Source organism: Microcebus murinus, chromosome 5 (assembly GCF_040939455.1).
Source record: "Microcebus murinus isolate Inina chromosome 5, M.murinus_Inina_mat1.0, whole genome shotgun sequence".
Classification (NCBI taxonomy): domain Eukaryota; kingdom Metazoa; phylum Chordata; class Mammalia; order Primates; family Cheirogaleidae; genus Microcebus; species Microcebus murinus.
The window spans coordinates 65,333,517-65,821,103 of NC_134108.1; the positions used below are offsets into that span (position 1 = coordinate 65,333,517).

The following is a 487,587-nucleotide window of genomic DNA, read 5'->3' on the forward strand; positions in this document are numbered from 1 at the left end:
GAGCCTCTATGAAAAGAATGCGGAGGGATCATGAAAAAATGTATATTTCTTGGTGTGTGGATCACTTGAGGCTATTTTTGATACAGGTATAGAGGTGGTGGCTGTGTTGAGAAGAGCATAGGCTTTAGACCCATGAAGACTTAAGTTCAAACACTAACTCGTGGCCGGGCGCGGTGGCTCACGCCTGTAATCCTAGCTCTCTGGGAGGCCGAGGTGGGCCGATTGCTCAAGGTCAGGAGTTCAAAACCAGCCTGAGCAAGAGCGAGACCCTGTCTCTACTATAAATAGAAAGAAATTAATTGGCCAACTGATATGTATATAAAAAAAATTAGCCGGGCATGGTGGCACATGCCTGTAGTCCCAGCTACTTGGGAGGCTGAGGCAGAAGGATCGCTCGAGCCCAGGAGTTTGAGGTTGCTGTGAGCGAGGCTGACGCCATGGCACTCACTCTAGCCTGGACAACAAAGCGAGACTCTGTCTCAAAAAAAAAAAAAAAAAAAAAACCACTAACTCGTGGATAGCCTTGGACAAACCATTTATCCTCTCTGAGTCTCGGTTTCCTTATCTGTGAAATAGGGACGGTGGTTTTTTCACTTTTTAGGAGAGGTTATTGTTACTGAGTTGGAGGCAAAGTAAAAAAAATCAGCTGGCACAATCCCTGGTACACAGCAAGCAGTCAATAAATAGTAGTTTCAGCCTCTGTTGATATTTTTAATAAAAATAATGGCACTAAAAGTAATAAGAAATACTGAATGATCTGGTGAGGTATATTAAGAGACTTTCTCTGATGCCAGGAAAGCAAGTTAATAGACTAAGCATATAGGTCTACAAAATACAGGACTCAGTGTTGGTTGGCCATTTCTACCCTCTTTTCTTTTTGTTCCTTCTCCACTGTGGAGGCAAGGAAGGCTAAATAGTCACTTTTCAGAGCTGGCAGCAAAAGATTACCATAACATGTAGTTCTGGCCAAAGAGATGGGGGCAAAGATCTCTCCTGATAATGACATGGCCAGAGCAACTTTTCCTTTCCTTCCTCTTGCCTTGAATGTGGACATGATTCATGAAGCTGATGCAGCCATGTTATACAAATAAAGCAATCGGCCAACATAGGAAGGATGTCAGAAGAGAATGAAAAAAAGAACTTAGGTTCTTATCGAAATCATTTAGTTGCCACACCAGCCTTGGGCTGCCTACACTCAGACTTCTTAGTTTTGTAAGAAAAATATCTTTCTATTTGTATAAGTGACTCAGATGGGTTTTCTGTTGCTTACTGCTGAAAACATTCTTATCTGATAAAAAGCTTTGTGATAAGTTTTTGAAATACCTTGCTGACCTAGCAGAAAAATCTACAGTCACTTTGACTTCCTAATCAAATTCTCAGAAGCATTAGCTTTGTAGGCATTAAATAATCCTAAATATTTTAATGAAAATGAATATCTATGAATGTGTGGATATAACATATAACATATACGGTAGTTTATGAAACCTGAGATGGTTGCTTTGGATGCAATTCTTGACCTTTAGTGTGCACATGTGCATCATAATTACAATGGATTCCTTTAAACACACCCATGCCTGGGCTCTAACCCTGGAGACTCTGGCTTCATATGCCTCCAATGAGGTCAGGGCATCTCAAATTTTTAAAGCTCTGAAGGTACCTGTGTACCACATGAGAACTACACTCCTAGGTAACTAACTCCTCCAAGAGTCAGGTTGGAAAGGTACAATAGTTTTATAGGCAGCTTGCCATAGTTCTATTCTAATTCAACAGAATCATTGTACATAATTACAAAAAGTTATCAAGCTTCATAAACACAGGATTTACATGCAACCCTCTACTGTTAGTTATACAGGTGTCTACTTTAATTTTACATGGCACATGATCTGGATTAACCTCACTCAACCTGTTAGGGACTGGACATATCAGAATTGCTGTATTATTTTCTTATTTTACTAACTCAGATAACCATAATAGGAACATAATATGATAGCATGAGGCCTGTGAGCCAAGCCCACATATTCACATATGGGCAGACCAGAGCTCTCCTGATGCCAAGGCAGGCGGCTAGCCTCTCCTCTTTTGAAAGGCTGCTAGAATGTGTTGCATCCCTCACGATGCAAAGTGCCCATATGGTAAGATAAGAATCCTTCAGATTGCTGACCCAACAAGTTTTCCTTTGAATTTTTAATTTTTCATGTTATCTGTAATTTCTCTGTCAGAGTTGCATACTTTCTTATATTTCCTGCATAGATTTTTAAATGAGATTATTTATGTGCATAAAATAAATATGCATAAATATCTGGAGGGTTTTTGTTTTAGCCAGTAGCAAGAAGTTTGTTTTATGGGCCAAATATCTTGGTTTGTCCATTAAGCACCTATTCTAGTATGATCAGTACAAGTTATTGCTAAACAATCTTAGGAGTGACTTATTAAATCCAATATAATAATAAATGGAGTACTGTGTTAATTTCTTTATCAACCCACTTTTGAAAAATAATTACTAGGGTTCACATTATAATACTTGTTGATGTAATTTATGGCAACCCATCCTCATATTGCATTTTTAGTTTTCACTAATAATAATAATAATGGCATAGCTTTAAAGAGCCCTAACTGTATACTAAGAACTGTGCTCTACTCTTTATGAGAAGTATTTTATTTAATCCTCAATACAACTCAGTAGGGGAGGGTACTGTTATTGTGACCATTTTATAGATGAGTAAGCTGAGTTTAGAAAGTTAAATTACTTGTCCGAAGTCACAAAGCTAGTAGGTGGTAGAGCCAGGCTTGGAACCTACAGATTTCTGATTCCAAAGTCCACCCTCTTAACCACCATGCTCTGTTAGCACTATTTATCATCCACAATTGTCAATCATATTTTTCCCCGAGGCAAGTCTTAAGAATCTTTGTAATAATCATCCTATCACGAATCACTGGCAACAAACCCTTCAGCCATATTCTGCTACAGCAACATCTATAAAATCATTTAAAAACAGAAAAGGCTATAGGTCTCGGTTATACTTTACTTGTTTCCATGATTGTACTTCTTGTTGAGTCTCTTCTATAGATGCTGATGTGATGGAACAAGCCCAGGTTTGGGAAGCAGATGCTTTGTTTACGGGACCCAGGCTGGACATAGGATCTCTTTCAGCCACAGTTTTACACATCTATAAAGGGGAGGTATTAATGCCACCTTCCCATTCCTGGTGGCTATGAGATGGCTAAACAAGCTAGCACATGTGAGAAGTGCTTTGTGAACTGTGGTGTGAGACACATGTTGTTTTACAACTTCTTTCTTTTCAACACAACTGTCCTGACAAGTTTCACTCTAATTCATTGGCCACAAATCCCAAACTGGCCCTCAGCGATGCCTGGTAATCCTACACATTCTGCATATCTGTTAACTTTTCCATTCTTCATAGCAACTATTTCATGTCTTCTCTCTTCACACCATCCCCACCCATACTCCATCGAGAAAACTGCAGCAACCAAAAAGACCTCTCTCACAATGTCACACCCCCTCTGCCGCCTCCTGTATTCAGTGACTTCTTTCTTACCACTAAGGACCAAATGTCCCACTCTCTGGAGACCAACTGCTTTTCAGCTCCCATCTCTCCTTGTCCTTCTCAGGGACTTTGTTTCTCCAATTATTCCTTCTCTTCAGCATCATCGATTTTACTTTCTCTACCGGAGTGTGGGATCTTGTACCTGCCATATTAAAAATAGACAGAGAAAAGGAAAACTCCCTTAACCCCCTATGCCTCCCCAGCTTCTTTGTTCTCCTTCACAGCAAAGCTTCTTGCAGTGGTTGATTACTGTCACTGCCTCCACTCTTGTTGTGTTCTCTCCTTAACCTACTTTTGCTGGGTCCCCGCCCATCACTCTTCATGTTCCAGAATCCAACGCGCAGTCCCTGCCTCATCACACTTGACCTCCCAGCAGAAGTCAACAGTTTACCTCTCCCTTCTTTTAAAACACTTTCTTCCCCTGACTATTCACACTCTCCTAGTTCTGCTTCCCACTTGCTGGTTGCCTCTTGTCCAGCCCTTTCCCCAAATCTGCTTCGCTTTCCTGACTCCTAATTGTTAGAGTGCACCAGTATTCACGCTCTGACTTCGTCTCTTCTAATACACCTATTCTGCAAGTTGTTTCACCCAATGTTGTGGCTGTAAACATGATCTATATACCAGTTACTCCCTTTCCCTTGCACCAATTATTGGGAATATTTAGCACTGCCACCTGGATGGTAAGCAAGCATTTTCAACTTATGGCCAATCAAAATTCTTGATTTTTCCCACCCAAAGTTTCTCCACCAGTCTTGTTTATCTCAATAAGTGGTACCATCATGATACCACCACTTGGAACCATTAAATGATACCATTTACTCATGACAAGAATCTAGAAATTATCCTTGATAACTTTCTTTGCATTATTCTCACATTCAAACCATCAGCAAAACTCCCAAGTTCACCTCTAAGACATAGCCTGAATCTATCCATTTCTCTCCATCCCTCTGCTAATGCCCCTTGGTATAAGCCATTATCGCCTCTCATGTGGAATATGTCAATAGCCCACTAACTGGTCTCTTTGCTTGACTTTTGCTCCCCCCTATCTCTTTTTTAACACAATAAATGGGAGAAAGGAAAGCTCTTCCTTATAGTTGAATTCCAAATAATAAACATGAAAGGAGCGATGGATTTAGAAATTCATCAGGGAGTACTAGTAAAAGTTTGATGAGCAGCAGGATATTTACATAGTCCCAAAGAAACTCCCCACAATGACTTCTTAATTACAAAGAGAAAAAAAGAGTCACTTTACAGAGAAGAGACCTGGGGGACATCACCTAAACCAAGAGTTCAAAGCTAACATCGCCAGTATTGGGACAAACTAAGTCATATTCCTCTGGAGATCGTGCACTCAAATGTACATAGCAATACTTCTGTGATAATCCTGCCCAAAATATACAACCCGATCTAATCAATCATGAGGAAAAATCAGACAAGCCCAAACTGGGGGGCATTCTACAAAATAACTGGCCTGTGTTCTTCAAAAAACATCAAGGTCAAGAGAGACAAAGAAAAGCTGAGGAGCTGTTCCAGATTGAAGGAGACCAAAGACACATGACTGAGTACATGAATGCTTGATCCTGGATTGGATACTGGACTGAAAAAAAGTAGCACGGAGGAACATTATTGAAAAATTGACGAAATTTCAATATGGACTATAGATTAGAATATAGTAATAGAATAATAATAATGTATAAACATTAAATTTTCTGATTTTTGATTAGGGTACTGCAATTATGTAAGAAAATGTCTTTGGTGTTAGAAAATACATATTTGAAGTATTAATATTTAGTGCTAAAGGGTATGATGCCTCCACTTTATTTTCAAATGGTTTGGGAAAATATGAATATATATAAAATACATAGAATGATAATGGTAAACAAACAAGACAATAATGTAAGCAACTGGTAAATCTGGGTAATGATGTATAGAAGCTCCTTTTATTATTCTTGTAACTTTCCTATAAGTTCGAAATCATATCAAAAAGGAACTTATTTGTCATATTCACAGCTCATCCTTTGTGCCTAGAACAGTATTGGCCCAGTGTACATGCTCAATAAATATGTGCTGAATGAAACTGGGTTTCAAAAACTATGTATTTTGATTATACTATTAATAGTACTACATATTATTTCCATATTTAAATAAGTTTCCAGTAACAGAGAGAATCTCTTCACCAATCATGGGTACTCTTCCTTATGTAACTCCAGGCCAGGGTTTTTAGTCCTGGAGATCATTCTTGTTATATTCAAACAATAGATATTTTCAGTTCCTTTTTTCTAGGGAGCCAAAGTTTATTAAGCCCCTTCCCTAATAGGACCCTTGGAGACCAAGGCAATTACTAAGAGGACAATAGGCATTATGTACTCCTACATTTCCCCAAAATGACACCTGCATCTCAGAAACGCCAAGCCTGGCCAGGCAGGATGACTCACACCTATAATCCCAGCACTTTGGGAGGCCAAGATAGTAGGATTGCTCAAGGACAGAAGTTCAAGACCAGTTTGGGCAATAGCAAGACCCCATCTCTACAAACACACAAAAAATAATAATAGATAAATTAGTTGGCCATGATGGTACCCACTGTAGTCCCAGTTACATGAGAGGCTGAGGCAGGAAGATCCCTTGAGCCTAGGAGTTTGAGGTTGCAGTGGGCTGTGATGACGCCACTGCTCTCTAGCCTGGGCAACCAAGCAAGGCCCTGTTTCAAAAAAAAAAAAAATACCAGGTCCTCAGTATGTAGTGATTATTCTTATCCTCATTGTTTTTATACCACCGATGAAATATTCTCATCTGCCAATTCCTCACAGCCATACAATGGCAATAGTTGTCATAAGTGGGGACCAGGATAGAAGTTTGATCCTGCTGTCTTCCAAGTGGGGTCTCGGATTTGCCCTTTGAGTTCTCTATGGCAGCTGCTTCCCTTTGAATTTAGAGAGTGGCTCTTTCAACTTTGTGAATGAAGCATGGGGTCTGCAGAATCAGAAACCTGGGCCTCCTTCCCACTGGTAACCTGTCTTCACAATTTCCTGCGTTAGTCACATTCATGAGCCACGGTGAAGCTCTAAGGACTATGTGTTATAAAAGAGACCCTTGATCTGATCCATAAAATTCATACCTGTCGTCATCTTTCATCCAATCCGGGAGGCCTTTCAATGGGACTGCCCTTCAAAATTGCCCCCAAATACTCAGGAATAGCATCTCCCTGTTAATCCTCATAAAGGGAGCTGGCTACCCTAGGGAGCAAGGGAGCAATGTGTGCAGACATAGCAAACAAGACTCTCCCGGTGCCTGTGATTCCCCAAGGGTTGTGCCTGTCGAGGGAACACTGATCAGAAGCGCCACAGGGCAGGTGGATTAATTACAGCATCTAGCGAAAAGCAGTGATTCACCGTGGCCTGGGGGAAGGAGGATTAGAGACATAAAGAAGATATACGCGCTTGGACGCGGTCCCACGCGGAGACGTGCGGGTGAGGAGAATGCCGTGATGGTCCAGGTAAGAAGATGCTCGCGCTTCTCTCCGGACTACCGAGAGAGACCCACCTGCATCTGCTTCGTGTTCACATCCGCTGCTAAGGGGATGGGAACAGAAGGAAGAGGACTTAGAAGTGAGTACACAGTATGATGGTATTTTGCTTCTTATTAATTACCATCTGGGTGACCTTGGGCATTTTAATTAATCTCCTAAACCTCCATTTACCAGTCTAGGAAATGAAGGGACAGACTGAGCATCCCTAATTCAGAAATTTGAAATCGGAAGTGCTCTAAAATTTGAAACTTTTTGAGCAATGACATGACAACAGCAGAGTGGAAATTCCACACTGGACCTCACGTGGCAGGTTGAAGTCAAAACACAGTCAAAACTTTGTTCCATGCACAAAATTATTAAAAATATTGTGTAAAATTACCTTTGAGCTGTGTGTACAAAGCATATATGAAACATAAATGAATTTCGTGTTTATATTTGGGTCCCCTCCCCAAAATATCTTATTATGTATATGCAAATATTCCAAAATGTGAAAAAATCTGAAATATGAAACCCTTCTGGTCCCAAGCATTTTGGGTAAAGGATACAACCTGCAATAATAGTACCCAGCTCCTATGGTTAGTATGAGGGTTCCATGTTAATGAAGATGTTAGGTATCATCACTAATTCCATTTAATCATTAGGCACCTAAATAATCTCCATTACACCCTGCTGCTTTAATACAATTCAAACCCTTCTGTGGCTTACATAGCCCTGAATGTGCTGGTCCCTGCCTGTCTCTCTGACCTAACCCCTGCCACTCTTTCTTACTTACACTGCTTGAACCAAGCCAGATGTCTTCCTGTCCCTGAAACACATCAAGCTCACTCTCATCTTAGGGTCTTTCTATAGATTAGAAAACAGAAAACAGATCCATATGCCATATTCATCTGCTCAGCAAGGAGTGTTACAGTGAATATAATGAAGCCTGACTTCCAAGTGCAGGATCCAAAAAATATATTCATGAAAGGAAATAAACATGCTTAGTATAACCCACCTTGGAGTCCAGCGCCTGTAAGTGGGAAAACAGTTCTATAAAGCTGACAGAGCAAGCATGATGCTTAGATATCTTGCATATAAAGAGAACTATATTTGGATAACCAGCTGGTGAGTATTATCTTGCCAATGAGAAAACTGAGGTTTAGAGAGGTTAACCTTGCCAGGAATAATAGCTCATAACTAGTGGAGCCAGGTCTTGAACCCAGACCTGACTCAAAAAACTCTTCTCTTTAACTGTTACCCTTTATGGACATAAAGATTTTCTACATGGGTTCTCCCATCAGTTTTAGAAGCCATAAGGTCCTGTCCTACCCACAGAAAGAGCTTTCAAACCAAGACAAGCTATTCAGAAAGCCTACATTGAACAGCCATACCTATGCTGCACACCTGGGTCTGATACAACTTGCCTTAGTGAAAATATCTTAGAATGAATGACTGTCTAAGAGGAATGTCTTAGTGGACCAGCTTGGCCCATTCTACACCACAAGTACCTTGGCTCACCTGGCACTGGATCTGCTTTCTGAAAACCCAATCCCCTTGCCCTTCATTAGCCTCAGGCCCTGTGCCTCAACTTTCCATCCAGGGTCCCTTCCTCTATCTTTTCTCTACACACCCTGTGGTACACACTGTCTTCCTTTACCAAGAATCTCCTTCTAGCAACCATATCCCTTGCTACTTAAAGGATAGTTGTTGGCATCACCCAGGAGCTTGTTCAAATGCAGAATCAGAAGTCGTCTCCAACCCTACTGAATCTGAATCTGAATTTTAACAAGATCCTCAGATAATCCAGAAACTCAAAAGCCCATTAAGGCTTGAGAAGCACTGATCTTGCCCATTTCTTGGCAAAGCCTCCACCAATTCCAAAGGTAATAAATTAACCCCATGTGTCTGTCAGTCTAATTTCCCAGCCTCTGCACAATCAGAACATCTGCCCCCAAGCCTCGTATCAGCATATTTAGCAGCTCCACCTGCCACTATGCTTCTTCCATAAGCCCAGTCTTCAGCCCAGAGGCAATGAATTGGCTTTTATGGACAAGAGCAAAATAGAGATGGGAGGCCATCCTTTATAACACTCAAAGGTGTTATTCCCACGTCAATTGACAGGCATCTCAGTCACCGCATATTATTGTTATTGTTGAATAGTATGTCCCAAATAGATATGAGTTCAGCACACTGTCCAAGGATAGGGGAGTGTAATGATTTCCATTTAGAAAATAGACACAGCAGGCAAGGAACTCAATCATAGGCTTCTACCTGGTTCAGTTGTTTTTTTAGCTAATGGTGGTTAATTTTGTCCGGCCCTTGAAGTTCAATGTCTGGTAGAATAATATATCTTAAAACAAATTTAACTTGACTTGTATTTGCTGCATAAAGACATTTCCAGAAAGGTTAAATGTATTGTTCCAGGAATTAGAGTTCGTAAGTTTCTTAATCCCGAATCTGTACAGCAGTAGTAGTGACAATAACAATAGCAATAACAATGACTGAAGTCACACAATCGCTTTATAGATATTACCGCTGGGTATTAGCAGTCAGATATTCTGTCCATTTTTACCTTCCAGAAAACTGAGGTCCAGGCCAAAGGTATAGTGATCATGATTGAACCTCGGTAACAGTTCCGCCAGTCAAACCTCTGTCCCACCCCCCCACACACACACACACACATTGATAGTAAATTTGGCTTCACTGCAAAATGGGCTAAAAATAAGATTAACTTAGTCAAATGCAACCACATGAGTGACTTCACACTGAAACAGTCACTTTCAGAAAAGGGATGTGCTGAAAGGTCAGATGGAAATTTCCCCCTTCCTACCCCCGACTGCCAATACCCCCAGCCGCTGGGGCTAATCTCTCCAAGAAGGTTGTCGTGGGCAAGAGTGATCACTCCTCTTGTTTGATCTGTAGAAACTATTTTAAGAAGAAACATGAAAATAAGCACAAGGATTTGGGGAGGTGGGAGTTAGGTGATTTTCCATCATCTGAGGTCAAGTATAGGCAATGTAATTTAATTTCCTATATAAACCTCAAGCCATCTGTCTGTAATAGGAAGAAAAGTGTTACTTTTCTGCTCTTTTTGCTTGTATAATCTACTCAAGTTAACCTCCCATCCTCAGAAAACATGATGAAAAAAATTAGACAATGTCTTCTCCCTTTAACACAGCCACTAATATTCAAGAAGTCCAAATTTTTCTAATGATCATTTGCTTTTCCTTGGTAATTGGGACTGTGTTAATAAAGCTTAGGCAATAAAATTGTACTTTGAAGTAAATATTAAACTAGAGCAAGCCATCATTTGGGTAGCCATTCTTTTCCAGGAAATGAAGTGAATAATTTAAAAACTTTAGAAACATTTTCCACAGCCTTTGCTTCCTGCTTTCCTTCCTTTTTCTTGTTTAATTTCCTTACTCAAAGTACTTTTTATGATGCTAGTCCTTAATGAGGAGCCTTATCTCTTGCTCTGAAATAATTGACCAGGTGAACAGAGGTCTCTGTTTTCATCGTGCCTCTTGGAACGTTGCCTTTGTCTTTCTTTTTATTCTGCCTTTCAAAAGAGTTGACTGAACATCTCAAATTTGTTATGTTAATATAAAGCAATACAAATATATGTTCAAATAGTTTTATTCTGCTATCTTGAATGAAAATCCTAATAAATGTTTTTAATGGCCTTTTATCTATAATTTATTTTATTTTATTTGAATTTTTTTATTATTTGCCTTCCTACATTCCTGCTGAACATTTATCTATAATTTAACTTTTAAAGCATGAAATATGAAATTAAGCCAAATCAATCTTATGGGAGTGGGGAGCATCTGTATTCAGAGCACTTTATTCTATTTCTTGTTCTTCCTGAACATTCATTGTCTCCCCTCCCCCTCCTCCGGAATCCTTTCATCTCCAAGGGCTGGATATTAGCTTTGAATGGTTGAGGAAACAGACTTAGGTATCATTTCAGTAAGTTTACACTAACCCAACAATGCAATATATAGCATTTACAAGGAGCCCTCCATGTTCTAATCAATTGTAGCTCTTCTGCTCTGGGTACTTGCACCAGATGTTATATTTCCCAGGAGCCTTTGATTAACACAGCACCAAGGCCCCCAAACAGAAACTGAAAAGGCAACAAAGATGTAAAGCTGACTTTTTTCAGCACTGACTTCATGCTGGTCTAGCAGTAAAGAGCAGATAGAAACTGCACGGAGAAGTTGGCTATCAACAAATCGCTGGTTCTTTGAGACTGATCTGAGTTTTTCATTTGAGGGCTTTTAAGTACTCAGAATGCAAGGCAATCCCTCAAAGCATTCTATGCAGTGGCCTGTGTTTTTAAAGAAGACTGGCCTCCAGGAGCTTTACCTTTCAAAATAAAGCTGGGGCTGGAGGTCTGTAAGGGTCCATCACTTTGCTCTGAAAGAACCTTGTCTGAGGTATGTCAGGATAGAAACCTAAAATGGTGAACAGATAGAAAGAACCCCTCTTGCTGTTTCAAAATAAAGAAATGTTAAAAATCCAGATGTCATACAATTTGGAGGCCAGAAAGCCCTGACCATAGACATGATTACATTTATGAAATAATCTGACTATTCGAAACAATTCAGATATAAATTGTTTGACGAGGTGAATTCAGATGTGAGCTCCGCTTTTTCCAGAATTCAACCTGAAATTAATTTTCATTTGATTCTACCTTTCAAAGAAGTGTCTGAGATTTAAAAATATTACCCATCAAGCTCTATGCTAAAACAAAGCCACACATAGTACTAAAATACATATAATCAAGACCATTTAAAGCTTAAGCTTTGTATACAGGTATAATCTGTTTATGCTTGTCTACCTGTTTCTCGGCCCAAGCCCTTATGACCTGTCGCCTGCATAGGTAAAGAACAGCTCTTCTTACCTTTGTGCAAGGTGGGCAGGGACCACAACCCAAGGCTGAGGAAACATAAGACCAAGAAGAAAAGGAAAACTGGCAAAGACAAATGCCCAATCTGAAAGCACATGGTCATACTCAATTTACAACCTTTATTTTTAGCCAAGGGCTACAATAATGACTAAATGCATTACTGCAGGTAGACAGCAGCACCCCCTCTATCCATACTAAATCCGACCAAGTGTCCTCACAAGTCATGGTCATTGATTCTCTGTTACATGCTCTCCCATCCTCTTCAAGTCTTTCCACTTCCATTGCTTCATCCTCTGTTCCTATTCCATGGCCAATGGTCTTATTTCCCTAAACTTGAATTATTGTGCGCAAATTTGTCTCCCTGCCTCTCTAGTCTCTTTCTTCGTCTAATCCATGCTATATCCCATCATTGAGCTATTCTACAACTCCATTATTTCACCCCGTGCTTTCTGGGTAAGAAGCAGCAACGGTACCCCATGGTCCATGCTCTTCAGTGTTCAAGAGCACCCACCATCTGGCTCTTCCCTTGTCTCTGCAGCATCATTCTCCAACGCTCCCTCTGCAGGGTCAGACACCCTCCGACAGTCTGTAAAGGTGCTTTCCTATTGTAAGTCTGTCATGTTCACCTATGGTGGGAGGGAGGGTAAGACAACACCCGAGTCACCTGAAAGGGGCTGGGTTGGTACCTGGAGATGGGAAAGAGAAGCCATTCCTCAAACTTAGGACCCACGACCAGACTTCTTTGCTCCGCACATGAGCTGAGAATAGAGATACCTGCCCTCAGACTGGAAATAGGAATTCAGAGGGGTATTCCTTTCGGGCAGAACTTGGAAACCGAGCCTTCTGTTGGCTTGAACAGGGCCCAGACTTGAGGTACATGGCTCCGTGCTCACAGGCTCGTAGGGAAGTTAGGTGTAGCAGAGCTTGGCTGCCAACTTAAACTCACAGAGACGGAAGTTCAGCATCCCCCTAACAAACTGAGTAAAGACGTACCAGATGCAAGCTGGGTGCCATGACCTCTGGGAGGCCTTCTCTGACCTACGCCCTGTCCCCGTGATCTCACCGAGCTTCCTTAGCGTCCCACAGTTATTAAATCTTAGGTTTAGCTCATGTAAGGGGATTATCTGTTTTCTCACCTGCCTCCACTACTACAAGAGCTTATTGCCTGGTATGTGGAGCAGCTCAAGAAATGAAACCAAGCAGTTCTCAAAGGAAAAACCAGGCTGAGAGTAGGGTGGAGGGGAAGCTTTCCTGGTGAGCAGGACTCTGTCTGACGGACCTTACCTCCACAGAGCCCAGCTCGGGCCTGTGCGCAAAGTAGGGGCCTGCTCAGTGAGCCGGTGGCTGACAAGCTCATGCCATTTTTATATTCTAGTGTCCCTTTCATTTCATTCTCAGATTAAATGTGAAAGTCCAAAAATTGTTATTACTGTAACGCTAAGAGCTTTGTTTTTAAAATTAAGGGGTTAAAATTACACCACTCATCAGGGCTTTGATTTAAAAAATTTCCATGTAAAAAGTATTCAAGTTCATATATTTTATTATCTTTGTTTTTCATATATGTGAAACTTGAAATGTAATGCCTTCTATGATATGCGTTCCTCTTTATTTACCCGTGTTTCCCTGAAAATAAGACCTACCCATAAAATAAGCCCCAGCAGGATTTCTAAGCATTTGGGCAATATAAGCCCTACCCTGAAAATGAGACCTAGTGATGGGCGTAGCTACGCAGCGCATCTGCACAACCCATGCATTTCATTGCAAAGCGGTAAAGAAGATGAGCAACCCTTCTCATCTGCCCCATGAGAGCTCTATTACTTGACATGAGAGATTGGAGCCAATGGTTCTAAAGGAAACAGAGTCACAAGGAATTCAGGATAGAATCCAGGGTTTGGAGAGTTATGATGATGTTCCAGAAGAAGATGACTTAACTATATTTGAATAAATGTAGTTTGTTGTACTATACTTAAAGAAAATAACATATCTCCTGAAAATAAGCCCTAGGGGTGGCTTCTTGAGGAAAAATAAATATAAGACGCTGTCTTATTTTCGGGGGAACACAGTTAAAAGAAAAATATCTATAAAATATGTCTTTTTAAACATTTCTTTAATTTTTTTTTCATTTCAATAATTTTCATTTTGTACCAGTGTAGTTGTTAGAAGCAAAAAGTGATGAGATTGGATCGATTGTTCTATTGCCTACACACTGGTCTTTTCCTGAAAAGACAAATAATGGTGGACATTTGGTAGCTTTTATAGGTTTGCCAGGTGAGCTTAAGAATTTTATAAATACTTATCCTTGTCCAGATGGTTGAGTTTACTAGATACTGGGGGGGCAGAAGCCATCTCCCGGTAATAAAACTTTTAAAGAAGATGAGTTGGGATTAGCATGTAACTTATCCACAAGCATAAAGACTGCAAACATAATTTGTAAGCATGATCAAATCACTACTTTTTCTTAACTCCAAGCAAATAAGTCTGTATACCACACTGGCATAGTGTAATAAATAATCATCATTAATATAAATCCCTTTATCTCTTATATGATTTAGAAAAGATACCCTCCTAACTTTTAATAGCTCAAGCCCCTTATAACTTTTAATAAAAGCCCTAAATCGTTTTGACAACAAGAAATTACACAAATCAAATGTGCAGCTTTCGCGAAACTATCTTGGTGTGAAGATAGGTATATTTTAACATTTTGTATCGTGATGACTTTGGAGCATTTGCAAGGTTGTCTGTGATTTCATCTCCAGATGGGGCCACGACAGCACCACGGTGGCTCTCCTAATTGGATGTGTCGCTAATGAGGAGCGGGGGAGCTTGCAGGCGCCTGTTTTGTGTACATGGTTTCTCTGTGATGCAAACGTCCTCTAATTCAGAGCACAGCTTAGTCTGCTGGTTGGGGAAATCTGGCCTGCAGGGTCTGACTTCAAAAACAGAAATAAAGAAAACTCCCAATCCTGGTTTCCACTTTGGCCTTAACTAGATCCTATTGTGCTCCATATGGCAAGACATATGTTTCCCACTGCACACATTTAAAACATCTGAAAATAATATTTTCCTGATTGGGCAGCCATTAGGGATGAGGCAGCATTTTCTGAGCAAAAAATTGTCAGTGGTGAACCCAAGAGGCAGCGTCACAAGGACAGCCACCACCCACTCACCACGGCTCTCCTCAAATATGACTGGCAACCTACACGTCTGTGGGGTGGGAGGGCAGCTGCCAAGCCAACCCTCTCTGCAGGCCAGCAGACACCTTCGCTGCTGGAGTAGGAGCTTCAAAATAAGGAAAAGAATCGGCCACATACACTGTACAAGAAGCAGTACTGAAATATACATATTTAATAGATTAACTTTTTGTGATCTTATCTGTGTTTTGTATAAAGTCGTTTCTAGACCCTGGAGAGTCTCCTCTACATCGTGGGGGAAAGATGGAATACTTTCCCACAAATTACCCCAGACTGGGCTGCAACACGCCTGGCTGGAGCCCCAGGGAAACAGAGGGTTCAGAGGACGAAATGTTACGGTTTTGTTGATGGTGTGGTCACATAATTCCCTGAGACTCAGGAAGGGAATTAGTTAGCAAGGAGACCGAGGGTCTTGGGTAGGGGAAAATGAGAAGATGTTTGGAGACCTTTGGGTTATAAAAGGGGGGAACACAGAGGGAACACCGGAAGAGCCCAAGATAGCGTGATTAATAGTGGACGCTGAGCCAGGGGGGCTGAAGGCAGCATCGCACACAGGCCTGGGGCGAGGGGAGCCTTCTCAGGGAGTTCCCGATTCCGGGCATCTGCAGAATCAGCAGGCAGCCACCCTGGAAAAGCAGTTTCAACTAAGCCAAGAGAGCTGCCCAGGATCTAGACTGGAAACAAGGAAAAGAAAGACAGGGGGAGGGAGGGAGGGAAGAAGAATCTACTTAGCACTCAAGGTGCTGTAACTTTCTTGGCTCCTCGCTCAGAGCTGCAAACTGAGGACCTCTCCCTGACGAGCCCTGCTCCACTGCAGGCATTTGTCCCCACCCTACTCCCAGAGGGTCTCTGCCACCTTCACCCCTCTTCAAATCTTGCCAATCCTTCGGGCCCAGCTCAAGTCCCACCCCTGCTATAACGCTTTCTAGATGCCTTTGCCGAAATTAGTCTCTCTCTGCTCTCAGCTCCCACATCACTCATCTGGCTTTTTTTTCTCTCTCTCTCTCTTCTATCATTTATATTAGAGTGGTTTGTCCAAATGTCTTTTCTCTTTAAAGAGAGGGATTTTCGAACCCTGAAGAATTCATTCATTCATTCCACAAATATTTATTAAGCGCTGCCTATGTGCAGGTACTGTGTCAGGGATTTAAGTGACAGACAAGATGAATGAAGTCCCCTTTTCATCCTGCTTACCTTCAAGACCTAACATCCAAAATGTGGTCCCCAAACTGGCAGCATCCACATCTCACCAGCTTATTAGAAATGTGGAATGTCAGGTTCCTCCAGACCTAAGAAAACAGCACCTGCATTTCAACACGATTGCCTAGAGGGTGTGCACATTAAAGTTTGAGAAGCCTTGCTCTAGAGGGGCAGGGGACAAGCAGATAAATAAGTATATGATAAAGAGTCGGGTAGAACTATAACATTTAAGAAATGAAGCAGGATAAGGGGGATGAGAAAAATAGTGGGGGTGAAAGGGAAAGGAACTATCATAGATAAACTAGGATGAGGGAGATGTCTCTGAGCAGAGACCCAAACTAATTGAAGTGGCTAACACCATGCCTTGTATGTAACCAACATGGTTTTGTTCCACTGGAAACAGGGTGGATTGAATTAAACTTGAGGCTGCAGAGTTAAAGGAACTCGAGTTGGGGTAAGGCACAGTGGGGAAAACTAGCTAGGAAGGGACAGCGAGTGTTGTGACGGAATCAGAAATGGCCTGGGGAAGGCCTGGAAGGAAGAGCAACACCCAGACTTGCTTCCTGTGGCAGAGTCAGGAAACCTCCTCTCCTCTCCTCTGAAGTGTCATCAACCCTTTGCATTCCCCTCCTCTACTTTAGATTTTCTAATACATTGGTTTTTGGGGTTTTTTATCTTGATTTTTTTCACTCCCTGTCTAGCACAGTGTTTGCTCTGTCCCCCCTAAACTGAGTGTTAGGAAAGTGGCCCTCACTCCAGGGAGCCCCTCCTGCCCTGGAGCTGATGATGGGGGAGGTGGCAAAAGGCGTGAGAAGGGCTCCTGGAGACCTGGACTTGTGAGGAGTGAGTGGCCCCTGCCCACGGGAGGCATCCACGCAGGGCGACCACAAGAGCACCAACACCCGAGTGTGCTCTTGGCCACGTCACACCAGCCGGTTCTCATGGCAGCTCCCTGAGGCAAGCACAGTTTTTAACGCTTATATTTTACATAAGATAACTGAGGAGCAGAGAGGTAAAAAAATTAGGTTGAATCATGTGAAAGTGTCCTTTTGATATGTAAAAATTATCAAATATCAGCGATATCATATGGTTTAACCTAACTGTATGCCCAAGATAATGAACTTCTTAAGTGGTAGAATGCACATGCAAATGCACATCCATCTGTCTGACTCTAGAGCCCAAGTTCAAGGGCAAAGCCATTCCTGAAAGAAGGACACTATGGGGAAGCCTTGTCATTAAATCTCATTAGAATATTCATACAATGAGGCCTGGCATAGAGAAGACAGAATTGGAAGTAATTGTCTATGTGAACTATAGCCATATGCTCATCCCAAAATACTTTAATTTTAAAATGAAGGATCCTTACTCAGCCTTAAAAAGGTATGAAATTCTGACATAGGCTACAGCATAGATGAACCTTGAAGACATTTTGCTTAGGGTAATAAGCCAGACACAAAAGGACAGTGTGTGGTTCCACTTATATAAGGGACCTTGAGTAGTCAAATTCATAGAGACAGAAAATGGAACGGTCATTGACAGACGCTGCGGTGGAGGGAATGGAAAATTAGCGTCCAACAGGCACAGACTTTCAGATGGGAAGACAAAAACTTCTGGAGATGGAAGGTGGCGATGGTTGCACAGCAATGTGAATGTACTCAATGCCACTGAACTGTACACTTAAAATTGGTTAAAATGGTAAAATTTATGCTGTGTATATTTTACCACAATAAAAAAAAAAAGACAGAAAGGCTTTGCTCCAGTTTGGACCTACGCAGTTAAGCATAAGCATTGTTGAATACTACAATACTGAATGACAAAGACTATTATTTCAAGTCTGTGTCTTTATGACATAAAGCATACATGTGTATACTAATATATTTGCTTATATTATATGCAAGTAATAAGGATAGTTAACATTGAGCACTCACCTTGTGCTAGATGCTGATTTAAATGTATATGTATTAATGTACTCAAAGTTCACAAAAAGAACTATAAAACAGGCACTTTGATGATCTCTGTTTGGTTTCATACCCGTGCCTCCATGACATATATACAGTCATCTGTCAGTATCGGTGGGTGATTGGTTCCAGGATCCCACAGACACCAAAATCCCCAGATGCTCAAGTCACTTATGTAAAATGGCATAATATTTGCATATTACCTACACCCATCTTCCCATACACTTTAAATCATCTCTAGATTACTTATGACATCTAATACAATGTAAACACTACGTAGGTAGTTGTTACACTGCATTGTTTAGGGAATAATGACAAGGGGAAAAATTCAGTATGTGACCAGTACAGGCGCAACAACTGTCCATTTTGGTTTTTGAATATTTTTGATCTGCAGTTGTTTGAATCCTCAGATGTGGAACCTGCAGATACAGAGGCCGACTGTACATGCTAGGGCCATCACCTTGCTTTTGTACTATTTGGGAATCTCTTGAGAGCTTCAACAACAGAAGACTCTATAATAAAGACTGATTAGAAGCAGAGGCTTGGAACAATCCTTGGTTCAGGTCCTCAGTAAATTTTTAAGTGAATAACCACATGACTCAAGAAGAGACCCTTGGCTTCTCTGATTATATTCCTTAATGTTTATGTCACCCAAGCTTTAAATATGGGGAAGTGAAAAAAAAAAAGACAACATCACGGTGAAAATTTCTGCCAAAATGCATTCTGCTATTTTCACTAAGTAGAAATGTGACTAAATATAGCCTACAAAAGCTGACTATATTTGGAAATGGCCTTTTGTTTGTTTGTTTCACCCAAAGTGTAGTATCATAAAAGAGTCTCAACCTTTTCAGATGAAGGAAACTTCATGCAATGGTTTTGTGTCGCCTCACCGTTTCTGTGGGTTACGTGACCTCCCCCTCAGTACTTTCAGCTCAAGCTCGTTAGAACCAGGACTCTATAGTTTGACCACAGAATATTTTTAGTTCCTTCTGACACTATTGGAACTGGGTGTAGGATAGTCAGCTAACAGTTCTCTCTAATTGTTGCACCTACTGCACAGAAACTGGCAAAAAAAATGATTGAAGCTCCAGTCACAATCCTGCTGGAAAAGGTGTGATGTCTGTCAGCTCTTCAAGAGTTAAGCAGCAGAGCTTGCACTTTCAAAGCCCGTTGTTTTGCAAGAAGTCTTAGGTGAAAACAATGAGACAAAACGATGCTTTGTGAAAGACAATGACATCCATTCAAATGTCTCTCATCAGCTTTTATACTCTCCTATTTTGCACAGACTTGTATCCAGAATTATCCTGTTCTATTAACTAGTCTGGTAGAGGCTCAAATAAAAAGACACTTTTTTCCCCTTAAATGCAGGGAGGGTGGCGGGTGGAGGGAAAAAAAAAAAAAAGAAAGCAAAAAGACATCTCTTTCAACTCATTCAGTCCTGGCTTTCACTAGGTGGAGAGGTTGTTTCTAGTCACAATCCCTTTCAACAATTTATGGGAAGAGCCAAAAGCTTCCCAGAAGCACAAATTCTCAAGGGCATGCTTCAGGTTTAAAATAACTCACTTCTCTACAAATGAATTAGCCCCCACAGTAGGAGGCCAAGGGAAACGTCTTTTTATTTCTTTTCTTTTCTTTTCTTTTCTTTTCTTTTCTTTTTTTTTTTTACATGTCATCATGATTTGTTACAAAAATACTGAAAATTGGAGAGGAAAACAGTTCGTTGGGTTTCTTGTCTATTCCATTTCCATTTCTGTCCCCTTCAACACATTCCTCAGAGATTAAGTCCATCAAGTCTTAAATATAGTGAAGGCAGCCATGCATACCACTTCCCAAGGAACAGAGTACACAATTTATGAGATCATAGGGGCAGGATGTTAGGTAGATAGCAAGGGATTCTGGGCCTCCTAGGGACAAAAGTGGGTGCTGCTATGATTCACCCCCCCTGCCCCGCCTTTTGCCAAATGGGCTCTCAGAGAGGCTCATGGGAGATCCGCATGCGCAGTAAGATGCAGGTAATGTACCCCTCTACTGTACAGTCAAAGTGGTTCCATGGTGACCTCTGAAACACAAGGGATGTCCCAATCCAGGCACTAAAAAACAAGACTGCAGACCATAACCAGTCCCTTTTCGCACCCTTCCTTTTTTTTTTTTTTTTTTAAGACAGAGTCTCACTTTGTTGCCCAGGCTAGAGTGAGTGCCATGGCCTCAGCCTAGCTCACAGCAACCTCAAACTCCTGGGCTCAAGTGATCCTCCTGCCTCAGCCTCCCGAGTAGCTGGGACTACAGGCATGTGCCACCATGCTTGGCTAATTTTTTCTATATATATTAGTTGGCCAATTAATTTCTTTCTATTTATAGTAGAGACGGGATCTCGCTCTTGCTCAGGCTGGTTTTGAACTCCTGACCTCGAGCAATCAGCCCGCCTCGGCCTCCCAGAGTGCTAGGATTGCAGGTGTGAGCCACCACGCCTGGCCCGCACCCTTCCTTTTGCTCTCCCTTTGCTGCGACAATGGGTCCGGTTGTCATCTCTGGCATGTGTATCACATTCTGTAAACCTATATCTTGCTCTTGCCCTATAATCCTGTCTTTCTCTCCTCAATAAACCTCATTTTCGTGCTTTTCTCACTTTGGTGCATCTGGTCATTCTTCAGCCACAAGCACTAAGAACCAACATTTCAGGCTAAAACCTGATAAAGACATTGAGACTTTTGCTCTGTGGTTGCGCAGGTCGCAGAGTGAGGCAAGTGGGGGTCAGAAAGGTGATCTCCAGGCAAAGCTGCCGATGAGAAGAGAGGACGGGGGAGGTACTGGCCGGTCACTGAACTGGGTGGGGGCGGGAGGTGAGATGCCAAGGGAGTCAGGAAGGAGAAACCAGGGACCTGGGTGCAGCCTTTGAGATGCACCTGTCAATAGGTGGCCATCAGACCGAGGACTTAAGAACACAAGGCGCTTTACAAATTACAATGGTGTAACTGGTTCTATGAACAAACGTTAATGACTCCTATGTGGTTTTATTTTCATAATCCTCTCCTTTATCTAACTACTTGACTTTTTGAGTTGTTTCCCAGAAAAGGTGGATTTTCTACAAGACAAAAAGCTGAGAATCCAGAGGCCCCTGGGCAGACTTCCTGACCCAAGATTCACCATCCCCAACAACCTGCCCCCATGCAAGTAGCTCCCTGTTCATTATACCATGACCTGCCCCAAGGCACATGGCCCCTCCTTTAAAAGTCTATGATCTCTGTAAATTGGGGAGACGGATTTGAGGCAGCTTCTCCCATTCTCCTGACAGGATGTGTGCCATATTAGAAACATTCTGGCCTGTGCAGGGTGGCTCATGCCTATAATCCTAGCACTCTGGGAGGCCAAGGCAGGAGGATTGCTTGAGCTCAGGAATTTGAGACCAGCCTGAGCAAGAGCAAGATCCCCGTCTCTACAAAAAGTAGAAAAGTTAGCTGGGTGTGGTGGCACCTGCCTGTAGTCCCAGCTATTTGTGAGGCTGAAGGAGGAGGATCCCTTGAGCCCAGGAGTTTGAGGCTGCAATGAGCTATGATGATGTCACTGCACTCTACCTGAGTGACACAGGGACGTTTGGTCTCAAAAAAAAAAAAATTCCTTTCTTCCTTGGCAGTCTTCCTATTCTGAATAATTACATCTTTGTGCAATGAGCAAGTGAACCTGTACTGAAACCCCCTTGCAATTGCATTGGCAGGAGCAAACACGCCAACCAACCACAAGAAAACCATGTATCTACTACACCCTATGTGAAGATGCCCAGACTGATGAATAATACTCTGGTATTAGTGGGTAGTAATGCCTCCCATCATTGCATCTCTTCACTTACACAGTCAAATGCTTGTATTTATCTATGTAATCACTTTGTCCCTGGTTTCACCAACTTGTGAATACAAAAGAAGTCATGTGTACAATTAAACCCAATGTATAAGCGCTTCAAGCCCCCACTACTTCTAGAAAGAATTATAGTCTTTTCCAGAGTAGCTCCTTCCAAATATTTCAGAACTTCTCCAGAGTGGCTTGCATGTAGCTGTCCACTCATCTTTATTATTAACCCCTTGTAGTGGCTACAGAAACCCAGACAAGGCCTTCTACACCCGATTCCCTGATCACTGGCTCACTGGCCAGCATTCCACAGCAGGTGAAGTCAGAAACCAACTAGCTGAGAACCAGGCTGAAAACCCCAGCAGCCCAGCCATGTGGCTATGACCAAGTCTTCCATCTGCTAGCCTCATTTCTTGCTGTCAACACTGTCACCATCTCCATCAACATGTTACCAGTGCAGGCCCTTGGGCTCTCTATACAGTAGAAACTAGCCAGAGGCCAAATGGGAGTCACAGGCAAAGCTTTATTGGGGCTTATGTTAGAACATAAGGGAGGCAGCACAAAGGAAAGGTCCTTAGGCTGACTCCAGGAGATGAATTCAGGGAGAGTTTTAAAGAGGCTTAGGCAGGAAAAGGGTGCTCTATGAGCATGTAGAGATGGAGATTTTCTTGCACCTGATTAGTTTTATTACATGCTTCTGCATGCCTCATATGTCTCATTATCATGTTAAATCTCCACCCCTGGGTGTGGATTTTTAGCATTAAGATGAGATTATAATGAGGGAAAAGTCAGGCTAAGGTCAGTGTGGAGGTCTTTTTCAGCTTGAGGTGGTTAGATCCAGATAGGTTGGGGTTTTTGCAGCCAGGTTCCTTATCAGCTAGTGTCAGCACCAGCACCTTGCTTTGGTGGTCTTAGAGAAACATTATTCAAGAGACAGACTGTTTGGCCTCCTCATTATATGGATACAGGCCGAATTCCAGCGGATAGGAGCTTTTTTGTTTGTTTGTTTGTTTGTTCTTCTATAATTAGTTAAGCTGGGTCATGCAGCCCCATGTTGTCTGTCTTGGTCAGAAGTGAGGCCTGAATCCTGACATTACACTGTCTCAAACACAAAGCCATCATCCTCCACCACCCCGGAATAGATCTCTAACAATTTGCTCAGGCAAATTGGTGCAAGAGTGTAGATGTTCCTGTTATTCTCTCCAGGGGTGACCTGCAGCAACCCTGCCTAGGCCCAGGCATCATGGCATTTCAACTGAATATCATAGTTCTTTCAATTGCCATATTTGCAGCCATTTTCCCCCAAAGCTCTCCCACAGCTACAGGCAGCTGCCTCAGCAGTGTTGCTGGTAACTTTCCCCAGATCAGCACTTCACAGCAAAGGAGCAGACTCTGGTACTGAGTACAGCTGACTTCTCTGGACTCCCCCCTCCCCATGATGAGGTTCTTACTAGAGGCCCAATTGCCCTCTAATCTCACACTTTGATCTGGAACACTTGAGACCATCAGTCATGGTTTGATGCCTTCACTTATCCTTTTGGGGGCCAGCGTTGGCCCCTCCATCCTCATATAAATTCATACAGGGACAGAGTCACACAAAGCCTCAAGTACACGTGGCTAGGTTTGGGGAGATATAATACTTTTAGCATTCAAGCTCCAGACACTGAGTTAGGCCACGTTATTCTGATGTGAAAACAAACTATCAGATTCTCCTCGTGCCCACTCAAATGATAGTTACCAAATGTCTATGACCATTCATTTATCTGTTTATTTATCTAACATTTATTGAATACCTACCATGTGCAAGGCATGTGGAGGAGAGGAGAGGAGAGGAGAAGGGAGGAGAGGAGAGGAGAGGAGAGGAGAGGAGAGGAGAGGAGAGGAGAGGAGAGGAGAGGAGAGGAGAGGAGAGGAGAGGAGAGGAGAGGAGAGGAGAGGAGAGGAGAGGAGACACAAAGATGAGTAAACTGGGGTCACTGAACTCAAGGTTCAGTCTATGTAGAAAGACAGATATATAAATTACTTACACTATAGTGTTGTAATGTAGTAGGGCTATGGGGAACAAGAAAGCAGAGGATTCTCTCTGTCTGGCAGAGTTGGGGAAAGCTTCTCAGAGCCGATGCTATTTAGGCTGGATGTTAAAGGATGAAGAACACCTTGGGAAAGGAAGCATAAGGAATTCCAAAGAGTCAGCAATGAGCATTGGCCTAGAGGCAGGGAAGTTCACTGCTAACTTTGGGAAGCATTCGAATTAGGTGTGGCTGAAGGGCTGAGGAGAAACAGGAAGAGCAGGAAATGAACCAGGTCAGATACATCGGAACAGCTCACACAGAGCCTAAGCCTTTCTAAGAACCTGTAATGTTCGCTTCTGAAAATATTTATTAAACACCTACTAGGTTTCTGTCATTCTCTTGGACACTGCGGGTGAGAAGATGCCTAAAGCAGAGCCCCTGTCCTTGAGGAGGTGAAGTCACTTGTGGATATAAACTTACAGAGATCATTCCAATATGATCCAGGACAGATGAACACAGGATGCCCTGGTGCACCCAGCGTGAAGGGAGAAGGGGCAGGGGCTTGGCTGATCTAGAAAAGGTTTCCTGGAAGCAGCATAGCTGAAGTTTAATCTTGATGGATAATCTTCCAGCAAAGAAAAGGGAGAAAAACTTTCCAGGCAGATGGAACAAATATAGTGAGCAAAGGCATGGAGACACCAAACACATCAACATTATTTCCTATTTGTCTTTCTTTCTTTCTTTCTTTCTTTTTTCTTTCTTTCTTTCTTTCTTTCTTTCTTTCTTTCTTTCTTTCTTTCTTTCTTTCTTTCTTTCTTTCTTTCTCTTTCATCTCTCTGCCTTTTTTTTTCTTTTTTCTTTTTCGTGGGGGTTTTTTTTGGTTTTTGTTTTGAGACAAAACACTCTGTCTCCCAGATTGGTGTGCAGTGACTCAGTCAAGGTTGTAGCTCACTGCAACCTTAAACTCCTGGGTTCAAGTGATACTCCTGACTCAGCCTACCAAGTAGCTGGGATTACAGGAATGTGCTGGGACTATAGGCATGTGCCACCACCCACAGCTAATATTTCTTTTTATTTTTTTTGTAGAGATGGGGTCTCACTATGATGCCCAGGCTGGTCTTGAACTCCTGGGCTCAAGCAATCCTCCCACCTTGGCCTCCCAAAGTGCTGGGATTACTGGAGTGAGTCATCATGCCCATCTTATTTTTCCTTATTTGGTAATAGGAGTTGATAAGAAGCAGGTCAGTATTGCTGAAATATGAAGTGAAAGGCTGGGAATGGCAGGAGGGAGATGGAACACTGAGGGCCGGATATTCCAGGCTAAGACTTCTAGACTGTGTCTATGGAAACATCTCAAGCAGGGGAATGATGTGATCAGTTTTGCATTTTAGATAGGTCGCTCCAGTGGTGTGGGAAGCAGGACAAATTTGGAGGCAAGGAGACTAGGCTATAGCAATATTCAACCAAGACATGCTGACGCCCTGAGGGAGGGGACGGAGGGAGGAGATGACTTGCTTGTTTGCATTGATATCTTCTATGGAGATAAATGCTAAGTAAAACTTTTATGCTAAATGTGGCACTTTAGGTTCATATCTGATATTAGACCCTATTCCTAGACAGAAAGAAAATTACTTCTTTAAGAAAGGGACTAGAACCCATGTTTATAGCAGCATTATTCAAAATAGTCAAAAGGTGGAAGCAACCCAATTGTCCAATGAGAGATAAATGAATAAAATGTGTCATATACGTAGAATGGACTATATCTAGCCTTGAAAAAGGAATGAAATTCTACACATGCTGTGAAACAGATGAAACATGAAGACATTATGCTAAATGAATGAGCCAGTCACAAAAAGTCAAATACTATACACACTTGCACTTGTGTTATTGAAAGTTCGGCACTTTCCCCCCAAGTCCATATCAGAAGAATGAGGACAAATGGTTTGAGGAGAAGGAAAGGGAGGTTTATTAATTTGTTGGCAAGAGAGGAGAATGGCAAGCTCACATCTTAAAGTACCATTTTTTCCACTATAAGCTTTTAAAGGGAGAATTTTTGTTTGGGGCTATTGTTGCTTAACTGTAGTTGATGGTTTTGGTCTATTCCATCTCTGGTGAAGACAATTTCATGACCTCCACTCAGACAATTTCGTTATCTCTTGTGGCACAAGAAACAAAGGACATTCCCCTGTCTCTCTGATTATTGGACTTGGACAGGGATGTAAGTTTTCATTTTCAAAAAGAATAGATTTTAAAACGACAGTTCGTAAAATGTTTTCTACATTTTTTTAGGCCATTCCCTCTTACACTTGTATGAGGTACCTAGAACAGTCAAATCCTAGAGACAGAAAATAGAACAGTGGTTTCCAGGGCTGGGGGGAAGAGAGAATGGTGACTTAAGTTTTTAAGGGGTACAGAGTTTCAGTTGGAGAAAATGAAACTTTTCTGGAGATGGATGGTGGTGATGGTTGTACAACAGTGTGAATGTACTTAGTGCCACTGAACAGTACACTTAAAATGGCTAACATGGTAAATTTTATGTTATCAATATTTTGCCACAATTTCTTAAAAAGGAAGACAAAGCTATGTAATATTTGTGGTACATATTGATGATCATTTTTCAAATTAATAATCAAGAGGTAGATCTATTAAAACTAGATTCACAGAATTGAAGAAAGGCAAGAGGTAAAATGACATGTGGTTGAGTAGTCCAATCCATGGCAATTCATGGCAAAATTTTTTAAAAACTTAGACTGACCTCTGTAATAGACCTTGAACTGTGACATTTACTAACTCCAAAATATAATACAGTGCCAATTCCTAAAGAAAAAAAAATGAGTCTAGACTAGCCCACCAGCTGTTTTTGTAAATAAAGTTTCACTGGGACCCAGCCACACCCATTTTTGTTACATACTGTCTGTAGCTGCTTCCACTCTACAATAACAAAGTTGACTAGTTGCAACAGAGACCATCCAAACTGCAAAGCCCAAAATATTTACTGTCTGGCCCTCTGCTGACAAGTTTGCTGAGCACTGTTCTAAACGTTTGAATATGGATTATATATTAGGTAATAGCATTTTATCAATGTTAAATTTGCCTAGTGTGAGACCATATTGTGGTTATTGGCAAGAATGCATGTTCTTAGGAAAGAAGTGCTGAATGTTTAGGGAGAATACTCAAATGGTAGATAAATGGATGAATGGAGAGAGAGTCAAATAGATGTAGCAAAGGTGGCAAATGGTAATACTTAGTGAAAGTGTGTGAGGGTAGAAAAGTCTCCATTGTATTATTCTTGTAACTTTTCTAAAATTTTAAGTGTGTCAAAATAAAAATAAAGAAAAAGAAGAATCAATCTACCTTTAGAACTCAATTCCCTTCTGTCCTTTTCTGCAGCTTCTTAGGCACTGGTGACTTTATGACTTCTCATGATTATAAATTAGAATAAAGTGTTCAAATCAGGAACAATATAATGCTCTCTTCACCCTGTAAAGGCAGAGAACCATTGAAACCAGTCACAATCCATTAGTTGCTATGTTCCTTTTGGTGTTAATTTTATTTTCTTTTGGATAATGGTGTTTGGGGCTCTCCACAAGCTTTGCAGGTAATGCCAGCAAATTCTCTTGTGGATGGGCTATAAAAATAACGTATAAGTGGTACAATTTCCCTACTTATGTTTTTACACTCACTCAGAAGTAGGATGATTCTTCTCAAGTTCCACTTGCCACATGAAGGCACTGCTTTTCCCAGTGTTGGACCTGATTTCGCTTCTCTACTTGTTGTTTGAAGAGCTAAGAGTTGACCCCATTGCTCCCAAGCTAATTAGGAATACACAACACATATCCAGAAAGGGATACTTGAGAACAACTGTCAAGGAGCATGCAGTTTCATACTCGGTCTCAACAATTCCACACCTCAGAATATATTTTAAAGATATTCTCAACGCAAGCTTGAAAGTAAAATGCACAAGGATTTTCTTTGCAGGATTTTTGTTTGTGTAGACAGGCAATTAAAGGTCATCTGGGAATGGGGGGAGCGGGGAGTGAATAGGTACAATGCAGTAAGTGCCCACCATGGAGTGCTTTGGATCCTTAAGAAGCAGAGAGTAGATATGTGCATAGCAACGTGTACACAGCAAAAAACAGTGCTTGGTGAAATAAATATGGGAAATAAAGTGATAGGTAAGAACAGAATAGCATTTATGGAAATTATAAGTGCATGCATGTAAGACACTAATATACATTTTTCAAGAACACTTACAGTTAGCAATATACATTAAATACTTTAGAATGGCTGCTAGTGGAAAAGGAGACTAGGATAGAAGAGATTATATAATTAAATTAAACATTAAAAAATTCTTGAAAAGAGAGAAGGGCCTTGCAGCATTAATGAGGAGGTGAAGGAGAAGAGAAAAGAACTTATAAGAAGAGCCAAGAAGCAACTCTCGCTATGTGTGCAGTGAATGCATGAAGCCAAGAAGCAATCAGAGGGGGTGGTTTGTTAGGGAAATCTTCCTGGAAAAGGTGACTTTTAGGCAAAATGTTTTATCCCTCACTCATTACCATTCCCCACTAACATTTCTATTAATCCCACAAATAGCTACAGCCATAACATAAACTAGTAATATTTAATGATAACAGTAACTATAGTCTGAAAATCCATTTAGTGCCAAAATACAATCCTGAATAATTTGCGTGTGTTAATTTAACCTCCACAAAATTCTTATGAGATAAGGTTTATTATTATCCTATTTCACAGGTGGAGAAGCTGAGGCTCAGAGAGATTAATTAATTTTTTGAAGGTGACATAGCTAGAATGTGACAAAACAAGATTGATACTCAGTCCTGTTTGACTACAAAGGCTGTGCTCTTAACTTCTTTTCTGGTGATGACACATGGCAGGCACTCAAAAAATGCTTCCTTAATGCCAAACCCAAGAAGGCAGTATGGCTTTCAGAGCTTCCTTCCAAATTTGAAGCCACACAAGTGGCAGCCAAAACAAATTCCTGTTAATTAACATGCTTGTTATGACAGGTAGCCCCAGTCCTGGATCTCTCTAGGTTTATTCATTCGTTGAGGGGGAAAATGTATTTGATTGAGAATCTACATGTGCTACACTGTTCTAAGTGTTGAGGATACAGCAATGAACAATTCAGGCAAGGTTCCTGCCTTCAGGAGTTGTGAATATGGGTGGCATAGGTGGTAAAGCGGCTATATTAAAGATAAAATTGTCATCTGTCATGGTAAGTCAAAAGATAATTTTAAAGTATCAAGAGGTAGCGTTATATACATATTATTTATAAAAAGTGCAAAGGTAAATACCAAAAGAAACAGCTGAAAGCATTTCGTGTAGTTGCCTCTGGAGTATGGAACAGGTCTGTCACGAGTATGGGGCAGTATTTCATTATAAACTTTTAGTAGTATCTGACTTTTTAAAGTACACAAATGCATTACTTTGTTAAAACAAAGCACACAACAAAGCTACTATTCTCCAAACTAGGAAGGTGCTTGAAAGATAGAGGGAGATATGACAAACAAATCATTTCCATTTTTGTTTTCAATTTATTTACTGCCCCGCAGTCATCATAGAAACTATCCCTTCCTCCCAATTTTATGTCCCAAAATTTCAGAGAGTTTATTGTCCATTCAATAGATAATAAAAGGGTTTGCAGCCAAAGACCTTTATTTAAATAAGTTGGGAAAACCTGTAGAGTCCTAAGACATATGTTTACTTACTATTTGAATTACCAAAAAAGTAGTGTGTTCACAAAGACCCACATTTAAAGAAGTCTTAACTAGTTCAAATAATTAACTACCAATAGAATTAAATTCAAATAGGACAGGTAAAGGTTAGAAAAATGTAAATAGGAATGATAAAATGATAGTAGTATGATATAACAAACTGGCTAGACATTAAGAATGACTAGTAAAGATGCTGGATTGCTTTAGAAATGAAAGAAATAGACTAAAATCAAAATTCAATGTCACTTTTTTTTTTACAAATTATATACAAAGAACATAACACAAAAGAAGAAATTGCCCATGGTTTATGTGGCAGTTATGTACATCTGCAAAGTCTTGGCGTGCAACAGATTCTTATACCGATGTCACCTGCTCTGAACTATTCCCTTAGCCAATAGCAGGGAATACCTATACATTTTAAAATTTAAAATTAGTATTGCTAGTACTTACTATCATTTTCCTGATTCTTCTGTCTCCAACCTCACTGCCATTCTTTTCTACAGTAATATTCAATTATAGTATTTGATTTAAGGAGATTCTAGAAAATTTGGGGAAAGGTTCCAGGATACTGACAGTTTGGTAAATAACTTTTAACAGAAAAACTAAAAGAGCTAGATCTATTAAGTCATAAGTAAGATAAGAGACCATAAGGATTTTTTTTCTTCAGTTTGTATCCAGATCAACAAAAAATATATAGACATATGAGCAGCCAACATGAAACTAGTGGTCACTAATTTTTAATTAACTTCTGTTGCTTTGTTCATCTACTAATTTCCAAGTCTAGGTTCCCAATAGCTTACTAGTAAATTAGCCTTAATGAAATCAAACAAATTCCAAAAGGAGCCAGTATTCTCTTTCTGAGGATTATCTCTAGGTCTGTAAGACAATTGACAGAACAAAACAATAAGGTTACTTCCAAGATTTAATCTGTACCACCCAGTTCAAACATTATTAGTTTTCAAGTATAACATTTCCCTGCACAAAGAGCATATACTTTCTTACCAGTGACTTGGCACTAAACTCCATCTTCAAATTTAGTTATGTAGTCTTGACTTTGAACTAAACAGGGGATTTCCATATTTTCCACATCTTCACTTTTATAAAATTCCTCAGTTTTCTTCAGTAGTTCTTAAAAAAATTCAGGCTCTGTCTCCAAGAAATGAAAGAGTAAAGTATTGTAGTTTCATAGAAATTTAAAGTTTCACATATTAAAGGCACCATTCATGAAACTATATATGAAATTTTAGAACATAAATTAGACATAATCATTTATCAATGGAGGAGGAGGAGAGAGAGAAAAGTAGGAGCGAGAAACCGATAAGGCTAAGGATATATAGTGGCTTGAATTAGAATCTTAGTAGTAGAAATGGAAATCAGAAGCATTCAGTAAATGTCTCAGAAGTAGACAGATAATAATGAGGGGGTAGGAGATGATAGCAAGAGACGAGGCAAGGATGATATCTAAGTTTTTATCTCAAGTGACATGGAGTGCCATTTACTGGGATGCATTAACTGGGGTACAGGTGTCAGGAAAGGACCATTTCAGTTTTGAAGACATTTTCCTTTTGAGATGCCTTGTAGATTTCCAAATGAAGATGTCAAGTAGGATGTCAGATATATTACTTTGGAGTTCTGGAGTGAGGTCAGGCCCCACAGGTGTAGACTTGGGAATAACAGGCTTAGAGATAGTGTTTAAAGCCATAGTCCCTAATGAAATTACCTAGGGACAGAATGTAAGTAAAAGAGAAAGGAGCTAAGGACCCAGTCCTTGGATATGTCGCAGTTTAGAGGTTTTGCAAAGAAAAGACAGCAAATGAAACTAAAAAGGAATAGAGGCGAGGAACAGCAAGAGTATGAATGACATAACAGAAACCGAGAAAAGAAACCAAAAAATGCTGTTGAAAGATAGAGTCAAATGAGGAAAGAAAATGACCTCTTGCTTTGCCTACATTAAGGTCATTAGATCATTGGTGACCTCATCATGAACCCTGACATGAGGTCATGACCTTGTGGGGACAAAAGCCTGAATGGAAGGTAAAGAAATGGAAATTGTGTCGATATACAAATCTTTCAAGAAGTTTTGCTGGAAAAGAAAGCCCAAAAGTGGTATGGTAGTGAGAGAGAAGCGTGAAGCCAAGGGGTTTACTTTGTTGTTGTTTATACTTTGTTTACTTTGAAAACTTTCATACATAGTGTATACATCACCAGAGAATAGTATTATATATCCCCCTGTTCTCATCACTCAGCTTCAACAATTATCAACTTTTTGTTGGTTTCATCTATTACTGCATTTTAAAAAAAATTTATTAAAGTACATTTACATACAATAAATGTATGTAAATTCACTCTTTTTAGCGTACAGTTCTATGAGTTTGTATAAGTGCATATCGCCATGCAACCACCACCAAAACCAAGATACGGAACAGTGATACCACCCGCAAATGGTGTCTTCATCCCCTTTGTAGTCATCTTCTCCTCTCACTCACAACTCCTGGCAACCACTGGTCACTTTCCTGACACTATAGTTTTGATTGATTCCATGTGTTGAACCAGCCTTGCATTCTCAGAATAAAGCCCACTTGGTTATGACATACTACCCTTTTTTTAAATACTGTTGGATTTTGTTTGCTGATATTTTACTGAGAATTTTTCCATCTATTTTCATAAAAGATGTTGGTCTGTAGTATTCTTGTATTGTCTTTATCTGATTTTAACAGTGGAGCAATGCTGGCACCAGAAAATTAGCTAAGAAGTTTTCCTTTCTCTCCTATCTTCTGGAAGAGTTTGTGTAGAATTAGAATTTTTTTTTCCTAAGCATTTGCTAGAATTTTCCAGTAAAGCCACTGGGGCCTAGGATTTTCTTTGTTTTTTAAACTATGATTTGGTAGGGAAGTTCAAACTTTCCCTCTGAAGGTTCAAGTCTAAGTCTGTTGAAATAAATTGACAATAGATTAACAAGAAAAAAAAAACCAATACATTTTATTAATGTGCATAAACATGGGGAAATCACAGAAGAATGATTACCCAATAAGGTAGAGATGGTTATATACCCTTTTTCATAGAGGAGGGGGAGGTGGAGAATGTGGGCAGTTCTTTTGAGGGATAGTAAATGATTATTAGGGAGAAAGAACGGACCTAGGAGACAGAAATTAACTTGTAAATGATTTTCTTTGGCATTTTAATGAGCCCAAGAGGCAGACCTTTTCTTGTGAAAAAGTGTGTCCTGGTGTGGTTGCATGCCTCAGTCTTCTTTTCTGTGATAGGTAATGACATTTCTGGGAGGGGATGGAAGGCACTTATGCTCTCTTTGGTGGGTCTAGTCTTAAGGTAGATAAGGGAATATCAGAGTAGAGCCTTTTCCAGCATCTGTTGACTTTCTAGGGCATTTAATTTGACATAATCAGCATAACATATTTGGGGATAAAATTCCCTGGGATTCTTCAATTCAATTTCTTTATAGGTATAAGACTCTTTAAATTATTTCTTCCTGCATAAACTTTGGTCATTTGTGTCTTTCAAGGAACTTATTCATTTCATCTAAGTTTTTGAATTAATAGGCATAAAATTGTTCATATTATTCTTATTGTTTTAATGTGGTCTAAGATCTATGGTGATATTCCCATTTTCATTTCCTATGTTGGTAATTTATATCTTTGCTCTTATTTTCTTGGATAGGCTAATTAGAGTTTTCATTGTATTAATCTTTTTAAAGAACCCACTTTTGATTTTAGTGATTGTCTTTATTATTTTTATGTTTTCAATTTCATTGATTTTTTTGCTTTTATCTTTATTACATCCTTCCTTCTGTTTGCTTTGGGTTTAATTTGCTCTTTTGTTTCTTGTGTTTTTAAGTCAGGGACCTCTCTTCTTTTCTAATACAAGCATTTTGGTGATATGCTAAAAAAAAAAAAAAGTAACAATATAACCTTCCTGAGCTAATAATAATAACAATAGCAGCTATCATTCATGGGATGCTTAACTATGCTATGAGTTTCAGATAGAGTAACCCAGTCTTTGCAATGACCCTATGAGGTAGATACTATTAACTTCGCCTATTTCATAGATGAGAGAACTAAGATTAAATAACTTGCCATTGTGTATTTAGCAGGGGAATAGAATTTGGATAAGAACCCAGGGAATCTGACTACCCATTACATCAAAATGAGAGTCATTTGTTCCCTCTCTATCCTTGGTAAAAACATATACAATATCTTCCTAAACAAAGAGAAATTGAGATGTCTAAGAAAAAAAGGTACAGGTACCAGAGGTTTTCTCTGCTTCCTCTTAATCAAGAGAATTTTAAAACTAAGAGAAGAGTGGAATGAAACATGTGTGCAGAGGTGATGGAGTATGTGGAGAGTGAGCTAGATGAAAAAGTGAGTGAGGAGTAGAACCACACTGTATCCACACTCTCCCTAGCTACAGAACAGGTAGGTATACATCCTCTTGCATTGAGCTACAGAACAGGTAGGTATATATCCTCTTGCATTGATCCCCAGGTAGCTCTTGTGTGGCAAATAACAGGTATTCTTGTTGAGTCCACTTTATTGGAGGTGGTTTTTAGTAGAAACTGATAGCATAATAACATATCAGAGTTTTAAGAGAAAGTCACTATTATCAAGAGAAAGGTTTGGTTGCCTTATAGGTGTTCTGTGCCAAGGGTCCTGAAATGCTCCCACCCTTCACCTCAGCAGGAGAAGAACCTGGAGAACTCTAGTGCCATTTTCCTTTCCTCTCTATTCTGGGGAAAACCAGACTGGAAGAACCTAGAAGGAGGAAGGTGAGAGAGAGAGGAGAGGACCCCTGATGCACATCTGAGAAGAGTTTTGTATGAACTGGTTGGCTATTTCATGGACAAAAGTACAACCTCCCTTCCCCATTCTCTTGACTACTTGTGTCTACATGATTTCCAATAGTAAGATTTTTCTTTTTGATAATGGACTGAAAGCTTTTATTCTTCTGGTTATTAAGTGCACAGTTAAGGGGTTACAATCACAGATCCTATAACTGAAAATTAAGTTCTCTTGTCTTTGGTGGTTACCCATCTATAAAATGGCAGCTTGAGTACACACTATGCATTAATGTCTCTCGGGCACTGGGTGATACAAAAAAATGTGATCCTTGACCTCAAGTAATTCACTTATAAAAATTTTAAGCAATGATCAGTAAGTAACAAATTACACTCTCAATGAGGACAGCTGGAGATGGAACGGGAAAAGGTGACATGAATCTAAGGTGACTCCTTGGAGGAGGTGACTTAATGGCCTTGCAGGGAGCATTCAACTTGGATAAACAGAAAAAACAAGAAGGCATGACAATCTAGGCAGCCCAGTCAGACAATGAACTTGGTTGAACTTAGCTATGGTAGAGAACCTTGTCTACCTGGCTAAAGAGCTTAGATTTTATCCTGTTGACTATGGAGTGCTTTAGAAAAGAAGTTCCATTGTTTCCTTGGGTTGCTTGCCTTTTCTTCCAACCATTTCAATACTCCCCCAGGGAAAACTTGAGCAACACTCTCTGAATCACTGCATATCAACCAGTTCATTTCCCTCATAGAATTAATCAATTAATCTATGTCCCTTACTTCCTTCCCTTTTTTCTTCCATGTTTACTTGTTTACTATCTGTTTTCATTACAAGAATATAAACTTCAGTAGGGCAGGAACCTTATCTGTTGTAGCTCTACTCAATAAATATCTGTGAAAGAAATGAATAAACAAATTAACTCAAACAGAGATGATTTCTGAGTCACTATCTAGCTCCTCTAGACCTCCATATCTGGATAGCTCTATTTGTATGTCTCACAGACACTTCAGATTCACCATATTCCAAACTAAATTATCAGAAATGAAAAGGCAAGCCATAGATTGGTATAAAATATTTTCAAAACATACTTTCAACAAAGAACATATGTCCACCAAAGAGCTTATTATTTAAACTCTCACAACTCAATAATAAGACGAAGAATTCAATTATTTAAATGGGCAAAAGATTTAAACAGGCACTTCACCACGAAGATATACAGATGGCAAAGAAGCACATGAAATGATCCTCAACATTATCAGTCATTATGGAAATGCAAATAAAAACTACAATAAGATACTACTGCATACCCACTAGAATGGCTAAAATTAAAAAACTTGACTATACCATATGTTGTCAAGGATGTGGTACAATTGAATACTTACATAAACTGCTGGTGGGAATGTAAAATGATACAATCGCTTTGGAAAATGGTTTGGCAGTTTCTTTGAAAGTAAAACACATACTTACACAATCCAGTTATTCCTCTCATAGATATTTACCAAGGCTGTAAATGAAATCATGCCCAAGAGAAAGGAAAACATCTGCCCACACAAAGACTTGTATGCAAATGTTCATGGCAGCTGTATTTGTAATAGTCCCCAAACTGGAAACACCCCTATGCCCATCAACAGGTAAATGAATAAAAAAATTGTGGTATATCCATACAATGGAATATTACTCAGCAATAAAAAGAAGTGAACTATACACACAATAATGTGGATGGATTCAAAATAGTTATGCTGAATGAAAGAAGCCAAACAAAAAAGAGTAAATAGTATATTATTCCATTTATGTCAAATTCTGTAAAATCCAAACTAATATATAATGACAGAAAGCAGATCAGTGGTTCCCTGGGATGGAGGGGTGGACTACAAAAGAACACCAAGAAATTTTTGAATATGATGAAAATATTCCTTATGCTGACCATGGTAATGGTTTCATGGATATAAACATATACTAACACCCACCCGATTTTACATTTTAAATATGTGCAGCTGCTTATTTGTCATGGATACCTCATAATGCTATGAATGAACATACATTATTCATCCTTCCCCTAAAACTTGGTCCTGATTTTTCCACTCCTCTGTGAATGGCAGCACCCTCTGCTCAGCCACCAAGTCAGAACCCTGAAGTCATCCATAGCTCTTCTCTCTCCCTCATCCAGTAACTATGTTCTGTTCAATTGAGCTATTGGTACGGAGTTACAACAATATTCTGCTCACCATAAATCATTTCTAAGAACAATTCCTGGAAACTAGAATATACAGGTTTTAAGAAAATAAAGGTATAGGTAGAAAGGTTAAGAGTTAGTGAAGAGTAAGTTATTCTCTCAGCAGCCCTATGACCTACACTTGAAAATTTTTCCTTAGTCAAAGCTTGGGATGATAATCCGATGAGCCACAGCTTTTCTGGGACCCTTTAGAGATAGAAACGTGTCCTGAATGCTGCCAGGTCACTGGGTCACTCAAGACTTTCTGTACCTGAGTTCACACGCAGAAGCTGATGCTCTCAGAGAAAAACTGTACTTAAGGTGCTTCTGTCCTAGTGTGCAGTGTAGCCTTGGGTCACCGTTGGGAAAATGGGACCATTAGTCAGTCCTGGGTGAGAACACAATGTCTGTTGAGGAGGGAACAAAATAGGTAAATTGCCCAAAAAGAAGCAGAAAGAATAAAGACATGGGAAAACTAGGAATCCAGTAATATAGGAAATAGAAATATATAGGAGGACTTAAAAAGGAAAAACAAAAGAATGAGAGAAAACATTCCAAACCATTGACATTAACCCAGTTCTACAAGGAGAAAATGCAGTAGAGGAGCAGGAAAAGAAAAAAATACAGATGATGTAGGGTACAGTTTTTACTGCTTTGTTTTATATACAGATTTCCTGCCAAAATATTAAACACATGCAATCATGATAAACATGCTGTATATATAATAAAACCAGATAAAATATGCACAGCCTTCAAATAAATGTTCTTTGTATTTTACTTAGAATCAATAATTCCCCATGATAAAGACATCTGGAATATCATATATAAATACTTTTTGAAAGCAAGAAACAACAAATATTCTTTGACATATGTAGAACAGATATTATTACATTACCCATATAAGCCTATGAGTTTAATTTTGTGTTCCATTTCTGGGACATTTTCAAGTACTGTTCTTAATGTACCTCTTGCATGATGGTAGGGAAATACAAGCTGCTTGAGAATTAATTATAAGAAACTAGAGGGAGTGGGTTATAGGAAGTGGTGCCTATTTTCAGCTTCTCAACCCTAAAACTACACATCTGATATTTTAAAATGAAGATCAAATACAATCCTCTTGGATGCCTGCCTCAGCTCCCGCCTCACACGCGATCATTTTGGCCACAGCTCTGCTCTCAGCGTGTCTTTGCGTGACAGTGTTTTTCTTCCTGTTTTTCAAGCATTACTGACTTCCACTGTCTCTCTGGACCCCTGTTGGCATATTGTGCTCCTGCCTTTACCTCCTGGGCCCTTTAATTACGTCTGTGCAGGAAGCAGGTTGGAAAGGATGGCAACTGTAGACACGTCTGCCAGCAGATGAGTGAAAATGTGCCTTCACTTGCCTTATGCGCTGGGAATATCTTTGACAGAAAAGAAAAAATATACATATATATATATATATATATATATATATATATATATAACCTCTGTCATGCTGTCAGGGCAGCCAGATCCATTGTGATCTGCTGTGTAGGTGTCAGCTCCAGCACTTTCTAATGCCTGGAGGCAGATTTAAGTTGAGTACTCTAATGCAACCAAAAATCATCTCTGAAATCTAAGTGAAAGGCACCTATTTTCTCCCTTGCTCTATTTATCAAGATTATCTGGAAAATTTCAACTACTTCTATTTATGTATCCGTTTTCTGTATTTTATCATTGTGAAGTTTCCCCTAATCACCAGGCAACGGTTCAACATAATATTGCTGTTGCTTGCACAGTCTCTTTTAGCAAGATGATGTTGTCACATTAATGATCCTGTGACCTTTAAGAATAAGGAATACATAAACACCAACTGTTTCCATTAAAAATAGTGTTTCCTTCCACTATAAAGAAAAATATAATGTTCATATATTGAGGGTAGAGCAATGGAAACCCCATTCTAAACTTAGAGAGAAACTGCCCTGCATCTGTGGTTATGTCTGAAGTTATCTGTTGAATTTATTCATAAAATCCTCTGCAAATACAGTGGACTAACCAGCATGCTTTCTGAAAATAAATTGGTATAATTTCCAGTAAATACACTAGATGTAGCTGACAAGTTCAGGCTATCTTCCTGCTAAAGATACCTAAAAATAATGCATGAAATAAGGTTTAAAAAATGATTTATTTAATACACAGTTAAGCTCAAACTCCAGAAAGGAATTTCCAGGAGCTGGGGAAGAAGTGGGCACTGAAACCTAAAGTAGCAAGAATTGAAGTACAGGGGACCACACAGCCAACACATCAGGCATAGGTCTTTGGGCTTGAGGCCAACATTTTAATGTCTTTACAGGAATGGAAGAATCAGGCCTCAGACTATTGAGAGGCGAGGCATGGGAACAGAGTACCATTTTTTACCATCTGTGAAGTGAGATCCTGGTCAGCTCTACCCACAAACCTGAGGAAGCATCTACTGGGCACTAGGTGAAGAGAACCACCTGCAAATAGTCAGAAACCTAAGGCTGCGCCTTTGTCTATGGTATCTGAATTTACAATACCAGCATGATACAGGAATTATCAGAAACTGATTCAGAACAGCAAGAATCCTAGAGTCTCTGCAGAGGAAGACATAAAGATAACCCAGCTCAAATGAGACTTCCGCAGAAAAGAATTCAGTAGCCGCTGGGTTCATAGTAAAATATCACACTCACAGCAGGATGAACTGCTACAGGGAAGAGTCAGGGCATGCAAACCCAGGAACCCAAGGTTTTGAATCTGAAAAGGTTTATAAAATAAATAGGATTATAATATTTAAATCAATTTTAAGGGTGCTATAGAAAGCAATCAGATTTCCACCTGTGATAAACTAGGATAGGATGGATATAGGTGGAGAGAGACACACTCACTGACTGGTGCAATGTCCCAGGCATTTAAGGACTTGCAGGAATTGGGTGGCTGTTATTAAGTACCATTGATTCAATGACAAAAGAAAATGATAGGCTCAGACTTATTTATCAACAACTTACAGCAAAGTATGAGAGTTAGGGGGGCTCCTTAACAGCCCTTAAGGCACTATTATCTCTTGCAGCCAGAGGGCAGAAGCAACCAGAAGAACAGCACAGGACTTCACCATGTGAGTGGCAGAACTTCAGAGAAGGCTGAGTTCTCAGCCTAGGCCAGTCTCCCATGTCAAAGTCAAGGCCCTTATGGGGAATGAGAGGGATCCTGAGAATTAGGATGAGATAGATATCTGGGTAGATTCAATTGAGAACCTTGAAGTTCCAGATTCTCCTGAAACCTCTGCAACTGTAGGAATATAGACACCACCACCACCTCCACCACCACCCCACCCCACTTTCTTGCAAACTATGCAAAGTCATCAAATGAAGCAAAAGCTTCACAAGGCAATGCTTGACCTCCAGGATCTACACCACTTCCTCTCTGGCCATAAGATCCACAGTTAGGGTCCCATCTCAGCATAACCAAATTGGGGAGGAGGACCTCCTAAGGCAGGAGGGAGGTGATATGACAAAGTTGCTGCAGGACCTGACTAACAGAACAGCAAGAACAGGGATGGGGGTGGGGAAATGCAAGCAGAGGACTTGCTCAGGGTACCTGATCAAGATGAGCAAAACCTAGAGTTGTATAAGGGAGAGTTTACTGATATGGGGACACTCTGCTATGACACGTAATTTAACACCTCCCAAGAGCCCTACATGACAGTTCTAACACTCTGATTAGATGCCTCTTAAAATCTTAGAAAAAGTGATGACTCACATTCAATGGAGATGTCAGTACTGCAGTGGTACACGGTAGAGAAAGGGATCAAAAGTCTAGAAGAATAGATATGCTAGAGCGGGTCTAACCCCACCAGCTGACCAGTGTGGGTCAGTCTATTTGCCAAAGTGAAAAAGAATGTGCTGGTGAGAGGACCCCAACATCAATGAGAAGCTCGAGACGGCTGTTCTCTGCGGGCCGGAATGGACGAGAGGAGATGCTGTTTCATACTTCAGCTTCCTGACAGCAGTGGAAGCAATTGGATCCCAGCAAAGGCCAAATGGCAACATCTGACCATCAAAAGCAAAATGGGCATAATTTCCATAACAGGCAGCAAAGATGGAATGAGAACCAGGTGAGTTGATTGACAGGGATCTATGAAGAGGGGTCAGAGAGCATGGTGTTTCATGGGCAATAGAGATGGGCAACCCACTAGGGTATATCCAAAAGAGATCCAGAATAGATGAACAGAAGGCCAAGGTCAGCCAGTCCAGGAGGAAATATGATCCCCTGCTCAGTGTCCAGAACAGAACCAGTTCTCTCACCCAGAACCCACTGATTAAAGGAGAGGCTGGGCACCCATGAGGAAGAGCTCTGCACAACCATGGTGAGAATAAACTGTATTGATTCTCCCGCTCTTTCCCAAAGAAGACCCATGGCCGCTTGCTCAGGTAAATGTATGTTAGGGAAAGGGGAATACTCAAAGTACCGCCATGGCCTTCCCATTAGTGTAGGGGCAAATGGTGGTTAGGTAGTAAATGGGGCTCGGGCCCAGTGCTCTCTCACAGCAGGCTCAACACATACATGGACCCAGCTAGTGGTCATTTTCTTGGTTCCCAAATGTATATTTTGAATGAACGTACTTAGAATTTGGTGTAAAACTCACCTTTGCTTTTTGACCAGTAGAAAAACAGGTAGAAAAAGCCGAGTAGATGCCCACAAAACTACCCACTGATCAGGGCAGTAAATTGAAATAGTATCAGCACTGGAGGGGATGGCAGAGACCATTGTCACCCTCAAAGACTTGGAGGATTGGATTCAGGGGCAGTGGTCCCCATTATATATCTCCATTTAACTCACCAGTCTGGCCCCTGAAAAAATTGAATGAATGAAGGCACACAACAGTGAACCACAGCAATTTTACCAGTAAAAGCCTTGACTGCCGCTTCTATACCAACCAGATGTGGTGTCTGCTAGAGCAGATTTACACAGCCTCAGCTTCATGGAACCTCAGGTACATGGAACCTCAGGTACGTAGTACAAGGCCATTGGTCTGGCACGAAGGAGGATGAGAAGCAGTTTGCATTCACGTGGGACAGACAACAGTGTGCATTTATAGTCTTGTCCAGGGCTGTGTTAATTTGCCTGCTCTTTGTAATGATGGAGTCTGAAGATACTGTGTTAGGGGAAGGGAAAGGCTACTTACTGTCTTTGAGAGCAAGAAAGGGCTCTGCATCAGGGCCAGTCTTCAGCACAAGCAGCCTTGTCATTTGGGCCACATGACCCAAAAGATCCCTCAGTACTTGGAGGTGTCTACCGTAGGGAAAGACAATCTGTGGAGCCTCTGGCAAGCGCTAACAGAAGATATCGAGGGTTCTGGTACAAGACCCCGAAGCCTTCCGCAGAGAACAATAGACCATTTGAAAAGCAGTTCCTGACTTGCTACTGGCCCCTGGTGTAAACTGGTGTCTGACTATGTGGCCAGAAGCTGGGTGATATCAGACTCAACAAGGCCTCAACCGAATGGATCCTGAATAATCTGTTGTAAAGTGGAAATGGTATACTTGACATCAGGCTCAAGAGAGTCCAGAGGGCACAAGAGCTTGGTTCGTGGGTGGATTGGCTTTGTATGTAGGTACAACCTGGAAATGGAATGCCTCTATACGACAGGCCAACTCAGGGTGTCTCGGAAAGACACTGGTGAGTGATAAACAGATTTGGATGAAGTACATCATCATCCATTTTGTGTGGAAAGAAAAGACCCAAGATAAAGGTATGAGGATTCATGGGCAGTGGCAGATGGCTGAACTGACTAGTAAGGTCCTGGAAGGAATAAGATTGAAAGTTTGGTGTAAGGAAGTCTTTGGGAGAGCCATGTGCATGAATCTGTGTGAACAGACACAAAGCATGAGATCATTCACTTCTAGCTGAGAAAGTACACCCAAAACAAGAGATAACCAGTAAGCTGAAGTAGCTATTTGCAAATTAGCATGCCAAAAACCCTTGGAAAAGCCTGCCTTGCATGCCAAGGCTCTCAGACACTTGCCATCTTACAGTTCTTCCTTCCCCTTAGGAGGAGATAAAACACTGGCACTAGCAATTCCAGGGACACCGTACACAAAGCCCTCCACATTTCATCCCAGGAGATAATTCATACGAAATGCAAGCAGGGAAAGACTAGGGATATGCAATTCTCACATCTTACTCTTTATTCAGAAAAATGAGGTATGCTAGCTTTTTAATAATGTTTTTATTATTAGAGAAGAGAAAAGTCCATTTCTCTGTGTCCCTAATAAGGACAAGTTACAGTAGAATTTCATCTCTGTCAGTCATTCTAGCTAATAAAAATAGAGTCAGGACACCTTCCCTGACTAGGAAATAGTTGCAAGTTTATGTCCACAGACAGACAAGCTTTCTTGGAGTCCACCTCTGTTACAATGGGGTAGGGCAGAGGGCTGATTCTTAACTAGGCAGACTTTTAAAATATAAGAAGAAACTTTAGCAGCAGAAGCTGAGAAAGCAGTGTAATTAATAGCTACTATGACCTAATATTATCTTGGCTGGGAAACAAAAGAGATTTGTTTGAAAAATCTTTGGGTTAATTTTTGTCCCCTGTTTTAATTTATATCTGTTATATAAAAGAACCAACTAATTAATTTGGGTCTGCCATTGAGAAGAACATTATTCATGCTCTTGCCAAGTATTCCTAAGATAGCCACTGAATGAACAAAACATCACTGCCCAAAGTGCATAAAGAGCTCTTACAAATAAACAGGATAAAGTAAATCCAAAAGAGAAAATAAGCAAACAATTCACAGAAGAAGAAAACCTGAATGGTCAAAAAACACTTAAAGAGACATTTATATTCAATAGTAATCAGAGAAAGTAAAATAGTGGCAAAATGTTCATCCTACATTACTAAGGATTGGCAAGACTGTGGAGGAATGAGAACTCCCTCCCATACAGTCCTGGTAGAAGTGTAACCATGTTGGAGAGCAATCTAGTAGTAGCCAGAAAGTTAGAAATTTGCATCACATCCATAGACTAGAAATGCTATTACACAAGTGCACAAGAATGCCTATACAATAATATTTTTAGTCATGTTGTCATAGAAAAAAATTAGAAGCAACCTAAATACCATCAATTGGGAATTGAAACATAATTATGATACATTCCTAGATAGAAACTATATAGTGATTTACATATAAATGAACTAGTTTTATAACCATCAAAATAGGGTAAATCTTAGAAACACAATGTTGAGTAAAAACAGCAAAATACTACATATGTACACATTTTAAATACCCCAAATAGCACTATTTGCAATGCTGTTTGTGGATCCATACATACACACCATAAAGTACGAAAACATGAAAAAGAAATAAGGACCAACTTCAAGAGAGTGGTTAGCTCTGGGGAGGGAGAAAGAGAAGGTTTCAATTGTATCTGGAACTTTTTTATAACTTAAAAAGAAAAAAAAAAGATCTGAAGCAAATATGGCCAAACACTAACATTTGTTAAATCTGAATGGTGGATGCTTTCGTGTTTGTTTGAAATGTTTTGCCATTTGAAAAATAAAAACAAATCACTCAAGCAATTAATTACATGGAAATGTAAGATGAAGTAAAGCGAGCGGACACCAACCAGGCCTGCGCCAGGGGGAGTGTGCAGTGCTGCTCCCGGGCAGGCGGGTGGAGTTCGGGAGAGCAATGTGGCCCAAGTTCAGTGCTGGCTCAGGGGCCTGGGTTGTGGAAGTGACACTGGCCTCAGGGAGCAGGAGAACTGCTGGGAGGAAGGGGCTGGCTGGCTGGATGGATGGATGGATGGGACTAGCACGGAGGAGCAAGAGCCCCACCCTGGGCCATCCAGTCCCCTGAGTCAGGGCAGGTAGAGGGGAGGCTGAGTGTCTGGGCTGAGTGTCAAAGCCAGGCGTCCTCAAACTACGGCCCCGTGGGCCATGTGGGTGTTTTTGCCCGTTTGTTTTTTTACTTCAAAATAAGATATGTGCATGTGCAGTGTGCATAGGAATTTGTTCATGGTTTTTTTTAAAAACTATAGTCCAGTCCTCCAACGGTCTGAGGGACAGTGAACTGGCCCTCTGTTAAAAAAGTTTGAGGACCCCTGGTCAAAGCTATCCCAGGGGAGGTGTCAGGGCTCATTCATGGGGGTGCTCCCGCTTCCCCTTCTTCTCCCCCTCCCATTGTTGAATTGTCTTTCCCTTTCTCCTGCTGTCCACCATGGGCACCTTTATTTTGTCTACATTGCGGTGTTGATATCACTATTCATTTATTTGCTCTATCTATTTAGTCAGAGGCTGAAGTTCCTAATAGCAACTTACAAGAAAATAGTTCGATTTTTCTTACAGCATTAAAATTTAAAATTAAATTAATTTTTTAAAATGTTGTGGCTTCTAAGAGATATTTCCTCACCCTGCTCAGCAGTCTTTCAGGGAAAAAAAAGGTCTTCTCTTTTAATATCTACTTTAGTTCAAGTATTTTTTAACAATAATAATCCATTAAAAATCTGTGTGCCAAGCAGCATATGGATTTAACACTTTACGTGAGTTATTTCATTTAATTCTCATTTTCAAAAAAGAAAAGAAAACAAACAACCTTGTGGGATAGCTTATTCCATGGGACAGGCTATCCTTATCTCATAGATGGAAAACTAAAGTTTAAAGTTCAACAAAATGGCCCAGCAGACATTTAGATCCAGTCACATCTTAGGGCTCAGCCCTAACGGTGGGCTACAAGGGAAGGCTTGTCCCTGAGGAGAAGTTTGAAAAGGGCTCTTGAGCTTATTATCTTACTCAGTATTATAAGTTGTAGGAGTTCCTGTTTTCCTGTAAATTTAGGACTTTGTGACTTTTCAGTATAAGTACTCAGATGATCACATTTAACAACAAAACTGAATTTTATTTTGAAGGTGTCACATCATTCTCAAATACAGAAAACTGTATTATGGAAGAAACATCAAACATTTAATACAATCATTTCTTTCTCTCTCTCTCTCTCTCTCTCTCTCTCTCTCTCTCTCTCTCTCTCTCTCTCTTGCATACACACACACACACACACACACACACACACTTCCGGATCTACTAACCTAAATCAGCAGGCTAAAAGGGTTTCTCAGAGACTCCCCTCAGCATTAAGGATGCTAATTGCTACTCTAGCAGTTACTGGAAGATCAAAGAACCGCCCACAGAGCAGAGCAGCGTTTCATCTTCCACAGACCAAACACTAATACTGCCCATCCCCCCAGCCCTCTCCCCCTCTCAAGCTGGCGCATTGGACCGATTCCCTTTCCACTTCCCCACATGCTCTCTCCTGCCCCTAAAATAGCTGTGCTCCAAAAATAAACACTCAGAAAAATGCTCGCGGAATGAATGGAGATAGGTAACTTCACTATCATTATGTTTTCCTTCTAATTACCATGGTTTGTCTAAGGATGCGCTTGTTTCTGGTAGCGATTCAGAAACACATCACAGGAAACACTCCCCAGTCCCTCCCCGGAGCTGCAGCAGGAATCCTCCGCCGCCATCCTCCAGCCCTAAAAGCCCTGGGCACAAGCCACGAATCCTAATCTTGCACTGTGGGGCCCAGCCCTTGTGTGCTACATGGTCAGTGGGCTCTCATTCAGCAGGTATGTGTTCTGCTGGAAAGCAGCACTGTGGAAGAGGGTCCCCCTTTCTGGGACTAGTACAATACTTTGGATGTTCGGCCTCTCCAAATCTCACGTTGAAATTTGGTCCCCAGTGTTGGAGGTGGGGCCTGGTGGGAGGTTTTGGGTCATGGGGGCAGATCCCTCATGAACAGCTTGGTGCCCGCCCCGCAATAATGAGTGGGTTCTTACTTTAGTAGTTCGCGTGAGAGCTGGTTGTTTAAAAGAGCTGGCACCACTGCCTCTCACTCTTGCCCCTGCTCTCGCCATGTGACGCGTCTGCTCCTCCTTCGCCTTGTGCCTTGACTGGAAGCTCCCTGAATCCCTCACCAGAAGCAGGTGCTGGCACCATGCTTTTGGTACAGCCTGCTGAACCGTGAGCCAAATAAACCTCTTTCCTCCCTTGCTTCCTTCTTGCCTGCCTGCCTGCCTTCCTTCCTTCCTTCCTTCCTTCCTTCCTTCCTTCCTTCCTTCCTTCCTTCCTTCCTTTTCTCTCTCTCTTTCTTCCTCTTTGCTTCCTTCCTTCCTTTCTCTCTCTTCTTTCTTTCTTTCTTTTTATTCTTTTTTTTATTTCAGGAAATTATGAGTACAAACATTTGGTTTCTTTCCTTCCTTCCTTCCTTCTTGCCTGCCTGCCTTCCTTCCTTCCTTCCTTCCTTCCTTTTTTCCTTTTTTCCTTCTTTCCTTCCTTCCTTCCTTTCTTCCTTCCTTCCTTTCTTTTCTTTCTTTCTTTCTTTTTTTCTGACAGTCTTGCTCTGTCACCTGGCTAAAGTACAATGGCATCATCATAGCTCATAGCAACCTCAAATTCTTGGGCTCAAGAAATCCTCCTGCCTCAGCCTCCTGAGTAGCTGGGAGTACAGGCACATGCCACCACACCTGGCTAGTTTTTCCATTTTCTGTAGAGATGGGATATCGTTCTTGCTCAGGCTGGTCTCTAACTCCTGACCTCAAGCAATCCTCCTGCCTCAGTCTCCTGGAGTGCTAGGATTATAGGCATGAGCCACCGCACAGCTCTCTTTTCTTTATATACCACCCAGTCTCAGGTATTCCTTTATAGGAATGCAAAACAGTCTAAGACACAGGGCAAAGTGGAGTTGGCACAACCAAAGAGACCATGTCACTCTCATGGTGTCAACTGTCTGGCCCCAAGACTGGAAAAGTGAGGCTGTTCTCCACACTCCAGGGGCTTCAACAAAAGCATCTCTAATTCCCCCAAAGGGAAAAATCAGATGAGACTGAATGACAGGCCAAAGAGCCCCTTGGAGCAGGGGGAAGAGATGGGGAGGCTTGGAGAAGAGGCCCCCTGAGGAGCCTGGGTCAGGGAGACTATGAACGGGCACTGTCGATGGTAGATCAGGTGCATCAGCCCCACCCCGACCCCCTATAGACGACAGACCTGTGCAGTGCAATGGGAAGCTCGAGTCTTCAGTAAGAAGTTGCCCAGCACAGAGCCAGGGGCACTCTCATGCTGGGGTCTGCTTCCTCCCTGACCCCTGGACAGCGGGCCTCTTTCTGCTGCCAACCCGGGCAGTCAGGCACAGCTCTTCCACCCCTGGTCACCGGCAGGCAGCCGAGGTCTGGCCCCACATTCACACTGGGATCCCTGACCTGGGCGCTTGGAGTGAGCCCTGTTCTCAGCTCAGCTTCCGCTGCCAGCCCAGGCTCTCTGTGTCCTGGGACCACAGGTTTTCAGACCCTCGTCGCTGTGGTGAGTCTCGTCACTGTTCCTGGCCTACAGAAATTTCTATGTTTTGTCTAGTCTTGTCTTTCCTTCTTTCTTCTTTTGTTTTTCAAACATGGTTTCCCATCCCCCCAAAAAAGTGTTTCTAAAACCGACCCCCACCTTTCCACATCTAGCTCAATTCTTCTAGTTCAGGATTTTTTCCCTGGACCATCAATATCCTAACGCTTTGCCATTTCCCACTCCTGTGCTCTCAAATCTATCAGAAAACCATTGCCAAGTGCAATCTTTAAAAGTAGTTCTGTTCATTGCATGTCCCTGCTCAAATATCCTCAATGACTCCTATTAAAGACTATCTTTTATGCTGTGTTGAAGATCCCAAGAGGAGATATGTAAGTGAAACATCAACTCTGAGTTCTAATTTGTGCTATCTTTCTTTCTGGGCAAATGAAATTAGCCCACAGGGGTCTAAGTTGCAGAAAGGTTCTAAGAGCCTGAGGACAAGAAAGGGACTAAATGAACAGGTGCTGGCTGTTGGTCACCACTACTGAGACCCCTGACCATTAACCATTCCTAGGCAAGGTGCTGGGTGGAAGAACAACGCACCCCCAGAGGTTAGAGATTCAGGATGCACAAGTTTGATCTGGGAGCAATGGTTGGAAAATAGTAATACTTGACTACAATACAGTGCAGAGTCACCTAAACTACTTTCCATCCCAAATCCCTCATCCCAACCATCCCTTTTAGTGCCAGCTTCCTGGGATAAAAAGTGAAGGGATGAACCAGGAACAGTAGCTGTAGTCCCAGCTACTTGGGAGGCTAAGACAGGAGGATTTGTTGAGCCTACAAGTTTGATTCCAGCCTGGGCAACATACTGAGATCACATCTCTAAAAAAAAGTAAAGGGATGATGAGATAAGAAGTGAGTCAAGTGAAAGATGAGAGGCACCCAGCTGCTCTTGCAGAGGCAATTATCTGACACAGGGCATTCCTCTACTGCATTCATCGAGAAGGCCAAGTGGCCAAATCCTCAGCAGCCATGAATGGTGCCTCAGCACTGCAAGCCCAGGCCACCTAGAGGGTCATAGGAAAGACCAAGGCTTAAATGAGAAAGAAAAGGAAGAAGTCGCTGTTGAGTTCACATGTGAGACTAACCAGGGAGCCCTTATACCAAAAGGCAAGATTATAAGGAGGCATTTTTCCCAGGTGTTAGTTCCATCACAGTGACAGCTATCTCTCCTTTATGTATTCAAGCAGGTAACTTGAGAGAATGTAGATTATAATTGAATCATTTGTAAGTTGAATAAAGAAAGTCCTTTCTTCATAGCCAGCATTCATGTTTGGCCTCAGCCCTCAGACCAAACCTGACTATTCAACTCTCAGTGAACACACCCCAAGTGTCACCACCATCGTGTTTTTGCTCATGCTATATTTAGCTGGGAGGCTCTCCCTTCCTCCACTTCTCTGGCCTTAGTTTTTAAAATATTACCCATCTTTGAAGGCCCAACTTAAATGCTAATTCTAACATGAAGCTTTCCTTGATTGTTTTGGTTCTGAGTGATTTTTCTCTCCTTGGTTCACACGGCTATTTCTACTGGCATTGTGATTCCTACCCCATCCCACTTTATGATGGAGCTATTTGTGTGGGTCTGAGGTCACCAGTGACTTCCGGGTGGCTAAATCTCATGGGCATTTTAGTCCTCATCTTTCGTGATCTCTTAACAGTATTTCATACTCTTGAATATACTTTCCGTCTTAGAATTTTTATCACTTTGGCATCTGAATAGATATCTGAGATTTTGCTTGTCTGACTTCTTCTCAGTTTCTTCAGGTAACAGTACCTTGAAATTCTTTTGAGGAATCATCCCTGTCCTAATTTTCAGTCCATGTGGTTGGTGGTGTGTGGGTAGAACTGATGCCAACCCCCAGCTCAGAGAAGAGCATCTAAACTCAGCCATGCAACAACCATGGTACCCGGTGTTCTCACTGGAACCAATGGAAGAAAGACATTTGCTTTACTTTGGGCAAGATGGAAACCTGAAGCTTCTGCCGGTGACCTGATCAGGCCACCACACAGGAAGACCCACCTGACGAAGAAGCCCAGTCATAAGAAGGAAGAACTTAGAGATGGAGAGAGAATAAGGTTCCTGGGGACCTGGATGTTTGAACACTTGGACCCAGCCATATCTGACCAGTCTTGATTGTAGGTTATAAAAGCCAACAAATTATTCTTTTTTGCTTATATCAATTGAAAATGCATTTCAGTAATGTGCCTTTGAAAGAGTCCTAATTCAGACCCTGGTTTACTATACCCTTCTGGCTTTCCTCCAGCCTGGTTGTTCCTTCTCAGTCTCCTTCACAGATTAATCCTCCTCCGCTAGACTTTAAATGTCAGGATCCGTCAAAGATGGGTCCTAGTCTCCTTCCCTCCTTGCTCTCTATATTGTCTCCTTGGCAGCCTCAGCCACCCATGGCTTCAATCACTGCCTCACAGCTAATTTAACCCAGGTCTCTCTTAGAACTCTAAATACATATGTGCACCTGCCACTCAGTGTGTCTACTTAAGGTTAAGTTAATTGTGTCAGTCCTGAATTATGATCTTTCCTCCCCAAATAGCTCTCCTTCTCTGTTCTATCATAGCAAACAGCACAAGACAACCACCTAGGGTCATCTAGTCTATTCTCCACACTTCAGCCAAAATGGTCTTTTTAACAGAAATTAGATCATATCTTGTCTACCCACATGCTGTCAAAACTTTCCCATTGGTCACAGCCACACTGAGCCTGAGGCTCTGCCCAGTGTGGTTCCACCCACCTCACCTCAGTGCTGTCCTCCTTGCTCCCAGTCACTCTGGCCTCTTATGATTATATTTCTTTGAAGGTGGCACCTCAGGGCCTCTGTACTCACTCTTCCCTTTGCCTGAACTCCCTGCTCCCCATCTTCCCCTGCTTCACTGCAAATCATCCTCGGATCTCAGCTAGAATGTCCCAGAAGCCTCACCTTACTCTTCCAGACAGGATCAGGCACTGCAATACACTCTCATAGCACCCAGCAACTTTCCTTCATCATACTCAGTATTTCAGCTCATGCTTTGATCATAGCTTTGTCCCTCACGAGACCAGGCTTCAGGAGGCAAAGACCATGTCCGTTGTTCTCATTTGTTTTCTTAGCACTTAGGCCTGCTGTTTGATGGGCAGTGGGCATCAATTCATCGCTGTAGAATAAAGTGATGAGTACCTGATGTGTCCTGTTAAGTGACCGAGCTCTTGTGGAAGGAGGTGGGCCTGCAGGAAGGGCAGCGTCCCAGCAGGGGGCCTGCCAGGGTGGAAGCCAGAGAATGGAAAGGGGGACTTCCAAGGGAAATAGCACCCCCATGGGCCAGCAGGAGAACAGCAGAGTGGGACCCTGTCTGAAATAAGGTCACACTGATAAGGGGAAATAAGATGAGACATGAGGAGAGGCAGGGTGTTGGTATATAGATATTAGCTTGGCTGGGCTGTTGAGTCAATAATGGCGAGAATGGCATGGAAAGTCCCAGGGGATATTTTCTAATACAGATGAATTTTGAGGAAAAGCATTCATAATCTAATCAAAGAGCTTCTAACACGTGTGTGATATGTATCACATATCAAATTAAAGAGTAAGATTCGGTGCGGGTAGGCTTGTTGTGGGTAATTCTGTTATGCAATCTTCAGATGTGCGCTATTTGTGTTATTGCTGTGTGCTAAAACGTTAGAGGGAAATGTGAACTAGTACTCTTGGACAACCAATAAAGCAGGCAGAGGAAGCATCACCCTCTGCAAGCTACCTAAGCCAGGGGATCATGCGCTACCAGACAGTAGAAGCCACTTGGACAGGGAAGTCAGGAATGAAAAAAGAAAGAAGGGATTGTTTAATTAATATTTATGGGGCACTTAATTTATGTCACTCCTGCCACTTCCTTAGTCTATGATCCCATTCAACTTCTTTTGTGTCTGAGTAAAACTGGGATAATAAAGTTTGTTAGGAGGATTAAATGAGATGATAATAATACATTTAAGGTCTTAAGAACAGTTCCTGGTTATGATATAAATGATAAGAGAGTTAGCTGTTATTATTTTTAAAACTTTTTATCATAAATACATCCTGGGCCATTTCTAGGAGCTGAGACTACAGTTGTGAAAAAGACAGACAAGATCTGATTCTCGTGAAGCTTCTATTCCAGGTAAGGTAGAGATAAATAAGTTAGCAAAGTAATAAACAAGATAATCTCAGAGAGGAATAGATGCAAAAAAAAGGTGATAGGTGAAGGTTCCTGGGGGCAAAGGCCGCTTTCAAAAGAGCAGTCAGGAAAAGCCTCTCTGAAGACAGCTGAGCCCTGGGTGATAGGTGCCCTGCGAACCATCCCAGCAAGGACGTTCCAGGCCAGACACACCCACTGCAAGTGCAAGGGGCTGAGGCAGAACTGACCCGATGTGTTAGAGGCAGAGAATGCAGTGTGGCTAGAGTGTGGTGAGAGAAAAAGAAAATGTTATGAGATAAGGTCGGATGCAATGAGATGGAGAAGTCCACCAGCACGAGGCTGGACTGACCAAAGAGCAAACTGATACATTCTGCAATGGTCAGAGTCTGGAGGGGACATGTCTGTGGAGAGGAGACCGCAATTCAGTATAGCACGACCCTGTGGTAACTAAAAGCCAGGATCCTCGGCTTAGAGAAAAAGCAGAAGATGGTGCCAAGGCAGAGCCCCCCCACAGCCTGGCCTCAGAGGAACCTCGGCCTCTAAAAGGCGCGACCTCTCTGTTGACCATCTACCTCCTGCCTGCTCTCTGTGTCCATTCTCTCTTTCTTCCTTGCAGCAGAAGCTTGATTCTGTTCGTGGCAGCAATAGCCTGACCCAAGCGAAACAGGGTTAGTCTGACCTAATAAAAACAAGCCTGCAGCTTGCAGCCTGTGGTGAAAGAGGTGCCCGGGACGCCAGCCCAGGACAGCAGACCTTCTCTCTTGGGCATGAGGACCCAAGCCATCTACCCCACACTTGTCCTGGACACTGTGAACTAAAAGTACCCTTGCTGTCTACACTAACACAGCTTGCTATCCCACTGTCTTCATTTGTCTTGGAAATGAAAAGGATACTTTTCCAGGGTACTGCTGTCTGAACTTCACAAAGGATTCATCAACTCTTCAATACGAAGAATCAACAGAGTTCTTACACTTTGCATCCCTCTTTGCATCCCTCCTCTCAAAATCCTCAGCTTCCTCTTTCCACCAGTCTTACTTTTAACACAACTTCCAGTTCTCAATAAATTGTGACATTAACTTCCCCATCTGAGACATCGTTGCGGTGGCCCTCATTCTCCAGTTCCGTGCTATGATAAGCAACTCTCTGCTTTGCTTATCAAAAGTTCTGGTGGGGAGTTTAGCGAGCCAGCCTCTGACAGCTCTGTCTGTCAGCAGAAACCGCCTAATGTTATTTATAAGGAAACATATCCCAGTTACAAATATATTTCAAAAACTAAAGATTTCAATGGTGACAAAAGAGATACAATTTAAAGGAGCGCAGATAAATATGTATCAACTCTGGATATTCCTCTGATACTTGTTCACATGCCTATTCCCAGAAAATCAGGTTAGATACCTAGTGCAATTTATAAAGGTTCTCAAGATGTGAGGGAGGAAAAAGTATAACAAAAGATGTAAGGGAGGCCCCTATAACAAAAGACAGGTTAATAAAAGAAAAGCATACACATTTATTTAAGTTTTACATAACACAGGAGCCTTCATAAGGAAAGGAAGATTCAAAGAATCAGTTAAAACTGTTTTTTTTTTATGCTGGGTTTGATGATGAGTGAACAGTTAAGGGAAATATGATAGGGCAAAAATGGCATGATCTAATGGTAAACTGAGGGGAGATAGCAAGGCCTGTTTGTTCAGATTCTTCTCTGTGTCCCTGGGTCTACAGAGACAAGGGTGTTCTTCTCCTCCTGGTGTAGAGAGGGCACCTCTCCCATTGGGGTCTTATGACCTGCTGGGGGAAGGTCAGACGCGCCTTCCTAGGTTTATGACCTGCTTCAGGAAGGAGGGCAGGGAAGGCCAGAGAGACCTTTCTGCTTCTGCACTTTTCTCGAAGTCCTTCAGCTTACATAACAGATACTACAAAATTAATGGATTCTTATTATTTTCTATGCTATTAGGATCAGTAAGCATGCTAGCAACCTGGTATTTTAATTATTTCAATATTTGAAGTTCTGGACAGTAGCTTATTATTATTTATATATACTTATTCTTTGGTCAATAATAGCAAATTCATTAAATTGGCTGATTTGATCAATAAGCCGAGTTCCACAGCCAACGGACTGGGCAGGTTTTACATTTCTTTGCAACAAAATTAAACAAGATGTCACCTAAAGTCATGTGAAAATAACAAATTCAAGAGAGAAGTCTTTTTTTATTTTTATATTAAAAATATTTTCAATTTTACACTTTTTTTATCTTTATTTTTCTTTCCAATGTTAACATTTGCTCAAGGAGAGAAGTCTTGAAAGTGCTTTTACAATGCACAACAAACTCACTGCAGTGGAGTGGTTTATTATGTGCTGAGGCACTCATGAGAGAGAGCCTGGGGGTGGGAGAAGGCACAATTGCCTGGGGGTGGGAGGTGCTGCCCTGGTCTACAGGCTAACCAGCTGCCAGAACCCAGATACAGGCCCAGGATAGGCGCTCTGCATGCGTGATCTTCTTATCAACACCCCATGAACTAGGTATTACTTGTGCATTTCACTCAAGAAAAGATTTAGGCACAGAGGAGTTAAATAATACACCAAAGATCACACAGGTAGGAAGTGCTGGGACCAGCATTCAAGCTGAGGCCATCTGTCATAGCCTCTGCGTTGTAACACCTGTCAGCGGTGGTGGCCTGGCTGGCAGTGGCAGAGGAGAATGAGAGGAAGCCAAATGAGCAAGGTCTACCCAGCCTTTGGGGAGCTGGTAGGGGTCCTGGGAGGCTCGTGTTACACATTGCATCGAAGTCTAGGACACACGGAAAGAGCAGAGATAAGACTCTGCCTTGTTTCCAGCTGTGAGACTTGGGCCAGGCCCAAAAGCGGCCGCTCCCTCCTCTAGCATTCGGTATTGAACACTCAGCCTCAGGAAGGTCTCATTAATAATGCAGACTCGGAACACAAGCAGGACGTCAGTTTCGAAGGGGCTCTCGCCACGGCGCAGCTCCCCTGCGGAACACACGCGGGGGAAGGATGGCGGCAGGTATCCAAGATGCCAGGTGAGCAGACTGCGGATTTCTTTAGGTTGTAATGAGGAAGGAAACCCACGGAGGCTGCCAGACTGAGGACTCAGGATGCGGCAGAAGCCAGGGGACCGGGGAGCTGTCAGTCAGACATGGGCCCCCTACTGAGATGAACCGAAGGCAGAGGCAGAATGGCAAACTGTGCATGCAGGTGAGCAAGAATGACAAGAGGTGACTCCCTTGAGGGAAAAACATGTTACCTGGAGGTGGAGAGGCGTTAGGACAGAAGAGCCCCCCACCCACGTGGTCTGCTTGTGTGTGCCGTGGTTTGGACATGTGGCACGTTCATTCACACGATGTTGGAGGAGCGCCCCCGTTGGAAGTGTGGCTGCGTGCTCCCAGCATCACCGGCGTCATCTCAGCGAGAAGCTATGCTGCCCCGTGGCCCTGGCCGTGATGAATTTACTCACCGCTGTGTTTCCAGGACACAGCACAAGACCTGAGATGCGGTATGTGCTCAATTAACACTTCTGGAATAAACTAATGAAGGAAGGAGGAAAGGAAGGCAGGCGAGAGGGATGGAGGAGGGGAAGCCATGACCCAGGGGTGTGAACTATGCCTGCTCAGCCTGGGTGACTTCAGGAGGACTCCACATCTCGTCACCTCCTACCTCATCCTGTCTCTCCAGCTTCCCCCGCCCCCCCCCACACACACACGCAGCAGTCCCACAACACCAGCTCAGACACGACAGAAAACCATACACCCCAGGCTGTGCACGGCAACCCAGGCTTTGCACAGGGCAAAGCCCCGAGGAAGCTCTGGTAGCCCACACACACCCCCAGGGCCCCCCCCCCCCGTCATGCCGCAGGGGCTGGGCCAGTCTCTGCAGGCTCTCCAGCTGCTGTGGGGTTCACTTCTCACCGTGGCCGTCTTCAAAACACAACCCAGCAAGAGGTTTAACACATACCCGTGAGCTCTCAACTGCTCAGTGAACGCAAGGCCACAGCAAGAGCTTGGTGGGGCTTCCCTCTCTTCAAACAAACAACACTGTCCCTTCTCCCCCACACTGAAACCCACCAGGTCAAGCGGAAGTGGGCAGGGGCGGAGGATTACACCTTGTGGAGCAGTCAGAACAGGTTAGTTTGCGCTACTGTAACAACCCAAAACCTCAGTGACAAGAAAACAAGGTTTATTATTTCTCACTCACATTACAGATCCATCAGAGTTTGGCTGAAGACTCAATTCTGCCTTGTCCTTTCTCTGTGATCCAAGCAAATACAGCAACCATCATGTTCCTATGGTAGAAGGAAAAAAAAAAAAAAACCCTCAAGGGGAAGTTCTCTCGCTGACATTTAAATGCTCCAGCCTGGAAGTCACACACATCACTTCCACACAGTCATTGGCTGGAATAGATACCTGATCCCACACAGCCAGAAGGTCCAGGAGTCTGAGCCTACCACGGCCAGGGAAGGCAGAGAGCTGGAAATACTGGAAACTAGCCTTAGAGGTGTGACCCAATTAATCCTAAGCCCTCCTCATGCATTGGACGCCGTCCACTGAGGAAGTGGTCAGTGGCCTAGCCCAGAGGACTAGAGGTGCTTTCTAGTCCAGTCTGATGCTCGCGGGAACCCCTATTCTATACTTTCAGGTCTGGGACTTTTCTCCTGCCCTGTCTCAGCTCTCCTGACAATGAACAAAGTCGGGGCAGTCCTGGTGTCCCCGGGGACTCCAGCTGGAGGAAAGATCGTCATGGACCCCTGACTCCAATCTGAAGTGCAGAGAGGGAAGTGTTGAAGTAAATAACTCTAATGGTGGGGCTGGTTTGAGAATTCATTTTCTTAAAAAAAATAGAAGTTTCCCCTATCTCATTTTAGGAATAAAGCAACACTTTTCATAATTAAACAATCCACATGTCCAAACTGACCTTTCTATAACTTGCTGTTCTGGGTTTTGGGGAGGCGTGGGGGGCGGGGGCGGCAGAGCAGGAGGGCTGCGGGTGGCAGGCAGGGGACAGAGCGCCCGAGGGGAGAAATGTCAGAGAGGACCTGCTGCTATCACATCCCTTCTCAAAGTCATCCCAGCTCTTTGAAACACTAATATGTCATTTAACAACTGCTGATGTTTCTTCAAAAGTCAGCCTGGGAAGCAGCCACCAGCATCAAGAAGCTGACAAATATGTCCCTCTGGGCTGAGGATCCCATCCCTGGGCAAGGCCTGCAATGACCAGGAACTCAGGACCTGGAAGAAGAGAGGAGGCAGGGCTGTGAGAGGCAGACCTGGGAGCTGGCCATTGACACCAGCTCCCCCTATGCTAGGTGAGACAGAGGGAGTGAGCTGAGGAAGTTTGAACTAGATTTCTTACATATAATAGACTAAGCACTGTTTACTTTTTGGTCTAGACCTCAAAAAAATTAAACCAGGTGACTTCTGTTGGGTTTCCTTGATTCTGTGTTTCTTCCATGAGAAGCTATAGGTTCTACCCTGCACAGGTTCTAGAACCTTCTGGAAACTGAAGAACTTACATAGGTGGCTGAAGTGAACAGAGAAAGCAGGAATCTCAAAATATCTCAAAGACACCACCCTTCACTTCTCTTCACTGCCCACACAAAAGCAGGTCCTCTGGCCTCAGACTGCTGCACTCTCACTAACAATTCTTTTTGGAATTGGCTGTGCTTGTGGCCCAGGGACAGTGATGAGAGATACTCAGGCTCCAGCAAGCCATGCTACCCTTGCATGGGGGGCCTCCGCAGTGGACCCTCTGAGCATCAGGGATGTGGGGTGGCTGTTGGAACACCAAGGAGGGTCCAGGAAAGATGCTCCGAGAGCAGGGGACAGCCATCGTATTGTTAGCCAGCAAGGAGGACGAGAGCACAGGCAGCCCTCAGGGGCGTGGCGGGGTGAGAAATCTTGTCGTGGCTGTGGAAATCTTGATAAGGTGGCAAGCGCTGTGCAGCGGCATCCTGAGGGCTGCCCGCCCTCCCACGCACTGGGGCGGGTAGGCAAGCTGCACGCTGTCAGCGCCCAAGTCGGCAGGCAGCGGGCACACTTAATTACGGGGACGCAGAATCTGACTGCACTTTCTGTGCCAGGTCCTGACTTAATTTGCGTTGTCACTTTTTTTCTCCCTTTTTCATACCTCAATTGAATTAATCTGAAAGATGTTCAGAGCTAGGTTTTCACCAGCAGGTCTTGAGAAACAGATACAGAGATGAGGAATTGCTTTCATGTTTCCTTTCATTGGCTGAACAGATATTTATGGAGTGCCTGCTGTATACCAGGCACCATGCTTGGTGGTAGGGGGATTCTCATGTCTCCCAGGGTGTAACAATGGGATTGGGAGCCACCGCCCTACCAGGCAGCACTTGCCATGTTTTCCATGTATATCACGGGGGGGGGGGGACGCTGTAATATTTGGACATGACAATGGCACATACTCGAGGCGATTAGAACCCAGGAGAGACTGCCTGGCTCCTAAATCCTGAAGGGATTGATATGCAGGTTCACAGGTGGGAAACTCTGCCTTAGCACTGGGCTTTGGGGTTATTGCTAGTAATGAGGTATAAGGTGCTGCCTGTAATCTGAGCCTGACAATCTTCTCAGATGTCCTAGAAGGAAATCTTGCCTCCCATGGCTCTTTCTCTTTCTCTTTTCTTTTGTTTAGAGAGCTTGTAGAGAAGGAGGATTGCACAGAGCAATGCTGGTTATTGGGCCCGCTATGTCATGAAGGTAAATGATTTCGGATCTTTTTCTCTGCAGTTGGGAACCCCTAAGTCCATCTATAGGAGTCTTTTAAAGGATAGGGGTTCAGACTCAAGTTAGTGTTTCTCGTAATAATTAGTACAGGATTATTTGGAAAACCGTATGGAATGGATATTCCCAAATTCTTGGTCATCCTTGCCAAAAAAGTCTACCTCTTCTTTGTCTGGGAAGACTAGGAAAGCAGTTCTCTTAGAGAGTTTGCAGATCATAAAATCCCACAACTACAAGGTTTTCCCAACTGGAGCCTAGAGGTTCCTGAGATATGCCTCAGGGGCTGCTGGAATGTAATCTCTAACCTATCTCCTGCCTCAACTAACCAGAAAAGAACCATGGTTAATATTCTTCATATATATTGATCTCATTTGAAGAAAGGATTCCTATACTAGGAGAAAGAAAGAAAGAAAGAAAGAAAGAAAGAAAGAAAGAAAGAAAGAAAGAAAGAAAGAAAGAAAGAGAGAGAGAGAGAGAGAGAGAGAGAGAGAGAGAGAGAGAGAGAGAGAGAGAGAGAGAGAGAGAGGAAGGAAGGAAGGAAGGAAGGAAGGAAGGAAGGAAGGAAGGAAGGAAGGAAGGAAGGAAGGAAGGAAGGAAGGAAGGAAGACAGGAGGGAAGGAGGGAGGAAGGAAGGAAAGAAAGACCTAAGCCATGCCCCTCGCGCCAGGGTAGCATGGCTTGATGGAGCCTGAGTGTTTCTGATCACTGTCTCTGGGCCAAGAGCACAGCTAAGTCAAGAAAGAAATGGCCTCGTTAGTGAGAGTGCAGCAGTCTGGGGCCAGAGGACCTGCTTTTGCGTGGACATATTCAATAGAGGATGAGACTAAGGCCCAGGAAGGCCACAAGACTTACCAGGCTCACACAGCTTCACACTGGAGTGCAGGTGGACTCCCGGCAGGGCAATTCCCATGGCACACCCAAGTTAGCGTCTGTTTGATCAAAGATGCCAAGGCCTTTGATTTCCCTCACATATTTTTAGTTTTTTACTGATTTTGACTTACCTTTTATTTAACACTTTTCAAAGTGAACTTCTGTTGGGCCTCTACTGCTTTTGCTTTACTTAATAGAGAGATTCTTGAGGAAGAAAGCCCTAGCTAAATGTTCTTATCTCTCTGAGTGAAGATAAGGACAATCTTGTTATATCAAAGCTTAGGTGCTGTGGTGGCCCCATTTGTCACACCCCTGTCGTCTGTTTGTTGGGGGGGGGGGACTTGCAGAAGCAAGCAACATAGGCCAGGCGGCTGTAGCTTACACTGTCGCAGCCCCCTCCCACACTATATATTAGAAGAAGACAACCTTTGCGGGTGGGGAGAGGAGGCAGGTGCCTGGGCAAACCAACGTATCTAATGACAACGTCTCATCGAAACAAATGATTTCCTTTTCAGCATTACCTGAGTAGTCAACTTTTCCATTATTGCCCGGCTTTATCTTCCTGTCAGCATAAAAAATACCATCATGAGGTAAAAATGTGCTTGATATCCCCATAAATGCACACTGTCAGGAAGTTTCACTGCCGTAAACTTGCCCTCTCATTCCCCCCATTTCCTCCTGCTCTGTGCTTTCGCGCTGGTGCCTGGCAACCCTGTGCCTGGTGTGGTAGCACACACAGGGCGGGCAGGAGGTGATAGCCCGGGGAATCCCCAGCCAAAGGGCAGATCTGCCAAGGACCGTTATCAGATGAGGTTGAGGGGTGTGAGGTGACTCAGACAGTGTGAAAAGGCATTATTCATCATAGAGCCCTATTCCCTTCATCAGAAAGTATGCCCTTGAAGTGCTGTGTCTAAACAAAGTTCTGTGAATCAGGTCCTGTGTTAGAAGGGTTGGAGATGCTTGCTATGCACATGATTCCTATAAATCACCATCTATCTACAAGGCTTCGGCCACCCATTTGCTTGTCATTTGTTCATTCAACAAACACATGTTTATTCAGGACTTTGAGCAAGGCACCGGCTCAGGCATTGGGAATATGGGGAGAAATGAGGTATTTCCCTGGGTTTATGAGCTTCAGATCATTATGCAACAAGTACAAAAGAGAAGTAGAGGGATGCTAATGGATCTTTTGCAAAAATAGATCTTCAAAGATAATTGCTTACAGCAGATTAGTAACCAAATAGACTTAAGTTCTTGAGGCAGCTTCCCCTCCTCCCTGACCCACACCCCTGCCATTCTTGTCAGCTGGTTCCTCAGAGCAGGATCTCCTCCCTCTTCCCCTCAAAGTTTTAGTTTTAGTTTTGCTTTGATCCAAGTTTTTGTTGTGAGCCTATTTGCAGTACTATATGATCTGTTGAGCTTGGATCCCACACCTAGGAAAATCACTCTTTGAAGAGAGAGTAGGAGATAAGAGCACCTAGTTTGTCAAACAAGATCATTAGAGACATCTCATTAACAAATCTGTCTCTGCCTGTTGATGGTCAGTGTCTATTGTAAAGAAGCAAAGAGAGGGCAATTAGCAGGAAGAAATTGAAAGATAAAGCATTGAGGTTGATCTAGCTGCTGCCGCTGCTCTTTCGGCAGCAGAAAGGAACTTCCAGCACTTGATACCATCCGTGGATGAGACCACATACTCGGTGCAAGTTGATTATCTCAGATCTCTTTCACCCAGGGTGATGGGGCAAGGGGTAGTAATTTGTCCTTACTGACATTGATATGTATTCCAAGTCTAGGTTTTGCCTTCCATGCCCACAATGCCTCGGCCAGGCCCATCATCTAAGCACTCCCAGAGCATCTGACTTGTTGACATCACTCAGAACACCACTTCAGACCTAGGGTCCCATTTTATGGCAAAGGAGGTGCAACAACAGCCTATGACCACAAGATCCACTATAGTTTTCATGCACTGCACAATCTGGAGGCTGCCAGCTTGGTACTTTTGGAAAGGCCTCTAGAAGGCCCAGCTAAAGCAGCAGGTTAAGGATAAAGTCATCAGTCAAGATGCATGATGTTCTTTAGATACGTTGACTGCATGGTAGAGTGGCCCCTTTTATCATTTCTCCCAGTGACTCGCTTAGGAACTTTGTGCATCCTATTCCTTAAGCTTTAGGCACAATCAGCAAAGGCAATCAGAGCCTGACAAAAACATGGTGACCAGCAACTCAGATCCTCAGGGGTAAATTTGAAGGTTATTCCACTGGGCAAGCAACCTAGACTAGCAAAACTACCTTCTGAGAAGATGAGTATGATACATGGCCTCAGGGTAGCATCAGGTACAGCAGCTTATTCCACCAGCCCTCCCATTGTAATTTTTTTTTTAAGAACCTGAGAAGAAAACTAATGAGTGTAGGGTGAGCCATGCCCACCCTGCAAAATCAGGGACAGGTCAGCGTGAATTTAGCGCGGCACATGAGTAGATTTGAGCAGTGGAAGAGTGGGCTGCTGCAGAGGCTATGAGAGCCTCCTCCGCATACCTTCAGCACTCACTGTTCCTGTGCACACCCCCCACCTCTCACCATGAGCACCTGCTGCTGAGCACTCCATCTGGACTTAGGAGAATGCTCGACCTGTGCACAGGTTGGGCCAGAGGTGCAGGGGAATTGATGCACTTAGAACAGGCCTCAAGAAGGTATGGCAAGTGGTGTTATTGGTCAAGGGACTTTGAGAACATTAACAGGGAAACCTAATGTGCCTGGTGCTCAGGAAAGTCCTCTCTGAGACCTGAAGGATGAGCAGGAGTCAGTCACACAAAGAAGTGGGAGGAGAGCGTGGATAGGCACGTAGGTAAGACAAAGTCACGGTACAGACCAGGAAAGGGCAGGAGCATGGAGTGGGCCACAGAGGGGCAGGAAGGACCAGCAGGGGTCAGACCAAGGAGGGGTTTGGGAGCCTTGCTTTGGAACCTCAGTTATTTCCTAAGAGCCACAGAAATCCACTGAAATGTTCTTAGCAGAAGATGGCATGACCCAACTTACTTATTGGGACATCACTGGCTATAGCCAGTGGTATTCAGGGAAGGGTCTCCAGGGAGCAAGCCTGGAGACAGGGAGACTGGATGCCCCCTTGGCATTTTTAGATACATGTCCGGTGTGCAGGGGAGATCATGTGATCAGTGATACAGTAATTCAAGCCCACGGTGGAGGGAATGAGATATTCCAATGGAAGCAGCAGACAGCCCAGGACTGAGCCCCGATGGACACGGACATTGAGGGGAAAGCTAGAGGTGGAGGAGACAACACAGAAGACCAAGGAAGAATGGCCAGAGAGGGAGATGAAAAACGAGAACAGGCTGGCACCTCGGGAGCACTCGGGAAGAGTATCTGGAGAAGGCAGGAACGGTGGTGTCTAATGCTATTGAGAGGACAAGCAAGAGGAGTCTTACCCACTGCTCATGGCAGAACAAAATAACCCAAACTTTTGGGGAAACAATTGGTTTTGCACATCATGAAGCATACCCCAACTCCTGGGAATTTATTCAGAGGAAATACTGTAATACAAGAGGAGAAAAACCCCTATTTATATAACTATGATTATAATATTTATAATGACTAACAAACTAGATGGTAAAAAATATCATTAATGCCAGAATTGACTAAGTAAATTAAAAGTTATAAACTTAATGAAACCTTTTGCAACCATCAAACATCATAATTGTGGCTACCATGAAGTAACATTAAACTGTATGTAAAAGAACATCTAACAAAAAATCAAAATACAAGAGTCTACATAAAAAGTAAACACACATATGGATAAAGAATGGAAGAACATGGAAAATGTAAGTACTTCATGCATTAGAGAAGTGGGATTATAAACGTGTTTTATTATTCCCAGTATTTACCCCTACTCTATTTATAGATAATAAATTACAATCAGGACAAAAGGACACACACATAGCAACTTTATAATTAGCAGAAAAACCTACACGAAGCCAAACAACTTGCCATCTAAGTTAGGATGAGAGAACAAAATATATATTTTGCCATCCATAACAGGATTTTGTGGAATTACTTATTGCTTTCTGGACCAAAGAGGCTCAAACAATTTAATATATACTCAACAGTCATCCAAAGAGAATAAATGTTCAAATAACCCTCAGTGTGAATACTGCTTACTCTTGGAAGCTATGAAAACAAAAGGAAATTAAGTTAAATGTAGCATAATATTCACTGGAAATATGGGCTTCTCAAAATCATAGATTCTACACACTCTCCCACTGATGAGGAAAGGAGAAAGAGAATTAACATTTTTGAGTGCCGGCATGTGCCAAGAATGATGCTAGCGCCCACCCAGGAAGCATGAGGACGCCCAGTCTCATCAGCTACATTCTCCAGTCAACAAGCATCAAATTCCATACTCTATTCCCGCTTTGTTGTCCTCTTATGGGGAATCAAGAGAATTTCAGTGACCATATGCACAACTGGAGCAAGTCAGCCTCAACTGTGTGAAGACACGGCTTTGTTTTGTCAGCTTACTGAGATTTTCAAGTCACGGTAGCTTGCTTGCTACCTCGCATTGCTACCTTGTTTGTATTTAAACACCTCCTTTCTCTCATCTTAGCTCTGCCGTCATAGTCTGCGCTAGCCTACAGCCGAATCTCTGTTGTGTAATGTTCTTTTATTCCAGTATTCAATCTTCTTTTCATCTCACCCACGTACTGCAATCTTACAGTACATTGGGGCACTCCCTTCGAGTTGACTAGCAAGGATTTCATTTTGTCCCTTGACAATCACACCCTGGGTTTATTCACCCTTCTAATAACTCTATTAGAATGTTTATAAGATGACGTGCTTTTAATTGTTTCCTTCATCCCAAAGATACAAAGAGTAAGTTTCTCTAATGTGCTTTGTAACGTCCATCTTTTATTTTTATTGCTAATGGACTCTCCAGTAATATAAAATGACTGATGAGTACAGTCAGAGAAAAACAGAAAAATCAATATCTGTCCAGACTCTATATTAGTTAAAAGCAGGTGAGGAGCTAAGCCTGGTAGACAATGGGATTTCCTCTGCCTCCCAAGTATCGGAAAAGGGGGTGGATTGTCTCAGAGGGGCTGTGAAACTCTCTGCAAATGAGACTTTTCTTTATAAACACAGGATGTTGGAACAAGAGAGGACTGAAATCATTTGGGTGTTTCGTAGAAATCTGTGAGAACTGTCTCCAGTAGAGGGCAGTGGTACACGTACACACTGACCCCAGGCGCTACCAAATTAGTGTTGTCTCTTCCTGGGCTTCTCTCCTCCGCTTCCAATAAACAGTGATGCAAGTGACTCGGCACAATCAGATTGGGAAGCGCACCCTTGTTCAGACATGGTCGCTGTTAGCAGAGCCTCACAGTGGCAGGTTCAGGTTAGGTGAGCTAGGCAGATGTGCTAAGCAACTGTGTATGTATCATCTCATTTAGTCTTCATAACAAGCATATGATGCAGGTACTATGTCATCATCATCATCATCCCCATTTATAGATAAGGTAAATGAGGTTGGTTTGCCCAAGCACACCTAGCCAGTGGCTAGTGAGCTGAGATTGGGATTGATTCTATTCTACAACCCAGGAACCTGGCTACCATGCTATCAGCGGCAGGCCTTCCTATCTGTTCTGTTCATGTGTACCATTCATTATCCTACCCTGTGAAGTTTCTAGACAGCAGAGATCCTACATTACTCATCCTTCTGTACATCCACAGCTAACAGAGAGCTTTGCATATGATAGGTATACAATATATTTAAAAGTTTGATTCATAATTCAGAAGTGCTTCAGGTGTCTTTTTATGGTGTCGTGACATGTGGAGTAGGTTAGACATGCTCCCCACTTTGTCACAATCTGAGACAAGCAAACAGCAATGACAAAGATGAACCTGTTGAAGGCATAGACAAATAAGACATAAACTTGAACAAGCACCCAAATGGAGGCAGTTTTTAGGTTATATATGTAAGCCAAGGGCAAAAGGCTCGAATGACTTTTTATTTTATTTTTTTGTTTGTTTTTTTTTTTATTTCAGCATATTATGGGGGTACAGATTTTAAGGTTTCAATAAATGCCTATTTCCTCCCCTCCCCCTACAAGTCTAAGTCTCCAGCATGACCATCCCCCAGATGGTGCACATCTCACTCATCATATATGTATATACCCGCCCCCCTCCCCCGTCCCACCTGCCCAGTACCCTATTACTGCAGTACCTATGTGACCACTTAGGTGCTGTTCAGTTAATACCAATTTCCTGGTGAGTATATGTGGTGCTTGTTTTTCCATTCTTGGGAAACTTCACTTAATGGTATGGGTTCCAGCTCTAACCAGGAAAATATAAGATGTGCTATATCACCATTGTTTCTTAGAGCTGAATAGTACTCCATGGTATACATATACCACATTTTATTAATCCATTCTTGGATTGATGGGCACTTGGGCTGTTTCCACAGCCTTGCAATTATGAATTGTGCTGCTATAAACATTCGAGTGCAGGTGTCTTTTTTGTAGAGCGTCATTGGATCTTTTGGGTAGATGCCCAGCAATGGGATTGCTGGATCAAATGGTAGATTCACTTGTATCGCTTTAAGGTATCTCCATATTGCTTTCCACAGAGGTTGAACTAGTTTGCAGTCCCACCAGCAGTGTAGGAGTGTTCCTCTCTCTCCACATCCACGCCAGCATTTGTTATTTAGAGACTTTTTGATAAAGGCCATTCTCACTGGAGTTAAGTGATATCTCATTGTTGTTTTGATTTGCATTTCCCTGATGATTAGAGATGTTGAGCATTTTTTCATATGTTTGTTGGCCATTCTTCTGTCTTCTTTAGAAAAGTTTCTGTTCAAGTCCTTTGTCTACTTTTTAATAGGGTTATTTGATTTTTTCTTCCTGATTTTCGTGAGTTCTAAGTATATTCTAGTTATCAGTCCCTTATCGGATGCATAGGATGCAAAAATTTTCTCCCATTCTGTAGGTTGTCTGTTTACTTTCATGACTATTTCTTTGGCTGTGTGGAAGCTTTGTAGTTTGATCAAGTCCCATTTATTTATTTTTGTTGCTGCTGTGATTGCCTTTGGGGACTTCTTCATAAACTCTTTGCCTAGGCCGATGTCTAGGAGAGTGTTTCCAACTTTTTCCTCTAGAATTCTAATAGTTTCATACCTTAGGTTTAAGTCTGTTATCCAGCGTGAGTCGATTTTTGTGAGAGGTGAAAGGTGTGGGTCCTGTTTTAGCCTTCTACAGGTGGCTATCCAGTTTTCCCAGCACCATTTATTGAAAAGGGATTCTTTTCCCCGGCGTATGTTTTTGTCTGCTTTGTCAAAGATTAGATGGTTATATGAGGATGGTTTTATGTCAGGATTCTCACATCTGTTCCACTGGTCAATATTCCTGTTTTTGTGCCAATACCATATTGAATTAATTACTACAGCTTTGTAGTATAGTTTGATATCTGGCATATTAATACCTCCCATTTTGTTTTTGTTGCCTAGAATTGCTTTTGATATTTGGGGTCTTCTTTGGTTCCATACAAAGCGTAAAATTATTTTTTCTATATCTGTGAAGAATGCTGATGGGATTTTAATAGGTATTGCATTGAATCTGTAGACCAGTTTGGGTAGTATAGACATTTTGATGATATTGAGTCTGCCAATCCATGAGCATGGTATGGATTTCCATCTGTTTACATCCTCTGCTATTTCCTTCCTCAGTGTTTCATAGTTCTCCCTGTAGAGGTCTTTTACCTCCTTGGTTAAGTATATTCCTAGGTACTTTAATTTCTTTGTTGCTATTGTGAAGGGAATTGAGTCTTTGATTTGGTTCTCAATTTGATTGTTGTTGGCGTATACGAATGCCTCTGATTTCTGTGTATTGATTTTGTATCCTGAGACTTTACTAAATTCATCGAATGACTTTTTAGACCTGCTTCTTTAACCTTCCCACTCTGCTACTCTCAGATTTCTTGAAACCTTTCATAAAAGTCCAGATTAGTTACAAATTCTGATCATTGTCTCCAGAATTCTGATCATTTTCTGCCAGTGGCCACTGCCAGGGCAGGGTGGGTTTGGGTGGGTTTCTGCACCCAGCTTCCCTTTCAGGTCTTCCACCAGCCGCCCCTCCTACTGTCTCTCGGAATTACCCCACTCACCCCGGAACACACACCCTCATCCTCATGCCTATCAGAAGCAATGACACTGACCCCTATCTATAGTTTATTACCCTTAAGAGTATATAAATATTTATATTTTAATGTGTCTACTGTCATATCTCTTATCATCTCTATTACCGGCAGGGCTTTCATACTAATTATCTAATACAGTGCCCTGCCCTTCAAAAATACATGATGGGTAACTGAGGTAATCATGGATGAAATTAGGACATATTTTTATTCTTTAAAGAATCCTATGTTATAATAATTTCTGGAAATATTAAAGTGTTTAAGAGAATTGAATGATTGTTTCTCAAACTGGAGCTCACAATTTTTTTCTAAGAAGTCCTAAGAGCTCTCTAGGAGAAATTTTAATTTTGTGTTTTTTTATATTTCATAAAAAATAATATAAGCATATTCTGGATTATGGTTACCTATGAAAGGCTGTGGAGCACAGTAGTTAAGAGCTCAGTTCTGGGACAGAAGACAGCCTGCCTGGGTTTACAGCCTGGCTTTGCCCCTTACTAGCTGTGTGATCTTAGAAATTCTCGTTACCCCAGTTTTCTCATCTGTAAAATGAGGTGACTTCATAGGGTGGTAATAAAGGTCATGTGGGTTTAAACACAAAGAGTGCTTAGAACAGTGTCTGCCTCACATTGTGGTTGTTAGTCATTTTTACTATTACCAAGAAATGCCATGTGATTTCAGGGTTTGTAGTTGCCTGGGTATTTATAATCGCATTATCATCAAATAACAATACTTCAACTTCCAGAGCTGAAAGAGAAAAGAAGAAGCCTGGATACATAAATGATGTGCTAACACCAAATGCTATCACAATATGCTGTGCAATGATGGATTTTTAGGAGTTTGAATGGAGACAATGAGTGGGACAATTTAGTAATTCCAAAAGCTCACAGTGGTGAAGAAACACTGAACTCAAAAGAATGTGTGTCATAGTGGGCCACACCATAGTCCCATTGCAAGAGACAGTCTATTCTTAGCAAAAACTCATCTGTCAATATTAAAATAATACCGTTACTTTAAATTTTGTTGATGTTTAGTTTTGTTTTTATTTCATTTGTAAATTTTTTTAGACTTATAGAGCTTTAAGTATGAAGAGTTTAAGTCTCATTTTTGTTTTAGATACCTAAGTAACATTATTTTAGATGGATAGTGGGACTCCAGAGGACTCTTTCCTTTGAAAGGATCCCTGAGTTACTCAAGTTTCAAAACACGGCACTAACTGCTACAGACTTTCCCTTTAGTTTGGTTGCAAGACTATCAAAGAACCAAGTTGCTTTCAAAACGGCGAGGGTCAAGTTTGGCTCTGCCCATGACAGTCTCTGCTATTCCTGTGAAATTTGAATCCTACAGATTCGTGCTGACATACCATGGCCACCTTCTTACTGCCATCCTTTACTTATTTACCTTTAAATTAACTTGTAACATTTGAAACTGTTCTTATTGCTTAGTTTGTCTTATACACTATACATTCATTGAAATGTGCAAACGTATACAAACAAGAGCAAATCCTATTTTTGAGCATGATTCTGAAGAAATAAAAAATAGTCTGTACACCCCACAGGCCCTGTGCATTTCATAAGGAGAGTTCAGGCAGGAAGCGCCTTGAAAAAATTTCACCTCGATGAGATGTGAGTGTTCAACCAGAGCTTGGTGGAGGTAGCAAGTCCACAGTCAGGGCCACTTGGGTCCTTCCTCGTGCCTCACAGCTGAGGCCCATGCTTGGAAGACCCCTGACCATAAAAAACAATGGGCCTTTCCCCATTTTTTAATATATCGGTGTGCTTTTACTTCTCCTACCATGCGTGCATACCAAGCGTTCTGCTGCCTGCCGAGGAAGAATTGTATTTATAGAGGCCTTGAAGTTTTAATTAACTGGTCTAAATTGTTGAATAAATGCCTGTGTCCCCAGGGATCAAACCCCAGTTGAGTAAGAGGAAAGAAGCTAAGTACACAGACTGAGACAAATTCCTCAGAGTAATGTCTAATTAGTGGCTCTTTCTTTAACCAAGGAGCGAAAGGACTATTGATATCACCATAAAATTTAAGAGTTTGCATGAAATCCTGAGGAAGATAGATATGTAATCAGTCATTTTCAACTTGATGAATGCAAGCCAAGGGTGATATTCAAATTAGTTAACAAAGGAAAGGGAAAGGGGGTTGAACAATCAAGCTGGTTCCATCCCTGAAGATGTTAACCCTTCAATGGCCTACATCATGGAGGTGGTCCAGGTAGTCTCAGAAGATGGTGAGGGAGGGGTACCCATGGGACTCAGAGAACAGCTATTTATCAGCCAGTGGGAAAATATGACAATATTTTACAATGGCTATGACTCTACTGGTGTGTGCTGGCCTGAGTATCAGTCTGAATTTGCCACTCCTCATTACTTCTAACCACGCTCTCAGGTTAGAAGGAATTCAGCAATTTGCTAATTTCCATCAGGACATGAGACTGGGAGCTCCTTTCAACGCTAGATGGTCTTGACCCCTTGATTAAAGGTGAAGAAGGCAACCTCAACACAAGAGGGCATGCAAGAACCTACCTCATTTTGAGGACAAGATCTTAGATTTTAGCTGAAGTGGACAGATAGTGAGTTTTAAATTACATTTGAAATGTAGAGTTGATCTTTCAGTGAGGCTTTTTTCTTATATATTTGAATCAAATTCCAAAGCATTTGCTTTGTGGATTTTTAAAATGCATGTTCTCTAGCTAGTATCAAGCCAGTTATAAAAATAAATGATCATTGATCTATGGAGGATAAAAACCAGTGTCTTTCTGGGGTAATTTTAATTTACTGCAGGCCTAGAAGCCCGCTGTTTTTTTAGCTCTCTTGCCAAGAGCAGCCACTCTAGCACAGGGTGTAAAGAGAGAAGGCACGGTCGGCTTCTGAATGAAGAAGTCGTGTTCTCGTGAATGGGAGGGTGGGTGTTCACAAGATAAGTACTTTGGATATGAATGATTGAAAGAAATGACTTTTCTAAACCAACTTTGCAAATAATTAAGTCAGTCAGGGCACAATTCCTTTTACGCAATGCAGTTCACCCACCTATCCTAGCCCCAGCTCCTACTCTTCCCACGTGGACTCCGCATCGGTACAGAACAGCCCACACGCACTTTCATACCAATATCCAATACCAGCAAGTCAGAACACACATGCGCTCACCAAATCTGACATGGTAAACTAAAGTTATCATTATTTCAAATCACTCATCACCTAACTATTTTTCAATCCAGGCAAAATTGTTATGCTTTTTATAAACTAAGTCCCCAAGTCATGTTATTTGAAGCAGTTGTCCAAACTTGTCATCCAATAGAAAATGTGTGTAGGAAATTGCCAAGATGGGGATCTTGGAGTTGAGCAGCCCTTTAACCAGAGGAAGGGAAGAGAGGCAAATTCTTCCCATCTCCATCTTGTGAATTCTATGGGGCAGTTTATTTAAGAATACCACTGCCGGCCGGGCGCTGTGGCTCACGCCTGTAATCCTAGCTCTTGGGAGGCCGAGGCGGGCGGATTGCTCAAGGTCAGGAGTTCAAAACCAGCCTGAGCAAGAGCGAGACCCCGTCTCTACTATAAATAGAAAGAAATTAATTGGCCAACTGATATATATATAAAAAATTAGCCGGGCATGGTGGCGCATGCCTGTAGTCCCAGCTACTCGGGAGGCTGAGGCAGGAGGATTGCTTGAGCCCAGGAGTTTGAGGTTGCTGTGAGCTAGGCTGACGCCACGGCACTCACTCTAGCCTGGACAACAAAGCGAGACTCTGTCTCAAAAAAAATAAATAAATAAAAAAAAAAAAGAATACCACTGCCACCCCAGACCCCAGGGGATGGGGATGGGAATAGTGGCTTTGGTATGGACCTCACTCCCAAATTTGGTGTTTGGGGGAGCTACCTGTCACTCATCCCTACCCTGTTCCCACTCCCCAGGAGGGAGAACGGGAAAGAGGGAGTAGAACACAGCTCAGAGCAGGTGCCTAAACCCAGGTCTGAAAATAGTCTGGCCCAGATCTTTCTGGTGACTGTAAGTGTTGATGTTTTATGGTCTCTAGAAACAAGTTTAATTATCCTCTGGAAAATGGGTGGTCTTGTGTTGAAAAACAGGACAAAGTTTTATGGCTGCCTCATGCCCTTATCTGGGCTTTGTTTTGCTGACACTGTATGAGCGCTAATTAGCTAGTCCTCACAATCCCTTGAGGAGTGAGGAGGAGTGAGGAAACCCTGGGATCTGGGAGCAAAAGCTGCAGCTCCCGCTGCCACCCCCACCCGTCCTTCTCTGGCAGCCCAGGTACCCAGAAGTGCTTCCCTGAGAACCAAACCCCATCAGAGGAATTGTGTGTTTTGACATCCTTTGATAATGACCCCAGGCAGTATGCCATTTAAAAATCACTGTAGGTTTTCCCTATGATGGCAGTTTTGAAAGGAGGGAAAGGGAAATGGATGTTTTCTCTTCTATACTGGGCAGTGCCTCGTTTAATCTTCCCCAAAGCCATTATATTATTTTCCAGACGAGGAACCTAAAGCTCACAGAGAAGAAAGATCGATCAGGAAACCTGAATTATGATATAAAAGAGAAAAGGAAGCTTACTTCTCCCCCACCTTACCCAGCCCTTCCACCCTAAAAACAAGGCTGAGGTCTAGGCAACTTAAACCAGACCCAAAGTGTTGAGTTTTTCCTTGTGAGGGCCAACAAAGTCTAGACACCGGCAAACAGGAGTCTGTGGCAGATTCTCAAGATCTCCTCCCTGTCCTTTGTCCAGTAGATTCTAACCCTAAAGGCAAGCTATGACTCTGTCATATTCCACATAGTCAGGCTGTCACCAGTCTTGCTTCTTCCTTCCATGTCCTCTCCTGGTAATTTGGCTGTCTTGTCCCTTTCCCATTCTTAATCATAGTGTTATAGACAAAGGATTCCTTGCCCCATGAAATCCAATCCCAGCTGATTTGCTTGCCTGGCATACAACTTTTAAGTACTCTCCACTGCAGTCTATAAAGCCAGGACAATAACACTAACCCTGACGCCTGGAGATTTTGAGCCTTAACTTGTTAATGGCTTAGCAAACATTAACTCCTCCATAAAGGCCAAGATAAAACCCTGTCTTCCCTTTCTGGTTTTTTTTTTGTTTTTGTTTTGTTTTTTTAACTCAAGCCAAAAATCATCCTGCCTACTGATTTATAAAAAACAGCAGCTCGGACACACTGAGGATAAAACCAAACTACACATGTCCGTGCCCCCCTTTCCATCTAACCAAACACTGCAATGTTACTGGGGCATAGATGCCTGTTCTGTATAAGTGACGGTCATACAGAGCCTGACATCTGACACTGATCACACGGCCCCTGTGCATTAACGGGGTTTGGAATAAACAAACAAGAGGGCCTGTACGCGTTTTTGTTCTCTAAGTTCATTTCCCAACACATTGGTTGAAGTGGATTTTTAATGTGTCATCTAGGCGAAGCCAGTGAGCGAGTATGAGGGACTAATGAAGGTGTTTGGATAGAGGGAAGAGGAAAAGTGGGGCTGCGTTCCCCTGGGGCTCTCTCCCTGCACAATTTCACCCCAGCCTCACAAACACGCTTTCCCACCCAACCTGCTCTTGAATCAAGGCTGACAGTCATTCCCAGCCCAGCAGTGGTTTTACAAAATGCACAAAGGGTAATTACAGAAAGACCCCACTAATTTTCACGTGTAATCTTACTTTGGGACTTGAACCCAGGCCCCCACTTCAGCTCTTTCTTCCACAAATTAAACCTGGGAAACACAATAGCACATAACTGCTTGGAAGGAGAGAAGGAAGCAGGGGGTGGAGGTGGAAAAGGGGACGTTCAGCAGAGCTCTAATCTTGGAGAGTATTATAAATCCCTTAGCACTGTTGAAACAATTAGATCACTTGATTGGCCTCAACATTCACATCCCATAAATTAGCCTGGTGGGTATCTCATACTGTTAAGCAGTGAGTTATATTGTTCCAACACCAACATCTGGTGAAAAGAGAACAGACCAATTTTAATTTTAGCTCTAAGAAATTATACTTATCCCAAACCTTATGATAACGTCTATAATGAATAGGTAGGAATGTGGCTTTTTGTCACTAACGCTTTATTTCAAAAATTACTTTTGATCTAGGTATAACATGAATAAAACTTTTAAATGGTACTCAGCTTCAAAAGTTGTTTTCTTCCTCAAAATTTGGAAGTAGATATTTTCAAATGGTAAATTTCATTCAAAACAGTTTTTTTCTCAAACACCATCTTGAACAAGTTGCAAATACTAATACTTCTGAGATGCAAATATTCACACAGCATGAAGTACCATGCTATCTCCCACTATAACACTAAAACAAATAGAACATATGTTCCCTGATTCTTTATAATTCTTCTGAATCATAAAACCAAATAGACAAATAAGTCCATATATCAATCATCAAACCCATAACACTAAAAAGATCTATGTCAACTTCATCATTAATTCTCACCTATATCCCAAGGAAGGGAGATGAGACAAAGAACGAGAAAAACAGAAAAGAGAAGGGGCGAGGGAAAAAGAGGGAGCTAGAAGCGGGAAAGAGGAAAGTAAAATTTTAACCTCTGTTGGGGAAAACCCATACTCACTGGGCAGGGAGACATGTCCCTCCATTGCACCCAGATGGGCAGAAACAGCAATGGGCTCTCACAAGGTAGGACAAAAGATAAGAGACGATATAACAGTAATCAACTCTAAAATAATACTATATGCCCAGCATGCTAAGTGTATTACCTCCTTTAATCCTCATAACAAGCTGATGAGATTTAAATCCATTTTCAAATGGGGACATTAAGATACAAAGAATACTTTGCCCAAGGTCATGTCTTGCCCAAGGTCATGCAGCCAGGAAATGGCGGAGACAGGATTAGAACCCAGCAGATGGGCCCCAGAATGCACGTGCTTAGCACCGTGCTATACTCCACCCCACACATACCAGCATTGACCCAAACAAGTTAGCATCTCTCTGTCCGGCCAGCCACCTGGGAGGATCTGCCTTTATTCCACAGACATTGCCACTGCTCAGCCTCTGGGTCATCTCCTTTGGAATTGCCCTCAGACCTATACCACTTTCCTTTGACTCTTCAGTGGCGGCAGGTTTTCAACTTCTTGAGAGTGGATGTGATTTTCTGCCGAAAATCAGAGCCACACAGGGCGAACAGGGTGAGCTCTGGAAAACAATTTTTTAGATGAAACATAGTGGATGATGGCAAAGGTACTAAAGCAGCTTGCTGTGTGGCCCAGGGATGAGCTGTGACACAAAAGAGGAGTCCCAATTGTATAGGCAGTTGTACATTGCTATAGTAAACTTGCATGGGAGGATCATTTGGGTCTTTCTGAGAAGTTTGCTTATTTTGATCACTTTCCAATCATTTCCAGACTCTGCCACTACTCACCAGGTCCAAGGAGCCTTTTCCCTGAACTATAGTGTTTAACTTTAGGGTAGTCTTTTATAACCTCATCTTTCCCATGAAGACATCTAGAGCACTCTTTCCTGATAAGCAGAGAAGTATTACATTAGGTACAATGACAGTGGTAGGATTGAAATGAGAATCCTAATGTTTTAAACTCTGCTATCTAATGAGAGATGTATCAGAAAGAGGTAAAATGACTTCACTGGCCAGACTCCACAAGCTGCAGTGCTCTGGGAATTCCCAAAATCCAGGGGATCAGTATTGCCGGTTTCAGGACTTATTAGATCATGCAGAGTTAATGAGTTAGGATCAGGGGAACTGATCCTCACTAACTACACACATTGGAAACTTACGTGTAAACCAGACTAGACGTTTATTTATCTATTTGCCATGAAGAGTTGTCCTTCCCATAACTACACAACCTATGGTGACCAAAGACATTGTATTTCTCCAGTGTGTCAAAACTTGTTTCTCTATTTCTGGATTTCAAAGCCTGTGATCATCTGTCACCACATCGTCACTTCAGACAGTGTACGCTACAATACGTTAGGTCACCACTCTTGTATTGGGTTATTCCCATTTTCCATTTCTTTGCATCTCTTCCAAGTTTGATCATCTTAGACGAGCTAGCTGCATCTCAGGCCATCAGTAAGTCACCTCTTGATTTGGACCACCACATAGAGTTTCTCAGTTGATAATCTATGTTCTTTACTTAGTGTGTTAGGATTCAATTTTATTGTACTAGGTTTAAATAAAATAAAAGCAAAATGTTTACCTGTTCCCTGCTCACTAATAACAATAGCAATAACAGCTACATTTGTTGAGTTTCTCCCATTACCCAGCTGCTATTCTAAGCACTTTGCAGGTATTATATCATTTAACCCTTACAACCACCCCAGGAGGTAGTTTCCGTTATTGTCCACATTTCACAGATGAGAGGACTGGCCTGAGAAATAACTTTCTCAGGGTCACAGGGTTAGTAAGTGGCAGAGCTAAGATGTAAACACAGTTTGATGCCCACAGTCTTAACCAAAACACTCAATTACTCTCTTAGCCTCTTTGCTACTTGGGTGTTACAACTATTAAAAATGGAAAGAAAAAAAAAAAAAAGGAAGCAGCTGTTTTTCTCACTTGCTCTGTTCTTTACTTTTTTGCATTTTATCCATGCAGAACAAAGCTATATTTGTAACTAAACTCCAGATAAATAAGTACCTGTTCTTTAGCAGAGCCAAAAATTTGAGAAGGGTTAACCGGAGCTGGTAAAATATTTAAATCCAATAATGTCCCGGATGGAAGATAAAGATGCTTCCATGTGTTATCAAACCCTAAGAGTAGCCATAGGATCATTCCATCCATTCCTCACTTTTCTACTAGTTTCCTTATTGACACTCCCGGCCTCACTCCCACCCCCAGTTTTTGAGCCACCAGCTGGGGACAGCACCACCTGGGCAAGAGAACATGGAGCATGACGGCAGTGCACAAAGCAAGCACCTAGATGGGGGAAAAGATAGCAGAAATGTCAGTCATCTGGAATGATTGTCCACTTCTGACTGAGAGATCTTAGGAAGTTCATTTAATTGTTCTGCCTCCATTTTCCTTTCTTTGAAATGGCAATAATGGTACTTGCACCTGCCCATCTCATGGGGGAGATTTGAGAATCAAGAGGCAATGTTTAGAAAAGTACTTTGTCCACATCGGAGTATATAATCCAACTAGAATCCAAATTTTTTAAATCTACTGCTGTATACCTGCATGAAACTATTTTTTCTTAAACTCGTTTCTTTTAGGCTACTTTTAGTAGCAGACAGATTTGGAATGTTAACCTTTGCCCAGCCCTTAAAGAACATTATTAAACAAAGCAAATGGCCTGAGTTGGTGACAGCTGAAGTGTGGTGGAAGGACTCAGGGGTGAGTTGGGGTGTCTGGGTTTGAGTCCTGAGTCAGGTTCTGCCATCTGAGTTGGATGCCACTGAGGAAGCCACTTATCCTACCTGGCTCTCAACTCTCTTCATCTGTAAAATGGAAGCTCCATTTTGGAGCTGTGGTGATTACACAGGGGAGCGAGTACGAAATGGCTTTATAAAGGGGCATGGCTCTGCAGTCTAACTTCCAATCTCCTTTTCCTTGGTTTGGTGTTGGAAGGGATCTCAAATATCATCTGGTGTGACTCTTCCATTTTGCAGGTCAGAAAACTAAGACTACTTCTGTAGGGCCTTGTCTCCCGACTCCTGTTTTCACATGCTCTCTATATTCCCTGACTTCTGAGTGGTTTCTTACAACAGAGGGTGCAGGCCACCTCTGTAGACAAGCAAGTCCTTAAAGGATGGAGGAGGAGCAGACATTATTTTATGACACTAGTCAGTTGCACCTCAGTTGTGTTTTCTGTGACAAAGGAGAAATGTCTGCGCTTAAACATCTGCCAGAGCTTGAAAGAAATAGACACAATCATTACAGTAATCCACATACACCTTAATGAGGAAATACAGTCATCCACATAGGACCTGGGTAGAAATGAAACAACAGGTGCTTTGAAAAGCTTACAAAATGTATTTGTACCAGGGCCATGTAAAAGCCATTTCCGAGCCAAGAGGAAAGGCATTTATTATTCTCACTTAACATTTATTAAATAAAACAGGCTTTTATAATCTGAGCTCCTTTTGACTGTGTGCATAAGCTTTACAGATACCTGCAATTTCTTCCCCTTACTTACAAAGATGCTTATTGAACTGCAAGAGGTAAGTAAACATTAGGAGAGGTCTTAGAAAAAACCTATTAAATAGTTCAAAGGCTCTCTCTGGTAGAAGGAATCAGATACCTGACCTTCGGTGCATCCCAAAAGAGCCCAGCAGAAAGACTTGAATCTTCAAAAGTTCATACTACTGGTAGGCAAGGGGAAGCAAAATCACTTCAGGGTTGGAAGAAACATTATGATGTGGTTTAGACGCCTGGGGATTCTGTTAAAATGCAGGTTCTATCAGTCTGGGACTGAGTATTGAGACTTGGCACTTCTAACAAGCTCCCAGATGATGTCGATGCTGGGCTGGGGACCACACTTCGAGTAGCAACTCCATTCCGTACACATCTATCCTTAGCTATTGCTGGATGGTCCGCAAACCTTTCTGGAGCTAGCATTAAGCAGAAAATGTAAGTCGATAAAGGTTGCCCCTCAATAGAGGAGTAACAAGTATTATCTCTATCACCAAAAAGAGACATCTAATCCTAAATAATATTGAGGAATTTGTAATTTTAATATGTCACTTTCTCCAGGGGTATCTGCCTTTTAGTGAGGGATAGAGGGAAAGGAGGCTGCTTAATACAATACTCCTCTAGGAGTGCCATTGCAGGCATGAGGGAAGGGCTGATGGGGGCCTAGCTCAGAGGGCATGCGCTTTCTGCATCCCACAGTCACTTTTAAATATTCTGACTTCAGAATATACGTCTTGGAGTCCTATACCTGAAATAGCCAAAAGCAAATATATGTACAGCCAGCCATCTGTGTCTGCGGGTTTCACGCCCACGGATTCAACCAACTGTGGACCAAAAATATTAAAAAATAAAAATAAAAATACAACAATAAAAAATAATACAGGGTAACAATGATTTACATAGCATTTACATTGTATTAGGTGTTATAAGTAACGTATAGAGGATTTAAAGTATCTGAGAGGATGTGCAAAGGTAGTATGAAAATACTACACCATTTTATATAATGGACTTGAGCATCCTTGGATTTTGGTATCCACAGGGGCCCTGGAACCAATCCCCCCAGATACTGAAGGATGACTGTGTATAATTTTATAGACATTTGAGCAAATTTCCAAGTGTAGAATTTTAACTAAATAGGACAGGTATCACCCCGGCTCAAGAAACTTCACATTTCTCATAGTACCTAGCACAACGCGTAAATAAATCCCTAATAAATATATTTGACTGAAGGAGAGGGTGAATAGATATCTATTCATATCTCTGGGAGATCTGATGATTGAAAAAATAGTATTTTTAATTGATTCTCATACGCAAAATTACAGATTAATCTGGGTAATTCATTATTTTGCCCTCAAACCATGAACTGATTTCATGTAATTAAATTCAGCCTTAAACCATACCCAGGAGGTCTTCAGATTCAGCCCCTGTTCTACATGGGGAATTTCTAGTATTAGGGGACTCACATGGCAATCAATATATCATTTAGGGCCATAAAAATTCCAAAACTCTAAATAAGATCTTCACAAGACAGTTGACCCAGTATGACAGGAGATCAACAAGTGTAAAGATGTACTGACCCTTAGAGAACTATATAATCATTGAATAAATGTTATGGAATTATCCTGATTATAAACAAATTTATTTCAATTTTCCTTTTTTCACCAAATATTTGTTATACAACAGATTCAAAATACCACTTTTTTCCAGTTGAAGAAATAACCTCAGTTTTAAGATAACAGATAAAAAAACATTTAAACCACAAATCTTGGATATATTAAACATTGGTTGAACGCAATGTAAAACCAACTGTAGGTTATAAAAATATAATTGTCTCATACCAGCTTAATCACAAAGGATCTGTGCACATTATTTTTCTTACAATCAGCTTTATTAAGTTGGAATTTAAAGTGTGCAGCTCAGTTAGCTTTGACAAATGTATAGTCATGTGTTTGCAACCATAACCAAGATATAGAAGATTTCCATCGTTTCCAAAACTTCCCTCATTCTCTTTTATGGTCAATCCCTAGCCCATCCCAAGATCACCCCTCCCTGACAACCACAGATTTGTTTTATGTCACTATAGTTTCACCTTTTCCAGATTTTCATATAAATGGAATCACATAGTATATAGTCTTTTTTTCTACGGCTTCTTTCTCTTAGCACATTGCATTTGAGATCCATCCATGCTGTTGTATTTATCAGTTTCTGTTTATTGCTAAGTAGTATTCCAATATATGGATATATCATCATTTACCCATTTCCCAGCTGATAGACATTTATTTGGGTTGCATCCAATTTGGGATTTTGGTGAATAAAATTTCTATGAACATTCATATACAAATCTTTGTGTGGGCATAGCTTTTCATTTCTCATGGGTAACTATCTAGACGTAGGATTGGCGAATCACATGATAAGCATATATTCAACCTTACAAGAAATTGCCAAACCATTTCTCTGAAAGTGGCTGTGTTATTTGGCATTTCCACCAGCAGCTGATGTGAGTTAGTTGATTGACATTTTCACCAACCCTTGGTATTGTCAGCTATTATAATTTTAGCCATTCTATTGTGTATTTGTGGTGGTATTTTGTTGTTTTAATTTGCATTTCCCTAAGGACTAGTGATGTTGAGTATCTTTTCAATGTGTCTGTTGGCCATTTGCATATCTTCTTTAATTCACAATTGTTTACAATGGTTTTAGAGTAAAGGTGGCCCCACTTTAAAGGCTGGGAAACTAAGACCAAGAAAAGAAAATATAAACTACCACATTTATTCCACAGAGCCCCTGAGACAATGCCCTTGGGGAAGCAGTGAAATGTTTTGTTAAACAGAATTAAGAAAACCGATGCATGTAAATTTCAACAATTTGATAGTCAATTCTGTAGTCCCCAACCCCAGGAGACTGTCAGGAACCGTACCATAGAGCTCCTCCACCCTGCATCCTAGAAAAATTGTCTTCCATGAAACCAGTCCCTGATGCCAAAAAGGTTGGGGACCACTGGTCTATATATAGAGATCTTTAGCATAATAGAATAATTTTCAAATGAGAAAAGACTTCTAAATCTTAAACTAAATGAAGGGAAAGACATTATCTTAAAATGTTAATTCATAATAGAAAAAAGATCCTAGCCTTGAGTCAGACATTCAACATAAAGGGGATATATTTAATAGTATGTGGTAGTTAAAAGTGCTGGCTCAAAAGTCAGACAGGGCCATGCACAGTGGCTCACTCCTATAATCCCAGCACTTTGGGAGGCCGAAGTGGGAGGATGTCTTGAGGTTAGGAGTTTGAGACTAACCTGATCTTGAACATAAAAAAATTCCCATTTTTACAAAATATTTAAAACATAGATGGGCAGGGTGGTGTGCACTTGTAGTCCCAGCTACTTGGGAGGCTGAGGCAGGAGCATCTCTTAAGGCCAGGAGTGAGCAATGCTTATGCCACTGCTCTCCAGCCTGGGCAACAGAGCAAGACCCCATCTCTAAAAGAAAAAAAAAGTCAGACAATCTAGACTCAAATCCTGGCTCTGTCATATATAGGCCCATAAGCCAGGGTGAGTTATTGAGCTTTCTGAGTCCCAAATCAAAATCTTTGGGTATAAAATGAAAATAATAATAGCAACTACAAAGGCTTATTGAGATAACACTAGTTAAGTGTTTAGAATGGTGTGTGGCATGTAATAAATGCTCAATAAATATGAGTCATTTTTACTATTATATAGACACTTAAAATCACAGGATTGCACTAGGTACACATAAAAGCTTCTGAGCTAACAAAAAAAAATATGCAAATCACTCTGTAAATAGGCCTTTTACAAGTCTTATGCTTGGGATCAATCCAGGTCCCCACTGACTGGAATGAGGACTATTTTCTACCTCAAAACATGTTTAGCAAGGACCTGTTTCTACAAGATCATCCCAGGTAATATACTGGGTAAATTGTCCTCCTTTCTAAAAGGAGCATGTGCCAAGAAAATAGAGATGAGGATAAAGTTTCCTGGAAACAAATCCATAATTTGACCCTCTTCAATGGAAATAATTGGCCAGTGGCCCCTAAGGAGTTTCTTTATGACATTCTGGATGTAAGGCCAATCACTTGCTGGAATAGCAGCTCCTACCCTGTAGCTATGTTAAGATTAAAAAATAATAAATAAAAATTTAAAAATCAAGATGTTTTTAAAAAGCACCAGCAATTTGATATTGCATTTAAATTAATATTTTAATAATTATTTTCCATATCTACATTCTTGTGAAAAATCGTACACATACATGTCACATAGTTATTCATTAAATCAACTAAAAATGCCTGGACCCTTGGAATTATTCCAAGTGCCCCCAACGTCTGGGGCTCACATGGTGGGAAACTTTCATGCTAGAACATACATGTAGATTTTCTCAGCCTTGGCTCTGCTAACAGAATTCTCTCCATGCTGTGTTCAATGACATCCTCTTCTACTAAGAGCACAACATTTTTCCTGATAGTTTTGTATTTCTATGAGGAGCAGCTGCAGAATGTGTGTGCAACCCAGCGATGCCATTGCAAAGGCCCCCAAGCACAATGGACATCATTACAATGCCTCCAAATCCACACATTCTGTCTGTGTTCTTGACTGTGGTTTCTGGCATCTTCCTTCTGATTCTACCTTCTGTAGCTTGTCCTAACTGCCTTGCACAGAGGATGCAAACTGGAGAGAAAGTTCCTACCTATTCAGCGAAGGCACTCCACGTCTTGGGCATTTTCCTCTCGGTGGCAAAGGCGAGACTTCTTTTCTGCAGTGGTCACAGGTGCATCTGTACAGTTTGGGTCTTTTCTGAACCCCTAGGAGCAGCTATAAGCCCGTGAGATGAGGTCCGCCGGTTCCTCTGCCCCTCACACAACTATGGAAAGGCCCTCACAACCAGGGGGGCAAGTCAGCAGCCAATTATTCTCAAACAGCAAGGACCAATTGGCGGGTTTGTCTTTTAAGCGAATTCCAAAAGTCGGGAGTCATTTGAGTCCAAAGGGGAAACTTGTGAGAGTGGGGGGGAGGGGTGCAGGGAGAAAATAGAAACAACAAAAATATGCCTGCAGTGTTCTCGCTGCTCATTAGACCAGCACTGCGCCAATTCTCACATGGCCCGCATAACTGATACTTTTTATAAGTAACTGAAGAGCTATAAAAAGCTTAACATTTAAGAAAACAACAAACAGCTGTGGTGAATGAGCAAGAAAAATCTAAAGAGTGAGCCTGTCTGGGTGGCGGGAGGTCACACTTCTTCATGAGGAAGCGCTAAAACATCACTAACAGTTGCTGCATCAGTGTGTTTCCCTGGCTGGTCACATTTCTCCTCACCCCCAGCTCAGCCCCACTCCTCCCCTGTCAAAACTGAAGAACAAATGCACATCACCAGAATGCTCAGCAATTATTTCCTGAAAACAGCATTTCTTTTACATGGGCCTAGCCATGTGTTAAGCACATGAGAGGCTCCTGATCAACAGACTGAACACACACTTGTGTCTGAGTTCAGCTCCCTGTGCATTCCGGCTGAGCCTCACTGACCTGGGACCCCAGAGCTTAGTTCACGTGCAGGTTGAGGTACCACACAGCTGCCCTTCCCTTTAACGGAAAATGCCATCTGCAGGACCACAGCTAGCAACGGCAGCAATGGCCCTCTCAACTTCCTCTGGTAATTATCCATAAACTGAATAATAAAGCAATTACCAGTGGGAGGCAGTATGGTAAAGTGATCAAATGAATTGGCTTTGGCCTCTGAATTCAAACTCTAATCCTTACTACTGAGTGACCTTGAGCAAGTTAACTAACCTTTCTGTGCCTTAGTTTCCTTAATAGTAAATGGTTTGAAATGATGGATATGCTAATTACACTGATCTTGTAAGGGAGAATTTTTCCACTCCCTTCCTAATAGTAGCATAACTGCAAAATAGCATGACTAAGCAACTATGGAGTAACATTTGAGTAGACCTTAATCTTGTGCAGACTTTGTAACCATTTGCTTCTGTAACCACCAGCTTCCTCCTAACAAAATATATAAAAACCACGACACTTTGACCCCATTTTTGCTCAGAATTTGGAGGTGAGACCCCTCTGAGCCAGCCAGTGTAATAAAAGCCTCTTTTGCAATACTCTCATGTGGCTCTCGGTTTGTTTCCTGGTTCTGTTTGCTGTAACAATGTAATTACTATACATTATATGTATCAAAACATCACTATATACAATGTGTATATGTACAATTATTATTGTCAATTAAAATAAAACATTTTAAAAATATAAGTCAAACAAAGTTATCTTCCTCAGCCTTCAGCTAAGTTTTAGGTGGGCTTGTTAGACAATGCTCTAAGATGACTTTGAGAGAACACACAGCCATTGTCCTTATTTCCAACTTCAGGTAAAGTTTCTTAACAGCACATATCAGTTGGGACAAATAGAAAGTGAACAAGAAAATGGTAGACCTAGATCCAACTATATCAATAATTACATTAATGTAAGTAGACTAAACACTTTTAATTAAAAGGTAAAAATTTTCAGAATGGATACAGAACAAAACTCAAAACTATATATTGCCTATGAGAGATACACTTTAAACATAAAGATTCAGATCAGTTGAAATGAATTGGATGGGGAAGCTATGCCACACAAACAGTAAACATAAGAAGGCTAAAGTGGCAATAATATCAGATAAAGTAGCCTTTATTACAAAGATTTTTCCTAGAAAAAAAAAGGGACTTCTTATAATCCACAAAAACCATAACAATCCTACATGTATATGCCCCTAATAACAGAGCTTCAAAATATACAAAGTGAAAATTGACAATCTGGAAAATTCTATGATCAGAGATTTTACCTGCATCCCATGGCAACTGATAGAAAAACTAAACAAAAATGTCTATAAAGATGTAGAGGATCTGAACAACACTATTAGTAAACATTAACTGCCATAATTTTCTCTTTCCTTTGATTCACATCTTCAGACACTTGCATAGGGCCCAGCAAGGAAGCCACTCAGGCCACTGTCCCTCAGAAGACAGTGGATGGCATCATACTGGGGAGCCTTTCAAAGGGTAGTGTATGGAGAAACTGCTGATGGCTGTAGGGTCTGTGGTTACATCTTTTTTCCTCCTGAGCCTGTTTTACATGCATCAGCTTTAGGATCACCAGTCTGTTCCCACAGTCATCCTGCCATCTGCTAGGCTTAGTAGCCATCGCTGGAGCTCCTAGAGTCATTCCCTGAGATGTCTGGAGTATTGCCATAACTGATGTTCAACCATCAAATTTCATACAGGTTGCCCAGGGCAAGACTTCCACATGAGGAAAATGCTTGAGGTTTTTTAGAATCCTTTGAAAGTGTCCATAGCAAAAGAATTCATATTTTGGCTCTGCCCTTTAGGTGAATTCTAAACAAATACAATTCTCATTTATCTTTATATTCATTAGCAATTGCCCAGCCCTAATTGAAGATTTTATTCTATGGAAAATAATAAATGACAAAATATTTGTCATTTTGAAGAGTGTGAGAGATCAGGTTTCTCTTGAGAAATCGTCTGTGCCCAGAGGCATGTAGCTACCTTGCGGTAGTCCATTCCCTGGACTTTCTGGGAATGAGACATGTGTGCTACAAGGGCCTTCTTATCCCAGGTGAGTTGGGCAAAGGCTTCCCCAAATAAGCAACTTATTTTTCATTCACTTGAGGACATGGACCTCAGGTAGATAAAGTTTCATTTAAAAGGTCTACATGCAGGTCTAACTGCCATAAATCCCCTTTCCATAATCCCATTCACCCAAACAGCTCTTGCCATGCTGAGGCTGGGATGGAGGGCAGACAAAATCTATGGAGTATGGATGTGGGGCAGGAGGTATTTTTTAAAGACCCATGATTTAAATTTATACCCCTCACCCATTCAGGCATAGGCTGGGTTAACAAAAAGATCATGATGTTAATGAGGCAGAAAAGCCATTTCTGCATCACTAGGGCGTCTAGTCTCAGGATGCCCTCCCATCACAGCAGCACTCTCCAGAGGCAAGAGCCTACTACTTTTCAAGTCCTTTGTCTAATCCCATGTTTTCTCCTTAAAGAGCACTACTTGTGCAAACCTGCCAAACAGCAGGACCAAAGCCCAGTTGGCTGGAGAAGACTTAGCCATTGATAATAAGATACTTCTCCCTTTCAGGAGCTTGTTCACCTGGACTCTTCCTCCATGGATATGCCCTGTTAAAAAAGGAACACAATTATAATACTATCCACTTCTTCAGCAGAGCATTATTCTTTGCTGACCAAAAAGAAAATTTGGTTCATTCCATGATTAATCTTTTCAATGCTCTGGAAGGGCAAATAGGTGACAGGCACAAGGGGAAAGTGCTTTCATGAACACATTTTTTACTGGAACTTGTCCTACTGCAAAGCTCTTCTGCCAGATTCCATTAGGAAATTGCAAGCAGATTCATATATCCAAGTGCTCCTCTCTCTCCTACTCATAAATATATAGACATCATATGGCGGGGAGGGGGAAGAGGCTGATTCTCTCTCATGGCATACCCTTGCACAGCAGACGTGTAGGCAAATGCAAATACTGAACATAGTAGTTCATGCATATGTGCACATGAATATACATCATGTTATTACTACTCATCAATGAGATTCCAAGCAGCTACCAGAGAGGGGAGAGCAAAGTCACAATCAATACAGCTGCACTTCAGAATGTCAATTGAAGACAGTGATAAGATGGGCAAGTTGCCCCCAGCAATATGAAAATAACAGGAACACCTAAGGATTGATGAGAGGCTGGGCCAAATTCCAGGCCTGAACTCATCACAAATTATGCTAAGAGCTCCTGGGGGAAGGCTCCAATTGGCATTTTTGAGCCACACGTGCCATTCTTTTGATACAGACATCAGGACTGTCTGGGAGATGATTGGAGAAGAAAAAGCCCAAGCAAGAAATGAATTCGGGAAGGGCTGCTTTCCCACCCAAATGCTTTCAACTTTCCTGAGAAATCTCTTAGCTTTTCTGAAACAAGCCGAAAGTATTATTCCACTTTGCCATTCTGGTCCCTAATGAAGGGCCAAGCCAGCACGTAGAAAGGTAAAGAGAATAGCAGATAAAAATGTCCATGAACAGGTAGGAAGGTTGCAGCATGACACAGCCTTCCAGCTGGAATCGTGGAAGAAAATCCCGCCCCCCACAAAAAAATCTATTTTTAAGTAAATCCTCTTTAAGATTTTTTCCTTGTTCTTCCAGAAACACTTAGGTCTTGTCTTTTTGTAGACAAAGACATACATTTAATTACAAGCATATTCTACAAAAGAAAGATGTATAGACTTTCTAGACCCCAAAATATATAGCCACAGTTCCAATTTTCATTACCACAAATAACTAGAGGAAATGAGAAGCAGGTGAGGGAAGGCTTCCCTGAGCAAGGCCAGGGCTTCGCTTCCATTCAGCTGGGTATGGCCTGCCACTGCTCCCTGGCCTCGTCGCTCAAACATTCAGAGGTCAAGCTATTAAAATTGGCCAAATACACTCAAATTAATTTCTTTTAGACCCCAGCCCTACATTGCTTGCCAATGGAACATTTCACTGACTTCTGGCAGAAGCAGCACTACATCTCCGCAGTAGGAAATGCAGTTTCTTCTTAGATGATATGAAATATTTGGGATAGAAGTTTTAGGGATCTCAGAGTTAATCAAAAAGAATGAAAAACCATATTTGGGTGGGTGATGGACATCTAAAGTTAATTTCATATTTCTTTTATTGGTAAATTAAACCTTAATGAAGTATGGTATAGGTGGCTTATTGATATTAGGAATTGTTCATATCACATTAATATCTGATAATGTCTGTTGCAACTACTGCCTGGAGAAAAGGAAAAGTGGGGTGGATCTGAAGTTGTACATTTTTTTCCTTTTTACAAATAACCCACATTTGCTTCTTTTATGTTCTTTAGGCAGCCTTTTTAATTCTTTGAAAATTTAGAATTGTCCAAGAATTAAAAAGAGGTCGTTAGCATCTGCTTTGACTATATATACCAGAGACTAATGCCCACAGAGAAAGAATAAAAAATAGCCAATTCATTGCACAGGATTCTATTTGAAGTGCCTGTTGTAGGACAGTCCTTTGTTCATTTACAACCCAGCTTTGGGATTACCATTAATGGTGGGTTCAGTGGAGACAGAGGATCAGGAAATGGGCTTAAGCCCTGGCTCGGCCACTTCTTGGTCACTAACCTTTGACAAGTCACTTAACCTCTATAGAACTTAATTTCCCTACCTGTAAAATGAGGAATTGAACTAGATGATTTCCAAGGTCACTTTCTGCTATAAAATTTTATGATTCTAAGTCTCTGGCCCTCTTGGAAAAATCATATATGTCTGTGCTTGCATGAATTTGCTACATTTCACGCTATAATGAGCTAAAAAGACTTTAAAGTGACAAAGGGTTATAACTAACAATAAAAGGGTAGCCATGGTCCTAATAAATAAATTTGTTCAAAATTCCTCTCCACATAAGGAACATTAGCACAATAGTTGTCTGTATCTATGGTAGACTGTTAGGACCCAGGCCCTAGAAAAAGAAGCTCCCACAAAAAAAGATCAGAGCCTCCCTCACCTTTAGCACTTGAACTCACTTGCCCAGAGATCTCACCCACTGGGTGTCCCAAGAATGCTGGCTCTATCTTGCTAAAGCTCTAATCCAACCAGGAGGCAGGCAGTGACTTCACATGTGGTGGGTATGCAGAGCTCATGGATGGAGAGAAATGAGTCTCTAGTGAAGGAACGGCTTACTACATTGGCTGGTCAGATACTCTCAAAGCCAATATGCTCTTCTTTTGTGTTTGGAGTCAGAGATAGAGAGCTTCAATCCACAAGTCTGACCTTTCTCTAGGACCATGAACTCACTCAGAACTTCATTTATTGTTGGACCTCCCTTTCTGTTCATCTTTCTCCTTGACTATGGTGACCCAAGTGTCCCTTGACTGCCTGTGTTCATCCTGATTTACATGATGGACTTCTTAGTACTGGAAACAGCACTGACATAGACCTACACACTGCACTCATTGGGGTGCAGGTGTACACAAGTGTGCTCACATACCCACACACTCCCTTTACAAGGATTGCTGTAAAAAAAAAAATGCTCCTTGGGCAACCTCAAAAACCTAAAACTCAGTCTTAGCATTTTAGATATCAAATTTGCCTCTCATTCTAATAACTTTGTTAGAATTTCATATTTTGCACTATTGTTAATGGGGACATGCTTGTGTGGTATTTTCATTCGTGCAAATGTATTAGCATGGTATTATATCCAGATGATCCCAAAAAAATATTTGCTAGAATTACTCTGTTTTGGGTTACAGATTCTTTCTTGTTTTTAAATAGTTACTCCTTATAATGTGAAACGTATTCAAACTTTTTGAGAATTCTGAACTTTTTCTCTGGACTTAATAAAGAGACTAATATTGACGACCACAGAATTTCACATGGATCCATTAGTTTTGTGATAAATTATCTCTGGCTGATCTATAGGCAACTGTTACGGATTGAATTCTGTCTCCTTTCCCCAAATTCATATGTTGCAGTCCTGACCACTGGCACCTCAGAATGTGACCTTATTTGGAAACAGGATCATTGCAGCTGTAATTAGTTGAGATGAGGTCACACTGAAGGGGAGGCTAATCCAATATGGCTGCTGTCCTTATCAAAGGAGGAAATGTGGAGACAGATACACACAGGGGGGTTGCCGTGTGACGGTGAAGGCAAACAGCAGGGTGATGCGTCTACAAGCCACGGAATGCCAAAAATTGCCATCAAGCCATCAGAAGCTGGGAGAGAGGCATGGAACAGATTCTGTTTCACAGACCTCAGGAGGAGCCGACTCTGCTGCCACCTCATCTCAGACTTCCAGCCTCCAGAACTGAGGCAACACATTTCTGTTGTTTAAGCCGCTAAGTCTGTGGTACTTGTTACGGCAGCCCTAGGAAACTAACACAATAACCAAATTTGGAAACTTTCTCTTCTAGGCTTTTCTTTAAATTATCAAGAACAAAAGCCTCTAACAATTTACATAAGCCTCATTTGTTTAGCCTCCCAACTACAAACACACACACACACACACACACACACACACACACACACACCCGAGTTACATGACCACGCCCAAACACAGAGATAGCGTCTGGACTTGGCCCCATTGAGAGTGGTTGCTGGGAATGCCCCGGAGACCGTGCTGTAATCGTAGGCGTCAACGGGGATGGTGTTTTCTTACTCTCAGTCTTGAATTAGTAAAAGACGAAGAAAAAAAAAAAGCACACTTGCGTATTCACTGGTTTAGGCCCAGTCATGATTCCTTTAAAGATGCTGCCAATAGATTTTAGTCATTCTCTGGCAAAGGTTTCTCTTCAACCGCAAACACTTCATAGTTGCTGTATGAGTCACCACCTTGAGTAATCTAATTCCTTGACCAGTACATGCCTGCTGCCGACAGCACAGAGTCATTCGCTGTGTATTTTGTTTTGCTCCACTCTCTGGATCTCCTTCAATACTTTCTTAAGGGTAGGGTTAAAGATTCACTGGGAATCCTGAGAGGAGGAATCTCACTTACTCAGCAGTGTGTGTACTGGCTGGTCAACAAGAACTAAAACGTTAAGTTTTATTAAGCTTTCTCATACCTCGAGCTCAACTTGTTGTGGCCTTATTACTGTAAGGACAGCAGTAAATGTGAGCTGGAAAACTTTTTTTCCCACAAACTGTAAGCCTATGCTAAAGAATCCAGGGACAACAAAAAGAAAGAGGAGAATGGTATCCCCAGGAAGGATGACCATGCAGCAACTGGGCTGCTGACCACCCAGGTCACCAGCTGGGCTCCAACAGGAGCTCAACTTGCATCACCAGACATCCCCAATGTCTTCAGGAAGAATATTGTAAAACTACCACCCAAGGAGTATTTCCATCAATAAAGACTAAAGCAAATAAATCTCCGGGCTTATTTTTGCACGAGGTTTTTTTTTTAAGTATGTCTTAAAGATATTTTCCCTATTGGCATGTTATAAGCACAAGATTTTCTTTGTTCTTTACCTGGGAAATATTTCATTCTTCAAGGCTGGTAGATAGAAGCAGTTTGAATATCTGTAATATTTTCTTATAAGGACATTTTTATTTCTGTCTGACTAGCTCTTCTTGAGTTCTTTTTCTTTCTTCTGCTTTCAGTCACTTACCTAATTTTTTTTTCTTCCGTCAGTGGGTGCTAATATTATGCAAATAGAAATTAGAGAAATGGAAGAAATGTCCTCTAAATTCATTTCAACTGTGCTGCCCTATCCCTTAGCTTTACCAGATACAGGGAGGAGAAATACACATCTTAAGTTTATACCCTACGTAGAAGGTTTTCATAAGCTGAAGCGTGACTGTTTAATAGTATTTTTCATAACTCACCTTTGCACAGCAATATACAACTCTCACAAAATCCACTTCATCCTCAAAATGGCCCCGAGAACCAGACATATTACAACTGTAGGTTATATGCAAGGTGGTAGGGCCAAGGACTCCTGGCTCAGTGCTCTTTGTTCTTCATCCTGCCGAGGCAACTTGCCCTGGACCAGAGGCTTGGACACCTACCACAGAGAATGCTGTAATGAACTCCCCATTAGACTCCTCCCTGGCTAGGAACAGCAAAGAAGGCCACAAAACTTCTCTGAGCTTCTGTTTCTCTATCCATAAGGTAAGGATAATGCCACCAATCTCCACAAGATAATTACACAATACCAGTGAAAGAAAGTTAATAAGCCATAAAGTATTATATACATGTTGTACAAATCCCTTCTTCAGATGCTATATCTCAACAGAACCACAAAAGACTAATAGCCAAGGCAATCTTGAGAAGGAAAAAGAGTTAGAGGCACCACATTTCCTGATTTTAAATTATATTAAAAAGCTATAGTAATTAAAACAGTATTGCACTGGCATAAAGACAGACACTCCAATGGAACAGAAACCTAACCATATTTAGTCAATTAATTCTCAACAAGCCCACCAAGAAGACACAATGGGGAAAGGATAGACTTCAAAAAATGTTGTTGGGAAAACTGGATATCCACATAAAAAGAAGGAAACTGGACCTCTACCTTATACCATACACAAAAACAAGCTCAAAATGGATTAAAGACCTAAGCATAAGATCTGAAACTGTAAAACTCCTAGAAGAAAGCATAGAGGAAATTTTCCTTGACACTGGCCTTGGCAATGATTTTTTTTATATATCATACCAAGAACTCAGGCAACAAAAGCAAATATGAGTAAGTGGAACTACATCAAATTAAAAAGCTTCTGCACAGCAAAGGAAACAATTAACAAAAATAGGCAACCCACAGATTAAGAGAAAATATTTGCAAACCATTTTTCTGATAAGGGGTTAATATTCAAAATATATAAGGAACTCATACAACTCAATATCAAGAAACCAAATAACCCAATTTAAACATGGGCAAAGAATCTAAGTGCCCATTGGTAGATGACTGGGTAAAGAAAATGTAGTATATATACACAATAATATGGAATATTATTCAGCCATTAAAAAAATGAAATCCTGCCAATTGCAGCAACATGAATGGAACTGGAGGCCATTTTGCTAAGTGAAATAACCCAGGCACAGAAACACAAATATCACATGTGCTCACTCATATGTGGCAGCTAAAAAAGTGGATCTCATGAAGACAGAGGGTAATATTGGTGGTTACCAGAGGCAGAGAAGGAGAGGGAGAAGGGGGCAAAGAAGGTGGAAAAAGAAAACAAATGTATCTGATTACCATTAAACTGTACTCTTAAAAATGGTAAAGATGATAAATTATGAACGTACATTTTACCTCAATAAAAAACCTTTTTAAATGGGCAAAGGGCCTGAATGGATATTTTTCCAAAGAAGACATAAAAATGGCCAACACATATATGAAAAGGTGCTCAACATCACTGTTTATCAGGGAAATGCAAACCATGTTCTGATGGCTATTATCAAAACAGATAACAAGAGTTGGAAAAGATGTAGAGAAAACAGAGCTCTTGTGCACCATTGGTGGGAATGTGATTTGGGACAGTCATTATGAAAAACAGAACTGTCATATGACTTAGCTCTTCCAGGTATATACCCAAAGGAAGTGAAATCAGCACCCCATAGAGATATCTGCCCTCCCCTGTCCATCGCAGCATTATTCACAACAGCCAAGGTATGAAAACAAACTAACTGTCCATCAACAGATAAATGGATGAAGAAATTGCAGTATACACACACACACACACACACACACACACACACACACACACACACACACACTGTGAAATATTATTCAGCCTTAAAAAGAAGGAGATCCTGCCATTTATGACAACATGGATGAATCTGGAGGACATTATGCTTAGTGAAATAAGCCAGACACACTCAGAAAGAGAAATACTACATGATCTCACTTAACATGTGGAACCTGCAATAAGGTGAATCATAGAAACAGAGTAGAATGGTGGTTACCAGGGGCACAGTGGAGTGGGGGAGGAAACGGGGCAATGTAGGTCAAAGGGTATAAAGTTGTGTTATGTAGGATAAGCCTATAAAGATCTTATGTACAGAATGGGGACTATAGTTAATAATATTATATTATATGTGGGAAATTTGCTTACAAAGTAGATTTTAGATGTTCTTACTGCAAAAAAAGAAATTATATGATAACTTACTTGAAACTATATGATACTATATGATACGTGAAACTATATGATAACTTACTTGATTGTAGTAATCTTTTCACTATGTATATGTATACCAAAACATCATGTTGTATACCTTAAATATATACAATAAAAAAAAAATAAGCTATATTGCAGAGTGAATAAGGGCACTTATTTGCTGTTTGACCTTAGGCAAATTCCTCAATATTTCTAAGGCTTAGTTTCCTTATCAGTAAAAAGACGATAATACTAGAACCTTGCCCATAAGATTATTGTCAAAGAGTAAAGAAGATAATACCTGCCAAGCACTTAGCACTGATCAGTGCATGGCCACAGCAAGCCCTCAATAAATCTTGGCTATCTGTACCAAAGTCGTGATGTTTGATTACAGCTCTTTACCAGCACAAGTAAATGCAGATGAAAAAAGCCCAAAGGAAGCTAGGGACTTCATGTTATAACCCTGTCTGTCCAGGCTCTTTGCCCCAATGGCAGATTCAACTCTATATTCTCAAAAAACATTTTTTGGAAGAGTTCCACTTATACCTTGTTTTGCAAAGTTAACATTCCAGGTCCACAGAGGACATTCAGCCATTGAACATGGGTCACCCTCCTTTTATTTCTACTTCCCTGGACTGTAGGTTGTGGTTGGAAAATACATACACCCATCCTGGCACTGACCTACTCCACACCTCAATATTCCACCCAAAAGAAGAACACTGTGACAATACTACTTCAAAAGATATTTGGCAGTTACAGAACCAAGTTTTGTGAACATACGCAAGACTTAAATCATCTTATGTACTAACTAGGAAAAGCCAACTCAAGTTGTCAGTGAATAAAGGAATGTAAAAACCAGCAAAGTACCTGACATATCATTGGCACTTAAGACTAGCTGGGATGGAAGAGAAAAGTAACATGGTGTATTTCTGATTGGATTAGTGTCTGATTATAGCTTTGAAGAATGTTTTAACAGGAAAAGGAGAATAAACACCAGCACAAACTAATCTTAAAATCTCATCAGTCTCTGGCTGTGTACACTACCTCTTTAATTTAATCAGGTAACTACATTTTTCTGTGACTTAGATCATCTGAATATATATATCTTTATGTATTGCCTGAGGGGAAGATAAATTACTCATATCAACACTCACATGAATGGAAACTGTTTACCTGTTTTCAGGATGGTTGTGACTTTCAGGCCAGCTCTTCCAGCTTGCTTTCAGAGAATGTTGAAACCCTGGGAAGTCTCAGTGACTTTTAGAGACTAGAGAAACTTTAGCTTAGAACTGTGACCACAGATGGATACATCACGAAGTGCTGGCATTCTCTTGTTTCTTAACATTCCAGAAGTAAATTTGTTAATCATTCTTAAACATTTTATTTTCCTTTGAATTCTTTCCTCTGGGATGTCTTACAGGATCTGTTATTCAGATCTTGGACTTCTTACCCTGTCTGCTTTGATTTTTCAGAACTTAAAAATGTGAACATGTGAAAAATGTGAACTTAAAAACTTGAACATGTGAATTGCTGTTGAATGGGGGGCTTGATTCATTCAGTGAACTTTAATTGTCCGCTGCCTATAAGGTATTATACAGGGCAGACCAGTTGAAACCGTAAATGCCCATTAATCTGCAAACGATATTGAGGACAAACTATATATCCAGCACTGAAGATGTAAATTTCAATAAAGCCCAAACCTTACTCTCCAACTGATAGGCAAGTGAGGGATGGAGGTGTAAATAAGGAATTACAACACAATGTGAAAATGAGAAGTGCAAAACAACCAACAACTCTGTGGGTTTCTCTCCTTTTCTGTGGAGACAATGCCAGAGCATCCCCTAGGGAAACTGGTCACAGGATTCCAGCACCAGTTCAGCATCCCCAGGATAATTTTCTTTTCTTTTAAGAGACAGGGTCTTGCTTTGTCACCCAGGCTGGAGTACGGTGGCACGATCATACTGCACTGCAGCCTCGAACTCCTGGGGGCTCAAGCAATCCTCCTGCCTCAACCTCCCGAGTAGCTAGGATTACAGGTGCACGCCACCATGCCGGGCTAATTTTTAAATTTCTGTAGATGTAGGGTCTCGTTACATTGCTCAGGCTGGTCTCGAACTTCTGGCCTCAAGTGATCCTCCCATCTCAGCCTCCGAAAGTGCTAGGATTCTAGGCATGAGCTGTGGCATTCAGCCCTTTTTTCTTTCTTTCTTGTAAGAACCATAGAATTTTCCTGTGGCTCTGGAAAGAAAAGCCTTTCCCTGGGGCCTCTCTGTCTTCCTTTTATTCTCTCTCTAGTCTCCTTTCTTTTTCTTTTTCTCCACGTCTATTGGATCTTCATCTTCCTCCCTCTCTATTGTTCCAGCCCTGCCATCCCCTTGTCATGTTGGGCCTTCCCGAAATGACACCTTATAAACTGCCACCTCCCTGAATACACAAAAGTATTTCTTTTGCGGTGTGGGTAACTTTGCTGTATATCATAACATTTAAAGGGTTTGACACTACCATATTTATATTCAGCATTTTTAATTGAAAGCAAAAATATATAGATAAAACACATCTCCTATGAAGACTATTAAATGGCAATTTAAAGAAAACCCATGAAGAGCCTTTCCCTCTTTGCATTCATGAATCTGATCCAAACAAAAGCACGAAGAAAAGAAAACTGTGTTATTATGAGTACTTCCTCCCCCCTGTCTCAGGATGTACACATTTTTGGAAAAATCAAGAAATGGAGAGCTACAGATGAGACAAGCTAAGCCAAGGGCGGGCACCATTGCTTGTGGCATCTGCCTCGGGTGCTGCAGCTTTGGGGTGCTTTGTCTCTAACCGGATGAGACAAGAATGCCATTGTTGTTGCTTTTACCACAGCTCTGGGAATGAAGAATAGCAACGTTCTTTATTTTTACATCCTAGTCTAATCTCTTTATTGAAGGGCTGTGTTTCGGGAGGTCTCAATTTGAAATGTGGATCTCGGAAACCCTGCCTAGCGATCAGAAGGAACCCGAGGGCACATAGGAGATGGAGATGTGCTCCCAGCCGTACCGCTGCGAGGAGGAGGCTCTGATCGGTGGCACCAGGCCAGGGAGGCCGAGGTCCTCTTCTCTTCGAACCCGGCTAGAAGGCAGTGCCGTGGCTCTGGGGTGATGAGTGAGAGCTTGGACTCTGGAACCGAACTGACTGCAGACCAGCCTTGGCTCCATCACTTACTGATGTGACTTCGAGCCAGATACTCAACTTCTCTGTGCCTCAGTTTCCCCCCTGTGAAACAAGGGTAACAATAGAACCTGCCTCTTGGGGGCCTTATGGGGGCTGAGTCAGTGTTTACGGGGTCCTTAGAGGTATGTCTGGCATGTAGTAAGCACCGTGTGTAAGCTCATTATTATGACTCCCAAGGCTCCAGGGAAAATCCAGTTAATGGCAGGATGGTTTTCTTTATCTGGACATAAACCATGAAATATTGGCATTTAAAATACTTAAATCTCAAGTCACATAATCCTAGATCCTGAAGACAGGTTTTTAAAAAGACACTACTTCATCATAATACTGTAACTGATGAACGAAACAGAGGCAATGGCACAATGTAGATGCTGTTGAGCCATCTCAAGGCACAAAAGGAATCAGCCGCACAGTGTCAGGACTGTGACATGGCCCTCGAGATACATGCCTTTCAGGGCTTGGGTGTGTATGTGCTTCAAAAACAGCACCAATGAGACAGACAGACTTTCTCCCCAGATTCCTGGGTTCAGAGAAACCCACAGTTCACCAAGGCAGTTTGCTCGACTCTAATTAGGTATCTGATTGCTGGTTGGCCTTGCACAAAGGACTTTTAATTAGGGCTGAGAACGCTCAGAAAAATCCACTTGGCAAGTCGACTCCCTCCCTCTATCTCTTTTTTAACATCTTGCCAAGATCATAAGGAAAGGGAGAGCTTAATTACAGTTGGTGTATATATCTTTAAGAAAAAAAATACATTAAGTGCTTTAAAATAGGCTCTCTTGGCTCTGTGATCACAAGGATTTTACTCACTTCTTATCCCTGATTGGTCTCATTCTCAGTTACAGATGAATCAGACACATTTTGAGCAGCTTTAAGATTTGCTTTTCATCCGAAGCCAAGTAGGCAAATGGCAGTGAATTCACAAGCTTTTCCAAATGATCTCATAGGTTGCTCTGGCTCCACTTTGGGGGCCGTTTGCACTCTGCGATGCTGTTATCTTAAACACTCCCCGCCTGCTCGTGTCCAAGGAGAGGCCAGAGTGTAGGACCAGGCAAGGCACTCCGCTTTTGAAAAGGCAAGTTCGAGCCCCTTAACATGTGCATATAGCAGCTGTGAATCAAAAAAGGAGAATCAAAAGAGCACATGAAAGATCTCGAGCCAGAAAGGTGGGCCTGGCGGAGGATGGGGTGGAACTAGAGCCCTGGCGAAGAATACTTAAGTCCTTCCCGTGAGAATCGTCATCTCTCAGTGCATTGGCCACCCTCTCATTAAGTGTCCAGCCTGAAAACAGGTGACCCGAGATCCCCTTCAATCCCTCTGAACCTGGCCACAGCAGCCAGTGACTTTTTAATTATTTATATGAAATATCTGACAGTACATGGAGCAGCTAAACCCAGTGCAACGTCTGCTCGAGGAGATTCTGTGAAGCTCAAAACAGCCACTCGGATGCACGAGATTTTCTGACTGAAGTTTGCTTTTTACCATTCCTTTAGTCTCTGCCCCCCCCCCCCGCCCCCAAGTCTTTGTGCCTTGGTGCTAAGGATCCCTTTCATCTCATCTCAGGAACCTGAAGCTCTGCTATTGAATTACATTTCTTCACTTACTATTTATGTTTGATGCAAAAATAAGAAAGCGGGTAGAACCAGAAGATGCTGTCACTTGCTTCAGAAAGGGATATGTCGATCATTCTTGAGCACCATCCAGCTCTTTCACACTTTTTAAATGTGATGCTTCTGTGCAGACTCTTGAGTTTGGCTCTGTGGAATTATCTTAAAATTCAGGCACATCCCTCCCTGTTGAGCCTGAGCAGCTCATGGTCAATAGGAATTTTAAAGTGTTCTGCCTTTTGACTTCAGACAACTGGGTGTGGGATGGAAGACCAGGCTGCTTTGAAATTCTTCCCACCACCTGGGAATATCTGGCGGCTGCAGAACGCTTTCCTGTGCAAACATCTCTCTAAGGTCACTCTGATTCTGTAGTAAGCAGCCACAACGAATACATTTAATTGTTTTAGGGTGAATGTCATTGGACTAAAAACCCCTTAATACCAAAGAAAATATTGGAAGGAGAACAGCTTTCTAATTCAAGCCAGGTGAATTTCCAAGATATTTGGCTGATTTATTACACCATGTGTATGCCTCTCCTTTGCATTGTTTTTACCCTGTCTTATGAGAGATCAGACATCTATTTATCACGGTTAGGTTCTTCATGCTATTAAAAATAATCAGGTTTATGAGTTACCTTCTTTCCCAACTGCCAAGAACGCTCTCCAGAACTTAGCTCTTCTGAGGAACTGGAGACGGAAATATCATTATCCTTGTTTTACAGATGGAGAAATCTAAAGCTCCGGGAGACTGTTTTGCCTAAAGGTGAAAGTGTTGTTTTAATCCTAGACTTTTATTTTTATCTCTTCAATTTTCTTCCTGAGGTAGTAATGAGCTCGGGGGATTCATCAGGACTAAATCTTGTCTGAAGACTTGTTTATAAAATTATTTCAATAAAATCCGCAATCAGATTGGCTGGGGTGTGTCTTCAAACCGAGTGGCTTCCCTAATGAGCACACCCACCGGGCGGCAGTCTCCTTCCCGCCGGCTCCACCAACACTTGTCAAGGCAGGTGGTGGGGGACGGAGGAAACGTATTAGTAATGAAGACCAAAGCCCTCGGAGCTTTTATACTTGAATCTGCTTTCTTTTCCATTTGTTTAATTATTTTAAAAGTTAGGCTGCAAAATGTTTATGGAGCAAGTAATAATGTGACTTCAGAGAAGGATGGATGGTGTTGGCACATCCTGCTGCTCAGCTCTGCAGCCCACGTGAAGTTGGACTTTCCTCGTTGAGTTGTTGTCTCCTAATTTCCCTTCCTTGCGACTGTGCTATTTTGCCATCTGATTCCTCTCTGCTTCCCCTCCTCACCTCGCACACTTTATTTACACAGAAGACTGAATTTTCATAGTAAAAAGGAATCCAGAAGGTGGATTTTAATGTTTCAGAGCCCAGGGCTTCTGTATCCTCACAGGCCTGCGTGCCACCATGTGTATCCTGGTGCCGTATGTAATGTAAGTGCTTTGGTGATTGACACATCGGCACCCCTGAATACATGACGCCAAACTGCACCCCATGGTGTGGCTAAATTGCCAAAAGGCTCCATCGTTCAAAGGTGGGAAAGGGCTTCTCCATCCTAAAGATCTACCATCGCAAACCCACACACCACCCCCAGTGGGCTCAGTTGCTTCCACTGAAATGAGAAGAAGGTGAAATAGGGTAGGTTCATTGGTGACTGACTTGCCTAATAATGGAAGCTCAGCAAGTCAGGATTGTTATATAGACTTTCTGCTTTCTATTTGAAAACTGCATTTGGCATAGGTGGAGAGAGTTGTAATTCATTTCCATTCTATTTTTGTTATTTTTAATTATATTTACAGTCTTCCAATAAAATTTTTGATTTGCAAATGATAAAGCAACATATGCTCATTGTTAAGAATTTAGAAAAAAGGAAACAGAAAACAGAAAGTACTGAAAAGAAAGTCAAATTATGCATAATTATGTCACCCAGATAATAAATACTAACTTTTGATCTAGTGCCTTCCAGTCATACAAGATACTTTTCTTCATTTAGGATTAGTATGTATATATAGTTCTGATTCTAATTTCCTTTTCATTTGACATTATTTCTTGGACATTCTACCATGTCATTAACTAGTCTTTGAAAATATGATTTTTATCAACTGCATAAATTCCACTGTATGATGTAATATGATTTATGTATGCATCTCTCTAATATTGGACATTTAGATTATTTTACTTTGTAGTTATCATAAAGAATTCTGTAGTGAACATCCCTTTATAGCAATCTTTGCCCACATCTCCATTTTTGGAGGGATAGATTCTTCAAATAGAACAAATGAGTCAAAATCTATTAACATTTGATAATTCTTAGTATCTGTTTTCAATTTGTTTTCTAAAAGTATTATTCCAATTTAGACAGACAGAAATGATACGTTATCTGAAATTTTGAAGAATTCTTTAGTAAGCCACCTGGACCTGGAAAGTTTTTGAAAGGAGATTTATGATGACTTTGTCAATTCCTTCTCAAGGTTATTAGTCTTTTCATATATATTAAATATAGCTTATTTAATCAATTTTAGCAATTTCCTCCACATAACATTCATTTCATCAATATTTTCAAATTATTAGCATAGAATATCATCTTATCTCATTTAAATCACCTCTATGGTATGTTCATATTCCTTTTCTTTTTCTTTTTTTTATTTCGGCATATTATGAGGGTACAGATTTTGAGGTTTCAATAAATGCCCTTCCCCCCTCCCCCCACATATTCCTTTTCTAATTTCCAATACTATTTTCCTGGATTCAATTGATGACAGTATTTCTATTATTTTACCCTTTAAAAATGTAAAATGATTTCATTTATCAATTATACTTTATTTTCTAATTAACAAATTGCTTTATTTATTTTTATTTCTGCTTAGTTGGATTTATTTTATTCTTCTCTTTCTCATTTTTTGTTATATGTTTTAGTCATATGTTTATTCCTTTTCATTATCTCTGGTTTAATAATGAGAGCATGTGGAGCCTTCAATGTACCTCTTTGTACTGATCTGGCTACATTCCATGAATGCTTATATATAACATTCTGATTTTTGTTACTTTCAAAATAGCTTGTGATTATAGTCACAATTTTATTTTTGATGCAATCATTATAATTGTTTTATTTTCAAGTGGTTGAGAGTTTAGATTTTTTTATTTCTGTTTAAACTTTTGTAATTTTTTTCTAGTTTTGTTGTATTTTGACAAAAGTTTTCTTTGTGGTCTTATATATTATTGTTTTGCTCAGGGTTTCAAATAATACTTCAAGAAAAGCTTATTCTTTGTTGCTAGGGAACAAAATTCAATATTTGCCTATTAATCAACTTTAATAACTATAAGATTCCAAATTTTGGTAACTTTTGTTTTCCTCTCCATTGATTTTCAAAATCTAGTGCTTAGGTCTCATAATAATTGTTTTTCTATTGAGTTCTCCTTTTATTTCTGTCAAATTTTTGTTTGTATATTTAATATTGTACTTTTATCACATGACTTTTATCACGCAATATCTTCATTCTGCATTGTACTTGTCAACATAAAATGCCACAAATGGCTCTTTTATTCCAAGTATTGCTTTATGATGAATTCTATTTTGTCTAATTATTACTGCCATTCTTCTTTTCTTTTTATGTGCATTTGCTTGAAAAATATTTGGCCATCATTTTATTCTTTTAACTACTTAGAATTAACTTCAATATTTATTGATATTTTTCCTGATTTCAACGTGAATTCACATTCACTGCAGAAATTCTGGCAACTATAAAAAAAAACACAAACATGCCAAATCATCTATTACCCAATATCCAGATTTTGTCCCTTTTTTCCCTCCCTCATCCTTTTAAATTTTCTTTGATATGTTCAAAGAAAGCTGGAAGAGCCTAAATAGGGTCACAGACTAATTAAATCAGAAACTGTATCATTCCACAGACCATAGCACAGAGGGACAAAGTTATCAAGAAACCAGCTCTTGTTTCTGTTTCATTTCTTGAAATCCAAAGCAGCAAATCACATTCTTCTCTTGTCTACTGTAACAGCGCAGAAATAAAGCGATTAGCTTGCCAGGGATTCAAAGCAAGAATGACTTCAATCTGCAGTAGTCCGGAGGAGGAAGCCCAGGCGGCCCCCTCGCATCAGGAGTTTGGAGAAGGCAATTCCACCGGCTGCCCCTGAAAAACAAAACCCCAGCTCCAGCAGGGCTGGGAGTGCGGCGGTGTGGGGTGCGTGCGTGTGCACGTACGTGCATGTGGTTGGTGGCAGTGGTGTGTGTGCATGCAGCAGGGTGAGCCAAGAGGTCACAGCAGTGGAGAGAGTTTGGCAGCAGCCCGAGGTCCCTCAGGGATAAGCTGATAGTCAACACAGCCGGGTCGTTTCCTTCCAGACATCTCCGGAGGTCCCAGAAGAGCTGGGTCTGAGAGCTGCCCAAGTCTTGTTCTGGCTTAAAAGTAAGGTCCGGAGCTTAAGCAAAACTGTGTCTTATGTCAAAGAATCTGAACATAAGTTCTCCCAGGAAAGGTTAAAGGGATTGTACGCCTTTAACATGAAACAAACAAACAAAAAAGGCTAAGTGGCTATTTAAGTGCTCCCATCAAATAAATCCATGAAGGTGTTCTCAAAGAGAGCGCTCAACGACTGGCCACTTTCTCTAGAAAACAGAAATGGTGAAATGCAATCACTTAAAACAATGGAACGATCAAGGAGAGTTTCTTAACCCTCAGATTTATACAATATGGAATGGTCTACAGGGAGAGATTGTAGAAATGCCATGCCCAGCAATCTTTGCAGAGAGAGAGGAACAGGCATTCAGGATGCAAGGGCCTCTGGGTCAGAGCTGAGCAGCAGCTCAGAAAGATTATGTAAACTCTCTACCCATAGTTTCTTCATCTATAAAGTGGGCATAATATCACAGGTTTTTGTTGGATTAAATCAAATGACAACCTATATAAATCTCCTAGCTCAGTATGTGGTACACGGTAGGTGTTCAACAAATGTTAAGTCCCTTTCCCTTTTCAACTATCATTTGATAAGCAATCTTGTACATTGTTTGACCACTATAGAGAATACTAATTCAATTCCATTTACTAAAGATTTACTGAGCGCCTAATTTATATAAGGCACTAGCGTGGACATTTGGTGTTTCCTGCATTCCCCACATCCATTTACCCTACTTGGGGTATGCCTCCAATTTTTGTGTGGGTTTCCATCCCACCCAGCTCACTCTCTCTCAGTGGGTGTGGTTTTAGGGGAGCTCGAAGGGTGGCCCAATCCAAGCCGACAGGGTTTGCTTGAGCTTGCCTGAGAGCCAGTCCTCTCTCCTCCTGGACCTGACCCTGGAGGCTGCAGCTAGTGCAGCCACCTCACCTTCTTGAGAGCCTGAGAATGGAAATCCATAGAGGAGAGCCGGGCTGAGTTTAGAAACAGGGAGAAGCCATCTCAATTCCTGGACCTTTCAGTCATGTGACTCAATAAATTCCACTTTTTGTTTAAGCAAGTTTGAGTTGGGTTTTCTGTTGCCAAGAGCGTCCAAACTGATACAGGCTGTGGAGGACATACAAAAATGAAAAAGGTTAAAAAGCTTATACATCATAAATAAGTTGTTGACAAGAATAATAATAATAGTACAGAGCAAAATGTTTATTATGTACTATTTACCCAGTGCTTACTAAATGCGAGTCACTATGCTACATGTTTTGCACATGTTGTTTTATTTAATCTTCATGACAGCAATTTTTATGGAAATGGCAGCATTTGACTTTGAACTTGAAAGAGGGGAGAAATTAGGTGCAACAAAGAGGGTAAAGAGAGTAAGTGGAAAAAGGAGCAAATGGAGGCAGGAAAAGACAGGGACAGTTTGGGAAGTAGTTGGCTGGCATTCCTATTAATTTGGGCACAGATGGATGGTAGTGGGGAATAAGATCGGAAGGGCAGATAGAGACCAATGCCCTGGGAGTTTGGAATGCCAAGGCAAGGAATCTGTGCTATTGACAATGAGTCTTCTAAGCAAAGAAGTTAGAGACCAAAAATCTACTCTCACACAGCTTAGATTTATCTGGGGAAAATATTCTTACAATGCAAAAAAGTGAAGATTTTTCCAAGGGGAGTATGGAAGAGGGAGAACATTAATAATGTATGAACATTCACAATTTTTGCCACTGTCCCTCACTTTTACAGCGACTCTTTCTTTTGGGTCAGCAGCCAGAGGCCCTCAATTTTGCAGAGTCCAGATAATGGGGGAATAATGCAAAAACTTGAGAGGGTAAGTTGATCTATGTAAAGAAGGGTTTAGGTGATGGGCAAGGCAGAGAAACAGAAAGGCTGAGTGTTGGAGCTTGAGGGGCTGGGATTTGACAAGGAAAGAGGAAGAGATACTTAGAGTGATGTTGCCATCCATCTGGAGGAAGCTGAGAGTGACAGGGAGTGAGAGTCCTGGAATGTGGGGTCGTGCGCTTTCTTGCGAGAAAAAACAGGTTTGAGGTAAGTCCTTGTAATGACTTTTTCACTTCCAGATTGCAGGTGCTAAGATTTATTACCATTAGGAGGAAGACCTTGAGTTGATATGTATAGAAAGGCATGATCAGCTGCTGGTGGGGAGGGGGAGAAGCATTTTACATTCAGCTTGTGGAAAGACACAGCATGTGTTAGCACAGGGAATGTGCTGGGAACCAGCCTACCTTGAGAAGAGGCACCGAAAAAGTCAGAACAAAAGGTACAGATATATCAAAACCATATGATAGGTTCTTCCCAGAGTTAAACATAGAATTACCATATGATCCAGCAATTCCACTTCTCGGCAAATATGCGAAAGATTGAAAGAAGGAACTCAAATACTTGCACACCCATGTTCATAGCAGCATTATTTACAATTGCCAAAAGGTGGAAACAATCCACCTGTCCATTGACAGGAGAATAGATAAACAGAATGTGATATATACAAGAAAATATTATTCAGCCTTAACAAGGAATGAAATTGTGATATGTGCCACAACATAGATGAATCTTAAAAACATTACGCTAAGTCAAAACAAGCCAGACACAAAGTGACAAATATTGTAGGATTCTACTTAGATGAGGCACATGAATAGGCAAATTCATAGAAACGGGAAGTAGAATAGAGGTTACCAGGGTCTAGGGGGAGGAGGGAATGGGGAGTTATTGTTCAATGAGTACAGAGTTTCTGTTTGGCATGATGAAAAAGTTCTGGAAATGAATAGCGGTGACGGTTGCACAACATTGTGAATGGACTTAATGCCACTGCATTGTATACTTAAAAATGGTTAAAATGATAACTTTTATATTATGTATGTTTTACCACAATTTTAAAAACCACATGTGATGTAGGGTTATCGACGCCAGACTGGGGAATGGGGATTTGCCTACTCTCCTCAGAGACACGTCTTGACCAGAACAAAGGCCATAAAAATGGTGTTCTAAGAAGACTGATCAATAGCCATGAGGTGGAGACGCTTGGACCAACGCCAAGCACCAGGCTAGGGTGTGAAGTTTTAAAACAGGTAGGAGATGTTCGCTCTAAGAGCCAGACAGAGAGAGAATCAAGGGGACCTGTGACTGTTGGATGGGAGAGAGGTGTTGGGAGAGCCAGGCAGTTTTCATGATTTCAGCTTTCTTTTCCTCCCTTACAAAATATTTGCTAGTGTTTGATTTCTGTTTTTTAACAAGCCAACTATTTCCTTCTTTAATATTACCTGATGTTACCTTTCTCAATTACTGCCATAAACAGAACTGATCAGCCATAAAGCCTTTATGTTATCAACCTCAGCCCAGTACTTACCCGAATAGAAAAAATTGGACAGTCATGACTCTGGCAAAGTGACTCTGTTTTTCTGAATGGAAAAAACATGCCATGTTGTAATCTTGACCAAGAATGTTACTGAATGCAACTCTGAAGTCTGTAAATAAATCTTTTTTTTTTTTTTGGTACTGCAATGTTTCCTGTTGCATCACTATATGCTTTGACAAAGAGGCTAATGTCACACTCTCAGCTGATCAATATAAAAGCCATTTTCCAACTTGTTTTTCATGCTCTCCTGTCTCACTTTTTATGTTTTCTTAGCCCTACAATCCCAATGATAATTTCAAATTTCAACTTATTTTAAATCTTTGTACAAAATCCAAAACAAAGTACATATTTATAAAAAGACCAAAATTTCTACAGGTTCAAAAATGGTTTGTTGCTGCTCTCTATAACCCTTACGTATAGCTTAGGTATGTTTTATTATAAAAGGGCCCTGGTAGCTCTTAACCACAAACGAAGTTAAAGCAGTTAACCTGTTTACCCCACTTGCCCACCCATGTGTAGCAGCAGAGCAGAGTCTTCAGAGACTGGGGGGAAAAGGAGGTACATTTGGATAACGAGGAGAGAGGTCTGGCACCAGACTAGGCCAGCACTAAAGAGATCAGCACCAAAGAGATCAGAGTGCTACGGTGAGAGCTCTGAGCAACCCAGTAGGAGCAGAAAGAAGAGGGGACAGGGTCGGTGGAGCTGATATGGGCCATGAAGTTTCCTGAACACCACCTTTGTCTTCAGCAGCCCATGTGTTGCGTGCATACAGAAAATGCTAGCAAGTCCAATCAGAATAGATCGCTCTGACAGCTGGAAGTGGGTGATATTTCTTTCCAAATCGTCTATTTGCATCCACTGACCTACATGGAATTTTAGGGACCTTATAGGAAAAATACTTGAACCTTGTCCACTTCAGGCATATACAGATACATTCATTCCACAAATATTCATTGAGTGCTTCCTCCTATCCCCGACACCATGGAAAGTGCTAGGGATGGAGCTGTAAAGTCAAGGGCCCTGCCCTCAAGTGGCTTACCACCTTAGTGGGGGATACGGCAATAAATAGAATAACAAATAAGCAAGATAATTAATGATTGTGATAACTACAATGCAGGGAAAAAAACAAGAGTGAGGAAATAAAGAGAAACTGAAGAAGGCCACGTCAGACAGGGTGTTCAAGGATGGCCTTAGAAGGGGGTAACATCGGAGCTTAATCTTCAAGGGTGAGAAGGAGCCAGCCAGTCTCCCATGCTTGGAGGGCGAGCATTCCAGGGGAACTCAAGTGCAATGGCCTGGGGCACAAGTTCAAGGTAGAGACAGAAGGAAGACTAGACCAGGGGCGGTAGCTCATGCCTGTAGTCCCAGCTAAGGCAGGAGAATTCCTTGAGCCCAGGAGTTTGAGGTTTCTCTGAGCTAGGCTGATGCCACAGCACTCTAGCCTGGGCAACAGAGTAAGCTCTGTCTCAAAAAAAAAAAAAAAAAAAAAAAAAAGAAGGCAGAATAGCTGGAGGTGGTGACCATGATGTGAGATGGGTTTGCAAAGTTGGCAGAAGCTGAGTCTTGCAGGGCCCTGCAGACCATGGTGAGGGGTGGTCAGAAGCCATTGAAGAGATTTAAGCAGGAGAATGACATGATTTGATTTACATTTTTTTTTCGTGTATCTAGACTAGATCATGGGCATGATACAGGACAGGATGGAAACACAGAGCAGCAAGGACATACTAAACAGGGCTCATTGCCTGCCCCAGCCACAGCCCCTTCTGGAGAAGCTGTCTGCGCAGAATACCTGGAAGGAGCATCCCTTCCTACACCAGGGCCCCTCCTCCCATCTCCCCAGCCATGGCTGACCGTACCGGGGTTAGATATCTGCCCCCGAAGTAGCTGCTCCATCGTGAGGCAAGACGTGACCTGGACTGATCATTCTCTCCCATGTGACAATTTGCCCCAGGAGACACAGAGGGTTGGCAGACTGCTGGTGGTCACTAGAGCTCAGAAATCATGGTATTGAGGTGGACTGGCTGCTGTGTTGGATGCGGTAAGCAAAGTGAGTGTGCAGAGCATGCTGGTTTCGGAGAGAGGACAATGGAGAAGATTTTCAGAGACGGCGACCTCTGAAGCTTCTGGAGATGACAGGAGCGGCTCAGCCCCTGGTGGCTTTGGGTTCTCAGGTCCCAAATCTTTCCCTAAGCAGGGTCTAGTTGTATCTCCTGTGCAAGAGATCTCGCTTTAACATTTCGATACGTTGGAGCTAGCTTCAGTGGCTTTCTTCTTCTTCTTTTTTTTTTTTTTTGCCATCAAAGGAATCCTGACTAGAAAAGAGGCAGCACAGGCTGATAATAAGTCTCACCCTCCATCCCTTATACTGCTGCCAGGCAGGGCTCCTACCAGGCTCCTGCCCCTTCCCTTCTCCTAAGGCTGTCACAGTAAAACGTGACTACTAAATTCATAACGTGGAGAATCAAGCATCAATTGCTCAGATGCTGTCAAAAAGTGACATTCAAGTTTGAGTGACAATGATGTCTTTGGTCCTGTCCCTATCCACTTCTCTATTTTTAGTTCTGTTCCTACTCTCTGAAATTACAATGCCTGGTGCTTAAGCAATTGCCAGGAGTTATTTAACAAGTACCTCACCCTTCTTTGAAGACGAAGCTTTGATCCTGAGCCTACATTCTTCTCTCAGCGACAGGGATTTTGGAATGTGCCATTTCACAAAATACTAAGCCTCTTTTGGTGTTTTCTTTGACTAAGGGGCTTGAGCTCTCCATGTGTAAAATGGGGCTCGCACAGCCAGGCTTTCTCAAGGATGTTAGGAAATAAGTCAATACAACAGGTGGAAAGTGCTTTGTAAACTAACTCCAAATGGTACTATTATTCTTATTGTCAATGTCCATTTATCTTCAGACAGATATACTATTCAAGGTGCAAAGGTCACATGCAAAGTACAATTATCTACCGCTCAGAGCTGTGAAGGATGCAGAGGGCTATTTTAGATCTTTAAGAAAATGATGGCTATTTGGTGGGCACTCAAGCATGTACATACATGTATTTCTCTAATGTTTGAATTTTCTACATCAAACACAAATTATATCTACCAGAAAAAAACTGTGTTTTTTAATCCTATGTGCAAATTAGGGATCAATTAAGGGTGGGGAGGTTGGGGAAGGCATTAGAAAAAGAGTTTAAGCAAATTTTAAAAAGATCACCCTTATCCAAAGAATTTGTGAAAGTGCACACGACTCTTACTCCATCCTTCAGCATTCAGAACACAGTGCCAGGAGTGACAGGTCAGGTCCCCTAGAAACAGGCTGGGGCACAGGAAGTTAATTGGGAGTGATCCCGGGAACCATGCCTGTGGGAGAGTCGGGAAGCAGGACTGGGCGGGAGAAGCTGGTCTATGTTCAGTCATAAGGAGAGTCTGAATTGACCCCACCAGGGTGCCTCGAAGCTGGGATGATGCTGAAGAGTTGTACCAACCAAACTAAGAAGCAGGGCCTTTATATCCCATACGTCAGTCATTCATTCGGTGCAAGCTGCCCCCAGAAAGAGGCTGAATGTCCCTCTTCCGCCAAGGGCGATTACCAGGAGGGATGAGTCCCCTACAAACTGTCAGCCATCACTCCCACGAGCTGAGGGAACGAACCCCTCCATCCTGAAGCAGGGGCTACAAGGACCTGGGCACATTGCAGCACCCACTACACCAGGTCAGAGCTGCCGTCGTGTTTTTGTGTGTGTCGGTGAAGTGAGTAACCAATAATGAACTCCACAGAGAAAGGTGCTCTTCACAATAGCATTCTTGTCCTTCCCCTGGCACGTCGTCAGGGCCCAGGAACATCCCCTCAACTAACTGGTATCTGAGTTTCAGGAGAATCTGTGGCCAGGGCAGGAAAACCCCAGACAATACCCTGCACCTGTATTCCAAGCCCAACACCACCACACCACTAGCTCCTTAAACCCTAGACTTGCATCCTTTGCTAGCTATTGTAATTCCAAGAATGAGCGCTCGGCTTTAATCCAGCTGAAAGGTTTATTCTTGTTTTTTAAGCTTGCCATCTCCTTTAGAGCATACACCTGAGAGTTGACGGTATTATTATTTCAAAAAGGCTCACACCTATTGAACTGAAAATTAAAGAGGTAGTATCAGAAACAACTTGGAGAATTAAAAGATCAAAAATAACATCTAGAAGGCTTGCAATCCTCCTATTAAAAGATAGGACATGTGAAAATTTATCTATACAGAGTTTTGCAGGATTAATACCCTTCTAGGTTTTATTTAAACTTTTATAAATATTCATTCATTGTAACATTTTTATAAAACTTAACTGAAATATGCTGCAAGAAATCCTGCCTTTATTTTTATCAAAATTATATTTTTCTTACAAGTTTTAAGGAAGGGCATCCTCTCTCACCTAATGAAATCCTAAAGTGGCATTTCTAATGGTCTCTTTGTCCCTTCTTGCTGATTTCCTTAGCTCAGAAATTTATCAGTTCAAGAAGATGTATTAACTTCCTAGCTAATTCAAAGATTCTGTGGTTTTAGTTTACCTACAATGGACAACGTGCCCAGGTTATCATCTCCTAAGAGGATCGCCATTTAAGCCTTTCCTGGATGTTCAATTCTTCTTTGTCCACTTGCTAGGATTTTTATCTTCAACCAGGAAAAAAATGTACATTGTCCTACATTAATGGTTTGGCAGGTTATAAACAACCACTGTCCCTTTCTCTTTCTGATGTTCTTCAGATTTTTTTCAATGACTTTAACAATACTTGGGTGTCCCTGGTCCATTCGAACTTATCACTGTCATGTTGTTGATGTATCTAATAGATAGACCAATAACCATCCATGTTAAGCCTGAGTATGAAACCAGTCCCTATCTTCACTCACTGGTATAGAAGGTTTCTCACCAGCATCAGAGGCTATGTGTATATATATATATATATATATATATATATATATATCACTAATAGCATGGATTCTTGAGTTAGATTGCCCAACTTCAAATCCTACCTCTTTTGGTTAGCTATGAGAAAATCACCACCTCTCTGTGCCTCAGCTTGTTCATCTATAAAATGGGACTATCTACTCATAGGATTACTATCAGAAATAATTTAAAAGCAGTGCCTCACATATTAAAAAATCAAGTACTATTATTGCTATGCTAGTTTTTAGAATTAATTCAATTAAAAGCAGTGCCTGACACGTAAGTGCTATATATATATATATATATATATATATATATATTAGTACTATTATTGCTATGCTATTTTTACCAAAAAAAAAAAAACCCCACAAACTTAAAATTGTTATCACTTAGCTAAATTATAGCATTTTCAAAAAATGATAGCACAAAATATTCACTGTGGGGCTTAATCATTCTTTTCTGTTATAAACAAGATCATGTTCTATAGCTCACTCACAGGCACCAAAAAGATAATATCCAAGCTAATGAAAATATGCGTTCATTTACTCCACAACGTCAGAGTGCCCTGTCTGAGCAAGGCGCTGGGCTGGGTGCCGGGGCTCCAGATATGATTAACACACGGGTTATGCCTTCAGAGTAATTATGATTGTGGCTCCTCCCCAAGGTCCACTAAAACGAGCCCTTTGTGAAGGTGAATCTGGATTTTGCCGTGCATTCTCTTATCTCACATTTATTCTCAAGCAGTCATTGTCAGCAGCAAATGCCTTCATACCCTGGGTGTGAAGCTTTCCTGCAGGTAATTGAAAGCTTAAAAGTGATACATATTGCATATTAGAGAGCTAGAGGAGACTCCAAGGAAAGGATTTAGCAGATGTTGTGGTATTTTTCTGCAAAAGCATTGTGATATCCCTACTAATGTCTATTTCTAGGCAAGTACCACATTAACATACTACTTTATACGTATCTGCAACTAAAAAGAACGGATAGAGCTAATCTTTCCCATTCCCTCTTATTCCTTGGATGATACGGTGTTACTTTTCAAAATTGCTTGTCTAATTTGATGGCATACTACTGTCATCAATAGCATTGATTGGGCATATCTATTACTAATTAAGTCATGTGAACCCATTAAATGCTCATTGTTTGATAAACATCATATTACCAATACACAGGAAATTTAAAAATACCAAAAAAGGTGTTGACCAAATTTTTAAATTAAAATAATACAAACTATTAATCAGGGGAAGCTTTAGGAAGGTGAATTTAAAGCCAGGAAAATTACATAGGTAGATTGGTGATAGCAGAAAAGGAGGTTCTGGTATTCACCAAGGCACCAAAGAAATTAGGAATTAGAAAACCAGAGAATCTTCCTATGGTAACACCATGCACTCACACACACATCCCCACATGCACCCCTCTGTCCTTACAAACCTTGTGTTTGTATAAGGGCAAAGACAAACCAGTCAGTGAACTTGACAGATGTATTGGAGTGTCTGCCACATTGTTGAAAGGGAACCACAGTCTCTGTGGTCCCAGATGAGGTATGACCTTTTCGAAGTTCCCCAGATACCTGGAGTTTAACATCAGGAATCCCTGAGAACCCCAAGGGAGCTCTCAACCATCAGAGGAAAGTTTCAGATCCTGGAAGCCATCTGTCCTTGGACACTGAGTGGTAGATGGTAATTCCCTAAACCGTTGGGGACGAACGTTTCCTATCACAATACAAGAAGTATTTCAGGGCTGCCCACCCCAGAAATCTGACTCCAAGCAGCTCCTAAAGGGCTTTAAAACTGCTCTCCTGTGGCCACAGTATGGGAGAATATACAGACTCCGGAGAACCCACACACTAATAAGGCTCAGGTTATAAATTCAGGGAGCAAAAAGCATCCTGCTCCAGTGCCCGCCATTAGCAAGCAAAGATCAAGACCTCTCTGGCAGCAAGGAGGAGGCACCAAGAAATAAATGTTCACACAGGGAGACAAGCCTAGGACAAGAACAACACAAGCACACCTGAGTATCAGACAGGACCAGCTCTCTTCCTGTGGGTTCAACTGTGGCTGAAGCTTCTAGCAGTTATTGTTGGAGGAGAGACTGTGGCTGGACACCACAGTGTCCAGCCTTCATGCCTTCATGAAATCTTAGGACAGAGAGTAAATTCAAGCTTTTTCAACACACTATTTAGTCTTCATAAAATTCATAGGTTAAGGAACACCTTTAGGTGATCACTATCTATACACATCTGGACCCAATGGACACTACCTTTGGAATCAAGTTTCCAGGGCCTCGAGCAAAGCAAATGTAATGGGCATCTCCCCACTTACTCCACCCTTGATGAATTTTCTAAGAGAATTATCAGTGTCTCCATGTTCCACACAGCACTAGGGCATGTAGCAGGAGATGAGTCACGTGTCCGTATCAGGCTAGTCTGGGCCGGACTTTGGGGAACATTCTGAGCACCTGAACCTTCTCTAATCCTGGACTGCTCCTTGAGGACTGCCCCAGTCAATCTGGTATGGGAAAGAGAAATCTACTCACCTTGGTATTTCCCCAGCTCTCTTAACTTAAACTTGATTCTCCGTGTATTGGTTTGTTTATTTATTCCATAGAGGCTATTTATTTATTGTTTATTTATTGTTATTTATTGTTTATTCCATAGAGGCTATTCCATAGAGCTCACTGTGTTCCAGGCATTGCTCTAAGCACCATATACAATTCCATTATACCCTATCAACTATGTGCCTTCTTTTATACAACACATACACATACACACAACCTCCTTTGCTCCTCATGTGTGTCTACTTTTTTATTTGTCTATGTTTTGTATGTAATCATGCATTATGCCCTTATTTGTGTGTTCATATCATTCCAACCTGGATTATTGGCTCCTAATAGGCAAGAACTCTAAGCTGACACTTATCCAAATGCTATGACTTCTAGAAACTTCTACATTTGTTCTCTCCCTAGCAAACCGGTGAAGGGGCAAGTTTGCCACTTGCTGATGTTGTTATTTCCTCTCAGGAGTATATGCCTCAGGCTTCCTGAGGATAAAACAGCTTGCTTCCTGTATTAGGGTTCTCCAGAGAAACAGAACCAATAGGATATATATATATATATATATATATATATATATATATATATATATATATATCTTGGTATACACACACACACATATATATAGATTTACTATGTGAATTGGCTCATGTAATTATAGAGCACAATTATTAAGTCCCATGATCTACCCCAAACCAGGAAAGCCAGTGGTGTAATCCAATCCAAATCTGGAGGCCTGAGAACCAAACAAGCTGATGTTAAAGGGCAGGAAGAGACGAATATCCCAGTCCAAAAACAGAGCACAAACTTGCCATTCCTCTGCCTTTTTATTCTATTCAGATCCTCGACAGATTGGATGGGGCCCACCTACATTAGGAAGGGCCATCTGCCTTACTAAGTTCACAAATTCAAATGCTTATCTCTTCTGGAAACACCCTCACAGACACACCCAGAAATAGTTTTACCAGCTATTTGGGCATCCCTTAGCCCAGTCAAGTTGACACACAAAATTAACCATCCCAAGTCCACCCTTTGTCAACTTGACACCTTTATGCATCTCTTTAAACCATACTTAATCTCCAAATAAAGATAGTAACAAGGCAATAAATCCACTAACATGGTACAACTATCCTATATACACCAAAAAGGCATTAATCTCTTCCCCAGAAGAGGAAGTAAAGTCCTTGAGTGATATTTATTCTACTCTTGATAGCTTGTAACTTAAATACCATGATGTAAAATTAGCAATACTTAAATATTGATTGGTATAAAGTCAATACATCTTATATTAATGATAAGGGAATAAGAGAGGAAAGAAAATAAAGATATTTGCTTATTATGTGTATATATACACATGCAAATGTATTCATAACAAAATAAGCACATAATCATGACAATTACAGTCCTCATTTTTGTAACTGGTCATGTGGTTGTAGCTAGTATTTATATAATAACTATCTCTTTCTACTACCCATTCTCTATTCCCTTTGCCTTCTGCAAGTCCCTCAGCTGGTCAGGGTTCTTTGTCTGGCAGGATGACCCAAACCTTCATTCCTGAAAGGTCTGGGCCATCAATAGTCTTGCCTGGATTGAGTTGTTGTAGTTTTCCCTTGAACTTAATCACACTTGTCTACTAAGAGACACCCTTAGGGAGCACCTATATTCCAGACACACTCTTCCTTACCTCCATCGTGGAATAGTAATCCACTTCCCCTGGCAGTCCTGATCAATCCCCCCAGCAACGCTGTAATTCCCTTCTTTACCTGTTGACTCAGGTGTGAGGAGCCCAAAGTGGCCAGATTCAGTCTTAACTTCCACTTCAGTGGCATCATTGTTGAGTCTCCTGGTGGAAGCATTCCTCCTTCTGAAACTAAAACCTCTAGGTCAGCAGAACATAAAGCCTCAGGAATAGGAAGCAAGAATTTTGCTAGTGAGTCACTGGGGTTTTTAGTGAGTGGTGTCACTCCCATTTCCACCCCTTGATTCCTGGACCTGTGAATCCTGGCTATCACAGAAACAGTACCATATTTTGGACACTGATTCAGAGCATATACAGCCCTCTGGAGAACCTTGCTGCAGCCCTGCAATGTATTACTTCCTAGATGGTACTGTTACTCAATCTTCTAAAGGACATTCCACCATTCTATAAAGCCAGCTGCTTCAGGATGGCAGGGAAGATGGTGAAGCCGGTGAATTCCATGAGCATGGACCCGTCGCCACACTTATTTTACTGTGAAGAGTTCCTCGATAAGAAGCAGTGCTGTGTGGAATACCATGGCAGTGGATAAGGCATTCTTTAAGTCCAAGAATGATAGTTTTGGCTGCAGGTGGGAGCCAATTCTGCTGGGGATGGGGTACTTCTTCCACTGGCAAAGACTCATCAGAATTTAGAGGCTCAATGTTCTTAGCTTCATTTGGTTCTTCCCACACATCCTCATCCAATTTACAGAATCCTATTTTTCCCCAATCAATTTCTTCATTTTAACAGTGGACACTCTATGAAGCCTGGAGTTCCACTTGCCTCATAAGTCAGCCAATTGCAGGATGAGTTTCTGCATTTGATTTTCAGCAATTTCAGCCCTGCAGCTACACACCTAGAAGCTCTTAGGTCATCTGTGCAGCACTTCAGCTGGAAATTCAAATCCCTGAGCTCATCCTTTTCTTTCACCACTTTGTCCAGTGATCCTAGGAGCAAACATCATTATAGTCCAACATCATTATATATCATATAGGAGCCAACGTCATTGTAGTCCACAAGTTTCCGAAAATGTTCAAAAGTAACATATACAGAGTCACTTAGCTCCTTGCTTCTTACAAGTGGTTGATTAGGAATATCCAATGCAGATATTTTACATATCTCTGTAGACAGTTCACATGCCATGGACTATCAGTGCTGTCTTTACTATTGGAAATAGATTCATTAGCATCTTTAATTCTAATCAGACTATGAAGCCAATTCCAGAAACCCCAGAACCAATTCAGAAAACTCATCTTTAAAATTCAGTTCCTTTAGAACTAACATTCTCAGGTACCAAAATTTGTATTAGTAAGGGTTCTCCAGAGAAACAGAACCAATAGGAGATTTATTATGGGAATTAGCCCATATAATTATGGAGGCTGAGAAGTTCCACACTCTGCTGGTGTAAGTCCTGGTCTGAGTGTGAAGGCCTGAGAACTAGGGGCACTGATGTCTGAGGGCAAGAGGAGATGGATGTCCCAGCTCAAAAAGAGAAGGTGAATTTACTGCCATTCCTCTGCCTTTTTGTTCTATTCAGGTCCTTGACAGACTGGATGATGCCCATCTACATCGGGAGGGCCATCTTCTTTACTTAGTTCACAAATTTAAATACTAATCCCTTCTAGAAACATCTTCACAGACACACCCAGAAATAAAGTTCTACTAGCTCTCTGGGCATCCTGTAACTCAGTCCGGTTGACAGGTAACATTAACCATCATGCTTCCCCTTCCTGTCTTCTGGGATGGGGTTGGGGTGACTATACCCTCACCACTGCTGCATTTCCTGCTTCTTCCATGTGCCTCACATATCTCAGCATCACTGGGGATACCTGAAGGACATGATGTTGCTGTCGAATTGCAGGACTCTGTGGACGACGGCTACAGCCATAGCAATTTTCTCCACGCCCAGGCCTGGCTCTGTCCCACTCACCCATGCCGCCGTGGCTGTGAAGCTCTCTTTGCGGAGTGCTTAGTGCAGCACTCTGGGCAATTAGGGGCTTGACAAATGCTTGTTCAGGATGCTGAAGCTGAAGATCAGAGGAACAAAACATTCCCTAGAACAAAGGGACACATTGTGAGTGAAATTCACCTTTCAGAACAGGCTGTCTGGCCATCAGGCCCCTCTGTCCCCAGCATGCCGGGAACAACACCCTGATCTTGAGCACAGGACTGAGCATGTAGCGGTTGGGCCACAGCACTAAGCCCTCAGTGCCAAAATGTCCCCACTGCACATACAGAGGAACAACAAGATCCTAAATTTAATAACCAGGTTGGGAAAATATTAACTGACATGAAGGATTAGGAACTCACAAACCAGCATGAGGAAAAACTCCCATAGATTCCAAACTCAGTAGCAAGTGTTTATTCAAAAACACTAATTAGCAGGGAAAATGCAGGTTCATGAAACAGAGCTCTTAAGAAAGTGAGGAAGGATGAAGAGGTTAGGAGAAAAAAGTAAGACAATTTCCTTAGTGAGAATGATGAGAGAGAATTGCTTGCTCAAGGGCAAATTTTATGGAAAATCATGATCCAGTGCTAACAGAGGGAGAACCCTTTCCAAAGAGTTAATGGAGCAGTTAGAGGAATTCAGGGCCAGTAAATCATAAGGACTGGAAGTATTGATCTGAACATTCTGGTAGATAAAAATATGGAGCTGAGCTGCTGACCAAACTGTATAATAGAACAGCTCTTCAAAAATGGCTGGGGATTGCAGTTGCTGAGTTGATGCTGGAGTCTTGCCCACAGAGCTCTCCCTCCCAAGCTGGTTCTCTTAAGAAATTCTGCACACTCCATCCTGGATGTTAGGAGGCTGTGGAACTCACACAACTGCACCTGTTATTTCTCTAATGCCTCTCAAACCCATAACCTCTGGCCCTACCTCTCATCTGATCTTCAGGAGGTATCCCAAGTCTTTCCAGGACATTTCTACTTAGGCGACTCATCCCCAGTGAGCTAATTAGACACTTATCCTGAATGTCCTCACACTATAGCGAATGAAAAACTGAAACAAAGCAAGTCCACAAACCACAAAACCATCCAAATTGTGTTCCCTCTCCTCCAAGCCTCAAACCATGGAAATACCTATGATTCCTCCCACTTCTCCAGCTCCTCTACACAATTTGCCAAAAATATTAGCATTTAACGTCAGCTCAGTATTTAGCGTTTCTCTGATTCAGTTTTCTCATCCAGAGATTGTGAATAACAAATGGGTGATGTGAGGCTAGAACAGGCCACGTGTGGAAAGTGCTTGGAATGATATCCGGCACACAGTGAGTACATGAGCCATTATTTTTACCAGTTCCAGCATTTTATTAAAATGTTTCTTCACTTCTTCCCTTTATAGACTCCACCGGTATCACATAGAGGCCTTCGTCGTCTCAGCCCTACATTAGAGTCCCAAACCTTTAGAGCCAGGAGACTTCTAAGAGAAGTGAGGACTAGTCACTGCTGTGTGCAAACATCTATTGGTAACTTACAAAAAATACCCCAAGCCCAACCCCAGACTTATGGATCTGACACTTGGTGAAAGGGCTGCTTAGGAAGTAGTATTTTTCCCCCAACAGCTCCTCTGTGTTTTCTGCTGCAAAGTTAGGTTTGAGAGCCACTATCTAAGACAAGTCTATTGAACTCCCACATTTTACAGATGAAGAAACTGAGGCAGAAAGATGTTAAGAGACTTGATATAGAATACAGAGCTGAGTAATGGCAGGGCCAGAAGGAGAACCCAAATCCCATGATTCTCAGTTTAGAGTAATTTCACCCCACCACACTGGCTTCTCCTTAGCCCGGTTAATGCCATGGATCTATCTGCTCTTCCTCAGTTCCCATATCCCCCCCTCTAACCGCTCAGTCTACATCAGCCTCTGTTCAAGAACCTACAGTGGTTCCCTAGGGCAGGGCTACCCCTGAAGAGTGAGAGCCCTAGGCAAATGATTTGATTAGAAAATGGCCCACTTGAGGTATAATGATTTACTGATGAAAATTTAAAATAATGAGGATTTGTTTATTGCCCAATGAGTGCATGTAAAAACTCTCTTCTTCATCCTTCATGAATGAGAGTTACCCTAAATCGGCCTGTCAACACCATTCTAGAGGCCCAATGTTATGCAACCTCACTAAACAAATAACTTGTTAGACAGTGTCAGTGGGAGCATAGGCTCACCAGGCTGCTCTCTTGAACCAGGCCCCACCTTGCCCCTAGGATGATCCCGTAGGTGTGAGGTCCCAAGTTCCTCTGGATATCTGGTCAACCTTACAGAATGGTGTAGAGAGTAGAATAGTGCCCTGAAGGGGAGAAATGGGACCTGGCTTGGACACCCCACCCAAATAGCACTGCAGGCCAGGTACTTCCTTCAAAGAAATCCATCCAAACCATGGGAGTCCCACCCATGATTAAGAGCGATAACTGTCTCATCCGATGGTTAGTTAGTAGGTTGGGAGGATGTATAAGGAAGAGTACTTCAGAGCCACTTTTCATAGCTTTATGAAGATGTCTGGCCAATTGCATTATATGTTAAATAAGTAGGAACTTGGATGCATTAAAAATTAATAGAAAATTGTATGAATAATGAATCTGTGGTAGTGTATAAAATGATCATACATTACCTCCAGGTTAGAGAATGCATCCCTGAAATGGTATGAGTTATGTGACCTTGCATTCTTTTCACTGGTGGCCTGAGGAGAACAGGAACAGAAGAGAAAGCAAATAAAGTCTGAGCTGGGTAAAGGACATTTAGCTGTGCAATCCACTTATGCGTATAAAGCAATGTGCCTAAGGGTATATCCTCCCCTCTCCTTTCTCAGAGATGTGCCATACATCCCTGAGCCCCTGAGACTTAATTGCAGATGATAGAAACCCCTTGAACTGACCCAGCCTCCTGGGATTTAAGATACCTCTTTGGATAGCAAAGCAGGTTTAGGTCAGCCATCGTGGAGCCATGCCACCTGGACATGTGGTTGAAGGAATTGCATTGAGCTGACCTGGCCTAAAGAGAGCAGGTGGGGGGTGGGGGCACCAAGAATAGGGCAATATTTACCAAGCTCCCACCTCCACCTCACTCTCATCCTCCCCACTAAGCCTGCTTTGGGCCTTTAAAAAAAAAATAGTATAATCCGTGTCCCTCTCTGTCCTTGTGGCATTATTTCCAAAGATTTGGTAGTTTCCCACATTTTCCTTCCTATCCTGCCAGTATCCAATTACTTGGTTATCTCTCTATCTTTGTCTCCCCCCCCTCCCCCCCCCCCCCCCCCCCCCCCCCCCCCGTCTCACACACACATACACACACAGAGTGCTGGCATATTTTGGCTTGCAAAGTTTTAGATAATGTGTTGGCGCAACAAGAGAAACAAGAGAAACAAAACAAAAAAAAATGAGCATCCCCTGCCAAATTAAAGACAGAAAAGCACCTTATAACACAGGTGACAGGATGAGCACTTACAAAGTCTGCTTCCCCCCTCCTCCTCCCCACAGCTTCTTTGATGCAATTCTTTTTCCGCCCTAAAGGAATTTCATGGTAATGAAATCTGTACTCAAAAATCAAGCCTTCCTAACCAGAGATACCTGGGGACTGTTTGTTCTCTGCAGCGTAGCTGTGTGTGGCATGACCCTGTTTCAGTGTGTGTGAGAGCGAGTATGTGTGTTGGGACGGAGGGGATGTTGCTGAGAGTGTGTGACCGAGTCTGCTTTCAAAACTGATCCCAAGGGGTAAAATTCGATATGGATCTAATGTGATGAGACACTAAAATCTTCTGACTTATCTAACCGAATTCTGGTACTTGTTTTTCATTATAAAGATATGGGGTAATAACTCTCTTCAGTGCTTGGATTTTTCCCCCCCTGGATTGCCAGTGGAAAGTCAAAGACGCTGATTTACAAACAGAGGTTTCTTAAGTACTATTTTTAGAACAATGCTGTACCAGATTTATAAGGGGGTTGGGGGGAGAAACTACAGTCACTTTTGAGCAAAGTAGCATTTCACTGCATAATAATGAAGTACTAATTGCTCTTTGTCATCACTTTTTATGCAAATTGCCCCGGAGCATTTGCCCAATATGCATTTTACATTTTAACAAAGAAAGTGGAGTCTTGACAAACAAGAATCGTATACCCAAGCAAAAATAAAAATATCAGCTATAAAATAAACTGCTTAAGGTGCATTCTCTAAGGATATAAATTTTTCTATTATCTCATTCCTATTATTAGATCTATTTGACCAGTAAGACTCCTTCGAATCTAAAAGAACGGTTCATGTGTCAGGCAAAAAAATAAGTTTGTGTGCAAAACTTGCATATTTTACTCGTCCTACAATTCACAATGGAAGTTTGATGTGAAAATTATGTTTCTAGTAGAATTTAAATAAACCAGGTCAAAATGTAGACTGTCAAAGGAATCAAACTGTGTCAAAGCATTTATCACAGGCACAAGTCTCACTATTTTAGAGGTTTCAGTTATTTTAATGATACGCATTTTCATGGAGACAGTCATCAGCATTATTAAAAAAAGAAACACGAATTGCATATCATAAATAAGTACAGAGTTTGAAACATACCTCCAGGGTGTGGGGTTCAACTTTTGGTCTAGAGACCATTACTGGTCACTATCATACTGACAACAGATAAACAGAAAAAAAGGGAGAAATGTGACCAGAAATTTTCCAGGACCTTCAAAGAAACCTAAAATTCAAACCTGGCCTTCCAAGTCATTATGAAGATATATTTGCCAAGGTAAGAGGACAGAACATATTTTATTTAACAGCCTGTTAGCTTGATCTATACCATTTAAATATTTAAACATATGGTATGTGGACCTCCATTTGTACTCTTGCCCTGGGCCTCACAAATGTTAGGGGCAGCTCACAAAATTCAGTGAAATCTGTACATGATCATTCTAAAAATGGAATGAAATTGGCTGAAATTGGCTTTAAAGGCAGCTGACTTCCAAGGCCATCACCTCTGCTTTTCAGTAAATCCACACTTTACACAAAAGAAAAAATACAGTATGTGAAAAGGTGCTATTGATGAAGCTATAGAGGATTTCTTCCCACATGCACTGAAATGAACTGTTGCCATATATAAATGACCACCATAGAGTGTTATTTCCAAAGTAGAATAAATTCTTGGAATAATAATTATTATACTGTGAAGCCTGTTTTAATTCCAGACTTCAAAGCTGTTTACAGTCTGAAAGTAATTAGTCAACAGCCCCTTCTTCTAGGTTGGATTTATAAAGTGTTATTCACCCACTTTTACAAGCACCCAAGCCCAGACCCAGAAGAATATTTGCCTGAGGTCATTGAACGAGTCAGGGGCGAGGGAAGCACAGCACCATCACTCATGGGCCCAGGCCCCTCCACGAGACAACCTGATTATGAGATGAAATACTGGTAAACATGGGCTTCTGTACCCAGGAAATGTACTGTGAAGGGCATAATGAATTACTTATGCCGTGTAGTGTATGTATAAATCATATTAAAGCATGCTGAATAGTACATTATCATGCTTCTATTTTGCATTACAAAAGTAACTAATGTAAGCTGCAAAGTGTACTTTGAATCCATTATTCATTTCTAAAAGTAGTCAGACCACTATTCAAGTACCATAAAAGGCTACCAGTATACGCAAATCTGCTTTTCAATTTATGAAGATGAAACAGCAAGATTTTTGAATCAATTTTAAATTAGTCAAGTTGTATTTATCAAAACTTATATTAAATCTATGCGTTCCTAGTTCAGGTGGAGGAATTATGACACACCATAACTTTTTCCTTCAAAGAGATTGTATTTCTCAAGTCCAGAATCAATATAATTAGTTTCATTATGTGTGATTTCCTGATATTATTTGTTTACCTCACTTTTAATGCTTATATTCAGTCAAGATCTATCTTTAGTTTCCTTTCTCATTTGGGTTCAGCTGTGTACATTCTGGTTTTCCATAGGGACTACTTCAGTGTGGTTAGCAACCCTTCCGCAAACGTTTCCCCAGTGCATAAGCAGAGAGTTGGAGTGTGTCTCTCCCATCTACAGGGCCCCTCAAAGACCTTTCTAGCTCAAAATTCAGAAGCCATTAAAGAAAAGATTGACACAAATGGACACAAAAGCAACATAAATACAACATACAAATGACAAACTAAGGAAATGTTTGAAACCTATATTGCAAAGGGCCAAGCTCCTCAATGTTGAAAGAATCTTAGAAAGGAGAAAAGTCCAATAAACCGATAGAAACTGAACAAAGGGTGTGAATAGAAAATTTACAAAGAAAAATATACAAATGGTCATAAAACATATGAAAAGATGTGCAACCTTACTCATATAAAGAGCAATTCAAATTAAAGTTATATGATGACACCATTCTCACCTATCAAGCTGGCAAAAAAAAAAAATCCCAAAGTTTGATAATGTAATCGGGTCACGTGATTATGGAGACTGACAAGTCCCAACATCTGTTGGGCCAGTCTGTAAGCTGGAGACTAGGAGAGCTGATGGTGTAGTGTAGTTCCAGTCTATGTTGTTGGTGGGGCTGTGGGGAAATAACCACTTACATATGCTGGTGGGACTGCAAATTAGAATAAATCTCATGGATGGTAAAAGGACAATCCCTATCAAAGTTATTTGCTATGATCCAGATGGATATACCTATGCATTTATGAAATGATATATATACAAGGTTATTCATTGCAGTATTAATTGTAATAGCAAAAGTTTGAAAACAACTGAAGTACTTATTAGCAGGTATAAAATTAATATGTTAACTTGACTGGGCCACAGGGTGCCCATAAATATAGCCAAACATTATTCTGGCTGTTACTGTGAAAGTGTTTTGGATGTGATTAACACTTAAATCAGTAAACTCAATAAAGAAAGTTTCTCTCCCTAATGTGGGTGGGCCTCGTCCACTCGGTTGAAGGCCTAAATAGAACAAAAAGAGTGATCCTCTTCCAAGTAAGAAAGAATTCCTCCTGCCTGATAACCTTCAAATTGGGGCATTGGCTTTTTCCTGCCTTCAGATTTGAACTAAAACATTGGCTCTTCCTGGGTCTTGAGCCTATTGGGCTCCAGACTGGAACTACACCAACAGCTCACCTAGTCTCCAGCTTGCAGACTGGCCCAACAGATCTTGGGACTTGTCAGTCTCCATAATCATGCGACCCAGTTTTTATAATAGATCACTTTCTATATGCAGGTTGAGTATCTCATATTTGAAATGCTTGGGACAAGAACTGTTTTGGATTTAGGATTTTTTTTTTTTTTTTGGATTTTGGAATATTTTCATTATACTTACTGGTTGAGCATCCCACATCTGAAAATCCAAAATGTGAAATGCTCCAGGGAACTTTTATTTTTAGTGTCACATCATCATTCAGAAAGTTTTGGATTTTGAAGCATCTTGCATTTCAGAATTTTGGATTTGGGATGCTCAAAGTAACACAATAGGGAATTGGTTAAATCATTTCTAACACTCATATTAGGAATAGTACAGGCATACCTCATTTTATTGTACTTCAGTTTACTATGCTTCACAAATATTGCATTTTTTTACAATTGTGGCACCCTGTATTGAGCAAGTCTATTGGGGCCATTTTTCCAACATTATATGCTTACTTCATTTCTCTGTGTCACATTTTGGTAACTCTTGGAATATTTCAAACTTTTTCTTTATTATTATGTCTGTTATGGTCATCTGTGATCAGTGATCTTTGATGTTACTACCGTAATTGTAAAGCTCTGATGGAGACATATGAGGAAATTAATGTCCTTTTCATGCCTGCTAACACAAGCTCCATTCTGCAGCCCCATGGATCAAGCAGTAATTCAACTTTCAAGACTTCTTATTTATGAAATATATTTTATAAGGCTATACCTGCCATAGGTAGTGATTCTTCTGATGGATCTGGGCAAAGTAAATTGAAAACTTTCTGGAAAGGATTCACCATTCTAGATACCTTTAAGAACATTGGTTATTCACAAGAGTAGGTCAAAATATTAACATAAACATTAACAGGAAGAAGTTGATTCCAACCCTCATGGATGATGTTGAAGGGTTCAAAACTTCAGAGGGGGAAATAACTGCAGATGTGGTGGAAATAACAAAAGAACTAGAAGAACTAGAGCCTGAAGATGTGACTAAATTGCTGCAATCTCATGATAAAACTTGAATAGATGAGGAATTGCTTCTTATGGATGACCAAAGAATGCGGTTTCATGAGATGGAATCTACTCCTGGTAAAGATGCTGTGAATATTGCTGAAATGACAACAAATGATTTAGAATATCCCATAAACTTAATTGATAAAGCAGAGGCAGGGTTGTAGAGCATTAACTCCAATTTTGAAAGAAATTCCACCGTGGGTAAAATGCTATCAAACAGAGAAATCTTTCTTGAAATTAATTGAAATAAATCTTTCGTGAAAGGAAGAGTCAATTGATGTGGCAAACTTTACTGTTGTCCTATTTTAAGAAACTGACACAGCCAACCCCAACCTTTAGCAACCACCACCCTGATCAGTCAGCAGCCATCAACATCAAGGCAAGACCCTCTGCCAGCAAAAAGATTATAACTCACTGAAGGCTCAGATGACTATTAGCTTGTTTAGCAATAAAATATTTTTAATTAAGGTATGTACATTGGTTTTTAGACATAATGCCATTGTATACTTAATAGACTATAGATTAGTATAAACTTGACTTTTATATGCACTGGGAAGCCAAAAAAACAGTGTGCCTTGCTATATTGCATTATTAGCTTCATTGGGTGGTCTGGAACTGAACCTGCAGTATCTCCAAGGTATGCCTGTACTCAGCTACATAAAAACAAACAGTGGTGATCTCTATTGATATTGAAAGATCTCCAGGACATGTTAAGTGAATAACAGTAAGTGGCAAAACAGGATACGCTGTGTGCTAACCTTTGTAGAATAGGTGGAAGGGATAAGAAAATATATTTGTAATTGCTTATATTTGTATTAAGAAACATTAAAGAAACACAAAAAGAAACACAAAAGTATGAAAACAAAATTATCCCATTGGGAGTCAAAGTAAACCAGAACATATACTTTAAAATGAGCATTTTTTCAATCCTTTTGGATTTTGAATCATATGAATATATTACTTACTTGAAAAAAATTATTTTAATTAAAAAATAAATAACCGAGTTTATCATATCATCCTAATTTATTTATTTTCTGGCACTTACCACTATTTAATGTTTTCTTGTTTAATTGTTTCCTTATTTCCTCCCCTCTAAAACAGAAGTCAGAAAATTATGACCCATGGGCCAAGTCCAACCAGCCTGTTATTTTGTAAATAAAGTTTTATTGGAACACAGCCATGTCCATTCATTTCATATTTGAAAGGCCGTTTTTTGGTTTAACAATGGCATATTTGTGTAGTTGTGACTGAGAACCATATGGTCCACAAAGCCTAAAATGTTCACTATCTGGTCCTTTACAGAAAAATATGTTTGCTGACTTTTGTTCTAGAATGCGAATTTCTTTCTAATAAAATGTAAGGGCAGAAAGCTTACTTGGTCTCCACTCTATCCCTCACCACCTAAAATGGTGTCTAGTGCACAGCAGGTGCTGAATCAATACAGCACAGGTTGGGGGCCTGGGGAAACAGCCTTTGAGATGGAGATGGGTGTGCAGAAGGCTCATTAGAGAGGGCTCCGGAGATCAGCACTCGAGGAAGGGAAAGGAGCAGGCTTGGGCATAGGGAGAAGTCGAGCCTAGGTGCAGTCTCCATGGAATGCCTCATCTGAGCTAATGGGGAGTTCCAAAAATGGGATAATCTTCAGAGCTGTCTAAATGAATAGAGAGCGCTGGGCCTTCATAGATGCACTTGAAACTGTCTCTGAATGAGAGCCACTCTGGGAAGGAGGTCTGATCTTGATTGAGGGAAGCAGTTTGCTTCAGCTGGAGTCTTCCTGAAGCAGCATTGCCCATTCCCCGCTGAAGGCTGTCTGCCAGCAGCACTCCCAACAGCTGAGGGAATAAGTCCTTCCTTCCTGCAGGAAGAGGGGTGCAACACAGCATCCATCACAATACACTTGAACTGAATACATGAACAACTGCATTGCGTATGTTTTGTATGCATCTGCCCCAGTGATAATTCCAACTTGTCTGGAAGTACCATTCAGTAGATTTATTTTCATAGTATTTGTTTGGACTTTTTAATATGTGTCTGAGTTTGTGTTCTTAGAATCAGATTCTGAGACAATGACTGGAGTTCAAGTATTTTTTCGTGAACTCAGGGAACACCATTAGAGGCGTGGAGAATCCGGGCAGGTAAAGCAGTCAATCCTGCTGGCCATGAGCAACAGAGAATTGCACTACTCAAAGTAGGGTTCAGGGAATGGTGCCTACCACTGAGTCTACAACTACAATTGTTATCAATTCCACCTTATTCTGATGTTTGGTTTCTGATCAGAAAGAAGCAGATTTTTTTCCCCACCTACTTCCAAATCATTACCTTTAACTTAAAGTTAAGAGCCAACACCAGGAGGGAAAATTTATGCTAATACTTAAATGCTCCAGAGCAGCTTGTTGTAAAAATCCCATCCCTTTGTTCCCTTCTCTAAAAAGAAAACCAAACTGCCAGCTTAGATATTATCAAATGGAAAGTGCAGGTTTGTCTTTCCTACTGCAGGTAGTTACACTCGTCTTCCTTCCCTCTCCTATCATCCATCACCATGTATCTCCATCAACACAAGGGAAGAAGGAAGAAAAACAAAATAGCCACCTAGAACATTTTCACCCACTCAGAAGATTGCAACCCCATGACTATGCATTTCCAATCAGAAAATAGTAATTTGCACCTTTTTCAAGGAAAGGCGAAATACTTCCCATTCCAAACCTAAGTTTTTATCCTTTGAAGGTAGAGATTCTATACTTCTCATTTTAAAACAATGGTTCCTATGGGAACGAAGTATCAGTTTCTCCTAGCAACCACTGCAGCTTTTACAACATTGATAAACTTGGTTTCAACATGAAACTACCTTTAGTAAGAGCTTACCATTACTGTAAAACCAAGGTTACCATAGTATGAAAAAAAAAAACAACCTAAGCAGGATACAAAATTACATATAAATTATAACTGTATAAAAATAACATGTATGAAACACAAAAAGACTCCAACACACTAAAATAGTAACTTACTTTCTTTGCATCCATATTTTCTAAATTCTTGTTTTGTGCATAACATAACTATAGTGCAAAACAAAAAGATAACTAGACACTATATAATTGGATTTTAAATTAGAGATGGAAGATAGGAATATTGTAGAGTGCAATAGAAGCTCAGCTGGCCATCAGAACACTTTCTTTCAGCTCTGGCACTGTGACTGTGTTACTGGGTCCCAAAGCCCAAATCACCTATCCACTGGCCTCAGGCTCTTCTCACGAAAAATGATGTCTAACATTCTTTTGGACTCTAAAATTCACTTTTACTTTCCCACAATAATTATGTATGGGGTATTGACCCAATACTGAAGACTTTGGAGACAATGAAAAACACTAAGGGAGCTTTTAAAAAACAGATGCCTGGGTTGCAACCTCACAGATTCTCCATCAGTAGTTTAGACTGTTACCCAGGTATCTGTATTTTTATCACGGTCCCCAGGAAATTCCAACACAGCCGCATTTGAGAGCTATTGTAATGCCACATTCTATGTGCAAGTCTTGAAGACTTAAGAATTGTCTAATAAAAGACACCATTTGGCACAAGAAAATGAACCTTCCTTGAGATTCATGTCTAAGTGTTACAACTAGAAGTTGGAGCAGTCTGAATACTTAATTCAGACTCATCTTCTCACCCCAATCACCTTCTTATGTTAATCTTCAATCTTGGCTCCATTAGTATTTTTTCGCATCTTTGAAACGTCACGCCGCACCGTCTGTAACATCCCACGTGACTCACCACTGAAACGTAACAGACTCCCTTCACGTGTGGAGCCTGACCGTCAGAAACAGGCACATTTTTCCATGGATGCTGGAGGCTTGCCGCTCAGTCTCCAACAGAAGCAATCAATGCTTGCTCTACCACATGCGATGGCAACAGATCTCCCACTGGTGGCATGAAAGCTAACAATAAAGCACGGAGAAAAAAGTAAAGGAGTTTTCGAATTATGTTTAATACCCCATATTCAGGGGTAAATGTCCCATATCTGGACAAATCAGAGAACAAAACAAGCAGGCTTTGGCTGGGACATTTCTTCTCCTGTGAATACCAGCGCTGACCCCTTGGTGAGCAAAAGGAAAAAGTCCTCACACAGCAGTTGCTTCTTGAAGATAAGCACATTTTAAAAATTCAAAACAGAAGTGTCTTTGCTAGGCATTTACTATAAAAAGACAGTTTTTAAAGTAATAACCAGGAGAAAGCAGTCCAAATATTGTATGATGCTGAGTTTCGATGTGGGGTTTGAGTAGGAGAGGCCTTCATATCATTGTTTCTCTTTAAATGCATCGTGGGTTTAAGAAAACACGGGTACAAAATTCAGAATACATAAGACATAATGAAACACTTTTTCAAATGCGTTCTTCTTTCTACCTGTTCAAAGAGATTATTTCCATAAACTTTGAAATAGGAATATTCCATTCAGCATTTAAAATATCATTGAATTTACTGATAATATTCTATTACTTAATCGTGGTGCTGTTTATATGCTGTCTTCTTTGAGAAGACTCACTGAGCTATAAACTTATGCTGTGTGCCCTTTATAATAAGTATGTTATATTTTAGTAAAAAGTTTACCTCAAAACTCATTAGACTTATAATCTCATGTACATACAACTTTTCATGGATGTAAAGCCGCTATATCTTTTGTCGATGGTATATTAGAAAACTAAACAAGGGAGGAAAAAAGGGATAGGATAGAACTAGTTTCTAACACATCACAAGTAAGGTCACATGAGGTGAGAAAGAAGGAGCATTTTGGAACAGAGAGTAACCCGATGCCCACAGATGGCACAGCCATACAATGTGGCCACTTTTAGGATAAAATCAAATGTCAAACCTCAACGTTATTATCTAGTCTCCTTTTAAAAGAAGACTAATAGATAAAGATCAGATTTGGGACATGAAGCAATGTAATTTCTCTCATAACAAGACTGGAACTCCATTCCAGGAGAAGTAGTGTGAAATCGCAGACGCCAGGATTTGAACCCTGAATTGGCCACTTATTACCTGCAGGACATCGGGCATATTTAACTCATCTGAGCCCTAATTTATTTATCTGCGAAAGGGACACAATAAAACCTACTTTGTGGGATTGTTGTGACGATTAAGCAACTAATACACATAGTACTTGTCCAGTGTTTAGCTCAAATAACAGTAATTATTATTGTTGTTCCTGCCCCTCAATGTGAAAACTTTCAGGAAAAAATTGTGTTTCCATTTGGAATGACTCACATTTGTTTACCAGGCAAAAATGGAATGTTTTGTCAAAAATCATTTTATTTTTCCATGGTAGCACTAAAAACATTTTAGGGCCAATAAATCATTTCTATCTACTGAAAGCGAGTGATGTGGAATTTCTCCCTTTTAGCTTTTGAATAAAATGTAGCTAAAAGGCATCTAAGTGGGTACTGACCGTTGATGCTTAAGCTTGGTAGTTAATATAAACCCTGGATTTACATGGCCTTCAATTTCCTTTACAACAGTTGCCTGAGTAGGATTTATCACCCTTGTCCTGGCGCGCTCAGGAAGATAGACAAGGTGAAAAGAACAGTCAAGCTGGTTAGACCATCTCAATGTGAAAATGTTTCTGAGCAAGCACTAGCTTTAATTTTTCTACCCAAATAAAAATATGATGAAGTTACGTTTAGACAGAGCTTGAATCTAGATCTCAATTTTACTCATGTATGCTTATCTAAATATCTAAGTATTTGGGGTTTTTTTCCCCTTATAAATTACTTCTGCGGCAATCATATGCTCTTTGGTTAGCATCAAATAGATCCATATCTACAAAAGCTTTGTTAGTATAAGCAGAAATCCGTTAACATAAAAACCCTTTAAAATAAGGTAGAGCACAGTCGAAACCCACAAAGGCAAGGGAGTTCAGAGGTTGAGTGATACTCTCTCCTTCCTTTGCCCTGCTGCTTTGATAGTTGGGACTTGCTGAACCGGAACCAAATTCACCAGGGGCAAGCTTGCCATTTCATGTCCCTTAGATTAAATTGCAGTCTTGTTTTTAATTTCATTTCCTTTTTTATTTAAAAAAAGAACTTGTTATTCACTTTTCACAACTATTCTGAAATGTAAGTTAACTGTCCCAGCGTTGCCTCTCTGCCTGGTTGCTCGTTGGATAAAACACAAATATAATATCAAAAATAGCCTTGGTGAGGGCAGTCCAACACCACCATTAGAGCTGGCTGGGGAAGACGCTAAGAAACAAAATTACCAGTATCTGGGAGTCCCCAGTACAGTGCTATACCAAAACTCATCAAGATTTTTATACATGAATCCATTTCATGTATTGGAAAAGAATGGCATGGGTTTAGTCTATATTTTAAAAAGGAAACTATTGGGAAAGTGGAATTAGTCTTTGCTTTGAGCTAAGAGTCAATGCTAACGATTTTCTGGTTCCTAACTTTGACTCCAGTATCAATAATAGTCTTTGTCATTCTCAGCAAGCTTTTGTGTCTCAATGTTACCGTGTATGACACAGGAATAATACAACCATGCTTTATCTTCTGCAACTGATGTACCATTGAAAACTTGTGTTAACCGAATTGTGCAAAATAAAATTTCAAGCTTTGAATATATGAGAAAAAAATCAGTATTTTAAGAAACCTCAAGATGAATCCTTTTGTCAAGTGAAGAATCCTTTATTCTTTATTCTTTAAAATTAATTCAATTTCTAGTATTATATTTTTTAAAACTGGAACACATTTTAAAAGGGAAAGATTGGTGATGTTTACACCCATTATGGCTCTAGCTGGGGCCCAGGGGTTCCCTCCCTCCCCCTCGGGAGGTTTCTGAGCACCTGCCTTTTCCTGTTGAGCTCCTTGCTGCAGTGCTGGGGTGGGAGGGTGGCAGTGGCCAAAGAGGGGTCTCTTCTTGCAGGATTCTCCAGGCCAGGCATTAAAAAACTCTGTGTTAACGGTGATATAGCACATCTTATATTTTCCTGGTTAGAGCTGGAACCCATACTACTAAGTGAAGTATCCCAAGAATGGAAAAACAAGCACCACATATACTCACCAGCAAACTGGTATTAACCGAGCAGCACCTAAGTGGACACACAGGTACTACAGTAACAGGGTATTGGGCAGGTGGGAGGAGGGAGGGGGGCGGGTATATACATACATAATGAGTGAGATGTGCACCATCTGGGGGATGGTCATGCTGGAAACTCAGACTTGTGGGGGGAGAGGGGAAAGGGCATTTATTGAAACATTAAAATTTGTACCCCCATAATATGCCAAAGTTAAAAAAAACTCTGTGTTATAGGGAGGATTAGGGAATGGGGATTAGAAGCTGGAGACGGGGGAGGCGAGGAGAAGAGGTGGAGCCAGGGCTGGAGAGTGCAGAACTGGTGCCATGTCTGAGAAACGAATCCGTGTACCTTAAGGCAGGAGGGAGAAGCAAGGGTCTTATCAACTACAATATGATGCTTGTACTTTATTTTAACCTCAGCGTGAGGCCATGTAGGGGCTTTGAAGTGGGAGGACGTGATCTCGCTCACACTTTAAGAAAACCTTCTCACTGCCACGTGAGGGTGCATTGGAGACCTGCGAGAGTGGAAGCAGAGACTGTTTAGGAGCCACTGCACTTCCAGTAGTCCAGGCAGGAGAGACCATAGCCTGGATGGAGGTGGAGAAAGTAGACACGGATAGTAGTGCACAGATTCTAAGTAAAATTTGAAGATAGATGATCAGGCGTGTCTGAAAGGTAGAATATAGGGAAGTGGAAGTGAGGAGCCATGGATGGCTCCTGGGTTTCTTGAATTGGTGTCTGAGTGCCATTTGCTCTTCCCTTATTTCTCTGCAGTCTTTTGGATATAATCCCATTATTCCTGTTAGTCCCACTATTGTTCTATTCGCAGTTCTCTCTCTGCCTCTAACCTCCTTCCCGAGTCCCAGATCCATATTCCAACTGTCCACTGCACACCAAACGCAATATTTCCTCTTCTTGTGTTAATTCCAAAACTCGAGAATTTAGGTTTTTAAAATATTTACTTCTCTTTCTGTTGTTCCCCAACAACATCAGATCAGTTTCCAAGAATCGAGAGACACCATCTCCAAAGCAGCTGTGAGTTCTGTGCCCTTCTCTTTCCCCTCCGAGCCACCTTCATGCCCCTCCCCTCCTGCCCCCACTGCTGTGGGAGGCTCCTCTCTCTTTCCCTCATCCCTGTCTCTGCTCTCTCAGTCCAACTGCACACGGCTTCCAGACTGATCTCCCAGAGATGAAAAGTCCAGTCATTTCATCCTTATGCTCGAAAACTATCGATATTTTCTCACTGGTGAAGAAATTAAGTGCACACATCTGTGCCTGGCATTCAAAGCCCTCTGTCACATAAACTACCAGCTTATTTTAGGAGCGCCCTGCACGGAAGTGGCACAACATTGTGGGAAGGAACAGGCAGGAGGGGATGGGTGTTTGAGTTGGGTATGAGCAGACTGAATGTGGGGCTGTGTCTGCACTGTCCTCTTCAAGAAGCCCTTTCACAAAAATATCAGTCATGTTAGAGTTAGACCCATCCCAGCTCAGGATAAATGCTTGAAGGAAACTGTTGTGGACATCGGATGTTTTTGTCTGTCGAGAACCCCTTTGTCCTTCAAGTTGGGAGTGTTCCAGACTTGGCTTTGATCTCCTTTTCCCTGATGATGGGTCCACAGCATGGGCACAGGACCCAGCAGGCCCAACCAAAGACACTCTAGAGATTTGTTATATGGACGCTGGAAGAGGAAGCGTTGTTACCTTCCCCAGGGATGGTGAGCAGTAAAGACTCGTGAGCCTGCAGCTGCTGGTGACCACCTTTCCCATCACACAGCAAGCACCTGCTTGAGTATGAGACAGACGAAAGGAAAATGGAGCTGAGAGACAGCGGCAGCACCCCTGGACTTTGTAGTTACACAAAGCAAAGGGATACTATAGGAATGGTGGCATAAGGAGGAAAACATGAAACCTTCCTGCCCACTGTCCTTATCACAGCAAGTCAATGTTTTATTTCACCTAAACCTGTCCTTTGCCCTTAGTGCTCTCCTTGTTGGGTACTATCCACCCCAGCCCTCATGCCAGGGAGGGCTTGCTGTGGATTCCTTACCCCTTCCGCCTCCCAGGGAGGCAGCTGCGTGGGCAACAGCCCCGGCTCCCCTCTGCCCACCCCACCCATTCCTGCCACGCTGGAGCTTTGGGACCACAGGCATAGCTGCTTCGTGGCCTCTGCCCTCTCAGTCACCAAACTGCCACCCACCTCGTGTCCCCAGTGGGTTACTTCAACCCTAAATAGACCTAATTACCTGTAAAATATTTTTAGCATTGTTCAAGTAAAAATATGGCACTAGCATGCTACAGAATTGGATACAAAATATATCTTCATTTATTTGAGATCAAAACCAGGAGCATTAGTCTTATACACACACACGCACACACACGTCACCCTACAAAACTCTGAATTAGTAAGGTGTGAATTATCTGATATTTTTATGTTGGAATAATAGTGTGTCTATTGAGCTGGAGGACAGCAATTGCTGTTCATGATTTTGAATAAACTAATAATATATTTAAGCAATTTTATTGCCTCTGATTCTACATTTGGGGCCAGATTCTCTCTGTGCCTCCTCTGAGTGAACATAGGATGTCTTTGGATGAGCTCTGACTCTGTCAGGCCATTACAGTTGCTGTTTTAGAATACTAAATGTGACACTCGTGGCCTAGTGGCATTAATGCACCTTTCAAAAGTGCCCAGTTTTCTCCTCATAAGTAATTTCCCCAGTACTAGGCTACAACTGAGTAATTTCTGATGAGCAATTAGCACATATCAAATCAAGACGTAATATTCAAGGTTTTATGCTCTTAGTAGAGATATAGCAGGGGTTACCCATCAAAAAAGCATCTGTGAAAAACTTCTGCTATTATTATGGAAGCAGTGGGCAATATTCAAATTGAGGCAACTCAACCATTTAAATAAATGTATTTTTAATCATAAAATGCCACTGTTCTACAGACCTGTTTTTCCTATTAACATGTTGGAGATAATGTTAATGAGATTTAGTTAGTGTTTTAAGAGCAGTTGAAGTCTTATTATGAAAGGCAGCAGAAAGGACACAGCAGTATTCTTCTGAAGCTGTGAATCATTACTTATCTGTGTGAAATCTGATGATGCTTAAATCTATATGTGAATCATCTAAGCAACAAAAACATAGACTTCGATGACAACACAAAATGTCTCACAAACACTCTTCTACACTGTATTACTTTTCATACCCTAAAATGAAAACAAACAAACAAACCACTTGGGGGGAGGGTCCCAAGCTGCTATTTCAGAAAATACCTTGTTTTTTGAAGTATGAATGTATTTGAGATACTAATCACTGCGTACCAATAGCACCTCTACAGAGAGAATACCCTACACACAGCAGGTGCTTGAGAAGGCCTGGGTGACCATGATGTGTTCCTGACACCCCTCCCCTCTCTCCCAGCCCCCTCCAACTTGGTGACAGTTGAGTGGACTGGGGTGGGCTCCTAGCTCATCCAAGGCAGCCAATCATTGCCTGGCATGTGTTAAACAGTAAACAGAGTCAATCAGATTTTTTTCTCTCAGAAATGTGAACTAAGAAAAATCTAGCAAATAAGAAAATAGACAATAGGAGCTGCAGCTGAAAAAAGATGTCTGTAGAACTCTCACAAAGAAGAGTCAGAGCCTTAGAAAGGGGCACATGCATTTCTGAAATTTTTAGGAAACAAATCATAGGCATAAGAGGATGTCTTGGCTGGGCCCCAAGCTGAGACTCAGATTGGCTTGTATGGGGTGAAGAAGACCTGAAGGTCCTCTGTACATTCACAGAGCATGCCAGGGCCATGCAATAAGCATCAAGCTACATTCCCCAGTTGTCCCAAGGTTGCATGTGCACAAGCATGTCTGACCGGCCAGGGAAGGAGAGAAGGAAAGTGGCAAAGGCTATACTGCACAGAGCAACTTCAGAATGCCTAAGAGGAAAAAAACCCACAAGCAATGAAGAAATCCAGTCCGGTGGGCTGGAAGAAGCCACAGGGCTTGGGAGTGGTGGTTTTGGATACAGTCTGAGGCTCCATCTGACAGCCACAGACTTTCCTTCACAATCTCCACCCCCAGGAGGAGCGGTGTGATAGACCCAAAAGAACTCTTATCATTTGCCATGGTAAACACCCACGCCCAAATCACCCAGACCAGAGGAGACTAGAAGAAGAAGCCATTTCCCTAGGAGAGAGACACACACAAGCGAGCGAGCAGATGTCCTGGGTACATCAGAGGTCAGGGTTGGTCAGCCCCACCACCTCCCCACACGCCCTGAGACATGGCAGAGGTGAGGTTCTGCCGCTTGGCAAGTGGAGACTAGTAATCCAATGGATCCAGGGATAATTACTCAAGGAGACTTGCCCAGATGCTGGTGGAGGCGAGGAGATTTATTAATACATCAGGATTTCCTGAGTAAACAGAGAAAGCTGGTCAGTAGGGAGAAGATGGAGCAGAGACACTCAGAGAAAAGCAAGACCACATAGTCCTAGAGAGGACTGATGCTGGGACTATGGACAGCTTTGAAATACTAGTTTTAAATTGAGTCCACACGTGTCTTTACAATAACTGCCCCCACCCTCCGCTTTCTTGCAGTGCCTTGAATAGGTCTCTACTTCTTTCAACAGAAAAACAATCTAATTAAACAGCAAAATTAAAAGATCCAAGTAGAAATAACTCCATCATTTCTTTGACCTCCAGCAAATCACCACCTTGTCAGTGTTTGTACCTGCCACTAATGTGCTTGTCCTTTTCCTGCCTGTGTCCCACCCCCATGCTTGAGCCTATCCTGTTGACAACTAATGGGTTTACACTTCTCAAACTGACATGTGCTCACCTCTGGTCTGAATCAAGTTCACAGATGGATCCTGGAGCCAAGGAAAGTGTATTTATTAATACTTAAGTGCCTACAATGCTCAAGAGGCTTTGCTGGTTGCTGTCCCTTTTGTCATCTCATTGGATCTTTTATGACTACTCATTATGGAGTTATAATAGTAGTAGTTTTATTAATAAGGAAACTGACATTCCGAGAAGTGAAATGATGTCTATAGGAAGTTGTAGAACAGATATTAGAACACAGGAATCATGATGTCAGCTTGTGCTAGCTGTACCAGGTCACTCCCAAATTTGGTGGTGAAAGATTTGGGTTGATCATCTAGTGCTTACATCTTCTGGCTGTGGACCATGAGTAGCACTACCTTGGTAATGCTCCTGAGAGAGAGAGAAAGGAGGAGAAAAGAGATGCAAAAATGTAGTGGAGAAGAACTGCACAGGAAGGAGAAGAAAAGACGCAAAAGAAACTAAGGTGGCAGCTAAGTGGGTGATGTTCCGTAGGGATGGCAGAGGCTGTGGAGAATAGGAAAGTCCTTCAAAGAGAACCAGAGTCCCACCTTGCACCTCCCCACCTTATGGCTACCTACCACCCATGCTGATCCGATCCATATTCCCCAGTCTCATGCACACCAAAATTAAAGGCACAACCAAAATTAGAAACAAATGAGGCACCAAATCTGATAGCCAGTTGAGTCTAGAAAGCAATCTTTGGCATTTTGTCAGCAACAAAGTACAAGTTTCTGTTTTTAATTTTGGGAAATTTCATATTGCACAATTTACTATTTCCCCCACAGCCGCCAGTGCTATTTGCCATCCATTTGGTATCTGGACCAAACCCAAGCATTTGCTGGCGGAGGCAGCTTTTACTGGCTTGAACAGCCTTGCATATTGCTTATGAGAACAGGCTCTGGAGCCAGACTGCGTGAGTTCAAATCCTGCTCTGATATTTGATGGGAGTGTGTCTTTAGGAAATCACATCATTCTTCTGTGCCAAGTTTCCTACTTCCCAGTGTGCTTGGGGTGACCAACCCTCATGAAAGGCTTCTCAAGACAAGGGAATTCCAGTGCTAAAACTGAGAAAATCTCAGGCAAACTGGCATGAGTTGATCAACCAAAGAAAATAAGATATTGCAGGCAAAGCACTAAGAACATGAGTGTTCAACACCTGTTGGCCATTGATGTTATGTGAACCTACTGTTAATGCAACTATTGGAATGGCCATGGTTTTCCCTAAACTTGGGGCTCTAGGGCTAGGTTTGGTCTTTTCTAAAGGCCCTTCCATTTCTCCAAAGCCCTAGAATCACCAAGAACAAGACAAAGAAGAGCGTGGGTGTACCTGTGCTGACAGAGAAGTCCATGAGCACAGGGAAGACAAGCCAGACCCCAGACTCCTATTCTGGCCCAGAGTAATGCTAGCAGACCCCCATCCTTCCCTAGACCTGCATCATGCTGACCATATGGCAAGTCTACATTGAAGATCTACAGACAGAGTTTGATCTGCCAAGTAAAGACATCTAGTCTATAGAGTCAGATTTCCCCTCAGGACACCCTGACTTCCCCCAAGAGTTCCAAGTGAGTTTCTGAAGAATGAAAGGGGCTGGCAAAATCAGGCTATCCCTGCACACTCTGACTTGTGATCCCAGAGGTTCCATTTCTTGCCGACTCTACAGATCCTTTTTCCCTGAGGGCCTTCTGAGTTTCCTCACTGCCTGGTCTCAGATACAGAACAGCATGCTGTGCACTTTAGTGCAGCATTTAGGTACTTAAGGATTCTAGACTGCTTGGGTGTGATCACTGACAGCTTATCCTTTTTAAACCTCAGTTCCCAATTTGCAAAGTTGAGATAATGGCTGGTATTTACAAAGCACTTACCATTTGCTAAACACCTGAAATACAATATCTTATTTAATCCTCAGGACAAACCAAAGAGGTATGCGTTTTAGGAATCACATATTTTAGGACTCTGAAGCACAGAGATACTAAGTAACTCATCCAAGATTATATAGCTTGCAAGTGGCAGAACCAGGCTGAAACTCAGAAAGTCTGGCTCTAGAAGTTGAACTTTTAATAAGGTATGTTATGACTCTATACCCACCTCTCTGGGTTGCTGTGAAAAACAAAGTAACACATATACAGATCCTTTGTACATTGTAAACACCCAATAAATAATAGGTATTATTTTCAAGAAAGAGGAGGGCTGAAAAGATAGACAAAGTAAATGGTTCAAAATCAGTACACTCTTTAGTCAATATAACAACAGTGAGTTTACTAAACCAAGCTGACACTATTAGAAAAATTTAACAAGTATTTTATTGAGCACAAACTCATTGACAAATGCTATACAAAGAACATGGGTTACAGCCATGAGCAAAACTAGACACTGTTACTACCCTTCTGAAGCTTATAGCCTAGAGAAAGAGACAAAAATTGAATGAATCAATCCACCCCAAAAGGGGGAAACAAATGGATAATCCAAAAAGGAAATTAAGACAACACTTTCATTTACAACAGGATCAAAAGAATAAAATACATACTTTGAAATAAACTTAAATGAAAGAGGCAAAAGATGCATACACTAAAAAACTATGAAGCATTGCTGAAATTGAAGATAACACAAAGTAAGTAGAAAGAAATCTTGTCTTCATGAATTCAAAAACTTAATATTGTTAAGGTATCAATACCATTTAAGATGATCTATAGATATAATGAAATTCCTACTAAAATCCCAATGGCAGTTTTTTTTTTCAGAAATAGAAAACTCCATCCTAGAATTCATATGGAAGCTCAAGGGACCCTGAATAGCCAACATAATCTTGAAAAAGGACAAATTTGGAGGTCTCACACTTCCTGATTTCAAAACTTATTACAAAACTACAGTAATCAAAACAGCATTACACTGACATAAAGACAGAATACAAAGACTAAGAGAACCTAGAAATAAGCCCTTACATATATAGTCAAATGATTCTGACAAGGTTATCAAGACCATTCAATGGGGGAAAGACAGTATTTTCAACAAAACGTGTGAGAAAGACTGACTATCCACATGCAAAAGAATGAAGTTGGACCCTTACCTTTCACCATATACAAAAATTGACTCCAAATGGATCAAAGACCTAATCATAAGAGTTAAAACTATAAAACTCTTAAAAGCAAATGTAGGGAGAAAGATCCTTGACATTGAATTTGGCAATGATTTATTGAATAGACAACAAAAGTACAGGCAACAAAAGTAAAAATAAATGCAATTTAAATCTTCTGTGCATCAAAGGATACAGTCAACAGAGTGAAAATGAAACCTAAGGAATGGCAGAAAATATTTGCAAATCATGTATCTGATAAGGAGTTAGTATCCAGAATATATAAAGAACTCCTAAAATTCAACAATAACAACACAACACAACCACCCAAGTAATAAATGGGCAAAGGACTTGAATAGACATTTCTCCAAAGATACACAAATGGTCAGCAAACACATGAAAAAAAAATGCTCAGTATCACTAATTAGGAAAATGCAAATCAAAACCACAATAAAATACCACCACATACCCATTAGGATGGCAACTATAAAAAAAAAAAGTATTGGTGAGGATGTGGAGAAATTTGTACCTAGAGTAATCAAATTCAGAGAGACAGAAAGTAAAAAAGTGGTTTTCAAGGGTTGGGGGAGGGGTTGTTGTTGTTCAATGTGTATAGAGTTTCAGTTTTGCAAGATGAAAGGGGTTCTGGAGATTGGTTGCATAACCATGTGAATATACTTAACACTATGGACTGTACATTTAAAAATGATTAAGATGGTAAATTTTATGTCATGTGGATTTTACCTTAATTTAAAAAGTAAAGTTTAAAAAGTAGGGGTGTGTATAATTGCAATGACTCCTATAAAGGATTTAGGACCAATGTACCTATAAAGAGGATCTGACATGAGAGGAGCTCCACTTAGCTGAGAGCAGGGTGAGCAGAGGTTAGCTGGGGGAAAAAAGAGGTAGAGAGCACTGCATGCACAGTCCTCGGGAGGTAAGGGGTCTTCATTCCCTTGGGATGGTTTGTTAGGGTATCTACTAAGTATAAACACTTGTTTTGCTTTTTTAAAATAGAGACATAACTTACAAACATAGATTGCAAAAATCTTAAGTGAACAGCTCCATAAATTGAGTAATGCACTTTGAATCCAGTGACAGTCAGATGTGCCGTTGTGCTTCCTTTACCATTTCCTCTCCCTTCCCCTGGAGGCGGTGGGGGCTGTGGGCTGAGAAGACATCAGTAGGGAGCTGTTCCATACTGAAGGAGAATACAGAGATATGACAACTAACTGAGACCCAAAATCCTCACTCAAATCTTGCTCCAGAAAGGAAAAAGATATTGCTGGGAGAGTTGGTGAAATTTGATTAGGGTCTCTGGATTGGATGGTAATGTATCATGTAACTTCCTGATTTGGATGTTGTATTGCAGTTATGTAGCATCATTGTCTTTCAGAAATGTGCACTGATACATTTACAGGTTGATGGAGGGAAAGAACTAATGTGTTAAAATGTTAACAGTTGGGATATCGAGGTGAAGGAGAGATGATAGTTCTGTGTCTTACTCTTGCAACTTGTCTAAAAGTTTCCTTTATTTCAATATAAATTATTTTCAAATGATATTTGTGTATGTTGACATGAACCCACAGGTGAGGCAGTGGGTAATGGACGTGAGACCAGAAATGAAGATAAACATTGTATTTGTCACTGAGTTTGAAACAGAAAAGTTTGAGAGAAAAGAATTATTAGTGTTCGTGTAGCTCTCTTCAGGATGAAGTAGGCTATCCTGCAAATAACCCACGTATGGCTATCAGAAATTAACAAATGAGCACTCTGATTCAGCATCTGCTTTTGTTAACATGAGCTGGTCATCGGACCTGGGAACACAGGCTACTTCTCTGGACCATGGCCCAGCCCAATCCTGATACATACCGTGTACCACCCTTTCCAGCTTCAGAAAATTAAGGGTGGAGGAAATTTACTCACAGGATCTTGCCTGTTGAGAAGACCTGGGCAAAGCTGTAAATCCAGAGGGTACTGAAGTGAACCTGGAACAAACACAGTGCACCTCAATGTTTTCATCCATCTGCAAAATCACCAAAGGCCCGATTCAAGTCTGGGCACGAGGCACTGGTTTCCACACGCGCCTAACAACTGAAATGCAGTGAAGTGAGCTCTTCTGTGTGTGGTACTTTGGGAAATCTACTCAGGGATCGTCTTGGGAAAGCGGAGAAACCAGCGAGGCCCAAATCACAGGCCTGTGCTGGATGCACACACGTGGGCACAGAACAGCTGTACTGACCATCGCGTAGCTGCTACCACTGTTCCGGCTGGATGCCCTTGCATAATATATCACATAAACAGACTTTTTAAAAATAGATTAGAAACCGTAAGTATAGTCTTGCATATTCTTTAGGGAAATCGCTATAGCGTTAATGAACTCAACTTTCTGTGCCCCTCAAAACATCATAAGCTAGGTTGAGAAAAATAATTCAATTTCAAGCACATTTTTATTGCAGTAAAAGTATCAAGGCTTTCTTTTCACAGTAATTTGTAGTAGTAATTTGTCAGATGACTCCGTCTACAGCCAAACTTTTTAAAGTTTCTTTAAGCAACAATGTAATGAAAGCTGAAAATCAGTTCATTGATCAGAAACATCTTTTTGGGATGGGTAGAATGATTTAATTAATGCGTTCATTTAGAAAAGGCTAGGCATCGCAACAAGTCTGAGAGGGGTAAAAAAGGGAAACATTATTAGAGCTTTTAAAAAAGAAAGAATGAAAGAGAGACAGAAAGAAAGAAAGAGAGAGAGAGAAAGAAAGAAAGAAAGAAAGAAAGAAAGAAAGAAAGAAAGAAAGAAAGAAGAAAAAATCAAAGTGATTTTGTGATTATTATTGTTATTACTTTGCTTACTTGACCCTGAACTCATCACCTCCTTCCCTGTTTCCCAAACTTAAAAAAAAATCCACCCCAAATTCCCTACCTCTTGTCTTTAATTCTTATCCTGAAAGCTTCAAAATCTTAGCACCATCCTTTTCTTGGATTTCCCTGTAATCCAGACCATTTTCAAATTCTACTTTTCAGAGTAGAGATCTGAATGATCCTTCCCTATCCTGCAGATTATGTTTAATGCTTACATTCTGCCTTTCTCCCACCCACCCATGGCTAGCCCTGCCCCAGAGCTCTGGATTCTATCCCTGTTTCCTCTCCATGCTTTGCCCTCCAACCCCTTCCTCCACTCAGGTTCCCACCTCCCTGCCTTTCTCCATCCCTCCAGGGCCCCACTTATCCCACTCCTTCCCTCCTCCCCCTGAAGTGGATCTGGAACATCTTGCTGTCCTATCAGGCAGCCCCCTTCCCACCAGACCTCTCCAGGTCACCTCTCCCGCGCCCTTCATTCCAATACCCTTTTCCTTACCTTCCTCTAATTCCCAGTCCTTGGCTGGACCTTCTCCCTCCCTGATTGCTCCATTCTTGTCTTCATAAATGCTTTGTCCCTTGCACACACCCATCCCCAACATGGCTGGTCCTCAAACTTCCAGCTTTGGCCCTCCTTCCCCTTGACTCTACCCTTGACAGCGTGCTCTGACCCTCCTCCTGCATCACAGGCCCAGTTCCTCCTAATACCCTAATAACTCTCCATATCCTAACAACTCAAGATATGAAATAGAAGTCCTCATAGCCCTTTTCCCTCTTGTTGTCCCTCTGTCTCCCTCTCCTGCCACATGCAAATGACCTGTTCACCATATGCATTTCTCAATCCCTCTCCTCCCCTTGGTGCCATGCCCTGCTCACTGCCATAGTGTAGGCTCAGGATTTCAGCTATTTGCTCCAGCCTCCTCAGACCCTTCATGCAGTCAATGCTGTGTTCTTTCCAAAACCAGATCTTATTATGCCTCTTTGACAACTTTCTACCCATCTAACCAGGCTTTTTAGTGTCTCTGGAGAATTGAACACACAAAATAAACTCAGGGCATTTTCCTGAGGTGAATTCATCTTAATTAAAGATTTTGAAGGTGGGGGAGGAATTTTTATTCCTCCTGGTCACAATTTGTTAAAAGACATTTGAGTAGTAAAATCAATTCTTATACTTCACAGAGGACAAAAGAAATTCAGGTGAATTTTTAACATAACAGGAAACTGCAAAGATATTTTATGCTTAGTGAAGGCCATTCTTGACCATGTTCTGGGATTTCTAAAAGGTTAGCATTTCACCTTCTCCGCATTGTGAGCCCTTCATTGGAAAAGTCCAAGGGGAATTTTGTCCTATGGAGAAAATTGTATCTTCATGCTTTTGGCCCATGTCTACCTTTCCAGTCCCATATTCTGCCATTGGCTGTCACTTCTAACCATCTCAATCCCTGCACTTTTGCTATACCAGTACTCCTGCCTGGATTGATCTTCCAGCATCTTCTTGTGACAAAATCTACTCAGCCTTCAGAATCGAGCTCTGTTGTCACCTCCTGTAGGAAGCCGTCACAGATTCTCCTATTCAGACCCTTAGTGTGGTGTGCTATGATGACTTCTTTACCTGTTCATCTTCCCCACTAGTCTGTGAGCCCTGGGCCCATCCACTGCTGTATCTCCAAAGGCTAGAATAGTGCTTGTACATAAGCTGTGTGTGCTCAAGGCACGTCTGGAAAAAAAGAATACAGGCAGGCAAGTGACTGCTTTCTAACAAGTGCAATGTCTTTGCAATGAGAAGGAAAGGAAGGAAAAGCCTACATTTTGAAAACACAAGTCACTATCACAATGGCCATGTATCACTGTGGTACTTCAGTGCTCCTTGCTAGCCATGACAAGAGGTATAATCTCCCATACCTTCTGCTTCTGTCCTACCCTTCTTGATATCCTAACATCTCACTCTTTCGCAACACTCCAACATGTGAATGCTTTGGTCAGATCAAAGCCTAGCCTCCCGGGATCCTTTCGTGTTGAATGTCCAGCCACATTTCCACTTCTCTGAATCCTTCTTGGTCTTGAGAATCAACTCAAATTCCACCTTCTCAGTGAAATATTTCCTGGCTGTTTCAACGCCCATAATTTTTTCTCCCAATTAACACCTATAACACTAGAGTTCTTATTGGAATTTAATTATATACATTTTGAATTTTATAAATTTTATTGGCTATCTTTACTACAGAAGTAATACATTTCTGTTAGAGAAAATTTAAAAAAAAACAATTAAGTAAAAGAAGAACCACTCATAAGCTCTTTATTTCAAGAGAACCACTTTAACACTGTGCATATATCCTTCTATACTTTTTTCTTTGCATGCTTAGGTAATTTTTTTCACAAATGGGATCATACTGTGAATACTGTTTTGCAAATTGTTTTTAAAACATACTAATAAAACATTAATATGCCATTATACATATTTTTTCAACATCATTTTGGATGACTCCATAGTGTTCATATTTTATAGATGAATCCCCATTTACTTAGCCAATCCTCCACTGTAAGGCATTTAGATTTTGCCATTTTCCTTTTTCTATCATACCAAAAATTTTTCTGTACATTGTTGATTTTTTCATTAGTATAAATTCCAATAAATACAATGTATATGAAAATAATTTTAAATATTATGAGTGATACCGAAAATTATATATTATGAGTAATACAGAAAAGAATTAATAAAAGCAATTAAATGTAAAATCACTGCATTGTCAGTTGTTTCATGTATATTAGTTTTGACTATTTAGCTAGATTTTCTTAAATTTCTTGAGGATAGGGTTCAGTGCTTTCAAATTTCTCATCTTTCAGTTGAGTATAACAGATGCTCAGTTGTGTATGTTGAAAAATCAGTTTATTTCATCTAAGTTTTTAGATAATAGTGGCACCAATTCTTTATTATAAAAGCAGGTCACTATAGATAGCAATGTAAGAACATCACTTCTTCTTGGGGACTATTTCCAAAGTCCTTGCTAGGAACTCAGGTGATCTTTGGGGAGACAGAGATGGGACAAATAAACATTTTCTTTGAAAGAAAAAATGCTGCCAGCCAAATTTAACAATAGCTAGAAGTAAAGTTTTTGCTTCTCCAGTTTGGATTATACTCACCATTTTTCAAAATTTGTGTGAGATTTTGTACAGTAAGAAATAACTCTTCCTGGCAGTGACATATCTATAGAGACCCCTGTGAACCCTCCAAGGCCCTCTGTGCTGCCAACCAGCCCTGCTACATCCCTAGTTCACACCTTCTTTCTCCCCCAACTTCCACCCTTCCCTCCTACATACCAGCTGATAATCTTCCTTCTTAGTCTACTAGGAAAACAGAGTCAAGGGCTCCCATACTTCCCGCCACCACATTCCAGCCTCCCCACACAACCCCTCCTGTCACTAGGGATGAACTGGCCCTACCCCTGTGTAAGGTCCCACTCTCCAACTCAAGAACTTCACTCCAGAAATCATCCCCTCTTTCTTTATAAAACTCAGTTTTGCTTCTTCTTTTTTTTTTTTTTTTTTTGAGACAGAGTCTCGCTTTGTTGTCCAGGCTAGAGTGAGTGCCGTGGCATCAGCCTAGCTCACAGCAACCTCAAACTCCTGGGCTCCAGCCATCCTTCTGCCTCAGCCTCCCGAGTAGCTGGGACTACAGGCATGCGCCACCATGCCCGGCTAATTTTTTATATATATATATCAGTTGGCCAACTAATTTCTTTCTATTTATAGTAGAGACGGGGTCTCGCTCTTGCTCAGGCTGGTTTTGAACTCCTGACCTTGAGCAATCCACCCGCCTCGGCCTCCCAGAGAGCTAGGATTACAGGCGTGAGCCACTGCGCCCGGCCTGAGTTTTGCTTCTTGACAGAAATTATTTCCACCAATGGTAACTGGCAATAATTTCAATAACCATCATTTCTCCCATCACACTCTACCCATTTACCCACTTTCTCTTTCTCAGCAAAGCTATTGTTAAGAGTGGTCTACGCTCATCACTTCCACCCCGTCTCCTCCCACTCTGTCTCAAATCTACCCTAGCTGGGGTTCATGTCTAGCACTCCCCTCTGTCAAAAACACCAATGGCCTCCAGGTTGCCAAGTTTACAAGTCAGTGATGTGTTCTCATTTTGTGTGACCCATCAGCAGTGCTGGCTCAGCTGATTGCACCCTGCCCTTCCAAGCATTCTCTTCCACTGCCTTCCAGGTGCTGCCCTCCCCTCTCCCCCTTTTCTCTCACTGGCTGCTGCTTCTCAGCCTCAGCTGGATCTTCCTCATTTTCTTCATCTTCCTGACCTCTAAATGCTTGAGCATCCTGGGTCTTAATGCTCAAATCTCTTCTTTTCTCTTTTCTTCTCTAACCATATTCCCAAATGCTCTGTGTAGATGACACACACAGTTCACACCTTCTCTCTCCCTCAACTCCCAGATTTCTGCCTTTAGTCTGGACCTCTCCCCTGAATTCTAGATTCCCATGCTTAATTGCTGCTTGACTTTTCCACTTAGATGTCTGATAGGCATCTGACATTTACTATATCCCAAACCAAATGCTTGAGCGTGTTTCCTCACACCGCCTCCTCCTGGAGCCTTCTTCCTCTTACTAAATGGACCTTCCAATAATCAGCTGCTCAATCCAAAATCCAGAATTTCCTTTGACTCCTCTTTCTCTCACATACATCCCACAATTGAATCATCAACAAATTTTGTCCAGTTTACTTTGAAAATATATCTAGATTCCATTTATGGCTGTCATTCTACATAGTTCAACTTACCATCACCTCTCTCCTTGCCTATCTCAATAGCCTCCTACCTGGTCTCTCTGCTTCCATGCTTGTCCTTCTCTTCTCCCAGCAAACAGAATGATCCTTTAGGAGTCAGGCCAGGTCAGGTTCTTTCTCTGCAGAAACCACTATAAATGTCTTCTCCTTTTACCTGAAACAAAAGCCTGCTGCCTATCCCTCTGGCATCATCTGCTACTCTTCTTCCTGCCCTTCTGCATTGGTCACAGTGGCCTCTTTGCTGTTTGTTCCTCGAGCAGCCAAGTTCACTCTACCTCAGGGTCTTTGCACTTGCTCTTCTTAATATCTGAAAAGCTCGCCTCACCCCAGATAGCTGCAGAAATTGCCCCTTCATTCATATCTCTGCTCAAATGTCTCCTCATCAAAGAAAACTTCCCTAACCAGCCAGCCAGGCTAAGAATAGCCCCACCCATATTGCTCCTAAGTCCTTTACCTACTTTGTTTTCCTACCATTCTTCTGTGCCAGCCATTATAACATACAACCTGACATTTTATATGTATTTTTGGGGGGGTGGGGAGGCTCATTGTCTCCCTCCTTCACTCCAATCTCATCACTGGAATGAGAATTTCAGGAGGGCAGATGCTTTGTTCTGTTCACTGTCACATCCAGCTTATAATACAACTGTGCCTATCACATAATAGATGATTCAACAATTGTTGAACAAATCACCACTCAAAGCCATTCAAATTTCATCAGTTCTCTAAAGTGTCACTGGTACAGTACTAAGCTGAGATATAATGGTTTAGATATACTTTAAAACATCTAGTTTTAAAATAAGAAATGCCAATCACAATTCTAAGGAATTTGTCCCAGTGAGTAGAACCCAGTCCTGCTCAACAGAACTTTCTCCAATGTGATGGCTCCTTCCCAGCCTTGGCATTCTTCTTCTCAGTTTCCCACTCTGTTCTCTCTTGTCAGATTTCATTGGATGTTAACTTTGCCCTGCTATGTCTTATTCAAGGTACCACATTTGAAATTTTGCCTATGGAAAACCATTATATCTTCTCAACATCAATGATCCTCTATAGGGCTCAGACTTGAGAACTGCCCTGGTCTTTCTTCTGTCTTCCTTTCCTCATCTTTTTGTTTCCTGCCTCTTTCTTTCTTTCCTTCCTTCCTCCCTCCCTCCCTCCCTCCCTCCCTTCCTTCCTTCCTTCCTTCCTTCCTTCCTTTTTATACAGAGTCTCACTTTGTTGCCCAGGCTAGAGTGAGTGCCGTGGTGTCAGCCTAGCTCACAGCAACCTCAAACTCCTGGGCTCAAGAATTCTACTGCCTCAGCCTCCCAAGTAGCTGAGACTATAGGCATGTACCACCATGCCTGGCTAATTTTTTCTATATATATTAGTTGGCCAATTAATTTCTTTCTATTTATAGTAGAGACGGGGTCTCGCTCTTGCTCAGGCTGGTTTCGAACTCCTGACCTTGAGCTATTGGCCCGCCTCAGCCTCCCAGAGTGCTAGGATTACAGGCGTGAGCCACTGCACCCGGCCTGTTTCCTACATATTTTAATTTTTCCTGTTTTATTTTATAAAGCCAAGGATATTTCTAGAAAAGAAGTTCATTAGCTTCAATGCCATAATTCAATGTACTATCCCTGGAAACCACATCATGCTCAGAAATGTACCACAGATGACACCCACCCATATTCTGGATCAACATACACATGCAATTATGTAGGAAAAAAGTGTATCTGAAAAGGTTGAATGTTCCAGGCATGGGAAATAAATGGACCTCTACTCAAGTTACTGCCATGAATACACATAGAGAAGGACCTGCATCTGTTTCACATTGTAAATGCCTGAAGTACCAGAGCAGCACCACAAACCCAGAGAATGGCCAGCTAACACTCATGATGAAGGTGCTAAAGGCTTTCCACAGCCTATCCTCTGCAGCAGTAAGCAGTACTGTGACAAGAGCGTCTAAGAGTGAACGTTCTAATTTCATACAATCCTGAATATATATTTTAGGCTTTAATTCAAATAACCCGCTCCTAACTATTGAAAATAAAATGAAATAACTAACTCCTTACTAGATTTCAAAGCTCCTTGAAGGCAAAGATTTTGTTATTCATAGCCATAGAGATAGATGATAATAGAATTGGACGTAACCCAAGAAGTCAACTACTTCTAATTCAACCTCCTTGAAATACTTGGTAATGCGACCTATCGCAGTTGCATTAGGTTGTTTCCATCTCTACTTGCTGTCCCACTTCCTACTTGAAAACTTTAAACTGAAAAGGCTCCAGTGTGAGTCTTTAGGCAAGTAGACTAATCGTTGTATCCATGGGGACCAGAATGGAGGTGACAAGATCAGCTTGCAGCAGCATTCCCTTCCTCAACCACCCCCCTGCTGATGTGCCCAACTCCACTCACTGCTGGGCAGCCATGGCCTGCTTGAAAAGAAATGAATTTACACAACCCTCATAGGGATGTTCTCAAGCCCGGCTCTTAAGAGGAAAACATTTATTGGTGCTATTAAAATGCATAAAATTATCTCACCAACACATACTTACAAGAATGAGGAATGCAAAAACATAACCATCCATGAGACCATAAGAAATGGCCTGGCCAGAGCACACCAGGAATTAGTATTTTGCTCTTGCCAGGGGGGTCAGGCAGGGAACTCAGAAGCAAGGTGTTTTGTCTGGGGCCAACAGACCGGAAGTCAGGAGACCGAGGGCCACTGCTGGCTCTGAGAATTTTCCTCCTCTGAAAATCGGACCGGTAAACGGAGAAAAATCTCCTAGTCCGGTGCCAGACCTCCATGTCAAGGCTCTGCAGTGCTGTTAGAAAAATTAGCTCAGCACCTTCAGCTTGCTTTCAGCCATGGCTTAGCTTTCCACACAGACATTCCAAAGGGGCCTTTTAAAGCCCTGCCCTCAAACGAAGGTGGTTCAGAGCAACACTTTGGATGATATCACAAGACTCCCAGGGCGACGCTTCACTGCTTCCTCAGCATATGCCAGTGCCGGTTTTACAGGGGGGATTTACGATCCTTCTCTCAGTAGAGCGAGCCAAAGTTTTATAATATTCATTAAAAATCAGCACCACATGTAATAATATGGAATACTGCCTGTACACAAGAGGGCCAAGTTATAGGTGTTCAGGGAAACGTGGCAGAATTCTCTGGCCTTGGCAAGGGGTAAAGTTGCAGGCACCAGCACTACACTAACACAACCTTATTTTATTGCAAATGTACATTCAACCTAAGTCCTAATTACTCTCTGTAAAATCCAAACCGCCACCAAGCTTTCTCCTGACAGGGCAGCCACGCTGCGGCCTTAAAGGGCAGCAACAACAGCGTGGCAGCCTCCAGAGCGAAAGGCAGGAGAAAGTGGCCGGACGCAGCAGGCGCTGGGGCTGAAGCTGGAGAGGCTGGCTTTTGATTCTCGCTTCGCAGCTGATGGCGTGAATTTCCAACACCCTGGCGTGGGGGCTCAGAGGCTCGCTCAGCGCGGCAGGCCGACGGCCTCCTGAGAAGGGGCCAAACGTCGACAGCGCGGGGTGGAGGGCTGCTCTTCCTTGCCCGACCCTACCCAAGAGAGGGCCGGTCAGTGCTGTGGGGGCCCGCAGAGCATCTTTCCCTGCGCCTCAAGGGCAATGCTGGGGGACCCAGGAACCCCGGGTCAGGAGGCCGGGCTCCCCTCCCCGGCGGGAGCGGCCCTGGGCTCTGGCGCCCTCCCCGCGTGCCGTACCGGCTCTCGCCACGACCCTCGCCCCACGAGCCCCCGGTCCCCGCCCCCCGTGTCCTGCGGGGCCCAGAAGGCAAGGGCGCGCCGGGCAGCCAACCGCGCAGGGAGGAGGGGGCCCCGCGGGCCGCGCGGCCGCACAAAGCGGGGAGCTCGGCGGCGGCGGCGAGAGGCGCGCCCCCTCCCGCGAGCCGGCGGAGCGCGCGCCCGCCCCCGCCCCCCGCGCCAGCGCCCGGAGCGCCATTCGCGGAGCGGCTTACGCTAGTCGCCGGGCGTACGGCGCCCCAGCGGCCGGGGAGGTGCGCTGCCCGGCTCCCGTAAAGTTATTGTGAATGGGGAGCGGGTGACGTCAGCGCCGAATGTCAACAATGTAGCGATTGAGAGTGTGGGCGTTCCGGGGAGAGCTCGAGCCGCGCGGCGCGGAGCAAACAGCGCCGAGCCGCCGCCGCCTCAGCAGCAGCCGCGGCCGTGCACGCCCGGGCTGCGGTCGCAGCAGCGCCGACGCGAGCGCCCGCCGCCGCCCTCGCCGCCCCGCCTGCCCGCTCCCGCCGCCGCCCCGCTCTCGCCTCTGCCCGGCCTCCCCTCCCCTCCCCTCCCCCTTCCCGGCGCACTCGGGGGGCTGGGAAGGAGCTGCCATGTGATGCGCGTCCCCTCCGCGAGCTTTCGGTGACCCCCGAACCGACCACCTGGCTGGCTGCCGGGAGGGGGCTGCGCGCCGGGAAGACGCGGGGAAGAGGAGGCGGAAAAGGACTCAAAGTTCTCCGGCGAGGTGAGTCCCCCGCCCCGGGCCCCGGGCCCCAGCGCCGGGCAGGGTGTCGGGGCAAGTTTGCGGGGGGAGCGGGCGCGCGGGGCCGGCGGGAGGCGTGGGGAAGCGGCGCGGGAAGGGAGCCGGGGCCGCCCGGCGCGCAGCCGCCCTCCCAGCGCCCTGCCCGCTTTTATGGCATTTTCTAGGAACGGGAAGGGGGTGGGAGCGGAGCCGGCGGACGCGCCGCGGCGAATGTGCGCTCTCCCGCCTGGCTGTTTACGGCGGGCGAGGCGGCATTGTATTTTGCTCGCGTCGACGGTGTTTTGGAACAGCAGGGGGAGGAGGAGCAGAGGGTAATAAGTCAGGCGTGGGGAGGGCGGGCTGCAGGGAGGCGCGCGTCCGCGCGAGCCGGAGCAGCTGTCAGACCCACGGCCCTGCGCCCGGCCCCCAGCCCGCGCTCTCCGCGCCAGGCCGGCGGCCTCCTCTCCGCCCGCGGCGTTAGCGCCCGGGGCTGTGCGCGAGGACCCTGGCCGCCAAGCCTTCGGACTCAGCTGTCAGCTGCCGCCGGGTGGCCCGGACCACCGCGACCGGCAGAGAATCAAAGCCTAAGTTTAGAGTCCCGGGAAGAGGCAGGCTGGGAGCCTCGCGGCGCAGACCTGGGTGGAATCCCCACTGGCCAATGGTCGGGTTGTCGGAATGCGTCCCGCGGAGGGGGACACCTTGCACCCTCCTCTCCCCGAGATCCCGCATGAAGTCAAAGTACACACACCCCCTACACCCCAGTCTCCAAGCCTTCACCTAGGAGAAGAGTTTATCGGGGGACACTTCACTCCACCGCCCTGCTCAGGCGCTCCGTGGGTCCCGCACTTCTGCTTCCCTGCCCCGGTGCGTGCTCGGGAGCCGCGCGCCGCTGGAGAGGGCGGCGGGCGGCGCTCACGGGCTACCCCAGGTGCGGGCGAGAGCAGACCGAGCGAGCATCTCGGCGACCTTGGTCTGGCCGAGGATTCCCAGGAACTCGGACCGCGAGGGGAAGCAGGCAGGGCCGGGTGTGTGTGTCTGAAGGGGCCGCGCACCCTGGGCTTCGGGGTGGTGGGCGTACGGGGCATCCCCAGCACTGCCTCGCGTGTCGTCGAGTTTGGCAACTTGGGGGAAGTTCCGGCGCGGCCGCTGTCTGGGTGGTTTTGTCGGTGGCCCGAGGAGGCGCGCCGGGCAGCCCGCCCGCCCGGTCACTGCTGTCGTCGAGACCCGTGGCCGCCGGGAAGCCGGAGGGACTGGGGCGCCCCACCCGCGAGACGGAGCCGCAGACTCCCGGCGGGCCCGCGGGTGGCGAGACGCGGCGTTCCTCGGTTTTCACCTTCGCTGTCTAGCTCTGCAGTCTCTCACTCTCTGTGTAAATTTCATCTGTTGAGTGTATTTAACTAAAAAGGGTAATTACTCTAGATAAAAATCCTTTCCTGCCTAGTGGGAACCTTGGCGGAGATGATGCCTAATGAGATATTTTGCTTTTGTCTGTTTAGAGTAAAATTAGAGATGTTAACTCTGATAACGGTTTTCTCAGATCATTAAAATGTAACATGTAGGAAAGGCATGTCGAGCTGCGAAGGCTCTGGCTGACATGAAGGAAGCTGAGCTGAGCGTGAAAGGCTGCCACTCCTTTGGTGGAGAGGGCTATTTTGGTAAGGCAGCGGGCCCGTCTTGCTTAAAATGTGAGATCGCCCCACCCTGACTCTCTGGCAACTCAAGAGTAAACGGCATTTTTCATTCTTGCAGGTAATAATAAACGTGAGTCAAAGTGACATCTTGTTAGAATTAGTCTTCAGTCTGTAAGAGAGATTGCTAAATTATAGTGTTGCGTTCAAACTCCTCCAGTGAAAGGTCTGTCAGCATTTCCATTATAAATTCAGTTTTTCAGGAGTTTATAATTTCACCACAAAACTTTGAGTGGCTGAAATGGTTTTTTTTCCTTCTAGTGTTCTATTTTTTTAAAAAATGCATTGATTGCCCACTTTTGTCTTTTGCTCTTCCTGAAACTAGAATATCATTCAAATGGATGGGGGGGGGGAGGTGTCCCAGAAATGGAATACACAACCATGGAATAAAGTACTTTTGTTAGAATTTATTTGTGCAGAGCAGTATTTTCATTTTGGATTTTGGAAGGCTTCAGATTTGCTATTTGGTATCATAAATGTGCTGAGTAAATTCTAATGTCTAATGTCTGTAAATTCTAATTCTAATGTCTGTCTATTTGGCAGGTGGATTGAAATGTCATTTGGTGGGGTATATTCCAGTATTATATGGAGAGACAGTCTCCTCATTTATGTGTATGCTTGAAATCATAGATAAATTTGAACATCCCTGTTAGTTACTTTTCAGTCCTTTGTATGTTGCATGTCAGGATCTGCCATAGAGAAGAAGGGGTGAGGCCCAAAGGGAGGGAAGGAATCGGGACCCCCTAATTCATTTTCAGTATTACCAGTGCCTGGGAAGATGCCGTTTATTCTTTTTCTATTGAATTATGCCCTTTGACTCAGTATCTTCAGGCAATTCCCTTCCAGTCGCTCACCTCTGGCTGCTGTTTGAGGGATTTAATTATTTGCAAACTGCCTTGAAATCCCTGGATGAAAGGCACTGAATAAGTACAAAGTATTGTTATTCAGATATGGAATTTAATGATCCATTACAGTTCATCAGGAAAATGCACTTTGCAGTGATGGTAGGAAACGTTTCCACCTGATAGAGGGTAATAATAACTGCTTAAAAGTAGATTCAGATTACAGATGAGATAATTAACTCTAGCCATGTGCTCTTCAATTTGTTGCAATTCATTTTGTGATCAAAGTGAGTTGCAGAGAGCCAGATGGTCAGGTTCACGTTCAAATCTCTCCTAGGCCAGCCCTTCACTTCTGGGCTCACTGTCTGCATAGCGGACGACGGAACTAGTTGTTCATTAGCACTTGTGAGCTGTTCCTCAGAATTTGTAATGGAGGCTCCTGTGATGCCAACAAAAGGGCTCAGGCCAATCTGTATTGTTGGGAGCGGTTTAATTTTACTTGGATTAACTCTCACTTGGTGTCTCTGGTGTGGATCCAGCCTTAACAAGGAGGAAAGAGACCCTAATGGCTCTCTAGCTCTGCTGTGCCTGGATCCACTACTCTGGTTTTTGAACCGCAGATTTCAGGGGATATGGTATCTGGCTTATTGTAAATGCAGGCTTTATTGTTGAATGAATGAGAGAATACTTAGATAAATAAGCACCTTCCTGTTTGTCCAGGGGGTAAGGGGCAGGACCAGCTTCATGGGCATAAGTCCTGTACAATTGCCTAGGGTCCCCTTCCTCTCTCCCACTCAGAAACACATCACACATGGTTTAATGTTCTGTTGTCTTTTTAAAATCCTTACTAATTCTTGAACAAGGGGCCCCTCATTTTCACTGTTCACTGCACCCCACAAATTAGATATCTGGTCCTGGTGAGGAGGGGTGGTGTAGCATGGAATGGCAGGCAACCACTGCTGTATATCTTAGCTCATCCTTGTGAACTGTCTCCAGACAGGAATTGGTGGGAATGCTGGCTTTGTGTTGCCACATCCTCTCATTTTTCCAAGGGAAGCTGGATATTTGATTTTTTATGGGGAATCTCTTAATTTTTAAATATTGGGTCAAAGTTTTAAAAAATTTTTAGATGAGAACATATGTTAAAGCTGGCTTACAGACTGCCTGTCTCCCACCCCTGAATGGACTAAAATGTGTTCTTGTTTAATATTTCTGTATTTAGCTATTGTTTAAAAGCCTGGCATGTAGTAGATGATTTGTGAGTGTACATCAAATGAATAGTTCCCACTATCTGGAAAATTGAAAAATGCAAGAAAAACAAAACTCTGAATCAAATCAACACCAAGTCCTACTCAGGGATTGATAGCTTCCTTTTTAACAGAGCACTCAACATGAAAGACCAAATAATTAATGCCATGGGTACAATGTGATTCTTTGCAGGTAAATAATCCATTGCTTTTGAACCACCTGCCTTCTATTTAGTTGTTATTGACCAGATGGGGTAACTTGGCTGTTTAATGCCTGAGGACCTCCATGGGAGTTTGACATTTGAGAACACTCACTAAAATAGTAACTTTGATTTACTGAATGCTCCCCCTGTGCCAGACTCAATGCCAACTATTTCACCTATACGTACTTCATTGGCTCCTCAAAGCAACCCTTAGAAGTGGGTGTTGTGCCCATTCTACAGAATTGGAAGGTTGTGATCTTATGTTGGAACAAACTTGGTCTGAATCCAGTGTGTGTTTTCTTGACTATCTAAAGGTTATTTCCCCATCCTCTGTACACAGTCCAGTCCTGAGTCAGTCGATGACTGGGCATGGTGTAGGACCATAGCGCACAGAGAACATGGTCCCTGCCCTCACATACACAGGAACAGAGAACAATACAAAGTGTAACATACTTGTCACAAGCTGCCATTCAGACAGCAGACGCTGTGTGCCGGCCTCCTTTCCCTGTCTAGATGTTTAAGAAGCTTCAGTGACATATGACCCTATCAGAGGCACTCATAGTTCAGAAGTTAGGGCTGGTTGCAAAAATCGGAATTTCTTTGGTAAAGAAAATAAGTTTTGGCAGAGTAGTCACGTTAAGGAAAGCAGCACCAAGGCCTTGGGAATGAGGGAAAATAGCTTCTGTATTGTTAATGACAATATATCACCGTTGCTGTCCTATCTTTAAATTTTATGTAAATATTTACAAATTGTTCATGTCCAAACTCAAACCTGCTGTGCACTAAACATTTTGTAAACTCAGTAAGATTGCCCAAAATATGACTCACTTTTCACCTTTTTTCGGTCTTGGATGACATTTAATAAAAAGGTAGTTCCTTCTTTATCAAGGTTTCCTTTTACTTTTTTTCTCTTTAATTTTTTGTGTTTCGTTAATTTCAAATGCCAGTCTACATGCAAATGTAACTTAATCTTGCTATCAGTGTGCTGCTCAGCTGGCTTCAAGCTGGAAGTATCCCCAGAATCCAACCGCCATGTCCTTTTCAAGGGCCTTTTCATTTCTAAAGAATATGTAAATCGAAACTCATCCTACCTACGACACTACTTCAAAATTCAGGCAGGAATTTTGCCTTTGTTTTTCCTTGAGCTATTTTTTCCCCAAAATAATAAATCTTCCCCAATCTGAAAGCATTTCACGTACTCGTTCATTCTAGTCATTGGAATTACAGCCAAAATGCCTCTCAGTCTTCCCCAGTGACTTCATAATCACCGTTTCTCCAGCATATTCCCTGGTTGACTTCTCTTTTGTTCCTTAGTCTCATAATGAATTGCCCTTTGGTTCTGAGATGTGTCATTTTCCTCCCTGACCTTTTTGTTCTTTTCCTGAAGGCTGTAGGACACGCTGCTGCTGATGTGATGAGAGCCGGCGCTTGGTTGCTGGCTCCCTCCCGTCTGTGTGTCAGCTTCCATCCAGCTTTCGTGCTCCCTGTTCCCAAGCATTTAAATCCTCCACTGTCCAGGAACCCCTCCCTTATACCTTGTTACTCTTCAATTTTGCCTGAGCCTGTAGCTGGCAAGTGGACAAAGTCCCAGTTAGTTTCAGAAGAAAGCTTTTGGAGTTTCCAAGTCCTCTATAACTCTAGTCTTGAGCCCTCTTCTTTTCTCTGGCCCCTGTCATTTTCTACAGATGCTTCAGGAGTTTCCTCAGGACTTTTCACGAGACCACATCTCTACAAAAAAATAAGAAAAAAATTAGCCAGGTGTGGTGGCACACACCTGTAGTCCTAGCTACTCCAGAGGCTGAGGCAGGAGGATTGCTTGAGCCCAGGAGTTTGAGGCTGCAATAAGCTATGATTGTGTTACTGCAGTCCAGCCTGTGCAACAGGGCTAGTCCCTTTCTCTCAAATTAAAAAAAAAAAGGGGAGAGGAGGGCAGGCTTAGCTCTTCATTTTGGAGTCTGAAGTTGGGAGAGCCCAGTGTGGTGATTCCCATTCCACAAATAGGAAAACAAAGTGAATGCTCAGCAACTTTCTTTAGTTTCTTAGTATCCATAGCTTTTTGGCAATTTGTATTTTCTTTCCAACCTATATTCTTCTAAACAACAGAAGCTTGTAAATGCTACTAAGTGGGCCAAGTGTCCAGAAATGCCATTCTTTAGAGGCAGATGCCTCATTCATGCATTAAACAAACAAATACTGTGTATCTTCTAATGTGGCAGGCATAGTGTTAGGTGACCATGGTGCTAGTGGGGAGCAAACCCACTCCTGGCCCCTGCCTTCATGAGGCACACCATGTAGTAGTAAGGATGGCATTAATCAGTGAGCAACATATAATTTACTGCATGTGAGGGGAATGTACTCCATGCACTAGAGGGTCTAACTGGGAGATTTGACCTGGTTGGGAAGTTGGGAAAGCCCTCCCTGAGGAACTGTGGAGTGAGCTTCAATCAGTGCTAGTCTGAAACTTGAGGCTTGCTTTTCCCTCCAGCTTCCTAATCCTATTAATTCACCACTGTCTTTGGCCCTTTGGAGTATTGCATAAACCATGATATAACCCCTGGGGCCATTTTGGCAAATAAGCGTTCTGTATACAGAGTCCAGAATTGATTTATTTACCTGTGTCTTTAGAACCTGATAAAAACAGAAATTGTTAACTGCCAAGGGTACTGTTCATTTCCACACTTGGAAAAAAAACAAGTTAACATTCTTATTTTGAACATATTTAGGGGCGTTTTGACAATATTTGAATGATCAGAAGTTACATGTCTATTCCTTCCCAGTCAGCTGATATGGGCAGGACTCAGGCAAGGATCTTCAGTGAAAATGGGAGTCTAACTTCTGTCTGAAGGCCCTGCCTACCCTAGAGCAGGGGAGTTTCCATCCCCTGCAGAACAAATATGATTATTTGGATCATTCTTAGAAGCACAGTTTAGGAGTGTTGACAGTATGCATTTAAGATAAATTAACTATACCATATGCTAAAACCCTTTTATTTGTTTTTCTTTGATGATAGCTAGCCTATATTGAATGCTTCCTATGTGTGCTGCTCTTATCAACTCATTTAATCCTCACAACAGCTCAGAGCTAGGTGTGCTCATTAGAAGCTGAAGCACAGGTGTCACCCAGCTAATGAGTGATGGACCTGGAGTGGGACACTAGCTGTCTGATGCTGGAGCCTGTTCCCTTAACCACCATGCTAGGCCTTCCCTTTCCTTTTCGTTTTCATTTGAAGCTGAAACCCTCTCTAGCAGTTCTCAGAAGTGGAAATATAGGGCACCTCACTCTGAAATATTGGACATTTTTCAGACATCTTTCTGAAAGATAAAATTGAACAATAATTTCTCAGTGAACTTAAGTGAATATATCTCCTGTCTTTCACTTAACTTGCTTTCATTGTGTTCCTCTGATTTTAGGGCCTGTTTAGGGATCAGAAAGTAAAAAAGATGACATGTAAAGGCAAAAGAAGAACTAGACATGGGACATGGACCCCATGGCTCCTTCCTCAAGTTTTGCTTGTAGTTTACACGCCTACCCTCTTGTTAAGTGAAGAATTTGTTTCTTGTTCTTTTTTGGTGAGGTTAAGAAAAGGTGGAGAAAAAAAAAACTGTTTCTTTATAGATAAAATATTCTACTGAGGAGGAAAAATTTCATTCATAACCAATTCCATTACAGCCCCTAATTAGAAATATTAGCTATCAGTAACAGATAAAAGTAGATAACCTTTATTCTCGTACTAGCCGATTTCAGGAAGAGATTATTTTGCCAGATTAGCATGTTGCAATTCTCAAACAGAGATTTGAATGGTTTTAAAGGACTCAGGCAGTTGGTTTGGCAGTGACCTCCAATTACCTTGGGTTTGCAGGGTCACTGTTCAGAATGCTGACTCAGCTCTGCCTGGGCTGGACACCCAAGTTATCATCTTTAGTCTAGAGGCATTATTCTTGGGAGCTGCTGGAACATTAAGTGCAATTTGGGAAATGATCAAGTGTATGAATGTACAGTACTGTGCTTACTTTTCAGCATTTGGTTCAAATTTTGGAGATGGCTAAATGGGGAGATGCTTAGTGTGTCAGTGTTGGAGGTTTTAAGTGATTAAAAAAATCAAGCAGATGAGTGCATAAAGATTTCTATGCAAACAATGATGAGCTTAAATTAAAGCTGCTGATTTAGTGTGAGAATTACTTGCATTGATTTGTAGAATATCTGTATGGGTTCAAGATTCCATATTATGCAAATGAATAAGCCCTGAAGAGTCAAACTGAAAAAAAAAATGAAATTAACTGTGAAAGATATTATTACCCATTCAGCAAGAGGAAAATGTAGACATACTTAGAGTTAACCCTTCCTTTTCGTACATCTCCTTGAGAAGATGAGTGTCAGGGATGATGGTCCTTGTCTCGATTGTAAAGAAGCTAGACAGGGTTTGCTTTCAGGTCTTTCATGATCTTTCTGTCCTTCTTTGCTGCCTTCTGCTACCCAATCCTCTTAAATAGTCCCTGTCCTTCCCTTCCAAAACCAATCTCAGAAAAGGACTTTAGGAATACAATTTTACTAGGATATAAATAACTTGAGCACACCTCATGCATTACTTTTTTGAGACATCAGCATGTCAATAGTAGACAAAGCCAAAGTAAAGCCCTAAAGATGAGAATAGTAGAATTTCACACACTGGTAATATGGTGATGAGAGTACATTTTTGAGTGAAGAGAGGACTCTTTATAAATAACTCAATGCTGGACAGAGAATATAGACAAGCAGATTATTGGACATAAACCAAAGTAAGATTAAAGAATATATAGGAAGATGATTTTTAATGATACATTTGTCGTGAGCATCACCTTCTTGTTGCCATAACTTTAGAGTTGATCACATAAACCTATGTAGCAAGATGGTGAGTTATTTGACATTTAAACAAAGCTCCAGAGGAAAGTAACTTGGTCTATGATTAGGGATTTTTGTCAGTAGTGGTGAACCTGAAATTCTTTCTTGCCCTTGAATGTTGAATTTTAGCAGGAAACAAACAAAAAAAAGCAGTGGATCCAACCTCATCTACCTCCCCACACCACAGTTTCATGGATAAAAATTGGGTTGATAAATTTATTTCAAAATTGGTATGTCCCATACTATTAGCATGGTGGTGACATCTGGATGTCAAGAGAGGTTGATTGGGTAATGAAACTATGCTTATTTTAGATGGAGGTGGTGCCAGGTAAATACCTGGCTGTAAAGAGTCTGAACTGCCTTCTGTACCGCCCCTCCCCCACCGCAGACTCCTCCAGCAACCATGCTATATTGAGTTGATGGCACCATCTAGTGCTGGTCTGTGGAACAGTCCTACTGGGTTCCTCTCTCTGTCCCTCATTCTCTTGCTGCGGGGAGGTGTCCTCTTTCTCTGGGAATTGTCTAATGGGTGACCTTTCTCCAGCTCCTATTTTTCTTCTGTCTTTGTAGTTTAGTTATACCTCCGTGTCTTCCTTTCTCCCAGACTTCATTTTTTTCTGTGCTCTTCTTTCTAATACACCCTCTTTGTAGCTCTTTCTCCTCCTTTTTTTCTCTTTCAACTCTTGATCATTTTTTTTTGGAGCAAAAAAAGAAATAACTGGTAAGTATAAAGATATTTCTAATGATACTTTATGCCAAAGTAAGAGGATGCCAGGCATTTTAAGTGCAAATAACTGTTTAAACCATATTACAGAACCAGAGTGACACTAAAGATGAAGTCCAGAAGTCTCACTGAGAAGACTGCATCCCCTTATCCTCTTCTAATTAGGCATTTCCCCAAACACAGTCAATCAAGAGTGTTCTCTTTTAATTGGTTTTGGAACTATCATTATAGTATCATTTTCTACTTTTTAACTTGTAAATTTAACCTCTCATATTTTAAATTCGAAACTTTTCACGGACTATCCTGGAATACTAGCTCATTGCTATGGCACTGTTTCTGTGGGAAAATGTGTTCTTAAGTTCCAGACAACCAGTTTTCCTGTGGATTTTTGGATCCTGTTTGAAATGAGAGAACAGAGATTAAAGACATGTAGGACAAAGCCTGACATGTGATTACTCCATAATGTTTTGTGGAATCTGAATTAGTGTGCTGGTTTAAGTCACCCACATTAAACAATGAATTTTAAATTTCCACTTATGTTAAGCATCTTGATATTGTGGGTTTGAAAGTAAGTCCCCTCTGAAAAACAGGAACTGTGCTTGTCTGTTACCAGTTCTTGTGGTCGATATGGCAACTATTTTGATTTTTTCAGAAGGGAGGAAAAGCAGTTAAATCTAGTTAAAATTAAAGCCAGTTAAAATTAACTGGCTCATGAGATTTGAGTGCAGCTGTTCCACACATCGTCACACTGAGAGTTGTTTGTTTATTATCACTATTAATTATTATTAGTTGTTGCTTCTTTTTGAGCGGGTGGCTTAGATTATTTATATTTTTAGTCTAACCTTGGAAAATAGGAACTGCAAGGGTAGAGAGGTTCCCGTTTGCTAATTTGCATGTACCCTGTTCTTGTTTTTGTTGGGTAGGTGTGTGCACCTTGTGTATGTGCGAGTAATTTAGCCTGTCAGCACTTTCCTACCGGCAGCAGCGCTTGCTGACTCATGCAGCTGTTGCAGCGCTCAGCTGGCCGCACTGTAAACTGCCCACAGTGCCAGCGCCACCCTTGCAGAGCACGGCCCGGTTAGCTGGTGGGAGACTTTTGAGATCTGTGGTCACTGCTGAGCTGGGTGCCCTTGTCCTGCCAGCAGCCAGACACAGGCTCTTGGTTGCAAGGATGGAGAATTGGGCACATTTCTACCTTTTTAGGGACTGCATAAAGAATCACAGCATTTCTCAGAAATGCCTCAGAAAAACTGATTTTCACTTTATTTTCTGGTAATCTTTAAGGGGGGGGGAAGGGCTGATAATAAAGGAATGAGAATATGCTGTTATTTCCTCCTTAAAACCAGAAGGGATGTTCATAAACCTTTAACTTGGGCTTTTTAGGTGTAACTGAAACCTGACCCACTTCTCCCTCCGTGTGAAGCAATGTGCCCTGAGTAGGGAAGCAGAGGAGAGGTGCAAGCCACAGCCTGACATTGTTTTTCGTGGCTCAAGTCCCTGAGTGATGACAGCTTTTGTTTATATCGGTTGCATGTTATTGAGGTAAAAAAACAAAACAAAAACAAAACAGGAAAATTTGACCAGGGTCATTTGAAAACTAGTATGTATTTTCAGAGGTGGTTTCACTGTTTGTTTTCGGAGTTCAGTTTTGCTTATTTTCATCGGAAAATGTGAAATGTTGCTTTTTTGAGGTTTCTAAATAAACTTCCTTTTGTAGATAACAAGTTGATGAAATCATCCTAACCTGTCTTGAGAAGGGTGATTAAAGTAAGATCAGCTGGGGAAAGGAACGGTTTGCACACCCTTGAGTTTGCCTCCTTTTTTAAAAGCTTCAATAAGCATTCTGAGGCAGCTTTGACCAGTAATAAAGAAAAGCCACAGTGACTGTGTGTAACATGATGTTGATGGAAGTTCTTGGTTTCCGCCGATACGAATGACTCATCAGTATCAATAGAATTGTGACTTCTAATAATAACACAGTGCAAGACCTTCAAAACATGTGGTTTTTAGCCCTTGTTCTTAGTGAAAGGTTGGAAAATATTAGGTTGAGCTTTTTTCTTTTCCTTATCTCTTATTTCACCCAAGTATAGAGTTGTTTTTTGTAGGAGTGATGATCACTCCATTGTTTTTTCATCTTACTGTTTTTAGTTTCATTATGATCAAAGAGCCAAACTCAGATCATTTCATTGTTTAGAAATCTGTGCACTAAGCATCTCCTGTCAGGACTGTGTTTTGAGGGAAATGTGGCTGAAAGGCAAATCCTCCCTGAACGCAGAAAGGAAAATACTGGTTCAGACTACAGTCCACTGAGCTGCTTGCCTCCTACACAGCGTCTATTGTGGAGGGCTGTGGTATTGCTGAGTAGCCCTATTACCCTGTGAGTCATTGTCAAGGATTCCAAGAGGAAGGTTAACAGAAAATGCGAGTCAGAGGAAACTGCAAAGTGGAGAAGGAGCAGTTGCCACAGGAAGAAGTGTGCTGCCTCCTTCTCATGGCTGAGGGGCTGCCCAGGGCAGTCCTGAGTGTCACAGGGAGATCAGGTGGATGCTCATATTTTTGCAGCCCATTCACATGTGTCTATAGAGGGGGGCAGTCATGGCTTTTTGTTTGTGTTTGTTTACTTTTGGTTTGTTTTTCTTGCAGTTTGGCCAGACTCTGTATCAGAGATCACTATCCCAGCCCTGTACCACAGTGGTCTTATCCAAGAGCCTTTCTTTTTTGTGTTCTGTAGTTAAAGCAGCTTAATTTCTAGACTATAAGACCAACATGTGTATTTACATTTATATGGGGTTTTTTCCTTCCTAAATACTTCCCCTTTAGAAATGCTTCCATCATTTATCATTTTGTTTCTTACCTGTAAGAACCACAGGCCTTTGTGCTTTGCTTGCTACTTCAGCCTTGATCTGGGAAATAAACCCTTCAAAGGAAAGCACACAATTAGAATTTTCTTAGCTGAAAGTTTGAAAGTTTGTGTCAGTCAGTCTTTCCTCTTTCACACTTTGTTTTAATTTTTTTGTTTTGTTTTGTTTTGAGATGGAGTTTCACTATGTTGCCTTGGCTAGAGTGCAGTGGTATCATCATAGTTCACAGCAACCCCAAACTCCTGGGCTCCAGTGATTTTCCTCAGCCTCCCAGGTAGCTGGGAATACAGGCATACACCATAATGCCTGGTAATTTTTTTGTATTGTTAGTAGAGACGAGGTCTCACTCTTGATTAGGCTGGTTTCAGACTCCTGGCCCCAAGTGATCCTCCCACCTCAGCCTCCCAGAATGCTAGGATTACAGGCGTGAGCCACCACACCTGGCTGGATTTTTTTCTTTTTTTCTTTTTTTGGTCTCTCATTATCTTCTTAGAATTTTAGATTTTTCAATATACATACCTTCCTGTTATTCTTTTTCATTTTGTTCATTGAGGTATTCCTAGTGCCTTGAAAAGTGTTTAGAACTAAGAGGATGCACAGTAAATATCTGTTGAATGAATAAATGGACTCATTGACCATCCTGCTTTAAAAATCACCCATCCATGGCTTCTCACTGCCCATAGAAAACACACAGCACAGCATTTAAAGTTCCTAATGTCTTCCCACCCTACTATCCTAGATATGTATTTCATCAGTATTTTTTTCATGCTGAACTTTAGTTAAATGTCTTTTGAACCAGTTTATGTTTTTATTTTGTATAGTTTCCTTATGTATGAGTTACATATGTTGACTCTGAACTTCTTTTAATTTTTTCTAAAATTACTTCTTAAATAAATCAATAATTAATTTATTAAGGGCTTGGTCTTTGCAGAGAACTGTTTAGGCATAGAGCACTGTGCAAAATACCATACTGGTATAAATTATGGTCCCTTTCTTTAGAGAAGTTGTTGTTTTATCTTGGGAGATGATATGTACACATGAAGCATTTGAAGTGCTATGTACAATGTGTGGTCAAGGTCCAGAATGGATGGTAGAGATAAGTGTGGTAGGAGCTGGAAAAAAGAGAATCAGCAAGCATTGGAGGACTGGGAAGCTTTAAAAGGAAGAATTAGAGCTGTGTATGTCTTCAAGATATTGTGGAGTTTGCTAAGATGGCTCTTAACTCCTTAGTTGATACTCTTCATGATTTTATAAACGTCAGGTTCATCAGATTTACTGATCGTCAGAATAATGTCCGTTTCTTGACCACTCCCAAATTAGATATCCTTAAGGTGTAGTGAAGGGAGAGATATGAAAGATTTTATGTGCAATCTATAAAACCCTTATAGTACAAAAAGTTAAAAATGCATGAGAAATCTTTCACTTGCTTGGAACAAAAAGTAAATAAAACTTCTGTTCACTAAATGACAACATGAAGAATGGGAAAACAAGCCCAAAGTGGTAGATAATATTTGTGGCACATATATAGTACCAGGCCAGCATATGTAAAGAACACACATGAATCACTAAGAAAAAGCCAGATAATCAAATAGAAAAAGGATACTGAACATTCATATACTTAAATGTGCACTTCACAAAAGAAGAAACCAAAATAGCTAATAAATATATTAAAGATACTCAGCCTCATTAATAATCAAACACATGCAAATTAAAATCATAATAACATACCATTACACATTCTCTAGATTGGCAGGAATTTAAAAATTTGACAATACCATGTTTTTGTGAGAGTGCAGATGAACGGGAATTCTTATGTATAACTTAGTCAGAGTATAACTTGGTACAGTTACATTGGAAAACAATTTGTTATTACCTAACCAAATTGAACTTGCAAATAAGTTACAACCCAGCCATGTTACTTCTGGGTATACATCCAAGAAAAGCTTACTCTTATGCTTCAAGAAACACAGACAAAAATATTCAAAGAAGCATTGTTCAGAAGAGCAAAAACTGGAAACAACCCAAATACACATCAAGGTTAGATTGAATCAAAACATTTTGCTATATGGGATTTATGCAGTGTGATACTATTTGGCAATAAAAAATGAGCTAATAAAACCACACAGATGAAGGTGTGGAGAGACAACATTGCTTGGTAGTTAAGAGCAAGGATTGTGTATGGGTTTAAATTTTAGGTCTGCCACTTATTCTGTGACCTTGAGCAAATTTCTTAACCTTTGTGTACCTCAGTTTCCACATCTATACATCAGGGGAAAAGGATAGTGTGTACCTGATAGGGTTATTGGGAGTATTAAATGAATTAATATTTGTGACATGCTTAGAGAATGATCAGCATATAATAACTTGTACGTAAATAGAAATAATACGTATCAAAGTGTGTGAATCTTACAAACATGTCAAATGAAAGAAGCAAAACACAGAAGAATATATATAATATGATGCTATTCAAGTAAAGTTCACAAATATGTAAAACTAAATATAATGTTTAGGGATACATACATAGATGTGAAAACTATAAAGAAAACTAAAGGAATGACTGTCACAAAATCATATAATGGTTACCTCCAGAGGTGATGGAGTGGGATGTGATGGGAGAGGCTCACTGGGGTGTTCTGAGGTCCGGGAAATGTTTTATTTCCCAACCTGGGTAGTGGTCTCAAGGATGTTCTTTTTTATAATTAACTTTTAAATAGTGTGTATGCTTTTTATGTATGTGTGACCTGTTAGATAATAAAATGTTTAAAGGATTTGTGTGAGTTGTTGTAGCAGCAAGATGACATTAAACAGGAATAATTATAAATTCCTACATTTGGGTTAAAAAAAATTAGTTAAGTGTAGACTTTGGAACATCAGCTTGGTCCTAGTTCCTCTGCAACATTGTGAGCCACCAGTGTAGCTTGGGTTTTACAGAAGGTAACACCTCATTAAGGCCATGTTAAGAAAGTTGTCCCATTTAGATCAGGGAATGGAATGGCTTCACTCAGTTGTTCTCAGATCTGGCAGTCCCATGTATGGAATACTATGCCTGGCCCCAAGGGATTTATTTTAAAGAAGCTGTTGTCCACAAAGGGCTTACCTTCAGTGATAAAGATATTTAGGGGTCTAGAAACCAGTACTAAGAGTGGCTGAAGAAAGTAGGGACATTGAACATGGAGAAGAGGAAATGTCAGAAGAGGAATGAGTGTCTTCCATCATTAGGAGAGGAAGCAGATTTTCTCTGTTACTCAGCAAGTCAGATCCCTGTACTGTCTACTCTTGGAGGCAGGTTTCAGCGCCTGGTCACTGGACATGGCCAAGCAGAGGGGTGGGACCTCCCTTAGACTTGACTAGAAGCTCGTTACCCGGCGTGAGAGCTGGACCACAGCATAAGCATGACCTGGGGCTTGATAGAAATGCAGTCTCAATCCACCCCACCCTTCCCAAGTCAGAATCTACAGTTTATCAGGGTCTCCCTGGGGACTCACATATGCATTAAAATTTGAGAGGCACTGGCCTAAATGTTTCTAAGATTCCTCATAATTCTTAAAATTTAATGATTTTATTTAATAATAAACTGCATACTCAACTGAAAATTACCAGTTCATATGGTGACATTATCAATTTAAAGCACCTAGATATGTTATATATACACAAAGCCAAACAAGTATTTGTTGCTGTATTAGTTTTAATGGATTTGTCCATTTTTCCCCTTAAGTAAAAGTTAGATTGTTTATGTATTAAATATTTGAATAGCTATAAGAATTAAGATATAACACAACATTGTTACATTTTCTTCTTTTTAAAACATAAGACAGATTCTCACTTTAAAATTCTCTGTTAATGTTTTCAAATTTTTTCTTCTATATTCATTAAAAATGCCAAAGTAGACCAGGGTTCCAAATACCTGTTAGAATATTCAAAAGAGACATTTAAATAATAAAAACATCTCATATAACATTGATTTTATATTTAGCATATTTTTTCTTCTTGTCCGTATTCCGTGTTTTGACCTTGTGGGAACCTTTGAAGTTTGAGTATTTTATAATGATTCTCTACTATACCTCTTATCTTTTAGATTTTAGATCTGAGATTAGCGAATAAAATAGTTTCACCTTTTTCCCCTCAAAAGACTATGACTAACTTAAGCTGATCTATTTTTTTCCTTAAATATTTTGTTAATTATCCTTTTAACTGATGAAGTTCAAGTGGAATTTATGATTCATTTAATCTTTTCCCCTTTACGTAATTAGTCATTTGTTCTTTTGATGTCCATAGCAAAAACTAATACTTAAGGTGATAGTCATAATATTCCAAAATAAAAACTTCTTAAATGACTTATAATCAGATATAAAATATGCTTTACTGTATGGTAAAAATGGAGAAAATTTCTCATGCATAGAAGATGTTCTTTAAAACTGTATAACCATGAGTTATTTGGTTTAAGCACATATTTCCATATTTCCAGATCTCGGTTTCTTTTGACATAAAGGACAAAGAAATTGTACTTTACCTTAAATAATTTTTGGTGTATATATGCCATCTAGATGAGATAATATATGACAAAGGGCTTTTATAAAATGGTAAAGTACTATAGACATTTTAATAACATTTGTGTACTATAATTATGTTTTAATTTTAATTTAGCAAGGCTTCCTCTCCTTTTATAGGACTGACTTTTTAAAAATCTAAAATCTGCCTTACTGAGATTCTTCAGGTTTTGATTTCTTAATCTATAAATGATTGTGAACAAACGTCACCACACTCCTACCATATTAATAACTGGCTATGAGGTAGAAGGCTACATTTTTTTATACCATATTTCTTGTTTGCTTGCTTCAGTCATTCATTTATTCATTTACCATGAATATATACTGAGAACTTCCTGCATGCAAAGCTATAGGCTAGGTGCTCTGGAAAGGACATAAAATGAATACCACATTCCTAGTGTCCAAAAAGTTTATAGCTTTATGGCTGTATAGGTGATTTTAGTCCCGATAACAGAATTTTATGAATTTATAAATCTTATAATTTATAGTTTTATTTTTAGAAATCATAGTGCCTTACCAAATTTTAGATTATTAAATCACCATTTGAAATACTGGGTAGGTATTATGAGATTGAAGTTGAAATTAATAGCTGTTAGAAATGCAGTCGCTTGAAGTATATTCAGTTATTAAAAGCAAGATTTAGGAAGATTGCTGCATATCCCCTTAGGGTTTGTTGAGTCTCAGATTTTTTTCAGAATGCTCTAAAACCACATATTCTAGTCTGGACTTTAACCTACACTGTCCAGTACGGTAGCCACTAGCCACGCGTGGCTTTTGAGCACTTGAAATATGGCTAGTCCAAATTGAGATATGCTGTGAAATACAAACCAGATTTCAAAGACTTAGTAAGAAACAAAAAGGACATAAAATATTTTAAAAATAATTTTTATTATATTTACATGTTGAAATGATTACATTTTGCATATATAAGGGTAAGTAAAAAATATTAAGATTAGTTTAGCCTCTCTCTATTTTTTATTTAATGTGACTACTAGAAGTATAAAATTACACATCTGACTCACCTTATATTTCGAATTCAGAGTGCTGGTTTAGACTTTAAAGGCTGGAATGATTGAGAGCTCTCAGAGAAAAGAAGATCAGAATTTAACAGAGAGTTTTAGAGATGAAATATCACTGACAGAATCCGCTTACTTGAAGAAATCCCAGTCTGCACCTTTGCCCTACTTTTAGAGATGCCTGTTTTCCTGAACCCACAAAAAAGAGCATCAGGTAGCAAGCATTTAATCTCTACAGTGTAGAGGACATGGAAGGGGATTAAGATAAACATCACACAGGGCCTTGCCTTAGGAAAAAAACATAGATTACTGGGGAGGCAAGATACAAGCATGTGACATGTCACATCATGGTTTGAGAGGTAAATAGCGGTTCAATGCTGTGATCCAGGACTGTTGCAAACAGATGGTAGAGGCACTAAGTGAAAGAGTGCTTCAAAAGGAGGAGAGGTCACCATGGCCTGAAAGAGTGTCCTACAGGTGGCACTGATGAATGGATAGGGAGAAAGGGGCATTGCTGGGTAGGAAGTGGGGTAGAGCAGGAACAGGGAAGAAAGCATGGGAAAATACAAAACAGTGGAGAGATCAGCAAGAAGAGAAAATTTAGAGTGTAAGGTGTAAGTAATGTCATTCTCTAGTTCACTTAATATGGAGCTTTACTCTTTGACATATGCATCATGGTGTTCTTCTGAAAGTTCTGTTAATCAGACTTTACCAAAGTCTCAAACTATAGATTTGGGTAGGACACTTTAACTTTGGGTGGAATAAAAGCTGCATACCTTTGATTGTTAGGAATTTCTTTAAATAGCAAAACTGGTAATACTGTATTATCAGTCATGTTTATACTAACATTTGTGTAGAACCTTACAACTTTGAAGAATTCTTGGATAAGTACAGTATCATTTAGTGTTTCAGGCCATCATGTTAAGCATTTATATATCCTTCTTGCTCAAAATGCCTTCTGTATTATGTCATTTGATATTTGCTGTTGGCTCCATTTTATAGAACTGGAAGCCAGAGAGGCTAAGATTGAATAATTAATGGTAAAATCTGGAATACAAATCCAACTCTTAAGCTCCCTCCATTTTACTATGCCGAGAACTAATTTTTACGCCTGTAAATCTATTTTTTAAGAAAAGAAGCTAATATTCTTGAACTTTTTAGTTGAACGATAATATAATATACGTAGAAAAAAGTATGCATATCATCATACTGATGATTTTTCACAAAGTGAACACTGATTTAACCATCTCCTAGATTAAGACACAGAACATTATCAGTACCCCAGAAATACCTTGTGCTCCCATCCACTAACTGCCCCACCCTTGGTAACAGTTACTGGATGGGAGCATGAGGAATGGTAACCACTACTATGACTATAGAACCACTACTATGACTTTTAAAGCATAGATTTAAAAAACAGATGCCTGTTTTTCAATTTTATATAAATATAGTATATAGTATTCTGTGTCTGACTTCTTTTATTCAGCAATATGTGTGAGAAATTCACTCATACTGTTGTGTATGGTGATCAATTTCTGACTCTTCATATTATATCTCATTGTATGACTCTAACACCATTTGTTAATTTGTATAGTTACCAGTTTGGGGCCATCATGAATAGCACTGCTGTTGAACATTCTAGAACATACCTTTTTGGGTGAACACACATATGCATTTGTATTGTGCATATATGTAGGAATGAAATTATGAAAGCAGCATAAATTTTAAATTGTCTTATATATGAAGCTGAAATTTGACTTTGTGGTAATGAGGCAAACTGTTGATACCTCCAATACTATATTAAAATAAATATTAAGGCAGCCATTACAAAAGGGTTCAAGGTAGCAGAATTTTACTGCCCTAACACATTTTTGAAAAGGGAGAGGAAGAGGAAATTAACCTTGAAAGAGTTAAATATTGAAATACTGAATTTGTGTCACTCGGGTTTCTGTTACTGTTATACTTTTCCCTCCCAAGAGACGTTCTAGTAGATGATATTGGAAAGTTAAGATGAGAATGATACCAGTGTAGCCATTATACCAGATTGTAATAAGGAATGAATAACTGGGCGGGGGGAGGCGTGTTTATTAGGGAATGAGAAAATGGGAATAGGGTAAATGGTAGGAAATTACATTCCAAAATCTATGATGAAAGTACAAGTCTCAAAATTTTACTGGAATTTCCTCTGTTCCCTCACCCTCTTGCTTAGGGTAATCTGCAGGCAGCACAATTTGCATTCTTGTAAAGAAGACAATTACAAATACCGTAACTTGTTTTTAGAAAAAATTTAAGGCAGACGTTTATCCAGGGCATCCTATCTGAAGGAAAGAAATGTAATTCTAGGATTTGCCAAACAGAAGACTTCAGTGTCTACCTTTGAAGCTTGCTTATTAACATTAATGATGATCATTTAAAGATGTGTATTTTATATTTAGACTTAAAAGAGTTGTTGATCTTAAGCAGACTGGGCAGAGGAAGAAATCCTCTGCTTTTTCTAGACTCTGACTCAGGATGGCCCTAGAAGTTACATGGGAAATGGGAATATGTAGATAAATACTCTCATAGTTTCTTTGGCCTCAATGAACAAATTGCTATTATTCATGGTAAATTAAAGTTATTTTAGAGTAGGGAATACGACATTAATTTAGGACATGGTTTTTAGAGACTAAACACTTTGTACATGTTTTGCTGTGATGGGCATTTATTAAAAGATCATCCTTTTTATGATGTTAGTGAAGTATGACTACGCCAGCCTCCAAACACTAGGTATATTTTGGATTATGGAAATATGTTTAAAAGTCTCATTTTTCTTTAATGTTCATTGCTGATTTCTTTAGGAGTATAAATTGTGGTCAGAATTTGAGCTTATTTCATTTTTCTTTTCATTTTCCAAATTAAATATAAAACGAGAGCATCCCAGGTTGGGGAGGAGGGGGAAACCAAATTATTTTCAAGTCATATTTGAAGAGCAGGTGTGTTCTCTCAGGATTTACAGTGCAGGTGCCTTTTAATTTAACTGCTTAAAATGGTGATAAAATTATTCAAGTAGAACAGAGTTTCAAAAATGACTTGTAAACAGTTGTTCTTAATTTTTTCCCTGTTTTCTCTCCACTTGACTTTTGTGACTTATGTGCATTTCTGAAGGAGCCCCCTCAAAGAACACTGCTCTAACCGTGTGGATTGCATTAATTTAATAAGACCCAGCCTTTTCATTTGTAGGGCAATGTGAGGTCAGGGGGCCATGGTTCTTTTCTTTGTCTAGCTTTGTTCTAAGGCAGGGAACAGTCCTCCCTGCTTTTAGACCCACTGACATATTTCCATTTGTCATTGCACACTAGGGGGAGGAGAGCTACGGCCCCCAGGGTACCCCCACTTGGCCCTCACCCTCTACCATCAGATTTGCTGCTTCAGCCTTCTAAGTGCCCCAGGTATTTGATGCCAAGATCATGTACTTGTGCGGCCAGTTATCAGTGTTGTGTGGGTGTGTTTGGAGGGGTCTCCCCTTAGCTTGGCATCAGGTCTCGGTGACAGAATCTAAATAACACAGGTTACTCATCAGAAGTTAAACATTTTCTCCTTTTCACATTGATGCTTCTGATATAATTTTATACGTTGGCTGATTGTGTGTGCGTACTTTGTGGCTGCCGAGATGCAGGTGGAAAGTGTGTGGGGGCTGTCTGCTTCCTCTGAGGCTGCTCCAGGTGGTCAGGTGGGGGCGGCCGTGATAAAGGTACAGCACCCACTTCCGTCAGCTTGTCTTGTGAGCCCTGTAACCCACTGCCTGAACCCTGTCGCACTTCAGCCGGATTCTCTCGTTGGCACTTTATCTTTTGCTGCTTCTGACTTGCCTGTTGAAGGTTTATGACTAAGGTTGTGGTTAAAAATTCCCTTTTTAGGTATGAAAAATCTTTCAAATTACTTTGTGTTGCGATTTTTTTTTTTCGTTTTTTCTTCTTCTGTGTGGACTTTCTGGATTTTGTAAAAATGAATCTTAAAAAAATTTTCATATCATGTAAGGCTTAGATAAAGGTTAGGTGGATAATACATTCCTTCATTACAGCAAGAATAAAATCAGTGTATGTTCTTGGCAGATTGCGTATGTGAAAATGCATTCTATGATGGAAGTACTGCCAGTTATTTAGAATAAATATGGAAAAGCCCATTTGAGGGTATTGTTGTAGAATCCTCAGACGTGGAAAGGTGTTCGTTTATTCAGCCTGCTAGTCACCTACATGTCTATTTACATTCTGCGTGGCACCGTCCTTGGAGCTGAGAGAAACGTGAGCTGCCCTTGGGGGATTCGCAGTCTCACTGGAATGGAACCAATGTTTATGATAGGGGCTTTACATGTTCTTATTCAGTCTTTGAGAAAACCTTGCAAATGAGATCATATTATTAACTGTTTTCAGAGAAAGAAGCTGAGGTTCAGAGACATTAAGCATCCACTTAGGGGCACCCATAGAAAGGAGCAAGGCCTTGGGCTCCATCCAGCACCACTGCTCTCTCCGGTGTGTAGGCTGCATGCCACACTTGGTAAATTACAGAACAACTTCGTTTGGGGACATCCAGTAAGTCTCATAGAAGTTCAGGGGCAGGAGAGCCAGGGTGGAGCTGGAGTCATCAGAGAAGACCCACAAGACCCATTACTGTTTAACACTGCACACAGTGCTCACTGTGCTAGGCACTAGTCAAGCTCTTTAGCTCTTTTAACTGTCCTTGTCTTCATAGCAACCCTTTGAAGGAGGTGTTATTATCAACTCCCTTTTAGGGTTGAGGAGACCAAGGCACACAGCAATTATGTGGTGGTGCTGTGAGTGAGATGACGGCCGTCAGGCTCAGAGCCTAAGTTCTTCGCTGCCCTGCTGTCTGACCCCTCACTGCTGGGCGACACAGGTTGCTCGGTAGGGTAGTGGTGAGGGTTCTTGAATTGCCAGGGACAGCGATGGGAAGATCCAAATGGCAGCAGCATGCTGGCCAATTTGAAAGAGGAAATATTAGGAGAGAGGAGAAGCAGTTATTCTGAGCTAAACAGGGTCTAGTCAGTGCAGGTGGGTAGTGAAAGACAGGGTTGAGATGCAAAGAATCTGTAGGCCTTGAGGAATAGTTGGAAGAGAAGATGGCGAAGAGGGAGTGAGCAAAAGTGGCCCAAAGATTTGGAGCCTGGTTAGCTGGGAGGATAATTCTACTATTGTAGAAATCAACAAAGGTAATAGAGAAGCTTTTTAGTCCAGGGCAGTGGTGTTGCAGCAAGAAGTGAAGGCTCTTGGATGGGTTGAATATGCAGTGGAGGCACTGAGTGCAAGAAAAATGGTTCACTGGAGAGGTGAGAATAAGGGAGAGGAATCCCAGGAAGGGAACAGCGATCATCTGGGGACTCTCTTCAAGGAGAGGATCAATGCCCTAAGAATAGATGATTTCAGAGAAAAATAGACAGAGAGAGAGAGAGAAAGAGAGAGACCCCAACCCAGGGCCTTGGGAAGTGCCCTTGGTCAAGAGGGGGAAGGAGGAAAGAGGCGAGTACCTTAAAGGAAACAGGAGAAGCAGCTAACCAGGGGAGAAGGAAGAATTAAAAGAGAAAAAAAAGAAAAAGCTACTGAACAGTGTCATATACTGCAAAGAGGTCAAAGGAGAACAAGAGTGAAAAGGGGACAGAAGATTTGACAAAGGGGTCCAGGTGCAGTGATGTGCACTTGTAGTCCCAGCTACTGAGGAGGCTGAGGTGGGAGGATCACATGAGCCCAGGAGTTCAAGTCTAGCCTGGGCAACATGGCAAGACCCTGTCTTTAAAAGAAAAAAAAGAGTTTGGCAAAGGGGAAGGCCATTGTACCCTGCAAAGTAAGACTAGGAGGAATGGGGAGGTGAAATCCAATTGGACTAAGGACTATCAATGGCAAGTACCTGGACCTTTTGTAAGGACTAAATTTGCAGGTAGATCAATGCCAGGCAGAGAAGGAGGTTAGTAAATATTAATAGTACTTGGTTGCCTGATACTGCATTTTTTAATACTGATCTGAGAGCTAACGTACTTTGTCTTTCAGCGCATTCACTCACATAGCTCCTAGTTTCTGACTGTGGAGGTGTTTAATTTATCACCGCCTACTGAAGATATCATTTTGGGCCAAGTTGGTGAGGCCTTGGAACAGAGCAGGTGAGGCCAGAGAGCATCAGATGGTCTTTGTTTTATAAGCTCACACAGCTGCCCACTGTGCGTCCCACCCCCCAGGGCCGTCGGCTTATTGTATATGTATTTCTAAGGCTCTGTGAATACACTGATTGTTACAGGGAATCCAAACAGTGTTACAGCACTGCCACACACCAGGCTGCTTTTTGTGTTAGGGCTCCTCTGTCGTGTAAAGTCCAGCTGATATGAAAATAGCCTGAATTTTCTCTGACCTCTCAGAGATCCTCAAAATACCAAAATGTGTCACAAATCTTTTGATACCTGGTTACCCTTTGGTGAGAATCCAGGATTTCCTATTTCGGTGTCACAGCTGTGAATTGTAAAGCATTTCATCCACCGCGCTGGCAGTCACAGTTGGTTTTGTTTTAGCTGCCAGATTTGGAAATGCACCTCACTTTAGCATTACTTTAAAACTTTTTAGAGAAGGGAGAAAAGATTTGTATGTTCAAATGATCATATTTTTTATTTTAGCCTTTGACTATAAGCTTATTTGTTTCTTTATTCTCCCAGCCGGTTTTTTCTTGGTTAACTATAACTTGGTGTATCAGCTTTTAGAAAACAAGTCTCTATTAATACAAAACTCAGAAGACTAGGAAAACATAAGCTCCTCCCCTGCACCCCCCAGCATAGAACACTGGTAGGTGGAACTTTAAAATAGAGTCAGCTCAGGAAAGTCAGACCCCCACCCCTCCTACCCCACCCAGTCCCTGAGTGTGGTGCTGCCTGTCCTCTGTCGTCATTGGCACCTGTGCCGTGAGTATGAGAAGGAGAAAAAATGAAAGTCAAGTTAGTTTTGTTTCTTGTCTACAGTTTTGCCAAAAGTTAAAGTGTCTTTGGTTGAGCTGTTGGTAGTTGGTTTTGGAGTTGTCTGGGGTTTCATTTATCCTCCAGTTCTCTTAGTCTTCACTTGTAATCTGGAGTTCATTGTTGCTAGTGAGAACCATTTACTTAGAATGGTTAATAATCTGTTCTGTTTACCAGAGAGTTTTCTTCTAATCTATTTAGTATCGTTTTTGTAAGAGTTTGAATATATTAACATGTATACTTAGTAGAATTTAATGTTTCATTATTAAAGCTCCTAACTGTCTCATATTACTATGTTTTATCATTATGAACATCAGCTCTCATTGTTTAGAATTGCATTTCTCTAACTGTGAAGGTGAAGGACCAGTTTTGTTTTTAGTATGTCATATCCAATATGTCATGGGTTGATAATTTAAAAAAAAATACAATAAAAATGAATTACAAGGAAAATGAAATTAAAGAAATATTAAAACATAAGCCTGATTATACATTTTTTATTATTATATTCAACAGATATAAAGGTACTCTGGCAAACTGCTACACAAATCTTTAAATGTCTGCTCTCAGTTTCTGTGCTTATTCTGGGAATGGGGCAGGTCTACAGATCCCACTTTGAGTTGCACTGGCTGAATAGGATATAGATAGTTTAGGAGACTGATGTTGAGTATGTTCTAGCCCCAGGACATAGTCTCAGAGTAGGTTTTCTGCGGACTGCTGTCTTCGTATTTCTTGCCTATTTAAAAGTCAAGTTCAGAAAAAATCCTATTTATTTAAACATTTTCTACTTTTTAAAACATTATAGATTTTTAAACATGATTGTTACAATGTCTTAAACAATATAAAGATGAATATAGAAAAAGTTAATTGTCTTTCTCCTACTTCTCTGGTTGTGTCTTTCCCTTTCTCCATACGTAATACACACACACACACACACAAACATATGCACGCATACATGAAGTGATTTTTTTCTCCTGCTGTAAAATGGCATCATAAACAATATGCAACTTATTTTTTTACCTAATATTTTATTACAACATTTTTCCCTATCAACAAATATGAATCTAGTGCCTCTTTTTAGCAGCTGTATAACATCCTGTGTCACAGTTGTACCGTAATTTAACTATTCCCTAGTTCCTGGGCATTCAGGAGTGTTCTAGGTTTTTACCATTCCCAACAACACTGTCATTAAAATTCTTGTACATATATTCTTATGTATCAACTTTGATATTTGAAGGATAGATTTCTAAAAGCTGAGTCAAAGAGTTATAGATAATGCCAGGTGACATTCAAAAAAAGTCACATCAATGTACAGTCCCACCAGCAAAATATGAGAGTGCCTATTTGCCTCACCACTGCTAGGTGTTAGGAATCTTTTGAATTTTTCTCATTCTGAGGGGTAAAGTGATCCCTAGTTGGTTTAATTTGAATTTCCCTGATTGCCAGTGAGATTGAGCCTCTGTTCATATGTTTAAGGGTCTGTTGGATCTTTCTATTTAGTTTTAGGAGAACAACCACGACAGATTTCATTTTATTAGGTCTTTTAAGTACCAGGTTTTCTGTTTTGCTATCCTCACTGATTGGGGTTTATATTATCTGTTTGTTTTAGTGGGATAGAGGAGATGGGAAAAGGATGAAGATGTAGGGTTGAAGGGTTTTTTGTTTTGTTTTGTTTTGAGATGGCTTAGTTCTCATTTTCTTTCTCTAACTTTTTTTTTTTCTTCAAGATCAGCTTACTTACAGGAAATCCATCTCTATTTGTGTATAATGTAAAAAGGGCCCAGGGTGGGGCATCGGTATGGCTTGGCCTAGTGTGGCTCATTATTCAAGACTGCCCAAGGAGTATGTATTTGCACATGAACAGTTTTTGTATTGAGGTGAATTCATATAACATAAAACTGACCCTCTTCAAATGTACAATTCAGTGGTATTTAGTACATTGTGCAACCATCACTTCTATCTAGTTCCAAAATATTTTCATCACCCCAAAGAAAACCCCATACCCACTAAGCAGTTATTCCCATTTGCCTCGTCCTCCATTCCCTGGAAGCCACTGATCTGTTTTCTGCTTCTATAGTTTAATCTTTTCTGGATATGTCATATAAATGGAATCATATAATATGTGACTTTTTATATCTGGCTTTTTTTCATTTAGCATAATGTTTTTGAGGTTCATGCACATTGTAGCATGTGTCAGTACTTCAGTCCTTATTGCTGGTGGTTATAATATTTCTTATTGCTGGTGGAAATAATATTTCATAATATATTAATACCACAAAAATACTATAATTCGTTTATCCAAAATTCACCAGTTGATAGATGTTGGGAATGTTGGCTGTTGTGAATAATTGCACGTGTAAATATAGATGCCAAGTTAGTCATACGGAGGCGGGTATGAGAGACAAGAAGAAAGACAGCTGAGAAGAGCCTTCTGGGGAGCTTCTGGGATTTGCTAGAGCTTTCCTCTCTCTGTAATTGGTCATTTTAGGATCTTCAGAAGCCTGGGTCAGTCTTGAGGCCAGATACGGGATTTGTGTTCATTGGCTTCAAGATCTGGGTCAAACCGGAACACAAAGCCTCTCTATCACATCCTGTAGATTTAAGAAAGGATCTTACCTTCCACCTTCAGGGTGCTCGGTCTGCTCTAGCCTTCGTGGATGCAGCGGCTAGAGAAATATTCGCTGCTGTTGCCTCTCTGGTGGTTCCTCCCCCTCGTAGGCTTGTAGAATGTAGTGACCTGAGGGAGGAATTGTGCCCATGTTGTGCTTGGTATAAGAAAATGTGGGCTCACTTCCTAGCTCTGCAACCTTGGTCTAGTTATGTTTCCTCCCAGTTTTCTTATCTGTAAAATGGGGTTACTAACACTTACATAATAGGATTATATAGACAGTTTCAGGGGGATAATGTATAAAGAGCACTGTTACAGTACTGTGTGGTTGTGCTTGATAAATATTCATTTCCCCTGTCTCAGTGCTGCTCTGTCCTTTCCTGTCCAGTGCTTATAACATTACCTACTTCACAGGTAAGAATAAAATAAAAATAAAATTCTTCATAGTAAGGATAAAATGGGGTGATACGCACATCACAGTTCTTAGCACGATGTCTGCCGCCTAAGTCCAACACTCAGTATAGATGGAAAGATACCTTATCTCACAATTAATATTTCTCTTTGGGAAAATGCCATCCAGTTGATTACAAGCTGTCTAAACCTTTTTAGTTGGTAAAGATTTCACCTGGGTATGCTGAGTTGTTTTGAAGCTTTGCATTTATTATTGTAGACACATGAGGCTAATTAAAAGACAGCTATATTCAGGATGGATAGACCGTAGGTAAGATCCTGATGTGTGGAGTGAGAAATATAGCATCATATTAGCACAAATACATTAAAGAAGGTTAGTCAAATTGTTTCATCCCAAAGACAATATATGTGCAGTATAAAATCCTCTCTTTCGTGGAAGCTGACAGGAGACTTTTGTCTAGTCTTTGAAAAGGTCTGTTTTGAGTACTGTTTGGGTACTATTATTTAGAAATCCTGTTTTAGGACAAATAGGAAGTGATTTCAGAAAAAATAATGGAAGGGAGAAGAAACTCTCTTCCATCATGCTACCTCTCAGCTGTGTAACAAACGTACTCTATGAGGTTGAAGCAGATGCCCAATGTGGGCTGTGTTGTGAGGAAATGTTTAAAAGCTTTTCTTGTCATAGGTGTCAGTATAATTGAAGGAGAAAGACAGTTGATGTTTTGTCAGAAATGAAGTGTGCCTTTAGTTACCATCTTAGGTTCTCTGATCAAATCTATACTGACTATAGTAGCAAACAGCTTTGTAAGATTTGCACATAAATACTTGACAAAGCATTTTTGTCTCAGCTGAGATTTTGAAAGCATTTAAGAATATTTTTAGCACTTATAGTTTTAAATGTATAGGTCTAACACACAGTTGTTTATTTAGTAAATTCATTCCATGAATGTGGTCTTTTTTGTTGTTGTTGTTTTGTTGTTTCTTTTGAGACAGAGTGCAGTGGTGTCATCATAGCTCACTACAACCTCAAGCTCCTGGGTTCAAGGGATCCTCCTGTCTCAGCCTCCTGAGTAGTTGGGACTATAGGTGCCTGCCACTATGCCCAGCTAATTTGTTTATTTATTTATTGTTTTTTTGTAGAGATGGGGTCTCAGGCTGGTCTTGAACTTCTGACCTCAACTGATCCTCCCACCTCCCAAAGTGCTGGGATTATAGGCATGTAATCCTGTAATTCATGGGCACTTGGCCCATGAATATACTTCGAATCTAACCCAACCCATTACCAATCTTCTAGACTTCCCAGAAGCCACTGGTTGACAGCTGGCATGAGAGTGAGTGAACCAGGGCATTACTGGGCAAGAGAGACCAGGAGACCCCAAAGGGCCAGCTTTCTGGGGCCTTCTGGAGGGAAATGCCTAGATTGTAGATGTGTTCATCATGCTTCTTCGCCTCCATCCCAGAACTCAAATCACAGCCACTTCCAGCACATGCAAATTGAATCAATGTCATGTCTGTAGAAGACAATAAAATGTGTCTTTTGTTGGTCTTGACATTTCTTTAGCACTAGGCCCCTTAAGTTTTAGATGTGTGGTGCTAAAGAAATGCATACATAATTTGACATTCTGGTTTTTATTAAGAATTCTTTTAAAACTTATTTTCTTTTTCTTTTGAAAAATTCAGACCTAGAGGGAAAAATAAAAGGATAGTAAGAGGAACACTTGTATACCCTTTGTTTATATTTACCAATTATTAGCATTTGTTATTTCATCTCTGTATGTGTAGTTTTATATGTGTGTTGGCAGGAGGGAGTCCTTTTTTTTTTTTTTTAGAACTATTTGAAAGTTGCAGAGCCCATGACATTTTGCCCCTAAACTCTTCAGCATCATCTCTGAAGAATAAGAACATTTTTCTGTATAACCACAATACCATTATAAAGTAAATCTTAATTGAAAACTTCAGACAGAGGACAAAAGAGTAAAAAGGACAGAGATTAAACAGTGCTGTGATTGGACTTGAAAAGTGTAAGGGGAAGAAAAACAAGGAGGTAAATAGAACTCCTATTTGGTTCCTTAAAAGATAAATTTTGTATATAGCAGTGAGCCACGAAACGGATGCAGATTTTCTCCAAATATTTACTTTATCTAGTTCAAGGAGTTTCATCTTGTGTTCTGAAGTCACTTAGTGTTTTGACCAGGGTTATAAGCTTTTCAGCCTGTAAATACATTTCTTCAGCATCATCAATCTAAAACCTGAGAGGCCACATCCTACTTAGACTTGTGGTTATGAGCAAATTTCCAAGGGAGTTTGCTGGTTCCGTTACATTGGGAACATGGAACCTTCAGTTGTTATAGTCAAAAGTGTTTATTAAGGTATGTTGGTGCATGCCTGTGGTCCCAGCTGCTCAGGAGAGTGAGGCATAGAATGGCTTGCACCCTGGAGTTGGAGACTGCAGTGAGCTATGATCTGCACTTCAGCCTGGTCAACAGCGAGACCTCGTCTCTGAAAAGAAGAAAAGAAAAGAAAAAGTTTATTAATGGGTAGTTGGAGTAAACATGAGAGGCCTTTCCTAACATTTCATTTAGTTTGAGTAAAAGCTGATACATGAGTACACTATTTTGAGAAATAATTTTATCAGCCTGGCAAAATGTGAAGCTTGATGTCATCATAGACTTTCTGCAGATTTAGGCTTTAGGAGTCCACTCAAGGAAAAATGCTACTTTTATAAAGCTGAAAGCAGTGACAAAGTCAACTGGATGGTATTATATATATAAGCATCACTAATTTGTATATTTTAAAATAAAGATACACATTTTCTTTATACCATTAACTTACAGAACGTTAAATTTAAAGCTTTCTTTGGACTGTTTCCCTGAAAATATCCATCTTTAGTGAGATTTAGTATTTTATGAGAAGAACTATGTTTGGGGATTTATTTTTCAAATTTTAAAAAGAGCTATTTTCTTCACTAAGCTTGGGATGGGAACCATATTAGGCTGTCTCTCTGAATAAGCACATCATGCATCATCATGTCAAGAATAAGAAGAAATGTGTTTCCTTTAATAGCGGTGTATGTTATAGAGATATTTGACCCAAGATTTTTCAGGGAAAGGTCCATTTTCTGTAAATTCTTGTGCATTGAATTTGATAACTGACCTCCCACTGATCAGGGGTGAGATGCATCCCAGAGAGCTTGAAACTATGTATTTTATCTTTTATTTACTTTTTATTCTTTTAGTATTCAGTGGCCATGGAGACTTCTAATTTTAAATTTCTATTTTACATATCAAATTTACAGGCTATGACTTTTAGAATAATTCTTATACTCTGTTCTGTGAGCAAATTAAAAAAGCATTTAATGTAAAGTGCATGTGTAGTTTTTTGTGTATCAAAGCCATACTTTTCCTTAACCCAGCTTAATCAACTCCTGTTTCCAATTTGTGTTAGAAAGTTCTGTGCGAAATGTGAACTCTAGTTTATACAATTACTAAGAGTGAGTGCATGTCCCTTGGGATAATAGCCCTTGAGCTATCTTTGTGGCAATCTTATGTAGAATATTTGAATCTTTCTTCTTTAATGCCAAGTACTCACTTTTCACATATAAATTGGTGATGTCACTACTTGAACTGGGCCACCAGTGTTTGCAAGTAATGTTGATTGGTGTCATAATGGATTTCAGCCACTGTATGAGAATTTTCTTTTTAAGAGGCAAATTTTGTCAAGCAAAACTCAAGATAGGAGATTGGGTTTGTTCATCATCCATTTTTCCAGCCATTATATAATCATTAAGGGCTCACTTTGTGTCAATGCTGTTCAAAAAGGAACAGGATAGGATTGCTGCCCTGGAATCATGTGGCAGGTGCCATGAATGAGTACTAACAGCACATGAGCCACTGGGGGCTGAATGGCTGGGGATGGAGGTGTGGGGGTGGGAAGGAACCCGACAGAAAGGTGAGTTGATCAGTAAAGACAGTGCTGAACAAATGCATACCAAACTGAACATTGAAAGAATGTGTAGTGATTACCCCAGCAGGACAGGGTTGTAGAAAGGGCATTGAAGGCAAAGGCTGTATACAGAGTCACAGAGGCATGAAGCACATGTTACACTGTATGAATTTAAGGTAGCTCCATATGACTAGAGTTTGGGGACATGGAGAGAATGGCAAAGGAAAATCAGGATACAACTAATTACAAAGGATCTTACATACCATTCTGAGGAGGTTGGCCTTTATCCTGTAGGAAGTGGGGAACCACTCAGGAATTTTAACACAGAAGTTTCATGATTAAATAATTTGTGCTTTATATTCTAATATTCTCTTGTAGCAATATAGAGATGCAACTAAAGGGGAATGGAACCCAAAGCCAGAGGATCAGTTACTGTGCTCCTACAGAAGTCCTTGGGAGAAGTGATGGGGCAATGGCAGTAGGAATAGAGATTGGGAGATGATGATGCTGAGAGCCAGTTAAGAAGTGGAATCCTCAGAACTTGGTGTCTGGATGTGAGTATTGAGAGAGGAAATAATTGAGGACAACTTATGGGTTTCTGGTTTGGGTAATGCATGAATGATGTTATCAGTATAGGAGTAATCAATTAGATCATTAGATTAGGGGAAGGGGAGCAAGATTATTGTGGAAGACAGTCAACAGATACAATGAATGATAGAAGCCCCAGGAAGTGGACTTTTAAGGAGGAGGCAAATAAAAAGAAGCCTTAGAAAGAGTGATCTGAGGGGAAGAGGAATACCTGAGGATAGGGTATTCCAGGACCTAAAGCAGGAGCTTCCAGAGAGAGAGAGAGAGAGAGTGGTCAAGAGTGTTAAATACTTCATAGAGTTCAAGCAAGGGTTCCAGTTTTGTCAACCAGTAGGTTCAGTAATCCTAGTGCATGCAACTGGTGAGCAGTGAAAAATAAGAAATGGGACAGTTCATTTATACCACTTTTGCAAGAAGCTTAGATGTGAAGGGAAGAATAATAAGAGGTCAAGAAATATTTTTTATCTTCATATTTGTGGTTAAAATCTCAAGCATGTTTACGTACTAGAGGATACATAGAAGCCAGTAAGGGAGAAGAGAAAGGAGATAATTAATGGAATAATCTCACTAAGAAGATCTGAGAGCATATTAGCTGGAACACATGGAGAGATTAGCTTTGGACTAGAGACAGAACAATTCTTCTTAGTAGACAGGAGTGAAGGAGGAAAGGCTAAGTATGAATATGGATAAATAGAAGGAGGAAAAGGAATGTAGGTCTTGAAAGCTGGAAGTTTGAGGAGTGAGGTGTCCATGAAAATGAGTGCTTAGCTCTGCATCTGGAAGCATAGTTGACTGATGACCCAGCTGCTGCCCCTCTGCAGCCACCCCTGCATTGGTGCTAGGACCACATTTAGCTCTATAAGGACTCCTATTGCTGGTTCATTCCTGTGGGATATAGGATTTTTTTCAGTGGGCCTCATTGGCTCAAAAATTCCCATAGGCCTGATCAGACCTTTCTTGGAACTACGTTGCAACCCAAGACTTCCTAGCTGTTCCCCCTTCATTCCCTCTCCATATCCATAGGTGTGTTCTGAAGGACCTCCCACATTCTCTGGCTTCCTTTTCCCGTAAATCTTTTGTGTTTCTAACCCTGTCTTGGTGGCTGCTTCTTGGTAGGCCCAAAGTAATGTAAAGAACATGGCCAAGATTTGTGTATTAAGGTAATGTTAGCTGTATAAAAATAACTTTTGAACTCAACAATGGATAGTTCAACCAGACATAAAATTGATAAGGAATATTGGACTTGAATTACACTTTTAACCAAATGGACCTAACAGACATCTACAGAACTTTCTATCCAAGAGCAGCAGGAATACACATTTTTTGTGTAGTACACATGAAACACTCTCCAGGATAGACCATATTTTATGCCACAGAACAAGTCTTAACAAATTTAAGAAGACTGAAATTATATCTAGTATCATTTCAGATCACAGTGGTATGAAATTAGAAAACAATAACAAAAAGAATCCTGAAAACTTCACAAATATGTGGAAGTTAAACAACATACTCCTGAACAACTGATGGGTCAAAGAAGAAATCAAAAGGGAAACTTAAAAATATCTTGAGATAAATGACAAGGGGGGAAACATATACCAAAACCCTATGAGATGCAGCAGAATAAGTTCTAAGAGGGTATTTTATAGCAGTAAACACCTACATTAAAAAAGAAGAAAGATCCTAAATGAATATTATGACATTACATCTCAGGGAATCAGAACAGACATAAATCAAATAAAGAACAGAAAAAACATAGGAAGAATCTATAAAACTGAGAGTTGGATTTTTGGAAAAAATAAAATTGATAAACCCTTAGCTAGTCTAACTAAGAAAAAAGAGAAGACTCAAATAAATAAAACAAAATATGAAAGTGAAGAAATCAAAGACACCTCAGAAATAAAAAGGATTATAAGGGACCATTATGAACAATTATATGTCAACAAATTGGATAACCTAGAGAAAATGGATAAATTCCTAGGAAAATACAACCTACCATGGTTGAGTCAGGAAGAAATAGAAAGCCTGAACATACCAATAATAAAGATGTTGAAGAAGTAATCAAAAGCCTCTTAACCAAGAAAAGCCTAGGATTAGATAGCTTCATAGCTGAATTCTACCCAATATTCAAAGAATAATTGATATCAGTACTTCTTACATTCTTCTGAAAAGTAGAACTAGAGGGAATTCTTCCAAACACATTTTATGAGGCCAGAATCACCTTGATACCTAGCCGGACAAAGACATCACACACACACAAAAATTATAGGCCAATTTCTCTGGTGAACATTGATACAAAAATCCTCAATAAAATATCAACAAACTGAATCTACAACATGTTGAAGAGATTATACATCATGACCAAGTGTAATTTATTCCTGGCATACAAAGCTGGCTTAGCATCTGCAAATCAGTCAATGTGATACATTAACAGAATGAAAGATAAAAATCAGTTGATCATCTCAATTGATGTGTAAAAGACATTAAATGAATTTCAACATCCTTTTTTCATAAAAACTGTCAATGGAGTTTGTATAGAAGGAAAGTTTCTCAATATAATAAAAGCCATTTATGAAAAAACACAGCTAATTATAATATTATAATTATATACATTAACATAGTGTAATTATAATTCATGGGAAAAACTGAAAGCTTTTCCACAAGGATCCAATACCAGGCAAGGACACCCACTTTCACCACTTCGTTTCAACATAGTACTGGAAGTACTAACAAGAGCAATCAGACAAGAAAAAGAAATAAAAGGCATCCAAATCAGAAAGGAAGAAATACAATTATCTCTATGTGCAGATGACATGATGATATATTGTAAAGAACCCTGATTTCACAAAAAAAACCCGTTAGAATAAATGAGTTCAGTAAATTTGTAGGATACAAAATGAATGTGCAAAAGTTAGCATTTCTATACACAAATAATGACCTAACTGAAAAAGAAATTAAGAAAATAATCTCATATATGACAACATCAGAAAATGAAAATATCTAGGAATAAATTTAACCAAGAATATGAACGATCCATACACTGAAAACTATGAGACATTGAAGAAAGAAATTGAAGAAGACATAAATAAAGATATCCCATGCTCATGGATCAGAAAAGCTAATTTTGTTAACACATTAACTGTCATGTGAGTTGTATTTAACTCATGCCAGTTTTGAACATGGGGCTTTGTGAAACATATGTAATCCACATGTCTCCTTACTTTGGGAGCCACATGAACTATTTTCAAGTTGCATATAACTCATGCACAGAAAATAATAAAAAGTAATTTTTCATTAAATTAGAAAGGGTCATTTTATTTTTGGAGTTTTTATTCTATTTTCATAATAAAACACTGTGGCCCCAAGGAAAAAAAATTTTCTAATATGGCAGTCCATGTGTTAAAATGTCCATCCTTCCCAACGCAGTATATACATTCAGTGTAATCCCTATCAAAATCCCAATGACATTCTTCACAGAAGTAGAGAAAATAACCCTAAAATTTGTAAGGAACCATAAAAGACTCTAAATTGTCAAAATAATACTGAGAAAAGGTTGGAGGCATCACACTTTCTGATTTACAGTTATATTACAAAGCTATAGTAATGAAAATAGTATGATACTGTCATAAAAACAGACACATAGACCAGTGGAACAGAGCAGAGAGTCTAAAAATATATCCAAATATATACTGTTAACTAGTTTTTGACAAGGTCTCAATGAGGACACACTGGGGAAAGGGTGAACCCTTCAGGAAGTGGTGGAACTGGATTTCCACATGCAGAAGAATGAAATTGGATTGTTATCTTACACCATACACACAAAAAACCTCAAAATGGATAAAAGACCTAAATGTAAGACCAGAAATTTAAAAAGTGCTAGAAGAGAACATAGAGGAAAAGCTCCTAGACATTGGCCTTGGCAGTCAGTTTTTGAATATCACATGAAAAGCTCAGGCCACAGAAGTAAAAATAAATAAATGGGACTACAACAAACTAAAAAGCTTTTGTGCAACAATGGAAACAATCAACAAAATTCAACAGTAGACTACAGATTGAGAAAAAATATTTGTAAACCATATATCTGATAAGGAGTTAATACCCGGAATTTATAAGGAACTCACACAACTCAATAGCAAAAAACAAACCCAATTTAAAAATGAGCGAAAGATATTTTTCTAAATAAGACATAAAAATGGCCAGCAGGTATATGAAAAGGTGCTCAACAACACTAATTATCAGGGAAATACAAATCAAACCCCTATAAGATACTACCTCACAACTGTTAGGATGGCTATTATCAAAAAGTCAAAAGATGAATTTTGATGAGGTTGTGGAGAAAGGGAACTCTTGTGCACTGTTGATGAGAATGTATATTAGTACAGCTATTATGGAAAACAGTATAGAGATTTCTAAAGAAATTAAAAATGGAACTACCATATATGACCCAGCAATCCCTCTTCTGGACATATACCCAAAAGAAATAGAAATCACTGCCTCATAAATGTATCCATGCTCCCATGTTCACTGTAGTATTTTCATGATAGCCAAGATATAGAAACTATGTGTTGATAGATGAATAGATAAAGAAATTGTGGTATAAATATATACAATGGAATATGATTCAGCCTTAAAAAAAGAATGAGATTTTGCCATTTGCCACAACATGGATAAGCCTAGAAGACATTAAGCTCAGTGAGATAAGTCAGACACAAAAAGAAAAATATTACATAATATCACTTATATGTGGAAAAAATTTCAAATATACAGAGATAGAGAATAAAATAGTGGTTACTAGAGATGGGGACCAGGGGGAAGAAATGGGGAGATACAGGATACAAAGCAGAGGATACAAAGTAGCAGATATGTAGGATGAACAGGTCTAGAGAGCTAATGTCCAACATGAGGACTATAGGTAATAATTTCTACTGTATTTGGGATTTATGCTAATGAGTAGATTTTAGCTGCTGTTACCACAAAAACCAATAGGTAACTATGTGAGATGATGAATATGTTAGTTTGCTTCACTGTAGTAACCTTTTTTTTATATCTATATGCATTCCATAACATCATATTGTATACCTTAAATATATACAATAAAATGTCTTTTAAAAAAGAAAAACTTTAAAAGTATATATACGACTTCTCAATTTTCACTGGTTTAATAAAGAAATTTCTTCCTTATTCACATGGGGTCTCAAATAGTTGTTGATAGTAGGTAGCATTGAATGTGTCAAATCACACAACTATGTGGGTTTTTTACACCTCCCCCCCTCCGCCATAGCAACTTCAACCTTCAGTGACTGGTAAAGGAGCAGAGAAAGCAAGTGTTTGAACTAATGCAGAGTTTGAAGGTACTATTATTTCAAAACTGAACAGTTTTAAAAGGAAAAATAAGGGATTTGCATTGGAAAATATCTTTTCAATGTTTCAGTACATTTTTGGGTTAATGTGGGAAAGGCCGACTCACAACATATGTCATGTGTGGGTTGCTGGTTTTAGGTCCTGCACCTGGACAACCAGCCAGAATTTGCCTCTTCCTTCGTCCTTTGTTTGGACCCTTCTGAAGCTAAACACTCGGTCAGAGAGTATGACTTGCAGAGAGAGGAAGATTATTTTTCAAACCCTGTAAAATCACCAGCCATTCAGATGAACCATTTATCCAGCACTTTTCTCCAGCATGAGTGAATGAACCTGCTTTCAGCTAGTACCCTTACTCATGTGCTCTTCTGGTGGTGTGCAATACTCCTGGCATTTTTTGCTTACACAAATTTGACTCATTATATTTCCTCTGCTTAAGGTTGGCTCTCTTCTCCATCCGTCTTCTCTTCCCTTTAATTGTTGTCAATCAAAATCCTGGACATCACTTCCTTTCCAGCACAACTCAAATGCCACCTCCACCACCATTTCTCCCCGTTTACCACAAATGAATGCCACGTCTCTCCTTGACCCCTCCTTGGTCTCACCATTCAGGTGGCACATGGCTGCCTCTTAGAGTACATACTTGTGTGTGTGTCTGTCACCCACTAGATTTAAAACCGGATGGGACTCTGACTTTCTAGTACCACCTGCTTCTAGCACAATCTTGCATACAGTAAATTTTTAATAGATAATCATTGAGTGAAAATTAACCAATCTTGCTTATTGTGGAGAGGTAGTAGAAGACAGAATAAAGTTCATTTTGGAAAATCAGTGTTATGTGGCCACAAATCACACAAGGAGTATATAGAGTTTTATAAAAAAAAACAAACCTAAGGTAATGTAGGGGTGGGAGGGAAGCCTGTAGTGATTTTTTTGTATCTCTGATCATCATCGCGATATAATTTGTTTTATTTATGGGGGCTAGACAAGGGCATATATTAGGACTCTGAAGTCTGTGAAGGCTGTATTTACCCATCTGATGTTGAAAAAGTCAACCCACCATTTTTACAATCTTGACTTACTTTGGAATATTAGTGGAGGCGAATTGAAATTTTGGTTGGTTGCAGGGAAAAGTATAAGATGCATTAATGCTCAGGATAATAGTTTTGAGTTTGAAACATTACAATAGCTCCATCAGGTTTTTAAGATGTATGTAACATACTTGTAAATGGAAGATAATTGTCAAGAGACCTCTTTATACAGCTAGAATATATGAAGTTGTTACCTTCTATAAATCCCCTCACAGATTGGGTTTTGTTGGTATGGTTTTTATTATTTTCATGGTTGTAATTGTTTATTTTAGGATAAATGTCCAAGAGGAAATAGTTCTTAAATATAAGATACATATTCTAAATATAATATATAGATACTAAGTATAAAGTATATAGATATAGATATATAGATACTAAGTATATACTAGTTTATACTTAGTATGTACCCTTAGTATATCCTCTTTTTCTGCTTTAGGTCCTTTTTATTTTCTTAAAACCAAACATATTGTGCATTGAAAGAGGTGGAGAGCAATTAATTAAAAAGTGGCCTGAAATCTACCTTCCTCTACTACGTTTGAAGGGCATTACACCATTGTATGATTAGGGTTTATACAGCAGATTATTTTATCACTAATCCCTCAGAGCAGCCAATCATTCTGCTTCATTTTATTATCATGTTTTAGTATATCAGTTTCTAAATGTTTACTGAATATCTTAAAGTAATTTTGAAAAGGTCTGGGAAAACTCATGTACTCACTCATGATTTTTTTTATGAACAAAATATGCTCTATACTTGAGTCTGTCTATAGGGAGCATTTATTTCTATTAGCCAACTACTTAATAATCACCAACTATTAATATTTACCAAGCTCAGTGCTAGATATCGAGATTATAGTCTCTTAATTTGCTTTTCTCTGTATATTATTCTAATATGTCTTATATTTTTGGTTTTGTTTCTGGCCCTGAAGTTCATATTTTACTTAAGCTCTTAGCTGGTTGGGATTTGTTGCTAAATTACCTGCAAATTTTTATAAATGGATGTAACTATTTCTTTTAGGATACTGAACAGTAAGGCAAAAATGAATATATATTGTGTAACTGTACAAAAGGCCTTTGGAGTAAGATTTTTTGGTATGTTAAAAGCAATTTGAGCAATGATAACTTTTAAAAAGTAGTTTGGCAATGATGTTTTCATTTATTTCTATGTATATACTGTGTTTGATCACAAAGAAGTCCTTTATGATGACGAGGGCCCCTGTGTAACCAATTTCAGCTCAAATATGAAGCATATGATTTAACTAGAACTATCTTTTCTTTTTCAAATACACTGGGATTCTTCCATGAGATGTATTAAAAATGCTTTGACCTCTTTACTTTAACTTGGGTTGCCCTTTCATTCACTAGCTTGGCTAGAAAAGATGCACTCTTGAATACATAATGAAGAAAATCTGTTGATGCAGTCCCAGGCCAATTCTTAGTATTTAATTTCATGAGGGGTGTGGTGCTTTCCTCCATGTAATTACAGATTGTTTGAGTTGAGCAGGTCCTTAAACATCTTCAATTTTAACTATCAAAAGCAGATATCTTGGCCGGGCGCGGTGGCTCACGCCTGTAATCCTAGCTCTCTGGGAGGCCGAGGCGGGCGGATTGCTCGAGGTCAGGAGTTCGAAACCAGCCTGAGCAAGAGCGAGACCCCGTCTCTACTATAAATAGAAAGAAATTAATTGGCCAACTAATATATACAAAAAATTAGCCGGGCATGGTGGCGAATGCCTGTAGTCCCAGCTACTTGGGAGGCTGAGGCAGGAGGATTGCTTGAGCCAGGAGTTTGAGGTTGCTGTGAGCTAGGCTGACGCCACGGCACTCACTCTAGCCTGGGCAACAAAGCGAGACTCTGTCTCAAAAAAAAAAAAAAAAAAAAAGCAGATATCTCCTCTCTAAGGTATCCTAATTTCTATGTAGAAGATAGATCTAATTATTAATATCAGTTTACATGGCAACTCTGCATTTATTTTAATAAACCATCTTACTTTTCCAAGTTGCTTGTGCTCATTTCCCCTCAGTATTCCTTATAGTGTATTTCTTTAATCATTCTCATCTCACTCCTCTTTGTACACTCCAGTTTTTCAGAAGGTGCCTTAAAATGTAGTGGGCAAAATATAGAGCTGCTTGTCATGAACAGTTTGACTGGAGCCCAGTATGGTGGGACTTGGGCTTCTCTAGCCTGGAGGAGGTGCCTTTATTAATGCAGCCTAAGAGTCCATTTTAGCAAACCCATTGCACTGCCTATACTGAATCAGCAGGCCACTGTACCCCGCCCTGTGGACTGACCGTACAGGACCTCACATTTAAGCCTGCTAAACTTGACAGTATTCATTTTGGCCCATTTCTAACCTTGTGAGAACTTTTGGAATCCTGTTTCTGGTATCCCTGATTTTGCATTTTTGTACCAATACATCTTCTGGATCATTGTTTCAGTCATTGATAAAAATGGGCAAATAGAGACTTTCTGTCTAGAATGATATCCACTTACTTTGCTTTAGATGGAATCTTACTGTTGTTCATCTGTGCCTGAGGAAGTTGAATGATAAAGCCAGAAGAAAGCATGCTTTCTGATCATTAAAAAGTTTACCTTTAAGGAAAGAGATGAAAAAGAAAAGCTTAATAGAAAATTTAGATTTTATTAGTAATTGTCATATCTTAGACCTAAAACTATCATAATAAACAAAAGAATTTACACTGGAGCCTGGTTATAACCTTCCCTCTGGGAGCCCATAGCTTTGAGACCCACAGCTCTCTTTGATTTGGGTCAGAGACTTTCCCATGTTCCAAAAGAATTTGATTATGGCAGGGGGTGTTATGTCTTCATCAAATTTGGCTGGATGGAAAAATCTGTGTGGCACCAAGTTGTGTGAATCTTTGTGTTGTTAGATAAGAATACCTGGGCAGTTTTAAAACTGGAGGCTCATATTAGTTGAAGTTTACATCACTATGATGTCTGTGTTTGTTCAGGCTGGCTGCTTCAGCTTGCTGCAGCTGCTCAGACCATGGTTGAAAGTTGGATGCTAAGCACAAAGTGTTTGAACATAGTAGATGCTAAATACGTCATTTTTTTCTTCTCTCCTTCCCCTTTCCTTCCTTCTTTCTGTCCTGAAATTTATGGATTGTATTTTCCCACCCCTGGAAAAACAACTCAGAGAGTGCATACTATGTCATCACTACCATCTTCTTTTATTAGTACAGATTTACATCAAATGTCACCTTGAATAATTTCTGTAAATAGAAATAACTTACATAGAACAAAATTAACTTTCCATTAAAATCCTGACAATTGTTGTAAAGGCTCTTATTAGGAGGTTTTTCTCACATTCTGTGAGGTATATTCTGCTGAGGGGAAAGTTGCATCTTCATTAGTTACCCATGACTTAGTCCAGGTGTTACCTTCTAAGTTAGGAAAAGAGAGGGCAACTTAGCACAAAATGCCCTAGTGATACATTTGGTTTTTAAGGGAGAAAACTTCTGAAACCATAAGGGTTCTCTTTTTTTATATGACTAATAAACTAGTGTTGATTAAGATATGTCAGGCAGCTGCTGGGTATGTGCTAAACTATTTAATGGTTTTCAGAGTACTGAATGGCTATTTTTAAATGTTTCTATATTATTCTCAGCCAAGCTGCTGGATGAAAAGTACAAAGGGCTAAAAATATTTACAGTTTCAGTAATGTCTGTTTTAAAAGAAACCATCCTGTGTGATTTCTTTTTTCCATTTGTAGGGAAAGAATATGGCTTTGAGAGAAGTTGTTGAAGGCAGTTTGTTCAACGCTTAGGTTTTTAGGAAAATAACCATCAAAGGGACGGTAAGTTGGGATACAAATCACCAGGATTTTAAAAAACAAATTGAAGAATGAAAACAGGGTGATTAAAATTAATTTTACTATTACTGTACTATTCTTAGTATTTTCGTACCATTGTAGTTCTGATTGAGAATAGTATTGTTTATTTTCAAAACTTTTTTATATGGAATTGGGACATAAGTTGCTGGTGTCAGATTGCTTGGGCTTTTATCTCAGCTCCACTCCTTGGATTTGTGATCCTAGCTAATTTGCTTAACCTCTCCTTGTGCCTCAGTGTACCCACCTGTAAAATAGGGATGATAATAATAATGCCTGCCTCCTAAGGTTGTGGTGAGGATTAAATGAGATGATGCTCTACTTAGTATAGAACCTGGTACATGGTAAGTACTCAATAAATATTAGCTATGCTTATTTTTTTCTTTTTTAAAAATTTATTTTTAAAAATTATGATTAAATGAACACATAAGATAAAATTGACTCTCGTAACCATTTTTAAGTGTATATAGTTCAGTGATATTAGCTGTATTTATATTTGTTGTGTAACAGATCTCTAGTATTTTTCATCTTGTAAAACTGAAATGTTTATTATTTATTAAAAGCTCATTTTTCTTCCCATTTGGTCACATTAGCTCTGTGGTCACAGCACGAGAAGGCAAGCTCCTTTGTAGCAGGGAATTTAGGCTCTTCTGTTCACTACTGTGTCACAAGTGCCAAGAGCAGCACCTGGCCCATAGCAGGGGCACAATCAATCAATATTTGTTGAATGAATAACTGAACGGTGGAGGCTTTATTTGACATAGTAGATGTGTTTTTGAAAAATTATTTCTTACATAGTAAACTCATTTTTATAATTCATTTTAAAGATACATTGAAAGCTGATTCCTTTTGTAACGTGAAGTGATTTTTAAAACAACTGTTTCTTAATTAGTTTATAAATTCTGGTTTGGGCAGGTCAACTTTTCTTAAACCTGGAAAAAAATAGTATACTTAGTGTGGATGGCAAAAGGAAAAAGAATATATTAGAATTTGCCTGAAATTTAAACAAGATTCACTTTAAGTTCAAGCCTTTTTACTTTCATTCAGATCTGGCCACCAGACCTACTTTTTCCTTAAGGCATTTATGAACCATCTTGTTCTTTCATTTAGAAATCAGGTCTAGATCAGTATTAACCAAAAGTTCAGATCTAGTTCAGTATTAACCAAAATTGGTGGAACACTGCCTTTCCTCTGAGAATGCATCACCCTTTTTGGGTCTTTTAAAACAGCGGTCCCCAACCTTTTTGGTGTCAGAGACTGGTATCATGGAAGACAATTATTCTATAGACCAGGAGTGGGGGGCGGATGGTTTCAGGATAATTCAAGGGCATAACATTTATTGTGCTGTCAAAGCTCTCTGCTAAAGATAATCTGTTATTTGCAGCCGCTCCCCAGTGTTAGCATCACCGGCTCAGCTGCACCTCAGATCATCAGGCATTAGATTCTCATAAGGAGTGTGCACAACCTCGTGTATAGTAGGGTTCGCGTTCCTGTGAGCATCTAATGCCCCTGTTGATCTGACAGAAGATGGAGCTTATGCGGTGATGAGAGTGATGAGGAGCAGCTGTAAATACAGATGAAGCTTTGCTCGCTAGCCCGCCCACTGCTCACCTCTTGCTGTGCAGCCCAGTTCCTAACAGACCATGGACCAGTACTGGTCTGCAGCCCTGGGGTTTGGAAACCACAGTTTTAAAAGAATGTCAGTTGAACATGGTCTAGAAATGCCCAAAACTCTTGGGTTGAGAGAATTAAATTTTTGATAGGGTTGATGGGGTTTATTTGGTTCTGGATAAAACACTTAGTGTTACTTTTTTTAAAAATTTTTTTAAAGAGACAGGGTCTCACTCTGTCACCCAGGCTGGAGTGTAGTGGTGCGATCACAGCTCACTGTGACCTCTAACTCCTGGGCAAAGGGATCCTTCTGCTTCAGCCTCCCGAGTAGCTAGGACAACAGGCATGCACCAACACACCTGGCTAATATTTGTATTTTTTATAGAGACAGGGTCTCCCTACATTGCCCAGGCTGGAGTGCAGTGGTATGATCATAGCTCACTGTGACCTCTAATTCCTGGTCTCAAGCGATCCTCCCCCCTCGACCTCCCCAAACACTGGGATTACGGATGCGAGCCATTGCGCTCAACCTACTGAGTGTTACTTTTTATTGCTCAGCCTTAGATTTTGTTTTCATGACATATATTAAAATGCTCTAGTGAGCATTTTACTTTTTATTTAAGTCTAGTAGGTAATAGGCACAAAATATGCCTTATACTGAGGTTCACTTTCTTCTACCGGGGAAAGGGGACTTGGTGTTGCCCTGGACTTTGCAGTTCTGGGAGAAGATGACAGGAAGCCACATTATCTGCCAAAATTGTTATGGGGCCCCATCACAACACGGTGCCTTGCCGAAACTGAGAGCAAGAGTGCATCTCTCCTTTCAGCTGATGTTTTGGCAAAGCCTCACTTTGCTCCCACGGCAGAGATAGTCACCCATCTTCCAAAATGTGGCAGCTTGAGTCATTTCTATTATGAGTCTGACCTATCTTCTGAAAAGTGATAGAGGAAAATGATCTTACCTAGTCACTTTTTCCCATGCCACAAGACAGAGTTTATCTCTGAATCAGAGACCATAAATCTGCTGAAAGATCTCCAATGCTTCTCTGAGATACTAAAATATTTTGTATTTAAATTTTTTGAAAGCAGGAACAAGTATAGATCTTCTCAAATTTTTAGCTCCCACTTTTGATTCTACACCTGAAGAGGAGCAGAAATCAAATAATAGGCAGGTCCTTGGTCTGAACCCTGAGGACAGGATACTAGTGAGGCAGCCAGTTCCTCTCTACCCTGGTGCCCTACTGCACAAAGAATCCAGCCTCCTCCTTGGAGTCTATAGGTCTCTGCTGACCTGGCCCCAGCCAACTCCTCCTGAGGCTGCTCCTTCTTCCTGAAATGCCCACCCTACCCTCTTTTCCTTTTTCTGACTCTTGCTCATCCCTCACTCACATTTTAATAAAATATCACTTCCCTGGAGAAGCCTTCCCTGTTCCCCACCCTTAATGAGCATAGCACAGTTGTTCATACTTTCCCTTCACCTTCCTTTCCTAGCCCTTATTAGAATTTTAATTTCATATTTCCCTGTGGATTTGTTTCTTCAATGGTTTTCTCCACCATTACTCTATAAGCCCTATCAAGGATCGTGGCTATTTTGTCTGCACAGCAGTCCCCAACCTTTTTGCACCAGGTACTGGTTTTCATGGAAGACGATTTTTCTGGGGGTGGGGGAGGGGGGAGGCGGCAGAGCTCAGGTGGTGATGCAGGCGATGGGGAGCCATACAGATGGGGAGGAACGAAGCTTCTCCCTGGCTGCTGCTCACCTCCTGCTCTGCGCTCCACTCCCCTTCTGTTTCCTGAGTTTCACAGAAGACAATTTTTTCTACTGACCGGGATTGCGGGGTTGTGGGGATGGGCAGCAGAGCTCTGTGGCTCTGTGGCCTGGTCCTTAACAGGCCGCAGACCGGTACCAGGGTTGGGGACTGTGGGATAATATCCAGTTCCTAGTAAGCAGGACACACTGAAGACATAGTTATTGAATGAATTGATTTTTTTATACTTTTTATTAAATTAAAAGCATAAATATCCAATTCTAAGGATGCATGATTTTATCAGGAGTGTTAAGTGCTGCAAGTAGATGGTCAGTTGATTGATTTCACAAATGTTTGCTGAGGGTTGACAGTGCACTGTGAGGCGCTGCTCTAGGTACAGAGTACACGTGGACAGGATGGCCCCTGGCTTCACAGAGGTCTCGCCCAGAGGACGTGTCACCTGTGAACTGTGTCTCTACTTGGCAAATGGACAGTTGTCCAAATTTGACTCACGTAGCTTATTTATTTCACCAAATAGTTATTGACCATAAATCATGTGGTGGATAGTGCTATGGTATACAAAAAGGAGTGAAGTTAATTTCTCTCTCTCAAGGTGCATATTCATTCACGTTACAAATGTTTGTTGAGCACCTATACTATGCTATAAGCTAGAATCTGGTCAGTGGACTAAGACAAATACACACTTGAAGATAGTGAATATAACATAAAAGAGAGAAAAATTAATCTCTAAGAAAAATAACAGAATGCTGGAGCAGTGCAAATTAAGCATTGCTACCTGACTGGAGACATCAGAAAGCATCCTGGATAAAGCAGAGACTGAAATCCTACTTGAAGAACAGGTAGAACTTTGATGGTTGAAGGAAGGACAGAGGGAGGAAATTCTGCGAAGGGGAAACACTTGAGTAAAGGTATGGAAAGGGGAGAACATTCCAGGAGGAGCAATTAACCCCCTTTAATGGAAGCATAGGGCAGATGATGGGGAATAGGAAGAAATCAGACTGAAAAAGTAGGTAGAGGCTGTATTTTGGAGAAGTGAAGAATTCCTCTAAGTTCAGAAAAGGATGATTTTAATTACCTTCAATAACATGATAATGGTACAAATATCGCTGTTTGTTAGCCCTTAAGAAAATGGTACTTGTTTAAGTGCCAAATGCACTGTAGCTGCCTCTCCAAATATGACTATAAAGAGGTTCATCGTTTTGAATTGTAGTAGTATGCAAGCAACATGGTCTTTAGCTTAGTGTTTATCATAAAAGTAAACTAGTGAAAACATTTTTAGAGTAATCTGACATTTGAAGTTTTTTCATATTTATAATATCAAAAATTTGACTCAACAGGTATCCTGAATTGAAAAATATATTTCTTATGCATATTTCAAGGAAACTTTTATAAAACTTTAATGTTAGGTTTCTTTTGAATGCTTCTCCTACTATACTTAACAATTTTAATGTAAAATTTCATTTTCCTGATCAAATTGTATTTAACTGCCACATTGGTGTTCAAGCTGGAGTACCCTGCTTCATAGAATATCTGTGTTTCTAGTGGTGTCAAACTTTAAAGTTCGTGGGAAAGAAGAATACAATATTATTAAGTAATATTAGGGAAGGTGTATAAATAAGAAATGAACATTATATAAAGACTATAATGTGCCCAATGGAATGATAATGTTTTCTGCCAGGCCAAAACTTATATGATCTAAAGGCAAAACAGTAACAAAAACAATAGCAGCTTTATTTATAATTGCCAAAAACAAGAAGCAACGGGGGGAGGTCCTTCAATAGATGAATGAATAAATGAACGGTGGGATATCCAGATAATGGAATATTATTTAGCACTAAAAGGAAGCAAACTATCAAACCACAAAAAGACAAGGGGGTACCTTAAATGCATATTGCTAAGTGAAAGAAGTCAGACTGAAAAGGCTACATACTGTATGATTCCGACTGTAGAAAAGGCAAAACTACAGAAACAATAAAAAGATCAGTGGTTGCTGGGAGCTTGGAAAGAGAGGCAGGATGAATAGAGGGGCACAGTAGATTTTTAGGGCCATGACACTATTCTGTGTGATATTGTAATGGTGGATAGATGACATTATACATTTGTCAAAACCCATAGAACTGTGTATCACAAAGTGAACCCTGATGTAAACTATGAACTATAGTTAATATATCAATATTGGTTCATTAATTATAACAAGTATACCATACTCATGCAAGTTATTAACAATATGGGAAACTTGGGGAACTTTCTGCTCAATTTTTCTATAAACCTAAAGCTACTATAAAAAATTGCCTATTTAAAAAAAACCATAAAAGTAAATAAAAACAAGAGAGATCATAGCTTAAAAATAAAAAACAGATTACACTAAAACAAATAAAAAAAATTCTGGTATAATATCTATCATATTATCCCATCTTGTTTCTCTAGTTGTCTTAAACTTTTTTTCTTCATTTATCTTACATTTATGTCATCCAACTGTAGCTGGTAATGGGTAGTTAAAAAAAATAAAGGTTGGCAATTCCCTGTGGCAAACATTTCAAGTTGTGAGCAGACCTGCCCCCCACGTGACTGACTGGCTTCCTCCTCCCTGGCCACACCCCGCCCCTCTTTTCCTCCCACCCTAGCTTTAGCTGGCTCCTACTTTGCTTTTGACAGCAGACAGGGTGAAAATGGGGGCTAGCTGCCAATGTGTTAAATGACTTATTTTTATGTATATTTTAACCCTCACAGCAATTACCATTTTGTAGATGAGGAAATGAGACCACTGGGAGAGAGGAGATTCATACCCATTCAGTCTGACTCCAGCCTGATCTGTTGACAGCTAGGCTAACTTGAATTTTCATGACCCTGTCCCAGCCTGCCCTGGCCCTCCTGAGCCAGTAGGTGGGAAGGGGAGCCATGTGGGGAAGTTTGTCCCAGCCTAGGTGCTATTTCAATGAGCAGTCAATTTTAGCTGTATTAGATACCACCACCCTACAGACCAGTGGCTGCTGTTGAGACGTGTCATCTCAGCATTTTTAATCCATTATTAAGTGATAACATTATTATTGTTATAAATGTATGTTATTATAGTGCATATTGTAAGGGAGCCATATCCTTTTATACCTTTAGTCTACTCTTAATTTCTAGTGTCATATTAAAGAGTGACAGAGAGAGGGTTCAAATATCTTTTGGCTTTGGAAATAATGTTATGTTTAGTGGGAGTTAGCAGATTTAGCTTCTTAATTATGTTTGGCTGGGGGCAAGATTAACATTTGGTTGTTGTCTTATTATAGCCTGCAGATGTTTGTGATGCAGGAGGTAGGAACTTGGTCCCCGGCAGGGTAAAGCTATTGTGGTGTAGTCAGAGTCCCCTCTAACTGAAAGCAGGTAGTCTATGCATAGAGGATTAATAGTTGATATTTTGTGGACCATGGTTTTGAAAGTCAGTTTGCTTTCTTATTTTGTGGTGAATATTTATGATTTTTGACCTACATCTCCTCTTATTTAATTTGGAATTCTTGTAAAGAAGAATTCCCATTACAGTAGGGGATAGGGGAATAACTATTGTTTTCCTTGTGATCCTGTTCTTAATATAATAAAGTAGAGAATAGCAGGTTACTTAAAGAAATCCTGACTAAATATCATAGATTTAATCCTAGACCAAAGCAAAGTGTTTTTGAAGTGCTTGAAAAATTCATTGTCACATAAATTATATTTAAAATTCATATCATGTAAATTAAAAATATTGAGTGTAATTAGTTTACCTCCTTTGAACATAAAACATTCTTCATTGATGTTAGAATTACTTTACAACCTACTTTACATTTTTTATGAGGCAAAACAAGTTTTCAAAAGGATTAACATGTTAAACTTTTTAATATTTAATAAAAATTTATAGTACTGGAAAAAACATAGTATTTGTTATTTACTCCAAAATGTTTTTAATTAAACTTTTTTTGACATAGTATATAACGGATACAAATGGACCTTTTAAAAATTAGGGCATACCTGTGACCTATAAGATTAATTTTTTTAAAATTTTTTTTATTTCAGCATATTATAGGAGTACAAATGTTTAGGTTACATGTGTTGCCTTTCTTCCCCTTCCCCCTTGGATGATTAATTATTTTTAATGCTCAATTCAAATATAAAATATTTATATCTATTTTTATATTTCTTGTAACAATATAGAAATACTTTCTCTCAGGTTTCTTTCTTTTTCTATAAAATTATTTGTTATTGTCTTTATTTTACATAGCAAGTCTGAAATAGTGGTGGAGGTTTGCTCTGGGATTGATTCATGTATCTATTTTTCCAGCTGTCCAGCTATTTCACTAATTCTTGAATAGTGGTTTTTAAAACTTTTAAATAGCAAATATATATATAAATATATAAAAATGTTTTTATATATTTCTCTCTGTAGAGTCAGCAAATATGTATATATTTCTCCCTGCTCCATGGAGATCATGCATATCAGTGCTGAGCTTGGGGAAAACAGAAAACAAACATGACCTTTGATCCCACCAGAGATAACCATCATCTCTTAGTCATATAAAGATAAGGTCCATCTCTTAGTCATATAGATAAGATTTATATCTTAGTCATATATAGCTATAGATATAAATATGTAAATATTTCCAGAGATTATTAAAATATGTGCATGCATACATATATAGTTTTTAAAGCAAAAAGGGAATATCATAATGCTTTATAGAGTGGGCTGTGTTCCTTTAATGTCTCATCGGGACCTTGTGGTAATTCTAGAGCCAGCACCTGGCTCAGGTTCACCCATGACATTTTCAGTTGATCTTTTCTCGTGTTTTCTTTTCTAGTTGACCTTCAAACAGAAAGTTCATACCCTCTTCTCAGCTGTTAATGTGATTTACTTCTTATGTCTGGGAAGTCAGGATTGTTGCTGAATTCATTGTTTTAAGGGGATTGAGGTCCTGGTTTAATGCCAGGATGTTCCCAGTTGACAGAAAACTAAATCCGCCAACCCCGATTTCAAAGATTACCAGGTTTCTGACTGGTGCACATCTTAGATGCTAAGTGGAGCAATTGTTAGGCTGTTCTTGGCGCGTCACATGCATACTGGGTTGTCTATTGATTGTGACGCAAGTATCATTTTAGCATTGATCGGCAAACACCCCAGCAGCTTTCAGCCAGAAAAATTTAATGCAGCAACTAACCTGCTGCTGCTTATGCTCTAAAACCAGTATCTGAGTTAGTGGCCGTTTAACTTTGCAATTCTGATTCTGTATTAAAATGTGTACTTTTTCTTAATTTTCAAAATAGGAAGGAAGCATGCTTTTCAGGTTCTCAGGCGCACAGCAAGTACTTTATGAAATATAAATGAAAGAGAGACACTGTATGAGCTCCACACATGACAGGATTACAACTCTCACTGCCCAAAGAAGGAAACATGCCATCCTTTCTTACACTGTGAGACAGGGCCATCTTATCATAGGAAAAAGAGATACAAGTATTAGCCTAGTTTAAAACAGATTACCCAAGTTGCTATCTAGTCAGTCGGCCTGAAGAACGTTAGCACTGGTGGTCGGAAAGCCAGCAGGATCCTCTCTGGAGCAAGACCCAGCTGGTTTCCTCAGATTCCTGTTTTGTGCCCCAGCCTGTTTTAGGCCTTTACCACCCTCACTCTAGCTTCTTCCCAGTATAAAACAATGGCAAGGCAGAGGAAGAGTTTTAAAGATCAGCTCATTAAGAATGCATTTTTTATTTTATAGATATTGGTAACCTAAAGGTAGAACTAGTTTAAATAATTTTAAAAACACATTATTCAGTTGAACATCAGCAGTTATGCTGTTGTATGTGTATGCAAATACTCTAAGAAATTTAATATTTTATCAAAAGGCACAACTCCAAAAATGAAACCTAATGAGTTGTTTCTATGGCAACCACTATTGAAATGTGTCTAGCCGGTGTGTGTCTTCCCATGATTTTTCTCCGAGAGTTTCAGGGAGTTTGTTAAATTTGCTTTCCTAACATAGATAGATAGATAGATGATCAATCAATGGGCAGATAGATAATAGATACAGATACATTTTTCCCCCCAATGGGGATGTGAGGCTATTATAAAATTCCCTTAGGATTCATGTAGAGTATGACTTCACCTTATACATGATTATATTTGGCTGAGGGACAAGTCCATTGTTTCATAAATTTAGTTTAAACCAGTAATGAAACCAGATTAATACTCATTTCTAAAAAACAGATTGATCTTACTTCCTAAATGTTTTCTGATATTTATATATGAAACTGTTGGACTGAAATGCACATTGATTTCTAGAGTGACCAATGTCCGTTTAAAATTAAAATTCATTTGCTGTTCCTATAAGAGCTTATTAGACATTCTTCTTTCTCTCTCTCCCACCATTATCTTTGTTGTCTGCTAGGACCTTGAGACTCAACCTTGATGGAGTTCTGACCTGGATTTAATCAACCCTCCTTGTGGCCCTTTTTCCTTGTCAGAGGTTGTATGTGACAAATACAACGGAAGCCACAACTTACTTATCCAGAAATCTCGTTATTTCCCAATAGGCTCATTCAGAAAAGCTGATTATGGCATAACCAGTGGTACAGGAGGGATTCCAGTATACTCTATATTTAAGGTAAAGTAACTGGAGTCCATTCTTCTAAGTGAAGTATCACAAGAATGAAAAAACAAACACTACATGTACTCACCATTAAATTAGAACTAATCGACCAACACTTATGTGCACATATGGAAGTAACATTCATCAGAAATCAAGCAGGTGGGAGTAGGGAGGAGGGGACAGGTAAATTCACACTTAAGGGTACAATGCACTGTCTGGGGGATGGGCACACTTATGACTTTGACTCAGATGGTACAAAAGCAATTTATGTAACCAAAACGTTTGTACCTCTGTAATATTCTGAAATTAAAAAAAATTAAATTAAAGATAAAGCAAACTGGTTGATCTCTCAAATTGGTTTGAGAGATCCTCCACCTCTCTCAAGGCCTGTCATGTGACAAAACAAACAGATGTGGTCAGACATTATTCTCGTGATGCGAAGTGTGTGCTCACTGAGGGTATTGATGTTATGGCAGGGTCCATGGCACTTGGTTAAATTCAAAGGGAAAACATTTCATAAGGTAGAGTGGCAGGAAATAGAGAGATACTGAGGAAATAAAATTACACTGGGCTCAAGAGCTGAGGAATTTTTTTTAACCTGCAAAGAGGACAGAGAACCCAGGATGTCTCTGAGCTTATTAGGTCTGGTTGGTCACAATAACACTTGATGGCTTGCTGAGGAGGAATGTTTAGCTTAAGGGCCCTTTCTCTGTACTTTGAAGTTTTTCTGGGCTTCTAAAAATAAGAGCGTTGGCCCTCCTGGGTCCTGGAGAATGGTTTTGCACAATTTCACAATGGGATCATTGACATAGTGTAAGTACATATAGTCTTCAATTTTAATTTGTAGTCTCAGTTTCTTCAAGACATGGCTAAACAATGTCAGGCCTACTTTTTCATCCAATGAGCTTAAAGTAGGATCGTTTCATGGAATCCAGGTCCTCCCATTTTCTGGAATTCCACAGTCTCTCTTTTTTGCTCTCTCCTTCATCCTCCGATGTTCGGGGCTTACCATTTCTCTTCTGGATAAACATAGTAACATCTTTACTGGCCTCCTAGTTTCTACATAGGGCCATTCATCTTCCATACTGCCAACAAGAATGATCTTTCAAAAAGGCAAAACTGAATGTTCGTCATGTCATAACTTTGCTTAAAATCTTCCAAAGACTTCTCTTCCTTAGCAGAATGCATTCCTTTGCAAGGCACCTAAATCTCAGAATGAACTAGGACCTACATGCCTTTGCAGTCTACTCCCCCTACCCTCTCCACTCTCTCTGGGCTCTCTACCAACCTTTGGTGTCCCAAATGCTGCGTGCTGAATGCATGAACTCTCTGCAGGCCTGAGCTCTCCTTGTGGCTCACGTACATGTTTGGCCTTAGCACTGTGTTTCTCATGGTTAGTTGAGTTCCTTCCTCACCAGACTCTAAGCATCTTGGGGATTGTTTCTTGCTTGTGTTTGTTTGCTTATCTAGCACCTAACCTAGCACCTGACCCATGGTGCTCAATTAATGTTTGTTATATGAGTGAATGAATGAGTTAGTGATTACATTACACTAGGCGTCTTCAAACTATGGCCTGCAGGCCACATGTGGGCCTCCTAGTACATTTATCCAGCCCTCCAGGTGTTTTTACCGCAGCTGCCTGTCCTACTTAGTAGCCGACTCGTCCCGGGCCCACAGTATGCACTCTCCAATGGTCTGAGGGACAGTGCACTGGCCCCCTGTTTAAAAAGTTTGAGGACTCCTGCATTACACAGTAAGTAGATGTGAAAAAGAAGCTGCATTTAATTAGTAAGTATAATAGGTTCAAGCTACAATTAACACAGATTTCAGCAAGAGTGAGGCTGTCTAGTTGCTCAAGTGGTCCTCATAAGGACATAGCCCAGGCAGGTAGGCATGGGACCAAATCAGTTTTATTACTTCTTTGAGAGAGAAGTGACTTGCAAGAATTGACTTATAATTCAGTTCATGAGAGATGAATTCCCACCTGAGATGCTCTTATATGCCTTGACGATGAGAAAGAGGGAGGTCAGGCAGCACAACTGATGTGGGTCCGAAGCCACATCCTTTTGGTCAGAAAGTATAATCAGGTGGCAAATGTCAGAGCTTCCTCTATTCTAACATGGACAAGTGAATGTTTTGTAATTGTCATTAAGGGATTTTCCATCAAGCTGGATCACCTAGAAGAATGATTCTTTTATTTTCTTTTTTTACATTTTTAAATTAAAAAAAAAAATGTTTTAGAGACAGTCTTGCTATGTTGCCCAGGCTGGACTCAAACTCTTGGACTCAACAGATTCTCCCACCTAAGTCTCCCAAGTAGCTGGGACTGCAGGTGCACACCACTGAACCTGGCTTTTTTTTTTTTTTTTTTTTTTTTAACTGAAGACTGTTTCTTTCTAAATCAATGGCTTTTACACAGTCCTTAACAAGAATCAGTACAGTTCCACCTTTGTAATAATAATGGCTAACTACTGAATGTTTACAATTCTAAATGCTTTATCTACTTTGACTCAACCCTCACAACCCTATGATATAGTTACTATTATTAGCTCCATTTTTAGACTGGGAAACTGAGAACAAAGATGTTAAGCGATTTCTCTCTCTTGTGAGTGGAGTGTCATTGATGCTCACAGCAACTTTTGCAGATGCCGTGTATTAACCGAGACTTTTTTCGTTGCGACCAACAGAATAACTTAAGCAAAAAGACTTAACCGTGTCCTGTAAATGAAAGCTGTCTTTGGGCCAAGTGGCCAGCTATGACGATGGGTGCTCCAGTGGGTGTAGAGGGGCAGCTTTTCACAAAGGAGGGGAAGCCAGTCATGTACAGAAATCACATGTGGAAATGGGAGTTCAGAGAGGTTGAGTAACTTGCCCAGAGTCATTAAGCTAGTGAGTGGCAAAGGTGGGATTCAGCACAAGGCTACCTGCCTCCAAAACCATCCAGGTCCACTTGGATTTGTGTGCACCTGTGCAGACTGTATATCCTGCTTCTGAGGCTCCTTCTTTAGCAGATTATGGTATCATTGACCAAGATTATTTTCTTTGTTTCTTTCTAACAATATACTGCGAGCACATTATGTGAGCCTGGCTGTTTCCCAAATGGTAGTGTGCATTTGCTTTGTTTAATGCTAACCTGTCTTTTAGGATAGTTCTATAAACAGTTTATCTCACCTCAAATTTTTACTACTTTCCACTTCAGAGGGTGGCCTTTTTCTGACACAGCCCTAAATTCTAGAGAAACCTTTACTGAAGCCCTGTGACCAGACCAGAGATTTTTCAGCCTCAGGGCTATGCAAAACATTGACCTTCATGGAAATTTTGGTTCTTGATCACATGGGTAAGCAAGTAAGTTCATGGAAATGTTCACCAGTGCAAGCAGGGGGACTTAGCTGCATGTACAGGCATGGGAGGTTAGTTTATACCTCACTGTCACCTCACAACTGCACTGTACAGATTCTTACTAGGGAGCGCGCCCTCTGAAAGTCGGCTTATATGCTGCACTTCTGAATCTGTTTATGAGGAAATGACAGTATTTTTCAGCATTTGCACCACCACCGACTGAAGCACTGATCCTTGTTGTGTTTAGTTTTTACATGTGCTCATCTCTACATCAAAAACAGAGGAAGCCACAGGAAATTGCTGCCTGTATTTCCAGGAAACTTAACTACATCACCAGCTCGCCCAGAAGACCCGTGTGGCTGATGAAAGAGGTGATAAGGAGGCGGGAATGTTCTCCTCTCCTTGCTCTGACAGTGAGAGCCAGAAGACAGGATCTCTAGACCAACAGGAAAACTCTAAATCTGATTTAAGCACTCAGTCTCTAAAAATGTAAATGGTCTGTGTGAAGTGAGGTATAACTTCATTTCAAAGGGTTGGTAGGTCTCGCTCTTTCTTCTTAGGTGTGCTGTCTTGTGCCTGGTCCACAGGTCTGTGCCTGGCACTGTCTCTGATCACCAAGGACCGGAAATGATCCTGGGAGAATTTTCACCTGAAACTATGGATGGATGGTTCTTTAAATAATTATAATAATGATAATAGTAATACTAATAGCTGATATTTATTGAGCATTGACTGTGGTGTGCCAGGCATTTTGTTAAGGACCCTATGAGCATTACTTAATACTCTTATAAATCCCAAAAGGGACTTTCTTATTCCCAATTTTCAGATGAGGTACCTGAGACTTGTAGAGTTTAATGCCTTGTCCAGGGTCACACAGCCAGTAAAGGATGCAGAATTCAAACCTAAATCTATGTCATCCTAAGCCAGCACTATAAATAGTGAAGTAGAGTTTGCTGGGAGTAGAGTGGGGCTGGCAGCTTGTGTGCACAGGCAGATGGAAGCAAACGAGCCATCCAAGGCAGGCTGAAGACTTACGCCCAGCGAAGGCTTGGGCGTACATCTGCCAAAGTGACGTTCTCACACAGAAGAAAGGATTGGGTGATAGTCCAACACTTTACCACAGGGAATTTGTCTTCTGGGTGCTGGCCAAAGTCATGAGTGCATGCCCCCAAATAAAAAAAAACGTGGTTTCTCACCTCATGATGGTTCCAGCTTTCTACCATAGCTCTCCTCTCTATTTTAGTTTATCAATTTAAAATGTGATTAAAACAAGTATGAGAAATTGATGTTGTTTCAGCTTCTCTGTGAACTGAAACAATTTTTTGTTTAAGCATGAAATCTCCCATCTCATGGATTAAAGAGAGATGGTCTGGAAGAGAAGCCCCCATAAATATTTGAGGCTTACTGAAGGCTTGCTATTGAATAATAACCCGACATTATTGCAAAAAGATTTAATTTGGCTCCAGAGGTACTCCCTATTAAAGCAGATAACAAAAAGCAAGAAAATGAGGCTAGGAATTAATAAAAGATGTTAAGAAGACCATTTAAGGACTTGCTAGAATCAGGCCATAAATGTGGTTTTGAACTTTCTGGCAGCTGTTGTAAAGAGGGAAAGAGAAGTGTCATGGAAATCTATTTCCAAAACTTTAAAAGAGAAAAATTCTCTTACAATTCTAGCAGAAAAATAGTTTACAGCTCTTCATCAATATTGTTAGTGTTGGTTTCAAGTTGTTGACATGCTGCCATACTGCACACCTCTCTATTCCACTTGTTTTTAGGATTAAAAACACCCTCATAGTGTGGTCTGTTGTATGTTTGCTTCTGGATTATTTCAGGACTGATAATCTGGTTTGTGTATTATCTGTGTCCTCATTTCTCTTCTCTTCTGGGCCTGTTGTTCGTCTCCTAGACAGTTCTTTTCTCATTAACATTTCTGTTAAATGATAAGCAGGGAAAATAAAAATCAACAGCACAACTCTAGTAATCAGTTTTGCTATTTGCAAAGGTGATTTTAATGCATTTTTAGCTAATGGGAATTTCAAGAGCCATCTCTCTGCATCAGTTTACTCATACTAGAGCTCCTGGCTGTCTTGGGCTCAGCCTTCCCCCAGGTGTGCTCAGCCTGGGCCACAGGTTGAGGCAGGCAAGAGAGAGACGCCTGCAGAGGTCGGTTTGGATCCCATTGCACCTAAGATAAAGGCCACTGCTGGTGAATTGATAGAGCATGTGAAAAGGATAGAAATTGCTGATTAAAATAAGGTGTTTTGTTTACTTAGATTTCAGTAATAAGTAATTTGCTCCCATTCAGTTATAAAGAATTGAAATTGTTGCAAGGCACCCTTGTATATTTGTGTCCTTTAGAGGCTTGGATCACAATCAGAGTTTTTTCCCTCCTTTCTCTCTTTGGACCAAATATTCTGTGTCTATTGAAAGTTTAAAGATCAGTGCATTTCCTCTGGTTCAGAAAATAATAATGCCTAGCTTTCACTAGAGTTCTTTTCATCTCCAAGCCTCTCTTAAATATTGACTAATTAAATGAAAATGGAGGAAGTCTGGCTAAATAGCCTGTCTTTGAGGACCAGCCCAGTGGACTTAGAATACACAGTGATTTGCTGAATCTTTGAAACAGAAGCAACTAGAAATCTTTTATTATTGGCTATAATAGCAAGTGGCATCTCTTATTATGTTTGGCAGCTGACATTTCAAATTGCATTTTAGTTGGTTGTTATACATGAAATAGTAGGATATGAGTAGACTTAAAAATGAGAATTTGCGGCCCAGGGACGACATGAAATATCTGACATCTAAGGGTTGCCATGACAACTCATCAGGATGTTGCTTTGTAATCTTTTGGATTAGGCTGTGGCCCAGGGTCACTGAATTGGAATTGGAGAGGGCTTTGGTAACAGGATGTGAATGTTATACCTTTACTTAATGGCATTTGAATTTGCAGTTTGGTCATGTTGCTAAGGTCAAGTAAAAATGACATTGAGGGAATATTTAAATTCCCACAGAACCTAGACAAGGTCATATTTGTCAGCGAAAATAGTCAGATGGAGTGTCTGATACTAAGAACTGAAAGACAGGATTTCCTGTCCTTGGTCAGTGGATAAAATGTGTGCACATATCCATTAATATACATGCATCCCTGAACAGTTGTATATAATGAAAATTTGGGAAATTAAACCCTTTTTATAATTATCTTATGTTATAAAATTGGAACTGAACATCATTAAGAAAACAGTTTGGCCACAAACAAACCACAGCTGCTTTCTAGTGCTCCATATCTTCCATCTCAGCCGGAAATGGCCTGCAGGGTGTGGAATTTGGACAAGGGAAGGGAATCGGGCAGAGTGAGGAAGGAAGCAGCTGGGAAACAGGGCACCACATTCCTCACCCTTCATATTGGCCTTGGCCACAAGGACAGCATCTTCTGCAGCTAACACGCCTCTCCGGCATGCTCCTCACCAGGGGTGACCAATGGAAGCAACCTGGGAACTGAAGAGTTCTGTTCCCAAGTCTGATCCCACTTCTGCCACTCACAGTGTGATCTTGAGCAAAACACATTTCAACTCTGGGTTCCCCTAGGAAATGAGGGGGCTGAGTTTCCTCTGGCTGTCAAGTTCTGCTATTTATCATCTTGTGGGGGCAGAGCCAGGTCTCCACATAGCTTCTCTTTGCCACTAAGCTCACATTCCTATCATCACTTTGCAGGAGAACTAACCCTCATGGTTAGTGGGGGCTCCTAACAATCAAACCAGAGAGCAAATCCCCAGAATCCTCATAATTTTTGAGGTCTTATAATTTTGGGTTTCTGAAGAAAACCTGCTGCCATGCAGTGAGGAAAGGGTGAAATCCCAGACAAAAGACAGCCAGTTGCAGTAAGCTGTCCCACTGACACTCCTGTGTCAGCATCATCAGCTCAGCTTATGTTTACTGAGCATTTTCTGTATGGACATGGTGCTAAACCCTTTACATGCATCATGCTGTTTAATCCTTGTGACAAATACACATGGATACACATATGTGTGTATGTATGTTAATAGAGCATTTGCTATATACCAGGTGTTATGCTAAATCCTCACAATAACCCAGCGAGGTAGATAAACGGATTAAGTCAGTTAAGCCTCACAGCAAAGGAGGCATTATTAATTATCTCCATTTTTACAAATAAGGAAACTGAGCCACAGCTAGTAACTGGTGGAGTAAGGATTTGAACCAACATGGTATGGCCTCAGACCCCTCATAACCTCTCTGCCTGTGGTTCTTAACACTTGTCTGACATAACCGTGACCTGGGGAGCTTTTGAAATATAGGGATCTTGGGACCCCACTCCAGCTCAGTCAGAATTTCTGGGGTTGCTAATATGCTGCCAGGACTGGCCCCCACTGCCTCAGATGGAACGCGAGGGTTGTGTGGTTGGGTACTTGTCACCCCACAGCCGGCAGGTGACTGACCTAGGACATGCATCCAGCCTGCTTGCTCTCACGCTGAATACCTTTACGGCACAGTGGGCAGTGTGCCAATTATCGTTGTTATCAGGGCTTGTACCTACCATCATGCCTAGTTCCTTTCCCCTAGTCTAAATCCCAGAGCCACAAGTTTGTTTCAGGCTTTGTAAAGACTATGTACTACACCAATTATGAGGATCAGAGCACAGAGTTCTTGTTGAACCAAAGTCGTGACTTCCCACTTAAAAGTGTCAAAGTTAGCCTTTGCTCATAACCAACACCAACTTTAATGTAGTAACTGTGCTCTTTCCTCATCGAGCTAAACTATGGTTCTAAAACTTTGATTGGAATCACCTCGCTTCTACCCTGGACATTCTGATTTTATTAGTATGGGACGTGACCTGGGCAGTGGAGTTTAGAAAGCTCTCCAGGTGATTCTGGTACACAGCAGAGTTTGAACCAATGGTTTAAGACTTTGGTCTGTTAAGTTCACGGATGTGTTGCCTTGAGAAGACTATGGGATCACCTCTGTGGATGGAGCTCGCTTTTTAACTCTCTGACAGCGTCTCACTACCATCTCTCTTGCATTTTAGCTGGTGTGATTAATTTGCATGTAATTCTGCTCATTTCGCTACCTGACTCGGAATTGTACCTCGCTGTCAAATGATGGTTTCTCCCCAAAGGGTGTTCTTATACTTAGGCTCTTGCAGTGATACTGGTGACATGTCTGTAAGATATCTTTGAAAAGTTTTCAGCCTCATTTGACTCTCTTATTTTCAGTATGTGGAGCATTTCTTTTTAAGTTATTTTACCTTTAAAACAATTTTTATGGTTTCAACACATTTCTTTTTCTTCCAAGAGCAAAATAAACACCTCTCTTATAAAATTCTTTATGATAATAATCCAGTTATGGTTCTCCCCCCCCCAAAAAAAAAAACCAAAAAACAGTTGACCATCACTTTCACTATTGGGAGACAATAGCTGACATACCTAGAGTGCTTAACAGCTGATAACATCCTACAGATAGATAGCCATAGGGTGGAAAGTGGGAGATCATGAGAGGAAGAATCGACTCAGACTTTATCCTTAGGGAGTTTACTAAAGTCAGATTAGCATAGTCAACTGGAAAATATAGTCGGATTGTGAAAGTATATTAAAGCAGAAGTGTAAATTTGTTGGCAAGTTTGCAGATGTACTTGATTAATCTAGAAATTCTTTGTATAATAGGTAAATCTTAAACTAGGATTTTTGAATCAAGGGAGATTGTTGGGTAAGAGGAAGAGATTAATTTGCAAGTGCAACAACTCCAGGCAAAGGCTAAGAGATGGGAAATGGAGTGTTGCAGGCCACTAGGTTAACCAGGTAGGCTGGTATGAAAAGTATAAATTGGGCATAGCAATTAAATAAGGAAGGATTGCTGAGGTGGAGCTAGCTGTTGTATAAAATTTAATACAAGAATACTGGAAGAACTAATTTTTTTAAAAGGCACATTAGGAGTATCTGTTTTCCTTTGTGTGGTTGTTGAAGTCTAGTTGGTCTGTAATTGTGTTCATATTTTGGATCACCAGACAAGGTAGGGGTTGATTATTCTGCTATCTTGAGGATTAAGCTTTTAAAATTAACTCTGCTCCTTTAGGTTTAAAATTTTCTCCTTCTGATGTCTTGTCTACATCTTGCTGCTTTAATCCGCAGGAAAAGAAAGAGGGGTTAGGATGCCTCTCTTTTGAAATGGAAGGGTCAGAGCAGGCAGGGGGCTGTCACTGTTGTTTCTTTTTGTTCAGGAATTAGAACATGTGAGCAAGTGGTTCCACCCCTCATTTTGTTAGTTGTTTTTCTCCAATATTTCCTAATTTTTCCCATGACGTTTCAGCCTGTTTCTTCACAAGATTTCAAGGCCTGAAAGACCCCATTGTTTGGCAGGAGTGCGAGCTTGTGCACATTTGCTGATCTGGCTGCTCAGGGTCTGCGTGTGGGTGGTACACGGCTGGGGCTTTTGCAGACTGGAGGATGTGTGGCGCATACTCCTGATAGTAGTAAACACTTTCTGTTTATCAAGAATTCATGGAATATCTTTTGCTTTATGGAAGGTGCTGCACTTTTAAAATGTTATTCACAGACGGCAGTCTCATTGACAGAAATTAGGGCATTCCATTAAGCTAAAAAAGATTCTTTTTTTTTTTTTTTTTTTTGAGACAGAGTCTCGCTTTGTTGTCCAGGCTAGAGTGAGTGCCGTGGCGTCAGCCTAGCTCACAGCAACCTCAAACTCCTGGGCTCGAGCGATCTTTCTGCCTCAGCCTCCCGAGTAGCTGGGACTACAGGCATGCACCACCATGCCCGGCTAATTTTTTATATATATATCAGTTGGCCAATTAATTTCTTTCTATTTATAGTAGAGACGGGGTCTCGCTCTTGCTCAGGCTGGTTTTGAACTCCTGACCTTGAGCAATCCGCCCGCCTCGGCCTCCCAAGAGCTAGGATTACAGGCGTGAGCCACTGCGCCCGGCCGCTAAAAAAGATTCTTAATGACAGATCAAATGGATGAAGGCCTTATCCAAACTTCACTTCATCTTTAGATGGTTGCAAACGTTTGTTCTTTTCATGCACACACACACTCCTTGATGGCTTGTCTGGGATTTGTGTGAGCTCTTGGAGAAGCTGCCCCGCGTATTCTGCATGACAAACCTTAGTCAGTACATGCTTTTTTGGTAAATTAATATTTACAAAATACTAATTATGGTAGGATAAAAAATGCAATAACAGAGGAATCCTAGCTAAAGCTAAATCGATTTTTTGAGTAAAGGAAATTGGGGTTTCATGCTTAGAAGGTTTTCTTTAAATAAAGTTAATATATTATTACATTAACTTGTAAGGAATTGGGGTCGGTTTGATTAACAGTAATATATCGATAGGAGACACTGCATTTATATAGACTTATGAAATAACAGTAACATTTCCATCATACTTACAACACTCTCCATCGTTTTAAAATGTTCTGTATGGTAGCAGTGACATTGGGACCTGTCAGTATTGTGAGTCGATTATGCACATCTCTTCACAACTCCATGTTCAGTGAATCATGTTGGCAGCTTGAAATCTGCCATGGTGGGAGAGTTTACCCATGGAAATCAGCAAACACTACAAATCAGAGCTCCTCACCCACAGAGCCTGTTTTTAAACATTTAGCAGCACACCACTGCCCAAAGTGAAATTTAGAAGTTAAGGAGTCTTCTCTTGAAGCAAGTAATGTAGTGCTTCCACTCAACACTACAGCTAGCATAAATGTTTTAAAATATGTCAGGCCATGGGCTCTTCTGCCTGAAATCCTTTGGTAGCTGCCCATTTCCCTGGGAGTAAAAGCCTCATTGTGACCTCGTGGCTATGTATGCTCCGGCTACCCTTGACCCTTCTTTAATCAGCTCTGTCGCTCTCCTCCTGCTTTTACCTCCAGATACCTGGTTTCATCCCTGTTTCTGTAGAACATCCCAGACATGCTCCTGTTTGAGGGCCTTTACTCCAGGGCAGTTGGTTATCAAACTTGAGGGTACATCAGAATCAATTGGAGGCCTTATTAAAACAGACCTCTGGGTGCCATCCCAGCATTTCTGAGCTAGTAACAAGCCTCTAGGTAGTGCTCATGGTCCTGGGATGCCGCTTGGAGAACCACTGCTCTAACTGATATCCTCTTGGTTTATCTCTAACCTCCTTCAAATCTTTGATCCACTTTCATTTTCTCAGTGAGGCCCACACTGACCATGCTATTTAAAATTGTAGTCCTCCTTCTCCACTGTATTTCCAATTCCTCTGATTCCAGCTAATTTTTTTTCATTGCGTCTGTCACCTTATAACAAAAATAGCTTATGCTTCTTATTTGTGTTTATTGTCTGTTTCTCTCTACTAGGCTTTAAATTTCACAAAGGTAGGGAAATTTGTCCCCGCTCCCTCCCCCCACTGATTATCTCAAGTTTCTTGATCAGTACCTGGCACATGGTAGGTGCTCAATAAATTGTTGAATACATTAATGGATGAATAATGTATCTCAAATTTTGGTCCCAGCCTTTTAAATATATTCTAACTCACTAGAGAATCTTAAAACACTTTGTGCACTTTTGTTTCTCAGCTTCACTGCTTTTAGGATAATGAGGAATGGTTTCTGCCCTGGGCTATAGTTTGGAAATGACTTGATGATCCTTAAATAGTAGGTGCACCAAATTGTTGCTCTTACATTTACATTTTAACCTCAAAGTCCCTAAGCCAGTGATGTTCAAACTTTGGTCTCTGGAAGTTCCCTGGAGATACTTGAGAGGCTCTGCAAACATTTAATTTGCATTTCATTTTTAGTATAGTTTAAACTTTTTTATAACTAATAAAAAACATGCACACTAATGTGTTACATACCAAATTTTGACACATTGAGCCCACCAGACTGTTGAATTGGACTGTCAAGTTAACCTTGAAATAAAATGTTCTCAGCTATTTTGGCTTATATATTGGAACTTCTTATAAATTATCCATTGATCAGGAAGTTCCATCCCAGTGTTTTTCATATTCCAGCCTGATCATAAATTGAGCAAGCAAATTCCTCCCGTCACACATACTCAGCATGCTTGATTACATGCCAGGCAGGGCGTCGGAGCCTCTGTGGGATATAGGCTTCCGTGTGGATTAATGGCCAGTTGTACAATAGGTGAACACAACACACATCACCTAGTGACACATATTCTGTTACAGGGTCATGTATACCCACTCTACATTTTGGAAACTCTTTGACTTTTAGGGAAATCAGGCAGTTGTCAAATTATCACTAGTGATTAAAATAAAAAGATCTGACTACTGCATTTTCTTAAGCTTTTGGATTAGTGTTAGGCATATCATGAGATTATAAAATGAAGTGCTAAAAAACTATTATAATTTCCATTACAACTATACCTTGCTATTCAAATTCACTCATTTCCAGAATTCAGGTGCAGAAATTTCCCATTGTGAGTTCTGATAGCAAAGAATACAATGTTATTTGTGTCACTTTGGCTTCTGAGTTTCAGACAGTAAGAGTAGTAGATAGCAAGAGATTGACTTATCTGAAAATTTGTCGAAACTTTTCAGTTTCAGTTTCGAGAGCATGGATTCAGATAACAAGTGATAACTGCAACCAAATACAAGCAGAGAGGTAAATTGCATGCTGGACCACTTTTAAAAGTCAATTGATACAGACCTTACTATCTGGAAGCCCCACTCTCTACCCCCTCAAAAGTGCCACTGAATGTATTATATGAAATAGTTCTAAGTTATGCCTTGTGGAACATTTTGTAGATCTCCTTGCACATCTTTCTGTTAATGCACTTACTTCATTATAACTTGTTGTTTTGTCTCAACACTATATTTGAGCCCCTTGAAAGTAAGAATTATATCTCATTCAGCTTTGCTTCCTGGTGCCTGGCATTGCCTAACCCATGGTGGGTACTCAGCACATGTTTATTAGGTGATGTTGCATTCCACTGCAGAAGGAAGCAAGCTTGAAAGGAACAATGAAACTTCATATTAAATATACAAATCGGTGACCTTTCACTCTAAAGCACAAATTTTAGCATAAAAAATAATATATTTGATGGTTCTCTGATTCCTGTATCCTACTTGTACAGTCATTTAAAGTTTTCTGAAGTCTTTTGAGAAATATCTTGTGACTCTGACCCTTCCATGCCATCCTGCTTGCCACTGCCCTGGTCTGAGCCTTGTCCTTCTCTTTGTCCCTTGCACGGACTGTTCAAGCTCCTCAAAAGCTGACTCTCAGACCCAGTGCGTCCTCTGCTTCTCCACATTGTTGTCACAGTTGTCTCCTTGTGAAACAAATCCACGCTTGTCCTTCAGCCTGCACTGCCTGCAGAATAAGGGCTCGGCCTGTGCTGTCCAGCACAATAGCCACTAGCCACAGGTGGCTCTTGAGCCCTTAGAATGTGGCTTGTTCAAATCGGGACGGGACGTGCTGTAAGTGTAAAATTCATAACCCTATTTCAAAGACTTAGTATGAAAAAACTAAAATACCTCATTAATATTCTTATATTGATGACATGTTAAAATGATACTATTTTAGATATATTGGGTTAAATAACATTAAAATAAACTTATCCTGGTTTTTTGTTTCTTTGTTTGTTTTACCTTTTTAATGGGGCTACTAGAAAATTTTAAATTATGTGTTTGGTTCACTTTGTATTTCTGTAGCCCTGCACCGGTCTAAGCTGTATCATTACAGCTAAGGTTTCTTGTAAGCAGGCCTCTGTTACCTTTTGGCCTCAAATCCCAGCCCTGTCCCCCTTAGAATTTCTCATAACCCCCAAACTCAACAGCTCTATTTATGTTTACGGGTATTTATTTTTTCCACATTCTGTTCCTTCTTCCTGAAATGTCTCTCCCTTTCTTTGTTAGCTCTCACAAATCTTGCTCAGACTTTTAGGGCCTGACTTAATTGTCCCATACTGGTGAAGTTACGGCCTATTTTCTCAATCAAAATTAGCCACTCCTCCTCATGTAGTAGCATCCCTCGGTACCTTATTGCACTTCTTGCTGTTCTGCCATCAAGTGTCTTTTTAAGTGGACTACTGAAGGAAAAGGCTGCAACTTCCTCTTCTGACAACCCCGAAGGCAGTAGCTAGTGTGTAGTAAACATTTAATGGACGTTTATTAAACTAATTTATGAATTCATCCTACTACGCACATACCTATTTTTATATGCATCAGGCCTTGATCATCTTAACCACTGGCCATGGAAAAAACTAGATGCTAAAGCAGATAGGACTGGACCTCTCAGCCATAACCCCAGTTTCAGATTTTGTGTTCAATGAAATGTCCTCTTTGTTCCCCCTGGGTGACTTAGAATGATTTAAAAATTACAAATTTGAATTTATAAAATCCGTGAGTATTGTACGGACTAAAAGCATATAATGACAATATAAATTATCACTTTTCACCTATTTTGTCTACAGGGATTTTATGTAAGATTTTGTTTGATTAAAGAAATCCCTTCTAAACAAGTTTGAAAGCCACTGTTCAAATCCTAAATTTCATTTCCATTTCCATTTTATTTGGTTTCGATGCAGTGGTTTCTAATATCATGCTATGTAAACTCATAGGGCAAGACTTCTCAACTCCAGCTGCATGAAACTGGGAAGCTTTTCAAAAATACTGGTGCCCAGGTCCACACCCAGGGATCCCAGTATAATTGGGCTGAGGAAAGAGGTCCCAAGCACTAGTAGCTATGAAGAGCATAAATACCTGTAATACAGTGATTCTGCAGTATTGAGAAAAACAGGTCATTAACTATGAAAATGTTGAAGTTTTGTATTGGTAATTTTTCTTTCATTTTATTAATTATGTTGTGTCATTGTCTCTCTTGGGAGTAAAGCTAATGCAGTCTTAAGTTTATACTGTGGGTGTGGGGCCAAAAACAGCATTTAATAGAACCCATCATCTGTGGAGAGTTTCCTAAGAGTTCTGAAATTAAAATTCCCTCTTCTGTCATTCTCTAAAACCTACATGCAGCAGAATTTTAATGTTCCTTATTGGTAGAAGAAATAGCTAACACAACACCTATTTCAGATCATGGAAATGAAGACTGACAAGGGCAGTGGGTTTAAGACATTTGCACAGGTAGCAGCCTTCCTGGCACCCTTGTTAGCCTGAATAAACATTGCTCCCCTGACAAATCCTGGGTAGCTCTGCCATGCTGATAAAATCTGACATTCTGGTTAATCAGTTTTTAATGATATTCTTCCTTTCGTTCTTGGTATGGGAGAAACCAGCCTTTTTTTTATTATTAGAGTGTGAGAAAGAATGAACTTTAATTTCCTAATTCAGTAAAATGGGCTGCTCTTATAGACACCATTCTTCTGAGGACAGGGAGAAAAATGACCTAATTTCTGTGTATCCATTATCTCTTCATGTATTTTTAAAGGTTATAATGTACCTTAAATTCTGTAAAGAAGAAACTCTGGTATAAATACTTTGGAAACATTGTGAGAGAATCCTATGCATTCTAATAGCGGGTTCTGTTTCATTGTTGTGTACTATTAAAGTGCACATGTAAAAAAGCATACGTTTTGCAGGTTATCGACTTGTTGAAACTAGAGTCTCATCTTCTTCATTCTGGGCTCTTTGGTGGTGGGGGAACAAAAACCCTCAGAAAAATACAGACATGGGATCAAATGCTTTAGGGCAGAAAAAGAATTGAAACCTGTAGTTAACTTGGTTATTCGCAGTGGTGGTATGTCATCCTGCGTGAGACTGACGTCAGGCAGATTGAATGCAGACGGGTGTGTGTGTGTGTGTGTGTATGTGTGTGTGTGTGTGTTTTAAAGCCCTATTCCCAGAGTATGAAGGGCACCACAGCAACCCCTGGATCTGTCAAGAATGTACCTATTTTTAACATGCCGGATCAAGTGTCAGCACTCCATAGGAGATGATGAAGGGGGTACGGGTCCCATGAATGGTAAAGGGCCCTCTGGCGTGTTTACAGTACAGCTGTGCATTCGTAATGGCCCTGCCACTGCCGTGTCAGGTAAAGTTTTCTTTGCTCGTGATGGATGGCAGAGAATTCTTTAGCAGAGGGAACCAAAGGAGCTGGGAGGAGGAAAGGGGAAGGGAAGAGCAGAAAAGAGAGAGAAAAAGAAACACGCAGCTCCAGAGGGACATAGCCTGTGCTTTGCAGTTGCTTGTGTGGATAGAAACCAGATGGTAAGCTGGAACACCCGCTTGGCTATCTGAGGAGCCAAACATATGGTTAATGGTCGGGAGAAATAGCTTTCAGAGCCAGGGCTTTGCTGACTGCTTCATATTACAGATTGTTACAGTGTGTCATTACATTGCCAACCTAAGTGCTTAATACCCACTGCAGGCGCTGGGCATACACTTACAAGAAGGACTTTTAGCTCTTTGCTGGCTCTGAATGGAGAAGTGACATCATAGAGAGGCTGAAAATGTCTGGTGCTGGAGGTAGGGAAAAGGGTAATTTTGTAGTGGAAACAACATTTTTTTTTCTTTTTTTTACAAGCCAAGCCTTCACTCCACTGAACTTTACTGTTTTCTGAGAACCTTTTTTGTGCTGGACTGATTCCCCCTCCCCCATCTCTCTGTCTCTCTCTCTGTCTCTCTCTCTGTCTCTCTCTCTCTCTGTCTCTCTCTCACACACACACACACACACACACACACACACACACACACACACACACGGACATTCTAAAACTGAAATCTACAGCCCAGGCCTTGTCCCCCCACTCCAGTGGATTTGACAGCCCCCGTTTCACCTGGAAGCCACATCGCTGCACTCAGAGGCCCCGCATTTGAAGTTTCTGTTTGGGGAGCTTTGGGCAACAGCAGGCCTGTGTTATCTAAGGAACTGCTGAGCCCATTCATCTGCTTTTCACGGCCCGCTTCCTTTTATTTTTAGCCAAATCCGTCAGGCCTGACAGGCGGGTAATTCGAGCCAGAGAAAGGGCAGAGCTCCAGGTCCTTTCCACAAAGCAATTCTTCTCCTCCCTCCTGGGAGGGCTCCAGACTTGGCCTGCTTCAGGCAGATGGATTTGTTGAGTCATGTGAGATCATTTACACAAAAACACAGTGAGGCAGTGGAAATTAAAAAAAAAAAAAGAAAGAAAAGAAAAAAGGGAGGGTGGGGGAGAGGAAAGAGGAGGGGCGGCCAGGGGGGCGTGCGCTGCCCTGCTGCTGGGGAGAGCAGGAGTTTCGCAGCCAGGCAGCTAGACTGAGGAATGCCTAGAGTCATTTGTGTATAAGGTAATGTCTAGTTTACAGAGCGGGGCGGGGCCGGCTAGAAAGGCGCCTCCAACGGCTCGCCTCTATTTAAAAGAGGAAGGGGGTGTGGGGAAACTTTTTATAAAAAAAAAAAAAAAGAAATTGTAAAGCAACACCCACCAAACAAAGACCACACTGTTGTCAGCGTTGGGTCCCAGTAGCGGTAAACTACCAACGGGCTGGTTTATAGAAAATGAGTTTGCTCTGTGATGTAATACAAGTTTGCTTTGTCCTGACGCCAGCATGACACTGAGGCAGCAGGGAAGGGCGAAGAGGAAAACTGGAACCGGGCTCTTGGTTAATGGTTTCCAGAGATTATTTAGCAGGACTTTGAGTGGAGGGAGGAAAGTGGGAGATGGTGGAGAATTGCTTCGAGGTGTACCATAATTGTGGTAGGTAAAATAAAGTCATTACTATGGTTTCCTTGCTCAAGAAGAATTGAGCAATGAATTTGAAATGCCAAGTAAGGTATCATTTTTCCCTACCACAGTATTTATTTTCCTTTAGCTTCTGGGGCATTAAAAAAAAAAAAAAAAAAAAGCCTGGCTCTTACATCATGGCAGACAGTATTAACATTAGTGAATCAGTTTTGTTTACTGTTTATACCACAAGCCTTTAAAACATTCCATTAAAAAATTGTCTCCTGTTCATTCATGAAATTCTCTTTCTTCAAGTTTGCTTACATGCAATAGCTGTGCTTAGATGGGGATTTTTTTTCCCTTCCTTTGCTGGAATATAAGCACTCAAAAGAGAATAATGACTGGGTTACCTCCATGTACATTCTCACACCAAATATAATGCAAGTATGCCATGCAGAGAATAGGGAATATTTGGAAACAGGAACAGAAAATTAGAAATGGGGAGCATTTCAAAATATGCACCATGATCATTTTCATTATGATGCATTTCTGCAATTCTGCATTTATTTACAACCCTATTGTGCAGCTGGGGTTTTTTTAGCCACCCTAAAATGTAGGTCAACATCGCCATAGTTCCTCATATTTTGTTGGTACTTTAAAAGTTGAAACATTTTACCATTTTTTTCCAGAGCTAGATATACTTAGGTTACATGGACGGTTTTAGTAATCACGGAACTTAGCTCGTAAAATCTTTCTGTTTATAGTCACCACTGAATTTGGGTAGTTGGCACTCAGATCACACCCTGACCTGGAATAAACGTGGCACTCACAACATTGCTGATAATGTAGTCTCACACTGAAGCTGCTCCACTTTTTCCCAGGCAACTCCGATGATCTTATTCTGCATAGTTAAAGGGCAGCTTTCACTTATTGTCCTGGGGGAGAGCACCGGTAAATTTTTATGGTGGTTACTTGTGTGCATTTTGAGGTCCCCAGACTGTGCAATATCAACATTACTTAATGTGATTATGAGTTGGCATTACTTTAAATCTACCCATATCCTTGAGTGTTCCCTCTGCATCAGAGTTTCTCAGTCTCAACACGATTTGACATTTTGGACCAGATCATTCTTTATTCTGGGGGCTGTCCTGTGTGTAGTAGGTGGCATCTTGGCCTCTGTCCACTAAAATGCCAGTAGTGCCCTCTCCTAGTCGTGACAGCCAAAGAAGTCTCCATACGTTGCCAGAAGTGCCCTGGGAGGCAAAGTCACCCTTGGTCAGGATGACTGTTCTACATTCTTATTCTGGTTTAGAAGTTCACTCCCTACGTCATGAGGGGACACTCGGTTACTTATAAGATTGAATTAAAGGATATAAAATAATGTTTTACCTCCTACCGTTTTAAGTGGGAATCCCAAGTTAGGCAAAGTTTTTCAAGGTGCAGGCAAGAGTATTTCAGGGAGAGATTTCCCACCAGAATACTTGGAGTTTTGTTATGGCAGAACAACCTCTTGCAATTATGGTCTTAGGAGGAAGAACCCCTGAAGACTGTGACTTTCCCAGAGCTGTTCAAGAGCTTTCTAGCCTAGGGATGTTGACATTAGCAGAGAGGGAACTTTTCATCAGGGACCCAAACAGAGAACCTAGGCCCCAAGCTCATTGCCCTTCTATCCAGCCCCAGAAAAGGGGAAAGGCAGCGGTGACAGTCCTTTCTTGGGAGCACAGCCGACTTCCTCCCCATCCCAGCGGCTGTGGTCTCGGAAGCTGGAACTCTCGTTAACAAGGAATGTGGAGCTTTCCACAGGCTAAGGCAGGCATAAATTTCCTCTGTTTGTTTTGTGAGGACTAGTGTCGACTGCTGTAATGAGATCAGAGGAGACCCCAGGGTCGGCTGCTGGAGCCGTTTTCCGTGGCTGTTCTCTTGGCTGCTTGCTGTCGGAGAACACAGGACTCCCTGCAGGCCCTGGTTGTGATGTGGTGAGGCGGCTGTGTCCTTGTTGCACTTCTTGCCGCCTCTGCTCTTCTCATTCTACCAAAACATCAGTGTGCAGTCATCCACTTCTAAATCATGGAAAAGTTAACAGGAGGCAGATTCCTTTCCACAGAGCTGAGGACAGACTTAGTTGTGTACGAAGAGTGCAGCCTTGAGCAGGAAGGTGACCTGCTTCCTTGGGGTGACTTCCCTGGACTGCTGATGCTGGCAGCAGGTAGGTTTTTCAAGGCCTGGGCTGCCCATAAGCCCTTTCTTACTCAGTGCCACTCTGTTATGAGGACGAGATAGGGAGCGAGTCACAGCAATACAGCTTATGCGGAAAAGAACATATTTCTGGCTGTAGCCTAAATGGCAGCTAACTGGCTACATATGGGACTTAAATGTGGTAGAATTGAGTTTAGGGAACCCCACACCGGACCTTTCTGGCAGAATAGTATACTGAGCTGTTTCAGCCTGGCCCAGTTCTGACCACCCACCCCCAAAATCCTAAGGCATATTGGATAGAATATATTTTCGGATACATGTAAGTTTTAAAGCAGGAAAGGGAGATTCTCAGGTTCCAGAAGACATTGAGTGTTTCAGACCTGGCTGGAGGCTGGAGGGGTTTTGGGGTTTATACTCACACAGGAACTTTTGTGAAAAGAGGGCGAGAAGGATTCCCCCCAGAGAATTTGAGCATATGGGTCTGGGCGAGGAGCAGTTTGAGGAGTCATGGGGTCCGCAGCTACACTACCTGCATGGTGGGGGAACCTCAGCTATTTTGATCCGGAAACTGGTTTGAGAGCACTGAAAGCTCTGAGCCCTGGCAAAAGCAAACACTAGATCCCCATGGAGAGATTTAACAATCCAGGACGGGGTTCTTCCTCCAAAAAGAGAAAGCCACACTGGGGGAAGCTGGTAATGAAAAGTACAGAATCGGAGTCCCGGGAAAGCAGAGGTTAAGAGCGAGTCCCTGCGATTGCTTTCCACCAGGGCCTGTCACACCGAATAGAGCTTTCTTCTGGGGGTTAATGAAAGTTTCCTCCTAGAGGAACAAGGCATCAGACCCACTCTGGCTTACCAAGCAGACGAGTTTCCGTTGCAAGCACTAACCCCCATTAAGGTGACCACTCTCATTACAGCTTGTCCTCCAGGTCTTCTTGAGAATATTTAAATTCCTTAATTGGAAACCTTTTATGGGAGAGATAGCTGGTCCTTTTAAGCTTCATTAAAGAGATACCTTCCTAGTAATTTCCCTTGTCACTGCTTCCATTTCAGTGGGTCATTCTGAACCAACCCATTAGGCTGCCTGTTGAGGTATTTCAGTTTCCCACCAAATCATAGGAAATGTGTTCGTCTGAATGATGCAGCAATCCCTCCCCCCACCCTCAGGAGGGGGAAGCTGAAATTGTTTGGAGGACTCTGGGATTCTTTTAGCATAAAATCAAGGAAGCCCAGGTAAGTAATAAGGCATGGTTGATACACCTTTGTCCTAGATGAATAATTTATAATTCAGCCTTCTCAATCCAAAGTAGACAAATGGGTCAGGAGTTGCTTAGAACAGCCACCATATACCCCCCATTCAGTTACATGCACCACTGGCAAATATGAGTCAAAAATACTAAAATTAAAGCATGATTCCTTAATTTATCAATAGTGTGATGAAATCTCTTATATTTGTTTTCCTCTGAGGAGTCTGAGGCAAGAGGATCACTTGAGCCCAGGAGTTCAAGGCTGCAGTGAGCTATGATGACGCCACTGCTCTCTAGCCTGGGTGACAGAGCTGGATACCCCTGAGCCACCTCCACCCCTGATTTTAGGATTTTAGGGATAAAGGAACAAAGACTCAGACAGGGTCAGTAACTTGCCAAAAATCACATGCCAAAGAGGTAGAGTTGATATTTAAACCATCTGATTTGGTTCCTGACCCCTGCATTGCCCACTCTTCCCTCCAGCCACCCCCTCAATGCTTGGCCCAGGAGGCAGTTTTGGAGTTTCCACCCCTGGAGATTTAAAGGAACAAAGAATCCCTTGACTGACATGAAAGGTAGACAATAGAAGACACAATCTGGCCAATCAAATCCAACTCCTACAGGATTTCCAAAGTATTAGTGTAAGTTGCCAATATTAAAAAAGCAAATGACTGACTGTACGTAACCTCTCAATCACACTTGATTATCAGAGCCCTGGGTGCACGTGGCTTGTTTCTACTTTGCTGGGGCTAGAACAGGGTGGCAAGCCCCCCATATCCCCACTATGTTCCCAGGCCTGACTATTCACTCATCTCATTCTTTTTTGACCCCTGTGGGCATCTGAATTTGTGACCCCTGGTTTAGATAGTCACCCAGGCAAGCAAAGCAGGCTGGCCCAAGTAACCTCTTGGGGGCCGTTCTGTATTGTGCCTTTAAATGGAGACAGTCCAAAATCACTGGGAGACCGAGATTGACTTTTTATAGTGATATCCCTGAATCTAAACATTAAATATCCTGACTTAGGATTTGTCTAAGTATAGCAAATCCCTAGCGCATGTGCCAGAAGTGGCACATGGCCCCTGGCCCTTTAACTGGCCTCTATTCCTCCCTGTCTGGCTCTCAGCCCATTTTGTTGTTGTTGTTGTTACTAGCAGTGTGTCTCTTCTTTATAATTTACAAGCCTTTTGTTTCCTTTTCTTTATCACAATTTCCTATTGAACCACAACTCATACGCTAGCTAAAATTTCATAATATTAATTTTCAAATCACCTAGCCTATTTTGGGGAAGAAGGCCTTTGGTGATGCCCTGTGGGAAGATGCGTTCATCCTTCTGGCTTAGGACATGTGTTTTCCGTGATACGCTTGAAGGCAGGGCCCAGGGAAGCAAAGCAGAATGGCAGACGTTGTCCAGGCTCTTGGGTTGGAACTGTGTTCTGGTGTTTGCTGCCTGAGTGTAGGGGTGGCAGGGACACCAAGGTCCTGAATAACCCGAGCCATATGTTTGCTGTAGCTTTGCGGATGGGGAAGCACTTGCAGGAAGCTCCTTAGGCTGCTCTGCTCCGTTCCTCCTGCCTCTTCTTTAGGAAGAAAGGAATGAGCCTGCCGCTTGAGAGGTGTATGTGCATTTGGGGCAGGGAACTGGCTTATTTCTTCCTTTGCCTTTGGATTCTTTAACCCCAGCACTAGGCTCCTTATTGTGGAAGGGAGAGATTAGACTCTCTGTAATAAAGTGGCCTTACATTTATTCAGTCTTAGACAGGGATTCCAGTAGAAGGTTGTCAGGACTTAACCTCAGGGACATGTTAATTTCTCCAACCCTAAATTAGGGCTGTTTCTCTCACCTGTTCATTTGATCTCCCAAGCTGCTAACTCCTAGATTTTAGAGCATTTCCTCTAGACTCCAAAGCCTGCTCATCTTTTTATTACTTCACTTTTTCCTTCCTTGCAAGCTTTCGGATCTGGCATTAGTCCTTTGCTCCGGCCCTCTGCTTAAGGGGCTGTGTGTGGTGGTGGTAAAGGGAGGGATAAGAATCCATTCCACAGACTGGCCTCAGGGTGTACTATATCTAAATGCTGACAAGACCCTTAACACTGTGAAGAGTGACCTGCCTGCTCTGGTTGGCCTATCTCCCGTAGGAGTGCCTGAGCTAACCAGTTTTGAGATGTGTTACAAAAGGCTTCTATAATGAACTTCTTAGAAGGGAGTGGGGGCCAGGCAGGGTGGCTCACACCTTTAATCCCAGCACTCTGGGAGGCCGAGGCAGAAGGATTGCATGAGGCCAGGAGTTTGACACCAGCCTGAGCAACATAGTGAGACCTTAATCTCTACAAAAAACAGAAACATCAGCTAGGTGTGGTAATATGCACCTGTATCCCAGCTACTTAGGAGGTTGAGGCAGGAGGATCACTTGAGCCCTGCCCAGGAGTTTGAGGACAGTGAACTACAATGATGTCCCTGCACCCTAGCTGGGGCGATAGAGCAAGACCCTGTTTCAAAAAAGAAAGGGGAAGTTGGGTGGGGTGGGGAGTTGGAGTGGGGAGAAAATCTCAACTCATCATATTCCATTCTATATTTGTTATAAATACTCCTTGCATTTTCAGGGGCCTAGACACAACACACACAAATATAGCCCTTGACACTTTTAAGCTTCCCTTTAAGGAAGATAGAATAAAGTGGGCTTATGCTGTTCTCACCATACCTCACATTAGCAGTGATCCAGGTAAAATAGGCTTCTCTCTGTGGTAGGTGGAGGTTGATGGTAAATAAACAGTGGTGAAACAGGTAGGTCCAGTCTTAAGTTTACTGGAGCTCTCATTTGCTGACGCTGAGCCATGAGAGTGTATAACACTAGAGAAGCCATAGAATGTGGAATTGTCACCAGGAGCCTGAATCTGTGGCTCTCTGCTGTAGTGAGGACCTGGCTGGTGAGGGGCGCTTGGCCGTATTACCGAACCCGTGTCTGGGTGTCCTTGTTTGCTCGCCTGCCCTTCGATTTTCTCCTTTCTTTTCATTTCTCTCTTTCTTCTTCTTATGCTTACTCTGTCTCCACCTTTCTGCTTACACACATTCCTTCTGCCCACCTGGAAAGTTGAATTACATTTTATTGATTTCTTAGAAGCCTAAGGTTGACCACAGGCTTTGTTGCCCGTTGAACCAACTCTGTTAGGATCCACTGAGTGGAAGTTACACATTGGCGTATGGGTTCAATATTCTCAAGGCACCCTTTAAAGGCATCTGTACTTTCCTTTTGTTTGGTACTAGAAGAATCCAACTTCTTAAAAGATTCAAAAGAAACACTAAATAATAGAATAAAAACAGAAAACATCCTTTCTTCCACCATAATAATTCAGGTATCTTTGCCTCTAATGCTTTATATTCAAGCTGCAGTCTCTTTCTAAGCTGTGGATTTCTCTAAGCTTCTTTATAAACTGAGTGGGTTGCAAAACGACCAGGTTTTCTCTCTTTCAAAGGCGATGGGAAGTACTTGATAGAACAAGGCCAGTCTTTCTGCTCGCTGTCCAGAAACAAACTGACCCAGTTTCTAAAACTGTCATCTATTCGCTAAAATGTTTTCTGTTACTGGTGGTCTTTGATGGTGTGTGTGTGTGTGTGTGTGTGTGTGGTTATGTTTGTTATATGTGTGGTCTTTGTACATGCTTTAATTCCATAGTATCTTGAAATGAAGTCCATTCTAGCCCAGGGTCTCCTGCTATGGCATAACCAAGAAGAATTCTCTTACTTGTCTGTATCTGATTTCCTAATTAAGAAAACTACCACTCAGATTGATATTACTATTAAATGGGAGTATTAATATAAAAGAGCACTGTATAGTTTTGAGTACTATACAGCTGTGTGATATTCTTAATAACATTTTTAAAAGATTTATAACCCTGGCATTAAAAGATTTTCCTTTTTAAAAAACCCCAAAGGTAGTCTGCAGTAATTATCAACATCGTTTTTAAGAGTCTCTATCATCCTAGGCTCTGTGAATGAAAGCAAAGGAAAAAAAATCTATTCATAATATTTATTAAGAACTTTCTATGTGACTAATATTTCCCTCAGAGGGTTTTAGTCTAACTTGGTTGTAGAACGACATACATGAAAATGACATAGAAACACTTGGGGTAGGGGGTGGGAGGTTCTATTATCAGTTTAGTGCAAACAATATACCCACCTTCTGAGGGAAGGGGGACTGCGGCATGATTGGGGCTGGGTGGGGCTCCTCAGGGAAATTATGTTCAAGAATCCTTGTCTGTTATGATCTTCTAGTGCTCTCCTTTCCTGTGTTGATACCAGCGTGTGCATGTGAATGCAGTTGTGACTTGAGGCATCTCTGCAAGGCATTTGTACAAGCTTTCCAGTTAAGTGCTAGGCTGTAGATTTTAAATGGATCAATACACATATTAAAAAAGGAAAGAACATGTATAGAGTTCTACTTTAAAACTTAGAAGTTTATTAAGCATCTGCTTCTGGAAATTCAAAGAGTAAAACTTCCATGTGCAATTTTTTTTCAGTCCCTGTAAGATCCATTAGAATTAGATATTGAATTTTCTTGACTCTGAAGCTATGATTACACAGGCATCATGTATGTGTGCAGATGTTGGGGACGTATTATTGATGCTACAGAGTCGGAATTCCAGGGGCTCTCCATGTTTGTACACCATCGTTAAAACATGCTATTGCTATGACTGGATGTAGTATTTTCTTTGGAATCTTTGTCTCAAATGGCCAGGGAATGATTTGCAATTCCCTCTCTCTATTTTCTGATTTGTAAAAGGAATGTAATAATATTATATTCACAAAATAGTAATGTGTGGGATTAGGAGTTTATCTTTTAAAAATGTAAATTGCAAAATTACTTTCTTAGCAGTGAAAGATGTTAATGTGGGGAATACAGCGTTGGACTTCTCTGTGTCCTGGACTCAGCCCATGTGTCGTTCTCCAATAGACAAAGGCTAAAAGGGCTAAAGGTGGTTATGGTGGGATAGTGGGACTATGAATACTTTTACCTTCACCTTTTCCTATTGAACATGTTCTATATTGTTATTATATTATGATTAAAAATAATGCATTTATTTTTAAAAGCATTGCAGTGCCAGTTAAACCTCCAATTCCACTTTTTATAGGAAGGTTCAGATAAACCCTTCCTCGATACAGCTTGAAAAAGTAACTCGCAAATCAGGTGATTATAAGGAAGCTTACAATGTTTTGTTCTCTCAAATCCACCTGTAAACATCTTTCAAAGGAAAAGACTACAAACCTATTTAAGTGGTTGAAGTAATTTTCTTTCTATTTTTCCTTAATATTTGACAAATTAAGAACCCTGAAATCATACAATAAACTCTTTTACTCTAAAATGTAGTTCAAGTGGATCAAAATCTCTATGGAAAGAACCAATAGCAAAGAACCTGATTCCGTTTGGGGAGGAATGGAATCATTTGGTTCATTTGGCTTGTGGAAAACTGACCTCTGAATTCCCTTATGGTGTACAGCCTCTCAAGGAGCTCTGTGGACGGTTCTATGTGGAAGGTTCTATCTGTTGAGCCCTGGAAGTGATACACTCAGGCTCCAGCATTTACCTTTCTGCTCCTTTGTTCCTTGTGGGCAGCTTGGGAAGGCACTGAGGTCTGGCACACCATGGTGCTACTCACATGCTAGTTTCCTTCTTTTCCTAAAGAGGTCAAAGCCCAAACTAGGAACTCAAAGTCGTTGGCCTCTCTGATTTATTGATCACTAAGTCCCTGGTACCCAGCCCCTTGTAAGTGTTCAAAAAATAGTTATTGAATGAATGAGTGTTCTTGTCCCTGTGTTTCTGCAGTCACTCTAAGCATGTAATGTCTAGCTTTTCCTTGGCCACGGGCATGCCCATTGCCCAGTGTCATGCCTCGAGAGTCTTGATTTGACTCTAAATCTGCACTGTCCAGTATAGTAGCCACTAACCACATGTGGCTATTTAAATTTAATTAAAATTGCATAAAATTAAAAATTCAGCCCTCAGTTAAACTAGGCACATTTCAAGTACTCAGTAGCCACACCTGGCTAGTGGCTACCATACTGGGGAGAGCAGACTTGAATCCTTGCCATTGTGGCAGCAAGTTCCCTTGGACATTGGACTGCTCTGTGCCTTCCTGAGCACCAGCCGATGGATTTCTTCTTCGTTTGTGTTCACAGTGCAGCTGACTGCTTCAGAAAGTGAGGGCTCCAGGAACGAGGAGAATCTTCAAGAGCTGCCTCGAATTGTGACATGTCTGATCCCTTGCTCCCATCCCTGCAGCATGAACAAGGTAAGAGGTACTTTGGGGAGTCAGCACTTGTTATGTTCTTTATGGTACCATGATTTTCCTGGGTGCATAATGTCTTTCCATGGTGTGAGGACATTGCTTCTCCTGCCAGAAGCTGTCTGAGGTTGGAGAGTTGTATGTATGACCCCCGGTAAGCAGTAGGGTCATATAGGAGCAGGGTCACAGGAGCTGGTGGCCACGGTGTGGTTGTGTACTCCTGCAGAGGTGTCATTTATGTTTGCCAGAGGCCTCTGAACGGCTGAAACACTGGTGCTTAGTGTATACCTGCATTGACATGACTATCTCAAGATTAAGGCTCTGGGGCCAGATTTTGTAGGATTGAATATCGGCTCTTCCACGTCCTAGCTCCAGTGACCTTGGGCAAGTGGCTTAACTTCTTGGTGCCTCAGTTTCTCCATCTGTAAAATGCTAATAATAAAGGTACTTACCTCACAGGATTTTTAAGGACAAAATGAGTGAATGTGTGTACCCATGCTTAATATAGTGCCTATCCACATTACAAGCACTTGATAAATATTTGTTGCTGCTGTTTTTGGTGTTGGGGACACCAGCAGATATGGTTGCAAGAGAGTCTAAAGTGCATCTGCAGTGTTTCCATTTTACTTCCTTATTAATTCAGTGAGCAAAAATTGATTACCAGATGGGCACTCTGGGGACAAACAATGAACAAGTCTTGGGTCCTGCTTTCAGTAGACTGTTTGGGGAAATATGGCTAGTGTTCTCATTAGGCATGTGCCAGAAGCTCTGGAAGCACAGAAGAAGGAACATCCAACTCTGGGGAATCTGGGAAGGACAATAAAGGGAAGGTGACATTTTGAGTTGGGTCATGGGCAGTCAATCAGGGGTGGTATCCTGGACAGAGAAGGTAGAACAAAGCATTCCAGGTAAAGGAAACAGCATGTGTTTAGGCACAAAAGCATATGAGAAAGTTTGGCGTGTTTAGACAATGACATAGAGTTTGGTTATGGCTGGAGCAGAGTTTTCAGCCTCAACACCTGACATTTGACCAGGTAATTCTTTGTAGTAAGAGACTGTCTTCTACACACTGTAGGGTTTTTCGTAGCATCCTCTTACCCTGCCTCCCCCCCACACACACAGACTCTAGCTGTGACAATTGAAAATGTCTCCAGATATTGCCCTGTGTCTCTTGGGGAGACAAAATTATCCCCTGGTTGAAAACTACTACCCTAGTGGAAGGTGGACAGCCCAGAGAAGGAGGCAAGGGCCAGATCCTTCAAGCCACTGAAAGATTGAAAACAGAAAAGAGACATTTCCAGAGGCCTGCAAAATCAGGTGTATTATTGCATTATCTATGGGGTATGGCAGAGTTGGACAGCACTTTTAGATGATTTGGTCTTGAAAAGCTAGTATGGAATTCCTGGATTTTAGAAACCCATTTAACTTGTTGAGATCCTTTTACTAAAGACCCCTTTCCAGTGGTGATTTTTCTCATAGCCATTTGCTCGGCCTTCTCACGGGCAGGAGGGGCCATGGGCTGCCTCAGTGCTTGGAGGATGCTGGAAAAGGCCTCTGTGCACTTATCCTTTTTCCCTATATTGAAGTTTTTTGGGAGACTGTAGCTGCTTTATCCTATCTGAAGAGACCAGAACAAAAATAAGCAATTGTTTTTGAGAGGTTCTCACTTGGCTGACCCAAGCCAAAGAGAAAGAAACTTTGTGCTAAGTTTTCTGCTGCACCCCCACACACACCCCACCGCAGCTTAAATACTTGGCTTTAAGCAGTCTTTGAGAGGTGAGCTTTTGGAATACTGGAAGGTAGGCAGGTGTTCTGCCGTAGGGTCGTGACTGAAGGGGAGTAGGAGAGGTGATCTGTGGTTGCAAACCTTGACTTCTGTTAATATTATTTAGAGTTTGGTATGCTGAAACACTAAGACAACTCTTGGGTCATCGCTGATGAGCAAGCACAGTTTGCTGTGACAGCTTTGTCCGAAGTTTCTACAGGGCAGCTGAGGACTTATGTCATGGATTTGCTTCAACATACAGCTGGGAACCAGATTCCTCGGAAATTTCAGGTGTCTCAGTAGGTGTGTCTGTTGCTTGGAAAGTTATTATGTTCGGCCTGAGTGGCCCTGTAAGTGCTTTATTTTACTGTAATTGAAAGTAGTGGTTAAACTTGATGTGTTACCTTTTATAGGTCAGCATTTTTCTTCTGGTTTTCTTGGCATAAGACAAAGAATAATTCACTCTCTGGGGAGGAAATAGCTCTTCTCAGCACAAATAAAACTAGAGCATCATCTCATCAATTAGGGTGTGTAAGTTAGAATGTTGGAAATATTGTGATGGGTGTGACTGATGTTCTAAGTGGATTTGTTCCTAGAAAGTTGGAGATACTTGACTTGCATATTCTCCTCTTCCTTAGGCACACACTGTAAATACTCTTCTTTCTTTCTAAACCCCAGGTAGCTGATGGGACACTTTAGTTAGGGAGGTGTCAGGGTGGCCCCAGCATTCTAGGGTCCTTTGTTATTCCTGTGACATGCCAGGGCAATGCTGATGGCAGTTAGGCATTGATATCTTTCTTTGGGTCAATCAGGAACGATCCCTGCAAAAAACATAGGAATGTCCCCACCCCCATGGTACATAGGGATTGGCAGTTTGTCTTACTAATTTAACAGATCTAACCTAATAGCCAATGAACTGCCAGGTAGGGCCTTCATTTTTCACAGTCTTAAACTGCTGTCTGTGCCACGGTTTGCAGAAACACCAGGAAGGGGTGCAGTTCTGGCCCTTGGATAGCCAGCAGGTTGGTTCATTAGCACTGGCAGAAAAGAGGGCAGTCTGGGCAAAAGACTTATCATGGATCTGTTGTCATCCCTGAGGCCAGTGTACATGGAATATGTCAGTCTGGTACTCGACTCACAAGGTTTATACAGGGTGGACACCTCACAGTTATTCACCTTTTTAATATTGTAAACAGGCTTTCATGGTTGTACCTTCTGAGCCTTACATGTTAAAGAAATTGTGGGACATATTTTTTCCCAGGAGTCTCATTCCCCTACCCTTCGTGCAGACTTGAAGACCATCTTTCTAACTTTTATACATTCTTCAGATCTTTTTCTAAGAGCTGACTTTCCAATTTGTATATTCATCAAAAACTTATTAATTAGGATTTAACTTTTAAATTTTGTCAAAAGTCTTCATCCTTTCTACTTTCTTGGTTGTTTTATTGTTAATATGTGTAAATATATTAATATTATAGATATTAAAAATTTTTGCTATTCAGAAGGATTAATGTTTTGAGTTTTATCTGTGTTTACCTGTATGTTCTTATGCTGTAATGAGAGGATTTTAGTGTGTTGCTTAAAAAAAAATCATAGCCAAATGGGAGGCAAATTGGACAGGATGGGATTTTGTAGAGACAAACTGGGCAGTGTGATGAGTAGTCAGCGCATACCACTATGTAAGTTCACAAAACCACACCGGTGAGAACCGTGTTCTGTCTTCCTTAGCAGTAACCTTGGGATTATGATCCTTTACTCTCTCCCTCCTGCTCATTGTTTTTATGAAGGCATGTTACTTTCTCTTCTCTGCCTTGAATTTATGAGGACACTCCATCTGATTGAAAAATAATTGATTTTTCCATTGTTACACAAAATGACCCTCTCCCTCCCCCAGCAGTGAAAAAAAGAATCTTCTTGAGAACAGTTTCTTCCTTGTTATGTTCAAATAAAGCCAGATCTGATTTTTATTGCTTTGGACAAATGCCAAAGCATCAAATGAAATAAAGTAGTGCCTCTTATCTCTTCTGGTGGGTGGATGCCACTGTTTTGCTTAATTATCTGCCCAATAGAATTTTTTTCTCTGAATATTTTCCAGTATTCAGCACCACATCCTACTGTGCTGGGTTTGAGGCAGTTTCACGTTTACACTCAGATCAATATCGCTATTGTCAACTAAAGAGTAAAACTGAAATTTATTTTCTGCCTTTGTTTAGAGTTTTTCTTACTTTGCACCTCCTCAGTACGAAGCAGTGAAGTGCAAGATTTATTACCCCTGGTTTCCCACCCAAACCCAGCACATACATAGCTCCACTAGGTGAGATACCCACTCCCCCAGCACGTGTTTATCAGGTGCACACCAGGTGCCACACACTGTGCTTAAAAACAAATGCATCAGTGAGTAAAACAAAGGTCTTTGCTACCTCAAACTTCCAGTCAGGCAAAGGTGAGGAGGAGGGTCATCACATCCAGAGATTTCGCATTTAAACATAAACCAAATATTAAAACTTTTAACTTCTTCTACTTGAAGAGCAAGTTAACAGATATCCTAGATGCAGCATAAGGAATCGGTGAATAATAAACATAGAAGATCTCAGGCCAGGTGTGGTAGCTCATGCCTGTAATCACAGCAGTTTGAGAGGCTGAGGCAGGAGGACTGCTTGAAGCCAGGAGTTTGAAACCAACCTGAGCAAGATACAAGACCCCATCTCTACAAAAAATTAAAAAGAAAAGAAATAGCTGGGTTGTAGTGGTGCGTGTCTGTAGTCCTAACTACTTGGGAGGCTGAGGTAAGAGCATCATTTGAGCTCAGGAATTTGAGGTTACAATGAGCTATAATCATGCCACTGTACTGCAGCCTGGACAACAGCAAGACCCTATCTCTAAAAAAATAACAATAAATAAAAAAATAAACATATATGATCTCTTTTCTCCCATTTTAGGAGATCCTCAGTGGATCGTTTCACCAGAGGTCCAATCTATATTTGGTGACCCTCAACTGTCCTTTTTCTAAGTCTTCCTTGTGGCAGACTTTGAAGAGCTATTGCACAGTTGAAAAACTAATGACATGGAGGAAGTTACAAGTAAAAATTACATGATTTTAGAATAAGAAAGGCACTATTATTAATAATTTCTAGAGGCAGAAATTATAAAGGAAGATAATGTATTTAAATACGTAAAACCTCAAAATTTCTTTCCATCAAAAGACATTCTGAAATATTCTAAAAGACAAAAGACAAGCTGGGGCAGTATTTACACATATATGACAGAGTTAACTTAGCTAATTTATTAATAGATCATATGAATTAAAACAGATTGTTAAGATAAATGTGATTACACAAATAGAAAATAGGCAAAGAGCACAAAGATAAGACCAATAAAGGGAGAAATATGATCAATGAATAACATATAAGAAAATATTCAATCTTAACTGTAAACAAAGAAATGCAAATAAAAATGCTGAGATGGCATTTTCTACCTATATGATTGATGAGGATTTATAAAATTTACTCAGCAAAGGTGGGAATTGGGAATATTAGACCCTCTTGTATACAGTTAATGAAAGAACACATTTCTCAGGGGGACTTAATGTGTATCAAAGCCTAAAAGTGCATATACCTTTTGACCCAGAAATTCCATTTCCAAAACATTAACTCAAAGAAAATTGCCATGGATGTGTGTAAAAATTTAGCTAAGATGTCCATCACAGTATTCTTAAAATAGTAACCACAGTACAACCAAAAATGCCAAGGAGGAGATAAAGGAATATTTAATGACATAAAAAGGTGTTTCTAAATAAGTTGTGAAAAAGGCAAGTGATTTAACAGTATGTGACGTTTGATTATTATTTCATTTTTTTAAGGAAGGTACTTGTATGCACACAGCAAAAAGATTGCAGATGTACATTGAAATGTAGAGTAGTATCTTCCCTTTGCTTGTATGTTCCAAATATTCTTTAGCAATGTGCATTTTTATACTAAAAATAATATTTAAAAATAAAAGATACTAAATTATCTTTAAATATGAAATTTACTGTATTTAAAAAATATGCATGATAAAAAGACTGGAAGGATAGTGCCCAGAATGTTGACAGTGCTTTTCTCAGAGAGAGAGCACATGGAACACATTTGTTTCTTTTTAAAAACAAAACAAAACAAAAAGTTTTCTGTATTTTCAACTTTTCTACAATAAGTGTTTGTATATTTCATTAATCAGAGAAAAAAACAAACATTTAAAAACAAATACTTTTTTTGGCTGTTTTGCATTTGAGGTGCAACTGGATGAAGATATTTAGCAGGCACATTGGAAACAGAGTGATTAGTCAAAACAAATTTGGACTTGGGAGTCATTCTGTTTGGCATATTACCAGGAAGGAGCATTTTAATGTACTAATGGTTTGAGGGCAGTAGTTAATAGAGAAATACTCTGGAAAAATATGCTGTCCTTTGATTCAGTGGCTCAATCTCTTTTTTTTTTAATGGACATTACATCCTCTTGTCAGCATTGAGTCATTTCTTCATTTACCTGGTTCACAAACACTGCTGATATGTACAAGGTTGAGCTTCACCAGTGGTTCTTAAACTGTGGTTTGGGGACCTTTGGGGGGGTACCCTGGGGCTCTTTCAGGGGATCCACCTGTAAGATAAAGGCTATTTCATAATAATATTTAGGCTATTCTTAAAATAATATAAATGTTTTTATATTAATATAAAATATATAAATACTTTTATATAATATTTATATAATAAATATTATTTGCCTTTGTCACTTTTTCTGTCTCAGGCATACAGCACAGTGTTTCAAGAGACTACATGACATGCAGTGACTTCATCCCTATAACAGCTCTTGGGATGTGTGCTTGTGTTTTCATGTTCTAAAACTTTCTCAGTTTTAACCTCTAACATGGTAACATTGATAGAAATAACCCACATAAACATAGGCTCTTTAGGGTCTACTATAATTTGTTAGCCCATAAAGGGGCCTTGAGACAAGAGTTTGAGAGCCAGTGGGCTATGTCCTATATGTGGCAAGCTTTAGTCTAGCGAGAAGCTGTACCTGTGCCCTGGGCAATGAGCGACTGTGGACATTGTAGCTCTTCTGTTTTACCTTTTGTATCTTTAAGAAATAATTGCCCATAGCCCTTCTAGGAACTTCATTTTTATATTTGTGAGGCTAAAGGGAACATTGTTGGCACCAGGCCGCTGTAGCACTTGTGTTGCATGTACATTGAATTCTGTTGAATGCGGGGTGCATAGAAATGTTAAAGGCCAAGGTAGACCCCCTGGACTCTGTCTCCATATGCCTTGCACTGGAAAATTCAGTGAAGTTCCCGGAAGAAAATAGGAGTATAATTCTCTTCTGAGAGGTATGGAGTATAAATTTAAAATACAACTGACCATCTAATCCAGTAGATGGTCAATTTGGCATGAAGGAGGGAGAAGATAAATTTAAAAGAGTTAACTGAGTATGTTTATGCTAATTTGTCTTTAAAATATGTGCATGTATATAACTTGTTTTTGTATGTAAATATGTATGAAACATACACATTCCAGAGAATTGCTTCTTAAGTTAGGTAGAATTATCTCTTTACACAGTCATGTCGACTACAGAAATGCTTCTATTTCAGTCGCATGGCTTCTCCTCCTTTCTGCTTAACCAGAAACGCATTTCCGTCGATCTCTTCTCATGTGCATGGATCACCTCCAAATCTCAGAGCAGCACATGGAGGGGGGCAGTAGTTGGTGCCTACTTTTGTGAGAAGCAGTCTTCATGGTCCAGGGCATATGTTGAAAATCTGAACCTTTCTCTACAGAGAATTTGAGCATCAGATGAATAATTATTGTGGAGCAGCTGCAAGTGAGCTCCAACCCTGAGACTCTGCACCCACTGCCATGTCATGTGGACACAGTGATGCCTTGTCTTGAGAAGGTATCATGTGGCCTGACTTAACATCTCCTGGCCATGTCAGAAAAGTGAAGGTGAATCCAAACAGGTAGGAGGTGAATTAAGGCTTCAGAGTAGAGAAAGGCTGGCCTCTGGTTTAAGACCATAATAACCCCAGAGGAGGAGAAAAGATGTTTTGACAGGACTGTAATGTCATTTCAAGTCCAAGGGGCCTAGTCATGAATCACGATAAGTTCTTTGAAAGGTGGCTGTGGCTACTGACTATTAAACAGGTTTCACTTGAAGCAAAGGACATACTCTATCCTGCTTTATTCTTTTTATACTTTCACATACATTGTGATTGTTGGTTTTGGAATCTTGTTTATCCTCATATTTTGAGAATTTAAAGAGGAGTGCCTAAGATTTTATTGGTTAAAAAGGCTTTGTTTCTCCTCCCCACCCTCAAACTAGCACACTGCCCTGTGCCAACCTTCATGTGAGCTTCAATTGAATGTTGACAGACAGATGGGTTCTTGTCCTGCATCACCGTATTGCACTAAGCCCACACAGTCATGCAGCCTAAGCAGAGAGGCCCTTTGGACACTTGACGTGGGCTGCGGCTGTGCTCTTTGAAGCTGTAGTTGCTGAGTCCCTGTAACAAAGAGGCTAGTGGGTTCTGGCCTTCGAGAATCAGGCAAAGGAATGCTTCTGTCTTCTTTCTCTAAGTCCTCAACTCTGCCCTTTTCTTTCAATTAGTAGGCCTTAATGTATACAATTAAGTTACATCCTATTTAGTTAATTGGTGATTGGAAAACATGGTTATTTAGTTACTTGGTTAATCTGTGGTTTGTCCATCTTTAGAATATTAACAATTGACTCAGTTCCTCTGATTTTGCAACTGTATCATCTTGAACAGTGGGACTGCTATGTATGAAAGGGAATTTATAACAGAATTGCTTTTAATCTAGTTTATTGAGTACCTAGCACTTTAGATTTGCTCTTTTCTCCCTTTTTTTGTGATATAGAGGCCTTATAATGTGTAGCTATTTGCTGATATTCTATCCAGCTTCCTCTTATATTTTGTTTCTGTAAAATAAGCCTAACATTATTGTTTTTTATAAGATGTTTTCAAATACCTCATACTGTGTTATAAAATTAGCAAATGTATTAGATGAAAAAGGAAAGAGGCCTATTTAAAATATATAAAACTATATAATTTGCAGAAATTCCTTAGTTAATGTTCAGGAGGCACGTATTTCTAGTCTCTCATAAATGACTGCTTACTTTTCAATGAAAACATTTAGATTTGGCTAATCACAGCTTATAAATTCTTCTGGTTTGTTTATTTGGTTTTCTTCTTTTTTTTTTTATGGAATAGTTTTGTAACTTCTTACCACCCTTAGACTTTAATAAAGTAACATTATCTTGAGAGGCTAGTCTCAATTAGATATAAATATAAGCATTTAATTAAGACAGCCAACCCCAGCCAGAGATGTAAAGTGTCATCACATGTCATAGTGATCAAGAAGCACCTGTTAATTAGAACAGTAGGAAAATGGAGCAAGTTACGAAAGGAAAGTGTTGGGTGAAATTAGCAATATCTGCGTCTCTTGTTATTTTTTAAATCCAACCCATAAACAATTTGTTGTGACAGCTTTAGGCTGGGATTATGGCATTTTGGATGAGGTCTGATTATAGCTAAAAATAGACACGTGTATTGAAGATCAGTAAAGGAATATTAAACAATTGAAATTTTGTGAAAGACTGATGCTATTTCATTGTAATAATTTCCCCAAAGGCACATTAGTAATGCTGCTAAATACAGACTTTAATAGACTTTAATAATGTGTACTTTAGAGGCCTGATACACAAAGGAATAATGTATAAAACATTCATTATGGAAAATTGCTACCTTTTTTATTTAATAAGAAATCTGTTGAAACAAAACCATGCACTGCCTATGGCATTTTGTTCCTGGGTATTTGCAGGCTGACGAATAATTGCCACCTTCTTTTACATTTTTTTTTTACCTACTCTAATCAAGTTGCAATCATATTTTCTTATTTGTTCCATGAATGAAAATGGGGATTTAAAAAAAAAAATACTTGCATTGGATGGACCCATGTTCAAATTGTGGCCCAGCCTCTCATTACTTTTGTAATCCTGGGTAAACTGCTTAACATCAAATTCTATTTCTTCATTTGCAAACTGAGGATGGTTCTACCTGTCTCACGAGGTGGTGGTGTAAATAGGTTAAATGTTGATGCAGTGGAGCATCCACATAATAGACACTCAATAAACGCTTTCTGTTATGATTACTTTCTACATCTGTTTCTCTTTATATTGCTTGTCTGTATGGAGGACTGTTGTGGGGGGTCAGGAAGGGGGTCGAAAATGAGAAAAGGCAATTAAAAAGAAGCCTTAAGCAGAACTGCCTTGCACTGGGTTTCAATTTGATATTAATGTGCTGCTGCTGAGAGCCATGCTGTCGAAGAAGAGAGAAGAGTAAGAAGCAGATGCTCTTAGAAGAACAGTGGGGCATTTATCTCTTTTAATGAGATAACATCATTAGAGTGACAAAGTGCAGCGAATCGATACTCGAAATGGACTGGCGCTATCTTCCCAAAGTGCACTGATTGTCACACTTCACAGCCTTAGAATCCGCTGAATCACGGATTTTGTCTTATCTGTTATTAGAGCCACTGGCTTTGATCTCCCAGAATAGACCCACACCTCAGGGATCCCCAGAGGAACAGGAAAACGGACTAATTGGATAAATGAGAAAAATCCAAGGTGGTTTATAAACTGCCCTGTAATCAAGGAACCTCAGAGAATGGGGATTGGGCTCCTTTTTTTTCCTTGGACTTCTTTAAATGGCTACGCATGGTAACTCCCTTCCCCTGCGTCCGTGCTCCTCGCTCTCTGTCTGCTTCTTGGTGTAATGTCAGAAACGCTAATCATGTCAGACTGTGACACTGACAGCCCTGACATTCACAACAAAGAGACAAGAAGGAGAGAGAGGAAGAGAGGTGGGGGAGGGGGAGGTGATGAAAAGCAGCCGGGGAAGGATTTTTTTATTGCACATAAAATTCATAGCTGCAGAATCACCAACATTCTGGACATACCATATCCAAGAAAAATCAAGGAAGACACAAAGTGAGTTCTGATGGAGATTAAAATTGGGCTGGGGAGATTTTGTGCCACTGGTTTGTCCCTCTTCTTTTAGATATCAGTGTGTAGCCTCTACTAGAAATACTGTGGCAATGATTTCTTCTTATCAAGGAAAAAGGGGCATTTAAAATTTTTTCCGCTTCTATTACTACAGTTTTTCTCTTTGTAACAAAGCAAAGTTAAACACAGATCTTAACAGGAAATGTGTGCTCTCTGAGGTTTTCCATTTTATTGCCGGATTCCCATAGTTGAATCTGAACAATAGCCACTTCAGGAAAGAAGTCATTGGTGAGGGATGTTTTCTGACCATGACAAAGCTGAATGTCACGACAAAGCTGCCCAGTGTCATCCTTGGGCTGCCTCACCCTGAGCCTCTGCAGCACCTGCTTATGGTTGCCAGATGCAGGAAATGCTGATATGACCTGTCCCTAACAGTTTGGAGTGAGCTTCCAAATGCCTCTGAGATTTATCTCTCTCTCTCAGGCACTTTCTCCATTTGGAATTGTTCTGGTGAGTGGTCTCCATTCTCGGTCTTGGATCAGGCATGACCTGGAAACCCGCTGCCACATCTCACATGTGTTTTGAATATAGATGCTGTGATCTAAATTGAGCTCTGAGCTCAGGCTGAATCATCCTAGCTTTTCTATAAACATGAGAATCCAGCTGCCAGCTCAGCTTTTGAGGTATTTTGAACTACAACTCTATGTCTTAGCTAGGACATCTGTCCTTTTATTTTTAATTCATGTAAGAAAAAAATTTTAAAAATGAAAAATTTACAGTATTTATTCTATCTTAATTACCCTATCATAAAAGAAGTACATTTTTTTGTCTGTATTCCAGGGCAGAAAGTGTTACAACATAGTGATTTCTCTTCAGATTGATTAAACGTAGTTTTAATTGAAAACTTTGGAAAAGGCTGAGACCTCATTTTATAGTATTCTCATCCTTAGTACCCAAGTAAACTTTATATACTTGGGCTACTTGGGAGACATACTCCTCTGTATTTGAAAAAAAAATAAAAATTAAGTGACTTATTTAGAATCCTTGAGGAAATTTTACTTCTACTGGCACAAGAGTAAATTTGTAGCCTGGAATCCTAGCACTCTGGGAGGCTGAAGTGGGCAGATGGTTGGAGGCCAGGAGTTCAAAACCAGCCTGAGCAAGAGCAAGACTCCATCTCTACTATAGAAAGAAATTAATTGGCCAACTAATATATATAGAAAAAATCAGCTGGGCATGGTGGCACATGCCTGTAGTCCCAGCTACTCGGGAGGCTAAGGCAGGAGGATTGCTTGAGCCCAGGAGTTTGAGGTTGCTGTGAGCTAGGCTGACGCCACGGCACTCACTCTAGCCTGGGCAACAAAGCGAGACTCTGTTTCAAAAAAAAAAAAAAAAAAAAGGAGTAAATTTGTACCCTATAGAGGATTTAGGGGGTGAATTACCCCAAAATATCTTCCTATAAACTCTAATTTTCGTTGATATTTCCTTTTGTCCTAAAAGTTTACATCGAAATTACATTGTTCTCTATGATATGTTTGTTTTCATGGAAAATAACTTAAAATTTCTTGCCAGTTAAATTAATTACATCCTGTATTACTAATGCTAGCTGCTTTAACAAACAAGCCTTCAAAGTTCAGTGGTTTGACATAATGAAAGTTTCCTTTCTTGCTCACCTCTCAATCCAGTGTATTTCTGAGCAGTGAAGTGCTTTTATTCAGAGGGGATTCAGAAATCTTGAACTCAGGCTTCTTCCGTCTTCTGGTCTCACCATCTGTCTTAGTCTGCTCAGGCTGCTGTAGCAGAGTACCACAGACTGGGCGGCTTAAACAACAGAAATTAATCATCTCGCAGTTCTGGAGATTAGAAGTCCGAGACCAAGGTGTTGGCAGGCTTGATGCCTTCTGAGGACTCCGAGGGAAGGATCTGGCTCCAGGGCGCTCTCCTCACCTTGCACATGGCCGTCCTCTCCCTTTGTCTCTTCACATCATCTTCCCTCCATTCCCTTTTTGTGAGGACATCCGTCATATTAAATTAGTGGGTCCACTCCATTCCAGTATGACCTCATCTTAACTAATTAATTACATCTGTAATGGTCCTGTTTTCCAATAAGGTCACATCTGAGGTATTGGGGACTAGGTTTTCAACATATGAATTCTGAGCAGGGGGTGGGGGGACATGGTCAACCCATAACACCATGCTCCAGGCTTGTGATTATCTGCACCTAGCTGGTGGAAGGGGAGAAAGAGCACTCACTTCTTAATCACAGTTGCCCTAAAGTAAGGCAACATCCTTTCTCCTCATATTCCTTTGGTGAGAACTGGTCATGAGGCTCCACCTGAATGCAAGGTGGCCAGTACAGTGTAGTCCCTGGCTCAATAGTGCCTGCGCTAGATACCGTAGATATATACAAGTTCATATGAGCCATCCCAACTTTCTAGGAAAGTACATCTGGTGTTTCCTGTTTCTTCCAGGGTGTGCCTGAGCAAACCTATCAGAGAATATACTCAAAGAGGTTAGAAAAGGATCCAAGTTTGAGAATCCCCTTCTAGCTTGGGTAGAAATTCATTCAGTTAACACTCCAAGTATTTATATGTAAATGAGTGCTTATGGTTGCTTACTGTTTGTTTTCTTAAGAATCTAATATATTTTCAAGGGAATTTTATTTATACTACTAATGGGCACCTTTTCTCCTTAAGAAATTAATGATGTTTTATTCTCAGCCAAAAATTTAGCTTGTGGTTAGAATGATTTCCTATAGTACAGTAACTTTTTTGTTCTGTTAGTACTGAAAAATGATAATATATCCAAGAGGGTAAAAAAATATTATGAATGCAGAGAACAATTATGTAACCTACAGTACTTATTTCAAATGGCTAGACTTTAGTATTTAATTATGAAAGTCTTGTCTCTCCTATTAGGTTAGTCATTATTTTGAAAGTTGAACGTGGGTTTTTATAAGTGACTAAGTAATTGCTTTGTATGTTCCTTTTCAATTACAGTTAGAAGTTATGAATTATCTGCATTTAGAACTGCTAAAAATTATTTAGATTTGCCTGTTGAATAGGTTTATTTTTAAAAAGGGGACTCAGGAAAAAAAATTTTCCACTGTAAATTTTTTGCTTCTCAAAGCAATTTGTAAGAAATTTCTCATGAAAAAGAGAGTGATAGCAATTTGAAAAGGGTAAGTAGGTGCTGTGTGAAAAACTTGGTAGGTAGTGTGAAAACACATTAATACTAAGCCATAATATTTAATTTAAGATTTTAGTCATGAAGTTTCATGTCAAGAAACCACTATCTTGCTGTGTTATGTTCTATTACTTTAAAACATTGTTTTTATCTAAGGACTTAAAACCCATCTCTGGTACTTACAGTAGATTTCCTTGGGTCATAAAACCTTGCAGTGGTACTTTAGTAAAAGTAGTCATTTGAACAGTGGTCTTTTCATTTTTAATGGTTACAGTTTTTAATGTGTCAAAATAAACTAAAGTCATTGTAAGAATGAATTAAATCCTCATTCATTTAGATGTGATGAATTCAGATTTTGAAAATGAGTCTAGGATGAACTTTGCCCTTTGTAGATATTTGACATATAATCATTATTTTCGAGTATTACCATTGTATTGAGTGCCTAATGATTGCCAGGCCTTGCATGAGCTCCTATACGATGACTATATTATTGCTAATTTTCATAGCCAACTTGCAAACCAGGTGGTATTTATTCCTGCTTTACAGATGGAGGAACTCAGAGACCCTTAAATAAGGAGCCCAATATCACATGCCTAGAAACAGCAGAACCAATATTAGAATTTGAGTATTACTGACTCCGAAACCCATGAACATTTCCATTCTGTCACATTGCCTCCTCAGAAGAATATTTGTTGAATTGAACTTGAAATATATTGAATGAAGTTGCAAAGCTAAAGCACATGCAAAATCCCAGGATGAATGTTTTAGTTCTTGAAAGCACAAGCAACCCGTTTGCAAGTGAACAAGTTAATGTAATAGCTGGAAATTAGTTCCATCTAATCATTAAAGCAGGCCTCTAGAACTTTTACTTAACAAGTTAGTAGACCACCACTTCCTAGAAAAATGAGTGACACAGAATACTCCTTAAATATCCATTATGTGACCAAATTAGAGTTCTATAGAACTCTATTGGAGTTCCTTAAAACTGGTTTATAATTCATATTGTCACATTTCATTTCTTGCTGAATGTGCCCAGGTTCTGATTTTCAGGGGCAAACACAGAACAAGGCAGCCTCAAGCCATGGGTGGGCCTGGCCTAGGAACAAGATAAAGAAAACTTGCCAATTTTCCAGAGGGAAGCTCAACTAGAACCCTAAGATAAAAGGAAGGTATATTCCTCTCAAAACACTTCACCTTTTCACCTTTCCTAGCACAGTGATAAACCTGACTTCTGATGGTTTAGAGTTGTGGAGTGTCTGCATCATTGTAAGTTTCATCCAGTTTACTCTGCTCATGGTTTCCACTGAGTGACTGTGGCCAAGTCACATCCCCTGTTTGAAATTTGGTGTCTCCATGTGTAAAATGAAGCAGTGAGATTAGATCAGAGCTGTTAACCTGGTGTCTTAGGGTGTCTGCAAAATGCTGGGAAGTGAATACAATACTTAGTGCGCATATGCATTTTCCTGGAGAAAGAATGGTTCATACCTCTCATCATGTTCTCTAAGGGGCTTCAGCACACAAAGAAATCAATAGGCCAGGTTATCTCTGAAGTCTCTAGGGAATCTAGCATTATAGTTTTCTATAAATTTTATTATGCACAGACTATCATGTGCAGGATAGATGAGAAATAAATGCATCTCTCTTTCTGCAGTGTGACATGGAAGGGAAACTCGGAGTGTTTGTGCTGCAGACAACTGCTTCTCTGCTCTCTGAGATAAGTGTTATGGAATGTTTGTGGATGGTGACAAAACTCTGTTATTGGCAGAAGGGCAGAAATAGTAAGTCAATTAGAAGTGAGTCACAATTTAGTGATGAATGAACATTTTTTCAGGCCTGAACATTTCTTGTAGTTATCTGCAATGGTAGTTTAAAGAGTCATTTAAAATAGCACTTTCCCATTTGGAATCTCAGACATTTGGAATGTTAGTGCCTAAAAAATGCTCAGTTGACAGACCAGTTTCCACACTGAGGAAGCAGATGCCTCAGAGGTGAGGTGATATACCTTTTGCAGTTGTACCCTGAGTGTAGCTAGCACGTCCTGACAGAGAGAGCCTTCTCCTGTGTGTCATGCATGGCTCAGCAGATTAACCAGCCTGAAGCAAGAGCCCTGTTGCAGATAAACAGATGGAAGGATAAAGGAAAACACTCTCACACCTCCCCTTTTGGAAGGGAAGAAAGAGAATTAAGTAATGTACCCTGTCCAGCTATTTAGTTCAAAGCTATGGAAGCTCACTCTCGAAGTGTGACTTGTATGCAATCGCTGTATTGAAATACATTCCAGAATATCCCAGCTCAATTAAACCAGACAGACAAAGACCATTTCTTGGATGCTTAGATATGCCTTTAAAAAAAAAAAAATCAATGAAATTTACCTACACTATTAATTGTTTCCAAAAATTTTACTTCTTTTTTTTCTGTTGGTAGATTTTTAAAATTTGCTTTTGACTCCTTAATGTAAATGTCTGCAGGTATGTTTTGTAACCATTTACTCTTCCAACTTCTGCTTAAATTTTAAGCATTTTGGCTCTGTTTCTTTAGGAAACTTTGTAAAACGAGACTAATCATGGTAGGCCACAATAATATTTATTATTTGTCTGCAAAGTTGCTGTGAACAGTTACTGGTGAAACTTATTCTGTAGGCTGAGCCCACAATTCAAAGTGAAGAGGAAATAAAATGTGCAGAGTTGGCCTTTGGAAATTGTTGTTATTTGATTTAATTAATTTATTTTTTAACCCTTTGCACTCGCTTGCTTTTTTCTCATTATTCACTCGACATTATCCATACTGGACATCCGAGTGCAAAGGGTTAGTCAATGCTGGAAACATAAATATTCAGCCCCCTTTTGCATTATTTTTTTTTTCATTTTAGGGCCACCAATCCTTATTATAGCTGTTTAACATGAACCTCTCGTGATTATAAATCACTCTTTAGAGTCGTCTGAACTAGATTGGTAATATGAAGTAACTATATCAAATTTTTTAGTAGGAACAGGAAAAAAAGTATAAAGTGTTATTAACTATATATTTTGACTTAGTTGACTAGAGTAAGCTTACAAATGATCAGTGTCTCTTTTAGTCATGAATGAGTACACAGTATGGCACATAGTTTTGTACCATATATGGTTATACATGTATTTTTAATAGATAAAAATAAATCAGGTACCAAATACTGAATACCCTCAAAATTTGAATTTCAAGGAACACTGGCAGAAAATATCATTTGAAACTGAAACTATCACAAATCAACATAAACATGGATGAAATTAACTATGTATAAAATTCCCAGATGTTAACCTACACTTAGGATATCAGCAGATAAACTATGGATTTATCTATCAGAAAAATAAATAAATAAATAAATAAATATAGATAATGTTAATTAAACTTAACATGCTAGAATTTCTAACATGTTCATTCAGAGGCAAACAGCTGGCTGCTGGTCTATATAACAGTCACAAGAAGGAGTTGGGGAGCTTGACATTTTTAAGGATGTTCCTGATTATTACAGACCACCTGGCCACTGTATGTTACCAATACACTGTAAGTCTTTAGGCTTGATGACACCAGCCTAGGACTCCTGAGCTCTCTTGCTAGCACCTTTTGAACTTCACATTTTCCCCAACAGTGAGAGCCCTGGCCTCAGCACTGGGGGACTTCAGCTCTGCTGGGAGCTGTGCTGCTCATCTAACTGTGTGGCCTCCATGGAGTCCCTCTGCCTCTCTAGTCCACAGCCTCCTCTACTCTGAAATGTACAAAATAATAATAATAATAATAATACTTACTTCAAAGATTTGTTGTGAGAGTTAATTGAAGTCACTAATGTGAAAGTGCCCAGGACAGATCCTGACCCATAGTAGGTGCTTGGTAAATGTTTTAATTCAAAAAATAGATAAAAAGAATAATCTAACTCCAGTATTCTACTCTTCTGGGAAATTCTATTTCTCTGTGTCAGTTGATCAGTAAGCATTCCGCTTTATCTGTCAGTCTGGCTTTTCTGACCCATGTCTATGTGAACAGACAGAAATGATTTCTTTTTCTGTGCAAAGCCAAACCCTCAATGGGCCTGGCCTCCTGGTGGCCCGTCAGTTAGCAGGAGCAGACCCCAAAGAGGGGGCCTTCCGAAGCCCTCAGCTGGCTTCCTCTGCTGCATTACTACAAAATGATGTCAGTTCTTTTCAGAGTTTTGCAGAGTGAGCAGAAAAGTTAAGTGTTTTGTTTGTTTCTTTCTTTTTTTAAAATAAGGCCAAGAAACTAAAAGTATTCATGTACAGTAGCAAATGAGAGAAATATGAATCCTACTTACAATGTATTTTTTAGATGCTGGTTAACCTGGTTTATTTTTACTTTGACAGATACTTCCGTTTAGGGGGTGCTTTCCACAGAAAGATTCTATTGTGCAATAGAAAAGTCGGTAAATTTTGTCTGTAGGTTTCCTCCAGCTCTCTCAGGTGACCACACCCAAGCCTCAGTGTTGCTGTGTTCTCAGTAAGGGACTTGAGTTATTTCTTTAGTATATGTTTTAGTTTCCCCCAGAAGGCTTTTGTTGGTAGAATTTGTAATCTTTCTTTTTTTTACAGGACATTGTGCTTAATACAGAGGAAGACCAACAATGTATATGCAACAGATTCAATTTTTTTTTTTTTTTTGCTGGTTTTGTCAAATGTCTTATAGAGTTAGACATCTGGAGTACTGTAAAACATGCATTATCTTTAGATTCAAAAAGGAGCAAGCCACATTGTCCTCACTGTCAAATGTGTCAGGCTTGGCATACATGATGGAGATTAATGAAGTATCATGAGAGTAATATGGTTCCTAGAAAGCTTCTACAATTTGGAATAGGGTCTTAATCACATGTAAAGCAAAGCTGTTCACGTTTAGTGAACTTGCATTTCACTGGAGGTGTACAATATTTTAATTTTAAAACAAAAATAATTTGTAGATTTCTCATCTCTCCAACTTTTATTTTTCACTTCAGTTTTCAGAAATTTTAATTTAAAAAATTATATGCCTTTTGGAAGTTGTACATTTTTCTGAGCAATAACTAAAATTTATTTCTTCTTTGGTTGTTGAGGTGTATTAAATTTGAAGATGATAATGTCTCCATTTTCTGTGTGGATTTTTGTAAATACGATGGGTTCACGCTAAAGGAAGGGACTTTGATTCCGGGATTATGTTGATTTGGTACACATTAAATGGGAGTTCAGATATCCAAAGACTCTGTAATGAACTGTAAAGACGTAAATGACTTGTGTTGTATAATGAACTAAACCACTGTAATTTTGTACCATATATGCCTTGAAATATGTAATTTCTGCCTTGTTGTTGGTACTTTCCAGCAGCCTTGACTGCATTTTCAGAACCTTCCTCTTTAAAATATTCATATTTCATTCCTTCAGCTATAATGAATCCTTTTCAAAATCTATGTAAATCTTTCCTGCAGCCTGAGGAGCCTTCATCCCTTTCCTCATGGTCCATGCAAGCACTTCATCTGGTCCTGCAGTGAAAAAGTATTTTAGTTGGAGTGCTGCAAACCCAACCTGAATAATCTTTGGCAAAGCATTTTGTGTCATGTTCACTTCTAGAAACTTCTGTCCCTCCTCAGCACTCAATTCTTGCAACTTGAGTTCCGAGGCCCCATTAAAAGGAATGACCAAGGCACCTGGATCATATGTGTCCACCCACTCTTTAATTTTTATCAACCATTTGTTTTTCTTTCTAATGTAGTCTTTTTCAGAAAGATTAACCGAGTAGACCATTGGTTTTGAAGTCAAAAATAAGTGTTTATTCAATACTTCAATCTCTTTGTCATTCCAGTCATGATAGAAACGAACAGGTTTCTTTTGATCTACAACCCAGGATTTGACTTTGCACATTATATCATATTCATGCTTTAGTTTTTTATCTCCTCCTCTCACAGCCACCTTTTCTGGTTTATCTGTAATGGGCCCAATGATTTCCTTATCTTTAAGCTGAAGCTCTTCATGCATTATTTCTATATCTCAAATAGGATCTACACTTCCTTCACCATGTGTGATATCATCATCTTCAAAAGCACATGTTAGATGAAAGATCCCATCACAGGCACTCGTATGAAATAAAAAAGCATTTCCTAGGCCCTGCCCATTGTGAGCTCCTTTCACAAGGCCCCAGTTAATATCCACTACATTTAGAAAGGCAGGGATTTTACTTGCTGGTTTGTGGTGCTGGCAAAGAAAGTCAGTCGTTTCATCTGGCACAGGTACTCTGCTCTCGTGAGGATCAATAGTGCAGAATGGGAAGTTTTCCGCTGAAGCCTGACTATTGTTTAATACATTAAAGAAGGTAGATTTCCCAACATTTGACAATCCAGTAATACCGATTTTTCAGTGAGATTCCAAATCTTGCAATGATTGGGGGTGGTTTACTTCCATCACCTCCCCTTTTGGGGGGCATCATGCTCGGGTGGGTGATGAGGACACAGGGTCTCAGCGGCAATAAGAGACGGATCCTGCTGATAGCCAGAAGTGGGGGGGAACAGACTCAAATTAAAAGTGGAATAATTGTGTTTAGTCATTACTTTTTATTTCACACTTAACTAGTCCCCTGAAGTCAACAAGCCATGAATGGTTAAGATTTGGCACCCTGGAGTTATCAGACCTGGTTCAAATCCTAGTTGTGCCACAGAGGAGTTTCAGGACATTGGATACAGTTCCTAACTTTTTCTTTACCTTTTCTTAAACCTATCACCTGTAAAATACTGATAGAAACACCCACTTCCCAGAGCTCTTTTGAGGATTGTGTTACGTCATGCACATAAAGCACCTACCACTCAGCACCAGCTGAGAGCACTCCATGAAGTTTAGCTGTTATGGGGGTGGGATACAGAGATGAAGACGGAGTTCTTGAAAAGTGAATTCTCTGGTTCAGTTTAATCACCTGGGATTTCATTTGCTTGCCTGTCTGTTTCATGATTACCTTGAAAGGAACTAACTGAGGCCAAATTTGATGCCCTGTATTTGAAATTTCTGGTAAGAATACCGCCTTGAAACACTGACAGTCATTTGTACCTTTTTGTAGCCACTGCACTAAAAAGACAAAAAGCTATTATTTTTAGATAACAAGGTACATCTTGAGAGTGACTTCAGCAGGTAAAGTAATCTTGGTTGTATTTTGGGGAATCATTGGGAAGAGCTTTGAGGGGTCTAGAAAACACTAAACGGGGAAGTTGCTCCAATGGATACAACTCCAGTGTTGTAGGAGTGGTTTAACTTAGTGCTGTTTGGGTTTGATATTGTTTCTTCAGTGGAAAAACTCTTCTGTGTCTCTTTCTATTTTACATTAACTCCAGGAGCTGAGTCAGGGGTGAGTCCAGTAAATGAGTTAATATAGAAATCAAATGTAAATTCATCCTTAGGATTACATCCATTATGTAAAACTGGGACTGGAGAAGAGATAAAATTACTGTTTTTCTTTATTCTTTATAGTAGAGGGTCAGTCTTCTCTAGAAATGTACATGCTGCAAAAACAAAACAAAACAAAGAAATAAAGCTCATCAATATGTTGTGGTTTTAAAAGGCGGGAAAGGATGTATGTTCTTATTCTGAGTCACTGCCCAAGCATTAATAACACTAAAGAATGTTCCAAGCTGGCTACCAGAATGAACAAGAACTAGCTGCATTTGTGTAATCATCATAAAAATTATGTCCTATCTGCATTTTTAATTGAGCCAAACATTGCACAGAATTAGACACAGCCTTTGTTCTCGAGGAGTTTACAGTGTAAGACAGAAGATACTAATGTGTGTAGACATGAAAACAAATTCAGCTTAACATTTTATAAACATGGTGGGTCCTATTTCATGCCTTTCTGGACTTCCCAACCCAAGTAACCCATCATCAGATGTCATTTCATCCATGGGATAATTTTCTTTTTTATTTAAATAGCTTGCTTTTTTTCCTTGACTATAAAATAATACATGTTCATTTTAGAGAAATTGAAAAGTAAAGTATAAGAAAAAAAACAAAAATCACATGTAATTCCACCACCCAGACAAAACTATCAAGTGTTATATTTTAGTGACATTTTTAACATATCTTTTTAAATGTATCTGTATATCTTACATAACTGAGGTCTATAAATGTAGTTTTGCTGCATGCTTTTTCACCTAATGTATCTTTGCATGTTTTCATATTAAGAATTTTTTTTAAATAGCATTTTTGTGGTTTTATAATATTAGGATAATTGGAAAGTTGAAAATCCAGTTTTTGGTGCCCCGAAACAGACATTTAAAGTTTAAAAAGTCAAAGGAGCATGCTAACTGTTCACCATCCAGACCTGTTTCCGAGATAGAGCTATTGTTGACCTAAAGTGGAAACTCACGGAGCTCTGCATATTTCCTCAGGCTGGGTGGCTGTTCGTGCTGTCTTCCCCCGTTGACTTATCAGGCTCCATGCACACATGCACATTTGTTTATAGCAGTCTTCCTGATATGCAGCCACGGCGTGGGTTTTGGAAAACTGCCCAGCTACATACCATTCATACCAGCTGACATTCAGCTTCTGGTAGCTAATCAGGTACTCTTAACTCCTTCAGTCTTTAAAGAACTCATCCTATAGTGCCACCGACTGACCGCAACACACTGGCTAATTCTCTGGGGGTTTCTATTCATGCACGCAAATGAAAAGAGACATAATGGTCCAAGTATTGTGAAAGGTCACTTGTAAAAATCACCAGCCCCCTGTAGGCCATACCGTAAGTGACTGCTGGAGTTCATACTCCTTCCAGCTTAGGATGATGTTTCCTGAAGCACTTTGGAAGCAGGTGGAGTCTCAAGGGGCTTCACAGGAGTGACAGAGACCATCTTTGGCCTCCTAGAGGACAGGATCCTAGAGGATCAATGTGCCTCTTGTGAGGTGCCTCATCATCCCAGAGGCCGCCCCTTTCACAAAACTTCACCTGGTCCTCTGCTTCCCCCAGGAACTTGGTTGTCTTGTTACCACTTCTGTTTCTTGTGGAAAGTAAGCATCATAGTATAGAGCTCAGTCTGGTTAAGTGGTGGAATAGGAGATGCGAAGGGGCAGAGGGAGGGAGGTTAAGCAGAGTTGTAAGATTGCATGCAAATATTGGATGAGGTTCAGAATCTTTCCTTTATCTCTGCCAACAAACACTTCATCTTTTTTCTCCAAAGCTGATTTTTACTCCCTACATTAAACAACCTTTTTTGTATGCAGGAATCTAAAGAGGAAATGCTCACAATAATGGCACACCAGGAAGGAGGACCCTAGATAAAGAGGAGATGTTAAAATGGCATTCATTCTATTTACAAATATCTCCACGGAGCATGTTTCAGTAGTTAATCAGAGCGTTCTTGCCTGGCGCTTTCTAAAATGATATCATTATCTGGCTTGCTATTTCAGCAGTTCCAGGAATACCTTGCCTGTGGGTCAGGATACTTGGTTTCACATAAACAACACATAAGAGGCCTTTATGATTTCAGAAAGACAGACAAGAGAAGAAATAGCTATTTGAGTTATGTGAACAAAAAATAAATTGGCAACATCCCTCCCCTGTCTAACATAGACACTGAGAGAAGGTGTCCTCTGCCACTGCTTGTCGTTAAGTGCTGTTTGTTTCGTCTGAGACCACACTGAATGTAGCCCGTTAGTAAACGAAGGCACCTTTGAAATTCCCATGGGAGACCATGAGGCACATGCACATTGCTTCATGGATGATGTGAAGTCTTGGAATGAAATCCAGCCATCGCTCATTAGCCAACTCAGCTTAGCAAACCTGGACAGCTAGCAGAAGTCAGTCAAACATCCTTGATTTCAGGCAGCTCACAGAGCTCTGGGAATATATCAGGAAGAACGGCAAGAGTGAGTTATTCCAATAATATCGGTTTCATCTATTTGAACTTATCCTTCAGAAATCTAAGGATTATGGAAATAGATTTGCTAAATGCCCTTCCTGCTTTCACTGATGGCAATAGGAACAAATAAACGACCATTTTCTTAATTGGAGTACTATTCACAATTAATTCTTGTTAAGAATAATTCAGTTTTTTAAAAAAGCTTTTTGCCTTGCTTAAATCTACACTAGATAATAAGGGCTATTTGTGTTATTAGGTATATTAGAATTTCACAGCTCATGCTTCTTACAGCAGGAACCTGCAGTCAGTCAACAATTTATAGTATGGGCATGTAGTCCAGGCACAAACTCAGCTACTTACTGTCTACTGCAAAATCAGTGTCAACATAAAGATAAAATCGAGTTAATTATTTGTTCTCTATTCCATACCACAGATCAGATAATGTCTCTGAAAGTGAATACATTCTAGGTCTTATGTAAATATCAGTCATTATTATTTCTGTAAATAATCTTGTACTTAAGATTTGGTCTGAATTAGTGAAGGGGCATACACACACCTCACACTCTAAGTGTGATTTCACACCTAAAGCCAGCATTTGAGAGAGTTTTCAGAGCTTTTTGTAGCTTATCCAGCTGTGGCTGAGTTGGAGAAAGACAGCGAACGATGAGGATCCACCTGTGTGAGTTGTGTCCTCTTTCCTGGTAAGGATATATGATATGTTATTTAAAAGCAAGGAATTCTTGGCCTTGTGCATTCAAGATTGTGTGTTCATTTGCCCACGCATTGCACCTGTTATTCCTCTACCTCGTAAATTAATAAGCTCTCAATCTCACAGTTCCATGGCACCAATATATAATTGAAAACCGTGATGTGCCAAGCACTGTGCTAGCCAATGGGACTAGGCGAAGGTGAGAAAAGGTATGGGGCTCAATAAAACACCATGCTCTTGAGCTGTCTATGGGAAGATCAGCACCTATGCCCATGGTCAAAGCCAAGGTGAGAACTGCTAAGAGAGGCCCATCCTGACCCTTGTGGGTACACATAGTTCTGCCTGGATGAGGTCGGGAATCCTTGACAGAACAGGCGATATTTGAGCTATGTCTTCAGGAATTTGGAGGAGTGTCCCAAGCAGAAAAAAAGATGAAGAGCATTCCAGATAGAGGGAACAATATGTGACAGGCCTAGAGGAAGAAAGCATGTCACATGTTCAGGGCTTGGCAAGATGATTTCATTTTTAATGGGCCTGAACCAAAAGGCCTCATGACTAACATCTATCTACAGATCTACAGCACCTACCATGCGATCATGCTCCAGCCCAGAAATCAGAGGTTGAAAGGACAATGAATTATTTTGAAAGAGTTCCTGCGGTTAATGAGTGATGGTCTGGAGCTCCGCCCTAGACATGCCCACTGCAGGGCGGGTGAATCTTGTGCTGCACAATCACCCACAACCACCTTAGATCAGAGTGCCGTTGCCCTGCTAGCTGTGCAGGTCCCGGAATGCTTCAGAGCTCAGACTGCGGGGTCAAGAAGAGACCTAGGTGCAAGTTCTGGTTCTTCTGCCATTTATTTAGTATGGGTCTTGGGGCAAGTTTCTCTCTTTTCTTAAAAAAAAAATAAATAAAACATGCAATTTTATCTATTTATATAATACAAATGATTTTATATAAGAGCATAAGTGTGATAATAGCATACACATTTTTGAATTCCCTTTTTTCTTAAACTTTTCATTTTTTGCCTGGCTCATTCTCCCCCCCCCCACCCCCCACATACCTTTTTCCTCCTTCTTCCATTTTAACTGCCCACATAGCCTGCCATATTTTTCCCTCCTTTGTGTAAACGTATAAATATCTGATCATGCGCACACAGACACCCTCGCACACAGTGGGAGCAAGGGGATTGTCATTTTATTTTACAGAAATGAAAATGTTATATGGAATGTTTCCAAAGTCTTAAGTTTTTATCTCAGCAGTATAATTGCTATAAACTTACCAAAGAAATATTTGACCATTTAATTATTTATATTTCTTTCACACTTATTTAGTTTTGAATAATAAATTTTACTCTTATTTTTTATGCATAAGGTTTTATGTTGAATTTTAATAAGAACCATTGATGTTTTAAAATGTTAAATATTCAATCTTTTAGATGTTTTATGTAAGTATGAGGCATTTATACTTCTGAAATTATTAAAGTTTAAAAATATACTAAAACTTTTGGAACTCACTATTCCATTTTTTTATGTCTTTTCTCAAGAAACTCTAATATATTGAAATCTCTTCTTTTTAATGGGTGCATAATATTCTGTAATGTAACTATTAGAATTTGCTCCACCATTACCCTACTGATGGTTATTTACCTTGGTCACAGTTTTTTTGGTCATTACCAACACTGCATCCATAAACATCTTTATACATGTTCTTGCATACACTACTATTATTTCTGTGGCATAGGTTCCCAGGAATGGAATTGTAGGATTAAAGAGTAAATGCAATTTTAATAAGTGTTGAAATAAATGGCTTTAGTTAATTAATTTTTAAAAAGCCTTAGATTTTAGACTATTTGAAAAGAACATTCACATGACTTATTTGTTTGATGCACACAGTGACCTTTGAGGCAGGTAGAGTAGATATTATTGTTATTCCCATTTTATTGATGGGAAAATGAAGGCACAAGATGCTGAATGGTTTCTCATAGTTATCCAGTTAGAAAGCACTTTACTCCAGTCTAGAGCCAAACCTCATCCTCAAAAAGCCCCACACAGTCTTTCTTTATCTACATTTTTGGTTTTGATGGATCAGTTAAGTGAAAAATCTTCAAAATCCATTAAGAAAAGGAAACATACCTTTGGTTATGCCACCAGGAGAGGGCAGTAGTTGAAATACATTTATTCTCCTAAATAATTAGCACCCCCAGGCTGCTGGGGGTGTACCTTTGTTTCTTTGATATCTGTAATGCCTTACTTTTAGTTTTGGGTTACTTGTTTCATCATTGAAATCTTTATTTAGATTGATGGATACATTTCATCAGTGATCGATTTCCTTGGATATTTTTTAAAAATTTATAGAAACACACATTAGAGTGTATCCCTGAGGTTATAAAAGAATACAGATTTTTTTTCCTTGGTTCCCTTAAAGAACTTCTTCACATATTCTGTGTCTGACTGACTGCTGAAATTCCACTTTTGCAAACTTACTGGCTGTGTGATGTGGGGCAATTCGTGTAGCACTAGGTTTCCTCATCTGTAAAAGGGGGAGAATATACTTACCTCCCAGGGCCATTATTTTAAGGAGTCATAAATGTAAACCGTTTAGCACAGCATGTATCTCACAGCGGAGGCTCAGTACATGCCATGTGCGTGTGTAGCCCCTGTGGAGGGAGGCTAGCACTGCTGATGGTAACATGCTAAGGGTCTAGCAATGTCTACCAGGAACACACTGGGTGGGATGTATTTAATAGTTTTCATCTATACCATTGCCAAAATGGCATTAAGCTGTTCTGCCTTTTGTACCTGATGCACGTATTGATACAGCACAGCTCCTTAAATAGAAGTGAAATTATAGGAAGGCTCATGGCATTTCTGGGTACTATTTTTTGAGTGACAAGTGTTTTAACCACAGTGAATACTTTTGTTCCTGCAAGGGTTTGATTGAGAGGAACAGCAAAAAGAAATTTAGTTTCTCTTCCTCCAAGTGAACATTGTTTTCTTAGCTGTCTTTTTTGGGAGGTGGGAAGGAGTGGTTACTTAAAACCAATAGTGTGTGTAAATAGAAGTGACAAGTATAGTTAGCGTTTACTCACTATCGCTAATAGACAAGCCCCATAAATGCGGCTCAGGAGACATCTGTGAACAAACAGATTTTTTTCCCTTCAAAAATGTTGAGAATCTTTGTGTTTCTAGCAGGAACAGCTGTAGAATTCAGCTGTTTGTTTGTAACATGATGTCTGAGTGAGGGATGATGTTTAGATGTAGTATATTAATATCCAAGATGTCGTTTTAGATAATACTAAGGTGATCAGGTAAGTAGATTGAAGCCAGGAAATTCAGTGTTAACAGCTGACATTTCATTCTCTCCGAGGTTTGTGAAAAGGCCACAGCTAACTTTGCATTTCCCCAGGAAGGAGGGCGGAGGTTCAGTTGGTAGCACACCCTGCACATTATTTAAACACAAGGTTGGTTCATTTTCTCTTCTGTGAAGGGTGGTTACAGAAAGCGTGTCTTTGGCTGACTTCATCCTGTTCTGCAGCACTTGGAAATAGGGACAGCCGGTGATCTACTGTGGACTGAGAACAAAAGTGGATGTTTCCCTGACCCTACCCAAAAGTGGCTTCTGGCATGCTGTCTTCAGAAACAACAGTTTTTCCATAAAAGAAGAGATGTTTCAAGGCTAGTAACTAGGAAGAGTACCACATTTATGATCCTCAATACTTTCTTACCAGCTGCATAGTATCGTGAGAGGATGTTACGTAGAATCTGTTAAGTATGGAATCCTCCCTAAAGAGGAAAGTGAAGCCCAGAGAAAGCCTGGGACTGCCCAGAGTTGAGGTTAATCAGTAGCAGAACCAGAGAACCCAGGTGCCCTGACACCTCTTCCAGCACTGTATATAAACTTCACAGCCTTTTACCCAGGGCATAGTTGGGTGAGATTTCATATGATCACATTTTGTGTAAGGGAGCTAACATAGGCAGTGGAGTCAGAGAGACCCAAGACCTAATGGGAATTCTACCACTTATTAACTAGACGGTCCCAGCAATGTTAGCCCCCTAAATATCAGTTTCCTTGGTTGTAAAAAGGGGATAATTAAAAAGAGCTCATTGAGTTGTTATGGGAACCCAATGGGATAACATGTGAAAAGCTTAGTATAGGGCCTGGTATAGAGTAGGTGCTCAATTGATGACAGATTTTTATGGGCTGGGTGGTATGCTACCCACTGGAGATACAAAGAAAAATAAGATACCATCCCTCTACTCAAGCAGTTTGCAGTGTAGTTGGGAAGACAGACATACATAGAAATAAAATAGCGTGTGTTAAATGTAATCATGGCAACAAGGTGGTACATAAGGAGTGCAGACTAGAGTAGCTTGGGAAGGCTTCAGAATGGAAGTGTTGCACAGATTTTTGAAAATGAATAATAATTTTGAGGGAGGAAAGGATTTTTCATGAGGAGAAAAGAGTATATGGTATGCTACTATATAGATCTATGAAATAATTACATTTTAATATTAAAATATAAATATTATTATGGAACTGCCATTGGTTTACAATGCTGTGATCTAAAGCCAGGGTCCCCAACCTATGTTGAGTCATATAATTGTTTCATTATGTATTACAATGCAACAACAATAATAGAAAAAAAAAATACAGAATAAATGCAATGTGCTTGGATCATCCTGAAACCATCCTCCTTTCCCTGGTCCATGGAAAAATTGTCTTCCACAAAAATGGTCCCTGGTGCCAAAAAGCTTGGGGACTGCTTGTCTAAAGTGTCCAGACAGAGAAGCCAGAAAGGAGAGTAGAAAGAAGGACATAATCTAAGTGACTTGGAGGCTGTTCTGCATGGATATGGGTTGACACCAAAAGACTTTGAAGCTGGGAGGCAATGCAGTAATCGTGCACAGGTGGAGAATGACTGGGAGGAGGGGGAGCAGTGAGGGTGTTGGGTCTGGTGTGGATGCTTGGACCCTGTCACTAAAACTGATTTGGGGGGTTAGGTAGTGAGTACTATTTGGAACATTATGTGTGGGGTATCCAGATGGCTGGATCCGTTGGAGTTGGTTGTATAGGTCTAGAGCAAGACGGGAACAAATCCAAGGCTATAGATGAGCTCATTGGGAGTAAAGTGTCAGAGTGAACCGAGATGGCCAGGGGTGCAGTCAGGAGGATCCCAGCACTGAAGAGGTAGGCAGTGGAAGAGGATCCCTGGGAGAGGGAGGCCAGGACATAGGGAGACATGGAAGGTAGGAAAAGAGGAGAGTATAGAGAGGAGGCTTCAAGTCAGGTGTAGTTTTGTGGATGTTCTGCATGTTAAATTAAGTGCGTGCATACCTGGATATGTAAAAGAGGACCTGATGGCAAAGTAGGGCAGAAGGCCAGCTCTGCATAGTGAATACTGTCCCTTGGACTTTGCAATCAAGAGATCACAGATGTTCTTAGTGTGAAAAACTCTACTGAACATATTCAGATGGTAGCCGTATTTCAATGGGCTAAAGAGAGCCAGAAGTGAGGCTCTTTTGCAAATGGAAGTGTCTCAGAAGATGCAGGAGAGAGCACGTTGCAAGACTTCCAAAAACAAAGGCAGGTTAGTACTCATGTGGAGCAGTCCTAATACTTGCAGACAAAGTGGAAGGAGGCAAGGAGGGGTGGGGATACATACACATTTTTGGGTAAGGGCCGCCACTTTCTCCCCCAACATCCATCTCTTCCAATGTTGTTTTCCTGATCTGCTTCAGCCTACAGATCCAAGGGGCACCTCCCTGGGGGATTGGTTCCCATACCAGCAAGCTTATAAAGCCTATGTTAGATACCCTTAACAGCTGGTTACGGTCATCCTGCTGTTAAGAGCCACAGAGTTGTTCCTTCCCAGTGTGCACTTTCTGTAGCTACCTCCTGTTCTCTGGCCGCTCGCCTCTCAAACCCTCAACATTCCTATGTTCTTGTTTCCTTGTCAGTTTGATCCCTTCTCTGCTGGCCCTGAGCTCCAGAATTGTTATTCCCTGTGACTGGTTAAAAGCCGAGTGTCATGGTTTGCTACATGTTTTAAGAATGTACATGTTGAGTATATACATGTATGATAAGATAAAATCAGTGTGTCCACAGGAGGAAAAGAAAACAAGGCTTGGTAGGAATAAATTTATTATATTCACAGATTGCAGGGAGGCGGTCACCACATGCCATGCAGGGCCACAGAGAAAAGCACCAGTGTGGGGCAGAAGGCAGGATCGCCAGGAGAGCGCGGGCCAGCCATGGCCTTCATTGGAATTTCCATGGGAAAGACAAGGCAGGGCAAACTGCTCAGGATTGGATGGTTTGAATAATTTGGGCAGGCTGTAAGCTATAGGCATGGTCCCTGCTTGCCTGGTACAAGGCTGTGGGAGAGTAAAGATAGAGGAATATTGCCTCTCAGGGTGTATGGGCCAGATAGATGAGGTCTGTCTCTGACTGGTTAGATTGCATATCAAAGGTCTGCTCCAGGCTATCTCTAAGAACTGAGTAGCCTTGGAAGGTGCAGTCTCTCTCCAGTCAGAAAGGTGTTTTTAAGATGTCAAAACATCATAATGTGTAGAAACTACAAAAATATGTAAAATATACCATAACTCCTAGTATTCCTTAGTCAACCTGTCTGCCTGTTTATTAATCTCAGCTCTGATTTTTTTTCCCCTCTATCTGGCCAAATCCAGGCCTTACAACTTCCAGTACACTGAATTCTTACTCCTGCTGTGGCTAGGATCTGTGTCTTGAGGTACTTAAGTCAGATGGTGAGTCTTAAATGTCAGCTTCAGGTATCCAAACTTGACCAGGTAATCCCAGGGACATCAACAAAGCATTATGCCCAAGAGGGACAACTTGGGTAGATTAATCTGGCAGCAGGAATTATATGGAGTGACTATGGATAGTCACTACCTAGTAAAAGGTGGAGTGACTAGAGGTAGGGCATATGGTTAGGAAACTATTAATGAAGTATAGATTTGGGCAACAAAGCCAGAAATATGGTAGAAGCCATGAAAGTAGAGGGAACATAGTTAAGAAACATTCACGGAAAGTTTGAGAGGTACGGTTACTTGTAGGGTATAGGCAATAAGGAAAAGAGGCGAAAGACAAATATTTTTAAAAATGTAAATGATATAAAAAAAAAGTAAGACCTGAGAAATATACTAACATTCATTTAATAAAGCATTGTTTGAACTTGTTAGGTAAATAAAGAAATCAAATTATAGCATGATTTATATAATATGAATATAGATTATATCATGTAGTATTATTTTATAATATTTCTTCTGTTAGCTTTTTAACATCTATACTCAATTATAAAATTATTCTCAATTCCAATTTAATGTAGAATTTGTGATTAAACATAAGCTTTTTGAGGATGGGGTCTCTGATAATGTAATATGTCAGTATTGTAGAAGTTTAGATTTAGACTTTTTATGAAGATATTTTAACCTTTTGGGGTTTTTTTTATTTTTATTTCTTTGTTTTATTTTATTTTAACCTTTTGGATTGTCACCAGGAACCAAACTCAGGAGCAGTTTTTTGACTGTTGATGTAATTTTAATTATATTAGCAATATAATTAATAATATATTAATAATGATATTAATTATATTAGCATTATATTAGCAATTTAAAAACATTTTACGAGAAGGTAAAATATTTTTACTCTTTCTGGCATTGGTCACCAGCCCACTATTTTTACCTGAGCAAAAATTTTCTTTCAAAAGAAGAGATTAGGTTTTTTCCATTGAAAAGTTGTTTTTAACATGAGAATTCAAGCCTTTTTGGTACTTATTAGTGAATATTCCTTCCTTATCATTTTAACTATGCATTTGTTGTTTTTCTTCTGTCTTATGCAGGCAGTTATGAAAACAAAGTGATTTTGCTATCTGCCTTTAAAAGCTACCAAGAGAGTTTCTTACGATTTCATTATATTAGGAAAATCATTGTATTAATGAGAAGTCTCAACTTCTCTAGCATAGGGAGTAAGAAAAAATAATAAATACTACTTTAAAAACTTAGATACAGAAAAAGAACTTCCTAAATGTGTTTTCCAACATGAAGTAACATTATAATATTTTAAAATGCACATTCTAACAAAGTTTACTTGGGTGATTTACTTCTTTAAATTATGAAGTGTATCACACATACAGAAGGAATAAATAACATTTAGATATACTTTAAGGAATTAAATTTTTAAAAATCTGCATTTCTACTACCCATCTTAAGAACATTATCACTATTATTAAAAACCTTATGTACCTCTCTCCTATCGTATTCTATCTCCAACTGCTTTCTTGGATTTTGAGTTGCTTACTCTCTTGGTTTTCTTTCGTTTTACCACATATGTATGTGTCCCTAAACAATATGCTATCTTACTTTTACCTTTATATAAACAGAATCATAGTGATTATTTTGTGACATACTCCCCCTGAAACATTATGTTCTGAGTTTCATCCATATTGATCTGTGTAACTTTAGTCCATTCATTTTCATTGCTATATAGTACTTTATTGTATTTATCATACTACAGTTTATTTAGCCATTCTGTTGAAGCGTCCTGCATTTTATCATGTATAGTGAAACCTTATCAGTCTCCTTATTAATAAAAATAATTTGTAGATTCTTTGGAGTTTTCTGTTTAGATTATTATATCATTTGCAAGTAATGATAGATTTTTTTATTCAATATAATGTTAATTCTTTTTTCTTATTGAGCTGACTAGAATGGCCAATTTTAAATAGACGTAGTAATAGATAAAACTTTAACTTTTCATTGACTTGATAGACCAATGACTTGAAGTTTCACCCTTGAATATGATGCCTATTATAAGATTGCTTTGTGATGCCCTTTATCTAGTTGAGGAAGTTTCTTTCTATTCTTTGTTTACTAAGATTTTTAATTATGAATCAGTTACATTTTACTAAATGCTTGAACTGTATCCTTTGAGATGATCATATATTTTCCTTTTCTTTCATCTGATGAGTAACATTGATATCAAAGCAACCTTGAATTATTGGAATAACCCAAATTTAGGCATGTTATTTTTCTTTATAAATGATTAGATTTGAATTGCTAATATTGTGCTCAGGGTTCTTTGCATTTATATTCACAAATAAGACTGGCTTATGGTCAGTTTCTTTTTGAAGTTCTTTGAATTTTGGTTTTATATATTTTGAAGATCTGTTGTTAGGAACATGGTATTGTTATGTCTTGCTGGAGAATTAAGTATTTTTATTATTTATATGTCATGATTCTTTTTATCTCTTTGCCTAAAATTAATTTTGTATGGGTTTAGTTTAGTTAAATCAGATTTCTGGGTTAGTATTTGCCTACATGTATCTTTCTCCAGCCTCCTTTGTACAAATCTAAAACACAAAAGGTTTTAGATTTATCCATTGTAAATCAAATAATTGGATTTTTCTTTCTTACTAGTTTAATTAAGGTATAATTTTCATACAGTAAAACTCACATATTTTAAGTGTACAGTTTTTTGAATTTTGACAAGTGTGTACAGTCATGTAACCACATTGAAGATATAGATCATTTCCATCACATCAGAAAGTTCCTCATGCCCTTTTGCTGTCAGTTTCCTTCCCTTACCTCTGGCCCTAGGAAACCACTGATCTGCTTTTAATCACTATAGTTTTGTTTTTTCCAAAATGTCATGTAAATAGAATCACATAATATATAGTCTTTGGTGTTTGGCTTCTTTCACTTAGTATAAAGCTTTTGAAATTATTACATGTATCAAAATTTCATACCTTTATATTTTCTGAGTATCATTCCATTTTATGGATATACCGTAATTTGTTGAGCCATTCACCAGTTGATGCACATTTGGGTTATTTCCAGTTTTCAGCTATTATGAATAAAGTTGCTATGAACATTCACATGCAAGTCTTTGTGTAGACATATGTTGTCTGTGTTTTAATTTAATCATACAGTCTTTGGCTTTTAACCAGAAAACTTAGTTGATTTCTATTGTTTAGCAGATTGCATTGATTACTGTAAATGCATTCATATTTATTTTGACCATCTTATTTTTTGCTATTTGTCCTACTTTTTCTGTGCTTTATTTTTTCATTAGTGCCTTCATTTGGGTCTCGCTTTTTCTTTTTTTAATATAATTACATGGTGTTTCTTCTACTAGTTTGGCAGTTGTAGACACTATTCTCATTCTTTTTCTAGAGATGTTAGTGTCCTATTTAACTTGATAAAGTCTTACACTAAATAGTATTCACTTTTCTCCAAGTTTAGGAAATTAGAGTTCTTTAATTCTGATCATTCTTTTTCATCCTAATATGCCATTGTTATTCAGTTTTTAGTTTCAAATTTTTTTTATTACACATCATTACAATTTTATGTACAGCCAGCATTGGTTTTATATATTCTACTTAAATACAGCCATATATTTACTTCTCTTTCTTTTTTTTGCTCACCATTTCTTTCGTCTCAGATCATTGCTTTTTTCTGAAGTATGTCCTTTAGAAATTTCTGTAATGAATGTTTTGGAAGTAAACGTTCTTATTTTTCTGAAAATGCCTTTTATTTGCCTTTGTTTGTAAAGTTACTTTTGCTAGGTATACAATTCCATATTCAACATTATTTTCTCTTAATGTTTTAAAGATATTTTCCTCAGGTTTCTATTCTTCTATTAAGAAGTCAGCTATCTAATTATCATTAGCTTGGAGGTAATTTGGTTTTTTCCTCTGGCGTTTCTGAAGATCTATTTTGGTGATGGTCTTCTGCAATTTTACCAGGTTTTACCTAGGTGAGAATTTCTTTTATTTGACATTCTGAGATTCATTTGGCTTCCTGAATTTAGTGATCAATGATTCTGTAAAATCTCAGAAAAAATCACTTTTTCCACATTGTGTATTTTTGCCTTCACACTCTACCCTGTACACATCTAAATCTTTCTCTCATATTTTCCATCTGGTTTCCATTTCTGTACAAGATAATGTATAATTTCTTTACAACTGTCTACCATATCACTAACTCCTACTTCAGCTGCATCTAATTTGGTATTAGACTTGCTTGTTGAGTCTCTGATTATAATAATTATAGTTTCATTTCTAGAAGTTATTTTTGGTCATTTCTCAAATATGCCTAGTCATATTTGATATCTTATTCTTTTTTCATATTTTGAGATCCTATTTACTTTCTTTTTTTTCTTTTTTTTTTTAAATTTTAGGATATTATGAGGGTACAAACATTTTGGTTACATTTTATATCTTTGCCTCTCCCTAGCAAGGATTAGAGGCATGCCCTTCCCCTCTACAATGCTCACCATGTCCTGTAGTTGTGAATTTACCCTCCCAACCCCCTAATCCCTGGAGAATATTACTACCATGTGAGCACCATAGCATTAAATCAGTCAGTACCAATTTGATGGTGAGTACAAATGGAGCCTATTCTTCTGATCTTGTGTTACCTCACTCTGGATAATGGGCTCAAGCTCAATCCAGGAAAATATAAGAGGTGCTAGATCACTGTCATTTCTTATAATTGAGTAATATTCCATTGTATACATATACCAAACTTTAATAATCCACTCATGAATTGATAGGCACTTGGGTTGTTTCCACATCCTTGCCATAGTGAATTGTGCTGCCATAAACATTCAGGTGCAGATGTCTTTGTTATAGAATGTCTTTTGCTCTTTTGGGTAGATGCCTAATAGTGCTATTGCTGGATCAAATGGTATTTCTATTTTTAGCTCTTTGAGATATCTCTAAAATTCTTTTCCACAGAGGTTGCACTAATTTGCAATCCCACCAACAGTGTAAGAGTGTTCCTGTCTCTCTGCATCCTCACCAGCATTTGTTGTTTTGGGATTTTTTGATAGAGGCCATTCTCACTGGGGTTAGGTGATATCTCATTGTGGTTTTGATTTGCATTTCTCTAATGATTAGAGATATTGAGCATTTTTTTTATATGTTTGCTGGCCATTATTCTGTCTTCTTTTGAAAAGTTTCTGTTCATTTCCATTGTCCATTTATTGATGGGGTTGTTTGATTTTTTTCTTGTTGATTCTTTTAATTCTAGATAGATTCTTATTATCAGCCCTTTATCAGATGTGTACTTTCTTTAAACATACTAAACACATCTGTTTTATATTCTATATTAGATACATTCAATAGCTGAAGCCTTTGAGGATTTGATTCTCCAGTTTTTTTCTCATATTCATGGCAGCTAGCTTCTTTTGTTTTGTGATTTTTTTATTGTGAACTCAATTACAGAATTCTTGTTTATGAAAATCTCTTAAAACTTGGATTTAATGTTCATTATCCTACAGAGGCTTTGTATTAGCCTCTGCCACGTGTTTGGGGGCACTGCCAACCCAGGACTTTTTACCTTAAATGTTTGGGTTTGGAATTGGGCACATAGATATGTACTTTCTGATCTCAAACAGTGTGAAAATGGGTTTAGAATTTTTTGAAGAGACTTTTTCTTCCTTTATTTCTCCTCTTCTATCACCAAGGCTTATTCTTTCTTCTGTTCCTGGGGAGATTTTGTTAAAAAATTTACTCACTGAGAATTTTATCTTTCCGGGGGTGATGTCTTTGACCTTCACACCCCATGTGGACATTAGGATGTCTCTTGTCCTGTAGACTCCTTGTCTCTTAAAACACCCATCAGGGGTTGGTTTACAGCTGCAGGATATGTGCCTGCTTCAGGACTTAACTACCTACCTCCCAAGGGTCTAGTTTTCTTGTAATTTTTGACTTTTAACAATTACTGTTACTTTCTTTCTTTTTTTTTTGAGACAGAGTCTGGCTTTGTTGTCCAGGCTAGAGTGAGTGCCGTGGCGTCAGCCTAGCTCACAGCAACCTCAAACTCCTGGGCTCAAGCAATCCTGCTGCCTCAGCCTCCCAAGTAGCTGGGACTACAGGCATGCGCCACCATGCCTGGCTAATTTTATATATATATATATATATATCAGTTGGCCAATTAATTTGTTTCTATTTGTAGTAGAGACAGAGTCTTGCTCTTGCTCAGGCTGGTTTTGAACTCCTGACCTCAAGCAATCCTCCCGCCTCGGCCTCCCAGAGTGCTAGGATTACAGGCATGAGCCACCGCGCTCGGCCTAATTACTGTTACTTTCTTACAGCTTAGTCATGCCTTTAAAAATATTTTTAATGTTTGCCTCAACATTTTGAGGCATTCTACATGAATTTGCCATACTTGACAATCAGAAGTCCTCTTTTCCGGAAGGTGAGCAATAATAAATTAGTTAGATGCTTGTCATCCATAGATTTCACACTGCAGTCAAAAAGTTAACTTTACATCACAATGACATCATATTTTTACCTACAAAAAAGTAGTAGTTGGTTTGTATAAACATTAATGTTTATTTTTTAAAAGATTTTGTCTTTTCTTTGTGATCCTCTGAAATGGAATTCCAAAGGTCTTTAAGAATTAGTCACTCACTTACTTACTTTTCAATAAATACTTGCTGAGCTCCTGTATTTTAGGCACTGGGGAATAGGATATATCCATAATTAAAGCAGACAAAAATTCCTGCCCTATGGAGCTTACATTCTAGTCAAAGGAGATAGACAATTAATAAGACAAATAGGTAAAGTGTACAGTATGTTAAAAGGTGATAAGTGTTGTAGGGAACAATTGGACAGGTAAAAGAGAATTGGGAGTTCTTATTATTCTTCATTTTTTAAAGAATATGTTCAAGTCAAGATTGTTAAGAGCCATTTTAATTAAGGTTCATGAAAAAAAACATTCCACTACTGTGGCTTTACTCTAACTTAAACTTGTAAAGGTGAAATTGAAATTGATGTATACACTTGTATAAGTTCCTGAACTAGAAAAATAAATGTTCGTACAATTTCTTGGGCATTTCTTTAGTAAGAAAGTAAATGAATAGAAAATATTGAACACAATAAAACTTCATGTATGTGATGCCAAAACTTTTAAAAATTCTCAGGTTTTAAAAAATAGCATTAAACTGGAAAATGTTCCTTTCTATCCACTGACCCCCACAAAGGCAAAAACAAACAAAATATTCAGCAACAACTGAATATCAAAGGAGGCTAAAATATATGTTAGACTTAGCTCGCTGGGTTGATTCTGAAAGCCCCAAATGGTGAAGGTATAAAAGGCCATTCATATTTCTTTAGTGCGAAACTGACAAACAGGGCAGAAGTAACCAGAACGGAACAAAGAGAGCAGTGGAGACCTTTAAAGACAGCAGCAGTGGACACCAGGGTGCAAAGCAGCAGGCACTGTTTTAAAAAGAGCACCGTTAATCCAGAGACTAAAGCTCTGCAGACCAAGAGCAAAGGACCGTTTACAGCTCAGTTCCCACGAGGGCATGACCATGCTCTGTTGCGGGCACATCAGTTGAGGGACAGAGAGTCTATTGTTCAGCAATTGTAGTGGCTACCCATAGGAAGTAGGGGGAATGTCTGGGTTAGTGTCCTGACACCAGTGACTTCACTGACCCAACCTGTGCAAGTATCAGGGAAGGGTTCAGAACAGGAAGAGTCACTGCAGAACGATATTCCTGAATGAGCTTTTCATCATTAAGGCATCATCCAACACTTTCCATTTTTAATGCTGTTTATGCTCAGACTTTTCTTCACAGTAAAAAATTGAGAACAAAATGTCCATCTTTTAGTAAAGATAGAACTTTTGAAAATATATAAATCACTTTAATGGTTTTTCTAACTATAAAAAGTAGCAGATGTGTATTGGAAAAAGATTCAGAAAATCTTTTTTCTTTCTTTGTAAATCACCAATAACCCAAGAGAATGAAGCTGTTAACATTTTATTACGGTTCCCCAACTGTGCGCCAGGGTCCTCTGGGGCACCATAACAAATTCTGGGTGCAGCTCCGGGGCTGGCACGAGATACTTTCCATCAGCAAGGGAGACACTTGCCAAATGTTATACAGTTGTACAACACTGTGCCAGCTATTAGCTGGAGATAGTTCACAGTTTCAGCATTGGCTCACACCACAGTCCTTTTGATGACATCATATCTTTGCAAAACTAGATTTACGGCAATTGCTGAATTTTTATTTATTTATTTATTTTTTGAGACAGTCCGTTGCCCGGGCTAGAGTGCTGTGGCGTCAGCCTAGCTCACAGCAACCTCAAACTTCAGTGATCCTCTTGCCTCAGCCTCCTGAGTAGCTGGGACTACAAGCATGCGCCACCATGCCCGGCCAATTTTTTCTATATATTTTTAGTTGTCCAACTAATTCTTTCTATTTTTAGTAGAGACAAAAGTCTTGCTCTTGCCCAGGCTGGTCTCGAACTCCTGACCTGAGCAATCTGCCCGCCTCTGCCTCCCAGAGTGCTAGGATTACAGGCCTAAGCCATAGTGCCCAGCCAATTGCTGAATTTTTAGTGATGAAAAGAGTAAGTACCACATGAAAATCAATGTGGAATGGGAAATGAGCATAGTGGTGTCCAGTATGAGTCCAAGATTTACAGTTATGCAGTGCTCAATAGGTATACACATTCTATTAATAAATTATTATAAGGTTATTTAAGAAGGAAATAAAAATAGTACTTTTCATTTATGTAATTTTTTTCATTAATTACTAAGTCATTAAAGCATAAATAGTAGTTATTATTTGGCCATGACTACTTAACAAACAGTACTATTAGGTATTTGTTTTTGCCCGGAGGCACTCTGAAAAGATTACTGAGACTCTAAGGGCTCCCAGAATCATTTGGGAACTTCTAATATATATCCTTCCATACTTTTCCTATGTCCAGCCACACATATTTTTGAAACCAATGTTTTTCTTTCACTTAACAATATATTGTGGAAATCTTTGCATGTCAATAGTGTGGATGATTATATTTAAATTTTAATGACAGAACAGTTTTCCATTGTTTGAATTTCCGTATTTTTAACCAATCTCTTAATGTTAGAGGTTTAGCAAAACTTTGCTTTTATAATCAGTAATGTGGTCAACCTCTTTGTTTACATATCCAATGATGCCTTGCACTATATTCCTAGAGGGTGATTTGCTACGGCAAGAAATATGTACTTTCTAATGTCTTTGACATCAGGGGGGAAGAGAGAGAGAGAAGGAAGGAGAGAGCAGGTGTCAAATTGCCCTTTCAAAGAGATTGTACCAGTTTCTTTTTACCAACAGTTTACAGGAACATCTCAGAAAAAAGAAGTGAACTATTGGAGAACTCCCAACTATCCAAACTCAGATTTTTGAACTGGCCAAGCCTGTTCCTCTTTCTCAACTATTGAATAAACTTACTGAGAAAGCTGAGTAAGTGCGTACTAGCCAGGAGCTTCTGAGAGCCTCTACAGCAGGCGTCCTCAAACTATGGTGTGTGGGCCACAGGCCAGTGTTTTTGCCTGTTTGTTTTTTTCACTTCAAAATAAGATATGTGCAGTGTGCATAGGAATTTGTTCATAGTTTTTTTTAAACTATAGTCTGGACCTCCAACAGTTTGAGGGACAGTGAACTGGCCCCCTGTTTAAAAAGTTTGAGGACCCCTGCTCTACAGCTAAAGACCTAGCTAAAGTCAGAGGTAGCTGACAGCAACATCCAAGAAGACATCCACTTAGGGAATAGAAAAAACATGTGCCAGGAAATTCCTCCAGCCTTTGGTTCACTAACTAGCTTTTTAAAACAACACTGTACTTCCCAAAAGCCATACTATACTGTGTAGCTTTCACTGTACCTCTGCAAAGAAGAAGCAAAAAACCAAAATAGGAGTTGACATTAGGAATCTTTTTTTTTTTTTTTTTTGAGAGGATAAATTTCAGAGTACCATGAGGGTCATGGTACTTTTCTGTTCCATGCTTCATGGCACATGTATTTACATCTGTGACCAAATATACATCACATGTTGATCTACACTTAATATATACACATGAGCTGGCATTTTCAATTTTAAGTTATTAAGAAAAAAATATGTTTTAGATTCTGATCATGAAGGCACAAAGCAATGTGGGACATTTTGGAAATATTTCTATTTTGAGAAAACTCTGGAGCCCTTCAGCTCTCTGGAAATCTAAGCCATATAGAAAGATTAAGTCTCAAAGTATCCTGAATGGATAAGATTTTGCTGTAATTTCACAGGATGGTAATGTACATTACCTTCTTTTTGTCTATTTGTTTACAATGAAGACATCATCTATCTTTAATTTTGATTTAAAACATTTTAAAACAATTCCATTTTATAATTTTATAAAGTAGCACTCTAGATTCATGCTTCTTGAAAAATTAGTGCTTAGCTGCTTTTGAAAAGGCAAATGTACTCTTTCAGGGATCTACACTGTACTCTTGTCAAATTGAAGTAAAAATTAGTGGGACAAGATGTTAAGCAGGATGACTCTGCAAAGCAGATAATCTCTAAAATTTTGTTGTAGATAAATTAAATCTGTGTTGTAAATACTCATCACTTCATTGTCTTTACCTGATGCCTTCCTTAAGTAGAACTGGGAAGCTGTTTTCATTTACACCTGGAAGGGAAGTAAAAAGACCACTGTGGTCTGTTTAGCAAACAATTGCCGCAGAGAAGGCCTTTCCTTCTTTGGGTGGAAGGAGAATGTCTGAGCTGTTGGAAGTCTCCATGTGACTGGCAACCGCCACAAGGTATTTCCTTTTAAATCCCCACTAGGGACTTCTACCAAAGTCTGGTGTGTTTGTATGTGCCATCTTTTAGAGAAGTTGATTGAATTGAGAGGGATGAGTTTCTGCCTTTACTGAGACGGTTACACTTAGGAATAGTAAGCTTTTCAAAAATTTAGGAGAATTTGAAGGGCCTATCAGTTATTTTTATTTGACTAGCACAGTTCTCTTTGTTATTTTTAAAAAACCAAATACAAGTCTGCTTTCAGAGCACTGGACATGTTCACAGATTTAAGAGACATATGCCAAAGAGTGTACTGTAATTGCATACCCTTCCTCTGTCATGCCCTGAGCAGTGTTCTTGACTTCAAGATAAAAGAATAAGTTGCATCAGTTCCTTAACCTCCCAGGTTTTAAGTCAGAAAACCATGGTCATTCTTTGCTTTCTTGTCCTTAGGAAATGAAAATGCATATCAATGGATAGATCTCTGGTATCTGAAATAACTAGGAACATCATTTCTTTTAACCCATACCATTTTTATCAGATGTTCACCAAATTAACAAATTATCTGAGAGATAAGAGCAGTAGTAACTTAAATAAATCCTGTTGTGATGCTCATTCACTCATTCAACTATCATTCACAGAGCTCCGCCAATTGATAAACATTTATAGGGCTCCAGCGATGAGTAAGACAATATGGTCACTGCCCTTAAGAAGTTTTGTTTGAATCTGGAAGTTTTCAGGAATGCCAGTGTCTGAAACTCAGTGAAGAAGTGCCATAGTGGAGCTTCAGGGAGATCCTTGGAGCAGAGTTCCTGAGCCCGGCTCAGGACTCAGAGAAGCTTCCCTGAGGAGCTCCTGTTCAGCCTGAATATCAAGGTTGAGTAGAATTCAGAGTATTCCTAGCCATGAAATCCAAATAGAGTAAATTCATCTGGCCAGATGCTCCGCTTCTTCTAGTACACATTTTCAGACCTGTAACTACTGTTGTTGTGCTAGTTGGTACCACTGCTTGGTGCTTTCAGGTGGTTCCAGAGTGCTCCATCATGTCTGTGGTTGGCATTGTGGTCCACTAGCCACTCTCACTTACAGGTAGCAATGGAAAGGTAAGATGTTAAACATTCTGATTTTTTCCCCCAGAATATTGTCAACTGATGGTACTAGGCCTGTGTTACCTAGATTTAACTTGATTGGTTTTTGAGTGAGCCCTTAAATGACTTTAATCAGTTACTTAACTATGCCTAATCATGATACTTTATATATTCACATATGCAAATAAGCACACATGTGCTTTATTGTTTATATTTATTTAAAATAAATTCAGATGTTAGTCATCTGTGATTGGGGCAAATCATGAATGGTGATATCAGTATTCCCACTTACAAGATGTGGTTAAGAGTAGCTGCAATTTACCTAACTGGGATTAAATACTTAATGTTTGTAAAGTGCTTGTGTTTCATTAGAAAAAATATTGTGTTTCATTAGAAAAATTATTATGGTCATTAATATGATTTGCATATCATTAGTACTGATCACAGATAATACACCTGCAAAAAGATCACATTTTCGTACAAACCAGTTTAGGTGGCTTTTTTTTTAATCCCAAACTTTCATTGCAGGATTTTTTGGGGGACACAGTCCCTCAAAAATAGCTAATTTATTTCTTCCCAATTAGGTCCGTCCCATTGGAAAAGATGATGTGATGATTTGGCCTTTTCTGGTGAAAGCACTAGGGCAAAAATCCTTCCTTGAGGACCAATAAATGGTCAAGACTCCAACTTAGATGTTGTCTCCATGGGGTTCTTTTGTCTCGAGAGAGACCAAGTCTGAAGAACTATAGTCTGGCTGAAAATTGTGTGACCTTTTTGGAATGCTGCACAGAAGTTTCTAATAAAGAGGTGGTGTTTGTCTTAGGTATACTGACACTCTGTTTTTGAAAAGTCTGCAGTACAAAATTCCCATTTAGTTTATTTTTAGCTTGAGTCGACTCTGCTAGTAAAAATAAAACTATTTTTGTAAATGCTGCTTCTAGTACTTACATCCACATTTTAAAGGAATTCACAGAAAACAGTCCACAGTGATGACTATATGCAGTGACCAGATTGTTGCAGAATTGTGTCTAAATAAATTTTATGATGGCTGCATTTCAGCTGCATCACGGGGTTCAGCTCACATGATTCCTGCCCCCATAACACACACATACACGCACACAAAGGGCCCATCTCCTCTTGCTTACTTAGAGTAAGTACTTGACTTCTTTAATTTCTCTATTTGTCCAGTGTGTGTGCACTGACTGTCCTTTGTGTATTGTCTGAGGCCTCACGCGCATGCTTGGGCACTGAATAAACGTCTGTGACGAAGGTTCCCCTTAAGAGAGGATGGACTGCTCTTTTAGGGAGTTGTGTGTTTCTATGGTAACTCTCTTTGTAAAACTTTAAATTTTATCCACATATATTTTGCAGATACTGAAAGAAAGCTTATGTTTAATTTAGAGAAGCTTTAAGTTTTGAAGAAGAGGAAACTGCAGCTCATTAGCAGATGTCAAGAGCACATGTACTTTGAAAGCTTGTTGAAAAAAAATTATGATTCCTTTTGTGCTTGACACTTACCAACTGAAGACCAATGTTCCATTTAAATGATCTTTTATTATCAAATTTTCATGCTGCTTGGGGTAAAAGTCACAAATATATACACAATTTGACAAAACTAAAAAAGAACAAAGTAGACCCTGTGTGTCATTTTTTTGTCTTTTTCCTCCTCTCTCCCAACCTCAGTTTTGTATAGTATAATGTCACTAGCTCATTGAATTAGGTTTGCTTTCATCATCCATTTCATTTTCTTCATGTTACTATAATAACTATGGGCTCTCAGCCAGCTACATCTGATTTAGAGAAAATAGGTTATGTCCCTGTTTTGGAAGGAGAACTATCTCCATAGTTCAGTGTTTTGTTTTGTTTTTCTAATTGTTGGAATTCTAGAAGAGACGTGGACTTCCTTCCCAAATGATAAAATAGATGCATGGTGACCATTTCCTAATTGTCTAGGATAACTCAGACGAAGTAATTTGTATAATCTACGAGGTCTGTGACGATCAGAGTTTTACTTTGCTTTTAGGATGTTTTCTTATTTTATATACGTATGTATATTCTCACACTTTTCCCCTTTTTGTGGAAATGCATCTTCAGTTTTATTAAAATCAAATCAGCTGTGCAGTGGATACTGTTTTTTTCCACATGTGTTAATTGTTCTGTGGCTTGTTTTGTTTACTATTTTCGCAGACCTGATTTGCCATGGTTCATATCTTTCATTCTACTAGACCACGTAGTTGATTTCCCAGTGGGGAAAACACTCTGCCTTTTCACCCGGTAATTAGTTATCTCATTTCAAAAGAGACAAGTTTCTCTTAGATGACTTTGTCACACTTTAAATGACTGCTTTGGAGGATGAGAGCCCATTTAGTTACTCACTCATGCATGTGGTAAAAGAAATGCATAGTTAGTCACCATGGAAATTCTTAAGTATTTGAAGGGCAGAAGATGGTTAATTTGACCATTTATACTCAGCTATTGAAAGATTATGAGTTAATTTATTAGAGATAAGAAACCAGAGTAAGAGATGATATTTTTTGGCCCCATGAGGAAGTGGTAGTGTTGTTTATTCCTGAAGCATATTTTCATTTGCTGAGAGAGGACTCCGTGGCACTTTTCCTTGAGTAGTTTTTGTATAATCCTCTTGCTAATCACCAAGGGATCTGAGTTCTGTGGTCTCCCTGTTGTTACCTGCCCAGAATGAGGGAAGAGAGTAAATGCTGAACTTTGCCCTGTGCTTTTGGGTCTCTCCCCAGCCCCAGCCCAATTACCACATCTTGCCCCTACACACATGAAGCCCCTGCCCAGACCCAGATCCCATTCAACCCTGTCTAACCCAGGTCCCTGGGAATGCTGTCATGACACCACATACCTTTCCTATGCAGCACTTAACCACAGTTGCAATTTTGTCTTATTTTTATGGTTATTTCATTAATGTCTGTCTCTCCCATTAATCTCTAAACTCCTACAGGCAATCAGTTCTTAGTCTCTGTGTTTCTGGTGACCAGCACAGGAGTGGACACATAGTAGGTGCTCAGTGAATATCTTTTGAATGACCATCTACAGATATCTCTGGGGCCCAGTGGCCGTTAGTTAGCCCCTTTTTTGCTAGCACAGCTCTGATTTGGTTGAAGTATTACTATTTCCTCTCCTATAGGTGGCTATCTACTCTAAAGCAGCTGACTCCAATCCTAGTTCTTGACCCAGGCGGTGAATTTTAAATTAGTCTAAGCAAATTGAGATAGAACAGAAAGATGGAAAGAACTTAGGCCCTCGATGATATCCTTGAGCTGCTGATTAAACCAGTCCTGCGACAGCTCCACTTCCAGGCAGATTTGGTGTGTGAAATAATAGTAAATCATCCCCTTATTTGTTTAGGTCAAGTCAGAGTTTTCTGTTTCTGAAAATATTCTGATACAGAATGTCATGAGTGAATGAATAAATGAACAACTTAATCTCACTTCTTCTTCACAAATTTCTGGGTCCCTGGAATCCCTTTGCAACTCAGTTTTCTCTCTCTTCATTTCCATATTGGCCTGTTAGTGAAGACGTTGACCAGTATTGAGCCCCCAGTGCTAACATCCCAAGTAACTCCGATCCGTTTTGAAAATTGTTTGCCTCCGTGAAGTGCTCTGCGCTCAGAATGTGAACTCGTTGTCTTCTTCACCTCTCACCCTTTGGCTCCGCACTTCGTTCATACCTTTTTGGGGCAAGCTCTTCTCTAAGGAGGTTGAGAGTCAGGTTAAGTCATACCCAGCAATTTCCTGTTTGTGAGCCTTGAAGCTCTTGAAGAGTGCGGCAGGTTTGACAGAATCTGTAGGTGTTTTCAGAGGTGAGCTGATTCATCCCCTTTGGTAGTTAGTTCTCCAAAGGTCTCGTCTCCCCCAGCTACCATACCTTCTCTGCTCTCGGGATGCTGTACGCTTCTTCTTTGTATGTGGATGAGGGTCTCAAGGCCTGCCCGTGTCGTGTATTCCACGACTTTTCTGGATTTTGGTGGACGTATTTTAGGCCCCTCTTTCTCCATTGCTATGGAACAGTCGCTGCATATTTGTTTCTTAGCACTTTTTGTTATTGCAGAGCTTTGAATGATCCCTGGGAAGTCTGTTGCCTTTCTTTTTCATAGACCCCCAAATCAGCTCAATATGACACTACTTAGCCTAAGAAATGCAAGGCCTTAGATAAATACCAGTTGAAATGCCCACTTGTTCGGTAGCAGAGACTTTGACATTTTCTCGTTATTTACTTGATTTCCCAACACTTTGGCAATGAAGACAAGACAATCACTTATTTTTGTAAAATGCTCCCATGGTAGTAAACTGTCAGAGGGGACAGCTAGATAATGCATCTCTGAGAATTTTACTTTTGGCCATGCCACATGGAAAAAGGACTCAATTTTTAACCCAAACACTTGCATTCTTAACTCAAAATGGGAATGGTCCCACTTTGGCCCACCACTCTGTAACACATTCTCAGAGATTGAGAAATGTAATCCTTACGCCTCAAGGGGTTGTTAGGAGAGTAGAGTCGATATGGTAGAAGTGTTTTCTTATGCCCAGAAGTGCTATACAAAAGTATTGATATTATAAGGTTACAATGACAAACCCTGTGAAGTATCTTTTCACACTGCTCAGTACCTACCTCAGTTTCCCTCCCCACCTCCAAAGATATGCAAGAGCTGTCATCAACTTGGCCCCATGCGCACCGGGATCAGTTCCCCTAAAACCTTTAGAGTGAGCTGCCAGCTTTTTTCTGGTAGCAGAACTCCCCCTCACAGACCTCTGAATTCCAAAATGTTTTTTAACTTTGGTGATTTCCATTGAAAAAAAAATATTCCTTGTAGTTAGTGATGAGGCCATTTCAGTTGTTACATGAGAAGAGGGCTTTATACAATATTAGCAACTCATCTACACCTTGTTCTTACTCTGTCAGCCAGAATATTTACACACCTACTGTGTCCCAGGCATTGTTTTAGATGCTGGAATACACCTGTGAAGGAAACAGACCAAAATTCCTGCTTTCTTGGAACCTATATTCTATTGGGGGGAAACATAAAATAAGCAACAAACAAGCAAATTATAATATGTTACAAGGTGATAACTGTTATGGAAAAGAAATTTAAAAGCACAACAGAAAGAAGAGAGCCAGTTTCAGGATGGGGAGAGGTTGCAGTTTTAAACTAGGTAGTCGGCATAGACCTATCTTTCTAGTCTGTTGTTATTGTTGTACTGTTGTTTTTGTAGCACACTGTGATGATTTAATATTGCAAATGAATCATCTCTGTATAAATTAATATTGCACGAAATGAAAGCAGTTTAGCTAGAGGCTAAACCTTATTGCTAAATGCTTATGGAAGGATGGGAAGGTGCTTCTAGCCCTTGTCTGGCATTCTCAGGTTATCTATTCTTAGTTTAGTTTCTTTTTCTGAAAATAACGTTTATTATATAGTTTTCGAATGGAACATATCGCTGACACCTACCACCATGTGTTTATAGTTAAACATAACTAGGCTTCTTTCTTAAAGACCAAGAAGTTCATCCAAAATGTTTCCCTTTAAAAGTCCTGAGAAGGCTCCCCTGGTTGGCTTTCCAGCCCATAACAGTGATGGATTTTGCAGCCCTCATGGTCTAGCCATGTGGAAAAACCTAATGCTGTGGGTAATTCACTCCTTTAAACATGTGCTTTGTGTTTTGGTGGTGGTTTCTTGGGGCTGTTGTGTCTTAGGCATGGAGCTTATTATATTCATATAAATTACAGATCACAGTCACCCCACCCCAAATAACATTGTATTTCTGATCCCACTGTCCCTGTCTAGTGCCCTTTTGTCCCTGTCTACTACGTGACATGGCGCGTGGGTGAGCTTCCTTCAAGTGTGGGGGTTCTGTATGCATGTCTGCTAGCTTGTCTGTCCTCCCCTTTTCTACATTCTGCCTTGGTTTTCTCCCTGAAGTAGCGGAGCTTTGGAAGGAGGTGGCATGTGGCTCCTCTCATTGTCTGAGCCTGGAGGCAAGAGACTGTCTCCCTGGGGAGGACCCTGTCAAGACAGCACTTGCTGGGCTTCCTGTCCAGTACTGACTAGTGTAGTCACATTCAAAATGTAGACTAGAACTGGGGCCGTCAGAATGAACAGATTTTGAGCATTGGCAGATATACCTCCATTCCTGGCTGTTGATCCCCACCACTCATCGGATTCAGGGGGTGCGTCGGTCCGTGGGAACAAGACTGGAGCACTTAAGAGAATCCTTCAAAGAGGATGGGCGCTACCCTAGCTCATCACGAGCTCTTCAGGATCTGAACTGCCACTCATTATTCAGAATTGTGCAGCCCACTTCTGTCACCTCCTGGTAGAGAGTAACCATGGCGGTTTCTCAACCATAAAGGGAGAGGATTGCTTCCACGTCTGATGTTCTAGGACACTGTTGAGTGCCCTTTTCCTAAAAGTTGACTCTTTGGACATGATTGGGCTCTTCTACTTCTTTATCCTTTGTCCTTGTCTAATTCTCCCAGGAATTAATTTTGCTGATTTCATTATCACTCTTCCTCTGTAGGCTTTGTTACTCGCATTCTCCTTACTGCTAGTGTCTTTCTGTCAATGGAACCTGCAAATAATAGCTAGAATTGTTTCCTTCCTCACTCCCAACCAATATGCTGCTTTTGTAGTTGTATCACTAAGTAGGGAGTTGGGCTGTTGAGAAAAACATGTTGTAACCCAAAGTCCCTATTTTAAAAGAGAGAGAGAATGGAATGATACTTTGTTTTTAGGCTGTACAGGTGCCAATGACCACAATCAAAATAGATCTATATCCAAGCAGTAAAAAGGTAACAAATGTGAATTTTCTCATAACATGAATCCTAACACAAAAGCAGTTGCAGTACTTTAAGTGTAAATTGCATAGTCTACACCATGATTTCTTTTTTACAAAAATTTTCATGTGAACTTTGAGGAGAAAAATGTAATCCAGTGGTTAGGAAAGCATTATTTTCTCTCAATTCTGTAACATAGAAGGAGTGTGTTTTATTTCCTCAATGCCTTGTGCCAGGGAATTTTGAAATGATAGATTCAGCTGTGGTACAATAAATTTCCATGTGAGATTATCAGCGTGGAGAGAGACTGGTGTAAATACATGAAAGCACCTGGATTTTGAAGATAAATCCTGTAACTATCAGATTGGTATACACTTAATTGACATAATCTAAAATGTATCCATTAGTGTTTCTTTTCTAATTGTTACCAGTGTGATAAGAAGAAAATCTCTTCTTTATATATACATTATTTAAGGATGGTAAATGAGGATATAGTGTTGAAATAACCTGAAATTGTAGGAATCAGATTTCCTTCTGCTTATTTATTCAAAACATAACTTACCCAACAAGCTTTGATGTAATTTATTGTGAAGTAGGATTATTCCTATTTAATTGGAAAAGAATCTGTATCTTAATGTAAAATGGCTTGCCCCAAGTCACGTAGTAAATAAAAGACAGGAATTACAAGTTACCACTTTGGTGTAAGATTCATGCCCTTGACTATGAATCGATGCTAGTATTTTACATGAAATGTCTGCACTCTGGAAAAATTATATCATTTTAGATATACTCTTAATAAACATACTTGTCTTTCAAAGAACATTAGAACCAATTCCTTCTTCATCTTTATAGGGGACATACTTAATGATGTATATACTAATGAGATTTCATCTTATTTTTAAAGACTTCTAAGAAAGAATGTTTCATAACATCTCCCATTCATCCACTTTAGTGTTTAATTATATTTGATGTCAGAACATTCACTTTCTTATCTAACTTAAATCCCTCATGCTGTAGTTTAGGTCTGTTTTCTTTCACTCTGCCTAGGATATTAAAAGCAGCTAGTTGCCATTATCCATAATAATGTCCATAAAGTCCTCCATATTTTTGAAATGTTAACACTGTAACTGACAATAAGCATAACTCCCAAATGTCAGTAAATTTTAAAATACAGAGGAGGTACCAGCTTGTAATAAATATAGATGTCATAGTAGTATTTAGTTTTGATGAATGAATAATACTTAATAGTGTGACTTAAGCAGACTAAATGAAAAGCATTCATCTATTAACTCATTCACTTAAATATTTATTAGTCACCTACATTGTGATATTGTGCTGTGTTCAGAGGTACAAAAATGAATAAATCATAGAGATAAGACTATTTTGATGCAAAGGATTAAACAAAGTAGAACTTGTTAAATATATTTCTCAGAAATGTGAAGATAGAATAGCCTAACCTTAAGAGGATAACTCTATATCCTATCTGATGACCCTGTGGAGTTTACCTATACCTGGAGGTTGAGCTGAAAAAATAGTCTAATTATTAGAACATTTCTATTTATTTTTGCAGCTGCGCCATTACTTAAATCTGCAGTAGGCATCAGAATTCCACTATACGTAATCACCGAGTCCTTCCCCTGGAAGCCAGGCTTTAATGTTGAAGAGTTACCTGTGTCTTTCTGTGTGTGTTTGGACATGTGTGAGCATGCAGCCAGTGTAGGACTACAAGAGGTTTATCACTAGAAATAGATTACAGATTCATGCAGCATGAAAATGATATGCCTGAGAATGCAGAACACGGGTTTACCTTCTGCCTCCTTTCTTTATCATAGACAGCAGAGGCAGAAAGGAGAAAGAGATTTATTCTGAAGCCTTTTGAAGCAGACCAAGCAATTTATAACAGATGAAATGCTGATTTATTGCTGCAAAGAAAATAATGGGTGTTCTTGCTAAAATGCCATTAATAGCTTTATTGTTTAAAGTGCAAATTATATTCAGCAATTTGTTAGTCCCCTTTTGAGGCAAAGTTGAAGTAATTCAGTGTAGGCTTTTAGCAGGAAAAAAAAGGACAAAGTAATTAGCAAATCGTAAAAGAATTCATTCACCAAGGTTGGCTGATATTTAAATTCTCTGTTTAAACTATAAAGACATAGAAAAAATTGCATTTAAGAAATACAAGATGACTCAAGTATTTGTTTAAAACTGAAAAGCTATAAGAAAGTTGAAGCACTCTATAGAGTTAAGAGTCTGCCTTCTGTTGGTGCCTACTATACATGCAAGACATTGGGCTAGTCACGAAAGGGGGGGAAACTGGAAAAAAAAGAAAAAGAAAAAGAAATATAGTCCCTGCCCTTAGGGATCTTGCTGTCTGATGTCAGGAGCAAGATAATACAAAATTAATTAAAATATATAGCAGGATATAGGGGGACCATAAATTCCAGTTTGCCTAGGATGGTCCTTGATTCCACTTGTTGTCTTGGTATAATTATTAATAGCTCCCTATTCTACTCTTAAAAATGTCCCAGTTAAGTGGTAAATTATACAGTGACTGTGGTGGCCATGAAAATGAACCATTCAGCTATCCTGCTCTAAGGAACACACTGAGGGATGTCCCAGCTGCTGCCCCTCTGGACCCACCCTGGCTTGGGAACCAAGGCCATGCTTCCTGAGGGCTGCTCCCAGCCAGCAACTGTGCACGGCAGGGGTGCTAAGGCACACCCAGTCCAGCAACGCAAGGGGTCCTCCACTGAGCAGCCTGGGCCCAAGCACTCCTTATCGGCATGGCTAAACCCTTCTTGGAACTGTGCCGCACTCCAAGACACTCCCGCCCTATCTTCCTTCTTTCCTCCACTCCTCAGCGGCCAGACCTGCATTTTGGTCTGAAGGTTTTTCCTGCCTCCTCCTGCTCCCTTCTCCAAGAAATCTCTAGCACATCTAATCTCATGTTAGTGCCTGCTTCTCGACACAGCTGAACAAATGCAGTGGCCCTCGTAATTGTTAAGTGTTTGATATTAGATGAGAGTAAGAGTAGAAAGAAAACTTGGAGCTGCATTGTAGGCAGCTTTGGAAACTGCATTGAAGAATCTGACCTTTAATTCTGTAGACTATGAAGCTCCATTGAGAGTTTATCTGTTATAAAAATAATTAGTAATTATTTGGTCCTGCTGGTGATAGTGAAGAATAATTAAAACAAGGAGACCAGTTAGGAGTGTACAGCATCTGTCCCATAAGAGCCTAAACTGGAATGGTGCCTGGCATTATAAACACTGGCGTAGGTATCAGAGACATGGCAGAGGTGGGGTTTGTTGCTCATCACTGCAAACAGGGATAACTACAGAGAAGGCATTAGTGCTAATCAGACCCCTGTGAGAGGACCAGAGCAGTGAGAAAGGAAGAGGAGGTGACCTAATGTTTTTACTAACCCTGCAATGAGAAAAGGATTTTAGGGCTTGAAGAGAGTGATCATGTCTTGGTTTTTGCAAGTAGCTAATAGGTGATTAAGACCTCCTGTTTAGGCCGGGCGCTGTGGCTCACGCCTGTAATCCTAGCTCTTGGGAGGCCGAGGCGGGCGGATTGCTCAAGGTCAGGAGTTCAAAAACCAGCCTGAGCAAGAGCGAGACCCCGTCTCTACTATAAATAGAAAGAAATTAATTGGCCAACTGATATATATATATAAAAAATTAGCTGGGCATGGTGGCGCATGCCTGTAGTCCCAGCTACTCGGGAGGCTGAGGCAGAAGGATCACTCAAGCCCAGGAGTTTGAGGTTGCTGTGAGCTAGGCTGACGCCACAGCACTCACTCTAGCCTGGACAACAAAGTGAGACTCTGTCTCAAAAAAAAAAAAAAAAAAAAAAAAAAAAGACCTCCTGTTTAGTGGGATCTGGAGTGTCCGCTGCCCGTTTCCCAGACCAAAAGAGAGGAGATACTGCAGTGCCTGCTATTTTGTTCCCCTCCAGTAATAGCCAGGACAGCAGACAGCTCGCTGCTAATGCTAAGGACTTCCGGCAGTTCAAGAACAGCACTAACTGGAATCCAGTGAAGGATGCAGGCTATGTACTGGAAGAAAAGGAGCACAGGTTTCTTGAGATCTGTAAGAACAGAATAAAAAGATATTCATCTGCCAACATATCCAGAAACTGGATTTTTGAAACACCACTCTTTCCCTTCTGTCCATCTGCTTGCCATGCTGAGGGGGAAATGGCCTTTCCAGTCCCGTGAATGTACACTTTTGAATGTTCAGTTTATGTTGGGTTTTATGTTTCATGCAATTGAAACTCCAGATGCCTCAGCTGATAAGTAACCTGTATGAATCGAGGTATTTCTTTCAGGAGATCAAACAAAGGAGGCAACAGGTAGCACAGTAGAGAGAGGATGGACTTTGGAGTTCATCCAGAGAGCAAATCCTAGCTCACTAGGCTCACTAGCCCTGTGATCAGAGCTTGTTAAACTTCAGTGTTCTTATCTGTTAAATGGGAGTGCTAGCATTTTCCTTTTGACTGTTAATATGAGTTAGCATGAGCCTTTTACATGGAGGTACTAGAAAAATGTTAGTTCCCAGCCTCTTATACGTCTCTGTTCTCCTAATTTTCTTAAGTTCCCGTTCTTTATTGTTCCAAAGCCCAGGGTGACCTGGGGCTTGCAATTTTGTTGAACCCACACTACCAAGTCATACACCCACATGACTTCCCCTGCAGTTACTTATTCAGCCTACTGGAGTGACCTGCAGCAGCCTGTTTTCCCTCCCTTGTCCTGACTACTGGAATGCCTCTCCTGAGCCTCTGTAAGGTCAGAGCTCTCCTGCTCTGGAAGTGTTTGGCTCTTCCATCTGTTAAATGAGGGAAGTGACTCAGGATCTGGAGGCCCTTGCAGCCCTGGCATTTGATAGGTTTCCAGACACAAGACCACCACCTGTTTGCATTCCTTTTAAAAAAAAAAAAAAAAAACACCTCTATTGGTTTTTCTCTTTATCAAAAAACAATACAGTTTTATTAGAGATGTTTTCAAAGAGAAGTAGGTAAGGAAAAAATTAAAACATAGTTTTACCATTCCTGAGTATATTTACAATTCTGAGAGAGAAAGAATGTAAAACAAAAATTTAACCCATTACATTCCTACTTTTTGGTAACATCCTTTTTAAATGTCATAAATTTCTTGAATATTTTTCCACATCACTTGAATATTTCTCTGTAACATTTCAAATGTCTGTCTAGAATGCCATATATGAATGCTTCATAGTTTATTTCTGGATATCTAAGTTGTTTCTGCTTTTTTCCACCCTTGTAAACAAGGCAGAACATTATGTAGAGTGCAGCAAATAGCATCCTGGTGCATCTGTCTTTTAATACATCCTTGAAATGGAATTACCAGGCCGAAAGGCATGCATAAATTTTAAGGTGTTTGTGCCATATTGTCAAATTTCCCTACTGAAAGGATGGACCTGTTTATCTGCTCTGGGCATATGAGGCTTTGTTTGACCACCTAGTTTCTGATAGAACCAGTAGTCCTACTTGGGGAAAAAAAAATGAGAAGGAGAGAGAGAAAAAAATAACTCTTTTTAACCCCATTTGTGTGGATCCAGTTCCATGTCTCCTGTTATTAAACTCTCCTTAAACGGGGTATCTCCCTAGCTAGAACATGATGATTCTTATTTATCAGCCAGTAGCTCCTCTGCCTTCTCTAAATTACCACCTTTAAATCAATGACTGTTACTTTGAAGTGTGGGCCCTGTGGAAAGAGCCTGTCTGCCCCTCTGTCCCATCGATGTGGAGAATCTCATCTGCATGTCTTTCTGTAATCTCATCTTGCAACAAGATTTTCTGTTTTCTCTGTTATTGGCCTTTTGATTTAAAGCTTTCATTTCGCATGTAGGTTCTTTATATCACTGTTTTGGATAATTCATGCTGTTCTAGATGGAGCATTCAATAACTTTTTTTTGAAACATCATTTTGTGAAAGATGTCTTACAGACTCCAGTTATTTATTTTTGCAGAAATGAAAACAAGATAAAAAGCTGTGAGTTTGTGATAACTATGCAACTTGAGTCTTTTAATTTCAAGTGCTGGGGAGAAAACTGCCTGTTCTTTTATACAGCAGGATGAGGGCGAGCACAAGCTTTTGTTGTTGTTGTTTGTTTGTTTGTTTGTTTGTTTTTTCCTAATTGACTATCTGGGACATGGGTTTTTTCTTAAGCAGGTCGATCGTCCCACATTTCGTAATTTTCTAAGGACATGAATCCGTATGCTCCTTAGAGGAAGACTCTGTGGGTTGGCCTTGCCCTTTCTGGACAATGAATCCACTGTTGTAGACCACCACCCGCCTTGCGCCCGGGATCTGGGACACCAGTAAGCGGCTGCCATGGCTCTCCAAGTGCACTGTTTCAGCAGCATGTGGGAAGGCTTATGGTATAGTGGTGTGACAAGCTGTGAACAGCAGATCGGAGAAAAACGTGAGATAATTTAATTGAGGAGCTTGGAGAGAGGACAGCTCAAGTGCAGAGAGCAGGGACGTGGCAGAAAAAGGGCATCTGAGGAAGGGATAAATTATGAAATAGCATTCTCAGGACAGGGTGAAAAGGGTGCTTCCTCATTTCTCTGGCAGTTTGGGTCAATTTCCTATCTTCACATGTTTTACAAAAAGGGAAATAATTTCTTTTTATTACTGCCCCATTCTTGTTATGGCATTTTTTTTTTTAATATCACATATAGCAAGTCACCCATTTCTATGTAAGAGACTTAACTTCCTCTTTTCACTGGGTTTGGTATTTACTATTTCTGCCATATTCTACCCTTTCGGGAAAAATTCTTTTTTTTTAAAGTAGTAGAAATGAGAAACTAGTATCAAGCTGTAGTGTGTTCTCTTTGACTTAACACTTCTTGGAGACTATTACAAGCCTTTTTATTTCTTCTGTTGTCGTTGGCTCTGATACCTGAATGAATAGTTTTAATCTTCATTTGCAAACCACTTTTTTGAGTTAGTTTTATAAATCGTTTCTTTTTGTTAATTCTCAGATTATCTTCATAGAACAAGTAGTTAATTCAACATTATCCAATCTTTCAGTAAATCTTAACTCTAATATCCTGAGTTCTTAAAAAACAACAAACAGAACTCAAAAAATGGTTTACCTGGAAATATTAAGGTATTTGATTATTCAAGTTGAAATAATTTATCTACTAATTTTTCAGTTTTCCTTTCTTTTTTTTTTCTGTGTTAAGACCAGTTGTCTATTTAGGCATGCGTGGTCATCTTGTTTTGAACAAAGTCTTGGACCTTGTTGTTGTCCGACCATCAGCTGTGGGTCATGGAGTAATTAAGGCCATTTTAGACACTGCTGACTAAATATTTTATTCTAGAAAACTTTCACATCATGCCAATAACAGAATCAGTGACTTAATATAAAATCGTCGATGTTGGTCCTCAATGATAGATGCCGCTAGAAAACAAAGACACAAACACACACACAAATACATACACCACACATACACACACACAAATACACACACCACACACACAAATACACCACACATACCACACATACACACCACACACACACCACACACAACCCCCCCCCACACACATACACACACGCCACACAACACACACACACCACGCCACACAACACACACCACACACACCACACACACACACACCACACACACACACGGTCATGACTTGGCTCAGGACGTTACGACCTGGAGTTGAACACAGTGCTGTGACATCACTTCTGTGTTTCTGTGGTGCTTCTTTCACACACCGTGGTGTGAGAATATGGATTCTAGCTTAATAAGATTTAATCCCAAATCTCACTACCCCTAAATTTAATCTTTAAAAAAAAAATCCTTCCTCTTTCAACTCTTCAGAATTCTCCTTCTGTGCACATACACATAAGTCTATACATAGAATTTAATGTAAAAATTTTAAAGCAAACGTTCTAGCTTAAAACTCTTGTTCAAGTTTAATGTGCTCCTACGTTGGAAATATGGAGTGTGGTTGGATGTCAAAGAGAAAAGGTCACAAAATGGCTTAGCCAGTCAGGCAATAACGTTGTCCTTTTCCACCAGTTTCTTCCCAGCTGCCTTCCACACTCTGACTTTCCTTCCTACTTACATCCATGTGTTTTCCCTCTCTACAAATCTATTCATGTACTTCTAGAAGATGACATCTTTCTTTTTCAAGGTTACCATTCTTAGCAGCTGAGTGGGTCAAAAGGTCTAAGTCAGAGGGAGACTTAATAATGAATTTGTATATTTTAATATGGATGATTTGGGTTTGAGGCCTGGCATTTCAGTCACATTTGGGAGATTGTCACTCCACGTAATTTTAAAGGATATATCTGGAGAAAGAGACCCCTCTAGGGAGCTTCCCAAAACGTGGGCAAGCATTTTTCTATCATTGCGAGAGAGCTTTGATCCTATTTTAAACTCTTCACTAAAAAGTTTCGTGTGAGTGTGTGAACTAGTTTTTTAAAAACTGTGCACTAGTTTTGTAAACACTTCTCCCTACTCCCCACCCTCACATCTTCCTAAGTTTATCTCCAAATGCTTTATATTACCCAGGCACTTAAACAAGATTACAGACATTTCCATCTAAGCTAGTAGCAGTTAATTACCTATCTTTGTCTGTGTTTCAGCACTTAATACTATTTTGACAGGGGTTGCATACTCTCTGTCTTTCTGGAATTTTTTAAGTGCTCTTATGAGTAATTTGAGAAATTCCAAGTACAGATTAGATGAGCTGTTCTTTCCTTTATTGCTTTTTTTTCTTTTTTAAACATTTAAAGAGGACCCACTATGTGTCAGGCAGTATGCACTTGTTTCTCCCATATATAATGTCTGATTTAGTCTTTTCTTACCCTAAATCTGCACCTTGAATCACCATTATAATCTCAGTGTCTATATGGTTTATTTGGCAAGGTGGCAAGGAGCCAGACATGGGGATGCGGGACGGTCCTTTGAGAGAGTGGGATAGAAATGACATTATCTCTGGGTAATATATCCATTTCTATCAGTGACTCAGGCTCCAGGGCGTCGCTGCTCCCATCTTTATTTGTCTGATTGGTAGAATCCTGGTAGGTTATTGGAAGAAATGCTTTACAATCAAGGAAGCTAGCTCTCTGGGACGTTGCCGCGTGAGTTTGTTTCTGTTTCTTTTGAAAAACCTATGTTTGCTCACCTGCATTGTAGGTGAATAGGAGGCTCAACTTGCCAACTGGAGTGTGTCAGGAAGGATTACTGATTTATTTGTGCTTGCTTCTAGAGTATCTGTAAGAAATTGGTTTTATTGCTCTCTTCAATGGGGCCTACTTACCCAGTCAGCATGTAAATAAATATCTCAGGATTGTCATTCTGAAACAATGGTGTTCCTGAAGGTGCTTTCCTGAACCTGAGGAGTGAAACCTGCCCCAGAAGCCGGTGGGCCCAGCCAGGATCTCTCCCTTTCCCAGCGGAGCCCTGCTTCCCCTGGGGCCGGCCCTGTTTCTGAGCAGCTCTGCTTGTGCCTTGCTGGCCTCACTTCTAGCTCTTCTCTTGGCATTCAAGCTTTTCTTTTTCTCTCCTTCCTCCTTCTTGTCCTTCCTCCTCCCATTCCTTCAGTAAACATTTATTGAGTGCCTACTGAATACCTAGCACTGCATAAAGTCCTGGGAATCCAGAGCTAAATAGATAAGACTTGTCACTGTATTGTACCCAATTAACAGATGTATTTCCAAAAGGCAAGCTATAGGTATAATTTTTTTTTAAATAAAGGAAAAAATCATGTCCGTATTTCTAGATAGCATTGCCCACAAAGTAGTTATAGGTGAATATTTTCTGGCATGAAGATTTTTCAAGGCAACATTTACCCAACCAATGTTTAGTAAATGCTTAGTGTACCAAGCTCTGTGCTGCACACTAGAAGCATAAAGACAGGTAATCTTTCTGCCAAGATTCACCTTCTAACAGGGGAAAGGGTTCTGTGAAGAGTATAGTAATGCCATAGTAGATCTCCAGGGGGAAGTTTAGGAGCCCGTGATTATGAGTGTTGAGCAGGGTGGATCAGAGGTTTTATTCACTGCTGTATCCAAAGTGCCTGAGACAGTGCGTCACACGTAGTAGGGTCTTAATAAGTATTTGCTGACCAACCAATGGGGGCAGCCCTCCATCAGGGCTTATTCAAGTTGGTGATATTTCAGCTGTTTCATAAATGGTGAGGAGAACATTGCCTAGGAGGAGAAGAACATTCTAGACAGAGTTCCAGCGAGGGTGGAGGACATGGAGGTGGTTGGGGGCTCCCCAGAACCACCTCAGCGCCTCAGAGGGAAGCACTGGAGAGGTCATTCCAGAAAGGCTGACAGGAGCCAGATTGTGAAAGGTTTGAAGGCTTTTTAGCCTTTTTCTTATTGCTCAGCAGAGCAGAGAGAGCCTTGGTCCATTTTCTTGAGCAGAAAGGTTACAGCAGATCAGGGCTTTAGGAGGGTGCTCTGGCCATCCTGTGTAGAATGTTCTCCCAAGTGGGGGACAACTTGAAAAAGGAAGCCTTGAGGGAGAGTTGAGGTGGGCTCTGACCGCAGCAGTGGTAACAGTTGATGTGGAAAGGAGGGAAGTTGGGAGAAGCAAGATTGAGAGGAATTGTAGGCATGTTCCACGTCAGAGGTGAGGCTGGCGGGGGCCAAGGACGGCTGCAATGCTTAAAGGACTCACATTCCCCGCCTTGCTAGCTACATGAAGTTCAGCAAGTTACTCCATTGCCAAGTGCAGCAGTTTCTGCATCTGTAGAAAGTTATAGTTGCTGTTGAACTTACCAGGTTAGATTGCTGTGAGAATTAACTAGGATAATGGTGATCAAGCATTTAGCATGGCCCCTGGCATGCAATAATAACCAGCATTTATTGAGCATACAGTAGGACCAAATGCTTTGTATGTATTTACTTACTGAGACCTCATGATAACCTTATAGGGTAGAAACTGTTATCATCTTTATTCCACAGATGAGGAAACCAAGGCACAGAGAGAGTAAGTAACTTGCCCAACATAGCACAGCTGATATTGGGCAGAGGTGGACTTGAACCAGACAGGCAGGCTCTAGAGACTCATTCTGAACTGCAGGCTACATTGCCTCTAGATGTTAATTACTACTATTATTATTATTTTTTTTCCTTCATTGTGCCATCTCAGCTATATTCCCTGGCTCTCTGGCTGCCAAGACTTTGTGGGGAGTAGGAGGAAGGAGTGCAGTGCCTGGCCTTTCTGACCATCTGTCTTCACACAAACTGACCTGTCCCTGTCACTGTTTCATTCCCCCAGACCCTGTCCAGGCACTGAAACGAATCTGATAAATGAATCTGCAGTGAATGGGAGGTAGTAGATAAATGAGTTAGCCCTCTAAGAAACACATCTACATTTTAACTATAATAACTTGCAACTAGCTGTCACCTAGAAGAGTGACAAATTTCAGGCCAATAGGGAATTATTTTTTTTAGCTAGAATGCTTTAAATCATACCCCATGGCTGGCTTAGTCTGCCCTTACTCATGTCCCATGTATTATTTATATAATGTCTCTTCCTTTAGTCCTTTTTTTTTTAATAATACTATTTTCCTAATTATCACAGTCACTCTTGTTCATGTTAAAACTTTAGAAAATAAAAAGAAACAACAGAAGAAAATTTAAATCTCTTATAATGAACTCCCTACCCAGCAGTAACCACTGTAGACTTTATAGAGATTGTCTTTCTTTTTTTTTCTGTATATACATGAAATATGTCTGAATATAAGACAAGAAGGAGGTTTTGTTTGGCCAAATATTATCCTTCATAAAAGTGGATGCTGTCTTATAATCAAGTCTGTGTAAGTCTCTCACATTATGGGCTCTCTATTATCTTATTTTGAACACAAATTACTATTTGGGCAAATACTCATTATCCTGAAATCACCTCGGTCAGTGTGAGTGTTGGGTGCTTGTTGAGGTCACTTGTTAGAATTGATATAAAAGTAGGTGTTGATTCAACAGAAATTTAGCCATGATACCTGAAGGTGTGACCCTGGGGTTGGATGCCATCACAAGCAAGTCTTTTTTAAAGAGCACTTTTGGCCGGGCGCTGTGGCTCACGCCTGTAATCCTAGCTCTTGGGAGGCCGAGGCGGGCCGATTGCTCAAGGTCAGGAGTTCAAAACCAGCCTGAGCAAGAGCGAGACCCCGTCTCTACTATAAATAGAAAGAAATTAATTGGCCAACTGATATATATATAAAAAATTAGCCGGGCATGGTGGCGCATGCCTGTAGTCCCAGCTACCCGGGAGGCTGAGGCAGAAGGATCACTCGAGCCCAGGAGTTTGAGGTTGCTGTGAGCTAGGCTGAAGCCACGGCACTCACTCTAGCCTGGGCAACAAAGCGAGACTCTGTCTCAAAAAAAAAAAAAAAAAAAAAAATAGCACTTTTAACAGCAATACAATACGTGGTTAAAGAGTGGAGATCACATACAGCTCAAATGATAACGCCAACTTTCTCAATATGATGCAAATGGATATTTCTCACTCAGGATCAAATTTCCAGTGACAGCATCACATAGTTAAAGTCAAAGGTTCTATCTCAGATGATGAGAGGCGTTAGATGACTCAAAAGGGATTCTGACAATGATGAAGACATTGAAGATGATGTGAAACATTTTAATGAAATTTTTTCATAAAACATGATTCAAAAAAACATTCACAAATCAACCTATTATCTTATATAAAATGTAATATAAAGTATATATATAACTAACATAATGAATTAGATATCGTAAGAGAAAAATTAATAATTGTTTCATCATATTCCTAAGATTATAAACTCAAGTTAGCAAAGTTGTTTGTGGTTTTTGTTTTATTTATTTGCTTATTTATTTTGTATTCTCATTGGTAAAATGGGAGATCTTTTATTGAAGTTACTTTATAGTCAGGTACATATAGCAATATAGATTCATTGTTTTAAAAAAACAGATCAGGCCGGGCGTGGTGGCTCACGCCTGTAATCCTAGCACTCTGGGAGGCCGAGGCGGGCAGATTGCTCGAGGTCAGGAGTTCAAAACCAGCCTGAGCAAGACCCCGTCTCTACTAAAAATAGAAAGAAATTAATTGGACAATTAAAAATATATATACAAAAAAATTAGCCGGGCATGGTGGCACATGCCTGTAGTCCCAGCTACTTGGGAGGCTGAGACAGGAGGATCGCCTGAGCCCAGGAGTTTGAGGTTGCTGTGAGCTAGGCTGACGCCATGGCACTCACTCTAGCCTAGGCAACAAAGTGAGACTCTATCTCAAAAAAAAAAAAAAAAACAGATCACACAATATTTTTTTTTTTGTAAACTACTTTGTATTTATAAAATTATGACTGCTTTCCATGCCTTAAGTTTTTTAACCATATCATTTGTAATGGCTACATTAGAATGGATAGACTAGCATTTATTTAACCAGTCTTGTTAAATATTGATGGTTGGTTTTATTTTCAATTTATTTATTATAAGTAACCATGATGAATATCTGCATAGATAAGTCTCTAAGTATATCAATGGCTGTTATTCAGAAGTTAAAATCCTAGAAATAGAATTGCTGAACCAGGAGTTTGCAGAATATTAAGGTATTTAATATAAATTGCCAGGTCTCACCAGCCAGGAATACTTTCATTATATCTTAGGGAATTATTCAATTATTGTCCCCTTGTGACAGTGTCTTAATTAATTCTGAGTAACTCTTTAGCACGTTCATTTTATGGCTGTCCAACATGTTTGTTTTATCTCCCTCCTTCCTCACAACTCATGCCATTGAATTAGTATTAAATACAAGTTAGAGGATTTGGTGTCTATCTCATTGTCCAAACCTATTGATTGAAAACGTTTGCTGCCACTGGGCTCAGTGAAGGTGTTTCTGCGGCACCATGTGATATATTACCCCTTTCCTATGAATGACATTAAATCATTAGAAAACATCCCTTAGTCTTATGAGATAGAGAATCCATGATTTTCCTTAGATTCAATGCAATACTGTTACTGTATTAATAGTTTACTATAATAGTGTTCTTTTTCTTTCCATTTGTTGCATGTGTTGCTAATCTTCATATTGTATAGCTGCAGAAAATAAGGAAGCTTGCAAAGCCTTCATTATGGGAGAGACTGCTAATTTGCCACCAAATGGACTTTTTCTCTTTGCTCACCAATTAACAGAATCCCTTTTGTAGTTGAGCTGCCAGCCAAAAGGCAGCATTGCTGCTCACTAAAAGGCACGTTTCCCAGCCTTCCTGGCCAGGTGACTAAGTTATGGCCAATGAGACATAAGGAGAAGTGTGGGAGGGGACTTCTAGAAAGTTTTAAGAGAGATAGGCCACACCCTTCTTCACCCTTTCCTCTATCTTGTTCCTTGGAACATAAGTGTGATGGCCGGAGTACCAGCGCTATATTGGACTTGGAGGAGGAGGAGGAAGCCTGCATCCTAGGACTAGTACAAAGGAGAACTGGAAGGAGCTTGGGTCCTGATGAATAAGGAACCCCTGTACAGTCCTGGACTGCTTGCCCCTGACTTCTTTTACATGAGAGAAATAAACTTCTATGTTATTTAAACCCCTATTAGCTGGAGCATGGCTTAATCCTGTCTGAAACAATGATCTTATCGACTTTACAGCCTTTTTATCTTCCTGTTCCCTTTCCTACACTCATGTTCTTTCTTTAGCCTCATTAGCTAAAAGGGATTTCTTAGTAGAGTTAGAGGACCTCCACCCATGTGGAAATACAACCCGTAACGTTCCGATGGAAGATAAGGACATCATCTGAACACTGTGTCACACAATCACATTTCACACGTTCATTCACAAATACTGTTGGGAGGGCTGTTGGTCCCCTACCCTTCTTCCCCAGAAAACAAGGCAGGGAGATTGTATAAAGAACTAACAGATGAACTATGCCCTGTCAGAAAGCAGGTCAGGCAGTGGCCTCGTCTGTCACTGATGGCTCCACGTAAGTGAGCCCGAGTGTCTTCAGGGAATCTGTGGCTGTACATGTAAACAAGCTGCAGGCTGCATTTCTCTGCCTTGTCCCTCACTTTTCTTACTAAAGTAAGTTGTGATCATTTGTGAGATTACTCTAGCTCTTTCACTAGGCAGCTCAGGGCACACAGCTTTTTACATGGAACATTAACTATTATAAAACCTCATTGTGAGAAACATGGCAAAGAATAACTAGAAGAAGGAAGGCATAGAGAAAGAAGAGAAAGGGTGGAGAAAGGATAGAAGATTAGAAAATTCCAGATTTCAGCCATCGACCTACAGAATCACTGTAAACAGACTTTTTTTTTTTTTTTTTTGAGACAGAGTCTCGCTTGTTGCCCAGGCTAGAGTGAGTGCCGTGGCGTCAGCCTAGCTCACAGCAACCTCAAACTCCTGGGCTCAAGCAATCCTCCTGCCTCAGCCTCCCGAGTAGCTGGGACTACAGGCATGCGCCACCATGCCCGGCTAATTTTATATATATATACATTAGTTGGCCAATTAATTTCTTTCTATTTATAGTAGAGACGGGGTCTTGCTCTTGCTCAGGCTGGTTTTGAACTCCTGACCTCGAGCAATCTGCCCGCCTCAGCCTCCCAGAGTCCTAGGATTACAGGCGTGAGCCACCGCGCCCGGCTTGTAAACAGACTTTTTAAAAAAAAATCTGGTGACATATTGATAAAGGCCTTTGATGCATCTTTCTCAGTGAAGTCACCTCCAGAGCAACAAGGAAGTCAAGTAGGCATATCCTGTTTGTTCATCTGTTAAAGTGCGTGTAGGGGAAGATGCTTACGCAAAAAGGGCATATTCCTTCAAAAAGATTCTCCCGTCCTGGTGTATCCTGCTCAGGGTCCACAGGGTTAACTTCACCCCACCCTTCTTTCTGTCCTGCCTTCTTTTTACTAAACCACGTGCGTGCATGTGAATTAATCCGGACATTGAAGTGGGTTCAGGGTGTTGTGTTTACTAAGCCCTACTTCAGTGTGTTTGTCTCCTTTCCTGATTGAGCTGATGGGAGTTATTTCCATGTTTCTCCCATTTGTCTCTTTGATTAAATCTAGAATGAGCCTTTGGTTATAAGAAAGCATCTCCTGGACTTCGTGTGTGTGTGTCCAGTAGGGAGTAGAGAAGTCATAATATCATAGAGTATTAAGGCTGGGAGAATCTGAGGGGCCATCACCACTCCTTACATTATAGTTGCCAAGCCCGGGCCCCCAAGAGTGAAATCATTTGCTCTGGTCACACAGAGTAGATCTAAGCCTAGACCCACTCACCCCGTCCCACTGTCCCACACTGCCTGGCTTTGCAACACGGCAGCCAAAGCTTATTAGAAGTCCGGGCATCAAGTCCTTCCTGGTTTAGAATTGTCTTGGAATAAATCATCCTGATTGGGAAGAGCACCAGAGAATTATAGAATCCCACAGGCTTCTCAAAGATAATTCCCTTTAAACTGTTCTCAGTAAAAGCCACATAAAAATGTCCAACAAATCATAGAAAAATGAGCTCATGGAGTTGTTTAACCACAAACTTGAATAAGAATCTGTTTGTCCAGAGATAGAAGTATGTGGAAGATATTTTCAAAAGTGTGGCAAGTAGTAAAAATTGGGAGAAGAAAAACTGGAGCCTGATTTCATTCCCATTGTTTTTCTGGGAAAGAACAGAGAAATGGGTTAGATCCAGTTCTCCTTGTCCCACCCTAATTTTCAATGTTCTCAGAATTTGTTTCTTTTGAAGTTCAGGCTAATAGATTTACGGCCTCTTTAAACAGTTGAAAACCATCACACTTCACTCAAAAGTACATGCTTTTCTCACTCCCAAAGAAACATCTGAAAATTCTGCCTGAGTGTTTGTGAAGAGCTGGTTCACCTCTAGACAGCATGTAGTTTAGAGAGAACTGCTTTTGTGTCATTTACTTCACTTGCCTTGCGGTGGGGGGATTGTTGAATAAAATGTTAGCGTGAGTACTCCTTAGGTGATATTGTGTCATTGGTTTAAAAATGGTAGATGCAGTCAGGACAGGCCTGTCCCTCTCTCTGTCTGTGACATGTTCTCTCCTTGGCTTCATCCAAGCTGGCATCGCGTGTGTGTGTGTGTGTGTGTGTACAGTGCTGGTGCCACAGGATTGTGTAGCATGCGACAGGGACTGCCTCGCTTTCAGAATGGGTCCAGTGACTCTACAAGTTCCTTTTTAAAATGGGAATCTGGTCTAGGTTTTTGCATATTTGTTAGCTCTGCACATATGAGCAAGTCTTTCTCACACATTCATTTCCTTATATCCTGTTTCTTTATAGGACACTTTTTAAAAAACAGCATGTCTTAGTGCTTATTATGGTAGGGCCTGGCTGTCGTGTTCATACTTGGTGACCTCTTTCTTCTGCTTTTTGGTGCTCCTGTAGAACTAATTTTGTTGCCCTTCATTTTTTTCCATCTTAATCTATGTATTTTTATAACAGACCAAGCCTGGTAACACTAAGTGGCATTTGTGGTTAGTCTCTTCACTAGTATTGGCTTTGCCTAATGTTGCCAGCGCTGCTCCCTCTCCTTCCTACTTACTGGAGCCCTTTTCCGCATCACATGTGTAAGGGAGAGGACAGGAGTGGGGCAGGGGAGGGACATTTCTAGGGTGCTTTCTATTTGCAAGGCATTTTATATATTGAATCCTTACCAAAATAAACACATGAGGTAAGAATTGTTATCCCGTTTTGCAGATGTGTCAACTAAGGCTGAGAAGAACTAAGTGGCCTGTCAAAGGTGCCACGGCTACTACTGCAATTGGCCGGGATTTGAAACCAGGTTTCTCTGGCTCCAAAGCCAAGCTCTTCCCACACTGCCACAGTCACATTGCAGTTGCTTACTTTAACAGTCCGGTTTATCTGTAGAACTGACCTTGAAAGTTTATAAAAAGAAAATAAGGTAGGTATGTCTGGAAGTGAAGAAACACAGCAATGAGCAACAGCGAAACACAGTGCAGAGTTACAGCCCAGGGTGGCGTTTGCGGGACTGACTGATCACAGGAAGGAGGGCCCTGATTGATGGGTGATGTCTGTAGAAGGGTAGGTGGCCTTGGAGAAATTCAGGAAGCTTGGGCCGAGTGACAAGACAGAAAGAAGAGAAGGGCAGAGCTGTGGAAAGCAAGAAGCAGCCGAGATGAAAAGTATGGATGATGCGCTGGCCGTGGAGGTGGCCACAGACCTGGTGGCAGTGCAGAGGGAAGGAGCTGGGACGGAGGCTTGTGCGTCGTCAGCAGTCCACCAGCCACGAGACCTGAGTCAGCACATGACGAGTGCCCAGGGAATGTTCAGTGGGTGAGGAATGAATGGGAGGAGGCTCAGTGTGCAGAGGCTCCTAGTAATCTTGACCATAGCATTTCATACTCTAAAGGTGGTCCGTGTGACCAGAAATTCCTACTAATCTTCACCATAGCATTGCATACTCGACTGTAAAGGTAGTCTGTGACCAGAACTCTGATTGACATTAAATATTCAGTAAAACATAGGGGAAAAGGTATATCCTGGGGTTATTGGTGCAGATGCATCACGCCCTTCTAAACTCCTGGTGCAGATTCTCAGAATGGCAGGGATAGATGGGCAGGTGTAAGTGACAAGGAGGGAACAGAGCTTCACTATGTTTATGAAGAAGAAGGCAGAGGCAGCGTTTCCGTGGGCTGTGTCAGGAGGGAGGATAACGATAGCAACCGTAAAGGAAATGTTTGTCGGTTGGGAACACTACTTTGAAGAAGGAAGACAAGGCTGCCTTGGTTTCATTGTCTATTTATTTGCAAAAAGATAGCCATAGCATGCTGCCAGAGAGGTGATACTGTTGTGAGGGCATCATTCCATTGTGAGGGGAGAGAAATGATTCAGAAGTAAGAGCATTGTTGAAAATTATTCTTGGAGTGTAAATATCAAGGCCACTGCTAAGGTCTGCATCTATTCATCCCACGCTTCATACCATCTGCTTCGTGTCCGTATCTGCCATGTATCTCAGTAGCTGATTGTACCTTGGAACACAAGGTCCCCAAGACACAGAAGCAGGGCCCTCCTGACTCAGTTGAAGGGGAGGAATTGCCCCAGCCCTCTCAGACCCTCTCTCTCGAAGGCTGCCTGCCTCGACCAAAGCAAATGCCAGTTCTTTGCACAAGGCTCCAACTGAACCAGAGTATACAACTCCCAACTTAGACATAAACCCCAACTCCTCTAGCAAACTCCCCCATCCTTTCAGTCAAGAAGAGCGGGTCCTGTAAAAGCCTAACTGTGGAGGTCACTGTCACAGAGATGGGTACCATGCAGATTGCTGTCCTGCGCACTGTCTGTCCCTGTGTATGATTATTACCCTCCCGGTGAAAATCGACCCCAGGCCCCTGAGCACCTGAACTGTACATGCTGTGATCCCAGCTCCATCAGCTGCTCCAGGTCACTCTTTCCTCCCTGAACCCCACTGAACTGAAAAGACTCTGCCCATCCACCCTTTTGTGAAATGCCCTTATCTCTCTCCATGTCCAGGTTGATACTAACCCCAACTTTCTGTACTATATTGTAGAAATATTGCTAAGTTAAAACTGATTTAAAAGTGAAGGCATGTGTTTAAAGTGTTTGGGGAAAGTGTATTTCTGTAGAGAAATTATTTCCTCGTCTCCCTCCCTCCTATACTGAATTCTGTCTCAAAGCCTGGGTTTGAGATTATAGATTATTTAACATAGGTGAGGGTGTTTGGCAGTGTTGCAGATTTGCTGCCAGTAGATGTACTTAATCCTGGGCGTATTCAATTCTGGTGTGTCTTCCAGCCAGCAGGGCCAGTTATATCTCTGCTGAGTTTTCTCTTGCATTTCATTAGATTTCTCCTCAGGACATAGATAAAAAGAAGCCCTTATTTATTGCAGTTGCTACATGGGTGGTGAAGGAGGAGAAAAAGGAGTAAGGATGGGGTGGGTAGAGATGATACAAAAAAGCACAAAATAGTCTTCTGGGAGCTTGGTAATCTAGTTGAAAAGACAAGAAATTAACTGATTTGCATTTGAATAGCCATCAAAGCAATAAATGCCACAAAAGACATCACAAGGAGGTACTCATCACCAAGTGAGTGGTCCGGGTCAGGACTGCATGTTCTCATGAATGACCAGAGTTGTCTTCCTGGAGGAAATGTGGCTCAATGGGGCCTTGGAGGGTAGCCAGACAGAAGGAAGAAAGGGGCATTTCAGGTGGAAAAGGTTGAATGCAAATGGGAGCAAGAGGGGAAGTGCAAGGCTGAAGAAGTTGTTCACTCCAGGCAGAAATGGAAAATAGGATTGGAAAGGCAGGTTGGTACCAACTTGTTGAGGGCCATGAATACAAGCTGGTCGTATTCATTCAGCAAGCTGTTGCCTTTTGTAAGCCCAAGAGAGCCATTACCATGGCTTGATGGCGGAGTCCCTGACAGACTGGTCAGGGCAGAAACCAGAGGCCAAGACCAATTAGAAGGTTCTTGTGATGATATATCCACGGATAGGGGTGGAGGAGCAACCTGCACAAAAAATGGTGACTGTGGGAGTGAAGAGATGGAGGTAGACTTCATGCACACATCAAAGGAGAAGTCAGCAGGACTTCAGTGAAAACTGAGTATGAATATTGGTGGGGTCATGACAACAGAGGAACTGGCAAGATAGAAATCAGAGAAGATCCTGGGGCTCCAAGTCTGGGTACCTGGAATATTGATTGGTGGACATGGGAAGGTGGGAGCATGGCTGCCATATAACCCAGGCTTATTCTAATACTTAGTATAACACCGAGATTTGGTAAAAAGCCGTTTAGGGGCTGCAGCCAGCTCTGTTGCATGCTGGAAGAATGATATTCTGCTTTAGGAAAAAAACAGATGAAAACCAGGTCAGGTTGACCTACATAGCACTACGCATACGTAGCCCACCCATTGCTTGCAAGTGAAAGTCATAGCCACTTGGCAGAAGAGCATGGTTTACCCAGTTTGGGTGAAGTGTCTAGGATTTAGATAACTTCCTCTCTTACCTTCTGCCACACCATTGCATCCAATCTTACTGTCACCTAATTCATAGTAGCATGTGTTTTCATTTACTCTTTATTAACCAGCAGTGTTGTCTGCCTGAAACAAGCCTGTCTGTGGCTATGTCCGTCACCAGCAAGGTGACGGCCCTCTTGACCTCCTGGCATGAATATGTAGTACTAAGGAACAGCAGCCTCTGAAGTCTGTTTCCATTTAATTTGGGAAAGCAATCACTTTCCTTGGCTGGCATAACAATAATGAGCTTAATTTTTCAGTTGTGAGTGAAAGCAGCTTGCTCAGCTTGGCACTCTCTCTTCTGTGGCAGTTGGCCCACTGACCTCATCATTTGGGTTCTCTGTTCTTGCAGTGGAACCAACACCACAAAAGTGAAATGCTATATCTTCCACAGAGTCTTGCTACATGTGATTGTTTGTTTACAATGACATAATGCTTTAAACTTTAGTTCAACCCTCCCCAAAATGGCCAAAATGTGGTGTTTGAAGGGTGAGCTCATGAGCAGAAAAAGGATGGAGATTCGCCATAATAAAGGGTTAGGTTAACAACCACAGTCTGTCCTTCTGGAGCTCACCTATCTGTTCAGAAGTATTTGCTGAGATTCAGGCCATTAGAAGTGGGAAGTTTGGTACCATGATGAGAACCCCTGGTTCTCAGCAGGTTGGTGTCTTTGAACTACTTTGGGAGAAGCCACTGCATTTTGGAATTGTTACAAAATGAGGAGTCGACTGCACAAAGGTGACCCTTTCCTTTGAAGCCGGTCTGCAGTGTACAAAGGCGTAAGTGTAATCACCAACAAGAGGATGATGCCTTGTACTCTGCCTCAGCAGCTGACACAGAGATCTCGAGGCAGGCCGTGAGTGTGGAATTTCTGGATCCATTAGAAGCTAACATTTGTCATCCACGTTACAGAATTCATCTTCTTGTGTTGATTGTTAGGGTCAAACTTTGTTGTTACTAGTAAGCGCCGCTAATAACCTGCCGCTACTCCCTTTTCCCCAGTGCACAGCCCGGGAACCACGCCCGGATTTGTCAGTTGTGGCGAGTTGGGACTTCGGTGGAAGTCAGTCTTCTGCTCTCAGGAGTGACTCTTCGCATTGAAAGTCCATACTAACACTAATAACATCCCACAGTTTATGCTTCCAAGAACATTCCGCATGTGCAGTACCTTATTCAACCCTCCCAAACAACTCTGCGAACCAGGGTAGTACCAGATTAATTTTATAGATGAGAAAACAAAAGCTCAGAGACTTACCTCAGGTCAGAAAGCAAAGCAAGCAGCAGGGCCAGGATTTTAACCAGTGCTCTCTATCTGCAAATCCCACGCTCTTCTTACTCTGCCACAGCCATGTGAGGAAAGCCCTCTGCACCTGCAGTGTGGCCTCTGGTTCTCTTACTGTTCCACCGTGGCGAGTCAGGGGGTGCTGGGCTGCACTGGCTTTTCACAGCAGATGGTTTATGTTGGGAAGAAACCACTGGTGGTGGAGGGAAGGCATTCAGTTCCAGTTCTGCCATTTTGTTAGCCATTGCAGGCTTGAAGTTCCCTAAGCCCTGTGGTTACTCACTCTCAGGGCTGTCGTGAGTACCGTGTTGGACGTGTACCACATGTATAAAAGCACGTGGCACCGTGCGAGGCACGGAGGAAGTACCCTGCCAGTGTTAAACGCTGCTGGGTCGGCCTTCCTTCCTTAGGTAGGAACCTTGCTTCCTACCATGTGGCTTTCCAGGACTCCTTTGACTCCTTTGCTGGCTGCAGATGATCACCTGAATACGAGGCTTGGGGTTATACAGGTAAAGCAGACCTCCTCCATTTTGGATGTAAAGGATATCTTAAGACTTCTCCTTGTATCTTATCACACAGGCAGGAATCCCACCAGTGGAAGGTGCACGCTACCAAATCCCCAAGCCCCGTGAACATGAATCCCTTAAGTCACCAGTCCTTTGTGTCTTGATGTGGGTTCTTTCCTCCACTTTCTTCCCAGCACCAAAAGAAAGGAGAGTTTGGTGTTGACGAGAAATAAGAGGGAGAGAGAAGCGTGGGCCGGGACAGGGTAGAGGGCAGAGGCAGAAGAGAACTTTGGGGACCTGTGGACCATGGCTGGGGGAGTGGAGAAGGGGACAGGTGACAAAAGTTCGTGGGAAGTCAGTGAATATGCCTGGCTCACCGTTTTCCTTAGGGTCAGCTCTGTGTGAACTTTATTAATATTTTCAATGGTTACCTAAATATTGACTACCTAAAGAAAGTTCTTGCACTGCCTAGCTTTTATGTGAGTGGCAACTTCTGGTCTCAGGAAGCACAGCGAAAGTGTCAATAGTCTTCATTTTCTAAGGCCATGACTCCTCCCAGAGAGGACGCTGCCCCGCAGGGACTGTTCAAACCCAGCACCCTCGTTCCACCGCAGGTAGCTGGGCTGAGCCAAGGAGCCTCATCTTCGAGATAAGGCCCAATCTTTGCTATCCCACCTGGCTTCTGTTTGAATTCTATCTCAAATAACTTGAGATTATTAAATTATCTTGCATTCTTTCTGATTTTTTAACGTAAATCATTTCTGAGCAAGCATATCTTCCCAGCCTCCTGAAGGTAAAGGATTCTTGTTTTTAAAGGGAAGAGGGAGATGAATTATTTGTGTCTTGTGGAAGCTGTTACACTGGCATCCCTTCTCTGCTGAGGAGGTATAATACACAGCTCTACCCCACTTCCCACCCTGTTGCCTGAGGCTTGCCCTAGAGGGAAGTACTCTTGAAGGAAAAGCAGCCACCCTGGCCAGTCGTAACCAAGGCTAGTTGAGCCTCAGCCCTGCTCCTCCTCAAAAGTGGGTTCTGCGTCTTCACATGCCTGAAGCCATCACCCCTAGAATGGGATATCCTCACCTACAGGGTGGCATTTACAATCTCAGACACATTTCATGTTCTTTCTTTGGAGCAACTTTAGTGTGTATGGGCTGGAAAAGAGGAAAAGTGTGTTACTTTTTTTATCCAACAGCGTATAACTGTGTCAACACATAAGACAGTCTGTCAAAGCTTTCTGCTGGTGTTGCTGCTGTGAATTAATTTTGAGCGTCACTTGTGAGCAGTAAACACTTTTGCAGTGTGAACAACTCTTTGTACAGTAGGAGTTGTCAACAGCTTGCTTTTCCCCCTTAAGGGGGGAACAAAACCGAGGATGCCTCCTCCTTGACAAGTTAAGTTGGCTGGAGTACCAGGAACAGAAATTTGCTGCCGCTTGCAGCTTGCGGTTTTATCTTTTCTTTTGACCACTCGCTGTTAGATTTTCAGTGAGACTGGAGGGTAAACTTAACGTGTTGAATTAAGAATCTGCCTAAGCCATTGAGCATTTGGCTACTTCTTGCTGTTTTAGAATTGGTTCTAGAATTTATGGTCTGCATCACTCTTGCCCTAAAATTGTTAAAGAAGATATTACAAAGAGCAAGATACAAAGACACACAACACATGAGCCCCAAACATTGACTTGAGAGAAACACGTCTCAGTCTTTTACATTTTATTGCTGTGATGTTGAATATTTGATTGAACTTGATTCACATGGTTAAAACATAGTCACTTCACTTGGGTTGACACTTCATGCAGTTCTCTATATATTCAGGCTCACTCTGTTGTTTCTTTTTGTTTAAAAGTCTCCATTCTTTCTCTTCTCTTCATCCTCTATCCAAATATTAAAGTTTACAAATCTATAACCATAGCAGACCCAAGGCCTTCTCCCCTCCCCGCACGCTGTGGATCTGACAGTAGCACTGAGCACGTTTTATGACACTATAGCAACGAGCTTCCTTGACTCTGACCCATATTTTTGGGATGTGTTCCACAGTCTCTCATCCTTTTAAAACTTGTAAGAATCTATTGTGCGTGTAACATTCCCGTTCTAGCAGCTACTAAAATATGTTTTAGCCTGCACAGTCCCTAAGGTATGTGTGCTTCCTATATTCACATGGAGCCTGTTTTATAAGGTCATGCTTTTTTTGTCCTAAAATTCCTTTCTTCAGGTTTTATAATCGGGGGGCCCACTTGTTCTAACGTCCTGAAATGTGTTGAATAAGAGCTTGTACAACCTGTTCATGTCCCACAGAACACAGTGTGGAGCCTAGAACCTTTCTCTCCCCTTCATCCCTCCCATTTCCCTGCAGCCCTCCCTCCTCGGCACCTGGCAAGTGCTCTTGCTATACCATGTGCAAAAATGGTCAGTAAATGAGGGTGGCTGATTCATCTTAACTCACAAATAAAGGTGTAGCCATCAGAGGACGGCAGGGGTAGATGGAGTGGGTTTTTTCACCCATGTGACATCGTCTTCAGGTTGAAAGAGAGTTCCAGGCACCCTGTGAGAAGACACGGACCATTTATTAGGTAGAGAGGGTGTGCGTGCAAGGTGTTGAGTCCTGGGTGGGAACCTCTGTGGCAAAGCAGGCCAGAAGTGACCCAGGGGTGTAAGGGCTGCATGTGTCCTGCGGAAGGGGGTGTGGTCTGCACGTGCTGCTGAAGTCAAGCCAGTACACGGCATCTGACCCCCATTTTTTTCAAATGATTCTGAGCAAGGAACCAGTTTCACACACAGTGAAAAGGATTATAACTGTTCTCTTTCCGAAGACGTGAACATTTGGAGAAGGGTGGTCTTTTTCAGAGTCAAATGTGCCGTTTCTCTTGCCTACCTGGGAGGGTGGTTAGCTTGCCCTATTCCTGACGGTAGAACAGAGACTGGAGAGGAATCTCTATCAAGAGAACCTTCAAAGAGTTAACTAAGGATGTTTTTAAAATGGAAATCATCATGGAATGTATGTAACATAAAAGGCAAATGCAAACTACTTAAATGACAGGTGGCATCATTTGAAAAGGATGTGGGGGCTGATCCCAGAGCTGTGATCATACACAGCTGCATTAATTTGCCTAATCACTGGATTGCAGTAACCAGTGTCTATAAATAAACACACAAACTAATCTTTTGATTATCCTTTTTTATGGCACATTTTCTTCTCCCTTCCTTCTTTTTTTTCTTCTTCATGTCTTTTCATTGTGCTTAAACCGTATTTCTAAACTCTGTAATTCCACAGATTCTTTTATAACTGTTATTTTAAACAACCAAAATAACTTTGGACAGTTCACAAAGGGAGAAATACAGATGGCCAATAAATGCATGAAAAGATATTCAGCTTTTTGATCGCTTTTAGAAAAATGCAAGAAAAAAAAAATCAATGAATTGTCATTTTTAAGTATCAGATAAGCAAAGGTTAAAATTATTGGAAAAACTCCAGCATTCATGTGCAAAGTCGGTGGGCATGCATCCTGGTGTTCTTGTATTATGTATCAAAATGATCAGTGTACATATCATTTACTTATCAAACACACTTCTAGAAATTTACCAGAAAATAAAAATGACAAAACAGAAAGATGCATTCTCAGGGATTCTCATGTCAGCATTTTTTTGCAATAATGGGAAAATAGAAATGTTCATCAAAGTGGGACTGATTAAATAAATTCTGGTACATAAAGGAATACCATATATCTATTAAGAAAGAATATATAGGTCTGTATTTATTGCCAAAGACAAATGTATTTACAATACCTTGCAGCGTGGAAAAAGCAGATTTCAGAACAAGGGATATATAGTGTGTTTGCCATGAATCCTGCTGGGATGGGGCCTGAGCTTCTGAATTGTTAACAATTTCCTCAGTGTTGTCACAATGCTGCTGGCCTGCGGGCCACACTTTGAGTCACGGGTCAAAGTGTACACATGTATCTGTGTGTGCATAAACGCTTGGAAATACGCGTGGAAGTTTCCCCAAAGTGGTGAATCTGATGATATTTACTTCTGTCTTTGTGCTTTTCTGTATTGTTTAATCTTTATAATGCTGTGCATAAACAATAAAATTGGTTTTTAAATAGTAAGTAGCCTATAAGAAACATGTCTTTTTAAAGAAGTTGACTTCATGTGTACTTCTCAAATGTTGAAGGGAAGGGCATATGACCTCGGCCCATCATTTTTCGGGAGGGTAGGTCATCAGAATCACACGGGAAACTCTGAAAAACACAGATTCTCAAACCTGACCCCCAGAAATTCTGACTCAGTCATCCCTTAGTTGGGGAAGTCAGCGTATTTTTAAAGTTCCTTTGGCGAGTCTGACTCGTCCTAGGTCTGGCCACTGATCCTTATTCAGATGCCTCATTCGTCAGCATTGGGGTCCAAGCATGCATTCACAAGAGGCTCCCACCCTCTCTCCTGCTCCCTTCTCCCTTCGGAATCATTGTGGGTAGGGAGGGGATCTTGGTGTTCTCAGTGCTAGATTTCTACTTCCAGTAGAAGTTCTTGAAGTTTTTCCACTCGTCTCCTCACAAGCTATCCCTGCCCTCTGTGTTAGTGTCCTCAGGGCTGCCATAACAAATGGCCACATGTACTTAAGGTGCTTAAAACACTTACTCTCTCACAGTTCTGGAAACTGGAAGTCCTAAATCAAGATGGTGCAGACCGTGCTTCCTCCTAAGTGTTGAGGGCAGAACCCTTCCTTGCCTGTTCTAGCTTCTGGGGAGGCTCCACGCGCTCCTCGGCTTCTGGCTGCATGACTCCAATCTCTGCCTCCTCCTCGCATGGCCTTCTGTCATCTCTCATAAAGACATTTCTCAGTGGATTTAGGGCCCACCCAGATAATCCAGGATGAACTCATCTCAAGATCCACAACTGCAAAAACCTTTTTTTTTTTTTTCCAAATAAGGTCACATTTTCTGGCTCCAGGAATTAGGATGCAGCTTCTTAGGGGACCTCAATTCAACCGATTTCACCTTCTAAGCAGTTCAACAGCAGTTTTGAACATTCATTATTTTCCCAGGCTTTCATGGGATGCAGAAATTAGAGACATGTTTACTGAGGAATACAACTAATATCTCCGTAGAAATTTTGGGAGAATGTCACTGTAAGTCTATTGGTTGTGTTCAATTGGACTTTGAATGGGTTCAAGGCCACTTTTCCCACCCAAGGAGAAAGGGGGGGAAAAAAAAGACTAAAATGAGTCTTGCCATATATCCCATCTTAGTGCTCTCCAGCAGTCCTTTCCTGTAAACCTTTTTTTGGTTACTGTTATTGTTCTGGTAAGGGAGGGTGAACTGTGTTTGATACTGAGAATGATGCAAGCCTTTCTTTTCTTTTTCTTTTCTTTTTTTTTTTTTTTTTGGTGTGTGTTTTACAACTTGATCCTGTACATGCTACAGGTTTCTCACAGAGAGTATTTTCAGTTGAGGAGGAGGTTTCTCAAAAATGCTTTGCCAATATCTGGTCATGCACAACCCCTGGACATCCCCAGTGAAGTGCTTTGAGTCACAGCCCCTTCAAGGCCCAGACAGAGAAGTGTATTTGGCCCATGGCGTGCTTTGCCTACACTTGTGTCATTTCCCAAAATATGCAGGAGAAGAGCCAGATTAGTAAAAGGAAACCTTGTTTACACATGGTAGGGTTTTGCTGCCCCAGAATCAATCTTTACACCTAGAAAGGTCCAGCCTTTGTCACTTGGAAGGTTCATGTTCATTGAACTCCAACTAAACCAATCTTACAAATAAGTAGGTAGCCTCACACAGAAATGGGGTGCAAAAGGCAAAATTACTAAATATTTAAGGAACATGTAAGTGAAAATATTTGATCTTTTTTCCTTTCCTTAAAATATACCGAAGGCTGTTAGTTCCAGGATATCTGAAATTTATATATACATATTTTTTATTAATATACCATTTTTAATTAAATAAGCAATTACGATTATTGGGAGAAGTTAGAAAACTAAAAATCAGAAAAAACAAAAAGTAGGAACCCCGTCTACCCCATCTATCTGGTTGTATAGTCAGGGCCCTCTTAGCTAACCTGACTGGGACAAATGTTTTCTAGCTAGTTGAAAAATCAGTTAAAGGGTAAATCATTAAAAAAAAAAAAAAAGATTCTACATAGCCTAAATAATGTACTTAACTTAAAGTTACAAATGAACAGTTATTTACCAACCTTTTGATATGGGCCAAAGGCCTTTATTTTTAGAATTTGAGTCTGCTGATTGGAATTTTGTGTCATCATTCATGCACATTATTACATGATTTCCATGAGTCTCTTTAAGCGGAAGAATTTTTTAAGACACTTGCAATACAATCTGATTACAAAGTCATTTTGAATTTTTTTTATTTCCCCAATCTTTCACAGTTGGCTTATTCATATCGAATTCAATAGCAGATTTCCTTCAATGACTTATTTCATGTCTTTCATTTCACTAAATTTTCACACTAATAACTTTATTTTCACAGTCATATTTCATTGGCCAACATAATATTTAATAAAATGTTGCTAATTACGAGAACAAGTGCAGCTGGTGTTAACAGTTTAAGTGTGCAGCTCAACCAGAGAGAGCTGATGTACTCCAGAGTCCCAGAGACCAGGTTCCAAGCTTCATTTCACTACAGTGTTGGACTGCCTATTTTATAGAGGGGATAGAAAATGCTAATTTAATCCATCCAGTTGATTAAAGTTCATCAGTTAAGAGACTTTCTGTTGGTTATGTTCTGAATTCCTCCGAGAGACTCATAGGTAAAAATCTGTTCGAAAAGCAAGTAATCTTCAAATGGTTTGAAAGGTTCTGGTTCTGTCAAGCATAGGGTCCTGCTTTGGCACAGTAAGGTCTGCAGCAAGACTTGAAATATTTGAAGGAGACTTATAGTTATGCAAATATTTGGCTTCTTCTGAAGGGCTAATAAACATATTAATGAAAGATATTTGGGAAATAGGAAAACTTTGCTCTGAATACCTTGAATTCAAGAGAATTGGTTTTCCTAACAGTTTATTTTGATCAAGTAGGTTTTTCTTTTCATTTCAGATTTGCATAACGCATCATTGAATGCTCATAGACTTTGGTCCTTTCTAAAGTAGGGAAAACAGGTGTTCTATTCATATTCTACGGATAAAGAAACAGACCCAAAGACTTTTCCCTCCATGAGAGTGGTGACCACCATGGACTTTCTATAGTGATATTTGGTTTAAATTCCTTCCCATCTCTGTGGTCCTCTCCCCATTTTTAGGGTGCTGGTGAAGCCTTATTGAATAAGCTCTGTGAGGGGTGTGTCTGTCTTGTCCATTGATGTCCTCAGCAGTCTAGTCCCAGAATGAACAGGTGAATGAATGAATGAATGAATGAATGAATGAGACGGTCACACAGCCAGCAAGAGGTGGAGTTGTGGTTAAAGGCTGGTCTGGTGACTTGTGATCCTGGGTCTTTCTGCCACATCAGGATCTCCTAGTGCTCCACTGGTTTTCCTGGGTTCGAGTTATGTTCCCCAGACCTGAGAAAGATCCATTTGTCTAGTCACAGACAGACTATGACAACACAAACCAAGAGCAGCTTTCTGATTTTGACAGATTTAGCATTCCAGTAATAAGCAAAGCATATATGTTTTCACATACATGTCTGAGAGTCTTTAACTTGGGCTTCAAAATTATCTGGAAATGTCCAAGTCAGTAGTTTTCTTTTCAAAGTGGATGAACATTATATTTAAGAGATTGTTTTTGCCAGTAACTAAGAATTTCTGAATATTTGTTTTATTTAAAATATTTTTACCCACTAAGAATCTTCAGTAAATGTTAATTAGGTCTTTTCAGCAACTTTTGCAATTATTGGGTAATATCAAATTCTGGAAATTTTCAATAAATAATTGCTTTTCCAGCTGCCGTGTAGTAGTATATATTTTTAGAAGGTTGTTTCTGCAGCTGCTCAGCTATTCTGTATATTCAGATTTCAAGCTTTTAAGTTTAAATTGTCAGCTCAGTAAACTGATACCACAAATCAAGTAGAAGGTTGAAATTAAGCATTCCTCTATAGTATGTACAGTATTTTAAATAATGAATGTTTGGACATTATATGTGTTTAAGTTGATTTTTTGGCATGTATGAATTACTCACATTTATATTCCTCAGTAAGACTTCATATTGTAGTTGTTGATTGAAACTAAAATAATTAGGTAAAGGCATGAAGAATGAGGTCCCCAGGAGATCCTGGAATAATCATGACTTAGTTACCAACATTAGATGTAGCTACAAGTACATGACAGGTATAAATATAGACAGTTACTACAGCATGTAGATAAAAGATCCCAAATGTCATATGTACATGGAAGCTTACAAATTCCACATAAAGCCTTATATGTAAATAAGGTTTGACATGCTGAGCCATATCATATGTTTGTACAAAGGATGCTGAAAGATAAAATATAAAATTTAACTTAGGGTAAAATGTTCTGAAATTTTGCTGTGTACTTGGGACTGGACTCAAATTTTACTTTATGTGTATTATCTCCTTTAATCTTTGCCAAAGTCCCATTTGGTAAATACTGTTATCCCCCACCCCCTTTGTTTTTTGAGACAGAATCTCACTCTTGCCGTGGCTAGAGTGCTGTGGCGTCAGCCTCGCTCACAGCAACCTCAAACTCCTGGGCTCAGATGATCCTACTGCCTCAGCCTCCCAAGTAGCAGGCGTGCACCACCATGCCCAGCTAATTTTTTCTATATAGTTTTAGTTGGCCAATTAATTTCTTTCTATTTCTAGTAGAGATGGGGTCTCACTATTGCTCAGGCTGGTTTCAACCTCCTGACCTTGAGTGATCCTCCCACCTCCCAGAGTGCTAGGATTATAGGTGTGAGCCACCACGCCCATTATCCCCATTTTTTAATAGTGGATTTAAAGGAGTTAAGGAAGTTTTTCTAGATACCTTGTAGGTAGTAAATGGCAAAGCTTGGAACCAAACCCAGTTCTGAGTAGGCCTCAGCTCACACACTTTAATGACTATACTATGCTGATACCTACTAGGTTTTCTTCTAGATCTTTATGGTTTCAGGTCTTATGCTTTAAGTTTTTAATCCTTCTTGAGTTAAAATTTGTATATGGATGGTCAGAGGGATCCAGTTTCATTCTTCTAGATGTGGCTATCCAGTTGTCCCAGCCCCATTTATTGAATAGGGCATTCTGTCTCGAGTGTATGTTGTTGTCTGCTTTGTTGAAGATCAGTTGGTTGTAGGTATTTGGTTTTATTTCTAGGTTCTGTATCCTATTCCATTGATCTGTGTGTCTACTTTTATTCCAATACAATGCTGTTTTGGTTACTATCGCCTTGAAGTATTAAGATAATTGAAAGTCAGGTAATGAGATGCCTCTAAATTTGTTCTTTTTGCTTAGGATTGCTTTGGCTATTTGAACTCTGTTTTGGTTCCATGTGAATTTTAGGATTGTTTTTTCTAGTTCTGTGAAAAATGAAATTGGTATTTAAGTAGAGATTGTATTGAATCTCTAGATTGCTTTGGGCAGTATGGTCATTTTCAAAATATTTACTCTTCCACTCCATGAGCATGGGATGTTTTTCCATTTGTTTGTATCATCTATGATTTCCTTCATCAGTGTTTTGTAAGGAATTTTAATTTTAAGGAACTTTACCTTATCTATTAAACTTAAATGTCCTTAAATATAGCCACATAATAAATGAATCTATAATGAATCTTTAAAAAACTATTATAGTCAATAATAAACAGTACAGAGTACCTTAATGTATAACTTTAGATGCTTGTAAATATAAGATAAAGTAGAAAAAAGTGAAGGTGAAAAAGACTTTAGAAGAAAAGTACCTAAACTTAGTTAAGTTTATTCTTGCTTAGTATGAAAAACACAGAATAATGAAGAGAGATACGTTGATCCAAAATACAAGACTAGAAAGCTAAAACAAGAATTCTGAAAATCAAGTTCAGGAATTAGGAAGAATCAAAGATATTAAAGATAACAAGCAAAGCTAACTACATACACATTCCCTAGAATGACCTCTTTTGTCTTTGATGGGATTCATGGACTAGTTCTTCACTTACTTTTGAGAACCTATTGTGTCTTCGGTGGCATTCAGGGCACCAGGGCTCTGTGATGCACAGGATAGCAGAGTCCATGCCCTTAAGGAGCTCACAGTTGAGTGAAGAAGGCTGTGAACCAGCATTCGTCACACGAATGACAAAGCTGTGATTGCAGAAGTCTAGGATGCTGTAGAATTACAAAAGAAGCGAACCTAACCCAAACGGGGAGTCAGAAAAGGTTCTGAGCATATGTACTTTCTAATCTTACACCTAAGGGAGCAGTTAGTAGGGGAAGGGGAGGGGAAGGAGAGGGAATGAGCATATAAATCCTAAAATGAGAAAAGAACTGAAGTTCAGGATGGTGGGAGCATGGAGCAGAGGGGCGAAAGATGAGGCTGGTGAGAAAGCAGCATCCTCAACATGAACAGCCTTGGAAACCATATTTGAGCTTCATCCTAAGATCAGTGGGAAGCAGGAAGGTGACATGATCAGGTTTTCATGTTGAAAATTGACCTACATTGTAGAGGATAGCCTGGAGAAGAAAAGGACTGGTGGCAGGGAGACCAGTTTGAGGAGGGACAGTGAGATCTTGGACTCTTACCCGGATTGATCTGTAGAAATGTAATCAAGATGGCAAACATTCATAAAGTGATAATGTCATCTACTTGTTTGAGATGGCAGAGTATGTACTAGTGAGGGGACCTTACAAGTTGTAGCACATTATTTCTCTTACATTACATGTATATGTTACTTTGCAGTACACGGAGGCCTTTCCTATATAGTATCATACCAACTGTTGTCACTCATGCATGCTTGCAGCCATTCAACAAATACTAATCAATCGCCTGTAGTCTTCCAAGTAGTGTCTTAGAGGGTAGGGATACAGTGTAGCATAAGAGACAAGATTTCTACTCCTGTGGAAACTCACATTCTGTTTCAGGAATACAGACTATAAACCAGCAATCAAATGAAGAATTGATATAATTTTGGAGAGCTGAGTGCTATGAGGGTAATAAAATGGAGCCATGTGACCCAGAGTAGGGCACTGCATGGGGAGGTGTGTATGGGAAGGCTGCATAATGCCTGGCACAGGAGTTGAGAACTAAAGGAGGAGAAGGGCCCTACCCTGCTAAGACCCAGGAGAGGAGCCTTCCAGGCTGAAGCACACAAGACAGGTTTGAGGAGGCCTGCGGGCCACGTGCCTGGATGGGGTAAGAGGAGGACAGGTACAAGGAAAAGCTGCCAGGTCCGTGCCTTGCAAGCCAGGGAGAAGACCTCAGGGTCTATTCTACAGCATGGAGAAGTCCTAAAGGATGGGTTTCAGGCAGGAGAGCCATGTATCTGATGCACATTTTTCAGAGGTTGCTCTGTGGAGAAGAAAAGCTTCTACAGAGGCCAGAGTGAAAGCAGAGAGACCACAGAGGAGGGTTTTGCACAAGTGCAGGAGAGAGATGGTGCTGGCCTGGACAGAAGATGTCAAGCTAGTGCCACAGTTCTCAAAGTGTGGTCTCTGGGTTCCTGATGGTCCCCGAGATCCCGTCAGGGGAACACAAAGGCGAAACTCTTTTCATAATCATGCCAGGCTGCCATGTGTCTTTTTCACAGTGTTGATGTGTGCACTGCCGGCGCAAATGTAATGGTGGGTTAAACTGTCGGCACCTCAGCATGGAACAAGGCAGTGGCACCAAACTGCTAGTTCTTCACCACCACACGCTCACGGTAGAACAGAATGCCAGTGTTACTTTACAGTCTCCATGATGAAGCAGTAACAATTACCATTGTTATTAAATCTCATCTCTTGAGTGATGTCTTTTTAATATTCTGTGTGACAAAATGAGAAGGGCACATAAAGCATTTCTGCCACATACCAGCATATGATGGCTTTCTCAAGGAAAAACCCAGGTGCAGGTGTTTGAGTGCTAAACTGAGCTGGCTCCTTTTTTAACAGAATGCCAATGTGACTTACGAAGAACAACTAACAGAAAAAAATCCAGTTATTCAGATTTGAGTATTTATTTGACAGATAATTTCTCAAAAACAAATGAAGTGTCCTGACACTTCAAGGAAACAACTGACAATATTTGTTGCGAATGATAAAATTTGGGCTTGAAACAAAAATTAGGATTTTGGAAAACATGGTAGCTGCCACGGTAGAGCTTGATGACTTCATAATACATAAAGGACTTTTTCTGAAAAGATTGATGGTAGTACTAATAAGTATGAAGCTTTTGGTATTGGATCATGAAATGTATGAACATTCGAAAGATCTCTGCACTTAGTGAACAAATATTTCCAAATGGCCAATGTATGATGTTATAAAATCATGCGCAGCTAAAAGGTGCATTCAAAGCACGAGAAAGACCAATAGATTTTAATGAAACAGAATAATAAAAGTTTCTTCACAGGATTTTAGTTTCCATATTTCAGACTCCACATTTATAAACTGCCATTTGTTGAGTTCTGGTGCAGAATTAAAGAGGAGTATCCACAGTTATCAAAAGGCTATTAAATACTTTGCCCATTTCCAACTACATATATGTGAGCAGCTAGATTTTCTTCACATCCTTCAGTCAAAACACCATATTGCAGCAGATTGAATGTAGAAATAGATATGAGAACCCAACAGTCCTCTATTAAGCCAGACACTAAAGAGATTTACAAAAATGTCACTGTTACTCATTTCACTCCTGTTTTAGAAAATAAAGTTTTTCTTAAAATGTTATTTTTGTTAATATGTAATAACTCTGTTGTTATTACAAATAAAATGAATTCTATATTTTTTAAATTTCTGTTTTAATTTCTAATATGGCAAATATCAATTGATATAACCCCCATTATCAAGAACACTATGTGATCTTTATAAATTTTGAAGGGTGTAAAGGAGCCCTCCCACCAACATGTTTGAGAAATACTGAGCTAATGAGAAGCATTAATAGTTCATTGGAGATAGATTATGGAGGTAGGGCAGATGGAAGTCTTTATATTCCCTTTGATTCATCTTCAGATATTTTTCCCAAGAAGCTGTGATGAAAAAACTTGGGAGAAGCAGTTTTGGAGAGACTGTGGAACCAAGAATTCTTTTGGGGGTATGTTATGTTTGAGGTGTGTGTTGGAGGTACAAGTTAAGATCCTGAGTAGGAAATTGGATATCAACATTAGGGAAGAGGTCAGGGCAACATATACTCCATTTGGAAGTCCTCAGCATGCAGGTAACAAAAGCTACAGCCTGGTAATGAGTGCAGTGAGAGAAGACATGAAGTCCAGGGAGGGAGCTCTGAGACACATGGACTTTTGGAGGGTGAGCAGAGGAGAAGGAGCCAGCCACAGAGGCCCGGAAGCTGTCCCAGGTGAGGCGGATGAGAAGGTAGGGCAGCATGATGCCCCTGGCACCATGGGGAGAAAAAGTGGTTTCCTGGAGCAAGTTGACGACTAAGTCAAATGATGCTGAGAAGTCACATAAAATGAGAGGAGAGGATTGAGCATGGAATTGGCAAGGCAAAGATCACTGATGAGCTTGATACAAGCAGTTTCTCTGGAGTAACACAAAAACCTACTTACTTATAACAGGTGAAGGAGAGAATTAGAAATCAGGAAATAAAGTCAGCAAGTATCGATAACTCTTTTTAGGGTGTTCTTCAGAATGGGCAGAGGAAGGGGCTGGTATCTGGAGGAAGCTTTGAAGTCAAGAAGGGATTTTAAGATGGGAGATTTTAAACATGCTTGTTTGCCAGTGGAAATGGACCAAGAGAAAGAAAAACTGATGTCACAGGGAGAGTGAGCATAAACTCGTGAATAGATTCCATATGTGAGGGAGAGGGAATGTGATCTGGAGCTCAAGAGTAGTGATTGATTTCTGATAGGAGGAGGAGGAGCAAACAGAAAGCCCAAGAATGGGGCAGATCATCCCTGTGTTGTCAATAAAAAGGTTGACAGTAGGAAACAACTAAAACTGAAGAAAGTTCTGGAAGACTCTAAGACAAGAAGGGCCTAGGTTCTGCGTTTGATTGGTTGGTTGGTTTTTCACTTACTTGAGTCTAGAGAGATGGTGGACATTGTCCGCTGCCCTGGCCATTTGTTTCTCGTCCTCTGGGCTGCAGAAGTGAAGAGCCCACCTGATAACAACCTGTGAGTTGGCCTCCTCTGTCTGATCTCCAGTACTCAGGCTGTTTCCCAAAAGCTGAGGGACAGGGGGAGGAGAGGGAGGAGGAATTAGACAAAGAGTGCTTTGTGATTTCTTTGGTAGCTCACTTTCAGTAATAAGCTGTGGAAGAGTAACCTGGCATCCATTCGTCTCTGACTGGATGCTGCTTGACCTCTCCTTATTATGTCAACTGGAAAAGGAAATGGCCCTGGGTTGGAAATGTCTCCATTCTCCTTGTAAGACTCTGGGGATCAGCAGCTCGAGCAGGCAAGCTTAGTCAGGGCTATATTCCATCCCCAAAAAACATGTTGTCCATCTTCCTGGGAGGATATTTTAAATATTTTTTTTTTCATGATAATGAGTAGCAGTCATTCCCTTCAGTATCTCAGGTTAGTGATACATGACTAACTCTGTGTCATCTCAAGACATCCTCCAGGTGAGGGGGTAGTTTAAGAAAAAAAGGAAGTGAACTGTGTCTGGTTTCATTATGAGGCTGGGACTTGTATCACTCCTCACGCCCCATGGGCAGGACGCCACGGAGAGCAGAAATCCTGAAATCTGTTTCATCATTAAACATCCTCTTGTCTTAGATAGTTCTCAGTAGGATAAATAAATAAATAGGGCAAATATTTATTCAGAGTTTCCTCTCGGAATTTACCAAGCAGGATTCGACATGGAATACACACTGAGCCAGTTCTTGAAGGGTATTGTTTGCTGGGTTTGTTTTCACCCTGACTGCCCACTGCTTTGTAAGTCTAGTGCAATTTCATGATAGGAAAAAAAAAAATCCCTTGAGCACAATTCTCTTTCATGTGCTCCTTTGCCACTGAGCGAACAGACAGTAGAAAGAAGGGGAAAAAAGGGACTAGACCTGAACGAGTTGACATTTAATAATAGGAATAAGTGCCACGACCTACAGATGTATCTCCCCTGCACCCTCCCCAATCACAAATAGAAAATGTGGGAAATAAAACACAATAGCGATATATGAAAGGTCTTTGGAGAGTTTCATTTCTGTAAGCTCAATCCTAGTCAGTGATGTGATGGAGCTGCCCAGAACATTTATGAAATTGTGGACTGCATTGAAGGACTAAGAAGGTGATAGATGGTTCTTTCTGTTCCTTGCTGGTAAAATTGTGCTGTATCTGAGATCACCTTTTGAGGGATATGTTGGCAAATGTATTGTGGGCTGTTACATGGTATTAAATTGAAATGATTATTTTAAAGTTTAGAGCTTAAATTTTTTTCAAAGGACAATGTCCCATGGCAATGATAGTGACAGAACTTGAAACCATGTCCCAAGTGACATATGAAGGAATTAGAAATAATTACCCAGAGAAAAGACTTGGGTAAAGAGAAGAGGTGGAGCCACACTTGCTCCCTGCTGTGTGTGTAGGTTCTGTCTTTTCTCTGGTAGCCCCAGAGGGCAGACCAGTGTTTTTAGGCGACAAGGAGGCAGATTTGCCTCACAGGGACCTTTACGATGATGAATGCAATAATATCGTGTACATATTTAAATAACTCTCCAAAGTGGAATTGGCAGTACATTTCTTCTCATTAGAGGTGTTTAGTCAGAATCAGCCACTTGGTGGTCAAGCCTTGGATGGCAGATTGTACTGGCTGATCCCAAAAATGCCTTTCGCCTTACAATCGTACAGTCACACATCGCTCAATATGCATTCTGAGAAATGCGCCATTAAGTGATTTCATAGCTGCGTGAACATCATAGTAGAGTGTCCTAGATGGTATGGCCTACCACACATCTAGGCTGTGTGGCATGTACAGCCTATTGTTCCTAGGCTATAAACCTATACAGCATGACAGCATGTTACTATGCTGAAAACTATGGGCAGTTATAACAGTGGTATTTATATATGTAAACATAGAAAAGGTACAGTATAATACAGTATTATCTTGTGGGACCACTGTCGTATGTGCAGTCCATCATTAACCCAAACAGCATTATGCAGTACTTGACTGTATTTGTTAATATATTCCATGATAAGTATAGGTTTGCTTTTCATTAACCATCTACCTGATTAAAATAATGAGTTATAAAGGCCAAATAAGAAGAGGTGGTCACTTCTCTAGAGCTGCTTTTGGTACCTGAGGATAATTTTATGGAATAAATATCTTTGAAATGTTCTAGCTTTTTTGAAACTTTAGCTTCAAAATATGAAAAGGCCCTTTCTTGTCCTCCTTTTAAGGAGGAAAAGGAAAATGCATTGAACACAGACCAAAGCCGATGAGCTCTGTACCCTCAGTTTTCTAATTCCCTTTCTGAAGCTCGGTTGCTTTAGAAGGGCGCTTTGGAGAGAACAGGGAGCACAGTGTTGATGCAAGAGGTTCATTAACTCCAAGAGAAAATGTTGATGCAGACTATGATTATAACGCGGGATGAGTCTTAAATAATTACTTTGAAGCATGGAGTCCCAGTTTTTGTAATTTAAGGTCTACAAATTAGACTCTTTGTAGCAGATTTTGATAACTAAAACCAGGAAAATTGCCCCATTCTTCTCTTTTCTCCTGTTCAGTTCGTAACCATAGAATTGCCACCCCCATAAAGGACTGAAAAACAGGAAGCAACATCAAGTAGCTTTTTACTTTGGGAAACTCCTGAAAGTGGGTGTAACATGTGTGGGCCTTTAAAAATGAATCATATTCGTGCATTTGATGTATAGCTACTTAATTATTTCTTACAGTTCAGCCTAACGTTCATTGGTATTTGTATTTTCCTGTCTGTGTTTTGGTCCTTAGATGTTGTGTATAACTGCTGTTGGCTTGGTTCCCACTGGTACCATCAAGTTGTTTAACTAGCTGCTGATATATACATTATAAAGTATGCATGAGAAAAAGGACCCACAAGAGATGAAAGTATCAGGTGATTTTTTTTTAAAAGATTAAGGTTTGCTTAGTTAGCCCATAGCAAGACCCTAATGTATTTGTCTACTGCCAAACAGGAAAATATTTGGCTAAGCTCTCTTTAGCATAGTCTTCCCAAAACAACAAGTGAAGGAAACCTTTGTGTGTGAACACCCTGATATTCTGAAAGTGCTCTGCAGCCACCTCCACCTCCACTTCCTCACGCAGAGGCTCAGTGTCTGCAGCGCTGAGCGTGCATCACGCACACCTGCGGGCTGCAGGGTGCCCAGCCCTGAGCCATGTGGCCCCTGGACAGGTCTGGCTCTAATGTTTGCAGGGCTCAGGACAAGGGCACAATTGAAGCTCATGTGCTATACGTTTATATATTAAAATGTTGTAAGTCAAGCTAACAAACTGGTTGCATAATATATGTTTCTGTCCTTCTGTCTTGATGTCATTACCTTTCATAAATTTAAGGCCAGGCTTTAATTTTTGGAATTCTCAGTCTCCTTAGAGTTACAGATGGGAACATGGTGCCATAGGGGAAACCAGTACACACACTCTCCCTTCTTTCATGCTCCCCAACTCCCTCCATCCTGCAGGGGCCTCAATACATGCACATGGACACCCCAATCCACAGTCCAAGGGAACCACGTCTCTGTAAATAGCTGCACTTGACCATTTGCTCACCCTTCAGGTGGGGTGGCCCACCCAAGGGAAGAAGGACCCAGGGGAAAGGACTTCATTGACTCTGGAAACTTGGGACCACTTGGGTAGGAAATTCTGGAGCATTGAAGGGGGAGGTCACAAGTTTGAGTCAGGGTTGGGGACAGTGGTTCCTTGGCCTGACTGAAGGAGGGAAGCCCCCTTCTTGCCCAGATCTAAGGGCTGTGCTGCCTGTGGGGCATTTAAATAAAATCTGCTGCATCTCCCATTCCCTCATGACAGGAGTTATTTCTGTTCACTCAGAGACCACTCCTGCCTAGACCGGAAGGGCCAGAGCGAGTTGGCACAGGCTCCTAAGTGGAGCAGCGTGCTTCTGGGCATGGCAGGAGCAGGCTCCATGTGCATGTCTCAGTAGGGCGTTTTGCCTGAAGTCGTCCTGTTTGTTCAGGCTGTCCTCCCAGCTTCGTTCCTGTTCCCTTCCACATGCCCCCACCTGTTCACACACACCTAGATCTCTGACTTGAGACCTGGCCAAAGAAACTGCTCTATTTAGGGTCCGTCGCTTAGCCCCTCCTTTCCCCTCTCCAGAATCAACCATCTTCCCAAGAAAATTGTGAAGGATTGTAACATTTTTTGGAAATAATATCAGAGGACCCTTGGTACCCCAGGATTTTTTTGGTCCTGATGAAAGGTCAGTATATACATCAAAAGGCCTGTGAATGTGTGTGGTCACCCTTTGCCACTTTCTCAGTCACTGGCCAGGCCACTGAACCTCTCGTATACTTCATTGTCTCTATCTACAAAACTGGACAATAATTAATGCCTGTTTCTAACTACTTCAAATGGATGTTTTCAGGACAAATTTTTTAAATACATATGCAAAGAGTAATCACAACATCCCATTAGTCCCCTTTCCAGTGGAACTTCATTTAACTCTCCAGGGGCTTTTATACATTACCAAGAAATATGATTCAGATTTCCCTAAGTTGACAGAAAAGCGTGAAATCTGTTTCTAACAGATGTTCCCCATGCTCCCCCAAATGTAAACATGTTTGCAAGATGATAGTGAGACAACCTGTTTACACAAGGAAGTACTTAAAAAAGCAAACAAAAAAGCATCACCCAGAGCAGTCATTGTGATCAAAGTGCCGTCAATTATTAGGGTGTAAAGGGAACTGATGACTCAACTTAGCACCACCGCGGTCTCCAGATTTCAGTTTCGTAACAGAGTTTCTTTTCAGGAATATTCTTCATTGACACACAAATCCGATTTTCTTTCTAAAATGTTTCTCGATTTTCGTCAAACCGAAATACCAGGATCCCTTCAAAAGATGACTCCGGCACCCAGGTTGTGCTAGATGAGTGTCCCGTGGACGCACTTTGCCATGGGGAGCCGAGGATTTTGCTCCCTGGATCTTGGTACCTGAGAGGAGGGACAAGGTCTTCCACACGGCAGCTCCCGACACTCTCTGCTGCCGCACCTCCCCGGTTAGTCAGATGCAGCATAGAAACTCTCAGACTGTGTGGTGGTAGAAAATAACTTTCTAAATCAATCAAAGTGTGATATTTTGATCCTTTCACATGCCCGTGTATTCTGGGCAAATGCATGCTCAAATCAGTGACTCACGGATCAAGATGCAAAGTAGGTCTCCGAATGCTGGCTGGAAATCAGTTTTTAAACCTGAAGCAAAATATAGTCTGGCAAAAAAAAACAACTTATATTTTGTGTCAAATTTAGCAGTTTTTGTGAAAATAACTATCACTGTCCCTCACAGTATTGTACATTGGGAGTCTGCCCTGACTGGAAAGAAGTAGGTTAGCAGAGATGTCTATGTACAAACTCATAAGAAGCCTCTACTGATAGGAAGGTTCTTTTGTAAAGGCTTATTCTGTGGTTTCCCATTGAAACAAACCTTTAAGTTCTCTCTTTGAGAATAATGATGCCAGACCCTGTGGCATCCTCACCTGGTGATGCTCATTTAATAGATTTTAGGGGATGGGCTGGAAACCTGGTATCCCAGGCATCACCCAGTGCCATGGAAGGGGGACTAGTACCATGAGCTCTTGGTATTCACAGTGAAATCTAAGTCCTGGGTTTATGTGCCAGGATCTTCCTATGCTTTAGGATACTTGAAAATACTTGACTCCAATCCATTTTTTAAAAATCACACACAAAAAAACTATTGGAACTAATAATAAACAAGATCAACAAGTTTACAGGGTAAAAGATCAGTATACAAAAATCAGCTTTATTTCTATACTAAGTAAACAATTCCATTTACAATAGCAGCAAAAATTAAATATTCAGGCATTAATTCAAGAAAAGATGTACGAGACTTGAACACTAAAAACTACAGAACACTACAGAAAGAAATTTTACAAACCTAAATAAATAGAAAGGCATCCAGTGTTCGTAGATCAGAAGACTTGTTAAGATGGCAGTATTACCCATAACTGGTGTACACATTTGGCACAATCCCTATCAAAATCCCAGCTAGCTTTTTTGCAGAAATTAACAGGCTAATTTAAAAATTCCTATGGAAATGCAAGGACCCCAGAATAGCTAAAACAATCTTGAAAAAGAAGAACAAAATTGAAGGACTCACACTTCCTTATTCCAAAACATACTACAAAGCTAAAGTAATCAAGACAGTGTAGTTTTGGATACAGTATAATTGTAGGATAGACAATGGAACAAAATTGAAAGTCCAGAAATAAACCCTTATGTTTATGGTCAAAGTTTTTCAACAAGGGTGCCAGTACAAACTGGTGGAGAAAAAATCTTTTCAACAAATTGTGCTAGGACAGAGAAATAGAACCAATGGGTGTGTGTGGCATAGGTGTGTGTAGGGAGAGAGAGACTGAGAAGGGAGAAGGGGGATAGATTTATTTTAAGGAATTGGCTCACATGATTGTGGAGACTGGCAAGTCCAAAATCTGCAGGGTAGGCCAGCAGGCTGGGGACCCAAAGAAAAGTTGATGTTGCAGGTAGAGTCCTAAGGGAATCTGCTGTCAGATTTCCCTCTTCCTCAGGAGAGGCCAGTCTTTTTTCTTAAAGCCTTCAACTAATTGGATGAGGCCCACATACATTCTGGAGAGTAATATGCTTTTCAAAAACTACTGATATAGGGGCCGGGCGCTGTGGCTCACGCCTGTAATCCTAACTCTTGGGAGGCCGAGGCGGGCGGATTGCTCAAGGTCAGGAGTTCAAAACCAGCCTGAGCAAGAGCGAGACCCCGTCTCTACTATAAATAGAAAGGAATTAATTGGCCAACTGATATATATAGAAAAAATTAGCCGGGCATGGTGGCGCATGCCGGTAGTCCCAGCTACCCGGGAGGCTGAGGCAGAAGGATCACTCGAGCCCAGGAGTTTGAGGTTGCTGTGAGCTAGGCTGACACCACGGCACTCACTCTAGCCTGGGCAACAAAGCGAGACTCTGTCTCAAAAAAAAAAAAAAAAAAAAAAAAAAACAAACAAAAAAAAAAAACTACTGATATAAATATTAATCTCATCTAAAAAATACCTTACAGCAACATCCAAACATGTTTGAACAGTATCTGGGTACTGTGGCCTGGCCAAGTTGACACACAAAATTAACCATCACACCCAGCAGTTCTACTCCCAGGTATACATCTAAGCAAACTAACGACATATGTCCAGATATGTCCAACTGTAACAGATGTTCTTAGCAACGTTAATCATAATAGCCAAAAAGTGGAAACAACCCAAATGTCCATCAGACAATAAATAAACAGAATGTGGTGTGTGCACACAGTGGATTATTATGCAGCCATAAAAATGAAGTATTGATACTTGCTGCATCATGGGTGAACCTTGAAAATATCATGCTGAGTGAAAGAAGCCAGACATAAAAGGCCACATAGTGTATCATTCTGCTTATATGAAATGTGCAGAATAGGCAAATCCATAGAGACAGAAAGTAGACTGGTGGCTGCCAAGGACTGAGGGGAAGAGGAAATGAAGAGTAACTGCTATCGGTATGGGGTTTGGGATGATGAAAATATTCTGGCATTAGATTGTGGTGATGGTTGCACAACTCTGTGAATATACTGAAAACCACTGAATTGTACACTTTAAAGATGTGAACTTCATGGGGGATGTGAAATATATCTCAATAAACCTGTTAAAAAATATCTAAGAGTCCAAACATAAATGGTCCTGGCCACCTAACAGAAAGCAGCAGGAGTTACTCCTAAATGCACAATGTTTACAAAAGCTATTCAAGTAACAGAAACATTTTGTACCCCCTTAGTATTTTGAAATAACTAAAATAAAATAAAATGCACAATGTATGCTGAATCCCATATGTGAAGAGTTAGAGAGGAATGAAATGGGTACCACAATTTACTAGGCACCTTCTGTGTCTCCAGAACTGTGCATATATTAGTTCATTTGATCTTCCTTTAAAAAAAAAAAAAAAAACCCTGTAGGTTGATATTATGATCCTGATTTGTTTGTATCAAGAAATTGAGCCTTTGTTTATATTAGTTGGCCAAAGTGAGTCAGCCATTCTGTTGGGATTAGACCTGGGTCTGTCTGACTTTAGGCTTATTCCCCACCCGCTGGGCAACACTGCTCCCAGAGAAGTAACCTTGTGGCAGGCTGGACAGAGAATGGCAGGACCTGCTGCTTGAAGATGGCAGAGTCTTTCCAAGGGCAAAGGCATGAAGGTTAAAGGATGCTTTGGGAGAAAAAACAAAAGAATTAAACACACAAGGAAGACTGTTACTTTTATGGTAAAGAAAAAAAAATCAGGTTTAATTTTTTAAATAAGAGTACCAGAAGGACCAGCCAGGAAAGTGACAGGAAGACAGAGGGGACCGCAGGATCCAAGATGGCAAATGGAAGAGCAGAACCTCAGAACATCAGGGCACAGCAAGCACGTCATAGCCTGGTCAAAGAAGCGAATGTTCCCAGAGCAGCTGGCTGACTCAGTAAGAGGCACAGCCCTGTTGGCAGTAAGTTTGACCAGAAGCCACGTAGGGATGTTCCTAAAGCTGAAAGAAGAAAAGTCATTTCTCTTCCAGGGACTAAAGTGGCACTGGCTGAAGTCACCTTGGAGCAATCCAGGGACCAGGATCCAGTACAGGGGCTTGTGGTCAAAGTGGACTCTTGTTGGAGTTCCTTTACATGAAGTTTCAGCCTAGGGTTTGTGGATTCCTAGGGGATCCCTGGATGGGCTTCAAAGGGTCCATGAACCCGTGCTATCATGTGCAAATGTTTGTGTATATGTATCTTTTTCTGGGGAGAGAGTCATGAGGTTTTTAAAGGCTCTATGACAAAAAGGTTTTTAAAAATTAGATGTTTCTCTTGAAGTGCTAGTGCTAGGCTAATTTTCTGGCTGTGTGATAGATTGTGTTAAATGGTCTGGCACTCCTAATTTTTGGAATAAAAACGAATTCTTAGTGAGTGATCTCACTGCCTGCAGTGCTGTCTTATTCTGTCCTGGCATTTGATAGAACTTGTTAGGGGATTAGGTAAGACAGGATGTTGGTACATTTGAGGTCATTAAACCAAGAAGGGAAGGAAAAAATAAAAATCTTGCTAAATATATTGTGGAGCTGATCTAAATGCTGAATAGCTAAGGGACATTCTTTGTGCTCTGTGCCAACACTTTTAAACCCTGTTTAGAAACAGACTGGAGTGACGGAGACAGCTCCATCTAGATGCAGTGCACTGGTAAATGCCTGTCTTTCCAAGAAATACTATTTTACTTGTCCTTTTATGGAGGAGGCGTGGAAGGTTGTATCCATGTCCTGAGTTGCATAACACATTCGTAAGCGGATACAGCTAGTATAGAACCTAGAGAAACAACAAAAGCTACCTTTTCACCTGGTGGCTGTTACTTTCACAGTTCCGGTTTCACAACTAGGAAAATAATGAAGAATATGTCACAGAGAATCTAATTTGTATGAAAAGTTTTGTCAGATGACATGCAACCTCAAAAGTTTATTTTCTACCTGTCTTTTCTTTCTACTTTTTTTTTTTTTTTTTGCCTTTTTCAATCTTATTTTGGATTTACTATTTAGAAAATACTCACTTAAAAATGTATTGGATGGATAGTGGTGGTGATTACACCAAAACCCAGCGTACTTAATGCTGCTGAGAGTATACTTAAAGATGGTTACAATGGCAAATTTTATGTTTTGCATATTTTGCCACAAGAAAAAAAAGTATATCAGATAATGTAGAAAGAAAATCCATTTTTTTACCTTTTGATATAAGAACTCCAAGTATCTTTATATAGTAAATGTCAATCAAGCCCTTTCCCATGCACGATATGAGTGTGTAAGGGATAGGCCAAAGCGTATGTGGAATGGGAGTGCCCATCTCAGCACTGTGTGGTCCCCACTCTGCCACTCACTGTCTAGGGGACCTGGGGCCACGTATCTGGAAGCAGACATTAAGCCCTCAGTAAATGCTGCTGCTTCCTCCTCCATCCTCTCCTCACACCTGCTGCTTCATCAGTAAAATGAGCGGGTTGGACTCATTGATCTCCAAGGTCCCTTTCAGCTCTGCTGATCCGTAGTTTAAACTCACTATTAAAAAACAGATCTGCAGAACAGTGTGAAAACCCATATGGACAAGCACGGTCCACAGACTCCCTGTGTGGACACAGCAGCTTCTGCTGCTCTTTCACTCGCCTCTGCTTCCCACTCTTTCTTTCTCAGCCTGCCAAGAGTCATTCATGAGCTTGGATGTGAGGGGAGAGAGGACTGAGGTGGCTGGGGACGGAGGGCAGAGGAGGAGCCTGGCACTGGACGCCAGGGTGGGTGAGGGATGCGGTGAGCCCAGAGTCGGCCCTGACGGTGCCTTGTGATTATGGGGACCACAGCGCCCAGGCCCACAGCCCCAGATTCTCTGGAGGGTATGTGGCCACAGCAAGATGCAGCACAATTGATTTCTGCACAAGGCAGATGGTAATGGGGACGTAGAGACCAAATGCAGAGAGAGAAGCTGAGTTTGTCACGTGAGGAAGGAGCAGCAGGAAGCAGAGCCTCTGTGGGGAAGAAGAGGCCGTTTCAGGAGGCGCCAGCTGGAGAGGAGGGCTGAGGGCAGGTGTGTGGTCGGTCCAGGCGGGGGTCCAGCTCAGAGCAGGTGAACTCAGGGCTAGCATGCAAAGGTCGGTGAAGGCAGACAGATCCCAGGGTGGTGTGTCTCCTCAACTTGCTCCTCTCTCTGATTCTGTTGCTGCAGTCTACAGACGCTGGTGTTCCTTCATGTATTCATGTATTCATTCATTCATTCATTCATTCATTCATTCATCAAGTTTGTGCCAAGCGCTTCTCTAATTGCCAGGTATTGGTAGTGAACAAGAGAAGCTCAGTCCCTGCCACCATGGGTCTTAGATATATCTGGAGGGAAGATAGGTAAGCATACAGTAAATAAACATGTGGATTTTTGTAATCCCCTGATGGAACCAAACAGGGTGATGCATTAGCTATCAGGGAGAGGACAGAGCATGTTAAGAGGGACGTGTCTCTGAGGAGGTGACATATTTGAGCTAGACCTAGTGGAGGAGTAGTAACCAGCTAGGCTAAGGGTGAGGGGAAGGGAATTCCAGGCAGAGAGGTACGCAAGTGGCAAGGCCAGGCAAGGGCTCTGTATAGTCAAGGAACAGAAAGGGTGCTGAAGTGTAGCAAGTGAGAAATTACACTTCATGAAACAACCATTTTAGCACTAACAATCTAATCAACTCTTTTTACACAAATAGTTAAATTGCTGTAGGACCTGCAGCTTTGTCACTTTACTTTGACATTTTACTGGTAGCACAGGGGAAAAGTGGTCATGTTGCCTTTGGGGGAGAGGGATGTCATCTCCCCAGATTGTAGTGGGTGGCACTGGGTAGCCTTCAGAGTCAGGCAGGCTTGGGGTCAGAGCACATGCCCTCCCCTCTCCAGCAGTGTGGCCTCAGGCAAGGCACCTTGACTCTCTGAGCCAGGGTTCTCTTATCCACTAGATGGGCTAATATTAATAAAACTCCTAGCACCATTTCTAACAAATGACATGTTCAATAAATGAAAATGATGATGTTGATGATGCAGTACTACAGGCTAGTATTCCATTTTTTATAAAGTCTACAGTAGAAACCCCAAAATTATTTCAGGTTACATATTTTCAACACTTATTTCTTTTTAACCTTTTCTCTTTTCCCAATTGTTACTGGCAAGTAGTTCTGATTGCACCATCCTTTGACGATAGAAGTGAAAATCTGGTAACCTCTCCACTTTACTTGGGAAATTAAGCACCTTGCCTATCAAAGAAGTGAATTTTCTAGCTGAGGTTCTCCAACTAGAATAACTTGCTCCCAGCACTTGAAATGTGTAAGTGGAAACTTTCAAGGCTGTTTTATCTTAATTAATTTTCTCCATCCTGTCTGAAATGGCTGCATCTCCTCCCCCCTTCTTTCTCTGTTGTAGCAAAAAAGCACATTTCCTTACTTCACCTTCCCATGCCAGTAGAACAAAACAGAAAAGCCACAAGATCTATGATTCAAAGGTCTACTGTCTTACACAAGTGACTGTTTAAAGTCTGTTTGAAAAGTAGATTTTTAAAAAAATTTTTGTCTCTAAATTTCTAAAAAATTACCATCAGTTGACCTTTTTCTCTTTAAAGCCCTCAGGCCATAAAATGGGGTGTGACTATCCTATTTAGTGTTCTGTATGTATAAGGACCAGGGCCACTAACAGTTAGCATCTTTGTCTCTAAAGCGGTCATCAAATTTTCAGTAATGTTATATAGCCTGGGCCCAGCAAAACATTTGGGATTTGACCTCCTTTAGCAGAGAATAGTCTCTAAATGCAATTTGTATTTTTGGAACTAAATTTTGAACTCTTTTTTCCTAACCATTGTAAATTGTCCTTCTACTCAATTCAGAGGGAAAAAGTGATGGAGTTTGTGTGTGTGTGTGTGTGTGTGTGTGTGTATGTACAGATGTGGAAGAGTCATTTATTAGCCCTAAAAATCTAGAGTCTGATTTGGGGCATGGGGGGACCAGAAGAGGCATTTTGAAGGTAGAAAGTCAGACTGGCTCACTGGTATCATCCATGTATGATCCTGTTGGGATGCTGCATAAAATCCGGTTGTTTGGCTTGGTGAATCTTTCATCTCAAGTGGTAATATTAATAAAATGGAGAAAGGTGGCTTAAAAACTCTGTATCCTAAAGCATGATGTCCTGTCCTTGATGTTTAGACAAACTTGGATCCAGGTTCAAACAGGAGCCTAAAGCAATTCTGAGTATGTTGTTCTGTGTTCTTTGTAACACTCCAGATCCCAATAAGATAGAAAGAGACAATTAGGGTAGGAGAGAATTGACAACAAGAGGACATGAGGAGCAATACTGGAAATTGGAAGATCATTAAACCACTTTCGTGTTTCTTAGAATTATGTTAGTATTAGATTTGTGATGTAGATAAAAATACCTCCAACTATAGTTTCCTGGGGAAAAGCAAATAGGACTTTATTCATCAAATCCTATTAAAGCCACTAAGAAAATCTTACCTAAGAATTGAGTTGTAGGGATAAAGAATGCAATCAGCCTTACTTATATAAGAAGTGCCTTCTAGAAAACCTGATCATTTCACAACTAATTGGTATAAATGTTCCCTTGCCCACTGTTTTCAGCTGGAGACCCTCTTGTACTTTTCATGACTATTGCTGTAACTAAATACCATTTACTTTTTTTTCTTAGCTTAAGAATATGGTTTCTCTGACTTTTCCTTTTAAGTAAGTGTAAGATTATGCAAGAGGTAATTACTTACAGATAATTTCCCCTATCTGGGATATGTTGCTTCACTTGTAAGTGAATGAATAGTAACCATTCAGATATTTCTTTTTAAATTTCCCCCAACTTCTCTAACAGTAAATATGAAGAAATGAAAAAGCAGTGCTTTCATGCTTAGTGTAGCATTACCATATCTCCTCACCCACCCTTTCCTAAGAGAAGTCTAGTGAGCCACTTCAAGAGTTTGTGAGGTCTTCGGAAATCAATCTAGCTGCAAAAACGCCATGAGGGCAGGAAGTGTCCATGGCTCTCTTATTCACCATTGTTTTGAGACACCCAAATGGTGCCCGGCACCTAGGAGGACAGAGGTAAATGCTCACGATGAAATGTATTGGGTATTGTCCTGTGGGCTTCTGGGGTCTGACATAGGTCCAAGAAAACTGGTATGTGAGACAGCCTAGGGCTGCACTGTTCAATCAGATAACCACTAACTGCATGTGACTATTTAAATTTAAATTAATTTAAATTGATTAAAGTTAAAAATTTAATTCCTTGTTTGCACTAGGTACTTTTCCAGTGCTCGGTAGCCACGTGTGGCTGGTGGCTGCCATACTGGACAGCACAGATATTGAATATTTCCATTATCAGAGAAAGTTATGTTAGCACTGGTAGAGAAGCATTAGCAAAGAGGTCAGGCACAGTGGTGTACTCCTGTAGTCCCAGCTACCTGGGAGGCTGGGGCAAGAAGATCGCTTGAGCCCAGGAGTTTGAAGCGAACCTGAGCAACATGGCAGGAACCCATCTGTAAGGGGGAAAAAATGTCATTAGTAGAAGCCTAAGTTAGCGGGCGAGTTTTTTCCAAATGAAATTTCTATGTGGCCCTGATAGGCAAATGTGCACTCATAATCCCAACAATAGCCCTTTCACACCTCTCCCCACACACTGTGGGAATTCAGCCAAGAAAGGCAGGTGGCCCACAGAGGTGGATATCTCTCTGAGACTGATAGCCAAAGAACAAGACTGTTAGCAAGACTGGCATTCAGTTGGCATACAGTCACTTGGCTGCACCAGTTGTCAAAATAGTGAAATATATGTACCAGTTAATAAAGACCTGCTTTAAGCTCCTCCAGTACCTCCTTCCAGTGACCCAGAAGCCCCCAGCCATTCCTCTAGGATTCCCCCAACCTCTCCTTAGTCCAATAAAATGAGTTATTAATAGTTAATGTTCGTCCCATCACCAGGGGTTGAGGGCTTTTCAAGGACCTGCCCCAGTACTGCAGGCCTCAGATTGCTAGTGCAGCCCCTGGCCTCATGGTATCTTGGCCTCCAGGAAGGACTACTGGGAGTCTTTCCTAAGGCTCCCTCATAACTGCCGTTGCCAACTCCCAGGTCAGAGAAGCATTGGCCTCAGGAAGACCTTAAAGTCATCACATCCAACCCCCGTCATTTTACAAAAGAGATCTTGGCTATTTTGCGGCCAATTCAGAAATGAAATTCAAATCTTCTAACTCAGTACTTTTTTTGTTGTCATTACATCTTCCTGTGTCAGTTTCCTGAACTGTGAAACGGGGATTTATATCTTCTTGCCTCACAAAGTTCTTAGTAAAAAGAATGATACCCAGCATTTTATGTACGTTTTACAATTTGCAAAAAACACTCTCGTATACATTCTCATTTAATCTTCACAAGAACCTGAGAGAGGTGTTGGGCTCCGAGGCAGCGAGTGGCTTGCCCAACATAACAAAGCTACTGTGAGAGAAAAGGCCTACCTCTCTATGGCTTGGGAAACCATGAGCTCTTTTGTAAATGTAAGATAATATAACCATGTGGTATCACTTGTTTTTAGCCTGTGGTATTTTGCAGTTCAGGATTTAGTGACATTGAAAGTAATAACTTTGTTCAAGTGATGCATTTTATTTATTTTTTTTTTCACTTTGACCGTGTGCCAGTTGCGCAGACTTTGGTTTAGCATTGAAACAGAAGTGGGCTGCTTCAAAGTGTATTTTTAAAATGAGAGAATCCAAATTTGTAATTAGCTTTACAAATGCTAGTTGTACAGTTTGAGTATCTAAAGAGCTTCTGGTAATCGTTTGCATGATTAGTGGTGGTTTGTTTTTTTGTGTTTTCCCCCAGAGTAATTAGACCCTTTTGAAAAAACAAAGTCGGCTCTTTGAGGGGTTATTTCCTCTATGATCACTTTATTTTTCACACCGTGTAGTCCTGGTGTGCTTATAAAATGAACCATATATCTGATTGTGACAAAGAAAAATCATTTATAAGCCCCTATACCCACTTTGAAACCTAATTATCAGGAGAATACTACTAAAATTATAAAGAGAAGCCACAGTAAAGGAAATGTTCCACTTCTTGATACGTTTGATACGTTTTTGGCCTTTGGGGGTTTTGATCATTTTGATAGAAACAATCCTTATTTCTAGATAAAATTGTTGGGAAAGATCAACTTAACTCACTCCCAAAATAAAATTGAAATTTTTTATACCCTTACCCCACAAAACTCAGCTATTTTATAGTATATACTGGGCGCAGAAATTGATTTTATAGGTAAAGGAAAGAATGAGGTTATTTCATTCCAGAAGACAAGCATCTCTTCAATTTCTTTTATTGGCATATGAAAATTGTGGCATTCTCTGCACCAATTATCCTGTAAGATAAAATACATATAAAAGGAAAAGAGAAAGAAAATTATTAGAAAAAGCTATAAATAGAAAGGAACTCTCAGGGCTGTGAGCCCTGCTTTAGTTTTCCTAATTTGTAGTAACGTTTAGGAAGAATGTGTGTGTATGTTTGTGTTTTTAAAGTATGCATTATGTATGTGTCTTCCTGTCTTCCTTCATGTATACCCTGTTTTGTGTCATATAACAGACTCTCACCTCTCTGTTGTGCTCTAAGAGGTACAGCCACCCTTGTGCCACTATAGGACATGCAAAGGGTTTATTATTATCTAGAATTTCCTTGGACATTATTTACACTGTTTTCCCTGATTTGCATATGTGCTATAGATGGTGCTGCCAAAAGAATGGAAAGATAAAGTTTGTGATTTATAGCTAGACTTGGAATCATCGTAGTAATAAGACACTAGGCCTGAGTAGATCTTTGCAGTTCGCAAGCTCAAATCCCTACAAACTCGTTAGGGTAGAAGGAGGACTGATGAGTGAGCACATACTTTCATACTTGCCAGCCACCAGTTTTTATACCAGTGCACTTAGTATGAAATGAGACAATGCATGCAAGGCACCTGGCACCACAGGTGACTCACTGTAAGTACACGCGTTAATGTGGGTTAGCCATTATCATTAGCTAATCTGATTTGGTTTTGTCTTCACATCTCTTTCTGTTCTCTGAGGTCATGGTGAGGAAAAGCAAACTGTCCAAGAGATAGGAAAATACCAGGAGAAAAAGCAACGTAAGGCCTCAGTATTCTGAAAGCTGAATTATCAGCCTGCAAATAATCAGTGGTTTTTCTTCCTGTGATAATATGTGAATTAGTGGTGAACTCCCCCACACCTTTTTCCGTGTTCAGGCCCCATGGGCAAGCTACAGTTCCCCCAGTGTCCACATGTCACTCGGTCTGGCCGAGTGAGGGCCATTTGATGGTAAACTTACTTTAATTCCATCTCTCTTGGTATGTGAAAAACAGCAAGCTGTTCACTATCTTCTGTATAAGGAAAACAAGAATAAAATCTGCTAAGTTTGGTCATCACTGGTGGAATTTTGTAAAGATCTGTGAGGTGCAAGTGTATTTTTTGTGCCTGTGATAAAGTTGGTAATTAAATTAAACAGGCACTCATGCTGCTGGAAAGAATGTAAATTGCAGCAGCCTTTCTAGAAAGTCATCAGGACCCTTAAAATTCATTTCATTTCACTGAATAATTCTTTTTCTAGGAACCTAAGAAAACATTCAGAAATTCAGATAATCTGATATTTAGATATGTCACTACTCATAGTGTTATTTGCAATAATGAAAAAAATGAAAACTATCTGGAATTCCAAAAATGAGAGGAATAGTTTAATAAATTGCATTTCTATGAGGTATAACATTAGATGAACACTTAAAAGCACGTTTTTGAATAATTTTTAATAACTTGGGAAAATGCTCAAATTCATGTAACTGACATTTCATTTCATAATTAAATGAAAAAATAATCATCTCATTTCAGTCAGAATTCTTGAATTATTTGCTTCCTGAATCTTTTCCCCTTACAGCAGCCACATGTCTTTTTGTTTGTCTGTTTTTTTACAGGCAGAGTCTTGCTTTGTCACCCCAGGTAGAGTGCAGTGGTATCATCATCATGATAGCTCATTGCAACTTCAAACTCCTGGGTTCAAGCGATCCTCCTGCCTCAGCCTCCCCAGTAGCTGGGACTACATGCGTGTGCTACCATGCCCTGCTGATTTTTCTATTTTTAGTAGAGACGGGGTCTCATTCTTGCTCAGGCTGGTCCTTCCACCCCGGCCTCCCAGAGTGCTAGGATTACAGGCATGAGCCACCACGCCTGGCCACACATGTGTCCTTTAAACCGAGGTGTTGATTTGTTAACAGAAAACATTCGTGAGATGAAATAGAGGAGATAATTGGTTGGACATGGTCCTATCTCCAAGCTGCCTTTGGGTTTAGGAGAGCACCTGGTAAAAAGGAAATACCTCAAGGAAAAGGGCTTCCACCTGGTGGAGCCCAGGCATTAATGCCGTGGGCTGTCTTGTCATATTCAGTTTATGTGGCCTGGTCAAGAGGGACTCAGTCAGAGGCACAGTAAATTAGTATGGCCGTTGTAAAAAGCAGGCATAGAGAGATACCAAGAGGGAGGGGAAACATTCACATGCACTATTTACTCTGCTAATGGACAACTTTTCCTGCCCAATTAGGTGGACACTCACTGACCTGTCACAAGGTTGCCCCACATAGCTCTGGGGTCCATGTCTGAATGGATTGCCGTAGCCTTCTCATCTCTCCCTGCGCCCAGTTCCCTGCATCCTAAGACTCAAAGCCAGCATAGGACCTGGAAAAATTATATGTAAGTCTTCACTGAGGTTTCTTTTCCTTAACTAAACAACGATGCATGTTTTCTTAGGTGATAGCAACAAACAGCCCAAACACACATGAATTACGTTTCTTTTAATGCAGTGTTTTGAGAGCTATCATTGAGGAAAGGAGCAAAGGTTGGAATCTGGTATTGGTGGTTCCCTAACTCAGTGGTTCTTAAACTTAGCTTGCATCAGAATCACCTGGAGGCTTGTTAAAGTGCAGACTGCTGGGCCTCATGCCCAGATTTCCGACTCGGTAGATCTGGTGCAAACCAGGAATTTGCTTTTCTACGAAGGTTCCAAGTGATGCTGATGCAGCTGGTCCAGGGACCCCACTTTGACAGTCACTGCTTTACCTCTTGTGGCTGAAAGGATGAATGATAAAGGTAGAAAACTGTATATACTTGAGTATTAAATATCATTAAACTAAGGTATTTAATGCTTTGTTTAATATATTGGCTCGTGTGTCAGACAAGCGAGTTTTAAGGTCCACTCAGCACCTTCACATTCGAAGGTCCCGCCAGTTAGATGCCAGCTTTACTCCAGAGTTTCTAGGACCTGTCATTCTTTACCCTTGGTTTTCAACAGGTGTGACTAATAGTGCTGTTATTAGGCTAAAACAATGGCCTCAGTGCTTTTGCAGGTGTGCTCATCATATTTCTAGATACATTCTCAAAAGGGAAAATCATTTTTCCCCTGGTTGGGAAATACATTGTTCTCTTTCAAAGTGAGTCATCATGGTATTATCCCTCCCATCATACACACAAATGTGACTTGACTTACAAAACACATGTGGACAGGGAGTCACACCTCCAGTAAATAACCCAGGTCAGTAATCCCAGGTTTTTGTGGGGTTTTAAGTTCTCAGGACTGACATATTTTAAGGATCAGCGTGTTGTTGTGTTAGCTTTCGAACAAGCCAATGAGCCTATCTGCTGAGGACAAGAACAGTTTATTGCATGTTAATAGAAAGAAGTAGAAGAGTTTGGCTAAACGAATGCATACTTGTGTGCGTGTTAAGCATACATACAAACATACATATGTGCCTGTGAATATATATGCATTTTGTATATTTCTGAGCATTCACTGTAGGAATTTTAAATGAAATTTTTTCTTTTGTTTCACTGAGTCAATGTGAGTGTAAAAATAGTATGAGTGATGCTGTCCAGGAGACATTTGAGAAATTTCTGGGCATTTTAAATCTGTGGGTAAGCACTGTGATTTATAACATTTTACTTGGATATAGTAAATGTTATTCAAAGTAGCACTTAGGATTTACAGTTCTTTTATTATAACTCTGGCATTGAGATTAATCACTGTTAATAAAGCAGTTGCCAAGCAAATATTAATATGTAATGAAAGAACGTATCTATTGCCTAAACATTAATAGAGTCAAAAATCCTGGAGACAGATTTACCTTTTTTTTCCTAACCCTAGTCAACCTCACCTGGAAATAGATTTAAATGCACACATTTAAAATAAAACTCACAAAATCAGGAAAATGAGACAAAAAGCAATAGGTGATAAAAGAGATCCACAATGGAATTAACCCAGGGCTGTCTTTTAGAGGCTGCCCAATGGGTAACAGGGCTGGTATTAGGGCTGACAGAGTTGTGAGTGATGTATTTATAATTCTCAAAAATCATGCCATCTCTGTCAAGTATCAGTTATTCTGCACAGTATATTTAGAAGGAAGGTTATCAGTTTATAAAGCATCTTCACCATAAAGTGAAGAAAGGAGTTCAATAAGATGCTCGCTAGTGCTCCTGCTTTGCCCTTCTACAGATCTCCACGTTCATGTGTCAGGGTTTCCTGTGGGATGGCCATTGCTGTCAGTCAGTTGCATATCCACAGGTCAGGGAGGAGAGAAGGATGCTGTGACTTCACAGGTGAATCGAGGCTTCGGGCTCCTGCTGGACCTGGAAGGGCGTGCCTTGTTCACTACCTGTAGTGTTGGACAGAGCAGACAGTCACCAAGTTCCTATAATGTCTCTGTAAAACTGAATATCGTGCATGTGTGGGGACATGGGATATGTGGGAAACTTCTGTATTTTCTGTTCAATTTTGCCAGGAACCTAAAACTACTCTTTTTTTTTTTTTTTTTTTTTTTCTCCTTTGAGGCAAAGTCTCACTCTTTTGCCCAGGCTGGAGCACAGAGACGCTAACATAGCTTACTGCGGCCTCACACACCTGGGCTCAAGTAATCCTCCTGCCTCAGCCTCCAGAGTAGCTGGGACTACAGGTGTGCACCACCATACCTAGCTAGTCTCTTCATTTTTTTGCAGAGACAGGGTCTTGCTGTGTTGCCCAGGCAGTCTTGAACTCATGGCCTCAAGTGACCCTCCTGCCTCCAACTCTCAAAATGCTGGAATTAAAGGCATGAGGCACCAGCCCCAGCCTTAAAACTACTCTTAAAAATAAAGTTTATTAATTTTAAAAAACCTCAAAACTAAACAGTATGGCAGTTCCTCAAAAAGTTCAACAGAATTGGTATATGATCCAGCAATTCCAATTGTGGGTATACACCCAAAAGAAGTGAAAGTGAGGATTTGAACAGGTATTTGTACAGCCATGTTCATAGCAGCATTATTCACAATAGCCAAAATGTAGAAGCAACTCAAGTGTTCATCAACAGATACATGGATAAACAAAATGTGGTATATACATACAAGGAAATATTATTTAGCCTTTTAAAAGACACTAAATTCTGACACATGCTACCACATGGATGGTCCTTGAAGCCAGACACAAAAGGACAAATATTAAAATGATCCCACTTATGTAAGGTACATAGAGTTGTCAAAGTCATAGAGTCAGAAAGTAGAATGGTGGTTGCTGGGAGCTAGGGGGAAATGGAAGAATGGGGGGTTGTTGTTAAATGGATATTAAGTTTCAATTTGGGAAACCAAAAAGTTCTGGAGACGAGTGGTGGTGATGGTTGCACGAAGTGAGTGTACTTAATGCCACCGAACTGTACATTCACAAAGGGTTAGAATGGCAGGTTTTATGTTGTATACATTTTCCATGATTAAAATAAACTGAATACCAGGGCTCACCTTTCTTCCAAGAATGCTGTATGGAATTGCTAGTGCTTGATAACAATGTTCCGGTTTGTGAGGGCACGGTAAGCACATGTGGTCCTGTGAGGAATAGGCAGGGTGGAGCCCACTAGGTTCCTCCCTTGGGCCCTACGTTTTTTGGGTTTTGCTTTTTATTCTATGTTTCTAGAAAGTGGGCCTTTAAGAACAACCAGCAGATTCTCTTTGGGGCCTAGTAGCCATGTTTCCTTCAGTTCTCTTTCACCACCCTCAGGGCTGTCGGGGTTGGGGGGCGGAATTCCTGAGGAGCAGTACATAAGGATCCCTGGGTTCGGAAAGCTCAGAAACCCCCATCCTAAATTATTGCACTTTCTCCCTGAGATACCAAGATTTTATATATAATATATATAAAAAATCTATTACAGAGGCCCTATAGCGGGAGAACTATTATATAATATATAGTTTATTTTATGTATATGACTATTTTGTATATTTGACTTAAGGAAAAAATATAACCAAAAAGAGGTAAAATGAAGTACAATATATAAAACATCAGTCCCCTCATTCTCACACCAGACTTTCCAAACCTGCTTAGAGATAAACTCTTCATGCTTTTTCACTTAGGTATTAGAAAACAGGGCAAAGCAGCAGAGGTTTCTGAGTCAGTTGCCATGGGGAGCTGCTAAGATATCCCAGAAAAAAACTGGAATTAAAGGTTTTTGTAGAACAGAAAATCCAGGTCAGCAAGTCTAAGGGAGAGAGGGGTAAGGGCTTATTCATCTTTGGCATCCACGAGTGCCTGCTGGCACCCTGAGCGGGAGTTGAAACAGCATGGATACAGACTCTAATTAAAATACATTCTGCCCCATGAGTTCAGAGACCATGGTTTTTGGATGGACACACTGACACAGATTCACCCAGAGAAGACCATCAGACCCACAGTCGCCCAGATAAAATGACATAAGGTAGAAACAGCCAGCAAAGACAGACCCTTGGGGGCTCTCCTTATCTCATGATTCCCGGGATCAGATGTGCCTGGTTCCGGACACTGAACTCCTGTTTACTGATGGCTTTAGCTACCTGGAACCCAACTAACCAGAACCCAAATTAACTACCCCCCATACTTGCCCCCACCCTGCTCCCTCCCACACACCCCACCCTACCGCACATACCCCACTTCCCTTTTTCAGAGATAAAGATTCAGAAAACAAAATAGCTTTGGTTTTTAGTAAAGGTGGGGAATATACCCTGGAGGGTATTTGTAGCTGATGACACTGACCTGCTGAATCATTGAGAATGGTTAAATGGTTTATAATGAGGAAAAGAAACTGCTTGGGAAAGATCTTCAACAAAACGCATTTTCTAGCTGTCAGTTAACCAGAAAATTGAAATAATAAAAAGTCTTCCTGGCTGGGCGCGGTGGCTCATGCTTGTAATCCTGGCACTCTGGGAGGCTGAGGCTGGCGGATTGCTCAAGGTCAGGAGTTCAAAACCAGCCTGAGCAAGAGCGAGACCCTGTCTCTACTATAAATAGAAAGCAATTAATTGGCCAACTGAAATATATATAGAGAAAAAATTAGCCGGGCGTAGTGGCGCATGCCTGTAGTCCCAGCTACTCGGGAGGCTGAGGCAGGAGGATTGCTTGAGCCCAGGAGTTTGAGGTTGCTGTGAGCTAGGCTGACGCCAGGGCACTCACCCTAGCCTAGGCAACAAAGCGAGACTCTGTCTCAAAAAAAAAAAAAAAAGTCGTCCTGTCCTCAAATAGTCTAATTAACTGAGGTTTTATTATATCTATTTCCATGCATTAATAATAATCTAAAAATGTTGACTGAGGATGGAAAAATATACTATCCATTTTCATTCTTCTTAAGAAGCTCCAAGTTTTGGCTTTCGCCACCTTTCCAGCACCAGAGTTTAAGTGTTAGATATTCTGTTTATGTTTTAGAAACACTCTAAAAGTTTTGTTAATATTGGTTTTAAGAGTAATGTATTAAATAATTTTATGAACCTGTATATTTAGCTCTTATAGTCATTGAGAACCAATTGCATAGTTTTGAAGCCAATTCTGTTGCTTTTTTTTTTTTTTAAGAACATATGATTATTTGTAACAGATTCAGTTTCAAATTGTATTCTTCTCAAGGGATCATCAAAATTAATTTTCATTCTCTGCTAATGATACAGAGAGGAGTGATGTTACCAGCATGGTAATACACACTAATATATAAATCAAAAATTTCAAATGATATTCCCTGTGAGTCTCCATATAAACTAAGCTATGTTGTGTTATAAAGCTGCCTAACAAGTGTTATCAGTTGTAGCACAAATGGTTTATCAATTTATTCTAATAGTTTCCAATCTGCTGCTTTTTTAGAAATGATTTGTGTGCTCTTTTTTGGATGCACCTGTCACTAGCAAAATGACATCTCTCTCTAAGTCCTGATTTAACCCAGGGGATCGCAGCATGTTTTTCCAAGGACACCCCATTAAATTGATCATTGTGAGAGCCTGGCGCCTGCAGCTTTGTTTGCAGCTGGAAAGTGCAGAGACCGTGTGTCATGAGGAAAAGTGTTTCTGCTCTTCTGCCCCAGAACAGTATTTGCAAAGCTTTGCAAGATAGCAGGATTTTCACAGTCCTTGTAGTCCTTAGCTGGAAGTTATCATCTATTGTTTCTAGCAGATTTTTCTGGTATGTCATCTTTATTTGTCACCAGGCCAGATTATTATACTGAGTCTTATGTATTGTGTTCTTAATTTCTAGACAGAGCCAGAATCAGAGAATAATTGTTTCCTTTTATCAAAATGAAGTAGCTTTTTTCCCCTATTATAAAACTAATAAATACTTCTTATATTCATAAAATAATAGAAAAGAATAAAGAAGAAAATAAGTTACCTATAATCTGGCCAAATATGATCTACCTGTTAACTCATACTTTTGTGTATTTTTCCAGACGTTTTGCAACTTAACCAACTAATTCCAAATTTCATAGGCAGTACTCTGGACTGATTACATCACGCAAGTTGGTAGCACTTAGGAATGATGACTTTAGATGTCATTTTGGAGGGCAGTGATCTCTTGCTTATTTTTCCCTCTTCAAATTATATTAAGTCTTGTGAGAACAGATGTCTGTGTGGACCCACCAGTATCTTTTTTTCCCCCACTAGTATCTTTATCAGGTGGAAATTCCTATCAACCGGTATTTTCATTTCTACATTCTGTCAGTAAACGTGGTATTTAGTAGCCCCCCAAAATCCTAGTGGACCTCTGGAAGGAAGATTCAGTTATATACAAGATGGTTTTAGTGTTAGGTCAACTGATTGTGTTCCAGTTATTTACAAATTAGTAATCAATATACTATAAGGCAATTTGGTGAAGTGAGAAAGTTTGATTTAGCCAGATCCTCCCCTTCCCTTTTCACAACCCAAACAATATGGACTTCACTAACTTTATAATTGACAGTAACAAAGCTTCGTTCAAATATATGCTTTCTGGTGCTGTGAACAAAGAGCTTTCCTTTAACTTTGCATCCTTTATCCCCCTTCGAAGAAGCCTCTCTTCTCATCCCTCTGGCGTGATGTTGCAGCTCCTTGAGTTGTGCTCATGTCTCTGCACTTCCCTTTGGGGAGTGCCAGGACTTTGCAGTGGGGTGAATCCTAACACATAGCCAAGGTTAGGAAAGGCTTTGAGCACTAAAAGAGAACCCAGATAAAAATTAAGGGATTGTCAAAGAATTTATCTGAGAAATGTTGTGGAACAAATCTTATGTCAATGGAATAGGTGATATTTAATAAGCAGCCACTAGAAGAGATTTTGTTTTTTTTAGAAAACGGTCTGTGTTTGGCATTGGTTATATCTAGGACTTATCCCCTGTACAAGACTCTTGAGTTCCTTGAAAGCAGCGACTTCTCTCTGTGTCCCTTCAGATCCTTTGTATCCCTGTGTATAATAGGGACTCGGTATGTCTTGACTTGAATTAATATCTCTGTGGCTCTTCAGTGACAGATGAATGAATGTGCTTGATTCAGGTGACTGCATTTTACCTTCTTCCTACAGCAGTTGAAGGGTGCTTTGATAAATACTCTCGCTTGTGTTTAATGCACCCTCGTTGGGTACAGGTGTGGGGAAGTGGTATACAGTACTTTGATCCTCCCTTGGAGAAGGAGATGCTAGTGTGGATAGTGAGAATTTGGTTCTTTATCTTTGGTTTCGATTTGACCGCCTTACTTCACTTAGTCACAGAGCTCACAGTTAAGGGATGGCCATGTCATTTAAGCCCGAGACTGTCCCTCGGACAGTTTATGACATTGTATGTGAGTTTCCCATGACAGTAACAGCCAGCAGTTGTCGTGTAAGTTCAAAAACACGCGAAAAGTTAGTTGGCTTTGTAGTTGACATTGAGATTGACTTTCTCTAACCTAAACCAGTGAAAACTAAAATGCTCCTCACCACATAAAAGTTTTGCTTTCACTGTGTTCAGACCCCTCCTACCTTGTCACAGCACAGTCATTTGGAGTCTGATTTGGGGGCGGTGTGGTTGTGTCTTGGTGGCGTGTGACCCACTTTTTGTGATACTTAATAGCCTGTGTTTTTATAACACAAGCCATAAGTTCTGACAATAGTGGACTATAACCCAAAAAACATTTTCTGAGACGTCTCATCAGCGCTGCTCTGGGACCGCGTTGTCGGAGGAAGGTGTTAGCTCTGCAGGGCGTGTGTTAACTACCAGACGGTGACAGAACATTTCCTCTAGTTTCTGGATAATGAGCAAGCACACAGGTAAAGCTGCCTTTCTCAGAGTTGACTCCTTTTGTGCCGTAATGATTTTGTTGAACTAGGCTTCTAAATATTAATCGCTACCTACATATGTTTGCTGTGGTGGTTTGCAGAGAGCTCAGAGGAGCAAGCATTTTAATTGGTACCCTGAGACCCTCATAACTTTTTATTAAAAGTCTGAGGAGGTAGAAATCAAAAATAGACGCGCATCTCTATACTCTCTATGCCCCTAGCAAACAACGTCTTCATCAAACTTTTTTATTATTGCTGTCAACATAGTCGTCTCTGAATATCAGATGCTTCACCGCTTAGTGACATCCATGCGTGCGTTAATGCTTGGGGAGCTTCAGGCTGTGGGGTGGTGAAGTGTGTGGTTAGGGCGTACAGAGAGAAAAAGTGCACGGGAGGAAAGGGGCAGCAAGGGGCTGCTGTGCCTTGGTAAGCATGGGTTCCACTGCAAACCAAAAGCAGATTTGAGTGCTGCTGACTTAAGTTTGGCAAAATCATTTCTGACAGCCTGCTCTGTTTTAGAAAGGTTTATGTTTCTGATATCACTTTTGTTAATTTGAAGAACTTTTAAAACACCATCATTGTTTCAGAACAAAATGTTTAGGTATCACCTCCCTGAATTTATGGCTTTGGGATACATTTCCTTGCTGAAGGTTGGCTGACATGTGGTCCGTGGCAGGGTGGTGCCCATGCCGCTCAGATCACACTTGTCTGTACCCTAACTGACATACCAACTGAGTGTTTGAAAATGCCCATAGATAAGCCAACATTGTTTTCCCTGAAAGTCCTGATACAGAAAAAGAATGAAAGTACAAACACTAACTGGAAAAAATGTCACATATTTTAGCCACTTTGCATCCCTTGTTAGGACAAACCCTGGGTTGGGTTTTTTACATTTGTGAAGTTGTACGGTAGGTGGGGCAGTGTGGGTGGCCCAGAAAAAGTAGCGGTTAGAATAAGATTTTCCATTTATTGCCCTTTGTGCATGGCTAAAAATAAGATTCATACAAATCTGAATGTGTAGTGCAAGCAAAATCACTCTGTTAATTCTGATGACTGATTTGCCCACATCTTTGCATCTGTCTGGTAAGTGGTATATTGGGAAATAAATATGTCTCTACTTAAATAGCAAAAGGCAACCAGGTTTTTGTACTATTTGTGTACACGTGATAGTTTATCAGCATTTTCCCCTTCCAAAGGAAGAAAGACACACAACTCATACATAAACAAATTGTGTTTATGGAAGGATGAAGGAAGCGATGGAATCCTTGAATCTTTTTTAAAAGAGTAATTGCCTTGTTTGAAATGCTGTTTTACAACATCCATCTTCTTGGCTCATTGTTAGAAAGTTGTCTCTTATAAACTCATAGCACAGCAAGGAAAGGATTCTTAGTGGTGTTACCTAGAGCCTGGAAAACCCTTTTGTTAGCGTACAGATCGGTGGTGGGGCTGGAGGACAAGCGTGTGCACACGTCCGTCCTGTAGTGCCTTGCGTAGGCACAGACGGTGGGGGGACAGTTAACCAAGAAAAACTCCCCTTCATCTAGCTGCTGAGTCCGCTGCAACCACAGTAAGTGATAACATGTCAGTCTGTGGCCGCAGGAAACACCGAAGATAGGCGGCAGCAACGTTCACAGGGAAATTTGTGCCTTCGCCATCCCAGCGATGGTGCTGTCCCGTTCCACTGACTGACTGGCTGTGGCATTTCCAAAGAATGAGAATGCCTGGGAGTGTTCTGAACCTTTCGGTTTGATGTAGTTTGTGAAATGGCTGCATCAAGAAGGCAGTCATTCCAGAATACTCAGAAAAATGACGACTGCAAATCACATTCCTCTTTGGCGTCTCCAACTGTGGCAGACGGCGTGGTACGGTGGTTAACGTGAGTTGAGAGCTTTGGGAGGAAAAAAAGACTCCAGATCAAATCTTAGCTGAGCTGTTGACCTTGATCTATTTACTTAACCTCTCCTAGGCCTGCGTGTCTTTATTTGAAAATGGGAACGGTCACGGTGCTTACCTGAGAGGGCGGTTGTGAGGATTTGGTGAGATGACGTATGTGAAGCACAAAGCCAGTGCCTCGTAAAATGATGTTGGTCTTATTCTCACTTGAGCAGTTGCATCGTAAGAGGTGTTGGAGAATTTCGGGGTATTTGGGGGCTCCCTTCTGTGCTTGGAGTATAAATTTTGGGATTAAATGGACAAAAGATCATCCTCTGTTCAGTGTTTCTCAATCAGAAGTATACAGACATTTACAGGTTAGGTTCTTCATAATTTATAAAAATAATGCAATCTGGGGGGTTGTTTTTTTATACTGCCATTAAATTAGCACAATGTAAGCCTTTCTTTCCTTTTAAGATTAGCCCTGTGTTGAGCATATTCAGTTATTTTTTACCTTCTATGTTTTTTTATTTAAACATGGGTATTTCAGTTCTAACATCTGTGCATGTTAATTGTAGTACCTGCTGGTGTACATTATGAAAGAGAGTGCTAATGTTGTAATCAAGTAAGGTTTTAAATATTTCAGGTGGAAATGGGAAAAACTTCAGGAGCAATTAGCTTCCATGGTGGTGTAATTCCCTACAGAAAATACTGCATCTGTTATAATTCTGGCTACTGATTAATCTTATAGATGACCAGATGCTGACAGGCAGAAAACAATGAGTGTTGCTTTTATTTTTATGTATTATATCTTGCAAATTATTTTCTGCTTAATATAATGTACACTTGCCCTTCTAGGAGTTCTTTACTGCCCGTCAGAGTTTTCCACTATAAAGTATATTGTACATATCATAATGTAAGGTCATGATTGTAGGCATCACTTAACATTTTTGTCAGCCTTTACAATTCGATACTAAGAGTTCACATCAGACTCTCTTCCCTTCTTCTTCCTGCATGACCTTCCTGGGATGCTGTTTCTTCATTTATCAAATTAAAAAAGAAATTATGACTGTACCTTGACTTTACCTCACCTGGGATCTGACAATACGTGATAAATGAGACCAATAAACTAAAGAATTAGAACATGGTACAGATATAAAAAAGCGGTGGCGTAGGTTTATCCATTGTACTTTGCTAGGTTGTTTTTCTTTAACTTCACATTTTCCTCGTCACAGTCCTACCATCCCTGTCTCAGAATACACCTTGCAACTTGTAACTTATGTGTTAGCATCATCACCAAATTTTCTGGGTTTTTTTTAATGTTAGGAGCCATCAATGTGAAGTGGAGACTTTCCTCAGGTCAACTCTACCAGGAAAATCCATCTATTAATATTATTTAAATGATAACCTGGTTCTTCCAGTGTATCCAGACTGTGCTGCCTTTTCCCCTTTTCTCTGTTGAATGAAGCAGAAGAACGTTTTTCAGGCCGAGCAAATCATTCTAGGTGACTTTCAAAGTTCCTGGGATGGCAGATAAGCTTCTGTTCCCTGAACACACACATACACTCCCTATTATCTTTGCCAGCCTTGTTGCACTTTGCCACAGGCTGAAGTTTCTGTAAAAATCACAGGTGAGAGAAAGTAATAAATTAGACTCTGGCTGTGATTTCCTCCTACGCCCTCATAAGGGATGACAGAGATTCTGAAATGCATCCCGTTGATACGCCATGTACTTCTTCCTACATAACTGCCGGTTTTAACTTATCCTTCATGTGCAATTTGAGGGTACTGGCCGGGCGGGGCTCATTATTCCTTTGGTTGAATAGTGTAAAGCATTTGCAATGGAGATTTACTCTAATGATGTACTTTAAGTGCATGTCCGCATTGCTGGTTTAATGCACTCAGTCACGGAATGCTTTAGAGTTTATTGCTAATGGATGAATCCTCGGGAAAACAGGAATTTTCAATAAGATTGACATTTGGAGTGAGAAATATAAATCTAATGAGAGCACTTCAACCAAGGTTTGTAATTAGGGCTGAATGGAGTAAATTTGTGCGCGCACACCGCAGAAGGGCAGAGAGGAAGGTGAAATTGCACTCTCTCCTGTGAATGAGGGATGAAGGCCAATGTATCAGTGTCAAGCCACGACACTGTGGAGTATAAATGATACTGTCACCAAGTGCTGCACAGGGTACCGAGGGAATTCCACTCTAGTAAATTACATTACTTAGACAGACCTGAAGGCATTGTGTTGGAATGAGAGGAGGGAAGGGGGAAAGGCTGTCAGCACCAAGTGGAAGATATTACAGTACAACTAGCTGCAGGGATGGAAGTCACCGGCTTCCACTATACCTAGCTATTTTGTAGTCTCCTTTGTTAATTAGTTTACAGAAGTTACAGATGTGTACATTTGAAAGAACAGCATGTCTGCTTAGGGTATAGGTTACAATTGACCATAAGGGAATAAATGTAAGTTATTCATATAAACTGGTCAGTGTGAGATTCTCTTCCTTGTTACTCACAGCTGGGTGATATTAGATGTTCAGTAGAAGCTTGCCCTTATTTTATTTTTGTGAGGATCCAAGATGCATTATGAGAATTTAATCCTCATTCTCTCAATAACATTTTGTTTCTTTTCCAACCTGCCTTAATAAGAACATGTGCATCTCTAAACCTCTCCTATCAGTAGTTTCCACTCATCACCTCCCATCCCTAAGGGAAATAAATTGTACTGGCACATAACATTTTATTTTGTGAAATAACTCAAAGTTAAGAACAGTTGATTCCTAGAGTGCTACTTGTAGAGAAAAACCATTTTATCACTACTTCTGTTTTCTTTTACCCCCTGCAGTGAAGTGAGACCACCCTTTTTGAGTTGATTTTTCTTACCATCTCTGGAAAGGAATTAGGAGAAGAAAATAAAAGCGTCAATTATACTACCATCTTCTGAATCATTGAAGATGTGTTGGTCACCTTTTTCCAGTTTGACTTCAAATGCCAGTTCCTAAAAAAAGCCAATACCAGGTGCTCTGGAATTAGTCACTGTCACTTCTTAACTGGAAATCAAATGACTTCTCCTGAATGGATATTCTGAAACAACATCCATTCTGACTTCCTAAGTGTGTGTCATACTTTGTCCTTGGTGAAATAAACCTGAGAAGCATCTTGGAAAATTAATTAACAGGGATAATATGTGGGATTCTGCAAAATGTCTCTACAAGGCTTCCAAATGACAGGTTATTAACATCCTTTCTGAAACAGGGGCACAAGTAAATAGCAGTGTTGATAATAATATCTTAGATTTCACTTTTATCCTTCCAAAATAATACTCTTTCAGTATCAGGGTATCATAATTTAGTCTTTATTTTGTAGCCATAGTGACAGTCTTATTTTATCCACCCAATCATAAAACAGTAAAGCCAACATACTTGGAAAACCAGGTTTGAGGATGGACAGAAGAAACCTTGATTCACAATAAGATAGTTGATATTTCTATTTTACACAGGGCACCTTCACCTTAAAAAATATTTTTTCGGTGATGATTCTAAAGTAACATTTAAGTGTAAAAGGCCTCGCATAAATGTCTCAGTGCAGTGTATCACCCTCAGCATAGAAAGGCTATGCTTATAGACTTTGCTATATTCACTAACACCATACAAAAAGTCGGGAACTCTTAGCTGTATGGGAAATGAGAATCTCTCCCTAAATAAACTCACTAGAATTTTTCCCTTTTTTATTCTGTTCACTTTAATGGTACTATGTGCCTTATATATATTATATGTTCTTTTCATCCGTGACATCCATTGGGAAGTCACACGTGTTTGCCACAACCTCACACATTTGACATTTCTTTTTTCTGACCTCTTGATGCAGTGTGCTATCAAAGTACATCTTTGAGTTTTTCTGAATTGAATCCTGGTGGAAGAGGTTTAACAGCATTTAAAATTGAACTGGTTTAGATTCTCTTCCATTCGATAGAGGTTCCTTTGTTTCTGCCTACCTACCCATGTCTGACTCTATTCTTTTCTTTTTCTTACATTAAAATTGGAAAGGGAGAGAGGGGGAGCTCCTTAGGAGAAATAGGTCTGTGGAGAATTGTGAGTACTCATTCAGAAGCTATTCTTAGTTCTGAGAAATATAATGAACTTGAGCTTTGAGTCTTACAGAGTCTCCCATTAATGATCCTGCCATCATTTCCACCCCTTCACCTGATTTTGTTTTCCCCAAAGGCTACTGGTATTTTTCCCCTAATATTCTGAATGGAGGATCTTCCGAGTAAGGCATACCTTGAAAGAGATTGAGTCCTATTGCAGAAGTGGTTTACTAGTGATTCTTAATTGTCCTTTAGTGCTTCTATTTTGCATTACCTTAATGTCTGCTGTGAGGAAGAAGCTTTTCTATAGACCTTGATTTACTTGTCAGAAGTCAACCCATTAACATTAACATTTCACTTACATTATCATTATGGTGTTTCCAGCTGACAACTGCTCCCACACTGCCATGTTCCCCAAGTTCCCAGTGCTGAGGAAAAAGAGACTTTTGTTCTGGCTTGATGAGGAAAAAAAATGCAAACAACACTAGCTCTACCACCAGAGATCCTATAAAGACATGTTCAAATGAACAATAGGTCGTTTGTTCACATATGACATAAGAATATAAGAATTTAAACAATAAGACCTCTTGTGAAATGTGGCAAAATATGCACCACAAACATTGTGAAGTTCTCTGTCTCATGGAAGGCAATTTTTACATGGGCTTCAAAAAACCATTAACTTGTAAACTACCCTTTAAAAAATGAAAAGAAAATCACTTGTCTCGCTATAACATTAAAGCAATTTCTGTTCTAAGGAAAGCTAAAATGCATTCATTTATGTAAAGTACATGCACTATAATTTGTAAAAATCATAGTACTCTATTAGGAAATGCAGCGCCTCTTCCCTCCTTCACCTGAAATGGGAAATCCATTCGTTTTGTCAAGGCCCTTTTTTCTTTGAATAATATTTATTTCTTCAAAATGTCGGGGGGGGGGATCCTTTAATCACTTAGATTCAAGATGAAGTTTTAAGGCTTGACAATAATTCTCTAAATCCTTCTGACATTGGTGGAGCATAGGGAGGGAATAATCCTGCTTTGAAGGGAAATTTTAATTGAATTTACTTTAGTGTGAACCCTATCCTTTTTTGCCTTGAGCCTTTAAGGAAGGCTTGGTATATTTGCAAACCTCAGCAAGGATATGGCAGAAAAATACAGAGATTTCCTTGTCAGCTCATGTCAGGGTCTTTGGCAACACCCCAAAATTGTTCCGATTTTGATGTTTGAAATGTGACCTTCCAGGAAAAGTGGTGGTGGGGCAGGGGAGGCACATGTTAATTGGCCAAAGGTACTCCGCTGAGCTGACTAAGTATTAATCTCTAAAGGTTTTCAAGTATTTGCAGATGGATATATACAGCATCCTTGCAGAATCCTCTTAATTGAAGAAATGTTTCATCTCTATCTCTGTTGACAGAAAAGATTGCCTACTGATAATTGCTTTGCTTAAGTGTCTGATAATATGCCAGGAATGAGAGCATTCTGTGTTAGGTCATCTTTAATTATGCATGTACCACCTGTCAGCTCTAAATCAGTACCAGATTAGATTCTCGCAGAGTCAGTTTGGGGAGGGTTGGAGGGAAGCTGAGGTGATCTCTTTTAGAAACAACAAAAATAGACAGTAGTAAACATGCCTTATAACCTGCAGCTTTTTAAAGGAGCCTCATCTTCATTGTTCTTGAGCAGGAATAAGCCATTGGTACATCTGAAAAATGTTTGAAATCTCGCCCAAGCCAGATAAATTACTGTGAAGATAAATTACTGCGAGAGGATGGTAGTACCTCCTCTCTCGGTACCATCTGTTGCATTTCCTTTTTGCTCCTTCTCATCGTTGTAAATGAGCCAGGGAAAAGCTCAGAAACATTTTTATAAGCTATGTGAGGACAGGAAATATGTTAATGATGTTAGATTTCATACATTTCAGGGGTTTTTTCAGTAGCTGGTTGGTTTTTTTTAGAAGGACAAGTGTGGGTTGGAAATAATGCTTGTTACCCTCTGTGAGCTTTTGGTAGTTTTATTCTCACTTTTCAGGGTTGTTTGGGACTTTCTGGTGGGATGTTTAGGGTTCTTTACTGAACCCTCTCTTGTCTCTGCTTCTGTCCTTTGATTAGGATGGGTTTGTGAAAGGTGTTTTTCTTCATTCACCTGTGAGAGGTTTAAGGGAAGCCTTGAGGTATTGTGCGCTTTTTACAAAGGCGGGTTGGATGACTGAGAGGCTGAAGGCAGAGAAGGGGCAGGTAAAAGGAAGTAACAGGTGTGTGTGTTATCAAGGGGGTGGGGGGCCTCTCAGACTCCCACCTGCAAAGGTAAGGCTCTGAGCCTGTCCGCTCTCCAGCCCTAGACCACTGCCTCCCTAAGAGTTTGTAACCAGTAGCCTTAGAAACAATTTGGGAATCCTGAAATGCCTCATTTCAAACACTCTGGCTAGAGGCGTTAAAGAGGAAAACAGTTCAGCTGATAAAGGGATGAAACCTCTGGCCTCTATCTAGCTCCACAAGAGCACCATGGTTCAGCTCGTGCCTCGGAATGGCCCTTTGGCTGCATTTTGATACTTAGGCTACCATTTGCTTGTCTGCTCTAATCAAACAGTTCACTAAATTACAGGTACAATCTCTGGAAAGGAGAGCAGGCTCAAAACCTACTTAGTATAGTAACGCTGCCAGTGCTTTGGCTATTTAATGCTCACTGAATACAGTAAACAGATGTTACATACAAGAACGTTGATCTCCATACTATGGATACTTCTTAAAATAGGAGAACACTGTACAGTTGATCCTTGAACAACACAGGTTTGAACTGTGCAGGTCCACTTATATGTGGATTTTTTTCAGTAAAAGTTACACCAGGTGTGCCTGTCTCTGCTGCCACCTCTTCCATCTTCTCCATCTCTTCTGCTTCTCCTGAGACAGCCAGACCAGCCTTTCTTCCTCCTCCTCCTCCTCAGCCTACTCAGTGTGAAGACAATGAGGATAAAGACCTTTATGATGATCCACTTCCACTTAATGCATAATAAATATATTTTCTCTTCCTTATGATTTTCTTAATAACATTTTCTTTTCTCTAGTTTACTTTATTGTAAGAATACTGTATATAATACATATACAAAGTAGGTGTTAATTGACTATGTTATTGGCAAGGCTTCCAGTCTACACTAGACTGTGAGTAGTTAAGTTTGGGGAAATCAAATGATACACACAGACTTTCAGGGGACTGGTGCCCCTAACTCCTGTGCTGTTCAAGAGTCAACTGTATATCCCAAGCCTTGACAGAAAAGAACATCAGAAAGTAAAGCTAAGTCAGAGAAAAACTGAAGAAAGAAATTGAAAAGAGAAGAAAGGGGGAAGAAAAAGCCATACTGTCCATGTTCTGCCATGTTCAGTTCATCTTTGTAAAATCTGTTCTATCCACCTGGAAAGATCTTCCACTCTCTCCGCCTGGTTAACTCTTACTTTGAGTTGTTCAAATGTCGCCTCCTCCAGGAAGCCGCCTTTGCTCCTTCCTGGCCAACTCTGTTGCACCTCCTGTGTCACACCCTGGCACACTGCTGCCTCAATTGCAGCACTTATAAGTCCCACCGCAAGAGCTTGTTTCCTTATTTTTCTCCCCCACAGAGTGACTGCAGAAAAAGCTCACGTTATCCTAATTGTGAGAATAGAGGTCTCGTGTCCGAAGGAAGAGTAGCAATGATTTCACTGGGCTCTAGAGTACTTAGACCACATTAAGAGTATTATTAATATAACAGTGCATTTGAGAAGGAAAACAAACAGACCTGAGTGCTTGAACAGAGCATCAGGGATGGAGAGAGTATGTCTTATAACCAGTGGTTGAAGGAACCAGAGGAAGGTTAGCCCGGAGAAGGGGAAAAGAAGGGAAGACACAATGTCTGCATTTAGGTAGCTGAAAGACTGTTATTCTTGAAAAAGCAGAACAAAAAGATAGAAATTATAGGGAAAGAGATTTGGGCTTAAAACAAAAATTTTCTTGCAGATAAAGCTATCCCACTGTGGAACCTGTGGCTTCGTTTAGTAACAATGAACCTCATGTTACTAGAATGAGAGTCATTATCTTTTAGGGCCACGTTGGGAGCCGTTGTAGACAAAGCTGCTGCACTGTGTGGGAACACAAAGCAGATAACCCTCATGTCTTTAAGAATCGGAGTCCCCGTCCCGTGTGGAATCCCAGGAAGGAAGGATGACTGTGGGACATCATCCCCACCTCCACGCGCTATCTGCTTGGCCTGGTGCTCGGCACTCATCTCGCAAGCCCCGGGCCCACGCCGCGCATGGGGGAAGGAAGGGAGCCAGCTGCTTCCTCCAGGAGGCTGTGCCGTGAAACAGAAGGAGCATTGGACCGAGTCCCAGTTCATGTGCTCCTGGCCTCTCGCTAGCTGTGTGACTGTGAATGGCTGCCTCCAAGCCTGCATTTCTTGCCATGCATAATGGAAATAATATTGTTCACTTCACAGAGTTGCGGTGAGGTTTAAAGAAGTTAAAGGAGTCCTTTGTGGATGGCGGTGTGCTGCCCATAGGTGGGTGCTTGTCCGGAGCCCCCAGCTCCACCGCTGATGACCTCTGAACTCGGTTTTGTCACCAGTACAGTGGACATAATTCCCTTCCTTGCAGGGTTTCTGTGTGCTGGATGATTAAACAAAATGCCACATGTAAGAGCTCCCGGCACAGTACCTGCGGCACAGCAGGTTATCACGGTCGCCAGCCTCGTTTCAGCCTGTGGAGCTGAGGAGGCCAGCAGAAGGGTGTCCCCGCTCACCCGCCTCGCTGGTAAAGTCTTTGGAATGTTCTCTTTCACCTGCCGCAAGACCTGGCCCACCCTCATGCCCCTCTCCTGTTCTCCTGTCGTTCAGCATGGAACCACCTTCTATACTTTTTCTCTTTTTACTTCTTCCTTCCTCCCTCCTCTACTTCGCTCTCTTCCTAATGTTCTTTTCTTCTTTATCTCCAGCTCATTTCCCTACCCTTCTTTTCTACATTCTGTATAGGATCGTTCTGATGAGCACAGAGTTTAAAATAAGATTCTCAGAAGTATTTTGTTCAAAACCAAGAGGTTTTGTGTAGCTTTTTGGGGAAAGGAGAGGTGAGTCCTTTTTCATTTTCCTCTGAAATTGCTTGAAGTTCTTTTTTTCTGTGTTTAACATTTTCCCATCCTCTCATCCCTTGGGCTTGTAGTCATTAACTTGCCAGACACACAGCAACTGATTGTCTTTATGACGTTGCTAAAGTTAGGAGAGTGTCATTCACAGGGAACTTAACCCGTATATTAACTCAGACATAGCAAATTGCTAAATACGTGCCTTTAAATAAAGAGATTCAGAATGCCAGTTTGATTCTCTTGTTCACATCCTCTCCCACTGAAAAGGGGGTTGCTGAAACAGAAAAAGCAACAGTCAGGAGAGGGGAAGTTTCAACCATTTTACTGAGTCAGAAATTGGAAGGCTGCCATCCGGTTACAGACATCTCACCCATCCTTCCATCCATCCAGTCAACATTTCAGGAAATAGGTCCTCGTCGAAGTCCCAGCGTCGGGTCGTGGGGCAGACACTGAAGTGAGTGACAGAATCCTGCCTTCAGGCTTTCTCCCGTCCTAGCCTGCGACGTGAGCATCAGGAGCCGTGGCTCATTCATCCACGTGGTCCCAGGAATCCTCATGGGATCTAGCTCAGTAAATGCAGGAGTAGCAGTAAAAGCAGAGAGGCAGAGGGAACAAAAGAAGGAAGGAAGGAAAAATCATCAAACGAAGAAAGGAAATTGTATTATATACAGTGCCGGGGTACAAGTTGGCACATGCTGCAAGTGTGATTTAAAGATTGTGGTGCGAATCCAGTGGGGCACTGCTGCATGTGGAAATTTGAATAAAGCGTACAGGGAAGCAATGGTATTGAATAATTATCTTCGTCTATGTAAGAGTCCAAATGGAAACCACACATTCACAGGTGCATCCCTTAGAACATGTTGTGTTTCTCTGGGCTTTTCTCCTACTAGGCTATGTTGCTTTTATTTAGCAGAAGAATGGAACTTTACTACTCCAGTGATTTCTGATTGTTAGGTCAGAAAACTAACTTGTTCCCTTCCAAGGAAAGAAAAGGAACCACCTATTCCTCCCCTGCCCACCTTACAGGACATAGTGTTTGTTTGGGAGCCACTGACCTGTTGGAACGAGCCTGGCCCTTGGTTCTTGGGTCAGCGTATGACTCACCAGCGGCCCTGTGCCTCAGTGTCTCCAAGGGAAGGGCGAGAAGAGAAACACCTGGCTTGTGCACACCCCTAGGTTGTCCTGACATTCATGTGAGAAGACATATGTGCAAAAGCACTTTGAAAGGTGCTAGCTATGTAAGGACATTTATTATAAAATATAAAGATGTTAGCCTTACTTTTTACAGTACATTTGTTTGTTTCTAAAATCTTTGCCTGACACCTGAGGTCATTTGGTATCTGCAATTTAGTCAACTGCCAAATTCCACGTAAAAGAAACTTGCAGCATCTTTAAAAGAGAAGGAATTTTTCTCTTTTTACTAGAAAATACTCTGGACCTTTGTTTTATTCACAAATATATATTGGCTATTTTTTTATAAACTGATGCAAGGTAGTTGAGCTTCCAACTTTCACTCCTCTGGGTTTCTGCAACACTTTGCTCCTATCTTTAGTGCCTACCACACTGCCTGTACAGGGTTCAATAAAGCCCAGTCCACACCCTCAGAGTTCACCACCCAGCAGGGACATAGACATGCGCAAATAGCTGTGACATGGACAGTTTATTTGATAGGTAGAGCTGGGAGGAAGAGCATACCTGGTGGAGCTTATTAACCTTTTAAGCAAGACAGGGAGAAAAGAAAGGCAAGGCACATTTGAGAACCCTAGTATTATCTTACTATATGATATGTTTGCATTTGTCTTATCCCTCTTATTACATCACACGATCTTGAGGACAAGGACTTTCTGATTCTTTGCAATTTTATTCTGTGGTCCCTGAGATGCACGTATAAAAAATAGGTCTTAGTAAATGGTTGCTTGAGCAAATATGTTCTGTACCATTTCATGCTTAATTTCAATCTCAAAATTAATACCACAGTTTTAAAAAGGCTCTGAACTCAATTCCATATGTAAATGGGATTTTGGATACTTTTCGGAATAAGATTTTTAACTCTGGGGGAAACAAAAACAAATGCTGATTTCAGTTCTAGAACATAGAATAGGTATAGTGATTTTGTTTATGCTTTGGATGTAAACTTAATACAGAGAGATTTCAAAAAAAACCCAGAAATACTTGTTATATTCTCTGATGAGTCTCCAGTGCCTGAACTATGCCTGGCATATAGTAGATGTTTAGTAAATATTTGTTGAATGAATGAGTGGATTGGTAAACATTTATTGAGCACGTGTCAAGTACTGTGGCAGACTCGGGGGGCTGCAGTGGTAAATAAAGTGTTTATCCCCCAAAACTCACAATCTAATGGGGAGACAAACACTCAAACCAGCAATTAATATACCATGTGTAAAAGTGATAGTTAAGATGTGCCAGGAATTTATTTTCTATATTTAAGTGGTAGTAGTGATGTTATTATCACCTTGAAACAAGGAGTATCAAAGAAGAATCAACTTTTGTCATTTGTCCTATTATTTTACTAACCTTTGTCCTAGGTTGTCAGGTTTCCTGGGTGATGGAGGCTCATGAAAAACTCCAAGATAGTCCATGCTAAAGTTTGCATTAAAAAAAAGGTACACATGAGATTTGCTGGTCAAAGGCAGTTGCCTTGTAAGAACAGACATTGCTGGTCTGAAGTTGCCCTTTCCAGCATTTTTCCCTTGCGGTTCTTCTTCCTCTCTCTCCCCTCTTAACAGTTGGTGTTCCACAGCTACCTGCAGAGTTTTAGCGGCCACCACTGTGCCGAGGGCTTGACTTTGTCTTATTTCCAGACTCAATTTCTCTCCAGGGTTTTATACCAAACTGCCTGCTGGACATTCCTCGGAGGTTTCATACTCAACCTGTCCAGACCAGAACTTGTTGTTTTACCCCCTGTTCCTACTGTCAAGAATAATCCCTGCGTATCCACCCATCAGATCAGCCCAGGAGGCCTCCTTCCCTTATACTCCCTGCCTCCAAGCAGATTGATCTGAACTCTTGGTCCACAGCTCCTTTGCAGTCCACTGCTTCAGTCTCACACCAGCTGATGACCTTGTCTCCAGTCCTTTTCTCCTCTAACCTACTGTCCACAAAGAAGCCACCATGATCTGTCTAAAACACAAATATGAATGGATATATTCTAAACTCCTTAACATGGCTTATAACCCCCTTTGTGTCTGGTACCTGCTTATTTCTCTGATTTCATCCTCTGACACACCATCTTCATTTCCATGTTCCCAAGACCTGGCATTGCCCAGGCTTAATGTGTGTTTACCAAGTGAACCAATAAACCCAGACCTGGAGAGGAGGAAGGGCATGTGGGTGGGCAGTGGCTCAGTAAATGTGGTCTGGGAAATAGGCACTATGGCTGGACACACACATACACACCCCAAACCCACAGTGTGGCCACACCAAACCATGTGAGGTTGCTCCCTGTCCCCTGTGGTTTACAGTCTCATGCAGTGCTGCTTCTCATTCCACCTTTCCTCCTGGCACACCTGGCAGGCCACCTCCTCTGTGAGGTCTCGCCTAACCTAACCCTGCTCTGGACAGTCTGGCAAGCCTGAAAATGCACTGATTTAGCCACTAATCTTATATGTATGCTGGGTTTGGTAAGTCTCCTGTTTCTTTACCAGAATTTATAGCTCCATTACTGCAGAAAAATTTGTTATAGTCTCCGACATGTCCCTGGGATGCCACCGCTGTGGCCACACCACACACACAGCCTGTCATTAAGCTCTACTGAAGGAATTTGTGTGTGCGTGGTGACCGCCCGGCCGGGGGAGAAGGGACAGCATCTCACGCACAGTGTACGTCCACAAGTGGAACGGCGTCTGGCACACAGCAAACAAAGATCCATGGAAACTTGACTGAATGAACGCGTGAGTCAGCCTCTCAGTCCACGGTCCTGTTGCATAGTGAACTTCAGCTCCGCCTTCTCCCTCCCACCCCGCCCGCTCACATCCACCACACGCGGTCACCTTTTCCTTGGTGGCCTCTCTCACGCACCCTCCCTCGCCCTTGCTCTGGCTGCTCCCTGGAATGGGCGTGATTCCCTCATCCCTGCCCTCCTCCACTCAGTCTCTCCTGCCTGCACACCACCCCGCCTGCCACCTGTGGTGTGATCTGCCACAAACGTCACTGTGATCACGTCATTTGCCCACGCAGGGTCGTGCCGTTCCACCTCATTACTTACTGAGTAACGTCCCGACACCTCACCTTGGCACTCAGGCTGCTCCGCTGTCTGACCCTAACCTGCTTTCTAGTCTCCCCTCACACCCCTCAGCAGCCAAACTAAATTCCACCACACTCCACAGAGAGGCTCCCCTTTCGTCTCTGTTTCCTTCCACAGACACTGTTTTCCTGCAGCGACCTTCCTTTTCCCCCCGCTTGTCAAAATCTCCCTCATTTTTTGCCACCAGACCAAATGCTGTTCTCACTCTGAAATCCAAAGTGACTATCCTAGCCAAAAGTGATTTTTCTTTCCCTGCGCTATTACAACATGCAGATTATGCCACTCATGTGGCATAGGACATGTTGCTTTTATTGTAATTATGAATCATATGAGTGCCTGCTCTAGTCAGGGCATGGTACCATGTGTGTCACCCGCCCTTTCCGTAATTCTCACCCAACCTGCAAGGTAAATATTATCAGTGGCATCCATAATCTGTCCAAGGTTACACAGCTAATAAGGGTGGAGCCAGGCTGCAAGTCTGTGTCATTGGTCTATGTCACTGCAGAGCCTGCGCCCTAAGCCCCCAGCGGCTGCCTCACTCACAGTTCCTTGTTGTCTTGTGCTTCCTTTTGAGTAGAGAGGGATCCCGGACCTTATGTATCTTGGCTCCAAATGCAACAGAGATCTATTGAGTATCCTCGTCGGCTCATAATACATGACCTAATAATGCCTCATACACAATAAATATGGCATAAAAGAATGGCTGAGATGTCCCCTTTTTTCTTCTACTGTTGATGCTGAAGCATGTGCTCTATTTGGTGTTTTCAAGGGGGATGACACTTTGTTACTCCCACTATCTCCTGGACTAGTCTATGCTCTCACTCTCCTGGATTACTAAATTGCCCTAACTATTGTCCTGGCCGGGAATCCACCCTACCCTTTGCTGCCAAACCAGTCTTCACAAATACCAACTTGATCACTTTGTTCCAGTAACATTTGGTTTCAACTCCCATGCCTGACTTTCAGGGTCCTTCACTTTGCCTCATCACCCTGACCCTTTACACAGCCCAAGATCACACGTTGAGCTATCTCTTCCACTGGCCCCAGTGTGATTCCTCTATCTGAGCCTCTGATCTCCTCTCTTGAACATACCACATAAATTCCTATGCAATGCCTTTTTGTTGTGAGGTTTATTTTTTTCACATAAATGCCTTTTCTCCTCTCCAGCTCTGTGTTTATTGGTTTATTCAGTAAGCACATTGAATCTGGCTGTTCCCAGAACATTAGACTCTGGGAGCATAGAAAATAAGACACACTTTGCCCGCAGGGGGCTCCCAGTCTGCTGGAGCACGTAGACACAAAAGCAGACAGTGTAAAGAAACAGTGAAAGGAAAACAGAATTCTGTCAGGGAACTGTCACGTTCTACCTATTCTTTATGTTCTGCCCAAGTCTATGTTGTGTCCAAATTAATTTCTGCCTTTTATAAATCCTTATAATTCCAGTTATCCTGCGTCATGCATTTTTTACATTTAAGCACATACTGCCTATGTTGTTTGAATGTTTCCTGCATGTGTCCTGCTTCCACTGGTGGATTTTAAGTGCCTTGAAACAAGGTCTCTGCCTTCTATGTTTTATGCTAGCCTTATCAGTTAGCATTTACTGATACCCCCAGACTTAGTAGGTTAAAACAACAAACATTTATTATTTCTCACAATTCTTGAGAGTTGGCTGGGCAGTTCTTGTTTGGACTGGTTTCACTTGGGGCTGGATGATCTAGGATAGAGATAGGTGAACTGTAACTCACAGACCTGCCACCTGATTTTGTAAATAAGGTTTAATTGGAACACAGCCACATCCGTATGGTCTGTGGCTGCTCTCGTACTACAGCAGTAGAGTTGAATAGTTGGAATGGAGATGACTGTATGGCCCGTAAGCCTAAAATATTTACTGTCTAGTCCTTTAAGAAAAGGGTTGCCACCCTCCCTCCCCCATTCTAGGATGGCATGTCTGGGGAACCCACCCACCAGGGGTAGCTGTTCTATGTGGTCTCCCCATCCTCCTGGAGACCAATCTGGAATTCTTTATATGGTGGTCTCCGGATTCCAGAAAGCAGTGGGAGAGGGCAAGCTCCAACATGCAAGCATTTTTTTTCCAAGTTTCTGCTTGTAATGCATTTTCTGTTATCCCGTTGGTAAAAGCAAGTCTCATGGCCGAGCCCAGAGCCGGTATTGGGGGGACTGCCCAAGACCCTGTATTAAAGGAGGGAATTAGCACAGCCACTTGGCAAGCAGTCTGCCATACCAGTCTGTTCCAACCACCGCTGCACTCGCCTCCGTCCCCAGCGCCCAGCATGGAGCACATGGCGGATACTCAGTACATGCTTGTTGAATTGAATTAAAAACACGAATTGGATTTTGAGAGGAAGGAAATACAACGAACAGTTATTGCATAACTACAATGTGCCAGGTACTGCCACAGGCCCTGGGATACAGTGAGGAACAAAGCGTGCAGTTCCTGTCCTCAAGGAGCATGCAACCAGACATCAATTCTGTGTCCTCTCTGGCCAGTTAAGAAATGGGATTTCTCTCTAGGATTCCCATTAAGGACTTTCAGCATTTAACTCTGGCTCTTCCATCATTTGCCGTTTCCTTTCTACCCCTGCTACCCACCCATTATCTGGACTTTCCAAGCCAGACATGCTAAAGCAGGCCTGTGTTTCCGGCCTCTTCCTCACCAGTGCCCTGCACATTGCCGACCAGCCGATGCTCTTGATGCCCCAGTTTCATTAGGCCTCTGCCTGCTCAGAAGCCCTACCCATCCACCAAATCGAGGCCAGACTCTTTAACATCCTAGAGCAAGCCCCCTTTCACAGTCCTGAAGCTCCCCCTTGGACTGCATTCCGTTCTCTGAATATACACTGTGCATCCTTATGTTTGTACCTTACTTGTCCTCTCTCTGCAGAGTGTTTTGCTTTCCCAGATGTGCCTGTTGAGATACTACCCATCTGTCAAGGCCAGGCTGGGTGCCACCTCCTCCATGCTGCTTCCCTGGTTGCCCCCACTCAAAGTTATTTCCTCATCTGCATTTATAGGGTGCCGAGTTTGGAATGCAACTCAAATGGTGCATATCACATACTGTTTGGCATTTGTGTTATCCTGACTCATCCACTGCATGCATGACACTCTGCTTGAGATTAAGGACCAGATCTTATTTCATTTTATTTCCTTCTGAATACCTTGCACAAAGGAGCCTGTTAGTAAAACCTTGTCTCATGAATAAATGAGGAACTGACATTTCCAAACTCTTATTTGCCATACTTCTAAGAAACCATTTGATTTAAATATTTATTTTATGCATCACTAAGAAAGAAAATATCAATTAAAATATCAGCTATCAATTATAAGATATATCCTAATTTCTGAAATATCATGAGTTATAAAAATGTATATTCCAGAATCAGTGAAATATAGAATATTAAATCTAATTCAGATAGATGTAAGTATCCCATTAGATATTTATAAAACACTAAAATATGCAAGGCATTAGAATTTCGCAACAGCCATATAAGAGAGGTAGGGTGGATAGTATTATTTTCATTTTACAGAGGAAATAATTAAAGTTCAAAAAGGCTGCGATACTTGTTCAGAGTGAAACAGATATAAATAAGAAAGCCAAAGCGTATTGCCCAAATCCTATGGGTTAGGCAGCTACCTTCCTAAAATCACCTGGATATCAAAACCCTTAAGTTGACTCTAGGTCTACTTATTAATGTTACCTTTTTCCTTTTCATAGTGCTACCTTCCCAAAATTATATGCACATCAGTTGGCTTTTCAGTTTGTTTTTCCCAGCAGTATTGTTTTGTCATGTTACCCCCAAGAACATCCTGTTACTTGGCATAACATAATACGATGTGATGTGATATTTCATGCTGCTTCGGAAAAATTAGAATGATTGTTGGATGCTTAGATTTTTCTTGGGTAGTAATTAGCAGACGGAATCTCTCACACACACCCATAGGAGTTTCTCAACCATCATTAACCTCAAAATAGTAGAAGGCTTTCCAAACCCAACACTTCCCTTAATTAATTACTTCATCTGAATGCTTGCCTTTAGATTGTAAGAAACACTCTCTGAAATATACAGTTAAAAGATAAAGCTTTTTTTATTATTAAGATTAGATAGTCATATTGTGTACAGAATTGATATGTGCACATTATTTAACTTATGTAAATATCAAGCTGATTTTTAAGAACAGGTACACTAAAAACACTTTCCCATATATGTCTGGTTGTATTTTCATTTTATTCAAATTGCTCAGTAGAAGAACAAAAACACAAGTGAAGGAATCTTCCCAGATCAGCAGGAACTGGAATGTGTTCAAGCCTTGGCAGAGTCAGTTCAGCCTTTCATCTAAGGGAGACGTGTTGAAATACCCCCACTGTTCTCAGGATTACTCAGACTTTATTCAAGTAGCTTATCGATTGCTGGTCACTGAGCTTTATTTAAAAAAAAAAAAAAAACGAGAGAGGGAAAAGAGTCAGAAAGACTAGCCAGATGATACAAAATAAGATCTATGAAGGAAAATCAAGAGAAAGAGGTTGTTTAGCTTGGAGAAGAAAGAGCAAATTTCTGATTTCAAATACATAAGGGTCTTTAGGTGAAGAAAATAACAGGTCAGCTGTTTCCTATGACTGCCAAGCCCAAAACAAGTGAAAATTGGCTGCTATTTTTGATAGACACATTACATGGTGACAGAGTTCTAGAAGTGGGATAGTGAGGTGTTCATTCTAAAACCTTTACAATTCAATTTTCTAAACTGGATAGAAGCCCAAACTAGAAAATTCTTGTAAGGACCCTTCAGTACTATCTTGAGTTAACCAATCACCTACTTCCATAACTTTTGGAACTATATTCTATACCTCTCACTGCTGGCTGCTATGACATGGACAAATTCTAAACTAGGATGTAGTAGACCTTATGAGAACTTGACCAATTAAGATTATGCAGTCTCCAAGTTCTTATATGATAATATAAATGTCCTCTAGCCCGTCTGTCCTATATAGATCATATGGATGGCTCTTGCCACACATATTCCGTGTCACATCATAAAAACTTTCAGGTGCTTGGCCTTTTCAAGAATGTTGCCCCTTAAAATATGCCCTTTTTCTCCTACATGATCAGTTTCTTCCTTTTATTGAATCTTTCCCATTGGTATATAAAATCTTTAATATTTCCCAATGAAATATTAAGCTTTCTTATGCCATCCCCTCCTCTAGCTTTCACCCCACTTTACTGCTACCTTCCACACAAGGTATTTTGAACTTGGCTTTAGGTATTGTCTCTACTCCCTCATTTCCCACTCTCCTCAACACATTCTATTAAAGTTTCTGACCCCACTACTTATCCAAGCTACCAGTGGCCACCTTGTTGCCTCATCTTCCTCGGCTTCTCAGCAGCATCCAGTACAGTCAATCACTTCCTTCTTCCTGAAACTTCCCTGGGTTTTCATGACAGGGTCTCTCCTGGATTTTTTTCCTTCCTAGTCACCACCGCTGTCTTCTCCCCTGCTCAGTTTCTGAATTGGGGTGTCCTGAGGCTCAATCCTGGCCTTAGGTGTTTTCTCTGCACCTTCACTTGTTATCACATCTGTGATAACTTTTAAGCTATATTTGTGATGCATGATGGATGTGATGGATAAGCTTATTTGTGATGGATGAATTAGCTAGAAAGTAGAACTAAAGTAGTTTTCATACAATGGAACACAGACAAAGAGTTGGAATTATAAGGAAAAGAGGTTAGTATGTGTGGAGGGCAAAATAAGAAACCCTAACATAAGCCTATTCAGCATCTCAAAGGGAACAAAAATATGCATAATTAAGGTGAGATGATGTTTAAAGAGATTTATTATTTGGATTTTCCAAATAAGGTGATAAATATTGATCCACAGATATAGTAAGCAAAGTATACTAAGCAGACCAGAAAAAGGCATTCACAGCCTTTTATACTACAGATCACTGAAGACAGAGTTCTCTTAAAAGGAATCATAAGGAAAATACAGGTCATATCCACAAAGGAACAATAATTAGGCTGACAGCAAACTTCTCCATAGCAACAATTGAAGCCAAGAGACAGTGAAATTGTTTCAAAGTTCTGAGAGAAAATAATTTTCAACCAAAAATTACATACACAGCAAAAATATTAAAATATGAAAGTGAAATATTGTTTTCAGAAAAACAAAACCTAAGAGAGTTTACCACTAGCAGACTTACACTGAAGGAACTACAAAGAATATATTTAATACTTCATGAAGAAGGAAAGGGATATAGCAAAAGAAAGTCTGAAAAACAGGAAGAAGTGGTAAGCAAAGAAATTGGCAAACATGTAGGTAAATCTAAACAAATATAGTTGGTTTAAAATAATAATATCTAATACAGAAATGTTTAAAAGATAAACTAAAATACTGGGTAAAGCTCCATATATGTGAGGATGGAATTAATCAGAGTTTGCATTCTAAGGTCCTTTTGCTGTTCTGAAGGGGTTAATATACTAATTTTAGATTTCAAGGGTAACTAATGAAAGAATAAAGTAGAAATAGTATATAACTTCTAAGTCTAATTTTTTTAAGTCAAAAAAGGGGAAAAAACATAAAAAAGTTAAACAGAAAGCAAAAGTAAGATTATACAAATACAAATATATTAGCAACCACAATACATGTAAATGGCCTAAATTTTCTGGCTAAAGGACAGATATAGTAAGATTATGATTTTTTTAAAATAATAATACCAATTCAGATATACAGTACTTAGAGAAAGGACATGTCTAACACAGAAAGACAAAGAAAGTTCTAAAATAAAGGGATAGAAAAATATATTTCAGCAAATACTAATCAAAAGGAAGCCAGGGTAGCTTTGTTGATATCAGTCAAAATAGACTTTAAGACAAAAAGTATTCATCAAGATAGAAAAGCATTAAAATATGTAACACAAAATTTGATAACACTATCATGATTCTTCAAGTTATTGCTTGGTCAAGCAGACAATAATTAGTAAAAGTATATAAATTTTAAGCAGCACAACTAAATAGCTTAATTCATGGACATAAGTAACCTCCCACCAAAGAACTATAATATAGGTAATTTTTACATGGAAGAGTTATAAAATTTGCCCTCATACTAAGCCTCAAAACGATTCTCAGCAGATTTCCACGTATCACTATAATACTGACCATATTCTCTGATCATAATAAAATTAAAATTCAGTAACTAAAAGATAACCTCCCCAAAATTCCCCTTATATGTGGAAATTTTAAAACATTTCTAAATATCTCATTGATCAAAGATATCATAATGGAAAATTTTAAATACTTAAAGTTGAATGATAATGAAAATATTACAAATCAAAACTTGTGGGATACAGTGAAAGTTGTACTTAGAGGAAAATTTATAGTCTCAAGTGCTTTTACCAGAAAAGAAAAAAGTGAAAATTAATAAGCTAACTTTGAGCAGGTTAAGAAAAAAAAGACAAAAGGTGGAGAAAGGGAGGATAAAGATGAGAACAAACATTAATTAAATTGAAAATAAAAATACCATATAGGATATAAACAGAGCCAAAAGATGGTTCTGTGAATGGGATTCATAATACAGGGTTTGGTAAACTTTTTCCTAAAAAGGCAGATAGTAAATATATTTGGTTTATGGGCTGTGTAGTCTCTGTCACTGCTATTCAGTACTGCCCCTATAGTTCAAAAGCAGCTATAGACAATATGTAAATGAGTAGGTATGGCTGAGTTCCAGTAAAATTTTATTTAAAAAAACTGGTGGTGGGCCGCATTTAGTCTTTGGACTATAATTTACTGACCCCTGAACTAATGGTAAGACTGATGTAAAAGAATAAATCTAATGAGAAAGTGAGCAAAGTGGCTGGATATAAGATCAATATACAGTATATATCAATAAAAATTAATTGCCTTTTTATACATCAGTGACACAGAAAAGTAACTTTTTAAAAATTACTGATAATAACAAAAAAATTTAAGTACCTAAGAATAAATCTAACAAACCTTACATAAGACCTAAAGAAACTAAAACCTTATTGTTTAATCTGCTTCAAACCAATAGTTCTCAAAATTTTGATCTCAGGATTTCTTTATACTCTTAAAAATTACTGACAACCCCAAAGAACTTTTGTTTATTTGAGGTTTTATATATTTATATTTACCTTATAGAAATTAAAACTGAAATTTAAAGTATTTATTAACTTTTAAAATAAAAATAATAAACTCACTATATATTAACATGAATAACATTATTTTTGTGAAAAAACTATATTTTTCAAAACAAAAAAATTAGAAAAATAATATTGTTTTATATTTTTCAAAATCTCTTTAATGTCTGGCATAATAGAAGACATTTAGATTCTAATATCTATTTTAGTATTTAATCTGTTGTGATATGTGGTTTTGGTTTGATTATATTAAAAAAATCAGCCTCACACAGGATATGTAGTTGGAGTAGGAGTTAGTATTTTAATAGCTTTTTAAAATAATTGTGGATATTCTTAATTGATACTCCATCAAAATTTGACAAGTGGTAACTTCTTAAAGATTAGTTCCAATATGGACTTTAAAACCATATCAATGAACTTTTCATACTGCATTATATTAAAATTCATCAGCATTTCTTACACATTGAATAGATCTTTTATCCAGGTATGATTTTGTAAGACCACAGTTATTTGAAAAATGTTAGTTTACCAAGTTATATAGATCTTCAAAATGGTAACACCATTTTACAATGTCCAAAAAAAAAAAAATTTCATGTTAATATTACCACCAGTCTAATCAGAAAAGTCTTTCCAATTTGGGGAAGCTGTCAAGCTCCCAGTAGGAAATACACATCTTCCAAAAATCTGATTTTTATTTGAAAGCTTGGATTTTATCACTGGCAACAAATACTGTCAGTTGTTTTCCCTGAAGTGACAGCTCACTCACCTTGTTCAATTTCAAGAAAATATCTGCCAAATACCAAGTCTGAATAACCATAGTTTGTCAGTCATTCTTTCAAGGAAAAAATGGTGTTCTAGGAAAATGTAGCTTGTTCAACTTGCAACTCAAGCAATCCCACAAATGCTTTCGTTGAGACAACAATCATACTTTAGTATGCAGCAAAAGTACTCTATGTGGATGTCTCTTTTGTCAACATGTTAAATGTTGTGTACTCAAGTGTTGAGATTTAATACAAATCATTTTTCCTACTTGATCCCAGTACATTTTAAGTGAATCTAGCATTTTGTTTTACTGTGAGTGTGTGTGGTGGTGAGGAACTAGCATAGCTTGGTGCCACTGCCTTGTTTCATGCTGAGATGCCAACAGTTTTACCCACCATTACATTTGCACCAGCAGCACACACATCGACACTGTGAAAAAGACACAGCATCTTAGTATTATTATGAAAATAGTATTGACTTCATTGACATTCTGAAAGGGTCTCAGGATCCCCAGGGGTTCCACAGACCACACTGAGATCATTGCCATGGACCTTCCTGTGGCTGTCTCTTTCGCGTCACTCAGATCTCAAGTTAAACGTCATGACCTCAGAGAGGTCTATTATCCAGAACTCCACAGTGACTTCTGTAGCACCCTATTGTGTTTTTATGATAGTACTTATCACCACTTCATAGTTTGTGGTTTACTTACTTATGTGTTTATTGTCTGTTTACCCCAACTAGAATGTAAGACTGAAGGGACCTTGTCTGTCCTTTCAATATCATACCTAGGTCTCCAAATCCTAAAATAATCACTTGGCACCTAAGCACTCAATACCTGTTCATGGAATGATTGAATCAGGTTGAGACTGTCCATAAGGAGTTGAATTTCTCACCATTTCTCATTCAGATGGCCTCATGGCTGTAATAGCTATTTTTTGCTCATTCTAGATTCTTTGGATAACAACAAAAGGAACTTTTGAGTTCCGCATTTTACATGTGTTTGCTCAGTCCCTGTTAGAAACCCTAAAAGTTGAGTGTTAATTTATCCCTTTTTACAGAAAAAAGCATCTGAAGGTCAATAAGAACTATTATAAACATAAAGAGCTAGTGAGTGTTAGAGCCAAAAACTGAACTCATATCCTTCATCTTCCTCCCAGGCGAAACAGTAACTCAATGGATGCACATTAAGACGTACTCATAATTATTGCTCAGAGTGCCAAAGTTTCAAGAGTTGGCTGCCAAATGATGAGGAAATAGTCATTCAGAAAGTGTGCTTGTTAGAGGGAATTTTTAAAATAATTAAAATTGAAACTCTGAAGTTATAACAAATGAGCAGCAGATTTTCAAAATTAACTCTTTTGCACATTTTAGAAATGTTTACCTCAACCTTCAATTCCCAAGAAGCCATTATATTTCTTCAGTCTTTTGCCCAGAACTTCTTCACATCTTTCCTAGGAACTGCAAAACGGCAAATGAGCATGAAGAGCTCATGTTACATTCACACCAAAGACCTCTCCTTTGCCCTGGTTCCTGGCTGGAACAAGTATATGATAACATATGATAACATACCATGTCAGCATGAAGACTCGGGCCTGAGCCTAATCTCAGCTATTTTATCCTTGCTTTGTACACTATACCCCAGAGAAGCTACGACTAAATTTCTAGGGTCACAGAGAAGTCGGCAATAAAATATGGAACACAAGTCAGGCCTCTTGTCGTGTAGACGGGTGCTCTGTTTGCTTTAGATTTTATTTGAAGTCTTTCATACTAGGGAGAGATTTACCAAGAGACTTTCACAAGAGCTCCTAGACTAACCCGTTAAATACCAAATGATACAGGACCTTTGAGAATCAATTTTCTAGGATCGTGTTGGCTAGCCCTGAAATCCATAACTTCAGAAAATAAAGTGCAGTGCCAACTCAAGTTCTGTTTTCCAGGTGTGCTACAGAGAACTCGGGCCCAGCTTACCTGCGGGGGTTAGCAGTGTGACTCTATGGGAGGCACCGACTAGGCCTTTTTTTCCCACGATCATCTACTAACTTAATTGACCCTCAGAATGTATTACTAAATACTCTTGGGAATGTCAGAAGAGATTATTATAAGTCAGGTACAACTTTCTGAAAACTAACCTCTGAACACCCAAAGGTGCTCAGCTTTACCAAGGAAACTGTATTAGTAGAGGACAGGAAGAAGTGATTTTGGAAAATGGGACACAAAGTATGGGGTTCTGTCAGCAGAAGAGTGCTGCCATCAGGAGAATGGGGGAGGGAAGGGGGTGGCGTGTCTGGAAAAGCATCTGCCTGCCTCAGTCTTTCCACTCTGGACTGTGGACGTGCTAGTGCAGCTCCAGCTGACGCTGGATTCTCAGCGGTGGTGGGAAGCAACCTGCCTGTATAGCACAGAACAGCTGCGCCACAGGCCCCTCACACTCACCTGTCCCCAATAACTTCCTCAAAACACCCAGAGGATAATGGTTTGTAGAAACAATGTGGCCAGTTGGTCAAGGCCCAGCTTGGCCCCCTGCTGTTGACTTGCCTGGGCTTCAGAATATGGTTTAGCTTCAGCCTTCACTTTATTCTTGTAATTATAGTGTAAAAACCAGTCACATTATCACCCATTAAAGTGAAACATTTGCAGTGTGCAAAGGCATATTCTAATACATTATCTTCTTGACCTCGCTTTAACCCATGTTATGTAGAAGGCATTTCTCGCTGTTCTTGTGCACAACCCCACCAGCAAGACAGTGTCTGGAATTTGTGGAATACATTTAACAGATAACCTTTTCAGGCTACCTGTGTCCTCCTCTCCCTCCACTCCCAGACCTGCCCACCATGGAGAGTCACTACTCTAGTGAGTATCACGGAATCTACTTAGGACTTTGTTTGATCCACTATAGAGTTATATTAATGTAGTTTTTGTTGTCTTTAATTTCTGTTGAGATCCCTGTCAGAGTTTAAGGAAGCTCTAGCCTCTGAAAGGGAAACACCAAGCCATAATAATGTGGGGGCTGCCCTAGCCTGGAAGGGTGTAGCTGATGGCATAGGCCATCTCTGCCTGGAGTTGCTAATGGTTAGGGTTATAACACTAATAATAAAAGGCCTAGTTATCTGACACCCAAGTTCTCTTGACTGCCATTAATAATCATACCTATGCTAAACTGTAGGCATAACTGGAAAGATTCTAATACTTCTCATCAGTCCATTTGTGAATGCTTGTAAAGTGGAACTTCTTTACAAAAGCATCTCTGTAGGTCAATGGATAAAACATCTGAAAGAGCCTATTGAATGGACTTTCCAGTAGCCTCGAGTACCTTCTCTGTTGGCCACTCATAGGGCCTCCCAGAAAAGTCTAATGCTTCTCCTACCTAGCTCCTTGAAAATTTGAAAATAGCTACTATGTCTTCTTATTGGGAGGAGATACTCATCTTTGTATACCTAGTACCAAGCTTAGGAGGGAGAATATGGTCTGGGAGCCAGAAATATTAGTTGATGCTTCCTCTGCACCTTCTCTTAGGTAGTTTCTTTTCTGTCCTTGAAAACTCAGTTCAGGTATTGCTATTGTTGGGAAGAGTCCCATCTGTGCTTGGTGGCACTTGCCTGCTCACCTACTATATTATGAGCTCCAGAAGCTTGTTTGTGTTTGTGCCCCAGCACCTAGAAAAGTGGCTGGCACGTGGTAGACACTCACTAAGCATTTCCTGGATGCATAAATGACTGAATCTTTCCATCTTTCCAAAGTTCCTCACAACTTTATACTCCTTTAAGTGTGTTTTACTTTGTCCATCAAACAAACTCTGGTACCTGTCAAGGTACCCAGAGCCCTCATTGGCAGGCAGCAGTCATTCCAGAACAGAGCTGTCATTCTTCACGACATGGATGGGACACTGAGGAAGGCACAAGACACTTTATTTTGGAGTCTTTATTTCCTGTTTGGGAGTTACACAGAGATACAGATGAATGTTCTGTGATCACAATGGAGCAGGGGAACAGATAGGAGCAAAATACTGGTGATTTTTAGAGGAGAAAAAACTGGAACCCTATGAGAGAGAGATCAAAAAAGTTCACAGAAACTGAAGGCTTTAAAAACATACCAATTTTTAATGCCTTGTGATTAAAAGGCAAAATAACAAGAGACAGACAAAGCTCTGTGTACTTGGAAAGAAATATTAATCTTAATAAAGTATGCAAAAGAAATTTTTCACAGTGGGATACATCTTACATCACCATCCTTTTAGTGTTTTTTTTAATGTGATTATAGTCCTGTGAGCCTGAGAAGCTATTGGTATTGGTAATATGATATGTGAAGTAACCAAAAGAATTTGGTGGACCCACTGACCCGCTTTTGACTTCTGAGAAATACAGCTTAACTATCTCAAATTCAATGAAACTCATCTCAGACTTATGGCAAAGATTATTTTATCTTAGTCGTGGAAGGTTGCCTGCCTGTTTCTCCAATAGAGATGACATGTAGCACATACAGATGTTGGATTTGTGATCTTTCCCCCCTTTCTTAATTTGAAACACATGTGTACATCTATTAGTCTCATTTCTTTCCAGAAAGTCTCTCATGGGTTTCCGCCTGCACCACATGCTATGATCAGGTGTTCGCCCAGAGAAGTGCTTAGATACCATGCCCCCTGAAGTAGGCTGGCACACCTTATACACATGCCGAGCAGCAGAAACTGCTCCAGAGGTTCCTGCGGCCCACTTTGTCCCCGTATAATTTGGGGCACAGGCTCTTCTGAGATTCTAAGGAAAAAATCTGAATTGGCCATCTAGACCGGAAGAAAAATTAATTCGGTGCCCTCTCATCCCTATGTTTATTATCTCTTTGTCCAGTCTCTCTCTCTCTCTGTAGAGTCAGATTATATCAGCCTGATAACATCTTCCTTCCTGCACATAAACTTGCTTATTCATTCATTCAGCCCACATGAGCTTACTCCCTGGTGATCTCATCCAGTCTTGTGGCTTTTAAATACCATCTCTGCACTAATGGCTCCCAAATTTATATCTCAAGAATCAGTCCTGCCCTGAATCTTAGGCTGTGTTCAGTAGCTTATATCATACCTCCATAGGGCTGTCTAACAGGCTCCTCCAACTTAGCACATCCAAAACCAACACTCCCCGCCACACCTGATCCTCCCCTGGGGTTTTCCATTTTGGGGAATGGCACCCCCATTCTTCTAGTCAGTTACCCTGAAATCCTTGGAGCCATCCTTAACTCTTTCCATCCTCTCACCCACATCCAATCCATTAACTAATCCTGTTAGCTCTACCTTCAAATATATGTCAAATCTAGCCCTTTGTCACCACTCCTCTGCTCCCTCCCTAGTTGAATCCATCACCATCACTCACCAAGCCTGCCACAAAGCCTCTCAACATGCCTCCCTGCTTCCAGTCTGATCCCACAGCAACCCATTTGCCATATAAAAGCCAAAGTAATCTTTTAAAAATGTAAATCAGATCCTATCACTCGCGTGTTGTGGCTTCCCACAGCACTAACAATAAAACCCAAACTCCCACCCTGAACTGCAGGCCCTTCACTGTCCTGACTTCATCTGCAGGCTTCTCTGGCCACCACCTTCTAGGCACTCTGGCCTTTGGGTCATCAGAGCACCAAGGATGGCTCCAACGATTTCAGTGTGAGTGACTAGATGAATTGGGGTGCCATTCCCCAAAATGGAAAACCCCAGAGGAGGATCAGGTATGGCAGCGAGTGTTGGTTTTGGATGTGCTAAGTTGGAGGAGCATGTTAGCCTGCTATAGGCTATAACCAGCTATTTATTCTGCCAGGAAGGCTCTTCTCCCAGATATCTGCATGGTTGGTTCCCTCACTTCATTTAGAATCTGCTTAAATGAGACCTTCCATGACCACAAAATAGGACCTTACCACCCGCATCCTTCATTTCTCCTGCCCTGCCTTATTTTTTTCTCTACAGCACGTTATTATAGATCTATTTGTTTGTGTGTGTGTTGCCTTCTTTCCCAATAGAATGCAGACTCCTTGACAAGCACAACTTTGCGTTGTTCATTGCTGTATCCTCAGGTACCTAGAACAGTACGTGCCATCATATACAATTATGCGGTATAATACTCAGTCAATATTGACTAAATAAAGGAAGATACTTACTGAGTAGCCATCTTTATTTCAGACATTATGCTACAGGAAAAAGAAAAAGAAAGAAAGCATGATTTCTGCCCTTGGGGGACTTGCCCTGGGTGGCAGGGACAGATACATAAGCAATTCTGTGATACTGATATGGTGGGGGGTGGGGGGCTGGGGAAGCTCCAGCAGGAATCTCCCAATTGTGCCTGCAGGAGTCGGAAAGGTAACCAGAGGAGCTGACATTTGAGATTATTCCTGAAGGATGAGCAAGTGTTTGCCAGATAGAGACGAGCAGGCAGGGCACTTCAGGTGTGGAAACGGCACGTACAACAGCGTAGAGCTGTGATAGGACAAAGATCAATGAAACTTGAGTATAACCAACTTATGAGAGAACTGTATACATATCTTACTTCATTTTCTGTTGTTGTAACTGAATACCTGAAACTGGGTAATTTATAAGGAAAAAAAATTTATTTCTTACAGTTCTGGAGGCTGGGAAGTCCAAGGTCTGGGGGCTGCATCTGACGAGGGCCTCCGTGCTGGTGGGGAATTTCTGCAGAGTGGTGCAGGGCACCACATGGCGAGGGCCCACAGAGACTACCGAAATGGCTTTTATAGCAGACCCACTCTCATGATAACTAACCCACTCTTCAGCAACCCAGAAATTCTCATGACCCAATCACTGCCCAAAAACTCCACCTCTCAACACTGCTACATTGAGAACCGATTTTCGAACACAGGAACTTTTGGAGACCCGGTCAAACCATAGTAGTGAGTTTGGATAGATGAGCTATCAGGATGCAACGGTTTATTTCAGTCCTACCCCCCAAACATCCTCCTGTGGACTTTTCCCTTTCAGTACCTGATACCACATTCATGCATTTTTTTTTTCACTCAGACATCCAAGGAAGGTAGTTGCCAACATGATTTGAATTCTGGTGGAAACAGTCATTCATGTATTAATAACTGCTCGAGCTGAAATTCTCAGTTATCCTTAACTCTTTTTGTTCTCTTACACCCCACATCCAATCCATTAGCAAGTCACATCAGCTATACCTCTGAAATTCATGCCAAATCCAGCCTCTAGTCACCCACCACTCTTATGCTTCCTCCCTGTTCCAAGCCATCATCATCGCTCACCTAGATTGTCAAAATGGCATCCCAACATTCTGCTTCTCGTCTGACCCCACTATGACGTGTATTCCACACAAAAACTAATATTGTTGTTGTGAACTGCTTTTCAGTTAACACTGAAAAAGTAACTTAGGTCAGTATCAACTAAATGGATGCCTATTAAAGATGATTTATATGTAAGTGTGTTTTGTGTAGAAGGAAGGAGATTGTTTTCACGTCAAAATTTATTTCTTTATATTTGCAAGACTTGTCCTTATGCCTCTGTGGTATTGTGGTACGTGATTATGTGCTCATATGTGGGGTTGTCCCCTTAGCAGTGGAAGGACAGAGACCATCTTCATGCCCACAGTACCCAGCACTGTGCCTGGCACACATGGTCAATATACCACATGTCAGCAAAAGAATTATTCTTCACTTTACAACAGACTTACTGCTGGGTTACTTTAGTGATCTTCCCTACCACCTCTTTAAATGATCAGTTTCTTATAGTTTATTTATATACAATGGCTAAATAAACATCTATTATGTAAAACCAACAAGATCTATCTAAGTAAGTGTCTTTTTATCAGAATCTAAGAGATGCAGCTAAAGCAGTGGTCAGAAGGGAAGTCATGGCCTAAAATGCTTATTTTGACAAATAATAGAAATAAATAAATTAAGCATCTAACTCAAAAAGTTAGAAAAAGAATAATAAAACAAACCTAAAACAAGAGCAGGCAGGAAATACCATGTTTCCCCGAAAATAAGACAGAGTCTTATATTTATTTTTCCTCAAGAAGACGCCCTAGGGCTTATTTTCAGGGGATGTGTTATTTTCCCCTCAAAGCCTAGCTTGCAGCACGCACAGAATGGCCAGGACCTGACAGGGGGAACCGACCTTATTGGTGGGGCTGCCCGCCCCTTTCCGGTCACCTCTGGGATAGTAGCTGTCATGATGGGGCAGATGAGAAGGGCTGCTAGTCTTCTTTACTGCTCCGCGACAAAATGCATGGGTTGTGCAGATACGCTGCATAGCCACACCCATCCCTAGATCTTATTTTCGGGGTAGGGTTTATATTGTGCAAATGCTTAGAAATCCTGCTAGGGCTTATTTTATGAGTAGGTCTTATTTTCAGGGAAACATGGTAATAAAAATAAAGCAGAGGCCGGGCGCGGTGGCTCACGCCTGTAATCCTAGCTCTCTGGGAGGCCGAGGCGGGCCGGATTGCTCAAGGTCAGGAGTTCAAAACCAGCCTGAGCAAGAGCGAGACCCCGTCTCTACTATAAATAGAAAGAAACTAATTGGCCAACTGATATATATATAAAAAATTAGCTGGGCATGGTGGCGCATGCCTGTAGTCCCAGCTACTTGGGAGGCTGAGACAGAAGGATCGCTCGAGCCCAGGAGTTTGAGGTTGCTGTGAGCTAGGCTGACGCCACGGCACTCACACTAGCCTGGGCAACAAAGCGAGACTCTGTCTCAAAAAAAAATAAAAATAAAAATAAAATAAAAAATAAAGCAGAAAAGCATGAATTCAAAAACTGAAAAATTAAAGAATAAACATGAAAAACATTACTTGAAAACATCAGTTAAATAGAGGAAACTTTAGATGACTCAATAAAAACGGAAATAATAAAATAAGGTATATTAAAAAGGAATCATAAAGTCTATTTTATTCAACTTTTTACAAATAAATTTGAAAACCCACCATTGTCCAATAAGATGTTAGCCACTCTGACTTCTAAAGAGAAGAAAAATTCCATCAGACCAACCACCATAGAAGAAGACTAATGTAAATTTCTAAATAAAATATTAACAGAGCCTAGCAGCATTTTAAAAGAACAATGTACCATAACCAAATTATGTTTATTGCAGGGGTGCAAAGATGATACAATATTGGAAAATCTATTAATATAATTCACTATATTAATAGTTCTGTATAGTAAATTCATTTCATCATCTTCATAGATGCTGCAAATGTAATGATGTAATTCAACATCCATTCTTCATTAAAAACCACTTCAGAAAATCAGAAGTGATAGATGCCTCCTTAACATGATAAAAATATACATATCTCACCCAAAATTGAGTGTTGTGCTTGACAGGGAAACACTAGCAGCCACGTTATATAAGAAACAATGATGACAAGGGTGTTCATTGTTATAACTATTTAAAAATTGTTCTGAATCTACTAGCCAATGCAGTACAAAAGAAAGAAATTGGAAGCATAAAAGTCAAAAGGAAGAGGTTAAATTAATGTTTGTTATTTGCAGATGATATAATTGTATACTCAGATTATATGCTTGTGTCTATGAATCAACTGGAAAATTGTTGAAAACATTAACAGAACTCATTAAGTACCAATTGATTGTGTAAAATAAACATTCATATATGTGATCAACAGCTGGTTAGAAGACATAATGGAAGAAACCATCCTATTTACAATAGCAAAGAGAAAAATCCAAATCTAAATATACATTTATAAATAAATATTTTATATGCATAAATATGGGAATTAAACTTAACAAGAAATCTGTTTAATCTTTATTCCTATAAATGAACAAAACATTCTCCTGAGTTACAGAGGGAAAACAGAGATGTGAATGAATGGAAAGGCAGCCCATGTTGTTGGATAGAAAATCTCAACATCACAAATTTAACATGATCCCAGTAAAAATACCAACAGAATATTTTCTAACCAAACAAGCTGATGCTAAAGTTCATGTAAAAAAACTTTTTTTAGTCAAGAATAATAAAAGAAAACGAGAGAAAATTGCTTTTTAGATATTAAAATATATTACAAATATATTTATATATTTGAATGAGGGCATTAAAAGATAGACAAGTCAATGGCATAGTATAGAGTCCAGCAATAATCTCAAATACATCTCAAGTTTTAGTTTACTTTTAGGAGGCATCTCAGATCAGTGTGATAAAACTGGGTTGTTCAATAAACGGTGCTGGGACAACTAGATAGCTGTCTGGGAAGAATAAAATTTGTTAGTTCATATTTATACCCAGATAAATTCTAAAGTTTATATTAACACCAAGATAAATTCTAAATGATTCAAAAACTTACTTGAAAAAAATTAACCTTCAAAGTTCTAAACGAATCCAGGGGAAAATTTTTTATATCTGCCAAGGAGGGAGGCATTTCAAAATATGACACAGAATCGAGAAACCATAAAGGAAAAGCCATAAAATAAATTCAGTGACATAAAAATCAGAAATTTCTGAGGACAAATAGTATCATAAACAAAAGTAAAAAACAAGTGACAAAGCAGGAAAAATATTTTTGCAACTAATCTAGAGAAAGAGCTGATTTCCCTAATATGTAAAGAGTTGCTACAAGGCACTAAGAAAAAGACCAACAATGCAATAGAAAAAAAATAATAATAAGGTTATTAACACAATTTACAGAAAAGGAAATATAAATAGCTGCTAACAAACATATGAAATATATCTAGTTTCATTTATAAAAATAAATGTAAATTAAAACTAATGAAATGCTGTATTTTTCTTAACAAATAGGCAGAGATTTTTTTCAATAAAGCTTGATAAAACAGTCTTTTAGCAAGCTAGGTAAAAAGGTACTCTTGGACATTGTTGGCAAGAGCATAAATTGGTCCAATCTCAATGGAGGACAGTTTGGCTGTATGAAAATTAAAAAGCTTGCATCCTTTAATCCAGCAATTCCACTTTGGGGAAAATATACAGATACACTAGACATGTACAGAATTTAAAGGTTACACATTGCAACCTTGTTTATGACAACACAAGATTGCAATCTTGTTTATGATAACACAAGAAAACAATCCAAATAGCTTTCAATAGAGAATTGGTTATGTAAATTATCCTACGTTCTTATGGTTGAATACTATGAAACCATAAAACAAGGACGAGGAAGCTTTTATATATTTGTGAAATAATATCTAAGATATCTTTTTAAGTGAAAGAGCAAGGTACATAATAGTGGGCTAAATCTTTGCTTATATGTATCTTTGCTTAAATAGGCATAAAATCCCTCTAGAGGGATACACAAGAAACATTTGTTTCCTCTAGAAAATGGAACTGTGTGGCTAGAAAGCTGGGGTGGAAATATTTTTGGACACTTTCACTGTGTTCCATTTTATACCTTTTGAAATTTGAACCAACCAAAGCAAACAAAAAAAAAATCTTAATGATATTTTTAAGTCATCTTTAGAAGAAACCACTGTTAGACACAACAATATGAATGAATTTTACAAGCATAATGTAGTGCAAAAGAAGCCAGACACACAAAGAAGCATGTGTTATATTAGCTCATTTATTTAAAGTTCAAAAAGAGACAAAACTAATCTATGGTGAAGGAAGTTAGAATAGCATTTATCTTGGTGGGGATGATGATTGGGACAAGGCATGAAGGAGAGTTCTGGGGTACTGATCAAATTCTTGATCGCAGTGGTGGTTACATGAGCGCGTTTACTTCAAAAAAAATCATCAGTCCTGCACCCTTATGATTGGTATACTTTTCTGCATGCAAGTTATACTTCAGTTTTTAAAAATTATCAAAAAGAAAAAAATCTTCTCTAGGGTTGTATTAGTTTCCTAGGGCTGCCATAACAAAGTACCATAGCCTGGGTGGCTTACAGCAACAGGAATTTGTTCTCTCACAGTTCTGGAGGCTGGAAGTCCAAAATCAGGGCGTTGGCAAGGCCAACTCCCTCCGAAACCTGTAGGGAAGAATCCTTCCTTGCCCGTTCTTAGCTTCTGGTGATGGCTGTTCGTCCTTGGCGTTCCTTGGCTTGCGGCTGCATCACTCTAATCTCAGCCTCTGTCTGCATTTGGTGCCCCCCTTATCTCTGTCTCCGTGCGCAGTTCATTTTACAAGGTCATATTGGATAAGGGGCCACATCCACCCCACACCTGCACCAACCCTATTTCCACATAAGGTCACATTCTGAGGTCCTAGAGCTTAGGGCTTCCACATTTCTTTTGGAGGAAGGGGGGACACAGTTTAATCCATAACAAGGGTTACTGAAGCACTTTTAAAAGAGTACTGGAGCTGCTGTAGAAGAATGTTTTAATCCAGTTTTAGGGACTGAGGTGTGAAGTGCGCCACTGTTGGGCTCTTGCAGAGAGAGGGAACCTGATGTGGTTCCCACCAAGGGTGTCACCTCCTTGGCCATGATTCAGCTGCTGGAAAACGAGGGCCTAATCCACTGACTTCTGTAGTTCAGTTAAAATAAATGAAGAGTTTTTCAACTCCTTTGGTAGCCTCCTTCATGATTTTATAATTCTTAAAACTGGGGGCTGTTTGTTTATAGCTTATAGGCTTGGTACATTATGACAGTTCATCTTCATCAAAAAGTAATAATGTTCATCTGAAAATGGGCTTTTTAAAAAAGCCTCCTTATTTTTCACATTTACTCCAAGGGTCCTGCAGAGCCCCATTTTTCACGAGGCACGGTTATGGGTTTGATTTTTCTATTGAAGAGTCAGCAGGTTTCCAAATGAGTAACAGGCACAGGGTGTGGTATGTGGCTTCCTTTTTGGTCATGCATCCAAATTGCCCTTGAGGTATAATTAATCCCATGGTTCTCACCACCATTGAAGTTATTTTTCTAATTTAATGAAATAATTATTTTTGTTGTCACTGGTTTCCAGTGTGTATGGCTCAGTCTAGGTGTTCAGTGAGTATGTGTTGACTGAAAGAAGAAAAACAGAACAACACTTAGCCACTTTAACAGTTTTGAAATTGAACCGCTTAAGGATAGGCAAAATTAATCTGTTAGACGAATGTTAGAACAGTGGTTGCCTTTGTCAATGGGATTGACTGGGACAGGACAAAGGGAATCTCTCTGGGGTGATGATTGTATTCTGTATCTTGATAAGGTTTGGATTACACAGGTATTTATGTTTGTCAAAACTCAGTGAATATGTACTTAAGATATGTACATTTCATTGTTTGTAAATTTTACCTCAAGAAAAAAAAACTATAAACAAATCTTGAACTTTAGCAAATGATATGCCCCCTAAAGGGAAAGTGTGCTGATTTCTGCAATTTATTTTGATATGCATTGAAGAAACAAGATGGACTGGTGGATGGATAAGAGCAATGGGTTTAGATGGACAGATGTGTCATGAAATAAGCACAATAGAATGTTAATTGTAAAATCTAAAGGGTGGGTATTTAGATGTTCACTGTAAAATTCTTTAAACTTTTCTGTAAGTTTGAAATTTTCCATAGTGTTAGAAAAAGTTCAAGGTACAAAACCATACAGAACCTTGCAAACGGAGAACCAAAGTCCACTTGCCAATTTTATCCCCTGTCACAGCTTGAATGTCCACTACTTAACACAGGGAACAATGTCACCTGCTACAGTTCTCTTACTGAATCCAACAAGAAATTTGCAGGAATATATAGGGAACCTATTTTGCTGTCCTATTGGGAGTAAAAAGAAGTAGTTGAAAAGGGTAAAGGAAATTTATATTTAGTGTGGCATCCTACATTATGGTCTTGTGCCAGCTACCTGTATGGAGCCCAAGAAGAAAGCTAGTTAGGCAGCATTAAAAGCAATTCCTTGCTTTATAATTGTGCTCATGACTCAAAGGAAACTCATTTTATTTTCACTTGAAGAAAGACATGAAGAACTACAGTTCTGCAGTGTTCTTTTAGAATGACTCTTCCTCTACCCACCCCCAATGTGATACATAACCCCGTTGTAGAAATGAAATGTGGGTAAATGGGCTTAACTTTAGAACAAAAATTATCTCCATATGCTCACCATGCCCCTCCTCCTCCTATATTTTCTTTAATACAATATAGTGGAAACCCAAGAGTCAGACACTCTTGGGTTCTCCTTCTGTTTCTGTTACTAAATGGTTCTGTGATCTTGAGTAAATTGTTTAATATCTTTGAGGCTATATTTCCACAATTTTAAAATGAGCAGATTCAATGAGATGATGTACAAGTCCCTTCTACCACTGGAATAAAACTGCTTTTTCACCCTGCCTTCCTCTGTCATCTTTTGGGGGCCAGCTGTCACAAAATCTTGAATCCAGACCCTGGCAGACTCCAGGAGAAGAGGAACCCCCGGTCTCAACAAGACACACAAACGACTCTGCAAGGAGCTCATTTAAATAATGCCCAAGATTTTAGTTGCACTGAATTTTCCATCTGTTTCTCCATATTAGTTGAACATGAAGTTAGTCAGATACTTAAGGCATTCGGGAGAGTAGAGCCAAGATGTCTTACAAATCTCTTCTATAAATACCAAGAAGAAAGAGCAGAGAAGAAAGTGATTTTTATATTTGTGGAACTGTATGTTTAGTTCACTTGGGCTCATCCCCAGGTGAAAATTCTCATTTAAATACTAGTTATGGGAACAGGCCATCAATTTCTAGCCAGGTTTTTTCCCCAAGGAAGGAAGCAGAGCAGAGTAAGTATTCCTAGAGGATGAGTGCGTTTTCATACTCAGGGTGTAATAGAAGGCAAAGGCAAGAGTAGTTTGGAGTGTCCAATATATAAACAACCTAGAGAGGGTCATTAGATAAACTTTGTATCTCTTCATGTGCTGTTTACTCAACTGTATTGCCAAAGACAGAGACTCAGCTTCCATTATGTGTGTCCCTTGGTTTGATGTTTCATTGCCTGAGGGGTTATTATACATGATGTGTATTCATAGTTACACTGGATGTAAGTTACATACCAAATGTGGTTGTATCCACGTATCTTTTGGATAGGTTATGTTTCTATGTTTGCATATTTTGGCATCAATATCTATCTACATATTGTCTCCCTTTGATTAACTGTAAACTGAATGTGAGTAGTAGGGCTACTTAAATAATGTAAGAGGCTAATTATCAAGGACTTTACTAATGTACTCATATTGGAGATGTTTTAGGTGAGGAGAGCATGAGCAAGCCATCTGATTTGGTCCATTATTATATTTTCAATTACCTTTGGTGCTCAAAGAGAGACATTAATGTAGCTGAGGATGACATAGCAAATTACCACAGCTCTCTAACCTTTTAAATTGCTAAGACTGTTGTAATCTGTAATTATAGAAATCAGTGTGAGAATTGTGGCACTGCATAATTATCTTTCCTGATACTTTATTGCTGAATGAATTATTAATCAGAATCAGTCTTGTATAGTATTTGCGGCAACTCAGAAGAATAATGTATAATTAAATTTCATTATTCCTATTTTTGTGCTAATGTTTTATGATGTTGTAATTGATAATTAATTGGCCAAAAACTCACACAATACTTGGGAGTTTCAGGTGCCTGGAAAATGTACAGTGTGCTGAGTTCATTAACTAAGTAATGATCATTCTGTAAAGACCAAGGAGTCTAGTCCAATCTGTACAAGAAAAGCTTTTGAAATTGGTATATTAATCATTAAGCTTTTCATGTTTCCTTAAAAGAAAGCAATAACTAAGAGCACATAAGAATAATTAAGAGATTTTAATGGATTTCAAATATGGTCAATCGTAAGTAATCGTACATTGGTTATTAATATAAGATTAATATACTAGGTACAGTTGGTGTGCTTCTCTCTGTCAGTTAGTTTCCATTCTAATTAAACAACCAGCAATCTCCATATAACCACAGTTTCAAAAAGAGAATAGTGCTATAGGCTTAAAAGCCATTTCCTTCTGCCTTTGATGAGCGTAACCCAGGGTAGCACAACTTTATAGACAAAGTCTGGTCTAATCTTCTTTTCCAATTGTCTAAAATACTAAATGGTTTTCTTCCTCACAGACACACAAGATTTAAAATCCAAAAGGATTATGAACTTTTCCTTGACTGGCATTCTAACTAAGAATTCCTGGTGTGAGTCTCTTTGGGTATCCTTTGCAACCTAGGTAACCAGCAAAAGATCAGAATCCAAGAATGTCTTTCACTCAGCCTGAGTTCTATTGAAAAGAAGCATTGCCGGGCATTTTATGTGAACTTCTGCTGTGCCATTTGATTTTTTTTTTTTTTAAAGAAGGTGATGCTTCTTTCTGGTTTTCAAGTGTCCTCCTTTAGAAACACATACAATTTTTTAAAAATGGGTGAGCATCTTTTTTTCTTTCTGAAGAATTTTGAAAGCACTGTAATAGGGAATTTTACAATGCATATGCTGTTTCTAATCAATCCTTTTCTAAGCTGATGAGAAAACCATCCGCAGGGGACTGTTCCTAGGGATTGCTGTACAAACGCATCTTCGTGTTCCCAGGAAGATGATGAGTGACTTACTTTTACGTGGTTGCATTGGCTCCAGTGTCTTACAATTGCAAGTTATCTATTTTAAAGAGGAATTTACCATCAAATGACAATGAGTAAGTCATCAAATGGGTAGAACTAAAGCACGCTCCTGTAGCATGGGAGGAAGAATTGCTTAATGGCCTTCATGCTGGTATGGTATTTGAATGAAGATCAGAAATTTTCCTCTTAACCGTCTTCTCTCAAACCCAAGCCCCCCGCCTCCCCTGGCCCAGAGTTGTGTCTAGTCCCAGAACAACAGAGGCCTGGGCAGAAGGCTCACCGAGCTCAGTCACAGGGTGAACCCATCATCCTGAGGACGCTGTTGAAGGCCCTTTCTGTTGGCCCATCTCCTGAGGGCTGGGCGCCGCAGACGGGAGGAGCCTGTTCAGTCCTCTGTTTGGCTGTTTGGGGTGGGAGTCCATGAACATCAGGAGGCGGGAGTCAGAGCCATCATTCAGAAGCAGGAGTGAGGAGGCTCTCATGAGGACAGAACAGCTAAATTGCACTCTGCAGGGCCCCACCCTGTACACAACCAGTGGATAAAGAATGTGTTTCAGGGTCTGTGAATATTTGAGCCCAAGAAGCTTTGGAAATAAAGCACCCTTGTACTCAGAACCTCTGCAGATGGTAGCTTTTCCTTCACCGGGTCAGTCTAAGCCTTTCGTACAGCTTTTGTGCGTCCCATTAGCATAGTTGTGTGTCGTGGAGGTTATATCATTACTTTCCTCTAACAATCACACTGCTCCGAATGAACTGAGTTTGCTGTGGATAAACGGATAGGCAAGGCGACCTCAAGGCCCAGAAAAGACAGGCACTTCTGGAGAGTGTAGGAAGATGTGTAAAGAAGCAGATTGCGGGGAGACCTCAGCAGAAACAGAAGTGACGTAGGGACCTGTTGGGATCTATGAGAAGTCTTTTTCATTCATTTTCTTATATTATGAAGAAGCGTAAACAGGGAGGGAGGATCGAGAGTACAGGTGGGAGGCCAGAGTCATGGTTTAAATAGGGTGGCCCGGGACACCTCACTGAGAAGGTGATGTCTGAGTAAAGACCTGAAGGAGGTCAGGGGCTGAGCAATCACATTTAGATCTCAAAACAGTCTCTCAGGAGGCAGGTTTTATCTTCATTTCATGCATAAGGAGTCTCAGAGAGCTTCAATAAGCTGCCTAAGTCATCTGGCTGTAGGACCTGGCAGGTCAGGGATTCTGGTTTATAGATCTGCTTTGGCTCAGCTGCTATGGGGGTTAAAATGCAGATGTCTCGCCCCACTCCAGTTACCCTAAATCCAGGCAATTTGAGAACTGTTGTAATTCCTAGAGATAGGAAGGCGGCTTGGGGAGTTTGAGTGTCGTGTAGACAAGGCTAAAAGCGGGAAATACTGATGTGAAAGAAAGACAAGCTGTTGTCAATCTGGAAATGAAAAGTGAATGGGAAAAGTTGACACGGTTGCAAAAGAAGGGCGAATTTGATTGTCTAGCTACTATATGTTGAATTAGTGGATTAATGAACAAATAAACAGGTGAATTTTTTTTCCTCACAACCCTGTAAGATAGATGCTCTTTATCATACCCTTGTTGTACAGATCAGGAAACTGAGGCACAGGGAAGTTAAATGTCTTGCCCACATTTCTGCAGTTAGTGAATGGCAGAGTCAGGATTCCAAGCCAGGCAGTCTAGCTCCAGAGCCTCCAGTCGCAACCATTATACCACCCTGCCTCGATAAATCGCATCTGTGTGGAGCGTTTAACAAGCGCATCCTACGCTGCAGGAACATTCTAAGCACTTCACACATTTGTGTGTTAAGCTGCTCGCTCCTCATGACAACTGGATCACAGATGAGGGGTCCCTATAGAGAGCTCATGTGGTTGCTCTGACATGGCACAGTGGTCATCATTCAGATGCAGACAGCTGACCCCAGAGCCGGGCTCGTCACCACTGCACCATGCTGCCTTTTATGATGAAAGAGGATTCTGCTTTGTGCCAAGCATATATGCAAAAGCTAGCAGAGGGAGAAAAGAGGAAAAGGCTGGAACAGGAAGGTGGAATATTCAAAGCACACACTTTCAACAAATATGAAGGGATGGAATCTTTTAGGAGATGTTATCAGATGAGAATCAATACAAGTCCTCCATCTGCCAGACGCCTTCTTTTGGCATGAAAGTGAAATATATCAGGGTTAAGTGCCCATAAGAGCAGGCATTCTTATATAATTATGTGCAGAATGGTAGTGAAGATAATTCCTGATGCAAGCAGAGTACTTTACACTTCTCAGAGAGCTCTCAGATCCATTGACTTATTTGACCTTCACAGTCATCGTGGGATGTCGCAGACAGAAGTTTGCAGTGGTGTCCCAGCCAAAGTTGCCAGAAAACACCAGAATGCACACCTTGTCCCATCATTCTCTTGCAGGCTTGGATGGAAATTAAGCAAATTGGCCTTTCCCCAAGTTTCAGCATGAGAATCTGGCTAAGGAAAACATACATCATTCTTCATGCAGTCCAGATTTGTCTCAATATGAGAAATTCTCAATATGTGCAGAATTACAGATTTATATAATGTGCAAAGAAATTAATTTTCTTTTTATATTAATAGCTTTTATTCGTGAAATGTTTACTGTAAAACAATGACCATCCTAAATACTTTATTGCTTCATCTCATTTAATCTTCACATAACCACTGTGAAGATGGAAAAGGCCAAGGATTATGGAAGGCTCCATAATTAGTGTGCCCAAAGCCCTGCAGCTAGGAAGCGGAGAGCAGGGGTTCAAATGGAGGCCCTCTGTCTAGAGATGGAAGAAGAAATGGAAAGCAGGTGCATTGTAGAGTCGAGAAAGCGCTAGGCAGGGTCCTCCTGCCTGGTGCTTCTCTGTGCTTCTCTGGTACCACCCAGCCAAAGGCTAGTCCTTGTCACACCCATTCCTGACTATTTGAAGAGAGGTATTTTCTGTCCCCATGGCAATACAATTTTGACATATTATAATGAATGAATTAGAAAATAATCTCCTCTTTAATAATATATTTTGCTTTCTCTGGAGCCTATTCTGTGAGGTGAAATGATGTGCATAGGCATGTAAGAACTATGTATTTTAAAACCTCATGCTCACTGTTGTGAAGCATTTGTGTCACTACATTTCAGTGCCAATAATCATCACTCTGAGGAGCTGCCAAGGACATTCTTTCTCCTGCATCCCTCTTTGCCGACCTCGTGCCTTCTCCCCATACTCCCAGGAGAGCGTTTCACCTGCGTGTTAACATTCCAGCTCCGTTCGACCTCTTATATAGTAACAGATGGTCCGAGAGCTTTTATTGCCTGATACGGGGTTTAACGAACTGCCGACCAATGGTCTTAGTCTCGTGGTTTTAATCGTTTTTAAATGGAAAAACAGGAGTGGGTTTCACAAGTGCCTAGGCTTCCGTGGAAATTTACAAACCTCTGACAAAACACTACCTAAATGACCCTTGAGCCAGATGACTCCTCTGCCCTGATAAGCTGCTGCCTCTGGTGTTGAGTTTTGATTTTCTTGGTTACCAGGTGAGCTATCTTACAATCTAAACTGCATTCATTCCAGCTTGCATCCCTGCAGAGAAGATGATATTTCAGAACAGAACCATGTTACCCAAAAGACCCCGATTCGTGAAAGAAGCAAGTTTCCTTTTATTAAGAACCTTTTCTGTGAAAGCTATATTTCTGCCAAGCCTCAGTAACTCACTTCTGTCTCCTTTTCCACCTGTAAGCAGCTTGTCCTCTCAGGAGCCAGGGCAGGCATCGGTAGAGATCAGGAGGATGAACAGCCTCGGAACTAGAGATGCTCTTTATGTACAGGAAGGGCTTTCTGTCAGAGTGTGTTTGGAGGTGAACCTCCCACCCCAAGGAGGAGTTTGATAATCTGGCTCTAAAATCATAATTCTGCATCTGATGAATCTAACTCTTGGCACCTATAAGCAATAACTAGCCCAGAAAATGTGCTAGGAACAATGGCAATACTAATATTGTTTCTTGACTTCGCATGGAAACTCAAGCCCAGCATTGTCACTGGCCTAGTATCATAGTAAAATCTTTTGAAACCAATATAAGGAACACAATTATTTAAAGAAAGCACTTAAGTGTTCTCTTGTTTCCTCTCTCTCCTCTCCCTCCCCCCGCTCATCCTCCCTTCACTGTCTCCCTCTTCTCCCCACGTCTTAGCAGATTTGAAGTCCACTAGTTACTGAGCTCAGTTTTTCAAGCTGTGTCTTAGGTTTGGCAGTAATGCTAAAGTCGGAATTAGACAGACTTGCAGTCTCCTCTCTTTTCTGCATTTGACTGTCTGTTGTCTTTTCTTAGTCTTTGATTCTCTGTTGTGAGTTTTGACTTGGTTCTTTTCTAAGACAGAATAATTTATGTCAGGTTCTGGGAACTCCCCTCCCACCCGATGAAGAGGTTTTGGGGAGGAGTTGTGAGCCCCGCGCTGAACTGTGCACTGGGTACGAATCTGCAGCGCCTTCTATTAAAATGTAAAATGATCCGTTGAGTCATCCTCCCTCTGGTTTGACTCAGATGCTTTATGGCGCACTTTGCATGTCATTTCTCTGTAATGATTTCCCCATGGAGAAGGGTGTCTGATAGAATCCAGGCAGACTGAAGATTGCTCTGAGTCAAATGGATCTGTTATTCTTTTAACATTAACCCTTATCTCTCTGTTTCCCGTCCTTGCATTTTCCCTGAAGGAACCTTAATGAAGTAAATAGGTTCCACCACCCTCATTTAGCCTCCTAATCACTGTTCGCAGTTTCTTCTCACATTAGCAGAGTGAAACTCTAGGGTAATATTTCTCTGGCTAGAAGGGGAGGGAAGGGGACACTGGGAGAGAATATTTCACACAGATGCCCCGATAAAAGAAAAATGTAGAAAAGAAATGACTTTTCTCTGTCCTCTAACTCCTAATAGGCATGAAGCAAATGCTAATAGGAAGCAGAGATTGGTGTATGAGAAATGAATATAAATGGAGAATGTAGATACAAAGAAGTGATGCCAGAGACAAACTGGAAGTGAAATATTAAAAAAGAAAACTTGCCAAGGGTAGAAAATGGCCCATCCCAGAAAAATAGACAGGGGCTTTAGCTGTACTCTTAGCTGGGGTGTTACCACAAAAAGAACCAAAAGAGCAAGCATCAAAATATGGAAAAGAAAACCAGGGGAGATGATTACGGTGTATATCCAAATCTGCCCATCTGCAGTTGCACCCTTCCTCCCTGCTCCCCCCACCTCCCTTGCCCACACCCATACCCCACCGTCACCCAGCCGCTGCTAACGGTAATCGTGCATCTTGGGCAGCCTGGCATGGGGTGCCTTTCACCACTGATTTCAAAGTATTTAATTCTTCCATCTCCTTTTTGACATGACAGTTTATGTGCCGTGTTATCGTTAAATCCTAGCTGTATCCCTCTCCCGAGCCTCTTAACAGTGTTGTTCCATCTGACATTGCTGGGTGGAGACTCAGGCAGGAGGAGAGGATGGGACACCCTACTCGATTCCATAGCCACGTATCTAAGACACCTGCTGAGAGAGGCCCCGTCCTGCACACCAGAGCACTGTTTTGGGGTGGGCGTAAGAGCGAAGTATTGAACTGTTGCTCAGGACTGATGGACACGCTATTCCATTACAATGTGAAATTGGTCTCTGATGCCTCCTTCCTTTGGGTTGGCTCTGTATATAAGGGGGGGGGGGAGTTCATGCTGGCATTAGGTAGGTCTTCCCCTCTCCTTCATCTCTCTCAAAAGTTGTGTGATGGTATTTTTCCCTTCCAGCCAGTTGTGTCCTTTTGAGCATCTCTAACTTCCTAGTCTTCTCAGGAACCTCAGAGAAGCTTATGTTTCAAGATTTTCCTAAAGTTTCCTGTGATTTCATAGAACCATAGAAGTTAAAACTAGAAATACCTTGGAAGTCACCTAGTTTATTTCTGCATTTTATAGATAAGGAAATGGAGGTGCATGAAGTGATTTGGTTTTAACAAAAGACAAGACACAACACAGGATCTTTGAAAAGACTTTTGCTACAAAGCAAAAGCCTGGACTCAGATTTCTCATCATCTCTCAGAAGGCTTTACCCCTGTACTCAGCCCATTTTTGTAGATTCTTACTGAAAACTTACAACTTGGAATTGGTCAGATCTGATTAACTTTAAGGACACTTCTGATCATGAATTGTAGACTGTGAGGTGTGGGCGTATGTTTTTATTTGAAACCCCAAGTCTACCCTAGTACCTTTGTGATTAAGTTACAGAATCTAAGGCAGACTCTCAGTAAATACTTGAGTTGTTAACACTTTCCTGCAACCTCTAATTTTAGGGGAGCTGGGGTGTGTGTGTGTGTGTGTATGTGTGTAGTAACATAGATATAGAAAAGTACATAAAACAAATATATAATTTAACATGAAGTGAGCACGTGTGTACCTATCACCCACATCAAGAAAGAGAACATGCGACAGCACCCCTGAGACCCCTCAGTGCCCCTTTCCAATGCCAGCTCCCTTCCCCTAAATAGAACTTCTATTCTGAGTTTTTTCTTTATAGTTTTGCCACCTTTGTAGGTGTCCTAGTCAGTTCAGGCTGCTATAACAAAGCACCATAGATAGGGTGGCTTAAACAACAGACATTTATTTCACAATTCTAGAGGTTCAAGTCCAGGATCAGGATGCCAGCAGGATCAGGTAAGGACACTTTTGGTGGTATACAGACTGCCATCTTCTTACTGTGTCCTCACATGGCGGAAGGAGAGAGAAGGGGGTCTCTTATATAAGGGCACCAATCCCATTCAGGAGGGCTCCACCTCATGACCTAATCACCTCCCAAAGGCCCCACCTCCAAATACCATTGGGGGTTAGGATTTTAGCATATGAATTTTGGGGGGACACATTCAGTCCATAATGGTATGTATCCCTAGATGTTTAAGTGTTGCCCTTTTTATAACTTGACCTGAATAGAATCAGATTATACATTATTATTTTTTGTCTTGCTTCTGTAGCTCAGTATTCAGCACTAGGTTTGTGAGATCCATCCATGCTGCGTGTAGTTCTAATTTGCTTTGTTATATTCCATTATATAACATACGCATATACCTCACTGTATTCATGCCAACGGCGGACATGATGTTGTTTCCGTTTGGGAGTTATTCTGAGTAGTACTACCATGAACACGCTCATACAGAGTTGCTGTTACAGATATGCAGGAGTAATCTAGGGTGTAACCTGGGAAAGGAATTACTCTGTCATAGTCTATGCACAGCTTCAGCTTTGCTAGATAATGCCAAAGAGGTTGAACCAACTATCAGAGGACAGGAATTCCTGTTGCTTTACATCCTCACAAACACCCGATACTGTCAAACTTTCTCATTCTTTCCAGGTAGGTGGCTGTGTAACATATCTCTAATTCTTTATTACCTTAGATCGATACTTATAGTCTGCTGCCAACATTCTAAAATTTCTTCCAGCTCGGCTTCTCTATCAGACTCTTGTCTCTCCGTGCAGTTTACATTTAAACATAGGAAAAGTGCTAGTAGTTGTCGCTACTTAATTACCACATATTTTTAATTTGGGTCTGTTTAAAAGAATAAGTGACAAAAAATTATCAAAAAATTGGGGCTTGTTGCGATCGTCCCTTTCTTAAAAACTTTTGGTATATTTTTCAGCCGTGCAGGAAAAACCATTGTCACAAACTATGTCAGTAAATTGAACTTCCCCCCTGAAAGGTCAAGGAAAATGGAAGTTTATACTGAAGTACAAGAGCCAGTCAGAGCTATTAAGGATTTGATGATACAATTGCAAGTGCTTCCTCCCAACAACAGCCTTAAATTTCAGTTCCCTTGGCACTAACTAATACGTACGCCGATGGAGCGTTTGAGTAAATAAAGAACACGAAACGTTTTAGCTGCTCCATGTCAGGCCCTTACTTTAGCTATCTAAGGCATTAGCGACGTTAAGTGACAAGCACTACAGTTTTCCATTAGAAAATACTGAAATTGGATTGCTTTACACTTTAAGTAAGAAGTTTGAGTCTTGATGTGGTTAGAAAGTGTTTCCAATCCAAAAGTAATAAGCAAGTAATTTTAATAGCACTATGCACTCTAAAATGTCTATAGACTTCTGAGAACCAACCCTTACAGTCCTATGGTAAATAACTTTTTTAAAAAAACCATGTTTGATAGCAGCAGAAATTTACTCAGCAATTACTAAATAATTTAGTGTTTGATTCACAGAAGTATTTACTCAATGCACTGTTTCTGGGAGAAATGTAGCTGGAATTTCAAGTGAAATGGTTTATAATTTGGTTTTTTTCATTACCTGCAAGGCATATTCATTTCTTTTCATCTGAAGCACTCTAGACATGACAGGTTGTCTGAAAAACTTAACATTCTACTTTTGTGAATTGCAGCTTTTCAGATTTCCCACTGTGGATTTTTTTTTTTTTTACTTTTTTGATTTATGCTTTTACCTGCAGAACTAACTGTTAGACATTTTAATTTCTGAATATGACCCAATAATGAATGAAGAGTGAAAGAGTGAGTTAATGAGTAAGTCTGCATTCATTAATATTATACCTTTGAGTAATAAGAGTTGTGGTTTGTGTAGCTTTTTGAGGGGATGAACATACTATGATAAAATAATAGTAATTAACTTTTACTGCTGAACCATATGATAAGATGATTGGGGTATATGTATATGTACATGTGCAGCTTGGGGTTTTTTTTTCTTCTTTTGGCCTGCAAAAAGAAGAATGAGATCCAGCCAAAACCCAAATCAGAACCTTTGGAAAGCTTCCTCACAATCTGATTTCAGCTAATGTCTACATGCTTTAACACATTGTCTAATGCTTAGAATAAAGACTGGCTGTCAGACTCCTACATACTATTCTGGGCTCTGTTACTCACTATAAACCATTTCATTCTTAGATCCCATGGGTCCTGCTTCAGACTTCAGGATTTGCTGCATTAGGGGGAAAAAAATGTTGTTTCATTAATATTAGTGGGGCAAGTGAAAAAAACTTAATGGGACATAGGAGAAGCAGAATTGAGTTTGGCACTGGTCAGTCCAAAACAGACAAATTGGAGGACATTCATAGAAGAGCGTTTGTCTTAGTTCCTTTTCTTTAACTGAATACCTGAGACTTGATAATTTATAAAGAAAAGAAAGTTATTTCTTACAGTTATGGAGGCCAGAAAGTTCAAGGTCTAGGGGCCGCGTCTGGTGAGGGCCTCCATGCCGGTGGGGACTCTGTAGAGTCCTGAGGTGGCGCAAGGCATCACGTGGCAAGGGAGCTCAGGAGAAATGGCCAAAATGGCTTTTATGACAGACCCACTCTCTTGATAACTAACCCATTCCTTCTATAACCTGTTAATCCATTAATCTAATCACTTCTTAAAGGCCCCACCTCTTGATACTGTTATGTTGGAGATTAACTTTCAACATGAATCTTGGAGGGGACAAACATTCAAACCATGGTAGCACCCATGATGACTAGAGGATGGGGAGGGCTGACTTGCTTTTAAAGAAAGAAGGAACATCTGCTCAGGGAAGGGCCAACAAGGAAGGGTGGGTAAAGGTCAAGAGGAAGAGACTGGGTACTGGCATGGCATGAAAAGGAATTATCCTGGAGTAATGTAATATAGTCAAGAAAACCCTTGGTCAGGTTAAAGTCTAGCAACAGCTTCACGAGGATGATGGGTTCCAGATTACACCGTTCGATAAAAAGAACAAATACTTTTTCAAAGTCTCCCAAAACTCTTCAGGTGGTTTAGCTAAAAGGTGTTTATGTATAAGTGACAATTATAGCCTACTTCATCAACTTGGAGTGCATATATTGCCATATCTCCTTTATTTTCCCAAACCTGCCCTATTAGCAAAATATGGAGCCTTTCCTCGAGACCCCCAGCTGTCTTAGATTCCAGAAAGAACAGGGGTTTGGATCCTAGTTTCCTCCCTCCCGGAAGGCTTTGTTTCCTTGTATATGGTCCACCCCATTCCCTGTAACCAGCTCTGCAGGGGCAGTTTTGTTAAGCCATGCAACGTTAACAACGATAAAACAGGGCACATAAATGGTCGTTAGAAGGTCAAAGAAAGCTAGTTTTTCTCAATTAACATAACAGTGTCCCACTCCCTGTGATCAGTTAGGTATATTTCTTTTATAAACTTTTAGACTCACAGAATTATAGATCTGTAAGTACACTGCTGGTCTTCTAGTCCATGCTTTTCGTTGTACAAATATGGACACAGGCCCAGAGAAGTTAGGCAATTTGTCCAAATCCACAAAGTTGGTCAATGCTGGAGCTGAACCAAAAGCCCCAGACCCCTGGTTTACTCCTCTTTCCACTGCATCTCACTTTCATTTCTCTTTTTATTTTCTTTCATTTCATGTTTCACTAAAGAATTTATGGCTTTGTACACTTCGTTTCAAGCTCCTCAGGGTAGGCATATATATTACCCATAAATGAATTGGAAAAATGAAATGTCTCTTATAAATCTCCTACTTCTTATGAATTGAGCACACTATCCATGTCATAGAACATTAAATATTCCACCCAGTTTTGGGGTGTTTCCTGATACATACAAGCTATTATGATTTTTTAACTCAATAAATTTCTGAGGACTAATTGAGAAAATTGATGAGAGAAAGAATAATAATTTAAGAACTAAGAATATAGAAAATAAATCAGAATTGAGACCCTCTGTGGGAAATAAGAAAATCCTGAAAACAGCCAAAGGAAATGAAGGACTAATGAGAAGCCAGAATAGAAAATATTTGTCATCTTAGTAGATAATAACAAATTTACCAACTGTTTCCTAATCATAGACAGAAGCCAGGTGAACTCAATCTTACCCCATGGCTTAGGGTCATTATAATTGAATTATGTCATTTAAAATGCTATTCTGATTGCACTTAAAAATGATTCCAGATAACAAATCTCACAAATATTTTATCTTTTATTGGAATACCAAAGGACTAATGATTCTTTGCAGAAATATTTTTGAAGTTAAGTATCACAAACCATTATTTATAACAGAGCAGAGTTTACACTGTATGATTAGCAATGTGATAAAGTATTGTTTGTAAAATGTTTAGAGTAATTATAGTATAAAGAATAAATCCAGGACTTTTACTTCTAGCCAAGGTAGGCCAACAGGTACTAAATTTACTCTCCCACCAGAAACAACTATAGAAACAGATAAAAATATATGAAGCAATGGCTTTCATGACAACCAGGCAACAAAGGACAGTAATCCCCAAGAGAAGGAAAAGAAGCTGAGCTCAGCATACTGCTTTGAGAGAGTTTGCAGGCCGTGGCACAGGAAGGAGGAACCAAGAAAAGCTGGCTGACTCCTAAATTGAAGAGACAAAGCTAAGAGTCTGAAATGATGACAGTGGCTAGAGTTCAGGAAACAGGGCAGCAGAGAAGAGAGAGCTACACAGAACTCCAGAGATCTGCAGAGAATTTCCCTTCAATATTCTGCAGAGTACTGATTAGCACATGCATTTGAGGAAACTACCTAAAGATTGAGAGAGAACCACCCAAAATGATTAAAGGAAACACAGAGCTACAGAGGATGGGAATCACATCATTTTTTACCAGCCAAACTAGAAAACCCATATATCAGGGGTCATAGTGTAGAGTACTCAGAAGTGTCTTGAATCTGTAGTGGAGAATAATAAGCCCTAAACTAATGCTGCTTTTCCCATCTAACATATCTCAAGCTTCTAAGTAACTCAACTGTGTCTGGCAACAGAGCTCAAGATTATTTATAGGAGCACAAAAGTATCCAGCATCCAACAAAGTAAAATTTACGAAGTCTAGGCTGGGCGTGTTGGCTCACACCTGTAATCCTAGCACTCTCGGAGGCCAAAGTGGGTGGATCGTTTGAGCTCAGGAGTTCAAGACCAGCCTAAGCAAGAGTGAGACCATATCTCTACTCTACTAAAGAAATAGAAATTAGCTGGACAACTAATATACACACACACACACGTAAATTAGCTGGGCATGTTGGCACATGCCTGTAGTCCCAGCTACTTAGGAGGCTGAGGCAGGAGGATTGCGTGAGCCCAGGAGTTTGAGGTTGCTGTGAGCTAGGCTGATGCCACAGCACTCTAGCCTGAGCAACAGACTGAGAAGCTTCTGTCTCAAAAAAAAAAATTTACAATGTCTAGCATCTAATCAAAAATGTCTGGTCATGCAAAGAAGCATTAAAATATAACTCACAATGAAGAGAAATAGCAATCTCAAAACCAAAAACAGAACTAATTGCAAATGTTAGAATTAACAGACAAGGACATTATAATAGTTTTTATAACTGTATTCCAGATGTTCAAGAAGTTAGAGGAAACATTAAACATCTTAAGTAGAGACATAGAAGGTATAAAAAGAGACCCAAATTGGACTTTTAGAGATGAGAACCACAGTGTCTGGAATGAAAATTATACTGGAAAAGATGAATGGCAGATTAGACATTGCATAAAATAATATTAGTGAACTTGATGGCCTAGCAATAGAAACTATCCAAAGTGAAACATAAGAAAGGAAAAAAAGATTCCCCCCCCCCCAAAAAAAAGAAGAAAGAAAGGAAGGAAAAGAGGGAGGGAGGGAAAGAAAGAAAAGAAAAGAAAGGAAAGGAAGAGAAAAGAGGAGAGGAGAGAGGAGAGGAGAGGAGAGGGGAGGGGAGAGGAGAGGAGAGGAGGGGGGAGGGGAGGAGAGAGGAGAGGGGGGGAGGAGAGGAGAAGAGAGAAGAGAAGAGAAAAGAGAAAATAAGAGAAGAGAAGAGAAGAGAAGAGAAGAGAAGAGAAGAGAAGAGAAGAGAAGAGAAGAGAAGAGAGGAAAGAAGGAGAGAAAGAAAGGGAAAGAGGAAAAAGAAAGATAAGAAAGTACAGAGCATTTGTGACTATGGGACAACTTCAGGTCGTCCAATATGCATATAACTGAACTCCCCAATGGAGAAAAGGGGAAGAGACAGGAAAAATATTTGGCAAAAATATTTGAAGAAATTATGGCTGCAAGTTTTCCAAATTTGATGAAAACTATAAACCCACATATCCGAGAAGCTTAAGAAACATGAAGAAAACTATACCAGGGCACATCATAATCTAATTGATCAAAACATGTGAGAAAATCTTAAAAGCAACAGAGGGGAAAGAGACATTACATACAGAAGAACAAATGTAAGAATGACAGACTTTTCATTGGAAACAATGCAAGTGAAAAGACAGTAGAATGACATTTTTCAAAGTACTGAAAGGAAAAGAAAAAAAACACTGTAAATCTAGAATTTATGCCCTGCCAAGATAACTTTCAAAAATGAATGCAATAGGCTTTTTCAGAAAAAAGCTGAAAGAATTCATCACTAGCATACCTGCACTGCAAGTAATATTAAAGGAAATTCTTCAAGCAGAAGGAAAATACATATATATATAACTTTTTCTCTTATTATTTAAATCTCTTTAAAAGTCAATTGACTGTTATTTAAACAAAAATAATAAAAATGTAGTTTGAGGTTTTTAACATTTATGCAAGTAAAATGCATGGCAACAATAGCACAAAGGCCAGGAAAGGAGAAATGGAAACATGCTATTGTACGGTTCCTATACTCTATGTGAAGTGATAAAATATCATTTGAAGATAGATTGTGATGACTTAAAGAAGCATACTATAAATCCTAAAGCAACCAATAAAAAAACAACATGCCAATAAAGAAGATAAAATTGAACCATAAAAAATACTCAGTTAATGGTTGGTCTGAGTGCAGTGGTGTTTACAACTAATTGATCACAACCAGTTACAGATTCCTTTGTTCCTTCTCCACTCTCACTGTTTTACTTGACCAGCCTAATAAAAAATTAATAAAGAAAATTTAAAAATACTTAATACAAAAGGAGGAAGAGACTGAGGGAAAATGAAATAAAGAATAGATGGGATGAATAGATAATATATAGCAAAATGGCAGACTTAAATCTATCCAGATCAATAGTTACATTAAATATGAATGGTTTAATCACTAGAATTAAAAGTCAGAAATTGTCAGAGTTTTTTAAAAAGCAAGACCCAGTTTTATGTTGCCTACCAGAAACATACTTTAAATATGGAGACACAAATGGGTTAAAGGATAAATGTAAAAAAAGTTATGCCATGCTAGCATTACTCAAAAAATGACGTAGTTAACAGCAAAGTAGATTTCAGAGCAAAAAGTATTTCCAGGAATTAAAAGGTCATTTCATAGTTACAAAGGAATTAATACTTAAAGAGAAAATAAAATCCTAAATATGTATGCATCTAATAATAGGTTTTCAAACTGCATAAAGCAAAAATGGATAGAATTACAATAACTGACAGATCTATAATTGTAGTCAGAGACTTTAGTGTCTCAATAGATGGTAGAACCTCTAGACAGACAATCAGAAAAGACATAGAAGACTTGAACAACACACATCATACACTTTAAACTTATTGACATTTACAGAACACTCCAGCCAACAGAATATATATTCTTTTAAAGTGCATATGGAATATTTACTAAGATCATATTCTGGAACATGAAACAAGTCTCCACGAATCTAAAAGAATTAAAGTCATGAAGTTTATTCTCTGACCACAATGGAATTCATTCAGAGAACAATAACAAAAAAATAACTGAAAACTCCCCCAAATATTTAAAAACTAAATAACACATTTATAAATAACTTATGTATCAGGGAAGAACTCCAAAGAGTTGAGTGAAAATTAAAATTCAATATTTCAAAATTTGTGATATACTGTTAAATTAGTACTTAGAGTGAAATTTATAACATTAGTGCCTATATTAGAAAAGACAAAAGATCTCAGATTAATGAGCTCAACTTTCACCTTAGGAAACTAGGGGGGGAAAAGAGCAAATTAAGCCCAAAGTAAGCAGAATAAAGGATATAATGCTGAGAACATAAATCAGTGCAATACAACAGAACAGTAAAGAAAATCAACTTAGCCAAAAACTAGTTCTTTGAGAATATCAATAAAATTGTTGAACCTATAGCCATACTAACCAGGATAAAAAAGAGAGAAGCACAAATTTCTAATATCAGGAATGTGAGAGGTGACACCAGTACAGATTCTACTGATATTAGAAGGAAAACTGTTAAATATTATGTATAATTTTATGCCAGTAGATTTGACAGTTTTTAAATTGAATATATAGTCAAAGAAAACCCCAGGCTCAGAAGGCTTCACAGGTAAATTCAACCAATATATAAGGAAGAGATAATATACCAATTCTACAAAAAAAAAATCTTCTAGGAAATTGAAGAGAAAAAAATACTTTCCAACTCATTTTGTGAGAACATCATTACTCTTATTCTAAAACAATACCCCCCCAAATTATAAGAAAACTATAGGCATCCCTTATGAACATAAATGCAAAATTTCTTAACAAAATGTTAGTAAATTGAATACAACAATGTGTAACAAGGCAAATATATCATGACCAAATTGAGTTTATTCTAGAAATGCAACATTCCAAAATCAATGTTATTTACCACATTAACAAACTAAAATGAAAAACTGCACGATTATCTGAATAGATGCAAAAAAAACCAAAAAACCATTTGACAAAATCCAACATCCATTCCAGATTTTTTAAAAATAACTCCCAACAAACTAGGAATAGAAAGAAACTTACTCAACTCAATAGGAGCATCTGTGAAATATCTCTGGCTAATATCATGCACAATAGTGAAAGGCTAAATGTTTTCTTCCTAACATCAGGAAGGCAAGGATGTTTGCTCTCACCACCTATGTTCAACATTGTAATGAAGGTTCTAGCCAATGCAGTAAGGCAAGAAAAAGACATTAAAATCATCCTTATTTGAAAGGAAGCAAAATATCTTTATTCATAGACAACATAATCTCCTATGTAGAAAATTCTATGGAATCTATCCAAAAACAAAAAAGGCTCTGACAACTAATAAGCAAGTTAAACAAGGTTTTCAAATACAAGATTAATACAAAAAAAATCGTTTAAAATTATATACTAGGAATGAAAAATCAGAAATGGAAATTAAAAAACAATACCATACTCACTTCAGCAGCACATATACTAAAATTGGAACGATACAGAGAAAATTAGCATGGCGCTTGCACGAGAATAACATACAAATTCATGAAGTGTTCCATGTTTTTTGATGCAGGACTTGGTGGAGGCCATGTCTTAGATCCAAGATCGGGTCCCCTCTCTGGTTGACAGGGCTCCATTTTCTCCCAAGCAAGTGTGGCAGTCACACCCCAGTGAGGAACCTGATGTCTACCTGCCTGTCAGTCCTCTGCTACAACAACACAGTTTGCGTCAAAAATCTTACAAATCTGCCACTGGAAATATCATATACAGAGTCCTTAAAAATACATTGCAGTATTTAAATCCCAAAACAATACCATTTACAATAGCATCAAAAATATTAATACTTAGGTATAAATCTGAAAAAAGATGTACAAGACCTATAGACTACTATAAAACATTGCTGGGAAAAATTAAAGATGACCTAAATAAATAAAGATTTTGTGTTCATGAGTCAGAAGATTCATTATTGTTAAGGTGATAGTTCTTCCTAAATTGATCGGTAGATTTAGTACAATCCCAGTAAAAATCCCAATGTACTATTTTGTGGAAATTGGCAATCTAATTTTAAAATACATATGGAAATACAAAGGATCAAAATAACTGAAAAGGAGCAAATCAAAACATTGTGAATGGGCCAGGCGCAGTAGCTCATGCCTGTAATCCTAGCACTCTGGGAGGCTGAGGCAGGCGGATCATTCAAGGTCAGGAGTTCAAAACCAGCCTGAGCAAGAGCAAGACCCCGTTTCTATAAATAGAAAGAAATTAATTGGCCAACTAAAAATATATAGAAAAAATTAGCTGGGCATGACGGCACATGCCTATAGTCCCAGCTACTCGGGAAGTTGAGGCAGGAGGATTGCTTGAGCCCAGGAGTTTGAGGTTGCTGTGAGCTAGGCTGATGCCACAGCACTCTACACCAGGCAACAGAGTGAGACTCTGTCTCAAAAAAAAAAAAAAAAAAACATTGTGAACATGGCATAAAGATTGTCAAATAGCAAAATGGAAAAAGCAAAGTCTATAAATGGATCCACACATATATAAACATTGCTTTTCAATAAAAGTGCAAAGGCAGTTCAGTAGAGCCAAGATAGTCCTTTTAACAATGGTGCTGAAATAATTGGATATTCATATGCCAAAGGAAAAAAGAACCACAATTCATACCTTGTAACATAGATAAAATTAACTGAAAATAGGTCATAGACCTAAACGTTAAGAACTAACAAAATAAATCTTTTAGTAGGAAACAGGAGACCTTGTTTAAGCAAAGAGTTTTTTAGGTAGGATACCAAAAACGTGATCCATAAAAGAAAAAAAATGATAAATTGAACTTCATCAAGTTAAAACTTTCTGCTCTTTGAAAGATACTATTAAGAGAATAAAAGGACAACTACAGACTAGGGAAAAATATTTACAAATCACATGTCTGATAAAGGACTTTTAGTCAGAATATACAGAGAACTCTCAAAACTCAATAATGAGGAAACAACTCAATTAAAAATGGGCAAAGACTCTAAATAGACATTTCCCCAAAGAAGGTACACAGATGGTAAATAAGCACATAAAAGATTCTCAACAACTTTAGTCACTAGAGAAAGCAATTTTAAAACCACAAAGAGATATTACAGTGTGTTTATTAGAATGTCCAAAATTAGACTGATCATATCAAATGTTGGCAAGGATGTGAAAGAACTTCTCATACACTGCTGGTAGAAATGTAAAATGGTACAACCACCTTAGAAAATAGTGGCAGCTTTTTAAAAAGTTTAAACATACCATATGATCCATCCATTCTACTCATAGTTATTTACTTAAGAGAAATGAAAGTATATGTACATACAAAGTCTTGTACACTAATGTTCATAGCTTTATTTGTAATAGCCAAAAACGGGAAATAACCCAAATATCCATCAGTAGATTAATGGGTAAAAAAGTGAGCTATATCCATACAATAGAATGCTACTCAGCAATAAAGGAACAAACTTTTGAAGCACACAGTAACATGGATGTATGATAAAATAATTATGCTGAGTAAAAGAAGCCAGACAAAAAGGAATATATAACGTATGGTTCCATTTGTATAAAACTCTAGGAAATGCAAACTATTTAATAATATATAGTGTCAGAAAGCTGATCTATGGTCCTGGGAGTTGGGGGGAGGCAGAGGGAGGTACTATTAAGGGGCTTAAGGAGACTTTTGGTACTGATGGATGTATTTACTGTCTTGCTTGTGATGATGGTTTCACAGTTGCATGCATATGTCAAAACATCAAATTGCACACTGTGAATATATGCAGTTTATTGTATGTAAAAGCTGTTTTAAAAAGTAAGAATAAAGCCAAAAAAGAAAATAAGATTACTGGAATTCATACTAGCAGTAAACATTATGGGAAAAAATATGTTATGTAAATTAATTATAGGTACTATATTTTAAAATACCTCAATGAATACTTTTTAAAGCGTAAAACCCTTTTGTGAAAGAAATTTTCATGGTTGAGCACATCTTTTATCATGACTCCCATTGTGATATATTGTGTTTCCTTAAAGAGGATATACATCAGGTCTGCTAGGATAATGACAGCACACTTCCACATCTTTCTAAGAGCCTGTTGGTTGTGCTTTGTCTTGAAGTGGCAGAGGGCAGATGCAATAGCTGGCTGTATCTGCTCTTTAGTGTGCATACAGTTTGGTTCACTTGTTAAATTATGCATTGTGATTAGATATGTACTCTACTTGGCATCTTAGCCAAATTTCAACTTAGGAGCTTACATGTACTTCATTAAGACAGGTTTACAAATACTTCAAAATGATTCATTTCCTCTTTACACGAATCTCAATTAGTACTTGCATTGAGACTATTTATATGTGAAAGTTCCTTTTCAGCCTTCTAACAAAATCAAAACTACGAAGTTTTAAAGTACGTATGTGTTTTGATTGTTTTAAGTGTTCCATTAAAGGAGCTGGCTTTGTTACCATGGAGTGAAAGAATACAGTAAGTGGAAAGGATAAAAGTCAGCTATAGAACTTGACTTTCCAGCTACGTTTTCTGAGCTCATTGTGCTAACCGAGCATGAGTGTGCCGAGTGGCAGTCCTGCTCCCTTCTGCGGGCTCATGGCAGTGTGACACATGAACCATGATGTTCTTTCTCACCTTCCCTTTCTGACTCTACAGCCCCACTGACTCAGCCTTTCTTTCTTTCTTTCGTTCAGGGTGTGAACGGCATGTCTGTGGATGAGAAGCCTGACTCCCCCATGTATGTGTATGAGTCCACAGTCCACTGCACCAACATCCTCCTGGGCCTCAATGACCAGCGGAAAAAGGACATTCTCTGTGACGTGACTTTGATCGTGGAGAGGAAGGAGTTCCGGGCCCACCGGGCTGTGCTGGCCGCGTGCAGTGAATACTTCTGGCAGGCGCTGGTCGGACAGACAAAAAATGACTTGGTGGTCAGCTTGCCTGAGGAGGTACAGTAATTTGGTTTGTTTGTGTGGTGGTTAATAGACATTCACTGACTTATAAAAAGCTAGCTGAGCAGGAGCTAGAAGGTGCACCGTTGTATACATCCCCACTCAGGGGCTGATATCCAAGTCACCCACGTGTTAGGTTTGTGGCATGGCCAGGTTTCTGTTTGGTACACTTAAAAGTCTCAGAGGCATGGAATAGGAACAGAGCATCTTTCATTAAGGGAACTGAACCTCACCTGTGGCTTAGTATCTTGTAGTTTCTACTTCACTTACACTTCGGGTTTTGAGTAGTTCAGCCTAAGTTTAGTATGGTCCTTGGCGTGGGATCTAAATCACTGCTGTGATCTCTCTTTCAGATGGTTTAAGGATTGCAAATTTCCCTTGAGAGTAAGAGAATGAAAGCATTCACAGCACCTTTCTTGCTTGGGGGAAACATAAATGCAACTAGTTATGTTCACCATTAATATAGTAAGATTCTAAGAAGTGTAAACTTGTTTTTCTCACCGTTGTTGAAAACACTCTGGTTTCTTAATTACTTCACTGAGTCCAGTCATTTTGGTACTTTGGGGATATACCAGTAGCTGGACCTGCTCTGTCCAGAGATGACGTTTGATTGGGTAGTTTGAGCTACAGGAATTCAAAAGATGGGCTTCACAATAGCAAACTATGAAACTGGTCACCATTTGAATTATATATACAATTCCTCTTCTTCCAACATCCTGATTTCCCTTCATATTCTTTTGTTCTTTCTTTTCTTTCTTCCTTTTTTTTGAGACAGGATCTTGCTCTGTTGCCCAGGCTAGAGTACAGTGGCATGATCATAACTCATGCAATCTCAAACTCCTAGACTCCAGTGATCCTCCTGCTTCAGACTCCCAAGTAGCTGGGACAACAGGCATGCATCACCATGCCCAGCTAATTTTTTTTTTTTTTTTTTTTTTTTGTAGACAGGGGGTCTCACTATTACCCAGGCTGGTCTTGAACTCCTGGCCTCAAGCAGTCCTCCCACCTGACTTCCCTTCATATTCATAGAACTAAGGATGACACTTTGCATTCAGGGCAGACTCATTCCTATGTACCACCAACAGTTGTGCAAGCTACGTACTGCACAACTCCTAGGAGTACAGCTCACATCGATAGATTTTACGAATAGACCTGGGTTGTGCAGCATTCCACTGAGCAGCCCTTCATAGAAATCTTAGGAGAAACTGAAGACCCTATCCCCAAATGTGAGGTGCTAATGATTACAACTAGCATTAAATCCCAGGGGTTACCACCCAGACACCATCAGAGGCCCGGCAAATAATGAGTAAAGCAGGTTGTATAAAGACAGTAGGAAGTGATGGGGTCAGCACCTGCTCCACAGAAAAACACCCAAATTCAGCATAAAAAGCAAATAGGCAGACAAGGTAGGGGGAGTGAAAGGGGTCATCAGATGCCGTCCCTTGTTAGGCAGCGCCTACTGTTAGCCCTGCTGAGCGGGACAGCAGCCAGTTGACAAAAATGAGGACTGTAAGTACTCAGCATTTTCACATGAGTACCGTTATTATGTCCTTGCTGTAGAATGCTCCATTACCTTTCCTCACTGGCAAGTAGACAGAGAGATCCCAACACAAGAAGCAAAAGGACAGATCACTTGCAGATGCGTAGCTGGGGCTGGGATGGGGCGCAGAGCATTATGTACCAAGCAACGTGGGAAGGCCAAGGAATGGCAGCTGTGGTGTGGCCGGGATCCTGAGCTGGATTTTCCTCATCTGCACTGATGGTGGCTGCTTAACCAGTCAGGTGGCTGTGACCATTAGGTGAGATGATAAATACAAAAGTTCTCAGAGCAGTGCCTAGTCCCTGGTAGTCATGTGCCAAACATAAGGCTCTTTCTTCTCTAGATGGGCCGCAAGAATGCCTTTCTTATTTACTGAAACTGTCGAATTCTCTGGAAATAGTTGGAAAACTTCAGTTATCCAAAATGGTCTTGGAGAAGGAGGTGGGCTTACAGTCAGTTTTTTATCCGTGATCTATTTGAGAACGGTTTATATATTTTTTTCTGGTTTTCAAAAAATGAAGTTATATTAAAATGTTTTTACAAATGAAAATCGTACTTCATGTAACTTAGTCTCTCTTCAGTGATTGTGTTGGCCCCATTTTGAGACTCCCTGTACCATGAGCCCCAAGCCCCAACAGCCCCCAGTTTAGCACTGGGATCCTGATCTAGTCACTTAAGCTCTCAGCCCCAGTTCTTACCAGTAAAAAACCCTAAAATTCTGAAGTCCTTGAATTATTTATCAAACTACAATACCAAGGCAGTAAAGGAAGCCAGCATATGCATGTATATGATATAACCTTAAAGTGTCATTATAGATCAAATTCCTGATAATTGCTTATTTCCATGACATTGGGTGCTTTTTTGAAAAGATGCATACTGTACAGACATTACACAAAAATCTACTATTTGACCTTTCTGACTGTATTCTAGGGAGAATCTGCTGTAGGCTGACTTTCTTTAGTCCTAGCCCTGTAAGTTGATTGTTGTCCCTGCATCATGTGCATCCTCCAAATCCTTAAAACATTCTGGTTGCTCATGTACCTGAAATCTTCAGAGAGGATAGACACTTTTCCCCCCTATGAAACGTGAATCCCTATTGTCAGTAATCCAGCGCCACTTATCTTGATGGAGCATGCAAGCCGGCCCCAGTGGCATTCTCCTTTGTGGACCTGTCATTGTTTCTGAGGCTGCCTTTGAAGAGCCCTCCCCCTTTGCACCTGCCTGTGGCCCCCTGCGATGGGCATTGTCTTCCTCTGCTTGCTGTGTGCACACTAAAACGTCCCTGCAGGCTCATGGTAATGAGTCACACTTAGCTCAGTGGATGATTTCATAGAATTTGAATTAAGTGGTAAATAAGCAAACATTCCAAACGCTGCCTTGCAAAGTAGCTGCCTGGAACTATTGGCATTTGGTCCATAGGATGTAAGGAAGAGCATTAGATTAGCACCTTAGAAATCTTTAAAGCTCATCATAATCCTATCACTGAATTCAAATTAATATTTGGTCCTGCCCCACCTTTGTTCACACTTGACCCATTTACATTCCCCTGGCAGCCACAACCAACCACTGTGCATCTCAGGGGCAGCATGGCCAGGTCTGAGAGCTTCTCCTTGGACCGGGAAGCTTCCAAATGCAAACTGCTCCCCGCCACACACCCCGCCCTTCTCGGTCACTATAGGCCAAACCCAGATCTTGCCTCCAGCTACTGTCCAGTCATGCAGCTACCCCGGAATCCTGACTTCTCTGGGCAATGCCATTACCAGCGAATTAGAGCCACTCCCAGAGCCAGCATAGCTTCTAAAACTAAAAGGAGAGACAGAAAATAGAGAACTCCTTCTAGAAATCAGGGAATAATTGAATCATCTTGCTTTTTCTTTTCTAAAATAGAATGACAGTCCCTAGGATTTCTAGGACTTGAGTATTGGCTCCCCATTGAAAAACACCCAGTGTATATACACACACACACACACACACACACACACACCATGGAGTACTACTCAGCCATAAGAAGGAATGAAATAATTTCATTTGCAGCAACTTGCATGGAACTGGAGACCATTACCTAAGTGAAGTATCTCAGGAAGGGAAAAACAAACACCACACGTCCTCACTACAAATGGGAGCTAAACAATGAGTACGCACAATGGGTCCACGCGAACACAAAGGGATATAAAAGACATTCAAAACCAAGAAGGGGGAGGTGGGATAAAAACTTACCTATTGGGTACAGTCAGCATACACTATTTTGGTGACAGGCACACTAAAAGCCCTGACTTCAGCATTAATGTTAATACAGTTCATCCATGTAACAAGAATACTTACACCCCCTAATATTTTGAAATACAAATTATAAAAACACACACCCAGATGTGTGTGTCAGCAAATAGTAGGAGATAAGCCGTTGTACTCACTACTTCCATTACATAGTAAAACAGATCATTTAATTTATAATTAGTAAATATGTTTTTTGCTAAGAGATAAAGTGGTTGATATACCAAGCACCGCAGGGCCGCTCTTCCACTGCTCATTAGGATTAAAGATGGCTCAGCAAACACCTCCTTGCTGTCGTCATGGAGACCATCTCGGGCTGGATGCCAGCCATGTTGGAAGTGACATCATGATCGTGAACTTCAGTCTTACAGTGTGTCGAGGACAGAGGACAGGAATGGGATGTGCTTCCTTAGAAGATGTGCAGCCCACAGTGATTTGTGCATCGGCCCCACTCTCATGAGGCTGCTTGGCTCCTCGCAGAACGCCAGGGAAAGAGCTGCTGTCAGAAGGGTCTTGCCAAATCCCCACCCCTCTTCTTTGCCTTGTTTCCTGTGTCCTTTCACCCTCTAGAGTAGGGGAAGGGTTTGAGCAGACAGTTGGCTGTAGAGTGGGACTAAGTATGGCCCTTGCAGGTGGACCTTAACATTTTTTAGATATAAATGTATTTCAGACTTCCGCTGCTTTACACTATCTATCTTTTGCATCCTTTCCCTCTCTCAACATTTTGGGGCAAATCTCACTTTTCAGTGCTAAACAAGAAGCAAAGCTGACCCAGAAGGATTCTAAAGAAAAGGCATTTGTTGTTAAGTCTTAACCACAGGGTGCAATAAAGTACTGCCAAGCACAGATGCCAACAAGGAAATTATGGAATCTTCTTGTCTGGAAGTTTTTAGAAGACATGAAAGCTGTTAATGTTTCTGGGATGGTTTGGGTTCATTCTTTTAAGGAAGCAATAAGGCAGTCATCATCACTATCTTTGGACAGTCCTTGCAGTATGTAATACCACAGGAAGTACATACCGCCACAGTGCAAGACGCTAATGGCACTCCGAGCCTGAGTGCAATTGCAGGGGCAGGTGTAGGTTTGGGGGGAAAGAGGGGGAAGTCTTTGGGCGGTGACATGACCAGGATGAGGAGGGCAAAGCAGTCACCTCCCCCAGAGCACAGAGCCTAATCTTTGGCCTCACCTAAACAAAGCTCTGAAGGAAACACCACTACTCTGCCTGAAGAAGAGTAATAGGTTGATTTTAAAAGCTGAGGTGCGTCAGCCATGGGGGCTGGAACCGCATTCTGGGCCTTGGCACCAGCTGCATGTGAGTTCTTGAGCACACCAGTTGACCTCTTTGGGCTGCAGTTTTCTCACTTATTTATTCATTCATTTAACAAATATTTACCAAGTCCTGCTGTGTACCAGGAGGCACTGCTCTAGGTGCTAGGTGAGCCTAGCTTAGATTCCAGTAGGGAGAGGGAGGAAAGAGAGAAAATTAATAAATATCAAAGGTACTTCATTAGGTGCTACTGGGGGAAATAAAGCAGAGAAGGGAGTTTAGGACTGTCAGGGGATGGGTATTGCAATTTAAATAGGGTGTCAAGAAAAGCCTGTTTGAGGGAATGACTTGAGAAGCCTGAAGGAGGTGAGGGCGCCAGCCACGCTGACTTCTGGGGCGAGAGGGAGCCAGCAGAGGAGCAGCAAGGAAGAGGCCCAGAGGCAGCAGCAGACACACAGCAACAGAGAGAGCGAGGGCAAAGCGGGAGGAGACGGGTCAGGTGACCGGGCTGGACTGTGCCTCGTTAGACACTCAGCTTTTACTTGGAATGAGCTGGGAGGCCACTGGAAGGTTTTTCAGGAGATTCTGTTGACTGTGATGTGAAAAATGGTTGAAAGAGAGCAAGGGCAGGACCAGGGAGAACATGTCAGAGGCTAAGGCAATAACCCAGGTGTGCCACAGTGTCCCCATCAATGTCAGATCTGGGTGATATGTTGAAGGTAGAGCTTATGAGGTTTCTTATAGGTTGGATATACGGTAACAGAGAAAGAGGAGTTACAGATAATGCCGAGGTTTGGGGCCTGGGCTGTTGGAAGTATGGAGTTGCCATTAACTGAGATGGGGAAGACTAGAGGAGTAGGTTCAGGGCTGGGGGCAGGACTGGGAGTTCTGTTTCACACAGTTGGATTATACATGGCCAGAATTCATGGGAAGAATCAAGCCTGGAGATAGATGTTTTAATACCAGAATATTAAAAGCTGTAAGACTGCATACCATCACCAAGGGAGTGAGCTTAGAAAAGAGGTCACAGGATTGAGCCTTAGGCTTTCCAGAATTAGGTCAGGGAGATGAAGAAGAGCCAGCAGGACAGACCAAGAAGGAATATCCATTGAGGCAGGAGGAAAAGCAGAAAGTGTAGTGTGCTATAAGCAAGGTAAAGAAAATATTTAAGAGAGAGCTATAAATTATGGAAGATGATGCCAAGAGTCAGGTAAGGGGAACGCTGAAAATTGACCATCCAGCAATTTGGAGGTCATCTGTGATTTCATTGAGCACTTTTAGGGGAGTAATAGGAGCAAAAACCAATTTGATTGTGTTTTAGAGAAAATTGGAGAAAGCTCATGTAAGCTGTTTTGGAGGCCTTTTGCGTTAAAGGAAGCAGTAGCTACAGGGAAATGGTGTCAAAACAGGTTTCATTTGGTTTTTTGTTTAAGTGGGAAAGGAATTCCAGAATGTTTGCACTCTGTGAACATTCCCAGTGCTCAGCCACACCCAGTTTTCTTCTCTTTCCTAGATGTATGGGAAAATTAAATTTGTGCTAGGGAGGTCATGTGACTAGATCTGGCCAATGAAATGGCAGGTGAAGTAATGTGTCACTTCTGGTTGAAGTAGTTAAAAGTAAGTACGAGCTCTTTATGCTCTTTCCCATCCATTCGACACATTTTGGTGTCCAAGAACTCCAAGATGACACAGCTGAAGCCCAGACCCCTGAGTCAACATCAGAGGAGAGCCAGTGGAGAGAGCTAGCAGACTCTGACGTGAATGAGAAATAAACTTTTGTTAAACCATTAAGATTTGATGTTTTATCTGTTACCCCATCACAGCCTGACCTATCCTGACTAATACCTGGCTGATGGGAAAGTTCCAAAAGAGAGGGGTAACTTGGTGATACAGGAGACACAAGTGCAACTGCTGGATGCATGTCCTTGAGTACACAACAAAGGGTGGAGTTGGACTGGAGGGTCTCTGAGGTCCTATCCTGTGTTAGAAGTTTATGGTCCGTGAACTTTGCTAGCTTCCATCTGGAGGGAGAGAGAAGAGATCCTGTTGGTCAGGAAGAGAGGAGAGATGCTTGGATTAAGAGGTAGGGAAAGGCCCTGAAAATGGGAGGCAAACTGGCCAGGAAAAGAGAACCACAGGACTCCACAGGAGCAAGCTCAATTCTTGTACCCTTTATTTTGACTACTGCCTGCCTTTTCAGAAAGAGTCTTAGCAGGCATTCCCCGGAGATGACATTAAAAGAGCTGTAGGACCACTGGGCTATTTGATAATCTAGAACACAGGCAGACTGTAGAAGATGCAGATCATGGCTCTTTAACTATTTCAGGGGATTTTAGGATTTTGAGACAATTATTTTACATGTAATGACCTCAATTTCAATCTGAGTATGCAGGGAGTAACCATGCTAGTTACTAGCTTGACTTGCAGGGCTGCTGTTCAGTTTAATGAAATGCAATATGTTAAACTTCTTGGAAGGATGGTGCTATAGAAACAGTAGGTGTTATTATTCCCATAAAAGGAAAGAACAGTCTTCTCTGATGAAATGGCTCTTACCTCAGAATCCTCATTAAAAGCTGTGGTGCAATTTTCCAAGTTGCATTAGTGAGACTTGGCAGCAGATGAAAAAAGAAGCAAATAAATAAAAAGAAGTCAAAATATTCCAGGTAACTACATGCTGGCAAGGAAGAAATTTTCAAGCCCTAGAACCGTGCTGATAATTTTGAGATGCCTAAAGGCGGAACTTATTTATAGTAATGCAAAGGTGACTTCCAGCCCGGAAATCTGGGCCTCGGTCTCAGATGGGGGTGCAACAAAGCAAAGCCCTGAAAAGGGGAGCTAATACTATTGTGATTCTGTCTCTGGAGGCTGCGGGATGATGCTGATACAGAGGGAGGGAAATCGAGGGTGAAAATAGCCACCGCAATAGCTAATTTTAAAACTGAGACACATAAGCTGTTTCCAAACCTCTTACATTTTTTTAAATCCTGAGGCCAGTAAGTCCTATTTAAAGAAACTTATGCAGAAATGCATTCCTCTTTTGGCATGGTAGTAGGAGTTGAGTAGACAAAAACCTAAGACATATCTAAAAATTATTTTTAAGTGACCTGATTTCAAAGCCAGTTTTGAGGTTTCTTTTCACTATTATTTATCCCTAGCTGATATATGATGACCACAATAATCAACATTTGTAAGTGTATTTATACACTTAAAAGGCCTTTGACAGTAAAGTCGTTTGCATTAAATTTTCCTGGTAACTAATATTGGATTTTAAAACTCTTCTCCATAATGAACAAAATGTCCCTTACATTTCTTTCTTTCTCCTATTATGGAGGCTCTTAGCTATTTCAATTAAAATTAATAATAGCTTTAAAGACAAAGTTCAGAGCCATAAAGTTCTTCACTTGATCAATAATCATAACTATTATTTTGTCTGTCATAGTTAATCATAGAACCTGGGCCCTTAACGGAGTACTTAATTAAACTTTTAATTCATGATAAGAAGTTAAATACTATTTGGGAAAGTTTAAAAAATTATTTCCACTTCCCATCTAGATTATATCCCCTCCCCCCCCAAAAAAAGTTGTGATAAAGAGACATAATGGCTGTCAGCCAGGGAAATTGTAGGTCATGCCAACATGAGCTGGCAGCACGCCACTGTCCAATTAGCATGGCTTCATCTTTGCAGAGTAATCACTCTTGAGTAGATGGTTGAGTCACTCATGATGTAGTGGTACTTCACTTGCGCCAGTACTTCTTAGAATAAGTTTCTTGTTCACTTTTATTACCTGTCCTACTTTGCCAATAAATGTGCAGGACCATTTAGGCTGAAAGCCGAGCGGAAGAGAAACATCGATGATGTATCTCATTTCTTTTTGCTTCCTGAAAACCGAGATTGCAATTAAACAGTGAAAGCGGTAGTGTGTTTTTAAGTGAGTTACAAGAAAATACAGTTCCCACACCAAAATACTCAGGAGTTGGAATCCAAGAGTCAGTTTTTGTTCTGTCTTTTCTTTGGCAGCTTTCACATTTGGCACAAACTTGAGGATATCAATAAAGTTACCTAATAATGTTAATGGATTCGCATTCCATTCAAAAACTTGGAACGTCACCAGACTTCTTCAGGTTTCAGCTCTATTGTTAGGGTGTTCACGACATTTCTGGTGGGTGTGCAGTTATAAAAGCAGACAGATTTTGAAAGAGGCCCTTCTTATGGCGAGAACACCTGGAATCTTGGTTGGATAAGCTGTAAGCCAGGAAACTGATTCAGGAATTTTTTAATAAAATGGATCGTACCCAGGCATTGGAGTGATACATGATTGTCAGTTAAAGAAAAAAAAAAAAAAAGGCTGTTCTTAGAAGCACAAAGAAAGTAGAATAAAAGTGTGGGTACTAATCAGTTAATACCTTTATATTTATATTCTTGTTTGCTTTGGTTCCTAACCAAATCACAGGCTAACTAAAGGGTTGGCTTGTTTTTGCTTTGAGGAATAGAGCAATTAAACCTCCAGTTTCCTAATATTTTGGAAATGTTCTTTTTTTCTCATTAACTTGGTGCACATAGTAAAATTTATCACTTTGCCATATTCCTAAAATATGTTGACAATCTCTCTAACTGACGTTGGCACCATCTCCAAGCTCACTAGTGATGCAGTGAGCTTTACTGTCTGAAATGGACTTTCTTGTGCAGCCTGGCAACCACTGTTTGTAAAAAGTTACTGCATTCAGCACCCTGGGTGGGATAGAGCCAGGCCTCCAACGTGATCACATTTTTTGACTGACTGGCAGCAAAGAGAAATACTGGCAGCTGTTCCCAAGTAAGCCAAAAAGTTGGCCCGAGGGTGGAAAAAAATGCTGGGATTTAGCCAATGAAAGATTCCTGGATTCAGAAGAAAATCAAAGGAAGGATATTGAAGGTCACAATTATAAGCCTCCAGCTTGTTGAAGTAACAACTATTAACATTTCATTTTATCTTTGTTTTATAAAAGACAGTATTATAAAGGTCATTACTAATTACTTTTTCCTGATTCTTTATTTCTCAGCCATCATTTTATTGCTATTGATTTCTTTTTTTTTTTTTTTTTTTTTTGAGACAAAGTCTCTCTCTGTTGCCCAGCCTAGAGTGTAGGGTGCTGTGGCATCAACCTAGCTCACAGCAACCTCAAACTCCTGGGCTCAAGCGATCCTCTTGTATCAGCCTCTCAAGTAGCTGGGACTACAAGCGCACACCACCACACCCAGCTAATGTTTTTCTGTTTTCTATTTTTAATAGAGACAGAGTCTCACTCTTGCTCAGCCTGGTCTCGAACTCCTGACCGTAAACGATCTTCCCGCCTCAGCCTCCCAGAGTGCTAGGATTACAGGTGTGAGCCACCACGCCCAGCTTGTTCTATTGATTTCTTTAATTTTTTTCTTCTTTATATGCAAAACCAAATGACAGATTATTCTTCTGAAAGGTGGCATGTAGATGACGTCATTCCTGAAGGCAGCATCAGTGGCTAGAACTGTGCAGAGCAGAGCAGGCCCGAGAGCCCTGGCCACACACTGTGTGTGTCAAGCCGTGTTGAGTGGCCCAGGTCAAATGAGTGGCGCAGGTCGAATGAGTGGCGCTGGTCACATAGAAGGATGCACTGGGTCACTGCAAAGATCTGTCCAAAGAGACCCTCTGACACCTCATGACATTATTCTTGTTTTATTAGTTACTAAAAGAGAATGGTAGGGAAAACAGAAAAGTTACTAAAAGGCCAGGAAAATGGCTGGTCACAGTAGACCTTCCGGGCTCTTGCTGTATAGAAAAGAGCATCCACCCCGCAAGAGGCGTTCTGGTGCTTGACTGTCATCCCTCTTTTCCATGGAGCACCTTAGATCACGGGGGCTCTTCCTTGTGCTTCTTGTATCTGCCAAGCGGATCAGTAGTAGCCCAGGAATTGAATCATACCCTACAGATAGGAAGGTGGAAAGATTAAAAACATGGCACACCAGGATTCAGGGTAAGAACTTCATAGTTTTGGGAAATCCGCAGAGTGCTGAGGTAAGATAATGGAAGCACACTTTTTGTAACTCTGAGGATTTTTTGAGTGAGTTAAACCGTCAGATTTACAAGATATTCATGTAGAGAAATGCAGTAACCTTTCAAAGTTCTGTTTAACAAAGTATCTCCATGCCTCCCATTTGAGGCTATTATGGTGGATGTTGGCCAGATGTTCTCATTCCCTGGCAACAAGAAGGAATAGCATCCCAACTACAAGTGAGGGATTTCAGCTATATTAAAGGTGAATTTTATAACAGTACAAGATGCTAGACAGTGGAGTAAGTTACCAAAAAATATAGAATTGCCTTCAGAAGGGAAGGGAGAGAGAGAGTGTGTGTGTGTGTTTAAAGGAAGAATTTATCAGGACAAAATAGCTTAAGTATAGCACTTCATAGAAGCAGAGGAATGGACCACATGATCCCTTCAAAGGTGAATTCTTTGGGAGATTAACTTAGAAATGTAAGGCAAGATCATCTCCTTCAAAGAACTTAACAATATGGTTGATGAATCAAGATAGAACCGTACAAATCAAAGGTGAATGATTTGAGAGCATTTGTTGTACTGGTGGTTAGTTGTGCTGCAGTTTCAGATGGAAGGAAGGACAGGATTTTTCTTCCATCTCTTCCATGAAGTTTATACCACCTAAAATCAATGCTCATAAGACTGATAGGACTTCATTAGGGAACAAGTAGAGGGGGATCCTCCAGGAGAGGACACTGGTATGGCAAATGCCCAAAAGAGGCCCTCAGAGGGCATTGAGGAACCAGCTTTGATCAGCACAAATGATGCCTCATGACTTATCTGTTATTATTGTTATAATTTGGGGAAATAATTCAAAATATGGTCAGAGACTGGGAGCAATGGCTCATGCCTGTAATCCTAGCATGCTGGGAGGCCAAGGCAGCTGGAATATTTGAGCCCAGGAGTTCAAGACCAGCCTGAGCAAGAGCAAGACCCCGACTCTTCTAAAAATAGAAAAATTAGCCTGCTATTGTGATGTATGCCTGTAATACCAGCTACTCAGGAGGCTGAGGCAGGATTATTTGAGTCCAGGAGTTTTAGGTTGTTTTAATCTATGATGATGCCACTGTACTCTACCCAGACGACAGAGCAAGCCTCTGTCTCAAAAAAATACATATATTTGTGTGCCTGTGTGTGTGTATAGTCATATATGAATCTCAAAGAATCTCAACTCCTTCGTCTTGTACAAAATCCAACATTTCAGGCTGGATGTGGTGGTTCATGCCTATAATCCCAGCATTTGGGTAGGCCATTAGAAAATATTTAAGCCCAGTAGTTTCTCAAACTGAAGATACATGTAAAGTTGCTCCCTAACTTACCTTTTAAGGCACATGCCTCCCAAGTGATACTGTGAGCATCAGCCCTTACTTAGCATAGCTGGGTACCAGGACCTGCAAGGATGTGCTAAATTTCTAGAGGACAAAGCCTTTGTTCTTAAGGTTATTTGTACTCCAGTGCCCCGTGTTTTTAAAATGCCATGAACATATTCAGGCAAAGATGATCACTTGGGGTTAAAACCATTACAATGAATGTTTGATGGATATTAGTATAGTACCAAAGCAAAAAAAAAAAAAAAAATCCATTACATTTCCAGCATATACAGTTTACCCTGCTAACACTTTAGCGCATGTGTTTTTAACAAGCAGAGACAGAAATACTCTCTCTCTCTCTCTCTCTTTCTCTCTCTCTCTCTCTCTCTCTCTCTCTCTCTCTCTCTCTTTTCTAGTCCAAGGGAAAAGTCAGAACTGTACACTAAAGGATCAACTGTGTTAGTCTTCACACTAACCCAGGCAAGGGTCAATGTGAGCATTACACCTGGTGGGTCAGCCAGGTGTTTGCTGTATTCAGATCCAAATATTCATGAAATACACACCATCCCCAGTGATATGGCCAGTGTATAACTTGACCCCATAACGCTTTGAGATATAACTTCCAGTTAAGAAAATCAAAGATTAGAGAAACAAGCTTAACACGATAAGGCAACTATGGGACAAATCCAGAGGGTGGGTCATTCTGCAGGACAAATGGCCTGATTTCCTCAGTAAGTCAATGACATGATAGTGGTAAATTAAACAAGATTTAAGGGATTTAAAAGCCAGATGCAGTACATGGTTCTGGAGTGGCTATAGGCTTGGACAAAAAGTTGTTAATATAAAGGACTTTTGGTGGGAAACTGGAGAATCTCAAATATGTCTGGGTATTATATGAAAGGTGATAATTGAAAAAAGCAGACTGAGGAATAATATGCCCAGTATGATCTCAGTTTGGTTAAAAATGCAAATGTGTGTGTGTGGTGTGTACACACACACCAAGAGCCATGTGGACATGTGCTGAAGTGTCAGCAGGGTGAACTGTATATGGTAGGAATGTAATGGATTATTTTTTGCTTGTCTGCATTTTCTAATTGGTTACAGTATACATTATTACATTTCTGTAATGATAAAAGGGTTATTTAAATAGGCAGGTGAATAGAAGGGAAGGAAAGAAGGAAGGTCATGTATGGCTTTGCACGTGGTTTCTGAGGTTCTACGGGCCTGTGAGTTTTTTCCATAAAGCTGCTCCCTGATCCCTGGGTCCAGCTCGGGACTCTCCATTCTTCTGAACAAGAAACCAAAGTCCTTCACATGAGCGGAACAGGCTTGCACTCACAGTCTCACTGGTAGAATGAAAATCAACCCAAGAAGCAATAAGGGGGTTCAATTAGACTTCTTCTAGTTCCTTCTAATTAAAAGTTTTAAGGCCTTTTTTCATATTTAAATTTACATTGATCATTAAAACATGCAAATGCCTTTGCATTCCTTTGTGTTTTCTAGGGTTACATCTCTGGGAATCACTAGTGTTATTTCTAGTGAAAATAACTCAGGTGTTTTTCCAAACCTCTGTCCCTGTGCAACCCTGGACAGAGAAGAAAATTCTCAATGTCTAGTCAAATCTTAACTGACTGTGAAGGAAACAGGGATGTGAGGAGTGTCTCTCCTTTCCTGTTCCCCTGGGATACAGGTCCTGAGGTTGAAGAAAAGGAGAGAGGAGAGTCCTGTCGTGGGTTTTTCCAAACAGATATAAACATGTGTAAGTGTATGCTTTGGGAAGTCACTTGATAGGAGTAATGTGCACTTTAGGCTGTGGTCGAATATAGAATATCTCCAAGTAGCTGCTTCTAGTGTGTCAGAATGCTTAGTAATAAGGACATGTTGTTCTATTAATCAGAGAGATGGTGACGTTTTTCAAAACTTATAATAAAAGAGGCCATTTCCATCTTCAACTGGGCTTTGTAAAAAGAAGACACAAAGTCACCCCAGATGCTGGAAAAGCAGGGACCCGTGGGTGTCCCTGCAGCTCACGCCTGCGTTAGAATCCAGGAGCCATTTGCTCAGGGCCGTGCAGTGATGAGGTGGTTTCCCCCGTTGTGCCCGAGGTGTGGAACAAGACAACTGACACGTGTGTGGCTGAGATTTCAGAAGAGTGAGTCAGAATAGAAGGCGAATCTCTTAACGGATCTGCGCCTGTAAGGCTCACACTGATTTTTAAAACGACTTAATGCAAACTGTCACCTACTCTGTGGTCACCAGAATGCTGGTCTTCCTTACTTCCTCCTCAGGATCCTCCAGAAGTATCTTTTGTCTTTTTTAAGTTTTATTGTTTTAAGTGATTTTTCTCTTAAATCAATCTTTAGCTTGTTTTCATGGGAGTTCTTCAACATTTAACTCTCCTCATACCCATTAGTCTGTTTGGGCTGCCATAATAAAATACCACAGATTGGGTGGCTTAACCAGCAGAAATTCATTTTCTCACGGTTCTGGAGGACAGAAGTCCAAGGTCAAGGTGCCAGCAGGGTTCGTTTCTGGTGAGCCCTCAGTTCCTAGCTTGTAGACAGCCGCCTCTCGCTGTGTCCGCACGTGGCCTTTCCTCTGTGCATGTATGGACAGAGAGTGCCCTGCTGGCTCTTCCTCTTCTTACAAGGACATGCCTTCTGTCCAATTAGAGCCCCACCTCTGTGCCCTCATTTAACCATAATTTCCTTTTTAAAGACCCTGTCTTCAAATACAGTCACACTGGAGGTTGAGCTTCAGTATGCAAATTTTGGGGGAACACAATTCAGTCTAAAAAATAATGGATTTGTACAAATATAAATACATACGCACAAAGTTATCTACATGTGTACAGCCACACAACCACGAATGATTGAACATATGAAAGAAAAAAGATCTCTGTGAACTATGTGGAGTAATTACCAAGATAGATTTTAAAAGCCAAAAACAAAATTCAGAAGTATGTATACTGTGTATGATATACTTTTGTACAAAGAAGAAGGGAAAATAAAATATATTGATAACATATAAATATATACACATATACATACGTTGGGTATTTTGTAAAAAGAAGCAGGATAAACAAAAAACTAGTGGAAAAGGCTACCTATAGAAAGTGTGTGGAAATAGAGTGAAAGAGCTGGAATGGAAGCAAGACTCAATGTATCTTTTAATTTGGTATTGACTTTTGAACCATTTAAATATTTTACATAGTCAAGAGATGAAAATTTAATCAAAAAAGATGATAATCAGCAAACCTGAATATCTAAAACAAACAGAAAAATGACTCACTGTATATTAAATTGGAAAAGAAAGAATAAATTAGATTTACTTTTGAATGCAATATTATGACTAGACATCCTCTATGGAACATTCTCCCAAGACAACTTGCCTGAACTTTTCAAAAATGTCACTGTCAGGAGACAAAATGATGGGGGGACTGAGGCTATTGACAAAGAGGTTAATGAGACCAAATGCAATGAGTGATCCTCTATTGGCTCCCAGACTGAAAAGACATAAGTATAAAGGACATCCTTGGAGCAGCTTAAAGAATCTGAATATAGACTGTGTATTAGTTTATGGCATTGTATCAGCATTACTTTTCTTGGATGGGAAAACAGTATTTTGGTTGTATAGAATGTTCTTGTTTCTTGTTCTCAGGAGATGTATGCTGAAATATTTAGTGGTGAAATGTCATGATGTCTGCAATTTACTTCCAGATGGTTCTGGGAAAAAAATGTATGCATGAATGTGTGTGTGTGTGTGTGTGTGTGTGTGTGTGTGTGTGTGAGCGCGTGCACATGTGTGTATAGACATAAATGGAGAGAAGAGAGCATACAAATGTAGCAAATTTAATGATTTTAGCACAATCTGTCTCCTCCCAACATCCAAGACTCACCCCAGGTGAATAAACATTTCTTTCATCTTTTCTGTGGGTTGAAATTTTCAGGATAAAAAAGTTAGAGCAAATAAATAATGGATATGGATTGATTTTATCCTGAAGGCGCTCCATTCATTGAAGTATTTACTGAGCATCCACTCTGTGTTAAGCCCTGTTTTAAGTGCGAGGAATGTAGCGCAGCAATGGATAAGACAGAGTAAATTGGAGTTCTCCTGGGCCTACATTTAGTGTGAAAGACAAATAAGAAAACAAGATAATTTTAATTATTATCAGTCCTAGAAGTAAAAGAGAGAAAGCCGATATATGTGATAGACAGTAATCGACATGATACTAGATAGGGTGCCGGGGAGGTATCCTTAAGGAGGAGACCTTTGAGCTAAGACCTGAATAACAAGGAGCCAGTCATTCATTCAGCAGATTTGCATTAAGCACCTACTGTATGCACTCTTCTAGGTGCTAGGAATATAATGGTAAACAAAACAGACAAAACTCTGCCTTCCCAGAGATTATGTCCTGGTTAGAGATGACAGACAGTAGGCAGGGATACCTAAATTAGTGATCAATGTTACAGGAGAAAATGTAGCTGGGAAGGGAGTAGTTAGTGAGGACAGGTGTTGGTATTTTACATATGGTAGTTAGGAAAGGGCTCACTGAGAAGGTGACATATGAACAAAGACCAGGGTCAGAGGGGTTAGAGCAGGAATATAGGGAGGAGGAGATAGATCATCAGAGGCTTGAAGGGGCCATTTTCATGACCTTGGCTTTTCCTGCGAACTGACTAGAAGTGGCATGTGAGAGAAAGAAAAGAATCCCAGGTGACTGTGGGTTTTGGACTGAAGAACCAGAAAGGTGGAAGATGCCATGAACTGAGGTGAGGAAAACTGCCCAAGGAGCAGGCATAGGAGAGGAGACAGGTTGGGTGGGTCGATGGCAAGATGAGTGGGTGACCAGCCGCCACAAAAAAAGCAGTCCAGTGGAGGAAAAAGGCAAAAGCTAAAAGTTTTGCTGAGAATTTCCCAGTAGGCTTATGCAAGGATAATTAGGAGTACCTTGTAAAAATCTTATAATGGAATTTTTTTTTCATTCACAAATTAACCTATTGGCAGGTTGAGCTCTGTCAGCTCAGATGAAAAGCTTAACTCCAGTCTGCACTGCCTTCTACCTCTAAGAGTCTAGCTCCCCACATGGAGCTGCTAGAGGAGGCCTCCCTTGTTCTTAGTGCTGGATGGAAGTCCCAGTGGGAAAGGGGGAATTTGTGTGGAAGATGTGGCCCTAGTCACAGTGACATGTGAGGTGGCATTGGTGGGAGTGGCCCTGTGAGGGTTCAGCCGGAGTGTAACAGTGGTTCCCAGACATTTTTTGCAATGACCCCTTTGACATGTGACTGAATTTCACAGACTGCATTTCAGTTTCGAAGCCAAATTTCCCTTCCTTCTATGCCCCACGCATAAGCCCATGAGGGACACACATTCTAAGCATATTTCGTTCCTCAAGAGCAGGCTCTGGCAGCTTTGAGACAATTCACTCGCATTCCATTGCCTCTTCTACCCTCCCTCCAAAATTCCTACAGAGACTGCTCTTAAAATAATGCAGCCTTATGCATTCAGATTCTTCCTCCCCCAGGAAGATGCCGAGAGCTTTTCATGAGAATTCTTCAAGAATTGCTGAGGATCTGTGGACTTCAGAGTATACTTGAAATGGAAATTCCAATAAGTTAGGGCCCCGGTAGATGCGTATTGACAACGGTGACGGGCGTTGAACCCACTCTGCCAGGAGGATCTTCTGCAGCGATAGCATGTCCTGCCCACTGTGGTCCAGCCCAAGAGAACATCTCGGGGGCCTTCCCTTTCCTGCCAACACCTGGACAGAAGGGAGGTGGATTTTTCCCCCATCTCTCTCACTTTTTTGTTTTTTTGAGACAGAGTCTTGCTCTGTCAGGTGATCCTCCTGCCTCAGCTTCCCAAGTAGCTGGGACCACAGGCACATACCAGCATGCCCAGCTAATTTTTCTACTTTTTGTAAAGATGGGGTCTTCCTCTTGCTCAGGCTGGTCTCAAACTCCTGACCTCAAGCAGTCCTCCCACAGTTCTAGGAGTACAAGCATGAACCACTGCACCCAGCCTCTCTCTCACTCTTTATACCCTCTCTGACTACCTTTCTGGATTTATTTTAAAAGCTATATTAGGCCGGGCGTGGTGGCTCACGCCTGTAATCTTAGCACTCTGGGAGGCTGAGGCGAGTGGATTGCTCAAGGTCAGGAGTTCAAAACCAGCCTGAGCAAGAGCAAGACCCTGTCTCTACTATAAATAGAAAGAAATTAATTGGCCAACTAAACACACACACACACATATATATATATATATGTGTGTGTGTGTGTGTGTGTGTGTGTGTGTGTGTATATATATATATATATAATTAGCTGGGCATGGTGGCTCATGCCTGTAGTCCTAGCTAGTAGGGAGGCTGAGGCAGGAGGATTGCTTGAGCCCAGGACTTTGAGGTTGCTGTGAGCTAAACTGATGCCACGGCACTCTAGCCCAGGCAAGAAAAGTGAGACTCTGTTTCAAAAAAAAAAAAAAAAAGTTTAAAAGCTATAAATAAAATAAGCTAGTCTCTCACACACACACAAAATACTGGATTCTAAAGTAGTCAAATTCATAAAAACAAAAGTGGAATGGTAGTTACCAGGGACTGGAGAGGGGAGGAAAAGGGGAGTTGTGGTTTAATGTTCAGATTTCCAAGATAAAAAAGTTCTGGAGATCTGTTTTACAACAATGTGAATCTAGTTAACACTACCAAACCATATACATTGTTAAGTCAAATTAAATATTTCTGGAAAGAGGATGATTGTCTTCCCAGCCAAGGCCTTCTCGCTTGCTCCAGCTTGTAGAGCTGGAGGGGCATCTTCTGCCCCAGCGAGGCCACCAGAGGCCGGTGTCGGGAGAAGACCCTTGTGCTGCCAGCTGCACAACGTGATTGCTCACCTCAAATTCGTGTCCAGAGTTTAACTTAGAACCAGTAATTGGACATCAAGGTCATAGACCTGGCAGGACTACCAAAAAATATGTAACCCAGAGTCAGATGCTAGCCATTGGCGTAGAAAACAGAAAACCAGGAGCTAGAATAGGTGACCTCCAGGAACTGGGAGGGCCCATCATTGCATGAGCATCTCTTTTGCCTTCACCTCAAGTTTCCCATAAAAAAAACTGTATTCTCTCCTAATTTCTGCCCATTCTTGATAAATTTTTGATATTTATTGAATGTCAACCATGAGTAAATCATGGTAATTGTCACCATGTTTTAGAATATGCCTTTCACCCTCATCTCCCTCATTTCATTGTCTTTCACTGTCTTCCATCTCTTCCACTCATACTCAGATCTGGTTTCTTTTCCACTTGTTGGCAAAGATTTCGAGATTACCTTATTGTATCTTATAACCTGTCCAGGGAGTCATTAAGGAGGAAATACCTTTGGGCTATTTTCTCTTGGCACTTTAGCGTGTAGAAAATGGCAGAGTGTGTATAATATTTATGATATATTTTAAATGGCTCAGTTATTATGTCCAGCCCAGGAAAATACAAGATGGGACATGCTGCTATCCATTCAGACAAAAGTGTAACTGAGACTGACCCCCTTTGCTCACCTGACAGGCCTAAAGGGCAAGGTCTGTCTTGTTCAGTGAGGGAAACTAATGCCTGGAAATAATGCCTGTATAAATGTCTTGAAACTCAGACTACTGTGGTTTACATTTATTTATTTAATTGCTTCTGCAATTGTATAGTTGGATTTTTGTTGAATAGGAATGATGACCTTTGAAAACTTACATACTTAGGAATTCATTGACTTCTTTTTTTTTTCTTTTTTTTGACTTCTTTTTTTTTTAATACTGCCTTCCACTTCATCCTATCAAGGCTCCCTGTGTTCTTTGCAAATTGTTCATGATCTCAGCAGACTGGTTGGACAAGGCCAACATTCCAAACTAAAGTAGCTTGAAGTAGGTGTCATTCATAGACTTATGAGAAACTTGGGGAAGTTCAAGAGAACTCTGTTTTGCCAAATAATAAGCTGATATATTTTGCCAGTGGTATCCAGAGTAAACCAAAATACTATCATCAGCCTTGTCTTTCTTCCTTGTCAACTTTTGAATAAAGAGCTTAAGGTATACTAGGAACCATAACACTTCTCGGGATATTGTGGTATGAAGTAGGAGCATCAAGGGTTGGGGATTAAAAAAAAGGCATGTTAGAGTCCAAGCTCCCATCCAATTTGGAATCCTTTTATAATAACAGTATAGGTAGCTCTCCAGTCTCTTCTTGAATACTTCCAGCGGTGGGGAGCTCACCACCACTCAAGAGGGGTCCTTCCATTTTGTACAGCCATGATTACTAGAAGGTTCTTCCTTATTTGTACCAGAAATCTATCTCCCTTAAGTTTTCCTTTGTGATCCTATTTATGCCTTCTGCAATGAAAGAGAACAAGTGTAGTCTCACCTTTTCATAACAGCCTGTTAGCTCTCTGAAGGCAGCTCTTACATGGAGCTCCATAAGTCTTCCTTTCCCAGGGTTTAACATCCCCCATTCCACACACCACCTGGGACATGGCTTCAGTGATCACTGTGAACCTTGTATGTCAGGCCTGCCCTTAACATACAGCCCCAGGACTAATACAAGGGTCTCCGTGTGATCTGAATGGTAAAGAGTAGTGTGAAAGTGTGACTCGATGTCTCTGTGTCATCTTCCAGTGTGGGCCAGGATTGTGTTCAGTTTCCTGGCAATTGTGTCACTGTACTGACCCACCTCCTTAAGCCAGGACTCTCCCATCCTGTCCTTAAAAAGTTGAATGTTTTAATCCCAGTACAGGATCTGACATCTATTTTTGTTAATTAAATCTTTATGTATTTACCATGCAATATCAGCCTGAGGCCATCATTTGAGATCCTGGTTCTGTCTCCTGGAGTAGCTCACCAGTTGCCGCTCACCCCTTTTCTAAGTCAGAGGTAGAAGTTAAGCATGACTAAGCAGGCGACAGAAGGCTGGATCACATCACCACATGCTTCTCCTTGAGTTGAAGTTGACATTGATCCGTCAACCAGCTACCCATTGCGGAATTTTACTATCACGCAGACCTTATTTTTTATATTATCAAAGAGTGACCCAAGCGATGTCAGCTGCCTCACTAAAATCCTGAGATGCTATTCCACTGCATTCTCTGAGCAGTAATCCCATCAAGACCAGAAATGAAGTTATGTTGGCATGACTTGTTCCTAATGAAGCTTGAATCATCTGCCACTTTCCTGTCTAGGTTCTGAGTGGGTGATGGTTTGTTTGCCAGGCCCCGAAAGATCAAGTATACAATCCCGATGGAGGTGTTGTTCAAAGACTTCATTTTGCTCACTAAGAGCATCAAAACATTCGGAGAGCAGGCGGAAAGGTTTTAAACGTGCCACGTAAACATCCAGATTGAGTGACAGGGGCAGTGCCAGAAAAAAAAGAACTCTCCATTATGTGTATTCATTATAAAAATGAAAAGCAAAGCAAAAAAAAAAAAAATCATTCATTACTATTCTTGGGAGAGTGGCTGATAAGATTTGGATATGATTAAAAATCAGAAATAGAAGCTGGATATTAGGGAAAAAAACAAAAACTTTGAGTCCCTGGAGTCCACAGTGCTGCAAATGTGTATTAGAGAGAAAGCAAGTTGAACAAAAGCACGGTAGGAGGCAGCCCCTTTCAGACAAGGCTTAGGGGTCCAGGGCTGGCATTCCTCGGAAAAATATGCCTACATAGGCTCCATGACCATGGAGTGGGCTTGCAAATCCCACAGAAGGATCCGCAGACTAAAAGCACACCGAAAACACACACAAAGCTCCCCGTACATGGCCCAGGCGCTAGCAGCCCATCCGCTGCAGGTAGTTCCCCTCCAACACCAATCCCCCCCCAACTTTGTCTCCATCCTCCTGTTGTCTGCTGTTCTCAGATGCAAAGATCCTGAGAAAGGCCTCGTAAGCCCTGCTGCCACAGGACTGAGGAGCGTGCAGGCAGCGGCCCGCCGCCCTCGCCCCTCCAGCCCTCCCTCTTCTCCTACAGCTGTGCTTCGGCTCCTCGGGCTCCTTCTTTCCAGTATCAGAAATGATTGAGTCCTGAAAAATGCCGCTGTGGAGTTATTTTTGGCTCCCTTCCTTCTAGCCCTGGTGTCTGCCTGCTCGTCGACAACCATTAACAGCTGTTAGAAGGGGCTTTCAGTTGCCTGGCTGCTTGCTGAAGTGCTTTAACACCAGTTTTCTAAGAGCTCAGTGACACGGTAAAGGTGAGAGAAAAATGGCAGAAGAGCTACATAAAAACCCCATCGTTTGGGGAGCGAGAGTTTTCTCCCCTTTTTGCAGGAAAACTAAGCCTCTGAAAAGAGCTGCGGAGACTCTGCCCACCCAGACTCTCCGGAGGCTCACAGCTCAGACGATCTCCTGTGTCACTCTCAGGGACACAGTTGAGCAGTGCCGGACGTCTGTGCGTCGCTTATGTGAGAGTCTCAGCGTCCCGCCCCCACTGGGCTTCTGCCACCTCCCTGAAGCATCTGGAGTTGTGGACTGGACAGAGAAAAGATGGCTCGTCACCACAGAGGCTGGAAGCTGCCGCCAGGGCCCCCTGAGGCCACGCGCAAACCCGGACTCCCACCAGCCCCTCCAGCAGATGAGGGGGACTCCCAGGAGGCCTTCATGGTTGTTTATTCCCCTGCAAAGCATTGGGAGCCATAGTAGACGTGTGGAAAGTTCTGCATTCCTTGTAAATGTTAATCCTTTATGTCACTGGCCCCAGGAAGAACAGCCATGCTGCCGCTGCTGTCGTTGACAGAAAGTTGATGCTTCATGTCTACACCTTACTCTTGAGAGCGCCCAGCCCCTACTGCAGGGGAGTAACACGCAGTCCTGTCCCATGTCTCAGGCCATGTCCAAATGTCTTCCACCTGGGGGCTTAAAGGCTAGAAAAATGGATCGAGCTCCTAATCCCAGTATTTCCCAAAATATGAATGTGTTCAGCCCAACTCGGAAGTGAAATGATTTCAGGTGGTGTATGAAGAACTGTTTTCAAAATCATTGTGTTTATTTTTAATATATATTAGAAAAAATAGAATTCCTGTGTTAAACCTAAGATTTCACAGATATTGCTTAGGACAAATTTCTTTTTAAGCTATATTTTAAGAAGAAAGTGAGTTGTATTCAAGAAAGTATTAAAAATTGTGACAGTGAGTCATAAGTGTCTGTAGTTTGTGAAACACTCCATAATTCAGTACTTTTTCTGTTTACTAGCCCTGTCTGTCTTATATAGTCTCAAAGAAAACTACAATGACATCTTGTTGGGAACGCCTGTTTTCCTAAGTTTTGTATAAAATATAGGCTTCTTGAGTTAAGTCCATTTAGATGAAAACACTTCTTATGTGTGCTTCTTTAAATCAACCATTCTTGGTTTTCAGATTTGTGTGTTTCTTCCAAAATATCTTAGCTCTTCTGCTCAGGTCCTTAAGTGTCTATGAAGCCTCCTCGCCCATCTTTGTAGCCCTCTTCATGGTGAGGGTAGAGAATGTCATCCTACCTGACCAGGGTTTTGTGTGGCATAATTTCTTCAGGACTAGCTTAGGTGATTTACAGTAATCCTATCTCAGTTCTCTATAATCACACTTCTCGCCTCCTCTCTCTTCTCATGTTTTAACTCAATAGTGTTCTAAAAAAGGTCTATTTGTTTGACTTTTGTGGACATCCTTAGAATGTAGGTGTTCTTCCACAGAATGGATGTGAAGGGCAACAGGTTTGATATTAATAACTCCGTTTTCTGTTGCTAAGGTCTGGTTTAGGGAGAGGACGTGGCAGGAGACAGGATGGTACAGGTCCATTAAGCCTGGTTATAACGAGCTTGAATGGCGTGCTGAGGGACTTGGGTTTTATTCTGCAGGAAGCGGAGAGATAAAATGATTGTCACTGGGAAGATCAATGAGGCAGCAATACAAAGGAAGGATTGGAGGAGAAACAGATAATGGCCAGGTTGCCGCAGTGGGCTAAGCAAGAAGTAATAAGGCCATGAAATAAGGCATTTGTTGGCTGCCATATCCTACAGCCATTCTAACAAAATGGCTGTAACACATTTTTCCCCCATTCCTCTTAAAATATGTTTTTCCACTTTGACTCTTACCCTAACATGTTTCAGTAGTCTACAATGGCCTTTTCTATGATGATGGAAATGTTCTTCTGCACTGTCCAGTATGGTAGCTGCCAGCCACATGTGGCTATTGAGCACTGGAAATGTTGGTCTAAGGAAGGGAATTTTTCATTTTACTTAATTTTAATTAAAGAGCCACATGTGAGTAGTGACTACCATATTGGACAGTGCAGGGCTCTCTGAGTACAAATTCCAAGCATCATGCCTGCCCTGTTCACCATTCTGTCACCAGAGCCCAGCGTAGAGTCTGGCACATAGAAGGTACTCAATAAATATTTGTGGAATAAATAAATAAAAAGAAACATTATAAAACAGAGCCAAGAATTATGTCCTATTAAAATCCATATACTACTTTATAGAGAATCATGGCACCCGCTTAAGAAAGGAGAAGGATGGGGATTTCCCATACACATTTAGGATATTTTCCAGATGTTTAAACTCAAGCTCTCGGCACCTGCAGTGGAGCAAAATAAAGCCAGAGGGGATCTGTGAAAGCTGGCCATGTGGTGGGAAAGACCAGGGCCGGGTCTGGTCTGTGGGCCCTGCCTTCTTGGTCTTCCTTTCTGGCTCTTACTATGCCCATGCTTTGTTTCTTTTTGTTGTTGTTTATTTGTTTTGGTTTGGGGGGGAGCAGAAATATGTAAGAGCAATAATGAAAATGAAAAAATACATATTTGTTCAGGGGAATGGAGAAAAGAAAATATGTTAGAGTCACTTTGTTAGAATGTCTGTAGAGATGTAGGGAAGATGGCGTGTGATTTGGAATGAGGGGCTCAGGACTCAAGCCCCAGTCCTACTCGCCATGGTTCCGTGACCTTGGACAAGTTGCTTACACTCTCTGTTTTCTATTTGCCTGGAAAATGAAAATGAGAATCGTAAGTTGTTGGGGAGGGAGAACAAATAATATAATAATAGGAAAATTGTGTTTTATAATCCATAAAGTACCATTCATATATTTATTATAATTTGCAAATGCTGGAGTTTTATCTAAACATATGCCTGAAAGGCACAGCTGTATTAAAATGTAATTCTTACATGTGCCTTTCAGGGGGAAAAAAACAGTGAGTTATCAAATTCTGTCTGCGTCCAAAACAGAACCCAAACAATCCAAAGAAGACTTTTGTCTTTCTTAATATTTTGTTTAAATGACCTCTTGGAGAGTTGATGCCACCACCTCTTTCTAGTAGCGTGTTATGATTCTGTATGCTTGCTGCTGCCAGGGCGTTTTTTGCGCCCCACCCATCTCTGCCCTTTCACATGCAGTGGCCACCTCCCCACCCCCTTTGCTGAAGACCACCTCTCATTACAGCCCTTCACCCTCTTCTCTCATTTGTCCTGCTCTGTACTCTACCACCTGCCTCTGGCCTACTGTCTCAGCAATACATTTAGACTCTTCTCTGTGAACTGATCTCACCAAACTCACAGCTTCTCCTGCACCAGTTTCCTTCCTTTAAAAAACATCTCCTCCAGCAACCTGCATCCCGTAGACCCATCACTTCCCTCCGGCCCTGTCCCCACCTCCCTTTGTTCATTCTCTCTGATTATAGCAAAGGGTTGCAGTAACCATTCCCCGACACAAAGCTCTGTATACCCCTGTCACAGAATCCAGCACATTGATTAGGTGCTTCTTCTAGGTAATAGCTACTTACAGGAAAGGCTCACACCAGCCTGTGTGCCAAGTTCTCATGTCTCTCCTGGACCAAGGGTATTTAAAGTGAGTCCACTTGAAAAGAGCAAGTTGCCTCTAGAACTATTTTCTCACTAATAATTCCATTTCTTCAAGACTTCTTTAAATATGTCATCTTTTCTGATCTTTTTATCATTTCATTTCTGAGTTTAATGTGCTTATTAAAATAAAGAGCCATAAACTATAAACAATTCAAATAGATGCTTATCAACTCAGGGAATCTGAATATCAATTTGTAGTTTTCACCATCGTATTTCCTAATAATCTATCTCTCTCTGAGAACATGTTCTCTCTCTAACCATATTTAACATAGGAATCACTGTTAATCCTATTGGGTTTTACCATATTGAAGCTTAAATATTTATTCTCGGTCTTACATTTGGGTTATATCTTTTTTCTTCCCAAAATAATAGTACCTAATTAAGCCTAATCAGAATTTAGACCATTTGTCATCTTTAAACTTTAATTCAAACATATCTTTGTACAGCCTGAGCAAGAGCAAGACCCTATCTTTACTATAAATAGAAAGAAATTAGTCAAACAACTAAAAATAGAAAAAATTTGACCAGGCATGGTGGTGCATGCCTGGAGTCCCAGCTATTAAGGAGGCTGAGGCAGGAGGATCACTTGATCCCAGGAGTTTGAAGTTGCTGTGAGCTAGGCTGACACCACGGCACTCTAGCCCAGGCAACACAATAAGACTCAAAAAAAAAAAAAAAAACCCATATCTTTGTCATTAGTACATATAGAATGAGGCCTCTCTAACCACAATCATTGGCAAAAATACTGAAAATCGAACAAAATAGTAAAATGGTAAGTATGAGCCAGCTATACAAAAGATAAACAATGAAAATAATATATTTTAAAATCCTATGATATTAAGAAATAGAAGTTATATGGACTTTAAAGAAAAAGACTCAATACCTTCCAACAGAGGACAGCAAGATTCTGTAGATGTACTCTTAGATTATTAATACAACCAAGGTCTCCTCAGGAAAATATCCTCAGGGCTAAAAAGCAGTAAATAAAAAACCACAACTGGCCCTTCTTCTCCTTCTAGAGGGTGGCCACCCAGGCTTTGTACCTGGTAGTAAGGGTTACTGCTGAGGTCTAGCTGTGCCCCTGGACTAGCCACTGTGGGCAGCCTAACCTGGGGATTATAATCATAATGGCAATAACCATAACCAGATTAACCCGGGGCACCTACTTATAGAGCACTTTTCTAATCAGCATTGCACATGGCCAAACACAGCCCCATGTTCATGTGTATGTCCAGGTGTGCTTTTCAGTTTTCATTTTACCCAGGCTGGTGTGGGATAGGGATCCTCCCCTAAACAGTCAGACTTTTTTAATATGCAAGTTACATGCCTGTAAGAAGAATCTTCACTTCATATTTGCACTACTGGAAACATTTCCATTATCTCATGCATTTAGTTCATGCAAACACAGGTTATATTTTTGGTCGCCCAAAGTCTAAGGAACAAAGAATAGGTTAAGCAGTTTGGATAAATTATATTCCAAAAGTTTGTTGAAAAATTAGTTTGAACCCATAATGTGTTTTTTCCTAGAAAGAGGTTATGAATAGTGGTTAGTTTCCTAAGTCAGCTCCCAAATTTCATATCTGTATAGCCTTTCTTTTTTTTGTTTGTTCAGTGAGCAGATGTTTATCATCATGCAAAGAGAAAAGAGAATTAATTCTATAGTCTAGGTATAAATAAAGGACTGTGAAAGTACAGAGGAGGAGTAGATAATTCTACTGAGAGAAGGAGGGAAGCCCTTATGGAGGAGAGGAGGCTCTGGTAGGATTTCAGTAGGTGGGGAAAGGCCATCTTGGGTTTGGTGTGCCTTCCATAGATGTCTGTAGCACCTTCTCTATTTCTGTCATAGCAGTCATTGCATTGTATTGTAATTGACCTATTGTTTGTCTCTTTATTTGGACAGATCCTTGTGCAGGATCTCTGGGTGGTGTTGGTGGTTTCAATCTATAAATCTACCATCTAGAACAAGGCCAACATGGTAGTCATTTGGTTAATGTTTGCCGAATAAATGAAGGGCATCCTTCTCTAGCCAAGTTCTAGAGGGAGGAAAATGTGTGCTGTGTATTAGATGAGAAGGAGAGGAAGGATTGGAATCAAATCATTGAAGGTCAGAGGCCTTAATGCCACCACACATGATGTCATTGGAGAAAGAAATTCTGATGCACTTTTTTCAGGCACTCACTTGTATCCGTATGGTTATTTTTTTGTGGGAAAACATTGTTGGTGTTCCAGCCAACGACCCCATCTTCTAACAGTATCAAGGAAGCACTGGCTTCCTCCAGGGAAGGACAGAGATCTCAGGGCAGCAGTAATTTACCTCTGTAGATTGCTATAAATGAGCCAGCGGATCTCCCTCCACCACCCCCCTAGGAGTTCACAATCGTAGAACAAAGGGGAGTCGCTCCCACAAGCTTTCATGAGGACTTGCCTGCCATTCGCTTTTAAGTACATATAGCTTATTCATAAAGTGGAGGATGTTTCTAAGTCAGAGACCGCATGCATTTTGTAAGAATGCTCTCAGTCTCAGATTCTTTTTATTTGTACCACCCACACATACATCGATAATTTTGCTCATCTTCCCTTTGCATTATCAATTTATTTCTCTCCCTCCTTCCCTTTAAAGCCCTAAGCTAATGTTTTTATGTGCATTTTGCATTTTTTTAAAAAGCCAAACACAACCCAGTCAGTAAATTTAGGTCAGAGTGGCACTAGCCCCAGCTGATGGCAAACAGCCTTGCATCGGAGCCTGAGCAGCTTTCTCTGGCTAGCTGCGAAGTTCGCTCTCTAGGCTTCAGTTTCACCACTATAATTATGAGCGAGAAGCCTATAGTTAATTACAATGCATGAATGGGAGATATTCCTGGACTTATTTGCATTCATTACTCTCTGGTAGTTTCTCTGTTGAGGTCTCCATCCTTGTTTTTACAGAGCTTTTGGCAGTGTTTCTGCAGTTGGTGTGTGAATTTTTATGATCTGTTGCATGTTATTCATGCAATTTCCTGCCCTGTAATGGTATCAGTTTTCCAGACGCAGAGGAATACAGACGAAAACCCAGGAGCCTGCATTAGCATAAAATGTCCCAGTTCTGTCAGTTTGATTAATTTGTCTCTTTGTCTCCACTCTATATGATAAGTGCTATTAATGGTTGCAGCACTTCATATGTCAAAGTCTTTCTTCCTAATGACTTGAAAATGCGGTTTATTTCCCCCTTTTTGTATTATTTTTCTCATTTAGCATTCCACTCAAGTATAGATTTATGCCATGCTCTTTCATTATCTTACTGGTTGCAGCACTGGAGTGATTACATATGGTGTAGAGTATGCGTAAAGATGTGATCCCGGGGGCAGCAGCTGCTGATGCAAGCTGAAAATAGATCCAGCGTACGCTCAGCACTTTTCCCAGAGGCCTTTTATTTATTAGTAACAGTCTTAGTACAGGACAGCTTGGATCCTCATTTAGCAAGATGACTTTTTGCCTTTCCGAACACTGCAGTGACTTTGCTCTATTTACTGACACTGCTGTGTAATTTTTTCTTAACCGCCTTGTATCTCAACAATGACTTAACCTAACATAAATTGTAATATAATCTCGATATATAATGAACTCAAGAAGCGACAGGCTCCATTTGAAGTAATAGAGCTTGACAGATCTAAGGTTTAAATTAAATAATCCTATTTGTAAGACAGCATTTGTACATGGTACACTGCTTTAAAATGAATTTCTATTCTTCTCCAGTGATTCTTACACCGTTTTTTAGTATTCTCCCTTTCAAAAGGACTTTCCCCCAGAAAGAAACGCATTGCAAAGCCAACGGCTCTTTCATAAGGAAAGAATATGATGAAATGTTTTGTTTTGGTTTTTTTTTACCCAGTTTAATCACTGAACTGGAACCAGCATCATTAATGATTTGAGATGGATAGTTATTAATCCAAGCTGGCAGATCCAAATAGCTCAGACTTTTCTATCAGCACAATACATCTGTGATACAAATATAATAGTGGAATTCAGGATTAAGATAATAGCTAACCACCTGCACATGTTTTTTGATTCAAAGAGGTATTTTTTTCATAAATTTGAAAAATCCCAATAATGAATATGTGTATTCATTTTCTGAATAAATCCAAGAAGGATTCTTACTTTGTAATGTCATTCTTTTTGAAAAGTACACTTTAAACAGGATAAGGAGGAATTCATTGTACATCTTAGCAGATAACATCTAGATAATAATTTCTCACTGCTTAATAAAATTTTCCAGATTGCAGAAATGAGAAAACAATAACATTAAAAGTTTATAGACAAATGACAAATTGAGAGCATTACTTATTGGCAAGACCTAGTAACATGATGGGGAAGCTTTAGAGAAAAATGAATTTATAAATAGGGAGCAGACCTCTTTCTGGTGAATTAGTAGAAAAGGGAGGCAAGAAGCCCAGGCAAGTTAATAAAATTTGCTTTTTCCTATTTTAGGGGTGATTTTTACCTGCTCCAGAGCCAACAAGGCATCAGTGGAAAGTGGGATGATTCCCTCTTAAAATCTGTTATTGCCCTGAGATAGTGCCATGAGTTTTTCTTTTTGGTAACAGATTTCATGAATTCCGTGATCAGACGGGCTAAACACATGATTTCCTGCTGCGTTATTAGGTTAAAAATTAAATTCATGATTCGGGATGAAGATAAAGTGTGATTGTTTCTTTGTAGCAGGTATGTGACCCATAGTGTTGTCAAAAGAGCAGTCATTCAAGCCATTCCTAAAATAAGGAAAACCAAGGGGCATTTGAGGTGGGTAGAAGAGAAGCCCCCCCTTTTCCTGCCCACATACATAATTGCAGGAAAAAGTGACCATAGCATTTTATCGGCTATGATCGTTGTGGTTCAGATGTTCTTTCAGGTTTGTTGATCATTGTGGTTCAGATACTCTTTCAAGTTTGTTTGGGAGTTTAGACTGCTAATAGCCTGGGCTGCCGGGCTGCTGTAATGACACCAGCAGCCAGCCTCTGCCTTGAAGATGCCCCCTAAGGCAGTAGTGAGGTGGGAGTAAGAGGATAGAAGCAGGCAGGAGCTCACCTGCTGTTAATGTGCCTGAGTGCTTTACTCTTCTTATTTTTGTCTTCCTCTCTTTCTCTCCCATCCCGCTCTTGCATACAAAGAGCACCCAAGCTGGTTCTCTGAGCTCATCCCTAATTCCCTCCTTGTGACACGGTAATGTTCTAGCTGATTTCATTCTCTGTCTAGTGGCCTCAGAACAGTGGGTGATCTTGCTTGCTATAGGAGAAGTGATACTCAGGCATGACAAGATGAATTAAGGATGGGGTTTAAGTATTAACTCTTAATTTCCTAGCTCTTGTGATTCTAAATTAGATTCAGTGTTTTTGTAACTGGTAGAGAGAGTGTGAACATTTTTATGTATGTGTTTCTCTCGCTGAAACAGTGTTTGATCAATTGAATTGACCTTGTTTATCTCCTAAAACACATAGACTGTATTATGAAAAAAGCAGCCCAAATGAAGAAAAACATTTCACATATCTTGTCAAATATTTCACTGGGACCTCTGAAAGATGATATTTCCCTTCTGCCAACCAGATCTGAAATGAGAACAAAAGCACTTCATTTAGATAAGGGGGACTTTGTTTTTCTCTGCAACCTTTCCATTTGCAAAATGTCTTAGGAGAGTTATCTTTGTTTGGGCTTAGCTTCCCAGTAAGTGAGGTAGACTCTGAAGAAGGCTCTTGGAGCCATTTATTTAACAAGTGGTTTGTAAACCAAAAATTTAATGAAGAAGTACATTACCAGAGAAGGACCAAGCAAAGAAAGAAAGGAGAAAAAACCAACTTTATTGAGTACCTGCTGTGAGCCAAGTGAATATGAAAGTATTAATAATAATTTGAGCAAAATTACAAAGATTTCAATATAACAGGAACAAAAGAAGAAGGCTGAGGGATTTACAGAGTTTTTTTTTAATGGGAACACTGTTTTGCAGAAATGTTTTGAATTGAAGAAAGAAAAAAGACAAAGAAAAAAATGGAAGTTGTTAAACTCTATCTAAAAAGGTAATAATAAGGTGGAGGGATTTCAGCCATGAGGACAGAACAAAATCAGTGGAGTTCAATACCAAGATAGTTGCTAGCAAGTGGAAATGTAATATTCCTTTTTATTCCTGTATTCCATTAGCAGTTTCTGCCTCTTCAAATTCTTTTGAAAGTAAAAGAAGAAATCTGCATCCAAAGCTATGCTTGGCTCTCAGGTCTGCCTTCCCCAGAAAACGTCGTCAGGAAGCCCAAAATCAATGGGATTTTTTTTCAATGGCTAGTACAAGTCAATTTCGAGTCTGATTTAAAATGCACTGTATGAATTCATCCTGGCTTGCTACAGCTGTGAGTGTACTCTCTTTTCTATTGCAGACTCTTTCAGTAAAACATACATCCACTCCACTTTCCACACTTGAGATTTCAAGTGGAAGAGAGCTATTTGAAGCCCTACTCTCAAAACTGACTTATTGGACCCTGTAGAACTTGCTTTAAAAGCTACTACTAGTATAGATATGTATGTGTCTGCTTTTTGAATATGACCTTTGATCCAAGAAAATTACAGCATTTGTATTTGTCGGCATGCAATTATGCACTGAGCTTTCTTAAGGGACTGTTGTAAACAAACTGGAGCCCACATACTTTAGTGTTCCTTATACTCTGTTCCACTGAAAAGATACACATGCTTAATTAAGTTAAGATTTATTAGCGAGGCCAGCAGGTGATAATGGACAGTAATTTTTACATATCAACTTTGACTTGGTGCCCTTTAATTGGCAGCGAGGAATGATGCTTAAAGATCTAGCTAACGCAGCATGATGCATGAGAAGTGAGGACGTCAGGGACTTTTTCCTCTTGTGATATATTGAGAATCATAAAACCTTTGTGTTAAAAATCATCTGACCCAGCATTAAGAAAAAGAGCTGTGTTTTATCTTTTGTGTATTTCTTGTGTCTGATTTAGTGGTGATGATGATTTAAAAAATAACTTTTATTGAGCATTCACTGTGTGCCCAGCAGTGCCCTATGCACTTTACATGTTTAACTCATTGACACTATGGGATCGCTACTGTTTTTATCTACATATGCAAAATGAGGAAACTGAGGCAAGAGAGGTTAATTAACTTGCCAAAAGGTCAGCTCCTAAGCAGAAAAGGCTAGATTTAAGACCAGGGAGCCTGACTCCACAGCCCAGGCATCCTCAAACTACAGCCCGTGGGCCACATGCCACCCGCCAAGGACATTTATCCAGCCCACCAGGTGTTTTTGCCACCGCTGCCTGTCCTGCTTAGCAGCCGACTCCTCCCGGGCCCACAGTACGCACTCTCCAACGGTCTGAGGGACAGTGAACTGGCCCCCTGTTTAAAAAGTTTCAGGACCCCTGCCACAGCCCATGTTTTTAACCCCAGTCACAACAGTAATACTCGTTAAGGATGCATGTGCCGGTGTTTTTAACAGGTGGGAAAATGAGTTCCAGGGCCACAAAGCAGTCAGCTGTGGGTTGGAAGACTCAGCGAGTATCTCTAGCTCTAGTTCAAGATGTCCCTGTGCCACACAGAAGTCACCACGAACCCAGCATTAGAAATTTGCCTTTACACAAGAAATAATGGAAAAGAAGCAGAAAATATTGAAATGTAAAGTGATAGCAAAGAGAGAATATCTGAAATCTGAAATAAGTTTTTGTTATTTTTCTTTCACTTTATCCATTAATGGCTTTCCTCAATTTATGCCTTAATGTCTAGGCTACTTAAACTTACCTAAGAACCTGCATTCCTCTGGGGCCTCAATTTGGAGGCATTGAGGGTATAAGCCTCCTCTAGGAAACCAGCTACATAGATTTTATAACCCAGCGTGGTCGGCAGAACACTGGCTCCCAAAATGTCCACATCCTGGTATTGTCCCTGAATCCGGGGAACGTGTTACCTTATGGGGCAAGAGGGACCTTGCAGATGTGATTACGTTAAGGATCTTGAGACGGGGAGAGTATCCTGAATTATCCAGTTGGGTTCAGTGTCATCACAGGGGTCTTTAGAAGAGGGAGGCAGGAGAGTCAGAGTTGGCAAGTCTACTTTGCAGTTTGAAGTCCACTCCAGTGATGATGGAAGAAGCTTCCAGAGGCCCAAGTGGAGACCCTAGCCGGAGAGCTGGTTGATTGTTCCATGATTATCATAAAAATCAACAAATGGGGCCTGGGAGGAAGGTTGCCTTTCCTCTGCCTTCTCCCCATCTCTGACTGTGGCTATATTCAAGATTATCTTACATTATACTAGTTCATCTAACTTCCATGAACCTTTATTTAAAAAAACAAAAACATACCCTCACAACCTATAAGAGCTTGCACCTCTTTCTCACTGCCAGACCAGAATGACTTGTTGGGCAAGTTTGCTGTTTGTAAAAGTCCTACCAGACAGTAGCTCAAAATTTACTGACGATGGTGTCCCCTCAAAGAAAGCTCTAAGCTACAGAATTCCGAGCCCTTCTCACTGATCTGTGACTCTGGAACCTAAACTGCCTTGGGTACACCTGTGAACCTTTACATGATTCCTATTGTAACAACACATGGTAAGGTATCCCATGTGGCTTCTGCCTGGAACCTTATTTTTGCCAATGGGGTATCCAGGTGGTGGCTTTTCTTAATGAGTTAGAAGCAACTTTTTCAGTCGTTCTCAGTCTTGACTGGGCTGTGCTCACCTATCACCAACTCTTGCCCCAAAGTCCTCTCTGATCTGTCTACATTGCCCCTCCCAGCACCACTGCCTGTGTTTCTGCCATGGGTGGGGCTTGCCCGGACTTCTGTGACTGGCTTGTCACCTGTCCAGGCTATTTCCCAAATGCAGGCAGAGTAATCTCCTAATACTCTCCTGCTTGACAGCCTCCGGTGACGCCCCGCGGCCAGCCAGCCTCCTCAGTGTGATGTGGAAGGGGCTTCCTGGCCTGGCCACCTGCTTCCCTCTCTGTGTCGTCTGTGCCCCCACGCCGACCGCCATCCTCCTGCCACGCCATGCTGTGTGCTGCGTTTTCTCTTGTGTCCCTGCACTGCTCTTTTCTTCCTTCTGGAATCACTTCCCACCCAAACCCTGGCTGATCCGGCCTCGGCTGCAGCCTGTAGGTGACTTCCTCAGAGTGAGGTGCCCTTCTGCCAGCAGCTGCACTTGCGCCACTACAGCTCGTGTCAGGCTTTGTTGACTTGTCTCTGTCCCATGAGCCTAGAGCCTCTCAGACCAGCCACCCTTTCCTTTGTCTTTGTTGTTTTATCACCACAGCACCTAAGACTCTGTGGACCTGTGGAAAGTGGCCACATATGCATTTGTTAAGAGAATAAAGTGATTGGAGCCTAGGTGGCAAGAGTGGTCACCAGGGACATCCCATATTGTGAATTCCCTGTGGGGGAGAATGCCTGGTCTCGCTGCCTTGTCCTGGGCTTCCTCCCGCGTCTCTGTGCGGCAAAGGTGAACTGACGCGCTTAGGGAAGGGGGCCAGCTATAAGGGGTTATGAATTGCTGGCAGAATTGACAGTTCATAAAGCAATATTATCATCTAGGACAAATAATAACAAATAAAATGGCCTTTAAGGTCTGTATTCATTATAATAAGGTAAAAATTTATTTTATGTGATGAACACACAACAGGTTTCAAATTCTGTTTGTTTTTTTTTTAACTCCTAAAAAGTACACCATTCAGATCCCATGTATATTTTTTGAGGCCATTTGCTTCTCTTTGCCTCACTCTCTTTCTGTGACTTTCCCTACAGCCCAAATATATAAATATCTTGTGTGCTTGTGCTCCCTCTCCTGGTCTTTTCTGTCTTTCAGCCAGATCATGTTCCTAGAACATTGCACCACCCAGGTGGGGACCTGGGCGTGTGAACAAAGAAGCCAGCCAGCACAGCAGTGCTTCCTGTAGGATCCGTGGGCGACCAGAAACCAATGCCCTTCTTGCACTTGGCTTGACCAAGTGTGAAACGGCCTTACTAGTGCAGAAAAGAAATGTGCCTGATATCATTTTTGAGAAATGAAATGCTCTGTAGAAAAAAAAAAAAACCATTATAATAAAAAGCACTTGATACTACATTTTTGCAAATATGCCTCCCTGGAGATAGACAAATGCATGTATGAATGTGCCCGATCTGTTAATAGTGCTAATTGCCTCATTATCTGGTCAGGTGCAGTAATAAACCCCTTTGACATTCTGTTCCTTCCATATGCCAGATAAAGTGTTCTGATGTCTGGTCTGTGACCATGGTGAGGTGCAAACTCTACCTTCTCCTGCCAAGAGTCAGGATGTGGAATGGTCTTCACTGCCTGGCCGTGGCAGTGCTTCGCTTCAGGAACACAAGCTTGGAGAATGGGCAGTGCGAGCCCTGCCTTGGGTGGCCGGATGACCCTGTCCTTACTGGGCACAGGGCCTCCTTGGCCTTCTGTGTCCTCTGAACCCTGAACCTGCCCACCTTCTTTGTCCCGTTGCAGTCACTTCTTAGACATTTAATAATTTTACCTGTGTACTTTTTATATTTTTTTCCCATTTGAGTTTCTGAAATACATGCTAACTATGTCATCTTTCCTACTTTGGTGTAAAAGACGGTTTTTATTTTTTCAAGCTGATCTGGAAGAGAATTCCCCCACTACCACCACCAATCTAAAACGCTCTGATTCTAGCTTAGCAGGTTAAGGAGGAACGAGTTTTGCTCACGCACGTAACCCTCCCCGCCTTCATTTTCAAGCCAGCTTGCGGGCTTTTCTCTCCATCCTGCGGCTCCGACAGGGATGCTGCGTGTGTCCTGTCCCATCTGTTCTGCTCCACGGCTTTCCATGCACTGGCGGCCTCTTCCCAGCGGATCAGCGCTCTCTCTAACGTGTCGTTCCTTTTAGGGGCCCGTTGAAGCTTCATTCAGGGGTGGGGGGCACTGGTTTCTCTCTCAGGGAGAGACGCCTGTTAATCCTAAGTGTTTATGGAAGAGCCTTTCCTAGCCTTTCCAGGAGGCTGTTTTTGACATTTGCTAAGGTCAGGATCATGGTATTTGGAGGGCACAGACTGACTCGTGTCGGTTCTGGTACTCTCTGTCTCTTACCTGCTCCCATCAAAGTATGGGGCTGTCAGCCTCCTGTCACCCTCATGTCTCATCTTTTTTTTTTTTTTTTTTTTTTTTTATTTCTCATGTCTCATCTTTTGTGGCACCAAGAGTCTCAACAGCGGATAGGTTAGCATCTAATTGTTCTCCACCTGCTTTATATACCATTGGTACATTGTGAGTCACTCCAGGGTAAAACTGTGTTTTTTGCTTCTTCCAAGTTTACTTCAGCACCCAACACAGTAAATGCTCAAGTAAATGTGTTGCATTAATTATTCAGTAACATCTTATGTTACACACGATATTTCATATGTGCACAAAAATACTCATGGCTTTAGCACTTCTCTGTGATCTAATGATTTCCTGTTATTTGACCTTGCTTGAATATGGTATCACCCAGTTGACATGAAAATGTGACCTTTTGTTAATTCTTTCAAAATGCATAATATTATTACCCTCTTAAAAAAAAAATAACAAACTCTTCATCACAATGCAGGTATTTAACAGATTTTATTAGAATTCGTGCAATAGGCACATGAGAAGTGTAAGACGTGGTCCTTGACTTTGAGGAATTTCTAATCAAGACAGGCACAGTCAGTCGAATATTCAGATAACAATGCAAAACAGCATTCACATGATTAAATGCCAGGGCTGGTAGCCTGTAAGCATGGCCTATTGTTCAGGTGAGAGAAGGGAGGGTGGTTTATTCGCCACCTCCTTTGCAAAGGGTTTCCCTTTCATGCTGTACTGGTGGACACCACCTTCCCTCTCCTCCACAGCTTTCATGGGTACAGTTGGAACTGCTGAAGCAGAGTCAGGGATGCATCCAGTCAGTGGCACAGCTGGAGCAAATGCCACAGCCAGGGGAAAGGCTGGGAGTCTGGCTAAGGAGGATACCAAGAGATGAGACTGAAAAGGGAGTAGATTTGGGGTAAATTTGGAGGGCTGGGCACAAGAGAATTAAGTTTGCTTTCTAAAGCAAGAAGTTGCTACTTGAAACATGGTCCACTCAGAAATGCTGTAGCCCCCTTTGATTGACTATCCAGAGAGATCATGGAGGTGCAGGAGAGAGGAGAGATGGTATCAACAAAGAGGAGAGTTCGTAAGCAGACAAGTGGATAGAAAAGCAGTATTAGTATTCCCTTTTGCTTTGACTGTCTGTATTTTTACCACAATGGTGACTCTACCTAGAGATTCTTAAGCCCTGGCCTCCCACGCTTGTTAAAGAAAGAAATGACGATGCCATCCAGACACCTGCTAGCTTAGCTGAGGTTTTCAAAGCTGTACTGCTCTGGAAAGGTGTTGTTAAACTACTGTGGATGAGCTCTATGAATCCTCCCTCCCATGAACCAGATATTTCCTGCTGTAATAGTGCGAGGGAACTGGCGAGCTTGTTTTTCATTACGGTTTCTTAGGTTTCTGATTTTCAACTTCAGTGACGAAAACTCCATCAAAATACTGGAACACCCCCAGGTACTGTAGGTACTTTAACTCACATCCTTAAAGGTATGCTCAAAAATAGTTTGATTCACCCAAAACAAGAACACCTGGTGTTCTTGAGAGTTGGTATTTGTCAAAAACCAGTTCGTTTTCAAGATGTTTGGATATCTTTATTTATAGTGGAAAAGGTGTTTTCCCAATTAGGAGCTATAAGTAAAGAGCTCTTTCATAACAGTTCCAAGCCACATTCAAAATAGATGTCCCAGAACAGCCTCCAAGGTACACTTTGGATGCACCTGTGACTTATTTTCTTTTCTCACCATCCCCGAGTCAGCGTGAAAAGTGTGTTTCAGCCCCACAGAAACTGGACACAGCCAACCAGTCATTGTTAGAAATGTCTTCCGCCCCACCTTGGCAGCTCTGCTGCTGCCAGAGATGACATCATTGTCAAAAATAGGACCCTGCCTTCATGCCCCAGCAACCTGAAGTCCTGGACACACCACTCGAGCGGTCCCTGAAAAGGCTTGCTCCCAGTCCCAGTTGATGTCATTTGCAAGCCTGGAGCTCTGGTGTCCCCAGGAAGGCTGTGGGAAGGATACAGGACATGAGCCCTATAGATCCAGGCAAAAATGGCAACTGTGGCCATGCTGATGGATGGCATCAGCTCCCTTTTCATCCCCTCCCTTGGAAGACAGGAATCGCAGCTAGAAAAAGATTTGAACTCAATTAAGGGGGGCAGGAGAAGTGGCCGAGTGACAAACCTGACTTCATGCTCCACTCCAGGGGTGTGGGTGTTGTGTCATAATAATTTCTGCAGCCCTGAGAGCTACGGAGCTGTTCCTTCTATCTGGGAGTCCTGTAGCTCCGGGGCAGCCATCGTCCCATTCACATATGGGGTTTTGTGTTAATGGCCGCTGTTTAAATCCTCGCAGAGCACAGATGGTGCCTGCATTGCATCAGCATTAACTGTTCTCCATTGGCAGAGCCCATTCTGGGAACACGAGAAGGGAGGAGAAATCAAAAGTGTACAGTCCCTTTGGCAAAAAGTCTGGTTTCCATATAGGATTTTACCCCGCCTGACTGTATTATTGTGCAGCCTTGAGTAGCCCAGTCAGCACATCTCAGCTTCTGTTATATGGTGGTTAGCAAAGGACTTAGATGAAAGAAATTGAAGATCGTAGAAATACTATCACTGCTGTTGTATAAACCATGCTGATAAGGCAAACTCTGTCGCTTTGTTCCTTCTGTAAGCCACAGTAACACCCACTACTATTGCAAAGGAAAGGGCTCTGCTTGAGAAGCTGATACATATATTTTCAGAATTGTTAGTGTTTGTCTCTTAAAAGCCTTTCAAGTGTATAATCCACATTTCTTCAGCATATCCCTATTTATTTTTATTTTGCAAACAAAAGGGACAAATGACAGCAATTGTCAAAGTCAGAGTGCCTTTCCCACTAAAGACCAGTGGTCCTCTCTTGGTGGCACTGGGTTCTCATGGCCATTGGAGCATTAGTGAAGTGTCAACCCACTTGCTTCCAAAAGACAAGGAGAAAATAACATTTTCCATAAGAGACGTGTGATCTGTCAGTTCTTCAGTTTTGATTTCAGACGGAAAATATGACTTCAGTTCTTGAAGAAAAAAAAATTCCCTAACCAGGCACGACAGATGTCTTCAAATATGTGATGGATTGTCATGTGAAAGAGGGACTCAAATTGTCTGCCTACCCCAGCGGGCATTACTAGGGCTAGCTCAATTCAGTTCAACTAATAGTTATTGAGAACCTCTGGAGCACAAGGTACATGCTTTAAACTGAAAGTGTGGAACGGGGTGGGAGGTAAATGAATATCTTGTTAAACTCATGACACCAATTATGGCAGAAGCCAACAAGTTTGACATTGATAGGAAAGTGAAATATTTGGTGAATCATGAGATAAACCAAGGAGAAGGGAAAGACAGAAGCAATGCTTTTAGTCTCCAGTGTCTATCCATGGGTGAAACAGGATTAATTAGAAAATTGAATTGGAGATTATTGCCAGAGCGATAAATAGAATTTATTAGGTAACCCAAATAACCTTGTGAGCAAAAGGACGTCACTTTGAAATATGGCTATGGGAAGGAATTGCATATTCAAATAAAAAATGGAACCACTAGAAAGAAAAGCAGAGCAAAAATTCTGTCCAGAAGCTCCGTAAGCAAGTCCAGAAATAAAGGGCAGGAGGCCCCTGCAGAGCACTGGGAGGAGCTGAGAAGAGAGAGGAACAAAATTGATACTGCTGTAGCTCATCATGGGTCACAAAGTGAGGGCAATCACAGGTTCCATGTTTCTATTTCCACTTACAAAATTAGGGCAAAGGAAAGGCATGGTGTAGAACTCTGACTGCATGAACAGCTACTAGAATTCTCTTCAACTAATGGCAGAATACCTGAGTGATTTGCCACACTGGCAGTTTCACCTTTCTGAGAGTAGAGGATGCAAGGGTAGAACTGCCATTTGGGTCCTAATCTGACTACCAAGGGAATTGACAAGTGTATGGCTGAGAAGATTCTTAAAATGATCTTCTAAAGGATCCTTTGGAAGAAATAGATAAAGAATATGACAGTCCAAGAGAAGATTTTTCACAGATCAAAATATTTAAAGACCTTTTTTATTGTGATTTTAAAGGCACATAACATAAAATTTACCATCTTAATCATGTTTATTTGTACAGTTCAGTAGTATTAAGTGTATCTACATAGTTGGGAAACAGATCTCCAGAACTTTTTCATCTTGGAAAGCTAAAACTCTATGCTTATTAAACAACTCCTTTTTCCCCCTCCCCTCAGCTCCTGAAAAACATCATTCTACTTTCTGTTTCTATGAATCTGACTACTTTTAAATACATCATATAAGTGGAATCATACACTATTTATCTTTTTGTGACTGTCTGATTCATTTCATTTAACATAATGTCCTCAAGGTTCATCTATGTTGTAACATGTGACAGGACTTTCTTCCTTTTTAAAGCTGAATAATATTCCATTGTATGTATCTTCCACATTTGTGTTTATTCATTCAGCCATCAATGGAAATTCAGGTTGCTTCTACCTCTTGGCTATTATGAATAGTGCTGCTAGGAACATGGGTGTGCAAATAGCTCTTCAAGATCTTCCTTTGGATTATTTTGAATATATACCCAGAAGTGAGATTTCTGGGTCATATGGTAGTTTTATTTCATTTTTTGAGAAACCTTCATACTGTTATCCATTATAGTTGCACCATTTTGCAATCCCATCAATACTACACAAGGGTTCCAATTTCTCCACATCCTCACTATCACTTGTTATTTTCTGAGTTTTTGTTTTTGTTTTTGAGACAGAGTCTCGCTCTGTTGCCCAGGCTAGAGGGCTGTGTGGTCAGCCTAGCTCACAGCAACCTCAAACTCCTGGGATCATGCAGTCCTTCTGCCTCAGCCTCCCGAGTAGCTGGGACTATAGGCATGCGCCACCATGCCTGGCTAATTTTTTTCTATATATTTTTAGTTGGCCAATTAATTTCTTTCTATTTTTTTTTGTTGTTGTTGTTTAGTAGAGATGGGGTCTTGCTGTTGCTCAGACTGGTTTCGAACTCCTGTTTTGTTTTGTTTTGTTTTTTATAGTAGCTATCCTAATAGGTGTAAGGTGAAATCTCATTATGGTTTTAATTTGCATTTCTCTGATAATTATTATGTTGAGCATCTTTTTTTATATGCTTTTTGGCTATTTGTATGTCTTTACAGAATGTCTATTCATGTCCTTTGCCCATTTTTAAATTGCATTATTTTATATTTTGTTGTTGATTTTTAGGAGTTTTTTAAATAGTCTAGATGTTATCCCCTTATCATATATATGATTTGCAAATATTTTCTCCCATTGCACAAGTTGCCTTTTCACTCTGTTGTGTCCTTTGATGCACAAAAGGTTTTTTCTTTTTTTATTGACATATAATATTATAGTTATACATATTTTGAGGATACATACGATATTTTGAAATCTGTATACAGTATGTAATGATCAAATCTGGGTAATTGAGATATTCATCACCTCAAACATTTATCTTTTCTTTGTGTTGGAAACATTACAATGCTTCTCTTCTAGCTATTTTGAAATATACAATAAATTATTGTTACCTATAATTTCCCTACTGTAGTATTGAATACAGTATTCTATCTAACTGTATTTTTGTACCCCTTAACAAACTTCTCTTAATCTCCTCTCCCCTTTTCCCTTCCCAGCCACCATTCTACTATCTACCTCCATGAGATCCACTTTTTTAGCTCCCACATATGAATACCAATATTTGTCTTTCTGTGCCTGGCTTATTTCACTTTAAATATAATGACCTCCAGTTCTACCTGTGTCAATGCAAATGACAGGACTTCATTCTTTTTAATAGCTGAATAATATTCCATTGTGTATATATACCTAATTTTTTTTATCCATTTATCCATTGATGAATGGGTACTTACATTGATTCTATATCTTGGCTGTAGTGAATTGTGCTGCAATAAACATGTGAATGCAAATATCTCCTTGTTGTACTGATTTCCTTTCTTTTGGATATTTACCCAGAAGTAGGATTGCTGGATCATGTAATAGTTCTATTTTTAGTATTTTGAGAAATCTCTATACTCTTTTCTGTAATGGCTGTACTAATTTATATTCCCAAAGTGTATGAGCATTCCCCTTTCTCTGCGTTCTACCCAGCATTTGTTATTTTTTGTCTTTTTGATAATAGCCATTCTCACTGGTGTGAGATGATATCTCATTGAGATTTTTATTTGCATTTCCCTAATAATTAGTGATGTTAACCATTTTTTCATATACCCATTGGCTGTTTGTATTGTATGTCTTTGTTTGACAAATGTCTATTTAGGTTAATCAGATCATTTGGGTTTTTTGCTGTTAAGTTTTTTATATATTCCTGTTATGAATACCTTGTTGGATGGATAGTTTGCAAATATTTTCTCCTATTTATTGATTTTCTCTTCAATTCATTGATTGCTGTGATACACAAAAGTTTCTAAGTTTTATATAGTCCCATTTGTCTATTTTTGCTTTTGTTTCCTGTGTTTTGGGCATCATATCCAGGAAATCATTACCAAGTCCAGTGTCATGAAGCTTCTCCCTATATTTTCTTACAGGAGTTTTCTTTGGGGTCAAGACATTCAAAAGTGTTTTCTATTTAAATAAGAGAAATGTAGAAATTATGTGTAGGTGGGGAAAGATGATTCAGGAGGGCTAGGAATGCCCAAAACAAAGTTCAGATGAGGACCCTTTTTTCATCAAAGTGGGGGTAATTACGCCAGCAGCTCTGTGTTTCATTCAGAGTATTATTTTAAGCAGTTGAAAAACATGAACAACTATAGAGGATGTATAGAACCACAAAAACAGGTTCAAGAAAATTCAAGCCAAAAATGAGTGGGAGACTTTTCAAAGAGGACCACAGAAAAGGAAAATGAATGTATTATTTTCTTTGGAGCAAGAAGATGAGAAAACCAACAGCTGCTTCGTGGGGCTGACCACGTGTAGTACTGAGGATGGCAGAGAGCCCAAACTTACTTTTACATTGTGTGTTAAGAGCAATGACCTTTAGACTAAAAAGTGAGAAAAATTTGGAGAAGAGAATGGCAACCCCCCAGGTAGGTGAACAAAAAGAAAACACCCAAGCTCCCAGACTGGATAAAGTAAAGCCCACAAACTACAGGAAAAAAAGTTAGATATGATAGAGTACAACTTGCTGTGGTCAAATCTTTGAGGAATTATGGAGCCCAGGAAAACATCAAAAGACTGAAGATCAGAAATGGCATCATTGTTTGTTTGTTTGTTTGTTTTTAAAAGGAATAAGGTGTATCTTTAAAAGTTTGACTAAAGAACAATTTCTTTTTTTTGAGACAGTCTCACTCAGTTGCCCAGGCTAGAGTGCTGTGTGGTCAGCCTAGCTCACAGCAACCTCAAACTCTTGGGCACAAGCAATCCTTCTGCTTCAGCCTCCCGAGTAGCTGGGACTACGTAGGCATGCACCACCATGCCCGGCTCATTTTTTCCATATATTTTTAGTTGGCCAATCAATTTCTTTCTATTTTTGGTAGAGGCGGAGTCTCGCTCTTGCTCAGGCTGGTCTTGAACTCCTGATCTTGAGTGATCCTCCCTCCTCGGCCTCCCAGAGTGCTGGGATTACAGGCATGAGCCACCGTGCCTGGCCCAAGAACAATTCTATAATAGGAACAATTTCTAAATATCTGGACAAGTATACGCTCTCAGGTCAGAAATTTGATTTTGCAAAGTTAAGATGGACACATGGCTTATCAATAGCATGTACAGGGCAGAAAGAGCTCAGAGATATTAATTGTAAGTAAATAAGTGACAGTGAAATAAATCTTAGCATTACTAGAAAAAATGTATCTAGTCTACGAGAGGTGATAGTCTGTCCTCCATATTGACGATCGGAGCATTGATCCAATCCATTCATCCTATGGGATTGTAGTAACACTCAAGATGGTTCAGAAGAGAGCAACAAGGAGAGCCTTGGGACTCCCTACTGGTTAAGTTTCAGGGATGAGAATTTTGGCTTAATATGAAGAACCATCAGATGGCTGTAATAAAAGACTGAACTTAGCATCACTGGAAGCCTTTAAAAATGTTTTGTATTTTCTAGTTGAAGATCAAGTGGTTGATGGTTGGTTTGAAATGACTAGATGGGGTCCAAGGGGTGAAACCAGACCTTGACTCAAGAAATTTCTGGTCTAGGAACATCATTGGTTTCCTGAATGAGGAGAGGGTCATTTAAAATGGAAATTAGGTAATTTTTTCTAAATCTTCTTCTTGAAAATAATTTTCTTTTGGAGGTGGTTTTTCAAATGAAACCATAAACCTTTATGCAGGTTTTACCACTTCATTACCAGTGAGTGGGATGCTTTTCGCTTTCATTTTACACTGAAAAACGTAAAAAGTTACTACTATTTTATATCTATTTTAGTATCTACACTTATACTGAAATTGGATTTTTAAAAATTATTCCGTGAACTTCATTATATAAGCTTTCGGGAGGGAGATTTTTCTGTTTTCATTGTATGCTTTTAGAGTAAATACGAATATAGTTCTTTGTATTTATATCATATATGACTTTTGCCTGTCACTTACCCGGGAAATATAACCATCTATACCTGAATGAGAAAATAGCGAATGCCACACATGAAGGAAGTGAGGTGAAGGGGTAAAACCACCCAGTTGAAATGGAGGTTCCACAGACCCGAAGTGTTGCCAGTCCTCAAGAAAGACAATAATGAATGTTCACTGCCTCTTCTCCTGTTTTCATCAACCTTGAAACAACCAAAGAAATACCTAAGGGAAAATTTAAAGTAAAAATAACAAAAAATAATTTTTAAAAAGAAGAAGAAATACCTAAGGGCTAGTCTCAGCTGTTATATAGCTCTGTGATAATTCTGAGCCAACCAGCCCAGGTAGGGGACACATAATCTTCCCTCTAGACATCATCTTTTTAAAAAAAAAAAAAATTTTATTTCAGCATGTTACGGGGGTACAAATGTTTAGGTTACATATTGTGCCCTTGCCCCACCCAAGTCATAGCTTCAAGCGTGTCCATCCCCTAGACAGTGTGTACCCCACCCGTTATGTGTGTATATACCCATCCCTTCCTCCCTTCTCTCATCTCCCCAGCAACCGATGAATGTTATTGCTATATGTGCACTTAAGTGTTGATCAGTGAATACCAATTTGATGGTGAGTACATGTGGTGCTTGTTTTTCCATTCTTGGGATACTTCAGTTAGTAGAATGGGTTCCAGCTTTATCCAGGATAATACAAGAGGTGCTATATCACCATTGTTTTTTGTATACATATACCACATTTTATTAATCCACTCATATGTTGATGGGCACTTGGGTTGTTTCCACATCTTTGCAATTGTGAATTGTGCTGCTATAAACATTTGAGTGCAAATGTCTTTTTTATAGAATGTCTTTTGTTCTTTTGGGTAGATGCCCAGTAATGGGATTGCTGGATCAAATGGTAGATCTACTTGTGTCTCTTTGAAGTATCTCCACATTGCTTTCCATGGAGGTTGAACTAGTTTGCAGTCTCACCAGCAGTGTAGGAGTGTTCCTATCTCTACGCATCCACGCCAACATTTATCGTTTTGGGACTTTTTGATAAAGGCCATTCTCACTGGGATAAGTGATATCTCATTGTGGTTTTGATAGACATCATCTTTATCTGACTTTCTAATCTGGAACAAAGCTTTGGTGCCATGTGGCTCACCACCAGAAAGACATTTCTGCTTCATCTTCTAGATTCTAAGGGCTTCCTAGGATTTGTAGAGTTTCACTGATCAGGAGAGGTACATTGCCCCATTATCTTCATTCTCCAGGAGGAATCTAGGCACTGGAATCTGAACCATGTCCATGACAATAGAACCAAGTATGAGATTCACCCTTCCTCATACCCGAGGACATACCACATCCAGCTGGCCAGACACCTTTAGACAGAGCTGTATAAACAGAATATTTTAGAGAGTGTCTATAAAACTTACAATAATGTGTTTCCATATGAAATAGCATTTCTTCTCTGGCTCACTTCAGAGAAACAGCAACAGATAGGAAAGGAGTGTGAGAGTTGAACTCTGAGGTCAGAAGACTTGAGTGAAGCCCTGGCTGACCAGCCATGTGACTTTGGGTAAATCCCTTCGCCTTTCTGGGCTTTGGCCTCCTTGTCTGTAAAATGGATGATTAAGTCAGGGAAACAGAAACCACGCCAGGTGTTTCAAATAAAGGGGGTATAAGACAGGAAATTGGTTACATAGGTGTTAGAAAACTGGAAGAACAGAAAAGGGAAGGAGATTTAACCCAACAATTAATGACCTCAGGAAGTGTCTACCTCGCCCAGGGCTGGAGGGGATTACAGGGAGCTGTGAGCACCCAGGAGGGGCTGATGCCTCAGGAGCTGCTTCTATGGAGGAGAGAGCCGCCTCCAGGGAGTCGGGGTACAGCCACTTCCAGAACACACCACCAGGGAAGGAAAGCAAAGAGAAGAAGCAGAAGGAGCCACAGCTTCTTCACTCCTCCCACCTTCTGAGCTCCCAGCAGTGCCCTTTATTGGCAGAATCCAATAATAAGTCAACAGCAAAAGCACTAGGAAATGGAGTTAGTAAACTCCCAGACTCAGCCCTGCAGAGGGTAATAAAACAAGGGTGGGTGTGAGACTGAGAGATGGTAGTCAACAACCAGCACATGAGTTTATAATGTCAAACTAAAATTAAATATTAGAAGTCAAAGAAAGTAGATGGTCAGAATTATTTAGATTTTCCTGTTATGTTCGTATTAAAATAGTATTACAGAAATACACACACACAGAGACAGATATGTAGTAGATTTGATTCTGGTCTGAACAGGTTCTAAATGATTTTTTGTTAAGAGGTTTCTTGGGTTTTTTTAATTTAAAAAAATTTGTATTGGCCGGGCATGGTAGCTCATGCCTGTAATCCTAGCACTCTGGGAGGCCAAGGCGGGAGGATAGCTCAAGGTCAGGAGTTCGAAACCAGTCTGAACAAGAGCGAGACCCCATCTCTACTAAAAATAGAAAGAAATTAATTGGACAACTAATATATATAGAAAAAATTAGCCAGGCATGGTGGTGCATGCCTGTAGTCCCAGCTACCTGGGAGGCTGAGGCAAGAAGATCGCTTAAGCCCAGGAGTTTGAGGTTGCTGTGAGCTAGGCTGATGCCATGGCACTCTAGCCCAGGCAAGAGAGTCAGACTCTATCTGAAAAAAAATAAAAGTTTGTATTAAGTCTTGATTTAGGAAAAACTAGAAGATGTATGTTTCTGCAAACCCTGTGATAGGAAAAACCATAGCAAAAGTGTGAGTTGTGGGGTTCTCCCTCAAGAGTCCTGGGAATTGATTGCAAGGAGTGTGGAATCATGACTCAAGTCACATCTCTGTTCACTGAACCTACATGATTTTCTTTTTTTTTTTTTTTAAATCAATCAAAAAGTACCTTGGTGGTCTGGCCGTGTTTTACTGCCCAAAGATACCCATGATCCTACCCCTGACCTACAATGCTAATCCAAGGAGCCCTGCCAGTGAGCCTTTGGAGTTTAACTCAAGTAGAATTCCACTGTTTGACCTCTGCCCTGAGATGCCATCACCACCCCCCCCAAAACTAAGGAGTCCATTTCAGCTGGCTTCATAGGCGCATAGCTTATACAATTAATTGTACAACACCCCGGGCTCAGAAGGCCTCTACACTTGGTTTAATGTCCTGCTCTCACTTTCCTAAAATTCTTAATAATCTCTGAGCAAAAGGCCCACATTTGCATTTTGCACTGTGCCCTGCAAATCAGGTAGCCAGTCTCGTGTTGGGAGCAGGGTAGGGCAATCGTGAATGGAGGGCCAGGCAACGCCTCATTGAGAAAATGTCATTTGAGGAAAAGCCTGAAGGAGATGAGAGAATGAGCCAAGCCCTTCTTTTACGTATTCAGATGAACTTCAACTCAGCCCTCAAGGTGTAGGCAGCCTTACACCGATGTCCTCAGCAGTTAGTTACCCCCAGCTCTGTCCTCCCTGGCATCCTGAGAATACTTCTGTTACCTTACTTACATGATGTTGTAAACATTTATATTGAACATCTATCTCCCTGGTCACCCCATTAGCTCCTTGTAGAAAAAGATGGTATTTTATTCATATTTGTAATAACAACAAAAATAATAGTTGTTACTCAATGCCAGATCCTGTTCCAAAGGTACTGTCAGTACCCATCTTACAGTTGGAGAAACCGAAGCACAGAAAGGTTAAGTAGCCAGCCCACGTTATACAGCTGGTAGGGAGTAGAGCTGGGACTTGAATCCAAGACGGCTGGTTCCCCCAGGCCTTGCATAGTACACAGTGAGTGCCCAGTACATGGCCGGAAAATGAAAAGAATGGGCAAACAAAAAATAGTTAAGTGACTAAATGATCAGATAGAGTCTCAGGGCACATTTACAAATAGGAGAGGGACTTTAACATTGTGGCTGCAGAGCTAAATTCAAGCCTGCACAGAGGAGAAAAAAATAATTTATGTTTTAAGCCTATTCACTAGCACAGCTAGTGATGTTCTTTAGCAAAAAGAAAAAAATACACACTATATGAAATTATATACTCATATGTATAAGTCAAATTCAATGTTTATTTATTTTGATGTTGCCTTGGGTATGGAAAACAAGATTGGCTCTATCTTTATCTAAAATGAATACTAAAATAAGGCCAGGTATGGTGGCTCATGCCTGTAATCTCAGTGCTCTGGAAGGCTGAAATGGGAGGATTGTTTGAGGCCAGGAGTTCAAGACCAACCTGAGCAACATGGTGAGACCCCCATCTCTACAAAAAATTTTAAAAAATATTAGCCAGGCATGGTGGCACACACCTGTAGTCCTAGCTACTCGGGAGGCAGAGGCGGGAGGATCACTTGAACCCAGGAGTTAGAGGTTAGGTTACAGTGAGCTACGATCATGCTACTATCCAGACTGGGTGACAGAGCAAGAACACATCTCTAAAAATAAAAGTGAATACTAAAATAACCAGAAGCTTTGTTGAAATAGTGAGGTTAGTTAATTTAACAAATGTAGTATGCTTGTATAGCATGCTGTGTAGGGGAGAAAAATGTGATAATATGGGTATTAAGTATAGAAAATAAATTAAGATTAGAAGCGATGTCTCATCGCTAAATCAGTCTTCATCATGTGGAGTGGTATGCAGTGTATGTGGGAGTGGAAAGGAAGAGTTTTCACCAGCCTTGTTTTCTTCATTTGACAAGTGCCTTGCTGTGCAATACATCCCAGAGGGTTGGTCAATGGCCCCAGGGTTTTAAAAAGCCCATGAGCATGGGTTTGTTACCTTCATCTTCCCAGTCCCTGCAGTGTGTGAGAGATTCAGCTTCATCAGGAAAGCGTACCTGGATTGCTGAAGGTCCAAGTTTTCATATTTTGTAAGGGACACCCCTCTCCTAGGGAGCAGTCAGTAGATCCCCCGACTCCTCCGATCGGCCTTCTGCTGGGCGCAGTGCTGCAGCCACGTGTATATACTGCCAAGACCAACTGGGGAGGCTTAATTAATCACATGGCTTATGTGATGTTCCAAGAATGATGTTCCAAGGCTCATAAAAATTCCCAAACCTATTTTGATGTATCCCTGAAGGCTGACTGCCTGATCCCTGTCATAGTCCAGAGGTGAAACTTGGTAGAAGTTTCCTATCGTACGCTCTGTCCAGCAGCAAAGTGGATTCCTCGTGAAAGAGTGAGCTCCCCAGCTCTGCAAGCAGCACCCAGCCCCGTCCTCTTACCAGCTGAGTTTTCATCAGTCCACCTTCCTTTCATTAGCAGTGCAGAGATGATACATCAGAACCCAAAGGAGTAATGGGTTAAGGGTCATAGTTTCAACGGGTCAGATTTTTAACATAGTGTTGACACGTGGACTCACACCATTGCACATGAGTTTGGCAGCCTGGCCTTTTTTTTCAGGGCTGAACTAACTCATGTGTGCCAACTGTTGGCTGAGGTCATCCCCTCCTAGGGAGCAGTCAGAGAACAAGGGAGGTGTTACTTCCTGCCTTCTTCCAGGTCTCAGCCCCTCGTGGCACACTCCATTCTGCTCCCAGTGTGTGACCCAGTCTCATCTGTATTGCACGTTATGGGACCAGGTAGTTATGTACTTAAGCATGATGAAAAAACGCTCTTTGAAATGAGCCACCCACAATATTTTCGTGCAGAATGCAAGACTGTTATCCCAGATTGTCCCTAATATTGTATTTTGCATTTGTTGATCATACCTTTTTTTTTCTTTTGATTTTCTTTTATCTCTTCTTCCCCCTGTTTAAAAAGTTTGAGGTTGATCATACCTTTAGACCACTCCTGACCTGTGGATCTTAGCCTAGACATGTCTGCTTTCCTTGGAGCAGTGGGATGCAGCTCCATTAACAGCAGTGAAAAGGAACAGGTCTGCTATTTCTAGCCACTTCATTCCACTTTAACTCTATGATCATTACTTTTTAAAATACCATTAGTTTTGTGTGTGATTTTATGGGCCATTAGTTTTGTGTGTGATTCTCCACCTCCCACCCCCTCTTATTTTTTTCCATTATTAGAGCCTTATTTGTTAAGAACAAAAAGTAAGTAATAGTGCAGACTTGTGGTCACAGTTTCATGAACGTATAACTTCACATTGGTGCCTGGAATTTGCCTTCTGAGAACAATGAGTGAGTTTTAATGGTTCCTGAAAATGAGCAAACAGTGCAAGCTTCTCAAGATGGAGACTGAACCAATATTTAGGAAGCCTCTGCCTGTTTTAACGCTGGCTGGCGGAAATGATAGGCACTTGCTTGCTGTTTTGTATATTTGGAGCTATTACCACTGCCTGAAGGTACACCAGAGATGGGTTCCTGGGAGGAATCCCAGTGGCAGTTCAGAAGGTACCCAGTGTACCAAAGCAAACCTCAACCTAGAGTGGACACGCCAGGTGTCCTGGTATGAGTGTTCAAGGGGCCCCACACCTCAACATCTCCTCCTCTCCTGAACTTGTCTTGATCTCTCAGTTGACAACTAGTCATAAAATTTCGCAGTGGCCCTTTCATTGTTCACTTCCATTTTTACTTAATAATTGACTTTTCATTGTTCATGCCTCTTCTGCCAAGCTAAATGGTAGGTTTTTTGAGCCACAGGGCTGTGTCTCTCACAGCACTTAGCACAGGAGGAAGAATCAGAACTGGACTTGGGTCAAATTCGCACCTTTCCACTTATTAGCTCTGTGACTCTGGATAAATTCCTTCACCTCCCTGCTTCTGAGTTTCCTTGTTTGCAAAACAGAGGCAATCATGCCAGGTGTTACAAGAGCCAGTTAGCACAGCGCTGGATGCTAGGAAATGCTTGGTAAATGGCAACTGTGACTCACTAGACAAAGCTTTGCACATAGAAGCTGAGCAAAATTTTGCAGAATTGAATATGACAAAGCAGGACTTAAATTAATGTGAGAAAAGGGCTAGTATGGGCTGTTGAACTTTCATGATAAGGACACTGTTTCCTCTGCCCTTGGGCTTGATTGACAGTTTACAAACCAAATTTTTTTTTAAATCATGCATGACTCTTTCGTGACCTATGATGACCATTTCAAGTTTAGCATGTTTCCTAAGCCCAAAGGGTCTGTGATCTGAGAGGTGTTGTTGATTTGTGTTGTGGAGACTTCTCAGCGTCACCCTTCCCTGAGCGGTGATGCCTTCTCTAGCTCCCTGCAGCATGTGGCTGATGGTGACACCAAGCACTGCTCCCTGATCTAAAGGTCCCATGAGTGTCCCTGGCTTCTTGAGAAGTTTTCTTTAAGAGAGCCATGGTGAGGGATAGGAATGAGGCTCAGTGAGACCAATAGCATCAAAATAAACCAGAAATACCGGGGCAGCAGCTCCGGTCAGGGGCAGCAGATCCAGAGCAACCAGCGCTCCCTTCCCCTGATGCTAGGCCTACGCCACCCCCTGCCAAATAAAAATGGAGAAATAGTGATGAGGATGAGAGTTTGAGAACTGTATGAAAAGTATAAACAGCACTGAGATCAGTTTCCCACATTTCCCATATAAGTGAGCACATTTGCCAAAATTCAAGATGTGTCTTATCTACTCACTCAGCACCTGGCAAATTGCCCAGTAGCATAGTAGCCTTGTGAGGGTCAACTCTGCCGTCTCTCTCTTTGTGGTGGATCCGTGTAGCAATGAAGGAATAGGTCATGTGACAGTCTTACCACCTTCTTTAGTTACCTAGAAATACACACTTTCTCACTTTTTTTTAAATGTTCCTCGGAGAAAAGTACACAAAACAGATATAGTAGGTACTACTTGCTAAATCTGTTACCATGTCAGCTTAGCAGGGCACAAAAGTATAGGTTAGATGAGCTCCTTTTTAATGCTGGCCCTACAGAACAAGACAAGGATTCTTACTTGTCTGCTTTTGCTTGGGCTTGGTTGGTTGGTTTACACAATGCCTTGCTCCAAATGTAACTTGAGACAACACCCTCTAAATAGACTGTGTTATCACCTTCTGTACACAGTAGTAGTATGTTAGGGGTGCAGTTAGACTTATGACATATTCAGTAACGTACAAGCTTTTATCAAGTATCTGCCATGTTAGAGACTCCAAGTTAGATTAGATGCAGGGTTACAAAGAGAGATGAAACCATCCCTGGGCCAGGTGCTGTAATGCTAGCACTCTGGGAGGCCGAGGCAGGAGGATAGATTGAGCTCAGGAGTTTGAAACCAGGCTGAGCAAGAGTGAAGACCCCATCTCTACTAAAAATAGAAAAATCAGCAGGCACAGTGGTGCGCGCCCGTAGTCCCAGCTACTCAGGAGGTTGAGGCAGGAGGATTGTTTGAGCCCAGGAGTTTGAGGTTGCAAGCTACAGTGACGCCTGCCACTGCATTCTACTCGGGATGACAAAGCAAGACTCTGTCTCCAAAAATAAAAAATAAAATAAAACCATCCCTGATCCGAAGGAGCTTGCTGTCTTACGGTAAAAACAAACACAATTAGGTATACTAAAAGGGAGACAGCAGTGATTGCCTGTGTAGAACTGTAGAACTGTAATGTTGCAGTCATGATTTTTTGTTTTTTTAACCAAACATCTCTGGAAAAGATATCTGACAGAATTTTTTTAATTTGGAATTTTATTTAGGCACTTCAAAAATAATAACAGGCCGGGCGCGGTGGCTCACGCCTGTAATCCTAGCACTCTGGGAGGCCGAGGCAGGCGGATTGCTAGAGGTTAGGAGTTCAAAAATAATAATAATTAAAATCCCATTCAGTTAGATGTCTAAAAAATTTCCTCTACTGGACAGAATGCAATCCTGTAAAACCAGTGCTACCCTGGAGAATCCAGGACATTTTGTCATCTGGCTGTGGTAGCTGAGAGGACAGTGTCATTCGTTCTCTCTGAAAGGATTGGAGAGGGCTCCCAAAGGAGTTAATGTCCAATTTAAGAAGTTGGATCTTGAACAACAGACACAGGTCCTTGCAAGAGTGTCGGCTCTGTGTGTTACAGGAAATTTCATACACACAGCCATCAGCTGCAAAGCTTGCCAGTTCCTCTTGCTCTGCACTCATTCCCTCAGCTGAAACTTTTGATCATTGTTACCATAGCTTCCAGCTAGGACTCCATGATTTCTACTTGATTTGTGCACTTGATTCATAGACCCGCCCCCCCCTTTCCTGTGGGGTCAGCAGTGCTTGCAAGAACCTGGAGGATGCTTGGCTTTACAAGCGGGGTAAGGAAGCCCACCCTGAACACCCACGAGTTTAATCTATTTCCATCTGAAAAACCAATGGCCTTAGGCAACATGTTCTTAATTGTTTAAGTCATTGTGTGGGCTCACGAGTGTGTTTGTGTGTGTGCAAGCTGTGCATAAATAGCACATTTTCAGTCTGTGTAAAATATAATGGATAAGCAGCAAATGACAGTAGGCTTAGCCCCTGAAGATTTACCAGGAAAAAAGACAGCTGCATGGCAAAGCTGCTGCCAATAATTAGGGAAGGAATAGCCCATGTCCTGTGCCATTCAGCAGCTTCAGCCATTTAAATGACAGCCAGATTGTTTAGCTCTGTAACCCCCATTCATTATGGGCTAGCAGTTAATTTTTTTGGTGAGAACATTGCTTTTGCTTGTCATCATCACTGGTGTCACTATAAGATCAGGTATGACATGATGCCGGAAAGCCCCAAGTAGAAACCATGGTGGAGGAACACAACAGTTGTTTTTAATGTTTCTTTTAACATTGTAAGTGAATGAGGAAAAACTATTTCTGCAACCTCACGGACTTTGAGTTTTTAACAGGGTCGTGTTGCCAATTTTGTGGATGACAAAAAACGATAATGCTGTCTTTGGCTCAAGTGAGCTGCTCGAGCAGCTCCTTGTGTAGAATGGCTCTCAACAGGCCTGACTGGGAGGGAAATTAATAGGCTTCCCATTGTCACCGTGCATTTTTGCCAAGATATTTCATTAGTGTAAACACTGGACCCGTTGTCATCTTGTTTAGCCACTTGACCCTGGTGATTTTCAATTCCGCTTGGGCTGTGATGAAGTACAGCAGTGGCGTGCACGAGACAGGCACTAATTATTGGAAGCAGCATCACTGCTGACCCAGTACAAGATTAACTGCTCCTTTGCAGTCTTTATTCTGGGACGTTAGCACTGTCTGGTTATCTTGCTTCAGTTGAGGGATTCGGGACAATAGCGGCGCTGATGGTAACGTTGGCAATTTCCCTGTTTGTTTTGCAGGTCACGGCCAGGGGCTTTGGGCCGCTGTTACAGTTTGCTTACACTGCCAAGCTGTTACTCAGCAGAGAAAACATCCGCGAGGTCATCCGCTGCGCGGAGTTCCTGCGCATGCACAACCTGGAGGACTCCTGCTTCAGCTTCCTGCAGACCCAGCTCCTGAGCAGCGAGGATGGCCTGTTCGTGTGCCGGAAGGACGCTGCGTGCCAGCGCCCGCACGACGACCGGGAGAACTCCGCGGGAGAGGAGGAGGAGGAGGAGGAGGAGACCATGGATTCCGAGACGGCCAGGACTGCTTGCCCCAGGGACCAGACGCTTCCAGACCCCATCAGCTTTGAGGCCACTGCCGTCCCGGCGGCAGAGAAGGAGGAAACCTTGCTGCCCGAGACCGACGTGCCCACCGACACCAAGGAGAGCTCGGAAAAGGACGCGTTAACGCAGTACCCCCGATACAAGAAATACCAGCTTGCATGTACCAAGAATGTCTACAATGCGTCATCACACAGTACCTCAGGTTTTGCAAGCACATTCAGTGAAGATAACTCTGGCAGCAGCCTCAAGCCGGGGCTTGCCATGGGGCAGATTAAGAGCGAGCCGCCCAGTGAAGAGAACGAGGAAGAGAGCATCACGCTCTGCCTGTCCGGAGATGAGCCCGACGCCAAGGACAGAGCCGGGGACGTGGAGATGGACCGGAAGCAGCCCAGCCCCGCCCCCGGCCCGGCCGCCGCGGCGGGGGCCGCCTGCCTGGAGAGGTCCCGGAGCACGTCCTCGCCCTCCTGCCTCCGGTCTCTGTTCAGCATAGCGAAAAGCGTGGAGCTGTCCGGCCTGCCCAGTACATCCCAGCAGCACTTTGCCAGGAGTCCAGCCTGCCCTTTTGACAAGGGGATCACTCAGGGTGACCTTAAAACTGACTACACCCCTTTCACAGGGAATTACGGACAGCCCCATGTGGGCCAGAAGGACATGCCCAGCTTCACGATGGGGTCGCCCCTCAGGGGGCCTGGGTTGGAGGCTCTCTGTAAACAGGAGGGAGAGCTGGACCGGAGGAGCGTGATCTTCTCCTCCAGCGCTTGTGACCAAGTGAGCACCTCGGTGCACTCCTACTCTGGGGTGAGCAGTTTGGACAAAGACCTCTCTGAGCCGGTGCCAAAGGGTCTGTGGGTGGGGGCTGGCCAGTCCCTCCCCAGCTCACAGGCCTACTCCCACGGTGGGCTGATGGCTGACCACTTGCCAGGAAGGATGCGGCCCAACACCAGCTGCCCGGTGCCAATCAAAGTCTGCCCTCGCTCGCCACCCTTGGAGACCAGGACCAGGACCTCCAGCTCGTGCTCCTCCTATTCCTACGCAGAGGACGGGAGCGGGGGCTCACCCTGCAGCCTCCCTCTCTGTGAGTTCTCCTCCTCGCCCTGTTCCCAGGGAGCCAAGTTCCTTGCCACAGAACATCAGGAACCAGGCCTGATGGGAGACGGGATGTACAACCCAGTCCGACCCCAAATTAAATGTGAGCAGTCTTATGGAACCAACTCCAGCGACGAATCCGGATCGTTCTCGGAAGCAGACAGTGAGTCGTGTCCTGTGCAGGACAGGGGCCAGGAGGTAGGGAACCCACATAAATTCAAGCATGTGACCCACTCTCTCAGTCCTTAATCTGGACTTTCCCTGTCCTTCCCCTGCCACTCCCAGATTGTTCTTAATTTGCCAAGATTAAAGGTGACAGTGAAGGGACCGCCTCCCCCATCCACAGAAGCAGGGGTGCTGCGGAGTGATTCCAAATTAACCACTTCATCCTAGAAGGCACATGATGGTCCATCTAGATTTCAGTACTCAACAAGCAGAGGCAAGCTGCTGAGTGAATAAAACATTAAGTCTAATGCATGGAAGTGGGCTCAGGTACTTCAAATCGTCCCCCTTCCTCCTCCCTTTCTCCCCTGTCCTCCATCCGCTTTGAAATGATGCCGCATTCATGGCGCTCATCCGCCCTTTCACCCTGTCAGTGCGAAGGAAAATGGAGAATCTCTTTCAAGATTGATTGATTGAAACTAAGTAGTCCGACACAAAACAGGTGCTCTCCCAGCACCTTTTAAATTTCCCTTGTCAGCAAAAGACCCCAGAGCCATCCCACGTCCCTCACTATGCAGATGACAGGATGCTCACCGTCCATCCTGGCCCAGGGCCGTCACAGGCGCCACACATCATGTGTGACAGATCATTTCCCGAGCTCCCCCAAACGACAGGACGTCATTTTGAGGCATAGTGGGCCGGAGTCGTGCTTTTGTCCACCCTGAAACAGAGTGCTTTGTAGACGAAATTTCCGAAGGTTCCATCTGTGTCTTACCTTTGCTAGGCAAGGGGGATGGGACAGTAGCGGCCACAGCATGAGCAAGACTCATGTGACTGAGGAGAGGGAGGACTGGGAGCCCCCCCCCCGCCAGGTCCCCACCAACCCAGTAGCGTGAGTGTTCCCTGGGAAGACCCGAGGGAGGCTGAGTCATGACCTGGCATTTGCTATACCATCTTGCTGACTGACAGGGGACCAACCCGAGATTGCCTCCTGCGTCAGGGACCGCGTCAGGGACCGCCTCAGGGGCAGGAGTGCGAGAACCCAGGGACGAGTCCCTCCTGAGAGCTGTGTAGCCACAAAACACAGGAAGAAGTGAAGCGTGGTCCCCGTCAGGCCAGCGCCCTTCATGCCCGCCTGCGCGGCCTGGACGCAGCCTGTGTGAGGCAGGGGGTGCTAACCTGACCAGACAGCTGAAATGCCACACGGGGCGAGGTGGCTTTGCACAGAGCCACGTGCGGTCTATTCAGCCTCTGCAAGATTGGCTAGAAGCGCATGAGGTTTTAGTTCGGGCATGTTTTGAAAATAGATTCCACGGTTCCCTGTGCCAACTGCAGAAATGCCCTGTGGTCACTTTCCCTTGTCTGCTAGCTAGAATCTCTAGCCTGGTTTCTGCATTTCTGTTAGCTGCCTGGCAGAAGTAGAGAAAGGCAGAGAAACATGGAACGGATCTAATTTACAAAAAGAAATAATAAAGGAAATGGGAATGGGAACTAGTCTCATTTGAATACGCCATGTGCCCTTCGGGATGGAGGGTCGTGCCCAATCCCCTAAGCCAGACTCACATCTGTGTCCCTGACCCGAGAGGACTGAGGTGAAAGACTGTGTACTCTCTCTCCCCGCTCATTCTTTCCCTCTGGCCACAGCTTTTGTGAGGTTCCCTTTTTGTGCCTGCAACTGTTAATAAGTGTGCCCACTGTGGAAGGCTAGTCACTGGGCCCAGTTTATCTGCATCATGATTTGTCTCACCAAGGACTGGCACGGTGAGAAGACGACAGACGCCTGAGTCTTTGCTGTTTGTCTCTCCCTTAAGAGGAGTCTGGCCATTCAGTGTAATGGATTGTGTTTTTGTGACATTTGCATATGTTCATTGAAACCGTCAGTTTCAGGTGCATCTTCTTTTGCCCCTCTAATATCCCAAAAGACAGCTTAGAGTCACTTCTTGGAACTCAGTGTCACAAGAAGAGCACGTGTGTTTTTCTGTGTTGGGCTGTATCAGTTATCTACCTTAGAACTGAAAATAGTGACTCAATTAAAAGGACACTCATTCAACTTATATAGTAGTCATGACCAGGATTAGTCTCCCCTCAAGAAATACCCCTGCTTTTAAAAATAGTTTAATTTTTTTACTTTCCAAAAAAAGAAGCTGTTGTTTGCATGCCTTAACAGCAAAAGAAGAGACATTTACCAAAACACTATGCCATTTGGGGATCGCAGCCCCTCTCGGTAGTACATTTTGGGGAGGATAGTTATAGTAAAGCTAATTTGTAGTTAATAGTAAAGCAAATTTCCCAATTTGACAGTTTAGCATTCCTAGAGTAGAAGTTAGGTTCTCCAAGAACTGTCTCAGGGACTTAGCATGACTGCTGCTCTTAAAGTTTATAACTTGCTTTTGGGAGTTAATACTTGGACGCTGGTGGAAGTGTCTTCCCCAGTAATGATGCTGAGGGCAAATCCTTCCCCAGGAGTCACAACCTGTTTTCTTGAACTGATCTGGAAGAAGCCAGCATTTGTTGAGCTGAGGCTACTTTGATCTGCTCTCAGATGAGGTCTAGGTGTCTTCTCTTCCAAGTGAACCCCAAGGAGACACCAGAGTCAGAAACCAAAAGGGTTCCTAGTCCTGGCCAGCCACCAGCCTAATACTTTAGATGCATTTTCCCAGTCTCTCTTCCAAAATGTTAGATCAAAGAAAAGTGTGAACATACCTTATTTTCCGTATGATGTTCTGGTTGTGCCATATTAAGTAGCTCTTCCATCTCATAAACATGAACTTCTCCCATCCTTTTTAAAAATTGTTCCCTGGCTTTGAAAAAGCTTGAATTAACACAATGTTGGTCTCTATCATAATTCAGCTTTTTAAAATTACTTTCTTTTCTTTTAAATAGTAGAACACAACATACCGAGCCCCAAACATACCACACTTAGCAGGCTTTCTCTGTGCCTACAACAATATACAAATATATACTCACATCTCTAGGGGTTTGGGTTTTATTTTAATGACATTATACTGTATAATTACTCAACTTCCTTTTTTTCACATAGCTATATCCACTGTGTGCTTGGCTCTAGGTCAATCACATAGGGCTCACACGTGCTTCCTTAATATCCATGCTTCTTATAGATCACAGTTCATTCAGGTAGTACCTATTAACAGACATTTCAGTTGTTTCCGGTTTTTTTCCCTCTTATAAACATTGCCACAGTAAACACTTTTGTCAACACATTATTAGTAGTGGTGCTTTTATTTTTGTGGGTTAGAGTCCCATAGGTGGGTTAAAGGTTATGCCCATTTATTAAATACTACCTAATTACCTTCCCAAGAAGTTGTAGCAATTCACATATCTTTTGGCAATTTAGGAGTGTCCATTTTCTCTATTCTTGTCAGTACTAGTAGTCACCAGTCTTTTTAATTTTTGCCAACTTGATGGGTAAAAAATGGTGACTACTACTAAAGTTGACATCTTGTTTTGTGTGTGTTCAACTTTTATTTTTCCATTGCTATGAATTGCCAGTTTACATCTTTGCCAACTTTTCTTTTGTGCTGTTTAACTTTAAATCAATCTGTAGGAACGTTGATCCCTAATATTAGGAATATTAGCCCTTTCTCATAAATGTTGCCTGGATTTTCTCCTAGTCTGTTTATTTATAGTATCTTTTTTCTATAGAGAAAATTTTAATTTTTGTGTAGTCAAAGTATCAGTCTTTTTCTTTGTGACTTCTGGGTTTGTTATATTCCTTAAGAAGTCAGCTTGGGAATTTTTCTCTTCCAATGATGGAAAAAAAATGAACAAGTCATGTTAAGTGAAAAAAGTCACAGAACAGTATGCACAACAAGGTCCTACTTTGTTTCATAAATATACATACTGTATAAATAAAATCAGTGTGGAGAATAAGATGAAATTGGAAGCAACGCTGGGGAGAGGGAGAGTAGGGAAAGCTTCATTTCCATGTATGTCTGTAATGTTTGAATTTTAGATGTGTATGTCTCACACAGGCTGCTTTTTTAAATTGAGACATAATTCCCACATCATAAAATTTACCCTACTAAAGTGAACAATTCAGTGGTTTTTAAATATAGTCACAATGTTATACAACCATCACCACTAGCTAATTGCAGAACATTTTCATCACCCTAAAAGGAAACACTGTACCCATTAGCAGTCACTCCTTACTGCCTGCTGCCCTCAACTCCAGGCAACCACAAATCTACCTTCTGTCTCTATAGATTTGTCCGTTCTGACATTTTACACAAATGGAATCTTAACAATATATATGGCCTTTTGTGTCTGGCTCCTTTCACTGCAACATAATGTTTTCAAGGTTCACCCCTGCCATTGATGTACCTTGTCATGTGTTAGTCCCTTATTCCTTTTTATTGCTGAATGATACTCCATTATGTTGATCCATGCCACATATTGTTGACCCATTCATTGGTTGAGAGACATTTGGGTTGCTTCCACTTTTGGGCTATTAAGAGTAACCCTGCTATGAACACTTGAGTACAAGTTTTTTGAAGACATATGTTTTCATTTCTCTTCATTATATACCTAGGAATGGAATTACTGAATCATATGAAAACTCTGCATTAAACCTTTTGAGGAACTACCAGACTGTTTCCAAGGTCACTGTGGCATTTTATGCTCCCACCAGCAGTGTGTGAGGGATCCAGTTTCTTTACATTCTCAACAACACTTGTTATTGTCCATCTTTTTTAGTATAGCCATCCAGGATGTGTGAAGTATCTCAGTGCGGTTTACAGGATTGTTTTTAAATTTTGAAGATTATAGAAATGTCACGATCATTTTCCAAGTAGTAAGCTTCTTAGTAAGACAGTTTTGTACCTAAAGCATTTCTAATTAATTGTGGGTTTTAGTAAAGAAACACCTAGATAGTTTATTTGCACAGCCAAAAGTATCGATTTAGTTGGGCTTGCTTTATTAAGATGTTTTATGTCAAGAGGAATAAAGTATATTAGATTGAGTGTGTGTGTGCATGAGAGAGAGAAAAAATGAAAACTAGATCCAGAGCAAACACAGAAATGGTATAGAACAGCCATGTCTGTCTCTAACTCTTCCCACCCAAACACTTTGAGACACATGTTGTATGTAAAATTTTTACAGTCATTTTTGTGGTTTGGTGGATCAGCCATGTTTTCAGAAGTCTCTGTAGTTGGTCTGCTTAATAAAAAGAATCCTTGCTGGGCAGCGTAGAAGGCAGCCATATTTCTAATTAAAACAGTGTTTTCATGTTGTCTAGAAGAACATTCTTAGCGTCTGGAATTCCAAAGCCCACTATGTATGGAATAAGAAACCATGTGACAAAGAAAGATAGGGCTGACAAACAAATAATAGCACCTCATATTTATAAGGAGGTTCAAACTTTTCAAAGCACTTTCTCCACCTATTATCCAATTTTATTCTTCATAGCAACCCTATAAGCTAAGTAGGGCAGGTATTATCTCCCTCTGACTCACAGATCCTCAAAGAACTTTAGGACAGAGAGAATAGAGACTAGCCTGAGCTCACACAGCTAATTAATTGCAGTATCATGACTAAATCCCAGGTGTCCTGCATTTATGCCAGAATCTGGGCCATGAGAATAGAATGTAGAAATACAATTGTACAGGAAACATTTCTTGGTCTGGGAGGGGAGCTTTTGTCATTGGCTTCTGCCCAGCCTGAGCTGGCCGTCACAGTTCCAGCAGCTCCGGAATTATCCTCCAATGGGCATCCTCCACCAGACAACTCATGGGGATCTGAGGGCACTGTAAGAGCACAGGTGTCAAAGGCTTTGAGGAGCTGGCCACACCGTCCTTGCCTCAGGGTATCGTGTTGATATGACCCTGTTCCTGCAGCTTCCACACAACATCTGGTAGTAAAAACCAAGAAATGAGATAGGAAAAAATAATTCACAAACCAGTCTTCCACTGGAATTTCTGGAGGAAGTAGATGCTTGTTTCTGGCTTCTTCTGAGAAGTTAGCAGCGACATCCTGCTTCTCTAATAACCTTCACCACGCAAACCAGAAACACCAGGCAAGCGAAGTGTGCGTTAGGAGGCATGATGAGGTGAGACAGATACAGTACCGTCTGTTAACAGCTCCACGAAAAATATGAAAACAGAGATCACAGGGAAATTCTCCAGAGCAAGAGAGTCATCATTTGGGGGGTAGAAATTGTTTTGCCCTTTTTTGATACATCTTTGAATTTTTTTTTTAAAGAAACTATACATATTATATAATTTTTTAATGATTTTTTTAATAGGGAGGAAGGGGCTGATGCTTTGGGCTACAGAATGGGGTAGTGGTTGGCAGTGGGGAGAAGGAGTGGGAGTGATTTCTGTTTGGTGAGGAGGCGCTGGCATCTCGGGGTCTAGCCTGCAGCCAGACAGCACACGAGGAGGCATATTTAGGTTTTGTGCACCCTCCAGCCGTCATCTTTCTCCTACGTTTTTCCACCTCCTGAGGCCAGAGGTTCCTGGGCACACTGCAGGGACCATCAGTTTCATTGACTGCTGAAGAGCGGGAACCCCCAGAAGATCTAACCCTCCTCTGGTCATTGCTTAGCAGGGCAGTGCAGGTCCCATGCTGAAAACCCGCCTCTCGTGCTGCTCTTCCCTTCCCGTGTAGTGTTCCAGAGGGAAGCGACGAGTCAGCACTTTGCTGGAGTGGGTAAAATCAACAGTAGCTTATCGTGCAAACTGTGGCACCGCCCCCTGCTGCCCTGTTGGGCCCTTGGCTTGCTGACTCAGTGGCTACCCCTGCCTCTCTGAGCCTCTTCTGAGAACCAAAGCAGCACCCACAAATCCCACATGCCCTTCCCTTTATATACAGCCTGCTCACCCCGAGCCACGTGTGGCTGGCCGAGTATAATGCGGCCATTCAGACAGGTGGTTGGCAGGACTCTTTCATCTTGGCAGGTTGGGTATTTTGCACTATTTATGAGGGGCAAGTGAATGAAAACCAAGCACTGCTGAGCAGTGAAATCCTGGGAGAGTAAGTGTGGGGAGGCACAGTACACAAGATATTAAGTGCTACTGTGCCTATATGTGATGATTCTCTAGAAGAAAGAGAGGAGCCCCTTGACACTTCTCAATCAACTTTCCAAGGCCAAGAGGCAATATCTGACTTTTCAGCCCCATTTGGCAATGTTTGAGTGCCAAGAGCCTGTGAGAAGAATGTTCTCCAAGGTACTAAAGGATTGGTGGCTGCTCCTTATTTCTGGGGGAGATGCCCCTTGGCTTTGAACCTACTGCTCTGAAAACAACAAATGGATGTGGTGAAGTCCCCACTGTGCCTTGCCAAGAACACATCAGGGAGTCCCCCCCTCCTCCAGCCCTCCATTGCTGGAGGGTAACAGAAACTTGTGACAAGAAACACGAGTGGGAGTTTTTTCACATGGAAGAAAGTCTACAGCTGACTCTTCTTTGCCTCTGACCCTGTTTAAAAAGCAGCTTGGGTTGCAACAGATCTGCTGAAATTTTATATGGCCTTTTACTTCAGGGACTTTGAAACTAGCATTGTTGATTTTTCCTTTTTCCTGGCAGTCCTCTGTCCTGTTTCCCTAGTGTTTTATATTCACTGTCTAGATGATTTTAAATACAGTAGCTGTTGGTACAGAAGCCCTTTCGACTTCCCGCGTAGCCTGAGCTATAGGTATGTTTTCTTTCTGAAAGTAAGCAAACACATTGAGAGCAGAAGCGGAATGGCTTTGTTGTCAGCAGAGAGGGAAACTCCACCAGCCCCTAAAGTGCCACAACCTCTGCTGTGTCGAAACATCCGTGTCTCCAACAGACAGGTCTCTGTGTTACTGAGGCACCGTCCAGGATCCGAGTGTCTGTTTGTTATCCAAAGGGCATAAAAGGGAAATCAAACATTCTTTCATATCATTCTAAGCCCTGTGCAAACACAGCCTCGCGGACAAAGGCCCTTCCCGAGCCCATAACAAGGAGCCGTTTGTCCCGGCTGCCTGCATCTAGCAGTCGGAGCGGGGCTGAGCTAAGAGTGGTGTCCTGTGCCCTGCTGCGGCTTTGCTTTCTTGGACCAAAATGTTGCAGGTGTCATGGGACAGAGTTCACCATGCGGAAGGTGAATCAGAGCACCCGTATTGGGAGCCTTCAGCAAATGCCATGTCAAACAATCTGAGGGCTGTGAGGTAAACTGACAAAGAAATCGCACCCAAGCACGGAAAAGTGATCAAACGATCATTTAGTATGTTTGCCTTTGTGCATGGGGGTTAGCCACGAATGCCGGCATCAGGACTCGTGTCTGCCTGCGTCTGACGCAACCAAAGAAAAAGCCTGAGCTTAGGATAAGATATCTTCATTCTCACTCCCTGGAAGAACACAGACTTAACAATGCAGCATCTGCATACTAACGAGAGTTGGTTTCTTCTCCCAAAAATATTTTGATCCGTTAAACCCAGGCCTGTGTGTTTTTCAGGCTCCTCGGGTACACTGAGTCCATTTGTTCTGTCTTCTAGAGCTGTGTTGTCCCATACAGCAGCCACATTCTGCACAAGGCTGTCGAGTCCCTGCAGTGTGGTTCATCTGAATTGTGACGTGCTGTAAAGACAAAATACTTTTTGGATTTTGAAAATTTAGCACAGGAAAATGTAAACTATCTCAATAATTGTGTTATATTAAACTACAGGTTGGACATTTTGGCTCTATTGGGTTAAATAACATACATTATTAAAATCAGTTAACCTGTTTCTTTTTACTTCTTTTAATGTGGCTACTGGAAAATTTTTAAATCACGCCTGGCTCCTGTTTGCAGAATATTAGCGCTGGGCCAGCACTTGAAGGAAGTTTGGGTTTGTAGCGCCATCTGCTGGCTGTCTGAGGCAGACTCACGTGTAAGCGAGGATTAAGCAGACTGAGCTGGGAAACACCTTATCTCTTGGCCTGGCAACATGGAACCTTCCTTTTCCAGGAGCTTCAGAAGCAGGACCAGAAGGGCACCCAAAGCCCCCGAATTATCAAGAGCCTTGGGAAGGATGGTATCAAACTGCTCGAAGGTGCAAACCCGTGTTCTTCACCTCGTGGGTGCCGAGGAGGCCCTAGAGATAGACAGTCTGGGTTCACCCCTCACCTTTTGCACTCGGAGCTTTTATAGGCACTCCTTTTCCTGGGTTGTGTTTCTTAGGAAATGTTTCAAACAGCAATAGGGTTATAATCAAGCATTTAACAATACAGGGAGGACACAGATCCAGCCTCAGGAAACTGGTATCCTCTCTTTAGATAATGCTTAATTTACCTTGATTCGTCAAGACTTTGAAAGTAGAAATTTTGCTGATAAGGTCCCTGCATCACTTCTCTATTGTTGCACAGTAAACCAAAAACTTACTGGCTTAAGACAGTAATCACTTAACTTAACTCTCTCAGTTTCTGTGACACATGTAAATGCAAGTCAGGAATCCAGGAGTGGCCCGTCTGAGCAGCTCTGGTTCAAGCTGTCTCATAAAGGTGAAGTCAGATGTGGGCTGGAGCTGCCTCATCCGAAGGTTTGACTGGGGCTAGAGGCTCCATTTCCAAGGGGGCTCATTCACAAGACTGGCGAGGTGATGCTGGCTGTTGGCTGCAGGCTCCTCTCCACCTGGGCCTCTCCACGGAGCTGCTTACATGTCCTCAAGTCATGGCAGCTGGTTCCCTCCAGCAGGCAGTGTAAGAGGCCCAAGGGGAAGATGCAGTGCCCTTTGTGACCTAGCCTCAGAAATTACACGTCATTACTTCCGTTGCATTCTGTTGGTCAAAAGGCAGGAAAAGTCATCCTACCTCTTAGTAAAGGAATGTCAACATTACATGGTAAAAGGCAATGTGAGGGCCAGGCACAGTGGCTCACGCCTGTAATCCTAGCACTCTGGGAGGCCGAGGCAGGCGGATTGCTCAAGGTCTGGAGTTCAAAACCAGCCTGAGCCAAGAGTGAGACTCCGTCTCTACTAAAAATAGAAAGAAATTAATTGGCCAACTAAAAAAAATATATAGAAAAAATTAGCCGGGCATGGTGGCACATGCCTGTAGTCCCAGCTACTCGGGAGGCTGAGGCAGCAGGATTGCTTGAGCCAGGAGTTTGAGGTTGCTGTGAGCTAGGCTGACACCATGGCACTCTAGCCCGGGGAACAGAATGAGACTGTCACAAAAAAAAAAAAAAAAAAATGTGAGATGGGATGGCTATTTTTGGAAAACACAATCAGCCACGTGCCAAACACTTGTATAACACTATACAGCAAAAAAGAAAAAAAAATGCCCCACTTTTCAGATGAGGAAATTAAGGCTCAGAAAGAGAATGACTTGCCTGAGGTCTCATGACTGGTGAGGAGGATTAAAGCCAGTTCTTTTGACTCCTGGTCCACACTGGTGGAGCCCATCCAGGTTATCTCCTTGTCCCGCCCTGATGCTGTTGTAACTAAGACTCACACTGATGGTTGTGTTTTTCCAACATCTTCAAGATATGTGGGGCTCTCTTCATTCAAGTACTTTAGATAAGTCTTTTGTTATCTCCCTATAATCTGTCATTTCATTGAGTTAGGCTATGTATCTTATGGAAGTAGATTTCAGCTAACTATAGAGTCTTTACGAGAGTGCTACAGCAGTGGAAGATCACACATTTTCCAATATTTTCCATGCCTTCTGCTTCAAAAATCTCAGGCATGATAACATTATAACATTTATGTGTTCTTAATTCTGTTTGATTACCCAAATATTACATCTTACTTGTACTTGAACAGGAAAGAATTCATCACTACTTGGTTTCAGTAGTGTCTATATTACTTGGTCATCTTAAAAAGGAGGTTGTACCATTTTTTGATGTCTAACCTTCCATAATTAAAACTAAAATCCACCTGCCATGCTCATATTCTGTTATTCTTGGTTTCAGGTCAAACTTCCTTTTCCTGTAGATCAAATCACAGATCTTCCAAGGAACGATTTCCAGATGATGATTAAGATGCACAAGCTAACCTCAGAGCAGTTAGAGTTCATTCACGACGTCCGGCGGCGCAGCAAGAACCGCATCGCAGCCCAGCGCTGCCGCAAGAGGAAACTGGACTGTATTCAGAATTTAGAATGTGAAATCCGCAAATTGGTGAGTTGTGATCAGCAACCCGAAGTGGCCAGAATTAATGAAAAGTTACAGCAGTGAAGGTTGAAAAAGTAGAGAGAAGGGGCACCCTTCAGGGAAGTTTGGGGTTACTTTTAAACAGATTTATCAACAGCAATAATAGGTTTACATCTGCAGGGTGTGTGTAGTGCAGGTGTGCCATAGTCTGTCAATATTTTACCTCCTTCAGCCATTCTATAAAGGTAGCTCTTTTTTATTTTCTAGTTGACATAGAATAATAGCTGGTGTTTATTGCCTGCGTCTGTGGGCCAGGTAGTCTTCTAAACTGTTTCTGTGGAATCACATTCAATCCTCACACTCACCCTATGACTTAAGGTCTGTTTTATCCTGTTTACAGAGGAGGAAACTAGAACGCAGAGAAATTAGGTAACTTCCCAGTACACAGTAGGGCTTGAATGCAAACGCAAGTGTGTGATTGCGGATTATATGTTTCTTACCACTGCTTTCTCCTGCCTCCCAGCAGAAGAGTGTAGGTTAAAGATAGATTCCCCCATTGCTCAGCCGGATGATCTCACGGTGCCCTCTGCAGCCCCAGAGTCCTTGCTCTTGCAATTCTGCCTCAGAGTGACTGCCTGCTCTTTCCTGTGCCTGGGAGTGTTTTGTCTCAGGGAACAGACCTCCCCATACTCAGAGCTACGTGCCCCCACTCCTTCTCCTTGAGAAGCAACCTTAAGCTACAGGAAATACATGCAGGCGGCCTCTTGCTCCTGGTTGTAGCTTTGAAGGCAATCGAGGGGTCGCCCTCCTTCATCTCAACTTTTCTGTTGGCCAAATACTGGACACTTGTCTCAGGTGCCATGTCCGTGTCAAGCTGAAGAAGAGGGAGGCTGCATACTGTGATCCTGATCCAAGTTTGGGTCCTCAGACTACTTGCTACAGTCTTCTGCCTCATGGAAAGCCACTGTCCTGATGAGAACCTAAGAGCGAGGATGAGATGTTTGAAAAGCACAAGGGAATGGCATGTGTTATCATCAAGAGATCCCTGGACTTCAGGGTCTTTTTTTTTTTTCTTTATTAATGCCCACCAAGCAGGGAAAATCTGCCTGTGTGCCATAGCTTCCTTCCCCAGCAAAGTCAAGCCCAAGCTCCTTAGCAGGATCCCTGCCCTCAGGTTCACAGTCTGTAGTTGCTCCTCCAGCGTCACCTCCCACAACCTTCCTAGGGCTTGACCCACGATAAGATCAGACTGCCTGCAGTGCCCCCACCTTTCCTGCTGTCTTACACCTCTGCGCTTGTGCCATGCCCTTCCCTCTGCCTTGGGCATTCCTCTGCTTCTCTGACCCGCTCTGTTGTTTAAGAGTCATGTTATGGGCCGGGCGTGGTGGCTCTCGCCTGTAATCCTAGCACTCTGGGAGGCTGAGGTGGGTGGATCCCTCAAGGTCAGGAGTTCGAAACTAGCTTGAGCAAGAGTGAGACCCCCTGCCCCATCTCTACTAAAAATAGAAAAAAAAAATGCAAGACAACTAAAAATGTATAGAAAAAATTAGCCAGGCATGGTGGCGCATGCCTATAGTCCAGGCGTAGTTAGACTACGGCCCGCAGGCCACATGCGGGTGCTTTTGCCCGTCTGTTTTTTTACTTCGAAATAAGATATGTGCAGTGTGCATAGGAATTTGTTCATACTTTTTTTAAAACTATAGTCTGGCCCTCTAACGGTCTGAAGGACAGTGAACTGGCCCCCTGTTTAAAAAGTTTGAGGACCCCTGCGTAGTCCCAGTTACTTGGGAGACTAGAGGCTAAGGCAGGAGGATCACTTGAGCCAGGAGTTTGAGGTTGCTGTGAGCTAGGCTGACGCCACGGCACTCTAGCCCGGGCAACAGAGTGAGACTCTGTCTCAAAAAAAAAAAGAGTTATGTCACTAATCACCTCTCCAGGAAGCAGGGCAACTTTCCCGAGTTCCCAGTCAGGCCGGGCACCTGCCCTTGGAAGCCTGACCTGACCGCTGGCTTGGTGCCTATCACTTAGTCTTGAATTATCTGCGTATGTGCTTGTCTCCCCAGCCCCCGGCCCTCCACTCTAGGTTCCTCAAGGGCAAGGACGGTATCCTGATCATCTCTGAATATCCAGTGTTGGGCTCTGAGGGAATGCCCCTCAGATTGCCCCTAAAATTTACTGGAAATTGTGACTCTTTAGATATGGATATTATGAATTTCTTCTTTCTTTAAAATTTTTCTGTAATGTCTTAACAACAAGAAAATTTAAGTTAAACCACATAAGGAAAGGAGGCATGCCTGCTGGAGAGTGTGGGTCTTCTGAAGGCCCACTGGGAGCAGGTAGCTGAGCCCACCAGCTGTGAGTATATCAGGTCTTGGACACATGTCTGTAGTAATTCTTGCCCTGCGCTCCTCTTCAAGTAGTAGAGTAGTTGCGATCACCCGTATTTGAGAAATGCCTGGTTTTAGTAGTTAGCATCTGCTCGGCGTGATTTTGCAACACTGCGCAAATAAAATCTAAGCCACGCACCAGGCAGATATCTCAAGCACTTTGCTCACTGATAAACCAAGAGGGCACCTCCTAGTTCTCCACCCACTTTGGGGCAACTCCTTAAATAATACGCTGCGCGTCAGTGCTGACGAGAGTTCCACATGCCCATCAGTGTGTTCATCAGTGACTTAGAGCTTCATGCTCTTGACCAAGGTGTGATTTTTACTGCCTTTCCTGCAGAGAGCCAAAACACCACCATGTAGGGCACCTCATTTTCTTCCCCCTAGACAGTGGCCGGGAGCATTTATCCGATGAGCAGGCCTGGAGAGGTCAGTGCGTTGGCCGAGACGATGGGCTGGAATTGAACCTGGGATTCCTCTCCTGATGCCCAGCAGTGTCGCCCCCCACCCACATTGCAGATTTCCAGGTTGAAAGGAGGGAGGTCCAGGGTGCATGGCCACGTATATAACATTTCTTTCCCCAAGGAGACCTCCCAGATGTGCTTTGTTTCTTATCACCCTGGTCTGAGTGGTGGGGAGGGTGCTGGCGGGCGGGCAGCTGCCGTGTCGCGGGGTCCCCAGGGGCCCGCGCACCCTCCCCTCTCCCGTCTCCCACGCCCCCGCCGCTCAGCTGCTGCAGCCTTGCATAATGTATTTCTCTCGAGTTGTACTCGTACATCTGTTTATTTTTCATGTTTAAAACATGTTTTCTTGATAAATTTATAAATATTTTAGCAGGTGCCCTTTCCCCGAGTAAATCTCTCTCCGACACACACGCCCACGCTGCCTGCCAGATTGCGTTTGTGCTACGGCGTGTGCAGCTCCCGTAGGGGACCCGGCCCTTGGGCGTGTCGTGTGCCCATTGCTCTCCATCTACCCGCCCCTCCTTTTATCTCCCATCCTCACCTCGACCGCAGGCCCAGGGTAGGTGAGGACTCGCCTCACCCTGCTGCCAGGGCCACTTTCTTCATCCCTTCAGCCTCCTCACCTCTCCTCCACAAATACGATGGTAACCCTTAGTTACTCTCCTCTCTGGGAATGAATTCATCCGTCCCATGGGGTGATGGATTTTAGTGACACAGAGCATCTGTAGGATTTTGTTTAAGGGGGAAACATCTCAGAACTTGGGCTGGGACGTGAAGGCTCAGGCTCCACGCGTCTGTTCCCCCTTCCACGCCCAGCGCGAGTCACCACTCGAGGTTCGCTGCTCACCTCCCAGCTGTCCCCAAGGGCATTCGCCATGGTCCATCAAAGCTGCTACCCAGGCCAGAGAGCCTGCTGGTGTTAGGTTGAACCATACGGAATTGCTGATGGCTGACTTTTTTGGTTTAGTTTTCTTAAATATAGACTCAGTTTTTTAGGAGCAATTTTAGGTTGACAGCAAAGTTGAACAGAATATATAGGGAGTTCCCACACGCACAGCCTCCCCGACTATCAGCACCCCCACCAGAGTGGCACCTGTGCAGCGACTGATGAGCCTACACTGACACATCATTACTGCCCAGAGCCCATAGTTTACATCAGGGTCCACTCTTGGTGCAGTACATTCTACGGGTTTGGACAAATGTATGATAACGTCTGTCTACCGTTACAGTGTCACACAGGCCAGTTTCACTGCCCCAGAAATCCTCTGTGCTCTGCCTGCTCATCCCTCCCTACCTTTACGAGCCCTGGCAACCTGGTCTTCTTATCCCCTTAGTTTCGCCTTTTCAGAATGTCGTGTCGTTGGAATTAGTCCATTTTTGTCCTTCAGAAATGGCAACCTGATTCATTTGGGGGAGGTTTTCAACCACAAGATTTGGGAGTCAGAGCGTTCCAGTTAATTCTCTACAAACCCCAAATTTCCAGGAAACCAGAACATTGAGTCCCTGAAGTTTTTTGGTTGGTGGTGGTTTGCTGGCCGCTTGCCTGGGCCTCAGAGAGGGAAGAAGAGACATCAGCAGCACCTCCAAATGGGTGGCTCACTTAGGACATGGGGCAGGAGCGTGTGTCCAGGCTCCATGGACGTGCGTCTTTCACGTTTCTAGACCCTGACCTGGTCATCCATGAGTTACATTGCAATGTAGGATGCAGAACCAGGGACTGGAAAACCCCCAGACACAAGGCCTTGTGTCCTCCACTTAGGGCTTGATGGAACCTTGTCTTTTCTCGTCTGTTGTCCAGGTGTGCGAGAAAGAGAAGCTGTTGTCAGAGAGGAATCAGCTGAAAGCGTGCATGGGGGAACTGTTGGACAACTTCTCCTGCCTCTCCCAGGAAGTCTGCCGAGATATCCAGAGCCCCGAGCAGATCCAAGCTCTGCACCGGTACTGCCCTGTCCTCAGACCCATGGATCTCCCCACAGCCTCCAGTGTTAACCCCGCACCCTTGGGTGTCGAGCAGAACCTTGCAGCCTCCCAGTGTGCAGTGGGGGAAAATGTGCCCTGCTGCTTGGAGCCCGGCGCGGCTCCCCCCGGGCCCTCCTGGGCACCCAGCAACGCCTCCGAGAACTGTACCTCCGGGAGGAGGCTGGACGGCACTGACCCGGGAACCTTCTCAGAGAGAGGACCTCCTCTTGAACCCAGAAGCCAAACAGTGACCGTGGACTTCTGCCAGGAAATGACTGATAAGTGTACAACTGACGAACAGCCCAGGAAAGATTTCACCTAATGACTCGGATCTGCCTCCCAGTCCTCACACCTCTCCCATCCAGGTGTTCTTCAGCCAGCCTGTGGCACTGTTCATCTGTTGTCTTGAAGAACCAAGAACGAAATTGGTGCACACTACAGCGGTCTTAGCAGCAATACTGTTCCGAAGTATTCCCTCCTTCTTCAAGCAGGAGTGCTAGATAGTTACCTTCACAATGGTGCTACCCCTTGCTCAGGCGAGGAAAGACGACAGTGGCGACACTGTCTGTCTGTGGCTTAATTCAGTCTTCACAGGGATAGACTACAACACCTCTAGGACCCAACCACGGATTTTTTTTCTCAGTGGCCCATGTCACAAACCCTATCTCAGGAATTTCTTCTGAATGTTCAATTTTTTTCATTGAAGACAGCTTCTATACACATCAAAGTTTTATAGCTAGACTGTACATATTATATATAATATATATAAAAATATATATATCCATATGCAAAAGTCCTGCATGCCTCAATTTTCTCATCCTAAAACTGGAAACTTCATTTCTCATTTATAAACAGGTTCCAACATTCCTCTTATTTTGTCTCTGATGCTAGAACTAGATTGGTAACTGTTAACATGGTCATTTTTCTTGCTTCGCAGTTCAATTCAATTGTACTTATTTATGGACAAAATTCAATGTTGGAAGCTTTTTTTTCAAGGTTTTATTTTGGACCTTTTTTGTTTGTTTGTTTGGTTTGGTTTGGGCCCCACCAAATGGTGTCATTTGAGCATTGTGGGTTTGTTTTTTGTTTTGGGGGATTTGTTTTTTTTCCTTGCAGATACTGTACAGTAATGGTCAACTTCGCCACTTGCACTGAGTTTTGGGTCAAACCTATTTTCTTAAATGAAGTTGTAACTTCAGTATAACTCAAGTATACTGTATATTCTTTGCTTTTAGTTAAAAAGTAAAACATTTTAGCTAATTAAAAAGCACTCAGGTGATAATTATGTAGGAAAAACAATCTTGCCAAATAATGAATTCATCCTAGGATGTGTAGACAGTAATCTGCTTGAATATTTTTATATTTCACCTCCTCCCCACCTTTCCCTAAGCAAAGTTTAAATGCAGATAGAGAGTTCAGAGTTGATGCTGGATGTTCAGATTCCTAAGTGGGGAGAGTTTGGACAGCTCACTCAAAAGTCCATCAAAACAGCAGGAATCCATGCTTTTAGACCAGAACTCAGCAGGCATTGGCTCCTAGCAATCCAGTTAGAACTGTTTTCTCACCCAGGGAGTAAGTCCCATTCATTTCAACACTTCGTCAGGACTCAGCCTGCTCTTGGAAATGTTGTGCAGTAGAACCTTCTCCTCTGAAGGACACGGCTGGCCAGCCACCCTGCCCTCCTACCCAGGATCAGCCTCCCAGGACATCTTGCCTGAGGGGATTTGAACCGCAGCCTCAAGGGTCCTGCCCTTAAGGGGCAGTGCCCGGGTTACTGGGGCTCACCCAGTGTAGGAGAGAGCAGGGCAGACTCGAGCCTGAGAGCCATCCCTTCTACGGGCTGACACATTTCTTTCTCCTTTCCTTCTCCAGATGCTTTGAGTTGTATTCTGAGGTTCTTCTGCCCGTCTCTTGTCTAAAGGCAGACTTCATTCTGAGGCTTTGGACGAGACATCACCAGGAGCCCTCCCTGTTTCCTTCCCCAGTCACACACGTACCCTCCCCTCGCTTGATAATTTTCTTCTCTTGCTGCAAAACTGGTTGGCTTGCAACCCAGAGAGAGCAGCTTCCCTTGGCTCTGGGGCCGTGTGGGCCCCTGGGCACGTTTACAGGAAGGTGTGCCCCAAAGGAGGAGGAATCAGCTCCCTCCCTCCGATGGTCCCAGGCCTCCCTCGGCCTCAGTGCTGAGGGCCACTCCAGCCTGGCTGGGGAAGAGAGTCCTGGGCGGTTTGATGTGGGGATGGGGTGGTGGGCAGTGGGGAATAGATGGTTGACTTTGTTTCTTTATTTGTGCCATTGTTTGGACAATATTAAAGCTGCATGTAAAAGGGGAAATTAGTATATGATGTAGGCAAAAAGTGAAATCATAGTAACATATGTTTTAGTATTATTAACTTTTTTCTGTACAAATATTAGCGCTAAATGTTTAAATATGTATGAATGCCAGAAATGTGTTGGTTCATGCAGTAGGATAAAAAAAAAAAAAAAGGCTTTTCTTTTAAAATGGTTCCACTTTTAAAACCTGCCTCTGGGTTTTTGTTTTTTCTCATGTGTGTATGTACGTATGTGTGAGACAGATTTTGATAAAGCTCTGTGTTGGAGCTACTGTTTTTGTTATGGTTGTTGGAATTTCTTGGCCTAGTAGAACAGTTCTGTGCTTCACCATGAGTTTGCCTTTGTAGAAAACTGGTGACAGCTAGAATTTAAACTCAATGTGAACCACGTGATACTTAACAGGTATGTGTTATGATGGAGGAGTCAGCGGACAGTATTTTGTTTTTTAACTCTCTTGTTGCCTTTTTAAGTGACCTCTTCTCTTCTTTTAAAAAAGGAATGTTTTCTGCTCATATCATAACCAGGTCCAAACCAGCTTCCTGGCATGATTTACCCTGGTGACAACTCATGTGCAACTAGTAGTCTTGACCACATTCCACCCGTTTCCCCAGGCTTCTGTGGTTCCTCAGCCCAGACCTGGGTGGCAGCCATTTCCGGGAGGGCTGGAGTCTCTTTATTCCTCCCCTAACTCTCTCCTCCTCCCACCAACCCCTGCCATAGGAACTGGTTAGACGCAATGCTCTAAAAACTGTCTTTCTCTTTCTTAGGGATTTTTTAACAAGTTATTTCATTCATTCTCCACCGTGAACAGTGACTAGCTTTGTGCAGTTGTTCATGTGACGTGTGTGTGTCTTTTACTGTTCTGAACTATGTGCTTGTCGAAATTATTTCTGGGTTGGTTCGAAAGGAGGACTTGCTGGGGACCGGAATCCAAATTGCCTCACGTGGAATTTAAAACCCAGCCTGTGTCTCCTTTCCCTGAGATCCTTTAGTCAACCCCATGCCTTTTATGAACATGAAAAGCAAGTGAATAGCAAGGAACAGTGTTCGCCCAATTTGGTGACATTGAATTGTGTCTTTAAGGACCCTCCCACCATGGGCTGTTTAGAAGGATCCCAGTGACAGCCTGCTGGGCTCTCTAAATGGCTGGGGTAGGAATGGTTGCTGGGGCAGAGCCAGTGGAGGTGACCCTGAGACTAATTAGCATCCCACCTAAGTCTAGCCCTCCCCTGGGATCTGCCTTGGTCTTACTTGTTTCTCCAGACAACCTCCCTTCATCCAAATTGGTCAGGCTTTGGGCAGGCAAGTGCTTTGCTATATGTGTTTGTTTCTCTGCGTTATCTGGGGGTGCCTTGAATAAAATTGAACTTCATTACATACTGATTCTGGAACAAAACAGTTACAAAAGCTTAAAAAAAAAAAAAAAAACTGGCAAAATTACTAGGCCATCCTGCTACTTCTCTTCTGAGTTTCCTAACAATGACTCAGGCGTCAGAGGTGATGCTGCAGTAGAAAACATTATTTTGTATGTTGTACAAGTAATTTATTAACTGTCTTTCTAAAGGTATGCTGCTTTTAAGATGCACTATAATTTTGGATGTAATCCTTGTATTGCTTTTCCAAGGAAATAAAAAAAAAAAAGGCTAGCGATCAGTATGCCAACTGCCACTACTCCTTCAAAAGGAGCCCGGGACCAGCCGCAGGACTGCGTGAGAGGACTGGCTAAAGTTAAGTGTGCACAATGTGAAGTTTAATACTATTGTCAAGAGGCCTAAACCCACACTTTCGCTTTTAATATTTTATGGTTGTTATTCAAGAAGAAAAAGAAGAAACAAACAAACATTTGAATATGATAAGCCTTTTAAGAAACTGAAAAATCCTGTCCCAGGAAGCTGCTCTAGATCTTACGGAGTAGCATAATCCTCTTAAAATGAGTAAAAGCCGCCTGCAAAGTTTTTCAAATCCCCCTTTGGACACCTATTTCTATACATTATGCCCTATTTAAACTAGGAGCTGACTTCAAACTCTGCTCCACTGTTGCTTACAGTGTAGGAGTCGTCTCAGATCTACAAGGGAGCGAGAATCAAGTTTGGTCCTCAAATCACTGTAAATAGAGTAAAGAACAAGATTTTCTTAAAAAAGGAATAAAGCTATCCACTGTATCATGAGTTAGTGTCTCTTCCCAAAATTGAGGATTTTGTTGTAAGTTCAATTTCTGGCAAGTCAGTCCACAATACAACGCCTTGTGTGGGGCTGGTATTCATACAGGAAGTCTGTGTGCATGGAGGCATTCTGTGTTCAAAGTGTATGTTTATAATACTGCCCGAGCCATCTCATGACCCAAGCATCAAAGACTGATGCTGTAGAATAGAATTTATTTGTACACAAATAGTGTGTGCAAATAGTATTTGTACATAGAAAAGACTTATTGTGGCAGATTAAGGATAAGTTATTCAACAGACGGTGCAAAAACATTACTTGCAAAGAAAAGTAAGTTTATAGTATTTTCCTACACTCCATCCTGGGAGATAGTATTTATATCAAATGATTATCAGTGCATTTTAATTGTAATATGAAAATGATGCTGCCATTTTGTGAAGAATTCCCACTTGGTTGCAGAGGCCAACTTTCATAGCTTTGATTTATGTTGTGACATGGTGTATGCATTTTGCTATCAAGCAATGGATAGACAACTCTGACTTTCACTTTCATTCCAGTTTATTGACCTCAGATAAAAACACTGGCCCTTCTTAGAAGCAGAAGTGCACAAAGACCATTCATTTCAGGTAGACTCGAATTCAGTGCCAAATGCTCCCATGGGGATAATCAGACATGTACATTGGGAAAGAGTGAAGGGACTTGGACAAAGAGGGGTTTGCCTACAGATTGATGCTAAGTCTTCTACCAAAACATGCCTGGAGACAGAGGGGGACCTCCGCTTGAGTCCTAACAGTGCATCGTGCATGTGCGAATGCTGGGATGCCCATTCACGCTCTGACATCGAAGACATGGCACTTCTGGTGAGTAATCAGGAAGATTCCATGTGCATTTGGGAGCTTCAGGTGCTTGTTAGACACAGGGAGCCACTCAAGGCAAGCACCGCCTTTGCTTGTGAGGCCAAGAGGGCCTGTGAGAATTTGTTCCAGAACCAGTCTGATGCAAGTGCACCTCTAATATATGCCTTACAAACTCCAGAGGCCATATTCAAAACAGGGTCTTCTCAGTGTATGCAAGGGGCTGCATCCCCTCTTCTCTTCCTCCCCAGGTCGAACAATACGGACAGTTTTCACACATATCTACCTGTATAACCCTCTGTACCTCTCATAACTGGTCAACGACTGTAACAGGTTACATCAGGTGTTTTTCTACATACTTTTTACACAGATTCTATGCGATTAATGTAACTTAATTCAATGCATCATTTTATTGTACTAGTTCTTAGGCTTGTCCTTATTTTTTTTCTAAGTGATTGTGGTTTTTCTTGTGGTTTTTATTGTAAAAATGAAAGGCTGTTGATGCTTATTCTCTGTAACTAAGAATTTTTACCTTTTGGGGAAAAAAAACATTGCTATGAACTAATGAATTTAAACTTCATTTACTCATTGTAAATACACTATTGTGCAAAAAAAAAAAATTTTCACTCAATTGAATTGCTAGTGTTAAATGAATTTTGTCTAGACACCATTTCTGTTGACGAAATAAAGACATATCATTATGCATTGTAAATTGATTTTCTCTGCCTCTGATCCCTGAGTTCCAGATTACAGAGCAGGAAGCCTCAGGAAATCTTTTTTGCTAAAGGGGCCCTTTCTCTTCCTCTAGTTTGTACCCTTACCTGATACCTGATTAATCTCATTAGAAATCTTAAAAACTTGACAATGCTAATGTGATTCCTAAATTCTGAATTTAAAAAATCCCTAGTGCCTTTGAGAGTAGACAAAGGCATTAAACCCAATATCTTGGTTTTGACATTGTACTATTGCTATGCAAAATGTTACCATTGGGGAAAACTGACTGAAGCATACTGTTTCTTGCAACTGCATGTGATCTACAATTATATCAAAATAAAAGATTTAACTTTTAAAAAACCAAATGAAAGTAAATGAAGAAAAAGGCATTAAACCAACACCAAGATACAATGAGCTGCAGGGAAAGGAGTTTAGAATTATGGCTGGGTAGTAAGTATAGTCACATGTCACTTAATGACAGGGATACATTCTGAAAAATGCATCTTAGGCAATTTTGTTCTTGTGCAAACATCATAAAGTACTCACACAAACCCAGATGGTATTTCCTACAGCACCAGTAGGCTATATGGTATAGCCTATTGCTCCCCGGCTACAAACCTGAACCACGGGGGGAGGGGGGGCATGGGCCATATACGTAACCTTAACACTTGTACCCCCATAATACGCTAAAATAAAAAACTAAAGGAAAAAAAAAAAACCTGAACCGCATGTTACTGTACTGAATACTGTAAGAAACTGTAACACAATGGTAAGTATTGGTGCTATCTAAACATAGAAAAGGTACAGTAAAAATATGGTATTATAATCTGATGGGACTACTGTCCTATATGCAGTCCATCATTGACCAAAATGAACAGTTAAAAAAGTGTATTTCCTAGTTTGTGTCAGATTTTGATG

The 487,587-nt window shown here is 40.9% G+C and overlaps 1 protein-coding gene, 1 non-coding gene and 1 pseudogene across 4 annotated transcripts; 2 read left to right on the plus strand and 1 right to left on the minus strand.

Annotated features, from left to right (window-relative positions):
* The first annotated feature begins 152,910 nt into the window (after positions 1-152,910).
* On the plus strand, positions 152,911-486,667 carry BACH2 (BACH transcriptional regulator 2). 3 transcript variants are annotated; one of them, XM_076003110.1, is made up of 7 exons: positions 152,912-153,179; positions 233,546-233,658; positions 338,814-338,962; positions 406,812-407,066; positions 463,189-464,781; positions 475,618-475,824; positions 480,447-486,667. In XM_076003110.1, the coding sequence occupies exons 4-7, from the start codon at positions 406,824-406,826 to the stop codon at positions 480,927-480,929; spliced, it is 2,526 nt and encodes an 841-aa protein (XP_075859225.1). In that variant the 5' UTR covers positions 152,912-153,179; positions 233,546-233,658; positions 338,814-338,962; positions 406,812-406,823; the 3' UTR covers positions 480,930-486,667. The 3 variants fall into 3 exon arrangements, with proteins under 3 accessions (XP_012606331.2, XP_075859225.1, XP_012606332.2); XM_012750877.2 differs by lacking the exon at positions 338,814-338,962 and having other exon boundaries at positions 152,911-153,179; XM_012750878.3 differs by lacking the exons at positions 152,912-153,179; positions 338,814-338,962 and adding an exon at positions 153,683-185,679.
* LOC105863595 (obg-like ATPase 1) lies at positions 252,703-254,089 on the minus strand (annotated as a pseudogene).
* Positions 403,563-403,669, plus strand: LOC142871215 (U6 spliceosomal RNA). The gene has a single exon (XR_012919478.1). It is a non-coding gene; the product is annotated as a U6 spliceosomal RNA (small nuclear RNA).
* Positions 486,668-487,587: the final 920 nt, after the last annotated feature.

Coding starts and splice junctions, on each gene's coding strand:
- BACH2 (XM_012750877.2), top strand. Junction 464,782..475,617: donor TGCAGGACAGGGGCCAGGAG/GTAGGGAACCCA, acceptor TCTTGGTTTCAG/GTCAAACTTCCTTTTCCTGT. Junction 475,825..480,446: donor AATGTGAAATCCGCAAATTG/GTGAGTTGTGAT, acceptor TCTGTTGTCCAG/GTGTGCGAGAAAGAGAAGCT.